The 560,020-nt window shown below is 45.7% G+C and overlaps 40 protein-coding genes, 1 long non-coding RNA gene and 3 other non-coding genes across 86 annotated transcripts; 15 read left to right on the forward strand and 29 right to left on the reverse strand.

The window, feature by feature from the left end:
• Positions 1–5,152: 5,152 nt before the first annotated feature.
• On the reverse strand, positions 5,153–85,154 carry immp2l (inner mitochondrial membrane peptidase subunit 2). 6 transcript variants are annotated; one of them, XM_026311722.1, is made up of 6 exons: positions 85,120–85,154; positions 77,730–77,867; positions 76,078–76,181; positions 15,737–15,802; positions 10,615–10,717; positions 5,153–5,682 (listed from the first exon to the last, which is right to left on the reverse strand). In XM_026311722.1, exons 2-6 carry the CDS (start codon positions 77,862–77,864, stop codon positions 5,557–5,559), a joined length of 534 nt encoding a protein of 177 aa, XP_026167507.1. In that variant the 5' UTR covers positions 77,865–77,867; positions 85,120–85,154; the 3' UTR covers positions 5,153–5,556. The 6 variants fall into 6 exon arrangements, with proteins under 6 accessions (XP_026167507.1, XP_026167509.1, XP_026167508.1 ...); XM_026311724.1 differs by lacking the exon at positions 85,120–85,154 and adding an exon at positions 84,885–85,088; XM_026311723.1 differs by lacking the exon at positions 85,120–85,154 and adding an exon at positions 83,520–83,559.
• LOC113133132 (leucine-rich repeat neuronal protein 3-like) lies at positions 17,428–30,535 on the forward strand. The gene is made up of 2 exons (XM_026311721.1): positions 17,428–17,601; positions 27,883–30,535. Exon 2 carries the CDS (start codon positions 28,245–28,247, stop codon positions 30,345–30,347), a length of 2,103 nt encoding a protein of 700 aa, XP_026167506.1. The 5' UTR covers positions 17,428–17,601; positions 27,883–28,244; the 3' UTR covers positions 30,348–30,535.
• Positions 85,155–88,733: 3,579 nt separating the features above from the next.
• On the forward strand, positions 88,734–93,078 carry znf277 (zinc finger protein 277). Of its 3 annotated transcripts, none has more exons than XM_026311473.1 (13): positions 88,734–88,782; positions 89,159–89,302; positions 89,339–89,414; positions 89,649–89,737; positions 90,091–90,173; positions 90,272–90,363; positions 90,628–90,738; positions 91,114–91,246; positions 91,350–91,417; positions 91,591–91,687; positions 92,176–92,218; positions 92,385–92,559; positions 92,641–93,078. In XM_026311473.1, exons 1-13 carry the CDS (start codon positions 88,746–88,748, stop codon positions 92,828–92,830), a joined length of 1,338 nt encoding a protein of 445 aa, XP_026167258.1. In that variant the 5' UTR covers positions 88,734–88,745; the 3' UTR covers positions 92,831–93,078. The 3 variants fall into 3 exon arrangements, with proteins under 3 accessions (XP_026167258.1, XP_026167257.1, XP_026167256.1); XM_026311472.1 differs by having other exon boundaries at positions 89,159–89,287; positions 89,324–89,414; XM_026311471.1 differs by having other exon boundaries at positions 89,159–89,414.
• Positions 93,079–93,289: 211 nt separating this feature from the next.
• Positions 93,290–113,186, reverse strand: spg11 (SPG11 vesicle trafficking associated, spatacsin). Its single transcript, XM_026310721.1, has 40 exons — positions 112,834–113,186; positions 112,258–112,448; positions 111,958–112,185; positions 111,596–111,794; positions 110,879–111,010; positions 110,216–110,595; positions 109,350–109,495; positions 108,118–108,247; positions 107,766–107,921; positions 107,527–107,681; positions 107,271–107,447; positions 106,656–106,727; positions 105,910–106,037; positions 105,490–105,668; positions 105,206–105,401; positions 104,660–104,863; positions 104,472–104,578; positions 103,970–104,115; positions 103,335–103,499; positions 103,080–103,146; positions 102,638–102,800; positions 102,310–102,515; positions 100,791–100,899; positions 100,513–100,672; positions 100,008–100,286; positions 99,493–99,693; positions 98,932–99,039; positions 98,405–98,570; positions 97,996–98,210; positions 96,911–97,637; positions 96,551–96,696; positions 95,998–96,202; positions 95,609–95,746; positions 95,289–95,422; positions 94,982–95,101; positions 94,522–94,690; positions 94,337–94,413; positions 94,104–94,259; positions 93,789–93,940; positions 93,290–93,692 (listed from the first exon to the last, which is right to left on the reverse strand). Exons 1-40 carry the CDS (start codon positions 113,046–113,048, stop codon positions 93,518–93,520), a joined length of 7,179 nt encoding a protein of 2,392 aa, XP_026166506.1. The 5' UTR covers positions 113,049–113,186; the 3' UTR covers positions 93,290–93,517.
• A 149-nt stretch (positions 113,187–113,335) lies between these two features.
• ciao2a (cytosolic iron-sulfur assembly component 2A) lies at positions 113,336–118,119 on the forward strand. 2 transcript variants are annotated; one of them, XM_026310722.2, is made up of 5 exons: positions 113,336–113,938; positions 114,656–114,820; positions 115,771–115,820; positions 117,119–117,164; positions 117,483–118,119. In XM_026310722.2, exons 1-5 carry the CDS (start codon positions 113,815–113,817, stop codon positions 117,581–117,583), a joined length of 486 nt encoding a protein of 161 aa, XP_026166507.1. In that variant the 5' UTR covers positions 113,336–113,814; the 3' UTR covers positions 117,584–118,119. The 2 variants fall into 2 exon arrangements, with proteins under 2 accessions (XP_026166507.1, XP_026166508.1); XM_026310723.2 differs by lacking the exon at positions 117,119–117,164.
• Positions 118,120–157,702: 39,583 nt separating this feature from the next.
• rxfp3.3b (relaxin family peptide receptor 3.3b) lies at positions 157,703–160,134 on the forward strand. Its single transcript, XM_026312260.2, has one exon. The coding sequence runs from the start codon at positions 157,823–157,825 to the stop codon at positions 159,008–159,010; it is 1,188 nt and encodes a 395-aa protein (XP_026168045.1). The 5' UTR covers positions 157,703–157,822; the 3' UTR covers positions 159,011–160,134.
• A 1,317-nt stretch (positions 160,135–161,451) lies between these two features.
• Positions 161,452–163,437, reverse strand: calml4b (calmodulin-like 4b). 2 transcript variants are annotated; one of them, XM_026312263.1, is made up of 6 exons: positions 163,345–163,437; positions 163,232–163,262; positions 162,837–162,977; positions 162,117–162,305; positions 161,732–161,869; positions 161,452–161,555 (listed from the first exon to the last, which is right to left on the reverse strand). In XM_026312263.1, the coding sequence occupies exons 1-5, from the start codon at positions 163,345–163,347 to the stop codon at positions 161,772–161,774; spliced, it is 462 nt and encodes a 153-aa protein (XP_026168048.1). In that variant the 5' UTR covers positions 163,348–163,437; the 3' UTR covers positions 161,452–161,555; positions 161,732–161,771. The 2 variants fall into 2 exon arrangements, with proteins under 2 accessions (XP_026168048.1, XP_026168047.1); XM_026312262.1 differs by having other exon boundaries at positions 161,452–161,869.
• Positions 163,438–165,588: 2,151 nt separating this feature from the next.
• Positions 165,589–169,330, reverse strand: cln6b (CLN6 transmembrane ER protein b). Its single transcript, XM_026312261.2, has 8 exons — positions 169,111–169,330; positions 168,276–168,396; positions 167,773–167,871; positions 167,496–167,684; positions 167,170–167,225; positions 166,767–166,886; positions 166,077–166,205; positions 165,589–165,736 (listed from the first exon to the last, which is right to left on the reverse strand). The coding sequence occupies exons 1-8, from the start codon at positions 169,260–169,262 to the stop codon at positions 165,589–165,591; spliced, it is 1,014 nt and encodes a 337-aa protein (XP_026168046.1). The 5' UTR covers positions 169,263–169,330.
• A 984-nt stretch (positions 169,331–170,314) lies between these two features.
• On the forward strand, positions 170,315–175,736 carry fem1b (fem-1 homolog b). The gene is made up of 2 exons (XM_026312086.2): positions 170,315–171,001; positions 171,558–175,736. The coding sequence occupies exons 1-2, from the start codon at positions 170,754–170,756 to the stop codon at positions 173,191–173,193; spliced, it is 1,884 nt and encodes a 627-aa protein (XP_026167871.1). The 5' UTR covers positions 170,315–170,753; the 3' UTR covers positions 173,194–175,736.
• Positions 175,737–176,381: 645 nt separating this feature from the next.
• Positions 176,382–203,400, reverse strand: itga11b (integrin, alpha 11b). 5 transcript variants are annotated; one of them, XM_026312318.1, is made up of 30 exons: positions 203,287–203,400; positions 197,695–197,806; positions 193,565–193,674; positions 193,143–193,234; positions 192,925–193,039; positions 191,975–192,102; positions 191,337–191,485; positions 191,109–191,253; positions 190,797–190,962; positions 190,543–190,613; positions 188,487–188,631; positions 187,964–188,112; positions 187,578–187,721; positions 186,179–186,382; positions 185,960–186,090; positions 185,545–185,717; positions 183,331–183,470; positions 183,114–183,224; positions 182,652–182,737; positions 182,359–182,563; positions 181,832–181,930; positions 181,285–181,361; positions 180,795–180,878; positions 180,268–180,367; positions 179,914–180,027; positions 179,627–179,710; positions 179,435–179,545; positions 179,075–179,170; positions 178,339–178,452; positions 176,382–178,074 (listed from the first exon to the last, which is right to left on the reverse strand). In XM_026312318.1, exons 1-30 carry the CDS (start codon positions 203,336–203,338, stop codon positions 177,994–177,996), a joined length of 3,588 nt encoding a protein of 1,195 aa, XP_026168103.1. In that variant the 5' UTR covers positions 203,339–203,400; the 3' UTR covers positions 176,382–177,993. The 5 variants fall into 5 exon arrangements, with proteins under 5 accessions (XP_026168103.1, XP_026168102.1, XP_026168101.1 ...); XM_026312317.1 differs by having other exon boundaries at positions 179,075–179,545; positions 182,365–182,563; XM_026312316.1 differs by having other exon boundaries at positions 179,075–179,545.
• A 4,073-nt stretch (positions 203,401–207,473) lies between these two features.
• On the reverse strand, positions 207,474–211,138 carry si:ch211-284k5.2 (uncharacterized protein CFAP97D2). Its single transcript, XM_026312098.1, has 5 exons — positions 211,044–211,138; positions 210,048–210,128; positions 209,740–209,858; positions 208,581–208,764; positions 207,474–207,753 (listed from the first exon to the last, which is right to left on the reverse strand). The coding sequence occupies exons 1-5, from the start codon at positions 211,134–211,136 to the stop codon at positions 207,670–207,672; spliced, it is 561 nt and encodes a 186-aa protein (XP_026167883.1). The 5' UTR covers positions 211,137–211,138; the 3' UTR covers positions 207,474–207,669.
• A 1,683-nt stretch (positions 211,139–212,821) lies between these two features.
• Positions 212,822–235,530, forward strand: znf609a (zinc finger protein 609a). Of its 5 annotated transcripts, none has more exons than XM_026311010.2 (9): positions 212,822–213,200; positions 223,309–224,160; positions 229,124–229,349; positions 229,742–229,829; positions 230,450–232,601; positions 233,042–233,423; positions 233,785–234,111; positions 234,319–234,397; positions 234,767–235,530. In XM_026311010.2, the coding sequence occupies exons 2-8, from the start codon at positions 223,429–223,431 to the stop codon at positions 234,390–234,392; spliced, it is 3,981 nt and encodes a 1,326-aa protein (XP_026166795.1). In that variant the 5' UTR covers positions 212,822–213,200; positions 223,309–223,428; the 3' UTR covers positions 234,393–234,397; positions 234,767–235,530. The 5 variants fall into 5 exon arrangements, with proteins under 5 accessions (XP_026166795.1, XP_026166791.1, XP_026166793.1 ...); XM_026311006.2 differs by having other exon boundaries at positions 234,319–234,388; XM_026311008.1 differs by lacking the exon at positions 212,822–213,200 and adding an exon at positions 213,793–213,938 and having other exon boundaries at positions 234,319–234,388.
• Positions 235,531–238,769: 3,239 nt separating this feature from the next.
• Positions 238,770–254,955, forward strand: gramd2ab (GRAM domain containing 2Ab). The gene is made up of 13 exons (XM_033325261.1): positions 238,770–239,594; positions 240,887–240,964; positions 242,451–242,564; positions 246,358–246,415; positions 247,640–247,712; positions 248,074–248,177; positions 248,480–248,578; positions 248,902–248,973; positions 249,192–249,251; positions 250,190–250,322; positions 250,406–250,499; positions 253,532–253,633; positions 254,529–254,955. Exons 2-13 carry the CDS (start codon positions 240,945–240,947, stop codon positions 254,575–254,577), a joined length of 978 nt encoding a protein of 325 aa, XP_033181152.1. The 5' UTR covers positions 238,770–239,594; positions 240,887–240,944; the 3' UTR covers positions 254,578–254,955.
• A 971-nt stretch (positions 254,956–255,926) lies between these two features.
• On the reverse strand, positions 255,927–268,844 carry prr5l (proline rich 5 like). Of its 3 annotated transcripts, XM_026311269.2 has the most exons (11): positions 268,510–268,844; positions 264,833–264,985; positions 263,426–263,559; positions 262,092–262,172; positions 261,510–261,558; positions 260,528–260,585; positions 260,176–260,267; positions 259,424–259,561; positions 258,663–258,780; positions 256,961–257,164; positions 255,927–256,443 (listed from the first exon to the last, which is right to left on the reverse strand). In XM_026311269.2, exons 3-11 carry the CDS (start codon positions 263,545–263,547, stop codon positions 256,142–256,144), a joined length of 1,164 nt encoding a protein of 387 aa, XP_026167054.1. In that variant the 5' UTR covers positions 263,548–263,559; positions 264,833–264,985; positions 268,510–268,844; the 3' UTR covers positions 255,927–256,141. The 3 variants fall into 3 exon arrangements, with proteins under 3 accessions (XP_026167054.1, XP_026167052.1, XP_026167055.1); XM_026311267.2 differs by lacking the exon at positions 264,833–264,985 and having other exon boundaries at positions 268,510–268,841; XM_026311270.2 differs by lacking the exons at positions 255,927–256,443; positions 264,833–264,985 and having other exon boundaries at positions 256,752–257,164; positions 268,510–268,837.
• A 1,418-nt stretch (positions 268,845–270,262) lies between these two features.
• Positions 270,263–280,156, reverse strand: glsl (glutaminase like). Of its 3 annotated transcripts, none has more exons than XM_026310474.1 (21): positions 279,294–280,156; positions 278,334–278,434; positions 277,342–277,385; positions 277,064–277,160; positions 276,542–276,662; positions 276,132–276,198; positions 275,738–275,850; positions 275,329–275,458; positions 275,008–275,075; positions 274,748–274,911; positions 274,128–274,186; positions 273,735–273,782; positions 273,602–273,660; positions 273,184–273,250; positions 273,055–273,105; positions 272,768–272,944; positions 272,324–272,455; positions 271,708–271,800; positions 271,566–271,627; positions 271,235–271,375; positions 270,263–270,736 (listed from the first exon to the last, which is right to left on the reverse strand). In XM_026310474.1, exons 1-21 carry the CDS (start codon positions 279,338–279,340, stop codon positions 270,652–270,654), a joined length of 1,926 nt encoding a protein of 641 aa, XP_026166259.1. In that variant the 5' UTR covers positions 279,341–280,156; the 3' UTR covers positions 270,263–270,651. The 3 variants fall into 3 exon arrangements, with proteins under 3 accessions (XP_026166259.1, XP_026166261.1, XP_026166260.1); XM_026310475.1 differs by lacking the exon at positions 270,263–270,736 and adding an exon at positions 270,742–270,819; XM_026310476.1 differs by lacking the exon at positions 279,294–280,156 and having other exon boundaries at positions 277,083–277,160; positions 278,334–278,348.
• A 537-nt stretch (positions 280,157–280,693) lies between these two features.
• On the forward strand, positions 280,694–282,683 carry c6h15orf40 (chromosome 6 C15orf40 homolog). Of its 2 annotated transcripts, none has more exons than XM_026311644.2 (5): positions 280,694–280,980; positions 281,351–281,480; positions 281,582–281,709; positions 281,891–282,047; positions 282,141–282,683. In XM_026311644.2, exons 1-4 carry the CDS (start codon positions 280,756–280,758, stop codon positions 281,978–281,980), a joined length of 573 nt encoding a protein of 190 aa, XP_026167429.1. In that variant the 5' UTR covers positions 280,694–280,755; the 3' UTR covers positions 281,981–282,047; positions 282,141–282,683. The 2 variants fall into 2 exon arrangements, with proteins under 2 accessions (XP_026167429.1, XP_026167430.1); XM_026311645.2 differs by having other exon boundaries at positions 281,891–282,044.
• Positions 282,684–285,902: 3,219 nt separating this feature from the next.
• On the forward strand, positions 285,903–287,549 carry cart2 (cocaine- and amphetamine-regulated transcript 2). Its single transcript, XM_026311799.2, has 3 exons — positions 285,903–286,297; positions 287,085–287,168; positions 287,361–287,549. The coding sequence occupies exons 1-3, from the start codon at positions 286,049–286,051 to the stop codon at positions 287,466–287,468; spliced, it is 441 nt and encodes a 146-aa protein (XP_026167584.1). The 5' UTR covers positions 285,903–286,048; the 3' UTR covers positions 287,469–287,549.
• A 1,648-nt stretch (positions 287,550–289,197) lies between these two features.
• zgc:114188 (40S ribosomal protein S17-like) lies at positions 289,198–291,945 on the reverse strand. The gene is made up of 5 exons (XM_026310869.1): positions 291,854–291,945; positions 290,929–291,080; positions 290,412–290,517; positions 289,745–289,810; positions 289,198–289,320 (listed from the first exon to the last, which is right to left on the reverse strand). Exons 1-5 carry the CDS (start codon positions 291,854–291,856, stop codon positions 289,243–289,245), a joined length of 405 nt encoding a protein of 134 aa, XP_026166654.1. The 5' UTR covers positions 291,857–291,945; the 3' UTR covers positions 289,198–289,242.
• On the reverse strand, positions 290,090–290,217 carry LOC113133635 (small nucleolar RNA SNORA71). Its single transcript, XR_003296006.1, has one exon. It is a non-coding gene; the product is annotated as a small nucleolar RNA SNORA71 (small nucleolar RNA).
• On the reverse strand, positions 290,763–290,889 carry LOC113133634 (small nucleolar RNA SNORA71). Its single transcript, XR_003296005.1, has one exon. It is a non-coding gene; the product is annotated as a small nucleolar RNA SNORA71 (small nucleolar RNA).
• Positions 291,946–292,043: 98 nt separating the features above from the next.
• On the reverse strand, positions 292,044–299,578 carry sh3gl3b (SH3-domain GRB2-like 3b). 3 transcript variants are annotated; one of them, XM_026310866.2, is made up of 10 exons: positions 299,480–299,578; positions 296,367–296,435; positions 296,184–296,256; positions 295,326–295,469; positions 294,863–294,996; positions 294,549–294,707; positions 294,079–294,182; positions 293,484–293,608; positions 293,351–293,404; positions 292,044–293,096 (listed from the first exon to the last, which is right to left on the reverse strand). In XM_026310866.2, exons 2-10 carry the CDS (start codon positions 296,415–296,417, stop codon positions 292,885–292,887), a joined length of 1,056 nt encoding a protein of 351 aa, XP_026166651.1. In that variant the 5' UTR covers positions 296,418–296,435; positions 299,480–299,578; the 3' UTR covers positions 292,044–292,884. The 3 variants fall into 3 exon arrangements, with proteins under 3 accessions (XP_026166651.1, XP_026166650.1, XP_026166652.1); XM_026310865.1 differs by lacking the exon at positions 299,480–299,578 and adding an exon at positions 297,175–297,451; XM_026310867.1 differs by lacking the exons at positions 296,184–296,256; positions 299,480–299,578 and adding an exon at positions 297,175–297,209.
• commd9 (COMM domain containing 9) lies at positions 297,929–300,018 on the forward strand. The gene is made up of 6 exons (XM_026310868.2): positions 297,929–298,012; positions 298,438–298,554; positions 298,662–298,801; positions 298,943–298,977; positions 299,140–299,243; positions 299,526–300,018. Exons 1-6 carry the CDS (start codon positions 297,959–297,961, stop codon positions 299,661–299,663), a joined length of 588 nt encoding a protein of 195 aa, XP_026166653.1. The 5' UTR covers positions 297,929–297,958; the 3' UTR covers positions 299,664–300,018.
• fcsk (fucose kinase) lies at positions 299,869–309,189 on the reverse strand. The gene is made up of 23 exons (XM_026310864.1): positions 308,801–309,189; positions 308,462–308,613; positions 308,340–308,390; positions 308,132–308,257; positions 307,829–307,901; positions 307,107–307,204; positions 306,887–306,967; positions 306,663–306,782; positions 306,261–306,432; positions 305,805–305,911; positions 305,486–305,587; positions 305,230–305,403; positions 305,018–305,091; positions 304,396–304,751; positions 303,706–303,940; positions 303,462–303,628; positions 302,852–303,079; positions 302,395–302,538; positions 301,851–301,970; positions 301,501–301,688; positions 301,199–301,298; positions 300,794–301,017; positions 299,869–300,666 (listed from the first exon to the last, which is right to left on the reverse strand). Exons 1-23 carry the CDS (start codon positions 308,877–308,879, stop codon positions 300,595–300,597), a joined length of 3,243 nt encoding a protein of 1,080 aa, XP_026166649.1. The 5' UTR covers positions 308,880–309,189; the 3' UTR covers positions 299,869–300,594.
• Positions 309,190–309,911: 722 nt separating this feature from the next.
• On the reverse strand, positions 309,912–312,599 carry pclaf (PCNA clamp associated factor). Its single transcript, XM_026311583.1, has 4 exons — positions 312,464–312,599; positions 311,472–311,552; positions 311,217–311,397; positions 309,912–310,066 (listed from the first exon to the last, which is right to left on the reverse strand). The coding sequence occupies exons 1-4, from the start codon at positions 312,507–312,509 to the stop codon at positions 310,024–310,026; spliced, it is 351 nt and encodes a 116-aa protein (XP_026167368.1). The 5' UTR covers positions 312,510–312,599; the 3' UTR covers positions 309,912–310,023.
• A 611-nt stretch (positions 312,600–313,210) lies between these two features.
• Positions 313,211–320,243, forward strand: nedd1 (NEDD1 gamma-tubulin ring complex targeting factor). Of its 2 annotated transcripts, none has more exons than XM_026311310.1 (16): positions 313,211–313,299; positions 314,240–314,383; positions 314,788–314,882; positions 314,967–315,083; positions 315,171–315,311; positions 315,473–315,702; positions 315,789–315,987; positions 316,656–316,779; positions 317,167–317,298; positions 317,592–317,642; positions 317,718–317,804; positions 317,949–318,112; positions 318,618–318,813; positions 319,041–319,182; positions 319,287–319,353; positions 319,781–320,243. In XM_026311310.1, the coding sequence occupies exons 2-16, from the start codon at positions 314,248–314,250 to the stop codon at positions 319,883–319,885; spliced, it is 1,986 nt and encodes a 661-aa protein (XP_026167095.1). In that variant the 5' UTR covers positions 313,211–313,299; positions 314,240–314,247; the 3' UTR covers positions 319,886–320,243. The 2 variants fall into 2 exon arrangements, with proteins under 2 accessions (XP_026167095.1, XP_026167096.1); XM_026311311.1 differs by having other exon boundaries at positions 317,170–317,298.
• A 123-nt stretch (positions 320,244–320,366) lies between these two features.
• Positions 320,367–322,737, forward strand: lyrm5b (LYR motif containing 5b). Of its 2 annotated transcripts, none has more exons than XM_026311315.1 (3): positions 320,367–320,653; positions 320,862–320,919; positions 321,615–322,737. In XM_026311315.1, exons 2-3 carry the CDS (start codon positions 320,875–320,877, stop codon positions 321,819–321,821), a joined length of 252 nt encoding a protein of 83 aa, XP_026167100.1. In that variant the 5' UTR covers positions 320,367–320,653; positions 320,862–320,874; the 3' UTR covers positions 321,822–322,737. The 2 variants fall into 2 exon arrangements, with proteins under 2 accessions (XP_026167100.1, XP_026167101.1); XM_026311316.1 differs by having other exon boundaries at positions 320,648–320,669.
• On the reverse strand, positions 321,983–330,008 carry LOC113132890 (E3 ubiquitin-protein ligase RLIM). Of its 3 annotated transcripts, none has more exons than XM_026311314.1 (11): positions 329,952–330,008; positions 329,442–329,667; positions 328,685–328,739; positions 328,126–328,573; positions 327,576–327,667; positions 327,399–327,488; positions 324,760–324,832; positions 323,914–324,005; positions 323,422–323,540; positions 323,248–323,347; positions 321,983–322,119 (listed from the first exon to the last, which is right to left on the reverse strand). In XM_026311314.1, exons 2-11 carry the CDS (start codon positions 329,573–329,575, stop codon positions 322,048–322,050), a joined length of 1,275 nt encoding a protein of 424 aa, XP_026167099.1. In that variant the 5' UTR covers positions 329,576–329,667; positions 329,952–330,008; the 3' UTR covers positions 321,983–322,047. The 3 variants fall into 3 exon arrangements, with proteins under 3 accessions (XP_026167099.1, XP_026167097.1, XP_026167098.1); XM_026311312.1 differs by having other exon boundaries at positions 327,576–327,670; XM_026311313.1 differs by having other exon boundaries at positions 327,576–327,670; positions 329,905–329,972.
• An 828-nt stretch (positions 330,009–330,836) lies between these two features.
• sycp3 (synaptonemal complex protein 3) lies at positions 330,837–335,154 on the reverse strand. Its single transcript, XM_026312526.1, has 8 exons — positions 334,241–335,154; positions 334,039–334,120; positions 333,794–333,828; positions 333,245–333,362; positions 332,863–332,962; positions 332,264–332,362; positions 331,696–331,800; positions 330,837–331,419 (listed from the first exon to the last, which is right to left on the reverse strand). Exons 1-8 carry the CDS (start codon positions 334,386–334,388, stop codon positions 331,366–331,368), a joined length of 741 nt encoding a protein of 246 aa, XP_026168311.1. The 5' UTR covers positions 334,389–335,154; the 3' UTR covers positions 330,837–331,365.
• Positions 335,155–335,243: 89 nt separating this feature from the next.
• On the reverse strand, positions 335,244–339,456 carry actr6 (actin related protein 6). Its single transcript, XM_026312525.1, has 11 exons — positions 339,298–339,456; positions 338,749–338,866; positions 338,585–338,653; positions 338,367–338,490; positions 337,658–337,793; positions 337,518–337,574; positions 337,176–337,274; positions 336,803–336,881; positions 336,517–336,688; positions 336,207–336,345; positions 335,244–335,591 (listed from the first exon to the last, which is right to left on the reverse strand). The coding sequence occupies exons 1-11, from the start codon at positions 339,363–339,365 to the stop codon at positions 335,462–335,464; spliced, it is 1,191 nt and encodes a 396-aa protein (XP_026168310.1). The 5' UTR covers positions 339,366–339,456; the 3' UTR covers positions 335,244–335,461.
• A 2,718-nt stretch (positions 339,457–342,174) lies between these two features.
• Positions 342,175–350,158, reverse strand: LOC113132951 (protein FAM3C-like). Its single transcript, XM_026311409.1, has 11 exons — positions 350,022–350,158; positions 346,494–346,665; positions 346,024–346,062; positions 345,657–345,740; positions 345,153–345,224; positions 344,964–345,072; positions 344,281–344,339; positions 344,133–344,183; positions 343,953–344,037; positions 343,476–343,602; positions 342,175–342,862 (listed from the first exon to the last, which is right to left on the reverse strand). The coding sequence occupies exons 2-11, from the start codon at positions 346,510–346,512 to the stop codon at positions 342,773–342,775; spliced, it is 735 nt and encodes a 244-aa protein (XP_026167194.1). The 5' UTR covers positions 346,513–346,665; positions 350,022–350,158; the 3' UTR covers positions 342,175–342,772.
• On the reverse strand, positions 347,717–357,530 carry LOC113132950 (uncharacterized). Of its 2 annotated transcripts, XM_026311407.1 has the most exons (14): positions 357,468–357,530; positions 357,033–357,269; positions 356,865–356,958; positions 356,697–356,784; positions 355,850–356,186; positions 355,376–355,469; positions 355,008–355,095; positions 354,197–354,503; positions 353,339–353,432; positions 352,430–352,517; positions 351,940–352,258; positions 351,401–351,530; positions 351,224–351,311; positions 347,717–350,884 (listed from the first exon to the last, which is right to left on the reverse strand). In XM_026311407.1, exons 2-14 carry the CDS (start codon positions 357,091–357,093, stop codon positions 350,318–350,320), a joined length of 2,355 nt encoding a protein of 784 aa, XP_026167192.1. In that variant the 5' UTR covers positions 357,094–357,269; positions 357,468–357,530; the 3' UTR covers positions 347,717–350,317. The 2 variants fall into 2 exon arrangements, with proteins under 2 accessions (XP_026167192.1, XP_026167193.1); XM_026311408.1 differs by having other exon boundaries at positions 351,401–351,494; positions 357,033–357,523.
• A 2,090-nt stretch (positions 357,531–359,620) lies between these two features.
• On the forward strand, positions 359,621–364,362 carry kcnj11l (potassium inwardly rectifying channel subfamily J member 11, like). The gene is made up of 5 exons (XM_026311900.2): positions 359,621–359,779; positions 360,405–360,644; positions 360,720–360,989; positions 363,263–363,470; positions 363,927–364,362. Exons 1-5 carry the CDS (start codon positions 359,621–359,623, stop codon positions 364,352–364,354), a joined length of 1,305 nt encoding a protein of 434 aa, XP_026167685.1. The 3' UTR covers positions 364,355–364,362.
• Positions 364,363–365,250: 888 nt separating this feature from the next.
• Positions 365,251–372,909, reverse strand: cd59b (CD59 molecule (CD59 blood group) b). Of its 7 annotated transcripts, none has more exons than XM_026311905.2 (5): positions 372,836–372,884; positions 371,336–371,401; positions 368,441–368,513; positions 366,252–366,353; positions 365,251–365,973 (listed from the first exon to the last, which is right to left on the reverse strand). In XM_026311905.2, exons 3-5 carry the CDS (start codon positions 368,493–368,495, stop codon positions 365,774–365,776), a joined length of 357 nt encoding a protein of 118 aa, XP_026167690.1. In that variant the 5' UTR covers positions 368,496–368,513; positions 371,336–371,401; positions 372,836–372,884; the 3' UTR covers positions 365,251–365,773. The 7 variants fall into 7 exon arrangements, with proteins under 7 accessions (XP_026167690.1, XP_026167687.1, XP_026167689.1 ...); XM_026311902.2 differs by lacking the exon at positions 372,836–372,884 and adding an exon at positions 372,385–372,665; XM_026311904.2 differs by lacking the exon at positions 372,836–372,884 and adding an exon at positions 372,151–372,346.
• A 686-nt stretch (positions 372,910–373,595) lies between these two features.
• prdm11 (PR domain containing 11) lies at positions 373,596–382,649 on the reverse strand. 2 transcript variants are annotated; one of them, XR_003295955.2, is made up of 8 exons: positions 382,477–382,649; positions 381,477–381,545; positions 381,010–381,266; positions 380,827–380,894; positions 380,162–380,349; positions 378,772–379,293; positions 376,185–378,468; positions 373,596–375,991 (listed from the first exon to the last, which is right to left on the reverse strand). XR_003295955.2 is itself a non-coding variant. In XM_026311689.2 (7 exons), exons 2-7 carry the CDS (start codon positions 381,502–381,504, stop codon positions 376,307–376,309), a joined length of 3,225 nt encoding a protein of 1,074 aa, XP_026167474.1. In that variant the 5' UTR covers positions 381,505–381,545; positions 382,477–382,649; the 3' UTR covers positions 373,596–376,306. The 2 variants fall into 2 exon arrangements, 1 of the variants encoding a protein (XP_026167474.1); XM_026311689.2 differs by having other exon boundaries at positions 373,596–378,468.
• A 794-nt stretch (positions 382,650–383,443) lies between these two features.
• LOC113133617 (uncharacterized) lies at positions 383,444–387,668 on the reverse strand. The gene is made up of 5 exons (XM_026312549.1): positions 387,244–387,668; positions 386,269–386,466; positions 385,785–385,939; positions 385,118–385,400; positions 383,444–384,815 (listed from the first exon to the last, which is right to left on the reverse strand). Exons 1-5 carry the CDS (start codon positions 387,485–387,487, stop codon positions 384,430–384,432), a joined length of 1,266 nt encoding a protein of 421 aa, XP_026168334.1. The 5' UTR covers positions 387,488–387,668; the 3' UTR covers positions 383,444–384,429.
• A 274-nt stretch (positions 387,669–387,942) lies between these two features.
• Positions 387,943–388,014, reverse strand: trnam-cau (transfer RNA methionine (anticodon CAU)). The gene has a single exon. It is a non-coding gene; the product is annotated as a tRNA-Met (tRNA).
• A 3,649-nt stretch (positions 388,015–391,663) lies between these two features.
• On the reverse strand, positions 391,664–414,130 carry phf21ab (PHD finger protein 21Ab). Of its 4 annotated transcripts, none has more exons than XM_026310895.1 (19): positions 413,917–414,130; positions 411,131–411,170; positions 410,331–410,382; positions 409,671–409,760; positions 408,999–409,031; positions 408,796–408,861; positions 404,870–405,022; positions 404,241–404,462; positions 402,298–402,387; positions 400,697–401,038; positions 400,252–400,368; positions 399,848–399,899; positions 399,531–399,610; positions 399,011–399,071; positions 396,640–396,746; positions 396,049–396,204; positions 395,612–395,687; positions 395,424–395,527; positions 391,664–394,884 (listed from the first exon to the last, which is right to left on the reverse strand). In XM_026310895.1, the coding sequence occupies exons 3-19, from the start codon at positions 410,370–410,372 to the stop codon at positions 394,120–394,122; spliced, it is 2,556 nt and encodes an 851-aa protein (XP_026166680.1). In that variant the 5' UTR covers positions 410,373–410,382; positions 411,131–411,170; positions 413,917–414,130; the 3' UTR covers positions 391,664–394,119. The 4 variants fall into 4 exon arrangements, with proteins under 4 accessions (XP_026166680.1, XP_026166682.1, XP_026166683.1 ...); XM_026310896.1 differs by having other exon boundaries at positions 394,120–394,884; positions 400,252–400,365; XM_026310897.1 differs by lacking the exon at positions 402,298–402,387.
• A 14,442-nt stretch (positions 414,131–428,572) lies between these two features.
• dgkzb (diacylglycerol kinase, zeta b) lies at positions 428,573–457,637 on the forward strand. Its single transcript, XM_026310888.1, has 34 exons — positions 428,573–429,499; positions 443,562–444,601; positions 445,550–445,658; positions 445,745–445,840; positions 446,100–446,177; positions 446,255–446,311; positions 446,420–446,488; positions 446,581–446,652; positions 447,225–447,341; positions 447,721–447,795; positions 447,948–448,049; positions 448,174–448,256; positions 448,542–448,602; positions 448,900–449,013; positions 449,102–449,242; positions 449,333–449,411; positions 449,991–450,046; positions 450,126–450,188; positions 450,547–450,620; positions 450,726–450,837; positions 451,134–451,333; positions 451,516–451,616; positions 451,753–451,844; positions 451,930–451,993; positions 452,082–452,122; positions 452,257–452,450; positions 452,990–453,079; positions 453,499–453,567; positions 453,685–453,719; positions 453,978–454,021; positions 454,329–454,449; positions 454,621–454,657; positions 454,776–454,875; positions 456,603–457,637. Exons 2-34 carry the CDS (start codon positions 443,601–443,603, stop codon positions 456,714–456,716), a joined length of 3,861 nt encoding a protein of 1,286 aa, XP_026166673.1. The 5' UTR covers positions 428,573–429,499; positions 443,562–443,600; the 3' UTR covers positions 456,717–457,637.
• On the reverse strand, positions 431,036–458,530 carry LOC113132650 (uncharacterized). Its single transcript, XR_003295918.1, has 4 exons — positions 458,404–458,530; positions 458,053–458,112; positions 431,439–431,534; positions 431,036–431,073 (listed from the first exon to the last, which is right to left on the reverse strand). It is a non-coding gene; the product is annotated as an uncharacterized LOC113132650 (long non-coding RNA).
• Positions 458,531–459,415: 885 nt separating this feature from the next.
• Positions 459,416–465,041, forward strand: mdkb (midkine b). 2 transcript variants are annotated; one of them, XM_026310924.2, is made up of 5 exons: positions 459,416–459,598; positions 461,343–461,431; positions 462,413–462,589; positions 463,255–463,413; positions 464,491–465,041. In XM_026310924.2, coding segments are annotated over exons 1-5 (444 nt in total). In that variant the 5' UTR covers positions 459,416–459,596; the 3' UTR covers positions 464,508–465,041. The 2 variants fall into 2 exon arrangements, with proteins under 2 accessions (XP_026166709.1, XP_026166710.1); XM_026310925.2 differs by having other exon boundaries at positions 459,450–459,598; positions 462,416–462,589.
• Positions 465,042–465,226: 185 nt separating this feature from the next.
• LOC113132639 (muscarinic acetylcholine receptor M2) lies at positions 465,227–469,192 on the reverse strand. Its single transcript, XM_074933673.1, is given in 5 exon segments — positions 465,227–466,046; positions 466,049–466,351; positions 466,354–466,438; positions 466,440–466,544; positions 466,546–469,192. Coding segments are annotated over 5 exon segments (1,266 nt in total). The 5' UTR covers positions 467,170–469,192; the 3' UTR covers positions 465,227–465,897.
• Positions 469,193–469,710: 518 nt separating this feature from the next.
• ambra1b (autophagy/beclin-1 regulator 1b) lies at positions 469,711–485,538 on the reverse strand. The gene is made up of 19 exons (XM_026310886.1): positions 485,244–485,538; positions 481,941–482,125; positions 481,473–481,531; positions 481,095–481,278; positions 480,446–480,618; positions 479,957–480,023; positions 478,301–479,826; positions 478,054–478,140; positions 477,708–477,893; positions 477,424–477,504; positions 477,185–477,285; positions 476,954–477,064; positions 476,487–476,675; positions 476,136–476,290; positions 475,378–475,517; positions 474,870–474,974; positions 474,250–474,437; positions 473,756–473,881; positions 469,711–472,310 (listed from the first exon to the last, which is right to left on the reverse strand). Exons 2-19 carry the CDS (start codon positions 482,070–482,072, stop codon positions 471,751–471,753), a joined length of 4,170 nt encoding a protein of 1,389 aa, XP_026166671.1. The 5' UTR covers positions 482,073–482,125; positions 485,244–485,538; the 3' UTR covers positions 469,711–471,750.
• An 808-nt stretch (positions 485,539–486,346) lies between these two features.
• Positions 486,347–495,615, reverse strand: nox5 (NADPH oxidase, EF-hand calcium binding domain 5). 2 transcript variants are annotated; one of them, XM_026310900.1, is made up of 20 exons: positions 495,479–495,615; positions 494,953–495,071; positions 494,485–494,685; positions 493,770–493,835; positions 493,066–493,199; positions 492,691–492,841; positions 492,268–492,478; positions 491,866–492,103; positions 491,337–491,490; positions 491,068–491,240; positions 490,337–490,519; positions 490,065–490,197; positions 489,757–489,899; positions 489,473–489,673; positions 489,345–489,389; positions 488,712–488,836; positions 488,405–488,489; positions 488,219–488,318; positions 487,971–488,137; positions 486,347–487,077 (listed from the first exon to the last, which is right to left on the reverse strand). In XM_026310900.1, the coding sequence occupies exons 5-20, from the start codon at positions 493,183–493,185 to the stop codon at positions 486,946–486,948; spliced, it is 2,361 nt and encodes a 786-aa protein (XP_026166685.1). In that variant the 5' UTR covers positions 493,186–493,199; positions 493,770–493,835; positions 494,485–494,685; positions 494,953–495,071; positions 495,479–495,615; the 3' UTR covers positions 486,347–486,945. The 2 variants fall into 2 exon arrangements, with proteins under 2 accessions (XP_026166685.1, XP_026166684.1); XM_026310899.1 differs by lacking the exons at positions 494,953–495,071; positions 495,479–495,615 and having other exon boundaries at positions 493,066–493,196; positions 494,485–494,863.
• rpgrip1l (RPGRIP1 like) lies at positions 495,380–510,795 on the reverse strand. 2 transcript variants are annotated; one of them, XM_026310889.1, is made up of 26 exons: positions 510,712–510,795; positions 509,826–509,921; positions 508,824–508,968; positions 507,729–508,042; positions 507,313–507,412; positions 506,757–506,900; positions 506,431–506,536; positions 505,368–505,514; positions 505,013–505,086; positions 504,710–504,849; positions 504,347–504,453; positions 504,160–504,210; positions 503,825–504,007; positions 503,229–503,346; positions 502,344–502,796; positions 501,667–501,776; positions 501,200–501,536; positions 500,559–500,818; positions 499,432–499,530; positions 499,189–499,263; positions 498,513–498,654; positions 497,871–497,968; positions 497,109–497,295; positions 496,633–496,717; positions 496,271–496,407; positions 495,380–496,184 (listed from the first exon to the last, which is right to left on the reverse strand). In XM_026310889.1, the coding sequence occupies exons 2-26, from the start codon at positions 509,911–509,913 to the stop codon at positions 496,024–496,026; spliced, it is 3,861 nt and encodes a 1,286-aa protein (XP_026166674.1). In that variant the 5' UTR covers positions 509,914–509,921; positions 510,712–510,795; the 3' UTR covers positions 495,380–496,023. The 2 variants fall into 2 exon arrangements, with proteins under 2 accessions (XP_026166674.1, XP_026166675.1); XM_026310890.1 differs by lacking the exons at positions 495,380–496,184; positions 496,271–496,407; positions 496,633–496,717 and having other exon boundaries at positions 497,167–497,295; positions 497,765–497,968.
• Positions 510,796–560,020: the final 49,225 nt, after the last annotated feature.

A 560,020-nucleotide genomic window follows, 5' to 3' on the forward strand; every position in this document is an offset into this window, starting at 1 on the left:
CAGCAGGACTTTCATCTGCTGAATTGAGTTTTTTAATTGGTTCTGCTGCAACCAGAACCCACTGCAGTAGCAGCCATGTTTGGAAAGAGTGTGCCGAGGACTCAGAGCTGAGACTCTGTCACCAGCAGGGTCCATTTAGCTGCTGCAGGTCTAGGGCAGGGTCATAAAGGAGAGTGATGTCATGCAGTTACAGGGGTTTATTAACAACACGGGGTTAATATTAACATTTAGTTTAAAATATTTCCATTATTAAGAAGCATTGAGCAGAAGATGGAACCGTGGACTGTCTAATCCCTAATGCATTTTTCTTTGAGCAGCCAAATGATTAAACTCCTACTGAACCCATGTGCTTAAATGCTCAAATTATGATAAGAAAGAACATAAAAAACAAACTGAAGCACATCCACAGTCCACAGCATATTTTTGGGTGTTTTTGCTACTCCTCTTTTTCAGGGCTTGTGTATAAAATCTCAGCATCACTGAGCGTGGCAACGGGGCTCATCCTGTGTAAATACTGCAGCCCTGATCCTGCACAGCTGCTCCTTCCTGAACAGCCAATAAAAACCAATAACAAACTCATAAAATAAATGAAAACCAGTAAAACATGAGTGCAGAAGGACCCAAACCAAGACGTATCTCAGCAGTAAAAACAGCAGGATAAACCACACGTCGTCCTGTCACAGTCAGTAGAAATGAACTTTTGACGAGGAAGACTCCACTGGGCTCAGATCCTCATGCTGCTCCTGTAGCGGCTTCTAACAAACCGCACAGCGTTTCCTATTATAGAACTCCTCTCTCATCTGTGCTGCCTGCTGCCGTCCCACTGCCCTCTCCATCCTCTGCAGCACCCAGCCCTATTTTAATGTTTGACTGACACGAACTGTTTTTGTTTTATCAGGAACAGGCCTCTGCAGGGTTCATCAGGTTAGGACCTTTTAGAACACACTTTAAATGCTATTTTTACCTGCTTCACATTTTTACTGCCCAAAGTAGCAGCATTAAGGTCTAACTTATTCTTACATCACATTTTGTCCAGTAGAGTCTAACAATAACTTCTACTGATGCTCAGAATATTCCATTAATTAATCATCAATAGACAGTGCAGGTCAGCTGCCAACTGTGTCGAGCAGAGGTCAAAATGACATCTCATTTAAGATTAGCACCTGGAGTGCTCGTGTTGAACTTGGCTACTGTGAGCAGAGATAAATGAGAGTAACAGGGCCTGGAAGAGGATTTATATCCCCTAGACAGTTTGCTCAAGGACACCGCCCCACACAACAACACCTGGAACCATCAGGTGACACATTCAGGGAACAAATACCAGATATATGCACATTTATCAGCTGTTATGAAGCTAAGATATGAATTTCATTATCTCCTTGCAGTATTATATTATGGCTTGCAACTTTTAAAGGACCTGTAGAAGACTTTATGTAATTGGAGGGATTTATTCAAGGCGAATATTGTGCAGCTATGGATCTGTGAACTCTAATTTAGCACAGTAACGCTGGCACTTTAATGTTATTATTAGAGGCTTTAGAGTCCAATAAGGGGCCATTTTTCTCTCTTTCATTTGCTTTATCTAACCAGACGGTGACATCTGGAGATAATGAACTTTAATTTTGTCACAGCCGGGGACAAAAAAAAAAAAAAACAGTTTTAAATATTTTATTTTTCAACACACATTTCAAATTATTCAAGATGAGCCATCAGTTGTTATCAGTATTTTTTAACTGTCAAAGCCCAACGTACGTATATGCTGCTGAAAGAATTGGCCATGGTGCAGCTTAGAAAGCTGCTGGAAGCTCATGAACAAATGGCAGAACTTTAATCTCTCTAATGCATCGGGTTACATCATCCCTTGCCCCTGCTGCTGCCGCCGCCACCGCGTCCACCGGGTATGGGGGCCTTTCAACCTCCTCGTTCACTCCGCTGTGGCTAACAGGCGTCAGGTGGCCACGCTCATCTGCCATGACCTCTGACCCCAACCTCCATCAGCTGACCGAGACCGGAAGAGACCAGGTCAATGTGGTCCCATCAGTCACTAACCCAAACCCATTTTGTCCTTTATCACCTCAGTGGCCCAATGCGTGGAACTGCCTTCCCAAAAAGGAGGCAGGGCAGGAGAAGGGGGAGCTGCTGCACTGGAGTTTGATGGGACAGGTGCAAATTTAAGTGAGCTAACGCGATCAGCGGTAAACGTGTCACGAGTCCCACAGTGCGAGTTTTTTTTATAAAACCACCATCTTGCACCGACATTCATGTGAGTTGAAATCCACCAAAGGAAAAGAGTTTTTACACCTGCAGAACAAGACGAAGCTACAGGCCTGGCTGGAGCAGCTCTCACTCTTTTGTCACCAATAAAAAATGGAAAAGGCGGGTTGGGGCATTAAGCATCATGGAAAAGAAATTCAACCCTACTCCCTAAATCATTTCCACTCTGGCTAAATCATCTGCAGGAAATACAATTGTAAAACTTGGATTGTTAAGAACTAAACTCCGGACTGAACAAAACTTGCAATAACTGATTGTTCTAATCTTGTTTTAGTAATTTAAGAAATCTGCTGAGTCTGCCTGAATAATAGGTTTTAATTAGTAAACTTAACTGTTAAATCTCTTCTTGTAGCCGACAGTTTGTTAATTTGCTTTTGTTTGAACTCATGTCCTAAGTACTAAGCAGTTATTGTCATCATTAAGACGGTAATGCCTGCAATTTAAAACCTTTCACATGCAAAGGTCGCCAGCAGCTTTCTCCTGAGTAAATCTAATGCAGTCGTTCACACGTGCGCTGTGTCTGGCCTCACTGACACTGAGCTAATGAGTTTGTTAATGGCTGCCAGGTCAATAAAGAATGACACTTTATTTATAGGCTGCCTATCATGTCGATCCTCTTATTTCAAGCCCTTTGTTTATTTTTGCTTTTCACAGACAACGTCATGTGACACAGCACACCTGAACCAAAGATCTTTTTGAAAATATTTGTTTTTATAAGCGCTTAAAAGTACAGGGTAGTGCTGATATAAAAACTTCTAAGGAGGTATTAACTACCACTCCCTAGATGCATTTCACAAAGAGAGTGAAAAAAATCACAGAGCTTAAAATGTGTTTGTGGAAGCTAAACCCAACGCTGTGATTTCACCTGCAGCCTTAAATGCTCTCCCTTTGTGATTTGATTGATGAGGTCAGTTTGGGATGAGTTCAACCTGAAACACACCTGAGGCAGAGCTGCTGAGGAAACAGTTTGTTTTAAAGCCTTAATCACTGTTGTTCAACTTCTGTCACCTTTCTGGTAATTGGCTCTAAATACCACAATACGTGTAACTGTCAGCTAGAGAAGAACCTGGGCAGTGGTGGTGTTGACCCCAGATCAAAAAGGAACTGATTATTTCAAAGTGAACTGTTTTCAGCTCTGTAACTGGATGCCTTGTGGTAAAGGATGTAAAGGTTAGACTGGTGTTGAGAGGTGACAGCAGACTGAAAAATACAAACACTCGTCATCTGAACTCAGCGTTTTGTCTTTGGAGCGGAGCCCCTACACCGATCCGCGAGTCCTTCAGGCGTTGACATTAGGTCGATTCTGACCTGGAAAAACATCAAGATGCTGTTGTTTCCATCTGGCGTTCAGCGGGTGACCTCGGACCGGCGGAGGTTAATTTCCTCATGTACATGCAGTATCCAGGCATTGTTCAGTATCTATTACTGCAAGGTGGGGAACAGGTTAACCCACAGGGGGGTACAGACCCTGCATGTCGCACCACTGAGCATAACTATTTCCTGCCGATGGAGGCCGTCATGAGACAGAAGCAGTCCCACAGTCAAATGAGCCCTGTAGCCTTTGCAGATGGTGCCGAGATATCACTGGAGCAGGGCAGTAACAGGGACAGCTGCTGTAATGTACCTGGCCACATGACGGAGGAGACATGTCAGCACACTGCCCCCCAACCCCTGCTACTAATAATATTATCAACATAGCTGCTGCTAGCTAATAAAGCTAGCATTAGCTCCAGGAAAAAGAAATGTTTGCAGGAATACCTGTTCGCTGAGATAACTGTTCGCTGAGATACCTGTTCGCTGAGATACCTGTTCGCTGGGATACCTGTTCGCTGGGATACCTGTTCGCTGAGATACCTGTTCGCTGAGATACCTGTTCGCTGGGATACCTGTTCGCTGGGATACCTGTTCGCTGAGATACCTGTTCGCTGGGATACCTGTTCGCTGAGATAACTGTTCGCTGAGATACCTGTTCGCTGAGATACCTGTTCGCTGGGATACCTGTTCGCTGGGATACCTGTTCGCTGAGATACCTGTTCGCTGGGATACCTGTTCGCTGAGATACCTGTTCGCTGGGATACCTGTTCGCTGGGATACCTGTTCGCTGGGATACCTGTTCGCTGAGATAACTGTTCGCTGAGATAACTGTTCGCTGGGATACTTGTGTGTAACATAAAAATATTTTCAGCAGGATAACAGCGCTTGGCATGCAGCTTCCTTTCTCAGTGTCTAAACGAGGCCGTTTCTCACTATGGCGATGCTGGTATCCTAGCAGCCACAGCCGCCAGTGTTGGCACGGAAACAACAGCTTAGAGACACAGAGAGACAGATGACGAGTCTTTCCAGCTCTCTGTAAATAAGGTAAACACAGGATGTAAAGTACTGAGTGACATGCAAACCCAAGCTTTATTACCCAGAGTGGCTATTACTCAGGCTGAGCCTTTAATTCCCAATGCACAGACATTCATTCTGCTCTGCAGGCTGCAAGTTATTTGGAGCTGTCTTTTCTAAAACCCAAATGTAAACGTCACATTCAGTTGCAGATGTGAGCTTGCTGTTGTGTGGTGCCTCGGTGGGAGAATTGAACACACCTGCATTTAGCCACACTTGTACCTTCCAGGGTCCCATCACCCTGAGACACAACTGTTTGCAAAATCAACAGCTACAAGTCCATTTGGCTGAATTTCCCACAAGTGTTCCCTCTATTTGATTTATGCAAATAAGCGATCCACCGCTTTAACGACAGAGTTTTCAGCTGTTCAGGAACTGGGCAGAAATGAGCTGTTTTGTCTTGTCTCTCTAAGATTTCAGAAACTCTGGAGGCTAAAAGCTCATTTACCCTCGCCGAGTGTTCGATAAAAAGGGGAATATTCACAGGATCTGTGTGAGCAGCTTTCCGCTTAGAGACAAAGGATCATTTTAATTATCAGTTGTGAGCAGATTTTTAGGTTCATAAAATGCCATGTCAGTAATCCAAAGGTAACGTTCTGAAATTACTGGGTTCATCAAACCAATACAATGTTCAATAACAAAAGATATTCAGTTTACAATGAGACGAAACAGAAAACAACAGAAAACATCACATTCAAGAAGCTAGAGTCCCAGTCTCTGGTCTGTCTTTGAGTCCAGGAAACCACTGGACTGAGAAGCACCAAAACCGATAGTTTGCATGACAGCACTGGAACACATGTGACTCACAACTAGAGGCGGCCAGATGTCTCCTGAATCATCTTTGGACAAACTGCATCATTTATAAAAGCAGAGCTATAAAAATGTTTCGTGCCTTCATCCCTCTTCTTCCTCAGTTTCCAGCGGTCCACGGTTTGGAGGGAGGAATGGTTTGATTCGCTGCCAGCGATTGGGTGGCCAGATGATGTGGGAGGCCCGACCATGGAGCAGCCCCACAGACACCTGGGAAAAGAAAACAACTGTAGCTCATCCTTATCCGGACACCTTAATGGATCCACATTAACTACACAGTGAAAAGCAGATGCCTTTACCCTGTTCTGCTGTTTTGGCCCGGTGTGTTGCTCAGTCTGCTCTTTTCACTGCATATGAGACTGAAGCTTTAAAATAATCTGTGCACACTGAATACCTGCAGGGTTTCTGTGTATCTGCAGGTTTATAAAGTACCTTCATAAAGAAGCAGAATCCGCCCAGATCATCCGTAAAACAGTAAAAATCCATGAAACAGACACGATGCACATGTGAGTGTTCAGATAAAAGCAAAAATATAAGCATTTTTAGCCACTAATACATCACTATGTTCACCATCTAAGGCCAGTGTTCCCTCTATTTTACCTCTGGGTTTGGTCTCCACCAACTTGAATATTTAAACTGCTGATTTTCAACAGCACATGGTTGAAAATGGAAACTTTTCCTTCTGCCCAATATAAACAGAATCCATGACGGGGTTAGATGACGTTATAGGATTGTTGAGGTTGAAACAGTAACAGTCAGTGAAGATAATCTGGGCATTTGCTGAATTGTTCAATAACAATTTTTTATATTTTTGTAACAGTAAGTGACAGAATGTTTACTACAGTAACAGAAAGATAACCAAAAGTACCATCATCCAAATGTACTTGAAGTATCCAAAGTAAAAGTACTCATTGTGCAGAATGGCCCATTTCACATGAATGGATGATATCATTGGATTCTAATTATTGATGGATTATATTTCCTGGGTAACTTGTGAGATTCCTACGAAGATAAACAATGTGTGTTTTAACGCTGCCTCTGACTGTGAAATGACCAGAGTGATGAGTAACGTTTTACATGCTGTTATTGGAACTACCCAAATGAGGCCTGATGATGATGAGCTGCTTATTTGGCAGAGTTTACAACAGCCTGGTTTACATTCACACTGATGTCGAGGGACTTACAAACATCGGCAGCAGAGATAATTAAAGCTTGCATGCTGACAGCTGAAGATCTGGTCGCTCGCTGCTGTCCAACATCATCCTTCCTGCATCAATTAGAGCCGCTTTGCATAAGGTCAAACACACACATGCCAGCAACTGTCAAATGCTTTTAAAGTCGCCCGTTATCTCTGCCGTCTGCGTTAAAAACACCCCGTGCTTCATCTTCAGATCAACCTTTGGACAGCTGCTTTGGTGGCTGCAGACACACAAGGTTTTTGACTGGACTTATGCTGCAGCACATCTCGTTTAATAATATAAGGCAATGAGGCTGCTGAATGAGATTCAGCTGGTCAGTGGGTGAGAGAAAGTAAAAAAAAATAGTTTCAGTGCATATTATATATGACTGCTGACTCAGAACCCTGTTTAACTGAGGCTAAAACCAGTTCCAGGCAAACTGCGAGTGCAAAGACAGGGCACCTCAGCTGCAGATCATCAAATCAATGGAAACAAAGAAGAAGTTAGAAATTTAGAAAGTTAGTCAGAATCAGTTTCTGGGTTGTTGGTTTAAACTTTGCTCTTTTGTTTAGTTCCCTCATTAGTTCATTCAGTCATTTTCTGTGGTTCCTTCCAGTTCCCTTGGTCCTTTTTTACTTCCTTGATTCCTGGTTTCTTCTTTCCGCCTTCAGCTGTGTCCTTTGGTTCTTTGCTTTATGCTTTTCTGTGGTTCTTTAGTTTCTTGGATCCTTCTTTAGTCCCCCTCTTCCTCCTCTGCTTTCCTTTTGTCCTGTAGCGCTTTCTTGGTTCACTGGTTTCTTTCTTCCTGTGTTCTGTCCCACACCAGGTCGTTAATGGTCCGAATGTTGAGACCCAGGTAGCCCCGCCCTCCATGTACTGTGGTCATTTTGCTCAGTAAAATGTAATTTATGGTACCTTTACCTCCTGCAGCATCACAGTCACTAATGTCCATGTTCTTCCAAAGTTTTTATGTTCTCAGAAAGCGCTTGCCTCCCTCTGTTTAACCTTGAGGTGGAAAGTACACTCCATACTGTACGTTCTATGTCGACATGGTGGGAGTTTTTTGTTTGTTCTGGTCTATTTCTGATCGACCCATAGGCAGAGTGCATCATTTGTGGAAGCTGATGTGTGAAAGTCTGGTGGGCGGCAGCGAGCACTGTAGGCCAGGTTTACAAAGGACATATTGCTGAAATGAGACCTCGCTGGATGGAACATTTCTTGGATATATCCTATTGATTTAGCAGTTTTCGTCACGTTTCCTCTGCTGGTGACATTAAACTGTCAGCTGTGTGTGTAGTGTGACATGACGGTTTCCACAGTGGTGCTGAGGCTCAGTCGACCTGCCAGGATAAAGATTTAATGGGATGTTGGAAGTGTGCGATGGTGATGGAAGCTGACAGCCGCTCTTCGCCCTCGCCACTACATTCACGCCACCCAGTGCAAGTGCTGAGCCTGGCTGCAGACTTCTGTTCTGGCAGCTTTTTAATGAGTTAGATGGGACAGTTTTTTGTGATTTATGGCAAATGTTCCAGAAATTACAACTCACAACAATGTCTAAACAACTAATACGCAACAACAACAACATTTTGAAAGAAACGGTATTTAGTCGTAACATAAATTAACATATATTGTAAATGGTCTGCAGACATTATCCATGCATCCATCATCTATACACCCTTAGTCCTAACCAGGGTCCCAGGGATCTGCTGGAGCCTATCCTAGCTCTCTCTGGGTGAAAGGCAGGGGTCCACCCTGGACAGGTCCCCAGTCCATCACAGGGCCACATAGAGACAAACAACCTCACACACTCACACTCTCTCCTATGGGCAATTTAGAGTCACCAATCAACCTGACATACATGTTTTTGGACTGTGGGAGGAAACCAGAGTACCTGGAGAAAACCCACACAAGCACAGGGAGAACATGCAAACTCCACACAGAAAGGCCCCTGATGGGTTTCAGACCAGGAACCTTCTTGATGTGAGGCAGCAGGGCTAACCACTAAACCACTGTGCTGCCCTGCAGACATTGTATTTTATGTTTTCTGCCAACGTCAGGTTCTGGGTTATCTCCACCAGTCAGCATAAGGCCAAAGTGTGGAAGTATTTTAGGTTCTGTAAAACCATTGAAGAAGTTCTCAATACCACAGCTGCAGCGTACAAAACTTGCCCGTGTCTTTTCTGTTTTTTCAAGTTTGTTCTGGACGGACATAAACTGCTTCCAGGAAATAACCAGGAACAAGCACCAACTACAGCTTTGACGAAAGTGGCAGCATCACAATGTGTACCAGTCCCACGTGTGAGTGTTTACAGAAAGGATGGTTCAGCGTGTTGACATTTCCTCGTTTATAAATGGTACGACAGCAAATTGTAGCTTTTGTTCATTAAAACAGGTTCCTCCCACAGTTGCTGTTTATTTGTTTACCACAATCTGTTGTATCTTTAGAGCCTTGGGAACTTGGGAGTCGTTACAAGTTTCTTGTGTTTTTACACCCACGTCCTGTGCGCCGACAGCAAGTTTGATAACAGAACAAATACGGCAGTTTATGCTTCATTATCCTTACAAACATTTGGTTGTAGGCAACTGATCATTTATGAGATCTGTGGATTGTGGATTGTTTTCCAGTAAGCAAACAAAAATCTATCAATACTTCTTCAGCCTTTGTTTTCTGAAAGTTAATTAAATTTTATATTGAAGTTCTTACACATAAGAGATGCTGCTCAGGTTTACATGACTTCTCCTGATATTGTACAAATTAAAACTGAACTATTGTCCGTAAACTGCTGCTGTAACTGCTGCTCAAATCTAAAACCACAGGTGTCGCTGCTCCACTTATTCTGAGGCCGTTTCCTCTGAGCTCCTTCATCTGGCCTGCAACGTCTCCGCTTCTGCTATTTGGATATTTGGATACGTAAAACAACTTATTGAAGTTATTTTTATATTTGGATACTTAAAAGTACTTATTGAAGTTATTTATATATTTGGATACGTAAAAGTACTCCAGAGAAGTGATGTGGGTCCTTATTTTCCTTATATCTGTGGTGGGGCCTTAAAAGCACCATCTTAATAAACAGAATTGCATCACAATAATCTTTTATCTGTTTGGGGCAGAAGCAGCTGCCACAGCATCTGTAGGGACACACACGCACACACAGACCTTTCGTTTTATTTGCTGTGGATTGTCACTAAGCTCCTTGTTCCTTTACAGCCCATGTCTGCAACACAAACATGGTTTTTACCATCACAGTTGAAAGGAGAACTTGTCAGCTTTAATGTGCCAGTTTCAGACGTGAACATAGAAATATTTTCCATCACCATGACACCATCTTTTACCGCCTTCTAACATCGCTGTGATAAATTTTCTCTCCAGGGTTACGGGGTGGATAAAACAGACCCTTATGGGAATAATCTGACCAGCTGAGTCCTTATCCACACTAGGCACAAGCCAATAGGAATTAGGCCTCGTACAGGGTGGACTTTGTAAGACATGTTCATGTGCTAACATGTTAATATGTGAAAAGCTGAAGTGAAAGTGACTTTCATTCCTTGGGGCTTTTACTGAAAAACAACCATACAGTCAAAGAACCTAAGCGTGTTTTAATTCCCCACAGCTCTTATAAAGAAAAAACATCCATATCATTGTGTCACATCTGAATGAACAACACAGAAATGCTATGGATCCCACGGGTGGAAAGGCCTTTGTTGCCTCTCTCTGTCTGTCTGTCTGAGAGATTTACTGGATGTTTTGTTTGAACAAAACTGTGAAGCGATGTGTAGGGCGCTCACCATGGTAACATTGCTTCATGGTTGTTTTTCTGATCATATTGTTGATATTTACTCTTGTGTAACAGCGGTTCTGTGTGTAACGCAGCCTAACGTGGTGATAACTGATCTAACTGGGATTTTATGGGGGACACCTGCTGACTGCCTGTTTGGGTTCATGTTGTGCAACAGGAGTTTGTACCGGTCCAAAGCTGTTGCTGTCCAGACTGTGTCCACGATGATCCCCCTCGATCCAGACATGACCGTCAGGAACCCGAAGGTATCGGTTCTTGTAGCCTAAAGTCCTGAAGAGAAGACAAGAACAAATCTGATTGATGCTTTTCTCCTGCCGATGAAATCAAATGCAGTTTAGTTGAGTTGCTGTATATTTAATGTTCTGATTTCCTTTTGATTCCACTGACCTGGGTCTGGCTAACCCAGCAAAGTTTCAGTAATGAGCTAAAATACTAAAAGGTTGGGAAAGCCTGTTCTGGATTTAACCTGTGTCTTCACAAAAACTGCCACAGCAGCTTCAGTGTGTCAGGAACCAGCAGCTGGACCCAACAGTACATTAATCAATTAAGTGTATGGTACTGGAATGGCTCCATTTTTTAATCTCTACATTTTTGTTTGGAAATATATTCAGGTTATTAATACAAATACAATCAACAAATAAATCCTAGGTTATTAATATTATAGATTATGGTACAGTAAAGTGATGCTCACCTTAAAGCCTTTGCATAATTCTGAACTGGTCATTCTGTATGAGTATTTTTACTTCTGGTACTCTAAATATTTTTGATGTGAATACTTTTATACATTAATATTTTGAAAGCAGGAAGTTTCACCTGTGATATTCGTACTTTTTTTAAGTGAAAGATCTGAGCATGAATTATTGATTATTGAAAACTAATCTAAAAAATCCAGTTTTAGAAATCTTTCCTTGTTCAGATGTTGGTGTTGACCCTGACCCTTTTAACCCACAACAGAAAATAACAGAAACAAAAAAAAAGCCAGACGAGAAGCTGTATGCATGTGATCACAGGGCAGGTTTAACAGGTCTTCAACCATTTTTAAATGGTGAGCTCAGATCATACACTAAGAACTGCAACATTTCATTATTTTATCATCAGGTTAGCAGGAATATCAAAGCTGACAAATGTCTCCAGATGGAAAAATCACTGGGCCTCAGAAAAAAGACCAAGATTCAGGGCAAAGTTGCAGCTCAGGTCCTTATTGATGGCAACTCAAATCTCCGGCACAATTATCACTTTCATTTCATTATCGTTCATCATCAGCCGCTAAATCTTCCCTGCAGTGTCACTTCCCTTTGCCGCCTTATCGCTCAAACAAAGACCTGATCTGAGGACACAGTCTGGCTAATGAGGGTGGAGGTGCTGGTGAAGGGGGGAGGTGTTTATCTCATCCTGCTTCAATCAGGTCGTCAGGTTTATGAGGAGAAGGTCCAACACCCTTCATCATCCCTGTGGACCGTTATAGGCCGGTTCAGCTCTGATTTATCATTTATCAGGGGAACACTGTGAATTACGGCCTCGGTGACGTTTTCAGTGGGAATGTGTGTGTGCTGGTCGGGAGAGGCCTTGGACACATAAATATTGATTCAGTCACAGCACAGCAGCTGAATTTACTGACTCACAAAAAAACAAGCTGGGACCTTTTTGCAGAAATAAAAAGAGGTCAGAGTCTATATGACACCAATTCTCTGCTACATTTGAGAAGAACAACTATGAAATCTTTACAGAACCAAGGACGATTGACTTCACTGTCTTTAGCCTTTTATTTAACCAGGTTTGGTGTGTGAAGATGAAGCATCAAAAGTCACAGGAATAAAATCCTCCCTCACAGTTATATCATCCCTGTGTTTTTAAATTCAGCCCTGCAGTTGTTTTGAGATGAAGCGCTGTCATGTTTTCTCCATCAACCTGACTCACATGCCTTCATTTACAAATGTTCAGATGTGTCAGAGCCTCAGTGACACTTCACCTTATCACCACAGTAAAACATGGTGGTGGGACATGGCTCCCAGTCCATTTTTATCGGGGTATCCTGATGCTTCGGAGCATGAACTCATTAACAGCAGCAGTCTGGTGCTTGGGATATTATACATGCTGCATCACAGCAGTGACTGAGTGCACGAGCCCCACAGCTGCAGTCACAGCAAGACCCATTTGAAATGAATCTGCTTTGTGTTACTTTGACCTGGGAAGTCGAACACCTCGATCAGCAAAGGGCTCAACGCTCCCTACTTGGAAAACTTAAAACGGACTAGCTGCAATCCCATAAATCCCCATTTGTGTATGTGCTGGATGAAAGAGCCTGGGCAGCACAGCAGAAAGCCTGTCAGACAGTGAGGTGAGCGCAGAGACTGTTTGCCTTCACAACAAATTAGGTTGCTCACACACCCTTACCTGAGAGAAGCATTACACAGATGGGAATGGTGATGGCTAATAATGCAAACTGGTTTGCTTCACCACAGCAGAAACAATCAAATCACAGCTCTAAACACAAACCACTGAAGTAACTATGATTCCTACACATGACGGGCCGCCAGAGTGCACATTATCATCATACCAGTCGAAGAAGACATTAACAATGACTCTTCAGTCCACAGCAGTCCAACCTGCAGGCCACTGCCAGCCCCATTTCTGCATTTCCACTTCCATTAGGTAAAACATGTCTGGACTAAATCTGGATTATTTCAACACATATGTCAGGACGTAAAACACGTGCCCAGGTTGAACAACACCACCCTGTGCTGGCTACTATGACGAGCTGTAACAGAAGAAAATGTTCCTGTGCACTGAGAAATTAGTGTTTCAGGTTTACTCTTGGTCTGACGCTCAAATAAACTGGTTTAGATGATCTGCACAAACTGTGTATGTCTCAGTCATACTTTGGTAGGATTTGAAGGCTGAGGGCCTTGGAGCCAAGGCTACCAGCGGTCTTCTCACGTTCTTTAAGAAGAACATCAGTGCGTGTGTGTTTGACTCTGTTAGAGTCGAAGTGACTTTTCGTGTCAGTGGTTGCTGCTTCCTGCTGGGAGGGGACCCGTATAATGGTTTAATGCACAAATAAACTTTATTTATGTGCAGCCACTAGGTCATTGCAGATGCTCCTGCACCACGACATAGTTAACACTCCCACTTAGTTTCCTCCAGCCTGACACTGATGATGGGAGATTTATGTTTGGTAGAAGCTTCTCTGTTTGGAGATGAATCTGTAAAACAATCCTCCCTGCGGCTGATGGTTATGTGGCAGGCAGACGGCCTGGCCCGTGTGGGCAGATTAAAAACCGGAGCTGTGATTTATGTTGGCCTGGCCCGTGTGTGACAACGCAGGGTGGTGGCCAGCGTCGCCTGTGCCGCCTCCGCCAGGGAACTGCCGCAGGCCTGTTAATTGTTCATCCCCTTCCCAGACGGTTACCAGTAATTTGCACGGTGGCATCTGACAGACCGCTGCCAGAATGGGTCACATGACCATGGCATGTTATGATACTGTGAACGCGCCTCCGCTGCAATGTGCTTAGTCTGCATGTCACAGAATTGGGAATCTGTTTTGATGCGTTGTGTTGTGCTCCCTGCATGATATTAACACAGTTGCTGATGGCACGTGTTCTCTATTGTGGACCTGAGTGCAGTTTTTGCTGTATTAACAGTCATTTCATGAAGTTAAATGTAAGCCAGATGTCACTTAATTTCTACACAACTTTCCTTCATTACTCTCAGGAGAGTCAATGAACTTCAGACCATTAGGTGTGGAAGCTTGATTGTTGATCGAATGATTATTAAACTAGCAGAATATCAACTGCCACGATTACGACCTCCACGGTCGATTAACCGTCCTGAGTCCAGGGGGCACAGGCTGTCTCTCAGTCACATCCTTCAACCACATCCATCCACTGCTGTGTCATCTGTTGTTTGGTGCACCGCTGTAATTATTGTGGGTGGTGGTCAACACATTCACAGCTTCTGCTCAGTATTCACCACCCCCAGACAGTGGCGTTCAGTTTCAGCTCCTGGTTCTCCAGCTGAAGGACGTCACTGCAGAGTCAAGACGTGGAGTAACAAACAAAAAGACATCATCAGCGGCAATATCAAAAATCTTAGGCTGGGGACACACTAATTGATTTTATGCCCAATGTGCCTCACCAGTGATCGCGGGGGCTTGTCGCAATTGGTTATTTGTCTAAACAACATTCAAGTGTGTGGTGTCAACATGATTATTTTACTGTTCCTGATAGGGCCAACAATGAAAGAGCATGTGTCTCCAAGTCACGTTTGTTCCTAAAATCAGCAGGTGTGTTGTCTTGTCTAGTGTGTGCGTTGAGGTCACAATATGAAAATCGGTGGAAACTGTACTTATATCTGTGGTCTTGCATGTTTTTAAAATCGGTGAAGGTTTAAAAATTTTTTTGTTGCACTACAACAAGTGTCCACTGGGAATGGCTGTGCAGCGGCATCTGCTCCTCTGTGACCCCCGGTTGCACATAACACTTTTCTCTGGGTAGCCATTTTTTATCCTTAATATCTTGAAGCTGCTGGTCAGAGCTAACGTCTCCTACTCCTGATGGAAAGTCTGGGGTAGCTTTGACAGCCACCACAAGCACATTCAAAGTCTTTTGAGTCACTGTGTTGTAGCTGAGCTGATGGTGCAATGCAAGAGGCTCTGGGGGAGCCTGTGGGATAGTCAGTACCGAGTTGTGGATGTTTATCCTGTTGTCGTCACTGGTCGTCAGCTCTGATGCCCCACAGAACAAATGAAAGTGACGCCATTTGCAGCTCTGAGCCAGAGGTAGCCAGTGGGCGGGGTTTTATCCTGGATCTGTGGGTTTTTATTGGTGTGTGACGTACCAGGAGAGACTCTCCCTCACTCGTATTTATTACGGGTTATTTATGACCTAAAAACTAGAAGTAGGGTTGCCATGACTCAAGCTCTAGATAACTTCACCTGGACAACTGAGAATCTTCACAGACAATAAGAACAATGTGCTTCTAACCAAAAGCGTGTCAGGAAATAATTTCAAAGAGGAAACTTATTACTACAGTACTTCCCAACACATAAAGGAACAATGAGGCTTGTGCACGAAGCAGGCAGGAATTTATTTTGGTTATTTTGATAAGGGAACCACTCGACTGCAGACGGACACAATGAGACAGCTGTTTTGTCTTTCTGACACACTGCTGCTCAGGACTCCTTTGTTACAACAAAACTATGGTGTAAAACACATCAACTCCAGTGCCAGTTTAGTTTAGAGAAGCTCAGTCAGATTTGCAGATATTTGTCACCACGGCACTGATTCCTACCTGATGAAGTCTCCCTCCAGGCCAATGACCCGCTTGATGATCTTCTGCTGGGGATTCCTGGGAGACCTGGGGGGGACAATAAAAATACATAAGGCAAAGCATAAAAGCATAAAACCCAAAACAAAAGCAAATAAAAACATACAAGCCTACAGAGTCACGTACAGGAAGCTGCTGTCTGTCTGTGCATTATTCATCTCGTCTCTCCTCTGTCACAGTCTGTCTCACCTGATGCTATCACATGTAAACTTTCAATGTAAAACTATGGATGGCAGCCGTCAGCGTTTTCTGGCTCCTGTGTGTGATGGAACCAGTCTCACAACCTCTGTCATCTCTGACTCCCTGCCTTACTCAGTGCACTGCAACAACTGAAGCTAAACTATAAGGACCACAGCTTATACTTACACTTCTTGGCTAATAATGTACAAATAATTCACGTGTGATTGTTGTATTTTGCATTTCAAATCACAAATGCCTGGGAAAGGCACAGTAGCAGGGAGAAGGTGTGAAAGCAGCTGTGGTGGAGTTTTTGAAACTGCTGTATGACCTCTTGGTTTTTCTGTCTGTCTCTAATTATACGATCACACCCGGATGGTTCACAGCTGCACCTGCACCATATGTGGACCCCTGTGTTTCAAAAGTGAATCTCCACAACTCAGGACAGAGTCTATGATGGTCCTCCTGACTGCTCAGCCTCCCTCTGAGGATCAAGCATCTGATAATCAGGCTGAGATGTTTTTTCATTTCCATTATTGACTGACATGTTCATGTTTTGTGATTGGCGGAGGAGTTACTGTGCTCACATAAGGACATTTTTAGGAGTTATCACTTGGTGACTCTGGACTGTGAGGTCTGACTATCAGCTGAATCCTCCTCTCCAGAACCCTTCAAATGGGAGCAGGGTGACAGTGACACTCAGCACTAGCCCCCCTTTTAACACAGAACCAGCAGGTCTGTCCAGTTCTCATTCTGTATTCTGGGTCCAGAGTGGCTTGGACCAGTCTGAATGGTCCTGTCTTGCCTGAGTCTGGTCTTTTTGTTTGGAAATGAATTTGTGATGAGGATCACCCACCCTGTGCCCTGGTGTCCTGACAGCTTTCTGACTTCCTCCATGACCCCCTACCAAAAAGCCAAGGCTTTGTCCTCCCTGTTTCTTCTCCTTCCTTCAACCTGTTACTCCTTGGTCTCCTCCTCCTCCCTTACCCCCCCTTTAGATACTCTTCATCATCTTCCTCCTTTCTCCTGATCATCCTCTACCCTGCTTCTCCTTTTTCTTTCTCCCGAACCCCCATCACCTTCTCCTCCTCGTTGCCGTGGGGATACAGAGGATCAGTAGACTGACAGCTTGCTAAGCCAATTGTATTCACCCACATCCGTGCAGCTGAACACTCATTGGCCAGTCTCTGGGGAGCATCAATGTATGTGTGTTTGTGTGCATTCATACTGCGTGTGCACGAGTGTGTATTAGTGTGTGTGTGTGTGTGTGTGTGTGTGTGTGTGTGTGTGCAATAGATTGATGGATGATCTCCTCTCCAGCAGCAGAGGAGAGGAAGGATGGAGGAAAGACAAACACAACCTATCATTCACTCTGTCTCTCTCCCCTCTCTCTTTTAATTCCCAGTCTCTCTCTCACTCTCTGCCACTGTCTCTCGCCCACCCCCTCTCTACAGCTCTGTCGCTGTGGAGAGGGAAAGAGAGAAGACGCTTCTTGGAGATACTTGAGCAAAACAGGAAAATAGCTGCTGCTGCTGGATGTTACCATGCAGTGCTGCATGCCTGAAATAAAAGCCTGACACGGGCTGAGACTGCTGCAGCCATGCCAGGAATTCCTGCTGCTGCATGGGATGTGATGGATAGCGCTTGTGCTGGTGAGTGTTTCATCGCTGTTTGACTGTGTGTGTTGGGAGGACTGCAGTAGTCCTTGAACACTGTCGCGGTTCTGACAGCTGAAGGGAATAAGAAAACAGGGCTGGGGATTTTTGTTGCAGGTTTTAAATGTGTTTGACACTGCAGCTCTACGCCAACAATCCAAGTCTTGTTTTCTGTGTTTGTCAGTTCAGTTGCTTGTTTTTCCTGCTTCTAACAGAAAGGAAAAGGCGTTGGAGTTGGCGGACTCACATCTAGTTAGTGCCGATCCACAGGTTCATCCCTTGATGTCTCAGAAAGGCAGATTGGGCAATGACACTGGCTTTTCTTGCGAGGAGGTTTTTTTTTCTTTATCAGGCAGGTCAAAGTGATGAGAGGCAGGAAAGACTCAGGTACAACATGTGACAGATTTCCTGAGCCACGATTAGACCTGAGGGATCAGGGTAACAAGCTAAATGGCCCTGGGGAAACGTAGCCCCCAGGATGCGTCCGGAGCGCTAACGAGGTGGAAGTGTCCGAGCTTCAGCTGCAGCTGGTGTGGACAGGCGCCTGCTGTGGTGTGATGTGACGGCACAGGTCAGGAAGGACGTGAGCAGTTAGAGATGATGAGCAGGTCACAGAACTGGCTGCAGGGCGATCCGCTCTAACCACTGCCTGACTAATTTACCAGAACCTCCGTGTCTCCCCGTCTGCTGCCTCCCCCCTCCGTTCTCTCGCTCCTGCTCACGCCTTGCCTGTAATTAACAGCAGTGCACTAAGGCGTCTTTAAGCGCGCACATTGAAATTCAGCACATTTCCACGCCTGCTAAACAGGGGGTCAATAAAAGAGGTCGAAGCCTCCTGACGCCGAACAAATGCTCAGTTTTCTCACGTCAACATGCAGCAGCATCAGACTGGGAGAGACCGAGTGTCTCCGAGTCTAAAGACGCAGCGCTCCACAAGTAATACGTCAGTGTTCATCCTTCACTGTGCTCGCAGCACATTTGTTCTGATCAGACTGCACGAGTAAAACGACCCTTTATTTTGATTTAACAGCAGCAGGAGTACTCCACCGCAAATTAGAGCTAATTCAATAATGACACCAAGTCATTTTCTCAGGTTTCACAGCCTCAAAAATGGTTGTATTGCAAACACACTGTGCGCACTTGTCATCACAAGACGTTCATTTCCTTTTAGACAGATGAGGTCAAAGTTCAGCTGAGCTCTGTGATGAAAGCTTCACTGACAGCAGATATGTTGCTAGAGACTTCTCAGCCTTAGTCTGCAGCACAAAGTCTTTCTGGTTTCTGATCAGGTCTTTCTGCTTCTTTTCGTGCACACTCTACAATTTACAGCATCAACATGTCACACAGCATGAAGCAAAGAAAGCGAACTGACCAAAAACACTGGAGTCATCGCTCAACCGGCTGCCATTACTCAAATACTCGAGTATTTATACTACTACTACCCTGTTTACAATAAATCTGAGGCATGAATGCAGTTCCATTCATTCAGTCCTTCTATTTCTAGGTATAAAATACTGCTTTATAAAACCATTTAGGGTTTGAGAGTATGATCAGTTGTTTCTCTACAGCAGAATCAGAAAAGCTGTTTTCACTGTTTTCTCTGCAGGAATTAGTTCTGGTGGGAAACCGATCATTGTTCATGTATAATTCAGTTCTATCGTGGCCTAAAAATGTAAAATTTATGGACTCCAAGTATAAAAATACTCATAACAACCTTTAAAATGGCACTATATATAACCCTAACAAAACATGTCAGGTCCAAATGTGGCTTGAAGACTTTCTCAAGTGTAGAACAAAATAATCTCTGCTGCTAAAGTCCCTCCGTGTTTAGGTGGATGCTGGAGGAAGAACTTCTTGGAAAATTAATAGTTTGTAATAAACAGTGATATTCAGTCATCTCATTTGTCGTGTAAATGATGATGCATGCCTGGTTCCATCTCATTGGGGCAGTGATCACAAATGGATTTGTATCTCCTGAGCTATTTGTGAAATGTCCTGAACCTTTTCTGCATCACCTCTTCTGGAAAAACCATGGCAGCGTCACCATAAGCGGAAGATCAGAACAATGCCGAATGCTTCTTTCTTCAGAAATATTCCGGATTATACTCAACTACAGCTGGCTCAGCATTTTCAGCATTTTGATGCTTCTCTTCTTTTCCAAATCCTTGCCATTTGCATCTGTTAAGGATTTTTGAAAAGATAAAGTATCTGCCTGGACTGGGCAGACACAGAGACCCTATTTCTGCTGGGGCTCAGGTCTGATGGGGCACTGAAACTGCTTTTGTGATTAGGTGCACGCATATCTGCTTCTGTTACTCTACTGAATCAGTTTTTAGGCTAGCTATCACCATCGACATGTCAAAATGCCAACTTATTAAAGCCCCAGCAACAGCACAGAAGTACATGTGTAAATGTCTTTTCAATGTCTCCCATAGGCCTCATGGCCTGTATCTGTGCCACAGGGCTGCAACAATCAGAGCTCAGCGACTGGTGAGACTCACGGTTGCACTGGCTAACACGTTGCTTCATCACATTAACACACTAGTTTATTCTGACCCATCCCCAGACCGTCGACGGCCTATAGGGGGTGGACCTATACAGCGTGACGTCGCTCACAGGGTTACGTGCCGCGAGAATGAAGCCAATTCAGTCGCCATTTTTGGACATTATTGATGTGACCATGTTGGTTTTGCGGAGAAGTGCCATATATGGACAATAAGTCAGCATCTAGAGAACGGTCCCATGGTGACCACTGAGCCAATCAGCAGTGAGCTTGTTGAATGTACACGCTGGTGCTGGTGCTAAAGCTGATGCTAATGCTAGTGCTAATGCTAGCACTGGTGCATTGATCTGGTCCTGGGATTTCACTACATTCACTGGACTTTAAAAGGGGGCAGACCTGTTAGTTTCCCCTTCAGTCAGTGCTGTTACAGTAGAAAGTCCTTATTTTAACAAGCCTCGATCTTAGCTCATCTGTGTCTGTGGATAAACCAGGCACGCTTCCTGTTTATTAATGTAAATTTAGAGAAATTATTTACTTTTGAGAAGAACTGCATCTTCAATAGGAACCAGCTGGTTTGTGAGAACCACATATGTGTGGATGATAAGAAAAATATACAGTGGTTTAATTCAAATGTTTCATTTCTGCATATTAGGATTTCAGATATTGTCCTTTAGTCATAGAGGTTATGGTTTACTGTATTACTAATACGTCTGTGACTTATGGGTAAACAGAAAGGCGCTGGCCTCTGGTCGCAGCAGTAGTCACATGAATTATCAGGGCCTGTAGGGGTCGATCTCAAAGGCATCTGTGCTGCCTCCTCCACAGTGAACACACAGGTGACTACAGGTGACTGCAGCATCACATCAGGTGGCGGGCTGCTGTGTACGACAGCGTGCGAGAGTAATTACCAGGAGACAGGCTGCTGATTGTATAGAGAAGTGTGACTAAAAGTGAACACTGGTAATGCTAACGGAGCACAGGTGTGACCTGTGGTGTTTTGACTTTACTGTGAGAAAACAACATTTAGCGAGGAGCTAAAGGTCCCAGTTTGACCAGTTCGTGCTGGGCCGGTTAGCATTAGCAGTTAGCAGCGCTTCTATCATTTGCTGCCAAGTACATTCAACAGTGAAATCTTCACAGAGAAAACAGGTGGAAGATGCAGCACAATGTACGTTTGTGTAGACACTACACTACGTTTTGCTTTTGCATGAGAATGAGTCCAGGTTGCATGTGGTCACACAATGACATGAAAACTATTTAGTTTGATCATTAGTTTTTTAAAAGAAAATCAAGTTGATTACCACAGCTGAGTTTAGTTGTGTTCATGTTTTTCTATGGAGAATACAGTAATGTTCAACCAGCCTTGCACTCTGCGACTATAGGGCTGATAATGAGTTTCAGTTCTTTTTTTGGAGTTTATTCATTAAAAAGGTTTGAAGCTATTTTAAAATGCTGCACAAATTTTCACAGTTCAACCCAGGGACTTAGATTCATTTTCTTCTTGTTTTATTGTCTTTTCTTTCTCTTACTGGAAGCACATTTTCTGCTATTCTTCTCATTTACTGCAATAAACAGGAAACCTGGTGTGTATGCACCAGCGTGCATCCTGGAAATTACCTTCATATGTACAAAACATGTCACATTAATCTCCTGTAGCAGGTGGTCGACCAAACAATAGTTTGGGTGAAGGTGCTGGGTTCAGTTAAATGTTATTCACACTTTGTGTCTCAAGTCACTGAGAGTTAAACCAGAGTGGGGTCTGTGCTGCAAGTGCCTGAATAAATCAACTTTCTTGTGCTTTAGTTGATTCGTACTGATGCTTCTCAGAGGCCACAGTCATGAATGTTGTTGTTCAGGTCTCAATTTATTTTGTTTGTTTCCTGACAAAATCTCCACTGGAATCAACTAAAGCACAAGAAAGTTGATTTATTCAACTGCAGTGCTAGTTGTTGGGACAGCTAACACGGTCTCTCCAGCCCACTCTGTGGGGAGGACAAGGCTGTCAGCCGGCCACGGCTCGGCTGGTGTCCGGTGACCGAGGTGTTAGTTCAGCAGTTCGGCACTGGTGTTGGCGGTCAGGAGAGAAAGAAGCTTTCTGAGTAAAGCGAGAAGAGGATTTTGAATCAAGTAGTTTTATGGAGGAGGAATATGCTCTGCCTTAACCAAGCGTCCAGACTGGCAGCCAGTACTGGAGTAATGATGTAGAGGTGTCTGAGGATACCACTGAGGTCCCCATGGTGAGACACCAAAACCATTAGCCTGAGGCCTGGGTTTTCAACTACACTATAAGGGCGCAGATCTCCACCCCTGTAATCTTCAGTGCATGAGCCTGTAGGTGGCATTTGCTTCAGCTCCACAGGTTGTGTGGAGGCTGTGCTGCTAACTTTTCAGCACGGTGTCTTGTAGGTGAATCTGCACGTTGGTCGTGCTGCCCAAATGCCAAACTGGAACATGGCAATGCTCGTAAACGACCTTTGCTGTGTCCATGTCATTACTTCCATCTTTAACTTTAAAGCCAAAACACAGATCTGCTTTTAAAGACAAAGGTTCTGCTAAAACATTTCACTCAGTCACTCACTTCGCTTCTGGTGTGAAAAAGACAAAGATGCAAATTGCATAAGGACTGGCCCCATCTACTGCAGGCCGGGGAAACTACAGCGCCCCCTTATGGCTGGTGGGAGTGTCGATATTAAGGGCTGGAATATCGATACTGTACTGTTTAAAAACATATGGATATATATCTAATATATCTATATATCCATTGATTTTTTTACACAGCCCTAACTGTTAGTTCATTTCGCCTGCATTCATACACGCAACTTAATTGCAAAGGGTAAAGTTACTCATGGTTCAGATATAAAGGGACAGAAATGCATCTCCTCTGCTCCTGCCTCCCTCTCATGCATGAGCACACAGTCACGTATTCAGCGATGAAAACCATCCACCTCCTGATGGCTGAGCTTTGACGTCAGCACCATTCAGCGCTAATTTCAGTCTCATACTGAGACTCTTCTGAACCACAAGCCAACAGATTTACTGTCGCTCTCAGCAGGAGCAGGTGGAGAAAAAATCCTCTGCAGATCGTTCCTCACTCTGTTTCTGTAAAGCAGCGTCAGGATCAACATGCTCTGTCAAAACTTTGCATGTTGAATTCAGGGGAGCTACTATTGTCTACGTTTTAGATCTTTCAAATTCAGAGTTTGACACTTCTGGTCTGGCCTGCTCTTTTCCCTTCTGACTGCAGAAACATACCACAAAGCATCCAAAGGACCAAATGCTCTACTGGTTCCTGTGAGCAGTGACACATTGTTTGTCTTCATAAAAACAACATGGTGTGATGAATCCCGCTGTTTGTTTTTCTGCACTGAAACAAATCACATGGTTAATTATGTTTATTTTATAATGCGACTGGTTCCCAAAAGCTCACAACGTGACTGTAACTTAGGAGGGTATACAAATATTTCAAGCTTCAACTTGACAGCATTTAAATAGCCTGATGCAGGGATAGGCTTTATCCTGCTGCTACTTCAGAGCAAATAGAAAAGTATTGCTTCTCTGTGATTGGCTGATTTCTTTGTGTCAGGCTGAACTCACAGGTGCAAAACACAGGCAGTCTCTTCCATCTGAAACCTGGAGAGGACTTTATGCACAGCGTCATGCTGAAAACGTTCATCTGGTTAAAACCTTTTTGCAATGTGACATCAGCCAAGATGCTGCACTGGCCAATCGCATAAATGCAAACACACCACATTCCTGGCTTTCACCTGGAAAGATTAAAAGATAAAGTAGGTGATGGACACGGCTGAAACATGCATGTCACTTTAGACACGTGAAGAAACACCGACTGAGCTGAGGTGGTGCAGACACTCCAGTGTGATTCAGGCGGATAAACCTGATGGATTTTTACATGAAGATGGTATCTGGGGCATCTTTGTTAGTGCTTTAGAAATAAATTGGATTGAGCATGAGATGAGCTGCAGGAGATGTCCTTGAGAGGTAAAAGCTGATTTTATGTTTTATGTTTTTTTTTTGTCCACTGTTGATGTGGACAAGTTACCCACAGGGGGGTCAGAGGTCAGGACAGCAAACATGAAGCTGGCGGGAGTCCGGTGTGATGCTCAAAGGAACTTATTTGCAGGTGGATGGGTGGAAGGACAGCAGCCTGCTGTCTGGGGTCAAACCGAGTGTTTCAGCTGAGTCTAATGAAAAACGCTAATAAACATTAGGCAGGATGTGCTGGTCATTACACCGTCTGTCTGCACGGACGGGAGTTATTAACAAGCAATCTATCAAAGGAAGAAAGGTCAGACACAGAGTGTTAATTACAGACAGTCCACAGCATCACACCTGAAAACACACACACTTGTTTATCTGAGCTACCAGCTAATGCTGTGGATGCTTTCACAGCACACTCTGCGTTTCTCCTGCGTACCAGTGTGCTGCCATACAGTAGAGTCACCATTACCTTCGCTCACAAGCCTCGTTCTGCTAATGGGGTGGTGTCAGGGGGAATTGGCCCATAGCTGCTAATTGAGCAGCACCAGTTTAACCATTAGGGAAGTAACGGCTGCAGTCGGGGGGACATTTGTCAGTCACGAGATCTGTCCAGGGACTCGGACATGGACAGAATATTTGTGACATCTTTTTGGCAAGGATTTGAAATAGAAGCTTAGCTCACACAGCTCAGTCGTGTGGTTTCAGCAGGCTGTGCGTAGCGTGTCAGTGAGTGCTGAATAAAACATGGAGGAATGGGACCACTTTATGAGACGTCTGCCACATTAGGACGGCGGCGGCCCGAGGCCTCTCTCTCCACTGTATGAGAAACGTATGAATATTTCACATGTGGGCTGCTTTAATCCATTCACAGAACGTCAATACTCAGCACTTAAAATGTGCCCAGGCTGGCAGTTACACAGAGCCGCACTCAGGCCTGTACGCAGGTCAGATAATGCATCACTAAATACCCTGATCAGCTGCAGGAGACTCCTTCTCTGTAGTGGAGCGCCACTCTAAGCGCTGTGAGTGGGAAAATCTAATACCACGGCCAGAGTGAGCACATCGCTCCCCCAGCAGGAATCGGCTCTTCTGGCTGTGAAATGAATGCAGAGACATGACCTCTGACCTCGGAGGTCACGTGTGCTGCTGTGCTGTTCTGGATGTCAATTGGAGGGATGAGCTTTGGACGTCAGTGATCTGGAGAGATGGGTGTTTGTTACAGATAACGGCAGGGAGAAGGTTCAAAGCTTAGTAATGTAAAGACCAGCTCAGTTATTGAAAGTACCAATACCTTTTAATTATTATTATTATGTCCCATTGTGCTTCTGAGGAGGAGGCTGAAAAATCTGCACCTCATTTACATAAAATTGGCTTCTGAGTTTCATAAATGCATTTAATGCCTTGGGAAATGGACAGAATCATCACATTTTACCATTTTGTTGCAACATATACACAGTCGGCTGCTCTGATCTGCATTTTATGCAGCTGAGCACGTGTGTGTTTGTGTGTGTGTGTGTGTGTGTGTGTGTGTGTGTGTGTGTGTGTGTGTGTGTGTGTATATATGTTCAGGAAGGGGAAATGAGGGAAGTCGGTGCAGGCTCTCACTGTTAAGTAATAAGAGGGAAATGAGTGTGTGAGCATTGCGGAAGTAAACAGGAGAAATTAAATTAACATTAGTCAGCGTCTGCTGAGAGCGCGCTCTCCAACCAGAAGAGAAAACATCCACTATTAAACACTCCATTTAACATTCAAACCATGCCCGCTTCATTAGCATCGGGTTGTTTTTGTTCCTCCCTAAACACTGTACATAAATGTGTTATTTCATTGTCTGAAGCAGTGAAATTATATTGTAATACCGGCTACGGCATAGCTGCTGCTTCCTGCCTGGAGAAAAAAACAAAGGCCACCAGAAATGGCTGTCAACAAGGCGAGCCATGTGAGGATGGTGACAAATAAAAGTGAAGGAATTAAAAAAACATATGGATTAAATGCAGAGTCTGTGCTGGAACAGCAGACTAATTGGCAGCTTGGATCTAACGTGGTGTTTCACACAGACAGAGACGAGGTGGAAGATATAAAAATGTTCCTTAATAGAGCGGCTTTGCAATCTGTCTCCAATGTACGTTTTATTAGACACTGCTTTTACACATTATTTAGAAGTTCTTTTTCATGTTGTGTATTTTTCTCCTTGACCAGTTCCTTGCATGCAAAGACTAATGTGGTAATAAATATATTGCTGATTCTGATTCGACAGAAAATGATTTCACAATGATTCCACAAAACCTGTACACACAGTAAATTAAATTAAATTAAATTATTAAATTGAAATTAATTAGGTGTTGAATTTGATGTAATGGAGTATTTTTACTTTGTGGTAATGTCACTTACAGTAATAAGGCCACAAATCTACCAGTTCTTCAAAATTCTATGATAGTACAATTACATCCTGTGTAGTAAAGTAGGTCAGTAACGGTTGTCTTTGGGGCCGAGGGAGAAAACAAGGGATGCAGTCAAACCCTTTACTCAAATAAAGCTGTAATAAATCTTGCATTCAGAATTTTATCAAATCAAATCAAATCAAATCTCTTTATTGTCATGATGGTGAGAGTTTCACTGTGCCATGGCAGTACAAGCAGCAAGGTGTGAAAATCAACAATGTACATAAATAACAATATACACTTTTTACACAATGTACACATTTGCACAATACACAATAGACAATTTGTACACGATATGTACACAATACCCAATATACACATTTCCGTATTTACACATGATGCTCTATGTAGAGAGGTTTTATATTTTTCTTAGGGTTAACAACGATGAATGTCTCGCGACAAAACGTGCAGTGTTTAATTCCTCTGTGCCACAGAGACGTGTGCACGGCCACATGCACTGTCCTGTAGCCAGAAATACAAAGGTGGCAAATGAGCTAAACCGCAGCTGAAAATAGTTCCAGCACATGCCGCTTGTGTGCAGCTGTTGCCCAAAACAAACGTGAAACGCTCAAGGGAATACAGTGAGAGAGGCGCTCCTTCAGTATTGCAAACCTGTACACACAGGTGGCCACGACCAAGCTAATATATGCATGAGGAGTCATAGCTCGTCCTCATCAGCAGCCGGCTGCTCCAGTCTTACCGACAGCTTCATCTCCTGTCATACACTGAGCCGTGGCTTCTGCACTCAGGGTCACAAATTAATCAAAACATCAATATGTGCAGTCGACATAGGCAGAGCCTGCCATGGTCCTGTCACCAGTTCCAACAACTTTGATTCAGCACCGCATGAAATATGCAAAAAGAGCTGAGGAGCTGCAGCACAAGACGTGCGTCCAGCTCTCGCCAGACTTTTCTGCCTTCAGGTTGTGCCCAGGTGCATTGTTCACAGCATGAGAGGCCCAGGGTGCAGTGAAGCTCTGCTAATTACATATTTTCAATGTTTTGCCTGTCGAGTCAGCGTACGTCTGAGCATCATCTCACAGCTCCATCTTCTCTACCACACTGTTTTACTGAAAAAGCAATGAAAACATCATCCTGTCTGCCAGAGCCCTTCAGCCATATAAAAAGACTCAAAAGTACCAGTTCTAGAGTTAGACCTGTCAAATAATATACATAAGGTCAGATTAATCATAACTTACAATTCAGGTGCTGAGAGCAAAGCAATAAAACCAAATGAGGCTGAAAAGGTTTAATAAGTCTTGATAATCCTAAATGTCAACAAGGCTTCATATCTCAACAGCACAGTGTTAAAGTGGCCTTTTTCCTCTCGTGTCTCCACAGATGGAAAGTGACACCAGTGACAGCGACGGAGGATAATAATGATGGAAGGCAGAGCGATCCGTCCCCAGCCAGAGCCATAGCAGTCCTCCTCCACCCCAGCGCAGCGCAGCACCGCTCCCTGAAGGATACACCGACCTTGACATATCACAGCGTGCACGACAACCTGGCACAGCCTGAACTGAACGGTCGCCTCTGTGCCAGGAGCTGGAAGACAACAGGGCCAAAGCTTCGGGGACCAGGCATCAGCAAAAATCCAGTCTGTCTTGCTGCAGTAACAAATGAGCTTTTATTTGTGAAGTTAACGGTGCTAACAGCTGACTCCATAAGGACCAATTACCGGCTGAAGGGAATACGGGGCCGAGATGAAGGAGACAGCAGTTGTAGCTTGTTTGCTGGCTGAGCTGTCTCTGGCTGCTTTTGTTGTGGCCTCTGAGGGGGCTGCTCATTGCCCTGCATTGTGTCGATGTGAGACACGACCCTGGTTCTCACCCAGCTCTATTTATACAGAGGCCGCCACTGTGGACTGTAATGACTTGGGTCTCGCAGCACTACCAGAGAGACTGCCCTTAGAAACACAGGTACTGCTGCTACAGACAAACAACATTGTTAATGTGGAGAAAGCTCTGGATTACTTGGCCAACATCACCGAAATTGACTTGTCTCAGAATAACATTTCCTCTGTGAGCCATGTTTTTTTGGGGTCTCTCCCCCAGCTGCTGTCTCTCCACATGGAGGAGAACTGCATTCAGGAGCTTTCCGACAGCTGCCTCATCTTCCTGCCCAACCTCCAGGAGTTCTACATCAACCACAACCTGATTTCCTCCATTAGCCCTGGAGCCTTCCAGGGGCTGGGCAGACTCCAGAGGCTCCATCTCAATTCCAATCGACTTACAGGTGTCAACAGCAAGTGGTTCGAGCCCCTACCCAACCTGGAGATACTGATGCTGGGAGAAAACCCCATCCTTGAACTGTCAGATATGAACTTTAAACCTCTGGCTAACCTCAGAAGCCTTGTGCTTGCCAGGATGAATTTGACTGAAATCCCTGATAACACTTTGGTTGGTCTTGAGAACCTGGAAAGCATTTCGTTTTTTGACAACCTGCTTAATCGAGTCCCCAGAGCGGCGCTGACAAGAGTTCAGAACCTGAAGTTTCTGGATTTGAATAAAAACCCCATAGAGAGGATCCAGAGAGGGGACTTTACAGATATGTTGCATCTCAAGGAGCTCGGCATCAACAGCATGCCTGAGCTTGTGTCCATTGACAGCTTTGCACTGAACAACCTGCCTGAGCTTACAAAAATTGAGGCCACAAACAACCCCAGACTGTCCTACATTCACCCAAGGGCTTTTTACAAGCTCCCCAGGCTGGAGACCCTGATGCTGAACAGCAACGCCCTGAGCACACTCCATCACAGCACTGTGGAGTCCCTGCCCAACCTGCGCGAGGTCAGTCTGCACAGCAACCCCATCCGCTGTGACTGTGTCATCCGCTGGGTCAACATGAACAGGACGGCTGTCCGTTTCATGGAGCCCGACTCCTTGTTCTGTGTGGAGCCTCCAGAGTACCAAGGAGAGCATGTCCGACATGTGCACTTCAGGGAGATGATGGAGATCTGCCTTCCACTGATCTCACCTGGGAGCATCCCAGATCGAGTGGAAGTCAGTAAAGGGAGCTCGGTGTCCCTACACTGCCGGGCTTTTGGAGAACCAGAGCCTGAGATCTACTGGGTGACTCCATTAGGTGAAAGGGTCCTACCCGGAAGTGTGTCTGATAAGTACTACATGCACCCTGAGGGAACCTTTGACATCTACGAAGCCACAGAGCAGGAGGCCGGCTCATACACCTGCATTGCCCATAACCTGGTTGGAGCAGATCTCAAGTCTGTGACGGTTGCTGTAGATGGATTTGCCGACCCGCCTTCAAAACAACCTTTACATGTATATATCACATCTGTCCAGCCTCATTCTATGATGGTTTCCTGGGTAAACGCAGGTGGTTTGGTTTCACAACTAAACTGGTCAATTTTAGCCGAGGGCAGTCGCCTCTTGATGCCGTTCACAGCCAGGCTTCCTGCCGATGTCAAAGAGTACCACATCAAAGACCTGAAGCCATCCACTTGCTACCAGGTTTGTGTTGAGGTCGCTGCAGCGCAGCCTGGACACAGCAGGGACTGTGTTAACGTAACCACAAAGGAGGTAGCGGACGCAGGGGAGAAAACCAAGAACTGGGACAGTCTGGTGCTGGTTGCTTGTGCTGTGTTTTTGATTGTTGTTGCTGTGGCTTGTTCTGTCATCTACATGTCTCTGCATAGCCAAGTGATTTACAGCAAACTGATAGCAGTCCCAGATGAAACAGTACCGGTCCACAGCACTCATTCATCCTCCTCTTCTGTCCTGGAATTTGCTGTACCTGGGGTCAAGGTGAGGGCAACTGTCATAGACTTAGCAGGCGGCGCCATGTAAGACACGTCCTTGCCTGTAAAAGCATTCTGGGAGTAGCTTGAAGAGTGATGGACACGGGACACTGTAATTTATGTGTCCTCATGGTTCTTGATCGGACATTTTGCAATGTGTCATCAGAGGAAAATTCAAACCCATAACTGGCCAAAGGCAGAGACTATTTTGTATTTCAAACTTGTATTATTATAGCATTATAACAAGCTTAATGAGGCAGATCTCTCGACTATAATCGGCTACTGGTCATTCTCGCAGTGCAACAAGAGTAAAGCACAGCACAGGAACTAATCTGTCTTAAATATCTTGTCGAGGCGGCTTTGATGTCTGCAAAAAGCATTTTCTTTGCTGTGTTACATTAAACAGTGCCAAGCAAAGTTAGTTTATAACAGCAGAAAAAGTGTTAGTCTAGTGCACAATAAAAGTATAATGTAAACAGTTTTATGAACAAATACATTTTTCATTAAACCTGTGTGGCGTCTTGTAACCACAATCTCTTCTCGTTAAATTCAGACACTTACTGCAGCAATGCTTTTAAATGATGTCCATAACTACAAAAACAAAGTGTTGTCTATGAAATGCAAAATACTAATTTGTATGGATGAGGCTCATAAATCTTGTTGTGTCACTGTCTGAATCATAGAGCAGCACAAGTGTGAGATCTGAAGTAGACAAATGCAATAACAGGGGCTGTCTGCGACGTTGTTAAGGAAAGGCAATGCAATCTCAAACAGCACAGCGAGCGCACAAAATACTTTGTATTGTGTGTGTGTGTGTGTGTGTGTGTTTATGTACCTTAATAGCTGTGTGCGTGCGTGTAAAGTGCCAGAACATCGGCAAACCCATTGACTTTGAATTGCATTATATTCTCTTTCATTAAAAATCCAATATGGATTCCCAACACAAACCTCAGCGAAGTGATGAATCGGCGTCCCGCGCAAACTGATGGGAGGCATTTATCAGCGGGACTCAGTCATAGATCAACCGAGTTGCAGCACCTCGGACAGGGCTTTTAGAGCACGGCCATTTGTCACCGCCACAGGAGCTAAAATATGACCCATTAGAGGCAGGTACTGAACAGGTCAGCAAGAACGTGGCGCCCAAGCCTTCCTCATGTGACCCTGGAGAGACAACGCCACCATCGCAGAAACAGCTCAGCAAGTACTGGGCTCATTTATTAAGGAGGGTCGGGGGACAGATAGAGCACAAAACCAGAACAAAATAGTCCCAGTGCCACACAGGACAGAGCACAGCGCCTGACGCCTCACATCACTGACGTTACTGCTGTGCTGGGTGAGATAACCAGGCCTGGGTTCATTACAGGCTGTATGGTGCAGGGTATTGTGGGTATTTAGGAGAGCAGCTGCAGAAGAGAAGGAAGATTTCAGACAGGAGCCGTCTAATTGTTTTCATTTTCACTTACTGTGCTGCAGGGTTCAGCTCTGGTTTACCTGAAGCAGCACGTGTCAATGTGTAATGCTCCCAGCTGAACAAAACCAAAATCATAGCTCAAACGGTCAGAAAACAGAGATAAATGCCAACACACAACACCGCAACGTATACTGGTCAGAAAAAAGGCTCCTCCAAGTGAGGAATCGCTCACTACTGAGCGTGCAGACACTATATGTCGCAGCAGATCCAGGGGCAACATCCACACCAACAGGCAAGTTAAATGACCTGATCTCCAGTGATCCTGAAAGCAGGACTTGTCGGGACTCCACACAAACCAACAGAACATTACGAAACCTCGCTCTCACCGCCTGCAGGAGGCAAAGCTCATCATACTCCAGCAGAAATAACCATTAGTGCGAGTTTCTGTTCATCATCTGATAGTCATGAATCACGTGTAAGTTCAATGGAACTGAAAAACATTTTACATTCAGGGTGAGAGTCACGGTTAATCCTCTGAGGAGCATCAACATGCTCAGGAAATGTAATGAATCTCTAAGCTCAGCTGTGTAAAGGTGAATATTTTGGCCTGATGGCGGCGCTACAGTCATTTGGACGGAGAATATTAGGCCGCCACCATCACGGCTGTTATTGCGGTGCAGAACTACAATGAGCATGTGTCTAGCCATGTCAGCGGTTCTGTGAGGTTAGGATTGAACACACAACCAGAGATGGACAAACACAGTTTCTTATTCTCAGCACACATGGTGACATATACATGCATCTTATTATATTTCATTATATATCATCACATACAAAAGCAAAGACTAAATTAATTAGTTCCCACTAGAATCCTTAGGGCTCCACTGAAGGAACAGGTTTTTACACCCAGACCCACAGTCCAGGCGTGGACCAGTTGTCAGAGTCTTTCCATGCCAGGTCGTGTAGCTGGGGTCAGTCCAAGATATTCAGATGCAGATATTCTCAGGTCAATAAGCACAGGGCTCCTCCATCTCAGAGCGACGCTGCTCAACTGATAACGTTAATAAAGACTGTTGGTGTTTGGACTGAGTCCTGCATCCTTCAGCAACAGCCAATCAGAGGTAGGCGTTGTGCGCTGCAGACATGATTAACTCACTGATGGGTTTCCTGCTTGCTTAATAGGTGACAATGAACATTTACAATGAACTCTGCAGTGAAGGATGATCTTCAGCAGGTGGGGAATTAAGCAGCCATTCCTGACCATCACACACACTAATTAGTCATCCATCTTACAGAGGTGGAAAATAACTCTATATAGCTCTGGCATCTCATTTTCTCCCTCAGCTGAAGAACAGTTTTGTAGTAGTTTTAGAAACCTTTGGGAACTTCACATGCTTCTGTCAAAAACCTATTTTCATGGTGATTTCTGGTATTTTAAGACTCGTGTAGGCCTCCATCAGACTACCGTAGGTGAGACTAATTCAGTTATGACCAATATCATCTTTCCTTTCATCCCTTTCCATTGTTGTTGTTGCTCTTCCATCATCCCCTTTCCTTCTTTCCTTACAGCCTATTCCTGCTCATCATCCTCTTACCCTAATTCATTTTTCTATTTTAATTTCCCCTCCTTTATTCATCTTTATTTCTATTTGTGATTCCTTTCCTTTCCTTTCCTGAAAGTGGCATCTGTCAAATGGTTTTATTGCAAATGCTTGTCTGCTGAAAACTTTGCAGTTTTATTTCTTTACTGCTCACGTTGTTTTTACTTACAGACACCAATGCAATTCATCTATTAATAAGTGAGCTCACTTACATTACGCACCAAGCAGGCAGTTAATAGTTATTTCCTTTCTGAATAATAATGTCTGTGGCTAGATTTAGGTTTAGCAGCTGTTTCTAAACTCCACATATTATTAGTCATTCTTTTAATGTACTGTCTGGCAGGGCAGTGGTGCAATTAGAAAGTCCAAATTCAAAGTGCCATTTTCCATGCAGTGTATTAAAACTACTGACTGAGGCATCCTGCAGGGAGGGATTCACACATGCACGAATATTATTTTCTCCTATCAGTCGCTGCCTTTAAGCCCACGACTCAACGAGCAGCAGGATTCAGACCCTGCGGTACTGGACATGCTGTCCTCCTCCACCAGCAGCAGCCAGAGCAGAAACTCGATCACTCCTCTCAGAAAAGCTGCAGTGTGTTTGAGGAATAAAACGAATGTGGTGTCAGAGCGACAGCAACAGACTGCTTTGTGATTCCAGTCGCTGCTGTCAGAGAGGAGAATCAGAAACTCATCAAAGACTGAGGAGCCAGCACGAGTGCTGCAACACACTCCACAGAGACGTGTTGGAAACACAATAAAACCAGAAAACAACAAGGCCAGCTGCTGAGCTTAATGGGCTTCGACTGCACGTTTAGTCCCAGCAGAATTATTTCTCTACTCGTTATATATTACTACATTACCAGTGCTTATCCACTGCTCTTCCCCCATTTCATTTTCTGCTAATAATCCATGAAAACAGCCTAATGATCCTTGCTGAAGTGAGCGAATACCTCTCATTACAACACTTCCACTTTTAAAACGTCCCATTTCTCCGTTACGTGTTAGCAGGTAAAATAAACCGGGCAGGAGAGCAAAACTATTTCTCTCATGAATTATTAGCCTATTTCAAACACTTGGTATTTAGACCAGGCCCGCGGCTTGTTGCTTGGGGTAAGTAAAGGAGAAAAGCCTCACATTTATCTCGCTTTGCTCATGCAGAACCTCCTGGGCGTTAGGCAATTATTCTCCCACTCACCAGCCCATTAGGCTAAAACAACATCGCTGACTTTGGGGGGTCTTAGAGCACGGAGCACTTAGAGTTTTATTATTGTTGCATGATGGAGAGTCACCGATGGCGAGCGCACAACCAACGTCTCCTGAGACACCGAAGCAGATAGCAGTCACTTACAAGACAAGGTTACTTCCAGTAGGGAATCAGGAACCATTCAGGCTGATTAATGACTTCCTGCGATTTATTTTTTGTTTCCCAGGCTCGCGGCGGCTGCTGCCTTTTTAATCTTTCCATAAACTCTGACTCAGGACTTTCTGTTCCACATTCATGCAGGGCCAGTCACACTTTTAGCCACTTTTACGGACTTTGATTTGATTATTCAACCAGATCCATTTTTGAACTGTGACTCGATTGAATTAGTGGATTGAGTTTGTAAAATGTTCTATAAATATTCTGATGTTGTGTTTTTATGTGGAGATCTTGTCAAAGCAGCGCGAGGAGGACCGTCAGCAGGAAGTCTGCACAGCCAAAGCTGGAAGGACCAGGGTAGTCTGTGCAGGTGAGTCTTAACTAATAAGCCCAGTGTAACCAGTTACCTTACTGGCCTTGTGGGTCACAGAGGAGCTGACCACATGTTGACGCTGGTACCTGGTTTGTGAGCTGCGTCTCTGCAGTCACCATGTTGCAAACAAACGGCAGAGTTTGTGCCGGTTCTCAATGTTTTACTGGTAATTTTCTTATATTTATTTCAACATTTGATTCATGTGACTTAATAAAAATGTAAATATGAAGTAGAATTATTTCACTGCAAACAGAAACTCTTAAAATGACCCAAGTCAGTATTTCTTTCCAAAATGATGAATATAAAAGCATGGCAGCCATTTTGCACTACAGAAAGACAAAAAAAAAAAAAAAAAAAAGTCTGAGAAACTAATTATAAAAAAGAATAAGTGCATCATTATATTTATTTTATTAGGGTTAGGGTTATATATTTTATTACAGAAATATAAATGTCATTATCTACACAGCATCACTCATTTGGACGTCTGCTGTATCATAAACTCATTTCTACACAAAGCAAAGCCTGACACAAACAACACACTTGACACACACACGACAAAGGTCTGACAAATATATCTGAGTTCATACCAAAATTAAACTCCACCAGTCACATTACACTCCTGGTCTGGCCTCTGACCTCACACACACCAGAGTTTTAGGTGGATCACAAACGAGCCTGACGCTTCGCTGATCTCTCAGGAAAAACAGATCTCCCATGAAAAGTCCTGCGAGCGTCAGACCACAACTTTCTGAAACTAAAAACCATCCGAGTCCCAGAGGACGTTTTCAACAGGAACACCACAGCACCACTTTGCATCAGACAATCCTGACGTGAGGAGGACGACTTCACAGCTGCTGCTAATGAGCTGCTCCGAGGCCTGGAGGTTGTACCTGTGGATTTGCCTCGGCTGTCTAACCTCTCCTTTCATCTCGCCGCAGGAGGGGCGTGGCCTCACTCTGGGCGAGCGGGCCATGAGTTCCCCCATCCTCCACCAAAGGTTGCTCTATGATTACACATTCTGTAATGAATAATTTACCTTTTCCTAATCACCCGGTAAGCTGCCTCACTTAAACGCTGGCTTCCTCCTAGTGCAGCGATTAGAGCTGGGAGCCAAGGTGATGGGGAAGATTAGAGGAAATTAAGACTGGGCTGCTGTGAGCAGCGTCGTCCTGCCGAATGCCTCCGCTCCGTTAGCTCTGCTCATTACTGCTCAGCCAAATGTCACCACCACGCACAGCTGGTGCCTGACGAACAATTGGAGCCATTATTGGAACAAAAAATTCCACTTAAAAGCTTCAACATCTTTTAGATCTTTAACAAAATAAAGGCAAATAAAAACCTCACAGCTCCAGGAGAATTTCTCAGCTGTCCAGACAGAGATAACAGCTTCCTTTGTGGGGTATTTTGGTCTTTGGAGAGCAGGATCAGCTGCATGTGAGTCAGGGTTGCAGGGCCGTGTAAACATGCACGCAGACATGAAAGCTTTTTAAAAGCACTGACTGGCATTGCTGGTCTGTCTCCACACTGAGGGCACTCAATCTGATGACATTCAGGCTAAATGCCTCCTCGGTGGAGCTGCTCGGTGAGGGGACTCGCCAACAAGAAAACTAAATGAGGAGCTGGCAGGTGGAGGTGGCTGCAGCTGGTGTGTTGCTGCAGGAACAGGTGAGTCTAACAGGTGAACAGTGACACAGTCAATGCACCCACTGTCTTTGTGTGCCTGCCATGAGCACATGCAGTAGCAGGCGGGAGGTTTTATGCACAAGCTGAACAGCAGTGTATTTGAACACAAGTCGTCCTGTGGCTTCAGCAGGGAAATAACATGACACAGGCCTGTGCACACGTGACGCAGCCAGGGAAACCAGCTTCTCTGATATTTCTACCAAACTGGAGGTAAAACCCGCCCAGAAACGATGCCGACAGCCCAGGCACAAACTGTTTGACTTCCTCTCCATGTCCAACACAAACTTCAGCTGCCTCCGTTTCAACACCTGGGAAAGCAGGACTGGATTCGGCGACTGGCCCGGAGCTGTTCTGAGCACAAGAGAGCTCACATGTATCCAGATACAGAGTCTGTAGCACCTGAATGTCCTCCATGTGAAGCCAACAGGAAGTTCAGAAACAGCTCAACCTGCACTTCTATCCACTGTTCCAGACCGGAGGACGCCTCGGCCGCTGTGTGCTCGCCATTCGATTTGTCACCTTATGTAACCAGAGGCCGCGTGATCAATGAGCAGTCTGGACGCTAGTGGATTCTGCCTGCTGCTTAAATGCCACAGGGATCGATGACATAATGACTTGCCTCTGTTCATCTGCTCCACGGTGTACTTGTGGAGGCCGAACAGTCACTTCCTCCTCCCGTTGAGCGGCGTGCACTGTAACCGCAGAGAGCCCACACCCCCGACAGAGAGTCTCCACACTCCCCAGACAGGTGATGCAAACTGAGAGTAGATCCATCAATGTCCCCTTAATGGAGAAAACCTGATGAGAAACCATTCGGCAGACATCGGGCTGGAATGTAAGAGTCGCCATCCTGGGGTGAAAATGACCAGAATTCATCACTGGACATATCTACTCCCCTGCAGCGCCACATCCCCTGCTGTCAATAAACATTTAGAGCTGTGCTCTGAGGATACAGAAAAAGCTCATTTAGACCTGCACACCGTCCAGGAGAGGGCGATTTATCTCAGCGCTGAGTTAGCGTAGCGCTCCGAGACAGAAACAACAAGCAGAGAGGACATGGAGCTGTAAACTGAGCCGTTTGGCAGCATCTGATCCACACAGGAGACCTCTCAACCTCTTCAAGGGCTTGTGTGTTTGGTAATTAACTTTACGGATGTAACACAGACTTAGTGGCGTCTCTACACCTCTGAGAAACATTTGGTGCAGATTTCGGAGGACTGGACATTGACCTTGGCTGTTTATTGCAGAGTTTTTAACCAAGTGCAAATGTGCAACATGGTTTATGGTTCATTTTAGGATCACAGCAGCTGTTGCTAAGTCCTGATCGATCGTAAATGGTTGTAATATCAAAGTGCCGTCAGCTGGAATGTGATGTTAACTACATATTTGTCTCAGTCTTTTTCTGTTGGTTGTTTGCTTTTTTTTATGCATCCACATAAAGTCAGTTGGGTTCCAACGAAGGAAAGGAACTACCACGCAGTGTGTGTGTGTGTGTTTATCTCAGTGGGACCTGAAGGTGATGATTGGCTGCCTGTCTGAATCCACAAATATTCCTAACATTACCTGGTTTTTCATAGTTTTGACTTCATTTCACTTGTGTCTATTTTGTTTCAGCGTCCTGCTTTATTGCACCTTATTGTGGGACCTGGCACTTCTCTATATAATGTTGACATGGAAAGTTAAACCTAAACACTGATTTTGTTGTTGTAGTTAAGGTCCAGTGCTCATCACCTGCAGGATATGAGCGATGGACTGAAATATTAAGTAGCCATATTGAAAGGTGGAGCTGGCCCCTGAGGAGCAGGATGGAGGAGACAGCACAAAAGGCAGTGGAAGCGAAAGAGGCGATGGGTCAGAGAGCAGCTCGTTCCTCGCAGAGGAATAAAAACGAGTTTGACATAAATCGCTGCTGGTTGAAGGGCCGACACCGGCCGGCCCCTCCAGATGGCCACAGCACCCTCACAAATCGGCTTCCACCCAATAGCACAACACTCACTGCTTTGTCGAGGTTCCAAAATTTCTGGTGCGTTTTGAGTGAAGGCAAATTTGAAAGTGCACAGAAAAAGCCCCCGGGCAGGTGGGAGCCATCACCTGCAGCGCAGAAAGATTCTGACAAGCTACTGAAAGATTTATCTGCATGACGTTACCATGTGGAGCAGACGTCTGCAATGCACCGCATTAATAATGAACATGCTGCACCTTCATTTAAAGCAAACTTTCTGTACTAAACGTTTACCAGCAATCAGTTTCTCTGCACCAAACCCTGAGTACAGTCACCATGGCCTCGTCAATGACTTCAGCTGAAAACATACAACTTGATCTGTAGCAGCGTCTGTCTTCTCTTACATCATAGCCATCACGGGAGTTTTTACCTTCGCCCAGTCTCACATGCATAAATGCATGTTGTATCTTTATTAGCCTGAAACTTCATTTTCCATTGTATACTCCTTCATATTGCTGCTCAGATGGACATGACTACTTTTTGTCTCTGGTGTCTCTGGGGGAAATCAGCCCAGGTAGGCTGCCAGTTTGGAAACAGCTACAGGATTTTATTTACTGCAAACATCCTTAATGTGGACTGAGCAACTTGTTTCTGTTCTTTAAGCTTCGAAAGAGGCGCACTGGCCCTGAAACATCAGCACGTGGAGTAGACTCCTATGTCTGCAGCCTTTTTGTGAGTATTTTAGATCATTGATTGGCTACAGGTGCTAAGACGTTGACGATGTCTGCTAGAAGACCTCAGAACATAAAAAAGAACTTTTCCAGTTTCCACCATGATTAATATTCTCATCATCACCATCACCTGTGTCTGTGCTCAGTCGGCTGCATGAGGAAATTAAGAAAGGAACAATCAATTATTGGCTGAGCGTGATTGACAGATGGCACAGGCATGAAATCAATGTTATTAATACTTTCACACTGAGAATAACGAACAGGAGCAGCAGCTCGGCCGACAACGTGTGTTGTTTAGTTGCACACGCTGCTCTCCACCTTCTGATGGAGCACACAAATGTGTGGGTGGAGGGCCGTTGATTTCCAAGGGCATTTCAGCGCCCCAACAGTGCAGGATCAGGAACATCAGATGATCATAACAATTAAGTGTGCCGATCGATAGTCCCCTGGCGTCGGCGCAGCGCCGACGGTCGTGCTGCGGTTGCTGAGGTGAAAACACAAATAGGCCAGTGGAGAGGAAACACCAGAAAAGCAAAGTTGTTTCTCTTGGAAATCTGACCGAAAGGACAAAATACAGGTTTGTTTCAGTGACTCAGGCTTCAGTTACTGAGGCTTCTGACAGTCCAGTGTGCAGCAAGACCCGTGGAGTGAGTGTTTCAACACAAAGCCCTGGATTATTTACAGGCAGGAGGTCAAAGTGCTCAGTCCAGGGATTAACAGCCATTAGCTGGATGTGGAAGAGAAATATCACCTGCATACATCCCGGGAAACAAGCTTCACCTCAGGGCACAAACACAGCATGAAAAGACAATAAGCGCCTGAAGCTGCACTTTATGTTTCTGCCTCATCCCCGTCAGTGAGCAGCTTTTCGCACAAACTATGCACCTCGACGTGTGGACAAGAGATAAAACAGTTTCACTGGAGTCAGAACATCTCAAACTTTGCTGAGCCACCTATCCACCACAGCCGCCTAACGTGCACTGTCTCACCGTGCACGCTGTTCACGCCACAGCCCATGCAGGAAATTAGTGTAAATAAAACTACACATTCATTAAAGCTAAATAACAAACGATGATTTGTTCCTGCCTTATTTTCATACATTTACAGAAGTTTGTCCTGATATTGCACCTGCTCTGTTAAACATCTGTGACTGTGAGCCAGGTCAAACAATATCGACTGGGTTAAGGGAAAGAGAAGGTGAAATTGATAAATGTCTTTAATCACAGTTTCAGGAGTCACATTCTCACAGTTTGAGTTTATATAATATAGATTTTAACCAGTTTTCATGTGAGAATTGATCATATGGAGAATGTCCAGCTGTGACTTCATCAGCATGTAGTGAGGCAAAATATCAGATCAGGTTTTCTATCCCTTCATCCTCCTGAAAATCCTGTATTTCCTCATACTGGCATAAATCCATTGTTGGTTTAGGTCTTTTTGTGGAATTACTGATAAGGTTGAAAAATAAAATAATATCCTTTTAAGTGATCAGGTGAAAAGAAGAGGCAGCTGATTAATGGTTCCTCTCGTTCAGTTTCTACAGGACATTGAAAATCAGTTCAAACATCTTTGTTCAGACTTAAAAAAAATCCTCAACCTTGTTCTCTCCGTAAAAATCAGCTAATGGCGATTCCCTCCAGAGAGGACTGTCTGATCAGAGGAAGCATCCTCGTCAGACAATGTGCCTGCCTCCAACTGCTGCTATGTTGTTTCCATCAGACTGGCCTGACTCACTTTAAGGAGAAACGACCACTTTACTGTCTCTGTGGCCATATGTTCCTCTGTGCTGCTGATTACTGGTCCAACCAGATATTTTCTGTAGCTCTAAACAGCAGTAAACACTAAATTTTGACATTTTCTGAGAGATTTTTCAAATCAGAGAGTGCGCACTTCTGTCTGCAGCCACCACCGTTCATCATAAGAGAAAGAAATCCATCAGTGTCTACACCACAGGAGCAGGAACCAGCACAATCAATGCTGCAGGCAGACAGGTCTCAGTTCCCGTCCCACACTTGGAGAAACTACAAGGTATTGTGGGAAATGTAGGAAATCATTGAGGGGATTTACCAGAAGTAGATGCACCCTCCTGGAACAGTCCAACCCGAGGGGACGATCGCAGGTTAGAGACATGAAGCACACTCTCTGTCATGCCCCGTCACAGTTAGAAAGCAGTTTTAATCAGGCAGAATAGGTCCCACTCGTCTCTACCAGGGGCGACAGCTTATTTATTCAGAGACTGACCGGCCTGAGCACGTTACATGGCAGAGCTGTGAATTCATAAATGGCAAACAGGCTCTAACTGTCAACCCTGGCATCCGAAGGGGAGTCGGGCGTTTAGCCTCAGTTATCCACACTTCTCAGAAGAACAAGAGCAGAGACGGGAAAGACAGAGTCGGTTGGCTGTGAATCCGTGGAAGCCTCCTGGGAGCTTCACTGGGAGATTTGTGGCCTAGTTTGAGACGTTGTTTAATCACAGCAGCACAGAGAACAGGTTCTGCTCCCTGTGGGAAACCAGCCGCCACAGTGTCAGCGCACACTCGCATTTATCTCCATGAAAACGTCACACACACTGGGATGTTGGCACACCATCACCATATAAGATGCATCAGTCACACTCTGGCTCATTGCGCCAAGTATTTCTGTGAGCAAAGTAACTTCTGCCTGGATTATGTTCATGTGACGTTCAAATGTTTCGGTACCACTGGGAAGGTGGAAAGACAAAGCACAGGTGAGGCTCAGGCATCGACAGCACAAAAGCCTTTTCAGTTCGTACTGCAAACACAGATGCTTCCTAAACAGCGTGGATGTAGACCTGACAGTGGTCTTTCACACACTGGTTCCAGTAAATGCTGTTGATAAAAAGCATCTGGGAGACGACGGCTCTCTCCAAACATATAAACTGTCGTCAGCGACTGAGCATTACAGCAGCTGGCAGCAACTTTACAGCTCAGCTTGACATTCAGGAACAGGGTGATGCCGTGAGACGCAGCTCTGAACAGAAAGCAGCTCAGCTGGTCTGCTCTGGGTCAACAGACTTCAAACCCGCTTTGTTTAAAACCAACATCTGTTCTCAGACCTAGTGACAGAAAACTACACCTCCCTGAATCTCTGCAGGGTGTTTTAGACTGGGCTCAGCAGAGAGCTGATGGCGTACTGACCCAAGAGTTCGTGCTGGTTCTGTATTCGGACGCCTCCAGCTCCAACAGCAGCCTCCTCTCCTCTCGAGGCTCTGAACAACACTGATGACTGGTTTCCCATTTTAAAGGAATTATTCAGGACTTTTAAATACACACATTTGCAATGCATCTCTTTTTGGCTGTGGGTGAGGCGCAGGTGGCGACGGTTTGGTGTGAAGGTGCCAGCTGGGCTGAACACGAGATTCCCGGAAACAGGACAGAACACAAGCGAGGATGCCGTGATGACTAGTCTGAACTAAAAGTCGATCAGAGGCCAGGGGCCACACCCCATGACCCCTGCTGACCCTTCGGCACAGAGGTCCCATGACCAGCATGCACATTAAACCACGTCGCTCACGGATCAGTACGCATCAGTGTGTCAACGACCAATTATTGGTCTGGTACTACCTGCACCACTGATGCAGCAGAGACAGACATAAATATAGAAAACAGTAACAGTCACAAGGTACAAAAATCCTGATAATATACAAACTACCAGCAGGGACTTGGAGGTCTGGACTATGTGGACCATAAGTCTGCCGCAGTCTCAGAAAGACAGAACATGACCATCATTATAGTGTTATCATGCTAACATTCACAGTAAACTGAGCTGGGCTTGTACAGGGCGTCAGCAGGCAGAGGAACAGCTCGGACTCGGAGAATACATCCATAAATGATAAAGTGCTTCAAGTCTGTTTCCCTGCGTTTTACTCCTTTAAACACAGTGACTGACGAGTGGCCCCTGGGTGCTACCGAAACACAGATAACCCACACTCAGTGCTGCACCTGAATGCATCCCCACACACAGAGCTGCTGCTCTGTGGTGTTGAGATAAAACACTACAGGGACACGAGCGCAGGAGGACTCTGGTGCTGAAAGCAAAGAAGTATCTGCGAAGGGGGAGAGGAAGAGGAGCACCAGGAATGATGAAGCAGAGAAGAGGAGGAGCAGAAGCACTCTGCTTCTCCTTCACTGATGATTTCTCTCTGGGTTTAATTACCGGCCAGCACGGCGCCGTACACACACGGGCCTGCAGAGTCCGCACGGCTGCAGCTTCTCTCCATCAGATGTTTCCAAAAAACTCTGGCAGGAAATGAAAGGCTCCGTTTTCAGGAGAGATGCAGTGAAAATCAGACACTGCAACAACAAAAATAATAATCCACACGAACAGGTAAAAGCTGCAGATCAGATCAGAACCAAACAGCCTCCATTTGACACCAAATACTTGTTTCGTTCAACTTTAACTGGATTTAATTTAAAAAGTGCGATTCAGAAACACTGACGGCGACAGGAATAGACATTTAACAGAACAGCAGCAGCAGCAACACAAAGAGCAGAGCCGAAGCACAAATCCATCAGCTTTCAGAGAACAGATGAAACTTTATTGATCCCTGTGGGGAAATTGTGCCTGTGCTGCAACAACAACAGAGAGAAGGGATAAGAAAAGCGGCGGCGAACATTACTGCTACTGACAATCCCACACAAAAGAGAGGCCAAACAAGGCTGTGACAAACACACATCTCAGGGTTTTACATGAACAGCATTTTGCAAAACACCTGTAGAAAGGCACAGGGTCATAAAACTGAAGCTAACTACGAATCCCAAGGTGCACTTTGGACAGAAGCAGCTAAAATGCAGCTAAAGATTGAACTGATGAAACCACCTGCAGCTTAAGTTAGATAAATTCAGAAGCTTCTTCTTAACTACAGCTCTGACTTTTCCCAACAGCAGCTGCTGAGGCTGATGGGTATTGTAGTATTTAGAACTTTTCTTTAATTGATGCCCTCAACTTAAACTGCAGGTTTCTGTTAGAACCAACAGGAACAATCCCCTGTTCAACACACAATCATTTAATCCATCTTCACGTGTCAACCAGTATTTTGTACCAATGACTGATGAACCTTTTAAATCGATTCCGCTCAGTTATTTCAGAATTCCCAAACTGAAGCACACCAGAGGAATAACTGATGAAGACCCTCTAACAGAAAGGAAGCACTGATTTGAACCCGCACCCTGACCTTTCACTAGACCACTCTCTAACCATGTGCTTATAATGACCATGAGAGAGAAGGTCCGACCACCTGCTGCTGTGACGCTGATACGGGATGAGCAGCCTGGTCACTATGGCAGAAAAGAGAAAAATCCCAGGGGATTATTTCTCATGTAACAAAGAACGAGATGAAAAACAAGCAGTGACGAAGGCCTGGACCAGACATGAACACGGAGACGTGGGCAGCACAATAGAGCAGCCTTGGACACCGCCGTTGCCGTGGCAACCGCTTGCAACGAGAACCTCACAAAAAACACATGCACACACATGCTACCGTTAAACAACATGCACTTACTGACACTCACACAGACTGACCCACAATGCTTTGCTGAACGATGCCTGGGTTTCCACTGCTGTGCATCAATAAAAATGACTCCTGTCACGTCAATGGCCACTCACTCAGACACAAACGTTGGGTTGTTCGACCTGGACTCTCCTCCTGCCGCGATTTGTCCTGCACAGATCAAATCAGCTGAAACTCGCTGCTGTTCTGACCCTTTCAAAGACAATTAAACCCATGAGTTAGGCTGAGTACCACTGATGCCGTGTGCTGGAAAAACCCAGTTTTCGGCTGATTCAATGAGGGGCCACAAACAGACGGTTTCATTTTAAGGGGCCAACAGGTTCAGAACCACCAGAATCACCACTTCACATTAAATCCTGGATTTAATGACTGTGCCTACAGACACGTGTCCTGAAAAACAACATCTACATGTCAACACATCTAATGTTTGCTATAAACCCACTTCCTCTTGGGCCATGTGTGAGAGGGTGGTTTCAGGTGGGTCTGGGCTTGGTACCCAGTAATGAATGAGGTCTGTTTGGTTCTGGCTGGACCTGCATTCAGATGAGCTGCAGGACAATGGCGAGCGAGCTCAGTCCCAGAGAGACCACGCAGCCACTGGAATTCCTGCCCAATTAGAGTGGACTAATTACCTGCACAGACATGGAGCATCACTAACTGTTTGCAGTACTTAGAAAACACCAATAACAGCCAATGTGACAAGGCCATTACTTCAGATTTATATCCAACAATTACCATATGTGTGATGTGGGCTGAAAGGAAGGAGAAACAATCCTGCACAGCTGGGCTGGATGCTGAGCTGTTGCCATGGCAGCACAAGATAAATGATGGGCACTATTAATGCACTATAAAGCCAAAAACCACAATAATAAGATGATGAATACGAGCCCTTAAATGAGCGGGGAGTCTTAATGAGTGTTATTATAGCAGAGAAAACAGTCTGAATGAAGCTGAGTTGCTCTGTTAATCTGGGAATCTTAATGAACATGTAAATGTCAAATTGGGTCTCTGCTGATATCTGATGGGTGCACTCACAGGTCAGATCAGTGATCAATAAACAAAGAGGGTCCAGGCAGCCATCATCACATTCCCCCTCCTCCTAAACGCCATTTTATCGATCCCAGCTTCTGCGAAGTGTTCTGCCATATGACCTCACTGCTTGACTCCCACACAAATGTTCAGTTTGCAATGTTAGTGGGCAACGCAGCTCAAAGCGTTTCACTGTGCATCCATCACCTTGGCTTAACTGTATGTAGAAGAATGAAGATGTGGAGGCTGTTTGGACCAACAGTAAACTGCAGGGAAAAATCTGTTAATGGCGTCTGTGCCACAGGTCACTCAGTGTTTACCTGAGCTCAGCCCCAGTGCTTTGGGTCTGAAACTGTAACTTTAGAGCTGCTCGAAACTTTTCACCGATACACAGAGTTTGCAGGCGTGGATTAAAAATAGGTCCGGTCATGATAATAACTGTAAAGTTTACATTTGATACAGAATCAAACAGGTAGAATGGATGAATGAATACTTTTGAAGATAAACTTTATTCATCCCCAAAAGGAAATCCAGGTAGTCTTGTGGTTAATCAGTCAGTCAGTAGTGAAAGCAGTCAGTTGTCATCTGCCATTGGCTAAGGTGCTGTAGAGCCTGATGGCAGTGGGGATGAAGGATCTCCTGTATGGTTCAGTCGTGCAGCTCAGTGAGGTGAGTCGTCCACTGCAGCTGCTTCTCTGCTCCATCAGGATGTTGTGAAGGGTATGGTCAGTGTGTTCCAGGATGGTCTCTACCTTTGTCTGTGAGCATCTCTCCACCACAGCTTCCAGTGAGTCCAGCCTCATTCCAGCCACTGAACCAGCTTTTTGCACCGGTTTGTCCAGCTGCCTTGCATCCTTCTGGTTTATGTCCTCTGGGATGCAGGAATGTGCCCAGTTTCTAAGGCCAAAGGCAGGACCCCAACGCTGGACCTCTGGGCTCCGGACAGGTTCAGAGTGATGTGGATAATATTTTGCTCGACATGTTCAGTCTTGGTTTCTGTTGCAAATAGCTAAGCCTTAACAGCTCAGTTGAAGCTAAGAGGGTTGTGATTTACACATTAAAAGCCTTCTACAAATCTATAAAGCAACAACAGGTAGCTCTCCCTTCCTGAAGTCTTGCCTGTATAATTGTGGACAGAGAATATATATATAATTAATACAAGCTTGGTTCCTGCAAGACCCACTTTGTTCATCTGCCACTAGACCCTACGACTCCCTATAATCTTTGGGTCTCTCATTAAGAATATCTGAGGATAATTTATAAACACAGCTCACAGTTGGCTAGAAATGGTTTCCTTTACTAGGTGGGAAAATGGAAAAAATAATTACTTATTGTTGCTTTATACTTTCACAGAAAGAACAAGGAAGTGGGAAACTTGAAGGCAACGTCATGCATTTAAAGCCAATTCAAAACCTGCTGTTGCTGCATAGCAGCCACTGTCTGTGCAGACCTGCCAACCTCAGCTTCATATGGAGCTACAGCCTGAGACGCCAGTGGCCTCACTGCTGCACGAACATACTGATGCTGAACAATCAGCTTGTCTAGACTGTGCCCACTACAGTCATCCCAACTTCATCTGTGCTGTTCCTCAAATGAAGCAGTTTCTGACTGGTACCGTCATCATCAGAGCTAAATGCTCCCTGTCAGCTACCGCTCAGGATCGACCAATCGAGTGAAGTCACAGTGGGGAGCAAAAGAAGAAAACTCTGTCCATATGCATGAAAAAAAAAAACCCTTATGCATATTCATACATAGCTACAAATGCACAGGCAGTGTAAAAAGTAGGATGATTAAAGCCCAGAAAGAAACAAGATCAGCAGAATTGGCTGATGTTAAAATGACTCTCAGACATGACAGGAATCTGTGTCTGCAGCAGCGATTCTGATTTGAGAGAAAGCTCCATGTGTGACGAAGCTGTTTCTACATCACTATTCTTAGCAAACTTTCAGAAACACTTTCACTTCATCTTCAGAGATTTCAGAACAGATGCACTTTCAGAAACAGCACAACATGACAGGCAGCTGAGGACTGGATTATTTTTAGAAGACCTCTGACCTCATCCTGCTTCAGCGCCAGCAGAAGCTGGTTAATGAACAGACGCCATGACGAGCAGCATGCGACAGGACCACTCTCCGCATCTCGCCAGCAGATCCATCAATTCTTGGGCACTTTATGAAATATTTCCACATGTGAACCATCAGATCTGCACGTCGAGGTTCTTTCATCCCAACTTCTGAGGCAGACGGCACGCTTATGAAGGTGATGCATGTTAATTTATGGCGTCTCTCCCGAGCAGCAATCATCCTCCAGCACAGACACCAAAGTCACATATAATGTTTAATGCAAAAGGCCCTGAATTCAGCGGTGACGCCCGACTCTTTCATTCCCTTCCCATCAGCCTGCAGCGTCTGCTGCCAGCAGGCCGAGCTGCTCCTCAGCAGCATAATAGTTTCTGGAGAGCATTGAAAGGAAATGGAGTTTGACTCTCACACGTGGCCAATCCCCAGCCTTGTTAGCATAAGCAACTTGCAAGACGAAAGGAGAAAACTGGTTAATGAAAGAAAAACTGTGCTGTCCTGCAGGATTACAGTGAGTTCACAGGAAGGTATGCAGAAAAAGTCAGGGATTAACGTAGTTTTACAGATGAAAGTCCACATTTACACCTGCAGCTGCCCTCAGAGCGACACACCTGCTTCAATACGGAGCTATGAGAGAGGACGTATGGGCCAGGATTATCCATGTACTGCAGAGCATTGCAGACTCGCACATTATTTTTCCATGTCCAAATTTAAAGCTTCATTTCTGTAACATGGGAATATTTTACATATTGTGTTATTAACCATTTTCACTGCTGCTTCACAGCTCAGATGGCTTTTATTACATTAGCATGAATGAATTTGCCCTGGTGTTTCTCTGCTGCAGTGGCAGAAATGCTGAGATGCTGCAGGTCTCAAGTTTGACTTTATCTTGAAAAAATCTGTTGTTTTCACTTCTGTCAAAACTGCATCTGTGTTTCTCCTGTTTCCCTCTGGGCATCAGCAGGTCTGTTATAAGAGTGAGAGCTGAAATAATTCAGGATAAATAAATATTTTATGTGGCGCATATTTCTCTCAGAATACAGGGCAATTATTGCGACCTTCTGCAGGTTGTTGATACTTGATTAAAAATCCACAAAGGTGGAGGTTCTAATTTTATACCTTCAAGGTCAGAAATCCAATGAAATGTTCATATGAACTTTTTTGTCTTTTTATAAGCAGCAGATTTTCAACTGAAAAAATTATTCTGATGACACTGAAAAGAGCTCAAAACATCTGGATTTATTTGTACTAAGCAGATGTTAGTAAGTATATGGGCCGTGATAAACGCAGGAAAACTACCAATAAACCAACAGAATCACAATTTCTGTGTTGAGTAAATGAGTAAAAGTTCATTATTTTTATCTGCAAAACGTACATGGGACATGTTTCACATCACTGCTTTAGTTTAACTGAAGCACTAGAATGTAAACCAGCATTTTAGTGCTGTAATGTGCAGAGAGAGCTGCTACAGTTCTAAGTGCATTTTATTCTCTAAAATGATCGTACTGTATGGAACATAATAAATGGAGCGGAGTTCATGTTGATCTGCACTCTTTTAAAATTTAATCGCCTAGAGAAAACAAATTTTAATGATCGTATTATTTCATGTCTTTAATTCTAATTTTGCAACACGAGTTGCATGTTAAAAGAAGACTTGGCTGATTACTGTTGGACTAGTGAAAGGGATTTTTAAAATAACTGGTTAAATAAGGATAATAAACAAAAATCCTTTTAAAAGACCCAATATGAAATAAAAACATGACAGCAGTGTTAAAAGATCCACTTTGGTTGGATTAATGCCTCTGGAGGAGGTGAGGTGATTTTATCATTACCTGCTCTGATTTAGTCCCATATGGAGGGTATGTGGGTCTTTTTAAGCCCAGTAATAATTAGACACAGTTGGTTGCAGGAACCAGCTGCTCCTGCTGCCAGTTAAATCCAGTCCAGGTCTCTGAGCTGCTCGTCTCCATTTTATAGAATCAGCTCAGTGTGAAAATGGTGGAAGTCAAACTTTTTACTGATCACACAGAAACATGTTAACACAAACACAAGGTCCATTTGGGAAGAAATGCTATGACAGAAGCAACAAAAGCCCTCAGGAATGGAGACCCTGTAAAACACATCACTGTACTGCTGAAATGTCAAGTACAAGTCGGTTTTCATCTGGAGGGACATCTCTGCTATGTCTATACTGATGGTTTACATCAGTGGTTCCCACAGCGGTGGATGGGGAACTAACCCTAACGCTTCCACAGAGGATGAGGCTTCACCAACTCAAAGCACATGGTCTCACCTAACAATGTTCATGCCTATCACAGACCAGGTTCATCATAGTAATTAATCAATATTCAATCATATTTAGACGCACTTATCAATAGTACAAATAATTTGTATTTAATAAGGTAATGAACTGCACATAAATGCTACAGTGACGTATTCTCACTCTGTTTGCAGCTTATCATCACAGAAATGTTTTCTTCATTTCAGAAGAATTCAACTGGACCTTGTCATCTCTTATCCAAAGTAGCAGCAAATTCATCGTAACCTCAGCGTCGCATCTGCTGCCCCAGCACAGGGCGAGAAAACCTGCCGCCCTCATGTGTCAATATCCCAACATGGATAATGGGACGTTTTATTGGCCCACAAGCCCTGATTCATGGCTTTTAATGAGGAGAGATCCTGGCAATAAATCGAGGGATAATTATGTAATGGGACATGATTAGCAAGTAATGCACTGTCACTGTCATCCAGCTGCCCTCCTTTCACAGCTGGGACATCATGAGGAAGATTAAGAAGAAGTAATGAACCTAAAATATAAAAGGCCTCTCTCCAGGCTTACAGTAAGCAGATTTAAAGAGGCTGGGGTCCTGAGTGATTTGTTAACCACTTGTTTACTCACAGTTCCGCAGCCTGGAACTGATGTGATAAAAGACTAATATCATATTTGATGCCTGACATCAACATTCACTCACAGGCCAACATAAATAGTCCTGGCTAACATCTACCCTTCTGATTTTCATGCAGTACAAAAAACACAGTGGCTGCTCCAGTGTTATCATGCAATTCAGTGGGCCTTATCATGCCCATGATGTTAACGTTCACATGGACAGGAGGTCAGGATGGGTGATGAGACAATCTTTCCCTAAACCTCATCTGCAACCTGTGCAGTCTGTGGTGGAACGTAACTAAGTACCCCATCTTTACCCAGAGCCCGACCGCAACTTTACCCTGAGCCCGACCCCAACTTTACCCTGAGCCCGACCCCAACTTTACCCTGAGCCCGACCGCAACTTTACCCTGAGCCCGACCCCAACTTTACCCTGAGCCCGACCCCAACTTTACCCTGAGCCCGACCCCAACTTTACCCTGAGCCAAACCCCAACTTTACCCTGAGCCCGACCCCAACTTTACCCTGAGCCAAACCCCAACTTTACCCTGAGCCCGACCCCAACTTTACCCTGAGCCCGACCCCAACTTTACCCTGAGCCCGACCCCAACTTTACCCTGAGCCCGACCGCAACTTTACCCTGAGCCCGACCGCAACTTTACCCTGAGCCCGACCGCAACTTTACCCAGAGCCCGACCGCAACTTTACCCAGAGCCCGACCGCAACTTTACCCTGAGCCCGACCCCAACTTTACCCTGAGCCCGACCCCAACTTTACCCTGAGCCCGACCCCAACTTTACCCTGAGCCCGACCGCAACTTTACCCTGAGCCCGACCGCAACTTTACCCTGAGCCAAACCCCAACTTTACCCTGAGCCCGACCCCAACTTTACCCAAAACTCGACCCCAACTTTACCCTGAGCCCGACCACCAACTTTACCCTGAGCCCGACCCCAACTTTACCCTGAGCCCGACCACCAAGTTTACCCAAACTTTATGGCACATCTGCCACACTCTGAGTCTACAGGTCACATTGAAAACCCAGGACCACTGGGTTTAACTGGTTCAGTCAGTGCAACCAGTGAGGCTCGGGTGAGTCAAATCACATTAGATGCTGCAGAGTTCATGGCATGGGTTGGGTTGTTTTCATAAAAATCTGGTTAATATCAGTAAAATCAAGAGGTAAATCAGATATTTCCCATTAAAACAACGTTTTGTTGTTTTGCTGATTTGTGATTGGCTGAACCAAGCCATCATCTCATGCTGGTCTGCCCTTTAAGAAGACCCAAGCGGGGGTCTGCACCCAGGTATGGGCAAGGACGGATCATGTTTTTGAACAGTAATTAAGTTCCCTGACATTTACTGACAGACAGGTATCAGAGAAAGAGATGCAGTTTCAGCCTTGTGTACTTTATTAGCTTCCATGTTTTCCACCTGCCTGCTTCCAGCCCTCCCAGAGAGAAACCTTTCTCAAATCCTTTCACATCAAAACAGTTTGTCTGCCCCACCTGCCCAGGCCACTGCTAATAACGGCTTCAAATTGAACGTCCCAAGCATCAAATGTGGTGCGTGCCTAAAATGGCTGCATACTAATACTCCTCTATCTACTCATTAGCCTGGCAAATGCAGTAGGAGGCCTAATTTCACACCAACATTTAATGATATTCCCACATTAAAAGAGCCTCTCCAGGCTTTTGACATGGAGGAGCAGACAGCAGATACACCTGTGAAGGAGGAAATAAAAGCAGCTGCAGAAAGATGAGACGAATCACACGCTGATCAAACACGGCCAGCCAGCGACACTTTGACTTTGAGACCGAAAGCCCTAACCCATAACCCAGTAGAAACAGCCTAGAAACAGAACCACACTGACACCAAGAGCAGCTCAGTGCAGTGAGGACACCCCCCACCTGTCACTTCCTATCTCAGTCACCTTAACTGTACAGTCTTCCACATGGCCTCAGCCTCCATCGTGTCATTTCATTACTGTCTGAGCATCACATCAATCTTCAATCTTCAGTGTTCATTTATAGAAGCAAAACAGAAAATAGAAAAGGTACATTCTCAAAGATCAGGCGGACAGATACGAGTATGTCCCATAAACTGACAAAACAAGAATAAATGATATATCTACATTACGCAAAATCACCCAGTTAAAGTGCACTACTCTTATCTTGTGGAGCTTTTCATCATTTTGATATAATCAGGTGAACAAAGCCGTCCTGTACTAACAGACAATAATGAAGTGCTGTTGTCTCCATTGTCCCCATGGCTGTAATATCCAGCGTGTTGTATGAATAAATATATTTTCCACATGGTACGAGACTTACAGCTGAGAGATATCTGGCAGCTAGATAAGATGTAATTCCAGTAAGAAATGGCATCTAGCGACAGCAAAACCTTCAGCCCAATACATGTGGGAAATCTAAAATTCAAATAAAATGAAATGATGCCCAACTGGTCTCAGGTGATCCAGTGTGGATGAGCTACAATCCGATCAGGTTCTAAAACAGCAACGTCTGTTCAGTTCTAGTAGGTGAAGAAAGACATTTATTTTGATAGTGAGCTTCAGGCTCGCACCTAAACTACGGCTTGTAGAGGTTGTGTTAGATTAAAAAAAATCCCATATGCACCTTTTCAAGAGTCAATATTGCTGCTTTGAACTCATATAAAACAAAAAAGAAACCTCAAGACAAAACATGACCACAGTGAAGATATAAAACAAGCAGCAGAAACATAAAATGACCAGTCAAACAATAAAAACTTTATGCATAAGGAATGAATAGGGAAAGAAAAAGTGTTCCCACAGGGTTGATATCAGCACCATAAAACAACCATGTGTACAATTACAGTGTCCTGTGGACAACAATAAGCCCTCTGTTGTTTATGAGCTAACAGCCTGCAGCGAACAGCCTCTGGATGAGTGCCGTTACTGAGGCCTTTTAGAGCGGGGAGGAAATTAAAAACGCTGCGTCAGGTGAGTAGTCCTGTAAAGTCTTCGGTCCCTTTATCGTTGTTCGCTACTGTACGATTTGGACTTTCCTCACAAGAAAACAGCAGCATCAGCAGTTTGTTTCAAAGGCCTGAAGCAACGAACTGCACTGCCGAGGTTTTACTGACCAGGACCTCTAGTGGCTGTGGGTAATGCCGGCTGTCTGTCAGGAGGAGACCTAATGTGACTGTTACTGCTCCACAGAACAGTTAAGGTGGAGGCAGAGGTGGACGGACGGGTTGACAAAGAAATTTCACACACAACTTGTCAACACATACGGAGCCCCGGAAGGGATATGGGAGAAAAAAAATAAAATCGTAATCCCGAGAAACTTTCTCGGGATCGCTTCTCCATAAATGTCCAACCAATGTGAAGCGTCCTGGTCTCTCCACTGCCCCCCCTCCTCCATGTTGATGTTTCCCACACTGAATGATGGCGACAGGCGACATGTGCAGAGGAGGGAGACGTTAAAACGACCACATGGATTCTGGTCTGACCGCTCTGACGGCGCTCGCACACTCACACATCGGACAGGAATCAGATCTAGGACCACATATGCAGGTGAACCAGATCTGGTCTGAGAACATCTGGTTTGGTCTGTTCACACTGTGGGAACATCAGGACTGAGTCACTTCATGGCTTCATCACTCATAAACACCTCTGTCTTACTTGAGTAAAAAAGAAATTGTTTACATCTTATTTATGTCAGTTCCCTTTGTCACTATAAGAGTATGCACCTTAACCCCCCTCAGCTTTTCAGCCTGTTATATCACGTTTACTCGTCCTTACAGGCAAAGATGCTGTTAAATGTAGAAGAATTGCTCATCGTCAGCTTGTCCACCTCTGCACAGGGATGAAACCCTTCAGGCTGAACCAGTGATGTGCACCTTGTTGGGAATGTTCAGGATTATATTCCAGCACAGCAACACAGAAAACAGGATCTAATGAGCTTCTCCAGAGACACACATATACACACACCTCCTACGCACAGCGAACACAACATAAAACCACAGATATATAGGCCTATTCACTGGGGAGATGAGAGATGGGAAGAGTAGGGTGGAGTGTGCGAGTGTGTGTGTGTGTGTGGGATGAATTAAAGCCTTTGGCTGCTCTGTTCGTCCTCTACATCACCCCATCCTTCATCAGCGGAGCAGAGCCCGGACACTGAGGATCACACATATTTTAGAAGATAAATCACTGTGATAGAGAAAACTGACCCGCCTCTTGGTCTGCAAAACTAGGCACTTACAGTAGCTTGTTACCATGGCAACCGGTCTGTTACCAACCTGGGCCTCTATATGTGCAAATAGCACTTATTATGCAGCATGTCAGTCTCACTACTGTGATGGTTAAGGACTGATATTGTTCTGCCATCAAATCTTCATATGCAGACTAAGACCATCAGGGTTTCACAGCAACATGTCTTGGTGGGTCTCACCTGGACGCCTGTAGATATTTAATCATATTATCACACCATGTCCTTTGTACTGTGGACTGTGTGTCCTGCAAGCAAATGAGAAGCTCCAGGAAGAACCAGCTTGGAGCTGAAAGTGCTCAAAGAAGGACTTTCACATTTGACGCTCACACACAGGTAGAATAACCAGCATTCTTAAAGTACCAAAACCTCCAGAGGAAGTCCAGCGTTAAACTGGCAGGGGGACTAATAACACCTGCTTCTTGCACCACTAAGGAAAATCCCGCAAAACCACTTGACGTGTAAAACCATCACGTCTCTCCGGAGTGTTATCAGAAACCTACAAACCATCTCTGCAGAATCGCCAACTCTCCCATCTCCTGCTCTTTGTCTTGTTTGATTAAAACTGTGCAAGAACACAGACAGAAAAGTGGAGCTGCAATTTATAACAGTGACAGGTCTTCCTGACAGAGCTCTTGGTCCTAGTAGACCGAGCACTCAGCATAATCAAAACTCTCCGTGGGAGAGCTACGGCAGTCTCAAAGATGGATGAGCCCTGGACTGTCGGAGCTAACCTGCCTTCACCTGGCTTCTCGACACCTGAGCTTCCAGACCTGCAGATGTTTTATGTTGTCACCTGTTTGAGCCAGGTCACCTGAAAACTTCCATGGAATTCAAGTTCTTTGCAGGAAACCATCAATGCCACTGAACATTCAATTTAATGTTGTTCTACACAAAAGCACCATTTGTGCTCAAAGCCTGCATGTCAATAATCAGCCCTGTCTCCTAGAAATAATGTTTATGCTGCAGGTATGTTTTGAAAGAATCGTAATTATTTGTCCTGTTCACTCAATGAGAATATGCTCAAGTGTCAATGTAGGTGAGTCCAGCCTCCACCTGCGGTGAGTCCAGCTTCATGAGCCAGTTTCTGGTTCACCTTTTTGTGGTTATTTACCAGAACCCCCATCTGTCCTGAACCTGGACCACGGATGGGGGTCAGGATGTGGACTGTGTTGTGACAGTCATGTATGTCCTGCATCCACCCACCCACCTTCAGAGACCAACCAGTGTGAAATGGCAGCTCCTGTCTTGACCTGTTCATTTTGTGTTTTCCATCTTTCTGTCTGTGGTTGTCTGTAGTTTTAAATATCCTACTCCAGAGAAAACACAACACATTAGAAATCCCTGTTTCATTTGCTCATATGTGTTAGTGCTGTCTTTACTAATAGTATGTGTGACTGTTAGTGCTGCAAAGACATTACATTGTGTTTCTCAGCTGAAATTAAAGCTGTTTTTCCTCGTATGATTCAGTGTTTAAGATGCTCTGGGGGAACATCCATCCGTCCATTCCAGAGTTTACTACTTCAATAAAATTACAAAGACAATGGAAAATTTACAGCCAATAAATGTAAAGACGCATTTTGTCTGATGGACGCAGGTTTTCAGAAAACAATAAAAACAGCAAAGTTTCTTTAATGACGTTCATTTCCTAAACACACATTAATCCTGTGAAACTACATTGTTTTTGCTTTTAAAATGCCTCTGATGTCATGAATGCACACAGACATGCACCCACGCTGCCTTCACTTCAATTAGGGATTTTGGAAATCCCAGTGTGAAGATGTGAACTCCCCAGTTCAGGGTGGGAAAAAACCAGCTCAGTCACAAACCCAGCACGGTTAATGTGAGCTCGTAGCTAATAACAGCTCATGGAAATATTTTCCACAGGACTTGTTTATGAAAAGCTGAGTAAAATGTGAGTCATTTAAAAAACAGCATAACGATAATTACAACTGTTCAACAGCAGGAGCCCTGATGTTGTGTCCCATGTGGACGCCCGTTTTCACACGTTTCCTGCACTTTCTGCACATAAAACTCAACAGAGCTACAGAGGTTGGTGGGAGAAACAGCTCAAGAAGAAAACAGAGCATAGCAAAGCTTCCTGCTTGGACTTGCAGCTGCTAAACTAAAGCCCTGCCCCGATGCCAACTTGTTGCCTCGGCCTGGTCAAAAATGAAAATAAATTTAAAAAGTGCCAAATCAAAAGGCTGTTGACAAAGAGTGTTCAGGCGGTCAGGGAGGGGGGTGAGAAGCTAAATTACGGAGTAGATTCTATGGAAAGAAGCCAAAAGAATCAAGTCAGGCATTCAGCTTCCCACAGAGAAGGCTTGACAGCAATCTGCAACTGCAGTTTCAACTTTAAAGATTCAGAGGCGCCCTGCTGTCCAGCTCAGAGCGGCAGAAATCAGTCGCCTGGAAGCGCTAACATGCTTAAACATGAGCTCGGCTCCACACAGCCACGACGGCCGCTCCACCGCAGCTCGTGAACTACAGTCCACACAGCAGCTGTCACAGCAAAACAAGGTGAGAGGATCCAGATGTGCCGCCTCCTTCGGTGACTTCTTGTCTCTGTTTTGTCTCCTTTGCTTTCTGGTGATCACAGGGCACTGCTGATGAGTGAGACCGTAAGCGTGAGCTGGTAAACAGCAGCGAGCCGGTTCTCAGCCCACCTCCGTGGTGACGCCGGCAGAAAACCCACACAGCACTCCAGCTAATGAGGCCAACACGGACACCACAACTTAGGCAAGTGCTGTCACTGTGAGTGCTCAGACCAGGCGCAGGAAAACACACCACGCGTCCTGACACCAGGTGCTGCAGGCAGCCACATAATGACCTGTCAGTGTGCCACCACACCACCGAGCCAGTCACGAGGGAGAGACTGGATATTTCCTCCAACAGGAAAACGCTTCCTGTCTGTGTTTTCGAAACACCTGCTTAGAGATAATACCCCAAAACTGTTCTTTGTATTTCTGTGGCTCCTTTTCTTTTCTAGTTGAACTGTTGTGAGTGGAGAAAGAAAGCTGTCTCAGCAGGGCCGTCATATACCTGACTTCTGGCAGCAATGTTCCCCACAGCCATCAGTCGTGGGTTGTGACAGTAGATAGTGGCTAAGAGCCTGCACTGCAGGTAATTGCCATCATTAGCTCCTGCGACTGCAGATCGACCGGTGGTGAGAGCGGGGGAGGAGGTGCCGCTGCACAGCTCCGACACCGCTGAACTGGGAAGGCCGAGGTCGGCCAGTCTGATGTCAGACAGTCTGCGGCGATCCCACCAATCACCACCTGTCCTACACCATCGATCCACACCCACGCCGCCCAGCCTGTCCGCAGACGCCGTCCGGCTCCGAGTGTTTTATGCCGATGCTTTCCATTGATTTGGGGAAAGTATCCAAAGATTTAATTACACGGGTAACACATAAAGTGTCCAGTGCCAACAGTAGTTACAGGCTGGGAGAAATACAGCCGAGCCCTGTTAAAGTAATGACCAGGCCTGAATTTGTGAGACAGTTGTGGAGTTTATGTGTGAAAATATTTTCAAGGCTGTTTTTTGTCCTGGAGCATTAGCTCCATTAGTCCCGTCCACACAGTGGAGGGAAACAGCAGCAGCAGGCTGTCGCATTAATGCTGCGGCGTCTGTGGGTCCAACGTCACTGTAACACACCAGAGCCTTCAACACACACCCGAGCCTTCAACACACACCCGAGACTTCAACACACACCCGAGCCTTCAACACACACCCGAGCCTTCAACACACACACTGCTGTTACTCACATTTCGTTCCACCTCTGGGTTAATTCCTTTTTTAGCTTCTGACAGGAGAAACTCTAGTCAGACACGTGACTGCTCTTTACTGCCGTCCACTTTACTAATTACCAGTTTGCTGATTTAGTGGCAGCTGGTTGTTTTTGGTCTCGGTTCTGTGTGTAGCTGCGGTGATGACCAACAGCTAATCTTCATAAACAAAAGCCGGTTTTCTCTGAGCACGTGTTCATTGTGTAACGGTGACGTTTCATGGGTTGGCAGCAGATGTTTGAAATGTTCGCTGCAATAACTGCTGCTCATCAGAAATAAATCAGGACAGGCACCAATAAAGATTTGTTTCATCAGCATGTACAGCTGCTTCATGCAGATGTAGATCAAGAGCCCATTAATTTGGTGTTTCGTAATAATGTGGATTTAATGCTGTTTATTATTAAAAGCTGGATTCAAAAAATCCCATTTTATCAGTGTGAACACAGGGACTTTCTCTGGTTTTCACTTATATTTAAGTTTCTAAAACCAGGAGCAACATAAATGTTGGCAGGTCACAGAACATTTCTTGACGCGCTTTTAAACAGACCAGATTTGTTTTAACTGAAAGGCTGGGCCATGTTTGGTTCTCACTGCTCAAAGACAAAACAAGCTGTGCTGTTTGTCAGACGACAGTTTTCCACTGTGTTGGCACATGGAAAAGCTCCGTAACTGAACGTGACCACACAGTATATCCAGGTTTAACTGTTCCGCTGCGACAGGCAGACAAATTAGATATGTGGTCAGAAAGCATCAACACTTCCTGTTGCTTATTAAACATAATACAGGCTGCAAAATGTACCTGTTATATAAATGTCATTTCCAGGACACTCTTGGAGTCCAACAGGTAACTCTCATGTCATGGTGATGAACTGGATTCTGTAAGGGGCTTGGGGATTAGAGAAACCTGATTTCCCAGGAAGATTCCTGTCTGCGTGCGGGTGAGTTTCTAATCAGCTTCAACACATTAGCAGCCGGTGAACGGAGAGAACAGACAGGAAGCAGTGTCCTCGCTAATATCAAACCTGTGGTTCAAACACAGAAAGGACGAGGGTGGAAACAGGATTTCTGACCATGGACTGAGTGACCTGTGTCTTTTTCCCAACCTTTAACAGCCAATGTTGATTTGACTGCATCATGCCTTCTACTGCATATGATCCTAATGTTTAGGAATTAGTCCCAACTTTGTTTTACTGTTCACATTTCTTCTGTCGTAAAGCTGTTTGGGCTGCAGCAACAAAGGTGCTGTGCAAAGTTTGGTTGGCTCTCGGGTAAACATACCTTCTGATTATTTTAGGCATTTGAGGCCAACGGCATCACAGAGGGCATCACACAGGGAGTCACAGAGGGTGACACAGGACGTCAGGGTGTCACACAGGATGTCAGCAGTGACAGAAATGGGGAAACCCGACCGAGGGTCCTCGGCACAGATTACCTGTCACGGACTCATTAACAAATGGAGCCAAAAAAGGAAAAGGTGTTTAAGACTCTCTGCTCCCCCCACTTCCGATTTAAATGATGGCTTTCAAGGTGCAGCCACTTAATTGTATTAAACAACCGTCGTAAATTCTGCAACTGCTCACCTCAGTTTACACCCGTGTGCAACACAGGCTCAAACAGTCCAACAGCTGAAACACAGTCTCCCCAAGACTGAATGTGGAAATTCACCTCCACACCTACAGGTGAGCAGGGAAGCTGACTCACTAGTCCTTTCCCCCCTGGAGAAATCAAACCAATTGCCATTTGGAGAATTAATTCAGTGACCTATGGTAATTTAAAGTTTCATTTGCTCTGTGTCAGCTATGCTTGAACTAGGACTGAGAGCTGCTCTCCTGCCCCTACACTCATGCAAAATTCATTTAGGATAATTATCTCAAAGCCTCTCCCCAAAAAACGAGCATCTACTGACAAAATCTTTCCATTTGCAACGTGATAATTAAGATCAAACATCTGATCAGGAGTCAAGCTGAGTTTCTTTGGCTGATCGGCACAAACGGATCTATGGGAGCTGCCCTGAGGCGCCGGCAAACTGTCCTTTTTCAGAAACACCCAGAGCGATTTTCTAATGTGGCTGCACTGACGCCCTGTTCAAGGTCGAGGCTGCAATGGACTGCTCCCAGACAACAGTAAAAACGTCAGCTGAACCAAGGACCGCTGTGCATTCTGAGCTTGCAGTCATGAAGAAATATGGCGAGGGGCCGAGGGAGGTGTCGGACTGCAGGGACCCGGCTGAATCCATCCACGTCTGTCAAATGTTACGCATGCTTGACTTTAAAATGACTGTGAGCGGCCCAGGGGGGGCGCCACAGCCAAATGTCTGGTGGTCGTCACTGTACCAACCAAAGGTCCTGATGATGCCTGGTGGTGCTGCGTTTTACCAACTCACTGCCTGTGACTGTGGACTGCTGTTTGTAAACCTGTGAGAAAACCTGATTGTGCAGGTTTCTATGGAGAACTCTGTTTCAAACATCTTATTGTCAAAATATGAACCTTAACCAACAAGTTTGTAATAAAAAAAAACTATTTTTATGCATGATGACATTCAAACAAACCCTAAACTTTGTTACATTAAAAAAAAACACTTGTTTACTAGAATTTCACATTTAAATTAAATTAACCCTGATGAAGGCAGCTGCCCCCCCTTACCTCTAGTAGATTTGCCCCTGCATGCACTTAAACATTGCTAGACATTATGATGATGAGCTGCATGTAAAAAAGCAATTGTCTGAGGAACACCGGCTGAAGATCAGCCGGACTTTGCTCCTAAGAGCTCGTCTGTAAAATGTCTCAGTAGCGTCGTCGTGTGAGACCATTGGGAGAACCAGGGTCTTTCCCAGTGACCTGCAGGCGATAACACAGCAGCAGGGTAAGTTGACAGACTCCTCACATCAAGCACAACTTTCATTCTCACAACCATACAAAAAATACTCATAGCGTCACAAGGGTCCCTGATAAACCGACCAGGTCCGACACAGGGGTTCCTAATAAACCGACTGAAATGGGTGAAGTTCCTTATTAAAAGCTCTATTTGGTTTCTGATATTTTTATTTTCCCTCTGAAAATTGGAGGTTTAAAATATAAATATTTGCTTCATTAACAGCCGGGAGCTGTGGACTCTGACCTCCTCCGTGTAATGATGTAAACTATGACCTTAAAGACATTTTCTGTTTACCTTATTGAATCATGCCTGGATGCCAGGGCTGACTTTTTAAACAACAAACCTAATAAAGCAGACACAATCAACCCTGACAGAGCAAAGGCCAGCAATCTTCAGTCCTCAGCCACAGCCTTTGTACTGCCAGATATCTTCCATCCACCCGCCAATATGTTAGTTCCACACCAGCGATCGAGTCCTGGAGAGATGTGAGGCAGGTAAACAGCCGGCGTATTGACAGCAGTGCCGTGACGAGAGCACACACAGGGGGTTTTATCAGGAAAAGCATCTCTGAGTGGAAAAATAAAGCTCAGCGGTGTATGTGAGAGCAGGGCTTTCTGTCAAAACAGCAGTACAAACTTTCTATTAATGTCAACTTCCTCTGGATTTAAAAAGCAGAAAACACTCCTGGGCCCACGGCTAATGATGGCGGCATCGTTTGGGAGAAAACTGACTGACATTGGACGGGTGTTCATTGTCTCACAGCCACACAAACACAAGCGTGTCGTGGGGGGGTTGTGGACACAGCATTCATACATTATCACCTGTATAGTCAACCCAGTCACAGGTTCCAGTCCAAGTCCATGCTGCTCCTACTTTAGGACATCATCCTTGTCTCACTGTCCAAACTACATAACCTGTTGCTCCATCGTTGTTGATTTTGGCCCAACATATGATGTTTGTATTCTGGGTTTTGAAACAGTTGTGAAAACTGCGCTAAAGAAAAGCACGGTGCTGTAAGACGATCAGCACATTATTAGTTTAACTAGTCAATAAAACCACCTTTTCCAGTTGGTTTATGTTGTTTTCAGCCATAAACTCAGAATAAATCGTGGCCCTTGCTCACTGTCTGGTTCCCCTGATGTTCTGTCAGCGCTGCTGCCTCGCCTTCGCAGCAACACTGCCATCTGCAGAGCACCATCGGCCTGGACAGCTCCGAGCGGACAGAGACAGGGAGCAGGTCACGACGGGAACAGGAGCAGCTGGGTGTCATAGTAACAGCACAGAGCAGCTTTTCATCAGACAGAAACATCACTGCTGACACACGGACTGAACCTGCACTGATCCTCTGAAATCAGGCCAACAGGCGCTGCAGCAACTGGCACTGTGGGATGTCACTCAGTGTGTCTGGACACACATTTAGCTGTCAAGCTCCTCTCCTGTGGAACCAGCTCCCAGTCTGGGTTCAGGAGACAGACACTCTGTACTTTTAAGGCTGGACTGAAAAACTTCCTTTTTGACAAAGCTTATAGTTAGGGCTGGCTCAGGGTACCCTGAACCATCCCTTAGTTATGCTGCTATAGGCCTAGACTACCCGAGAACTTTCCATCATGGACTGAGTGTCATCCCTCTCCCAAATAAACAAACTCAACTAAAATATACAAAAGTCTGACCAACAGGTCCTGGACTTAAAAAAAATGCCTGAAACATTTTAATAATAATTCACTAACCAAAAGAATGAACTGAAGGTTTGAGCAGCTCCGGCACATGGTCCATGATGCAGGTCAGTTTCTCTCCTCAAATCCCTGCCAGAGACCAAATTAAGAGCCTTGTTAGGGATGCTCTTGTTTCTGTTAGAGCCCAGCTGCCTCACATGTGCCCTCCATTAACTCTGCAGCCTTCAGAGCTCGTGTCACTTCTTCGAAATTTATGTAGAGACTCAGAATTATAGATAGTGGTTTAATGAGCAGCCGCCTACGCAGTCAAACCATCCACAAACTGTTAGTCCATGAAACTGGCAGCAGTGACCCAGACTGCCCCCAACACAACCCTGCACAGACCCAAAATGACTGTGCCTTTAGTGAAGATGATGCCGTGTATCTATGAGGTGTTTCAAAGATTTATGTGCACAGCAGGAAGCAATGAACTTGGAGAAGTCAGAAAGCACTCAGAGCACTAACTCTGGGAGTCGGCTCTTTACGTGGGAAGAAGCAAACAGCCAATAATGAGACAGATAATGAAAGACAGCTGAAAATTCGGAGACAGGACAGTGATTTAGGCGTCTGGAACCAGTTTAACTCTGTGGAGGAAAGTGTGTAACGCAGATGAACCCCATCTGAAGATGTGGCAGCTGAATGTCTGAGTAGAAAATGTACCAGCCTCTGGTCTGTGCAGTGTGCTGTCTTTCACTGAAGCCCCTACTACCAGCACTAGCACCAATACCACCAGTACCACCTCCACCCTACTACAAGCACTAGCACCAGTACCACCAGTACCATCTCCACCCCTACTACCAGCACTAGCACCAGTACCACGAGTACCACCTCCACCCCTACTACCAGCACTAGCACCAATACCACCAGTACCACCTCCACCCCTACTATAAGCACTAGCACCAATACCACCAGTACCACCAGTACCATCTCCACCCCTACTAGCAGCACTAGCACCAGTACCACCAGTACCATCTCCACCCCTACTAGCAGCACTAGCACCAGTACCACGAGTACCACCTCTACCTCTACTACCAGCACTAGCACCAATACCACCAGTACCACCTCCACCCCTACTATAAGCACTAGCACCAGTACCACGAGTACCACCTCCACCCCTACTACCAGCACTAGCACCAATACCACCAGTACCACCTCCACCCCTACTATAAGCACTAGCACCAATACCACCAGTACCACCTCCACCCCTACTATAAGCACTAGCACCAATACCACCAGTACCACCAGTACCATCTCCACCCCTACTAGCAGCACTAGCACCAGTACCACCAGTACCATCTCCACCCCTACTAGCAGCACTAGCACCAGTACCACGAGTACCACCTGTACCTCTACTACCAGCACTAGCACCAGTACCACCAGTACCATCTCCACCCCTACTAGCAGCACTAGCACCAGTACCACGAGTACCACCTCCACCCCTACTATAAGCACTAGCACCAATACCACCAGTACCACCAGTACCATCTCCACCTCTACTACCAACACTAGCACCAATACCACCAGTACCACCTCCAACTCTACATCAAGTCATAATTTTCTACAGGCCCAGTATTTCAGGAAGGACGGTATCAGGATCAACTGGCTGTTTTTTTAAAATCTTTCACATTTTGGACCTTTAAAACAAGAAACCACTGACTGTTGATAGAAAAAGGCCTGTGGTTTAGTCCTCAGATGGACCGACTCACTGAGCCCCCATTACCGATAAAATATGACCCACAGCCTGAGGCTGCACCCCCCCAGTTCCTTGACAGCCCTCCTTTAAACATGACAAATGACAAAGGCGCATCAAGAGCAGCTCTGTGGCAGCACGAGGACCCCGAGGATCAGCTGATTATCCCGCTAATCTCCAAGTGAGAGGGAAGCACGGGCCTCAGCCAGCTGCACATTGAAATGCAGCTACACTGTGAGACTCTAAAGCAACAACCTGCACTTTGGAAACTTCCAGCACGACATGTTCTCATCCCGTGCACGAGCCAGGCCGAGCAGACAGGAATAATCCACGTGAAGCTGATTGGGGCTCGTCATGTTCGATCTCACAGCTGTCGTCTATAAGCTTCTTTCTTCTTGGTGCAATCTGTGTGTTCTGCATCAGTACTGTCAATCATATCCTCCTCGCTGCTTCCTGTCACCCTCCTCCTCTTCGTCTGTGCTTTCACCAAGTTGCCAAGGCAACGGGCGGATACTGCACTATCAGTCATCTCTGCCTTTCCTCAGCTGATGGAGCACAGGCCGCCCAGTGCTCCCCAGAAGAAAACTGAAATGTGGATGATTCAGATGATGAGATTTCCACAGCAGATGGGTGAGAGGGGGACGTGCATTTGCCTTAAAAAGGAAAAACACCTTGTTTAATGCCAAACAGGATAATGAGCTGTTTTCTGAAAAAAGTTCCTTCATTGACTTTAAATGCCAGTTATCCGTCAAACCAACCAATCACTGAATCTATAAAAATGTCTAATCAATCTCAGGTTGATTTTAAAGCGACAGCTGGTGATCAGCGCAGTTTGTATCTCCGTGCAGGCCCTCGAGGCCCGGCCATCCTGAAGACCTCTCGTTCCTCATCCATCAGTCCCTCAGAGATGTGACTGGCATTCCTACCTTCTTTCATTTGGAAGCCAATGATTTCCTGTTCCTGAGCCATTGATTTTCATTTGCATTGTTGATGGACATAAGACCACATGCCGTGCACTCTCAGACACCAGAGTGAGAACTGTAAACACTTTCTCAGTGTGGTTTGGTTTCTGGTCTTCACACAAACCAGCACGAGTCTTATTTGGAGTCACGATGGTTTGTATAGGACTCACTTGGGACTGGGATTAGGGAACGTAAAGAGAGGGCGGGGGGGATTCATTATCAACAAATATATGAAAACACTAAAATCATTCATGTATTTTGGTTCTACTGTTTTTCTTACAGTCAACAAACCCCATCTGTGGCTCTCAACTCTGAGCTCATGATCCACGTGTTGAAGTGTCTTTGTGCAAGACACTGAACTCCCAAGTTGCCCCCGGTGGCTGTTCCACCAGTGTATGAGTGAGTGACTGTGTGAGCAACTGGATGAATGGACAAAAGCGCTTTGAGTACACTTGAGTGTGGAAAAGCACTATACAAGTATAAGACCATTTACCAGTGACTTTCACTTTCATTTACAAAGGTTTTTATCAGACAGGAGGAAACAGGTCATTAGTTGGGGACTATTTTCAGTGGTGGACGAATCCACATTAGGTGTGTAATGAGTATCATTGGCAGCAGGACGGTGTGTGTGGGTCTGAGTCAGAATAAACTCCAGTGTGTGTTGATGCTGAGGAATTGACAGTTCCTGGACACGGTGGAGGGGGGAGACCAGAGATGACCAGTGATGGTTTGGGCTTTTTCACGGGACTTTGAGAACAATATAAAGTCCTCAGCCTCATCCATTAAAACAGGGCAGGGGGCAGAAAGTGAAATAAGGTCTGGAACTTGTAAAGAGAAGATGACAGAGCAACAGATCACAGGTTATCACAAGTTTCTCGCAGGTTTATCACAGGCTTATTGCAGGTTTATCACAGGCTTATCGCAAGTTTATCACAGGTTTATCGCAGGTTTATCACAGGCTTATTGCAGGTTTATCGCAGGTTTATCACAGGCTTATTGCAGGTTTATCACAGGCTTATCGCAGGTTTATCACAGGTTTATCGCAGGTTTATCACAGGCTTATTGCAGGTTTATCGCAGGTTTATCACAGGCTTATTGCAGGTTTATCGCAGGTTTATCACAGGCTTATTGCAGGTTTATCACAAGTTTATCACAGGTTTATCACAGGTTTATCACAGGCTTATTGCAGGTTTATCACAAGTTTCTCGCAGGTTTATCACAGGCTTATCGCAGGTTTATCACAGGTTTATCGCAGGTTTATCACAGGCTTATTGCAGGTTTATCACAAGTTTATCACAGGTTTATCGCAGGTTTATCACAGGCTTATTGCAGGTTTATCACAAGTTTCTCAGGTTTATCACAGGCTTATTCCAGGTTTATCGCAGGTTTATCACAGGCTTATCGCAGGTTTATCACAAGTTTATCGCAGGTTTATCACAGGTTTCTCGCAGGTTTATCACAGGCTTATCGCAAGTTTATCACAGGTTTATCGCAGGTTTATCACAGGCTTATTGCAAGTTTATCACAAGTTTATCACAGGTTTATCGCAGGTTTATCACAGGCTTATTGCAGGTTTATCACAAGTTTCTCAGGTTTATCACAGGCTTATTCCAGGTTTATCGCAGGTTTATCACAGGCTTATCGCAGGTTTATCACAAGTTTATCGCAGGTTTATCACAGGTTTATTGCAGGTTTATCACAGGCTTATTGCAGGTTTATCACAAGTTTATCACAGGTTTATCACAGGTTTATCGCAGGTTTATCACAGGCTTATTGCAGGTTTATCACAAGTTTATCACAGGTTTATCGCAGGTTTATCACAGGCTTATTGCAGGTTTATCACAAGTTTCTCACAGGTTTATCACAGGCTTATTGCAGGTTTATCACAAGTTTATCACAGGTTTATCGCAGGTTTATCACAGGCTTATTGCAGGTTTATCACAAGTTTCTCAGGTTTATCACAGGCTTATTGCAGGTTTATCGCAGGTTTATCACAGGCTTATCGCAGGTTTATCACAAGTTTATCGCAGGTTTATCACAAGTTTATCGCAGGTTTATCACAGGCTTATCGCAGGTTTATCACAAGTTTATCGCAGGTTTATCGCAGGTTTCAGCACAGAAAATGCAGGTTAACATGAAGGCTAAACTCAGCTTCAGCACCGCAAAGCTCACAGTTTTTCCAGCACATCCTACAATCGGTAATGCCTTAAAGGAGGTCAATAATATTATCAGCCTGATCCTGAGATGACATGGCTCAATGTTGACAAACTCTAAATATTTCTGTTCAAATGGCTTCAGATCCGTTCTGCCATAAATATCTACAACTGACATGTCAAAGATTTCCATCGGACAAGAGGCTGCACTGTGCATCTCTACCGACACCGTCCTAAATTTGAATATTTCAAACGGTGACTGGTTTGGCTCTGGGGGGAGTTGATCCAACATCAGAAACTCGTCATTTTAAACCCACTTAAGAGGAAATTTAAGAGCAACACTGCAAACATCAGGGTTCATAAGCTGATTAGTGGAAGTAACTAGAGCCTTAGTCTGTGCAGCAGTCTGCATGTAAGAGCTGACAGCTGACATGGAAATATGAACTTAAATTTACTCAAGGTTTATGTCATCTTAATTTGTCATCATTACCTTGAAAATGAACTGCTGAGAGCTGTGATTTAATAGACCAGAGCTGTGCAGCGTATTGCATTGCAGTAAATTTGCTGCCTCTATAAAACCATGTATTGATTTAGCTGTAAAACTACACTCCAAATCCTAGTTCTTGGTTATATAACTCACAGATATAAAAGAAATTCCTCAGCTAATTCTTTATGAGTGATTGCCGCTGGTCAGAGTGTATGATGACCAAACGAAAATGAATATCAATCTGAGAGAAACAGAGTTATTAAAAGTTCTTGTCCAGTCTTCAGTATTTTGGCACCTACTGTTTAGACCCCAGCTCTGGGTTTCCTGCTGCACCATCACATGGCTGATTAACATAACCATGTTAAAACAGCGGTGACACAAAGCCTGCTGGGAGCACGGGTCCAGAGCAAAGCTCCCCGGCAGCAGCGGAAGTAGCCCGATGAAAGCTCATTCCAGCGTGGGGTTGGAGGATGTGGAGCAGCTGTGACCTCCAGCTCAGCTACACATGTCATCCATAAACCTGTTTACACGTTCAGATTCGTTGATGCTGCGCCGCCTCATGGTTCCTGTGCACAAGGGGACAGAAGACGGAGCAGCACAATTCACACCAACAACCTAGGTTGTTGCACAAACTCCTTTCAGTCCTGTCCTGGTTTTCGGCAGATGCTGCACATTTATAGAGATCTGAGTACACGGTTCCGACGGCATCCAGGTTTCTGTGTGCAGCTGTGTCTCGACTGCCTCTCTGCTCTGTACCAATGTGAGTATTCAGAAATCTGGATCGGGTGTTTTCAGGACACAGGATCCTGGATTCTGTTTTGTCCTCCAGCAGGCACGAGTCAACCCAAAAGCCAGATTATTTTTAAAGGAAACTAGTATGCAGTTTTTCATATTTCCTGTAAGGCTTCAACTGTTAAACATATATCTGAGATTACTCCTCCACTACAACATGTCACCGTGTATATGTGTAACCACACTCCATCTCAATCCATCCAACAGCCGATGGATGTTTGAGTGGAAACCAAAGCTCTGAACCTCATGGTGGCTCTAAAAAGTCAATAAATCACCAAAGTCATTAGGACACATCCCCTGGGAAACATGAATGTCTGTAATCTTTAAAATCAACGTCAAGATGTTTCACAGAAAAGTCACCAAACCAAACCGCCATTATTTCACTCAGCAACCACGGCTTTCAGAGCAAACAGAAAATGAATGCAAAGCTCCTGCACTAATCCAAAGAAACAAATGCACACTGCATTCAGTACATTCAGTTTGTCTTTTAAAGGAAAACCAAACTGTCGAGCTTCTTGAAGTCTTGTTTTTGTCTCGTGTAGGCAGAGAGAATATGAGTTCTCAGGATTAGATTAGCATCAGTTCCATGTGCAGAACATCTCTTCTAAAAGCTCATTACAGTTTGACAGGATTTCGATAGGACATATTCACAGTAGGGGGTCAGTTCTCCTACTTTAGTTCTGAGGTCATAATGGACCTTCAGTTTGTAGGTGAGCAGCGGAGTAGCCTGGTCCTCACAAAGACACGGGTCTAAAACAGCTCTTTGCAGACAGGAATCCACTACATCTCAATGTGCAGCAGGTAAACACCAGTGATAAGGCCCCTGCACTTCATTGTACTACACCTCATTATATACTGGCTAATTAGCATTTGGCGAGGCCATAAATCCTCAGAGTAAGCAGATGTGAATTCTTCATTTCCTGCTCTGCTGAACAGGAATGTGAGCAGATGTAAATGTGGCTGCTGAACGCTATGATGCGGCCGCTGTCGCCTGACAGCAGATTCAAACCTGGGAGAAAACATGACAAAATGTGTGAAGCAGTGTGGTCACAATGCATGAAAGTGTCGTGAGCCTGCAGGCTGTGGCTGCAGAATCACATTCTCATGTTAGACCAAACTAAGAAAATGATTTTAGCTTTAAACCATTTCTCCTACATGTGTAGCGATTTTTTCATGGCCTTAAAATCTGTTTTGTGATGACTGTCTCTGACTGACTCTGGTCTGTGTCAGTGCTGTGGGACGTCAAAGAGATGAAGCCGGTCAGTGGAGGATGACGACTACGACTGGTGCAGAGTTCAGGCCTTTTGGTAGGTGAAAGAAAAAGTTATACCTTCTTATTAAACTAAAATAATTCACACAGGATGTTTGTTCTGTGCTGTGACATTGAAGATCTAAATGACTTAAGGTTCATTTAATTCTCTTTCTGGGGAGGTATTGATTATTTTTAGAAGTTAGGAGCACATGTGTATCTAGATTTACGTGGAAATGTCCCAGTTTCCAGAGGGTGACTATTTCTATGGAAGCACAGTGCTCATGTTTAAAACAATCTCGTTGTTATCGGGAGCAGATGAAAACATGTTTAATGTAAAGTGTGAAAAAAGAAAACTGTTGTCGGGGGGAATATTTTTGCTGGAGGGCCAGATTTGCCCCGTGGGCTTCTGTTTACTGCTCAGGGCTCAGCTGTTCCAGTAACACACAAGGCAAAATGCAACAGGCCTTTCTGTCTCTCAGGGTTTCCCTCAGTGACCAGTCGGCTCATCAACCAGAGAGAAGTCCTTCACAGCTTGTGTGGTGTGGATGAGTCCAACATAAACAAACTCCAGCAAAGATGAGAAAAGGTAAAAGATGCCAGGCCAACCACATCTGTCCCCTCCCTGCCTTCAGTTTGAATCCAAATCCAGATGTTGTAACTTCCAGGACTCAACTCCAACTCTGCTTCAAAGACCTGAGACTTGACCCAGACTCAAGACTTCCCTGAGAGCACTGACAGCATCACTCCTGTGAACTCTGTTCTCTGGCTAACATCCCAACATAGAAGTAAAATCCCCAGATCTGCACCGGTGTCTCACTGATTCACTACACAGAGCAGCTGTGGAGCCGGTGCCTGCTGGGCTGGGCAGATATTAATATGAGCGTTGCATAACAGACTGAACTTGAAGGTGGTTTCCTGTCTGTGCTGGCACCTCACTAATGAAATGAGACAACAGCAGTCAGATGAAGAGTAACTGCAAATTAAACAAGCTTCTTAAAGAAATTAATTTGGAGTAATCAGAACTCCAAAGCCAACATGCCCTCTCCATCCTGACATCTCAAACACAAACACAGGCTTCATTAATTTCATGTCTTTCACTTCCTCTCCTCATTGCTGAAGTCTTCTTTTTGCTGCGGTTCTTCCCTCGTCATCTGTTTGTCATCTCGTTCGGGCTGAGGTGTTTTTAGAAACACTGCAGGCTTTACATTCCCTCACCTGAACGCTTTGTACTACATTTCCTCTGCCTTTTTTGGATTTGACTTCCCCCCAGTGTGTTTGAGTGTTTGCAAAAATAAAAACAATCAGCTGAAAATAAACAAAAACTGAACATGTTCACGTCTGTCCTGATCTCTGGAGACTGTGGTGAAGGTGACGTGTAGAAAAGCAGGAGGAAAGACGGTGAAGTGACACTGATCATTACAAGAAACTGTCACAGGATGAAAACCTTTCAGGGCGGCAGAATCCTGAATCCTGTCAGGTTATTAGCTCCTCTGCTGTAGGTGCTTACTGGGGTGGGAGTGAAACCTGTGATTACAACAGTCTCTGGTTAGAATAATAACGCAGCAATTAAATTACACTGAGATTTAAATGCTCCTCATGACTCCCTCAACCAACCACAGACTGAACTGGGTGCTGTGCTGGATGAACCACAACAAACCAGCGCAGCACACCTTCAGCTCCTGGAAACACTCGTGAGAAAAACCGCAAAAAAGCAAAGCCAGATTTAGTCATTTAAGACACGATGTTTCGAGATAAATGAAAGAATCAAACCCTTTAAGAAGCAGAGATGATCAAATCTATTAAGCTACGAAAACAAAGACCATCTGAGTTTATTAAAGCACTGAACATTCAGACATGTTCCCCAAAACTGGCTTTACAGGAGCCCTGTGGAGTCCTAACAGTAACAGTGCTGTGATTTATTAAGTGTGATGTTTTGTTCATACACTGAATAAACGCACCTCCTGCCGACAGCACCGGCTCTGGTTAGGACCAGGACTCCAGGGCCAAAGATCCAGCAGCGCTGTGATTGGTGGACTGACCACCAGTCACTTAATTCATATATCATTATTAAACCCCTGAGTGTCAGAAACCCACCTTGCTCACAGGACACAGAGAGTCTGGATCTAACGCACTTTTCCATTAAACAACGTGCACAGAAACAACTGAACAGCATCAGAGACAAGGAGACGTTATTGTTTTTGCTTCTCTTTGGTGTGGCAGCAGTTTAGCTCCTGTCTCCACAGTGAATCTAAGGTATAACCCCAGCACGTGTCTTTGGCTCAGTGTCTGGCCCAGCCCATGAATCTGCTGTCGCTGGGCTCGGCTCCTTCGAAGCTTTCCGTGGCTGCTGCGTTTCCTATGAATATTCAGACACTGGAACTTCCCCAACCCCTGCTGATTTAGGATGACTGTCACCAAAGTCTTCAACGTAAAGGAAAACCAACAGCTCCGGCGATGGGAACTCTATTAATCTGCTGTGACGCCGATTTATAACCCAGGAGAAACATTTCCTCCTCATCCTGGAGAAAATGATCTTTTGTAGAAATCAGTTGTGAGGCTGCTCAGAGGCAAATGGTTCTGTTCACAGCCGAACATAAAATCAATCAGGTTTGTAATGGTCTGTGCTGAGAGCATGACAAACACCCGTGGCTGTGCTCAGCTCTCTGTATGCCCACTCAGAAATACAGCAGCACGCACTGAAAATGAGAGGCGTTCCGTAAATAAGATATTACTCTACAGGCTGCCGAGCTCCCTTGAACAATTTTCCTTTAAAATGAGTGCCAATTATAAGCAGGAGTCAGTCTCCCCTGCAGTGCTGCTCTATCACATTTGAAATTTAAATCCAAGGTGATATTCTTGGTGGATGATAGAAGCAGCTGCGTGAGGGATTTTAACAAAATCCCTGGCAATGAGGCGAGTCGATATGGATCAGTTTCACACGGGCAGGACTCCGCTCTCACAATGAAAGGGCTAGCAGGTAAATAGGTGGCATTATGATGGGAGACAGTCAGAATACAGGCAGGTAGGGGAGGAGCTGATAATGCCATGAGAACGGTGGGTTGGATCTAAATGTCAGAGTCTTTCTGCGCTCACATGAACTTTACAGAACCGGTGCCTGCAGTTTTAGCTCCATATGCTTAGTGCCTGCCCAGCTGTGTGATGGCACTGCTGGATCATTACCCCGCGCCCGAGGAAGGAGGGCTCGTCTTCAGTTCAGCCACAACACAAGCGTCAGATCGGGATAAATTACCGCTCAGAGCTGCTCTCCCGCTCGCTGCGCTGCCAGGAATAGACTTTCAGAAACACCCACAAAAACAACACAGCACGTCCTGAACAGAAGCGGGTAACAACAGATGTGGGTTTGTTCTGCTGTCACAGCGTGTACTCTGCAGGCTGCACACAACCATCTGACAGCGTCGTCCTCACACTATCAAGCAGCTCGGAACAATAGTATCTGTCAAGTTTACCTGTGCAACATCTCACTTCAGCCGGTGCCACAACAGCCACGAGCTAATGGAGCAGCAGCAGCTGCGTGGGCCGTCTGAGAGGCAGCAAAGCTCGTACTGAACCTCAGAGGTTTGTCTAACGAGCAGTGGCGGCTCCATGAGGCTTGTCTGCTCCTCACTGTACCTGCCCGCACTGATGTTCTGCTGCCTGGTTCACACCTGGATGGAAGCCTGCAGGTGACATAAGCTTTGTGCTGCCGCTCACTTCCAGAGGCCCTGCTGCACCGCACCACTGCACCCTGCTGTGACGGAAAAGAGCCGGAGCAGCACCAGCACTGTTGTAATCACACAACTATAAACACACCTGCCCTTTAGCACCAGGGCTCTGAATACTGATTCTAGGTCAGCGTGGAACAGCAAACAGTTTGCAGGAGCTCAGGAAACAGAGCAGCACAGACCCTTCTCAATGCCCAGAGAGGGAAGCTTGCAACCATCACGGTCTGACGTCCTTTTCTGCCTTAACATCGGCCTCCGCTCAGCGACAGAATCACACCGGGGCACTGCAGTGTCCTTCCCTCTCTATGCGAGCAGGTAGAAGCCAGAGCAACGTTTCCTCCGGTATCTACGCAAACTACAGGTCACAGACTGTGTGTTTTTGTGCTCGATGTCACTGCTATTTGGACTGAAGCCCGTCAGCCAACAGCAGGAGTTTATGCTGCTTTCACCGACCTCTATTTCAGCAACTGATGACATATGCACCTGGACTTTATTGTTGGGACCTTTTTAACCGACTAATTTTCTTCTAATTTCAGCTGTGACTGTCATTTCTTTTCAGTTTGTTTTTTATCTAATCCTATTCTTTTCAGTCCCTGCCTCTATCCTGCTCTAATCACAGCAAAAAGAACCTAAATCACTGGATGAATATTTAGCAGACATGTAACGGTCTTTGAAGTGCAGTATTTATGACCAAGCATATAGCACTGAATGATGAGGAAACATTTCCCTTGTATTGCACGTCAGCAAATTCTCACATGATCCCATTTGTAACAAAACCTGCTGCAGGTGAGACTTCGAAATGTCTCCGCAGCAAAGTTTGGATCAAATCCACTTGGTGAAGACACGGAACAGCACCGCGGTCGACTTTACGCTCAGATGCACAGTTCAGCTGGTGATGGACCCACTGGAATTAATTATGCTGTGATCTGTCAGGAGCCCTGCAGCTCCTTCATCTCACAGACACAAGTCAACACTGATTTCACAGGCGGCAAACAAAAAACAATCAGCTTGCTGCTGTTTGTCCTGTTTGCATTTGCCACTGCCCAAAATATGTTCAACAAGAAAAAGACAACTTGGGTTTCGGCCCTCAGCTCTAACACGTGTCTGAAATTAGTTTAACGTCTGGACACTGAGGCCGACAAAAACATTATATTTCCATCAGTTAGCACATAAAGATCCCACTGTCCACACAGAAATACTGAACACGTTTTCTTTACCGCTGCTGCTATTTCCCATTTTATTTCATCAGTGTCATTTCAGACAGTTGTTTACTCGCAACACTTGGCTTAGCTACGAATAACAGCACACAGAGAATCCATTAAAATCATTCTACAAGAGACTTTTACTGACTCTGGATGAAGATAAAGGTTACTACTCCATCAGGAGCTGACCTGAGGACGGCACTTTAAATCCCGACCTGCAGCAGCTGCTGGTTTCATGCACATGTGTGTTTGTGAAAGACTCACATGATGGAGACAACGTCGCCTCGTTGGACCTGGTAGTTCCTCACAGTCCAGCGGTTCAGGAGGACAACGTCACAACCCGACCCTCCCTCTGGGTTCAGGAACGGCTGCACAGAAACAGAACCACAGTTTACAGATGTTACAGCAACACACGGTTCTACAGCAGGAAATCAATTTCTGTGGAACCAGCTCCCAGTCTGGGTTCAGGAGGCAGACACGCTCTGTACTTTTAAAACTGGACTGAAAACCTTCCTTTTTGACAAAGTGTATAGTTAGGGCTGGCTCAGGTGACCCTGAACCAACCGTCCCTTAGTTACCCTCCTTTCCTCAGGTGTGTTACCTGTTCACAGCATCATCATGGTGCGTTCATTAATAAGCTGCACTGATTTGAGATATTCGTATGTGAACTGAGCATGAAGACACTTTCCAACATTTGGGCCAACTTTATAAACAGAATTGGAAAAAGCAAAAACACACACACACACACACACACACGCACACGCACACGCACACACACGCACGCACGCACGCACACTCCAACAGTGTCAACATGGAGGAGGCCTCAGCAGCTGCAGGGAGGACGACCCAAACCCAGAGTGAAGTCGGACATTTCTCCTGCTCATCAGTGATTCTCAGCCTCACCGTTTGCTGTGAACCTGCGGCTCTCACCAAACCCCGAGACTCGTTTTCCCTGAATTATCTGCAGACTTAAGGAGGTCCCTCATGGTTGTCAGCAGTGTCCCAGACTGTGCTGCTGATTTATGGGCGGTAAAACGCTGCACATCAGTCTTCAGGGACAGAACCACACGTAACAGCAGGTTCAGCAACAGAACCGCTCTTTGCCCAGTTGAGCAGCTGCATCATTAAGATAAAACAATCAAACATTCATGTAGAAAATTTCACTCTCGCCACGTTAAATCCCAAAGACCATGTCCTCACATGCTCACACCCCAGCACTAATAGCTTCATAATTCTTCCACCGCAGGTTCTGTCACTCTGCTGACGGAACCACGCGTGATGAAACCCACTCACATGTCGAACGCTACGACTCTGCAATGGTTTCATTAAACAGGACGAACACAGGCCATTTCACGCTCAGCGGAGCAACTGACAGAACTTCTCTTATCTCGTGGACACCAAAATAAATATCCCTGTGAGCGCTGTCAGCCTGGATCTGAACACTTCATCTGCTCCTCTCACACCGTATGTGACCACATCAGATGCTCGACTGTCTCTGAAAACCTGCCACATGCAGGTGTGACAGCACGGCTGCTGCAGATTCTTTCATCATTACTTTCATTTCACAGACAAAAAGTTCTTCAGTCTTATCAAGGATCCTCTGTCTCGTACTGACACCTCAGTAACAGGGTTAGGAAAAGGTTCTTGTTCATACCTGTTGGGGGGGGGGGGGGGGGACGACTCACAGACTGCATTATGGGAACATTACATTAAATTAATGTAAACAGGACAGTCGTTAAGGTCATTCACAGTCTGCATTCCTGTGGACGTGAATATAGTTTTATATGCAGAACGCAGCACATGTTGGAGATAATGAGCTGCACGACAGGAAAAACAGGCACCGTAAAGACTTTAAAGGTCAAACCAGTGGGCAGGACTTCCCCACTGTGATTGGTGGATGTGTTGTAATGTCTCACCTGCATCGACGCTCCCTCCACTCGTGCCACGCAGGCGACCCGATCAAGGACGGTGACTGTGACGGGGACTGCGACGAAGAAGCCGCTAACAAATGCTCGAAGGTAGCGGCGGCCCGCTGTCACCTGCTGAGCCATCACCTGGACAGGAAACCAACATCGTTAGAGCTGTGACAACACAGGACGCTAAAGGAGCTCTGGCATGTCCAGTTCTTTCAAGCTTTCAAAGCACCTGCAAAGTTTCCTGCACAGTTTTCTCTCCTGTCAGGGTAAAAACTCAGTAGAAGCTTTTCAAACCTTTTCTGACTCATGTTGCTGTTTCACATGATTTTCAATGACTTGGCAGCCTGGAGCAGTTAAAGGATCTTTGGTATGGATTCATGAAGGTCTCCCTTCATGCACAGCAGGAACGATTGTAACTGGTCCAGTGAACGCCTGGACTGTATTTTACTAAGACACACCAGCATCAGCTCTGCAGCTCCTTCACACTGCACAGGCACTAACTGCAGAGAAACATAAAGATAATAAACGATGCACCGAACAGTCGCCGCTGCTAATGATTCTTCACATTATATAGTGAATCCACCGACTGCTGTGTTTGTCCATAAACGTTCATCGTAAAAACACTGACAAAACAAACTCAGACAAATCAGTTAAAAACAGACTGATCGACTAATATATTAATTGGCAGATCATTGCTGATAAACAGGTAAAGCTGCGTCTATGAGGACACCTAAAGCAGCTTATAATCAGTCGGTACGATCAAAAGCTCAAACAGCTGAGAGATCAGCAGTTTTCCTGTGAGCCTTTCCATAGACCCTTTGACCTGAGTGTACTTTAACTTTCCTTTACTTATTAGTGCAGGACGTTTATCTGGGAGCTGCATCTAAAATCATGTTTATGCTCCAGCTGGGCTAAAAAGTCAAAAGCCTTTAAATCACCTGTGCAACCTCTAAATTCTGAACTGACATATGTTCAGCAGGACACTTTATTAGAAATTTGAGTGTTTTCTTTGTAAGGGAGTATTTCTAGATGGAGGAAGTCCTAAGCTAAGTTAAAGCCCTCTCTCACAGTGGACTGAGAAACATCTTTACAAATTAAGGGACAACACATCAGTCCTCATCACGACTGGAGCCAGGGAGTCCTGGTTTTCCCATTGGGCGCTGATGATGCCTCACGCTGTGCCTGCCCCCCACAGCACCCCCACACTGACTTTCTGATCCACTTTGCCTTTCACAGCGCTGCAGGAAGCCCAGACAGGCGTGAAATGAGCGAACGGCGGCAGCAACCATGCTCTGCTGCCTTCAGCTACAGCTAACAGCCTCGTCTGGACGTCCTCACCCTGGAGACCTGCTAGCTCCACATCACAGGATGAAGTCCCAGTAAAACCACGGTGCCCCCCCCCATCTGTGGCAGGAGAGTGCCTGCATCCCCCTACACCCCCGGCCTTTGTTCCACACAGTTTCACTGCAGGTGTTAATATCAACAGAAATAACTTCATGAAGTTCATCAAGGCCACCGGACCTGCTGTCACCTGCTTTCTCACATTTCACTGGTGTAAACATTCATGTCACCAGACAGAGACCAAACCGGATGTTCTCAGGTCAGATCTGGGCCCCTTGCATATGTGGTTGTTTTAACGCCTCCCTCACCTGTCGTCATCGTTTGGCCCCTCACTGGAGGACAGCATCATCCTCAGCCTGTGTTAATTTCACACACACCTGTGAGAAACAAACTTCCTGCACTGGCCTGCACCTGTTACCTTCTGACTCACCTGTCCAGCAGTGTCCACACATGCCCTGACAGAAAACTGGCTGCTCTTGGAGATCAAACATTTTACACATTGTGCTTTGTGGACACTTTTTTCTAGTCCAGAATCCAGAATGGGTTATTTCACAGTTTGGCTGTGTTCATTATTAAATCACAGCAACCACAACCAGTGACTGTGGCCCTTAATGCTGACACACACACACACACACACACTATACATGGTTCCTATTACCCACAGTGATCTGCCTCCACTGGGCTTTGTGAGACATCAGTTACCCACCGTGCGCTGGAGGGAGGAAACTCCAGCACCGGAGCAGAAAATCTATTCTAGCATAACAATCCATCCTGACAGGAACATATTGCCGCTACTCTTCCACAGAGCGTGCCGCATAATTCCCCTCGCACAGAACAAGTGTATCATCAGAGGAGGCTCGGTGCAGAGCTTCAGGTTTTACCGTGTAACGCGACACCCCGGGGACCCACGGCTCGTATTAAAGCCACCTTCTGCCGCTCCCTGTCGGCACATCTCAACAACACGGCTGACACAGCAGGTCCACATTAGAACCACCACGTTATCACACCTCCACCTCAGAATATACTGCTTCTTTAGGAGACAACACCCCAACAACATTTTCTCCTGTGGGGTTTTAATTAACAATCCATCCTCTGCATACAGTTTTACTGCTGTCAGCTGGAAACCTGTCTGCACGAGGTTAAAGGCCAGTGAACTGGTTATTTGGCTTCTTAACAGAACGGGCTAAACACACACGCTCAACATATCACCTGGTCGCCCACCTCGAGCCAACCTGAGTGCTCCCTCAGTTTGAGCTCTAGGTTTGGTCTCCTCCACCTCCTGAGGGGAACCTCTAGCTCATGTTCACCAGCTTGTCTCTGACTGTCTGAGCACAAGTCTGGTCCTGAGAAACCAAGACCCAACCAGGAGATGGGTCACATCAGATCAGGTCTCATTTTACAGTTGAGGGTCCCAGGACTGTGGGACAGCATGACCAGTGCCTGAATGGACCCGAGCTTAGTGGGAACCAGGTGTGTTTAGAGAGAAGTGAAGATACATCATCTATAAATAACATATATAAAATAAACGAGTTTGAAGCATAAACATCTTTTTTTTTGTTTACCTTTGTTGATTATTATCATCATTCTGATTATTATTGCTGCAGCTTGTTAATTGACTGAATTAATTGGCATGTGTTTTTCTCTGCCAGTGTCTGTTCTGATCGAAAATGGTTTGGATACTCATCCTCAGGTCCTGAACCTGAGCCTGTTTCAGTCACCTGATTCACTGCTTCCTGTACCTTTAGAGCATGTTTTTTGCACCAATCAAAGAGAAAAGTAGATCAGGATTTCCTTTAAATCAACCTACAACAAACTGAATGACGACATTACAGTTTGCCTGCAGCCCAGGAAGAGGCTGAATTGGGCTGAAGGAAAGATCAGCAGCCTCTGCACAAACACTCCTGCCTGGTCCTGTGGTTGTGGTACCACAGTTCCTGCATGAGCTCCTGCGTCACTGGGGCTTTGTTTACGACAAGGTGACAACTGCACTCCAGTACATTAAAGTGAGCTCCGCTGGGGGGACGGTCTTTATCAAGTCTACGGAAACAGCATTAATATTGTCAACACAGTGACAAATGAGTTAATGCAGCACATCTCCTGCTCAGCATCGGTATTCATGCCGCTGCTCAATATGCAGATGCAGCTCTGAGAAGAGCTGTGCCAACAGACTAGACAGGTTATCATACACAAACACTTATCGGGGCTTATTAGACTGTGGCAGAAATAAGAGCTCCTGCTTCTCTGTGAGCACCATGAAAGAGCAGAGAGGAGTCAGAGCAGCGCTTCATGTCGGCTCAGGATGACGAGGCCTCTTTATGTCTGAAAGCAGCTTCTCGCACATCTGTCAGGAGTTCAACCGCCCAGTCCCACTAACTGTTTCCCATTTATTCAGATGTATTCCAGCATAACAATCACATACAGATGATCCAAATTCAGCAAGTGCAGACCTCAGGTCAGAGTGGCAGCCACTACTCAGCCCAGACATTGTGCTGCTTTTGCTCCCATTGCTGGAATTGAATTTCTGGGTCTCTGGACTCCATCTCAGCCGGTGACTAATGTTGGCGTTCCAAAGCTTTTCCAGACCGATAAATCCACAGGGGAGGATGCAGCAAGGCGGCAGGGATGCTGATTAGAGCCGGCCACTGAGTGATTTCCCACAAACAAGCTCCACTTCTGCCTCCACAGCACTTCTGGGCTTTGCACACAGGGAGCCAAATAAAAGCCCTGACCCACAAATAAGTTTGACAGAGACTCGGAAAGCTGAGAGGAAAACTAACACTCTGTGGAAGTTACTGCTGCTAACCAGAGCTTTAATTAAGCTACAACTTCAAACCAAAGAACAGCAGAGTAGAAATACGATGATTTATTCCAGGCAGAAAGAATCTCTCTCATGTCTGCCCTTTTTATGGGAAAGCAACTAAGTGAACTATCTGGTATTTATGTGTACATGTGTTATATACAGGAAGCATCGTCTGAACCTGCCTCACAAAAAGGACCAAACTAGAAATGATTTAGTTCTGTGGGGACCATTTAGGACGATTGGACACACAAAAAGAAGCTCAGAGTAACAGCAGGACTTAATGGAGTCCAGCACACACATCTTGGAGTCCTGGACCGGACGCCCCAGAGAAAGCGCCCAGACTAAACAGCTCTGCAGCTGAAGTCTGTTGAGAAGCAGCTGCGTCTCCACTGGGAAAACGTTCTGTGGGCTGACGGGCCGCCTGCACGAGCAGCATGAAAAGTCCAGTGGAGAAGCATCATGATGTGGGGCTGCTCTGCTGACCCTGGACCTGGACAGCTAGTGGTCCAGTTAGAGCCCAGACCTGATGGAGCTCAGAGCATTCACACCTGATACCCTCAAATCAACTTCCCATCATTTTCTCTTTCCTCCACAGACAATGAGAATGAAATGTTTCTGTGCCCAGCTCCAGTTACAAACTCATTCTAGTCTCCACTAGAAGTCCCAGTGCCGGCAGCTGAGGTATGTGCACAGGAAGGCCCTGCTGGAAACACATGGAAAAAGGAGGGTGGCGCCCCCTACAGGCGGACTGGGTGCATTCTGCTAAACACTAACTGATTGTTTGAATCAAGTCAGTCGGGAGCCACCACACAATGTTCTCATATCTGATTAGTCTCACAAATATTATCCTGATTGATCGATGAATTAGGAGCAAACAGTAGTTGAGCTACAAGGGTCAGTTTTAAAGCTGCGTCTGACATTATTGATTCAGTATTGATGAGCCATCTGGTCTGATCGCGCAGCAGCTGTTTGTGCTCTGAAGTCTTGGACAGATGGACCACCTGAACTCAGTCCTCCCAGCAAACACTCACCTGGCTCTGGTTGACATTTGGTCTGACTTTGTATCAGTTCTTATAGAAAATAAGTCATTGGCTGGAAAGTCTCTGAGTATTTATTCATCTCCAGCCCGCCGAGCCTCGCAGCGACCGTGTTCGCTCAGCCGGAGCTAAGGTGATTACTGCAGGCTGCCGGTGTCGACTGTAGGCTGGGAGGACCCGACCCACCCACCGGGACACAAATGGGATTTGTGTCTCATGCAGAACGTTAGATTTAGGTTAGGTTTTTAGGCCATGGCAGCAGGGACAGCTTCACAAACACCTCTGTGTCTCTGACCTTGGATCAGAGGCTGAGGCCCCTGACTGCCCAGAAATAACCTGAGAATATTACATACATACATATTATAATATTAATCATATTATATTATAACATAATGAACAAACATGGGCAGCTCAGACTGTACAGAGCAAACAGCAGATGACAAACATCAGGACGGCTGCACCAAGAATCAGCGCAGACAGGGACCGGTCAGGCTGATGGTTCTGATAAAACTGGGCCTGGTTGTTTCCATGTAAATGTCTTCTGTCAGAAATACCCTGAACCTGCACAGAGAAACAGGTTCCACACCAGGACAACACCACTGTTGTACCTACTTCTCAAACTGTTTCAGCTTCTTCTACACAAGTGCATCCTATTCCATTTCTGACGCATCACTGCAGGTGTGTTATAGTTTATTTAAGCAGGAACAGTTTTATAAAACAAATGAAAATGAAATAATAAAATTCTATGATTTTCATGTTTTCTGTGTTTTCTGCGTTTTCAGGAATGTTCTGTCCTGCTCATTTCTGTCCCGTGTCACATCGATCGATTAACTCTGACCTGCTGCAGCTCCGCCTCTTGCCGATCAGTCGATCGATTAACTCTGACCTGCTGCAGCTCCGCCTCTTGCCGATCAGACGATCGATTAACTCTGACCTGCTGCAGCTCCGCCTCTTGCCGATCAGCCGATCGATTAACTCTGACCTGCTGCAGCTCCGCCTCTTGCCGATCAGCCGATCGATTAACTCTGACCTGCTGCAGCTCCGCCTCTTGCCGATCAGTCGATCGATTAACTCTGACCTGCTGCAGCTCCGCCTCTTGCCGATCAGCCGATCGATTAACTCTGACCTGCTGCAGCTCCGCCTCTTGCCGATCAGTCGATCGATTAACCCTGACCTGCAGCATCTTCGACTCCCGCCGATCAGTCGATCGATTAACCCTGACCTGCAACAGCTCCGCCTCCCACCGATGAACCGATCGATTAACCCTGACCTGCAGCAGTTCCGCCTCTTGCAGATCAGTCGATCGATTAACTCTGACCTGCTGCAGCTCTGCCTCTTGCCGATCAGCCGATCGATTAACTCTGACCTGCTGCAGCTCTGCCTCTTGCCGATCAGTTGATCGATTAACCCTGACCTGCTGCAGCTCCGCCTCTTGCCGATCAGTCGATCGATTAACCCTGACCTGCAGCTTCTTCGCCTCCCGCCGATCAGTCGATCGATTAACCCTGACCTGCAACAGCTCCGCCTCCCACCGATGAACCGATCGATTAACCCTGACCTGCAGCAGTTCCGCCTCTTGCAGATCAGTCGATCGACTAACCCTGACCTGCAGCTTCTTCGCCTCCCGCCGATCAGTTGATCAATTAACTCTGACCTGCTGCAGCTCCAATCAGCCAATCGATTAACTCTGACTGCTGCAGCTCCAATCAGCCGATCGATTAACTCTGACCTGCTGCAGCTCCGCCTATTGCCGATCAGTCGATCGATTAACTCTGACCTGCAGCAGCTCCGCTTCTTGTCGATCAGACGATCGATTAACTCTGACCTGCAGCAGCTCCAATCAGCCGATCGATTAACCCTGACCTGCAGCAGCTCCAATCAGCCGATCGATTAACCCTGACCTGCTGCAGCTCCAATCAGCCGATCGATTAACCCTGACCTGCTGCAGCTCCAATCAGCCGATCGATTAACCCTGACCTGCTGCAACTCCGCCTCTTGCCGATCAGCCGATCGATTAACCGTGACCTGCCGCTGCCCCCAACGTGCGATGTGACCGTTGCAAACACCGCCAGCCCCCGGTCAGCAGCGGCGGCTATTATTGCAGCTTTCGTTTACCGTCAGCACGAGCTGTCGATAACAGCGGCTCGAGAAAAGAGCAGGACAAAGTCGGCGGACTCTGAAGTCCCGTTAAAAACCGACAGAAACGACTTACCCGCAGCAACGTGAGCTCCCACTTCCTGGTGTGCTCCTACGTCACGAGTCGCCCTGGGTCCTAAAGCCTGTGAATTTATGGCCGTTTACCTGCGCAGGTCACGTGTCCATCTATTGTCGGTTCAGTTTTCACCTGTGGGTCGAACTGAAAAAGGTGTAAATGTTGATGAGTCTCTCACATGTTATGTCACAACTGGTTATTATGCTTTTTAACAAAATAACCCAAGAGTTCTTCAGGAACCCCCGTGTCGGACCCAGTCGGTTCATCAGGAACCTCCGTGTCGGACCCGGGCGGTTTATGAGGAACCAGTGAATCCTTCATGAATGTCCAGTTCAGGCTGTTGATCACTGTGGCTGCAGTTCGTGCTGGACTGTGTTACACAGGATAACGATGACGTCTGTGCCAAAGGGAAATAAAAGCAAAATAACGTGACTGGTGTGACCAAGCGCTGCAGCTCTGTCCACTCTTCAGTTCTATTATTCATGTTTTATTTATTATCCAGCAGTGTAAAGGAGGTGTTTCTGTTTCATGAGAGGGAGCCTGGATCCTCCTCCAGGCCTTAATTAAACCTGGACCGTAGAAGTCAGTATTAGAGGTGAAATAATAAGTGATGAGAACCAGTCTCAGGAAACATGTTGGTTAAAAGTGAAATGTATGTAATTTATTTTAATTTATTTCTGCAAGAAGCTAAATTTAAATTAATGAGGAGCAAAGGTGAAGTTTGAAAATGATGAAATATACTAAATGTCCTTGCCAGAACGATGAAGCTGCTGTGGGTCCATGTCATTTATGGATGTTTTGAAGTGCAGACTGGTGTGTACAACATGTAGTTGGTATTTATTATTGTTCGGTCTGTTATTATAGTTCAGTGTGTGTGTGTGTGTGTGTGTGTGTGTCTCAGAGGGAGCAGCAGAAGAAGAAAAGCCCCCGGCTGTTGGCTCAACCTGACCTGTGTGGGCGACCACCCACATCATGACATGTTTTGAGGCTCCCAGCTCTGAACCTCTGTCGGTGCTGAGCAGGCAGTTGCTACGCAACAATTTGTCACCGACAGCATTTGGGCCTGAGCAGCAGTCTGAAGATCTGAATCAGTGTTTTGAGAATCCTGACTTTCTCCGTGTGTCTGCAGCATCTGGGCAGGTGAGCTGCAAGTACACCTGTTGGCCATTGCAGCAGCTCATATCGACCCAGAACAGGCCCAGACCAATCAGACAGAGTCATAGTCAAGAGTGTGACTGAGACACAGTGACAAAGTGAAAATGTGCAGTTTTAACGTGCACTGGCTGTAACCAGCCCCCGTGCACGCTCGTGCTGCAGTAGAATGTGCTCATCCTGTGAGGAAGAACAATCGTGGTCAGAAACAACACGGCAGCAAAACACCATGAGCTGGTTCTGATTCTGATCCTTTTTTAAATTGTGGGTCTGACCACATTACAGTGCAGCAGAAAGCCCATGTTTGAATGCTGTTTACTCTATCCAACTGCATTATGGGGAATGTAGGAGCCAGTGTTTGTGGAGCTAATACAGGCTTATGCCAGTTTTGCATTAGCTTTGACCATCTTCATATCTCTGATTCCTGTGACTTCATGGAAGGGCAGCACTGACCTATAGAGCAGCTTTGAAGTCTGTGGTGGTTATTGTCGTAATCTCAGTTTAGATTCTGGGATTAATGGACAGCAGAAGGTTCTGCAGTAATGTGGATAGTGATGCTGGTGATGATTGGAGCAGCTAAATCTCAACACTGTCTGTCTCAGGGTTCGGGTTAGAAATCACCTTCAGAAAAAGTCTCAGTTTCTTAGCAGTAAAAAACCACCAAAGGCAGACAAAGTCGGTTTCAGGTATTTCAACAACCTGTGCTTGAAGTTGCATCTGGGGCCAGACTCCCAGGCTGTGTGATGTGAAAAACATGTACAATGGTTTCAGTAACACTCAGATGCTGTTGGAGCTGAAAATGTGGCTCATGTGAGCATTATGGTCTGAATCAGAAATCCACACCATATCATGGCTGCGTCTGTCTCTCCAGGGTTTAATTAGAGCGTCTGAGCTGTGTGTGAATAATGCAGCACCTGAACACACCTGAGTGGGCCGCTCGCCGTGGGGAGGTCGAGAGAGCACCGCCTTCAGAGAGAGAGAGAGAGAGAGAGGTGAGTGGGTTTAAACCTTCAGAGGATTTCAAGGTTTTCATGCTGTAAAATCAGCGCACCAGCAGGATGAAAAGCTATAAAAGTGTTTTTATGAAACATTCTATCATGAATGTTTTTATCAGTGAGCACTTTCTCTGTTGCACTACACTTTGATAATGTATAAATAAAATGTATTATTACCTTGTTTACAGTATTACTGCTGTTGGTATTACTGATAGAAACAATATTTCTACTCCCTTTCTTGCAGAATACATTATTATGAGTTATATTTATTATAAAACCATATAATTATTATTGTTGACACACAAATCAGCATCCTATTGTTGTGATGTGCAGGACGAAATAATATATATTATTATTTTATTATTACTTTATTGTTATTTTTTCCACATCGGTGCATTAGAAAAATCAGTCGTACTCGGTTACATTTACTTTATTTGTGTGGATGTATGAGCTGCTGTTTTCATAAAGACAAGATGAACCTTATTAATCCCTGAAGGGTAAACCATCAGGACCACCTACTAGACATTTTGTAGTTTTTATGTTTGTGTCATTTCTCCTAACAATTTATTTGCTGAAGTGTAAAATAAAACACTGTTTACTCGATCTATCTTATATTGTATATTTTGTAACTGTGTGTTTGGGAGTATTGAGGTAGATAAAGCTGACATTTAGGTGAAATAACTGGAATAAAAAACATACCAGAACAAAAGGAAAACCTGCCGACTGCAGGAAGATGAAGACTGGACCTTTTGTGCCCCCTAGTGTTTTTTTTCCCTCAAATACTGCAAAACTCATTTTTATATTAATCAAATCTCTTTATTCCAGTTGATACCACACAAACACTCTAGATGTTCCTAATACGTCCAGTAGTAGTTATAGTAGCCTATACACTGTGTTTGATTTGGTTTCTGAGCCTGAACATGAGAAACACTAAAGATTTTGTTTGGCTATTAGTGAAGAAAAAATAAAGATAGTAAGAGTCAGACCAGAGAAGAGTCATGTGTAGTGATTTATATTTGAGATTTATTATAAGTCACAGCAGCTTTTACACAAAAGGCAAAGGTTCTTATGTTACTCACCTAATTTCCTTCGTTTATGATCATGATCATGTTTATTAAGTGGAACTCAAAAATATCTATAGCTTTAACCTTAATGTACCAAGAAAAGGCAAAGGCCAAAATTAAAGATCTGAAAAATAGGGATAGTTCTGGGAAGTTCCAGAAAAGTAAGAACTGAACTAAAATCGCTGTGAGAATCATTTTGGTGATAATTTAGATGGACGATCTACTGTGAGTATAGGCTGTTACTACCCGAAGTATAAAAATAATTAATGCTTCCCGTTTCTCTGCGTTAAATTTTAAGTTTTAATACGAGTCACGCGAACGCACCGTTTGGAGTCTGTGGTTTTCTGCAGACGGGAAGGCAACTAAAGCATTTCCACCCTCTGATTGGTCCGTTCACAGCTGTTTTGCCCACGTGATGCGGAAAATGGCAGCCTGTGAGGGGGGTAAAGAGGGTGAGTCGAGTTTTTAGGCGTGTTTGTGTTTTTACCGAGGCTGTTTATCACCTTTTGTTTACCGTCAGCACGAGCCCGTTTATGTGTAAATAACGTCAGAATGTGTCGGGCTGCAGCTCACCTGAGGCAGGTGCGGCTCCTCAGCTAGCCGGCTGAGCTAAGCTAAGCTAAGCTAATTTGAGCTAAGAAAATATATTTTAGTACAAACCACTGAAACATGCGGGACTCCCGACAGCACACTGGAGTTAATGTTATTAATGTGATCTAATTTAAATTAGATTAACCTTTTAATCAAACCTGATTTGATTTGAGGATGAAAACATGTGACGCTGACCCATGACCCCTGACCCCTGACCCCAACCCGTGTCCCTCCCAGGGCAGGACAGTATCCTGGAGCCTCTGTGTTTTCCAGAGCAGCCACCTGATGTCCCCAGTGCTCCCAGTCTGTGTTCCCAGCGCCCAAGGGCAGAGCTGCTGGTGTGTGTGTTCTGCTCCGAGTCCACGCCGCTGCTGCAGACAGATGTGCTGCTGCAGACAGATGTGCTGCTGCAGACAGATGTGCTGCTGAAACACCTGCTGCTGGAGCACAAGCTGGTCATCGCCGACGTCAGGCTGATCGCTGATCTGCCACGGTATGAGACGCGCACAAAGCGCCTGTTCGGGTCAGGTGCAAAGTGGGACGTGCAGAGTTTCACACGTGAACACAGTCATTCGGTGTCTGTTATAGATCAGGGTAGAAGAAAAGGTTTCTGTGACTGATTCAGGGACAATGAGAGCAAACAGCAGTGTGACACATCACCGTCCTCTAAGAGTCTGTAAAGTCTGTCAGGGTCTGTCAGTCTGACCGGTCTCGTGTCCTCCGTCAGGTACTTGTTGTACTGGAAAGGCAGATTCCTGGAGCAGCCCGTCACAGATTTCTGCAGCGTGATCAAGACGAACTCCACCGGCCCAGTCGGTGAGTAGAGCTGCAACATAAACACCCGGGACATCTGCAGCAGGTGTGACACAAAAATCTACAAAAACAACCAAAAGCACCACCATTATAATCACATGCAGCTTCCCCCATTAGTTTTCCATTAAGAAGCTTTACTGTTGGTAAAATGATGTTATCACATTTCATCAGACCTCAGGTGTTTAAAAACGTGTCTCTGTGGGAACTGGAAGTTCTGTGGGTTTGATAATGACGGACCCACTTCCAGGCCAGTTATTCCATTAAAACTGAAATTATTTCACGGTCATCCGTGTGGGATGAGTCTACTTTACATTTCTTCAACACTGAACATGCGTAACCAGCTGTTGTTCCTGCAGAGAAACAGGACGAATACTTCCTCCTGTGCGACATCCTGCCAGAGGACAGACTGCTCCGAGAGAAGCTCCAGCAGAAACGTCTGGTGAGTCAGTGACGACTGGGAGGACTCAGCACATCCTCCCAGGATAAGCTGCTCCTCTTCTTCTGTGGTGCATCTCTGACTGTTCTGATCTTCCACAGGAGGAGGTGCTGGAGCAGCAGCAGAGGGAGAGAGATGACACTAGTTTCCATCGTGTCTGCATGTTCTGCAGCGAGGAGTTTTCTGGAAACAGGTGCTGCACACGATTCCAGCTGCTGGTTCAACAGCACTGAGAGCAAACGTCAAATCTCTCAGGACTGAACTCTATTAATGCAGGCACTTTAGTTTACAGTCGTATTTTAAACTTTCACTTCAAAATCAGAGAAGAAATGCAGTGACAGTATCCCACCGGCTAAACGTCATCTTCTACAACGTTTATAGATTACAAATGTTTAATTAAAACGTCTCACAAATCTGTGTAGTTCCACATTCCTCTTTTCAATCCTCCCACCGTCAGGTCGTCTCTGCTGAACCACATGGCCAGAGAACATTCCTTCAGCATCGGACTGCCGGACAACATCGTCTACTGCAACGAGTTCCTGGACACACTGCAGAGCAAACTGGACAAGTAAGAATTAATGCAGTGATGACAGCATGTCCCACTTACTATTAGGACTGTGATGACGAGTAACCCGTCCCCCAAAACCTTGAAAATGTTCTTTTAGTTCTTCAAACCTCAGACACTGGACAGTGATTCTCCTCAGCTGTGTAGTGTCATGCACACGTTGCACAGAAAAGGCAAAAACAAATCAGATTCATCTGTTTCTGCAGGAACATAAGTATTAATAAATCACAGTCCACTTCAAAAAGCTGATCTACATGTTCAGTGTGTTTGCTCAGGTGGTTTCTAAAGGCACAGGTGCTCCTGGGTAACTGAATGTTTCTGTGAATATATATTTTAAAAGACTTGGTCCCTTTAGGTTTTTACTGTGATTCTCATCAGCCTGCAGTGTTTGTACTGTGAGAAAACCTTCCGAGATAAAACCACGCTGAAGGACCACATGAGGAAAAAAGCTCATCGCCGCATCAACGCCAGCAACCATGACTACGACCGTTTCTACGTCATCAACTACCTGGTACCACAGAACATGGGACTCATGTAACCAGATCCTAGATGTCTCACTGACGCTCCAAAGATTTTCAGTTTAGATGAGTTGTCTCTGTTGGTTCTCCTGTCAGGAGCTGGGGAAGACGTGGGAGGAGGTGCAGAGCGAAGACGACCGTGAGCTGGTAGACGAGGAGGATGAGTAAGTACATCCTCAGCGGTAAAACATTCAGGTTTCACAGACTGAACACACGACAGCCTCGTCATTGTTCAGGGTTAACACATCCACCCCCCCACAGAGATGTAGTTTCTGTCTACAGCCGCCTGGTTGGCCTCTCCTCTCCCAGCTGACTGACGTCTCTGTGTCGTCCACAGCGACTGGTCGGACTGGCGGGCTCATCCGGTCTCTGCCGTGTGTCTGTTCTGCGATCATCAGTCCGACACCATGGAGCAGATCTACTCACACATGAAGGTCAGCAACAAACAGCACAATTCACAGCTGATGACGGAGAGTAGTGTTGAAGTGACCAGGTTAGTCTGTGTCAGGGCAGCTGAAGCAGAAAGACTCCGGTTCTGTCCTGTTGGTGGTTCCATTTGGAAAAATCAGGCATAAATCTGTCTGCCTGATAAATATTAAATTACTTCAGAGTGAGTCAGACAAAGTCCAGTTTAGACTGAAGCTGAGCCACGTCGCCAGAGATCTCCTGAAATGTCCCTGTACGCAGGATAAATGGCCGTGTACAGCCACAGGCACAGACAGGCTGGTTCTGCTTCTCCACAGTCTAAAAAATAAATGTCTCCCTGGTAACCAATGATCAAATAATCCATTATTCATGCACATCTCTAGTTCTTGGCGTCGCTGAGCTGTGGAATCTAAACTAATGTAGTTTCCTGTCTTCCCTCCTCAGTGAGGCCTGTGGACTGAATCATCGTTTAACGATCGTGTGTCTTGTTTTTCAGGACGTTCATGGCTTTGATCTCCATAAGCTGAGGACAGATCTCAGTGAGTACAAAGATCAGCACCATCAGTAGCCCCAGTGATCAGAGCCCTGAACAGAAGTTTTGTGTTCGTCATAAAGACACAAACTGTCAGTAGTGAGGACAGAAGTTGCTCCTCCTTGGTTTGTGGTGAACATCACAACCTAAACTTACTGCTCATCTCTTGTCAGACCTCAGGTTCTACCAGCAGGTCAAACTGGTGAACTTCATCCGGCGGCAGATCCACCAGAGCCGCTGCTACGGCTGCCAAGAGAAGTTTGAGACTAGAGCCGACGTCCTGGGTCACATCGTGGCTGAAGGTCACGTGATGCAGCTGCCAGAGGTGTCTGCCTGGGACCAGCCGCAGTAAGTCTGTGCTGGCGTTTCAGTAGCTGCTTCACACGGTGACGCTGCAACTTCCTGTTTCTGACCTCAGTGTGTCCTCAGGTATTACTTCCCCACGTACGAGAACGACGCCCTCCTCTGCGCACTGTCTGACAGTGACCAAGATGAAGCCGGTGAGACGAGTCACGGGGAGGACGTCCCAGTCATCGCAGAGGACGTGTCCAACCTCAGAGCGCTAAAACAGAGCAGCGTCCTAAACCAGCTGCTGAAGAACACACGGTCCTGCAGCTAGGACGGAAGGACGGATGAGGCACAGACAGACAGGACAGATGGATGGACGGACAGACAGACAGATGGAGACAGATGGACAGATCAGTTGTCCTGTACATGCCAAACAAGTGCAGTGATAATAACCATCAGTCTGTGGGACACGTGAACAGCAGGTTCTCCTGAGAGCAGCTGCTTTGCACAGTGATGGCACATTCAGGGACAAACAGCAGTTTGTAAATGTTGGGGAATAAAGATTGTGCTAAAACCCGACCCACCTGCACCTTTTTGTGTTTCTTTAACTTGCACCTGCAGGAGAGAGCACAGCGACCCGTGACCTGACCCGCGACCTGACCCAACATGTTCAGGGCTCGGGGAGAAACCTGAGTGTATTTTTGAGTTCTTGGTTGTACCAACAAAAACACTTCAGCAAATGAAGCTCCAACATTTCCACCACATTAATGAGACGTGGAGAGTTTTCCACTAGATTTCCTCAGATTTATTAGGACGCACTGATTTTATCAGAAGAAATTTACAGTTTGCTTGTTTTTAAATCATCTCTACAGAAGATCAGGTAGAAAAAAGATTTTGTACTTTTGTCTTTACGTTTGTATTTAGTTAGGTTATTATTAGGTAGGTATAGGCTGTTATTTCCACTGACTGACTGTACAGCCAGTCAACCAACCAGTCAGTCGGCGGATTAGTCAGCCAGTCAGCTGCTGAGCCTGTCGTTCAGGTAGCTGGAGGTCTTGGCGTCCTGCAGCATGGTTTTGGTGACGTCGTGCAGGTGCTGCTGGTAGGCCAGCCTATAGCGGCTGTACACATCATCACAGTGCGTCAGCAGGCGCTTCACGTTCACAGTGACGCTGCTGGGAGCGCCGTCCAGCCTGAAACAACAGTTTAAGGTCATTTACTGGCTGAATTTACTGACTGTCAGTAGTGCTGTGCTGGTTGAACACTGGTTGAACACTGCTTGGTCTTACTTCTTGAAAACGTCCTCGAACAGGCTGGAGGTCAGCGGCCGGTGGCGCTTCAACTCCTCCAGGTAAGCAAAGTCTCCTGTCAGGATCACCTTGCAGTATAGAATCTCCGCCCAGTCCGGACTGTAGCCATAGGCCTCCGATAGCACAAACACCTGAGATGCAAACAAGAATGTCAGCCTGAGGCCCCTGAACCTCGGATCATGCCACCTGTGCACAACATTTGTACTGTGTCTGTGGCAGAGTCGAGAGTCCTGAGCTGTAGAAGCTGTGAGGGCTCTGACAGGAAATAAAGACAGGCAGGTGAGAGCAGCAGACCTGGTAGCATCGTGGCAGCTCCACCACCGTTTTCTGCAGCTCTGCAGGTCGCAGGTTGATGACACGCAGGTCTGACCCCTGGTTCAGGAAGTGGAGCTGCAGAGCGACCAGCTTCGCCATCCGGACGCAGCGACTCGCCTGACGCACACACGAGTCCTGCGAACACACACGGGTGAACAGCTGTCGGGGGTGAAAGGTGTTCAGTGCCAGAACAGCGTGGTGAGTTCAGGTACCTTAGAGAAACTCTCCGCTGCATCCTTCAGCAGACCCAGCACCTTAATCAACGAACTCTTCAGTTCTGGAGTGACGACTGTTCGGAGACAAGTCAACAAAAGTCAAAATAACAGGACTGTCGGCTCTGGACCGAACCACATAACAACTATACGGTGTGTTGGTAAATTCACCGGTGTCTGCTCACCCCAGGCCTGAGACTCAATGATCTTCAGCTGGGTCCGGGCAGCCATCTCGTGGTTTTCTCCAATCTCCCTCCTCATGGTGAAACACAGCGCCACCATGTTGTGCTTCTCGCTGTCCGCAGGGAGGCAGCGCTTTATGTAGTCCAGCAGAGCCGTCTTCAGGCTGGAGCTCTGCAACCAGACAAACCAACAATTAAAGTTCATGTGACGTTTAGTGCTTGTTACTATAGCAACAACTGGACGCTTCACTCAGTCGTGTCAAGTTATTATTATTACACCAACCCTGTTTCTTTACAGTCAAACGGCTAATTACAGATGGATGTGGGAACGTTCAGAGGCTAAAACGGGGTTAACCCCAGGTGATCTACTCGAGAACAACTCCACCTCTGCCCCCCCGTGAAGAGTCAGAGTCAAAGTCGTTTTTTCTGATAACGAATCATCGTCATGTGACGACTGTCAAACCTGTCGCCCGTCTGTGTCCACCTTCTTCCTCAGCAGCATCTCAAAGCGATGGTTCTGATGCAGCAAGTCGAAGACGTACGTCATCTCGTTGTACCTGCCGATACCTGTCAGCAGACGCACCTGCGCGCGCACACGCACACACGCGCACACACACACACACACACACACAGGTAGTTTATTTCTCGGTATCCGCTGTTATTCAGGTGGTGACAGGTGACGTTTGTCAATCACTGCTAGTGACTAAATGGCAGGTGCACTTCACAGAGAGAAGACACCAGCAACAACATGGTTGGGGGGCGGGGCTTACCAGCAGGCTGTACTGCTCTCGTGGGGCGAGATATGTGTGGCTGAGGTGGCGGGCAGCTTGCAGCACCCTGACGATGCCCTCCATGTTACAGGTGAGGCTGAAACAGTCATGGGCCACGATCAACAACTCCACAACTACAGGAGGAGACGGAGTCGCACCTTTACAGCTGTTTGATTAATTTAATCTGCAGGAAATGTGTTTAATATAGAGAATAAAAAACTGCTGCCTAACACACAAGACAATAGGACCAGATCACAGAGGTCCAGGAAATTATATACCTAATGTGTGCATGTGTGTGAGTGTGTGTGTGTGTGTCGTACTGCAGCTCAGGTCTCTCAAGGGAACAGTGCTGAGGTTCTCCAGCAGTTTGACTCCCACCAGGTTCGGGTCCTCACACAGTCTGATCAGCTGAACCAGCGAGTCGTGGCCCTCCGACAGCCTGACTACCTGCTTCTCTGCTGGCTCACACGCACACACACGCACACACACGCACACACACGCACACACATTTACACACAAGTTGGATTGCTGTCACATGATGCTCAGATCTCTAACCTGAGGCGTCGTCACATTTATAAACACTGATGATCCGGTTTCCTTTCTACAAGAATACACAAACTATCCCCTGTGCATGTTTTAAGATGGACCTGTGTGGTATTTAAAATACCATATCTCTAAATGTCAAAGTTGGGTATAAAAACCTAAATACCGGTCTGCAGCTCCTGGGTGGAGGCCAGCAGTGCCTGGACCACAGCGGTGGCGACAAGCTCAGCCACGGTGTCTGCAGACAGACCCTGAGCTCGGATGAAGGCCTGAGCCTTCCTGAAGCGCTCGGGCTGCTCCGACAGCAGCAGCTTCTCCAGCACAGACACAGGCTCCTCCCTGCAGATCTCAGCGAAGGAGCACTGCAGCTCCTGGCAGGACAGTGGGACAGAGAGTTAAACACAAACAAGGGCTCCTGTTCTAATGACAGCAGTGTTCATCTGTTTGGTACTCAGAGGCAGGCAGCAGGTAGTGGGTGAGGGACAGAGCCGACACAAAGACCACATCCACATCACAGCTGAAGTTTCCCTCCAGTGACTCAGACCTGAGGTTCCCACAATGTGAACAGACCAAACCAGTTCTCAGATCAAATCTGGGCCACTTGGATTTGTGGATACATGTCCCTGACAGACATGGATGTGAAGGAATAAACACAGAAACAGCAGGACGCAGCCTCATTTCTTATAACAATGTGTACTAGTTTGAGGTATTGCTGGGACCTTGGAAAGCTGGTAGAGGCTGAGGACTTGTTTGCAGTAGTTATTGCCATGGCGACACTGGTCCACCAGTCTCTGGAGCTGGACGGAGACCTCGTCTTCAAGGGCGGGCAGCATGACAAACGACGACAGGCTGCTGAATGAAGGAGCTGCAGCAGACAGAGGGGAGAAGATCCAGGCCAGTCAGTACATTTTACAGCAGCCACAGAGAAATACTGCAGTAGTTTTAGTAGTAAACAGTTCAAAACGTAAATCGAAGTCGTGGGTTTTGCTGAAGCTGTACTTTAATTTATAAAACTCCAGCAGCTGAGAACTGCCGTTACTTGGACCTGTATATGAACTGAAGCTCAGACTGAAGCTTACATTGGGTAATGCTGTTCCTTGGCAGAGTGTCTAAGGCTTCTGGACCCGGTTCTGGACCCGGTTCTCCTGAAGCCAGACCTCGGCAGCGTAGCACCACCCACATGTCCGGATGATACAAGGAGAAATACCGGCAGACCCGACTGGCTTCGTGGATACTGCCATCATCTAACAACTGACCCACCAGTGCAACCAGAACACTCCTCTCCTCTGGACTCCAGCCTGAGCTGACATTCAGCTGCTCCTGTTCCTCGGGAGATGCCGGGAGTCCCTCCATGCTGAGGCACTTGTCAGTCCTCAGGCCTGAAATGTTAGAGAAGGAGAACTCCTTCATAAGCGCTTCATATGTGTTCATTTCGGGCGTGACGGCTGGCGGTGGCAGGTTGAAAAGGCTCTCCCTCTCCATGGCGACGGTTAGGGTGTGTCCTCGGACCCGGCTGACCCACAGCTCTTTCTCCAGGCTCTCCAGTTTGTCCACGGGAGCTGGGCTGAGCAAGGAGAGCCAATGAGCGGCGAGCCCGAGCAAGAGGCAGCACTCCTGGACGTCCAGCAGTTCCATCTGAGCCTCTATACACTCAGTGCCAGTCTGGGACAGGAAGAACTGGGAGGCTGACTCTGGATCAGTGCTGTCAGCCTTCAGCTGCTCGTGACACTTCCTCCAGAAACTCACTCGGGTTTCCAACCTCCTCCAGTGTCGCTTGGACTTCTGGGAGTTTACTTCCTGAAGCAGCTACAGGAGAGACAGGAAGACTTTGGTCAAACAGTGTGACATTAAGACAGAAGCAGGTTCATGATGGTCAGACCACACACGTTACTGTTAAGGCAGCCAGGACGATTCATTTCATCCAGAATCAGTTTAGCTTCTTCTAAACTATTTGCCTGGAGGACGGCACCAGAGGAAAACTGGTAAGATTCACGTGATGAATGTGCTCAGTAAACGTCATAAAGAGTGGTCTGCACCAAAGAAATAAAGGAGATGAATCTGTTCATGCTCCTTTTGCAGCCAGAAATATTTCAGGGGAGTGCACTGACAAAGGTGAGACTGAGCCTAAAACAGCGCGGGAAGAGGCCGTTGCAGTGGAACAGACCTGGCTGAGCAGCAGCTGGTGGACAGGCAGGCCGGCCAGCAGAGCAACCTGTCTGGCCTGGCTGTAGCGCCCCCTGGCCTGCAGAGCGTCCACTGCAGCCTGGAACTCCACCTGCTGAATGGAAGGAGAAGTGCTCTGCAGAAGCCTGGGTGACAGGCTGACCTCTGACCCCTGAAGCAAATGACTGAGCTGACTCAGCTTCCTGAAGTCTGGACCTGCACACACAAGCATGACTGATTAATTCACAAAATCCTCCTGTGTACAAACCACTGAAACAGGCAGCAGTTTTTCTGAACAGAACATGGTATTTTAGGGTGACACCCGCTATGATGGGACCAATCACATCTCCTCAGCCGCGACTGACCCGTGTTCTGGTCAGTTTACGATCTGGCAGATGATCTGATCTCACCGTTGGATTTAAGGAGTTTGTCGACGTCGGCCAGGAGCTGCAGGAGTCGGTGGAGGTCGTACTGGGAGGAGCAGCACTGCAGCATGGTGAACAGCAGCACAGAGGCCTGGCTCTCCACCCACTGCAGGGGGAGTCCACCAGGGGGAGCTGGGCTGGTGCTTCTCAGCTGCAACAGGAAGGAGGAAGAGATGAGAGAAGATGAGGAGGATGAAGAACACACTCTTCCTGTTCTGCATGATTCATCAGACTGATGTTCTTATGTCTGTGGTAGGAAACGGATGTTCATATCCTGCACACGCAGCACGGTCACACGGCTGCACTCAGATGAGAACTTAAATCAGTGCAGGTCAGCAGAAACAGCCACCGTCTGATTTCATTTCAGCAACAAAAAGTCTGTGAGAAGGTGTTTGGCACCTGACAGTCAAACCTCAGAGGGACAGTCTTTTCAGACCATCTGCAGCCACAACAGCCATAAGGTGATCACTTGCAGCATCATGTACGTTTCACTGCTGCTGGGTGACACTTACAGTGATGAGCGTCCTCTGGAAGTCCAGCAGCTTTGCTTTGGCCTCAGGGAAGTTCCTGTAGTCACAACACAACTCAAACATCCTGAGCACCAACACCAGAGGACAGTCCTGGGACAGACCAGAAAAACACAAAGACCCTTATGTCAATCATGCAAAGTTGTCTACTTTTGATAAACTGGATTTTTTATCTGAGAATTATTGGTTTTATTCTATCAAATAGTCACCTGACCTTCATGCTAATCAGGCAGAATAAAGAACCAACCAAGTCCCACCCAAACACCCAAATATCACATCTGACAAAGGGAAAACTTTTCTTTCTCTGTTGAAAATAGTGCAATATATTTTGGGAGAAAGGCAGGTTTTCTCTGCCAAACACTTCAAATGTGGAAACTTCCAACTCTATTAAAGATGGTATAAAGGAGGGAGCTCTAATCCAGTGCCTCTAATCCGTCCTGTGCCTCCCTCAACCAGCACATGACTGAAGCTGTGATGAAGTCATGTTTCAGGTAGAAGGGAAACGCTGCCCTCATCTGTTTTATCTCTAATCTTTTGTGTCTTTACCCTCTGGAAGAGCTTGAAGCCTCGAAGGAGGGGCCTGACGTGGCCCCGCCCCAGCAGCGTCCTCCAGATGATTGACAGGTCGTGCAGGGTCCAGTCGTGGTGCTGGGGGGTTTCTAGCAGGTGAGCTGTGGCTTCCCCGCTGGTGACATCATCGATGGATGTGAGCACCCACACACACAGGCACGGCAGCAGCTCTGCCCCCTGTCAGTCAAACAGGTGCAACATGAAACATGTTCCTGGGCTGCAGCGAGTCACACTTCCTGGTCCAGGTATTACCTAGTTCTGGTAGTACCTATAATGTATTTTCTTCCACGGCATGTTTTTATTGTTTATGTTCCCTGCACCAAGGAACGCAGGTAGCCTTAGTGTCACTGGCTCATTTATCAGTGTAATTATTTCTGAGTTCATGAACAACCAAGGGAAAGTGAAGGCAGGTAACTCTTCACCTGTGTGTAAGTCACGCTCAGATAGCACTAGTGGAAACACAACCTGTATTTGTTATATTTCCCCTTTACCTGTTGACAGGCAGCCAGTACAGCCAATGTCGGGCAGCGCTGCACCAGCGCCTCCTGCAGCAGGTGCCTGCAGGGCGATGCCTCCTCTTGGCTCTGCAGGAGGACCTGGAACATATCCCTGGGGTGTCCCGGGCTCCTAGGGGCCTCCTCTGTGCTCAGAGTCCGTGTGTGCACTTCAGGGTCACAGCTCCTCCTCTGACGGTACACCTGCAGGTCCTGGAACGCCAGGCTCAGGTGGGCCTGCAGGGCGGGGCCAAACTGAGCTGCCAGTGACCTCACCTGGAGGAAGTACCAAATACGGTCAGAGTAGATTACAGGACACGATATGAATGAGAGCTAACGTTACGCCAGATCGTTTGTCATGAACATGAAGAGTAGAAAGCTCTGTGTGACGTTCATTCTAGTGCTGTTATTATTCTAGTGTCTTTCTGGTCACATGCCACCTGTCCAGGTGTTTGCTGACCATGTTGAGCTTTAGCTTTAGTTTGTGGAGGTGTGTGTTCACCTGCTGTGGTGGGAAGTTGTGAAGCTGGACAAACAACAGGAAGTGGATAAGCTGCCCGTCATCAGCGCAGTGGGCGGGGTAAACAGAGCTGAGCTTCAGGCCGTGGAGCTGACAGAACTGGACGGGTAACGCCCACTCCTGAGCCGCCTCGTAGGATGACCTGACACACACGCGCACACACACACATTCCTGTTTCTGATCATGCATAAAAGCCACTAACTTAATAAATCAAGGTGAATAAACGTCAGTTCAGTCACACAACAAACACCTGACTTTACCTGCTGATGCCTTTGCGCTCCAGACTGTCTGTCACTGCAGCTTCCAGGTAGCCAATCAGCTCCTCTGCTGCTCCAGGCTCCGCCTCTGCCAGCTTTACACCTTTACACGCTGAAACAGAGCAGAGGGTGTGTGTTGTGTTTACCCAGAGTGTGTAGATGTTGTGTTGCAGCTGTGTGTGTGTTGTGTTTGCCCTAAGTGTGTAGATGTTGTGTTGCAGCAGTGTGTGTTGTGTTTGCCAAAAGTGTGTAGATGTTGTGTTGCAGCAGTGTGTGTGTTGTGATTGCCAAAAGTGTGTAGATGTTGTGTTGCAGCTGTGTGTGTGTTGTGTTTGCTCAGTGTGTGTAGATGTTGTGTTGCAGCAGTGTGTGTTGTGTTTGCCAAAAGTGTGTAGATGTTGTGTTGCAGCAGTGTGTGTGTTGTGATTGCCTAAAGTGTGTAGATGTTGTGTTGCAGCAGTGTGTGTGTTGTGTTTGCTCAGAGTGTGTAGATGTTGTGTTGCAGCAGTGTGTGTGTTGTGATTGCCTAAAGTGTGTAGATGTTGTGTTGCAGCAGTGTGTGTTGTGTTTGCCAAAAGTGTGTAGATGTTGTGTTGCAGCAGTGTGTGTGTTGTGATTGCCAAAAGTGTGTAGATGTTGTGTTGCAGCAGTGTGTGTGTTGTGATTGCCTAAAGTGTGTAGATGTTGTGTTGCAGCTGTGTGTGTGTTGTGTTTGCTCAGTGTGTGTAGATGTTGTGTTGCAGCAGTGTGTGTTGTGTTTGCCAAAAGTGTGTAGATGTTGTGTTGCAGCAGTGTGTGTGTTGTGATTGCCTAAAGTGTGTAGATGTTGTGTTGCAGCAGTGTGTGTGTTGTGTTTGCTCAGAGTGTGTAGATGTTGTGTTGCAGCAGTGTGTGTGTTGTGATTGCCTAAAGTGTGTAGATGTTGTGTTGCAGCAGTGTGTGTTGTGTTTGCCAAAAGTGTGTAGATGTTGTGTTGCAGCAGTGTGTGTGTTGTGATTGCCAAAAGTGTGTAGATGTTGTGTTGCAGCAGTGTGTGTGTTGTGATTGCCAAAAGTGTGTAGATGTTGTGTTGCAGCAGTGTGTGTGTTGTGATTGCCTAAAGTGTGTAGATGTTGTGTTGCAGCAGTGTGTGTTGTGTTTGCCAAAAGTGTGTAGATGTTGTGTTGCAGCAGTGTGTGTGTTGTGATTGCCAAAAGTGTGTAGATGTTGTGTTGCAGCTGTGTGTGTGTTGTGTTTGCTCAGAGTGTGTAGATGTTGTGTTGCAGCAGTGTGTGTTGTGTTTGCCAAAAGTGTGTAGATGTTGTGTTGCAGCAGTGTGTGTGTTGTGATTGCCTAAAGTGTGTAGATGTTGTGTTGCAGCAGTGTGTGTTGTGTTTGCCAAAAGTGTGTAGATGTTGTGTTGCAGCAGTGTGTGTGTTATGTTTGCCAAAAGTGTGTAGATGTTGTGTTGCAGCAGTGTGTGTGTTGTGATTGCCCAAAGTGTGTAGATGTTGTGTTGCAGCAGTGAGTGCGTTGTGTTTACCCAGAGTGTGCAGATGTGTTGCAGCAGTGTGTGTGTCGTGCTGGTCCCAGTGCTGCAGGATGACGTTCATGGCTCTGATGTCGACTCTCAGCTGGAGGCTGCAGACTCCCAGCAGTTCGTAGAAACACACGGCAGCTGACGCCACAGGCGGCACATGAAAACACTGCAGGGCCAACCTGTACGCCTGTTGCCGGGCCCGCTGCACACTGACGCACACACACAGGCACACGCACAGACAAGTTACCGATGTAGCTGAACAATATTTAATCATCACCCTGAACCCGACCGGACTCTCCTGAGAGGAACAGCTTTAGTGCGTCTCACTCACAGCAGCGAGACGTCAGAGCAGCTCCTCAGCTGCTGGACGAGGAAGGTGGCGAAGGCGAAGGACGGCCGGCCATGATGCAGGTAGTACAGGAAGTCCAGGTTCTCCACCAGAGCGAACCTGCTGACCAGTTGAGGGCTGGAGAAATGAGGCAGCTCTGACGTTTCTGTGTAGAGAAAAAATAAACAGTTCTGCTTAGTTTTAACTGTATTACTCTTATGTGTATCCTCATACTCATACTACTACTGCTCTGCTGCCACTACTACTTCTAGTACTATTACTACAGGTAGCAGTCAATACTGCTGCTGCTGCTGCACCATGTACTGGTGCCACTGCTTCTTCTCCTTTAACAGAACCTGGACACACAGGTCCGAGTCCACAAGCTTCAGAACATTTTTAAAACTCTTCATCTGGGTCAGACCTTCAGCTCATATGTGGGTCTCACCGGTGGAGTTGAGGGTGTTTGCCACCTGCCAGCCGAACAGGCGGGACGGGTCCAGTGGATGGAGTGACTGGAAAACACACAGTCATTAACTGCAAGATATACACATCTACTGGGATGAGCAGAGGAGGAACCAGACTGGACATTAGAGTGCCCAGTAAAACCAGTGACCAGAGAAGTGTGGACAGAACAGTTTTCAAAGCTGCTGCTGTGGGTTTCATGTGTTAATGAGGACCAGGGCGACACGTGTGACTGTACCTGGAGGAGGTGGTACACAGAGATGTCGGAGGATGGGCTGTTTCCCCGGGGCCCAGCAGGGAACAGGGCAGCCTTCAGTTTGGGGTGAGGGGAAAGCGCCATCTTCAGGAGCTGGGGGTCAACAGACCTCTCTGACCTGCCCGACCTTTCACCCTGAGCCACCACCTGCACACAGGAAGTACACAGAGCCACATCGTCGTCCTTTTTCTTTGTGAGTTTTACTGCAGTAAAACCACGTTTTTGTCCAAGGAAGTTTAGAGTTGGTGTCAAAGTTGTGGTCACACTATGACTGATGTCTTCTACTATTTTGTAAAAACTCTTGCATTGTGGGTACTGAGGGCGGAAGGTAAAGTAAACTTTGTGGAATAATAAGACAATATTTATGCTGCATCAACTGGGACCCTTTTTGTTTTAAATTCCTCCCAAATACAGTCAATACTCAAACTGTTCTTCTAAAACCCTGTGCTCTGCTGCATTTGTGGCACAGTCGCACACTACACAGCAGAACAATGTGCTTTTCAGCTTCTCTACACATCTATTCTACAGTTGATGCCTCCTCACATATTTAAAAGCTAAAGTCTTTATTTTGTCTTTCTTCCTTGGTAGCACAGCAGGTGGGATGGGAGGTTATGTACCTGGTCGATTCCTCCGGGGGCGAACATGATGGCAGCCAGTGCCAGTAGACTGTGGCCCTCTAACAGCAAACTGCTGAGAGACGCCTGGCTGCCTGGCAGCAGCACCTGAGCACTGGTTAGACTGGCCTGGAAGAGCAGCGCTGGGTCTGGATCGACACACAGAAAAAACTGAGCCTGCAGCCTGGGGTTACAAATGTGCAGAACTTAATGTGTACGTAAAGATCCACTTCAACACTTCTGCCTTTTCATTAACAGAAGTGTTGAAGTGCTGTTCATCATCTTAATTCAATTCAATGCAATTCAATTTATATGTATAGCACCAAATCACAATACAAATCATCTCAAGACACTTTACAAAAACAAAAAACCCAACAATTCCCTTATGAGCAGCACTTGGTGACAGTGGAGAAGAAAAACTCCCTTTAACGGAAGAAAAAACCTCCAGCAGAACCGGGCAAAAACTATATAAAGTATAAAAACGATGCAGCCTTTTCAGCCAGACCTGACAGATCTCTGGTGATCTCCTGGATCTTCACCAGCATCTCGAACCAGGGCAGGCTCTCAGACAGGCTCTGGTTGGTCAGGAGGGGGCAGTTTCTGGGCGTCAGTCTGTGGAGAGCAGACACAGCTTGTTAGCAGCTGATTAACTCACTGACTGAGCAGAAACAGGTCCATCCTATCAGCAAACACCTGTAGTGTTCCAGGTAGGTGTAGAGCAGGTACTGCTGGCCGTGGTCTAGGCAGAAGGTGATGAAGAGGCTGTGGAGGTCCATGCCGACGGGGGAACGGTATTGAGGGACGGGAGGGGGCGAAGCCATCACTCCTCCACCCTGAGCCAGCCTCCACAGCAGCTGCTCCAGGTCCGCTAGCTCCTCTGGGATGAACACACTTGTCCTGCAGGTCAGAGCACACAGAGGTGACCAGGACGTCTGCGGGTTTGATTTAACCTGGATTTAACCCAGGAGACTGACAATTCGTATTTCTGCTCTTGCCAATGACAATGACACACCAACGCCTCTCGTTAGCTGACTTAAAACTCACTTTCATTTCATAGTCTGTCTGTTTTTACCTTACAGTAACTTTATTACTTTTATTCTTTGTTTTTGCTGTGAAGCAAAGATGCCATGTGATCAGTTATGTCATCTTTTAGAGTTAATGATGTCTGGCAAACAAACTACTGCTGTGTTTCTAGTACATCTATTTTATTTCTGTGTGGAACATCCACAGCTGCTGTACCTGGCCAGCAGGTCCAGGATGTTCTCCCGCAGGTAGGAGCTGCACATTGTGTTGCTATTAACCAGTTCTGGGGTTAACTCTGGCCACCTGGAGGCCTCATTGGACTCACTGTTCTGGATCCAGCTGACCACCCGCTGCTGGTCGTGAAGGGCGGTCAGATACCGCCACAACACCGCTGACTCACAAGAATGCAACTCTAACAGAGCAGAAATATACAGTTCTTTGTGAACAGAGTCAGAATCTTTGTTCGCATTTCGGTCGTGATGTTCTGGGCGCTGGTATACCTGTGTGTGGGAGTCTGGACAGCAGGACTTCGGTCTGGCAGCTCTGGTCCCAGTTCCTTACCCAGTCTAGTCTGAGGTTCCTCCAGAGCCCCCTGTCCTCTTCAGACCTCATTGGTCCCACCAGCTCTTCTAGAAACTCCTGAGCACCCGCCGCCTCCCTGTGAAGCATCCGAACCATCCTGAAAGGTCGAGACAGAGACTTTAGTTCTATCCTGGAGCAGCAACAGCTGAATAGTCACCTGGAACTCATTCAGCAGAGGAAACTCAGATGCACGAATGGGATAAAGATTCAGAGCGGTTAAAGAGGTTCAGACGAGATACAGTGCAGATAAGAAGGAAGAGGGAGCAGGGGACACGCTACAAAGGGAACTCAGGGGAGGAAGATACGGTTGAGATGGACACGCAAAAACACATCTTTACCTTTTTGATGTGCTCTCTGCTGTGCAGCGGGATGCAGGCAGTGATCCCAGCCTCTCCATCTCCTTTATGAATGCAACACACCGCATCTCCTCCTCTGGAAAATAACTGCACCTTGACAGCTCCTGCACCTGACCAAGCAACCAATCAGAGTAAGGCTCGTTATGTGCCATAGCTGTAGCTACATGGACCCTGATACTCCACTAATACTGGGACTAACAGCCAATCAGAATCAAACCACATCATGTGACCACCTCATTGGGAACAGACCGACCTGATCAGAAGGAGTTTCCAATGGGAATGAGACGGGGGTCGGGGGGGGGGGGCAGGTAAACTTTTAATAATCCGATCAATAGGAAAATATTGGCCATAGAAACACTTAATCCATCGTTTCTCTCTTGTTCTTTCTGCTCATGTCTGACCCACGTCAGGGGAACATTAGGTGATGGGACGAGTTTCTGGGGGGAGCAGAAACAAGGAGGCACCAAAACCAAACTGGTCTGTGGTTGATACATTTTTGTTGGAGCCTTTCGAAGATTTAAGGATTGTTGAACATCTTGATGGTCACAAGGATCCAGCTATTCTGAAGCCATAAACTCAGATCTGATCAGATCAGTGTCCATATAAAAGTGAAAGCTAAATATGTGTCGGAGACAAATCTGAGAGAAACATTAGACTGTGATAAAATACAAAACAGAAAAGAAACAATGACGCTGTCAGGTAGGAAGAGCATTGTTGTGTTTACTCACCACAAACTCTCTGAGGTCCTTGTCGTTCGTGTGCAGGCAGATACTGTGGAGCTGCTTCTTCACACTGACACCCTGGACAAGGACAGACCACACCAATTTAATATTTGACCAAAATGACAAAAAGCTTCTGTCCATTAAACATCCTTTAGATCAGAAAGGCACTCTGGCGTGACTGCTAACATTTAGCTGGCTGCCAAGGTTACTGCGGAATCATGCAGACTCTGTTTTACAGTAAATCCACTTATACCGAGTGAGAGTTTGCAGCGTGCCCACACATGTAAACACAGCTGACAGTCACACTGCTGTGATACTGAGAAAATAACTAAGCGTTAAAAAGAGGAGGATTTTCAGCAGGTTCTGCAGTAACAGGACACCTCTGTATCCCATGATGTCTCAGCTGATTCAGTGGACGCTGTTCACAACTGTCCAAAAATGAAAATCTCACTAACCCTTAAAGCAGGAGACTGTGAAGTTGCACAAATGTTTTAAACACCAACAGCAAAGTCTCCAATTTCCTCCTGACGACTAGTACAACAAACACTGGATTTTAGAATTTACATGTAAAATAAGTACACAAGAGAGTCAGAGCGGTTGGTTGTTTCATAAAGTCCTGACCATGTTAGTGAGGAGTCTGTTGGCGGTCTGCAGGTCTCGGAGCTGCAGGCTGGACAACACCTGCCGCAGACCCTCCATCCTCAGAGCAGACAGACGCTGCTCCGGGCAGCTCCGCCTCCTCAGCACAGCCTGAGCTCTGGGGATTTGATTGGTCAGGATGGACCGACGTACAACTTCCTGTAACACACAGACATTTACACACACAGGCCTCACACACACTGAAGAAAAAGAAATGCATGATGGGAGTAAGTGTGACCTCAGTCGGCAGCTGCTCCCACTCATCGTGAGCAGCACAGTGGCGGCTGGAGGTGTCGCCCCCTGCAGGCCATGGGAATCTCTTCATGTAGCTCCTCAGCTCGGTGACGTAGCGGTCCAAGACGGCCACACAGCACCGAACACCTGCCTCATCAACTGCACACATACAGAAAATAATGACGGGAAGGCTGGACTTGAACTAACCAGTGTCTGTACGTGTGTGTGTGTGTTTTGTCGTACAGTGTGTGTCGGACAGCACACGGCGGATCTGTGTGTTGATGAAGTTGCTGGTGATGTTGAGCAGCTGTTCTGAGAACTGTCGGCTCTGAGCGTCACTGTTTGAGTCTCTCACAGCTGAACACAGCAGGTCCAACGCCGGACACAACTCCTGGACACCTGCGCGCACACACGCACACACACACGCGCGCACACGCACACACACACACACACACACACAGGTCAGGGCAGTCATATGCCATTTCTTATATAAGTGTGATACAAAGAACTAGGGCTGCATCTTCTAAACCATCAGTCACTGCTCTGAACAGGATTAGCTGTATAAACATCAGATGGATGGAGCCTCTATACGCACGGTCTGTCAAACTCAGGCTGGATGCTACTGGCTGATCAGCAGCGCCGAACACTGCCGACGGGTGCAATACGTTTTCTTTGCTCTTCAGGTAGAAATCCACTGTATCCAGCTGGCGGTTCTTCAGTCCAGCCTGCAAACACACAGACCAACAGTAACAGTCAGAGAGTGGCACAAGCCTGCATCAGTCCCCTCTGTGGGTGGAGAGGGTCACCATGGGTGGAGAGGGGAGGATCAGTGAGTCACCGTGGTGGAGAGGGGAGTCACTGTAGGTGGAGAGGGGAGGGTGAGTCACTGTGGGTGGAGAGGTAAGGGTGAGTGAGTCACTGTGGGTGGAGAGGGTGGGTGAGTCACTGTGGGTGGAGAGGTAAGGGTGAGTGAGTCACCGTGGGTGGAGAAGGGAGGGTGAGTCACTGTGGGTGGAGAGGTAAGGGTGAGTGAGTCACCGTGGGTGGAGAAGGGAGGGTGAGTCACTGTGGGTGAAGAGGTAAGGGTGAGTGAGTCACTGTGGGTGGAGAAGGGAGGGTGAGTCACTGTGGGTGAAGAGGTAAGGGTGAGTGAGTCACTGTGGGTGGAGAGGGTGGGTGAGTCACTGTGGGTGGAGAGGTAAGGGTGAGTGAGTCACCGTGGGTGGAGAAGGGAGGGTGAGTCACTGTGGGTGAAGAGGTAAGGGTGAGTGAGTCACTGTGGGTGGAGAGGTAAGGGTGAGTGAGTCACTGTGGGTGGAGAGGTAAGGGTGAGTGAGTCACCGTGGGTGGAGAAGGGAGGGTGAGTCACTGTGGGTGGAGAGGTAAGGGTGAGTGAGTCACTGTGGGTGGAGAGGGTGGGTGAGTCACTGTGGGTGGAGAGGTAAGGGTGAGTGAGTCACTGTGGGTGGAGAGGGTGGGTGAGTCACCGTGGGTGGAGAAGGGAGGGTGAGTCACTGTGGGTGGAGAGGTAAGGGTGAGTGAGTCACTGTGGGTGGAGAGGTAAGGGTGAGTGAGTCACTGTGGGTGGAGAAGGGAGGGTGAGTCACTGTGGGTGAAGAGGTAAGGGTGAGTGAGTCACTGTGGGTGGAGAGGTAAGGGTGAGTGAGTCACCGTGGGTGGAGAAGGGAGGGTGAGTCACTGTGGGTGGAGAGGTAAGGGTGAGTGAGTCACTGTGGGTGGAGAGAGTGGGTGAGTCACTGTGGGTGGAGAGGTAAGGGTGAGTGAGTCACTGTGGGTGGAGAGGGGAGGGTGGTCGCTGGTTCGTACCTGCAGGGCGTGGATGGGGATGGAGCAGCGCCCCCAGCTGTTCAGGTGACAGACCACGTCCACTGTTGCTGCGCTGCCAAACAACATCAACCTGCTGAGCAGGTCCTGCTGGGAGACTGAGAACAAGACCTGGAACAGCCCGGCCTCTGCAGAGGAAACGGGTCACTGAGTAACAAGACGTAATGTCAGCGGCTCTTTCTGTTTGTGTGTGTGCTGGCTGCTACTTTCCTTTCAAACACATTTTCAGACGGACAAACAGGCCACACACCTGCAACGTGATACGCCAGAGTCCGACTTTTGCACAGTGAGAAAAAAATTCTAATACTTTTGGTTTAGTTTTGGAAGTTCTGAGGACACTTTGTTCCAAACTCCACTGCTGGATCCTAAAATGCAGTGTTGCAGGGTCCATGAGGCGACAGATCAGGTTGTAAACAATACACAGGTTTGATGAAACTTTGAAGAGAAAAAGTGAAACGACCTGAAAAACCTTGTTATCTCAGAGTTTTCCCTGTCGACTACAGCTGCTTCAAAAAGCAGCATCAAGACTCCGAGAACAGACTGTACAGGTCTGTCCTGGTGACGGTTGTCAGAACCAACAGAGTTGACTAGTTACCGTCTACATCTCAGTTACAGCTGCGTGATGTGCTTCTGTGTAATGAGGAACTGAAACCAACATTTCAGACACAGTGTCTTTCAATTGTGGTGACCCAAGCCACTTACTGAAAGGTGGAGCTGGTGATGTGTTTACTGCCTGTCTGTCTATTTGGTTGCTGACAGTCCTGTCTGGTCCAAATTGTAAAAACAGAACCCAACTGGAAAAAAAAAAGTATTTTCTTTTAACGGGTGTTTGATTAAAACTGACTCACTCTTCAGCAGTAGTCTGTGATGTCTCTCTCCACAGCGCTGAACTGGGGCCGCTTCACCCTCCACACAGTGGTAACTCACACTCCCAGACCCCAAATCCCATAAGGCCACAGTGGCCTGTTGGTTGCCAGGGCACACAAAGGTCAGCATGGCGGAGAACTCAGAGACACTAAGCAGGGATGGAGTGGACAACTCTGGGACAACAAAAACGACAGTCGCCCCACCACAAGGAACTCTGCTGTGGGCCAAGGACGGAGCCTGGTGGGACCCCAGGTGGGGAAGGGACGAGGACCAGGACGTCCTGACAGGCTGGGAGGTGGAGGAGGGAGCTGGAGTCAGTTGGGCTCTGCTGTACATGGAGGCAAGATGGGCTTCCCAGGACCTACAGGTAAAGTGAGAGGTCAGAGGTGAGGATGAAATCTTACAGGTTAGTGTGAAATAACCCAAACAGGTCTCAGGCATTGTGGGACCTGGGTCAGGTCTGCAGTCAATTCAGAAAGGTCTGAATTGACCACTTCACTTTGTGTTTACTTTGTGCTGGATAAAACCCAATGGTCCCTCCGGCAGAGCTTCCTGCGATTCCAAAATCTATACATCAGGAGCCTTGGTGTTCGGTTCACTACGATCTAAGGAAACTGATGAATCTCATGGTGGGAACGGATTACCGGTCAGTACTGAGGGCTGATCCGAGAGCGGTGAGGCTGCAGCTCAACAGGCTGTCCTGGTCCCTGGGGTGCTGTGGCTGGAGGGGAGGGCGAGTGTGGGGAGCGGCACACAGTAGGTGATGTGGGTAGACCCTAGAAGACAGAAACATATCAGTGAGTTTGTCTTATTCCAGAACACAGCTGGACTCTGGTCAAACTCAGTACATTTACTCCAGTCCAGTTCTGAGGTATTTCCATGTTGTACTACATCATCCTTGGACTTCACTACATGTCAGAGTCAAACCTTGTACTTTTTCCTGCTCTACATTTATCTGATAACTTTAGCTCCTTTTAAGAATCAGATGGATCCAACAAAATACAGACTGATCACAAACATTTCAGTTCAGTCTGTGCATGGTGGCAGTTTAGGAGCTCAGGGTGTTCACACCGGAGCCTGGAACATGTCCCTGACACACATGGATGGGAAGGAACAGACACACAAACAGCAGATCTGATGGAAACAGAAGGAACCTCAAGCCTGGGATGTGGACTCAGCCTTTGTGTTGCTGGACCAGGTTTCTAGTTCAGATGGAAATTTCTGTAAATGGGAGATTTCAGTTTGTGTCAGACGTGAGTTGGACTGAACATATGTGCTACTGCGGTTCTGTGTGTGACCTGTGGAGGTTGAGCTGTGATCTACTGCCTTGAAACTGAAGATTCCTGCTCCGGCTGCTGTACCTGAAGTAATGGTCGAGGTTGACGGCAACGGCGGCGTGAGACTGCGTGACAGCTACGGCTGTGCTGAGGTCACCTGACACCTGCAGAAGGTAGAAGGAGGAAGAAGAGGAAACGCTGTCTTCCTCTGGCAGGGCAGAGTTCAGGTAGGCGGGCAGGTCGACGCTGGCCAGCAGACGGCCATCTGTGACGTCATGCACAGCTGGAGGCCGCGTTAAAGAAAAACAACAGAAGACAGAGTAGACTGCACTTCATTCCTACTGCAACAAGCAGTCACACAGTTACGGCTCTGAAACAGTCGTGTAAGAGCTAGACTGGTGACTTTCTCTAAGCTTCTTAGCACTCAGCTGGTTTCTGTAGGATACTGATGAGTCCAGCGGAGCTGAGGACGAACAGCGTTCCTCTGCAGACACAGTGGTCGACAGCAGCGTGTCTTTCACTCTCGGTCAGCTGGACCCCGCAGCAGGATGACATCCGTGGCTGCTCCTCCGCCTGCGGCCACTGCAGCTGCAGCAGCCAAACACTGTTCAGCAGCAGGCGGCAGCGGCCGGCCACGAACGACAGCACCCGCAGCGACCGCAGCTCACACGCACCTGAAAATAGGAAATAAACGATCCACTCATACATGACTATGTTTCAGCGTCGCAGTCTGTGCTGGGACTCACCGTTGTCCTGCTCTCTGACGGTTTGCAGCAGCAGGTCTGCAGGACATCCCGACACACACAGCACAGAAACAGCGGCAGGTCGCTCTGCTTCCACCTCCAGCAGCTTCAGGTCACACTGAGCTCCCACAGCCAGCAGTCTGAAGCTGCTCACGGCTGCCTGGCCCTGGGCCGGTACCTCCTCCCAGCACAAGCTAGGAACACAAGAAAACCACAGGCTGGTTAGCCATTAGACTTTAGAGCTGCAGGACAATCTGAATTTCCCCCATGGGGGATGAATAAAGTATCTATCTATCTATCTATCTATCTATCCTGCTGCTGTCAGAACCAGTCTGACCCAGTCATCCCACACAGAACATTCACAATGTCTGACACAGCCATCACTGTCGGCTGACCCTGAGGTCAACCAAATGCACACACATGCAGGAAGCATGAGACCACATGAAGGGCACATGTTTAAAAGCCATGTGGGACAGGTCTGCACAGATACAACGTCCTGGCCTGAATGAAGCACATCCACTGTCGGCAGCAATAGGCATCTGGTTCGAACTAAAGCAACCGTCACAGTCCGGGACTCACTCTCTGTAGCTGCCGTCCACTGTAGCCGGGGGGCTCTCCCTGTCCGCGGGGTCCCACACCACCAGCCGTCCCTGGACCCCCAGGAGGCCGAGCAGGGAGCCTCCAGGAGCCAGTTCAGCTTTCTGGATGTCCGGTAAGGCTCCAAAGTGGTGGTTCTCCGGGATCACAGCCACCTCGATGGAGCTGTCCTCCAGCCGCCGAGCCGCCTCCAGCATCTTCACACGGTATCAGGTCCCGGACTGGAAGAACATTTGGGAAAATAAGAAAAGCGACAACAGCGACTGGTCACATGAGGACATCGCTTCCTGTCAGGTAAACAGCAGCTCGGGTCACATGTCCTGGTTGCTCCTGTCAGCTGACCACGTCTGACCAATAGAGAAGCTGCCAATAACCAACTCCCAGCTAAACAAATGTCAGACACTGAAATAAATGGGATTGTTATTATTATTGAGCCGCTGTCTGACAGTTTATATTCTAATGTTATTTGGACGGAGTCATATTTTTACATGTCGTTTATAAATGTGTATTTTCTTGTTTTTATTTTAGGTTTTGGTTTTGTTTCTTCTGCGTCGTTGCGTCTCGGTGTTGTTTTGCTTTTAAAAACGAATGAACATCCCAGCCTGTTAAACATAGACACCGTATGTTGCTGCCTTTGATTTATTTGTGTTTATGTTAATGTACTTTGTAATAAACCAAACACGCTCTTTGACAAATACAAACCCGTTTTTTTACCGTCTTCAATCCGACACAGTTTCATCGATTACTTTTCCCAAAATACGGAAGCGACAGCGGCACGCAGCCTCCCATTGGCTGCGACAAACCGCGCTGATCTCTATGTCGTCTGACGTCAACGCGGCCTTATCCACTTGTAGATAGAGATCTGCTGAAGCGACGCGCTGCTGCGCTCACGGCACCGTCTCCGTTTTCCTGCCAAATCAACTCAACTGGGCCCATTTACCTTATTATGGCGTTTTCCGAAGCATGGAAATAGTGTTGGGCCTGGTGTCGGTCACTGTCTCCAAGGTCGTACAGCTGTCCGGGCTCGGCGCTAACAGTAATGTCCTGAGGGCCAAAAAGATGGAGGAGAAAGCGTTAGAGGTTTACGGTGAGCTGCTAATGTTAGCTAAGCTAGCGCCAAACTAATGTTATTAAAGACATTTATTTATTAAATCCGTATTTATTTATCAAAGCCATATTTATTTATCCAAGCCGTATTTGACCCACAGCTCTCTCCGGTTCAGATCTCAAATGGAATCTGTTCTGGTTATAATGGCACGTAGCTTGTGCAGAATTAAAAGTGACGGTTTTCTGAAGGGAGTTTGGCGTGAACAGCACAGCCAGTATTTGGATTTGCAGCAGTCCTAAATAATTTTCTGTCGAATAATTTAACTTGATTGAATTTATGTTGTTTGAGGTGAGTAATGTATTGGCAGTAATTCTTATTCAGAGCTCAACTAGATGATTTTTCTGACTGGAGTTTGGTTAGAGATGTCACATGTTAGTAGCAAAACACATTATTTCTTGAATGGGGTTTGGCCTGATTGCAGTTAAAGACACAGACTTGACTCATCCAGATCTCAGATCATTTTCTAAAAGGCACTTATTGGGCCAAGTGCTGCTGTAGAGTTCAAATAAATAAATTATATGAGTCTGGATTGTTTGAAGTGTCCAACATATAAAAATCCTGTTACTGAAATACAATTTAGTTTTAGAAAACCATTCTCTTAACATACTGTTGGTTTTATTGTGACATCAAATCATTTAAGTTTCAGTTTTGGTGCTGAAGGTCAGTGACACACCTCGTTTCCTTTCCCTCTGTCAGATGTGATTCGATCGATCCGGGACCCAGAGAAGCCAAACACCCTGGAGGAGCTGGAGGTGGTGACGGAGAAATGTGTGGTGGTCCAGGAGCTTGGAGAGGACGAGTACCTCATCATTATCAAGTTCTCTCCAACCGTCCCCCATTGCTCTCTGGCGACTCTGATTGGTGAGTCACTCTGCTGAACTGACAAGAAGAAGCAGAGAAAGTTCACTGGCAGGTCATGACACTGACACGGGAACGGAGGCTGATACTTTGGGATTGATTATTATTTGAAACACACACTCAGATTTCAGCAGACATGGCGTCCCTGCCCTCAGGTGTATTCAGGGCATTGATCATTTGAAAAGCCGTGGAGGAAACCTGGGTCTCTGTCTCTGAGCTTTTTCTTTTGTTTAATCCAAACAACAAAACCAGCACGATACTCTGTTCACCCAGAGTAATGGGTCAATCACTCTGTTATTACTGTAATTTTGTGGCACTAATAAATAAGTTGAAAGCTTTTCCAGTTCAGGAGATTTAACTAGTGACATCTATTGATCTGCTGCAGAAGAAGAAGATGTGGCCTCTGCTCTGTTGAGCAACAAAACCGTGATGGTTGCAGAGATGTGACAAAGTGGTGTGTGTTCACTCACAAACAGTCTCTGGCAGAGTCCAGTCGGTGGCTTGTAGAGAGCTCATTAATAACACTGCAGCTCATTAACATTAATCATGCAGCTGATACAATCTGCTGCCAGCTGGAAACCAGAAGCTGCCGATGTGACCTGAACGCTGGTCGGAGCGAACAAAGAGTTTTATCCTAAAACCATAACTGTGCAACACACATGCTTGATTTGTCCAGGCAGGGTGAAGCCTCACATTAGCTTCAAATAACCTTTGCAGAGAGAAACACTGTTGTTGCCCCCAACACTGAGCATTAGGCTCTTTGACTGTCCAGTACGAACAGTATAAAACATTCAAATTCAAACCCGAACGTTAAGGAGAAACTCTTCTGTGATTACCACACAAATCCAAGGGTTTTGCGAAATATCACAGCTGCAGCTGTGACAGCAGCGTTTCTCTGATCGTGTGAGTTTCTGGCTGTGCTGCAGCAGTAACATCGTGTCCTCTGTGTGCAGGTCTGTGCCTACAGGTGAAGCTGCAGAGATGTTTGCCCTTTAAACACAAGGTGAGTCCCAGCACAGCTCCATGCACACAAACACATTCTCTCATTCAGTTCTCTGCATCCTTTCCATGACAGAATCCAGACCACTGTTTGAGTTTTGTCCCTCCTGTTATTATACTTTGTCTTCTAATGGGCAGATCATTACTGTAATTGCCATCATTTTACAGTGACAGGGCAGTGAGTTGTTCACATCTAATCAAAATCTCCCATTAGCAGCAGCAGAACTGACAGTGACAGTGCTGTTTGCAGTGAACCCATGGGTGCACAGACAACTGTCCTTGGATCACTGTGACACTGAAGGAAACTTAAAAACAGCAGGATTCTCAGTGAAGTTCTGCAGCCTCTGTTTCCTCTGGTTTCTCAATGGATGTGTGGAGGGTCATTGTGGAGGGACATCAGAGATAATGAGACCCTCAGGAAGTGGAAGTCGAAGTGAATCATCTGTGTGTTTCGTGTTTGTTCAGAGTTATGACTGTGACTTTTAATACTGTGACCACCAGTGCAAAAGGTTTTAAAGCATAATCACCTTCTCCATGACTGCGCTACCCTGCTCACCTTGGTGATTAGCAGCCAAATGAATAGAACCAGGTCACACAGCATCTTTACCTCACGTCTTATTTCGCTTCTTGTGACAGTTCTATAGGGAAAGTGTTTCAAGGTAAACAGTTTTTTATAACGCTATGTTTATGGGGGCTGAACTGTTGAGAACAGGTCCATGGCTAAACAGGCAGCTTTACCAGCAGATTGTGATTACATGTACATTTCCTCCATATCCAGCAGTCTAATAACTTTTGGACCCAAACATGAGTAAACAGATCATTCGCTCTGACAGAAAACAAACAGAGGCGCAGGTGGTGAAATGTGGCTCACGGAGTAAATCTGAACAGCCAGTTAGCCGTCAGTTGACGGCCTCGTGTCAGAGGTGGCGGCCGACGGAGAGGGCAGTTGTTGGCCAGTCATCAGACCCAGCAGTGTGTGGAGGCGGGTGGAGAGTTGTGTGCATAAACAACATGAGCAGCCTCTTAACGAGAGGAAGCTGCTCCTTCACTGACAGCTGCTGTTTATTTCTGCAGGATTAGTTCACGTTGTTCCTTCGTTGGAGCAGCGTTTGGAACATCAGTACTGTGGCCCTTTGTTCTCTGAGCCGCATGTGACGTCTTTAATCCCAAACTGCTAACGCTCTGCTAACACTCAAAACCTCCTTCATTTTCTTTTGGCTGAATTTCTGGAAAAACTGCTGTTAAATAATAGAACAGACATAAAGCAGCAACTCTGATTCTTAATATTGTTGTTCTCCTCAGCTGGAGATTTACATTTCTGAAGGAACCCACTCTACTGAGGAAGACAGTAAGTCTGTTGTGTTCTGTAAGTTTTCATTTAGCAGAACTTCTTCCCACTCCTCATGCAGGGTGTGCGGTGTCCCACAGATGTGGTCAGCACCCGTCACCTGTCGCCGCCTTCTGCCTGTTCTTTCTGTGTTCCACTGTCCTTAGTTCTGATTTCATTGCACTTCTGCCTCATTTATCACCACACTTTTTCTTCCTGAGTTCCATCTGTTGTATGTTGGTCTGCTGCTCTGTTCCTCATGCACATGAATGGGACTGTTGGTGGACTGGACCTGTACTGAAGTGTTTGTGTTGTCTCTTTGTAATTTTGTGTGTCCAGTAAACAAACAGATCAACGACAAGGAGCGAGTTGCAGCTGCCATGGAAAACCCCAACCTGAGGGAGATTGTGGAGCAGTGTGTAACCGAACCTGACGACTGACGGAGGAAGCATCACCCACCTGTAGCAAACACCTGGGAGCGTGTGTGTCTGATGGCGGAGGTGTGTGTTGGTGTGTGTCTGATGGCGGAGGTGTGTGTTGGTGTGTGTCTGATGGCGGAGGTGTGTGTGCGTCTGATGGCGGAGGTGTGTGTTGGTGTGCGTCGGCTCCAGGGAGTTTGCTGATTTTGGGGGGATTCTTCTCCAGTGAGAAGCTTGAACACTGAGCAGGGAATTGAAGCCTGGGCAACTGGCAGGAGCTGGAATAAAGCGACAGGTGTGTGTTGACCTTCTCATCGTGCCCTGCAGGATGGCCTCGTGGGGAACAGTCAGAATAACGTCGTCCTGCTCATTCACGCAGACTCCAGGCACAGAGACGGTTCTGTTGCTTTAACCACAGCAACGCCCCAGGATCTGTCTGTCCTTTTTGTAATTGCACTCAGGTGAATCCGTCAGTCAAATATTTCTTAGAGGTGATTATTTTTTAAAGAAAAGATGTGATGTACAAAAAATCTGATATTAAAATCAATGAAAACCTGCGTCAGAGCGATGTTTGGTTTTCATTTGTCAGAGTATCCAGCCTGTTAAAACACCACATACCTGGAATTTATTACATTAATTGGTGCCACATGACGTTAAAAGGCACTACAGGGGTCAGGGGCCACTCTACTGTCGTCTAATGTTCCTGTGTTTGTGGAAAAGCTTCGTCTCTAAGATCCAGCCGTCTTCATTAGACAGGACACTGTCCTGCTGAGCAGCAAACAGCACAGTCAGACCAGCAGTCACTATAAACATGTTGCAATCCAGTAGTCCAACATCTCCAATCGTTGGACGTTTATTATTCAGACGAAGTGGAAAACCTCAATGTAGCGTGGTGTTAAGCAAAAAGACTCAGTCCAAACAAAACAAGGCCCAGAGTCTGGTCTGCAGGCTGAAAGAAAAACTATGAAATGAGCACAAACTAAGGGGGCAGACACAGGTGGTTTAAAGCTCATGGAAAGACAACCAGAGCACCACCAGTACAGCCTAAATATGTTCCAGTAACAAAACCAATAAACTAAATGGCTGTTAGCACCTGGCACATATGCACAGACATAAATGATGAACACTGCCAGACAGCCTCTTTGGCACAGGTGTGCTGCTGGTGTAACTTTCAAGACCTGGACCAGTCTTGTTGTAATGTTGTGGCTTCACCTGTCAGGGGCGCTGTTGGTCTGAATCACAGGAGCTGTGATTCCTGTGATTCAGGAATCATTCCTGCATTCCTGCAATGAAAGGCAACGTGTCCAGACGGTTTGTGCATTAATAAACAGGTGTAATAAAGTTAATGTGTCATCACTTTACCTGCAGCAGCTGTGGTCTGTGTGACTGGACCAGTCACACGTGGTTCAAACAAGCGGAAATTCTTTTTCTTTGCCCACAATTCAAATGTTTTATTGTTATTTCTCTTTCACTGTAGTTTTAAATAAAAGTGGTATTTCTGGCTTTAGCTGCCCACAGTCAGTGTCTGCATTGTGACTGTGACGCTGGTGATGCTGCGCACACGCTCTCTGTTTGCAAACTGGAAACCAGTCCAATAATTCACTTTCACTGGCCATACTTAGACTAAAGAATCCGACCGCAGGGCTTTTGTATGTAGGGGAGTAGTTTCCTACTATGGTACAGGGTCGGTGAGTGAAACGAAGCTGCCTTCACTGTGCTTGGCTCTGCGTGGGGAGCACGGTGTTATGCAATGGCCTGGCCTGCCTCCCAGCTCCTGCACAGCTCTCGCCTGTGATCAAAGCTCGAGTGCAGAGCCACAGCAACGCCGACACATCCAGCGCTCAGACTCTGCTCCGCTGAATCATCGTCTGAGGCTGAGAGGAGCAGAGGTGATTTGCATTCAGTGTCAAAACATTTGCCGGATTCTAGCAATGAAACGGATGTAAGGAGAGGCGGGCGAGCATAAAGACCGTGCTGCCTCTCCTGTGAGGTGAACAGGTACTTCCTGTCAGCGTCCTGCATGCTGCAGCCACACTTCCAAATTCAGTGTGATGATTTTCTGCTAGTTTGCGTTTTCTCCCGATCATTGTCATTTCCACTGTCACAGCTGGTTTTACGCAGAACCTTTTGCATACAGGCTTACTGTAACAGCAGTGGGATAATGTTTGAATGCCCAGTAAAACCTCACCACCATCTTCTTTCAGGACTTCTCCTCAAACAGCTGCTGCTTTTTCTGCTGTTTCTGTCTTTACTGCAGGAACATCCCACATGTTCCCCAAACTTCCCCCAGCCAGCACATTGTCTGAGCAGTGGAGGAGCAGCCAGACTGGAAAAAGCAGCTGCTGGTCTGGACACACTTTACACCTGCTGAGGTGAGACCGGCAGGTAACGTTCGTTATGTATAATAACCCAGGCAGAAACAGGCAGGCAAACCTGCAGCAGCGACAAGGTGAGAGGCTGAAACAGGAGTAAACAGAGATGAACAAATAATCCACAGGAGACAGAAGGATCCAGATAATCACAGCTAGAAACACAGAGAGTACTGAAAGCACTGAGGTGGAAACTCTGAAAATGTAGGAAGGGGTCCAGGGACATACAGAGACCAAGAACAGGGAGAGACAGTTTCTGGAAGAGTCCTCATTAGCTGTGTAGCATCAGGACGGTGAGTCAGAAAAAACTACAGTGTGTGTTGGTGCTGATGGAGCAGCAGCCTCTCACTGATGGTTTGACAGTTTCTGGACACGGTTTAGGGAGGAGACCAGAGATGATTTGTGATTTGTTGAAGAAAATGATCAGTTGTCATCCAACAGCATCCACCTCCACAACATCAGGGACATAAGATCTCATGCTGCACCACGTTGTGTGAGTTTGCAGCGTGTGGTAATTTTTTGTTTATGTGGTTGTTTTTCTGAAATGTGCAGTTCAATGACTCAATAACTCAGGTCAAACCAACACGTCTCAGGAAAACACATTCACACAGCCGTGACAATGTTAACACGTCAGCCACATGGTTCAGCGGCCGGCTCACTCATCTGTGCACGAATCCTTCAGTTTGTCCCCTCGCCTCATGGATTCACAGAGTCACAGTCATGAGACTCAATTACACCCCCACAGAACAGCGGTCGGTGTGGAAAAGCCTGAGAAACACTTCCACTACAGTCCAACAACTTTTGGGTTGTGACGCCGTCTGCATGATGTGGCAGTTGTGTAACGTCAGACTGAGAGAACAGAGATTTCCAAATGCCACAGGAAGCTGCTCTGTCCACAGGAGGCACCTGAAGACACCCAGAGACAAACGCAAGGATGACCGGTGGAAGCTGGATTTAAACTGCTGCTAACCATCAGGACCCTGTGCCTCCCGGCTGAGCTCAGCCAAGCGGACCCTGCACCTCTGAGCAGCTTTAATGAACAGCTTTAATGAACAACACACAAACGTCTGCTCGCTCCAGAGGTCACTTCTGCTTTGAGTCACTGAGTTAAAGTGTCTGGACGTCACGTTAATTGGCAGCAGAGACAGAACAGCCTCCTTATTACAGGATCCCTTTCAGCTTCAGAGCATTTTCTTCAATGTCGGATTTGTTCCCAGCATCTGTAGATGAGGTGAGAGGCTCCCACAGAACAGTCACAGGATACCTGATGAACCTGGAGGATCAGAAGATGGGTTTTCAGAAAAGGTCACCTCAGGTTGTGCAGCTGAGGACACATGCAGCGACCGCAGGGTGTTCGTCACATTTAGCTGCGACTGTCTCCTTCTGTCTGCATGCAAACCATAACTCAAATTAAAAGTCATCATGTTTGTTGGGCTCTCTCTTCACATTTCCTGCTCCAGGTGAGTCTGGAAGTCTCACCGTCAGAAAGGAGTCCATCGGCTGGTCTTCCTCTGCTCTCTCATACGGATAAATTCTTTGAACACTGCTTTGACTTATTAACCTCACAGCTTTCACAGCTTGAACGTGGCTCATCAGGATCAACTTCTGGGGAGGTCTGGAAGTTCGGCTCTTGATCCCTGTTGGAGTTCTGGTGTTTTCCTCCACTGTGGAAACACTCACACTGTGAGAGGAGGAGAGGAGAGGATGAAAGGGGAGGAGGAGAGGAGGAGAGGATTTGAGTTCTGACAAAGTCTTTCAGAGTTTCACTCCTTGTCTCCTTCTGACCGCTACAACTTTCAGAAACCAACCACGCCTTCCCCCCCGAGACAAAACTCTTGAAGTTGCTGTGAGAAGTTTCATAAATCAGTCCTATGCTGAAATCGCTCACCAGGAGTTTGTAACGTTGACACCACTTGCAGAATTCTCAAAGTTTGCAGCCCCAGGTGGAGCTTTTCAGCAAAGGTCATTTTAAAACATGATTCATGGAGCTGGGGAAAGTGACAACTCCTGCCTGCCTCTGCAGCGCTGCTGTTTAAGCTCATCAGCAGATTTCCTGCTCCAGGTGTGAGGTCAGCAGCAACATCTGGACTCCAGAGGTGGCAGGAGTCTGTCTCATGTGAACCCTGCTGGTGTTTCTGTCGTATTTGTAGTTTTGGTCATTTGTGCTAAAATTGTCCTCAGGTCAGTCTCATGATGTGGTCTGTCTGTAACAGACAACTGTCCTCCACATTCTCAGCAGAAACAGACAGAAGCTACTGGACTAGAAACCACGTCGATGGACATTTCATAGAAAAGGTGTGTTTTGTTTAGTTGCTGTTATTCTGCAGTGGTTTGTGGAACCAATGACAGATATGTCCAGAGTATGACGTCTGCCTTTTAGGAAATTTACTCCAATGCCTCCAGACATGTCAGGGCTCAGTTTCCATCACTGTCTCGTCGCCTGTAAAATCCACGATCTGGTTCCGTTTGTGCGTCTCCACCTCGATAAACATGAGCCGGTTGGCACGGTGTCTGTGTCTGCAGCTACTGGACAGCATTTCTTCAGCCTGACTGAAATCATGGACGCTGATCTGATCAGACGTGTGTCAGCATAAACGTCTTATCCCATCAGAAACGTAAACGACATCAGAGACAGATGAGGAACAGTAACAGAGACAGCCATGGTCAGACCAACGGTGATTTATTACCTTCCATACTAACAATGTTGTCGCTGGTATCACGAGCAAAATGTGCTTTCAGTTGTAACTAGCTAAAGTCCAACATGTTAGATAATTGTAAAGTTTATAATCATTGAGCAGGAAACAGGAGGAAGGTGCAGATTCAGTCATAAAAGCATGAAACGTTCTGGTGGGAACATCCAGTCTGGCCTTCTTGGAGATTTTAAGACCAAAAACGAAGGTAAATGAGAAAACTAGCACATTAAACCGTGAAGGAAAAGTTGAGGCATAACGACACAAACCAGAGGGAAATGAAAGCTGCTGTAAGTCTTAGCATTTGTTTTCTTATTGTGTGACCCCAGACGGATGGACAGTTATTTCGTACACAAACAGATATTAAAATAAATAAACAAGTAATCAGTTATTAAACCTGTGCTATGACACAGCTGTCATGACTTATCAGCAACTTCATTAACTGAACTGACAGGATTTAACAAAACAGCTATTTTCTTCTAACACTATACTTGTCAGACGTTACCAACGACCCCCACATGCTGCTCTGAGTCCAAGGTGTGCCCTGTGACTTCCAGGAAAGGACTCAAACTAGTTTTAGTCTGGGGAGCTGTCAAAAGTCTGAAGTGAGGCGAGGACCCAAAGGCAGAACAAAGTACCTGACGGGAGGCAGAGTGACAGGACATGATCAGGACAAAATGACTGGGGCTTAGTTAAATGTTTTGGTCAAAGCAAAAAAAAAAAAAAAAGAAATACAAGGATGGCCACAGGCGACACGTATTTCCACGTTTAGCTGGACGCTATAGAGACATCACTGACAGTTCCCTGAAACGTGCGGCCCTGCTCTTTTACAGCAAGTCAAGCAGGAAGGTGAAAACTTCTCTTTGCAATGGAAATAAACATTACATTCAGTATGAAATAACATAGAGACGACAAATGAGGAAGGCACTGATTGTTTAGTGCACAGCAGAGAGTCTCCCCTTGTTTGCTACAGCGGTGCAGATATCCCATATGAGAGCTCTCTGCTGAATGAACGAGCCTCTGCCTGTTTATCGATGTGCACGTATGGGAGCAGTAATCACATGCGCTGGCTGAGCAGCCCATGAAGAAGCAAAAGGCCAAGAGAAACCTGGGCAGTTTCTGAAGGTGCAGCCTTCAGCTGCGGCTGGAGCAGAAAAAGGACTTTCAAAGCACAGCAGGATTCTTATTGCTTCCTGGAAGTGGCAGACAGCTTTCTGGCCATGAATAATGAGTGAGGAAATGTCTCTTCACAGCATCTCGAAGCCTCATGTCATCGTGTTTCCTGAACATGCTCCAACTATATCTCAGGATGGACACTGCTGGAACCCACTGATCTGATCCTGGTTTCACCTGTTCACAATTGATCCATTTGACACTGTTACCCCAGTTTGCACAGGTTCTTACTTGAGGAGGGACCGTCCTGCAGAAAACTCCTGGCAGACACAGAAATATCACGCCATCACGCCTAAGGAGGCCACGAAGGTGAAAGAGCCTTTTCCATAAAGGCTGCGTCCAACGCTGCAACCAGGGATTTACAGAGACTCCATCTGAGCCTGTGTGACATTTCATCAGCTGGCAAATATAACACTGAGACATATAACACTGCTCGTGTCCTCAACCCCCAGAAGAAAGAGACAGAAGGAGGCAGGCAGATAGTCTTACTACAATCCAGACCTCATGAGGTGATGAGGAATGATGCACTGGAGAGGAAACACTCAGGCAGGTAAAAACATGAAAGAAGGAAGGGGAGGATGTGTGACAGTGGAGATGTGGATCATACTGGAGCAGTGATTTAAGATGTTTTTCCTGATGTTTTGATGCTTTAAATGAAACTAGACTCAACTAGTTGAGGACAAGCTCTGAGATTTGAGAGCACATGAGTTAGAGTTCCTCCTAGCTCCACTCTCCTATTTCTGCTGTTTCAGCTCGGTCCTGTTTTTTTGCTTGTTACCTCAGGAGGATTCGACACACCGGAGCCTCCACAGACTTGATTAAGTCCCGCCTTTTCCTTCCTCTTCTAAACATCCATGTTTGAGTTTTGTCAACAACAAAGACATTTCAGTTTGCTGGAGGATTTTATATATTCAGCTGCACTTAGGCCAACAAATCAACAAGTACTGAGTTTTCAGACCGTCTGTTTCTATTCTTACTTTTTCTTCTTTTTGTGACTGAACGTGTCGGTGCCCTCACTGAGTCAACTGTCACAGCTGCAGCCTTTGGTTTGTCATAGAACGTGTGAAAAGAGCAAAGATCTTCAAGCCAGAACAAGTCGACTGGTTCCCTCAGGAGTGACTGTAGTGATGTGAGTTTCTGGGAGAATGTCCTCTGGAACTACATGAAGCTTTTGGTCACATCATCTCCTGAGAAAACCGCAGGTCAATCAATCTGCATCAGACTCAGAGAGGTGCATTGTGGGCAGGTTATCGACAACGTGTCCTAACATCTGTATCTCAACATTTCAGGGGTCAGAGGAAACAGTTCTGACGTCGCTTCTCTGCCCGACTGTGAGGTGGCACAGCTCCAAACCAAGCGTCTTCGTTCTCGGCCTTCGCTCAGGTCACAGTGTCAATGTCAGTAACAAAAACTGTTGGCAAACTGAAGCTGCCATTAGCTTTGACTGTCTCCCATAGAGCAGCTCAGCAGATCCCATCCAATCAGCAGAGCCAGAGGTCTGACACACAGGAGGGATTTTCACAACAACAAATGAAGGTAACGGCACGTCTGGCTGAATGTCTCATCTGTCTAAGTGCTGCTTCCCTCCACGGGTCATTAAAAGCTTAAAGTGATTACAGCCAGTGTTTCTCTTATGGGGGGGCATGTTTTTCTTTCAGGAACAACTCATTCAAAGAAAGAGGCAGAGAGTTGTTAATGAAACTCCTGCATTTAAGGTGAACTGAACTGTGACATGACAAACAGCTTCAACTCGGATGTTTTACATTAAAATTCCTGTTTTGTATGATGGATTTTCTTCGTAAAGTACGTTACAGTATAATTCCCATGATACAGACATCAAAACCAAAGGACCAGCAGCGATGAAGCCTCTGGACCAGAAGGTGTCATTGAACACACCATGCAGACTCCAGCCGACGGCCAACCAGCTCGTACGTTCTACCTCGCCACACCAGCAGGGGGCGGGAGTCTGTACTGGTCATTCCAAAAGGGACAGTGGAAGACCTCCGATATACAGACATCTTCAGACGGTTTATAGCTGCTTCTGATCCAGAACACGTCTGAGAAGAAGCTGCAGGTGGAGCTGCTGTTGGCAGGACTTGGTCCAAAAACAGGTTTTGGCTCTGGTTAAAATGCTCAGTGGTTCAAAAACACATTTCACACTGGACACTTCCCTGTGGGTGTCTGGTGTTTTGTCATGCTGTGAGCGTTTGTGTCTGAAAAGTACAGAGCGACCTCTCTGCTGGGCGCTGAGCTGCTACAGCACGAGGAGCAGCTGCTGCAGCGACATGCCGTGCACCAGACGGGGTAGAATCAGTCAAGGCTGTGGGAAGGCAAAGTCCAGTAAAGTCCAGTATCAGCCAGGCTTCGAAGGCCAGAGCGTCCCAGTTTAAGGCTGCTGATGGATTCGCCACAGTTCTTCCTCTTCAGCCTGAGCCACAGCATCTCTGTTTTCCTGGGATGGAGCTTGGTCCTAAACCCTCTGTTCAAAGCACAGGGTGTCAGGGACTGTCTGAGGTGTTTGACCTATGACCCCTTAAAGGAGGTCAATACGGACACCTCATGACATATTTCATATTTCTCAGTAAAATATAGCACAACCCCTCACACTGATTTTTGTGCCTGGACTGGAAACCAGTGATGCACCTTTTAAAGGAGCAGTTCACCAGTTTTGAGACTTCTGAATAGACTGTTTTTAATGTCTGATACCCACAGTCAGTACAAACTGGACACATCTTGATGTGTGTAGAGCCAGCAGCTGTTAGCTTAGCACAAACACTGGAAACAGGCCATGGCATCCACCAGCTGCACCTCTGAAAGTCAAAAACCAGTTTGCAGTTTTGTGGGTGAGCATCAGAAGTAAGTGCAAAAAGCAGCGGCCTTGTCGCTTCTGTGAAATTAGGTTTGATCCACTGATGTGGAAAATTTAACGCTGCTGCTTCTTGTGTTGCAGTTTGTGTCACATTTAGATGTTTAGATCTGTCATTTGAGCATCTTTAATTTATTTTCTTCCGCCTACTGTAACATCACACACCAGCGCTTTAACTGTCACTGTGGCAGAAGCACCGAGGGATTTCTGAGGCCATGGGATCGAACAAATCAAGCAAGTGTGTTCACAGCACAGGTTTCTGACTGACATGCTGCTTTAAATCAGAAAATCACAGTTTAGTGTCTGTGATTTTTAAAGACAAATATAGAAACTACCTCATTTTCTCTGTGGAAAACAAATCCCTGTCAGTGAGATAAAAGGATAATGAGGTATTGTACTTTTGGATCCACTGGGCTTTAATTTGGTGACAAACACTCTTATTTTGGAGAGCATACACCTGTCACTGTCTCGCAGCAGCATCTAACGTAATAATGCAGAGGTGAAGTCAGGAAGCGTTTTAATTGACTCAAGGCTGAACATGCTTGTCATTCTGAAAGATTTTCTTTACAAGATGAAAAGCTGCAGCTGCAAATTATGCTCTGAGAGGATTCACTTCTGACAGATGCTGCTTTTTCATCCCACGTTGTCGTTTTGCTTCACCAGAACAAAGCTCAGTCCCCCACTGACCCACGCCCACGCCGGGGAGCCCATCGGCAGCTCCTCTCCGGGTCCAACATTCAGCTTTCAGGGCTGGAGACGGGACGAGAGAGAGTGAGGCAGATCGTCTTGACGGGGAGAGGCTTTGGATCCGCCCACTGCTTCCTCCGCCACGACACCTCGGTGACTCAGACGTGATGCACAGAGACGTTAGTCAGCTGTTGGCCTGGAGCTCCCTCACCTGCCTCGGTCCACCTGTCTGCTCCCACCGCTCTGCACATTCCCAGGCAGCATTGGTAGCACGGGCTTGGGTCACGTCCAGAAAAACACAACACAAATGGGGGAAAACCAAATAATCCAAAAAATCCAAGTAATAAATAATCCAAATAATCAATAATCAAAATAATAAATAATCAAAATAATCAATAATCCAAATAATCAATAATCCAAATAACAGTTGTTGTGGCAAAAATGTACAAAGAGCAGAAACAGGAGCAGAACCAAGACTACAGGCTGCCTCAGGGCTTTATAGCAACAACAGCTGAATGCATATTGCTCAGCAAGTCCCTGTGACCTCCTCCTCCCCTCTCCTCTCCTCCTCTCCCCTCCTCCCCTCTCCTCTCCTCTCCTCTCCTCCCCTCCTCTCCCCTCCTATCCTCTCCTCCCCTCTCCTCTCCTCCCCTCCTCTCCCCTCCTATCCTCTCCTCCTCTTCCCTCCCCTTTCCTCTCCTCTCCTCTCCTCTCCTCCCCTCCTCTCCTCCTCTTCCCTCCCCTTTCCTCCCCTCTCCTCTCCTCCCCTCCTCTCTTATCCTCTCCTCCTCTTCCCTCCCCTTTCCTCTCCTCTCCTCTCCTCCCTCCTCTCTATCCTCTCCCTTCCCCTTCTCCTCCCCCTTTCCTCCCCTCTAACTCTCCTCCCCCTCCTCTCTTATCCTCTCCTCCTCTCCCCCCTCCCCTTTCCTCCCCTCTCCTCTCCTCCCCTCCTCTCTTATCCTCTCCTCCTCTTCCCTCCCCTTTCCTCCCCTCTCCTCTCCTCCCCTCCTCCCCTCCCCTCTCCTCCCCTCTCCTCTCCTCCCCTCCCCTCTCCTCCCCTCCCTTCTCCTCCTCCACCTGCTGCTGTGTCAGCTCCACCCCGAGCAGGCCGACCTCTGCTCCACCTTTGATCACTGATCAAACTGTTCAGTTTACATCGTCTTATCAAAGCACGTTCACCATCGTTCAGGGTTGTGTTCACGGTCGACTGAGGAGAATCCTGAACAGGAGATTTCTCCCTCTCTGTGTCTGTCTGTCAAAAATTTATTGCAGATTTTTCATTATTCAACAAGCTTGTCTTTTTTTTTCAATGCTCCATTCGGGGCCATCGGGGCCTCCTCGCTCAGGACTCAGAAATATCAACACACTTGACTAGGAGCAGTAAAATAATCAAAATTAAACCGACACATGACGGATGAAGCGTCACGACTGGAAACAACACACATACCTGACACGAGCCTGGTTTGGAAAAAAAAAATCTGATTATGATGCACAGTCCGACTTCAGAGTCCAAATGCAGCTGAGTAACAACCTGAGCGGTGAAGCAGCAGCTCGGTGCAGCCTCGTCATCCAAAGCTCTGAGATGTTGCAGAGCTGCTTTTGGTCACAGTGATTCTTTCTGATTACAGACGGAGCAGCATGTAAACAGGACACATTATCCCATCATCTGATTTACGGCTCATATAAATACTTCCATGGGAATTGTCCACTGGATTGATTTCATTTGGGAAGAAAAATAAAGGCTTGTGTAACAGTGCGTGCCTCTCCAGGTTCTTTAATAGATATTAATAGAGCACAGTGCTTGACTCATACGTAGCTTCAAGACGCTTCAGACTTTTTATGCAGCTTCAGTCCTGGGGGCCACAACTGAAAGCATCACCTGTTGCAGAGCAGTTTGCTGGAAAAGCTCTGGACTCCCCAGTTTGATCAGCGCCATGAGCCAGTTCATGCTGCACAGTTGATATATCACATCCCAGTAAAACCTGCACCTACCACAGTCACTGTCATTCAGAGCTGAGCATGAGAAGCATTCACAGCATCCAACACCCCACATACGAGACCAGGCAGCTGCAGGTCTGAAGGTGGAAAGACGTGGCGTCCTCTGATTAATCTGTGTTGAAGTGACAACAGACATGAGCACTGTTTGGATAAAGCTGTTTCCACTGAGTCATTGGCTGCAGTTTTGCCGTGAACTCAGAGCTGAAGGGGCAGCAGCAGCGGGAGCCGTCGCTCTGTTTCCCCTGGGTCTTGCCTGTCAGGCTGCTGCAGACTGATGAGATGAAAACAGCTTCACCTTCACAGAAAGTCAGCCTGGCAAACCACCCAGAGATAATGAGGTGAAGTGAGTTCAACAAAAAGCAAAATTTCAGATGTGAGAAAAAAAGTGGTGCGGTGCTTGAAACATCAGAGAGCTCGGAGGAGACTCTGCTTTAATGCTGCTCTTCTCACATTTAGCAGCCCAGCAGGAACACAGCCTGGTTCCTACTCTGTGTGAGGTGAGGCACACAACCCCGGCTCATCTTCAGCCGGGAGCTAAACAGTGTGCGGCATTAGTTGGATTGTTATGTTGTACATGTTCATTTTCAGTTCAGCAGTGACTCGTTAATGGGACAGTTTGCACAGTTTGTCATGTGAAGCTGAAGCTGCTGTTCCCATTTAATCAGTCCCATCCATTGTGCTCATGGTTCACTCTGTCTGGATCCTAATGTCTGTGTCGAGCCCTGGCCTGTGTCTGTGCTCCATCATCAGGCCACTTAATAAACCCACATGGACCAGACAACCCAAATAACCAGCAGACCACTTGATTCAGAGCATCAGGTCTGACAGCACAGAATGAGCAGTGACCAGATCCTGATTGCAGTGAAGCTGTGAAAACTGTGCCTGGATCTCTCTGAAACCCAGCCAGGTCTGCAGGTATCAGGAGCATCTTTTCATGTCTGCTGGTTAATTTACAAAGGACATAAAGACACATCACTGAGAATGTAAGAAAACATCACATCTGTGTGCTTCAACAAGGCTCCAGACTTTTATTTCCTAAAACCTGCATGACACAGCTTCAGTCCTGGAGGCTACAACTGAAAACATCACCCGTCCCCGTCCGCATCCTCCCGGGGGCCTTTCACTCCTCTCACTTCTTGGTAATTATTTTACCTGCCTTCCTCTTGGTTCTGGATTTGTCTGTACTGTGTCTCATTGGTCCTGAGCAGTGATGAAGGAAGAAGCATCTCCAGACCAGTTTGGTGAACAGAGCGACGAGCTAATTCCTCCTCAAATATAAGGACTTTACCAGCACTGTGGTCGGTTCTCTGCAAGATTCACTGAGGATTTATTCCACACCAACTTTGTGGCTGTGTGTGAAAAAAATAATGAGCTGAATCGGCAACTTCTTAACCTAAAACGACAAAAAACGTTTTCTCTAAAAAATATTTGCAGTCGTCTGTCAAATAAATTAAAAACAGCTTTTCTGTTGAACCACTGAAAAGGAACAGGACGTCGTCTTGAACTGTGATGAGACATTTCTGCTGTTTTTTTAACGAATGAAAACTGAAAGAAGCTTCACATTAGTCTGTCAGGAGCCTGAGATCAGGCCCAGTAATTAGTTATTTGTTGAGAAGAATCACAGCTCTCCCTCCCTTCTCTCTATTCTCTGCCTCCACACTTCATTTGAAAGTCTGTCGGCTCAGCTCGTGCAGAAAGAGCAGAGATAAATATCTTTTAGTTCAAGGTGACAGTGAGGGCGTAAGAGACTGGCTGTGTGAGCCAAATTAAACAGAAACTGCTTTTGTCTTAGAGTCACTTCCTTTTTTAAGGAAAAAGAGCAGCAGATAAAGCTCAGGCAGAGACCTGGGGGATTAATCTGCCCCCATGAAACTGAACTTTTAAGTGATTTGCTGTTAATTACTTGAATCGGCTTTTTAAAATCCAGTTAACTGTGTCTAAATATACTGGGATCAGCTGATACTCAGCATCTGCGGGACTCCGCGTTGGGACTCGGGACTGGGACTCTGGTGATGTCAGGGATCACATTCCAACAAACACCAAGGAAACACCTTTCAAACCATGATCCGACCTGTTCTACCAACACGGGTGCAGGACATGGTTGGGATCAGGGTCAGACCAGTTGTAGCGGCGAATGAAATTTCACTTCCAAAACCTGCATCCACACTTGACATCTGTAGATCCGGTTTGTCTGACGGGGCCTGGCCCCAGGTCGAGCTTAGGTGACCAGCCTGCAGGTGGGGGGGGCCCGAGGCCGCGTGACTTAAAAAACAAATAACTGATGTTTAGTATGAAAATAAATATCAGTAACTTTAAAATCATTTCTTCTCCATCCACTGTGCTGAAGGGGTGGGGCATAATGCATCCCATCATGCATTGGGCCTCAGTCTACTGTGGGTGTCCACATTAGCATTTCACAAGTAACATTTATTCCAAAGCACAGTGATGTTTAGCAAACGTAATCAGCTAAATGGATTGTCGTTAGACTGGCCTTTGACTTCAAAGTCAGTACCCACCAGGATGGAGGTTTCATTAGGAGCTGTAGGACAGACGGCGGCGTGATGGGTCACTCGGTGCTAAAGACAGAGCTCATCAGGGTTTAAAGTTTCAGGCAGGAGGCTTTGTGTCTGTGCACGTCAGGAGGCCTTTGGATGAATCAGGAGCATGTGGGGGAGTTTGTGGATGGAGGCCTGCCAACAGAAACAAGAAATGTGTAAATGACAACAATGTGGTGAATTTGAAAGTCAGATCAAATGAACTTTTCACGTTTGACAGTTACCAGGTAACACGATCATTGATTTAACCGCCAGGCAAACAAACAATGAAGCAACAAACAAACAATGAAGGAATAAACAAACAATGAGACTACCAACAGGAGCAGTGGGGCTTACAGGAAACTACAAATAAACAAATAAACACAAAGGCCTGACTACACACAGGTGAAAACAATCAGGACAATAAGGAACATAAAGACTACAGAGAGCACAGGAAATAACTTTCAAAGTAAGAGTTCAGACCCGGAAGAGTCTGGAGAGTCCTGCCGTTACTCCTTCAGCTGATTGTAGCTGCTGTGTCCAGTCTGTGGACTAATGTGGGTCTAAAGTGAGTTAACACTGTGTCAAACCACAAACTTTGTCTTGGTGAACAGCAGACAAACCTGGAAACTGAATCCAAATCCAGGAGAGGCACAGAATACTAAACTCACATCATATGAGGCTCACGGTTCTTTGAAACCAGACACAGATCATCTCAATAATTCAGAGAAAGTTGTTTCCTTCATCAGGGTCAGAAATATCTGTGCATATGAAACTCAAATCATCCGAAAACCTGTCACACTAAACACTGTTCTACTAGACTGCACAGGCCTAATGAATCCCCAGAGTCCCTCCTTTCCCTCCAGGCACTCACACATTAGGACTAGTGTGTATTTTAGACCTTTCCCCTCATTTTGAGAAGGTTCCTCCACATCAGTAATATCATACTGGACTCAGTCCACACCGACATATTAAACCAGTTTCACTGTGATATATTTATACTGATCTAACACATTACTATGACAATGATCTTCAAGGTTTCCAACGAATGGCAGGTAACCCAAACCCTGGTCTACCGATGCAGTCCCACTGTAACACTCAGTTTAATGAAGCCTTTCAGTGGCTGTATATTTAGAAGTCACTGAGCTGAAGGGGTTTGGTCAAATCTGAGTGTATTTTGTCTCCTCGTGAGTAGGAAAATCTCCCCTGAGGCGCCGAACAGATTTGGGTTGTGTTGCAGTCCTCAGGGTACAAGCTCTGCACTCAAACCTTTAATGTGTGTTTGGATGGAAACTGTCCCCAGGAAGCATCGTGTGTGTGTGTAACAGCCTGAAGAAACACTCAGCATCCAGAGCTGGCTTTGAAAAATCTCTTTCACTGTTACCTTAATATTTTAGTGTCATGATTGAGAATTCCCCAGGGTGCAAACATCCCCCAGATGTTATTATGATAATGGGCAACTCCAATCTGCAGGATAAATATTAGCAGAGGCAGGAACAAACAGCCAGAGTAATGTTCGACTGCAGCATCCCACCCAGGGGACACGCCTCTTCCTCCTCTTCCTCCTCTTCCTCCTGTCTTTGGTTTGTCAGTCCTGAGTTTGTATAAAAGCTGCAAAGAAAGAGAAACCTCGTAAAGGCTGCAGGACACGGCTCCATTTAAAACAGCATCACTCAGCTCCGGCAGGACAAACTGGGCCGGGACAGTCAAACAAAGACTCGGAGTGAAGCTGCAGAAGACAGGCTCTGTCCTCAGGCCTTCAGGCTGCCCAGGGACCTGGCTGATGTGCTCATCCAGACACAGATGTGAAAGGTCACAGCTGTGGATGTGCTTGTTCACAAACATGACATGTGATTCTACAGTTTCTTCTTCTAATCTGAAGATGATGATGAAGAAAATTCAACAAAATATGAGATTTAATCTGAAACATCATTTCAAACACCTGTGTTTTTATTATCTAAAAGCTTGTCTGAGTTTTTACCAAACCCAGTCACCATAAATTCCTGGCTGGTCTGAGTAACCTGTACATTTCACTCAGATGAGGATCCAATGAGATGGTGAATGCTGAAGGGTCCAGATCAAACATCATGTGACAGATTGTTTGTGGAAATTTGGAGCTGACTGGGGGCAGAAATGAGATAGGTGAGTAAATTATTACCATCTGCCACAGCACGGCTGGAATTAGGGCACATGTTTGCAGCTTTAAAGCTTCTCACTGTTCATTCAAATACACTTTGATGTATTAAAGGATCAGCCCAGTGATTCAGTGTGTGTCAGATCCCATCCAGAGACTGACAGCACCAATGAATGTGTGTGAATCCAGAACCTGGTTCAGCTTATGGGTCTGAGCCGTAGACCTCCATTGTTGTCCAAAAACTATTAAAACCACAGCAGGGAGCCACACCGCTGACCTGGCTCACATGGTTCTTCCTCACCAACAATGGGAGGCCCGTCTGTTTCCAAAAACCAGCTCCAGACGCTGCTGTGAGCAGAGAGAAGCTGGAACCAAAGCAGAGATTCAAGACTCACTTCAAACCAACTGAAACAAGATGAGAGATGATGTGAAGGGGCACATGGGTTCATGTGACAAGGAAAATGCTGCTGCAGACACATTCTTTTAGAACAGCATTTGCACCATTTGGGCTCAAGTGAGTAAAACCTCCAGCTTCACTGTGTTACACTCAGGATCTGTGGAAATGACCTGAAACTAGTCTGGATCAAAAATTAATCCTTGGGAAATGCAGATTAGTGCTGGGCACTGGCATCGTGCTGCCGTACAGGCTTGTTCCTGGGCTCTGTGTTGTTGCTGCCACCTGTTACTCTTTTCAAAGGCAGCCCCAAAAACGTCTGGGAAAAGATAAGAAAGCCCAACTGTGCTGGCTAACACAAACAAACCCTGTAAAAAGGGAAAAGCCTGAGATGAGAAGGAGAATGAAGGGGTGGGGGGAGAAGCTCGTGTGCTGAAGTTCTCTGAAAGTGCCATAACTAAAAGTAAATCTAGAGAGACTCTAATTAATATCCTGTGAGGCAGCAAGAGCACAGGTGGATGAGAGGGGAAACAATAATGTGTCGCAGTCAGAGCCAGTCCCAGGATGACAGAATATAAACAGGCCTGGTGAGCGTCAACAGGTGATAAGCAAAGCAATTTACAGAAGTCCTCCAGTTAGCTCCGAGTCCCCGTCCCTCCCCCTGCATATTCATTCATGTGATTTGATTTTGGGTTTTTCTCCTGGCGGAGCGCAGCGTCCCTCAGCGGGTTAATTAACAAACACTGATAAGGAAAGGAGCAGGCCAGTTAACACCTGCCACTGGAAAATGCTGCTATCAGTGTGGGTGAGCCACAGATAGCCTCAGAGAGCGTATCACAGATAAGAGGTGAACACAGACCGGTCCATAAAACACTGCCGCCAGCACATTAGCCGCTCCGACAATAAAGAGCAATAAAGCAGAGACCCACTGCCACAGCAAAGGCTGCTGGGGGATTTCCTCCTATGGCACAGTACGCAAACATGTCAGCAGCCTAATATTTACGTCATAATTTTCTAAAAATATCAGTTCACTCACTCAGATATTTAGGTCCAGTCAAATCAGGTCCAATCAAATCAATTCAAATAAATTTAAATCAAATCAAATCAAATCAGGTCAAATCAAATCAATTCAAATCAATTTAAATCAAATCAGGTCAAATCAAATCAATTCAAATCAATTTAACCCAAATCAAATCAGGTCAAATCTAATCAAATCGGTTCATTTACCAAATCATCTCGAGACACTTTGCATAGAAAGCAGCCTCCTGCTGAGAGCAGCACTGATGAGAGAAACACTAGCCTGGAAAGGATCTGCAGCTCCAGGTTATAATTCTCTGTGGGTTTGTTCCCACGGGAGACGCCTGTTTCACTCATTGTAATGTTAGTTTATTGTGCAGATTTAGCTGCTAGTGTCTGATCACTGATCAGTACGATTCCCTGGGGGGGTTAGACGCTGATTGATGCGACTCAGCCGTGATTCCTCCCCTGCTGGGTCCTGGGTCACCAGACGTCACTTTTTCAGCCTGAACAATATCAGGACCAACACCATCACACAGCTCTGGGCAAAGGTCTGGACACACCTCAGCTCTACAGCTGTTATAAAATGTGTGTCTGAAATTAAAGCATAAACATGTGCAGATGAAAATCCAGCAGCTGAAATCAAACCTTGGGACAGTTCCCACAATTATCAGCCTCCGTATTTTCAATTCAATTGATCAGTTCAATCTTGTTTGCAACAGTTTCCTGCAGCATTAAAGTTTGACCTTGTCTCAAAGTAAAGTCAGTATTAGTAATATTTATATACAGAAATGTCTTTATCTGTGTCAAGATCATTGGTGACGGGTAAAATTACAACTTGGTCACATGAGCTTTAATAACTTGGTGGAAACTGGTCTTCCCGTCCCCAGAAACTGGTCTTCCAGTCCCCAGAAACAAACTGCCTGTTCTGTAATGTCTGCACTGCATCTTCTGCTGTTTACTTCCAGTCCTGCTTCTTTGCCATAAAGTCTCCTTTTCCTTTAACTGCTGCTTCAATCTGTGGCTGCATGTGAGTCTGTTTCTAGAAATCCTGTCAATGGTTAAAAAGAACTGCCCATTAAAGTCCAAATTCCCTCAGCAGGTCTTAAACCAAACTAACAGGTTTGGAATAGTGATGCTGATTGAGCAGCAAATTCCCAGCCCATGGTTAATATTGGCAGCCTAATTACAGGGACAAACGGGAGTTTAGAAATCCTCACAGTCAAAACTAGAAAACTGAATAAAAGCAATTTGTTGGAATGATTCACCAGTGGAGTTAAAGGTTGTCCCCACGAGGCCAATTACCAATCATCTCAGGATCAGCTGTCCTGTGACGTGCTGAAAACATGTCATTGTGTGATGATATGATTCCTCCTCCTGTCACACTGTCAGGACGGACATAAAACATGTGATGTGTGTGTTTATAATGAGCTGGGGTTTCACAGAGCTGCTGAAGACGCCCTGGACTTTCACAATGATTCGATGAAATGCAAACAGCCCCCAGAGGGAAGATCCATGACGCCTCCACAGGTCCAACAGGCTGGGCTCAGTTCCAACCTGGCGCCTCGACAGCGGCAACCGGCCATCCGTCTAGTGGAGCAGCCCCGGGCTCAGTTCCAACCTGGCAACCCAATAGTGAGCAGATGGACACTGGAGTCGGAAACACATAGAGACACAGCACAGCTATGTGCATAAAGACTTTCTCCGTTCACCAAGTGGACGCTGGAAATAGATGAACGTGTGATAATGTTGCACCAGGATGGTGAGAAAATGTTTTGGTTTGTTTTGGTGTTTTGGCATCAAACGCAAAGCAGCAGCTGTGAAATGCACCAGAGCCAGACCCAGACAGAGAAGTTGCAAATCCTGCCCACAGGACCAGGTTCTGTTCTGTACTCAGGGCGGGCTGAGCTGTCCAGCTGTCATTCACCTAAATTTCTACTTTTCGGCTCTGATGCTGAGCATGTGATTGTTTTCATACACCTGTGAGGACCATCACTGACTGACTGCATCCCCTGACCTCCCTCCCCAGTGTTGGTCATCACCACTAGAGGTGTGACCCAGGACCCTGAATCTTATCTGAACCTGAATCCACCTTCAACCTGAACCCGAACGTCTTAACCATCAAACAGCTGCCGGACCAGACGGATGCTGTTGGTCGTCTGCCATAACTTCAGTGCAACAGGACGTGGTCTCAGCCACACAGACACAAACTAACAGCTGCTGAGCACATCTAGTCTCTGGGCCATTGTCCTGAGGTGAGGCTGCCTCAGTGTCCACCATGTCTTTATATGGGTCAGTGTTGCAGCTGAAGGGGTTTATCTGCTCGTTAAATTGGAAGTTAATAAGATGTGATGGTTTATGCAGGATATAGTGAACGTCACTACAGTCACTGTAATGACCTGCTGCCGCCAGCTCTCCTATCTCCGCTTCACATTTTCATTTCATTGAGACACTACAAGAGCCAATATTTAGAAAAGGCACATTTATCGACCAGTGTACACAGAGAAGCAGTGTTGTAACCTGGGAGTTCCCCAGTAACCGCTGCTGCTGCCTCAGCCACTTTCTGACAACAGGATGATGCTGTTTACGTACAAGCAGAAACCGCTTCCAATATCCAATATACTTTACCGGTTCATTTTTACTGCACAACCGCACGAAGGTGCTCAGGGTGCATGGGTGAAGTACGTTTCTGGACGTCATTGATTATTACAGGCTGGTCCAGACACCAATTACTGAGAAACAGTTGCACCTGCAGAGGATGTAGATCCTGACTCCTCACGCATCACAGGAAACCAAATACACAAACCCAAACAAGCCTCATGTTATTCTGCCACACGTGCAGAGGTTTGCACGCTAAATATTGTGTCCCTGTCTGCCAAAGTCCTGTCAGTTCTCTCTTTGTTTGCATTTTGTGTTAAAAACACAAACACTCTGTCTTTAATGGCTCCACATCAGAAATGTGAAGTTAAAGTGAAACTGATTTAGATGCGTCTAATAAATGTGATGGTATTCATTCATAACACTGGCACATTCCAGTGTGTTGGTATTACACTGTGCACCTGAGGCTGAACTGATTAGCAGCTGCTGTTGTTGTTGTCGTCACACGGTGTAAACAAGGTGTGTCGTCGTGCAGATTCACCAGGTCTGCTCAGCCCTGGTGACATAAAATCTAATGTGGCAGTGAGGCGGCTTGGACAGGGAGTGTCAATTATTCTGCTCCGCTTAGTGATAAACATCAGACCAAGGTGATAACACGCTGCCTGCTAATTACTGACATCAGGTCTCTGCTGCACAGGGAGAAAATGTGCTGCCACTATTTTCACTGTGAGTAGTGGATAATGTGCAGAGACAGAGTCAGACTGTGATTAACAGCATCGCTCTGATCCCTGGGCCAGTTACAGCCCTCTAAAAGCAGCTCTGTGTGTCAGTGTGTGTGTGCAGGTGTAAAGGGTGAGTGACAGGTACTTCTGCCACGAGCTCTGGCACTCAGACTGAGAGATGTCAGAGGAGGCCCTCAGCTATTAATGCAGGAATCAAAGGGACGACGAGGACACGAGTCAGATCCAATCACTCTCAGTCTGGCTGTTATGTCGTGTCCCCCCACCTGTCCTCTCAGCTGAGTGACAGCTGGAAATGGAGCTAAATTCAGCCCCTGCTCTGTAGTTTGACCCGTCACAAACTCTCTGAGGGACAAACCTCCACAGCTTGTAGGCCACAATCAAATCGCACAGTTTCCTCCAAAGCTGCTGGGTTCTCATATGTTCCTTCCAGTTTGGCTCCATCAGGAGCTTCTCCATAAATGTCCAACTAATGTCCTGGTCTCTCCACCGCCCCCCCTCCTCCATGTTGATGTTTCCCATACTGAATGATGACGACAGGCGCCATGTCGTCATCATTCAGAGGAGGATGTCTGCCAGAGGAGGGAGACATTAAAACGACCACATGGATTCTGGTCTGACCATTCTGACGGAGCTCGCACACTCACACATCGGACAGGAATCGGATCTAGGACCACATATGCAGGTGGACCAGATCAACTCTCGTCCGACAGCCCTGATAAAAAACCCTGGTTTGTGCTGATCTCAGAAGAATTAGTGGACTCGGCTGTGGAACAGAAAGCACAGAGCCACGGCTGCTGTTTGACAGTGTGTTGAAATGAGAGGATCTTGACTCCACCAGCTAAGATCTTAATTTGTGCGTTTTTCTAACAGCACCAGCAGAATCTCCAGCAGCATCCCATGAGCCAGGTCTGCCAGGAATCCTGCATCTGTGCTGACACTTCACTGGCTTAGAAGCAAGAGCCTTTGATGAGTCAGGTTTGAGAAGAGCCCCCAGCGATGAAATGAAAAGGCAGACCGGCAGAGCGAGGAGGACAGAGTGTCATCTCTAGTTAATGTACTCTCCTCACGGCTTAAAGCTGAATGCTGCTGTTTCATTTTAATGCAGCCCTGTGCTGCTGCCTCTGTCACTGTGGAGCATGTCTCATGTCACTGCATTTTCCATTATTCACCCACTTAATGTTTACGGGGGGGGGGGCAGGGTCAGTAGCCACCTTTTTAATAGGTCTGTCCATCAGGAACATGTTACAGCATATTGCATTCGGCCAGATGAAGCTTTGTGTGGGGGTGGACATCATGTGGTCTCTGACCGGTCCCACCCGACAATCTGTTTCCTGCTGTGTCAAAATGCTCATTTAAATGTGGACAATCAATCAGCAACGACTAATGTGCAACAATACAATTTATTTGATTATTGACTTTTACACACAGATGAATGCTGACCACACAAACCGTGTGTGGGTGGCTGATCTCATGTGGACTGGAAGCAATCTTAGACCCACCCATCCATCCATCCATCCATCCATCCATTTCTATACCCGCTTTTTCCTGAATCAGGGTCACAGGGATCTGCTGGAGCCTATCCCAGTTCTCTCTTGGGTGGAAGGCAGGGATACACCCTGGACAGGAATCTCAGACCCAGTCTGTCCTTTTAGTATCCAGACCGGCAGCGAACTAGTAACTTGTCAGATGTTCCAGTAAAGAACTGGGCATGTTCAGCTTCTGCTGCTTCTTCTGGTTTAATGTGACATCAAACTGTTCAATGACGTGTTTGAGCTGCCACGTGTGGTACAGCAGTAAAACCAGCAGGAAACTGGGAGTTGGTTCTGCCCGGGCTCAGATTCAGGCTCAGTTTCAGGGTTCAGGCCGTGCTGTAGGTAGACCCATTACTGCTGATCTTTAAATACTGGAACAGAAGCACAGCTCAGCTCAGGAATATAAGAGAAGTCTCCTAATACTGATGATTAAATGCTTTAACCTGCTGCAGATGCTGAATTAACTCTGGGTCTGTATGTTCAGTCCTGTAACAGTCGTGACTTTTACGTGTGCGGTTATGAATTATGGATCAATCTTAATGCAATTTGCATGAACTGTCTGAGAGCTGAGGGGAAGGAGTAGATACCAACACCCTGAACTTTGACGTCTAATAATAAAAATCCTAATCATGAGAATTACTCTGGTCGGTTAGTGGTCCTGATTCTGACACTTCACTTTATTGGTTGTTTTTAATGCAACACTGAGAAGCGTCAGAGTCATTTATCTGCAGATGCTCATCAACAGCCTCCTCTCCATGTCTCTTCTTCAAAATAATCAGCTGCAGACAGGCGAGCATCATATCTACAATCCCTGGATTTGCTTCAGAACCGACTCCAGCAGTGGATCTGTAAAGTGCCTTCAGCACCGCACTTGTTGTGTGTGCTAATAGAGTCCTCCTGAGTGTGGCTCTGCAAACACTGAGCTGTTTACGTGGCACGGAGACACAAGTTAACTCAGCTCTCAGTGGATGTCAGGGTGGATGTCTGTACAAGACAAGAAGTGCGTGTCTGTGCACAGGTCTCCTGCTTCAGAAACATCAAGAATAACAAACACCAGGTCTCCTTTGTTTTAGTCAGGAAACACTTTCTACCCTCAAAAACAAAGTGAGTAGTGTGTGAAGGTATTCACACCAGGCCGCGTCTCACCCCACGACCTTTAACGAGGTTTCATGTTTCCAGAGACGCTATTATTTGAAATGTGAGGGTTACTGTCAGAGTCAGGGTTAGGGTCAGGTCTGTAGGTGTTGGGTCAGGGTCCGGGTTAGGTCTGTAGGTGCTCGGACAGGGTTAGGGTCAGGTCTGTAGGTGTTGGGTCAGGGTCCGGGTTAGGTCTGTAGGTGCTGGGACTGGGTTAGGGTCAGGTCTGTAGGTGGTGGGTCAGGGTCCGGGTTAGGTCTGTAGGTGCTGGGACAGGGTTAGGGTCAGGTTTTTAGGGTTAGGATAAGGGTTAGGGTCCGGGTCAGGTCTGTGGGTGCTGTTACACTAATGAAGGTTAGGGTTATGGTTGCTCAGGAGGGAAAGACCCGCTGATCCTGATGACTGGACTGTGGCTGTAGTCGAGGGACGCGGTGCAGAGACTTTGGTAAACATCCAGCTGAAACAACAAAAGCTTTAACCCAGGAGAGAAATGGCTTCTGGGAGCAAAAAGGGACAGGAGTTGCACCGGACTCCGCTGAGCCATGAAAGCAGCATCAGTGCACTCACTTTACAGACACTCTGCCCATCTCAAGGTTTCATCTGCTCTGCACTTTGGAGGCCTCGTTATATAAAGTGCTGCACTCAGATGGTGAAAAGGCTGAAAGTGAGAGTTGATTCCGTCTGAAGGGAAAAGCTGCACGCACACACCAAGCATGTGCACGCTTCTCGCTTGACAGTCCATTTGTGTTGGCACCGTCGTTCTCTCGGGGTCCGAGTGCAGAATGTGGGTCAGCACCTCCTCCATGATCGTTTTGTTAGGATACAGAGTTAGTTTGGTTCTAGTAATGGAAACAAACCATCAAAACTCACGTCTGATTGGTCCATTAATTAACACGTTTAATTAACATTTCATTTATTCCCAAACCGCATGGCCCACTGTCAATGAATACATTCTAACGAATGATTATGGATCTGATAACTTATTGGTAACTTATTGTTGCACCATCAACAATAGAAAATGAGGTACAGCCCTAAAGTGAAGCTGAAGATGTGTTGCTGTGTCATGTCATCATTTATTTCTGTTCAGCTGCTAAAAGGAAAAGCCAGTGACTTAATGAACCGTTAGTGTTTTTTACCAGTGTCCCAGTCCTGCAGGGCTCATTTTCCACATATGTTTTAATTTAAATTCTTTGATTGGCTTTTTTATGGCTGATATCTCATATTTTTCAGAAATACAGTGAAGGAGTAGTGTAGTAGTAGTAGTGTACTTCACTTGAGTATTAGGGTTAGCCTAATAAGAGAGCCTGAGTGGTTGGGGTTAGGAAAGGGTCAGAGTTATGGCTGACAAAAACCCAGACGCCTCTCGACCAGTGAGGACGACAGTCACCTGGTTAGTTAGTGGGTATTACATTATTGGAACATTATTGAACATGTTTACATGCATCGTGCATGAGGAATATTTGCTGCATCACTGCAGGACACTGAACATCTGGAGCACATTTCGTTACGGTCCATCTAACAGCTGTTGAGATGATGTGAAAAGCCTAAGAACCTCGGTGGTGTTAGAGAAAAGTCACCATGACCACAGTCATGGTGACTTTTCATCGTGTGGGCAGAGCAGCATGAAAGACGGGTTTTCATCAACTACTGTATGAATCACTCAGATGTGAGTGGCAGGCAGCAGATTTGTTTTTTTCCATTAGCTTTATGGGCACAAAGTAAAATCCAATTGGCAGCGAGAGGAGGAGCAGACTAATTACAGAGCTGATTGTATTGCTGGTGCAGAACAATCAACACGAGTCAGAACCAAGAGACAAAACTGCACCATCACTTTAAACTGCTCGATGGTGGCTGATGCACAGACATGACTGAGCACATAAAGAGCAGTATAGCTGCTCGTTAACTCTTAATCGGTAATGGTCTAATTAAGACCTAATCTCTTATGTGTTTCCTGTTTAACAGCTGATCTTCCCTCTGCAGGGTTAGGGTTAGTCAAAAATCTTCTTCTTCTCAGAGCCTGAGCTCAGAGAAATGTGAACATGTTGATGTGATCCAGTGTGACTTCCACTTCCTGAGGGCCTCATTATCTCTGGTGTCCCTGCACAATCAACCTCCTTAAACCCACAGAGAAACCAGAGGAAACAGAGGCTGCAGAACCTCATTCAGAATCCTGCTGTTTTTAAGTTTCCTTCAGTATCACAGGGATCCAGGGACAGTTGTCTGTGCACCCATGGGTTCACTGCAAACAGCAGCTGATCACTGCTACTTTAATGAGACACTTTGACTGAATGTGAACAGATACATGCAAAAGCTGGGCCATTTCAACAGCACATCTGATTGGTTTAACAAGGTCCTATGTCCTGATGGCTTTAACTTCTCTGTCATCACACTGGCTCTCATATACAGTAGGCTGTTTTCTTGTTGTAAGATTAAAACATTTGCACTTCCTCCGTTTTCACACAGAAACATTAAAAACATTGGGAGCAAAAAGGCAGGGGCAGAAAAAGATTTAGATTTAGAGAATGAGCAGCTCATTGTGGCCTGAATTCTTACAGAGACACTCAGGATGGGATGGAAAGTCTCTGACCAGTGGCGAAAATAAGAAAGTGTGATTTAAGTGTCTACGATCATGCAGATCCAGAACATATAGAGCTGCTGCATCAGAAACAAACTGAAGGCAAAGGAACTGCACAGCAAATGTAGAGATCTTAGAGATGTTTGGGAGGCCTTGTCAGATAGACATCACAGTGAAGACCAAGCAATATTAAAACCCATTCGTCACAAAGGGAAAAGAGAAAAACATGACATCACACGTGTTTCACAGCAGGACTCACGATCTGACAGAGCGAGGGCTAAGACTCCCCACAGCTGTTCAAAACATCTTCATAACAACCAGTAACCTGCATCTTCACAGGTGAACAGAAATGAGCTTTTCCTTTTGCTGGTTGTTTTGAAGTAACGTCTGTCAGACGTGCACAGAAAATGTACCTGGACAAGAGTCACAGAAGCTACGTGGCACAAAGGTGGACAGGACACAGTGTCTGTGTATAATCTAATCTACAGCACAGGAAAACATACCTGCCGCAGACAGATGCCTGACTGAACCAAGCTGCTTGCTGAGGTCCTGGTAAAAAGCGTCCGCAATAGTAATAATAAAAGCAAACACAAGAGTGTGCACATCTGTTGCAGCTGGAGGAAAAAAACAGCAATTTCTGCAGATCCAATATTCAAAAACATAAAGACTGGACTTCACCTGGAATTCCCTGTGTCTGTTTTTCATGATGTCTTTGTAAACTCTCTGAACTGTGTCTAAGTGTGGAGTTAGTGCTTCACTTAAACAGTGTTACAGGTTCAGGTTGCGACAGGTGGACCAAGTTTTCCCCTCAGGGCTTACCGTAGCTGTACGGGCCCAGGTTTGTTCCGGTCTCACAGCTGAGCCAGTACTCGTGGCTCCTGGTTCCTGCTGCCTGCAGGGTTGTTCTATAGACGGCTTCACAGTTCACTCATTGTCTGTTTTCCCTCCATTGGCTCAGTCCCGATGTTCCCACAGTGTGAACAGACCAAACCAGATGATCGCAGATCATTTGTATATATGGTCCTAGATCTGATTCCTCTATATAAATGTCTGGTGATCAGAATCTGGTTGAAAACAGCAGAACATCACTGAGAAATGTCTGAAGATTCTCAGTCGTCCAGTCGTTCTCTGACTCTGCAGACGAGACTGGGAGGTACAGTAAATGGATCTGAGCTGACTTTATGAACATATCAGTTTGTGTTCAAGGTGCAGCTGTGACTGTGTCTGAGAGAGAAGAGGAAGCAGCAACACACACTCACAGTTTCATCCCAAACTGTGGAGCAGATTCTGTGAAACCTGAACAAATTCATTACCCACAAACTATTGAACAGAGCAATCAGTGCACATTCATGAACCACGGCAATCAGCCAACACTGCAGCATAATCACATCTAGACATCACGTTACGTGTTCTGGCCAATGCAGATGCCTCACGTCCACATTAGGAAACACAGAATGTAAGTATTCACACACCAACAGTGAAACATGATGAATCAGTTAGTCCATTAACACTTTTCCAACGATAATTAGTGATAACAAGAGTTCTTTGCTGAGAACCTCATCATATTCCATGTTCCTGTGCTGGTGTTCTGCTGGTGGGCAGATTATTTCTGACATCAAAGCTGCTGCGCATGAATAAAAGATCTGTCCCTCCTGACTCACCTTTCATCAAATACGTGGTGATGCTGTCCTCGTGATTTTATCCCTCACATTAGATCTGTAGAGGTCTCGCTAAATAGCCTTTATTATTCAGAAAATATGAATGATGATAGGTGCAGCTGAGCGTGCACGTTCACTGATGCAGGTGTGGAGCAGACTTTCTGTTGTTGGTGTTCGAATGATGATTCAGACTCTGATCATTTGTCTGATATTAGCTGGAGACTAAAATAAACTTCTTCTGTTCTATTTGAGCAGCAGCAGCAGCAGGATTTCCTTCTGTCCATAATGTGCTTTGACTGTGTTTTGGCCTGAAGCATGAATCTGATCCAAACACCATTTTCACAGCAGACATTTTGACATGGTGCAGGTGGAACTGATGACGTGACCGATGGATCAGTTCCACTAAATCCTGCAGAAAGTAGTGATGGTAGTCACAATGTGTGTGAGCTGACAGCAACACACAGTCTCCAGAACGTTAATGTACATCTGCAAAGCAAAGGAACTTTAAACAGATTAAATAAATGTTAATCGATTGATTGATTAACGGATCTGTCTTTGCAAAGCAATCAATAAAAATAAAATGCAAAGATTCTTTTTGTTTCCCCTCAAAACATTTTTGTCTGTCCAGGAAAAACATCACAAATTTTGCCTCAATTAAAAACAGTCAAATGTTAAGTGTCAGCCCTGATCAGTGAGCAACACAAACCTTAAAGCCAACCTCTGCCTGCAGGTTGTAATTATGTGCACAGAGTCCAATTAAACACACAACACACTCTTCACACTCATGAATATGGACAGAAAAACCAACCTCTGGACTGGAAGTAGTCCAGTAATGACCAGTCACTTCTGACAAAGCTAAAAAAACACATCAAACAGAATCTGGAGTTGAGTTTGAAAGCACAACTATGTGCACAGTAAAGAAGCTGGTCCCAGGGCTGCAGCGAGGCCGGGCAGACAGGCGGCAACACACAGTGCAGGTGATTAGGAACCAACATTCAGAGGATGGAGCAGTAACGTCTCTGAGGTTCATCTCAGTCAAACCCCAGGTGTCTTCACCTCCCTCAGGCCTGGAGCATCACATCATGATCCACCAGCCTAATGTACCATAATCACACATGTTAGAGCTGCATCCCCAGAGAGAACAGCACCGAACCCAGCTCCTTCTTCCCTCCAGTCAATTAGCGCCTACACCTGGAGAACAACAAGTTACAGATTCCCTTTCTCTTCTCCACCTCAAAGTGAAAGCCCTTATCAGCCAGAGGGAAACTGAGCCTCAGCTGTGCTGTCTCCAGAGGTCAGACAGAAGAACAGCTGAACAGGAACACCTGCAACGGCAAATGCAGCCTGAGTAGTTTCTCCCTGAAGCTGTGACACTGACTACATCAGTAAATGGACCAGCCCAGGCAGCAAACTCACCTGTGTGTGCTGAGCAGTGGAGCTTCAGGGCTCCTAACTTCAAAACACCATCACTGTTGGAAAGAAGTACTGTGTCCTGTTCATCAGCCTGTCAGCATGTGGCCCAAATGTTCAACTCTCACATCTTATATTTACTTTGCTTCTGACTGATGTTATAACTGAGTCAAACCTAACATGTCTGCTCTGATGACGTTAGCATTAGTTAGCATTCTCTGCTATAGAGGAAATACAGCTAAGTTCCTCTTTAAGTCCCAGCTTTTCCAGTGAACACTAGTGCACCTTCAATTCCATATCTGGCAACCCAGGACAGACTCAGGCTTCCTGGTTTGGCCTGTGTGAATCTGCTGTAATTGAAAGAATAAGCAACACAACAGTCCATGATGAAACAATCACTTTCCCATCAGTTAATATTGTGGCTGCTCATTCGGCTGAAAGACGATAATACATTTATTTCTATTGTTGACCTGGATTTCACAGGATGGTCTTGATGCATTTGCACTTCAGAGTTTTGTGTCATGGCAGAGCAGTAATGAGATTCACCACAGGGCCCTGTTTTCTGACAGCAGGCAGCAGAAAGATATTCACCAGTGGTGAATTGAAAACAAAGGTTCATTTTCTCCAGAGTTCAGCTAATTAAAAACCAAGAGCTTCATCTCCCAGTTGCCTCAGGTGCCCAGTGCTGGCTGCTTGTCTCTCCTAAAGGAGCAGCTGTGGATTCAAAACTGTCTTAAAACAATGTTGATGTTCCAACACTGCCTGACGCTTTTCCCACTGGGAGACAACAACATCCATGTTCCCCAGAGGACGTGACTCTGCTGCAGCACCACCAGCACCTTTTCCTTTATGATGTGCTCACCTGTGACACATGAACATAATTGAATTAACTGAGTTTTCTACTTTACTGCCAACTGGAATAGGATCAGCAGCTTCTCTCACTGTGGGCTACAACCATATACAGGTAAGTCAGTGTGCTGCTAACGGCTGCTAACGGCAGCTCAGAGTTCAGAGTCCTCTTTACTGCAGTGACATCTGTGCCTGAATGCCTCACTGTCAGCGGCAGATGTGGCCTGTCGGTCCACTTTGTGTTTTGGCCCAGGGAACGACTCTGCTGTCAACCAATCAGAGGCCATTTTCACAGATGGGTCGCTGCAGTAGGAGAAGCTAAAAATCTCTGACTGGGAAATAGTCGCTGGAAGGAAACCTGCATTTAGCCGTCAAGAAGGTGTTTGGGTGTGTGTCTGCTCACGGTGACAGTGAGTGACAGAAGCCCCGGGACACACATGAGAGTAAATCCCTTTGTGGGTGGCAGCAGTTTTACCAAGGGAGCTCAGCGAGATGATTTCTCTCCTGCATGATGATTATTCCAGTCATTTTCTGAGGGGCTCTGATAACCCGACGACCTGCTGCTCCCTGTCACCCACAGTGCAAACCAAGAGTCAAAGCAGTTTTCTTCTGCATCCAGGCTTCATGCTAAGCCAACCAGCTCCATATTTACTGTGGACACATGACAGTGGGCTCAGTCTGAACATCTGTGACTGTTCCGAATTTGAAAACTTTTCCTTTAATTTGAGAGATTATAGAGGATCAAGCTGCATCAGTCTCATCCATGCTGCTCACCATTTGTGGATGGAGCTAACTCCCATAAAACAGACTGGTCTGACTGTCGATGGGACACAGCACACAGCTGGAACAGTGTGCAGATATAATAAAGTAGCTTGACAGAACAAACAGACACTTAGTTCCCCCGTGTTTGTTTGTTTGTCCTTCAAATCAAAACAAATAAAGCTACAGAAAAGAGGTGCCCACCCACAGCTGCCCCACCTGTGCTGTTAGAGGATGAATAAATCAAGCACTCCCAAGCTCTGAGAGTAAACAAAGGAACATCTGAAAAAAAAGGTGCCAAGTCTATGTAAAAACTACAAAGTCAAATGAAAGGCTGTGGACCTGGGGGGGGGGGTCTGCACATCAAGTTTCCACCTTGGTACAAAGCTGATATTAGTAAATTGTTCAATCATTGTCCTGAAGAGTGAGGCCACGTTTTTATTATTTTTCAAACTGTTTCACAGCCTGAATAAAGGCTGAAGTGTGTTTTCATCTCTGTCACCTACAAACCACATCATGCCACCTGGAAAATGCTGGTCTGGCCTCGTCATTGTTCTGAATGAGCACATTGTTCAACCTGTGTCTAATAAATGGGTGAAAACAGGGTTTATACTTTTACACAGCTGGTGAAATTTGACACTTTAGTCTTTTTTGAACTGTGAAAATATTATTTTGTCACAGATGAAACATGAAAGTAATTTTTTATTTTTTCTTGATGCACCTTGAAACAAGAGAACAGAAGACGTTCAAACAGATAAAGTCTCTGCAGGCTTCAGGTGGACGTGCAGCCGGCCCGTCTGTCAACCTGCATCCATCACCGTCTGCGCTGGAGCTGCAGGTGAAGGAAACACTTTTCTCCTGTGGCGACCGGCTGACCCTCCTCCCGCCGAGCCCAAAGCGCCCACCTCTCCTCTCAGCCTCCATCCCTTCATTTCTAACATCCCACACCGTGAACGTGCTCACGCAGAGACAGATAACCGAGTCTACTCAGATTTATCATTTCCGCTGTGCTGGCCCGTTAACCCCACACTCAGCATTTCCTCTCTTATCTCTTATCTCCACTGTTATTCTGGTGTCGAAGCATCATGACTCTGCAGCTCTGACCTGTCGTCTGTGGTCCACAGTCCTGTCGACCAGCTGTGAGAGAGATACAGCTGTTCCTCCAGCTGCAGCTCACTGTTCTCGACAGCCGCACACAGATAATGGACTACATGGGGAATGGGTTGCCCTGTATCACTGGGACACAGTCATGCTCCTGACTATGGTGCACTGTGAATTACCAGTCCTGATTCATGTATTAACCTGCACTGTGTTGTTTTCTTGTATTAAATACCTGCAGTGGAGTAAATATCTAAATTTGTGCTGGAGTGTTTGAACCATGTATTTACTGTAGTTATTTTTTATGTCAACAGGAAGAATAGTGGTTACATAAAATAATAAAGAAATAAAGAAATAAGGGAATATATGCGTGGGAGACACATGAATCAGCTTCTGTCTCCACTGATGTGACAGAGTGAGTCATTCATGTCTCACTCTCTACGTCTAAATTATCATCTAAATTTGTCCTTAAATAAAACTCCTGGTTCTTCCTGCTCAGATATGGACAATGATCATTGATCATTGATCAGTGCTCAGGTCATAATGATGTGAAGCCGCAGGCAGTCAATAGATCAATAAAACTGACTGTCACGTATCAATTGAGCCAAAACTCTCTGAGTGTTGATTTGCTCCACATAGAGGAGGAGAAAGGAGAGGAGAGGAGGAAAGGAGAGGAGAGGAGAGGAGGAGAGGAGAGGAGGACAGGAAGAAAGGAGAGGAGAGGAGAGGAGGAGAGGAGAGGAGGACAGGAAGAAAGGAGAGGAGAGGAGAGGAGAGGAGAGGAGAGGAGAGGAGAGGAGAGGAGAGGAGAGGAGAGGAGGAAAGGAGAGGAGAGGAGGAGAGGAGAGGAGGACAGGAAGAAAGGAGAGGAGAGGAGAGGAGAGGAGGAGGAGAGGAGGAGACACAGACAAAAGTGAAAGTCAGACAAACAAAGACGACAACACGACACAGCTGGAAACAACAAACGCTAATGAACAAAAGCACATTGATCACACTGGGAACAGGAAATGCTTCAAAATAAAAGACATAAAAACAGGAAATGAACGGGGACAAATCCCTGGACTAGTTCTTTACCATCATTCTGAGGCAGGAGGTTCCTCGTGTTGTGCACGTGTCCTGGTCCTGCTCGGTCTGCTGTAAGCAAATGTTCCCGCCACATTAAGGTTCTGGTTACTGGAGGCCACTGACCAGAACAGATGTGAACAGACTCTTCAGCGATGACTAACAATGTGGAAATGAGAATTAGCCACAGCTGTTATCATAACCTGTGTCTGTAATTCTGTGTTGTGGTGAATTATCTGTCTCCTCCTTGTTCTCCCCATGAGGGTTTCTGGACCTCAACACTCTTATTAAATGCATCAATCAACAAGCAGAACTGGCTGCTCCTACTGATATCAGGTCCCTCTGGGTTTTTGGCTGAAAATGCACAGAGGTCTTCTAATTACAGAAACACAGTCTGCTTATTATTTATTCCTTCAACCACGCTGACCTCAGCAGCCCAGAGACTCCTCATGACAGCTGTGGCACCTCTGTGTCAGGCATGCTAGGAGGAGGACAGTCCACATTATTATCTGCTCTACAGGGGACAGGTTGAATCTATGAATCATCTGAGAACAGACTCCATTCTACAATTCCCGTGCAGAGAAAATGTCCCTGAAAAAGCTGATCTGTCCCAGCTTAAGCCTCTCCTGTCTTATCAGCACTCACAGAATAACTGGGGCAACAACAGGAAGATGAGGAGCAAGAAGGTTTTGGTGCAGAATCGTAGGAAGTGTTTTTCCAACAAAGATTCACTTCTCCAAATATGTAAAAACTGTTTTGTTTAGCAGCTGAACACCGACCTCAACGTTTGTGACCTGGAGTCTGTCTTTTGTGCTGATGATTCGATGAGGACGTTTGCTGTGGACTCGTCATGGCTGACCAACACATCCTCATCGACCCGTATTGTGTCTTTATGAGATGCAACAGGTGGTTCACTGTTTGAAAGAGAACAGCCTGGGAAACTGACGCTGTTTCAGATGTAATTCCGCACCAGACCAGTGGGGGGCATTGGTGCAAAGTTCTGCAGAGGAAGTCAGAGTTCGTTCAGCTGGACACCAGGTCTTGGCTGTTTCCTCTAATCTCAGCTTCAACAGTCATTTCAAATGGTTTAAGGAGACAGCCAGGGATGATCGGGCCCTGACCTGTGGACTCCTCAGATAAACATGGACTTTGGACACGTGATCGTGTCCTTCAAAGTGTGTTTGCGGTTACATGCAGCATCTTGAGGAAACGGGGCTGCATCATTACAGAGGCCTGATGTGAGTAAACTGACTTCTCCAACATTTTTATGTTTTATTATGTGACTGCACGTTTGATGCACTGAAAAGTTTTTCAGACGTTAATTGGGTGATGGATCAAAGCTGTGTAGAAAAACGGGTTTGTTTGGATTAATTATAAATGGACTGTGTGGGGTTTGGGAATCAAATTATTAAAAATACAAGCAAGCTGGGTGTCAGAACATCAGCAGCAGTATTAAAGCAAATCTATAAAAATGAGTGAACTTGTTAAACAGACTGATGGAGAAATGAAGCAGACGTTCTCTGATGCAGATTCTGTTTGTTGACATGGAACATAAGCGCTGCTGCTGGATGAGGTTAAAGAACAGCCACCGCTGGTCCTCAGTGGTGGAGCTGCAGACTCTGCAGCTCAGGAACAGGCCCTGAGTGTTATACGGGCCCTGAGCAGGAACAGGCCTCCTACAAGAACAAACCTCCTCCAGGAACAGGCCTCCTCCAGGAACAGACCTCCTCCAGGAACAGGCCCTGAGCAGGAACAGGCCTCCTACAGGAACAGGCCTCCTACAGGAACAGGCCCTGAGCAGGAACAGGCCTCCTCCAGGAACAGGCCTCCTCCAGGAACAGCCCTCCTCCAGGAACAGCCCTCCTCCAGGAACAGCCCTCCTCCAGGAACAGCCCTCCTCCAGGAACAGCCCTCCTCCAGGAACAAACCTCCTCCAGGAACAGGCCTCCTACAAGAACAAACCTCCTCCAGGAACAGGCCTCCTACAAGAACAAACCTCCTCCAGGAACAGGCCTCCTCCAGGAACAGGCCTTCTGAGAGAAGGCTTGGTGACAGGGTTCGAGCAGCTGGCCAGACAGTGGAGAGGAGACAGGAGGACACATATCTGCACTTTACTTTTCTTTTCATGACCTTGTTCTTTCTGGGTTCATGGAGCTTTAGCTGTGACGCCATGTGGGTGATTACAGTGAATCTGGCTTCAGTTCCCAGCATTCAGAGCAGCACATTATTTCAGTGATATTTCAATATCCACAGATAAATTTATGAATCAGTTCATTTACATCCACATATTGTTTCATGTGATTTCCTCATCTGACCACAGCAAAGAGCAGAGCAGACAAATGGTTTGTCATCAGTCTCTGGGTCATTTGCTTTGTGTTTGCTTTAATAACAGTTTCCATATGAGGCACAACCACTGAAGCTCAATGTGAAACCAGAAGATGAACCCATGTTTGTCTGTTGACATTCACTGACCCTTGATCCAGTCACTGCTCTGTACTGGTACAATCATCTGACCCAGGCTGCTGCTTTATTGTTTTATCACTTTATTACGTTTCCAAAGTCTTTCAGAGACTGATCTGCTCGCCTGAGACAAACTCCAGAGAGTCAGCTCACAGACTGTGCACGGTCACGTTTGACCCTCAGAGGAGATGATAAACTAAAACTAAAGGTGTTCTGGGTTTGAACCCAGCTGTCAGAATAAAGTTATTGTTGAGTTGTTAGTTCACCTGAACTTACTAACTAGCTTTTTCTGTTTTTAACTAGGAAGAGTATCGTTATTTAAGGTTATTTGAATGGATTTAATGGGTTTTGTCCTAGTTTTATTGTTTTTCAGAAGCGTTTTTCTGCCTCATGTAAACCATTTTAATCTCCTCCGTGAAAGCTACAGTCACAAAGCTGCTTGTTCAAGTATGTTCTGCATTCATTTATGTTTTATTGTCACAGATTGAAAACAAAATGGTATAAATCATCTTTGCACAATGTTAAAATTGCCACAACTATTTTAATATCCCTCCTCATATGACTTCATGTGGCTTAATTTGAAGGTGTTACATCCATGTGACCTTTGGAAGCAAGCTGCTTAAATGTTAGAGTAAAAAAAATCCTGCCACTGATTAATGTCAGAGTAGAAGAGGATAAAGTCAAATTCAGGACTTTAAGTTCAGCATGAAGTCTCTTCGTTCAGCCACAGAACCTTTTATTCTCAATACGAAGGGACAAATAGGCTTTGAAGTTGCAAGTTGGAGCTTTAGGGTTTTTGTCTTCACGGCTATGAAGGTGAGTGGAGGAAGGACAGAAAACTCAAAGAAATGTAGCGGTAATTGTTGGTATAGCTCAGTGCTGTCAGTACTGTGGAGTCTCTGGGGCTGTGTCCTTGGTTCTGTCTGTTGGTGACTGAATGAAACTGCAGCTGGAGCTCCCTGTGGTTCACCTGGGCCCACAAACCTGCCACACATACCATCTGTGAAGTCTCTTCTCCCCAGTTTCCATCGTTTTCTGGCCTTGGTCTGGGGCCAGATTACAGGCAGAGGAAACATGAGGAGATAAAACACTTTGATTTGTGCCGACCAAAAGGCGCTTTAGCTCCAGAAGCTGTCTGAGACCTGCTCTCCAGCCATTCAATGAAAACAAACAGCAGCTGCAAACAGGTCACCACTGGAAGTGTCAGGAGCCAGAGCCTTCGCTCTCCATGCTGGAGCTTCAGCGAGAGGTTTCTCAGAAATCTGTCTCCAAACCACTGAGACGTTTTACTGGGTCAGGTCCAAGCTCAGTGATAAAGCTCCAACATACTGATTAGTTCACAAACGCTTTTACACTTTACAGTCTCTTCAAACTCTGATCCTAACTCACTGGAAAATATGACCCTTCAGTATTTCAGAGTTTAGCTTCAGCTGCTTTTCTTTAAAGCTGCATTTCTGGATCTTATAGTGGTGGTCGGCTGAAGCTCCCTCACCAACGTCTGTTGACCTGCCAGATGTTTCTTCACCAAATGGAAGAAAAATGAGTAACAAGCTGCTTTACTTTATTTGATTTAAATTTATTTAATGATAAATGTCTTTGTTTTTAGATGCTCTTTTCCATGCTTTTAATGTAATTACATGCCTTGTAAAGCACTTTGAATTGCGTAGTGTATGAAAGGTGCTATACAAATAAATTTGCCTTGCTGCAGGCTCACGTTTGCAGTTTAATGTGGTTCCACTGGACATCAGTGTCACCTGCTCTGCAGATTTAGATTATGTAAATAAAACTACTCGATAACTAAACAATGATGTGTTTTTGTAAAGTTAGTCCGGCGACAGAATGTACATTTGCAGTTTGTGGGTCAGTGTGATGGAGAGACCAGTTTAGACCATTTCATAAAGAAGAAGAAACCAGTCACACCCGTTCTCTTTACAGATGCATACAGGCTCCAAAAATACCATTAAATCCAAACTTTGTGATTTTATTTCTGCTGAAGGTTGAAGAAACCTCTGAAGACATGTCCAAGACAGAAAACAGTCAATCTGTTGTGCCAGACTCAGAAACAGTCCTACAGCAAACAGTTTTACAATTTATTTGTATTTATTCAACACTGAGAGTTTCATGATGATCTGATTATCAGAATGATGAGAAATATTTTGGGTTTGATGTGTCAAAAAAGGAGGAACCAACCTCTGAGGACAAGGAATGTGTACAGGACTTTTCAAACCGACCTCTCCTAAGGTTCTCAACAGATCAGGACTGATGCAGCACCAAGCCAGGATAGAAATCAGAAACCCAGGAAGTTAAAATGGGAAATATCCCAAAATGCAGCATTCTGACATGAACCAGACGAAGCAGGATAAATTTGCACTTATCATCTGCACTCGTGTTCATCTTCCTGTGGGGTGAAATCGCTCTACACAGCTCCTGTGTCTCAGGACAGCAGGGTGCTGGGACTTGGCTGCAGCTGCTCCCAAAGAAACCGGAGGTGGTTTCACAAGTTCATGCAGCTTTGGTGAAAACATGCTGGAAGTATGACGACATGGACGAAGTGCAAAACAGCTTCACAGCTGCAGTGAGGGGGTCAGAAGGTCTTCACACCTCTCCACCTTTGGCACATTTTATGGATCCACCTATCCATCCTCATCTCGGCTGCCAGGTCTGATGAAGCCAACAGAACCACATCATCTGCAAAAAGCAATGCCATCGCCACATATATGATCAAATACACTGGACTCTCCCATTAATTGGGTCCTCAGGCTCTGTTGTTCCAGCTGTGTATTCATGACGTGTTATACTGAGCTGAGGTGATGTAGTTCATCATATCAGCCTGATAAATAATAGTTTAGAACATAATTAAGTGCTTTAATGACCACCTGCAGGGCTCGTGGTTTAAGATGTGTAATTATGCAGCATGTAATTATGAAATTCAGCTTTTCTTTCTACTTCAAAACTGACAAAAACATTTGAAATATTAACAGCAGTAAGAGTTTCTCCTTCACTGAGTGCAGAGCTTTTATATAATGACACATTCCTCCACTGTGAAATCCACAGGCCTGTTTAAACTGCAGGAGATCAATAGTATACCCTGTGGGCACAAAGCAGGCAGATCAGAGAGGAGGATGATGGGAAAACACTGCTCCGGTCCATCAGGCTGCCGGTTGTCTTCTCTGTGTGGATGCATTGACTCGGAGAGCCTGCGTCAGGTAAGTAATCCACTTATTCACTTCAGAGTTAATGCTGTTAATGTGTGACTCTGCTGCTCCTGTTGGCTGCTGAACACAGAGGAGGAATATGCAGCTCGGGTTAAAGGAACAGTTCACTGCTCCACACATGACCATTCAATCCGGCTCAGCCTTTCATGTCAGGAAACAGTAAAAAATGTTCAGAACACCCACAATGCATTGCGCCCGGTGCATCCCAATGTCCCGTCCGTCGTAGTTCGTTTAACGCCGACTTCCTCTTGACGAGAGAAGAGATGGAAGTACATTGGATTTTCTGCTGATCAGTGAGGAAGGTTTTAGTCCTTATGGTGTCAAGATCGCCCAGAGATCACAGGTCAACCAGAGGTCACAGGTCACCCAGAGGTCACAGGTCACCCAAAGATCACTGTTGTTCACTGACACACAGGAGGCTGCATGGAAATAGGTGATGTCTCCCTTTAATTGTGATTCTGAAAACCCATTTCCATCCTCTCGGCTGCCTGATATTTTAATTAACATCTTGTCTTCCCTGCTTTTGTCATGGAGATATAAGAATGTGTTCATAAAAACTAACACGTGTAATCACGTCCCTTCATGTGAGAATATTTTCATATCTTTTGCAAATTAGCGGATTAATTAAATGGTCTGAATCCTTGGAAAATGTCCAACTGCTCCTCATATTGGTATTGAAATTCTGCAGGCAGGGTTATGTCTGTGCACGGTGCAGCAGATACACACAGCTGTCCAGATGTTTGGGGGCCACTCAGTGTGACCTGACACCTTTATTTGGAGGGTGCAGCTCATTTCTTGGTGGGCAAATAAAACCTTTGGGATTTCAAATGACATTTAAAAACACTGTTGTCTCACCACCAAACAAATGCTGCTGCAAACATCATCTGTCAAAGTTTGAAAAAGCAGCACAGGTCAAATCCACATATTGTCACGTGTCTGGTTCCTTTGAGCAGGTGTTGTATTTTAGGACTGGGGGGTGATGGTGGTGCAGGTTGGTGGGGTGGGAGTGTGGGGGGCATAAAGTTCTCTTCGATTTTCTAAACCTCTGCAGCCAGCCCTACAAGAAGTCTGTTCCTGGAGTTTGACATGACACGCCAGTCCCTGGTCGGGTACGCGCCTCCGCGGGCACCAGCAGAACATAAGCGGAGCGGCGCGCACGGGGCTGAGCAGTGAACCAGTGACCAGCGGCGGTGAGAGCAGCGGTGCAGGCAGACGACAAACCCCCGGCCGGGCAAACATGAGCAGCGGGGACTCCCACCCGAGCGCGCTGGAAGTCTCTTCTGTCTGGGTGCGCAGGAAGTGATGCGCCCTGCGGGACTGGAGAGAATGGCGGAGCTTTGGAGCCAAAACACTACGTCCTCGTGGAACCGGTCCACCGCGGAACAGAACCATTTTAGTAGCCTGGATGACATCGACGTACCGGCGGACGGCTCACCGACCCTGCGCTTCCTCATCTCCATTGTGTATTCGGTGGTGTGCGCCGCCGGCCTGGTCGGGAACCTGCTGGTGTTGTTCCTGATGAAAGTGCGTCGGGGCCGGAAGAAACGCTCCAGCATCAACCTGTTCATCCTCAACCTGGCGGTGACGGACATCCAGTTCGTGCTGACCCTGCCGTTTTGGGCGGTGGAGATGGCCCTGGACTTCAGCTGGCCGTTTGGAAACGCCATGTGCAAGATCATTCTGTCCGTGACGGTGATGAACGTGTACGCCAGCGTGTTTTTTCTCACTGCCATGAGCGTCACCCGGTACTGGTCGGTGGCCTCGGCACTGAAGGACAGGACACGACGACGGGTGTGCCCGGTGCGCTGGGTGGTCGCCGGGCTCTGGGTCTCCGCCACACTGGCCTCTCTGCCCACCGTGATCTTCTCCACGGTGAAGACTGTGGCCGGGGAGAAGCTGTGCCTGCTGGGCTTTCCGGACGGCCAGCAGTGGCTGGCGCTGTACCACGTCCAGAAGATCCTGGTGGCCTTTGTGTTCCCGATGCTCATCGTCACCGTGTGCTACCTGCTGCTACTGCGCTTCGTCCGCCTGCGCAGCATGAACAACAACCAGGTGAAGCGCAGGTCCCGGGTGACACGCTCGGTCACCATCGTGGTCCTCTCCTTCTTCATCTGCTGGATGCCCAACCACGCCATCACCTTCTGGGGCGTCCTGGTGAAATTCAACGTAATCAACTGGGACAAGACGTACTACATGGTGCACACGTACGTCCACCCGGTGACCATATGCCTGGCGCACACCAACAGCTGCCTGAACCCGGTGCTCTACTGCCTGATGCGCCGGGAGTTCAGGAAGAAGATAAAGGATCTGTTCTGGAAGATTTCGTCGCCCACCGGGGTGAACACCTGCCACCTGCGGCCGTTCTCCGGCACCGTGAGAGCGGAGCCGGACGACACGCAGATTGTCATTCCACTGAATAACGTGGAGACGGAGAACTGCAGACTGTCTGTATTAACGGACCAGTGCGACACGGACGCGCTGCAGAAATAAACCAGCTGTTACAAGATTTCTCAGAAAGACGAGTGACAGGAGTGAACGGCTCAGAGCAACTCACGGGTGTGTTTCACGGTAAAGATGTACGTTACACTCTGAGTGTTGTCTCAGCTTTTACCACAGCGGAGTGAAAGGGACAGAGAAATGATCAGAGCCAGAGCGGAGCAGTTTCTGTTTCAGACTTTGGATCTGTGTCTTCTGTCACATGTAAAACCTGGGCAGCCTAACGACTGTGCGTAAATTGCGCACTATTGAGGCTGTGCGTAAAACCACCCGGCTGCGTTCCTGCTCTGAGTCCGATGGGGACTCACAGGACAGAGACGCTGGTCTTTGGTTCTTCTGGTGTGTAAACGGGCGCAGCCTCAGCGTTTGGTCTGACGCGCGCTCTGTGTAGGTTTGTGCTCCGAGGAACCACAGCCCTGCAGGGAGGGTCCGCTATGCTGCTGCTGCCAACATCTGTCTGTGGAGGATCATTGACGTCTGTTGTGGCTGCTGTGTAAAATGTATAAGCTTCAGTAGGTGAATGTAAAAAACTAACTGTCACCTTAATAAAATAGAGTTCAGAGAATAAAATATCTCATTTGTGTTTGCATCCATTGCAGTGACAGTGCTGTGTTTAGATGTAGGGCTGTGATGCTTTCAGGGGTCAGTCTGTCCGTCTGTGAATGACATTTACTGGCAGAACTGGGGGAAATGAACGGTGTGTTTACATGTCAGTGTCTCAGGGGAGGAGAATGTGAACAGGAATGAGTTTTATTGTGTTTCAGACAGCAGGGTACTGAAGGGCCTTTTCTGGGAAATGTGCTTCTCTTCTGTGTCTTTAAAGTGCAAAGATGTTGACTTGTCATTTTAGTGTTTGGGTTGGTTTCATGTACATAGTTACTGCCCAACATTAAGAACAGTGTTCGATCCATCTGGACACTATAACACGTGGAAAGCCAGAATCAGAGCTTCTCCATTCATCATTTATAAAAAACAATAAAAAACAGCACAAAGTGATAAAACCACGTTTGAATAATCAAGTGTTTAATGACCAAACCGAGCTGATGAAACATTAGGTTTTGTAAGAGCAATGTGTGGTTTCTATAAAGTTTGTAAAATAAAAAGTGAAACTGTGAAAAGTCCTGAATCAGTTTTTTGTCTGAGCTGCACAAAGAGTCAGATATTTCTAATGATCAGGCAGCAGAGTCTGTGAGGATGAAATTAATAAAAGCTTCTGATTTGCTGCTGGTATCAAATCAAAGAAGTGAGGAAAAGTATTTGGATCATTGCTAAAAACCAAAGGCCAGACAGCTGCTGGACGGGCGTGCTTGTTCTCTGTGCAGTTAAACAGATGAAGCAGAACAAAGAGCAGCATGTCCTGCACGTTCAGAACAGACAGTCTGGGCTATAAATCCTGAGGTGGACTCTGCTCCCTGCGTCTGAGGAGGCAGCGACATGAATCTTTCATCCCACGAAGCCACTGGAAAACTAGTGAGGTGTAAAAATCCTGCCGCCAATTAGCACCGAGGTCCGAGCAGAGAACACACTGGTGTCCTGAGCTGGGTTTCAATTCCATTTGAAATCCCAAACTTTCAGACTCTCCTTGAGCTGGAAGCTCCACTACTGACCCCTCCAGGCTGGCATGTTCATCACACCCCTTGGGTGGTCTGAGAGCCCAGAGCCTTTTCCTGTTTGGAGGGATGGACTTAAAGTGGCTTCACTACCTGATCCAGTTTCCAGTTCTGTTTAATAATCCATGGGACAGGCCCAGACCCCCTAACACATTTGTTTTCATTGTGATAATATCTGATAAGTGACATAACGATCATTACTAGTCACACCAAACTGATCATAATAGTGACCAGGATGAAGCCTGAAATACTTGATGTCTGTGCATGAAGCTGACAGTAAAAGGGGCAGTTTGGGAAGCTTTGAATATTTTTTGTTCTGGCTTTCTGAGTCGTGGCAGCACATCTGTCTGTGAACTGAAGCTGTGTCATGCAACACACGAGGACCCTGAACACACGGTCGATCTACCGCAGAACGGCTAGAGGAGAACGAAGTTCACGTTCTGGAAGGATCCTGATGAAATGCTGAAGCTGGTGTGTCCAAAGTTCCTCCAGGCCGACGTGATCTGCAGTTACCGGAAAGGTTTGGTTGCAGTTATTGCTGCCGAGGGCGTCGCACCAGATCCTCACACAGGTTTATCACACACAGGAGTGTTTATTGGATCATTTCCTTCAATAAATAATAAACAAGTATAATACTTGTTGTCAACAGTTGAACTGGCTTCTCTTTGTCCCCTTTTAGGACCTGCATTATTAAAATGTGCTGCTGCTTCAGAAACATGATGAGGGTCTGTGGAGGAGCTCAGGGTTTCATAGAGTTCTGGTCATGTAATGTCAGATCAGATCAATCATCAGGAAACGGCACCTTAATCTCACTGCATTAGGATTTATTTATCAACAAGCTTCAAACTGCCGTCTGCACACAAACATGGTGACTGTCACTGTCGGGAAACCAGGTGCTCACAGGGACAGAGTGTGTGTGGTTCAGGAATCTGCACACACACATTAACACATCAGAATAAAGTGGGAGGTAAAACAAACATGTTTATACGGGGGACCTGGTCCCTGCACGAAGCTCTAGTAAAACTGATCTGATATTAATACTAATATTTTTATAGTCATGTGATCTATAAGGTGAGTGACCTCAGTGGGTCAGTGAAGTCCAGACCTGTGTGTTTTACAGCAGCTGAGGTGACATCAGGGTTAAATCAGCGCTTTGCACAGCAACGAGCCACAGCTTTAGCAAACTGCTCACAGTGGACCAGGCCGTCCAGCCCGACACCCGCCTCCTTCAGCAGCTCATCCACTGAAAACACACACACAGCTGTCAGTCAAAGTTTGAGCCACCGGAGAATCCTGCAACAACATTTTGTTTTGACTGTGTGGACTCAGTAAGTTTAAGTAAAGCAGCAGCTCACAGAGGCATTTTGATAAAGAGGCTGCAGGTCAAAGAGCAAAGAAAAGCAGAATCACCCTGGAGTCTAAAAACTGACAGAACTCGGAGGCTTCAGCGGCAGAACAGATGATGTTCTGTGCAGTTCTGCTACTCTCACCCTCTTGGTCGCTCAGCTTCTCTCCGAGCCCGGTGAGTTTGGCTCGCAGCTCCGAGGCCAGGATGAAGCCTTTCTGCTCCTTGTCAGCCATCCTCATGGCGTCCAGGATCTCCTTCTCTGGCGCCTCCTGCAGGAGCTGCTGGTGCATGATGCTCAGGAAGGTGGAGAAGTCCAGCTCTCCGCTCCGACCTGCAGGATGAGTTACTGGATTCACTGGATTTACCACTCCAATGAAATAAGAAGTCTACAGAAATAACATCAGATGTCATGTTTATTTATAGAGACAGAAATAATACGGATCTGTTTCTGTTGTGGAAGGAGAAAATGTTCGGTTGGAGGAAGAAAATAGTTTTGATGTTGCAGGTTTGTTCTAAACACTGATGGTAACAACTGACAGTAAATTCAGGTTAAAGCAGAGAAAGGTGTGATGGAAATGTCCAGATGTTACTGCAGCTGGATGCACATGCATGTTTTTAATTTGGGCAGTGTAACTGCAGGGGGCGCTGTACAGACAAATATTATAACATCTGTTGGTGGATCTGACACTGACGTTCATGCTGGTGAGCTCGCACTTTTAAACTACAGGCCTATTTTATTCCAGGCCTCATTTTTAAAGACTTTGCAGCCCTGGTCTGTTGGCAGCAGGCTTCTCCACTGCTGCTGCTGGACCACGTGTTTGAGGAAAAGGAGCAGAGACAGGTGAGGCAAAGAAAGGTGTACCTATGTTGTGGCTCAGCAGGTGTCGCTGGACCTCGGAGGGGGTGGGGTTTGACCCGAGGCATCGCATCACTGTGATCAGGTCCTGGGCCTCGATCTTCCCCTTCCGCTGGCGGTCGTACAGGCAGAAACACTCTCTGAACTCTGCGGCACACACAGGTGCTGTCAGGACACTCACCTGTCTGTGAATCTACCTCTGAGCGAAACCACGACGCTTGTTGTTCACTGTTCTGACACTTGACAAATCTGGTCAGGCCAACGGAACCACCCAGTCATGCTAAACAGAGTTAACCACAACAGACCCGCTGGACTCCTCGGTACCAGAGACCAGCTCCAAACTACAGACACATACGAAACCGAGGAGCATCAGGACTTTGCTGAAACGCAGCGAGTCTTACCCTGAATCTGATCCTGTGTCAGCACGTTGGCCTGCGGTGAAAGAGGGAAACAGCATGAGACGGAACTTTCAGGGCGAATGTGGGGACAATGTGAAGCCCAGTAATTATCTCACCATCACAGAGTCTCCGTGTTGGGCTCAGCAGGCGACTGTGACTGAGCTCTGCCTGCTGCTTCCTGCTCAGGGAACCGATCCGGTACCGGACCGCTGTCAGATGAGCAACGTAATAGAAGTGGGCGGAGGAACAGGACAGGTACTTTATTGTCTACCCAGCGGTATGCAAAGTACTTCAAATTAGAAGTATATAAGGTAGTTAACGTCAGCTACCCAGCGGTATATAAAGTACTTCAAATTAGAAGTATATCAGGTAGTTAACGTCAGCTACCCAGCGGTACATAAAGTACTTCAAATTAGAAGTATATAAGGTAGTTAACGTCAGCTACCCAGCGGTATGCAAAGTACTTCAAATTAGAAGTATATAAGGTAGTTAACGTCAGCTACCCAGCGGTACATAAAGTACTTCAAATTAGAAGTATATAAGGTAGTTAACGTCAGCTACCCAGCGGTACATAAAGTACTTCAAATTAGAAGTATATATGGTAGTTAACGTCAGCTACCCAGCGGTATATAAAGTACTTCAAATTAGAAGTATATAAGGTAGTTAACGTCAGCTACCCAGCGGTATATAAAGTACTTCAAATTAGAAGTATATAAGGTAGTTAACGTCAGCTACCCAGCGGTATGCAAAGTACTTCAAATTAGAAGTATATAAGGTAGTTAACGTCAGCTACCCAGCGGTACATAAAGTACTTCAAATTAGAAGTATATAAGGTAGTTAACGTCAGCTACCCAGCGGTATGCAAAGTACTTCAAATTAGAAGTATATAAGGTAGTTAACGTCAGCTACCCAGCGGTATGCAAAGTACTTCAAATTAGAAGTATATAAGGTAGTTAACGTCAGCTACCCAGCGGTACATAAAGTACTTCAAATTAGAAGTATATAAGGTAGTTAACGTCAGCTACCCAGCGGTACATAAAGTACTTCAAATTAGAAGTATATATGGTAGTTAACGTCAGCTACCCAGCGGTATATAAAGTACTTCAAATTAGAAGTATATAAGGTAGTTAACGTCAGCTACCCAGCGGTATATAAAGTACTTCAAATTAGAAGTATATAAGGTAGTTAACGTCAGCTACCCAGCGGTATGCAAAGTACTTCAAATTAGAAGTATATAAGGTAGTTGACGTCAGCTACCCAGCGGTATATAAAGTACTTCAAATTAGAAGTATATAAGGTAGTTGACGTCAGCTACCCAGCGGTACATAAAGTACTTCAAATTAGAAGTATATAAGGTAGTTGACGTCAGCTATCCAGCGGTACATAAAGTACTTCAAATTAGAAGTATATAAGGTAGTTATATCAGCTACCCGGCAGTATATAAAGTACTTCAAATTAGAAGTATATAAGGTAGTTAACGTCAGCTACCCAGCGGTATGCAAAGTACTTCAAATTAGAAGTATATAAGGTAGTTAACGTCAGCTACCCAGCGGTACATAAAGTACTTCAAATTAGAAGTATATAAGGTAGTTAACGTCAGCTACCCAGCAGTATATAAAGTACTTCAAATTAGAAGTATATAAGGTAGTTAACGTCAGCTACCCGGCAGTATATAAAGTACTTCAAATTAGAAGTATATAAGGTAGTTAACGTCAGCTACCCAGCAGTATATAAAGTACTTCAAATTAGAAGTATATAAGGTAGTTAACGTCAGCTACCCAGCAGTATATAAAGTACTTCAAATTAGAAGTATATAAGGTAGTTAACGTCAGCTACCCAGCAGTATATAAAGTACTTCAAATTAGAAGTATATAAGGTAGTTAACGTCAGCTACCCAGCGGTACATAAAGTACTTCAAATTAGAAGTATATAAGGTAGTTAACGTCAGCTACCCAGCGGTATGCAAAGTACTTCAAATTAGAAGTATATAAGGTAGTTAACGTCAGCTACCCAGCGGTACATAAAGTACTTCAAATTAGAAGTATACAAACTACTTTTACTTTGAGTACTTCAAGTACATTTGGATGATGGTACTTTTGGACTTTTACTGCAGTACAACACCTGAGCAGTTCTTCCACCCCTGGACACTGCAGCTATAAACCTCATACACTTGACACTTGTTTACTCACTTAGTTGGTTTGAGGTTCAAGAGAAAAGCACAAACGCAGTGATTTATATTAAAATATTCAGGTTTAATATCTGTAGCACTTTTCCTAAAGTCGACTTGTGCCATGATCTGGTTTCAGGAGGTCCACACCTGCCCTTGTTACCATCACTGCCTCTCAAAGTGGGAGCTTCTGTTACGTCTGGTTGTTGTGGCGGAGGTGGAGGGTGTAGACGGCGCACGGCTGTGGGACGTAGATCAGCCCGGGGTGCTTCCTCCTCAGCGCGGCGTCGCTCCACAGACAGACCACCCACAGCGCCACCAGGGACAGAGCCGCTGAGAAACTGAAAACACGGTGAGAAACACGTTTCACAAGTCACAGTTTTTAGATATCAATCCTAAGCTCGATACATCCCTTCAAAATAAAAGCTCCCCTGTGGTGCTTCTCATTTAGCTCTAACACTTATATTGAATGTGCTTCCATCCTCATTAATCAGGGGAATAAATAAATATGTAGATCGACAATTATCAATATATTTTCCCTCTTTGTACAGGGAACACCTTTCCACACTGACTTGTTTCTGGTTAATGACCTAAACTCCTCCAGGGTCGGTGTTCTTATTGTGCAGATTGGACCAGTTTCCTTCTGAAGTGTCAGGGCAGCGAGCACCTGTTCACACGTACCTGTAGAGCAGGAAGAGGCCGTTGGCGTCGAGTAGCATGCCCCGCCTCCTTTGGTGCATGACTGTCGCCATCATGGCGAAGAAGGTGAAGGTGAAGAGGATGAAGGTCTGTCCCTCGGTGATCAGATACCTGTGAGGTAAAGTTACAGGCAGGGTTAGACCCTGTGCCACAGGGTGGTGGTGGTATAATGTGATTTAAAGTATTCTTGTAAGGATTGTGATTAATAGGGGGAGTATTGATTAAAGCTGCTGCTGAAATGACTTGAACGTGTGACGGATGCTACAATGCTGAACATATTTCCTGTTAAAACAAGCGAATGTCTGTCTGACAGCACAAAGGAAACTAGAGTCAGCTTCAGTACAGTTTGTATTTCCATTGTAAAAACACTCCTGACGTGGTTCTTGAGTTCTGCTGTCAGCCCTAAGTGCCGTCCTCGCCGAATAATGTAATTAGTCGGCAACACCTGAGAACAGGCTAATGAATAATTTGCCACAGAGGTCTCGGGCGCTGCAGGTGAATTGTTCGTCTGTTATCCGGTGACAGTCAGACATCACTGCTTCATAATTAAACTTCACAGAGTTCAGCACAAACTGAAATCCACTCTCAGATACATATTTCAGTAATCTTAGTCTAAAGGAGGTAAAACAGCACTGTTCATTTTAAAACATGCTGGGTCAGACAAATTCTGACCAGTAGTAGGCGATGTTGGGGACGAGCAGCATCCACGCTGCTGCAGGCATCGTCTCCTGTTTCCTGCAGCAGAAACAACCACTGAAGAAGAGGAAGAGAGCGAGGAAGAGAGGGACGTACCTGGTGGAGACAGTAGAAGCAGCATGTCAGCTGTGAGCACTTTATTAGGTACACCTGGACACCAACCAATACAGCAGATACCATAACAACGTAAGGATGTCAAACTAGCATAGCATTAGCATCAGCTGGAGAGTTAAGACCTTCATTTCAAGAATTTAAAATCTTTGTGAAGTTCAGACAAACAAGTCTTCACTGTACAGACCTGAACAATCAGCCAATATGCCCTTTGACCTGATCAGTGTTTGGGACTAGAATATTATTCAGTAAAAATCACATTTCTTACCACATCAGATGACCAAGAGTGTCGTCATAGTAAAACAGAAGCTCAAAGGCATCGACCTGCAAAACAAAATATTTATCATGTTTATTGACCTGAGGTCAAGGTCTGCCTCTGAAGGAGAAGGTGAAAGGTCACTTCATATTTTCAGCTCAAAAATTCTCCAGGACAAAGTTTTAGTCTCAAATACTGAACATTGACGATCTGTATTGATGCACAGCTTAATGCGTCTTTGTGTTTCTGACCAACATCTAACCTGGACTGCAGAGCGAACTGAAGATGAGGTGGTTTATGGGTGAAAACAATATTTGCGGGTCAGAACCAGAACCTACCAGGGACGAGGGTTTGATGTTCTTCATGACTGGATTTTCTCTGACAGACAGGTGCAGCTGGTAGCCAATCAGCACGAGCCGTCTGGTGATGGAGTCGGTCGCCAGGTGGAGGCTGGTTCCCATGACAACAGAAATGATGCTGAGGCGGACGGCCAGACGAGGCAACATCCTGGGGCTGCGTTCAAGCATCTGCAGCAGGAAAACAGATATTTGACTGAGTTCTGAAACGTGTTGGTATGAGTTCATTATTCTGTTGCATTATTCTTTTCTCAGCTACTTCGAGCAGAACGAGCGGAGTGGTGACGTTGTACAGGATGTGGAGGTATTCTGCAGCACCAGGACGGTTTGCAGGAAACCAGTCTGCTGAGAGGACTAGCTGCAAACAGAGCAAGGCAGAAGGAAACATAGAACATCCTTTATTCCTGATTTAGAAGTGTCTGTTCTCATGATTTCATTCATGGTTCACATCAGTGTAAATGTAGATCTTATAGCAAAAGTCCAGAGAGTGGCAGATAAGCTCTGGACTAAAGAGAGAATGAGAAACAAAAATGACTTTGTTGTGCGTCACTTGGGATAAAGCACTTTAATATTACAAAGGAAATGGCATTAAAAGGATGTTTGGATATCAAAAGGATGTCATGAAGTGCTCAAACAAAGCAGCTCTTTGAATAATTATTTAGCAAGAGAGAAATGTTCGCTTTGTCTTTTTATTTTCTGTCTAGATGAAATTGTCCTCCATGAACATTTAATCCAAACAAATCAGCATCATCATTCTGTTACCATGGCAACATGTTGGCCCACATCCAGGGCCCAGTTCTGAATAATGAAGCCGAGCCACAGGTCCAGGTGGAACCGAGGTTTCGACAGAGCCGCCTCCGTCCCTGCAGAAGCGTCGGCCCAGCTGCAGAACGTGTGGGAACAGGCACATTAATGAACACACAGGCTTTTGATTGAGCTGGTTCTGGTTTAGTGGAGCACGTCAGCACATTCAGCTTTAATGAGCCCCTGCAACAGTTAACAGAGGACGAGCTGCTGATTTTGTTACGTAATTGTTTAATTCCTGCTGACATCTGCAATCTCAGGCTCAGAGATGAGCTGGTCAGAGCAGCATGAAGACCGTTCTCATAATACGCAATATCCACAACAATCAGTGATTTGAGGGATCAGTTTTAAACAGAATCAAAGTTGTAATTTCTCACTGATTTAGTTGTTTATTGTTTGAAAAAAACAAGAGAATGTGAGTTTTTAAGATTTAAGTCACTTTTGAGGAAATAAGTGCTTGTATATAAAAAGGTTGTACAGAAGAGCAACATTTGACCTTTAGTGATGACTATTCTTTTTATTTTATTTTATATTACGAAAATAATCAGTTTTTTTTTTAAATTATGAAACTAATGGATAGAAATGTGTGAACTGGAGGAATGTGGAAGAATTTTTTCCCAATTCACATTCAGCCTTCAACTCAGGACTTTGCCTCAGCTGGAAAATGTTGTTTTGAATTTGAACTTGATTTTTAGCAGTTCATTAACAGGAGTCTTTGGGTGCAAATTAAAAACAGGGAATGGACCATAAAAACATCACAGTTTACACTCGACTGAAGTAACTGATCACAAACCTGCTCGTGAAACCTGCAGCATGCAGCGCTGAGTTCTGCCTCTTCCGGACGGATGAATGCATCCTTCTTTTCTGGACTGGTCTCAGTGAAAGCAACAGAACTCCTGATGGCATCAGCTCCACAGCTCTTCCATCAGCTATGCTGATTAGCATTCACACCACACACCTGCTCCATCTCTGCTGAGACTGAGGTCGTCACAGCTGGACTGAAACCAAATCATTTCCTCATGAAGTACCACAGCCTCTGTGTCAAACTGCAGGTTTATCTGCCAGCAGATAAGCCTGTAATCTGTATAAACCGCTCCCAATTTTTATTAGACGGCATTAATCTAGTCTCAGATAAGCACATTTAGATTCTTCTGCTCCAGTTGGGTTTAACTGTAAAGACATGAATCCCTGTGAAATAGGTTTTCATTTGACTGAAAGGAAAAGGGACCAAAGGAGGGATGAATGAATAGCCTGAGACCTAAGACAATACATGTAATCGGCATCAGCTCATTTATTATAATCTAAATCTATAATATTGTGCAGTCCCAGTTACACAGCATAAACATAATGCTGATCCAAATACAGAGAAGCTATTTATCCTAGTCTCACTGGTATAAACATGGAGGACAAAACACCAGAACCACCTGTCAGTGTAACAGAGTCCAGTCCAACAGCAGCACAAACTGCAGCCTCAGCTGAATGAACAGCTTCGAAACAGCCCGACCACAACCTGAACATCATCGCCTTCATGAAGGAGGATTCACTGCAGGACTGTTGGACTAGACTGATCACACAGGGGTTCCTAATAAACCGACTGGGTCCGACACAGGGGTTCCTAATAAACTGGATGTTGTCTTTTTTCCTTTTATTTTGAACTGATATTTTTTAATGTGATCAGGCGACAGCATCAGCACTGAGGGATGAAAACTCATGACAGAAACGCTGTTTTCATGGTTTTCATCCTCCCACACAACAAATCATGTATAAAGGTAATAATATCTCAGGTCATATCCATTTAAATATTTAGAAATCCAGAAATCGCTAGCAGGGATTCTCATTTATATCTTCTAAATAGTTTCAATCAATCAATTATTTTATTTTATTTTATTTTATTTTACTGTTGTTTTTCTGGTTTCGTTTTCCTCTGCGCACTCCTGTACTGACTTAAAAATAGCGGAACTGTTGTCTGCGAGAGGAGCTTCCAGTCGGAGGTGTTCTGAGGTTGAACGTTAGTTTCCTGTAAACCTGTGGACCGCAGAAGAAGAAAGTGTTGTTGTTTTAAACTTTTCTATCGGGTTTGGGTTTTTGGACCGAAAGTCAGTAGACCGGTACCGAAGAGCTGTTTCATTCTGCCGAACCTGGAGCTAAAAAAGTGCCGTTTTAGGCGAACAGCTCGGTAGCGTTAGCAGACCAGCTAACCGGATAGCTCGCTCAGCTGACGCCTGATAGTCCGGAGCCTGAAACCAGAACCCGGAGAGAAAACCTGAAAACTTCACCAACCGGGTTCCGTATTGTTTCTCTGGCGCCTTTAAGGGAGAACAACCCACTTTCATGTTAGCACTGGACCTCGTTGCGACATTTTAATGGGAGGGGGACTGGACTCTGCGGCCGTCAGTTGCGAAGAACGCGGAGGTCCTGGATCCCTGTCGGGCTCACATGGAGTCTCTGGCCGGCTACGTCTACAAGGCGGCCAGCGAGGGCCGAGTCCTGACCCTGGCCGCGCTGCTGCTCAACCACTCGGAGGCGGAGACCCGGTACCTGCTGAGCTATGTGACCCAGCTGGGCGGCCAGAGGTCCACTCCCCTGATCATCGCAGCCCGGAACGGACACGACAAAGTGGTCCGGCTGCTCCTGGACCACTACAAGGTGGACACGGAACAGACCGGAACGGTTCGCTTTGACGGGTGAGTGCTGCCACGAAAAACGGGTTCCCATCCGGACCCCCGGGTTTTCTACACATCATTCAGCCCAGATCCTTCGATTATTATTACAGGTTATTACCGATTATTGTACATGATTATAGAGTTTAATTGATTATCGTAGGTTATTATGGATTATTTTAGATTATCATACATTATAGATTATTATTATTATTGATTATCAGATGGGTCAGGTCCTCCTTCCTCCATCTCTCTAAAGTCTGAACTTCACTTTTAACACCTGAACTATTTCAGTTTAACCTGAGCTGTTTTATTTTTCTCTGGCAGATCAACACATTCTGAATAATTGTAAAAATAATAAATACAAATAAACACGAGCAGCTGCGGCTAATTACTCATAATCAAATCAATCAAACTCTTTTCATTGGGGTAGGGGGTGTCAGCAGGGACCACTGGGCCTGCTGGAGGTTAAGGTGTTATGTGGAAATGCACTCAGGGCGTTGTGTTCAGGGTCTGTTTCTGTGAAGGAAACGGGACAAACTGAGCTGAAAACAGCTGATTGTGTCTGTCTGTCCTGCAGCTACGTCATCGACGGGGCCACGGCGCTGTGGTGTGCGGCTGGAGCGGGACACTTTGAGGTGGTGCGCCTCCTGGTGAGTCACCATGCCAACGTTAACCACACCACCATCACCAACTCCACTCCGCTGCGGGCCGCCTGCTTTGACGGACGCCTGGACATCGTGCGCTACCTGGTGGATCACAACGCTGACATCAGCATCACCAACAAGTACAACAACACGTGCCTGATGATCGCCGCCTACAAGGGCCACACGGATGTGGTCAAATTTCTGCTGGAGCAGGGTGCGGAACCCAACGCTAAGGCCCACTGCGGCGCCACCGCCCTGCACTTTGCCGCTGAGGCAGGACATCTGGAGATTGTAAAAGAGCTGGTGCACTGCCAGGCGGCCATGGTGGTGAACGGACATGGCATGACGCCGCTGAAGGTCGCCGCAGAGAGCTGTAAGGGTGATGTGGTGGAGCTGCTCCTGGCACACGCCGACTGCGATGCCCGCAGCCGCATTGAGGCCCTGGAGCTGCTGGGCGCCTCGTTCGCCAACGATCGGGAGAACTATGACATCCATAAGACATACCAGTACCTGCACATGTCCATGATGGAGCGCTACCGTGACCACGAAAACATCATCGCCAAGGAGCTGCTGCCGCCCATCGAGGCCTACGGGGCACGCAGCGAGTGTCGAACACTCGAGGACCTGGAGGCCATCCGGGTGGACCGGGACGCCCTGCACATGGAGGGGCTGATGATCCGGGAGCGCATCCTGGGCTCGGACAACATTGACGTGTCACACCCCATCATTTATCGCGGTGCTGTCTACGCTGACAACATGGAGTTTGAACAGTGCATTAAACTGTGGCTCCATGCGCTTCGTCTGCGGCAGAAAGGAAACCGCAACACGCATAAGGACCTGCTACGCTTCGCCCAGGTCTTCTCCCAGATGATCCACCTGAAGGAGCAGGTGTTGGCCGCAGCGGTCGAGCAGGTGCTGGGCTGCAGCGTGTTGGAGATTCAGCGCAGCATGGCTCGTGTGGGGGCGGCGTCTGACTCCGAGCTACCGCAGGCCATGGACAATTACGAGTCGAATATTTTCACTTTTCTATATCTGGTCTGCATCTCCACCAAAACCACCTGCAGTGAAGAGGAGCGCGCCCGCATCAACAAGCACATCTACAACCTGATCCAGCTGGACCCGCGGTCACGTGAAGGCTCCTCTCTGCTCCACCTGGCCATCAGCTCCACCACGCCGGTCGACGACTTCCACACCAACGACGTCTGCAGCTTCCCCAACGCCCAGGTCACAAAGCTGCTGCTGGACTGCGGCGCGCGGGTCAATGCCATCGACCTCGAGGGCAACACCCCACTGCACGTCATCGTCCAGTACAACCGGCCAATCAGCGACTTCCTCACACTGCACGCCATCATCATCAGCCTGGTGGAGGCTGGTGCCCACACAGACATGACCAACAAGCAGAAAAAGACGCCGCTGGACAAAAGCACCACGGGCGTATCTGAGATCTTATTGAAGACGCAGATGAAGATGAGCCTCAAGTGCCTGGCGGCACGTGCCGTCCGGCAGCACCAGATCACCTACCGAAACCAGATTCCCAAAACACTGGAGGAGTTTGTGGAGTTCCACTAAAACAGACTCGGCTCTGAAGGAATTTCTTACTGTTTTCTAACAAATCCACACGGTGGTGAGGGTTCGCAACTAAAGCTTGTTGAACATTTTTATAACGTAGTGGGTTACTTTTGTCTATTTGAAGTATTAACTGCTTTGTACGAGCAAGTTTGGCAGCCTGCCTGTGTGTGTGTGCGTGTGTACGTGTGTGTGTGTGTGTGCGCCTACCTGCCTGTGTGTGCGTGTGCCTGCGTGAGTGAGTGTGTGTGCCTGCGTGTGTGTGTGTGTGTGTGCGCGTGTGCACGTTGCAGCTGCAGTGCTCAGTAGCTCTTGCACAGACCTGCAGCAGAGACGTCACCGCGCTGCTTCTCGTTTGGCCTTATCTCCACACCAGGGAGCCGCCGTGTTCGCCACGTTACTGTGGGTCTGCAGTGACTGGATGAAACAGACGGATGAAGGAGAGTCTGCAGAGAAACCTGCAGGCAATGACCTGCTTCATGTCACCCACTGATCGTCCCTCACTGTCACTGGGTTTATTTTACTGTGACAGCAGTGATGAAGTGGTGAGAAAAACTGATCTAACTGCTGGACAGACTCTATTTCTAACAACCAGGTTTTAGTTCATTCTGTTTTTAAGAAGGGGCTCTTTTAAGGGTTTGCTGGTCACAGTTATTGGTCAGAATATTTTGTCATCCTCACTTGTTTTACTTAAACCACACTGTGCGGCCCAAAGTATGCGGACACCCCTGCAGACTGTCAGTTCCTCAGTTATAAGAGGAAACAGTGTGGTCTGTCACCAAAGGGTTAATTTGTCTAAGCCTGTTAAAATAACTTTTCCCTTCTCAGACTGTTGTTTTCTAAAGGCTGACATTCAAATGTCCACATACTTTTGGCTATAAAATGTACTGTTTCTGTTTAGGGTTAGTAAAAATATGAATCAAATGTTCCCAGATCATGGTACCAAGGTTTTATTGATTGATGCTGAGCTTTTATTTTGAAATATGTCTCTAAGGATGTGCACAGAGAGACTGACAGCCCAGTGATTTCCTTTTATTTTTTTATTAACGTCTGTGGGAAGAGTTTAGGGTCGCCTGCTTTACATGTTCCCACAATCTCATCAGTCTCATTTTGTTCAGTAAATCTCTAAAACAGACCCAGGACCACGTTGGTCCGGGCCCTTTCAGACCTCAGTCTAAAGCTGCGTCCACATCACAGCTGATGTTTCCACAGCCCGAACACATCAAACCAGAAGTTCTCAGATGTGAATCCATTGGTCCTCACAGGTAAAAACAGCTACAACCTGCAGGATGTGCATCACTGGAGCAGCAAACAGCTAAATGTTAAAACGAGACCCATTATTTCTATCAGCGTGTGAAGAGCGACAGGTCTGACTGTCCTCCAGGTCTCAAACATGTTTTTAGCAATTAGGAGTCCACAGATTTTCTCCATTGATTAACACAACATTTGGTGATCAGTGGTTCGGTCTGTGAAACATCAGCAAAGATGAACTTTCTGTTAATTCATTCATGAGGCAGCAGGCAGGTCATAATGAGAGCGAACATGTTTGAAATGTTGGGGATTGAAACACAGTTCATTTTCAGACAAACAGGAAGAGAAAAAGGACTGAAGGATCTGTTCATTCATGTCTTCATTTTCCCCAACGTGGCTAAATTGAAATGAGGAATCAGCCTTAGAGTTGATTAATCATTAAAGGAACAGTTCAGCATTTTGGGAAATGCACTTTGTTGATTTTGGCTGAGTGAAATGTTGAGATCGATACTATGCTCTAAAGCCACCAGCTATTAGCTTAGCTTAGCAGAAAGACTGGAAACAGTAGGAAACTGCTAGCCTGGCTCTGTTCAAAGGGATAATCAACCAACCAGCTCCTCCGACTCACTAGTTTTTCGATTACATTACCTTATGACAGCCATGCTAGCAGTTTCCTACTGTTCCCATTCTTTTTTGCCAAGCTAGGCTAAGAGCTGCTGTGAGAGGGATCAGTCTGAGGAAAGGATTTCCTAAAATGTCAAATAATTAATTTACTGAAGTTCAAACTGCATCTAACTAATCTGTACGTTTTTTAAGAATTACTTTATAGGAAATATTGACCCCAAATAGTGACCCACTGTATTTCTGACCAACAAACCCCCAAAACCTTCAGTTTTCACCAGCGATGAAAGTGAAAAAGCAGCAAACGTGTGAAACATCATCAATTGCTGAATCATTTCTGCTGAATCGGCTCAGTTCAGACTCAGCCTGTTGCTCAGTCAGACCCTCAGCGAGAACCTGTTGGTGTTTCAGCCGCAGACTGTCAGCCATTTTTATTTCCCATAATGCTTTGTCACTCACTTGATTTCATCCAGATTTGTTGGTTTGTCATTGTCTGCCTCACGATCATGTGCCATTGGGAAAAAAAATAGTTTACTTTTATTATTGACTGATCAGTTTGATTGATTGAGTTTTTGAGCCAAAGATTCTCCATGTGGCAGGAAACTAAACAATGTCAGCTGTGTTGTACTTCCTGGAGGGGGAACACTGTCAAATTAAAAGTCTTTCTGCATTCATCTCTTGTTATTGGTTTGTATATTTGTTAGAAAAGAAAAATAAGAACATTTCCAAACCTTTAAACATTCAATGAGATAAAAGTTTAAAACAAAGTAAAAGTTGTAGTTTCAACTTTAACTTTTTTTACCTTTATTTTTAACTTCTGGTAATTTTGTTTTAGTAAGTCACATAAACTTAATTAAAATAATAATTATAATAATTTTGACTTAATCTAAACTTTTATTACATTTTTACATGGGTCATAGTGTTGACCTAAAACAGCATCGTTTTATTTTTGACAGAATTTTCCAGTATTTCTAAATGTTTGACTCATTTGTTTCTCCTAAGTTTTATTTTGTATCTCAAGCTTGACTGCATGCTTTAATTTTGACAGGTGTTACTGTTTTACCTGCCAGGTACAGACCTGATGGACTCTGGATCAGTTTTAATAGGTGAGTCATTCTTAAAGGTTTTACATCATAATGTGTGAAGATAGAAATTACAGAACACAGTTGAACTAAAATGACAAATAAAACTTAGATGTAAATTTATAGTTTTATTTCATCAGTTGTTCTAGAGCGTTCCCATGTTGTTGTCAGGTGTTTCCCTGTATTAAGGGCATGTAAACAGCATAAAGCTCCTGCTTCGTTCATAGACTGTGGGAGGAGGATCTTAGCGTCATCCAGTCAAAAGCTCAGTAACAGAACAAATACAACAAAAGGAAAATCATTAAACATCTGAACAGACGCAGGTTGTTGAGTCTAATGAACCAATGGGGAGCAGCGGATTAGAGACCAGGTGTCTGTCTTTGCTGCAGCTCAGTGGGTGTTTGCTTGTTATTTCCAGACACCTGTTGGGATAAACTTTGCTGTTTGTACTGGACATTTGTTCTCACTGCATTTAAAAATGAAGAGCTGGTATGAAACATCCTTCCTGATGTTCAAACTCACCGACAGTGACGAGGCATCAATTTAAAAAGCAGGAAGCTGCAGCAGAAATGTCATTTCTGAGCTTTATTCCAACATGAACACAGACACTGAAGATGTGAGTCCACAAACATCCGCCTGCATATTTACAACAAGTTCAAGTCTATACAACAAAAGTGCATCAGCTATAAATCTGGAAATAATATACAATATGTATTTGTAAGATGCATCACTGTATACCAAAGGAAAAACTAACTCAGCCGTTTTAGGTAGTTTTGTGTTGTCCTCTGCATGGGACACAGTCGGTCCTGGTTCTGATGGTCCCATCTCAGCAAGTTTAAGGAAAAAAATCAGATTATTTTACAAACGGCATCTGTTTCATCGTTCATCTGTTCGTTCTGCATAACTTCAGCATGAGGTCATGAAGGGACACACGTGGTCGGGCAGGTTTCCCCGGTTCAGCCGCATTAACTGAAGCACTGACGAAGCTTTGAACAGTTTCAGTCAGTGCTGAAGCTGGAGAGAAGCTGCTGCATCATATACATGCATCTGTTTCTACCTGCTGCCTCAAAAAGAGATGGGAGCTGCTTTTAACGTGTTTTACCTTCATGTCCTCACCTGCCTTACTGATGCAGGCGTTTCCCACCTGTCACATTATGACCGTCTGTTGCTCTGTGGCAGGAAGCTCATTTGTCTCTTTAGGGAATTAAACTGGTGGAACCTTCACATTCCACTAAAAAGATCATGTTCTCTGCTACGGCCCCCCCCAGGGACAAAACACGTTTATCGAGGATCTGCTCTTCAAAACACAGAAACTGTATGCGTTCATGTTTGTGGTTTTTTTGCATTTGATCCTGCGGGGCCACCGTACTCTCCTGTTACAGTGTGAACAGAGAAAAGCTGCACAGGACTTTTCTGAGCAGTTTTGCTTTGCACCTGTTTGTACAGTTAACGCTGGATGACCTACAGTGTAATGGAACTAGTCCAGCTGGGGGGTCCCTGGGTGCAGAGACGCCCTGGTGTGATTATACTTGTAAAAATGTTGTTCTGCCAGGAGATTAAACTAAAACTGGAGCTGCTGCTTCATCACCAGGTTCATAGTCAATCTGGGCTGACGACTTCAGGCTGATTGGGTCAGGCTGTATGTTTTTGGCTGTGGGGCGCAGCATCGTGGTCCCTGAGTGACAGGTGGAGGCTTGTGATGCATTCAGGCGATCCTTATCAACTCGTAAAGTTAACACTCCTGATTGTCCATGACACGTTAGTGTAAGTGCCTGTTGTGGTCACGAACACGATTCTCTGACTTTACAAGTTGACAAGGAACAACCAACGCAGCTACATCGCCCACACATTACAGCTCCTCTGCTGCTTTCCCATTGGCTACAGGCTGCTCCTCCTCTTCCTGTCGCCTCCGTGTGTTGAAGAAGCCGAGCTGAGAAGAAAACACAGATTTCAGCTTTAACTGAATAACTCCCAGCTAAACACCAGCTGGGTCTGACCTTCAATGAAATGTTTGGATTTAAAGAAATTACAGAAATAGTGGTGAAGTCCACTGCTGGCACAAATGTGTGTGTGTGTGTGTGTGTGTGTGTGTGTGTGTGTGTGTGTGTGTGTGTGTGTGTGTGCGTGTGTGAGGGTGTGTGTGTGTGTGTGTGTGTGTGTGTGTGTGTGTGTGTGTGCGCGCGCGCGCGCGTACCTTCCACAGGGCCAGGACCAGTAAGGCGAGTAGCAGCAGGCCTCCCAGTAAGCTGCCCAGTATAACCCAGACAGGGATGCTGTAATCCTCCTCCTTCCTCAGCTCCAGGATGATCTGCAGTCACAACACAAAACACACTCGGATCATCTGGTTCTAATAGATCCAGTTCTGTCTGTGCCCTGGAGTTCTGTCTGTGCTCAACATTTACACAGACAAGACGACACTTTACACAATAAATAATCATCTGAGTACTGATGGAAAATGTTGGTTTGAGATGTGGTCTCAGAAATGAGGAGAATGTTTTATCACCGCAGGAAAAAAGTGAAACTACAATGGACGTGGCAGCAACAAGACCTTCTGACAGCGAACAGAACTGTGGCTGGTGTTTCTGTTTGTCTGTGCACCCCTGCACAGGGTTTATGGTTGGCTTAAATGGATCCTGGCACTCAGCGATGCAGTGATGACTTTTCACAGCAGATGGCAGCAAACATCTTTACTGTGCAGCACATTTCATTTTAAATCTCTGCATATTTGTCCAGGAGCCCAGAAACAAAGTGGAAACATGTTCCAGAATTTCCTTTGAATGTGTTCAAATTAAAAATGGAAATGACTCATTTCTAACAGTGTTGTGTGGAACCCGACCCCTTATGTGCCAAACTGACCCGACTGAACTTAATGTTCCATCCAGAGATAAAATCACTGCAGTCAAACAGAAACAAAGTGAGCTAACCCTAACCTGTCTGACAGGCCGGTCCTCCTGCAGGAACATGGGACTGGACGCCTCCAACTGGATGGACGCAGCCACCAGTATCTCCAGAGACCTGAAGTTCACCTGAAACAGGGAATGCACAGTGTCAGGGGTTTGATGACATTTAACAGAACCACACTCCTGATATCCAAACGGCTGGACTCTGAGAGCTGATGTTCTGGTTGAAACAAACAAACAAACAGAGCAGCATGGTGGCTGAGTGGTTAGCACTGTTGCCTCACAGCAAGAAGGTCCAGGGTTCGCAACCTGGCTTTTAGAGATCCCCGTGACCCTGGTTAAGGAATAAGTGGGTATAGAAAATGGATGGATGGTGTCAGAGATACTCACGGCGAGCAGAGCGGGCAGCTGAAGTCGCCCTCTGAGCGTCACCGTCACCTGCGTGGAGGCTGGAAGGTCCAGCCTGCACTGCAGCGCCAGGCTCATGCTGTTGTTGTGGTTCTACACACACACACACACAAAAGGTTACACACCTGCTGTGTGTCTTTGTGCTCCTGAATGTGTCCAACTCCTTAGTCTTACCAGCTGCGACAGGTGGCACAGGTCCTCAGCTGTGACCTGATTGGCTGTTCTGATCTGAGGCAGCACGCAGTGAGACCCGGATACCTGCGGAAATACTCGATAAAGTACAAATACCTCACAACTGTACCTAAGTTTAGTACTGGAGTAAATGTGCTGAGTAACTTCGCACCTCTGGTAAAAATCAGCAGCACGAATCTACAAATGTCTTTGCTTTAAAACAGATTCGTTCCTTTTTTGTTTCATTTCTAATCTTCGTATGTGCAAAACGAGATGTTTCCACACGTTACCTGCTGGATGCTGCAGTCTGTGATGTTCAGCAGCTGGTTCCTCTGCCTGGTCACAGCCCAGAGATCAGCCCTGAACAGAAGCTGCTGCACAGAGAAGAAGCCCAGGTTCTGGATCTGCACAGAGAGCGAGGAATTTCACACAACTGCAGCTACGCCGCTAACAAGTGTGTCCTTTAGCCTCACTGTTTGCCTACGTTTCCCACAATTCCTACAGACAACCCCAAATATAAGATTATTTGATTTCTATATCACTGGGCTTTGATATGTCTGGGCGGCTGTGCTGTCTGTCTGTCTGCTGTCTGTAAGTGGACGTCTGGCAGTGACCCCATGACCTCTGATGTTTGTGGAACTCACAGAGTAAGTGAGGTTGAAGGTGGTGGAGCTGCTGTCAGGTTGGTCCCAGGGCGAAGTCGTGGACTCTGCTTTGATTTCAAAACGAGGAGGGTTGGGGTCTCTAGCAGGCAGGAAACAACAGGACAACGGTTGGAATGAAACGTATCTTTAAAAGGCCGTTCCACCCAAAACACATCTGGCAAGTAAACTGAGAGCAGACACTGGTTAAAGTCACTAATGTTTCCTGAGGCAGTGCCAGTATAGTATAATGGGACATCATCAGATGAGAAAATTCAAATTAATGGCTTTTTATTCTAATTCAAACAAATATAGATTATCAAATATGTCTCAGAAAATACTGATGGGTTCTTTAGCCAGTTTATCTGACTGGCCAACTACACGTTTATCTGAATAAATCATTGTTGATTTTAGGAAATATTAATTAGATTTGAGGTAATTCCTAGTGTGTACCTGCATGGGATCATTGTAATGGTCTGTAACAGCGTTTTGAGAAGAACCAGGGAAATGCAGTAATGTCAGTCACATACCTGGTGAAGAGGAGATCCATTTGGTATCTGAGAGGGAGAAGGAGGTCGTTGATGTTGTCGTCTGGGTACCCCTCTTCTCCCTCACTGAAGAACACACACAGACACACACACTTTCTTCTTTACATTCATTTCAAACCAAATCAAACCCGAAACCTTCCCCAAGCCCCTTGCCAAACCATAACCAGGACTCAAACCACAAAGTCCTCAACCCTAAACTAAACGTCCCAAGTGGAGACCGGATTCTTGTACCAAGCTGTTGGCTGAGTCTTCAATGACTTTAACCATTACCTACATGAACCCAACACTAACAAACCTAATTCTTCATCACCGTCAGTTTGTTGTGGGGGTCGTGAGCTGAGCTGTGACTGGGGCTGTGTCGTCCATGTGACAGTGATGAAGAGTGGTTCTGTAAACCTTGACTAACCATTCATGTGGAAAATAACAAAACCTTTTCCTGTTCCTTTTAGGAACATCACATCTACACTCTCACCTGGAAGTTACCATGACAACCTGCACGTGATCCAGGAAAACTGAGCGGCTGAACTCAAACTCCAGACGGAAAGACACCTAGAAGGAAGAGAACAGGCAGATTACAAAATAAAACTCTGGGATTTGGAACAACTGACAATGTCACCGCACTACATTTTAAACCAGCTGGATAATAAAAGTTCAAGCCTGATCCTCTTTTGCAGTTGAATCATATTGTTTCGTGAATCTTTCAAACTCCACATCTCCAGGATGTGATGCAGGCTGTGAACTTCAAAACAGAATCGAGCAACTTGAACAATTCGGTGGCACGTGGGCAAACACCAAGATCATATGATATGAATACTAAAAGGAGCTGTGACTGTTTTGTCATGGTCACATCTGCTCACATATCGACTCTGTTGTGATTAAAACAGCAGAAGAGATAAAATAGTCCGATCACAACTTTACGAGAACTGTTCTAGAGGGTTGCATCGTCTGCATATAGACATCAGTAATTAAACATAAAGGTGTATTACTGGTCAGATTCACAGTATAGTATAAATCAGTACCTGAGACAAGGACTTCATGAAGGGAGCACTAATATTACAAAACCTCTGATTGGCCAGTTGGTCCTCAGCGTAGCACTCGATCTGAATATCTGATTGGTCCTGTGGGGAAGGAGAGGAACCTGCTGAGTCATCATTGGCAGACATGTCCAGCTAGAGATTGATACTGAAGATCATCCCTCACTGGCTTCTCACCCACATAGACTGATATTTCTGGGAAACTGGCAGCAGTGGTGGGCCCTTGTGCCACCCAGACCCACATACTTCTGCAGAGATGGGTCTGAGCTCCACCACTGTTGGTAGCAGTGTAAGTTTTTGTCTATATAAATGTTAGAAACAATAATAAATAGGTCTTTTACGTCTCAATCTCTGAGTGTCCAGTATGACCCTGTCCACTACCTACAAAATCACAAATATTCACAACAGCAACTGGAACACTGTGGAGGAACTGGGGGTAGACTAGACATTTGTTTCATGAAGTAAACTAAATGAGATTATATCTGAAATCAATTTAAAGTGGAAAACGCCACCTTAACTATAAGGCTGGAGAACAGCAGGTTGGAGGAGGTGGAGATGTGGATGGCAGCTCCGTATGCATTTTCTCCCTGGTTCTCCAATCGAGCAAACACCACCATCCTCCTCCGCCCAGCCTCCACCACAAACCCCGAGCTCTCCGACCCCCCCTGCTGTCTGCAGAGTGACCAGGTGCTTTGGTCCCTCGAGCTGCAGAACTGCCTTAAGGTGAAACACAGAAACTGTTACCTGAGTTTTTCCATCAGGTATTAAGGCATGTTTGTGTCTGTGAGGACCAGGTGCTACTCACTGAACATCCATGAGGTCGGTGTGACTGTGGAGGATGAGGTCGGGAACACAGGTGTCTTCCTGTTCACAGCCGTTCCAGAAAGGAAGCTACAGCAAGAGACATGGGTCATTGCAGTTGTTTTTGATGAGGCAGGAGAAACATTCACTCAGAACTGAGGACTAACAGCAATCCAATCCAGAACGAATCCAGACAGAATCCAGAGGTTTTCAGTCAAAATGTGTGACAAAGTGAAACATGCTCAAACTAGATTTTGATGCTAAGTACTAAACCAACATACCACACATTAGCATGTAATGTGGATTCGGGCACTGCTATTCTCTTGCCAACATGCTAATGTACTGGCAGGTATATCAATATCAACTATACAGAAAACATTTATGATGCCACCACAATGCATTACAGCAGCATCACACTGAGAGACAATGAGACATCACCTGGCTGTAAACACCTGGTCACTCTCACCTCAGCTCTCAGGGTGCTTGGCCAGTCGGGGTCCAACACAGGCCCCTCATCTGGGTCCTGCATCCCCGTCTCCAGCACCACCGCAATGGGACGCCCATAGTCCGTCGTCTCCTGTTCACAAAAATGTTTGGCCAAGGTGTGAGTGACAGGGCTGGCACTGTGGGCCCTGCACATCAGGTCGTGTTTTATTGTGTTGCACGTGTGGGATCGTTCCCACCTGGACAGAGAAACTGAGGCGCTGGCAACTCTGACCTCCAGACTGCAGAATCACAGTCCGAGGCTGCTGTCGGTCCAATTCGTCCAGGACAGCTCGAGGAGGGAAACGCCTCTCATCCAACACCAGACTGTACCAAAGAGCTAGGAGGAGGAAGAAGGAGGGGAGGAGGAGGAAGGGGTGGAAATTCAGTATCTTCCAGATCATATGCAGCACAATGAGATTATAAATACATAGAGGCCAGATGTTACAGGTGTTTGAGGTGATATGAAAGATGTGGTGTGTCCATTACTACAAACGGCACAGATCACGTTTCCAAACGTCTGTAATCTGAACCAGTAAACAGACCTTTGATATATGAAGGTACTTAGGAGGACACAACAAGGTGACATGACCTGGAAGTAAGAAGTCTGAAAAATAAATAAGAAATTCCTCTTTCTGCCTGGGAACACCGTTCACAAGGTTTAAACTGTTTGGGGCCGTTTGGTTCAATCCTCAGACCAGCAGGATTAAATCTGGACCGGATGAGGGAAACCTGTTGCTGTGGCACTGTGGTTTGCTCAGCAGCAGCAGGTCAGACTTCCTGCTCAAAGTGTGTGTGCTCAAACCCACACACTGGGTTGATCTGTGCCTCCTGCGTTACTGATTAATAACGTGCTGTTGGTTTCTGGATGCTGTTGCTGAGTGACTGCTGAGCTCATTCTCATCTGTTTAACAACCGAATCTGGCTTTTGATTTGTGAGAGCTGAGGTAAGCTGCTGCAGCACAGTTCATGTCTGAATCGCCACGTCTGCACTTTGAGAAACAAACTTCAGGCTAAATATGAGCAAATCTTCAAACAAAGGCTCAGATTTCACAGAGTTCGGCTCCGGTCCTCTGTGAAAACTGCCCCTGAAGCATCTGATGCCATGTGGCCTGTTGGTGTGTGCAGCCATGCATCTGCATGTGTGTTAATGTGTATGATCCGGGGAAGATGATGCAGAGAAGAGAAGGTATGAAGGAGGGAGGAGGAGTGACACAGTTTAACGACAGCTGGCTGCTGTTAGCATGTTAGTTTCCATGCAGCCGGCCCGGCACATCTGCAGCTAATTAAACAGACACGACAGCAGAGCAACTCCACAAAGCATTGTGGGGAATCTCTGCAAGGAAAAGCCCACGACAAGACCTTCCACATCCAGAAACACCAAAGATCTGGGTGATTCTGGACATGAATTCCAGCATGAGTGAAGCTGCCTGCTGGTCTAACCTGACCCTTGTTTGCTGATATATCTGTGGTTATCAACATTCGGCCGTTTACCACCGTCAGCAGCAAATGAGGAAGGTGCTTGTTTTTATGCTGTCAGGGAAAATGAAGAACAGTGTTTGGGTGTGGATCCATTTGAAAATTCTTGGCTGACCTGATCCAGCACAGCCTTAATCAAATATTGAAACATGCAATAACTGATTTGGCTGAATCTATGTTCATATGGAAAACATGTTAGCACACCATAAATATTTATTCATTCAAACACTTTCTTATCCAGGTTTGGTCTCCACCACCTCTTTAGCTGCTAAATGCTCCACTATGTTCACTAGGTGGTGTCTGACTGTGTTTGTCTGCTGTTTGCTGCTGAGCAGGTAGAGGACTGTGGCTTTTTACAGCTGCAGCTCTGGAAACAGCTGCTGAAACACTGAGGCCCAGAACCAGGGATCCTGAACGCTGAGCTGAGACTCAGTGTGAAGCTGCATAAAGGACAGTTATTATAAGAAAATACCAATTACAGCCTTTCCTTATCGGTATATTTATACAAATTGTGTGTCTGTTGCGTTTATTAGTCCCAGTGCTCCCAATAAAGCAGCATCACACACCCTCACTGATGAACATTTGTATTCAAGCTGCTCTAAACACTGAATCATGACAAAAGGCCAGTTCCAAAACATTTTTTAAATCTTAACCAGCTGGCACACAGACGGATGCCCAACCTGACAAACTGCCAGTCTCATAAACCATCTCCAACATATTTGTACTATTTATAGTTTCCAGGGTGAATAACTTCAGGCCCAAACTTCCTGTTAATTTTAATATTTAACAGTTGTCTTTATTTTAGGCCAGATCCTGACCTGCCTGTGGAACTACGCCTGGGTTGCAGATGTCTAACAAGCTTAGTGTTGATCTCACTGTGGAACTGTGATTGTGCAGTTACTGTGAAAATAAACAAGCACGTGCCGTCCACCTACCGACATCCGTCCTGGTCTTTGCCCTGACATTGGTCCGGGAGTCCAGACTTAGACAGACGATTACAGACATGCAGGTGACGTCCTTCCCTCCTCGCTGGCAGTCTTTGTTGAAGATGTTCACCTTCTCAGGTTCAAAGGTCAGTTTGGCATGAATCCGGACCACACCGCGGGACCTGGAGGGAGGGAGCGTTGTGTCTTAGCGGGGTTTTTGTGTCTATGGAAAATTGTTTTAAACTTTAACTACAGAGAGATCCACAGCATCATGTTTTGTATCCAGAGTGATGACACTGCACTGGTTCTAATCATAACATGAACTGTGGATATCTATATTGTCATTGTCACTATAGGCAGAATCTCTTTTGGACATTCAAAATAACACCATGGATATCTGTGACTATCTGAAATTATGACTGACCAGATGATGACAGCAGCTCCCAGCGCTCCCACTGCGAGGTCAACAAGCCCGTCTGCATTCATGTCCAGAACTCCGTGAAGACTTTGTCCGAAATACTGCAGACCTGAAGAGAAAGTGGCTGCAGACAGACGCTGCAGACAAATGATAGAATTGATGTGGGGATTTATGGTTCCTGTCTAAACTGCTGCAGTGTGGCTGAACTGCTTCATCGTCTGCTACCTGTCTGTACTGGCGTCGGATCGTTTTATCTTGGCCATAAAAGACATAGACCGCTCCCTGGTGGTCGTCTTCCAGTGGCGCTCCCACCACCAGCTCTGTGAACCCGTCGCCATTCATGTCGGGTATCTGGGCCAACGCTGAGCCCAGCCGGGAGTTCTGAGGGCGGTCAGAAACCTCCAGTGCCCCCTGCAGGAAGAAGGGCATCTGGACAGAGGAAGTTGAGTTTAGTTAGTCTCCATGTTCTGTCACAGTGTCAAGGCAGCGTATTGTTCTGGTTTAGCTCTAAAGATTTTGTTGCTCAAACAAAAAACACTTGGATGGTGACGTCTACAGGTAATCAAACTGTGAGGTCCCCTGACGTGTAGCAGGTCACGTGCGGTGTAACAGTTTACCTGTGGTGTAACAAGTTACCTGATGTGTAGCAGGTTGCCTGTGGTTTAGCAGGTCACCTGTGGTGTAACAAGTTAACTGACGTGTAGCAGGTCACTTGTGGTGTAGCAGTTCACCTGTGGTGTAACAAGTTAACTGACGTGTAGCAGGTCACCTGTGGTGTAGCAGGTCACCTGTGGTGTAACAGGTCACCTGTGGTGTAACAAGTTACCTGACATGTAGCAGGTCACCTGTGGTGTAGCAGGTCACCTGTGGTGTAACAGGTCACCTGTGGTGTAACAAGTTACCTGACGTGTAGCAGGTCACCTGTGGTGACGCAGTTTACCTGTGGTGTAACAGGTCACCTGTGGTGTAACAGGTCACCTGTGGTGTAGCAGGTCACCTGTGGTGACACAGTTTACCTGTGGTGTAACAGATCACCTGTGGTGTAACAGGTAACCTGTGGTGTAGCAGGTCACCTGTGGTGACGCAGGTCACCTGTGCTGTAGCAGGTCACCTGTGGTGACGCAGTTTACCTGTGGTGTAACAGATCACCTGTGGTGTAACAGGTCACCTGTGGTGACGCAGGTCACCTGTGGTGTAGCAGGTCACCTGTGGTGACGCAGGTCACCTGTGGTGTAACAGGTCACCTGTGGTGTAACAGGTCACCTGTGGTGACGCAGGTCACCTGTGGTGACGCAGGTCACCTGTGGTGTAGCAGGTCACCTGTGGTGACGCAGGTCACCTGTGGTGTAGCAGGTCACCTGTGGTGTAGCAGGTCACCTGTGGTGACGCAGTTTACCTGTGGTGTAACAGGTCACCTGTGGTGTAGCAGGTCACCTGTGGTGTAGCAGGTCACCTGTGGTGTAGCAGGTCACCTGTGGTGTAGCAGGTCACCTGTGGTGACGCAGTTTACCTGTGGTGTAACAGGTCACCTGTGGTGTAACAGATCACCTGTGGTGTAGCAGGTCACCTGTGGTGTAGCAGGTCACCTGTGGTGTAACAAGTTACCTGAAGTGTAGCAGGTTACCTGTGGTGTGACAGTGTAGATGTAGACCCTCCCTCTCTCCCAGCCCTGGCTGTAGTACATGGGTGCAGCCACCAGGAGAACATCAGTGTGTCCATCACTGTCGACGTCCATCGATAACAGCTCACTGCCGAAATACGACCCGATCTGAGAAACACCAGGGGAAAGTGCCAGCGTTCAGTCAAACACTGTTTACAGGATCCGTGTCCCACTGCTTTGTGGTGAGTCTGAACCTCTTACCACTAAGACAACCTGATCAGAGCTGGTCCTGGTTTTAGACCTGCAGTTCGTTTCCAGGGCAACAATGTGCATCAGCAGCCATGTTTTCCATACACGTGCACAGATTCAAAGAAATTAAGTGTGTACGTCGGCGTGTGTTGGTGTCTGACCTGCTCTCCCAGCAGTGCATGCAGGATGGTCAGGTTTCCGGTGTTCCTCAGGGTGAAGATGATGACTTTGCCTGTGTGGTTAAACCTCGGAGCTCCAGCCACGTAGAGCTGAGAGCCACGAGACGAAACCAGTGAGCCCACAGCGTAACCTGAGACCAGAAACAGACCGCTGGGAGTCACACACTTTGGCCACTGTCTTCAAAACTGTTATGAATATTCATGGCCTGCGAGGGACGAAGACAGCATAGCACTAAATCAGAAACTAAGTGTGCACAGGTGTGTGCTCAGGGTGACGGAGCAGGACAATAAAACCTGAGACACAAACTGTGCTACTTGAATATCTGTAGTGCAGTTGTTAACATGAAGAGACAACCTTATGTACGACCTCAGCTTTGTGATCATAATACTGTACATGTTTTTGTGCCACTGCTGTTACAGTCTGACAGATCCAGATGTAGCCAGCTGATATAACTGCGTATAAGAACAGAGATGAGTCCAGGGGTGTTGCTGTAATGGTTGTTACCCAGGTAGGCTCCATGGTTCTTCAGATCCTCTGGAAACTCGTCCTTATAGGAGGATTTTGGAGGAACAACTTTCCCATGTTTAGTGTCTTTCAGCACAGCACCGTTCCAGTCGTAGGCACCCACCGCCCCCAACAGAACTCCATCCTGGAGGAAAGTCAAGGATTTATATTTATTTATTTACATATTTAAATGTAATTCCTTTTAAAACACATCATCCCAGCTCCAGCCCCCAGTAGCCCTGTGCAGGGCAAGTGGTGTGGGTGATGCATGGATAGTAGATAGATCGAGGATGGTAGCGGCTCATGTTTTCACTGATCTTCTTTAATCTCTGCCCAGTTTTTTGGTCCCTCTTCAGAGCTAAAACTCAGTTTTCACATCTGTTCGTTTCTCTCTGGGCTGAGTGAGAGGATCCAGTCTCTAAGGGCCTAAAGCTGGAGCTGAGAGATCACAGCTCACTAGTGTTACAGTCAGAATGTAGTTTTCGATGTGTTTTGGTCCAGTTTGAGGAATTAATTGTTCAGGTGTCCTGTTTTCTGCATGACCATGGACGAGGGAGAGAAAATAATGAAAAACCTTTTTGGATCAAAACATCTGTAAAACCAGTCGAACCATCACTCAACACATGTGTGCAGACAGGGGCTCAGTCAGATGAACCCTGGCAGCACCGAAGTCCAGATATGAACATTACTGAAGCAATAATTCTCAGTTTCTACAGCCCAGTGAGTCAGGACGACAGTGACGACCAGATCTTTGGCCATGGCAGCTCCACAAAGCGTCTCGCTGCACACAGACCCTGGATCTGCAAACTCACCAGTAAACGTGACAACTCCGGTTTTCCTGATCGTCTGTTTTCCACATCAGTCTGACTGCAAGCTGATGTCACTTTTACCTGGTAGTGTGTGTGTGTGTGTGTGTCCTGCATGTATTCATGTGTCTGTGTGTTTTGTTGGCAGAGTTAGATCCAGAAAAACCATCTGCTCTGTGTTACACATAGAAAGTTTCCACGACACCACTTTCACTCCCTGATGTTGGAATCCAGTCGAATGTGAATTTTCCCTGGATCAGAAACAACAGAAATATTTTGAGAAGCTTCTGGTCATGTTGCATCAAACATCTGACAGGACCAGAACCAGACAGAGACTGGGTGATGGTGATGCCAAAATCAGAGAATTTGATCTTTCTGCCGGAATCAGCAGCAAAATACAAAACTGTGCTTCTGTCTCCTGTTGATTTCACTGGACCGCGATTTGTTTTACTGGAGAAAAATGAAGAATATGCTGTAACTGTTTCTAGTGGCTACGGGCTGGAAACTTAAACCTGCCAAGTCCCTAAGTGTTAGAAGTAAATGTGATTATCAGGATATTTTCCAACAGGAACCTGAAGAAAATCAACCTTTACCCAGGATTTACAGATGTTCGGACCATTTAAACATCTTAAAATAATTAAAGACTGCTGCATTATTATTCAGATTTCCACTCATAGTGAAGCAATGCTGATCGACGACAGATGTGATTGACGACAGGTGTCATTGAGAGGTGGCTGCTCTCTCCAGCTCCTGGACTCACAGTTGGACTTTCAGAGTCTGTCTCTAGAATGACCCTCAGTGTGTCCAGACCCTCACACCTAGTCTGTTAGCATAGTGTAGCTTACTGAGCTAACGTCAGCATTAAGTCAGTATGTACAGGACATTAGCATTATACAGGCCAGCAGCTGCTGCTAATCAGATGTCTGACTGTGTCTCTGGGCCACAGGTGCAATCTGTAGTGTTTTCTACATCGGGTGACGTTGACTTTACTGTGAGCAAACACAACATTTAGCGAGGAGCTGAAATGAACACGACACGTGTAGTTCAGCAGCAGCAGGAGGGAAGTGTGGTCCCTGTTTTCACTGGGCTGGTGTTTGGCCTGAGGTAGAGGGACAAAGACCCTGAGCTCCTGGTCTGGAGGGTCCTGGTTCCAGGAGGAACACACTGAGCCCACTGTGGTTGGCGTGAGGACATGAAATCAGTCTTCAGGTTGTGTGCTGACAGCACAGGACTGAATGTAAACTACTCACTTTCACTAAATGTGAGGAGAAACCAGCCTGAGCCATCTGCAGACCGAAGCCCCGACCCTGACTGGTGGTTCCTGTGAAACAGACACAAGAGAAAATCAGCTTCACAAACACACAGGGTTGTCCTACCATTATTATTATTTTATTTTATTAGCTCATATGTTTCATGTTGGCATTCAGTTTAATCACATCCTCCTACTACTTCAAATGGTTTTTTTATGAACTGTCTTCAGAAAAAGCTGTTTTAACATTCTGACCTTCCAGAGAGAAAATCCTCTCCCCCAGAGCGTCCACGATGTCTTTCAGAGCCGACTCATCCGTCACATTGAAGAAGTGCTTTTCATCTGGGTCAGTGGCGATGAACTTGATTTCTTTCAGAAACGCTTCAGGGTTGATTCCTCGACGGTTGTAGTAACCCAGAACCTGGAGGAGACACAGGGTCACACTCAGGAGACGGAAAGTCCAGAGAACAGACGATATCATTAACAAGTGGAGTCCAATAAAGCAGGACCAGACAGAAGTCCAGCAGGATCAGCAGGGCATCTGGGGGTGAAGCAGGATGGACTCACAGCTATGGCGTACATGGTGATGTTGTCTCTCTCACTGTCAGCGACAGCCTGAACCAGCTGGGGACTGTCATGAGATTCACCATCTGTGATCACGATCATCACCTTCTGAGCACCAGGCCGGCCGCCGCGCTGGAATGCCTCCAGTCTGCACACAAACACAAACCACAGGCTGATTGTCAGGGACTCTGGGAGGTCTTGTTCTTCCTGAGGGATGGGTTTGTGTCATACCGGGCCACGTTGATGCCCAGTGCCGTCCTAGTCTCCTCTCCGCCGCGCTGGCTGATGCTCCTGGCGGCCTCCACCACCTCCTCCACCGTGTGGTACTCACCTAGGCTGAACTCATGGACCACTGTGGATCCGTACTGAACCACACCCACCTGCAGCCAAAACACACCAACACACCACAGTTCAGTTCAAACCTGCAGGTCCCAGTAAAACCAGTTTGCTACTGGGCCACTCTGCCGCAGTGCATAAGGTTTCAGAGTTTCAGGGTTCATGTCATGAAATGTGAGTGAAATTCTACCAACCACCAACATTTTCTTTGGCTAAAAATTTCCAGAAGCTGGTTTTGTTCACATTTTTAAGATCCTGCAAATAATTCTAAGTATTCCTGAAAAATGTAAGAATGGAAAACTAAAACACCACTAAACTAAAAGGCCACTAAAACTGATACTGGTGAACAAGAAATATATTCAGGGCACTAATAGCAGAGGTGACCACAAGAGAGACTGATACCTGATGCTACTGTAACTGACAAACTGAGATCTGGAATGTTAAAACCTCCTGAGGAGTTTTAGGCAAGTTCAGGTGATCCACTGCTGAAGCACACTGCACGTGGTCTTTCCATAATTCAATGATGAACCGACCTGTGTCTGACCTGGGCCGATGTAGAACTTGTGCAGGACGTTGATGAGGAAGTCCTGGACCTCGTACCAGGGGTAGATGGAGTTAGAGCCATCCAGAACAATCACAATGTCCATGAACATCTCACACCCTGCAGCACACAAAGAGAAGAGACAGATACAGGATGGATGGATGATGGATGGATGATGGATAGATAGATGGATGGATGAATGATGGATGATGGATGGATGATGGATGGATGGATGGATGGATGAATGATGGATGATGGATGGATGATGGATGGATGAATGATGAATGAATGGATGGATGGATGATGGATGGATGATGGATGGATGAATGATGAATGGATGGATGGATGGATGGATTGATGGATGGATGAATGGATGATGAATGATGGATGGATGGATGATGGATGATGGATGGATGGATGGATGATGGATGAATGATGAATGGATGGATGGGTGGATGATGAATGATGGATGGATGGATGGATGGATGAATGATGGATGGATGATGGATGGATGAATGATGAATGGATGGATGGATGGATGTTTAATGGATGGATGGATTATGGATGGATGAATGATGAATGGATGATGATGGATGGATGGATGGATGATGGATGAATGATGGATGGATGGATGGATGGGTGGATGATGGATGGATGATGGATGGATGATGGATGAATGATGAATGGATGGATGATGGATAGATGGATGGATGATGGATGGATGATGGATGAATGATGAATGGATGGATGATGGATAGATGGATGGATGATGAATGATGGATGGATGATGGATGGATGATAGATAGATGGATGTTGGATGGATGGATGGATAAGGGATGGATGATGGATGGATTGATGGATGATGGATGATGGATGATGGATGGATTGATGGATGGATGGATGGATGATGGATGAATGGATGATGGATGGATGCTGGATTACTCTGCAGGGCAGGAGCGATGGTGTGGGACAGTCTGAAGTTTCGGCCGATCCTGGAGCAGAGTCCGGTGCTGTACAGGGAGCTTCCACACTCATGAGACCAGAGTGGGCCACAGGTCTGAGGACACACCCATGGTTGGAAGGATTTCACAAACACCCATGTGGCTACAGCGCGTTAAACAGCAAAAGAAGCTCAGATGGTTCATTTTATACGAGCTCACCACAAAGCTGCTGTCTTTAGGGTTGGAGGTCAGCGTCATTCCCAGCCTCATGTTGTCCTTCCTCTCGGACACGTTGTCCAGAGAAAGTTTTCCTGTCCACACAAAACGTGTCTCAGTCCCCTAACAACTCCTGTGACGATTAATTCACAGATTTTCTACAACTCAAGTCAAACAGTTAAAAAAATGCACAAAAATGACATTATCACATTTGACTGTTGCCGCTAAACATGATTTTTTTTACTTGTGTAAAAATCTAACTAAACCATTGGTGAACAAAATCAACCCAAAAACCAGAGAGCAGGTCAACACGGGGAGAGCTGAACTCTTGACCACAAGAAAGCCACACTTCATCCAAAGCGTGTTTAAAGTGTAGAGCCAGTTTCAGGTCTTCACACAGACTCAAACACCTGCTCCCTGCTCACCTAGGTTCAGTCGGCTGCAGTTTGCAGAGTTTCTGGTATCCAGCGGGCATCGGTACACATCACCAGTCTGCTGCCTCCCTGTGGATTCAAAGGGTGCTCCAACCAGCAACCTGGAATCACACACACAAACACACACCTGAGGCTCAGGTAACACAGGAAGTAACACAGTGATGAATGTGAAAGTCTGAACCACATTTCGTCATCCAACATTTTTGAGCGATGAAGGGACATGCTGATACTGAGCCATATGTTCATTTAAATGCTGCACAAATTCTAATCTTCCCGTGTCAGACTGAATCAGGCTATTTCCTGATGAGACATTTGGTTGTATTTGAATAAACAGCTTCCTCCAGGCTAGGCAGCATTTTTCTCATTGCAGACCTGGGCTGGACCCTGTTCTGAGTGGCTGCTCCAGAAAATGCCTCGTGTTTTAGCACATCATGGAAAAACAGAGTCATTGCAATATCAACCTGGCACTTTGTCACGTATCTTTGGCATCCGTGTGAGACTCAGGATTATATATACATATATGGACGTAACCAAAAACTAAACTGATGCACCATCAGCTCTGACGTGTTTTCACCATGACTCTGGGTCACAGTTGCAGTTCGAACTGGAATCCAAACTGAGAGAGAAGGCTGGAGGTTCTCAGAGGGTTAACCTGAGGCCTGGGTCACTGTCTTTTCATGTGTGAATCACCCACACACACAATAATCCAATTCTGGTTGTTGTTGCAGCAACTGCTGGAGCGATCGAGGTGTTAAACACAGGCCCCACTGCTACTGTGTCACACAGCGAGCAGGTTATTAGGGTAAACAGTACCACATGTGGCCCGGACCGCGGTTCTGGGAAGAGGGCTGAGTCACATTCCTGAGGAGATGCCATAGTAGAGTACTAACCCTCAGTCTGCTAATGTGTCTCCCTTCCACATCAAAGGAGTGGAGAGCAGCGCTGACAAACCACATCCCACACAGCAGACCGCCCAAGTCCACATCCTGCAGCCTGCAGCAGCGCACAGCAGACAGAACCCGCCTCCACTGTGCTGACATCACTCCATCGTGCTGATCATTTCCTCCACAGGTGCTATGATTCCAGGAAAACCTCACACCTAGACCTGCCTCTCCTGCTGCATCAACTATCAGTAACTACTGATTTCCTGCACTTCCTGTAAGGCCTTTCAACTGCACCGCAGGGGGACTCTCTAAGGAGAGATCTGTCTAAAACAAAAGATGTCACTTCTTGGTGTCTACACTGATCTGGAGATCAACATGCACAACTTTATTTATCTGACGATATTTTGACCTGTTTTTCTTTTATCATACATAGATTCAACACTACACACAAAACCCAAAGGCCGACCACACAGATCTGTGCACGGAGGCCTGCAGGGACCATAAACACGGACCACCTGAGGTTTGGCCTGGACTTTGAATGAGGTGCCTCCCACATCCTCAGCCATACACAGGTCAGTCCACCTTGTTTTTGAGGTCTGAGGTCTGTGTTACTGAGCTGTTTCTGAGCTCAGGGCAACGTAAATCAGCTGATTTTATTCCACACATTCAGTTTTAGAGAATGTTTTGGCAGTAACTGTAATTCACTCCCCAGCTGTATGGTGGTACGCTCTGTGTGTGTGTGACTTTACTGACTTTACAGCACGGCAGAACAACAAGCTGCAGTCAGCGGCACATTATCGCCTCGATGTGTGATCTCAAATGACTTAATAAAAAACACCTTCATTGCCTGATTCCTGAGAGAGCAAAGTGCCCAAAGCCAAAATTGCTTTGAGAAGGTCCGGCTGTCAGGGGGCACCCTGATGCTGTAGAGCCACACACAATATCCCTGTGAGCAAGAAGACAGAGTGTGTCTGCAGAACATCAGCCAAACACCTGAAACATAAATGTCACCAGACAGAAACAACACTGAGCAGCATGATGGGCGTCCCAGAGAAAAACAAACCACAACACATAGTTTCCAGATCCACCGCTCCGCCTCTGGATGCAGGACAAGCCGGCCGCGAGACAAACGCAAATACTTTCCACTAATTTACCTGAGACTTCAAAGGCCACAGCTGAAAGGTTTTCAGATAAAAGCACAGAGACGAGAACACGCGCTATCTGAGCTGCATCTGCAGACGCCAACATGTTTTGTTTCTCCTGTGCTGATCCACTTGACTGATCAGTCGGGTCCGGTCCAGCTCTCCTTCCTGCCAGTTCAACAGGGCTGACCCTTAATGTCACTTGACCGGGAGCACATCATGTGACAGCGTTCTGAATGAACAAAGCCATGTCAGGATGAATTGTGTCTCCAAATGACCTTTGTGTTTCTGTGATTTACAGAAACTTCTCTAGTCTTAAACCTCATGTCACAGGGTTTTACCACATCTTATCCTACATCATCGTGTCTCCTCTCACCGACAACGGCTCGTCTTCTCATTCCGTATCACAGGTGAGTGTTTAACGTATTAAGGTAAAGGATGAAGCCCAGCCGAAGGTCCAAGGACCAGTTGTGGAGCCGTAGGATCTGCATTATGAATGCAAAAAGACTGGAGATAATGCCCACAGGTTTGGAGATAGGTCCCACTCAGCAGCTTGATCCTGACATCCCAACATAATTCAGGGACACACACAGAGAAGACTGAAACCAGTTTTCCTGGAAACCTTAGGACTCACTTTCCCAGGCTGTGAAACACTGACGGTCCACAGTGACCAGTAAATCCTGAAATTCAACAGCTCTTTTTCATCTTTTAGCAGAAAGACATTATTTATCCTGTCCACTTCACAATCCCTGGAACCAGGACTGAGTCAGGCTGCCTGATACTGTCCTCAACCTTGAACTGAAGGGCCTGGATGGTTTTGGCTTTGTGCAGTTTAGTCATTTGGATTAAGATCCACTGTCTGCCTTATGTCTGACTGTATGACTGTCAGGTCTGCCTTATGCTGAATATGACGTAGAACATGAGAGCCAGCACACAAACTGGTTTCTGTGTGTGCTTTATGTGGACAGACCAGCATAGACTGGTTTATTTGGATGTGGCCAGACCGGTATGGACTGGTTTATGTGATGTGGGCAGACCGGTACAGACTGGTTTATGTGATGTGGACAGACCGGTACAGACTGGTTTATGTGATGTGGACAGACTGGTATAGAAAGGTTTATGTGATGTGGACAGACCGGTATGGACTGGTTTATGTGATGTGGGCAGACCGGTACAGACTGGTTTATGTGATGTGGACAGACCGGTATGGACTGGTTTATGTGATGTGGGCAGACCGGTACAGACTGGTTTATGTGATGTGGACAGACTGGTATAGAAAGGTTTATGTGATGTGGACAGACCGGTACAGACTGGTTTCTGTGATGTGGACAGACTGGTACAGACTGGTTTATGTGATGTGGACAGACCGGTATAGAAAGGTTTATGTGATGTGGACAGACCGGTACAGACTGGTTTATGTGATGTGGACCGACCGGTACAGACTGGTTTATGTGATGTGGACCGACCGGTACAGACTGGTTTATGTGATGTGGACAGACCGGTATAGAAAGGTTTATGTGATGTGGACAGACCGGTACAGACTGGTTTATGTGATGTGGACCGACCGGTACAGACTGGTTTATGTGATGTGGACAGACTGGTATAGAAAGGTTTATGTGATGTGGACAGACCGGTACAGACTGGTTTATGTGATGTGGACCGACCGGTACAGACTGGTTTATGTGATGTGGACCGACCGGTACAGACTGGTTTATGTGATGTGGACAGACCGGTATAGAAAGGTTTATGTGATGTGGACAGACCGGTACAGACTGGTTTATGTGATGTGGACCGACCGGTACAGACTGGTTTATTTGACGTGGGCAGACCAGTAACATTTCAAACGGGTTCCTCCATATTCAGACACACCGACATAAACTGGTTTCTATAAATGATGTTAGACCTGAGACTGGTTTCTACAAGTGTGACCAGTCTAACTCAGACTGGTTTATGTAGACCATTATAAACTGGTGTCTATAGTTGCTGACAAACCATTATAGATTGATTTACAATATGTAGAAAAACAGCACAAACTAGATTTCCAGTACAGACTGGTTCCTGGATCACTGAACAATAACTGAACTGGGAATCTCACCACTGACGTCCTCCTGCTTCGTGCTGCTGGACTGTGTAGCCAAACTGTGCTTCTTTAGAACCAAAGAAGATCTTGAAGTTCTTTGTGTCGAAGTTGAAACAGAGCTGCAGATCTGAAACACAGAAGACGATGATCATTTCATCAGTGACACAAATAATGCTGACGTTTGTTATTTGCCCAGTAAAACCAGTTAGAACTAATCATAACGACACAGATCTCTTATGCGGTTTCTCTCTGCCAAAACATTTCCACACCCACATGAAGAGTAAAGGAGGATGTGATCATATAATCTCAGAAGGGGGAAGGGTCCAGGCTGTGTCTTGTGGCTCTTTACTCAAAGAAGCTGTTGACACATAAAGCTGAATGAAAATGGCTTCCACATAAAGTGAATTACGCTCCATCACTCCTGGACTCCAGCTGGCCTCTTCGGGCCCATCTGGCCTGGAATGCAGGTTCTGTTTCTCCTTCACTTTCCCACAGATACAAAAGACTGAAAATAGTAAATCACACACAGGTGCTTCAGATTTTTTGTCTATTGCCACAGGTATGTGGAGGGACAGAACACCAGGAGTGTGTTCCAGCATGGAGGAATCTGAAAGAACAGCCAAACCAACCGGTCCAGAGCTTCATCTGAGTGCTGCTGCTTTATTCCTGGAAGATTCAGACGGTTTTTATTAGTTTTGTTACGTGGCAGCAAAGCACCGGCCTAATTCTCTGAAGTGTGTATTGAGGTTACTGCTCCACGTCTACATGAAATAAAGGAGACTTGAACTTAGTGGATTGAGACTTTTATTGAAGATTGAAGACTGAAAAATGCCACCTGTCTAAACTGCGTCCACATCCCAGCTCCTGTTTTCCCTCCACTGACTTTCCACCATGTGAACAGACCAGATGTTCTCAGACCAGATCTGGTCCACCTGCATATGTGGTCCTAGATCCGGTTCTTGTCCGATGTGTGAGTGTGCGAGCGCCGTCAGAACGGTCAGACCAGAATCCAAGTGGTCGTTTTAACGTCTCCCGTCGCCATCATTTAGTGTGGGAAACATCAACATGGAGGAGGGGGGGCAGTGGAGAGACCAGGACGCTTCACATGTGTTGGACATTTATGGAGAAGCTTCTGATGGAGCCAAACTGGAAGGAACATATGGGAACCCAGCAGCTTTGGAGGAAACTGAGCACAGATGATGTTGTTGTTCTTCACATGTCAGTTCAGTCTGTGCATGGGGGCAGTTTAGGAGTTCACACCTGGTACATGTCCCTGACACACATGGATGGGAAGCTTCATGTTCAAATGCTGGGTTTTAATGGTGTCAGAATTTGTTGTGTGAGAACATGCTGGATCTTATAATCAGGGTCATTGTCTGTTTGGCCCAATAACTGCAGCATCTGGTTTCCAGTTAGTGAGTGAGTGAGTTACTCACAGTGTTTAGTTTCTTACAGTAGTTAAAAATTAGATCTGAGCATTCGCTTGAGAGAAACTCCAACATCCATCCATCGATTATCTCTGCCCACTTATTCCTCTGACAGTCCAACAGTCCAACAGTCCTACAGTCCTAGAGTCCAACAGTCCAACAGTCCAACAGTCCAACAGTCCAACCAATAACCCACAAAGTCAGAGAAAACAAACCTCACCCAGGTTCATTTCTGACATTTAGAGCATAATTATAATGAAATTATCAATAATTTCCTCCTCCTCCTCCCTCTGCTACTCCTGCTCCTCCTCCTCTTTCTTCTCCTCCAACTCATTCTCCTCCTCCTCCTCCTCCTCCTGCTCCTCCACCCTCTAACTCTTTCTCTGGTTTCAATTAAAATCTGCATCAGGAGGAGGAGGGAGGTTAGAAGGTTCAGCTGCCGCCAAGTCTGACAAAAGCCCAGATGATGAAGGATGACGACAGTGACGTCGCTGCATTGTTGTTTGATTTTCCACGACAGGAAACAGTGAGTGGCCGGGAAAGGAGAAAAAAAGATGATTTCATCCTTTCAACAGTCCAACAGGGTGAATTCAACCATCCACAAAGTAAAATGAATTATGGGTAAGAAAAGGCCAAGGCATTCTTCCTCCATCAGGTCACTACCCTGACTTTATTTGTGTGACACAGAAATAACAAACAGTGCCTTCATTTTTTCTTCCTCATGGTTTTGTGCTCAGAGCTCCAGTGACCTTCCAAATATTCCAGCTTTTTTCGTTTGAGCCCAGGCGGCGCTCCAGAAACCACCTCTACCCCTGAAACCAGGACAGGCTGGGGAGCAGCTGTGCTCAGACGCGTTTAGATGTGACGGAAACATATGTCTGTGCTATTTTATTCCACGATTCACATTTCACCTCCGGCTGGCTCCATTCCTGCGCCACCTTTGACCTCTGCTGCCATTTTATTGATTATCCTCAGGTTATTTTCATTCCAGCATTAGGACGCACGGACTGACCTGGTCGAGGAACCCCTCAAGGTCCACATTCTGGAGCTTTCAGTCATATCATATGAGTTTCATTAGTAATTAAGTAAAGTAAAATATCTAAATGTGATGAAGAGCTCCAGAAAATCCTGTGATCTGATTTCCTGCCCATTAGATCAGATTAGATTAAATGAGAATTACATCTGAATGTGATTTATGTGACTTCATTTAATCTCAACTTGTCTCATTTCTCCATCAGATCTTACTACTGAGATGATGAGATAAGAGATGAGATAAACTTTATTAAAGAGAAATTAAGGATTTTTAATTTATTTGATTATTTTCCACATGATCCACATTTGGACTCTATTTGACTTGAGATGTTTTATCTGGTCTTGTCTTGTCTCATCTGCTCTAATTTAGTCTCATTTTCTTTTGATTCTTTATCTCTAATGTGACAAATTTATTTCGACATTTATTTCAGCTCCACTGCTTCATCTCATCATTGGATATTCTGTCCTCTGAATCCTCTGAGCTGAATCACATTATTCTCATTTTAGATTTTCCTGCATATTAAATAAAACAGCCAGAGCGTGATTTTTGACCCCACCGTGACCTTTCCTCTGGTTCAGCTCCAGTAGCTTGGAAAGGTCAGACTGTTTGGGTCTGTGAAGGCAGCAGTGATAGATTTGGCTGCTCAGGACAAAATAAAAGAATTAAAGGGAGCAATGATAAAATGTGTCTGTCCTTAAAATGTGTTTTGCTTCTTGTGGCTTGAAGGAATCTGCTCCTGTGTGAGCCAAAGACCAACTCCGTTTATCAGCGCTGTTGGCAAAAGACCGAAGGAGGCTGGGCAGATTAGAGATACAAGAGCCAGGTCCAGGTTTGAGTCTCCTGTCGCTGCCACTGACCTGACGGGTCCAGATGATCCTTCCTGGCACCAATGAGACATTTTTTACATGTTGAACACTGTCGGTGACTGTTTCTGTGTGACTGTTTGCTCATACTAAGGTGACTTTTCCAGATGTGTCTAAGCTGCTTTCATAATTGGAAACAGATCAATAACAATCTGCAGCTTCTGCAGCGTTTTTGCAAAATCTGTAGTTTTGACATCAGAGGCTGCAGTGGGAAATGGGTCTGATCAGGCCAAGATGGGGCTGATTTAGGGAGCAGCACCCTCCTCAAGCAGTTTGCAGCCAAACGTCGTCTATATCACTTCATCCTGTCGGCAGACAGGCGCAGTACTGGCTCAGCGTCATGGCAGCCACATTCGCCTTCACCTCCCTGACTGATAGTACAGGTCAGAGGTCACAGCCTGTCAGGGCCACCTCCCTCAGAAACATGACATTTAAGATTATCAGGCCAATCAGTCAGAATAATGTGTAGGTTCTTTAGGCCCTTATTACAAATCATGACGTTCTATATATAATAAACCAAGTAGAATTATTATTTTTAACGGACTGAGAATTATATGTCAGTAAACAGCTTCTAAATCACCTCATGGCATCATTTTATGGCAGCTGCTGTCTCTGAGGTCAGTCCTTATAACAGTCCGTGCTGCACCGCCCATCCAAAGTGAGCAGTCAGAACTTCACAGACAGAACCTCTGGATATTGTGAAAGTGACTCCTGCTGTTTTGTTGAGTCACATGGTGTAAACAGATCTGCCAGTGTGCATGGACGTATTCAATTCTGAATTTCTGAATTGAAGCCTCTCCTTACATAAGATGACACGTACACTGTGTTGCTCCCAGTACAGGCTGAAACTTGAAGGAGTCGTTTTATTTTCTTTAGTTATATAAAAGTTTCTTATGCCCCAGAAAAACATGTCAGACTGTTCTGTCTCTGCAGCAGAGCTGCTTCTTCATTGCAGACAAAATACAATCACTGTGCGTGTCTGTGGCTACTATTAAGTGCAGCTGTGGTGCCAAGGCAGCAGCAGGACTTGGCCCAGTAATGTTTTTGTTACGGCTTGTTTTCTAATAGTGGAGTTAAATATGTCAGAGAGTCACAGGACACTTTTAAATACATTTTAATATAAAGTGAGGACACATCTGTCCCCAGATGTGATTAACCATCAATGAGGGACATCAAGGAGGTAATATCAAACAGTCGTGAGAAGCTTAGCGAGGCAGGTGGTAACTGATGTCTTCCTGAACAGCAGCAACATCATGACTGAAGCTCCGTGAGTTTAAGGATCAGCCTGAAAACCATTTCGCCCCTCACAGCCAGAGCTCAGGCAATCACAGCAGACTCAGTTTAGAGCCCACTGGGATCCTGGTGCTCCAGCTCCAAAATATGAAACACAATTTCAGGAAAATCCTCTCTGAGGGTCTGGTTTGTAGAGTTATACAGTTTTGCTCTGCAGAGCTGCAGGTTCATCTGCTCGTCCGACACTTTTGCTCAGTGAAGTTCACTGATCTGTGAACATTGATCTGTGATCGTTGGCATTTAAACTGCGATGCACTGATGTAATCTTGTACATACTGAAGTACCTTTCAGCAAACAGCTGCTGATGCTTTAGACGAGGTTTGCTCATATCAAATATCCTGAGATCTTAATTCACAGGTTTAACTTATGAAACAGTGGCTGTCCCCAGAGCACAGACAAGCTTTCTCTCATGTTCTGTGAAGGGATGGACATCACTCTTCTTCCACCATGACCCATCAGGACAAACTGCACAGTTCAAGCTCCTCACTCTCAGTTCTGATCAAACCGACTGGCCAAGTCAGTCAGACTGTAAACTCTTACTATACAGACTCATAAATGTCTGGCACAGACTGACGCCTGCTTAGAAAGGTTTGCTTTGAACAAAACCACATGCTCTGCTTAAAAAATGTCTCCAGATGAAGACACACAGTCAGAAAACACCACCCAGGTGCACACATGGGGGAGAGAAACATGCATTGTCAAAGTGAGATCCAGCTGTTAACTTGTACCCTGGACAAAAAGTGATAAGAAGATGATTTGATGTTTCCAGGTGTCCAGATGCTGTAAGTGGAACCATGACTTCAAAATTAAAGTGTTTGCATTTGTTTTATTCTGCCAATAAGGTCTGTGTCTCTGTGGGTCCTAAAAATGAAATGCATTTGCACTAATTAATATAGTAATAATTAATTCACTAAATAAATCCACCTGTCACCTGTCTGTCTGAACACACCTCCTATCTCTAAACTGTGTGGTGTGATGCTCGCTCGCTCACCTGGCAGGAGGCTGCAGCTCCACAGCAGCAGGAGGAGGTGGGAATAATCCATGAGTCTGAATCAGACTGACCGGGTGTGAGTGTGTGTTGATGTTGGAGAGTTGATTCTGAACTCTGCTGCTCTGATGTAGGAAGGAGAAAGAGGAGCAGGAGGAGGAGGAGGAGGAGGAGGAGGAGGAGGAACGCAGAGAACACACCTCCTCGGCTCGTGAGTCTCTCACACACAGACCTCTGACTTGTAAAGAGCCTGAACTTCACCAGCAGGAGCTTTAATGTCTCCGTCGGTGCACACACAGGAAATGCCTCCATGTGTGTCTGTGACAGCACGCACAGCGCTGAAGACCAGATGTCAACATCTGTCCAATAATCCTGGACAAAACGTTACTCAGCAGTGCAGAGAATCATGGGTAACACAGATTCAGACACCTGAAGCTTTTGAAATGAGGGAGACAGTCAGTAAGGAGTCGGTAAACATGTTACTAACTCTGTCTTTCTGTTTGTCTGTTTGTCAAAAAAGTCAAAAATTGTTTTGGCCAATCTGATGAAAACACACTGGATCAACACACTGGGCCTGTTTGACCGACCAGTATGACGACACAAACCCTCGTCAAATCCCATTTTTAGCCTTAATTCATTTACATTTGTCAGAGTCTCATCGCCAGCTGCTGTTTGATCACTGTGATACTGAAGGAAACTTAAAAACTGCAGTATTCTGAATGAAGTTCTGCTCTTTTTCTTCTTTCTGTGATTCATGGAAATATATTGACATTTAATGTCTCTCTCTTTTGGTTCGTCCTACTGAAACATCCACGTCTATTACAGATAGATCAAGTTTAATATTCTGTCTATGGTGATGAGTTTTATTATCAGGAACAACAGGGAATATTTTATCCCTAACCCCCCTCCTGTCAGAATGAGGCTTCACGTTAAATGTTAAGCCTGAGTCTGACTGTGATCGTATCAACACGAATTGTTCCCAAAGTGTGATTAATATAAGCACACACACATTCCCTCCCCATCAATAAAACACGAAGGCAAAGCTGGACGGCAGCAAGCTGCTGTCACTCTGCTGGAAATAACAAGTGGAAACTCAGAGTCGATGCAGCTCAGTTAAAGCAAAACAGACAGTAAAACAGCCTGTACATCAGCCTGAGGGTCAGTCAGTGAGCACTACATCCTGTTACTGGAGGACAGAATGAAGGACACACTGGAGGACACACTAGAGGAAAGACTGTTTACCTTCCTGCCTGGGAGAGTGTGCATGTCCCAGTCCTGTCCTGGTCCAGCCTCTAGATGTCCCTGGATTCCTTCCCCTGTGTCCCATCTACTGTGACTGCTCACCTGCACACCTGTTACCATTTCCCTAATCTACTGTCCAGTATATATCCACTTCTCAGTTTCCCCATGGACGTTCATGCAGCCTCTGATTCTCCCTGCTTGTTTTTTTCTGCCTGGACTTAGGGAAATCCTCGTTTCTGCCAGCCAATCAACTCCTCTGTTCACCGTTTCCCTTGACAAGCCTGTCACACAATTAAATCCCAAAGGTCAGATCACTACTCACTCAGACCAAAACAAAGAAGAAAATCAGGCGGCCCATGACAACAGAGTGAATAAATGAAAAACATCACAGCAGAGAGACTAAACTGCCCTGACATCATTTTAACCAACCCAACCCAAATAATCAAGCAGCAGATGGAGAACTGTTTCATTTGCTGACACACAGTAAATAAATGTTCTAGAAATTACACAAACTGAGAAAATAACTGTTGGGTCAACAACAGCACAACAACTTAGTCTTTATGGTCTTTCTGAAACCCTCTGTCCTCAGTCCCTGGATCTCTTTTATATTAGTTGTGTTTTAATTCTGAAAACTTTACCAACAGTCTCCTAAAGCTACAGCAGCTCTAACCCTTACCTCCATGAGAACCTCCACCATGATCTACACCAACCTGCCTGGTACTTACCTGCACAGACCACTTCACTTCCTGCACATTTCACTGTTAAAGTTTTGTTAAATTTCTCTTTTTTTTTCTTTTTTGCTGAAAATCCAAAACTGAAACCTCTCAGTTCCCAAAGTATGAGGGCCTTGGGACTGTAAAAGCCCCTGGCAACAGTTCCAGCTTCAGTCTCACCTGGACACACCTGAATCTGGGCAGTGTGTCCCATTCTTCCTGCAGATCCTTTCAGGCTCTGTCAGATTGTATGTATCTTCAGGTTCTGCACAGACTTTCTGAGGGGTTTCATTGTGGACTTTGGTCGTGTTGTCTGACATGTTAAACTTAATGCAGCTTACAGGTCCACAAACTGGTTTTCATTGGAGCAGTAGAAAAGAGGGGCCTATTGAAACTTTTTGTTGGCTGAGCAAAGTGTTTGGCAGAATATCTGCCTGTTTTACAAATGTTGAATATCAGTAGCAGACCCAACCTATAGCTAACTTCACAGTAGTCCTCTAACGTAAGGGGCTCCAGGTCCATCTTGTTCAGATGTTGCATATTACAGAATAATCACAAAAAGACCTAAAACAAACATGTAGGGAATAAATTCTGTCCTAAAACACCTAAAGGTCACAGGAATATGAGATTAAACACAGTTTCCCCTCTTCAAACCTCGGTGTTGTAGTACCCAAGTAATACTGCCACTTGAGTATTGCTCCTGAAAGCTTTGGAGTACAGGGTGCTGTTTAAAATAGTGCACTAATAAATCTGGTCTGACTTTAATGAAGTCAGCAGCTGTAAAACATGGAGGTCCAGAGACTGGATGCATGTACATGTGGAACTTGTGTTTTTTGTTTTTAACAGAATGAAAGTCGTTGGATGACTCTAGTTATCGGCTGGTTAAGGGCTACAGACGCTGGTTAACTGGACCCACATGGGGAGACCTCAGGACAGACCGCTGGTGTCAAAGGTGTTTACTCCACGCACTGAATGTCTGACACTGGCAGGAGGAACATTCAGATTTTATTCATGAAGATTCCTGCTTTACATTATGAGGATTGATGGGAGACATGAGCAGTTTGTTTTAAAGGTTTAATCCTGCTGGACTGGAACACAGGCTTAGCTAAGTTTGTTTATTAGCAGCTGCTGATTATATTTACATGCATGAGCTTGTCATGACTTTTTGAGCAGAGTTCTCTGTTTAATTTTGTGCTGCCTTTCTATCCTGTCAGACCAACATATAAAGAAAAGGAAATCAGCACAGACACCTGGACTCCTGGACGAGCAGGTCGGATAGTGAGTAGATGGCAGGTGGCTCCTGTGTGGACGGTGTACTTGTCTGTGGATGTCAGACTGGAGCATCACTAATACTTAGACACTGTGGCACCTATAGCCTTCACATGGTCTCTAGTTCCCTTTGCTTTTTGTTGTCAGATTTTAACATATTATCACTTGATCTGCGAAAATTCTGGCTAAATGTTGACAGTGTGTATCACCTGTACAGATCAGTAGCTTGTTCAGGACCATGAGTCTCAGCCTGGACTCTGTCTCTGCACAGTCTCTGAGCCTCTGTCTTTAATACGTTTCTGCTAATAGAAGCCAAACAAGCTGAGGTGCCCTGTGGTGCTCCAACACTCTTCTCTTCTGGTAAATACGCTCATTAATCTTCTTCCTCTCTGGCTCAACTGGTCACAGAACACAGACGTGTATTTACTGCCATCTGCTGGAGAAACTCATATTTTACTGAACTGACAAAATATCTCAGGTATGTAATCAAATCTCAATTCAAAGTCTGGTGATAAATGGCACAGCTGACAATCCAGGAGATTTCACTGGATTTAAAGAAGCACAAACCACAGGAAACAACCACAGCAGCACCCTGTGATCCACAGTCATTCCACTTTATTATGTCTAAATCTATGTTGGAGTAATGAAGGTTCAGCACAGAACAGAACCAGCAGCTTGGTACCTCAGAAAACAGGCGGGGACCACGGCAGGTCAGACTCAGCCTGTCAGGCTCAGCTCCACAAGGCGACTATTGGTTGTGTGAAGGTTGAAGACATGGTGCATTAACATCATCTCACTAAATACCCACAATGCCAAAATGCTGCCTGAACACCATGTCAGCATTAGCTTCACTTTCGTTCATTAATAACCACCATCAAGTTGTTTTACTTTTCATCAGGACAAGGAGCAGTCAGGAGACGCCAGCAGTGACAGAAGGTTTTTCAGACTCACAGGACAGATGTTGGCTTACTGTGACTATGTCGGCTGGAGTTTCAAGACATTTTAAAATAATAATGAGGTTTGTTGTTTAATAGTAGATCAGTCTGTTCAGAGTTGATATTGTGCTATAATTTCAGTGCACCGTGTTTATAACCGTCACACGACCAGCAGCACTAATGAGGGCCCCCATAGGAGTCCCCATAGGAGCCCACTGTAAGGAGCGTCAGGATACTCTGTGGGTGCTGCTGCTGCTCGCTGAACGCTCGCCGCCCTCCGCTGCTGCAAACTTGACCTTCCTGTGCGACCTCTGCAACACAAACACACAGCACTGATCGCACATGCTCCACTCACTGTGTATCAGCACTCACACACAACCGCCACTCTCACAGTCCATTCATTCATTCACTCTTTCATTTGTTCATTCATTCATTCATCATTCAGTCTTTCATTCTTTCATTCATTCATTCGCTCTTTCATTCGTTCATTCATTCATTCATTCGTTCACTCATTCATTCATTCACTCTCTCATTCGTTCATTCGTTCATTCACTCTTTCATTCGTTCATTCATTCATTCATTCGTTCACTCATTCATTCATTCACTCTCATTCATTCATTCGTTCATTCACTCTTTCATTCGTTCATTCGTTCATTCATTCATTCATTCATTCATTCACTCTCATTCATTCATTCATTCATTCATTCTTTCATTCGTTCATTCATTCATTCATTCATTCGTTCAGTCATTAATTCACTCTTTCATTCGTTCATTCACTCTTTCATTCGTTCATTCATTCTTTCATTCTTTCATTCTTTCATTCGTTCATTCATTCATTCATTCATTCACTCACTCATTGATTCAGTCCTCCAGGCTTCTCCTATGTCTGGTACCTTTCCTTTCAGCAGTGGCCCTTCCTGTTTCTGATGCAATGTGCTGAATTATGTGTTGATGGACACTGAGCAGGACCTGAATCACTTCTCAGTTAAAATCTTCAAGCGCTGGTGGTTCACATGTACAGTCACTCTAAGTTTACCTGGGCCAGTGATGTGTTTTTACTAAGTTAGAATTTCAGAGTCTTTGTTTTGTTTTCCCAGCACATGTTCAGAGTTTCACGTTCTGTATTTTCCACTCTCACCTGTTTTTCTGCAAGCCCTCGGGGGTATCGAGAAATGTCATCCCTGAGACGCTGCGCCCTCTCCCAGTCCGCCAACCACAGCTGGCGGTGGTACTCCGACTGGCGGGACGTGAGTCTCTGGTAGATGGCCAGATTCTGGTGGCTGACCAGTAGAAGCTCCTCCCTCCTCTTGTCAGCATTGAGACTGAGGAGGAAACATGAGTCAGATACCAACCTGAAGCTCATATGCATCATACGCACAAACCTCGCAGCAGACAGTCTGAAATAAAGCTGTAAGTGCAGACTTTGTGGCTCCACTGTTCAAATACAAACTGCAGATAGATGGTTGGCTTATTGAAAGTCTCAGGGTTGTGGTTTCTGAGCATTATATTGTCAGTGTGTCGTAATTAAAGAGAAATGAAATATCAAATGATCATCAGCGTTAATTATTTTAAGAAAATCTGATGCTGGACTCCAGAATAAATTGATAAAGCACGTTTGCATGAGCTGTCAGAGAAATTACATCTACAGCACATTTGATCGTGAGCGACTGTTCACACACTGACCCACAGCCGTGACTCTAAAAGTCAAGAACATGTTTTACTAAGCTGAAGATTTTTCAGGTATCACTGAAGCTTTACAGCTCCTGTCATGATGAAAGATTTTCCAGGCGAGTGTGAGGGTGGATAACTACCAGGGGCTGTCACCGCCATCACTTCCACCTCCAGATCAATAATTCAGCACCATAACAGAGCAGGGCTGGTCACATCAATTATGGAAAGGCCCAACTGGCCTCATCATAGCGATGTTGAAGAGGCTGAGGTTTCACTGTGAAGGCCACCGTGCAGCACACAGGCTTCCAGGCAGATCAATATAAAAAGTGATATTATTGCTTGTACTGTGGCTCCCAGTGCTGCTGCTCAATGAATCAGGCCACAGGAGACAGTGTCACAGTCCAGTCCAGATACTAGTTTTCCATGAACTGTCTTTGCTCTTCAGACTTCCCCGGATTCTACCCTACACACCTGCCACTCATTCCCTGGTTACCCAGTCCTGAGTCCCATTCCAACCACACCCGCCTCCACTTCTCTCATGAGCCCCCTATTTATTTACCTTTGATGGACTCTTTGGATTCTCCCTGCTGTCAGTGGATTTGGCCACAACCAATTCATATTCTTACCTTCTCGGGTGGTACTGGTTCTGGTGGTCCACCAAGCCTTTAGAGCAAACTATGTCAGCCATTCTGGAGGCCAGGAGGCGGTTATCTCTGTTGATGGTCGACAGCCGCTCACCCTGCAGCTGAACACATCAACCAGGAGTTTAAACACAGACACACTTTTCATAAAATCAGTGTTAAATGGCAGGACAGGATGACCAACACATTTTAGTCTCATCAGGTTCTTACTATTTAAAGTGTTTCATACTGTTTTACTGTGTTTTATAATGATAGAAAGTGACAGGAAGTGGTAGTGACAGCTGACTACTCACCTGCAGTTTTTTCAGTTTGAGCTGGACATGAGCTGGCGTCCTCAGGCCTTTGGTGTCCACTACGGGCAGGGCAGAGCTCACCTGCACAGGTAGACGCAGGGAAGAGAAATGCAGCTGCAGGTCATACCAGGGTCAGCAGGTCTCCACCAACCAAACATTACATCTGGTCCAACCAACAAATCAACCATGTTGCTCTGTTGCTTCTGTCAGGTGTCTATAAAAGACTCAATGTGGCTGCAGTGGCAGAAAAGACTGGAGGACACCAGAGTTTTTTAAAGGACAGAAGGAATCAACTCAGATAAGTTGTTTTTATTTGTCAGTGACTATCAGTTTAATATGTGTGTGAGTTAGTTTACCTCAGGGAATAATGAATCATTCTTTACTATTGTTAAATAAATGTCAGCTGCTGTTGGGAGGGTTGCAGCTGTTCTGCTTTGCTAAGATGGAAATATGATACTGAGGTCTTTGAACCACAGACTGCAGATAAAGATGGAGGATGTGTCACTGCCACTGTGCAAAACTAAAGCCAAAATATCCTGAATGCCATTTTGATTTTGTGACACTTCTTCCAACCAGATTCTGCGCAGACGTGACCAGAGGAGGAGCCACGGTATCAAATCACCAGTCAAAGCTGAAATCTTCCTGTTTTTATAAAACCTGACCAGAAAACTATTGTACTCAAATCAGCATGAATCATTAACTCCAACAGTTTGCATCTAAAATGAGGTTTGGCACAGAGGTGCTGCAAACTGCTGAGAAAACATCTGTTCTAATGTTGTTTTGTTCTGTCTGGTTGATTTGGACTTTATTGTCTTTAATGTGACGTCAACGTCTCCAAACTACCAAACATCTTTCTCCAGAACAAATTCATGTCCAGCCACAGCTTCCTCAGCCCTGCACCTCCTCCTCAGCAGATCAACCAAAATCCCCCAGCACTAGACTGAGACTTCATTCATCCCTGCTCACCCCTCCACCTCCCCCTCTACGCCCTCCTACCTTCCTGCGGTGGTTCTCGTAGTTGTTCTGGTCCCATCGCTGCTGCAGGTAGCGGTTGGTGACGGGCTGTAGCGGCTGGTACGACCTGTGCATGCTGATGATAACCACTCACTGTGAGTCTAATGACCCGACAGGAGGTGTGTGCTGTGTTGTGTGTTTGCAGGCCTGGGGGGTTGTCACCATGGAGATGTGCCCCTCTTTATCTCATCGCAGCCCGGTAAAGTTCCTATGAATTATTACTAAGCTGCACCATGCTGAGCGGTTAGCACACACTCACACACCTGAGATTAATTTACTGGGGTTAGATTATAACACGAAACCTCACATTCATCTTTTTCACATGATGTCGAGGGAAGAAAGTCACAGTCTGGTAATTAGATGAAAACAACTATATCTAGTTCTTTATCTTTGCCTCTGGTTTTCTAGTCACTGTGGCTTGAATTGTGATATTACAGCCATGTTTGAACCGAGCATGTGGCACAGACAGAATGTTTCCCCAAGACTCTGCTAAAGAGTTCATTCATTCGACTCAGTCAGAAAAACTGTTTACATGTTCTGGAGTCTGTGTTGGTTCTTTTTTGCATTGTGTCATTGCAGAGTTAAAAGACGAGAACAGACCACAGATGTGACTCTATAAATCTTTAAGCCCTTTAACTGCCCAACTCCTGCAGCACTGACCATAGATTTACCGTAAAACAGACACACTCCCAGGTTAAAGTAGTGTCTTAAGGTTTTTCTTGCCGCGTGGACTGAATGTTTTTATTGTCAGTGTCTGCACACACAGGAGTCTGAATGTAATGTACCGGTCGACTGATTGGTCATTAGCAAAAGTGTATTTAGCCATGTGTGTCCACACACACTTCAGTGTTATGAGAACAGATGCTTCAAACTGCACAGTCTGAACGACGTGAGTGAAGCAGCGCTCCTCTATTATTCCTCATTACACCTTTATTATTTCTTCATCACTTGATCCTGTGGGCTGTGCAGCTTATTGAACACACAAACAACAGACACAGGCCACTGGTTCAGTCACACACATTTGTGTTTAATGTGGGGATTTATTGTTGCCCTGGCAACAAAGATATGATAACTGTGGCATGACATCATTGTTTCTGTTACACACACACACACACACACACACACACACACACACACACACACACACACACACACACACACACAGTGGTGTTTCCTTCACTTCAGAGGACCTCACATTGACTTACATTCATTTCCTGCAGACTCACATCTGAATCATCAGTCCCTGATTGACTGGACTGTTCACACCTTGTTGTTTTAAGGGGCAGTGCAGTAAAAACTACAGGATTTCTTGTTGTGATGTAGTGAGGTAGAAGTAAAAATATTTATGTAAAGTACAATTTTTTATGCTACTGAGTCCAGATCCCATCCAGAGACTGTGTGAATCCAGAACCTGGATTGAGCTTATGGGTCTGTGCCGTAGACCTCCATTGTTGTCCAAAAACTATTAAAAACCCAGCAGGGAGCCACACCGCTGACCTGGCTCACATGGTTCCTCCTCACCAACAATGGGAGGCCCATCTTCTTCCAAAACCAGCTCCAGAGGCTGCTGTGAGCAGAGAGAAGCTGGAACCAGAGCAGAGACCAGTGGACTGTAACAAGTGATGGGATCTGTGCTAAACAACACAAACAGTCACCGGCTGCTTCCTTTAACTTTAGCATGAGAGTGACTCCAGGTCCAGTACCTCCAGTTAATCCAGTCCGGTTCCAGTGCCTCCGCCGCTCCAGTGTTCCGGGCTTTGGCTGCAGTGCACCACAGCCATTTAGCCCACGGTGCCGTTTGTCTGTCTGTTGCTGTCTGTTGCTGTCTGTGTGTCAGCTCGCGGGGAGAACCCCGATCTGGGAACTCTGGGAATAGACCATCCGGTCATGGAATACCTGGGATTAGTGTGATTTTCATCCAGGCCCGAGAAGCGACTCCAAAATGTCGTCGTTGCCCGCAGTTTTCCCGTTTTCTGCGGGATGTGCCCGTGTGATGGCTGCGGTCCAGTGAACTGGGAGCACGTTGACTGGTTCGCCTGTTCGTCCACCAGTTTGGGAGCTTGTTCTACTGTTTCCACTGGGATTATCGGAACCTATGGAGTGCACATGAACGTCGGTCGGACAGGGATTCCAAACGGGGTAAGTGGACGAGCCGAAGCGGCCCTGTCGGTGGATCTGGGTCCGCTTTTTCTGAAACGCGGGATAGCCTGCTAGCTTCCCGGCGGTTAGCTCAGCAGGCTAACTACCGTCTTTGTCTGGAGACCCGGGGAGCTAAGGGACATGCGTCCATCATCGGACACGTCCCTGCCTGACCCGTTTGGTTCCGAAGTTTGAACCAGCGCTTCCCACCGTGCCCCCCGTTTAGCGGCGCGTTACCGGCTGCCGTTTGAGGGATGGACGGCCTTTAATGCTCCGCCGTTAACGGCTGTTTGTCCACCGGTTTGACGTGTATAACGTGTTTTCAACACGGTCCAGTGTTTCGGTGACTCGGTGTCGTTAACCCGGATGAATCTGCGGTCCGGTGTCACAGCATGCGTTCGGGTCGACGCCAGGCAGAGGTAACCAGCATCAAGTACCGGGAGAACCAGAACTGGTGTCCGATAATGGACCCACAGGTTGACAGCGCCGCATCACACGACAAGCTAGGTCGTTAGGTCAACAGTCCAGAACCGACCCGGGCACCGCTGAACTCTGGCGTTCGGGTCTGGTTTGACGTGTGAAGTCGCAGCTTTAGTTTGTGTGTTGTTGTTTTAAAAGTGTTCGCCTGCTGCAAAGTTACAGAGAAGAGTCAACATGTCAGAAGTGCCGCTAAACACCGCTGCGTCCGATAATGGATCTCGTTAGCCTCGTAGCGGGCCACGTCGGGCCTCGGACACGGTACAGACTCTGTGCTCGGCAGCTGCACGTTATTCGATGTTCCGGTCCCGTTGGTTTGTTGTGTGTTTGTGAAGCGAATATTATTCAGCTGAAGCCACAACACGACGTGATTCGCGTGCGTGTTAGCTTTGCGCTAAAGGGCAGTGCGTCCCAGGCCGACGAGTTAGCTAGCTAGCCTGCTAGGTTAGCTGGTTGCGCGGCTCCGAGTGATCCGGACAGATCCAGGTTCCTCCCATGTGGACTGAGCCGGTGCTGCCCCCCACACGGTCAGCACCTCAGACCCCTGTTTACTGGCTGCAGGACTTTAAACAGGGGCCGTTCAGACGGCGCTAACGCGCTAATAAAGGCAGGCTAACTGCTCAACATATATATGTGAAGTGAGTTTCAGCCGCAGCTTCAGTTGGGACCTGCAGCTCAAACCGTAGAGGAGTCGGGGTCCAGCAGGGACCTGACGGTAGTGGGGCTGTACAGCATTAACTGGGGGAGGCCTGCGGAGAAAACATTGTTTAGCTAGTGGACTTGGGGAGGACCGTTTATCCACCTTCAGTGCAGCTTTGTGCCCTAACTCCTCTGACGGGCCCTGATTGAACTGTGAAGCACCAGGGATTATATCAGCGAATGAGCACAAAAGGACACAGCAGATGACGCATGAGCAAGTTTTTAATAAATCCATGGTACGTACAGGACCCTGGTTAATCTTCTGGAGGTGTGTGTTGTGTGCCGCCGTATTGTTCTCCAGAACAAGTTAATCTGCTGCTCCAGCAGGAAGCTTAATGGACAATTAGCAGGCATCTTCTTTGAGTATTGTCAGAGAGCGTGGGGCAACTGCACAAAGTGGAAATGTGTGTTTGTACAGTCTGTAGACTCTGAGTGGCAGTTGCATGAAGAAACTTACAGGAAATGTAAATAGTGGTGACCACATCTTGGAGACTGAAAGGAAAGTGAATATTTTGAAGCTGTTTTTCCTGAACTGAGTTTTAAAATATGTAAACAAAGGTGGTGAACCACAAGAGAGGAAGCAGTTTGAAGTGTCTATCATGTGACTGTTTTAAACCAACCACAGAGACTCATATGGAGGTTGGTTTTCAGTTGGTAAGCCCGGTGGCAACACGGCCCAAGTCCTGCTGCAGTGGTCTCAGTTGGTTTTCCTCTGGTTAAGCTCTGAACGTAGAACGAACCAAGATGTAAGAAAAATGTGATTTGGTGGAATTCCACGTTATCCTGGAGGCAGAGAAGCATATTCTTTTGTGGTGCTCTGGGCTGCAGCTGGCAGTTATTTCCACTGTCACCAGATCTGCTGGTTGATTTCAGCAACTTTTTTTTGGCTGTGACCAGACGCGTCCTGTCCCAGTTCCTCTCAGGGTAATGTCATGTTGTGCTAATGGCTGCTGACAGCGATCCACCAGGCCGGATTCAACCTCATTGTGTCGTTTGACTGATGTGTGAAAAGAATATTTTCAAGTGATCAGTTTCCCCTGTACATTCACAGACTCATTTTAGATTGTTTCCTTTTAGCGCTGTGAGCGAACAGACAGATCTGCGTAGTGATAAACTGTGCTTGGGTCTCACATGGTCTGGTGTTAATGTGTTGCTGTATGTTTATTTTATGCTGCATCACAGATGCAGAGTGTTTTCTTTCTCATGCAGATCTTTGCACCCTGATCCAGGGTCAAAACGATCAGTGTTTAATTTTCATGTTGGTCAGTGTTTAATTGATAATAATGAGGAAGAAACAACACTGATCATGTGGTACTGAGTAGCACTGAAAGTAAATGATGCTTATACTGCACAGGGTATGTCTTTATTAGTAGTCAGCTGCATCTTTGCAACAGATATGACGCTGAGTGTTGTCCAGCTTTTGAAATCTGAAGCTTTTCCAACAGATGCTTTATGTTTCAGACAACCCAACTATTTTTTTCTTGTTTTGGCCATACGTGTCACCCATGTTATTGACAATTATTCATTATTTCATCATCTATATCATGGGAATACTGTTGTAAGAACTCATGCATTCCAGTTACTGTCAAGGCTATTAAGACTCTCAATTCTTGCTGCTTTTAAAAACGTTTGCGAAACTGCAAGAACTAAAGTTTGTCCCATTGTCTTCTCTTATTTGCACGTGCATCCTGGTTTGTTGTAGATTATTTCCCTGCAGGACTTCATGCTTTGGGAAGTCCCCAGTTAGGATTCTGTCCATAGGTTGACTGCTGCTGTTCTTTTCTGTGGCTGATGCTGATATTTAGAAATCAGGGCACCTGGTTAGTGTGCAACTTAGTCTGCTAACGTTAACGAGCAGTTTAACCCAGTGTTCAGTCAGAACGGTCTGCAACTGCATTTGCAAACGTTATCTTTTCAACTTCCTTGTGGTTTTAATTTCCACCCTGAAATCCACCACTACCTACTTCTTCTGCATTTCTTTTATGTGCATGAGGGATTACAGAACAAGTTAAAACTAAAATTAACATGTTTGCAGACTTTAGGGTTAGCTAATAATTGGCCCAATCATAATCATTGTTATTTTTTAGCAGCAGTGTGACATGCACTTGAACACCAGTGAAGTATATACAGTAATTCCTGTAGACACATGGAGCTGCAGTACAGTGCAGACTGTAGTGTTACGTGACAGTGGGGAGAGCCAGGCCGCCGTCGAGGAGGAGCCAACAGGAAGCTGAAATGAGCTGATCTGTCTGCTCCTCCCGGGGGGCCAGAGCTGAGTGCAGCTGACCTGCTGTCACCCCGGCCGGCCTGCCCCAAACTGTCCTGCCTGCAGTGTTGACGGGCTCACAGAGAAGCAGCGCTGCAGACGGAACAGGATGTCCAGAGACAGCAGTTGGTTGGGAAATATAGAAAAATACCAGAAAAGCCTTAAGATCATATGTTCATCCATCCTTCTAAAGGATCTCACCTGTTGAGTCGTTTTCACTGTAATTAGAAACAAGCTGAACAGGGCATTGACAGGTTTTTGGAAAGGATTTGACTAGAGCTCGAATATTTTAGATGTTGTAAAAAGGGATTGTTTTAGTTGGCAGTCAATGTGCAAGTTATTTTGTCAGTGAATCATTTTGTGTAAGAAATGTACAAAAAAGAAAAGAAGTTCAGTTTCTCTGAGCCCTCTGTAATAACCTAAACTTTCCGTCTCTGTTACTGCTGTTGTACTGCGCCTGCACAGTATCTCTGGTTTGTTTATAGTCTGCTCGCTCCTCGTGCTACACAGCTAGTTCAGGTTTGGATTATGGTTCTTAAAGATACTTGTCTGAGACAGAATCGGATCCAGAAGCAACTTTAAGCAAAGCAAAGATCTGGTGCATACGTAGTTCACTTAACAGCCGCTGTGAAAGGTTCTGGCTCTTCTGAGCCTTTGGACCGACATGTTTAACAAATCTACAGGTCTGGGGTTTGGTAATGAAGAACACACTGACTGTGAGGAGAGGCAACTTTTGGAGAGTGTCAAACATTCTGTTAATGCTGGAGATGGTCCCCACGACCACAGCAATTAGTAATTACCCTCTGACTAACACTAACACCAATTTGCACCCATCACTTCCAGCCTGATGATGACTGCTGTAATAAGAGTCCTGCCATGTGTGTGCAGCTCACTGCAGAGCTTTCCACAGTTAACACAGTCTGTAATTATATTTGTGATTGGGCCGACATGATAGCTTCATTGTCACTGAACTTTTACCTGATGGGTGCAGGTGGTTTTAAGGAACCTGCAGCCTCCTACAGCAAAGGTTTCATTTGTGAGAGTGTAGTTTCTGTCAGGGTGGGGTTGACTCAGCTCAGGAGGGAACAGTTGATCACGCTCTGTATTCATTCTGCAATAATCAATCATAGTTGTAATTAATAACCAGGCGTGCTGAACAGTTTCCTGGAGGAAACCCTGAAATGATAAACACTCCCCAGCGCTACCTGGAGACAAAGTATGTCTGACTACCTTTCTGTAGAAGTCTGTGGAAAAGCTCCCTTTGAACAGACGTGAGGCCAGTCAGAAACATTTCACTAATTATATTTATCTGTTCCTTAAATGTGTATCTGACATGTATCTCTCTGCCCAAACCCCATGATAATATTTTAACTGCATGATGCAGAAAAACAAAATCCTCACAATGAGCAACAATGAACAACAAATCATTTTTAATCACAAAGGGTTTATCAGTTATAAAAAGAGTTGCATGGTAATTTTCTGCCAAATGAGGGATAGAACTTAATGTCACAGCTCCTACTTTCTACATTATGACTGAAATGATTCACTGATAAAATAATGGACAGGTTGATGAAGAAAATCACGATTGCATGTTCAGAAATCAGCACATATAAAATGAAGTCTGATGTGTAAGTACTGTGCACATAATGTACTGTAGCAGTCAGTCTCTACCTTCAAGGCAGAATTTCCTCTCTGTGAAGGATCTTAGACCCTGGCCTGAGGCAGAGCAGAAACAAAGCTGCAGTAAACTGCCACATCCTTGTATCGGGGACCGTGTTTGGACACACTCGTGTTTGTGGTGTTCAAACAGCAGTTGGGCTCCTGCTGCCTTACTGCAAGAAACGCGCTCTGTTTCACCGCCTACTGACGCTTTGATCGCTGGTGTTTCACTGAGAAGCAGCCCTGTTTACTGAGCCACGGGGAGATAACGTCAGGGTGGAGTTCAGCTGCTGCTGACCGCCGGCTGAACTCTGCCTCAGGGAGATGGAGGAGCAGATAAAGACCGAGCTGGGTGGAGGGTGACTGACTGTCCTCCACGTCTTTGCTGCTGCACAAATACATTCTGTAATCGGTGATCAATCACAAACAGATCATCCGTAACACAGAGACAACTGTGCCACTATGGGGGAGCATGGTGGAAAGATGACAGTTAATGATTATTAGTTTATTAATCAATTAGCCAGAAAATTCATGGTTTTAAAATCAACCATAAATATGAATAGTTGGATGTTCTGGTCATTGAACCGTGTGGTCGCAGTGGGAAAGTGAAGTGGGTCCATGCTTTTTTGACCCGTCTGCTTTAGGCTGGTAGAATCGAGCTGCTGTTCAGCTGTACCTAACGCCTAATGTTAGGAGCCTGTGAGAAACGGATCAACCTGAACAATTACAGTTATGACCCTGATTTGAGCTGAAATACTGAGTTTCATAGGTGTTGGCTGTGGTAAATGGTCTTATACTTGTATAGTGATTTTCTACGGTGCACTCGAAGAGCTTTTACACTATTTGCCCAGTTACCTATTTGCACAGACAATTACACATGCGCTCATACTCCGATGGAACAGCCACCCGGGGCGACTTGACGTGTGGACTAGTGAAGCCAAGGACCAAACCACCAACTGTCTGGTTCATGGTCGACCTGCTCTACCTCCTGAGCCACAGCTGTGTTTGCTGCTGAAACTCCCACAGAAAAGCATGAGGTGTTTTGGGCCGTGCAGCGCTCTGCCTGTGCAGGCCACAGCACAACACTGATATTAGAGAAGCTGTTTTTGTGCCTGGGGAGGATTTTCATTTCAAGGCATTAGTGCGTGTTGTCACGGTGGAGTGTAAATAATGAATTTAACTAATGTTTTCCTGACTTGTACAGTGACTGCAAACTACAACATACTGAAAGTGATGGCACGTTATTCGGAGCGCTCCCAAGCATTTCCTGCTCAAATCTGACCGTGCACGTGTGCATCTCGTGTTACTTTGTGCTGAAACAGGATGTGGGTGTTTCCACCGCTGGCAGAGACGTTAGCGTGACGAAGCTCACAGGTGATTGTTTTCTTTTTTCTTGAGAAAACCGTGCCAACAAAATAGAGGATGTTCCTTTTTATTCAGAGAGCCAGAGACCTGGTTCAGATTTGGGTTTGGTGGTTTGACTTTCACTTCCTTCAGTCTCAACGTATGAACAGACCCATGTCGCTCCTGCTGCTGGGAAACGTCCTGCTGCCGCTTTTAGTCGAACTGTGACTGGACCTGCAACAGGAGCTCAGACTCAGTTTGGAGCCGAAAGCTGCTCTCACATTCTGGTGTTCGAGCTCTCGGTACCTTTCGGCTGAAAGCTGCGCTAAGTCACTGTGATTTAAAAGTCTGAAAGTGTGTGAAGGCCAAAGTTTTCATACTGCAGGCAGAGCTGGACCTGAGCATTTGATTCCATTCACAGTCCAGAATCAGTTTGATTTGATTCCTGGTGTCTCGGTTCGATCAGCATAATGTTCCACCTGCTAAAGGCTCTCCTGGGAGTTTCACATCAAGTCTGCACCACTAACAGGGTCATCATAATTTCACAAGAAGTACTGTTGCACAACTTCCTGTGTCTGCTGTCTCATTTTGTCTCCACCATTAGTAAGAAAGCATGAGGAGGAGCCCTTGTTGATCTGCCACTAATGTCCTGAGGTGGAGGTGGATGGATGTGGTATAAACCATCACTGGCGAGTCTGAAGAGTCACTTCAGTATTAGCGCCACACTTCCCGAGCCACAACAGCACAGCCATCTAGTTCCAGCAACTGTTGGATGTGGATTGTTCATGGAAGAAGTTTGCTGATCCTCTGACTTTGCCTCCAGCGCCACCAACAGGTCAACAGTGTTTGACCTTCAGCACTATTGACGTTCCCATCAGCCTCAGCTGCTTGCTTTTAATTAGCTAATGTTAGCATAATCATTATGAGCATTGAGCTCAAAGAAACTCTCTTACGTCTCAGAGCAAAAGTTGCAGCGCTGGTGTCGGGTGTCCAGCGTCCCCTCCAGAATTCAGCACCGGGAGGTAGTGGTTTTGACAAGTCCTCCCCGCCTCCTGTAAATGTCCACTTTGTGAAAGTCCTAACAAAACCTCTGGGCGTCACAAATAAACAGAAATGGTTAACAAATCTTAATTCTGTGAGGAACCTGACGACATCAAGCCCGTCTGTCGGGCTAAAGCGTCTTTGCAGCTCCAGATCATTTGTGAGGTGAGAAGCTCTACTCTGTCCCACCACGGTGGACCGAGTGTGGCATGACATTACAGAACATATTAGCAGCACAGTTGGAGCAGAAGTTAAACGGAGTGAACACTGGTGAGAGAGAAGGAATGTGACACAACTGTGTGCAAGATACACAGCCTGACTTTCAGACTCAGGGCTGAACCTGCCATCTTCAGCATCAAGCTGCTTCCTGAGCCTGCTCAGGTTTTTAGTGAAAACTTCCACTGTTCTTCCTTTGTCCTTTTAACTAGCATGAAGTTTTGAACCTGTGTTGCAGTGTAGAAAGACACACACCTGCATAATAGGCCAGAAACCAGGACCTCAAGTCCAGGAATTTTCTGTAGACTCTGATCAGACTGAGACATAGATCCGGACCAGGGGATAAAACCAGCTCTAAAGCCTGCTGCTGTCGGGGCTCGGCTGCTCTGATGGAAACTTGGCCTGGAGCTGATTTGTCCTGCTGATGGGCTGGGGCCTCATTTCCATATAAAGAGGCTTTTCTGCAGAGAGCAGGGCAAGTGGACGCCCTGTCACAACACCGGCTTTTAATGAAGCGTGCTGTTAGAGGCAGAACGGACTGGATGGCACCAGCTAGTCCACTTTTAACAAAGGCACTTCAGCCTGAGCTGTGTGTGTAAGTACACAAACGTTAAACTTCACAGTATAGTGTGAAAATGTTTGGCTGCAGCTAGTGAGTTTCCTTATCAAGTCATCTTCTGATCATTTCTGGTGACTCAGTTTCCTGAGGTGATTCTGCAGAAGTTTTGTGTCCGACCTACAGTGAAGACCCAGAGATTCAGTTTTCACACAGAACAAAAGAGAAGCTGCAAATCTTCATAAATCTTTGAGAAACTTTTGTTTCTGCTTCAGAATTGATTGTGTTCTGTTGATATGTTGAATCATTGCTTATGCAGCTGTGTATTGTTGAAGATTTTACTTTGACTTTGCAGAAATGAAATTGTCTAAAAATGGATCTAGATCTGATCAGGCATTCACCAGCCAACATTTGGTGCAGTTTCTGCAGGCAGCATGTTTACTAACTTTGTAAATTGAAAGAATCTTTGGGTCCTTACTTCTGTTTCGGCCTTTCCACTTCCCATAAACGTCACTATGGAATAAGAATTTACTTATTAACACAGCCTGGACTTTTTTTAATTGATACTGTCAATCAGCTCTCTAGACTGCAGATAAACAGCAGCATTACGAGGTTCAGAGACAGGCCCTGTTCTTGGAAACCCCCAGAATCTAGAATCAGATCTTTTCTGTGTTTGGGCTACAGTGGAAATCCCGGTCAGGTCTTAAGCTGAGCAGCTGCTGCTGGACCAAAGCCTCCCTGTCAGCTGGATTGCACGGCGCTCTGCGAGAGTGATCTGCTGACAGGCTCAGTGCAGCACAGTGATGGAGGACAGAAGTGACCCCTCAGCAGTTAGGAAACCAGTGTCACATCACATTAGTTTAACAGGACTTGTTTTCACTGCTGTGATAAATATGAGGTCATGTTTTCACACTTTGCTGCTTTGGTACGTCTCCTCCTGTTGGTGAAAACATGAACCACCACAGATGTCGACCTGAGGCAGACAAGCTGCTGTTACGTTTCAAAAACACGGTGGTTTGGTAAAAATGTCCTTCCTTGTCACCGTTGCAATAACCACACAGGCTTACAGTTGTAAGCTAACACACACTCTGGCTGTGTGTGACTTCCTGTTCTGTTCGTTGTCTTATCATTGTCTGGCTGGAACAGGTTCCTACTGGTTGTAATGACCTGGTGGATCTGGGGCAGTCTCTGTCTCACCGGTGAAAATGAATGTTGTGCAGTGTCTTGAAACTCTGTCTGATGTTTGCTGCTCTAATATGAACCAGGTGGGAAACTCTTGATAAGTGACCAGTCTGGATACAGTCCCACCTTGTGTCTTTGCTCCATGTGATACTGGATCCTTAACCCTTCGACTCTTCGATTATGTTTCATATACCTGTAGTGTGAGGACACCTGTTTCCATCTGCCTGTTCTTATGTGCATGTAAATGTGAGACTGAACCTCACACTGTGTCACGGACAGACAGCTGAGCTTCAGGACATTGATCATGTACCTGCAAAGAACTTGGACCTGTGGGGCCAAACATGGCATCTGCAGGGCCTGATGTGGCATCTGTGGCACCGAATGTGGTGTCTGTGGGGCCAAATTAGCAGTAGCCAGGCAGGTCTGTGAAGGTCACAGTGGCTAAAGGGAAATTTTCCAAGGTGTTTTTTAAATTCTGGTTGTTCAGTCACTTTGAGGCCAGATGTGAAATCAAGAGCTTCTGGTTTGGTGAACTATAAACTGAGTGTGTTTGAGTGCTTAGGCAGCTGGATGGACCATACCAAGTTGTTGTTGTCACTAGTCTCTGGCTTTTCTTACAGTTCTTGGCCTGTTGTTGTTGTCTGACCTGTTCTTTGTTCTGTGTGCAGGAGGCCATGTGGGGAGCAGGGAGGAGGCACGGGGTCCAGCCCTGAGGAGGCGTCCTGCGGCTCGGGGGAGCACGGCCCTCCTGTGGCCCTCCTGCAGCGCTCCGGGACGCTCCTACTAAGATGTCCCTCAGCAGCGGCCCTGCAGGCGGGAAAGGTGTGGACTCCAACGCGGTGGACACGTACGACAGCGGCGATGAGTGGGATATCGGTGTTGGCAATCTGATCATTGACCTGGACGCCGACTTGGAGAAAGACAAGCTAGAGATGTCGAGCAGTAAGGAGGGAGGGGGCATGGCTGCCCCTCCCAGCGCTGTGGCTGCTTTACCTGACAATATAAAGTTTGTTAGTCCTGTAGCCACCGCACAGGGCAAAGAGAGCAAATCCAAATCCAAACGTAGTAAAAACTCTAAGGAGAGCGTTAAGGCCCTGGTCACAGACGCAGCTAAAAAGGAGGTTCAGGGTCGCCCCCCTGGGGACACAATACCCCAGAACACTAACTCTACCCCAACTAAGGGAACTGACAAGTCCAGTAAACCCTCCCGCACTCTCCCTGCTGTGAAGAAGGACAAGGACGGGGTGTCTGGGAAAACTAAGAAGGAGAAAATTGATGTGGTGGCCCCTGGAGTGGTTAGCACTGAGAAGGAGTCTGGGGCTCCCATCCTGCCAATAGGAGGCGCTCGCACTGGCCCGTTTGAGGGCCAACAGAACCCGGAGTTGGCTGCAGCCGAGCAGCTGGGGAACATGGCACTGGACTCTGTAGGGATTGGCCAGCCTGTCACCATGACGATAGAGCAAGAGGAGGTGGACAACGGCGAGTGTCGGGGCATGAAGAAAGTGGTCGGAGGTGAGAAGGTAAGAGGACGCACACACGTTAATCTGGTGAAGCACATTAATCCCAGTCCTCAGGTTTTAATATGATGCTCTGTAACTTAAGCAGCTCTTTGGTGACCTGCAGGAGACACTGTGTCAATACCACAGACAGAAACAGACTAAAACCCGGTCCGGGCTGAGGAGACTGAGTTTAGACTCATCAACAACAGATTCACACAATGTGACACCACATCTGGATATTTCCAGCTGTGCTGTTGGTGTTTGAGATCAACAGTTGTTGATCCTTCAGTTTCATAGTTAACAAGTGCACAGTTACAGCAGCTGCTTCCAGATGTTTTTGAAGTGTCCGTGCAGTTAGATCACGTGGACATTCACACACCTGAAAACTGTCTGTGAAGTGACACAATGTTTGAATGTCAAAATGATGGAAGTTGCGTTATTGCAGTTCAAATGGCCTTTTCAAGAATCTAAATCAGAAATGATTCCTGAGATTTCAGAAGATGGGGTCGTTAGCTGGCATGCAGAGAGACGCAGCAGGCAGGGCAGCTCAAACATTACAAACAGGCAATGAGAAGCAGCAGGAAATCAATTAAGATCAATTAAAAGAGATAAAACATTGAAAAAATCAAATGAAATGAACAGAAAAAACGACCAAAGATTAAAGATCAACTACAGTGCAGCAGAGAAACAGTCAGTAAAGGGTGAATGAATAAATAATTGAATGAATGAATGAATTGTTCAGCTGAAGATCTGCTTGTTGCTGCGCTGCTTCCTGGGCCTTGTAGTTGACTTCTGTACCCCCACACTCTAACCCCAACACTATTTTGGGCTCATTATCTGTGCGGGTGATTCAGGTCGCAGTTTCATATCTGAAGCGCTGAAATGTTTCTCCAGCCCTGAACAGTAACAGGATCCTAAACATGACAGGACCCCCCCACCCACCCACTGTAGCAGCAGCTGGTGGTGTGAAGGGGGTCAAGGAATCTGCGTAGGTCTGAGAGTTAGTGAACATCTCTCTCAGCGACTGAGTGACCTTGACAGGAATGCGGCTTGTTGTAATGAATACCTCTGGGTCTGAATGGCGGGGGAGCGGGGGCCGGTGTTTCCCAGCGCCGGCAGCATTGTGTTGTGTTGTTGGTTGAAACTCAGCGGCCAATCGCATGAGAATTAAACAGAGCCCTCCCCCCTGTAAGAGGAGTGTGTGGGAGAGTTGATTGGTCTCCTGATCTTCAGGGGGTTTCCCAGCATTCCCAGCAGCCGTGTTATTATTCTCAAAGAGGACAAAGATAGGAGCTGGATGGTTTGCCTGTTACCACGACAACGTTCTTTTAACCAGTTGGTAAACCAGTGAGCTCCACCCACAGCGCCCGGGGACAGAAACATGCTCCTCAGGCCTGCGGTCAGACAGTCTGCAGGAAGGAAGAAGGTTTTCTGTGTCACAGCCTGTGAAATGAGGTAAAACATGCATTTACATAAAAGGAAGCCGTCTTATCGCTGTTTGACTTTTTCTCTCACAAAGTCCCAGATATGTGTCTGACAGCCTGCTGGGCTCAACTGTACATCTCTGATTTCCAGAATGAGATGGCTTTAGTTTCATGACCACAAATGGGAAGTCAGTGTTCATTCACATGCCGCCCTGAGGACGGATGGTTCCCACAGTTACTTCAGGCTTCAGGACAAGTCGTAGATCAGAGATGTAATGAAAAATCTTCCATTGGACAAAGGTCTGTCTAAACTTCCTAGTTAGACGACTCCATCACTGGCACAGGGGGAACAATGCATCAGTACAAGCTTCAAATAAAAGCGATCTCAATGATTACTTCAATAAAATATCACTCCAGCAATGATAAATGTGTAATTTTCAATTCTTACGTATTTGTTCTGCTATGTTAGGGTGATGCACATTGACCCAGTCAGGCTAAAAGCAAAAAGGCAGGTGAAGTAGAAACACTATGGTCTGAACTTGAGGATTTTATTATTTATTATCACAATGTCGAGACAAAACAGGTCTGGAGCAAATGAGCGTGCTGCCTGAAGCTGTACAGTTCAGGTTTGTGTTCAGCAAACATCAGTTAATTTTTTAGTTCGTCAGATCTTGATAGTGGGATAATATTCAAAGCAGAGATGTTGCTTCTATGGTGTTTTTCATACTTTCAGACATTAAATTGACTAAAAGAAGCAGAAAGTTCGAATGAGACAAGAAGGGACATTTATGTGTTGGCCTCAGTAAACTCGTTCTCTGTTCTGCAGCCCTGTTTGGGTTTTATTTGCTCAGGAACCTGTCTCAGCACAGCTCAGAGCACGAAGGTGGAGGTGTTTCCTGTCATCTGAGGTTTTACTTTCTTTGCACCAAGGCAGCCTGAGGCCTCCTTCCATGGTCTACACTAAAAGCAGCCACGTGTCTCTCCAGAAATGCTGTGATGTTAAATGACTGAATGGTCCTTTCAGTGTTATAGTGAACAGCTTTGTGTTGGCTTCAGACTGCATAAACATTTTTGGACGGTTTATTGACTGAACGGCCGGGAAGAAATAAATGGGGTAATGTGAAAACACAAATATGAACAGGGTTTGAAAAGAGTGAAACAAAAGAATAAGTGTGTCACAGTGTGTCTGACCATGGAGGCTTATTGGCTGGTTAACATGATTCAGGTGTCTGCTCAGGTGTTGTCCAGGTTAACGCTCCTCCTGGGATCGTTCATCTCTGTCTGTATGGACGGTGACACGTCCTTCTGGTCTCGTAGGTATTTGTCTGCCTGTTTTCACTACTGGTGTATTAATAGTTTCTTTTTTCAGTTTCTAAAATGTTAGAAAATAAGGTCAGAGCCTAAATGGTTGTTTGTCTACAAACATTTAGAAACACTCAGCGATTCAGTTTATAAAATAAACAACTATCCTGCCTTTCATTTTTTTAAAGCTGCTCCCCCCTCATGTCTCCTTGTCGTCTAGAGGGTCTGATGACCTAAACGAACGCCCACCTCAAGCCCGTCCTTCCTGCTCTTTGCCCCTCCCATCCCGTCCTGTTTCCTGAAGCTCAGGTGTGAACTACAGATGCCTGGTTGGGACAAACTATCCAGTCCAAAGCTAGCGTTGGCTGACTAAGGAGTCCCAGCTCTAGTGACGATGTTTAGTAGCTGTCACAAGCTATGAGAGGAAAAAACAGCTGATGCCCACTGAGCCTGGAGAGGACTCAGAGCAGCCTAACTTCAGATATACAGCTCCTACTGAAAACACAGTGAGGTTCAGTAGTTTTTACAGCAGGGTATTGTGATTGACCTTTTTCTGAACATACTTCATTGTAATTGTTATAAAAGTTCTTATAAATACATCTGAAAAAATGAAGTGTGACCTTTTTAACATTAGAAACTCCCCTGATCGTTTCTCCATCTCCCTGACTCGGACACTGCAGCTGTAGCTAGTTACCAGTTCATGTTGCAGTGACCTTGAATGCACCACGATTGAGGTTGCCTCCTCTTCCAAAACTGTTCTGAGAGGAAAAGGGGCAGAATGTTTTCTAGTGAGTTTGGCACATGAACCTGATCCAAGGATGAACTGGGTCCAGGGAGTCAGTGACTGCAGCATGTTGGGATACAACACTCACACTTGTCAGTTGTGACCTCTGACCTCTGGCAGCGGTCACAGGAGGCAGCGTGATGCTCCCAGATCTCCTCCTGTCTCAAGGTGAGGAGGTGGTGTGGGAGTTTGACGCCTCCCTGTGCTCCCACACCAGCTGCTCCCCACGTCATAATTACAGACTGCTCCTCCCTCCGTTCTCCTCCTCTTCTTCTTTGTCCTCTGACTTTACTGTCGTTCTTCCTCCTCACACCATCTTTCTCTCTGCTGCTCTTGTATCCCTGCCTCCTCTGCTTCTTCTTCACACTGATTCCCTGCAGTACAGACTGGGGGGGGGCGCTCAGCACTGAAGTCCTGATTATTAAATTAACCTTTTCATTTGAATGAACGTTGGCTCTGCTGTTGTTTGCTCCTCTGTGACATCTCAGCAGCAGTTTCACAGTCGGTGTGTTCACATGCACTGCAGGGACCTGATGACTGTGGATCCACACATGCATCCACAGTCATCAGGCTCATTTGGGCCTGTTGTTTCTGTCTGTGTGGCAGCGACAGAACACGGCTCCTTTTCACAGCATGAACTGTCTGAATCTTAACACTCAGATGTTCAGCAGTAACAACTGGCTCCTTCACTCATGTATGATCTCTCCGTTCATGCAGACACTCCACCACAGTCCCTGTCTGCAGTCTTAAAAAGCCAATTAGAAACAGTTATATACACCTGCCAATAGAATCATTCTTCATCTGAAATTCAGCTGCAGAAACCAGGTGTGTTCATGTAACTGCATGTTAGCGTCCATGTCCCTGAACCCACCATCTGTTTAACTTTACATTGGGATAATGCACTAAAAGCCTTTTTCTGGGCTCTGACAGTTCACTAATACTCCTCAGTGGGTGGGAAATGAGACACGTTTCTGCTCAGGTGGAAGTGACAAGGCAGATTTTTGCATCATCCAAAGGCTGAGCAGCTGAATTCTGTTCCTTGGTGTAACCCATCACAATCACGTACCATCGAACATGTTCTGATCCCAGTCAGACTGCTATACACAATCGACTGCGTTCATGAACGTTTCGTATTTCAGGTGTGTTTTAGCACGTTGCAGCGCTCTGTGGACGTGAGACTGGCTCTGAAACGCTTCGTGTACAGAGAGATACTGCTTGAAATTGAGCCTGTCAGTTTTATTGACTTTTCTCATGGTGACTTGTGGAGCACATGCTTGCTGCAGCTTTGGTGTTGGTTGTTTGGGTGAAGTGGCATTAAAGCATCAGGTTTGGTAATAATCCAGATGTGCTGAGCAGAGGTGAGCTGTCAGTCAAACTTCAGCCTGTGCACAGCTGCTTCACAGGCATCTCTGTTAATACCTGAGGACATGCTGTTTTCTCTCTTTCCACTTCCTAACGCTTCCCTCCCCTCCAGATGGAGTCTCCGGTCTCCACCCCCGCTCCTCCTCCTCTCCACCTCCTCGCTCCGTCCGCCAACAGCGACATTTCGTCTTCGTGTGAGCAGATCATGGTTCGCACACGCTCAGTGGCGGTGAACACAGTAGACGCCGCGCTGGCGACCGAGCCGGAGTGTCTGGGACCCTGCGAGCCAGGCACCAGTGTCAACCTGGAGGGCATCGTGTGGCAGGAGACTGAGGATGGTGAGAACACACCTGCGGCCCGATCCGCACTGCACATGTAACGTACAGTCTCTGCTTCTGGTATTTTTGGTATTGTAACTCTAAAAATATTGGAGCTGGTACTTACACACAGACACACAACAGTTTACAGCTTAGATAATGGCGACCTTCATAGAAGCTCCTGGCTGGTAGTCTTTACTTGCTGTGAGCGGTGTGTGGCCGGTGGCACACCTGGGCCCTCTCAGTTCACACCTCAGCTGCGCACTGAGCTGCTGCTGTTACAGGCCTCAGTTTCTCCACCCTGATGTGACTCGCCCCCACAAACCTGCTGCTAGTACTCTGCCTCCCAGCAGGGGGAGCTCACTCCTTACTGGTTGTGTGTGTCCAGTCACCTGTTACCTGTCTGTCTGTAGGCATGCTGGTTGTTAACGTCACCTGGAGGAACAAGACATATGTTGGAACACTGCTGGACTGCACAAGGCATGACTGGGCCCCTCCGAGGTATATAAAAACCACTCTAACACAATAATAACTTAGTCTGCCACAGATCAGCTTTAAAATGTGCTAAACTTCTGCAAACATTGTAGATTTGTTGGAAAACCAACTCTTGGGGAAAAGGTGGGTGGAAGAAAGCACATTCTCTGCAGTCAGTAGATGTTATGAGCAGATTGGAAAGTCTGTTTTTGACCAGTGGTTTCTATGCATGAGGGTGAAAATGCTTCATCACAATGAGGCCTGTTAAATATGTCTGTGAAACAGGTAGAGCAGCTGCCTTGGTAGAAATATTATAGCAAAACTGACACTTATAAACATTTCTGTCTTGGCCAGAATCATCCAGAAAGATAGAAGCCATTTTAATCTCCGAGGCAGCTGTTGGCTAATTGTAGTTTCTAATGCACAAAGTTCAAAGCAGGAAATGCTACGAATGAGCTGTTTTCACTTGATATTCTTTTATTCCTCTCGGATGCAAACATGCTGCATGTTAGCAACGTGAAATTAAATGTGGTTCAGGTGTTTCCCAGCACAGCCACAAGACCTGTTGTGATCGTCACATGTTCACGTCTTTGTGTGCTCAGGTTCCCCCACTTCCTGTTCGCTGCTGACTCGCTCTGTGTCCTCAGGTTCTGCGAGTCTCCCACCAGTGACGTGGAGATGCGAAGTGGTCGTGGTCGAGGGAAGCGGATGCGTCCCAGCAGCAACACGCCCCTGAACGACAACAGCAACTCTTCTGACAACAAAGGCAGCGGCAGCAGCAAGACACGTGGTGCCACAGCGAACAGCAAAGGGCGGCGAGGCAGTCAAACAGCCGGCGGTGCTGAGGATGCCAAGGCCAGCCCGTCCTCTGCCAAGAGGAAGACCAAACCTGCCTCTGACATGGAGCCAACCTCCAGCTCCGAGGACACCAAGGCTTCAAAACGCATGAGGACCAACTCCACTGGTGCTGTGACCCCCCTCCCTGGAGGAAAAACCGACCCCCTGCCCCCTCCGCAGGTGGACCGCACCTGCCCCTCCCCTGTGCTCATCGACTGCCCCCACCCCAACTGCAACAAGAAATATAAGCACATCAATGGGCTGAAGTACCACCAGGCTCGGGCCCACAATGACCAGGACGTGCGATTGGACCAGGATGGAGACAGTGAGTATGGGGACGACCCCGCCCTCCATCCTGACCCTGCCTCCTGCAATGGTGCTGCCATCTCCCCCGCTCGCTCCACCACACCTAAAGGGCGAGGCTTTGATGCCCCCTCTCCCTCATCAGGGAAGCTGACATCAAAGGGGAAGAAAAAGGTTGGGGAGGCTGAGCCCGAGGGGACGGACGGTGGTGAGGAGGGGGTGTGTTTGACCGATGAAGCCAGCAATGACGGGATGGACGACAGAAAGTCCAAGAAGTTGGTGGCTGCAGGCAAGGGCGACAAACTGACACAGAAAGGCCTCAAACCTGCCCGCCCTGTGGCCCCCGCCGCCCCCGGAGCGCCTTCGCCATACGCCCTGCAGGCGTCCTCCCCGGCTCTGGGCTCAGTGGTACAGTCTGTCCCCAAGAGCCCCCAGCTGAAGAACATCCAGCCCAAACCCCCTCCAATGGTCGACCCCGCCTCCAGCCCAGTCCTCGTCAAAGACAAGAAGAAGAAGGACAAAAAGAAGAGGGAGGGGGGGAAGGAGGGGGACAGTCCTAAGGCGATGGGAAAGGGGGGGAGGCCTGAGGAGGGGCGGAGCCCTTATTCAGAGGCTGATGCTTTGCTCAACGGCTCCACGGAAACGCACCAGAGCCGACTGGCAAGCATCAAGGCGGAGGCCGACAAGGTGTACAGCTTCTCCGACAACGCACCCAGCCCCTCCATCGGCGTTGCCAGCAGAATGGAGGCCGGCCTCGCACCCCCCCTCCACCTCAACCAGAATGGAGCCGACAACGCCTCCGTCAAAACCAGCAGCCCCGCCTACTCAGACATCTCTGATGCGGGCGAGGATGGGGAGGGGAGAGCGGAGGGGCTGAAGGTCAAACCTGAGCCTGACCAGGGCGCACGTGAAGGGGCCAAGAAGGCCCTGTTCCCTCCCCAGGCTCCCAGCAAAGACTCACCGTACTACCCCAACTACGACTCCTATTACTCCCCGAATTACCCCAACCCCAGCCCGGGGGCACCTGCAGCGCTGCCCCACATGGATGCCGCTCCAGTGAAGGTGAAGAAGGAGGAGGAGTCAGAGGTGGGGGAGGAGGAGCGCAAACTGAAGGTGGAGCCTCAGGAGGAGAGGAAGGTGGACCCAGGGCCTCAGCAGCCATCAGTTATCCAGCAGCGCCCCAACATGTACGCCCAGACCCTGTACTACAACCAGTACTACTTCCCCCCCTACTCCTACTCACCTGACCCGGCCTACCACGCCCACCTGTTGGCCTCTAACCCCGCCTACCGCCAGCAGTATGAGGAGCGGCAGCGACAGGCCGACAAGAAGGCCGAGAGCAAAGAGCGGGACACCGGAGTAAAGGACGAATGGAAACAGAAAGCTTCTGTGCCCCCCACCCTCTCCAGAGCCCCCAGCCTCACCGACCTGGGCGCCAAGGGTACGCTGAACCCAGCCAAGGCCAAAGAGCCCCCCCCGCCTTCAGAACAGGCCAAGTCGGTCATCATGGCCAAAGGAGAAGACCCCAAGGCCCCCGCCACCCAGCCAGAGGGTCTGAAGATGAAGCTGAGTGAAGCTGGGCATCATGGGAAGGACGAGGCCAAGCAAGTGGAGTCGGGCAGGCCGGCAGGCGTGGAGTCGGCCATGTGGTACAGACAGGTAACTGCATTCCTACAGGAAGTACTGGTCAGGTACCATGGTTTCAGAGAGGTGTGCTGGGAACTAGTTGTTTGCTCTGTGCAGTGATGCCATAATGTTTTATGGTTATTCACACAAAACTGCACTTTGATTATCTTATGGTCTTATCCCTCTCACCACACGTATATTGTCTTCAGTTATGATTTTCTTCCTGTTGAACACCAGGAACATAAAACTGTGTATTTTCTTACTGCATCTATTTCTGAAGAAACACAGAAATAAATCAAAGTCCCCACAGACGCTGTGAAATACATCAATATATAAATTATTTATTTACATTATATCAATATAGTCAAAAATATAAATGAGTCTGTATGTTGTAAAAAGTTTTACAATTCATTTTTCTGAATATTATAAAAGAAAAGCAAACAGACGCATTTGGAAATTGTTGTTCTGTGCAGGAGCCGGACTCACGCCTCTGGCCCTACGTCTACCCCAACAAATACTCCGAGGCTCCTAAGCTGCAGGAGGAGGACCGGTGGAGGGAGGACAGGGAGCGAGAGCGCGACAGGAAGGGGAAGGAGGAGAGGCCGCGGCTCAAGGAGGGCGCCCTGAAAGAAGAGGCCAAGGAGGGGGTGGAGGCCAGGACTCAGCTGCCTCCAGAGGAGCACCGAGGGGGTGGCAAGGAGGCCAGAGCCCCCCACATGCAGTTCTCCTCCCCCCTGGCCCAGCACCAGGGCTACATGCCCTACATGCACGGACCTTACGCCTACACCCAGGGCTACGAACCGAGCCACCCCGGCTACAGAGGCATGCCCTCGGTCATGATGCAGAACTACCCAGGTAGGACGGCTTGTTATTTTTGCTGAGCTGTATTTAAACCAGAGGCCTGGACGGCTAACCTGTCCACAGCCTGGTACCCTGCATCTACACATCCAGCACCAGAAATGGGACGGTTAGTGATTTCAGGGCAGCTCAGTGTGAGAACTGTTCTTACCCACAGTCACTGAGCTTAGGCTCTGGTTTGGTACCAAAGCTGCCTGACTACTCATAACTCTGCCTCAGATCAGAAACAGTTTTTACTTTGATATCGGATCAGATCAAACAGATGAGAAATGAAGAGTTTCAGGTTAATTGATCCTGAAAAGAATTGCTTTGTCCCCGGTCTCTGTGCTTCACACTCAGCTGTTGTACTTTCCTTCAGGCTCGTACATGCCGGCCGGTTACCCCTTCCCCTCATACGGCGGGAAGGTGGTGACAGGGGAGGAGGGGGAGAAACCGTCCAGGTCCAGTCCCACGGTGAAGCCGCCTGGCGAGGCCAAAGCTCTGGACCTGCTGCAGCAGCACGCCAGCCAGTACAAGAGCAAATCCCCATCCATCCAGGACAACAAGACGCCACATGAGAGGGAGAGGGAGCGGGAGAGAGACGGTGACCGGCCACGATCCTCCCCCTCCCAGCGCATCCTGCCCCCCCATCATCACCTGGGATACCCGCTGCTGTCGGGACAGTACGACCTGTCCTACGCCTCAGGTGAGTCAAACATGCAGACACTTCAGTCAGAGTAGAAGAATCTGTCCTGAGCTGAGGTCTGGTTTGTCACGCACAGACCAACAGAGCAGAGACAGTTTCAGGTCAGTTAGTGTTTCTATGGCAACAAGGCACAAAGGACTGTGGGATGATCATTAGCTGCCCTGTGCTCTTCACCCTCCATGATAGTCACACCTCTCTCTCTCTCAGGCCTCTCGTCTTCAGCCATCGTCGCCAGTCAGCAGGCGTCAGCCCCGTCCATGTACCCCCCCGCACGGAGGTGAGAACGGTAAGACACACACACACACACGCACGCACACACACACACACGTACGTCAGTGTTAGGTCCCCAAGAGGAATGAAAACACAGGTCTGCATGTGTGTGTATGCATGTAAGTGTGTGTGTTTTCCTGCAGCAGGTGAAACCTCCGTTTTGCTGTGTTAGTCTTCACAGCTGGATCCAGCTGCAGGTGAAACACACCTGTGGGACCTGTACATACAGGGTTCTTAGTTCTGGACCACAGTTTATGTGTACGCTTCTTTCTTCTAACTGCATATCATATCAATATCAGTACGTCTCATGGAAGGAGCCACACTGAACATGTTTGATTTTAGCGTCTGTGTAACTTATGACACCTGTCCTCTCACCTGTCTGCAGGCACACCTGATCAACTGACCTCCACCCTGCCCAGAGTCATGTGACTGGATCACATGATCGACATCAGTTCAGCGATGCTAGTGTACGTTTGATTTCTCTGCCTGGACGTCCAGCCGGCCGCTCTGCCCCTCACTGGACTGGACCAGAGGATTGAAGTCCTGATTGTTTCCAGGTGGTACCATCAGTTCTGGGGGGCAGCACAGGTTCAGGCTCACAGACTCAGGACAAGTGGGCCCGGTGGGTGGAGACACTGAGCTGCTGCCGGCTGTTGCTGGGACGTACAGGGAGCAGCGCTTATTGTTTTGGGGGGAAGATGTCTGACAGCCCTGGGCAGCAAAGGGGGTGTTCAGAGCCACGATGGCGTCCTGCAGGAAGGACAGGACAGGCACTTCCTGTCTCTCAGAGCTGAGCCTTCAGCCGTCACAGTTTTGTTTCAGTGGTGACCTCTAACCCCAACATCATTACACCCTTTGCCTGGAGGAGGACAGACCAATCAGGGGGCAGCGTTTGGACTGAAGCTGCATCCTCAGACTGACAGGACGTGGGCAGCTCCTCCTCCTCAGTGTGTAGCTGTACTGTACTGTGTGTGCGTGTGTGTGTGTGTGTGTGTGTGTGCGCGCGTGTGTAAATACTGTACAGGGAATTATTTTAAAGAGCCTGTTGGATGCTGTTGGATTTCCTACTCTTCTTTTTGTCTGGTAGCCTCTGCCTCTGTTTTTCTACTGTTATTGATCTGATATTAAACCTGTAGCTGGTGGAACGGCGCCGACCTCTGCTTCCTCTTTTATTCCCTCGGCCAAGCGCTGTTTAGACAGCGGGTCACATGATCACAGTGGCTGCTCTGATTGGACAGAGTGGGGACTGTGACTGTGCCTGTAGCCGAATGATGTGTGATCGGTTAGCAAAGAGTCAAACAGTCCTCCAGTGTTTTTCTGTTGTGAACGCTGCTCTGCCCAACCAAGATGACGCAAACCATCACGGCAGCCGAGTAACCAATTAACCATCACGGCAACCGAGTAACCAATTAACAGCCGAGTAACCAATTACCCATCACGGCAACCGAGTAACCAATTACCCATCACGGCAACCGAGTAACCAATTAACCATCACGGCAACCGAGTAACCAATTACCCATCACGGCAACCGAGTAACCAATTAACCATCACGGCAACCGAGTAACCAATTAACAGCCGAGTAACCAATTACCCATCACGGCAACCGAGTAACCAATTACCCATCACGGCAGCCGAGTAACCAATTAACCATCACGGCAACCGAGTAACCAATTAACCATCTCGGCAACCGAGTAACCAATTAACCATCACGGCAACCGAGTAACCAATTACCCATCACGGCAGCCGAGTAACCAATTACCCATCACGGCAGCCGAGTAACCAATTACCCATCACGGCAGCCGAGTAACCAATTAACCATCACGGCAACCGAGTAACCAATTAACCATCTCGGCAACCGAGTAACCAATTAACCATCACGGCAGCCGAGTAACCAATTACCCATCACGGCAGCCGAGTAACCAATTACCCATCACGGCAGCCGAGTAACCAATTACCCATCACGGCAGCCGAGTAACCAATTAACCATCACGGCAACCGAGTAACCAATTACCCATCACGGCAGCCGAGTAACCAATTAACCATCACGGCAACCGAGTAACCAATTACCCATCACGGCAGCCGAGTAACCAATTAACCATCACGGCAACCGAGTAACCAATTACCCATCACGGCAGCCGAGTAACCAATTAACCATCACGGCAACCGAGTAACCAATTACCCATCTCGGCAACCGAGTAACCAATTACCCATCACGGCAACCGAGTAACCAATTACCCATCACGGCAGCCGAGTAACCAATTAACCATCACGGCAACCGAGTAACCAATTAACAGCCGAGTAACCAATTACCCATCACGGCAACCGAGTAACCAATTACCCATCACGGCAGCCGAGTAACCAATTAACCATCACGGCAGCCGAGTAACCAATTAACCATCACGGCAACCGAGTAACCAATTACCCATCACGGCAACCGAGTAACCAATTAACAGCCGAGTAACCAATTACCCATCACGGCAACCGAGTAACCAATTACCCATCACGGCAGCCGAGTAACCAATTAACCATCTCGGCAGCCGAGTAACCAATTAACCATCACGGCAACCGAGTAACCAATTAACAGCCGAGTAACCAATTACCCATCACGGCAGCCGAGTAACCAATTACCCATCACGGCAGCCGAGTAACCAATTACCCATCACGGCAGCCGAGTAACCAATTAACCATCACGGCAACCGAGTAACCAATTACCCATCACGGCAGCCGAGTAACCAATTAACCATCACGGCAACCGAGTAACCAATTACCCATCACGGCAGCCGAGTAACCAATTAACCATCACGGCAACCGAGTAACCAATTACCCATCACGGCAGCCGAGTAACCAATTAACCATCACGGCAACCGAGTAACCAATTACCCATCTCGGCAACCGAGTAACCAATTACCCATCACGGCAACCGAGTAACCAATTACCCATCACGGCAGCCGAGTAACCAATTAACCATCACGGCAACCGAGTAACCAATTAACAGCCGAGTAACCAATTACCCATCACGGCAACCGAGTAACCAATTACCCATCACGGCAGCCGAGTAACCAATTAACCATCACGGCAGCCGAGTAACCAATTAACCATCACGGCAACCGAGTAACCAATTACCCATCACGGCAACCGAGTAACCAATTAACAGCCGAGTAACCAATTACCCATCACGGCAACCGAGTAACCAATTACCCATCACGGCAACCGAGTAACCAATTACCCATCACGGCAGCCGAGTAACCAATTAACCATCACGGCAACCGAGTAACCAATTAACCATCTCGGCAGCCGAGTAACCAATTACCCATCACGGCAGCTGAATTGTCAGAGTAAATTCGTAGCTTGTTTCCACTGGGGGTAGCAGCCTGTTGAGTCTTCTCTTGGTCTGGTCTGGAGGAAATGCAGGAATTTGCAGAACAGAACAGAACGTTCAGCTCCACTTTTTCACTGATTGTTCTTGTTCAGCAGCTCAGGTTAACGTCCGGTGTCGAGCTGAACGTTAATTCGGAGTGACGCTTGTGCAGACCTGAACACCAGCTTCGCCCGGCAGAGCCTGCAGGTCGAGTGTGACAGACACCGAGTGAACTCGCTGAACTGCACACTCGCTTCACACTCTCCACCTGGTCAATGTTTGAAGTGTCTTACCTGATACCTGCCAACCAATCAGAATAACGTATTCTCTGTTGCCGTGGGAACGTGGAGGTTGAAGCAGCAGTCGTCTCAACACGTCGACGACCCATGAAGTCTCGGATGATTTTATTAGAAACACTGAGGAGCAGCAGATGCTCAGACATCTGTGCACATCTGTCTGTCCAGCTGCCACAGTCCACTCCAGAGGAGACAGCTGGTGATCAGCCCTGGGCTTTGTCTGTCAGGCTGCAGGGGAAGCCTGCAGACAGACGTCTGGGCTGCAACAAGCCTCACGTTTTATTCTCCTGTCATATTATCCACAGTCGAAGTGAGTGAAGCTCAGCAGGTGTCAACAAATCAATGTCAGATATTCACACAGCACAAATACTGCAGTCGTTTTTCCTCCCCCGTCTTTTGAGGCCAAATCCAGTCACACTCGCTGTTCAGCTGCAGGAAATATGTGAGTCTGCAGATCTGTGTGTGATGTTCAGTTTATTTCCTCAAAGAGAAAATGTGAATCTTTTCTACTTGTAAACTGATGGGTTGTTTCAGGGGTGATGTCTGTCGGTGTTGGTTTCTTTATAAATCCAGAGAAAATATTTAAAAAGCTCATTTTTCCTACATCACAAAGAGAATTATTCTGTTTGCAGCTTCTCCAAGATTCACTGAATCACAAATGAACTGATGTTATCACAGTTTTTGTTTCATAGACTAAACAAGACTCTTGTAGTTCACAGATGAAGCCATTAGCGCAGCCCTGTGTTATAATAGTTCATGTAATCCTGAAAGTGCCGACTGTAGTTTTTTGTTCATGAAGCTGCCGGGTTTTTCCACAGTCATCCAGAAACGAAGCAGCTGTTTGGAGCCTCATCACATCTGTCTGGTTTGCTGTGTGTTCATCCGGTCCACAGTCTCTGGACTTCAGGATGGTTCTGACTGGAATCAGCAGATTCACCTCATGAGACCAACATTTCCTCTCATGTTCATATTCTCTAAACCAGCTCTACACTTTCCCCGAACACTGATTCCTTTAAAATCAGGTGCTGCTCAGCAGATGGTCGTTTCTCTGTGGAAGATGAAGCTGAGTCGACACAGGGGTTCCTAATAAACCGACCGGGTCCGTTTCTGGACCTCGACCCACCTTGTGAGAACCCGTATTTCTGCTGTAATGTGGCTGTTTGGACACAGGGGGGCGCTGCTGCACTGCTCAGCGCCTCAGGACCAGCTAAAAGGTTCAGTTCACCGGAATCACACAAACAAATAAATAGGAAACGTTTATAGATCTTAAACAATAAATTAATATTTCATTTTATTAATTATTGTGCACGTGCCGGCTGTAATTGTTTTTTCTCCACGTGGCACTTTATTGTTTTAACTATTCTGCACGTGGCTCGTTGTATTTCATTTCCTGCAGCAGGACTTTATTTTCCAGGTGTCTTCGCGTCACTTCCGGGGCTGTCTCAGTTAAATGCTGAGACCTGATCCGCTGCTCGGTGGTTCTGCTGCGGGGGTCGGAGCTGCCGGACAGACCACGAGTCTTTCTTCACCAGCGGACCTGATTGAAGACCGCAGAACAGGTGAGTGGGGTGTGAGACTGATGGTACCTCGGCAATAACAGTATTGCGTGTATTACAGTAAAAAAAAAAGTAGTACTAGCTGCCTAGTATCAGTAAGAGCTATACTGGAGGTCGTGGTGAAAAGTACTTTTAGTGGTATTGCTGTACTTGTGCTGTGTATTTCTCTCAGAGAGAAACTGTAAAAACACTGTTAGAAGATGTTCACTAGTTTTTTATCCAGGTGTTTTTATTTTACTCTCCTTTACATCGTGTCCCTGTACTGCAGGTACATGTACCAGCTGTTTGACCCAAATGCATTAAAGTATTTTCCTGCTGTTTGTGTGTAAAAGTATCTCCAGCTGTCAGGTTCATACAGTGCATGAAGTACCTGAGTGCACGTGCAGCACACACTGGAACAGTGTCTGACAGTGCGAGGATCCGCGTGCACGTGGTTTTCACCTGGTTTTTAAATGCCTTCACCAGAATAATCTGGTGGTCAGGTAGAGGAGGACCAGAGCACAGGAAGATAGGCACAGAAGTGAGTTTCAATCAGTCCATTGTGGACCAGATTCGCCAACCCTGAGACCTAGAAAAACCAAAGTGGGGCGTGTGGGGTCCTGGAGCTCTGAAGACCCTTTTCCCTCATTCTGGGCCCTTTAATAGAATGAAAATACCCAAATAATAATGCGCTGCTCCAGCATGTTCACATGAAACACTAAACTACGTGAACAGCTGAAAAGGAGACTGACAACTGTGAGACTGACCAGGGTCCATGTAGGAAAACATGGACCCATAATGTAGGTGCTTTTAAAACCATTTACAAAACGACAGAAACGGAAACTTGACATGACATGACCCATGACCTTTGACCTCCATCTCTCACTCAGCGCAGGAGGCGGCGGTAGGAACAGCGCTCACCTGTAGACTCACCTGTGTCCAGGTGGAAAGATTAATTAATAACGTTTCTCATCAACCAGGAGAAACGCTGTGGGAAGAAAGATATAGAGGACAGTCCTAGGAAAACTGTGGGCAAGTGTGGACCAAAGTCCGGTATGGATTCATGCACCCCTGAAAATAGTCCTTATGAAATGTTAAACAGACAGGAAGCAGAAAGTGTTGGGTCCAGATCTGAGATTTGATCAGGAGGACCCAAATTTTGAAAGGTTATACTGCAAATACATCCCTGCTGAGGCTTCCTGTCGGGGGCCCTCCTGCTGTCCTCAGGTGTGTTGCCTCAGGCTCAGGCGCACAGACAGGATGTGAGAATGCATCATGGTTTGCTGAGGAAAATTATTTCCTTATGGTTTGCATAGATGCCATCATAGAGGACGCTGCTGTGGCGGAGGTGGTCGCAGAGTCAGGAACACCTTGATGAACTGGTCTGACTCCTGGTGAGAGTGTGCTAGTGTTGCAGTGACGTAGATGGAAACCAGAAACTTGCAGTAGAGCTGTGTGTCGCTTTGTGTGGGCCCTGCTCATCCCGTCAGGTCTTCAGAGAGCAGAGTCTCAGCAGAACTGATCCTGCCTGTTAGGCACGGACTGAGTGAATCACCTGGTCCCACTGCAGCCAAGTCCCTCAGGTGCAGCCTGATTTAATCTGCAAGGTGAGCGGACGCTGACATGCGTCTCCATGGAAACCAGGGGCAGGGGAATTGCGCGGGTGGGGGGACATCATAGCTATTGCCATGGCAACTGTGGGGCATTTCCACTGTTTGTCCCTCAGGTGGAATCAGTTACCTGCTCAATAATTAGTTGTTTGATCCTGATAAATCACTGAAGCTCATTTGGTTCCATTCAGCTTCACTGGCTTCAGCCTCCACTTTCCCTTTTACTGATGCAAACAGGAAGTGAAGTCCACCGGACCTGCCCCCTGCTGTCTGAGCTAACGGCTAACCCCGCTCTCTGAGCTAACAGCTAACCCCGCTCTCTGAGCTAAGGGCTAACTGCTCTCTGAGCTAACGGCTAACTCTGCTCTGTGAGATAACTGCTAACCCTGCTCTCTGAGCTAACGGCTAACTCTGCTCTCTGAGCTAAGGGCTAACCCTGCTATCTGAGCTAACTGCTAACCCTGCTCTCTGAGCTAACAGCTAACTCTGCTCTCGAAGATAAGGGCTAACTACTCTGAGCTAACGGCTAACTCTGCTCTCGGAGCTAACGGCTAACTGCTCTCTGAGCTAACGGCTAACAGCTCTCTGAGCTAACGGCTAACTCTGCTCTCTGAGCTAACGGCTAACTGCTCTCGGAGCTAACGGTTAACTGCTCTCGGAGCTAACGGCTAACTGCTCTCTGAGCTAACCGCTAACTCTGCTCTCGGAGCTAACCGCTAACTGCTCTCTGAGCTAACGGCTAACAGCTCTCTGAGCTAACGGCTAACTCTGCTCTCTGAGCTAACGGCTAACTGCTCTCGGAGCTAACGGTTAACTGCTCTCGGAGCTAACGGCTAACTGCTCTCGGAGCTAACGGCTAACTGCTCTCGGAGCTAACCGCTAACTCTGCTCTCGGAGCTAACCGCTAACTGCTCTCTGAGCTAACCGCTAACTCTGCTCTCGGAGATAAGGGCTAACTGCTCTCTGAGCTAAGGGCTACTGCTCTCAGAGATAAGGGCTAACTGCTCTCTGAGCTAACCGCTAACTCTGCTCTCGGAGATAAGGGCTACTGCTCTCTGAGCTAAGGGCTAACTGCTCTCAGAGATAAGGGCTAACTGCTAACTCTGCCCTCGGAGTTAAATGCTAGCTGTACATCTACATTTACATTCAGACCTTTTGTGGCTAGTTTTAACACAAAAACAGCTTTTCATACTGTACGGATTGTGGCGTGTTTCTGTACTGCTGATGTTTGTAACCCTCCTAACGCTGCTCCACCGCCCTGTCCTCGCAGCTCTATGATGATGATGTCAGAGAACATGGATCAGAATGAAGACATCGGCGTCTTGCCCTCACACGAGGTGGAGCCCCCCAGGGACGAGGACGGACACTGCCCCCTGCCGTTCAGGTGAGGAGCTGAGGGTTAGAGGGAGGACAAAGACTGGAGATGTTTTCTCTGTCTGCAGCAAGTGTGAGGAGCTCAGCTGTTGTCGGGTAACTTGGCATCAAATGTCCCAGCACTGTCAAAATGTCCCACTGCATAAGATGTTTTAGTTTTACGCTGAATGACGTGGGAAGGGTTGCAGGTGGCCAATGGTTAATGGCTAACCCTTTAGCTGTGAAGTTGTCAGACAGGAGTTGCACAGTGATACTTCATGTTGATTATTTTAGTCTAAATTTGTAGTAGGTTTCTAAATGATGTTATAGTTAGTAGGTTAGTAGCTTTTCCAACTTCAGTAGTTGTAGTTTAGCTTCAGCTGTTAGTTTTACTTTGTGGGTGTTAGCTACGATGACCTTAGCGTTAGCACTACCATGGCTCCTTCGGACATTACTGGGGCTGGAGCCAATGGCTAGAATCGATAGAGACCACCATGGTCCTCCACTACACAGTCTGCCTCCAGGGATTCTAGAGCAGAAGAGTCCTGCAGCTCCAGAAATCTCTCTCAAGCATCTGTGCTCTAAGACTCTGTGTCCATTTTGCTCTAGACAGATGTCACGCTGTCCAAGACCTTGCACATCCATAGTCCCCCCAATGAGCCTCTCTCCTCTCCCCCCTCTCAGCCCTGTGTCCATTTGTTGGCATTTAGAATGATGCAGTGGGTGGAGCGAGGCTCAGACCTGGGCCTTTTAAAGGCTGGAGTTAGGGTCTACGGCATCTTCAGCAGTATGTAGGGCAGGGAAAGCTGTGAAACGTATAGGATAGCGGCTTGTGAGGACCAGGATTGGCTACCCCAAGTCTAGGCATGCTGTAAGTGAGTGTCCTCACAAAGATAGAAGCAGAAGTGTGTGTGTGTGTGTGTGTGTGTGTGTGTGTGTGTGTGTGTGTGTGTGTGTGTGTGTGTGTGTTGGCAGGAGATGAAAGCTGAGGAGACGTGCAGGAGAGACAATGCCCAGAGAGAGAAACCTCAGTCTGTTATTCCTGTCACGTACAAAACAAGCTGCAGGAGAAGCTGCGGCATCAGAGGTGTGTGTGTGTGCGTGTGTGCGTGTGCGTGTTTGCCGGCAGCATGTGCAGTCAGCTCACGTTTCCCAGCAACAGAGCTCAGAGGGGCTGATGGGAAGGAGGAGTGTTTGTAGCTGGTGCGAAGCTTTAATTGACTTGAGCGCACAAATGTTCTGTTAAAGCACAGAAACAGGCCTGAGCTTAGTTTAGCAGGAAAAAGGTTGAAAGACACAATGATGAAGATGTAACTGACACTGATGGCACCAATGAATGTGTGATGAATCCAGAACCTGGTTCAGCTTATGGGTCTGTGCCATATTAAAAACCCAGCAGGGAGCCACACCGCTGACCTGGCTCACATGGTTCTTCCTCACCAACAATGGGAGGCCCGTCTTTTTCCAAAAACCAGCTCCAGGGGCTGAGAACGGCCGTCACTGTTTACAGGCTCTGAAGGACCAGAGAGTCCACTGGTCTCTAGTTGTGTTGCTGTGTGCAGTGTGAGAAGCTAGTGGATTTGTGTAATCCTGGACACAGGCCTGGATGTTTTTATCTGCTCAGTTTCTGCAGAAGCTGAAACACTTCCAGGCTTCAGCCTTGCTGCAGCATTACCACCAGGCCCCTGCGAGGTTTTCACCCTTTCATTCAGGCCCTGGACGCTGGAAGCGTTTGGTTGAAGCAGGTTTTGCACTGATGGAGCTGTTTCAGTTCATGTCTACACCCAGCAGACGACCTGTGGTGGTGTTCCTACAGATCAGTGTGAACGCAGCCCCTTCCTCTGCTCCACTTTCCTCATTAATGGTTCCAGGCATTTGCATAATTAAGCCTTTCACGTGTGTGCACATATGCACGTTGTATGTGTGTGTGTGTGTGTGTGTGTGGCCGTGGTGGACAATCACTCCTTTCACACAGTCTGAACCAGTGGCTGATGGGAACATTTCCAGTTCCTCCTGAATGAGACTGAATTTTTAGCACACAGGTCTCTGAGAGCTGGGCTGCTGTTAATCCTTCATGTTGATTTGTCCCCTTCTGGAGGAGGAGAGGAGAGGATTGGACAGAGGAGAGGACAGAGGAGCTTAGTCCACATGGGAGTCCTCAGGCAGTCTAGGCCTATAGCAGCATAGCTAAGCCCTAACTATACGCTTTGTGAAGAAGGAAGGTTTTAAGTCCAGTTTTAAAAGTACAGAGAGTGTCTGACTCCGGAACCCAGACTGGGAGCTGGTTCCACAGGAGAGGAGCTTGATAGCTAAAGGCTCTGCCTCCCATTCTAAGTAGACTGGACTCTGAGAGCGAAGTGCTCTACTGGGATGATATGGTACTACGGTACCATTCTAAGTAGACCTGGACTCAGGAGTGAACGTATATTAATGGGCAGGTAAAAAATCCTCCTGTCAACGTGGGTCATGTGTGAACGGCAGCAGCTTCGTGTTTGACGTGTTTCATCTGAGCCGACTCACCTGTGGTCACATTTACATCGTCGGCTGCTTGTGGCTGCTGATGAGTCCAGGACAACCGGCTCATTAAGGCGGCTGAGTGATGCTGCTGCACCTACAGAACCAGAGCAGAATTTGATTCTGTTTCTCTAAAAACTTAAAACTGGATCAGCACATTTTAGAGTTTATTAACGTGCAGCAGAAAAACCAAACTCCCATCTGAGGAATGAAGACTTTTTCATGTGTTGCAGCATCATGTGGACAAACTGTTTTACTTTTGGACAAAAACACACGATGATGTTTTCTGACAATATCTGAACAAAATGAAGCGATTCATTAATAAAATAAGCATCAATTAGAATTAATATTAATAAGCAGGTGATTTTTCAATAATCATCCATTTTGTCGAGTGTTTTGTTGGAGTGTTGTGCTCTTGTGCAGCACATCACCTTCCTCTGCAGGAAATCATTTTGCTGCATCACTTCTGTGTTTGGTGACACGTTTCATTAACACTAGTCGCTACACAGGAAGTGAGTATAGCAGGTTTCTCAGGGTTAGGCAATACTTTGAGTTGAGTCTTTGACTTCTACTTATAGAACTGTGCATTACTTTCTGTGAAGCTGAAAACTCAAAGCACAAGCATCACCCCAGAACCAGATCCTGGGACTCAGAGCAGCTTTGTGGAACCACCTTTAAGTTGCTCTGAGCTGCAGAACGTATGAAGACATGTTCTCTGACTGCTGTGGTTTGAAACCTTTAATACAATGGATGTGCAGGATGTTTTTATGTGCATCAACAGACAAGATGAATACAGAGCTGCAATAATCCACGTAGATTTACCCTCAGGCTGGACGTAAATGGCCTTTTCTACTTTAGATGATTCAGCCTCCCATTAACATCTGTACAGCCTCCTCCAGCTGTGTCAGTGACTGACAGATGTATTCAAGACAATTTTCTACGGAGCTGCAGGTGCAAACAAAGATGGATTAGTTAGTGGACAAATTATTGACTGGGACAGTCACAGGCATCATCCATGTATTTTCCCTGAGCCTGTTCTCTCTTCTGCATCACACACGAAGGCAAAAATGATTCGATTTCCTGAAATGAGATGAAGCTTGTCAGTGAGCGCTCACGTCTCCACGTCAGGATTCTCCTCCAGTTACACAAAGATGTAAATCTTTTTCTAAGTTAGGAAAGTGAAAGACGTCCTGGGACAGTCCAACACGGTTTTTATGAACAACAGACTAGTTAATATTTCCTGAGGATCTCGGGACAGAGTGACGGCTGGACTTTTACTCGGTTCTTACAGAATGTGATTGTCCCTGCAGGCTGCAGCTGATCGACGACCTGTCCTACGAAGACGTGAAGAAGTGTTACAGAGGATCAGTGAGTGCAACACACACACACACACACACACATTGTACATATTTAACACGAGGTGAAAAATCAGCTTGTCTGAGTTTTTGTGCGAATGAAACAGACGATGTCAGTCAAAGCTGCAGGTTGAGCATCTTTTCTCTGTACAGGTTCAGGCTAGCAGTTTCCTACTGTTTCCAGTCTTCATGCTAAGCTAAGCTAAGAGCCGCTGTAGCTCCATATTTACCACACAGGCTTTAGATCTAAGAGCTCTGCTCATAGAGCTGTGTTTATGTCAGAAATACTTTTGCAGGTGGGTGTGTGTGTGTGTGTGTGTGCGTGCGTGCGTGCGTGCGCATGCAGGAAGAGTTTTTTCTACTATGTAGTAGATGAAGTTTCCTCAGGTGTTTTTGTGATGCTGCTGCTCAGGAATGCACCTGTTAAACAGCATATCAAACTCCTGAATCTCCAGGGCTGGCAGACGTTCTGCTTTGACCCACATGTGGAGCCTGGAGCTTCAGAAGCTGCTGCTGGTTTTTGTTGTTTTAGTCTTTGTTGTTTCAGACAGGAACAGGAACAGGAACCGGAAGCCTCTGTCTGGGACCCAAATATCAGGAACCAAAACAGTGCTCAGACACAGTAGTGGTTCAGCCTATACTTGGTGCTAGAAGAAGAACTCAGATCCTTTCCTCAAGTAAAACTGCTAAAACAATAAAATCCTTATGAAGGTACATGAGGTATAGAAATGTGGTATAGAGCAAAATTTATTTATTGATATTATGGCAAATTTTATTCAGTCGTGAGTACTTTTTAAAAAAACCTGTATTTTTCAAGACAGACCTGATGCAAGAGAAAGACACACGTGTCTACACCACAATCCGTTGACATTTCATAAATACTGATATAAAAGTCATGAAAATGTGACGTCACTAAGCTTCAAAGTGTCACAGAGGAAAGAGTCTGTCTCAGGGCCAGCTCAGTCTTTGAAAGGTGCAGAAACCTGAACCAGGTTCTGAGGTTGGAGTGAACGTGGGAATCTGTGCTTTGTTATGTTATTAAGGTGCGTGACTGAGTGGTAACTGTAAAGGCACAGTGGGTCTGCCTGGTCTGTGTGTGCAGTCTTCACATTATTATTATTTTGATTCCAAACGTGTCCCGTATGTGACGTATGGATCCATGATCACTGACTATAGAAGCCACTGATTGTGTGTGTGCTGTCGGTGATTAACTGTGTCCTTCCCCCTGCCTCCGCAGACCGTCAGCAAGTACAACTCTCAGTACCACAAACTGTTCCCGACTGTCCCCAAAGAGGAGATCCTGATGAAAGGTAGGGCCTGTTTCACCCGTCCTGGCTCCCAGTGCGACTTCGGCCACAACCTGAGTCCTTTCTGCTGAAAAAATCTGTTTTTAGGATGTTTGTTTCCCTGATGAAGAGTTAATCATTTGCTGATGCTTTTTATGTCAGTTATCAATAACGACACATTTGGGGTTGCCAGGTTTAGTCACTTAGAATGACTGTTGTACTTTGGCTACTTCTAGTACATTTGGATGCTGATGCTTTTGTACTTTTACTGCAGTAACATCTGGGATGCAGGACTTTGACTTGGAATAGAGGATGTTTGCATTGTGCTATTAGTAATTTAACACTCTGTGAGTAAAGTAGTACTTGTTCCACTGTGTACCTGCAGTGTACTCATGTGCGCTGCTGAGAGACATCCTGCTGCAGGGACGACTCTACATCTCCAGAAACTGGCTGTGTTTCTACGCAAACCTGTTTGGTAAAGACATCAAGGTGAGCGTCGACGCCTGCAGATCATCCCATCCACCTTATCGGTCTGTGCCTCCAGCAGGGAGCCACACCGCTGACCTGCCTCACATGATTCTTCCTCATCAACAATGCGAGGCCCGTCTGTTTCCAAAAACCAGCTTCAGACTCTGAGAACGGCCGTCACTGTTTACAGGCTCTGGTTCCACTGCAGCTTCTCTCTGCTCACAGTAATGTCTGGAGCTGGTTTTTGGAAAAAGACGTCAGTAAAACACGAGTTACACTGCACAGAATGAGACCTGATATCAGTGTTTGTGCTGTGTGTGCAGGCCTGTATACCAGTGGTGTCAGTCCGGCTGGTGAAGAAACACAAGACTGCCGGTCTGGTACCAAATGGCCTGGCTATCACCATGGACAGTGGACAGAAGGTAAAGGTCCTGGCTCTCCCACTGTGGCTCTGCTGCAGTGAAGAGCAGCTCATACGGGTTTTAATGTTCTTTGGAAAAAGGCTGACCCACGTCTGAGGTGGACAAAAGTACAAACAGACACTTTGACAGGAACAAACCTCAGACAGTTTCAGTTCAGACCAGTCTGCAGTCCTGCTCGTGGATAAATGAACTTTAATTCCTGAGTGTATTTCAATAGCAACTTAAAAGTGGAGCTGTTCGTCCTGTATTGGCAGTTTCCTGCCTGTAGCTGGTGCGTCGTCACATTTTAAGCCTGTTTTGCTGTGTCTTCTGTGTTCCTGCAGTATGTCTTCGTGTCCCTGCTGTCCAGAGACAGTGTCTATGACGTCCTCAGGAGGATCTGCACTCACCTGCAGGTTTGTGTTCCAGTTTCAGATGAACTTTATTCAGCTTCACTCAGACCACCACCATGTGGAAACCACAAACTAGACATGAAAACAAGTCTGAACCATGTAGCTGTGGAGCCAAAGGTCAATAACATTATCTCTTAGACTGTCATGTGTGTCCATTAGTCCACTAATCCAGTTTGTCACATCCTCCCAGTTTCAGCCTGACCTGGTGTCTGTGTCTGCAGGTGAACGGGAAGAGTCTGAGTCTGAAGCAGTACCTGGAGGAGCCCAGCTCTCTGTCTATGGTGATGTTCACACAGCTGGTTTTATCAGGCACTGACAGAAGTACTCAGATCTTTTACTGCAGTACAAATACTACACTGTTAAAAGTCCTGCATTCACAGTCTTACTGCAGTGAAAGATCAAAAGTACCATCGTCCAAATGTACTTGAAGTATTCAAAGTAAAAGTACTCATTGTGCAGAATGGCCCATTTCACATGAATGGATCTGATATTATTGGATTCTAATTATTGATGATTGTGTTGATCACTTTAATGTTGGAGCTGACGTTAACTACCTTATATACTTCTAATTTGAAGTACTTTATATACCGCTGGGTAGCTGACATTTACTACCTTATATATTTCTAATATGAAGTACTTTCCATACTGCTGGGTAGCTGACGTTAACTACCTTATATACTTCTAATATGAAGTACTTTCCATACTGCTGGGTAGCTGACGTTAACTACCTTATATACTTCTAATTTGAAGTACTTTCCATACTGCTGGGTAGCTGACGTTAACTACCTTATATACTTCTAATTTGAAGTACTTTCCATACTGCTGGGTAGCTGACGTTAACTACCTTATATACTTCTAATTTGAAGTACTTTCCATACTGCTGGGTATCTTGGGAATTTCCCCCCAGGGATCAATAAAGTTTGATGATCAGACTGTATTTTGTTGGATCCATCTGATTCTGAAAAGGAATTAAACTGGAGAAAAGCAGTAAAAATAAAAGATTTTAAAAGTAATTAATTAGAAAAAATAATTGAAAGACCAATAAATAAAACTTTCTAAGCAGGACGTTAGAGAGGAATGTTTATATTTGTTTTTCTATATCATCAAATTTCTGGGAAAATAACAGAAACCTGTGAAGACAAGAACAAATCTAATCTTTGAAGCAGAAGATCATTTAAAGCTGCAGCTCGTCTTAACATCAGCTGCGTCTCCTCCACAGGACGAGTATCCTGAGGTGCTGAAGTGGAGGAGGAAGCCATCACTCCCCGCCGTCTCGTCGTCACTCCCGGACCTGCTAGGAAACTCCTCCCCCGGCCTCGCCGCCGACACGCCCTTCACGCACACGCTCACCGGTAGGCCCTTCCACCTGTCAATCAGCAGAAACCGCACAGAGTTATGGACAGCGAGAGACGAAACTGTGTTCCTGTTTGTGCAGACAGCAGCCTGGAGACAGAGAAGATCCTGCTAACAGAACCAGTACCGGACTTGGGTCACATGGATTACCAGCTGCTGAAGCTCTTCATCCTGCTGTGAGTCACAGCCACACACACACGTGTCCAGAAATACACGTAAGGACAAGCCAGAAAATCCCCAAAACATGCTCCAGAAACAGTCAGTCAAAACTTATAAACTCCCTAAATATTTGAGTCTAAAACAATACCTCACATAAATCAATTTGTCATCCTGATCATATTTAAAATAGATATTAAAGAAGTATACTTTATCTAGACATACTGTTGGGAATTTTGTCTGTTTTGGGAACTGTCTGTTTCCACCACTGGGATGAAAAATAAAACAACCTCCTAAGTCAAAATAATGATACTTTCTCAAGTAAAGAAAGTATCTCGTTATTTTGAGTTGCTAAGTCGGAATATTGAGAAAGTATCTCGTTATTTTGAGTTGCTAAGTCGGAATATTGAGAAAGTATCTCGTTATTTTGAGTTACTAAGTCGGAATATTGAGAAAGTATCTCGTTATTTTGAGTTACTAAGTCGGAATATTGAGAAAGTATCTCGTTATTTTGAGTTACTAAGTCGGAATATTGAGAAAGTATCATTATTTTGAGTTACTAAGTCGGAATATTGAGAAAATATCTCGTTATTTTGAGTTATTAAGTCGGAATATTGAGAAAGTATCTCGTTATTTTGAGTTACTCAGTCGGAATATTGAGAAAGTATCATTATTTTGAGTTACTAAGTCGGAATATTGAGAAAGTATCTCGTTATTTTGAGTTACTAAGTCGGAATATTGAGAAAGTATCATTATTTTGAGTTACTAAGTCGGAATATTGAGAAAATATCTCGTTATTTTGAGTTATTAAGTCGGAATATTGAGAAAGTATCTCGTTATTTTGAGTTACTAAGTCGGAATATTGAGAAAGTATCTCGTTATTTTGAGTTACTAAGTCGGAATATTGAGAAAGTATCTCGTTATTTTGAGTTACTAAGTCGGAATATTGAGAAAGTATCTCGTTATTTTGAGTTACTAAGTCGGAATATTGAGAAAGTATCTCGTTATTTTGAGTTACTAAGTCGGAATATTGAGAAAGTATCTCGTTATTTTGAGTTACTCAGTCGGAATATTGAGAAAGTATCTCGTTATTTTGAGTTACTCAGTCGGAATATTGAGAAAGTATCTCGTTATTTTGAGTTACTCAGTCGGAATATTGAGAAAGTATCTCGTTATTTTGAGTTACTAAGTCGGAATATTGAGAAAGTATCTCGTTATTTGAGTTACTCAGTCGGAATATTGAGAAAGTATCTCGTTATTTGAGTTACTCAGTCGGAATATTGAGAAAGTATCTCGTTATTTTGAGTTACTAAGTCGGAATATTGAGAAAGTATCTCGTTATTTTGAGTTACTAAGTCGGAATATTGAGAAAGTATCTCGTTATTTTGAGTTACTAAGTCGGAATATTGAGAAAGTATCTCGTTATTTTGAGTTACTAAGTCGGAATATTGAGAAAGTATCATTATTTTGAGTTACTAAGTGGGAATATTGAGAAAGTATCTCGTTATTTTGAGTTACTCAGTCGGAATATTGAGAAAGTATCTCGTTATTTTGAGTTACTCAGTCGGAATATTGAGAAAGTATCTCGTTATTTTGAGTTACTCAGTCGGAATATTGAGAAAGTATCTCGGTATTTTGAGTTACTAAGTCGGAATACTGAGAAAATATCTCGTTATTTTGAGTTACTAAGTCGGAATATTGAGAAAGTATCTCGTTATTTTGAGTTACTAAGTCGGAATATTGAGAAAGTATCTCGTTATTTTGAGTTACTAAGTCGGAATATTGAGAAAGTATCTCGTTATTTTGAGTTACTCAGTCGGAATATTGAGAAAGTATCTCGTTATTTTGAGTTACTCAGTCGGAATATTGAGAAAGTATCTCGTTATTTTGAGTTACTCAGTCGGAATATTGAGAAAGTATCTCGTTATTTTGAGTTACTAAGTCGGAATATTGAGAAAGTATCTCGTTATTTGAGTTACTCAGTCGGAATATTGAGAAAGTATCTCGTTATTTGAGTTACTCAGTCGGAATATTGAGAAAGTATCTCGTTATTTTGAGTTACTAAGTCGGAATATTGAGAAAGTATCTCGTTATTTTGAGTTACTAAGTCGGAATATTGAGAAAGTATCTCGTTATTTTGAGTTACTAAGTCGGAATATTGAGAAAGTATCTCGTTATTTTGAGTTACTAAGTCGGAATATTGAGAAAGTATCATTATTTTGAGTTACTAAGTGGGAATATTGAGAAAGTATCTCGTTATTTTGAGTTACTCAGTCGGAATATTGAGAAAGTATCTCGTTATTTTGAGTTACTCAGTCGGAATATTGAGAAAGTATCTCGTTATTTTGAGTTACTCAGTCGGAATATTGAGAAAGTATCTCGGTATTTTGAGTTACTAAGTCGGAATACTGAGAAAATATCTCGTTATTTTGAGTTACTAAGTCGGAATATTGAGAAAGTATCTCGTTATTTTGAGTTACTAAGTCGGAATATTGAGAAAGTATCTCGGTATTTTGAGTTACTAAGTCGGAATATTGAGAAAATATCATTATTTTGAGTTACTAAGTGGGAATATTGAGAAAGTATCTCGTTATTTTGAGTTACTCAGTCGGAATATTGAGAAAGTATCTCGTTATTTTGAGTTACTCAGTCGGAATATTGAGAAAGTATCTCGGTATTTTGAGTTACTAAGTCGGAATACTGAGAAAATATCTCGTTATTTTGAGTTACTAAGTCGGAATATTGAGAAAGTATCTCGTTATTTTGAGTTACTAAGTCGGAATATTGAGAAAGTATCTCGGTATTTTGAGTTACTAAGTCGGAATACTGAGAAAATATCTCGTTATTTTGAGTTACTAAGTCGGAATATTGAGAAAGTATCTCGTTATTTTGAGTTACTAAGTCGGAATATTGAGAAAGTATCTTGGTATTTTGAGTTACTAAGTTGGAATATTGAGAAAGTATCTCGTTATTTAAAGTATAAAGAAGATGTTATTTCATCAGGTGTGGCCTCCCACAGAAACTGTGATTTCAGGGTCTGTCTGTGTGTCAGGGTCTTCCTGCTGGTCCTATCGTCCTGCTACCTGGTCTTCCGAGTCTGTCGCCTGGAGCAGCAGCTCAGCTTCCTGAGCAGCCAGCCAACACTGAGAGCGAGGTACGCCCGGCCAGACACTCACTGTGCATGCACACCAACATCCACGCTTACCTTTATATGTAACAATGTTACAGATCATATGTACGAAGGTATATATGCAGAAGCTCTGTGTTACTATTTTAATAATCAATTTGTCAGTTATGTTTTCGAGGAATTGGATTTTCACAAGGGAGTATACAAAAATATATTTTCAAATATGAGCCCCATGTAATAAAATTTTTTATTTTTTAAATTTTTTTCGATGTGTGATGACATTTAAAAAAAATCCTAAATTTTATTACATAGAAAAGGCACTTGGCAGAGGTGGAAAGAGTACAAAAAAAGTTGTCAGTCAGGGTTAGGAAATAAAACGTCGGTCAGGAAATAAAACATGTCGGTCAGGGACAGGAAATAAAACAAACAAACATACAGCATTAGCAACGTCAGTTCCTAATGCTAATCGCCATTGACTTTCATTGTCTCCCGTAGGTGGAGTAGGCCCCTACTGACCTATAGAAATAGGACTTTATAACTAGCCCTAACCCTATTCAATAGTAAGACAACAGTCAAAGCAGCTGAGCCATCATGAAATTAGCGCCACTGTTAAATACACTCCAGAAACACTACAGTGGTTTATGGTTCAGCATTTTTTATTATTTCTTTTTTACTCAGTAACGGATGTGAGTTGAAATGTACCCAAGTACAATACTTACAGATTTTATAAACTACAAGTACACAGAAAACCTACTGAATTACAGTAACATGAGTAAATGTAATCCGTTACTTTCCACCCCTGATTGTTGGAACCAATTAGCGTTGGGTATTTAAATGATTAACCAATAATATTTATTGATTGATTGATTGTTGATTTGTTTCAGCACCACTGACCAACCTGCTGCTTTTCTTTGACTTCCAGGTGTGGAGAGGTACCCTGCTGGCTGGCCAATCAGAGAGCAGGAACCTGACAATGAAACCCATCAAGGAATAAAGAAATCTGTACTTACATAGACTCACCATTAGTGGATGCTGGTGAGCAGAGTCAGGTGACAACAGCAGCCATATCAGCAGCTGATATATGACCCCTGTCGCGACCCTGTTACCGTAGAGACATCACAATCGTTAACACAGAGCCGGTGTACACCGGCAGACCTTGGAGTGGACCTGCAGAGGTCGAGGAGGAGCAACACCAGGCTTTAGAGTCTCCCTGTAGACCTGAATGAACAGAACATATGAATATATATGATATTATTGGATTATAGTTATTGATGATTATTGTGTTGATCACTTTAATGTTGGAGCTGACCTTTACTACCTTATATACTTCTGATTTGAAGTACTTTATATACCGCTGGGTAGCTGACGTTAACTACCTTATATACTTCTAATTTGAAGTACTTTATATACCGCTGGGTAGCTGACGTTAACTACCTTATATACTTCTAATTTGAAGTACTTTATATACCGCTGGGTAGATGACGTTAACTACCTTATATACTTCTAATTTGAAGTACTTTCCATACTGCTGGGTATCTTGGGAATTTCCCCCCAGGGATCAATAAAGTTTGATGAGCAGACTGTATTTTGTTGGATCCATCTGATTCTGAAAAGGAACTAAAGTGATCAGATGTTTTCATATTTCTGCATATTTTAACTTTTACTCTGTAAAGGGTCTGAGGTCACAACGAAACCATACTCACCAGAGATGTGGAAGGAACAAGACACCAGTTGAACTGTGCTCTGGCTACAGCAGCTGGTTCAGAAAGCAAAGTTGTTCCTGTTGTGGCCTTGGAAGCTTTTTTTCTGAACAGTTACGGAAACAGTAAAAGCACAAACAGTAAAGTCCAGGGTCCTTCTCAGAAACACCACATGGGGGCACTGCAGGTAAACGTTTGTGTTCCAACTTTTCTCCAGCTGATCACAGATCAATAACAGTTTGTATACTACTAGAATATATCCATTGTATACTAATGGATATATTCTGGTTTCCACTCTGACATATGTTATACTGTGAATTAGATTGCTGCTGCCCAGGTCAGAGGTCAAAGGTCAGAGGTGAGGATGGAAAGAGCCCAGTTTTTTAATCCTGTGACATATTTGGGTGTGCCTGGACCAGAAGTAAAGTCCAGTCCTATTTCAGTGTGAACCATGTCAGACACATATCTGTTCACATCTGCGTACATGAATGTTGCAGCAACAATGACAGAGCAACTTGCTGGAACAAAGTTGCCCAGGAAGTTGCTCTGTCTGCACCAAAGCCGCTGCAGAGACAGAGTCCAGCAACCAAGTGACAGCTTTCAATAATACAGAGCTTAAGTTTCATCAATCACCTTTATTTACTAAAAAACGACATGTACACGACCCAGTCCTCAGGGGGGTGATCCTGGACCAGTACTGCTGAACTTTAAGTCCAAGTCTTTCTGCTCGGGTGGTCTGTCGTTGATCAAATGTTTTATAAGTCAGATATGTTCATTAACGTCAGGGCGTCACCTCGGCCTCTGGTTCCTGACATTTCCAGAACGAACAATGGGATCAGGAAGCTGCAGCCCTGATCATTGTTCCATCTTTTGGCCTGAGTAAAGGTTTAAATCTCTGTGGAGACAACAGGCACTTGATGTTCTTAAATGATGTTTCTTCTTCCACCACCTCCTGCGGCCCTGACAGCTGGAAGAGTTGGGTACGGAGGTTCAGGTGTGTGGGTCTGAGGAGCTGCTTCAGCCGAGGATTCGTTTGGGTTTGCAGGACTTTGCAGGTGTGGCAACGGTTTTCCAACCCAACCCTGCAGTCCTGTGATCCTGCATCAGGTCCTGGTGTGTCACCACTCGATGTTGACACTGAAGAGACAAGATGCACTTTTACAGAGAACTGTAGACAACCGTCAGGACCACTCTGACACTGTGGTACAAAACCGTGTCAGACTGAGCCAGTTTGTTAGAAGCCATCCGCTGTCCGACTCCTGGAAAAGTGAAAACCAGCCCAACTTGTTTCGTCTGTTCCTTCTGCCTTCTGTCCTGTCTTTTCTGCCCATGTCTGATTTCTCGGTTCTGTTTTCTTTCCTAAAGGTTATTTCTTTTTTTGTTCTATTATTTTTCAATCACGTTTTCATTTATCATCTTTTGTTTGATTGTTTTTCTCCTGTTCAGTTTTGTTTGCCCTTTCGTAGTTTTACCTCTGGTATCGTCTCTGACTAGCTGTCAGGGCAGTAAATGACCCCTGCGCTTGGAGACTCCACCATGTCCGGCTGGCTGGAGAAAGGCCTGGGCCTCACCTGCCTGCCCCCCACCAAAAACCCCACCACACCTCCTCCCCCTCTTAGCCCATTGTTCTTCTTCGTCCCAGCATGCAACCTGCCTGACAGCAGCCGGACGTCAGAATGCGCATTGGCCACAGTGTGGCGCCGCACACCGCCGACCTTCTCCAGGTAGGCCTCGCCCTCCTGCTCTACCAGTGGCGCCAAAGACGACGAGTCTGTGAGGCTGTGATGCTGAGTGATGGTGATCTCTGGCTGGCACTGGTTCCCTAGCAACGGCCCTGGCGACCGCAGCTGACGGGACTCTGGACGAGGAGAGACGATAAACTGGTGTGAGCAAATAATTTTCAAGTTTCAACAACCATCAACACGGTTCACTTAGTTTTTCTTATCAACACAAACAACAGGGAGCGAACATGTGTTTCCTTCAGTCTGTGGTTTCACTGAACAAATGCATGCTGGGAAATATACTAACATGCCCGATTTGTTTCTTGTTGAGTGAACATTAATTCACAGCATCATGTGACCACCTCAGTGTGGGAACAGACCGACCTGATCAGAAGGACTTTGGAGGGGGGGGGTCATGTCTGACCCACGTGGGGGGGAACATTAGGTGATGGGACGAGTTTCTGGGGGGAACAGAAACATGGAGGCACCAAAACCAAACTGGTCAGTGGCTGATACGACGTTGATTGTTGAACATGTTGATGGTCAAAGGCTCCAAACAACCAGTTGTTCAAACAAGAGTCGGAAAAGATGAACGAAGCCAGAATCCACAGAACCATCGACCCAATCAGACTAACTTCTTGTGTTTGCAGCTGGTGATGTGTTCACTGTCTCTGCGTAACATAACTGGACAAAAACATCTGGTGTCACAGCTGAAATGTAACATTTCAGGTCTGTCAGTCACCATGTTTTCTCATCATCAGGTTAAACTTTGACTTGTTCTAACTGAGACACTAACACAAAACGCTGCCAGGTCTGTGTTCGGACTCATAAACTGCCTCTTACATTCTCCTTAGAGTTTCATTAGAGCCGCTGCCCCGCAGGGATTAAGACCATAATCAAATCAGGCTTTGGGGGCGGCGTGATGTGCTGAGGTTACAGCTGATCCAGGCCACAGGGGTGATGTTGGTTTGTGGGGCCTCCATGTTTCATATCAATTTTCCATAATCCAACATAAACATGTTCTTATGTTCACTGAGCAGTTTGTTGTTGGAGACACTGTGTGCGGTGACTAAATCCCTGAATCTCCATAGGTCAGATTTCGTCTTGTGTCCTGCTGCCAGTTCACCTGTTGTCTCCGCAGGTGTTGCTGCTCTTTGCTCTCTCCTCTACTCGCTCACCACCCAGACCGAGCCCGGTTCTGCTGGAGGTTTCTTCCATTAAAGAGACGAAGATTTGTCGGGTTTTAAAATGCCTCGAGATGATTTGATTGTGATTTGGTGCTATTCAAATATTGAACTGAAGTGAATCACCGTGACGGGCGAGTTTTGACCTGGTTAATTCCCTAATGGCAGAAGGCGCCAACCTGTTGCCACAGCAGGAGATTAGGCAGCTCACTTCTGGCTAAGAGGATCTGAGCGGCGTATCATTACTACAGAGCCACGCCCTCTGACCTCTGACATGTGCATCAGGAACTAAAATACTACAAAAAAAACTCCAACAGAACCAGGGCTCAGGCCAACGTCAGTGACTGGTTGGGGTGAGTGGATAGTGAAGAGTATCAGTACTATCAGTACTATCAGCAGTATGAGTAGTATGAGTATTGTCAGTAATATCAGTAGTATCAGCAGTACTGACCTAACAGCAGCTTGTTTCTATTGTGCAGGACGTTGCAGAGATACGGAGACACGACGATCTCCACCAGACGCTCCAGCTGATAATACTCAGAACTGGGCCCACCGGACTCATGGATGCCCTGACAAACAGAGGAGCGGGTCAGTAAAGGAACATTAAGGAACACCTGATTATTACAGACTGTGCTGAGACGATTCCTCCTGGAGCCAGGACCCTCCAGACCAGGAGCTCAGGGTCTTTGTCCCTCTACCTCAGGCCAAACACCAGCCCAGTGAAAACAGGGACCACACTTCCCTCCTGCTGCTGCTGAACTACACGTGTCGTGTTCATTTCAGCTCCTCGCTAAATGTTGTGTTTGCTCACAGTAAAGTCAACGTCACCCGATGTAGAAAACACTACAGATTGCACCTGTGGCCCAGAGACACAGTCAGACATCTGATTAGCAGCAGCTGCTGGCCTGTATAATGCTAATGTCCTGTACATACTGACTTAATGCTGACGTTAGCTCAGTAAGCTACACTATGCTAACAGACTAGGTGTGAGGGTCTGGACACACTGAGGGTCATTCTAGAGACAGACTCTGAAAGTCCGACTGTGAGTCCGGTGCCCTTTAGAGGGTCTGAACAAAATAACTGATTAATCTGGTTTAACTGTTAGTTTCCAGCCTGTCAGATCATAACTGATAGAAACGAGGACGAAAACTATAAAAATAAGCTGCAATAATAAGGACTGAACCTTTAACGTGAGTACTAGTGTGTGTTCACCTGCAGCACCAGCAGCATCTGTGTGACGGGTGGGGGGACAGAGTCGGCAGTTCCCAGACATTCCTCCAGGTGGAGCTTCAACAGCACCAGGTCTCTGAAGGCCAATAGAGCCATCTGCCTCACAGTGAGCTCCTGACCCTGAACACACACACACACACACACACACACACACACACACACACACACACACACACACACACACACACACACACACACACACACACACACACACACACACACACACAGGAGTCAGCCACACCTGAGCAGGTTAATCCACTGCCATGACCCTGACGAGTTCAGGATTTGAATCAGCAGCTTTAGTTCGTCAGAGGTTCAGCTTCAGGTTTATTTCCTGACATGACCTTTGAACCCTGAGTGTTTGGGACAGATCAGATCATTTCTCTGCACTTCACACGATTTCATAACTGGATATTTTACGGACAAGCAATAGACGCCAGCAGAAAATGAAACAGACATAAGTGCAAACTAATTTATAGATTTAAAAAAAACTGTTGTTCATCTAAAAACCAAACTCAGTGTACACGTCTTTGTATTTATGTCAGTGTGAAGGTGACAAACAGCCAATCAGAAGCTCAGAGTGGGACTAGTTCCCAACATGATTCGTCAGGCAGTAATTTGAACATTAACATAAAGAGTCACCAAGTTATCCAGGATGAGTTTATCTGCTCAGTAACATTCAGGTACAAATGAAGTCTCACGTTACCGAGAGTGTGTGTGTGTGTGTGTTGCACCTGCACGGGGTAGAAGATGGCCTGCAGGGTGGGGAGGGTCTCTGTGAAGAATCTGTTCCACATGTCCGCGAGGACACCGAGCTGGTCGTCACCTAGGAGACATGAGACAGGTGGTTACCATGGAAACACATTGACACCACCACAACATGTCCAACATGTCCCACCAATGCACTGAGGAGAAAACGGTTTGTGTTGTTGACCACAGGCTTTGTCCAACACCAGAGTGACCTGGTTCTTCCTCACCATCTCTCAATACCGTGGAGAAGCTTAAAAACATCCTAACGTCCTAACTGATGCTGGGTCAGACCATGGGGATGATCTGTTGTACTTAGACACCACTAACCAGTCTCACCAGAGTGAAGAAGGATCTGATCCAGGACTTCAGACAGACCTCGGGTCAGCAGCTGGTTCTGAAAAACACACAGGAGATACATGAATTCATAAAACAGGCTTCATTCCTGTACAGCTTCGTCTTATTTTACTGATCTCCGCTTTTATGTTGGTTGTATTTGCTTTATTTCATTTAACCTGTGTCACCTGGTGATTCCCCAAATAAAGGACAAAACTGTTTCCAACACCAACAGCAGATTTCTGCTGAGAAACAGATATTAACTCAGACCATCAGGGTTTCACAGCAACATGTCCTGGTGGGTCTCCTGAGTCCAGAAACTCAAACCATCAGGGAGACGCAGCTGCTTCATCAGCATCAACACACACACTCCTCACTACACATCTAATGTGGATTCACCGCCGCTGAAAGTAGTGATCAGCATCAGCACGTTGGCCCTGTCCGTTACAGCTGCAGGGATCACTGCTGACGCTCTGAGTCGCTGTGGCACAGTCCGTGTAGGAAAACAGGACGAGGTGTAACGATGACCCCGAGGGCCGCCGAGGTCATTGTGAACAGAGATCAGGACGGAACTGTGGACAGGAAAGACTCGTCGGGCCTGACACGGACCAGACACAGCGCGGAGATTAGTGACAGAAGGTTTCCTCTGCTGCCGTCATGCACAGGAACAGGATGTGTGCCCTCCTCTCCACCGTCTGCCGCCACAGCTCGTCATAAGAAGGATCAGGAGACGCCTTGCAGACTCTGCTGCTTCACTCTGGGCTCAGGTCACTAATGCTGAGTGTAAATAATATGTGGCTCTGAGGCATTACCAATCTTCTCCCTCTTTGTGATCCACACAGGAGAACATTAATAATGAGGTCCAGACTCCAGGCAGCTGAAGGTCTCAGTAAAGGCAGCAGCAGGTTACACAGAAACCTCCTGAGGATGTTTCTGTTTAATTAAAGTTTTATGGATCAAAAGACGAAATAAAAAGTGAAATTACCTGAAAATATTCGGTGATGAAGGAGCCCATCTCTGTTTTGAGGAGCCACCTGCAGAGAGACAGAGCAGGTCAGGACAGAGGGAGACAGAGTTTCCTCAGCCCTAGTCCTAACCCGGTTCTGAGCTGGACCCTAAAACCAGGTCTGAACCACAAACAGCCAACTGAAAGGGGTGAGGGTCAGACGTCCTGCAGACACATTGTCAGAATGCCAGAGTACAGAGGCAGGTTTACTGCTGCAGGCAGTTCCAGGATGTTCTTGTATCTATTGTGGCTGCAACTACAGATAATCAGCTATTTTCTTAAACCATTTTTCCTGTAACTTGTCAGAAAACAGTGAAATGCGTTTGGGATTTCACAACCGTGTCTGACCTAGACCTGGTCCCTGTCTCTCCTCTGGGTCAGAGGCGTCGAGGTCATACAACTCAAGAAAACTATAAACTTGACCTTTAGTATTTTGACATCATTTCCAGCTCGTGAAGATTCACCTCAGTTGAAGTAACTCGTGTCAGTTCATGTCTGCTCGTCTTTCGTAACAACCAAACCTGGTTCTGTGTTGTATGTAAACAGAAACGCTCTGATCACCTGATGCTCTCGTTAAGCGTGAACAGCTCGTTAGTCTGCAGAGCTCCGCCCTGGAACACCTTGATCACAGCTGATTGGACGCTGAGGGACAGAGAAACACAGGTGAAGTCAGAGACCACAGTTCCTACAGTGCTGGACTTTTCTGAGCTGCACAGGTTTATCGTGGCACAGGCAGTGAAAACGGTTTGACCAGGAACCTGTCAGAACTCTTGGTCAATAAAAGAAACTCAATTTCCATCTGCAGCGATTCTTTCATTCTGCGCTGGTTCAGAGTGAATGCCCTTGTATGTGACTCAGCTGGATGACAGGACATGACCCCCTGACCCCCCTTCCCACTAAACATCCTGCAGGAAACAGGCCGAAGCCTCAGAGGAGGCCTGGAGTCACCTCCACAGCACTGAGCACTGCTGCGAATAAACGAAGCTTCAGGATTAGGATGAAAAGAGCTCATTTCTATCCTGGCACCTTGTGGAGCCTGTTTCTGTAACGTACATTAGAAAGATGTGACAGAAGGTGGTTTCTGAAGCTGGTCAACTGTCCAACAAGTAGCAGGCATTCAGATAGAAAACAGGCTGGGGTAACATGAGGGGCAGGCAGGGCAGGGCTGTGAGCAACAGATTCCAGGTTTATCAGACATGGCAGTGGTTCCCAGTCCTCGAAGACAGAATCAACACTGTGCTTTACGATTAAAGGCCAGTGAGCGGAGAGAATAATCAAATAAATATATAGAGCAGGTGCCTGAACCATCACACACCTGAGCACCATTACAGCCTGACGAGGACCAGACCTGACACTCCTGGCCTTCAACACAACCTTCTGAGTAATACACAACCAGCACGTTTCCTCTTCCTGGAGCTGATGTTTAGACCTAAAACACTCACATTCCCTGAGCCTTGTGTCCTCAACACACGGAGATAATATCTGTACATGGTTTGTGGCATTATAGAGTCAGATTACATGGAGACAGCAGATACCATCTTCACGCTGTGACCACAGATGTTAATCATTCTGAATCATAACACACTGATCGTATGCCAGTTCAGAGGTTTACTCAAGTCTAACCAAAAAACATCTTCACTGCCGCTGGTCGATGGCTTTGAGAAAAGTCTTAAAACACACAGCTGCTGACTGGATGTCTCTGCTCAAACTGTGACGAATTCATTTCCATCCCACTGCTCATTCTGCTGGGAGAAGAGAGCAAAGAAATCGAGGCCTGTTTCTCGTTGATCCACGGCTACGACAAGGAAGTCCCACACTCGCAAACGTTTTCACATCATGTGACACTTTAAACACAAGATTCAGATTCAGAAAAGCTTCAGCAGGGTGCAGCCGACCTGTTCCACACACTGGTGTTGGACAGCTGCAGAGCGGGCGAGCTGGCGTGGAAACGGGCGAGGTCCGACAAAACCGGAGAACTCATAAACCGGGGCCTTGGACGCCGGAAGGATCCCATCATGCACGCTGGATGCTGCGGAGAGAGGAAACAGGTGGTGTTAAGACTGAACACTGTTTGCATTTCTGATTCTCATGTGTCGGATAATTTGAAGGAACAAAATGTTGATCACAGCTTATAATGAGACAGCTTCTTTTCTCCAGCTCCACCTGCTGGATCTTAGTCCAGAGTTCTCTCACTTTGAGCTCTGGCTTTGGTCTCCACCACCTCCTGAAGGAAATCTCTGGCTCTTTAGCTGCTAAATGCTCCACTATGTTCAGCAGCTCATCTCTGACTGTGTCTGTCTGATGTCTGCTGCTGAGCAGGTGGAGGACATATATGAATCATATGCACTGAAACTGGTTCATGGGGATGTCAGTATTTGGTAACAAGCCGACGTACTGGGCACATTAAAATGTCGACCCCATGGAGGTGCTGGATGAAAAGTCAGGATCATCACAGTACAATTCTTTTAAAATAATAACGGATAAGGAAAACAGCTACGCATTGAGTTATGCACAAAGCAAAAACAGCAATCAACAGGAGTGGAAACATTACATGTGGCTGAAACAACAGACAGTGGACTTTAGAAGGATTTTAAAGTAGAATTTCAACCATCAGGTGCTGCTGCTGTTTATACACAGGTAACTCTCAGCAGGCAGATAAACAGACAAACAGAGAAACAGACAGACAATGAGAAGCTCGGTGCAGGTTTAACTTCCTGTTGACAGCAGGCGGAGCAGCAGCAGCGCCTGATTCATTTAGAAACGCAGAAACAAACCACAGCTTCCTGTACAGCAGCGCTGGTCTGAGGCCAGCCTGTTTGTTTACAGCACAGAGGTCTCACTCTGCCCCGCTTTCCAGAAACCGCACACACAGACGCCAGGCCCTCTGTTCTCGGCTCGAACTCTGCACAAGGTTACAGCTTCTCGCTGACTGTCAAACATGTCACTTCAGTCTGGAGTCAGCTGACACTCAAATCCTATTTAGCTAAAGGTGCCTGAGTATTACCACCAAAATGTACTTCATGTATCGAAGTAGAAGTACTCATTGTGCAGAAAACTGGTCCCTGTTATATCTGATGTTTCTGGATGAACATTCCTGCTGCATTAATGTACATGTTGAACTTTACTGCAGTAGTTGTTTAAGACTAGACCAGTTTGAAGTACTTTCTACACTGGAGAACTTCATCTGCAGCAGAACATCATATTCGACAAGATCTGATGTGTTGGAAGTTTTACAGGGAGGGGATGAAAAACTGTCATTTGAAAAGTGAAGCTAGAGGTTTTGGTCTCTGCAGGAAACTTACTGTTGTTATTGCAGTGAAGTTAAATCCAGCCACACAATTTCACCATCGCTCTCCACCCATGGGTTACAGCTTCACACCTTCAGTAGGCTCCGGCCACAAACTCGCACATCAGAGCAGAAACGTTTGTACAGCTGCAGAGGAGGAGACGCCTCCCTGAGAAAGAACATTCAGTGTGATGTTTTAGTCAGAGCTCTGTATGTGGTTTTGTCCCTCGACCGGTTGCATTAGCGATACATGTGCGCAGAAGGAAACAGTTGTGATTCATTGATTTGGTTGTCTTCCTTCTGCAAGAGTGTCGGCACGAGCCTTCTCACCTCCTGTTCTTATGTGGCTCAGCCTTCAGCTGCACTGAGTCTGATTTCTGTGCACTATGCCCAGGTGGCTGATGGGATCTCAGAGTGTCTCTTGCTGTGCTGTGTCCTTTGACCACAGCCAATGGGAGGCTCCGTGCTGAGCATCAACACAAACACGCTATTGTTTATTTGGCTGCGTCCTGCCAAAACCAGAGCAGGTCGATAAAGACAGGCTGCCTGTGGCCTGGACTCTCCCTCAGCTGCAGCGGTTCCTGGATCAAACTCATTCAGAGCCGTTTATCTGTTGGAACCCGAATCCAGGAGGATTCTGTATCTTCCAATATCTAATTTTTTAAGAAAGGCACTGTGTACCACACATTTACATATTTTAAGTCAGAGACCTGCCTCAGATGTTCGGGGACTTTCCAGAAAGTTTATGGAAAACAAACCAACATTTTAAACAACATTACTCACATACTTGGTTACACATCACACCTGGTGCTGCAGCCTTAAGCCTGGCAGCATTTAGGTTTACACCTGTGGGCAGGTGATGGGAAACGAGACAATATATTTCGACATCTGAAATCAGAGAAATGAAAGTGAACTTTTTTACTCAATCAGAACAACTGAATCTACATTACAGCCCAGCCCAGCCGTCAGTAGTAACGTTCCTGTGACAGCGCAGTAAATGTGAACAGCATCTTATTCAGACATGACATGACGGGCTGCTCGTGTCACGGTAACCACTGTCAGACCCTGTGTGGTCATGAAGATGCTCAGAAAAGCAGGTGGTTGATCATAGGAGGGTGACACCAAATCTGACGTGTGTGTGTGTGTGTCAGACGATGCCACACAGTGCAGGTCGCACATGGGAATGAGAGCATGTGTGCACAAAGCAGCACACAGCACTCACATGATCGGGTGGGATTAACACACACGCACACGCACGCACGCACGCACACACACACCTCTCAGCTTTCATCCAAAGAGTGTATACGTTTGAGAAGATGATTCACTCAGGAAGAAAAACAACTGTTTCACCTTCTGCTCTGTAAAAGTGGGCGTTTGGCGTCACCACACATGTAACCGTCACCATGACAACCCATCTGGTACACACCAAAACCCGTCATCACAAAAAGGTCAACACCCCCCACCAACACCACCACCTTCCTTCAGATCCTCCCCCACTTCACATCCCATCAGTGTGTGATGTGGAGCTCAGTCCAGCGTCATCTCCATGTCACTGAAAACATTTTTGTAAAGTGCATCTCATCACCTGCACGTCACCTTAATGTGAAAGTCCTGACAGCAACCTGACCGACCCGGGGATGGGTTACCTGCGAAATGTCCCAGAAACGTACGCAAAACTATCAGCAGGAGCCAACAGGACAAAAAAAAAAAAAAAAAAAAAGAGGGAAACGTCTTCAAAGGGACACACAGAAAGGTGCAAAACAACCACAAGATGATGGGAAATATCCACAAACACACACTAATCAAACCCAGACTCATGGTCCCCAGAGGACGACTCCTACAGACTCTGGCAAAGCTTTGACTGTTAAAGTTTACAGCAGTGACAATCATAATCAAACTGTGTATTTCATCCATGGTCGTTTTAGCGTCTCCCTCCTCTGCACATGTCGCCTGTCGTCATCATTCAGTGTGGGAAACACCAACATGGAGGGGGGGGGGCAGTGGAGAGACCAGGACGCTTCACATGTGTTGGACATTTATGGAGAAGCTCCTGATGGAGCCAAACTGGAAGGAACATATGGGAACCCAGCAGCTTTGGAGGAAACCGAGCACAAATGATGTTGTTGTTCTTCACATGTCAGTTCAGTCTGTGCATGGGGGCAGTTTAGGAGCTCAGGGGGTTCACACCTGGTCCATGTCCCTGACATCAAACAGCAGGTCTGATGGGAACAGCAGGAACCTCCGGGATGTGGACTCAGCCTGAAACACTCACACTTCTTCCCCCTCGTCCACAAACAAACAGAAGAACGTTCTTAGTGAAAACCAGACAGACAATCCAGGAACATCTCAATGCCTCTGGTCTGTGAAACTGAAAACTGGGACAGAACCAAGCCCAGTCAGACAGAGTTTAGTTCCCAGCACTTAGGGGAACAAAAGGCTCAGCTTAAAACGGCTCCAAACATTCTGAGATAAAGTGGAGACAGTGATGACAACAGCGTGTGTTAGCATGTGGGCTAATCCCCAACAGAAACCCCCCGTCATGGGAAAGGACTCAGACACACTAATGCAATTACAGAGGGAGGCAGGCTGCTGCAAATTCATACCAGGGACTTTTCTCTTGTGGTTCTGAGTCAGAAACAAACATCACTGCATCAGTCATTTCAGATGCTGCTGAGCCGATCAAGCTGATCAATCAGCGATATGACACCACCTCATTCTCAGACCAGCTCATCTACAGGCAAACTGCTCAAGAATCCACAGTTACTGATTTGATGTCACAGAAAAACCAGCACATTTCAGGCCAACATGCCCACAGACAAACTGAAGGGCTGCTGATGAATCTGCTACGGACTCAACTGAACTGGATTAAACGGAGGATTAAACCAGGCTGCACAGCAGAACCAGTGAAACATCAGCCTGAGCTCCATGAAATCCCCTCACACATTCAGCCATTTCCCACAATGCCTCATTCTCATTTCTCTGAGGTCAGAGTAAATTGTTATATGGGTTCAGGACAGATCCAAGGTTTTCCCGTCCAGAGACTGAGACTCCAGACTGTCCCGTCGCTGCTTTGGGGCTCGTTCCTGCAATAATTCCTCTTTGGACCTGCATCATGAGGACTTTGGTCTTTCTGACTCACCCAAAGCCTGAGAGGAGAATACGTGAAGTTGTGGTCTCTGCATGTGGTTCCTGACTGCAAACCGTTGGGTCAGTCCGACTGCAGACCAGCCACAGACCCAACTGACACATAGGTCTGTCTGTAGGACCTACATCTACCTGCATGTGCAAACACCTGGAGGGCCGTCTAAAAAGCCTAGAGTCCTAAACCTGAGGATAGCTCTCCTACCTGGAGATCTATCCTCAGGTTTGATACTACCAGTCAGTCTCTATACGGTCTCGGTGCTACCTGTCCTGTTCCTCACCTGTCTCCATGCTACCTGTTGGTCTCTGCACAGACTCTACTTGTTTATCAACCATAAACCATCATTAAGGACCGTGCGGGTCTATATCCAGACTGTCTGTTTACCGGGGCCCCGCTATGGTCCTAACGGGACCTTGTGTTACTTTCCGGGACTCTCCGTTAACAGTCTGCAGGTGTGAGACGCTGCGTGTCTGCAGCGGGAACAGGTGAGGAATTTCACGTGCGCTCGTGCTGTTCAGCAGTTTTCACATCGAGTATCGGCGGGAACTCACCTGTGTGACCGGGCTTCTGTCGTGCAGGTGAATAATCGTCCGGTCCTGACCGCATCAGCCGCGGCGCTACCGGCGGACACGTCGCTTCATTCTCGGCGGAAAAAGCTGCGCAAAGTCCAGCGGACGGTTTGTTCTGTGCGCAGTGAGAGCGACTTCCTCCGCACAAGTCAGACCGAGAAAGTCTCCTCGGGTTTTACTGGAACCGAACTCAGCTAACAAGCTAACACGGCTAACGGCCCGCACTTCCGGCTGCTCCCTTCAAAGTAAAAGGCAGCGCCATATACTGTTTCAACAGCGGACAAATATATACTCACTGTACATTTACTCCTACAACCTGCTGAAAAAAGCTCTAAGTAGTATAGTCGTGGTGCAGGCTGCTTGTCAGTACTGCGTCTGTGGTGAAGTACCTGAGCAGAGTTTCTTATACATCACCTGTCAAAAAAGCGAACAACTGCCCAGGTACACTCCGTTTCCGTCTCATATTGTCATCAATATAAATCCCTTTCAGTGCATGGCCCGTTTCTTTCTATGAACACACACTTTCCACCTCCACTGGATTCAAGTACAGAGGGTGTGGTTGCAGGAACATCCTTGGTTCCAGTGGGACAGAGGAAGTTGGGCTACAGCCCAGAATTATTTCCCTAATTAAACATTAAAGGCCCATTTTACTTTTCCCAGAAGTTCAGCACCAGAATTGTTCATCTCCTGAACAAATGCTCAGATTGGAGAAGCTGGAACACAGGTTTTCTAAATTACTGCCTAAAAACGTAATATCCTGTATATACAGCAATATAGCTGCCGATTAATTGTTGTAACTGGCCTATAATAAAATGTCCTGTGTGACCTCAGAGTCATTCGTACAGACACACCAGTCATTAAATGGTTCCACTGCTGTTTGTGCTTTTATTGTGACGGGTACTGGGCCAGCGTCCGGCGCGGCTCTGCCGTGAACTTGACCAGAGTCCAGGCTCTGAGAAAGTCTAGAAACAGTTTGTGAGCTGGTGGAGAGAAGACTGAACCTGAGAAAGTCTCATCATTCGTCAGTGCCAGGCCACACTGCTCTACTCTCACATGTTTGAGCTGGTCTCGTGGCTGAAAGTGGGTCTGCCACTTCCCTGGTTTATGATCTCACTTATTATTTATTCACAGTGAGTTCAGGAAGTGCTCAGCGCACTTCACTTCACTGTTTCCCCATCAGACTCTAAGCAATGGCAAAGAGCAAACATGTTGTTGGTAAATACATTAAGAATCCAAACCATCAGATTCTCGTGTTTTCACGCTCAGTGTTTGGACACATCGTTTAAATATCATGGAATCAGCTGAATCTGGAAAGACTGGTTGTTATTTTTCCTCTGAGCTCTGCTCATCTGTCAGTCGAATGTTTTACATCACTTCTATCCTCAGATGAGTCTTTAGTTTCACTCCTGTTTTACAGCAGTGAGACTAAATGTCACTTACAGATAACCACACTGATGCTCTTATCACACACTGATCAGAGGCTGTGCTGTGTGAATCTGTGAGCTGACAGCACAGACCAGGAGAAGAAGTAGTTCCTGTCATTTCTACTGAAGTAGAAGTAAAACTTCGTTCTGGCTGTAGTCATTTTTACCTTTCAGTCCTGGAAAAGCTGTGATTGCAGTGTGTAAGCAGCAGTCTGGCTTGGCTGTATACGCTGAAGAAGAAAACCACAGTCACTTCTCAGAAACTCAAAGCTGCTTTATTAAAAACCACAGCGGCCAAAAGACGCGGACAGAATATTAATGGTTCATTCAGTGCTTGTGTCCAGCTGGGAGTCAGCGTGTGGACACAGTGTGGGCCCCTATCACCCAGAGCTGCTTTCAGTCCAACAGCGTGCACTCGTTTCTTTGTTTAAATCAACCACATCAAACCCGGAACATGGGCGGACTGTTCTGGGTTGTTATGTTTTTCTGGATCAGGGATAATGATTGATTACCAGTTAATCTGCTGATTCTTCACATGATGACCTGATGAATCAGTGGGTAAATAAAACTGATGAAATCAGCCATCGCAGCATCGACCGTGGACTTATGGATCAATGGACCTGTTGCTGCTCTTTCCTGGAAACTCTGCCCGTGTTGCAGAACCGGCAGGTGCTGCATAGGTCAGAGGTCAGAGGTCGGGTTAAGGCTCGGGGGAGGCCTGCAGCAGCTGAACGGCAGCTTCTCTGTTGTGTCTCCGAGCCTCCTGCAGAGCAGAGCTCCCCCACCTGGAGCACAGACAGAACTGCATCAGACAGAAATCCTCTGCTCCGAGTGCGTCAGGTTCCTCTAGTGCCAAAGGGTCATCAGACTGCCTCACACACAACAACGCTCCACACGAGGAGCAATGCACATGTTTGTCAGCATGCATGGGTGCAGCTTAATGTAAAGTTTGTTCAGATGATTTTATCACAGGTTCTTTTCTATTTTCCTTAACCGTGATTGTTCCTGTTTAGTGGCTGAAACACTAAAACGCTCCAAGATCTTCATGTCACAAAGTGATAAAATATTTAAAAAGTAATAATTCAAAGATTTTAGAGATTTTTTGGGGCATAGTCAAAATGTTATTGTGGAGGCGGTTACAGCAGAAGTGAAGAAACGTGCATCTCTCCTACAAAGATGAACCTAAAGCCTAAAACAAACTTACAGTCATCAAGCCCCCACAACATTTATTTAAGCTCTTCATGTTTTATTTTGAAAATCCACCTTCCCGTCCTATGTCTCACCTGTCCCTGAGGGTGGGGTTTGCTCCGGCGTTCTCCAGCAGGAAGCGGATGACCTCTGCGTGACCTTCAGCCGCCGCCACATGCAGAGCCGACCGGCCGTCATAGTCCACCACGTTTACATCCACTCCAGACAGGAAGTACCTGCAGACCACCACCGAAGAAGAAATGTGACTGTTGTGGAGGCGTCATCACAAAGTCAGAAATCTTTACACCTGGTCTCAGGGCCGATGGTGCTGGTTTATTCTGGTTTCTTTCTCGCCTGTTTTCATAGGAAGTGGTATTAAAGTGTCTCTGTAATGTCAAAATATTCACATCCGACAGGTCTGGTTACCTTCTCAGAGTCTGGACGTCTCCTTTAAAAGCTGCCAGCAGGATGTTCATGACCTGGTATCCCTGCAGAGGACAGAAGGTTTCTGTGAGACAACAATGATCCTGTGGACACTGAGCTGAACTGGTCTGGGATCAGAACTGACCTCAGATTCAGACTTCCACTGTCTGTAGGCCAGAATCTGCCTGAATGGGGTCCTGATGTCAAAACTGTGCAGCTGAAACACTGAAACCAGCTCCTACACACACGAACAGCCAGGTGTCAGCAGAGAAGACAGACAACAGCCAGTCGGGGATAAGCTCTCGTGAGTCAGGACTTTTCAGGTCTACAAACACAACACTGATTGGGCCAGATGTTCGGTTCATCAGTGAAAAATGATTAACAAGCAGTTTTTCTTGTGGGAACAAGAATCAAACTACAAATAGATTTGAACGTGTTGGTCAGTGAGTACAAACTGAACATTGATGTGAAGATGAATGGACATGACGTAACGATGTTCTTAATGTGAAGTCTGCAGCGTGAGTGGAATCACAAACTGCAGCTGCTGATCAATGAGACCAACTCTCTCCTGTTCAGACGATGGTCCAGCTGCTCGACCTGTTGCTGCCGTTAATAAGAAGCATCTTCGCCTCCGTCACGTTCTGTCTCTGTCGTTGGACGTCAGAGCTTCTTGGAACAAACGGGTTTCTGACCTAAATTCACCCACAATCCCTGAGAATCAGACAGGACTCATTACTGCTAGTTCAGGACCAAGATGTTACCTGGCAGAAGTGGACGGCCCTCCAGGGGTTTCCACAGGCGTCTAACTCTGGAGAAAACGCCATTAGCCCCAAAACCCCAGGAACCACAGCCAGTAAGGAGCCATGGCTGCTGGACGCTGCCGGTATCGACGTCTGCAACAGGAGCAAAACATGAGGCCAGTTTCCTTTGTTTCCAGTGAGTCACAGGTGGAGGAGGAAAAGGAAGGATTACTGATTATTTAACTGGAACATTAAATATAAACCTTTCTGTAACTTCATAAAGTTAAAATCAAGACTTCAACATTGTGTTTTTAACAAAAACATCACATGAGAGACTTAATGTGTAATAATTGACTCATATTTTTACAGAAATACTGATGTTGTCAAAGTCATGAGCACTGGACCAAAGTGTTTCTATCTTTCTTCGTTTATTTCAGCTGAAAATGTGGAGGACAGAGACTGGACCTTGAAGTGGAAGGTTGTGGAATAGTCCTTCATCCCTGCCACCTGCATCATGGACAGCATACTCCGTGCTGCTGCCGGCGACAACACCTGGTCACCTGACAGTGGACAGAGTCCCCCATTGGCTAATGAAGCGGCCATGGCAGCCCCTGATTCACAGGTGACCTCTGTCGAGGAGCACTGTCAGACAGTGGAGACACAGCACATGAGCTTTTCTTCAGACTGTGTTGTGAGTCCGACAAAGTGCAGTTTGTGTTACTGCAGGAGTCTGACAGTAAAACGAGTTGTACCTGCAGCATTAGGGCCAAAGCAGCGTTAACGTCCACCTTCTCTGGGAAACACTGAAACAGAGGAGCTTGGTTTGGTGACAGGAGGAGACACCAGGCGGCACCGATGGTGATTTCTAAAAGTATTTTTACCTTTTTCTCCTGCAGGTAGAATGACAGAGCATGGAGTCTGACACTGGCCGTCCTGCTGCTCTGATAACTAAAGATCACACAACACGTAAAAACTGTGCATCTGGCATCACATGTGGAAAACACTGAATGTGAAAGGTGGATTTGTCTGATCAATAGACCAGGATCAGCAAAATGTACTTTATCAAAGCTCTACATGTTCAGAGTATCATTAGTGCTGCCGTGTGAACAGTACAGCGCAGGAGATAATACCAGAGTATCCTGTATGAAAGTATTTCTACTAAAACCTGTGTAGGGTGTAGACACAAACATAAACTTTTTATCATTTTAGAATTACAGAATCCTGATCTCCACCAGATCCCTGTGACCCTAAATAGGAATAAGCGAGTACAGATAATGGATGGATGAATCCGAATCTTACCTGGGGCAGTTTAGGTTGGCGTGCTCTTTGTTGCAGAGTCTTCTGATGACGTTCAGCACCTACAGTACAAAGAAACAGTCATTCTGTTTCTGGGAGGAGGGTTGGAGTTTCTACCTTTGTCTTCATCACTTACAGAGTCGTACTTCTCCTCCTCCTCCTCCTCACACTGCCTGCCTGCCAGCTGGAGACACAGTACAACAGGGGACAAACACCAGAGTTAACAGCCTGTGTGCAAGTTTCAGCCCCTGTACATGTTCAGAACGTCTTTCCCAGCAGGAGCCATCTGAAGGTCGAAGACTGACCCCACAGCCTGACCCTGAGCCCGGCCCTAAAGAACCAGGTTCAGAGCAGGAGAAGCAGGACTCCTGTAGCCGAGTCCTGAGCTCAGCATCATGGAGTCACTTTGGATGAAGCTCAATGAGAAATAAAGACTGTTCATGGCTTCGTTTCTGCAACACATTTCTCTCTGAGCCTGAAACTTCTGCACAGGTCTGTAGACCAAGGCATGGAGGGAGGGAAGACTGACCTGCAGTAAGGATGTAGTGACGATGGCTCCAGTCTCAGTGAGGGGGCTGTGGGGGATTCCTGCACAGACCAAGATTCACAAACATCACTTTAATGTTGGAGCTGGTAAAGGTGGAGCTGACGTTAACTACCTTATATACTTCTAATTTGAAGTACTTTCCATACTGCTGGGTAGCTGACGTTAACTACCTTATATACTTCTAATTTGAAGTACTTTCCATACTGCTGGGTAGCTGACGTTAACTACCTTATATACTTCTAATTTGAAGTACTTTCCATACTGCTGGGTAGCTGACGTTAACTACCTTATATACTTCTAATTTGAAGTACTTTCCATACTGCTGGGTAGCTGACGTTAACTACCTTATATACTTCTAATTTGAAGTACTTTATATACCGCTGGGTATCTTGGGAATTTCCCCCCAGGGATCAATAAAGTTTGATGATCAGTCTGTATTTTGTTGGATCCATCTGATTCTGAACAGGAACTAAATTTATCAGATAAATGTAGAGCAGGAAAAAGTCCAAGGTTTGGCTCTGACATGTAGTGAAGTCCAAGGATGAAGTAACACAACATGGAAATACTCAGGTAAAGTACTAATACCTTCCACCCCTCCTGACCTGTTTTACTGAGTGTGAATGCAGAGTCGTGTCTGGAGAATTCTTCAACTCCGACGTATCTGTGGACGAGGTCTGAGCCCAGCAGGTCGACAGCCACTCCGTACACCAGAGGCCATGACACCTCACCCAGGACCAGAGAGCTGGCCCAGTCTCCCAGAGACAGCCTGACAGTCAGTCAGTCAGACAGACAGACAATAAGATGTGAGGTGTAAGATGTTTCTGAGAAACAGATGTTGTCAGAGGGGACGTATTAGACGTACCTCTGTCCATCCACGGTGCAGATGGAGACACCCCACTTAGTGCTGTCCACGCTCTCCCTGTCTTTGTCCTGGGTGGACAAACATGAACAGTATCTGTTGGAATAATCCCTGGTTTAGCCCACTGGCAGGCTTAGATTAAATCATCATTTGATCCTGTTGAGTATGTGGGGATTATCTGAAGGTCTGGATTAGGTTTCTACCAAAAGCAGTTACCAGGCTGGTTTAGAACATTATGTTTGGAAACTGATCCCAGGGGATTCAATTATAGCGATAAGAAGGTGTGACTGACCACTGACCAACAGGTGTCTGACAAGGACCCACCTGTACAGAGGACAGCTGACGACACCTGGAAAACAACTTCTGAGTCTCTTCAGTGAAGGTAGAAAAGTCTGGAATAACAAATCGCCCCTGCAGAGCTTTCAGTATGAGGGAGACGAATCCTGTGACGCACCTACAGCAGGACATGACCACAGATTAAAACCTGATCAAGACCTTTCATCCTGAACCTGAAAAGGAGTCCTGCAACCGATACAAAACTGAAAAACAATGACATCAGGTCCACACACTTCATCAAAGCTAGATTTATTGTCGGATTGGAGCAGGAAATAAAGTAGTGTGTCATCTGCAAAAACAATCATTTCTGAAAGCTTTGGGTTAATCACTGAAACCAGGTCTGGACCCAGATACAATCCTGAGGTACAAAAAACAGAGGGAAACTAGAAGGAAGAACCTGTGGAAGGTGTTTCTGTCCACTGATCCCTCAGCGTCCTGAAGTTTTCTCAGGTGGAAGAAACACTCTCTGAGCCGAGAGTCAGACCTGTGCAGTCCCGAGCTCCAGATAGCCTGGCAGAGAAAACAAACAACCCCCAAACTGTTTGAGAGTCCTCATCAACCAGAAACTGAACAAAAACACACAGATGCTTCCTGAAGATCAAATATCTTCATTATGGTGAGAAGAGGCGTGTGACATAATTAGGTTAATTCAGTGTTTCATAGCTGTAACATTCATTCAGACTGAACATAAGTCTTGATTTTATATTCCCCTGATACTAATTGATATGTCCATATTAAAAAGACTCCTGTTGATGTGTCAGTGGGTTTGTGTGGGTCTGTGTGTAAAGTACCTCAAAGAACTGACTGACGTTAACTCGTCCATCTGAAGCGAAGCTGTCGAACAGAACATCCGCAGCCCTGAAACAACACAGTACTTACTTCAGCACTTTTATATTTTAGTCTTCTATGTTTTATTGTTCTGCCCTGCAGTTAGCAGGAAGCTGATTCTTGACATGTTTCACATATAAAACTTATTATGCCAAAGAAACGTGAAATATTTGGAGGAAAAAATCAAAGTTTTCTGGAACCAAACAGGAACGTCTTAAAAACACTGCTAGCCATAGTTAGCATATTTGTTTTTGTAGTTCGTGTCAGAACAGGAAGTGATGCCTTCAGTGGTGTCGTCAGGCCCCTTTTCTGTGTGACTGCTGTCTGCCTTGATAAGACTCATGGACTCAACTAACAGGAATCTTAGACTCACGCCCTGCGTTTGGATGGACTGTGCTGAGTGGGGAACCAGGGCTGGGAGGGGACAAAACCTCTGTCCTCCGGCTGGACTGCCACCTGGGGGAGAGGAGGCTTCATGCAGCCATTGCTGACCACTGCACACACAGGAACACTTGGTTACCATCAGATATACACCATGTATCATGCAGCACAGTACGGGCCACGCAGCAGCCTAAACCTGACCACACCTTAATGATACCTCAGGCAGGTCAGGAAACGGTTAACTAAACACTGTCCTGATGTCAGGTCAGAAACACTGGTGTGTTTTGTCCTGCAGAGCATGAAGCAACTACAGATTCTGTTGGACCATTCAAAGGACATTTTGTCATTAACTCCCCAAATTCCTGAGATTTCTTTCCTGGCTCTTGAAAGCTGCAGGTCAGCACATGTTCAAAGGTTTCTGTGTGGGTACGATCACTTGGGGGGTCCTGGGTGTATAACACAGCATACCCAACAAAACCAGGACAGGACCTGGACCCGTATAGCTCTGTCATACCTAAGGGTCCAGGACTGACCAGGCTGATGGGCTTCTGGACTGCAGACTGGATCTGGTTCTGGATCAGGCTCCTGGGTGCTGGACGAGGAGCTGCTTCCTTGAGAACAGAGGAAGCAAAAGAAATGATCTTTTTCAATATCAATGGCAGCGATTTGGTTCCTCTGCGTTCAGTCATAGGTTTGGGTTCAGATGAAAGACGACAACAGCGTCTGAGGCTTTGATCCAGAAAACAGTCTGACTACACAGATAAACAGAGTGACATGTTCCAACAGGTTTACCTGGTCCTCAGTGTTCCTCTGCTGGGCCGACATCCCTGCATCCTCTGCCACAGAAAATAGAAAGAAACTTCAGCCTGATCAGGTGATTTAATCTGTTTTTGTCTGTATAGCACAAACCCCATCCAGACACTAACAGCAACGATGAATGTGGTGTCCTCAGCAGCACTGGCTCACATGGTTCTTCCCTACCTACAATAGGAGGTCCGTCTTTGTCCAAAAACCAGCTCCAGACGCTGCTGTGAGCAGAGAGAAGCTAGAACCAGAGCAGAGACCAGTGGACTCTCCGGTCCTTCAGAGCCTGTAAACAGTGACGGCCGTTCTCAGAGTCTGGAGCTGGTTTTTGGAAACAGACGGGCCTCCCATTGTTGGTGAGGAAGAACCATGTGAGCCAGGTCAGCGGTGTGGCTCCCTGCTGGGTTTTTAATAGACTTTGGACAACATTGGAGGTCTACGGCACAGACCCATACGCTGAACCAGGTTCTGGATTCATCACATTCATTGGTGCTGTCAGTCTCTGGATGGGATCTGGACTCAGTGACACACACACACACAGAAGCAGCAGCTTTAACCAGGCTCTGACCAAATGTCAGAACAACCAAAGAAGAGCCAAAGCAGGAAGCCACAGTCTGACCGGGGGGAAGCAAATGTTAGTGGACGGAGTTAACTTGGTCTCTGTTCGTTCCTCTGTCACATACCTTCTTACTAAAAACCTAATTACAGACTTTAAACCACTAATTACAGGTAACAAAAGGTGGCAGCAGATTATGCTGTGAGTATATACGTTATGTAATAAGAGCAGCTGTGTGTGTTTGTTTGCTGTAGTTGGACTAAATCACATCCTCAGTGTTTCTGTGGGAGACTGAAGGTAGAAAAATAGCTCATGGCGCAGCTCTGTGGTCAGGACTTCATTTAGACACGAGCTGACTCCGCCCACTGAAGGCGGCTTCGGGGAACAGTAATCACAGGGTGGTTCGCGCACACAACATACAAACCTTTCATGTCTGGCTCTTTACTGGGCTCCAGCAGCTTGTTGCCGTCCAGACCGCCGTAACGTTTCCTCCATTTGCGTCTGAGAGAAGGAGTTCTCTGAAAACTGCAGTACACTCAGTTAGTTAGTTCTGACAACCACTGGTTACTGCCTCCACCTCCTTCTCCGGCTGTGAGAACTGAAATTGGGGTGTCTTCCTGTAATTATTCCTTCTGTGTGTGAAGTGTGTGAATGGGGTCCAGTCCCCATTCTCTGCAAAAATATTTATATTTAAATACATCTGAACATAAATCCATATGAAGCTCGTCTGTCTGATTCAGGCAACATGTTTAATTTACTTCAGCAGCTCAACAAGAAAACAGCCTGTAGAAACAAGGAACTCACGCTACTAGATTAACTCAGAATAATGAAATCTCATATTAACCACAGGTAAACTTTATTTGTTTACACAGTGGGAGGTCTGTGGTTTAATGAAGGGACCATCTCTGAGTGTAACACAGTCCAGTCCAACAGCACAAACTGCAGCCTCCAAAATGACCATCAGCCGTGAAACAGCCTGAACACAAACTGAACATTATCACCTTAATGAAGGAGGATTCACTGCTGGACTGTTGGACTAGACTGATCAGTCCGACACAGGGGTTCCTAATAAACCAACTGGGTCCAACACGGATTCCTAATAAACCGTCTGGGTCCGACACAGGAGTTCCTAATAAAATGACTGGGTCCGAACCGACTGGGTCTGACAGTGAAGGAGTTCCAGAATTTGGCCTTTTGTATCTGCTGCTGTCGTGTGAAAACTGTGCCACGTCCCAGCCCGTCCATCACAAACAGAAGGAATGTCAGCTTGGACCATTTCCAGCTTAACTACATGGAAAAGTTCTCAGCATTGTTCAGGCACAGAGTAACCAGGAGCTGCAGCATAAAGAACAAACAGAATAAAATGTGTGTCACGGTTTCTCACCACAGGTACGCGCTGTCCTCTGCCTCCTGGCTCTGGCTGCCCTCCATCGAAGCCTCCAGGTGTGTTAGTCTGGATTTTGTGTAGGATGAGGCGGCTGGTTGAAGAGCCTGGCGCCCTCTATAAGTATGTCTGCAGGCTATAAACTTTCTTTGATGAATGGGAAGGTTTGGAGAGGAGGGAGCCTGCAGACACTCCCACACAGACAGTTTCAGCTTATAGCAGGACACAGAAAACACACGTGACGTACTGCAGGACAGACCGAACGGGATCCAGATATTTGTAAGCACAAAGATTTAACTAACTTCAGTTTCTGTGACAGTCAATCTGCCAAAGGACAGAAAATTATCTGCAGCTAAATTTAATATTTTCTAACAAAATGTTAAAATGTCTGTGTTCAGAATCTCAAATATAAAGATGTTACTGCTTTTCTCTGGTTTTTGAATATTTTGGATTTTAATACATGGAGCAAAATTGGTGAATTAATCAGCAAAATAAATACATAATAATAATCAGCCCTGAAATATAATAACAAAACTAAAACAAAATTGGGGCTTTCACGAATGACATCACGATGTACATTAATACACACATAATTAGAAAGCTGAGAATTAAAGGGTCAGTTCACCCAAATTACACAGTACATCATAAACAACTGTGTTTCTGATAATCCTTGTGCAACTATGGTGAGGATATTTCACAGTGAACACAGTTTACTCAAGTGCTGAAAGTTGGATTTGTTTTATTAAAGAGCTGTTAAAGAGCTTGTTTTTTTACCATTGGTGAAATTATATTTTCTCTGAAAATGTAGTTAACGTCAGCTACCCAGCGGTATATAAAGTACTTCAAATTAGAAGTATATAAGGTAGTTAACGTCAGCTACCCAGCAGTATATAAAGTACTTCAAATTAGAAGTATATAAGGTAGTTAACGTCAGCTACCCAGCGGTATATAAAGTACTTCAAATTAGAAGTACATAAGGTAGTTAACGTCAGCTACCCAGCAGTATATAAAGTACTTCAAATTAGAAGTACATAAGGTAGTTAACGTCAGCTCCAACATTAAAGTGATCAACACAATAATCATCAATAATTAGAATCCTATAATATCAGATCCATTCATGTGGAATGGGCCATTCTGCAAAATGAGTACTTTTACTTTGGATACTTCAAGTACATTTGGATGATGGTACTTTTGGACTTTTACTGCAGTAACATTTGGAATGCAGGACTTTTACTAGGAACAGAAGATTTTTACATAGTGGTATTACTACTATTACTGCAGTAAAGGGCCTCAGTACTTCTTCCACTGCAGTACAACTGATATGTTTTCCTTTCTATGTCATTAAGGCTTTTATTTTGAAAAATCATTTTCAGAAGTAAATATTTTGAAAAGCGGAAATTATTATATTTACGTTATTACGTTAGCCTATGCTAACACCTAGCTAGCTAACAGCTAGCAGCAGATGTTTTCCCTGTCAGGTTTAACTATAACCGGTACATTTGCAAAGTTGCTGCCGGTTTTTCACAGTAACGTCAGTAACGTTAGTAACGTTAAACCGTTTGCCGTCGTTCCCGCGGTGAACCGTCCGGTAACCGTCCTCTCCCGTCGCTCACAGCCGCCTCCGCGCGGTGTTAGCCGCCTGACGAGCGGCTCCGCGAACAGACCGATGCCCAAGAAGGAGAAAACGGTGAGAAATACACAGGTTCATTTGTGTGTTATGTTTCATTTAAAGTGTCTGTAATATTATATTATAGTTCAGCCTTATTCTATTATATTATATTTATATAAGTATTTTACTGAGTTTCTGCTTAATGAGCTTTTAGCTGAGACGTTTTAAGGACGTTAGATTTGTTTACCACCTGTGAACTATTGAAGTAAGTGAAAAGAAAAGGTAAATAAAATAGTCGATATGTAATATGAACAGTGGCTGTACCTTAGAATAACATGGATTCTCACAACTTGCTATTATTTATCAGTAATAATATATACATATATATGTATACACGCTGGTGCAGCCGGTGCTGGGCCTTAACTAAACCTCTGTACCCTGAAACCAGGTGAAGGGACAGTCGGCAGCTGCTGGAGCAGCAGAGGCTGAAGCTTCTGGTCCAGTGGCTCAAGACAAAAGTGGTTCTGTTGCCATAAGGGTGCACGCGAAACCAGGCTCCAAACTCAGCAGCATCACAGGTCACCTTCACTCTGTAACAGGGCAGCGCGTCACAGCCCACAGCATCATAAAAAGACAACTTCTGCATAATTAACCCTCTTCCCCCCTGCTGCTCCTGCAGAAGTGTCTGCGGAGGCGGTGGGAGTTGCCATCGCGGCGCCTCCTACAGATGGAGAAGCCAACGCTGAGCTTATTCGCTACCTGGCTGAAGTTCTCGACCTGAGGAAAAGTCATATTTCTCTTGACAAGGTTCCTGAAACTTCTTAGCAATCATAACTTCGAAAAAACTGTTTTTATTTCCGCTTCGTCTTTTATTCTAAACACTCAGACTTCTTTACCTTTGTACTGTAACAGTCCTCCTTTTGTAGTGACGTCCCTCCTTTACAGGATTTATCCTGACATGTCTCTATTTACATCCCGTTTCCTTCAGGGCTCCAGGTCCAGAGACAAGCTCATCAGAGTGGACTCCTCGCTCAGTGTGGAGGAGGTGTTGCGGAGGCTCAGACAGGCTGCAGGCTGACAGGAGGGACTGAGGTGCTGGGTGGAGGCTCAGTCCGGCTGCAGGACAACACGGGACAGAGGAGGAGGTGGGAGAAGGTTTTTAAAAGTTTTTACTGTGAGACTTGAAAAAAAAAAATAGGAATGAAATAATATGTTTTCCTTTTTACTACACACATCAGTTTTCACCAGTCGGGACCAGTACAGCTACTGGGACGCCTGAAGAACCAGAACATCATTATGGAATCACCCAAATCAGATCTTCAGGAGAGAAATATCTGTAGACAGCACATGATCTTTGGATGCTGGCATGTCTGGACTGACTCACTATTTTTATGCTTGTTTGTTTACATTAATAAACAAATTATGACCGTTGTGATTAAAGCTTAAGATTTTATTGACAGCAACATGAAAGACCTACAGGATTCAGACAAGAATTTAGTTCTGTGGCATTGTTTAGTTTTCACGGTAGATAAACTAGAGATGACATCCTCCACAGGGTTTCAGCAGGAACACATGACAGTTGATATTTACTGTATAAGCAGAGCAGTGAGCAGGCCGTAGGTGGCACTGTGTTACTGTTAATGAACTGAACACACATGGAGCTCAGCTGTAGAACGTCGGTGAGAACAGGACTTGGGTTTCTCCTGTGTACTGAGCTCATCTTTACGCTGCACTGTGGAGTTTCCTTGTAAATAAAATAATAAAATTTATGTTTGTCTTCATTGTGTGGATCCTTTTCCTACCTCATCAACATGTGACAGCTTTGTGTCAGTACTGGACATGAACTCCATGTTTATTAGTACTGGTCTTCACCGTCTTTGCAGGAGCACTGCTACACATCTTGGCGTGTACACCACCTGTAGATCAGTGCAATGGTGTGCACGTGCATCCTCGTGCACAAGACAATCATACTAAATGTGTCACTACATTGACTTTCATGTGTTTTCTGCTACTAGACGCTGATATTCTTTATTCTGCAATCCTTCATTTCAAAGTTTCTTGTTTAACCAAATTTAATTTGGAGAAATTGGGGATTTGAAAGGATTAACCCAAAGTTATTCTGTTCAAACTGTAAAAACTTCTTGTTTTTTAAATTCCATGAACCAATAAATGACCATCAGAACGGATGTAGATTTTTTTGGTCAATCCTCTGATTGTTTTGTTCAGCGTGTCTAAAAATATCTGACATTTTGAGGTTTTTTTACTGTGAAAAACAAGTGTAGTTCATACACATCAACCAGGATATTTTCTTTTACATGTGTAGAAATACACGTGCAGATATACATACTGAAGTACAGCTTAATTCTGTTTAGATTCATTCTAATTTAATTATATTTTGCAGATCTTATTGTTTATTATGACCCTGAGACCCACTTCTCCCTGTGCTGCTGTAACTCCTGAATCCCTCCTCAGAGACCAGTAAAGTCCGATTTTATGTGAGGTCAAGAAGCAGTAAATCTTTTTACCATGTGGACTGGAGTGTCCATCCCACTCAGGGGCCCCATGTGAACCAGCAGTGTTTTCAGAGTCGTGATGGTGAAGCCACACATCAGTTCTTCTGAAGTCCATGGAGAAATGAAGAAAAAGCTCATTAGCATCAGACTCACAGGGCTGCAGTCAATTAGTGGAGCAGTAACGTTTCTTCTAGTTAAAGCTGAGAAGCTTCAAAGAGCCGGCGAGCTCGTCAGCTGGAGCATCAGCATCTGAGCCGACATCAAAGCCCGGACACATAATGACTCGGAATCAAACTTCACAGCTTTCAGGAAGCTTCATCCTCACCCTGACGAGTTTTATTTTAGATCACAGCTCTCTGCAAATAAGTTTCTGCTTGTCAGTCACTGGGAGCATTACATAAGAATCACCTTAGAGTTTGTGCTCAAGTGTGGCCACATCGTACTGGTTCCATATTTCATGGCGCCTCTCCTGTGCTGATCCTGGATCAGCAGCTTTACGTCTGCGGCTGAGTCCCGCTGAAGCTGCTGTCAGGCTGAAAGATGTCTGAGACGCTGCGTTAAGCCTCTGCTGCCTGGACAGACATTTCCCCTGCTAAATTTAAGGGATTCATAAACAGAAATCCTCTTCTCCTCCACGCTGGGACATCTCTGTAGTGACTAGGGGAGATTTCAGAAAAGTCAGGTCAATATGAATTACAGGATGCATCCTGTAAACTAAGGCGATGTTACCCCACAGAAGTGATGCAGAGAAGGTCCTGAGCATGAGGACGAATCAGGAGACAATGGCTCCAAACAAAAGGCCCCACCTTCCTGTGTCTCTGCTGCTGCTTTGCATCTCACAAGGACTTGTAGCAGTTTGTGTGTGTTTCTGTGCAGTATTTTACAGTGCAGTAATATTAGTTTTACTGTAGTAATATTAGTTTTACTACAGTAAAAGGGTCTGAACACTGATAAATTCTTCGTAGCAGTTTTATGTCTCCGAAGTCATTTTCCATAGTGAGAATTATCTGTAACGTCTGAGCCAAAACCTGAGGTACATTTATATACCGATTATACTTAAATATATTTACCTGGAACCTGGAACCAGGTGTGTTAGGACGTTTAATAAATTCCTTACTGAATATTCTCCATTACTTCCAAACAGTATTCAGTACTTCACTGCTTACTCAGAACTAAGTGAGGTTGGTGTTAATAGAAGAAGAGTCCAGAGCCGGACACAGGGTCAACCGATGAAGAGATGCAGAGACGTGCTGTCCTGAAGTCTCCTCTCTGCTGTCAGCTACCAGCAGCTTTCATCCTTTCACTGCATCAGCAGGATTTGTTGGGACAGAGAGGAGGGAGTTTATGTGGACATCTTCATGCTGATCCTTTAAAGAGACAATCGGACGAAATCATGCCCTGGAGCCGAGCGACGGGTTATAAACCTCTTACTTCCCTCCTGGTTTATTTAGAGTCGACCTCCTCTAAAAGCCACACGTCCCCTGTGGCATAACACTGCCTTACTGCTGAGCCCACTTTCCTTATTTCTATCCTTTTATTTACTCTATTGTCTGCGTGCCTGGAGCCCAGTTCACAGCAGCACATCAGCATCTCATTCTCACACTAATGCTGCTCTGACAACAGGAGGATTTGGATGCTGCCGCTCTGCGTCTGCAGGCCGGATGTTTACCCACAACAATCCGCCTCGGCTGTGGCTGTCAATGAAAAATCTGGGATCATCATAAAGACCCACTCGATTTCAACAGAATGGAATTAGTACCAAGTATCCAGTTTTCTTTTTGCAGCTCAGAGTCCAAAGAAAGATCTGGAACAGAACAAGCCAACATAAGGAAAGTTGGCCTCACTGTGACTTACATAATGTGAAGTGAACCAGCCCGTTAGGGAGAGTCAGCAGCTCTGGGCTTACACAACAGTTTCACACGACAGCCTCATTCTCCAAAAACAGCAAATACATATGAAATAAATATAAAACTAGAATTCCTCATTAAAACAGAAAGGCCCCGGGTCCACCTGGGTTCAGACCCTAATCCTGACCTGCATGAGTTTGGACTGTGGGAGGAGAAAACCCACACAGACACAGGGACAACATGCAGACTCCACACAGAAAGGCCCCGGGTCCACCTGGGTTCAGACCCTAATCCTGACCTGCATGTGTTTGGACTGTGGGAGGAGAAAACCCACACAGACACAGGGACAACATGCAGACTCCACACAGAAAGGCCCCGGGTCCACCTGGGTTCAGACCCACAACCTGCTGCTGGTGGTTAAAATGTGGCTGTGAGGGTGCAGCAGGACGTGTCCTCTGGTCCCAGACCAACAAAGCTCCTGCTGCCTGTTAGTTTTGCACAGGAACGAGAAGGTTCTGGTTGTTCTGAGGGAAAAGGGACATTTATTAGATCATAAATAATCCTGGTCTCCTGTGGATCAATATAAACCCCAGGACTCAGTCACATGTTTCAGTGCAGGACTGAACCTGGGACCCTGTGGTACTTTGTTTCTGCAGGAAGTACTTGATGTACTTCTTGGCTCAGGATGTTTCACAGTTAATGTACATCTTATTTTTTCCTGTTTACATTTTGTTCATTGGAGGTTTTACTACTCCTGTCTGAGGTCATCGCAGTGACGTCACCCAGATGCTGGAGGGGGCGGGGCCTCTCGTGCAAACACCCCGCGCGGTGCGGGCGGCACGAGACACACATCTGGAGCTGAGTTGGAGGCAGCTCGCGGAACTTCTGCTTCTTCCGGTCGTTTGTTTTTGCACCATGTGGGCGCGAGCTGTGCTGTGCGCGGCACTTCTGTCCGCGCTGTGCCCGGCGGGAAGGACGGAAGCCGAGAGGGACGAGCGAGAGGTGCAGGACTACCGGCAAAACTCCAACAGACTGGTGGGTGATGCAAACTGGGCCGAAACCAGTAACTGGGGCTTTACACAGAACTGCAGCTGGTCCGGGTTTATCCGCAGGGTTTGTCCCTCAGACATTTTATTTCTAATGTATTTACCTGTTTTCTATTTCACATTAAATTCATTAAGTCATTATTTTATATAAATCAGCTTGTTTCTATTTAGTTTCTGGAATGTGCTCAAATAATTTTTAGTTATAGTTGAGTAACTGTTTTTAATGTTTAATTAGCACATTTTTCTGTATTTTTAAGTATAAAATCATTAAATAATAATGATCAATAATGAAACTAAAATATCTAAATATCTGTAGAGCTGAATGTTTATTGATTATTTGATCCACAGAAATTATTTGCTGAAATTAAATATGAAATGTGTCATTTCTGTGAACCAAACAATTAAAAAAATAAAAACTAATCTGTCGTATATTTAATGTGCCAATGTTTCAGCCTGTGACCATGTGATTGATATTTAATTTAGAAAATCAGTTGTTCTAAGTGACGTTTAGAGGGAACCAACAAATTATTAATACAACAAAGTGATATAACACACTGTAGAGGTGCAGGGAATCACTAATCATTATAGTTTGTTGTTTGAAGGGGGGGACATGTTTCATCACTTCTCAATAGAACCTGAGCTGCTTCAATGGCTCCGAGTAAAAGTGATGAAAAAACCACCAGGGTCTGGTTCTTAAGGAGCAGCTCTGACTGCAAAGGTCCGATGAATAGATCTGAAGTGTGTTCTGTTCGTCTGACAGCTGTGTGTGTTTGCAGCTCGGGGCGCTGCATGATGTGCTGGAGAAGCTGCAGACCAAGAGGATCAATCCCTGGGAGAAGAAATATGGACAGGTCCCCTCTGTGAGTCGCAGCCACACGCTTCACAACCACACACTCATCAAGCTTGACAAGAAATGTGGGTCAAACTGATTCCAGGATGTTTCCAGTTTGTTTTGTTCACTTGCTGAAATATCTTCTGTACTTTATCATAAATTTTCTGTAACTGTGAAAAGATGTTTCCCATGTGTTAATCGTGTTTCTTCCCGTTGCCAGTGTGACCTTGGGGAGCACTGCGCCATCAGGAAGGGATCTCGAATCGGGAAGATGTGCGACTGCCCCCCAGGAGCTTTCTGCAACTTCTTCCTGCTGAAGTGCTTATGAGCCAATCCCAACACTGGAGTCTATTTTTGCCAAATGGAAATGTGCCGATGTGACGTGGAATAAATCTTTATGTGAACACAGGTTTCTTGTCCAGCTGTGTGATGTATTAAAGGTGTTTCCTCCTGCGTTTAGTCGCTGCCCCTGGTTTCACTGAATGTTTAAGTTTTGATGTGGCTGAAACGTCCAGAAGCAGCATCAGTCGATTAGTTCGGGTTTTATTAGTCCAGACTGTAAGCAGTGAGCTTCAGTGTCTTCATATTTCTCAATGCTTCACCTCCAGGCTGAACATGATTGTGATGATTCCTACAAGCTGCTGAAAATAGTTAAAACAAGCAGCAGGTTTCTCAGGTTGAGGACAACAGGAGACTGCATCACTGCTGGAAGCAGTACTGACCATATTTACTGCAGTACCAGTAGAAATACCACAGAGTAAAAACCCTGTTCCTAGTAAAAGTCCTGCATTCCAAATGTTACTGCAGTAAAAGTCCAAAAGTACCATCATACAAATGTACTTGAAGTATCCAAAGTAAAAGTACTCATTGTGCAGAATGGCCCATTTCACATGAACTGCTCTGATATTATTGGATTCTAATTATTGATGATTATTGTGTTGATCACTAATGTTGGAGCTGATGATACTGTACGTGCTGGGACAGTACACTGTGTAAAGTTAGATGTGCAGCAGTAAAGACAGGAATGACTGAGCTGCAGACAGTGCTGTGGCAGCACCCCCTGCAGGACTAAACTCAGATTCCTTCTGCTCCAGCGGTCGGACCAAACAGATCCAGGATTTGTTCTTCAGGCTCTGAACTTCACTTTCAGTTAAGATGAAGGAACAGACACTGCATCAGCTTTCATATGAGCAGATGCACAAAGAAGCAAGTGGGAAACGTTTCTACTAAACATTCAATACAATATATTTACGATTTGACTTCACTGGTCTCCAGTTACTGTTTCATCCACATCTGCCATTGTAGTGTAGTGTCTTATTTGTTTTTACTGAATTTAATGAAACCTGAGCAACAAAACGTCCACATATTTCTGGTCAGCAATCTGCTGGTTAAAGGTCTCAGCTTTCTTTAATAGGACAAAACACAAAGAACTATCTGTTTCAGTTACACCAGTGGAGGGAGGGATCAGTGGAAACTGCTCGGATCATAACGTGATTTCCACAATAAAGGATGTTCAGGATGCATCATATTTTTGTCACTGCCTTCAAGCAGCAGGAAGAAAATTGTCATTTACCAAGACCTGGACCTGCAGGAGCAGCAGGAAATGGATGAAATTACAATTACTACTGAACTCACTCACTGGTTCACACTTTCAGGAAAAAGTTTAGGAGAGAAATGTGGTTTTAGGCGAAAACAGAGATGATGTGTGTACAGGTTTAAGCTTCAGGTCTGTGTAGGACAGTTTCATCATAAAGAGGAACCATCAGAACCTGACACATCACTGATTCCAGCAGCTTCCAAACGTTTCTCAGCAAGTCCTATAAAAACATTCAAGCCAGGGGAAGTTTCTTTATACACACACAGACTCTGCAGTCAGGACTGTACCTGAGCCAGAGTCAGTGCAAAACACTGACTAATCATTACAGCTTCAACACTTTAAACTGAGCGGTTTCACTAAATCACCTCCTACCACCCTCTGTCTTTAAACAATAGGCCAATTCACCAGCAGTGAAGGTAAAAACCACATGGAGTCAATGGACCAGTCCTGCACAGCCAAGTGGTTTTGTCCCAAAGGGTTTTATTAGGAAGATACTTTACAGACACTAGACTCCTCGGGGCTGCTTGAAGTTCATGCCGACGGTGGGCTGGGTGACCTGCAGGTTGGACAGACTGCCGAAGTCCTGCAGGACAGAGGAGAAACTGGTCTGAGCAGAGACACACGAGCAGGTCTGTGAAAACGGGGTCTGATGGCAAGTGACAGTGTTTATCTGCCTGCACTACCAGCGACCTGCCTATAGGGGGCACATCTGCTGAGCCTGAGTAGTCAATATCTGGTCAAACCGAACATCTGGCTCTAACTCCAGATGTTTCACAGTGAAGCTGCTGTTCACTGAGAAAAGACCCAGCTTCTTAAAGCCCCTCACACTGAAGCTTCGCTGGATAAACTCACATTTTACTTCAGCTTATATGAAAAGACAAATGTCAGTTCATATACGTCCAAAAACAACATGTGTCACGTCATTTTTAACAAAGACCTGACTCAGACCGGGTCCAAAATCAAAATACACACAACCAGAAGTGCTCTGACTTCTGTCCCAGACTTACCAGCAGCTTCAGCATCTCCTTGGTGTCAGGATCAACTTCAATCAGCTCCTGGTCCAGAGCAGACACCTGGGCAGGTAAACACACAGGAAGCAGTTATATTAAACATCTGTCACGCCGTCTGTCAGTGAACGCAGCATTTCAGCATCATCCCTGTAAATTCACAGTACTTTCTGTTTTACATGCCAGTCGAGAGAGAGAACAACTCAATGACTTCCTTTATCGTTAAATCTGCACAGTCAACTCAGCCGTTACAGCTCTTTGCATTTAAATCAGTGAAACCACATGTTTGCTCTCTACCAATGAGCGACACTAAAGACAGAGACTGTTGAGAGTCACTGGAAGGTTTGTCTGAGAGCGCCAGGGTTCAAAAGGAACACAAAATCCTTCAAACACGGGAAAATGCTCACAGCTTGCTGTTCCTGTATTATCGATGACCTGGCAACGGACACGCCACGGTCACTTTCGATACAGGGGGGGGGACAGGCTGGACAGGAGCCGATCGGCTGATGGACAGCTGCCCAGCAGGAGCAAAACCTCCACAAACAGCTCAAACCAGTGTCCGACCTCGTCGGCACTTTCACAAACATCCCAGTCAACTCCAGCCCACAAACAGTTTGACTAGCAGCAGAGCATCGATATTCACAGTGCGGGTGATGCGTTCACTGACCTCTGGAACGTAGTTGTCCCTCCTCTCTCGCTCCTCCTCCTGCAGTTTGATGGAGATTCCTCTGACTGGTCCCCTCTGGATCCTCTTCATGAGATGTGTCACATACCTGCAGGACCAGCAGCCACAGCTGTTAGTGCCACATACATGCGTCTCTGCATTAGTGCACACGAGGTTGATCTGGACTCGTCATGAACTTTACAGAGGCTGCAAGTGGTGGCACTATTTTCAATGAAACATAAACAGGTTTTATTTGAAGTGCAGCTTTTGTGAAGCTGCAAAGAGCCGATAAACAATGACACCTAAACCCGTCTGTACCGAGCGATGAGCCAAATATATATTTATTATTTTACATGTCTGCGAGCACCAGGGTCTGAGAGGAAGAGGGGCTCCTTCAGACACGGGAAAGGCTCGCAGCTTCATCTTCCTGTACTATCAATGACCTGGCCACAGGGACGCCATGATCACTTTCGATACAGGGTAGGACGCCGCAGGGGGACACATGTTTGTCTGCACTCACCCGGCGATCTTGTTGCGCAGCTTCTTGCTGGGGATGATGGCGATCTCCTCACACACCCTCTTGTTGGTGTGGAAGTCGTTGCCCAGCCGGGTGTAGTATTTCTCAATGATGACCCTCGCGGCCTTTTTCACCGTCTTGGTCCTGACGCGTCCCTGCAGACAGACAAATTATTATTCAGCCTTCACCTCAAAGGAAGCAGCTTCAATAACCGTGACCATAACAGGGAAACATGTCAGATCCAAACAGTCGCTGTGCTGCAAAGACTGAAATATACAATTAGCTTCTTTCTGAAGGAATCAGCAGTTCAGTTTAAGACAGAGCTCTAACGTTACATCTTAAATATTATACATATGTTCACCTTAAGTCATTTTATTTATGTACACTAACTATTATTATTATGTCTGTATTGTTTGACTATATGAATAAATTAAACCCAGCTGATATTTCCACCCTAAGTCTTCCTCCTTACCTGCACCTGGACAATATTAAACTTTGCAGCCGACCTGTATTTTAACAGCGGTAACGGTCGGTAACCGGAGCCTCCGCACGGGAGAACCAGCCGGTGCGATCACGACAGACGTTAGCCTCCGGTGTAGCCCCCAAAGCTAACGAACGGCGGGTCGTGTTCGTCGGTAATTCAGCCGCTTTAACGGTCGATACCGTGAGCGCAGAACAACGCTGATATTCGGCTGCTCACGTCGACTTAAACCGATAAAACCCGAATAAAACCCGGGGCTCCGTTAGCGTCAGCGCTCGGCAACAACACCGAATATAAACGACTCAGTTTGAAGCATCTGACGTTAATACAGCGAACATCAGCTACGACAAACAACCCGGTCTCCGTCGATGAGATTACCGGGGCACATAAACCGTTAAAACGGCAGGATTCGGTTGGATCGTCCCGTGGACGTTTACATTTACCCACCATGTTGGATCGGCCTGGTAGAAGAGGACGAGTTCACTTCCGGTGGAAGTTTAAATCCACAGTCGGAAGTTCAGCACAGCGACTTCCTGCTGCGAATCCGCCCCCTGACGGCCGGAGGCGCAAACTACAACAACAATTAAAGAGCAACTTCCTACTATTTCAAACAGGAGAACACATGGACAGACAGAGACTGTGTCAACATTTCTTATTGGAAAGTCCATTCATTCACTAAGTACAGATGCAAAACAACAACAGATACAGATGATAAATATATGACTGACTGACAACAGACACCATGGTGTGAAAGACTCAACATGTTAGATCTGGTTTGTTTAGACTGTGCAGTTTGCAGTGTGACAGGAAGTTAAGTGCTGAGTTGTTTATTGGCTCTGAGCAGCAACACATGGGGGCTCTGGCCCAAAACAGAATCTCACACACACACACACACACACACACACACACACACACACACACACACACACACACACACACACACACACACACACACACACCAAGTCGTCTTGTTTCACAAATACAGCTGGACCATAGTCCTGAACTGACTCTCAGAAAGCTTCAGATAAAGTGCATGCACAGAACACAATCAGTTACTGCTGCTCAGTCCTGTCAGCCCAGCTACACAGCACCAGCCACCACACTGTTATTTAAACCCACTCAATGCTAGTTTCATTTATACGGATCAGAAAACTAAACATTACAGCAGATATGCCCATAGCTCGGCAGCCTGTGACTCAAAATGCAGATTGTTTCAGTCTGATGGTAGAAATGTGTGACAGGCCTTTGGATTTATGCAGGAAATGTGTTGGAAAAGTCTTAAAGGGAAATTACACTCAAGTCTTTACTGATCGAGCGTCTGTTAGTCGAGAGGGTTGTGCAGAATAACAACAGCAGAAAATCAAACAGTTCAAACTACGGCCTCGTTCCTTTGGGCAAATGAAAGCATCATCTAAAACACACCCGTGCTGCTGAACAGAAATCAACAACTGACTTGTTTGTGAATGTTCGGTACGTCGTCATGGTAACGGCAGCGGGACCACCACATCCACGTAGCTGACGGGCAAGAGCCCCGATTGGCCGGCGAGCTCGCCCTCGTACCAGTTGGCGTCGACTTGACAGGTGAGAAGGATGATGTCGCCCTGGCTGAAGCCCAGCTCACCCTCACGGTTCGGGTGGAAGGAGTACAGGGCTCTGCAGCAGGGCTGATCCCGGACCAGCCGACTGTCAGCTGGACGAGGGACACACAACTCAGTCACTCTGAGGGCTCATATGTATTTAATAGAATTTATTTTTATAAATCACTTAATGTTTTTTACTGACTTTAGGCTACACACCTTTGTTAATGCAAAAATGTGAAACAAGAAAAACACTGTTCTGCAGCTCAATTTTGTCTCATTTTGGAAAAGGTTTGTGGAGACTAATCCCTGATGAAGGATTGGTAACAGACAAACCTTTATTTTAATGGGACTCTTATTTTATTACCGTAAGAGGAGACGGGGCTGCCGGGTCTGGACCGTAACGCTGTGAACTGCTCTCCTGTCATACACAGATGTGTTAAAGATTTTAACTTAGAGAAATGTCACAAAATCCTGTTTGACCAGAAGCTAAAACCAACCTGAGGAATTTGCAGCTGTGATGGACAGCTGCTGGTAAAACCCGATGCTGCTGTTCTGTTCCCGTCTGACTCGGACCTTTCTGGGCCGGAACCGTCGCTCCGGTTTGTTACTGGCAGCCGTCAGCCTGTTGTCAACAGATACAGGTGTGTAAAACAACAACTCTACAGGTCAGGTACACACAGGTGTGTCCACCTGTTCTGACTGCTGAGATTCCTGAAGAAGCAACCAAACAAATACTGGATGGATTAAATTCAGAGTTTTGTTGTAGTAGGTTCGGGTCCAACAGCAGGAAACAGCAGAGTTTGTGCTGCTTCCTGGGGGAAGCTGCAGGTTTTTCTCTGTGAGAGCTAATTAGCTAATGTTAGCATGCTGACATGCTGAACTCAGGTGGTCAACATCGTAAACATTACACCTGCAGAAGGTGTTAGCATGTTAGCACTGAAACTGGGGTCCAGACTTGTCACTCTGAGCTTGCTAGCATGCTAATATTAGCATTCATTATTAATACAAATTAGTAAAATGATTCATTTTCCCCTTGGGCACCACACCTGTACACATGACTACAGCTGTAAGAGGTGCTGAACCTGGGCTCACCTGGCCTGCAGGTTGCCATGGACACCCAGCAGGATGCGGTGGGCGTTGCAGTGAAAGTCGTGCAGTGCAGAGACCAAGGCTGCCAGACGACCGAGCTGATCCACCTGCAGGAGGAAACATCAGTGTGGACGAGGTGCAGTACAGGAACAATCAGACGTGCCGGATGTTTTGCCTGGTACCTGTTGTCACAGGTAATATTCTCAGGCCAAAGATCAGGCAGCAGAGCACGTGTCAGAAAGTTCAGCTGTCTACAGGAAAGAACTGGGCCTTAAAAACTCCAGATTTACAGGATCACTGCAATAAATTCAGTGTGAGTAACAAACAGCATTGTTGTGTCTGTTTGACCAGATTCTGATGAAAAGGAAGACAATTTTAAAATATGTTTTCAGAGGCATCTAGTTTTCATGGCTTGGGAGCAGAGCAGCTCAAGCCTCTGATGTTTTCAGCTGGTTTCAGGTGTGTAAACTCACATCGTTCTGCAGCAGGACGAACATGCTCTGCTCTGCCAGCTCTTTGGAGGCCAGAAACTTGTCCCAGGCCTGTTGGAGCTCGTCCGCTGGGATCTTCCCTCTTCGCCTCCTCTTGTAGTCAAAGTCGAGACGCCGACCGTTCAGCTTCTTCAGCTGATGCTGAGAACAAACAGACACGGCTGCTGAATGTGCTGGAAAAGTCTTCATTCAGACTCTGTCCTGAGCAGGTTCCACTTTCTGTTGGACAAACATGAACTAGCAAAACATTCTTTATGCAGCTTTAAACTAAATACGTGGAACACGCATCCTCTCACCCTGATCTCCGTCAGCTCCGTGCTGTGGAGCTCCTGTAGCGGCTCAATGAAGCCGTGTTTGACGTTGACATCCAGAGCATCTTTGGCCTGAGCGACCTGCTGCAGAGCTTCACCCACAGTGACCAGAGCTCCACCTGAACACACCAGGGGTGAAGAGGAAAACAACAGTCTGGAAATGGTCGGGAAAAAATGGGATTTCGTCTGTTTTTACAAACCTCTGTGTTCCTGTGGAAACACAACGGAGCTAAACTGCTGGAGCCACGGGTAATACTTTAGTGGCTCCTTTAAGGAAGTAGAACAACTTCTACCTTCCACCATGCAGAAAAACCATGAAAAGAAACTCAGCAGTGTTTCTGCTAAAAAACAAAGTATCTGTGTCTCAGTGATGAGAAGGACTCCAGGTGACAAGACAACACAGACTCTGGCGTCTACCTGGACCAGCAGCAGTGAAACTGACTCGCACCAAATTCCGAAGCAGCTCCCAGCTCCCGACCGTACAGCAGCATACACTCTCCCAGCATGCCCTCTGTCTGCGGGTACCCTGCGCACTTCCCCTGTCCCCGGATCCTGGACATGGTGTTGAGCACGCTCAGTTTTGCTCTGCATGCTGTGCAAACACAAAGATTCACTTCATGTAGCAGAGGAAGAAGTACTGAGAGTATTTACTGCAGTAACAGTAGAAATACCACAGAGTAAAAATCCTCTGTTCTCAGTAAAAGTCCTGCATTCCAAGTGTTACTGCAGTAAAAGTCCAAAAGTACCATTATCCAAATGTACTGGGTAGCTGACGTTAACTACCTTATATACTTCTAATTTGAAATACTTTATATACCGCTGGGTAGCTGACGTTAACTACCTTATATACTTCTAATTTGAAGTACTTTATATACCGCTGGGTAGCTGACGTTAACTACCTTATATACTTCTAATTTGAAGTACTTTATATACCGCTGGGTAGCTGACGTTAACTACCTTATATACTTCTAATTTGAAGTACTTTATATACCGCTGGGTAGCTGACGTTAACTACCTTATATACTTCTAATTTGAAGTACTTTATATACCGCTGGGTAGCTGACGTTAACTACCTTATATACTTCTAATTTGAAGTACTTTATATACCGCTGGGTAGCTGACGTTAACTACCTTATATACTTCTAATTTGAAGTACTTTATATACCGCTGGGTAGCTGACGTTAACTACCTTATATACTTCTAATTTGAAGTACTTTATATACCGCTGGGTAGCTGACGTTAACTACCTTATATACTTCTAATTTGAAGTACTTTATATACCGCTTGGTAGTGTTTGTCTCAGTACCTGGGTTTGGTTGAAGGAACTCCGTAGTTCTGGACAGAAGCTCCATCAGCAGAGAGTAGAATACTGCAATACTCTGACAGACAGACGGATACAGGCTCTGTATCATGGATGCAGTAAAAGTCTAAAGTATAAAAGTACAGTAAGTAAAAAAGTATAAACCCAGTGACACGTTCCCACTTTCACCTTCTCCATCTTCAGAAAGTCGTCATCCATCCTGGTCCCTTCAGCTCCCATCAGCCTCTCATTCAGCAGCTGCACAAACACACAGGAGAGGAACTGATTCTAGTAGCAGTAGACGTAAAAGAGTATTTTTACATTGTGGTATTTCTGCTCTGACTTAAGTAGTGAAGATTCAGAATACTCCCTCTACACTGTAATGTAGTAGCACATGTACTGGCTGAACAGTACTCGTACCTACAGTAGTGGCTCTGCTTTACATTTTGACAGTCACAGATTTTACAGATCAAATATTGATTAAAATATTGATTAAAGTTGGTGGAGTGTTACAGATGGACCACGAGATTCAAATGAAGTCTAATTAGGTCGTTTCAACACATTATAACAAACGACACTGCACATTACAAGTACTTTCACTTATGGTACTTGGTACTATGGTACTAAATACAGCAGAGTATTTTTACTAAGTAGTATTTTAACTTCTACTTTAGTATAAGATCTAAATGCCCCTGACCAGTAGTAGTACTAGTGTCTGAGCTGCGGTGACACTATCACTGAAAAGTAGTGCAAGTAGTAGCTAGTAGTACTTGTACCAGCTGCAGTAGTCGAACCTAACCATAATGACTGCAACACACATAAAATACTACACGATACTGCAGATACTACTGATCACACGTATCGATATTGAACTGATTAATAATGACGTGACGGATCGATACTGATGAGCACCAGCAGGCCTGTGTCGCAGTTCGGCCACCGAGCACAATGTCCCCCCAGACACGAACCCCGGTCCCCGGCAGGCTCGCCCCGGTACCTGGCTGGCCTTGTGGAGCTGCTTCTTCATCCCGGACACCGACATGTTCACCGCCGGACACCGACCGTCTCCATCCCGTGTGAGCTGCTCCGTCCCCCGCGGAGACTGGCTGCACCAAGCCGCCCCCACCACCGGTCCCGTTTGTTATTACAGGGTTTATCACTAATATTATAATATATCAGTGAAGATTATTAAAGACTAATACTGTCTCCATTATCAGTCACTTTATTATGTTTCATTGGTTTATTTATGGGCATTAGCAGTTTGTTTGATTTTTATACCATTTATGATGTTGGACTTATAGTTTGATTATTATTATTATTATAATACATTTATTAATTATCATTATTATTATTATAATGCCCCATTAGCTGCTGCCTTCACGTGTTGTTAGAAATGTGGGATTTATAACTTTGAATGTACATGAATGACTCAGCAAAACGAGGCTGCTTTAGTTTTGAACATCAAAATGATTAAAATCTTTCGTTTTTCTTTCTCTGTGAGATGCACTGCTGCCTTTTCTACACGAACCAGTGTCATTGTTTACTTCTGTTTAATGTTTATAGGCTCCTCCATTAAATAAAATACATCATCATCATCATCATCGTTTTACTTTAAATTATTATTATTATTGCTGTAATTTGTTTGTTTTTCCCGGGAAACAAAGATTAATCTTGTTTTATTGTATTTAAGTAGCGTTTCTTGGTTGGACTTCATTTCCCATGAACAGTAGCGGCATCTTTTTTCTCTCTCACGTGACTCGCAGTTAACGTCATATGTCAACATGGCAGCTTCTGTGTCCAGTGAAGATTTCACCAACCTGCAGTTGCTCCTGAAGGTATCGATCATTAATCGATCATCAATCTATTCCTGTTGTCTGCCTCTTAGAGCTGAATGTTTCAGATCAGTTTCGACAGATGCTTCGTCCTTTACTGATATTGTTTTTAATTGTTGATTAGTTTCATTCTGTGGCCGCGACTCGTCATGAAGTGGCTACTAAACTAAACTCACTGTGTCTGACAGGATTCACTTGGTTTACCTGCAAAATGTTCAAACTCAAATTTAATCTGCAAAAAGCAGAAAGTCTGAGACGAAGCTGCAGCCGAAGAGTCTTTGACTTAACTTTCTGTTTATGGGGCTAAACAAAAACATCCTGTTGTCTCGTGGAGGGTGTGGTCAGCTCAGCTGGCTGATGACGTCGTGTTGTTGATGATGATGATGATGATGATGATGGTGATGGTGATGGTGATGATGGCTCCTCAGGCTCCGTCTAAAGACGCTGTGAGAGACGTTTGTGTTCAGAGTCACAGAGGGTGCAGTCGCCGGCTGGTGGAGTCCACAGCAGCGACGCTCAGCGTCCCTGCAGCCCAGGCCGCACAGGTAACTCACCTGTCTCCTCACAGCTTCAAAGACCTGTCAGGGTTCAGACATGGTTCCAGGTGCAGAGATGGTCCACAGTTTGAGTGTGATGCGTGTGTTTCCTCCAGCTCGTCCAGTCTCTCCACGTCCTGTCTCATCACGTCCTCTTCTACAACCTGAGCTCTGCGGAGCAGATCCTCGCCCTGTTCCCCGAGTCGTTCCACTCCAGCCTGAAGAACCTGATCACCAAGATCCTGCTGGAGAACAGGTGAGCTCCCAGAAACCCCTCCTCTGGCCTTGAGTGTCAGATTTGTAAAATGATCAGAGCTGCCTGATCCTCTTTGGCCTGAACAGGGTCACCATTAGTCACTGCTGCAAATCAAATAAACTCTGCTCCTGCTGTTTTCAGCCCAACGTGGAGGACAGAAGCTCTCAGTAACCAGAGTGAGTACATTTCATACTACACCGGGGTGTTTGGCCAAAACTCCACATTTAGCTGATTTGTGAAGGGGAGAGAAGTGAGTGCAGTGAGTGTATTCACCCAAAGTTTTGCATAAACTGTGTTTGACCTTTGACTTCTTCGTGTGTGTGTGTGTGTGGGTGCAGTCACACTCCCCCAGCTGAAGGAGCTGAGCTGGAGAGTCGACTTGGTGACCAGTTCAGACTCAGTCAGCCGGATGTCCGTCCCAACCTGCCTGGTTCAGTTCAAGGTGTGTGTCAAGCTGCACGTCCACAGGTCCACTTGACTGATTTGTTGTACGTGGTAATTCAACGACACAACCTGTCAAAACTGTGTGTCGTTCACTGTGATGCCTCAGTGAAGTTAGAGCAGAAACAAACTGCAGGTCTCAGTAAATGTGATGTGAACGTTGGAGTCCGGCTGCAGCCTCACGCCCTGATGTGTTGCACTTCCCATCAGCTCCCCCCGTGTTTCTGTTCCACTCACCTGCGTCTCAGCGGCTCTTTATGTTCGTGTGACATGTTGATTCCAGGTGGAGGATCCGTGTCCGTCAGCGGGAGGAGAGTCGGTTTCCCCGGTGACGGTGGAGCTGAGCAGGGAGTCTCTGGACACCATCCTGGACGGACTGGGGCGCATCAGGGACCAGCTGTCGGTGGTTGCTGGGAAATAAACGCTCAGACCTCTGGGACAGTGACGCTGAGGGGTTTGATCTCACGTTGCCAACATTCACTATCTTCACGTTTCAGCCTTTTCCATTGAAAAAATAGGAAATCAGATCTAGTTTAGTATCTGATTGATGTTTCCAGCCAGTGAAAATATAAAATGTTTGTGTCTGACAAAAAATATGACTCCGCACAAAAAAACTCACATCTGGAAACGTGATAGACATTTGTTTCATTTCATTTCAGTTTTTGTACATTGAAAAGCCAATCAGAAGAATAATTAAGGGTCCAGGAAGTATTTGTTAAAAAATTACTGCTCTTTTTCTTTTACATGGACCATGAAAATAAATGTATTAACACTCACAGAGCATCTCTTCTTTACTGACACAAGCAGCATCATGCCAACTGAGCGTCTGAACCAATCGACGCTTCAGTCAGTCGTGATTAAAGCTGAAACATCCCAGCACAGAAAATTCATGAAACAAAACAAAACACTTGGACTTTCACCTCAAATGTTTGTCTTTTCCTACAGAGTTCAGTGCAGCTTCATCACTACTGCAGACACGTTTCATTCTGTTGGTTAGAAAACACTGATCTCAGCTCTGCTCACACTTCAGCCTGTTCACTTCACTGTATTTTATTTTCCTACAGCAGGGATGGATTTCTAACCAGGGGCCCAAGGCCTTATGGGGCCACTGGACCAGAGCGTCTATATGAAATCACTGTTAATATCTAATGTCAATGTGGACAATCGGAAAACTACAGTCTCTTACTTCCCCGAATGATCACACAGGAACCCTGACCTGACCCGGGTCCTGATTTCTGTCCCATCAGCTGCAGGCACTGAGTGAGTGAGTGAGTGAGTGAGTGAGTGAGTGAGTGAGTGAGTGAGTGAGTGAGTGAGTGAGTGTGTGTGTGTGTGTGTGTGTGTGTGTCCCCTTAGGAAGGTGCTAGCACTGTGATCCCGTCCAGGTCCAGCTCCACAGAGTGAACACTGAAGTCTCCGAGACCCTGAAACACACCGGCTGTTACTCATGACTCGCTCACACCAACCAATCAGCTCCTGCGATGAAGATGCATCAGGAAACTGGCAGTTAGAGCAGTAATAATTCAATAATCAATAACTCCTGGTGCTTACCGGCGTGTTGCTGAGCACCTCCAGCACCACCTCTCTTTGTCCAGGCTCCCGGGTCAGCAGGTAGAGGAACCCGCCCCCTCCGGCCCCTGCAAGACTCTGGCCCAGGACCAGGGGCCTGAGGGCCTCCATCATGGCCCTCACAGAGGCCGGTTCACAGCCAGGGGCCATGAGCTTCTTCTGCTGCCAAGATCGGTCCAGACAGCGACCCAGCGTGAGCAGACAGCCTGGGGACACACAGGAACCTCTTCAACACCTGGCACTGACTGAGCTCTGCTGAAAGGCCTTCTGGGAAATGTAGGACTGTAACAAGAACCAATGGGCTTGTTCCTTCAGTCCAGCTGTGGGACACTAACAACATTAACCTGTTCACCTGCAGCTTTAACCAGCTAACCAGCTTTAGCTCACCGTCTGAACAGGCTCTGGCACAGTCCTCGGAGTTGGTCACCAGCTGCTGCGCGTTTTGCACCATCGCCGGCAGACGACTGTACCAGCTCCGCACCACATCCTGCAGAGGAGAGCATCATCATCTTCATCACCATCATCACCGTCATCATCATCACGCTATTGAATTATTAGAACGTAATTAACAGTTTCACTGAAATAAAGACCGACGTGTGGTAAGTAGTCAACCAGGTGGACTTACCTCCTGTGGTGTGACCCACGTTTTCTGAGTAACAGTAAAGTGAAACACATTAACAGGCACTGACCTGCAGCAGGTTGCGAGCCAGTCGGGTTTTGCCGGTGTAGACCAGCAGGAGGTGCTGCTCCAGTGAAACCAAGAAGTCGTCTGGAGGACTGAGGGGTTCCACTTCAACCTGCAGGGGCAGAGACGCTCTGGAGCGACCCACCTTTACTCCACCCACCAGACCTCCTACCTGATCCTGCCAGCCTCCACCTGAACCGCAGAGGAAGGGCAGGAGGAAATGAACTTGTCACGAAGAGATAAAAGCAAATCAAAAATCGCTGGCATGAATCCCAGAAACCAAAACCTTCTGTTGGACCGAAGTAATGTGTGTCATGTGACCACGGCTCTAACACAGAACAGACACTCAGAGACCTGTGGTGAGGATTTGCTCCAGGTAGAGGACAGCATGGATCAGGGAGTCTGTGTCGTAGGTTCGGCCTGTGCACCTGTAGACTGCAGCCAACAGCGCCCCCGCAAGGATACTGCTGGTACCTGCAGGAGGACAGCAGCTCCCATCAGGACACTTAAACGATGCTTAGAGGAAACAGAGTTAGATTTCACACACTGACAATTCTTCAGTCAGAGTTTCTGCAGGTTCACCAAGATCATCTGCAGATGTTTTGGTACCACACAGAGTGAGATTTAATCCCTGTTTCCTGCTCATAGTATTTACCAAGTGAATGAACGTATCACATGTCAGTGTGTCCTGGCTGAGTGACAATAATTTCTAATCTCCAAACACAACCTGGACTCAGCTCAGCAGCAGAAAGTGGATGATTAACCAAGACAAAGTAACAACTGAAGGTTCACGTGTTTTACATGAAGACGAGTTCAGCTCAGAAGAAAACTGTGTGTGTGTGTTGGTGATTTGTTTTTCCTGTTTTCATGTTGACAGATGAGTCAATCGGTTTCTCACCTAGTCCAGACCCGGTGGGCAGCAGTGACCAGCTGTGCAGCTCCAAGCCTCCTCCCCATCTCTGCATCAGCTGGTTCCCCAGAGGATGCTGGGAGGAGAGGGACACCAGGCCACTGCACACACACACCGCCTTCAGCAGGGCTCCTGTAACACACAGGATCACAAAGTTCTGACCAGCCTCACCCGCACCTTTTACTGTGCACTTATTGTTACTGTGCCGCACTAATGCACAGCCCAGTATACTGTGTATTCACACTGTAACAACTCTGCACTACAGGTGATTTAGTCATGAAGTCCTATGGTGGCACAGAAGTCACAACAGTTCTTGTTCTGGTTCTGTATGTTGTAGTGCACGTCCCTGAATGAAATGAACAGTGAGTCTGTTGGACATTTATGGAGAAGGTTCTCATGGAGCCGAACTGGATCACACATTTCACTTCAATCTGTGCATGCCTACCGGGTGCGTGAGGCTGACAGTAGTCCTTCAGGTCATCCAGACTGTCGCACACCGTCTCCGTGGAAACGCCACTTTCCCGCCCTCCTGAGAAGCTGACCAGCAGGAGGCGGGGCTCTGTGACGCGTCGGGCTCTTGCACCAATTGGACGCTTCCCATCGACCTTTACGGCGACGTTGGTGACGGATCCGCCGTGTTCAAAGGCGATGGGAGGAGTGTCGCTCCAGCCACCTGAGACACACGGGTGTTCATTGGGATTTAAAACGACCAAAACTGCATCAACACATCATTTTACATCAATCCACCGCTCTTCTTATAATCAATGAATCATTAAGGTAATTTATCAATTAAAAACCTGCCTCCCTTTGCCTTACATGCAAATGGAGAATTGATGGAGCAAACGAGATTTGCTAACGTCTCCCTGTGGTCTGTGACAGATTTCTGATGTTTCCATTTACCAAATAATCAGTGGATTGATTGGTAGTTAATCGACTGATCAAAAAAAGGAAACCAATCATAGGTTGAAGCCCAAAGTACCACTACAGTACTTCAAATTAGAAGTATATAAGGTAGTTAACGTTAGCTAATGAGTAAATAATAACCTTGGACTCACCTGCCAAGTCCAGTCTGGCAGGACACTCCACTTCCTGCCACTCCTCAAGGGGTGGGACTTCACCCTGACCAATGGAGATAAACCTCTGTGATGACATCACAGCCTGTCGCAGCAGCACCTGTCCGGCGCCCTCATAGTGCCGCGCTGCCCGAACCAGCAGGTCTGGTCTGGGGGGGAGAGGAAACACAGGTCAGTATCCACCCACAGGCGTCACAAGGCTGACCACCCACAGAGTGAAGCTCACCTGCTGAGCCAGCGCTCTCTCTCTGCAGCCAGGGCTTGGACTCCGCCCCTCAGGTTACCCTCTTCCAACAGGAAGTAGGCGGAGCTCCAGGCCTCGTTAGCAGCAGGTCCACTTCTCAGCCCACCCCTGTCCCCCGCCATACACACCAACACATCGGCGATACAGGAAAGGCAGCGAGCAGCCACGCCCAGCTCTTCCCCTGACTCCGCCCCCCGATTCCCATCACTTGCTGCGACTGAAAAGACAAGACAGTTCATCTCAGCCGATAAAGGCAGAATATGGATAACGTCATAAAACGCTGCTCTTCTCTACTCGCCACCACAGTAGAAGTACTCTCCACCACAGTAGAAGTACGTACTCTCCACCACAGTAGAAGTACTCTCCACCACAGTAGAAGTACGTACTCTCCACCACAGTAGAAGTACGTACTCTCCACCACAGTAGAAGTACGTACTCTCCACCACAGTAGAAGTACGTACTCTCCACCACAGTAGAAGTACTCTCCACCACAGTAGAAGTACGTACTCTCCACCACAGTAGAAGTACGTACTCTCCACCACAGTAGAAGTACGTACTCTCCACCACAGTAGAAGTACTCTCCACCACAGTAGAAGTACTCTCCACCACAGTAGAAGTACTCTCTACTACAGGACATATAATTACAACCCAGTCTTCCTCGCTGTGACTCACTGTGGTCCAGTGTCTGCAGCAGTGCCCCCTGTTGGCCGCCCTGCACTGCTGCCCTGAAGCACGGCAGCAGGCAGACATCTGTGCGACTCCTCAGGGCGTCACAGACTCTCCTCCTCCCCGCCAGGAACAACAGCTCCTCCCTCCACTGCAGCTCCGCCTCCTGATGGGTGATGGACAGCACCTCCTTCAGAGACAGCCTCCACGCCTCCCTCCACCTGCTCAGGCTGCCGGCTCCCCCCAGCAGCCAGCCAACGCCAGCCTCCAGACCCACAGAACCTCCTCCGGGGTGGAGCATGGGGAAGAGACGAGCCTGGAGGAGAGAGCGCTGTTCTCCTCTGAACCATAAGTCCTCCGGCCTGAGAGGAGGGAAGAGAGGAGGAGAGAAAAACTCAGCAGCTGCTTCCTACACGTCACCTGACACCAGATCAGCCAATAGCAAAGTTCAGCTGCAGTATCCAGGTTTCTGAGGGCAGCTCTTATGCACATTGTAACACACAGATCTGGACTGGAATCAGTCAACACCACTAAATGCCCATAAACATTGATTTTCACATTTTTTTGGGTTTAGTTCTGAAAACGTCCCAGAACGTTTAGAAAAGGTCAAAGATCACATGACCCGTACTGTACTCCTGTCCTCCTGTAGAAGAGGCTCCATGTCTGGTTGAGGAAGGAGGCGCTGGGGTCATCAGAGGAGACCTGGGGAGGAGAAGAGTCAGACTGAAGAGTAACAGATACCGGTCCCGAGGTTTTGTGTTTTAGTTTATTCAGTTGAATGCTGTGCATTTTGTGGGTGGAGCTCTTTATTTATCTTCTAAACGACAAATGTGTTTTTACCTCCAGCTCGTCCTGCGCTCCCGTCACAGTGAAAACGTGCAGCTTCAACTCGCCCAGCTCCACCCGATGTCCCTGGATGATGATGTCAGCGGCAAGCTTCAGCTGTCGGACGCTCGGTGACGCTGATACGTTGAGACCGGACAGGAAACAACCTGACGGGACGTCCAGCGGTCCCTGAGGTCAGAGGTCACACGGGGGGTGAAACAAACACCTTAAAGCTGCCTTCACTGACTGAACCACATGTTAAACTCCTGACCTGTAGGTGGCAGTGCTGCACCACTGCCCCGGTTGCCACAGCAACATCTCCCTCCATAACGCTGTTGATCACCTGACCTCCGTCGCTCACCACGCTCTCTCTCTGAGGGCAGACAGGAAGTTAGATGGCGGTCATGTGAACTCATTTCTACATCAGTAACAAAGCAAACAGCTGGAAGGTGTTGATGAAGCTGTGGACAGACGTCCTCCCGTACGCATCAGGAGGATTCCCTGTACCAACATGGCGGCTGAGGCTGCAGGTTTCTAATGGTGAGAGCTGAGGACATGTGAACAATGAATGAAGAAACGGACGGTGTCACCTGGATGTGAGACAGAGTGTTTGTGTCCGTCCAGCCACAGGTGAGGCGGTGGACATGTTGCTGTCCAGACAGCGTCAGGTAGTCGTAGTGGCCGCCAGGGACGATCGCTGGGGACATTTTGGGAAAAACATGCAGCTGTTATTAGACTGAGCCTTTAACTCAGAGTGAGTCCACATCCCAGGGCTGCATGTCCACAAACATCGTGAGAAAAGTCTCTGACAGCTCCTAACTTCGCCCAAAACCTCCTAGAGGAAGGAATTCAAGACTGGGAGAGATTTGCACACGGGGCAAACCACAACTCTTCAGGTAAAAGCTGCTCAGGTTTGCTCCGAGATTGTTCCCTAACGTGTCCTGGGCCTCCTGACTAAGAGACTGACTAAGGGTTAGGAGCTGCCTGAGAGTCTTCCCACAGTGTTTGTGAACAGGTCCCAGGTGCGGTAGGATGGAGACACCCACCCAGCGTGAGCCGAGTCCCTCTGAGGATCCTCCACAGCTCCGTCCTGCCGCCCCTCACCGTCGCCCCCTGAGCTCCAGCAGCTGAACTGCAACCAGCTCTCTCCTCGCTCATGAACTGATCCTGAGTCAGATCTGAGCAGAGACACTTGAGCAGGTCTAGGAACAGGGAGATCTGAGGGACCAGAGGAGATCAGCTGGTTTTCTTATCTTATGTGATTTTAATCAAACTGAATGAATCAAAATCCAAAAATCTCAGTTTGTCTTTAACAACTTTTTAAACAGGGCGGTGACTAAAATTAAGTAAATTAAAATTAAAATTCAGAAATGAACATGTGGAGCCTCCAACTGCATCTGCCCTCGTTCTGTCCTACATGAACAGGAAGAAAAGTGACAGACTGGTACCTGGAGGGGCGGGGCTCCAGAGTCCAGGCCCAGGTAGGTGCAGCCGTCCAGAGGAGGAGTGACGTGAGTCTGCAACAGCTTCTCTGACACAGACCTGCTGAAGAAGACTGGACCCGACACCTGCAGACAAACATCAGGGCTTATTTTTACCACTTGACCCGAGAACGTCATGTCAACATTTGCAAAAATTTGATTTTACTTTCACTTCAAGAAGGAAAACGCACCAGTGGCACTTTCCCATCAGGCATTGCAGCTTGTTGAATCTGCTCCCGTGTTCCTCTGTAGATGATGTCCCTGATTTGACCCTGTACAGCAAAACAAACGCACCTTCAGTCACAAAACACTGGAAAAGGGAAAAACAAGACTTTAGATCATGAAACAATTCACAGCTACAGGCAAACACAGAGGGTGAAAACACATCAGCAGTTTAAGAGCAGCGAGCACCTGTGGGCCGGACAGGTAGACCCCGTGATTGGCTGCATAGGAGACGTCACCTGGGAACGCCAAAACCCGAACGCCAGAAAAACCGTCCCAGGACAAACCTAATGCGCACGCACGCACACACACACATACACACACACACACACACACACACACAGATCAGATCAGTCTAAAGTCTCAGATCAGTATAAAGTCTCAGATCTGTCTAAAGTCTCAGATCTGTCTAAAGTCTCAGATCAGTATAAAGTCTTAGATCAGTCCAAAGTCTCAGATCAGTCCAAAGTCTCAGATCAGTCCAAAGTCTCAGATCAGTCCAAAGTCTCAGATCAGTATAAAGTCTCAGATCAGTCCAAAGTCTTAGATCAGTCCAAAGTCTCAGATCAGTCCAAAGTCTCAGATCAGTTCAAAGTCTTAGATCAGTATAAAGTCTCAGATCAGTATAAAGTCTCAGATCAGTCCAAAGTCTCAGATCAGTCCAAAGTCTTAGATCAGTATAAAGTCTCAGATCAGTCCAAAGTTAAGACTCTGGCCCCAAACACCTTGATTCAAAGAAAAAGGTCTGAGAAATAACGGGACACAAAAAGACACAGTAGAAACGAGCTGCAATGACTGTGGGCTGGAGTGCAGTACCCGTACTCCGTGGTGCAGTACTATACAGTACTGTAAATGCAGTACTATACAGTACTATAAATGCAGTACTGCATGCAGTAACAGAGCTCACTAACCAAAGCCAGGAGGAACGGTGAGGATCATGTCGGTGCTGCAGACCCAAACACCAGGAGGAGAACCAGGACAAATCTGAGCCACACACAGAAAACAAGAGAAAGCGGTGATGTTTGGGTCCAGTCTGATACCCATGTGGTCTGGGATCACCGTGGACCACAACGGACATGGAGCGGAGCAGCTGGATCACACCAACCACATCTGTATTTGACTTTTCACACTTTTATAGCTGCAGTGGGTTGATGTTTTTGTTATGATGGAAACTGTGAAGCTCTTCATGTGAGACAGATGCAGACCAAGCAGACCTGGTTACTGAGGCAGTCCAGCAGCAGGTCCAGACAGCAAACCGGAGCCTGGACTCTCTGGTCTGGATTCTCCTGAGGCAGCCAGCAGAACGCTCTGCTGCAGGAGCTCCAGGGAAAATCTCGACCCTGCAGGAATAGAAGCGTCTGTCGGAACCGAAGCGTAGAACAGAAACCCAAACACGGGGAAAGACGCTGCTGCTGCACTCACCGTGTGGAGGATGAGGATGTGAGCATCATCCAGGACGTCAGCCGTCACCACCTGAGGAAACACCACAGGAACATCTCACTGCTTCAACCAGCATCTATACCAGTAAAACCAGTGCAACTCACGGTGTATCCGGCCCTGTTGCTCAGGTGTTCAGCAGCGACCAACAGCGCGTTGAGCGTCGCCCCGCCGCTGCCCAGCGGCTCCCGGCGGTCCTGCACCGTCAAAACCAACGCACCCTGAGAGATCGATCCACGCTGCTGCCGCAGCTCCAGCTCTGAAATCATCAATATATCAGTCCTGATCAGCTCATCGATACGTGGCTCAAATACTGGAACATTTACTAATCAATTAATGAAAGTAAGTTTGGTACATAAACTCCTCTCCGTCCGTCAGCGCCACCCACAGGCGGACAGGTGTAACTGCAGGGGACAAAGATCGTAGAATGAGGTGATGATGCTCACCTCTCTGGAAACAGTAGACGCTGTCCTTGTGTTGGCAGCTCAGCACCACAACCGTCCACCTGAACCCGCCGCCCGACATCGTCTGCTCGACCGGGTCAGAATCAGACCTAAGGTGCCGAAGTTCCTGTGTGGACCATAGCGGACTCTGTAGCTACACCCGGTTTAACCGTTACCGACCACAACAACACGGACCTTTACGGGAGGACACGCGCAGCGCAGTTAGTCACGTGCTAACCGGGGGAGGAAAGCAAAGCGCGCGGACCCTGCTCGGTTTAAACCGCGGCCCGAACAAGAACCAGGAGCAAACAAACTTTGACGGTGTCAAGTCACTGGACCAAAACCAACACACGGAGGCAGGCTGCTCAGACGAGCCTGTTTTCCGTTTGGACCGTGCGGGCCACCGTAGGCAACTAAGTGGTACATTTGATTTAAATGTTTTGACCTCCCTATGGGGCGGTACACTATTGTATGATAGCATCGATCTGATTAAACGATTCAAAGAATGACCAAACAAACAATTACTCTTAAACATGCTGAGGTTAATAAACTTACACGGTATCAAATTTATTTTCTCATCGAGACACCCCGGTGGGGGGGGGGGGGACTCAGATGTGAAGTAATAGCAAAATGCAGTTTCCTTTCCAAGAAAACGTCCTGCAATAAAACCTGCTAGTACCAAAATGTATTTAGTCTCCCACAGTAAAAGTACCATGTCTTAACTACAACATACACATACTATGGGATTACTCTATAATGGGCTCTTCACTTGTGACCTGTGTAATGTTTAACTTTATGAACTGATGCCATGTTTGAAAAGCTGCTTTCTATTTTCTCCTACAACAGTTAGAGCAGCACCCAATGTGCCTTCAAACGTAATGGAATAATGAAATAATCTTATTTGCAGACAAGACAGATCAGTTTTGATGCTGTCAAGTCCTGCCTGACAATTATAAAGCAAACAAAAACAAAAACAAACAGCTGCTGTTTGGTCAGACAACATGATCCACAGCAATTTGGACAAATCAATGAAACTGCACAGCTTTGCTTCCTGCAGCAGCACTTTCACTGTAAAATAACACTTGATTTAGGGAAACAGGCAGAACTCTGCAGATTAAAAACATCCCAACAAGTTTAATGAACTATACAAAATGAAATTGGAAATTATATACAGATATACAAGAAAATGCCACTAAACACAGGGAAGCAGCAAACAGGACCATCACTCAGTCATCGTCGTCCTCATCCTCAGCAGGCAGCGGTCTGGACCTGCAGGCAACAACAAACTCAAGTCAGGGAAGAAACAGAAGCTGCTTCCACAAGGAGCAGAAACAGTAAAATTAGTATTTGCTGACATTACTGAACAAAAACACTTAGTAGACTTAGTCTGACAGCAGAGCTGATGAGGCTTTAAACATCACAGTGAGGACCTCATCCATCCTCATAACACACATCAGTAACTTTGCCATCATTTACACAAACTGTCAACCGTGACACCTGTCAATCACTCAGCGTCGCTCACGTTTGTGCAGACATGCTGGTGTCGTGTTATCACATTTGTTTTTCTGTCTGCACAAAGGAACCAGCTGATTGGTTTGTTCTCATGATTCACGTGTGGACACACACTGCACTGTTCACATATAAACACAGGCTGCACACCTGAGGTACAGGGGCCCAGAGAGCTCAGCACACTGCAGCTTTAGAAAACACTAAAACACACTGCAAAGTGAAAAACGCACAAATTTATAAAATTACAGAGAATAGAAGTCGCAAAGCAGACGTTTCCAGGGGGACATAAAAAAGTGATGAACATGTCCAAAACACAACAAGTACAGCAACGTCCAGAGGTTTGAAAACTAACAGCAGCTCATAAAACGCTGAGGCTGAAACAACAGCGTCGCTGTGGACCCATTAATGTAACATTTCATATGAGCCACAATATGACAGAATAATTCATTTAGTATTACTTTAAAATCTTTACTTGGTACCACATGGAAACATTCACATACGATCGTGTTTCTCACACATCAACGTATTTCAACACAAAGTGCTAACACCCCGTATCACAGCAGCAAACAGCTTCAGTGTAGACTCTACTCAGCACACAGATGAAGCGGTGTTTGTTGACATGTTTGTGCTGATGAAGTTGCAGAAGTTAGATGTGTTGGATACGATCTAACAGGTATGTGCTGTCACTTTTACACTATGACTCAGGTATAAATGCAGGAGGGCAGCTAACTGTGGATTTCAAATAACAGAACATAAGATTTCAGAAAGTCAAAACTCGAAATTAGCAAAACCAGGTTTGTGTTTCTGGGGCCAAACATGGAGGTAAAAATCTCCAGCTGTAGTTAATCTATTGGTAAATGTTCAATGGGAATCAGTTTGGCCTAATACTTCCTGCAGCAGGATGACATACTTCCTGTTCGCCTTAGACATCCCGCTGCCTCCGGCCTCTTCGTCGTCCTCAACATCTCGGGGTCTCTGGTTCTCTTTCTCAGACTTCCTGGGGGGACCACCGAAGAAGTCCCCGATGCCTTTCTGCCAGGTCGGAGTGGGGCGGGGACACACCGGGTTTCCACCAGCATATTTGTTCTTTGCTGTGAATTACAAAACTTTAACCATGAGATGAACTGTGCACATAGTGAGAGCTGATGTTTCTGCAGGGACTCACCAGGTGTGGAGGCCTGGCTGCTGGAGGAGGAGTTGGCTGAGTTGGAGCCCAGAGACTTCCGGGGAGCAGAAGCTGCAACAGCTGCAGATAAAACCAAACACTGAAGACTAAAGGTGTCTTAAAACAGAAAGGTCTAGGACAACCATGTCAGACACCGACTGAACCAGTAAATTCATACTGGACTGTAGCTTGTGGAGACACTGGTGTGTGCTAGAGTGAAAGAAAAGCAGAGTTTATTTCAATTCAAGGTTAGAAACCAGAAACTGGCTTGGTTTTAAAACCAAATGAAGCTACACGCTGAACACATCACTGCTATCTGCCTGCACAAAATAACCTGAACTGGATATTCAGAGTTGGTCTGAAACAAGCATTAAAAACTCAATTTCAAATAATTCATAGTCAATTGTACGCCGAATTTAGCACAACACCATGTTGGTTGATAAAATGCCACTCTTTATATTTTATCTTTCATGTGTCTTGGATAGTAGCCGAGATTAAAGTTAATTTTCGGGTTTTAAACGTGGTTCGGTGCGACGCTCCCATGAAGCCTCACTGCGGCGCTAAAAACTGGCGCCAGTTTGCACAAAGTCAAAGTGTTTCTTGGGAAAACTAAGTAAAATGTCATCTTGTCAGGAGGAAAAGAAAATTAATGTACAACTACAATTTGTGGTGACAGCAGGAGTTTTAAGGGTTTTGCAACGAAAGCTCTTCAGGAAGAGGCACCGTATTGGCGGGAGGCTGTTTATTGGTGGACTGATTCTGGATTTAACTTATTAACTGGTGAAAACTGTAAATATTCAGGTTATTGAAACAACAAGAACCATCATCGTCGATGTATTAAAGAACTGGCCAGAGAAAACTCGTAGGCTCTGTTTGGATTTTATAGGTGCACCCCCACAGCACCAGACTACATAACGAAACAGCTGTATTCGTGCAGAAATGAGCTATTAGTTGCGGAGTTGTTAATAACTCCCTTTAATTTCTTACTGTACCTTTTCTGTACGATCCGGGAACACTGTCGGCTTTAGTCCTCACCATTTTAGCAGCGACGTGAAAACGTAAGGAACGATCTAGCGCCGAGTGCACCGACCAAACTGGATTGAAGCGTCCCGCCTTGGTTTAAAAAGAACAGCGGATGGGGCGGGAGATTTCTTCTTCTGGTGTTTCTGTCCAGGCAGACGAGACGCAACTCTGCCCCCCGCCGGTGATGTGGTGAAACTACAGCGTGTCCGGTTAATGCAGTTAGGGAACATTAGTGTTTTTGGTCTTTGACAAACACATAGAAACTAATTTCACATCCAGGCCTGTAATGACAGAGTCATTATTCCCCCAGTCAATCAAGAAATTAGCTCGATGACAAGTTTCATCATTTATCTTTAAAAATAACCCTCTAATGATTCCTGTGATATTCACTGCTACCAGCATCTGACATGTGAAGACACTGGGAGAAGATAAATATCTTCACTATCTGACAACTGTCTGACATTTTATACACTTTACAATCATTTGATTAGAGAAATCATTTGATATGAGATTATCAGATTGATTCAGTCTTTCAGTCCTTCAGTGATGGAATAATAAAATCATCTGACAGATACAGGTAGAGCTGAGCTAACTGGCTGATTAATGACTGTAATGATATTATTGTTTGTACCAAAGTATTATTAAAGTGCGACATTTAGTAAAACACTTCAATGTTTGTATTTCCACCACCAACAGTTTCTCCTTTTTGTCCGTCCCGGTTTCCGTAGTGGCGGTTTCTCGGCTGCGGTCGGGTCAAAACCAGAACCGTTTTGGAAACTTGTCGTTTATTAATTTTCCTTTCAGGGTAAGAATGGCCCGTTTCACACTTCAACTGTTTGATTAGTCACCGACAACTTAGCGCTTGTTTCACGATGTTTGATCCGTCTCTCATGTGTGTCCGGTAACTTTAAAGCCTGTGGTAGCTAGCGTTAGCCGTTAGCTGCCGTTAGCTTTTCTTAACTTACTAACGTGAACTAACTTTAACTAACTAGCTAATATTAACTAACTTTAACTGTTGGCTCATTAAACTGTTCGCCGAGTGCATGAATGGTGAACGTTAGGTAACGTGGTTGTTGCTGGTATTTAATACGTTTATTTTAACGTCATTTTACAAAAAAACACCCTGTTGATAAAGGAGGTTTGTATAGATGTGAAATATTTTATTACGAATTACGTTTTCAGTCAATATTAATTATTAAAAAGTCTTTAGTTTCATTAAACAGGTTTGACCTGTCGCAGGTGCTTTAAAATGTTTTTGTGATTTAATGCAGAATTAACTTTCTGCTTTTTAAACTGTTTAGCCCAAAAGACATTTGAACCTTTACTCACATAAAGTGTATTTATCAGTTATTAGGTCAGTAGGTGATCACGACTAGTTTTCACTTTACTTTTCAAACTGGCATTAAGTTACACGCTATTTGCCATTAATGTTTTAAACGTTTTAAGTCTTAGGCAGCTTTAATTTGTCAGTTTTAATCATTTATGATTCAGCGTGGACACAAGAATCCTGTTGCCTTTGTCTCCTGTTTATTTCAGATGTGTGTCACAGTAAGAACCTGAGCAGAACCTAAAATATTAGCCTTTAGTTTTATTGACCTTTTTAATGCAGCTGACAGTAACTAGTTTCCTTCATTGGCTGTTTTGACGTTAAATGTCAGCAGTGATCGCTGCCTGTTATAGTTTCCCACGTCGAGGGAAACAAACCTGTTCACACTGAGCAGCAAGAGCCATGTGTTTGTCTCCAGGCGTCGCCATGGAGGAGGTGACCCGCCTGGTGTCGACAGGAGACTGTGTGAAGATCTGGGATGTGGTTTCCATGGTGCCGCTAGAACAGTTTACCCCACATGACATCAGTCACCCTGTGGCCCAGGCCTGTTGGAGCTCCAACAGTATCCTGATGGACTGAGAGAAACAGAAGCATGTACTGCTCAAGACTCAGTGACATAACACAAAAATCTGAAATTGTAAAAATGATAAGGTTCATTTATAAATCTGTTTATATACATTTATACAGATATTGAGTTTAGTATCAAGGAACAGTAAATTTTAACATTTCATCAGGTGGAACCAGAGAATGAAACAGAAAACAATATTATCATCAGACTTCTCATGTTCAGTTTTAATGATTTGTACATGTATCACAACCGATGTGGTTCTTATAGTGAAGTTTAAGCTCCATGTTCCAAAGCAACTCCACAAAGCATGATTCAGATATAGCATAAAGATATAAAGCATAAATCAGTGATAGTTGACCAAAGACCTTTGATGAACCAGCCTTGACCAGTTCATTCAGACCAGTACCTGGTCAGTGCCAGCAGCGGTGGAGACAAACTGGTAGTTTCCAGCCTCAAGACGACCCCTGTTCCATTAGTGGAACTGGCCGAGGGGGTGAGTGCAGGGACGTTTTCAGTTTTTATCCTGACTACTAACCTTCATGACATGTCCTTAATCTGTCCTAATCTTCCTGTTCAGAAAAAGCAGACCCGTGTGTGTCTGAGCTCGTCATCTCAGTTTCTCGTCAGTGGGGGTCTGGATCACTGTGTTCACATCTGGGACCTGAAGACCAAGCGGCTGCACCGTTCCCTCAAGGTCAGACCTCACATGAAGCAGGACAGTTGATGAGCTTTATGTGCTGAATCTTGCCACAGTGAGCAGTGTCTTCTGTCTGTCTGTCAGGATCATAAAGAAGAGGTCACCTGTGTGTCCTTCAATGCCAACGACAGCTACATTGCCTCCGGTTCCACCAGTGGAGATCTGGTCCTCCACAGTCTGACCACCAACCTGTCCAGTAAAGCCTTCGGTCATGGCAGCAACCAGGTCAGACAGCACAAAACTGTTTCAGCTGTTTATTGTGTGTGTGATCCAGATAAAGCTCTTCAGCTCTTGAGTTGTACATTGGGAAAATGATAATGTGACATCAAAGCAGGGAATTAAAACCTTTTCAGTGAAGACCAACAGAACCGTTGTTTTACCTTCAGCCCATCCATGACCTGAGGCTGTCCATGCTGAAGCGCTCCCTGCTGGGCAGTGTCTCTGACAGCGGCACCGTTGTCCTGTGGGATGCCAACACCCAGAAGGAGCTCCATGTTTTTGACAGCGCCCACAAGGCCCCGGGCTCCGGACTGGCCTTCTCCCCAGCCAGTGAGCTGCTGGTGGTCAGCGTTGGTCTGGACAAAAAGATCGTCTGCTTCGACACAGCCAGCAAGATGTAAGGCTGCAAGTCAGGCAGAGGTCAGCATCTGAGAGAACTTATTATAATTCAGGTTGATACCTTGTTTAAACCTGTGTCTGCAGCATCCTGAGGTCGATCCGAGTCGACAGTCCTCTGACCTCAGTGGACTTCACGCTAGATGGTACTGGTCTGGTGGTCGGATCCACTCAGGGGAAGATCTACCAGTATGACCTGAGGAACTCCAGCGCCCCCACCAGGATCACTGTGGCACATAAAACCTCAGTCACCTGCCTGCGCTTCCAGAGCAACAGCAGACACAAGGTACCAACACAGACCGAACACTAAGGCAGACAGGTAGCAGATCCACCACGGCCCTGATACCGTTTACTGTTGTCTCTGTTGTGAAGGGCCAACCTCGCTATTGATTATACAGATCTGATTTTACAGATGCACGTGATTCACACCCATTAGAGACGTCCACAGAAAGAAGAACAAAGTACACAAAGTGCTATAATCAGTGCTGCCAAGTCGTGTACTCATTAACCCTCAGTGTGTCTTCTTCCAAACAAGGAACACAGTGTATGACCCAGGACACAGCATCTGTCTGCTGAGGATTATTTATATAATAAACATACATGGAAAAGACTGAAAGCTCAAAGTTGATGTCCCAAGAATAAAAAAAGTCTCTGATTTAGTTTTATGTCGACTAATTAAATCGATTAATTAAAAGTGTCCTGGGTGATCCAAGAAAAATCAGCAAGGGAAGCTCAATTTTGAGCCAACTGAAGAAATCCCAGACTTTTGGTTTTATTTGAGTCAAGTAAAGTGATTGGTCAGGCTGGACTGTTTTTTTTCCTCATGCCAGTGCATTTTGTTTCCATCAGGATTAAAGAAAAACATCGTCTTCAGAACCTTTAACTACTGACCGCACTTTATATATTCAAACAGCATTTAGCAGTTTATCTCCTTAACTGCGCTGTCTCTCTCAGTCCAGTAAACTGGGCTCCACCAGGATTTCCAGTTCTAAAAGATCCTCAACCAAACTGTCCAGCAGCCAGCAAGACTCCACCCCCAGTTCAGGCCCAGCCCCCTACAGACAGGTGACAGGCACAGGTCGGTATCACATTCCATTGTCTTACATTCACATAACAGTATTTTGTAATGTCATCTATAGTACGACTCTGATCCACACAGATAAAGGTTTTCAGTTTTCCAACCATCAAAGATTCATGAGCAGCAGAAAACATGTTTCCTGACTGGCAGCAACATGCTAATGCTAAAGGAGGCTACAGACAGAGTGTGGTCTAGAAACAACAACCGACAGCACAGGTTCCACTTAGAGCGTAGACTCTCCCTCTAAGCTAACGGCTAACTCTGCTCTTCGAGCTAAGGCTTCTTCTTTACATCATTTCAACTGTCAGTCAGTTTGGGGTTAACTACCTCGTTCCTGTGCTGTCACTGCTGATGCTGCTGAAAGTGTAAGCACATTGTGGTGTCCAGCAGGAGGCGCCGGTGTAGAGGGCATGTCCCGAGAGGCTGAAGGTCAACAGGGGACGGAGCAGCTTCCTGTGGTGGAGAAGGTCAGCAGCGCTGGAAGAAACAGCCTGGACATCTTCTCTCCTGCTCGGGACGGTCAGTGTTAAAGTTCAGCGCTACAGTTTCTCAACAAATAGGAAATATACAAAAAGTCTCAGGTGAACAGGTCTCTGATGTCCAACAGCACCTTTAACCCTGAGCTCAGTGGATTGATCATTTCTGAGAGGAAGAACTCAACATTATCAACTAATAAAGATACCGTGACTACTGTTTGTACAGGTGTACCTAATAAAGTGACCAATGAGTAGCTAAATAATGTCATACTGTGAAGACAAAACAAACTGTTCCTAAACAGCTAAATGGTTTAACACTTACTCTTTGTGTCCCAGACTCAAGGACACCAGGGACGACTGGAGACACACTGTTTGGACGAACACACGGTACAGCACAAAGTCCAGGTTCACTCTGACAGGCCTTGCAGCTTCTGGACTCATTGTGACACTGTGTTTCTACAGGTCCCAGCTTGGAAATGGTGTCTCGAGAGGGGGAGGGTCAGCAGGTCATCGGTCGGGCCAGTCTGGACATCTTCTCCCCAGTCAGAGGTCAGACCTTCTTCACTCTACTGGTTGATGCTGTGTTGGTTTTAACTGGTTGTTTGTGCAGACGTCCTGGTCATAGTTCTGTTCATTACTTTTACATGTACAGGAGTAACCACGTTACCCACAAACAGGTTTCCTTCCTTTCAGACTCTCATTCAAGTTCCAGTTCCCATCGTAAGACCCCCCTGGGAACCCTGGGAACCTCTGCGGGTCAGTGCTACAGCCCACTGTCTGTCTTCCAGACCCCCCAACCAATCAAGGAAGAGGAGACACTTCCAGCTGCAACTGCAGAACCACGTGACTCCAGAAAGGTGCAGACCTCTGACCTCACAAACTGCACATTATCAACTTCATGAAGGAGGATTTACTGCAGGACTGTTGGACTAGACTGACTGGACCCTACAAAGGGGTTTCTCATAAACCGACTGGGCCAGACACAGGGGTTCCTGATAAACCGACTGTGTCCGACACAGGGGTTCCTGATAAACCGACTGGGTCCGACACAGGGGTTCCTGATAAACCGACTGGGTCCGACACAGGGGTTCCTGATAAACCGACTGGGTCCGACACAGGGGTTCCTGATAAACCGACTGGGTCCGACACAGGGGTTCCTGATAAACCGACTGGGTCCGACACAGGGGTTCCTGATAAACCGACTGGGTCCGACACAGGGGTTCCTGAAATATCGACTGGGTGTAAATTGAGCTGCAATAATATTTTTCACAAATTACTTTTAGTTGAGTTTTGTACAGAAAACATGATGTTTGTTCAGATCCATAAGTTTCATTGCTGATGCAACATGTACTTTATCCACAGTCTGACAAGAACAGCAATTCCAGCCTGGAGGGGGGTGGACAGACCACACCCACTTCTTCTCCACAGACCAATCAAAGTCAGCCGGCCCCACCTTTCTTCACTCCAGAGCCGAGCCTCAGGAGAGCCAATGGCATTCAAGCTCAGCTGAGCTATGACACACCTGTCCAGACAGCTCCACCCACCTCTACAGCAGCAGGTAGATCAAGGCACCAGAACCATTTGAGTTGGGGGGTTTGATTCCTGCAGGAACTGGGACCTGTAAATGGAGCTGTGATTAACCTGGAGACACCAGCAGGAAGAAAAATACTAAACCTGGAGACTGAAAACAGACATGACTCACTAATCAGAATATTTAAGTGCTTGAGATAAGCCGTCTTATTGTGAAGGGGTCCTTACATTTCTGTTTCCTGTTTGCATGTTCAGGTCCAGCCCTGTCGGCAGCCATGTCCTCCTCTCTCTCCCAGAACATCGTGGAGGTAGTGGGACAGGGAGGAGCCGCTCCTCTCACTTCCCTGCAGATCCACTTCATCCAGAACATGATCCATGAAACTCTGGAGGACTTCAGGTCTGTCTCTGACCTTTGACCCTGATCTGTGCTTTCAGGATGAGTTAACGTTCGATAGAATAACTAAACTAAATGATCAAGATCTGTTCCCTCCTTCCCCTCAGGGACACCTGTCACAGAGACATCGTCAACCTCCAGGTGGAGATGGTTCGACAGTTTTACATCCAGCTGGTATGAGCACATACAGATTTAGTGTTTTAATTTACAACCTTGGCCAGGTGGCAGGGGCGGCTCGTTGACGGAGCGGACTTTGCCAACACAGGGTAGAGAAGCTGGAATAACAACAGAAGGGCTGTAGGTAGCAGAGAGTCCTGGGGGGTAGTATAGCTGAGAGACACCACATGTGCATTAACTAAGACATTAAATTCATCAGTGTGCTGTGAGATTTCAACTTATACTGGAAATCAGATGTTTAGCTGCACTGCAGTAAGCTGGATCCTGTAGATCAGTCTCAGTAATCCACAAAACAAAACACAAAGGTGAAAGCAGAAACATTTCAAATAATGATGCTAATGAAACAGAAAAGGCATACAGAGGTTCCAACTTTAAAAGGCGAAACTCCTGGATGCCAGCATCACTTGTGTTCCCTTTGTTCCAGAACGAGATCCACAGTCTGATCGAGAAGTACTCTGTGAACGAGTCTCTGGTGGAGGAAATCGAGAAGCTCAGGGAGGAGAACCGAAGGCTGAAGGCCAACTACTGACACTGAGTCGAGCCTGTCACACACTCCCCTTCTTCAAGAAATATATGTTTACGGCTGGAGATGGTTGACAGTAACAGGTGGCAGGACGTGCTTTGGATTTTGTCTCAGCTCTGGGCAGAGAAGTCCTGGAAACGCTGGCTCCTTGTCCTCACTGCTGTCTGCGGAGGACGAACAGAGCAGGACTGTCCTTGTCTGCGCAGTCGGACGGTTCGATTGAAGCAGCAGCACTGACTCACACTGAGTGAAGCTTCAGTGTGTTGTAGGTCGATAAGACGTTCAGTTCATGTGTGCCTGGATCATGTTTTTAATATTAGAACCTTTTGTCTAAACAATAAAAAAGATGCATATGAAAATAAGACTCTGTGGCTTTAAGAGGCTAATGTGGTAAAAATCTATAAAATACTTAATTCTCATTATTCCTCCGTCACTATGGTTTGAACATTTCCCGTGTTCTTCATTTGTTTTAGACGAACAACTTTTAAAACCCCTGAAGTTCAGGTACGAAGCTGCTCAAAGTTCAGCACGTAGGTGTGCGCATGCGCGATACAGCGGCTTGCTCGGTTTCGGAGGATCATTATCTGCGCGGTCGTTACTCTTCGGTTGTCACGTGACCGGCGGCGTAAACACCGAGCTCGTTACAAACATTTTGCACATAAACTAAATCTTTGAGAAACGGAGCGTGAACGTCAAACTGCACCGGGGAAGTGACGGTTACAAACCGGGAGGGTAGTTGATGCACGGTTAGCTAAGCTAAAGCTAAAGGTAAAGGTAAGCAGCTCGACAGGTGAGAGACGTGGAAATAAAGTTTTTTTACTCCCGTTGGACAAACTGTCACTGATACAACAGTAAAACAACAAATGTCTGTAGAAATAAATGTTTATTCGGTAAAAGTAACTAATCAATAATGAAAGACTGATTCAGATTATTAGACAGTCCTGATTTAATAATGTTTATTTTGAATCATTTCTTATTGCAGCTCCTCCGGGGCCATGGCCAACTCTCTGAGAGCTGAAGTGGTTCGACTCTATAAAAACGTGAGTCTGTTTTATTCACAGGCACCTGGTTGTGGTTTAATTTCCCAGGTATCCCAAACTAATTCAAAACATAATCACATTTATGCCGTTTAAGGTTTTAAATGATGAAACTCAGGACTGAATCCTTTGCTTTTAAAAACCTGATATTTTTTTAAAGAAGTCTGGTCACTTAAGTTTGTCTTTCTATAAATTATAAACCGACTTGAGTAACTAGAAACTATAAAACTATAAAATGAACCTGTTGATCCCAGGCTGCCACAAATCACACCTGAGAAAGTTATGTTTTCAATAGTAGAAAACACTGGACGCCTGAGATCCAATAAAAGTCTTAACACCGAGCTTCCTGGAGCATCAAGTTTGTCAGGGCTGGTTGAGTGGATTCAGTTCTACAGGTTTATGTCATTTTAGCTGTTTATTTATTAAAGTGTTTACTTTTCTAAAAAGTGAAACAGATCAGAACAGCTGCTTTGTTGCAGAATTAAAGTGGAAAGAAGAGGAAATACTTGAGTAGCTTCCCAACACTGCTTATAAGAACAGTACATACGTAAAGAAAAAAAAGTGTGACAACATTAAAAATCTGGGTATAACATGAAGATTTGTTTCACTGCCATATTTGTTCACAAAAAAATAAAAGCAAATGCGTCGTAATTTCAATTCAACATGAACCTTGTTCTGTACGTTTAACTCCTCATCAGCTCCTCTACCTCGGCCGGGAATACCCCAAGGGAGCAGACTACTTCAGAGATCGCCTAAGAGCAGCGTTTGCCAAAAACAAATCAGTCCAGGAACCAGAGCAGATCAAGGAGATGATCGCTCGTGGGGAGTACATGGCCAGAGAGCTGGAGGCGCTCTACTACCTGAGGAAGTACAGGGCCATGAAGAAACGCTACTACAAGGATTGAAGCGCCCGGAGTCAGAGCTCTGAGGGAGAAAAAGCCACAAGAGGCTTCACTCGTCCTGTTCAGAGTAGAGTTAGAGGAAAAAACTCCAGTGTGTTCGTTAGTGTAACAGCTTTAAAAACCAGGCTGAGGTCATCGTCCACTTGACGTTTAAATAAAAGTAAAAAATAGTCCATTCCTAAGGAAGTCGATAGCAAGCGGAGTCACCACAAACCATCAGCTCCTGAGGTCACAAGGTCGGAGGGGCGAGGGAGCTCCCGTCAGCCAGGTTAGCTCTGCAGATGGGACACGTGGTGTTGTCCTGTCAGGGGAGGGGGGACAGTTTCTGTTTGAATAGTGTTTAAATCTGATGTGTTAAACCTTAAATATGAGCTTTAGCTTAGCTTCACAATATGTCCTGAGTCTGCAGCTCCAAATTAATCGATATCAATAAATGTTCATGTTAATCAAATATGCAGCTGTAAATGTTTAGCATAAAGACTGGAAACAGCTAGCTTAGCTTAGCATAGAGACTGGAAATGGCTAGCTTAGCTGAGCATAGAGACTGGAAACGGCTAGCTTAGCTGAGCATAGAGACTGGAAACGGCTAGCTTAGCTTAACTTAGAGACTGGAAACGGCTAGCTTAGCTGAGCATAGAGACTGGAAACGGCTAGCTTAGCTTAACATAGAGAGTGGAAACGACTAGCTTAGCTGAGCATAGAGATTGGAAACGGCTAGCTTAGCTTAACATATAGACTGGAAACGGCTAGCTTAGCTTAACATAGAGATTGGAAACGGCTAGCTTAGCTTAACTTAGAGACTGGAAACGGCTAGCTTAGCTGAGCATAGAGACTGGAAACGGCTAGCTTAGCTGAGCATAGAGACTGGAAACGGCTAGCTTAGCTTAACATAGAGAGTGGAAACGACTAGCTTAGCTGAGCATAGAGATTGGAAACAGCTAGCTTAGCTTAACATAGAGACTGGAAACGGCTAGTTTAGCTTAACATAGAGATTGGAAACGGCTAGCTTAGCTTAACATAGAGACTGGAAACGGCTAGCTTAGCTTAACATAGAGACTGGAAACGGCTAGCTTAGCTTAACATAGAGACTGGAAACGGCTAGCTTAGCTTAACATAGAGACTGGAAACGGCTAGCATAGCTGAGCATAGAGACTGGAAACGGCTAGCTTAGCTGAGCATAGAGACTGGAAACAGCTAGCTTAGCTGAGCATAGAGACTGGAAACGGCTAGCTTAGCTATGTCCAATGCTAACAAAAGACAGCTGGCAGCTCCCCTACACAGGAAGACTCAGCGAGCACAGACTGGATCTTAACCTGAGTGTCGAGACCACAGCTAGTGTCTAAATTCTGCTGCTACTAAAGTCATTTGAATCCTGTTGCTATTTGTCTTCTTGTATCTGTGGGGAATGGGGGTGTGTGTTCTCTGTCACCTTTAACCACCGGTCGATGCACTGGATGTGGTAGTCATGGAAACATGGTAGCATCCTGAGCTTGTCGCCTTCAGTGTACTCACAGAAACAGATCTGACACCTGTCGTCAGTAGAAACACGACATTAACAGACTGTGGTTCAGTGAGGATCAGTTCAGATGGGCCCTGGACTTACTGCGTGTTCCCAGCGCTGTTGGAAGACTGGAAGGTTTTGGTTGGAAACCTCTGGATCTCCCTCCGTGTCATCTTCCGGGACACTACAGCCCCCTGGCGCTCCTCAAACTCCAGCAGAGCCTGAAGTACAAGCAGACAGACAGGACGAGGTTATGAGCAGCTGATAAAAAGATCCAGTCTGAAAACAGCTACAGCTTTTTTTTTTTTTCTTGCTGGTCTTGTGGATTTTATTTTGCATTTAGATTCACTTGGTGAAGAGGAGAAGCTGCAGCAGGTGAAAATATGCTTCATGGAATTCAAACCTGAGAAACCAAAGTGTTTTGGAGGAGAGTGTACAAACTAGAGGTGAAACGTGCCGACATACGTTTCACTGTTATACGATTGAGACAATAATTAACATACTGACAACACCAAATAGACATAAGTTATCATGTTTTACAACCAGGTGGGTCGGGTTAGTTAATGACTAATCAGTTAAATGGTTTTTCCTCACCTCGTAGTCGTTTCCCTGAAGATCTTCTGAAAACTCAGGCATGGCGTTCCTCCTCCTGCTCCGCCCATGTCCTCTGTGCTGACCAATCAGATCTGTACAAACACACCACCTGTATCAGTCATAATCACTATGGCCACCCACTAACCCTTGACCTAAGTGGAATAGGAACCTGCAGAAACAACAGAAATTCTGTCTGAATATTAAATTCTGAATGTGCACAGCAAAGTTTAATGGCATCTAGTGGTGAGACTGCAGAATGCAACTCAATAGCTTTTTTTGTCATGTCTTTCACTGTCTGTGCTTTGTCCCTGGGGGGCCACCGTAATTAAGGGCTTCAAAGATTCTTCCACAGGTAATGAGGCTAAAAATCCAAGTTCCCAGTGTTATGATCTCTGAGCATTAACAGTTACAGAGCAGACACAGGTAAAGGAAGACAATGTCAATCTGACTGAAATGTTCTTTTATAAGCAGGAAATCTTGCACACCGTGTAGAGTCCAGGAGCTCGTGCGATGTTGTAAAAACACTGGTACTGTCTTTATTAAAATGCAGCTTCAGTCAGTTACTGAGTGATAAACTATTCTCAAACCAGTGACACATGAGAAGTCTGCAAAAACTGATCAGCTCCACTGATCTAACATTTCTGCTTTTTATTTGTTGTCATTTTGTTGTCAACTGTTTTGTCCCCAACAGGCTCAGTCTGTGCACCTCCTGATACCACTGATACCGCATTAAAACACTTGTTACCATAGTAACCACAAGGTTACAGGGTTACCCATCCTGCCTTTAGAAACACAGCACACCCAGGTAAAGGAAATGGCTCAGCACAGAGGTTGTTCTTATCGTACCATCTTCAAAGGCCGTAGGAGACACGGCCGCCAGCACACGAGACATCCAGCTGGACTCCATGGTGGGACAGTACTGCAGAGAACACAGGTCATTGTTCAGACCTCAGCTCATCACTGGACACAAACTAAACACAGCTCAATACATCTAAAGCAGTGGCCCAGGTCTCCCTGTGTGAACCGGTTTAGTCTTTCTCTTGTTCTAAGAGTAACCGCAGTAAAAGTCCAAAAGTACCATCATCCAAATGTACTTGAAGTATCCAAAGTAAAAATGTATCTGATATTATTGGATTCTAATTATTGATGATTATTGTGTTGATCACTTCAATTTTGGAGCTGACGTTAACTACCTTATATACTTCTAATTTGAAGTACTTTATACACCGCTGGGTAGCTGACGTTAACTACCTTATATACTTCTAATTTGAAGTACTTTATACACCGCTGGGTAGCTGACGTTAACTACCTTATGTACTTGTAACCAGTACAAGACTTCATCCCTGGAAGGGGGAAGGGGGAAACATCTAGGAGGGAAAAAAAAACCTGACCTGTGGAGGCCAGTATCATCTCTTGTTTAAATTCATCACCGGTGACAAAACATTACCATTCAATTAGCGTAGTTACACTTAATTCAGTCCATTCATTCCATAACAATCAACAATTTTAAACGTAGTTTACGCTCAGCTGCGCAGCCGTTATCGTTCATACAATTATACAAAGATCAGTTCAGTACTATAAATTCCTTTAGGGAGAAATTAGACTACATTAAAAGAGGTTATTGAGTAAAGTACCCCAACACACTGGTTTACATCCTATGGTACTCACTTCTTCCTCTGTCAGAAGAAAAGAAACACCGACGCTAACAATAACTAAAACCATCGAATCGCACAGAACTCACCGTTGCGTTACTGCAATTGATCGCTTATCTTAGCATCTTGACGAAAGAAGGGACTTCGTTCATTCCCTCTATGCGCTTTCTCTATAACCACAGCCACAGCGGAGCCACATGTCAGCCAACTTTCTTCCGTGTATCGCGTCTCATTTATATTACGCGGGTTACCGCGGCCAATCAGGGAAGGTCCTTCGAAATCAACTGACTTGCTCACGTGACAGGGGTTACATACTTCTAATTTGAAGTACTTTATATACCGCTGGGTAGCTGACGTTAACTACCTTATATACTTCTAATTTGAAGTACTTTATATACCGCTGGGTAGCTGACGTTAACTACCTTATATACTTCTAATTTGAAGTACTTTATATACCGCCGGGTAGCTGACGTTAACTACCTTATATACTTCTAATTTGAAGTACTTTATATACTGCTGGGTAGCTGACGTTAACTACCTTATATACTTCTAATTTGAAGTACTTTATATACTGCTGGGTAGCTGACGTTAACTACCTTATATACTTCTGATTTGAAGTACTTTATATACCGCCGGGTAGCTGACGTTAACTACCTTATATACTTCTAATTTGAAGTACTTTATATACCGCCGGGTAGCTGACGTTAACTACCTTATATACTTCTAATTTGAAGTACTTTATATACCGCCGGGTAGCTGACGTTAACTACCTTATATACTTCTAATTTGAAGTACTTTATATACCGCTGGGTAGCTGACGTTAACTACCTTATATACTTCTGATTTGAAGTACTTTATATACCGCTGGGTAGCTGACGTTAACTACCTTATATACTTCTGATTTGAAGTACTTTATATACCGCTGGGTAGCTGACGTTAACTACCTTATATACTTCTAATTTGAAGTACTTTATATACCGCTGGGTAGCTGACGTTAACTACCTTATATACTTCTAATTGAAGTACTTTATATACCACTGGGTAGCTGACGTTAACTACCTTATATACTTCTAATTTGAAGTACTTTATATACCGCCGGGTAGCTGACGTTAACTACCTTATATACTTCTAATTTGAAGTACTTTATATACCGCCGGGTAGCTGACGTTAACTACCTTATATACTTCTAATTTGAAGTACTTTATATACCGCCGGGTAGCTGACGTTAACTACCTTATATACTTCTAATTTGAAGTACTTTATATACCGCCGGGTAGCTGACGTTAACTACCTTATATACTTCTAATTTGAAGTACTTTATATACCGCTGGGTAGCTGACGTTAACTACCTTATATACTTCTAATTGAAGTACTTTATATACCACTGGGTAGCTGACGTTAACTACCTTATATACTTCTAATTTGAAGTACTTTATATACCGCCGGGTAGCTGACGTTAACTACCTTATATACTTCTAATTTGAAGTACTTTATATACCGCCGGGTAGCTGACGTTAACTACCTTATATACTTCTAATTTGAAGTACTTTATATACCGCCGGGTAGCTGACGTTAACTACCTTATATACTTCTAATTTGAAGTACTTTATATACCGCTGGGTAGCTGACGTTAACTACCTTATATACTTCTAATTTGAAGTACTTTATATACCGCTGGGTAGCTGACGTTAACTACCTTATATACTTCTAATTTGAAGTACTTTATATACCGCTGGGTAGCTGATGTTAACTACCTTATATACTTCTAATTTGCTGGGTATCTTGTAACATCAGACATATTATAGTTTTATTTTGAAAGTGACAGTGTCTCACCCTGTGGTGCCTCCTTTGATGAAGACGATGATGATGATGGTGGTGGTGGTGGTGGTGTGTGCTGTGAGCCTCCTCTCGGTCAAACTGGGCCTGAATGAACAAAGACAGATGTTTTCAGTTCTCTCATGCTGCACAGGTGAGGGCTTTGTTTCCAGGTCTGCAGGTGAAGCTTCGTACCTGCAGACTTCGGGCAAATGCCTCATCTTCCTCCATCTGTGCTGAACGAACCGTGGCCTCCTCATCGTCACTGATGATAATTTGTTCCACTGCTGCTGCAGAACAGGACTAGTCAGAAACAAAGAACTGAAACATCTGTGTCAAGGCAGAGGTCAGCTGTCTTCTCTAGTCCACCTATGAGTTCTACACTAAATCTCTGTTTGGATCGGGTTTCTTTGTAAAATTATAGCAATTATGACAAATGTACAATTTGCAGTGGAATTTTCAACTTGTTAAAATGTTTTAATGTCACAAAATGACACATATAAATGTCTTTTTCACCATTACACTGGTCAACAAATCCAGAGATACTCTACGAACCATCTGGGCAAAAACCTTTTGTGTGCTGCACAATTAAAGCTTCATAACCTGCGACTGTTTCCTATCGAGGGAGTTACATGCCACCATCTGAGTCACAACTTCTTCCTGTGCCTCTTTAGTGCCAGTGATGAAGCGCTGCAGGAAAACATGAAACTCAGCTGCAGAAAAAAGTTTTATTAACTGTACTCACTGTGATGCAGACTTTCACCATTCAGCCACCTCCTCTCCTCTGCTGTCAGGAAGGACAGGGAGTCAGAGCTGCATCGTGCTGGTGAAGGTGAAGGTGATGTCACACTTTGTCTCCTCTGTTTATAACAATCTTGACTTTCTACTGTGGAGTCTGTCACAGTTAAAGCCACTTCTTCTACTTCCTCCCCTGAGACTGGTGTGAGGTATGAAGATGATGACGAGGAGGAGGAGGAAGAGGAAGAAGAAGAAGAGGAAGAAGAAGAAGAACAGGATGCAGCAGACAGTGGGGTCTCCAGCCAGCTGTCCAGAGGGAGCGCCCTCAGAGAAGAAGCAGGAACAAAGCCGACACTCTGCTCTCCTAGCGCTGCTGCCAGTCGCCTGCGTTTGCAAAAACCTTGTTCCCGGTTGCTGGGAAGTCCAGGTCGACCTGAAGAACTTTCTGCCGCCACCTGAGGAAAGAAATACACAGCAGTCAACCTCTGCCAGGACAACACATGCATCTTGTGACAACAGTGAAAGAAGGTTGATCAGTGTGTCAGTGCTGCCTCCTACAGACTCACAGGGCTGGGATGTTCCTCTGTGAGACGACGTCTCCTCTGCTTCCTGAGCCGTGGACTAGACCAAGCAAACAGATTTAAACAGTCAACAGTTTGTTTGGAGATGTGTGACAGAGGGTTTGAGGTCATTAGGTCAGGTGTGTGTGTTTGTGTGTGTTCCTGTGTGAGAGAATGTGGGAGTGGCTGATGCAGCTAGGCTCAATTAGGCTCCGCCTAGTTAACAGGTGGTGATTGGCAGCCAGCTCTAAAACGTAGAGGAATTAGAAGTGCACTCTCATCTCTCCTTACAGCAGTGCTGATCTCAGCAGCAGCTGGAGGAGAACAGAGGGTGGACCGCCAGAGGGACAAGTGGGTTGAACTGTTGATTAATGTGTCGACATGGGCTGATGGTCCCAAAAGCTACACTAAGAAACCGTGATTGTTATTGTGTAAGTAAATATTATGTTCTAACAGCATTAAGTTTGGTTCTTAGCTGCACCACTGAATTAACGCTCCCTTCCAGTCTCTGAGCCCAAATCCTAGTTCGGACTGAAGGTGCTCTCACAGCTGGACTGTTTGGTTAAATAAGAAGTAAAGATCATCTACATGTGTGAACTTATTTACCGCAGTTACTTAAAATCAACTAAATATGAGACTTCAGATTTTACACTACTTTAAATTTGAGTTCACCTCTTAATACCCAAAGGACCTTCGGGCTGAATATTGCCATGTTTCCATACGGTCCAGATTCATCCACAGTTCAAACAAAGAGCCGTGTTACCTCGGTGTCTCCGGGACCACAATGGACAGATCCCGGCACAGGAGATCCGAAGAGTCGAGCAAGAAGCCTCTGTTCAGACCTGCAGGACTGCCCGGATCGGATGAACTGGGACTAGCTGCTAGCGTCTCGTCCATGGTCCTCTGCTGTTCGGTTAGAGAACCCGGTCCCAAAATCTAGAATCACTTCGGGCCCAGTCCAAACCCAGCAACCTCAGAGAACGAGCCACCTGAAATAAAATACTCTACATATAACATGTATGTATAATAATACCGTCTTTAAGTCCAATATAAGGCGAATCACCGAACCGACATGCTACTAACTAATAAAACAGAAAGCAAAACCAGCGGTGTCGGTTCAAGAACCGGTCAAAACAAACCGCTAACGTTAGCTCGTGTTAGCTAAAACACGCTAGCGACAAACAGGCGGACGCGAGGAAAAGAGATTTTAAACGAATGGAACTTACAGAGAAAACAAATATTCAGACTGAAACATTAGATCTGCAAACTTTACCGAAATGTTCCGGTCCCTTCTTGGTGTAGTAACGGACAGGCACCGGAAGTAGACGAGTGTCAAAAAACCCGGGGATTTCCGGTGTCACAACGAAAATCCCCGAAGATTCCTGTGTTTACATGACATGGGTTCCGTTTTATTTTTCACGTAAAAACAAACAAACAAACGTGCTTTATCATGAATTGAAAGAGAAAGAAATTTTTAAAAAAAACATTAAAATAAAATGAAAAATAAAGTTACCTAAAATAAAATTTCATTTATATTTTGGGAATTTTCCCTATGGGGGATGAATAAAGTATCTATCTATACTATAATACTTTTTTTTTCAGAGGAAACAGCTTCTCGATTGTGAGAAGCATCTAGAGAATCAGTGACAATTCTTGTTTTAAGTTCTCATAGCACAGTTTGCTTTGTCTAACCAGCTTGTCCAGTTAAACATACACGATAAAGTAAAACTGAAATATATTTCTTCAACGTAGAAGCTCAGTTTAGATTTAAAGTGTAACTTCTAACAGTTTATCTGTAATTACCAGTATTATCTAGTATAAGTTAATATTTCCTAATAAATATTCTCTTACGAAAAAAGACATTAGCACATGTGCTGATGGGACTGGAATATTCTGGTCTGTTTAGTTTGTTAAAAACGTAAACCCTGTAAGGGGCTGTCAATAAGAAAAGGACTCATCTATAAGGTTGGACTGAAATAACATGAGTCAATGCCTTATTTCAGTTTTAAATGTTTTGTTTGTGCATACTGATCAAATTTGCAGTAAGTCAAAGTACCACAAAGTAACTGCTGCACAAACTTGGACAAATGCTTTCATACAGTTTTCAAATGTACATGTACAGATATTAAATATAAAACTCAAATATATTATGCTGCCTTTCAAATGAACTGTATAAATCTACATATTCATACACACTCTCTAAAACCTGGGACATCTGAATGACTGAGTACAGGACCTGAACATGTTAAATGAAACACCATCCGCCAAACTGGATTATACAAAAGGGGTCTTATTTATTTTGTTACTGGCTCACAGAAACTCAAGTTTTAGATTTTGATCATACCCTGTTTTGTCTCAAGTCATTTCTCCATTAAATTACAGCTTATACAAAACATCTGCAGTGAATTTGTTTCTAATTCAACTCTAAAACAGTCTTTCTAAACCTACTCTAACACAGTGTTTGGAGCATTTCTTTAGAATGAACGGAAACATAACTCAGCTTCAAACAATTATTCATTCTCATTAAACAGAAAAAATGCTGCTGAAATCAGAAGTAACAACAGAAATCACATGAAACTCATCTAAATGCTACTAAAACAAAGAATGTAACTATGAGCTACAGTAACCAAGGCAACACCACTCTACAATGCATCAGGAACAGGTGGCGTTGCTGTGGCAACAGCAGATCAGAACAGCATGGACTGCAGCGATTTGCGGACCGTGGCCATTTCCTGCTGTTGCTGTGGAAACACACATGTTCATCGTGAGTAGAATTAGTGTTCCAAAGGACACACTTCCCACACAGACATGAAGATTTTCAGATTACACAGTTTTATTTTAGTCTAGTCTGACTGACGTTATTTATTTTGGCTGGTAATATTTGAATCTCACTACACAGCAAACTGCTTTGCTCCACAAAAATGACTGAATCCCTGTCTGCTGCTGTTTAATGGTGGTTTTCAAGCTCATTCCTGTCATTCCAGTTTGTCAATTCAAACTCAAATAACTGAACTCACTGTGTCCATGAGGATCTTCTTCTGCAGGGTGGCCATCTCCTTCCTCAACTCTTGCTGTGCCCCCTGCAGGAAACCCTCGTGACTTTTCTCCATGTCCTCCATGTTCTGGAAGAAACAGAGAGGACTTGAGGTTGACTGCCACTCACTGGTCTTCACTGAGACTTATTGTGCCTTTAATGCACGGAGTAAGTAATTCTACTCACCAAGAACCTTAATTTACTGGTATTTACATCACATTTTACCAGCAAGTCCCAACAATATAACAACTCCTAATATGTCAGATGTTAATCAAACATGGACTGTACCTGGTTAAGCTCCAGAAAATGGACAAATAAACATTAATTAACCAATGAAATGATGTATCTAAGGTCAGACATCTGGAACAATAGTAGTTCAGTCAGTTTTTCTTAAAAATCACACAGAAAAAAAACATGACTGCCTCGTGCAGGCTAGACAACTAACAAATACTACCTTAGTATAAAATGTGGTCGTCAGGAGTTTGACAGACAGCAGAATGTAGCAGAGCTCAGGATTAACATTTAAGCACAAAGGATTTTAAAGGCCTCACCTTGACAAAATGCTCATACAGCTCTCTGACAGTCTTAAGCTTCTGGTTCTGTGCGACTCTGGCCTGCTGCAGGATTTTCTGCTGCTGTCTGAACAGATTCTGGGGAGAAAATAGCTCATCAGTGCCCACAACTGTCTTTTCTGTAAAGATATTTGTGAGCAGTCAGTCATCAATAAACAGAAGGTGTGTTGTGTGTACTTGATCCACTAGCGGTTAAAAATAAAATCTCTAAGCAGGATTTCACTACACATGAATTGATATGAATAGTATACTTCAGAAGACTGCTGTTCATTTTGCCATATTTTGATTCTACTACAAAGTGCAACAGTATGTACAGACACTGGTAGAGCAACCTGAGCCAACACCAGCATCTTCAATAAGTGATCAAAATAATTAGGCTATATATTATAAACATATGCAAGTCAATGATCACCATAAGTTTAAATTACCTTTTAAAGTAAAAATCTAATCTCACATGCTGTCCAGCTGTTGCATTGCAACGCCTGATTTGTTTTTTGCACATGACAAGCAGCAGGAGAGGTTACAGTATATCAAACCTGTGACTTTATTAAACCACGCAACAAATCAAGTGAACCGACATTGAGCTTCTCCTCCTGCTCCTCAGTTCGCTGGGCTTCAGTCTCCCACTGCTGCAGGGCTGTGGAGACCTGCTGCGAGTACTGCTGTGTTATTTTCTGCCTGCAATGAAAGACACTTTCAAGTCAGCAAGCAGACAACTGTTGAAACTATGTACCAAAATTTGTTGTTTTCATTTTTTTGAATCATGTCAAAGCTGGACAAAAGAGGGGTTGCCATATGAGTTATACTAAAATTCACCATATACAGACCTTATTTTGCCATTGTGCCCAATGTAGCTCTGGCCTTTCCTTACTGTTCAATGACTTAATTTCATACAGAGATCAATAGCTTCATGAGGTTTTCTTTGAGTTTTGTGTTTTTTCTGGAAGGAAAAACTCAAACCTCTGACTATGGTAGTTGTTCCACAGCTGCTCCAGTTTGTGTTGGCTTCCCTTCATGTAGTTCTTTGTCAGGCACTCCAGACGTTTCTTCTTGGCCTGCATCACCTTGCTGATATCAGCTGGAAGAAGATAAGACACATCATGGCATTACTTCCTGTCACCCTGGGGAGTAGGGCAGGTACAGCCACTATTTTTAAATAGTGAGACTAATGAGTTTTAATACTACAAAAAGATTGCAAACATTTTCTAAACATTGTTTATTTCTAATAGTCACATTAACACACACATTTTGACAATATATTTACAACTATAAAATCATTAATAATCTGGTTACATTTAGGAAACTCCCAAACAGCAAGTAAACTAGACAAAAAATACAACAAATCTTTATATATGTCAATACTTTTAATGTGTCAGTGTAGAAGTTATTGTCATTCACTACATCCACAGTACAATATTTTACAATATCAGTATTGTAGAAGCCGGACACTGTTGGGTATTTCCCTAATTACATTAAAAACAGACAGAAACCAGTAACAAGGCTGCTTACCTCCAAATCTCTCCAACATGGATTGTACCTCATTACTGGAGGAGTCGAAAGACATAAAAGTTATTTAAATGCAATAGATTATAACTTATCACAGATGTTTACATCTATATAACTCTCAGACACAAACTGGTTAAATTATTCACTATTGCATAAGATCATTTTTAGTTTGTGATTCATTTTTGTTGTTTTACAATATTATACACACAACCATAGTTTGGCTAGCTAACACACCTGTAATAACTTACCCCACAGCACAGGTGGCCTCCTCCACTTCAAAGTCTGCTGCAGGTCTTTTCTTTACCAGCTTGTCAACTATTGGAGTTTCGTCTTAGAGCAACAAAATATTAAGAATTTAAAGTTCATGTTGTTTAATACGTAAACGTAAACGCGCTTGGTGTAAAAAGCTAACACAGCCACGGCTAACTAGCTAAGGCTAAGTTAGCTTACCTTCTCTGGGATCGTCCTCTGAACCACTCAACTCCTTCTTTTCATCTTCAGTAAAATCAAAAACGTTTTTATCTATTTTTTCCTCCGTGTGTCTTTTCTTCATTTGTTTCCTCCCTGTTGCCATTCTTCCAACTTTTCCTGCCGACATTAATTTAGTTGTTTCACCTTAAACCTTTCAACCTGCTGACCTGCACCGCGCTAATGGCTGCTGCCCAGCTAACTGCTAATGTTAGCTCCTGCTGCTAATGAATCAACGTAAATAAACTAACACGATTTTAGTTAATTAACAAACTAATAACAATGAAAATAAAACGGACCGACGGACTGAGCCTTATAGTCTTCAACAGTTAACATTAATTTAAGTACAACACAAGCTAAACCATGCTAAGCTAACCTTGCTAGCGTCGGCTAATCTAGGCTCGATTCCCGCCAGAGGGCCCCGGGTTAAAGGAGCATACCGCGTTTTTTACCTTTAGAAAAACTTTAAACTTCAGAAATACTTTGTCCAAAAATGTGTAAATGTTTTAATTTTCATATTTATCCTTCAAATGTTCAGTTATTTTTGTCAAATAGCTTTCCGCCCCAACATTAACATCTAAAGATGTTTTTATGCCTCCTCTATACTGTCACAAAGAATATTAAGACGAGGAAAAAGTGTATTTTTATGGCTTAGAATCACTCAAATAGATATAAAAGTCTTTACTCACCTAACTACCCACAGGTATTTTACCTAAGTATAGTATATATAAAATAAAACGGCCAGATTAACGTTCCATCTGCACTGGCCGCTACCATACATGGAATTATTTCCCCAGATATCCAGAAGTTAGTTTTCCAATTAATAATTCATTCAGGGAACCTGCACCCATGGCACTTCTGCCTTATGGTTACAGCGTCACCGTCATTCATAAAACCACATTTACAGGCGTAAATGTATGTCGGTCACAGCACTAGTCACTGAGTGCAAAACATTTTAACAGGGCAAAAAACAACCAGCACATACTCCTGTATAAAAGGTGTATTCAGACATACTCAATATAAAACCATGTAATTTCTCATTTTACTTGTTTTGCGAGTAAAATCTACAGTGCAACAGTACTCCAAAGGTTGATCCCGCAAGTGTCTCGTTATTGTAGTATAAAATAGAGAGTCCATAATGGAGATGATGGCATGGCTCCGATCTCTCCAATGCAAATTTTCTGTACATCAACAAGGCAGAAGTCAAATATCAAACTTTTCTTCACAAATACAGTGTCCATTCTCTTCATAGTCCTCTCTCGTCACCACCATCTCGTCGTAGTCTGGGCTGTGAGCCAGCAGCTTCCCTCCTTCCCACGAATAACAGATGGGACTGCAGAAAGACAAGAAACACCAGTAATTTTCAATCAGTGCCAGAGAAGCAGGACGTCAGCATGGCGATATTACAGATTTAAGACTTTTTTTTTTTTAAGACAACTTTGAATGCAATTTAAGACCTATTTAACATCCATTCTGGCAAAAAGCTTGAAGAACATGAAAATAAATCCCTGCTGCAGGAGCTGGTGCAGAGTGGGGGGTGCTGGGGTGAAGCTCTGCATGTTAATACAGAACAGTATAGTTGGCTGCAGCTGCTTCAAACTGGTTGTGTTTAACAGGCTCCAACCAAACTCTGAATGTTTCCAGTCCAGCTCTCATTAATGCTACACTTCCCCATATCAGGTGCATGGAAGGAGCAGAAACCAGCAGTGATGGAGGACACACTCTGTTATCTCCCACAGCACAACGCGCTCGCTCTCATGTTCTGCTTCCAGGTTGTTCTATTCTGTTATTCCAGTTGATGAGAGAAAGAACTACAACATGGAACCAACAGAGCCCAGGTGAGACCACTTTGTCTCAACCTTTTCCCACAAACACTGTACTGTTTAGAATCTTTTCTAGTGACAATGCAGATACATTTGCATCAGGAAATGTGGTTGCAGTCACTTACTTTGCAGGCAGCAGGACTGAGACTGGCAAGTGTGCTGGGACGAGAGATCGTAGCTCTGCCTCCAGTCGCTCTCTGAAGCCTGGAAACAAAGTGTTTCCTCCAGTCAGGATGATGTTCTGGTAGAGGTGTGGCTGCATCTCTGATGGCAGAGAAATCCATTAGCAGCTTCTCAGATTCACAAATACATAGGGTGGTAATGACAGGGTGAATATATGTCCAATATGAGCACATAAAGCAACAAATGGGATATAAGTGTAATCAACACTAGTGGTTGTGATTAGTATCATCTTCTAAGCAGGAGACAGCAGACCTTCTGGCAGCGACTGGATGGAGTGGACGATGGCCTCTGGGATGCCCATCTCCTGGATGCCAATGTCCGAGGGTTGAAAGAGAATCTCAGGTACTACAAAGCGTTCGTTGGCCAATCTCAGGATCTGCTCTCCTGTCTTATACTTTCCATTGTACACCATCTCCTCTCGAGGCTGGTGGACAGAAAGACCAGCGAGGACAGCGGCAGATTTTCAGCATAACAATGACTCAAATACAGGACACATCATTGTAATGACAAGACAGTGATGATTTTGTTGATTTCTCACCTTGCAGAAACCTTTTTTAATGGAGCTGAAATCTGGAAGAACATAATCCCTCATCACAGCGTTCTCCTCCCCCTTCATCCTGACAACACCACACACGTCATTTAACCAATAAAAGCAATATTTTATCAGAGACTGCCTGAGAATCCCACAGTACGAGCTGCAGGGAGTGCATGACCTGAGGATGATGCTGGCAGCAGAGAAAATACTCGTCTGGAGTAACTGGCACATTTGGAGCAAATCAATAACTTCAGTTTATATGGACAAAGTATTTTATCCTTGACTCATTGTTGCAGCTCTAATAAGCTAACATTAAAAACTGTATGATCAGTTGTTGAAAGCCCAGCATGTGTCTGTGTGGTGTGTCTGTACTTACTGTGCAATCTCCATGTCCTTGTAAAACTGCTGGGAGACATAACAGACGTCTTCTTTCACCTGGTTGATCACGTGAGTTTCATCCATGACATGTAACTGGCTGAAAGGAGGAGATATTTTTGGTTTTATTCATAACGTATTATCCAAGGTGATTAGCTGAAAGAACAAACCACAGTCCTGCTATCTACAGATTAAAATACCCTCCGTTCATATCCATCATTTACCAGTGGAAAGAACCACGGCTCTGCCAAATGATGCCCAAACAGTCAAAGTCAATGAAGAAAAGCTGACGCTAATTGGGTAAAACAAGCAGAACCAATTGTGCTGCGTGAGATGGATTTACCGATAAGAAATTATCTCCTTCAGGTGATTGGTCAGTAGTTTCCCTCCTACATTGATCCTAAAGACAAAACAAACCAACAGAGCGTTAGCCTGCTGTTGTTGTGATTACTGTAACACCAGCTACAGGGGATGAGCTCTGACCTGCTGATGCCCTCCTTCATCTTCTTGCTGCGACAGTAGGGGGAGATGTGGGTAAAGGAGAATCCACTGTCCACCACCAAACAGCAGAGCTCTGAGGGCTTAGTGTGGAAGTAGTGATGAGCGCTGAGGGAGCCCGCTGCATCAACACAGACAGCAGAGATATAACAAACCCAACATGTGCTGACCTGGGGCATGAGACTAACAGATTTCACATAAACAGGATGAGGAGGAGGTGAGGTCTCACTGGAGCTCAGGGGACAAAACTGACAAACTGAACGTGTTAAAAATGAGATTTTGTTTCTATGTTCAGACCTGGAAATCTGAACAAAACCACCTTGACAAAACCAAGTGCAACAAATTTTGCCTTAGCAGTTTTTTTTTTGTTTTTTTTTAAATACTGAGAACAGAAAGAAGATGTGTATAAGGGAGATGTGGGCTGAAATGTAGAGGGGCTGAACATGCATTAAAAGAGGATTTAATGTGCTCAGAAATGATTTGTATTCATTAAAGAACAGACATCAATCTGAATCAAATTTCTAAATCAGGAATATGTAAAAAAAAAATCCTACACTGAGAACTGATCTCAAACTAAATTCCTGGGGAAAAGGCAGAACATATTAGATATTTTTTGTTCTGATCTGTGTCACAGATTCTGTGTTTCTGAGCCCTCCCAGGACATAACAGTGGATAAGTGTCCACTTTGACTCACCGTTTATCCTGAGAGCTGACTGGAACTGATACTCCTCAAACAGGATCTCGTTCATGGACTCCTGAATGGAAGTGAAGTTGAAGTACGGCTCTGTGATGACGACACTGGTGTCTGCAAACTCCACCTGGGCCCAGAACACAAACACCAGCAGAAGTCAGTGTCAACAGAGTAGCTTAGTAAACAATGTGAGATTGCCCACATTTCCTCAGGATAAACACCTTGAACATCTCTTTGCCAAACAAATGATCCCACACTTTCCTCTGGACGTCCCAGTTGACCAGATAACCCTGAAAAGGAAGAACAGAGAGCAAAGCATAAAGCAACTCTGAAACCATTAGGAACTGATGTTTTGAAGCTGCCGCTGTCTGTTATGGCCTCTCACCTTTTGGAAGGGGAGGATGTAAAAGAGACCAGAAGGATCTTTGATCTCATCGAGCTGATTGGCAGTGAACGTTTTTAATCTGGACGTCTTGGAGCGAAACTGGCAGTTTGGGATGACGCTGAAGGTGGAAGAGAGAAAGAAGGTGACGGACAGACTTAGTCTGGGAACTGGGTGTTAAAGAAAAGTAACACACACAGGGTTTCTTCAGTACTGTACTTCAGAGTGTCAGCGTTAACATAAAGCTATAGAAAAACCTAAAACTCTCTGCTGTGACTCTACATGTAACTGTGGTAAGAGTCCATTGTTAGTTCAGTCTTTGCCGAATTTCAGTTTGAGCCCTGAGGTTTTTATATTTGTGTCCGGGTTTTGTTCTGCAGCGCGTGAAAAGTCCCGAAATCCTTAAACCCAAAGTTTTTAATGGAGTTTGGCGTTTTACAGCAGAACGATAATGCCCAAAGTGTTATACACTATATGTACTATATATACTATATATACGAACCTTGTTCTGAACAATTAGCAGCAGTACCGTAACTAACTCAGTATTATTACCTGACCTTCTCCTGGCTGTAGCCTATTTTAGCCGTGTATGCTCCGTTGTCCAGGACTAATGTGGCCATTGTAGAGACAGAAGAGCATTTAAGAAATAAATGTCATTTATTTCCAATCGACCCAAACACCTTCACTAACACAAGGCTCCGCCATTAAACTGCCTCGTTCCGCCTTAGCAGCCAATCAGAGCGCTGCATCCCTTTCTTTACGTTCATTGGTCGTTGGAATAGCCAATCAAAGGCGAGATTGAGGATCCTTTAAGAAAAGAGTTCGAGTAGAAACAAGTGTCTCGTCCCAACATTGACCAGCTACACAACTTTGCACTGAAAAAACATGGTCAATAGCTGATCAATAGCTGATCAGACTGAGTTATGGGCAATTCCTGAAGTCAACCTTTATGGTTGTTAACACTGTTTCTTCAAACTTAAAGTTTATTTCACATACTGTACCCTAATTTCAAAAATACCTAAAGTTTATCTATTTATATATATATATAGATATACAACTTCCTGCTTTTGAAAAGTGCAGACGCTTTCTGCTAGCTCCTGTTTCCGCCATCTTTACTTTGCTTTTATTCCTTTTCATTTCATTTTTTTTACCCAAAAATTTTATGATACAGTTTTTAACATTATGTTACCTTTTTTAAATGAACTTGGAATTTCAGTGAGGATTTTACTTTTCTTTTTAACAACTAATCTGACCTATTGAGTGACTACAGCCACGGATCTTTTATATTTCAACACGTCTGGAAAAGAAAACACATTGTGCCAAAACTGTCTGATATATCTTCAGGAAATACAGTGTCTTTCCCAAAAATTTCAAAAGTGGGAATTGATCAAAATGAAGCCACTTGGAATAAACTTGGTGCCAAAGCGTCACAGGATTAGAAAGAAGAATGGTGGCACCCCAGGAGCATATGTAGGATCATCAGACATACAGTACAGTATAGGTCATAGGTCATAGGTTTCAACCACTGTCTGAACTAAATCTTATTGAGTAAGAAATGTCTGCTGTGACTGAGAAACAAAAAAGCAATAACTTTAAAAACAGGAGTCATGGAGCTAGTCAGAGAAACAGAGAAAGAATCTAGGCCAGATGTGAAGGACAGAGATATCCTGCTGCTGTCAGTGACATAAACAACAGCAGAATTATTACATGCAGCTACCCAAGTGCCATGGTCACTGATACAGCAGCTCTCCTCCCCCAGGTCATCTCAAAACACCAAGGAGTCAAACAGCTGATCCTGCATGTGGGTGCAGTGGACACCAGAAAGGGAGAATTTAGGTTTTAAAACAGGACTTCTCTAAATTATTAGACAAACTGAAAATCCAGTCCTGCGATGGACTGGTGGCCTGTCCAGGGTGTACCCCCGCCTTTCACTCGAGAGAGAGCTGGGATAGGCTCCAGCAGATCCCTGTGACCCTGGCTTTCAGGAAAAAGCGGGTATAGAAAATGGATGGATGGATGGAAAATCCAGTTATTTGTCAGTGGACCTCTCCCAAACATCGACAGGAGGATTAATGAACTCAGTCTGCTGCTTGTATTGAACACATGGCTGTCCAAGGCCTGTGAGATAAGAGGAGTGGAGTTCAAGTCAAAGTCAAGTCAGAGAAGTTTTATTGTCACTTCAACCGGATCCAAAACAACTCTCTCCAAATAAACAGAGACAAGACTAAATGTGTCTAAACCAGAGACTCATCCATGCATTTATCTCCAGCAGGTCAGATTACTGTAACTGTTCACGGGGCTCTCAAAACGAGCTGTAAGGCAGCTACAGTACATTCAGAACGCTGGTGCTCGGGTCCTGACCAGAACCAGGAAGTACAACCACATTACTCCTGTTCTCAGATCTCTGCCTCTGTCTCTCAGAGAACAGACTTTAAAACAGCCCTGCTTGTGTATAAGTCTCTTCATGGCTCAGCACCACATTACATCTCTGACATGTTGGTGCCATATGAACCATCTCGAACTCTGAGAACATCAGGGACAGGCCTTGTGCTCGTGCCCAGAGTCAGGACTAAACAGGGAGAAGCAGCGTTTCAGTTCTATGCAGCTGGAATAGTCTCCTGATGATGTTAGACAGGCCTCATCTCTGGGAATGTTTAGGTCCAAGCTAAAACATAACATATAACATATGACAACTGACAGTGTTTTATCCAAAGTGATTTATCTGCACTCAGTCTCCTTCAATTTTATTTCAAGTTCATCTCCCACTATTTGCTGTTTCTTATTTTGATTCTTGCCTGTGTAATTTTTAACTTGTCTTTTATTTCTGTAAAGCTCTTTGAATTTCTGTGTGTATGAACTGTGCTATATAAATAAACTTGCCTTGCCTTACTTTATTTCACATTTTCTCTAAGTTAATGAGTAGCACATGCCAAGGTTGTGTTTACCCACAGTGTATAAACAGGAAGAATGAACAGGATGTAATATTAAAGCCATAGAAATCAGGTGTAAAATCCAATGTTTGTTCAGTTAACCGTCTGCATGTATTGTAAACAAAGAGTTAAAGATTCATTGAAACTGTTTGACATTATCAGGTACAGGTGTTTCACCCTCTTGTAGGCTTGCATACATGCTTACTGATCCTTATATAAATATTTGAGGGTGACCTCTGTAGAAACTATGAACAATGAGCTCCTGTTTGCAAAAATTAATGTGATGTACTCACTAAAATCTGTGTGAATCCACAACCTGAGTAGCCTGAGTATTTATAGTGAAGGACTGTTTCAATTAGAGTTCAATTAAGAGCATGGAAAGGATTGGGAACACAACATGGGAAGTAGCCTGTAGTCCTAAGGCGGTCTGTGACGGTTTGCAGAGTGGTCAGTGACGTGCAAAGCAGTATCATCAGCATAAAAATGGACATTACAGCACTGAGTTGGAAAATAAATATAATTTATGTGCAGAGTAAAAAGCAGTGAACTTGATTCGAATCAACAGTTTGATCCCTACCAAAGAGATATGACAGCAGCTTATCTGACAAATTTACATAATCAACAATCACAAGTCTTGGACAGATAAACAAACAGTGTAGCAGAGTTTTGGTTTTAATCAGGTGAGTCAACGATGTCAGGCCTAAAGCCAAAAAGAGACATATTTGTGAATTGACCAGTGGTTGTAGAATTTGGGATCTGGTGTAGCAGCAGGGAAAGGGGTTTCTCCTTGTCTGCAGTAATTAACACTCATGTCTTCTTCTACACCATTAATGGAAAAGTTTGACTGTTTGCCTGCAAAGCTTCACCCACCCTGAAGTCCAGAAACTATTCTGTAATGAGGGTAGATGTTTCAGAACAGCCCCTGTTCTTTCAGATCATCTTTGGGCTCCCAAATGAAATGTGAAAAACCAGAACCAGTACCCTGGGGGAAAAGTCTTCCTACAATATGAATATCAGCTGTTCCCAACTGCTTCCTTTCTCCCGCGTGTCACGTTTCTCCTGCTTTATGTTTCGCAGCTTCAGGACACTATAGCAGGTCACTCCAGGTTTTTGGGGATACATCCCTTTAGGTCGATGAGCTCGGGCCAGTTTTCGTACTTATTATTTTCTTTGTCATTCTTCAAGTGCTGAAACAGACAAAGACAGATACAGACAGACAAAGACTTATAATCAATGCAAACATTAACAAGAAAGCAGAAAACCTTTTGAGGATAATAAATAATAATAATAAGCCTTAAGCTTCTTCAGTGTGGAGATCTAATGATTTTACTTTTGTTGTATGCTTGTTCTGCCCTTCAGGCATTTAAATTCATTTTTATAAAGATGAATCTGTTTTGTACTTTTTTAGTTTTACACTGACTTTTATTTTGAAATCTCATTAGCGAGCCAAACAGAACTTTTAATTAAGCTGGTTAGCTTAGCTTAGCATGAAGAATGAAAACAAAGGGAGACAGGAGGCCTGACTCTGAGTGAAACAAAATTCACATGTCATGTTATTTTTTGTTTGTTAAAACTTCATAACTGAAAAGTAAATAATCAAAAGAAACAGCCTGGAACACAGCATACTGTAAAACTACAACTTTTTATTTTTATTTATTATGCAGATTAATTAGACAAGCGCTAACAGTGACCTTCAGCAGGGCTCCTATGTGGATTTTAGTACCATTGTACAGAACCAGTCTAGCTGTTTCCCCCCCAGTCTTTATCCTAAGCTAGGAATAAATAAAATGCAGGTTTTACCTTCTCAAAGTTGCTCTTCATTGTTGTTCCTTTTCTACCAACAAACAACCAGTTATCTCTGAAGCCCAGTGCCTGGACTGCAGAACTTCCCAGTTCAGCAATCAGCTCCCTCGCATCTTTATTTAAGCTGTTGTCAGGACACAATTTTCAAACACATTTCAAAGGTGTAACTCATTCGCATCTTCAAATATTTAGACCTGTCTCAGCTGCAACACAGGCTTCCTGTTTCTCACGAATCACATTACATGAATTTTGTGCTTTCTAGATGTTTCTCAGGGACACTGTGGTGCAGGAATGAGGCAGAAAACCCCCCAAACAAACTGAAAGTTAAAAAGGAGATCAAAACGAAAAGTTGTTTGTGTCCCTAAAACTACAGAATCCCTGTAGTGGATGTGAAAAAGAGAAGCTTGTTGTTAGCTCAGTGCATCACAGAATAGCCAACATTCATCGTGCTTTAAGTTGAGTCTGTGCATTTACTTTGTTGAAACCTCGTCGTAGGACGCCATCAGCACAACAGAGCCTTTCTCAATTTTCTGCAGGAATTCAATCAGAAGGTTCACTTCTGCAACACAGAGTTCAGATTTTTTAATCCTCCACTGATCTCGAATCACCTGACCACACAGAATCACGAGGTTGTTGAAGAAAGTGTTTACTTACCATTATGATACATGTCAAAGTGACCGGTCTTCATGACTTCTCCTGTTTTACCTGTCAAAGAGCGAGAGCAGGGATTGTCTGTAGCCACTTCTCATTTAAATTTCATTAATTCAACAAAAACCAAGTGGTTTATGGGTAAAACACTGACCATTTAGTGTAACAATGTTTATTCCAGATCCAGCGTTGTTCAACACAGATCCAAGAACCCTGAGGAAAGTGTGATATATAGTAAATATCAGTGTCCGTGGACGAGAGAAACCTGCAGGACTGACGAATGGGACTGCATTAGGTACAGCCTGCTGTAAAGATATTACACCACACATCTCATATTTCTATTCTGCCGTACATGTTGTTGAAGAGTCGGAGTTAAACTAAAGTCTAATAGTCACATTTCTTTCCATTTGCACAGAGAGAAAATAGTTTCACGCATCTCGTCAACCTACTTCCTTAGTAAATTCAGTTTTAATCAGTTAAAATCCGTTTTAGTCTGAAAATTCATTATGAATTATTTCATTATCAAAGATGAAGGTGGGTTTTTTACTGACTGATTAATCAGCTGAAAGTTGCAGCTCTGCAATGGCCTGAGTTTCCTCATTTTGTCTGCATGGTAACATACGTTGCTGTTACCTTATGTGGAGTTATTGCTAAGATCTGTGTCCTCAGGGATTTTGAGCATCAGTGTGGTCTGTGTGTGTGTGTGTGTGTGTGTGTGTGTGTGTGATGACAGCCAATTCCTCACATGCCTTTGAACTGCACAAACATTAATGAAGACCTGGAGCAGAGTATGAGCCATAGAACACAGAACCTGAGACCACAGTGAGAAACACCTACATCTTGTTCTGGATGCAGATCTTTGGAGGCACAACGTTCGCGGCTCCACTGCGGATGGAGAAACTGAAGTCATCCTCTGCACAGCCTTCATGCACGTCGCACAGTCCTGCTGCAGATAAGACGCAGTTTAATCCGTCAGCAGAGCAAACATCATGGATTCATCCTGATCGGGTTTAATTGATCACCCACCTGACTGTTTAGACTGTGTCCTGGAGGTCTGATGGGACGTGGCCAAGCCTTCAGATAAAACACGGCGCCATTCTGTGGTAAACACAGTGACAGAGGTGTTAAAGGCCACAACACCACTACACAGGCTGCTACAGTTAAAGGGGTTACCTGAATTTATCCGTTGTTTATTTGTTTACCTGACAGTGACAATAAACAAACACAGGTACACACAGGTAAGTCGGTGCAGGGTGTGTAGCTGAAGCTAATTTGAAGATTTTGCACCTGGTTTAAATCAGCACAGAATCAAACAAAGAAACAGGACCAATGAAACCAAACACCCATATACACAAGTGCCCACGTACATATGTGTATAAGCTTTAACGTAAGGTGTGATTTGTGTACAGTGTGTAGATGTTGTTTTGTGATATCATTGAATCCCACCCAGGTGTTCACTGTTCACACCTTTGTTATTGGCTTTAGAAAAATGAGACAAGAAAAGCAGCAGAAACACTGAGCCGCTCCTACCTGTGAACGTGTAGCCGTGGTTCTGAAGGACGACGGTAATAAAAACGGCCACTGGCACCAGCAGCAGCACGTACAGCAAACCCTCTGAGACAGAAAACTAAAAATCAGAGTCGCCATCTGCTGACGCCACAACAGGACAGCGAGTGCTGGTTTCATGAAGAGCTTTAGAAATTCTTCCACCACTGCCCAGTTCAAGTCCAACAGAAACATATTAAAATAAAACCTGAAACAGATGTTGAGTTGTAAAATCCTCTAGCAGAGTCAGAGAGACACTTGCTGTGAGAACAGTTTGTCCTGTTAAGGACCCAGCCCTGAACAATTAGTTCTGTCAATAAGGAAGGGGGAAGTGATCAGCGTGAAAACTTACTTTGCCTGATGTTTAGTCTGCGGATCATTTTTGGTTTTCCTATTAAAAAAACAACAAACAAGGAAGATCAACCAAAACCAGACATATTTTATACATTATCAGCTTCTGTCTGCGGCTCATCCAGAGACTCAAAACCAGCAAATATTTGACTCTAACATCTTTTCATTCTACTTTTCTATTTTTCTTTTATCTGTTTTGTCTTTATTTTTACTTTATTCCTGCAGCTAAAACAGAAAAGCAGCCTGTTTCCTGTTTGATGTTTTTTAATAACGATTGAAATTTTGAATCAACCGTCTGAATAGTTGCCAGTTGCCAATTTTGGTCAAGGAAATAAACATATAGAGTCAATAAAGTCTGAACTGTACCTGAGAAACTGGGATTCTCCTCGTACCCCTGAATACCTGCAAACGACAGCTGAGACTACAGTCTGAGTAAAACGTGGAAATGAATGAAGGAAGTCTTACACACACCTACTCTGGCAGTGAGCATATCTCTTAAGTGCTGGCCTGGCTCTGAGTAGGTCCACAAGGTGTTCAGTTATTGGAGATACTAAGACAAACAGGTGAATCCTGTTCCACCTCCATTACCCGGAACACCTGCCAACAGCGAACCAGCTGCAGTCAGGGAGTCATAGTCCACCTGCTGATAATATAAACTGACAAAGCACTATTTACTATTGTGGCGTTGCCATTTGCTTAGTTTGCTGAGTGACTGTCATTCACACTTCCCATGTTTCCATCTATCCATTCATTATCTAAACCCCCTTAGTCCTAACCAGGGTCCCAGGGATCAGCTGGAGCCTATCCCAGCTCTCTTTGGGTGAAAGGCAGGGGTCCACCCTGGACAGGTCCCCAGTCCATCACAGGGCCACATAGAGACAAACAACCTCACACACTCACACTCACTCCTATGGGCAATTTAGAGTCACCAATCAACCTGACATACATGTTTTTGGACTGTGGGAGGAAACCAGAGTACCTGGAGAAAACCCACACAAGCACAGGGAGAACATGCAGACTCCACACAGAAAGGCCCCTGATGGGTTTCAAACCAGGAACCTTCTTGCTGTGAGGCAACAGGGCTAACCACTAAACCACCATTTGCTTGTCCCTGACAAATAAATTTAATGGATACTACTGAAAGATTGAAAGACTCTACTCCTCCTACAGGTTGAAGGTTAATTTTGAAGCTTGCAGAAATAAATGTCAATCTTATGCCATTTTAGATGAGACCTAACGTCCGTGTTCTTCACCTTCACACCAAAAACTGTGGATGTGTTTTACATTTATTCAGAAGTTAAACATTATCCACTGATGCGTAATCGCAGTACACTGTAAACATGCGTTGTTAAGGCTGGGGTCACAGATATACACACATGATAACGAGTTTTAAACGTGTGTGTCCGAGTGTTAAATGTTAATAGAAGAGGACCTAGTATTGATCCCTGTGGAACAACATGTGGTGTATTTATTGCTTTGTGATCGGTGTCATTAACTTGGGACTGCACCTACAGCCTGTTTGTGGATATTTGTTGTTTGTATCAGAGGGAATTTTTGCAAAGCTGGATCTGCACATGGGATTTGTTGACAAAAAGAAAAAGATCCAGATTGACTCCTGATTTATCTTTTAATGCCCATCAGAGCTTCATCAGACACACTGGTTTCTGAGGTCAACAGTAATAAGACATTTTCAGTAGCGTGTAGTGGCTGTGGGCCATTTATTGAAGACTACAACATGAACGTCATGCCCTCCTTTAAAAACAGATGAACTTTGGTTAGAGACAAGTCTGCAGACCATCATCTGCTTTTAGCAACAAGAAAATAGAATACTGCTGTTTTCAAAAGACAAAACATTCCACATGGATGTTGCAAACCAACAGCTGTGATGTTTCAGATACATTTAGAGCTTGGCTGGACAATGCAAGAGTTATTGCATTCACAGGAAGATCTCATATTTAGCTCGGCCACTGAGTCTTAAGGCTTCGAGCAAAACTCAGAAAGAAGCTGCTTCCAACCAGCCAAAACAAGATGTTTTCAGCTGAAGTCCATGTACACACAGTGAGGCGGAGCCAGTGTTTCCCACCATAAACTCTGATTTAGGGCTGCTGCTAATGATCATCATCATCATCAATAAACCTGCCAGAGTCCAAGGTGACGTCTTCAGATGTCATGTTCTGTCCAAGCAAGAGTTTAAACCACAAAATATTTTGTGTAAGCAGAAAAAACACATAACTCAGCAAATCTTTCAATTTAAAGGACAAAGAATTTTTTGGTGATTTTAGTGTAAATAATCGATCACTGGCAAATTCTGGGAGGTGCTTTGTTTTGGATAGAAACCCTCAGAAAATTATCTGGCTGTTTGCCTGGTTGAAATGAGCCAACAGTTGGGAATTCATTCATTTCAGCATGCAAACCTTTATTTTTGTCTTCACTGTTTTTTGTCCTGTGTCTGTCCGGGACAAAAAACAGTGAAACATTCACACAAGAGACGTTTGACCTTCTGAACAAGTTGTGCACAGTTTCAACAGGCTCTGAGCAGGTCAACAGTCACTTCTGTCTGCAGCATCAAAACAGTTTAACACGTTTCTCAAGCTGCTTTTCCTCGATACAGAAAATGTAAAAACATTATTTTAATGTTATGAAAAAATAACAATGGACCATCAAAATTGACTTGATTTATAATTGACTCTGGGATTCTGTGCTTCCCTCAGGATTTGTAGATTTATTAACAACCTGCAGCACATCTGCAAAACCAGCACAGATCAGAGGTTGTGTTTTTAATGGTATGTTTTTTGTGTTGCAACAGTCAGAATATGTTTTCACAGAGAAGGTTTGAAGAGTCTGAGGAAAAAGCCTCAGAGAAACAAGACTCTAAACTCTGTGACCTGAACCTAATGTTAGAGGAGCAGCCTGGAGCAGGCCACAAAAATGAGAACAGCTGCCCTAATAAATTCACACATCCAGGCCTCCTCTGTCCTCCATGGTCTACACCCCAGATCAGTTACTGCTGTATGCGCTCCAGAGAGAGAAGGACAGTATGATACAATAAGTTTATATTTCGGGGATATTATAAACAGCACATTTCGATGTGAAACTGGACCCCATCAGCTCTAAAACTGCACTTGGGATCTGGGTCAGACATGACTGATCCTCAATAACAGTAAAGTTTCTTACTGATCAATTTTCTGTCACAGAAGGAGGCAGTGTTGTTTCTTGTACAGACTGAAGGATCACGTGAATGTAGCACGTCAGTGTAGGATGCATTCAGGTACAATACTGAGTGTAGGTCACCTGTGTCCTACCACAGCTCCGAACACACAGTCTCTGGAGTGATAAAGGCGTAAAACAGAAGAAAAAGACGACACACGGTCGTATTTCTGTTCATGTAGGAAAAACAGCAACAGAACTAAAATAAAAATAAAGAAACATCAAAGATGCAAAACACAGATTGATCCTGCACATTTCATGGAAATGAATAAATCAGATGAGAAGACATCTGAAATCGACCCCATGTAAGAGGGAGGTGCTCAGGGTGTTTCTGACATGGGCACTTTAAACCCGAGGGGTTAAATGGGGATTTGACTTGAGGCCATTTATTCAGATTTGTTCTCCATTTTCAGGATTTCTGCTCTTGGAGGTTCAGTTCCTGGACAGAGACATCAGGTTCAAACAGAACAGTGAAACTAGTTCAGCTTATTTGTAATTTTTGTTGAGAAGATGATTTGAAAGATTAGAAGTTGAAGAAGATTAGTTGTTCTACTCACTGACGGGTTTAAAGTATATTCATGATGATTTCTGTACCAACTAAGGGCAATAATTATTTGGCCATCAGCATTGATGAAATTTGATGAAATGTTTGGAACAAACTCGACCTCTGAGCTGTTTTGTGGTTTGTGTGATTAAAAACAGAAGCGTTTTTGTTTTGTTGGAGACACGTGAGAGAGACGCAGGTACAACATGTCTGGCCTCCTGTGTGGACATGCCCAAACTCCTGTTTACCTGTGTCAGGAAGTCCAAACAACCTGAAACAACAGAGGCTGCAAAAGTCGTGGTTGAAACGAACCGACAGTAGTGAATGTGCAGCCCTGCTCTTAAGGTGGTCTACCCCTCCAGGACCCAGTCAGGTCCATTCTTTGTCCTTCAGCAGCTCCATGTGGAAAACCCCCAGTCACCATCCAAACGTGGCTGTGGACAGTGGGGCACCAGGTCTACATTTCCTCCATGGTCACGGGACCTCCAGACCTCCAGGAAAGATCGCCAAGACAGGGACGTCTATGTTCCCACAGTGTGGTCATCTACATCAGGGCGTTGAGGTGTCCGGAGTGTCCTACAGAGTTCAGCATCAGGGCTCTCTGGTCCAGCACCTCTCTCTCTCTGCCCAAAGCTGCCCGTTCCTGCTCCACCATGGCTCTGTCCCGTTCCACCGCCGCCCTCTCCCTCTCCAACCACAGCCTCTCAGCCTGTACCGCCGCCCTCTCTCTCTCCACAGACGCCCTGTCTCTCTCCACCATCTCCCTCTCTCGCTCCAGCGCCGCCCTCTCTCTCTCCACCATCTCCCACTCCCGCTCCAGTCCTCCCACCAGGGGCCCGTCACATGGCTCCGAGCTCCGCTGGTTCTGCTCCACAGTGTCGCCGAACGCCTCCTGTCCATAGTCCGAAGAGGAGGGGGGAGGGGGGGCAGGTCGTGTCCTGTGTCTGGGGGCTGGGTCGGGGTGCTGCTCATCGTCCTGAGTGACAGGGGTGAGGAGGGGGGCGCTGCTTGCCAGGCGGCCCTCCATAGCTTCATTCATCAGGTGGAACCATGGCCAGGAGGAGGCGCCGTCTGCTACGCTCTCCATCCCCACAGGAGGATACTTCAGATCCTGAGGACAAGGGGGAGATTTATCAAAATCTGAATGAATGAAAATTGTTCATGACGTGTTTGTTAAACCTGGTGAACTAAGTTCCACCCAGTCTGGTCCCTGCAGGTACCCAGATCCAGGTCCTGGTGTCTCTCAGCTATACTACCCCCCCCAGGACTCTCTGCTACCTACAGCCCTTCTGTTGTTATTCCAGCTTCTCTACCCTGTGTTGGCAAAGTCCGCTCCGTATGACACCTCACTACACCCACTGCACCTTCTGTGCATGGTCTGACAACTTGTTTCATCTGCACATGAGATTTGTTGCCAGAGGACAGATACTAACACCAGGACAGTGGTTACCTTGTACCTCCTCTTCAGATTGTCCCATTTCTTTGCCATCTGGTAGGTGGAGACCTTCCCCTGCAGTCCGAGCTCCTTCAGGATGGCCCTGAGAGAGAGAGTAGACTCACTTCAGTCTGTACTTCTCCGACACCTCAGCTGCTGAATGATATTTATAAACAATAGACAGCAACTTACTTCCAGGCAGCTTTGGCAGCATTTCTCCTCCCGGTGAACAAGGCCTCATTAGCAGCTCGAAGTTTAATCATCCTCCTGGTGTCCTGATCCGTCACTGTGACAGACACAGCAGAGAGATATGAAGATACATCTGTGTGGACAACATTCAGGAGTTTTTTGAGACAAAAGAGGGAAATACAGCCCTAAAGAGTGAAGCTGACTAACTGTCCTGATTAAAAACGACATTTGACCTCAGGTGCTGTATGCACATTAGAGATGTGTCAAGACATACGTGAAGGTTCTGGTGATTCACCACTGAGATCATTCAGATTTCAGTGCTCAGACTCTTAGCATCCAAACAGTACACAAAAATCCACAAAACCAACAACACAAATACTGTGTCTTGATACAACTTGCATCAGGGGATGTGCAGTAACAGTAAAACATTTGGACTCAGAGCAACGTGAAACTTTGGCCTGGTGCTCTAAATAAAACCAGTGCTGTTGGGAGTCCTCTCTCACTTTTAAGGCTGAATGAAGTGTTTCAAAAGCCAGTCTTACTTTTATAAGAGAGGTCTGAGGGTGTTGAACACTCCTCCCCACTGGCATCGATGTAGGTGATGTTCCCCTCAGCCTCCGTGTTGTCTCCTCCCACCATGCTCTCCAGCTCTGACACACTGCTCCTCTCGGCCATCATGCAATCTCTGTCGGGAGGAGGGGACGAGCCGAAGACGCCGTCCTCCTCATTGGTCCACACGGGCGTCACTCTGGGAGCTTTCCCTGTCAGACGACCCTCCAGAGCGTCGCTCATCAACTGGAACCAGGGCCACGAGGCTGGATTAGTCTGATTCTCCATCCCACGAGGAGGGAACTTCAGGTCCTGCAGAAACAGAGACATGGATCAGGGAGGAGGTCGTGCAGCCAAAGCTCCAGCATGAGTCAGCTTCCTTTTTGAGGACGACTCCTCTGAAACTGCGGCACAAGGTGAAACTGCACTTTTCAAATGCCATCAGGTACAACATGTGAATGCACATCTGCTGAACATCGTCACCTTGAACTTGGTCTTCAGGTTGTCCCACTTCTTGGCGACCTGGTCAGGTGTTATCTTCCCCGTCAGACCCATCTCCTTCACTATTCCTCTGTGCACAAAACAAACCTCTAATGATGTAATGTCAACTTGTCTCTCAGTTTAATTCATCTACAACCAGTTCATCTTATTAAAGCCGCATCCACATCCCAGCTGCTGTTTTCCCTCCACTGACTCAGTCCTCATGTTCCAACAGTGTGAACAGAACAAACCAGATGTTCTCAGACCAGATCTGGTCCACCTGAATATGTGGTCCTAGATCCGATTCCTGTCCGATGAGTGAGTGTGCGAGCTTCGTCAGAACGGTCAGACCAGAATCCAAGGGGTCATTTTAACGTCTCCCGTCGCCATCATTTAGTGTGGGAAACATCAACATGGAGGAGGGGGGGCAGTGGAGAGACCAGGACGCTTCACATTGGTTGGACATTTATGGAGAAGCTTCTGATGGAGCCAAACTGGAGGGAACATATGGGAACCCAGCAGCTTTAGAGGAAACTGAGCACAAATGATGTTGTTGTTCTTCACATGTCAGTTGCATGGGGGCAGTTTAGGAGCTCAGGGGGTTCACACCTGGTCCATGTCCCTGACACACATGGATGGGAAGGAACAGACACACAAACAGCAGATCTGATGGAAACAGCAGGAACTTCAGGCCTGGGATGTGGATGCAATTTTACTCAGAGAACAGACCTGGAGAGAACAACTTACAGGATTATTACAGGAAAACTCAGGATATCCTGAATATCCAGTAATTAAGAATGTTGGGCTGGGTCCTTTCGTTATTTCTACAACAGCAAATAAATTGCAAAGATTTATAAAGTCAAACAAAATCTTTTTAATTCATTAACAACATCTGAATTTGTCTTTGTTTACCTCCAGGCTGGTTTAGCAGTGTTTCTCCTTCCAGTAAACAGAGACTCGTTAGCAGCTCGTAACTCAATGAGTCGCCTGGTGTCGTCTTCTGTCACTGTGAATGAAGGCACAGAGGAAGCCGATGATCAGGGCTGTTTTTAGATGGTCTGGAAACATTTCTGTTGTTACTGGACAGTGACAGACAGAAAAAATCAGGAAGGAGGGTATTATGATAATGATCATATGCAGCATGTGTTCCAGAAAGCAGCTTTAACAAACTTAAGTTGGAAACTGGCTCGTCACGTTAGGTGGGCGGGACTAAGGGGCAAAACGGACCTGACGGAGGGAACCACTTTATTATTTACCACACGATTCAATTTTTGATGGTGATCAAAAATGAAGCAGAATGAACCATATAACAGTGTTTTAAACAAATAATGTTGTTTCCACTCAAACAAAACACTGTGTAGTTTAGAAATCAGAAACTGTACTGACAATCAACTGTCATTTTTCAAGCATAAACGTGTCATTTCATGGTTCCAAGTTCTCCCATATGAGAACAAACTGCTTTTCGGGGCCTAACATTAAATCTTTTACCAGAGTTGAACTACTGGTAGTACAGAAACCACATGTCCAGTCATCACCCAGTGCTCTAAGGTATTTGTGATGGGCAATCTTCGTGACGACGAAGACCCTGGGCAGATTAACCGATAATGAACTAACCCTAACATCAGCACTGAAACACCCTCAGGTCCCACAGCAGCACAGGGTGACGAAACAACCTCTCAGCTTGTCTGTTGATGAAATGACTGATGATGAATGAAAATCTTACAACACGTGCACACCTACTGTCATATTCAGTTCTGCAGCGTTTCTTACGTTTGTAGGTGAGCTCGGCCATCCGGTGCAGCTCCCCGAGAGCTGTGGATCCGTTCTTCTCTTCGTTATCAACCAGTAGGTCCATCTCCGACTCTGTCAGAAATTCAGCCATCCCCCCTCGGCTCCGGCGAGCTCGTTTCTTGGGTGTTGGCGACAGCGGCTCACAGTCCTCGTCTTCGTCCTCCACAATGGGAGTGAGGATGGGCGCAGCGCCGGCAAACCGTCCCTCCATGGCGTCGTTCATTCGATAGAACCAGGGCCAGGAGCTGGGGTTGGTCTCAACGCCACGGGCCGGAAACTTCAGCTCCTGGAAGAGACAGAAAACAGAGGGACGTCACAGCTTTCGTACACCATCAGCTCATCGTCAAATCAGACTCAACTGTTTTTATCTAAGCACCATAACGAGGATGTCACTTTATAAAAAGCAACAGCAGCAACATTTCATCCTGATGTGTGAAGAAGCCTCCAGCACAAAGTGCAGCTCGGACTTGTGACCCCTAGCCTTCATTTCTGAGGCAGAGCGGGGTTACAGCCTATGAAACGGGAAATCAGAGAAATGCAGGAGAAGATGTGTCCAACACCTGGGACTGTCTGAGGATTTGGTCGAGGTTTGTATTAGTGACTGTAAATGAGCCTCTGAAAACCTCAGCCTAAAGGTCTGTGTAGGCCGGACAGTCCATCCGACGCCTCCACCCCCATATGAGCAGTCAAAGCAGCAGGTTAGGACTACGTGGACTAAGTGAACTGAATGTTACAGTGACCAAAGCAGTGACGGTTATGTTGTTTCTGAGGTGCAGGAGGTTGGACCCACCTTGTATCTCCTCTTCAGGTTGTCCCACTTCTTGGCCAACTGGTCTGTGGTCAGTTTGCCCTGAAGACCCAGCTCATACAGAATGGCCCTGAAAGACACGACACTCATCAGATAATGCTGGTCCTCCTCTCTTAAACTGCTCTGTGGCGTTTCCATTCCGAGGTTCTGCACCGTGTGAGTCCTACCAAACACACTGAACGTGTTTCCTTAAATGTTCCCCAGGTGTTCCAGACATTTAACCATGTCCACACTTTCATTGCGTACAGTGACACCACCGCTTTTAGAGGCGCAGCCAAAATCAGTCCCTTGGTTTCAGACTCATTCCAACCCACAGCTGTGAGTGACGGGTGGCGTGAAGCCCGACTCACCTCCAGGCTGGTTTGGCTGAGTGTTTCCTGCCGGTGAACAGCGCTTCATTCGCAGCTCGAAGTTTGATCATTCGCTCCGTTTCTTGTTCAGTCACTGTGAATAAGAGCAACAGGTTTTAGTTAAGATGGAAGAGGAAGAATCATTCAACAGCACAAGAACCCAGAGCAGAGTTTGTAGGAACAGGGAAAGACTTTGACCCTTCTTCACTAACATCTGTGCCCCAACCCTCTTCGTACTGGGCTAAAACCTTTGACGTAACTGAAACACAGCTGCCTTTCACTAACTCATGCCAACACAGTGTGTACACTGGTATCTCCTGGTTTTCATCAATAAACCCTGACTGGCACTGGGCCGAGTAGAAGCGTGTACAACGATACAGGAGGTCCAATTTAAAAACATTTGATGTGGATCCTTCAAAGGACTCTGCCCTACACTGATCTGCTGTTGGTGCTCAGTTTGGTCAATGTGCCTACTTTTATAGGAGCACTCCGTCATCCTCCTCCAGCCCATCGGGACTCCCTCAGCAGGTGGGGCCTCCGTGTGAACCGTCCCATCATCCTCGGCGGCCTCTGCTGCCACCGTGTCTTCCATCTCTGTTTTGATGAGGAACTCCAGGATGTCGGTGTTCTCCTGGTTCTGGTTGGGTTGGCTGTTGCCGCGGTGAACGGCGTTCCCAGCGGTGTCCGGACTCAGTACCAGGTTGCTGTTGTAGAGGCGACCCTGCATGGCTTCATCCATGATGTGGAACCAGGGCCACGACTCCACCACGCCTCCAATGCTGTCCTGGCCCTGGTAGGGCTGCTTCAGGTCCTGGAAAAGACAACAGCAGTAAGAGACACCTGCAGCTGAGACAGGTGTGTTCACCACAGGTCAAACCTCTTGACCTGTCCACAGGTCCAGAAGCTTCTAATCAGATCTGGTTTTACTGCTGCAGGGCTGGGTCTGGCTCCAGCGTCAGTGTTTACAGACTCTGAAGGAAGAAAGAGTCGACTGGTCTCTGCTTTGGTTCCAGCTTCTCCCTGCTCACAGCAGCATCTGGAGCTGGTTTTTGGAAACAGACGGGCCTCCCATTGTTGGTGAGGAAGAACCATGTGAGCCAGGTCAGCGGTGTGGCTCCCTGCTGTGGTTTTAATAGTTTTTAGACAACAGTGGAGGTCTACGGCACAGACCCATAAGCTGAACCAGGTTCTGGATTCACACACATTCATTGGTGCTGTCAGTCTCTGGATGGGATCTGGACTCAGTGAACACACCCACCCACACACACCCCCACACACACCCACACACACACACACACACACACACACAGCATCCCTTTACCTTGTACTTAGTCCGCAGGTTGTCCCATTTCTTGGCAATCTGGTCTGCTGTCAGCTTCCCTTCCAGACCCAGGCCCTTTAAGATGGTGCTGAGGGACAAGGGGTCAGAGCCAGTCAGCTGATCCACTACCACATTAAACCATCAGGTAAAGCCAAACCCAGTTCGTACCTCCATGCTATCTTGGCGGAGTTTCTCTTCCCGGTGAACAGAGCCTCGTTGGACGCTCTGAACTCGATCAGCCTCTTCACGTCCTCCTCGGTCACTGCAGGCAGGGGTCAAAGGTCACCAACACTGACAGGTCAACAGCTCACGCACATCCCAAACAGCAAAACTTACTCTTATAGGAGTTTTCTGGGAACTGTGGCAGCGGATTCAGGCCTGGCTCCATGGTGATCATGGAAGAAGAGGGGGCGCGCAGTCCTGGGCCCGAGGGCCGAAGGAAGGAGGACGGTGGAGCTGTGCTGGTACTCAGGCCCGATGCTAACTGCAGCTTCAGCAGCTTCTTTCCCGCGGCGCTCCACCGCCCATCGTGTGACCCAGTCCCGGCGGAGATTTCGGACTTTAACCGGGCGGCTGTTAAGAGAAGTCCCGTTAAAAGAAGCAGGCAGCTAGCTAGCACCTGCAGCTAAGCTAAGCGGCAAACAGACACGGCCTTCCCGCCGTTTGACGACATTAGCTCCCGTTATTCTCCTCTGACACCTGCTGTCTCACCGTATTTTTGACCGGCCCTGCCGAATCCAATACAACCGCAATTAAACGCATTTACGTTACCGGAGGTAGCTGCGTCCCGCTTCCGCTGCGCTGAGAGGAGGGTGCGTTGGATAACCCCGCCCAGGCCCGCCTCCCATAACGTGACCTGCACCACTGGAGGGCGGGGCTTAACGGTAACATAAACAACAGGGTGTAGCTAAAGATTATTTTTAATTAATAACAATAAAAATAATGCATACAATTTATTATCGATTATCTCATTTCTGATTAATCATGTGATCTATAAAACATAAGAAAACAATAAAAATAACAAAATCCCTAATATTGATAATATTAATTCTTACATTTGACAGGTTGAAACCATCAACTGTTTGGTATATTTTCATATTCAAATAACTAATAATTAGAACTTTTGCTGGTATTTTTGTCTAAATCATTAATTGTTGCAGCTCTAAATATTCAAATACAAATATTCTTCCTTTTAGTAAAAACTTTTCCCACAAAATAAAACAAGACCTACTGCTATTAAACCAAAATAATTTCCAACATGCAGTGATTTATTTGCTGTTTTTAATCAAGTAAACTACAAAAGTATTATGTAGTCTTTCATCAAAACCTGTCAACATCCGGCATAGACCGGAAACTGTTCTTCTTCCCTCTTTTCTGACACCTAGCAGCAGTTTTTATTGTTTTATTGTAAAAGTTTAAAGCTACATACAAAAAAACTAAAGAAATGAAACATAATAATAATAATAACAAAAATAATAAAAATAATTGTGCTATTTGTTGGGATGTTTAATTTGATATAAAAGCCTAAACAGGGACCGGGGCTGCCAATTTATCAGCATCAGTTCCTACGTAAAACGACAATATTATAATAGTTTACACATATAAATAATTCTATTCATTTTTTACAATTTTTCTTTTCCCATATTTTCTTAAGCAATATAAAGCTTGTATACTGGGAAACAGACTTTATTAACATGTCAAACAACCCACTAATATTTTTCATTAACAAATGCATTTTATATTTTTACTTATAATTTATTTTAAATTATAGATGATAGACAACGATAGACTTTGGATATGTTTTTATTAATTTATTTTGAATTGTTCATGAATGACTATGTAATCTATGAACAAAATGCATAAAAAATCTTCAGTATAATAAGAATATTCATGAAACATGTGACCCATGAATATGATACTAAATATATTATTGTCGCACTCTGTTATACTACATTTTTACTAATTTCAATGGCTAATCTTTCACCGGTTTCAGGAGGCCCTCTGCAGGCTGAAGATCCTCAGCATCCTGCATGAAGCTCCGACCCCAGCAAATTCAACACATTCACGTCACACAACCCCGGAACACGCTGCAGTCTGCTGTCAAAATAAAGCGTACCCACATTTCATCAAGATTGCTTAAACGGGTGAACATCATATTTAATTTGAAAGTGAGCACCGGAAGTCTCACCTGTACGCAGGTGGAACTTGACTCCGGTCCTGCTCTCGAGGTCGTATGAACATCCTGATGAGGGGACGATGGAGTCCGTGTTGTGTGTCACATCGACATAAATAAAATCGTGAGCAGCGTCAGAGCTGCATCTACCTGAACAGGTAAGGACTGTGCGTGAGAGAGCTGCGTTTATTTCAGGATAGTTACGGTACCTTTCCCATCAGCTCTGATAAATAAACACCACCGATATCTCCACAGGCAACCGCGCGCTGGTTTTCTGTTTATTTATAAATTAGAAATTATTGATTATTGTCTTTGTAGAGTTTCTGTATTAATTAATCAATATCGACATTTTAACCGCTGTTATTGTCTCTTTGTGCACATTCTAATAAAATACACTTTAATCAATGAATTAATTAATTTAGTGATAACGTAAAAACAACTCATCATATTTATTTGCCCAGGATCAGTTTAAAGTTCGTATCATTTCATTTCCGATATATGAATATTTCTTTATTTCACTCACTTGTTGTAGCAGCGATTTTTTCTTTATTTACTTGTTTGTTTTTCCGTGTTTGACTCAATGTTCTGATAAAATGATAAATTATGCCTCAAAATTTTAAACTGAAGAAATGAAAATGTATAACCAGATATTATTGCTGTCAAACACTGACTCCCCCATGATCCCCCAGGCATTAAAGAGAGTGTGTGTGTGTGTGTGTGTGTGTGTGAAGGTGTGCAGGTGTGCAGCATCATGTTGGCCAGGAAGGGCCTCCTGCCAGATGGCTTCCTGTTGGCCCGTCTGGCGGAGAACCAGAACCAGCCGAACCGCAGCCGCTCCAGAGCCCAGAGAGCTCGGTTCATCACCAAGACTGGATCCTGCAACGTGGCCCACAAGAACATCAGAGAGCAGGTGTCGTAAGCATTAGTCCAGCATTTGTCCAGCATTAGTCCAGTGTTAGTCCAGTGTTTGCTGTCAGAACCTGAGGCCACAGATAGGACGGCTGTTTCCTGCTCTGTTCTCTTAGAGATATTTTTGTGCAGCAGTAATTAGTTTATAAGTTAAAGGATGTTTTTTTTACTTCGTTACATAAACTAATGCAGAGCAACAAACTGTTCTGCCTGAACACATGGGATGGTTTTCCTTCACTTGTCAGACACTTAAAGACAGCAGCTGCTGATTCAGTGTGTGTGTTACTGAGTCCAGATCCCATCCAGAGGCTGACAGCACTAATGAATGTGTGTGAATCCAGAAGCTGGTTCAGCTTATGGGTCTGTGCCGTAGACCTCCATTGGTGTCCAAAAACTATTACACGCTGCACCGTAAACAGAACAGTTGACTCAGCCACAAAGGGACAAAATGCTTCTTATAGTCAGTCAACTCTCTGAGATTGTGAATGGCTGTCATGTGTCACTGAAAGATGTTGATGACACTAATGAAACTACTTTAGAAACACATTTCGGTTCCTCTGTATATGAGGCAAACTCAGATGTTCCATCTTCCTGTCGTTTGTGCCTCTGACCTCCTGGTGGTGCAGGGCCGCTTCCTGCAGGATGTGTTCACCACCATGGTGGACCTGAAGTGGCAGCACTCCCTGCTCATCTTCACCTCAGCCTTCCTCTGTTCCTGGATGCTCTTCGCTATGATCTGGTGGCTCGTCGCCTTCGCTCACGGAGACCTGGAGCCTCGTGACCCCAACGGTGAGCCAGGCCCTGTCCCCTGCGTCACTGCCATCCACTCCTTCACCTCCGCCTTCCTCTTCTCCATCGAAGTCCAGGTGAGAGTTGTTGTTGTTGCAGACTGATCCAGGCACAGTGGTTTGTCATTTGTAACTGAACATCTTCTGCTCCAGGTGACCATTGGTTTTGGCGGCAGGATGGTGACGGAGGAGTGTCCTCTGGCCATCACCGTACTGATCATCCAGAACATATTGGGGCTCATCATCAACGCTGTGATGCTTGGCTGCGTCTTCATGAAGACGGCTCAGGCAAACCGCCGGGCAGAGACGCTCATCTTCTCCAGAAACGCCGTCATCGCGCCTCGAAACGGCCGGCCGACCTTCATGTTCCGAGTTGGAGACCTGAGGAAGAGTATGATCATCTCCGCCACCATCCAGCTGCAGGTGGCGTCTTTCAGCCATATTAACACGTCTTCATTTCCAGGTTTGCTCATGTGGTGTAGAACTATAGATGCACGGATAGATTACTGAACAGGCCTAACAGGTACACAGCAGGGGATGAAAGACAATAATAAAACCACAGAGAGAAATAAACAACCACAGAGAGAAATAAACAACCACAGAGAGAAATAAACAACCACAGAGAGAAATAAACAACCACAGAGAGAATAAACAACCAGAGGGACAATAAACAACCAGAGAGACAATAAACAACCAGACAGAGAATAAACAACCAGAGAGAGACAATAAACAACCAGAGAGACAATAAACAACCAGAGAGAGACAATAAACAACCAGAGAGACAATAAACAACCAGAGAGAGACAATAAACAACCAGACAGAGAATAAACAACCAGAGAGACAATAAACAACCAGAGAGACAATAAACAACCAGACAGAGAATAAACAACCAGAGAGACAATAAACAACCAGAGAGACAATAAACAACCAGACAGAGAATAAACAACCAGAGAGACAATAAACAACCAGACAGAGAATAAACAACCAGAGAGACAATAAACAACCAGAGAGAGACAATAAACAACCAGAGAGAGAATAAACAACCAGAGAGACAATAAACAACCAGAGAGAGAATAAACAACCAGAGAGAGACAATAAACAACCAGAGAGACAATAAACAACCAGACAGAGAATAAACAACCAGAGAGAGACAATAAACAACCAGAGAGACAATAAACAACCAGAGAGAGACAATAAACAACCAGACAGAGAATAAACAACCAGAGAGACAATAAACAACCAGAGAGACAATAAACAACCAGACAGAGAATAAACAACCAGAGAGACAATAAACAACCAGACAGAGAATAAACAACCAGAGAGACAATAAACAACCAGAGAGAGAATAAACAACCAGAGAGACAATAAACAACCAGAGAGAGAATAAACAACCAGAGAGAGAATAAACAACCAGAGAGAGAATAAATAAACAACCAGAGAGAGAATAAACAACCAGAGAGACAATAAACAACCAGAGAGAGACAATAAACAACCAGAGAGACAATAAACAACCAGAGAGACAATAAACAACCAGAGAGACAATAAACAACCAAAGAGAGAATAAACAACCAGAGAGAATAAACAACCAGAGAGACAATAAACAACCAGAGAGAGACAATAAACAACCAGAGAGACAATAAACAACCAGAGAGACAATAAACAACCAGAGAGACAATAAACAACCAGAGAGAGAATAAACAACCAGAGAGACAATAAACAACCAGAGAGACAATAAAACAACCAGAGAGACAATAAACAACCAGAGAGACAATAAACAACCAGAGAGACAATAAACAACCAGAGAGACAATAAACACCAGAGAGACAATAAACAACCAAGAGAGAATAAACAACCAGAGAGAATAAACAACCAGAGAGACAATAAACAACCAGACAGAGAATAAACAACCAGAGAGAATAAACAACCAGAGAGACAATAAACAACCAGAGAGACAATAAACAACCAAAGAGAGAATAAACAACCAGAGAGAATAAACAACCAGAGAGACAATAAACAACCAGAGAGAGACAATAAACAACCAGAGAGACAATAAACAACCAGAGAGAGAATAAACAACCAGAGAGACAATAAACAACCAGAGAGAATAAACAACCAGAGAGACAATAAACAACCAGAGAGACAATAAACAACCAGAGAGAGACAATAAACAACCAGAGAGACAATAAACAACCAGAGAGACAATAAACAACCAAAGAGAGAATAAACAACCAGAGAGAATAAACAACCAGAGAGACAATAAACAACCAGAGAGAGACAATAAACAACCAGAGAGAGACAATAAACAACCAGGGAGCCAATAAACAACCAGAGAGAGACAATAAACAACCAGAGAGAGACAATAAACAACCAGAGAGAGACAATAAACAACCAGAGAGACAATAAACAACCAGAGAGAGACAATAAACAACCAGAGAGACAATAAACAACCAGAGAGACAATAAACAACCAGAGAGAGACAATAAACAACCAGAGAGACAATAAACAACCAGAGAGAGACAATAAACAACCAGAGAGACAATAAACAACCAGAGAGAGACAATAAACAACCAGAGAGAGACAATAAACAACCAGAGAGACAATAAACAATGACAGAGAGAATAAACAACCAGAGAGACAATAAACAATGTCTCCAAAGCTGAAGGACATAAATCAAAACAGTGGAAGTTTCCCTCCAGGTGATCCGGCGCACCGTGACATCGGAGGGTGAGGTGATCCCGGTGTGTCAGCTCGACATCCAGGTGGAGAACCCTCTGAGGAGTAACGGCATCTTCCTGGTTTCTCCTCTTATCATCAGCCACACCATGGAGAGAAGCAGCCCTCTGTACGAGCTGTCGGCTCAGTCGCTGGCCTCCGAGGACCTGGAGATCATCGTCATCCTGGAAGGTGAGGAACCTGACACAGGTGCACCAAAGACAAATACACAGAGCTACTGATGTTCTGTTAAATATCTATTAGTTTATTCTGAAGGTTTTCCCAGATGTATTAACTACATTTTACCACTCAAGTTAAATTTGCACTTCCAGCTCTTAAATTTTATTTTAAAACTTTTCATTTTTCTGCTCGAGATGTTCAACTTTTCTGCACTTATGACATTCCTGGTTTAGTGTTAGTACATTTCAAACTAGAAAAGTTGAGAATTATTTCAAGTCATTTATCAAATCAAAGATTTTTTTTTTTATTTCCAGCTTCAGTTTTTCAAATGAACAAACATTTGACAGAAATTACATTAATGTCCTACAACACAAGTTTGTTGTCAAAGGTGCAGGAATTCATCTTTGGCCACTAGGGGCTAGAAACTCCAAAATAAGTGCACTGATTTATTACAAGTGTCTTTTGTAGGAGTGGTGGAGACCACAGGGATCACCATGCAGGCTCGGACCTCCTACATTCCTGAGGAGATCCTGTGGGGGAGACGCTTTGTGTCCATCATCACAGAGGAGGACGGCCGGTACTGTGTCGACTACTCAAAATTTGGCAACACGGTTCCTGTCCGGATGTCATCTCTCAGCGCCAAAGAGTTGGACCAGACCAGAGGAGTCCAGGAGGGGACATCTGATGTGCAGCTGCAGGGATGGGGATTGGTCAGAGCAGGCAGAGGCGGGTTCCGTAGAGGGGGCCGGGCCTGCGAAAGCTCCGCCCCTCAGCCCTGGTATGCCCAATCAGAGAAATCGCAGCCACAGGTGGAGCAGAAAGGACAGAAGAAGACCGTGAAGCTAGAGGTGATTGGACGACAGGTGGATGACGCACTGGGAGACATGAGTGACTGAAAACACAGAGGTGGAAACTAAGAAGCCGCTCACACCTGGGAAAAGTGAAGTGAAAATGTGCTTCCTAAGATTTTTCCCTTTCCGGGTCTGTTTCACCTTTGTACTCGATGGGTTTTTGTCCAGCTGTGAGCAGCTGCTCCGTTTCCTTTGTGCGTTTTGGGACAGGAGTGTTGAGCAGCTGTGGGATAAAGTGTGTGAGCGAACATGAACCAGTTTTCCTGAAGCAGCTCTGTCTTTTCACAGCTGACTTGTTTGCTGCTTGTTTAATGTTAGATATTCAATCAGTAGTTGTTTGTGTAATATTTGGTAAAAAGCTGCAGTACACAGCTGCATTTCTGTAGATATTCACTCCCACCGTTTGTACAGATGTTTCATAGATGTTATTGAATTTGTAGAGCACAGCTCTAGTCAGTGCACAAAGCTTCCAGCCTTCATCATCTTTATAGTCTGGGACACCGTGTCAGCTGGAATTGTTGTTTCTTCTTCGTCTCTACTTTTGTCACATAAAACCCTGTGTCTAGAGACATCGTCACATAGTCACAGTCACATTAGGGCAGTTTTAAGGTTGTAGTTCATGATATTCAACATGGCACATCTGCTGTTTCACTTGGTTTTTAAAGAATGAAGTGTGTCTGATTAGAGATTGTCCTTTAGAATTAAACCTGTGTGTGTATTTGGTCTTGTGCCGTGTTGTGTTCAGGGACATTCATCTCAAACCCTTTCCTCACATGTAGTGGGACAACAGGTTCTTCAGGGACGTTCTGCCCTTTGGAGCTGCTTCCTTCTCTTCAACTCTGCTGGAAGAGACTTTGAAAAATCTACGAAGTCAAATTTAGGATTTAAAATTAATGTAACATAAGAATCACAGAAAACAGAAATAAACACGGCCTCAGAAATGCGTGTTGTCTTCAAACTGATTTATTTAAGACTATTTTAATTATCAGCTGATCAGACATCATCTGAGGGGACGGACAACCTGACAGGGGCCCATGTGCTCCAGGTTCACAACATGACAATTAACCTGTAATAATTAATCTGGCTCTGACTGTAATAATACTGTACGCACAAAAGCAAAACAATCCGACAGAGATTAGAGCAGAGTAATGGAGGATCATTAAACGCTGATCTGAAGTCTGATTTTGAGAAAACCTGAGATTGTCATGTCATAGATTCAGAGGTGATAAAGTTAGTTTGGACTGAGGAGACTGATGGTTTAGTTTTTGAGTTTTATTTGGGAACAACAAAGACTTTGAATTTGATGCAAAAATATAAGAAAACCAAGAATGGCCATTTTTTTCTTCGTTGTTAAACGCTGAAAACTAGTGAACCTTCCAACCTGAGAAGCTAAAAACACAGTTTAGTTTATGTTAACTTTACGAACATGAGGAACTTCCTGAACACTGAACCACTGCAGCATCTTCACATCCAGCTCCACCAGATGCTCAGCAGGGACCCGACCAGGGCCAGGGCCGGTATTGCCGTGGCAACAGTGCTGGCGGAGTTGCACAGGTTGCTGCTGCAGCATCGGTAGGTGAAGGCAGAGATTGATGGAAACATCTGGTTGAGACGAGAGTTGTCACAGTCTGTGTACCTGATACACTGACGGATGGTCTTCCCACCTGGACAGGGGAAACACTCATCAGTCTTTCTATAATTGTGAGGACATAAAAAACTGCTCCCCCTCATGTCTCTAGAGGGTCTGATGACCCAAACTAACTCCCACCATAAGCTTCTCCTTCCTGCTCTTTGCCCCTCCCATCACATCCTGTTTCCTGAAGCTACGACGTGAACTACGGATGCCTGGTTGGGACAAAGTGTCCAGTCCAAAGCTAGTGTTAGCTGACTGAGGAGTAAATGTGTCAGTCCAGCAGACGATAAACAGCTGTTTGACACCAACCTGTTTCACTCAGAGATATGCAGGCATCTTCGTACGTGCACTCCTGGACATTTGTACAGCGTCCGGTGTAATCAGAGCACTTGTAGCACCTCAGTCCAGAACCTGAAGAAGAAGAAGCTGGTTTTATTTTCTTCATTTTGACTAAATCAACAGCAAACAACAAAATGTGTCAAGTTCTTCTGAGTTGAGGTGACTGAGGTGAACTCAGCAGAGAACATACATATGATGTTATAGTTTTTAATGTTTTAACTATTACATTATAATAATTATAATAACGCAATAACAGCCCAATAACATCCCACTAGATCCAGAAAACATGACACTAGGTCCAGAAAACATACCACTAGATCCAGAAAACATACCACTAGATCCAGAAAACATGCCTCAAGATCCAGAAAACATGCCTCAAGATCCAGAAAACATGCCACAAGATCCAGAAAACATGCCACAAGATCCAGAAAACATCCCACTAGATCCAGAAAACATCCCACTAGATCCAGAAAACATACCACTAGATCCAGAAAACATGCCTCAAGATCCAGAAAACATGCCTCAAGATCCAGAAAACATGCCTCAAGATCCAGAAAACATGCCTCAAGATCCAGAAAACATGCCTCAAGATCCAGAAAACATGCCTCAAGACCCAGAAAACATGCCACAAGATCCAGAAAACATGCCACTAGATCCAGAAAACATGCCACAAGATCCAGAAAACATGCCACAAGATCCAGAAAACATCCCACTAGATCCAGAAAACATCCCACTAGATCCAGAAAACATACCACTAGATCCAGAAAACATGCCTCAAGATCCAGAAAACATGCCTCAAGATCCAGAAAACATGCCACAAGATCCAGAAAACATGCCTCAAGATCCAGAAAACATGCCACAAGATCCAGAAAACATGCCACTAGATCCAGAAAACATGCCACTAGATCCAGAAAACAAGCCACAAGATCCAGAAAACATGCCACAAAATCCAGAAAACATCCCACTAGATCCAGAAAACATCCCACTAAATCCAGAAAACATACCACATATCCAGAACACATTCCACTAGATCCAGAAAACATCCCAGTTGATACGGAAAACATCCCAGGATATCTTAATGCCTGTGTATTTTTACATCCTGTCTGACAGGAAGTTTAGTTAAACTGATCCATTTTGTCACAGACAGAAAACCCCTCCAGTATATACGTATTCAATAGTATTAATAAACTATTTTTAAGGGCTGGGTATCATTTACTTTAGTTACTTTAACCTTGGTGCTCATCCACATTGAACATATTTTCTATGATTACAGCGTAATTAGAGCTACCACCTAATTTACAGAAACTGATATAAATATACAGAACAGTCCCAGGAGATTTACCTAAAACAAGACACACAATACAAGTACAGTCTAGGCCAGTTACTGCATATTAAAGTGATGATGTGTGTATTCTCTACATCTTAAGGATATTAAGTTGAATGCTGAGTAAAAATCTCTCTGAAAATCTACTAATAGGAAAGAAGAACAGCTGAATAGAAAAGTTTAAACCGATCAGGTACTGCGGATAAAGTTTCTATCAAATTGAATTGAAACTTTAACTTCAAATTGAAAATATCCTGGAAACTTTTCACCCCTTTGAGCAAACCACATGAGGTAACAGCGAACACACCTATATTTAGCTGAGTTTGCATTAACACTGTGAGTGAATGTCAGGCTGTGCATTTTATCCAGGAACCCTCATCCAGAAGGTCATAAGCATAAAAACTAGTATGACCCGGTCCAAGTGGGGGATTTTGGCAGTGTACACAGTGGGGACCCCCCCTGCCCCTGCCCCCTATTAATACCTGTGTAAGTGTTCCTTCTGAGAAAGAGCCAAAAATTACACAAGGACCAGGGTCTCTTCAAAAGAAGACTCAGACGGGCCAGAACCAATATGCTGCTCCGAATATCAGAACAAGCTCCTCAAACCCTGCAGCTCTGTTCATTACAATAAATTCTTCATATCTCACAATTCACTGTGAATAGTTTACTTACCTGTTTAGTCTCTTTTGTTTCCATTCATTTTAATCTTCTTTATATTATAAGCTTCACATGGTTTTAGATTATTTTTAGTATACTGTTTCGAAATGTTAGCTATCATTCCGGGTGTTTGCAGCCCTCTCTGATCCCCCAGAATTTCTGGGTCCTGGTCACTCACCCAAATGGAGCATCCCAGAACCGAGCAGCAGGAAGAGTGCGAGGCAGCGCTTCATGTCGTCTCAGAAACAAACCTGCAGTCAAAGCAGACAGGAGAAGGCGTCAGGTTGGAACTGCACAGCGTCTGGCTGGATTTGGTGTTTGGCAGCGGACTGAGAACTGCTTTGTCCAGTGGACCACAAAGACGCTGTGTATTGCCAAAAAACACTCCTCCTTCTCCTCCTCCTGCCCAGCAGTCACTGACGGCTGTAGTACGGTCGGTGGCAGGAAGTTTGAGTAGTTTCCCACAGACAACTGTGTCAGCCCTGAGCTGCAATATTCACAGTCTCTGTTCTTTAGAAAAATAACACACACTTTTTCATCTCGCTGGGAATGAAACACACAAAGGAAGGACAAGTCAAATGTCTTTAGAACTAGAGGAAACTTAAATAAGCAGGATAGTCTCCCTACCACTCAACCCAGGAACAGGTCCTGAACCTGTTCAGTGGACACACGGCAGGTTTTTCAGAGGTGACACTAAAGACTATTGGCCAAATGACTCATCTATTAACTATTTCATCAAAGCTAAGAAATACACCTGACCATTTCATTTAGATCATTTTGTTTTAACAATCTTAATATTCTCTATGTTCCTTTAACTCTCTTTAAGGGTTTGTGTGTTGCATCAGGTCTGTTGATCATAAACACAACTCGTCGTTCATCATGAGGTTCAGCTGCGTCCCTCACTGAGACAAACATTAGATGCTGAGTCAGTTATTACAAGCTAATGTGTAAAACATGAAACACGACGATGAGGAGCGCAGACTCAGCAGCCTGACAGAAAAAGGCCAGAATGAGGAGTTCTGGGGAATGTCCCCCCCTCTCTGCTGTGGGACGGTTTGGTATTTATCTATTTTTGTTGCTGCAGGCGCCTCAGAGACAGCAGAGGCTGCAGAGACATGCACTGACATAATTACCACAGTCCTTCGCACGGGGCCCAGCGTGTTCTAACAAATGTAATTTCTCTTGTATTACTTCAATTCTTACATTGTTTGCAGCTTTGGTCCACATGTAAACACGTAAAAGTATTTACAGTAACATAACTTCTCTATTTGTGCATCATGTTTACAGAAACATGCTTCACATTTTAATAGTTACACTGATTTACATAAATATGGGGACAAACTGGTGTCAAGTCTTTACACAAAGAGACTAGTTTTAACAGTTTTCTACTAAAATGTACTCGTAAAGTACACTTCTACACGGATCCTACTGCACAACAAACGGGCTTGTGTAACACAGCAAACAGACTGTGATTGTGAAGGGGTTTCTAAGCTCGTACTCCGGGTGTGTTTGTATTGTCATACATCAGTCCCAGCCTGTGACAGACAGGCGGGTCAGCTGCTGGACCCACAGAGGCCACTGTATCTGCATCCAGCTGCTGTGTGACGCTGCAGTCAGGCCTTTTGTCCAAACATTTCAGCTACTTCACTTTGGCCCCGTTAACAGAGGAGGATTAATCTGCCACAGACAGACCCCAGGACTATGGACATGCTGACAAACTCTGAAGTGAGTCCCTTGTGTTCACCGCAGGACTACACTGGGGGTCACAGTGTGTTTCTGAATGTCACTCCTTCTCTGTCTACTGATGGTTCTTCTGTTCTTTCATCCTTTGTGTGTTTATTCTGCCACGGGAACACGTGAACGGGAACACATAACTCCTGTCTTAGCGTCCTTACACTTGCTCCCTGTGCAGTTCAGGGTCAAAGTTAAAGTATTGTTAATGGTCTACAAAGCCCTGAATAATTTAGCACCTCAATACATCTCTGACCTTTTAAAGACATATAGTCCAGTACGGTCTCTCAGGTCTGGTGAGCAGCTTTTACTTACAGTACCTAAATCTGGGATGAAGAGTCGGGGCGATCGCGCCTTTTCAGTAGTAGCCCCTAGACTTTGGAACGAGTTGCCTCCTGAACATCAGGCAGGCCCCGACTCTTCCCATTTTTAAATCTCACCGTAAGACCTTTATATACACATTTTTTATTATTTTATTATTATTGTCTGGTTTTATGTTTGCAGCTGGTATAGATTTGTACATCACTTTGGTCGACTACGTTGTGTTAAATGTGCTTTAGAAATAAATTTGATTTGACAATCCTTTTTCCTCTGGGACAATAAAGTCAATCAGCTCCTGCATTACTGTCAGCAGCAGTGTAACACGTAACAATGGGAGACCTTTCTGACCAGCGACTGAAACCTGTGGCGCTTCAGCTAAACAGTAATTTAGTTGCAGCCCATAAAACTCATTCCCAAACTGCTGCTGCCTGAAACAACAACTGCTCCACTTCACTGTCAACTCAGTTTTCCCTGTACACACTCGCACCAAGCTGCACTTTAACATTCCCACACCCAGTAAAGTCTTAGCCTGAATGTACACATGATGTACATTTGATTCAATTATATTTAAATATAAAATTCTAAATAGTCTGTAATCGTGTTTCTTTATGGAAGTTTTACCTCCGTTTATATTTTCCAGTATTAAGTATGTAGGACTGACGTAATGGACCTGAATATATACTGAATATTGGATTTTATAAGACATTATCACAACTACTCTGTCCACTAACACACATTTCCCTGGACCTGCAACTCCTCGAGAGTTTTTTATATTTAATGTGTGAGGTGTGTCGGTGCTGAAGTGTCGACTTAAAGAATAAAGTTCATGCTGCATGTTCATAAACATGCTCCTGCTTCTTTGCGCCTCATGTTGCCTCATGTTACCGAGTGGGGGGCGTCAGAAGCAGCCTCTTTGAGATAACACTGAACTGTGTGTCTAAATAACTTAATATTTAATAATGTGTGTATGCAGCACAATTTCCTTCCAAACATATATATGACAGTGTGAAAGAAGCCTCACTGCAGCAGGTGATGTCAGGCCCCAGGCAGGTGCAGAGTCCAGTCCACAACGCGTTAGCAGACGCCCCTGGACAAAGATCATTTCATTCAGCCTCATCAACGGGGAGCAGACACTGACAAAGAGCTCACAGTTTCAGCAGACAGCAGCAGAGGAGCAGAGTTGGCACGTCCAGCAACAACTGCCAACGCTCAGTTGAAAGACAGTTTTGGCTCCTGTCACATACAAATATTCAGAGTTTCGAGGTGGCAGATCCCTTCCTGGCCTCCTTTGTGTTTGCCAGTTGACCCGTTCCCTCGAGTGGACAGATTTTCTCCCTTTCTACAGACGTCAGGCCAAGCGGATGTTAGACCAGGGAGAAGGCTTTTTATTCCCTGAAAAACTCTTTTCAAACTGCGTCTCCCGGAGATTGAAAAATCCTTTTGAAGCATAAAGGGAGAATTTTTGTTCACTAAATGGCAGCTGACTCCAGAGCAGCCCCTGACCTTTGACCTTTAACCCCGCCATGGTTTGCTGCCAGTGGTGAAAAATAACTAGCCAGCAAGTATATTTACTGAAGTACTGTAACTGAGGTTCTAGTACTTTACTTCAGAATGTCAGTACATTTTGGCAAAAAACACTTCACTAAATTTACTTCACTACACAAAAATAAGGTTTTACCACAAAACAAACTACTTCCGGATTTCAAAATAAAAGACGCCACTTTTAGGTGTGTGTGTTCGTTGAAATACACACTTTTATAAATAGTTCAAGACTCTTAATATTTGTTAAATTGGTGTTTCTAATTTCTACTTACACAGTTAATATGAAATACTTACTTTTGTGTACTTCGGAGTAACCTGCTGTTTGCACGCTCCTTCGATTTACAAATCAATTATTTGATAGTATCGTCCCATAATCACTTTAAATCGGGAATATTGCGTCAACACGTTGTGTAGCAAAACCAGATCTTACTGGAAACTAAAAATTACTGCAGTATTTCTACACAGTTACTGTTGTGTGTGTATCAGTCACCGTAGCCACGTACTTAGATTAAATTAACTGCGACTCACCGGACCGCAGTCTCGGTTTGGGCCCGTCTTTGATAAGAACCTCCGAAAGGCTTTTGGAACAGGCCACAACCAGACCCCCCTTCCGCACGAACCGAAATAAACCGAGCGTAAACGCCCCTCGTGACTGCGGGGAAACCTTAGCGGTCCCAGTGAAAACGCCCCCAAATTGGCCTTGAAATCTTCCCGTTTTTAGGAATCCGCCGGTGTCGCAGTGATCCAGGGACAGTTGTCTGTACATCCGCGGGTTCACCGCAAACAGCAGCTGGTCGGAAATAATTCGGCTACTTCTAACAGACAATTTGGTTTGAAGCACAAATACTACACTAAATACTATAATACTCTTAATACTCTGATATTGTACAGGCTGAACAGCCTGGGAGCACCTAAAATACAATTATATCATTTTAATGATACTATTGCAACAACACATCATCAGTAGGGTAAAACTAACCTGTCTCACGACGGTCTAAGCCCAGCTCACGTTTTAATGATATGACTCATGTTGTTTATTTTGTGGCATTTATAAATTGCTTTGTCTTATTTTCTTACTACGCATGCGCACGGCAGACACGGCAGACACAAGCTTTCCGACCCGCCATATTGTTTGTTTACATCCCCATCATGGGAAGCACAGGTCCTCATCCTCCATCCTTACATCCGCTCTGAACATCTTGTAATGCCTGAACTGTTCTAGTTTCTATGTTTTGATTATTTAAAGGGCCAATGTGAGAAAACAGGGAAACATCTATATCATGGCACCCTGAAATCCAGATCCCCTTAGTGTTTTGCTGTGTGACCAACAGTTAAAACCAGTATTTTGGATCATGTTTGCTTAATAACGTAAATGATGAATCAGTCAACTGTACAGAGCTGGTTGGTTTCTGGAGAATTAATGTGTAACGTGGGGTCAACACTGTCTTTGTCCTGAGGCCCCTCATCGGAGAAACGGCTCCAATAACTAATCCAGCTCCATGTGCATTCTTCCATGATGAACTGGGACTTTGAACTCCTCAGGTTCACAGGTGGGAAAGGTGGCGATGGTTTGAAGTACTTTTATGTATCCCCCCTTTCACCGAGCGTAAAATGCAAACACTAGTAAGCTGAGCTGCAAAATGTGACTCAGGTACTTCAGTGGCTGAACAAAACACATTCAGAAAAAATGGCTTTTAAAATATATTTTTAAAGAATTTGAAACAGAAGAACAGAGAAAGGAAGAAACCACAGGTTCCTGTTTGTTTTGTCTGGAGCCAAAATTCATATCCAACTGCAGCAGCGGCAAATCTCACAGTTCAGCAAAACATCAAATATTCACAACAAAAAGCAGACTCCATGCAGCTCTGGAGTCACGGTACAATCAGTCAAACGTCGGTACAAACACACAAAATAAGGCAGAGCCCAAAATCTTGGCTTTCATACGACAAACGGTTTTGGATTGAAACTGCAGCAGTAAACCAGTAACCAACAGTCTGGTTATGCTCCTGTGAGCTCTGTGCTGCTCGGGATTCAGTTATAAAACACACCGTCCAGTCTGACACACATCAGCCAGAAACAACTCATCCTGCACAACAACAGTTTCAACAGTAATACCTGCATGCATACAATACACACATGCACGATAAGAACAGCCGTACACGTTTTGTCTGACTGATATGAAGAGGGTTGAATATCGTCGTGCTAATCACAGCAGTTCTTAAGAAACACAATGACATTTAAAAACATTTTATTCCCATTCGTGTGCCTGTGCATTACATATGGACCACTAGCTTAGCTTAGCATAAAACAGCTAGCCTGACTCTGTCCAAACTTCAAAAATACATAAACCAGTGGCTCCCAATCCTGGTCCCCAAGGATCTTCTGCTCCTCTTGTATTCCAGCTATTTCTGACATACCCACAGCTGATTACCTGTGTTCAGCCAGTCAGAAGCAGGAAGTGCAGGGAGAGTTGGAAAACAAGCAGGGCAGGGGCCTTGAGGACCAAGACTGGGAACCACTGACATAAACCGACACTTCCAGTATGTACTGTAACTGTGTGTAAAACCTCACACTGCAGGTTCTACATTTCTATCACCAGCTGGACAGGACCAGCTTCTGGTGCTGCTGGTACTTTGTGTATAGTTGAACGTTGGACAGAGTCAGACTCAAGCTTTCCTGTCTTTATGCTAATTAAGCTACTATGGTTCCTCCTGGCCCTAGCTCTGTATTAGCACTGTATTCATACAAGAGGAAAAATGCTTTTTTTCCAAATTATTCCAAGATGGATAAGCTGCATTCACATCATCTACGCTGAAATCACAAGCAGTCGAGTGGGGAAGAACCACACACGTCTGCCTCAGAGTTTGGGTAGAAGAACAACTAATGTTCCAAGAACGTGTCAGCAGAATGGCTGCAAATGCACCTTCAGAAGGAAATGCAGCATTAACACCAGCACGGTCTGTCCCATAAAGGTTAACACCACCTTTACAAAGCAAGGTCACCATCAATATGTTTCCCCCCCTGGTGCTTATATTTAACTTTCAAAGTTTTTCTTTTAGGGCAAAAGGCAAACTCTGTAAAGAAGTAAGAATAATACTAATACTAATATTAATATGTAAAATAACAGTGAACACCTGCGGCCGAGCTCAGCCGCTCGCAGTGCGTCATGTTTCCACTCTCACAGCTGTAGATACAGACATCGTAGTAATAATTGTAAAATACGACTTAAGTGCTAAAGGCAGCAGACAAATATTATCATGCAGTTTTTAAAACTTATTTGAAATATTTAAAGATCGAAGTGCTACAAACATCAACAACAAAAAGCCGAAGCATCAGTGAAAAATAAACAAATACAGCAAAATACATTATGGCATAGCAGGATAGCACCTTTTTCTTTTGGTTCTTGCATTTGATCATTATGGCACTATCTTCAAATTCAAGAGAAAAATACTCTCCTTAGAAACTGCCTCAAAAGCGTTTCCACTATACCCAATGGTTGTATAATATATACAGTGTGCAGCAGGGCTGTGTGCATTTCTAATAGAAATATAAAGCCTTTATACATCCCAACACTCAGCCTTTTCATTCCTGTCAGGCACTACACGGCTGAATAGCCCAGGTCAACTCAATCGCACAAGCATCCAGTTTGACACTCGCTGACTGTTCCTGATGTGTAACTGACTGTACTTCTGGAAACAAGTGCTTTATTATTATACATAACAAGTGCAGGGCCATTCAGTTTGACAACAGCCATCAGTGAAGGAGTCGGAGCAGGAGCTCAGTGCGATGTTCAGCTGAGCCTGGACACATCATAAGACACAGACACGTAGAGGCAAAACAACAGCCCAGTGTATAGTCAGTTTGTGTGTCGTCGTAGTTGTCTGGCCACAGTTTAGCTTCTCTCTGTGGTCGCTCTGAGCCACAATAGTCTGTTTTTGTCTCTTATTTACTTTAACGTTGAGTGACATGCAGGACCCCCAGACCCGTGACACGTGTCTCGCAGTGGCTCCCAACCTTTTCTGTTCTCATCTTAGCTTTGCCTTTGTACCACTGTAATTTGGAGAAACTTCACGTTTCAACTGTTCTTTACTTTTAGTTTTTCATTGTCTTGGAGGAAAATAATCTTCCCACAGTCCTGATAAAGAAATAGAAAAAAATGGAAGCTACATGTTTTGTGCAGCCAGACTACAATTGTTGGTATTTTAATGTGACAATATTTATACTAAATGTCAGCATCACACTCAAAGATGTTTATTATTTAGATCTATAATATCAAATTATAATTCCTATTTGTATTATTAACTGAGCTTTACAATCTTTTCACCTACCCTTAAGAAACAGCAGGGACAAGTTCCCTCGGTTGGGAGTCTGGTGCAGAGGAGCGATGCTGCCTTACTTTAGTCTAGTGCATAGGTAACAGGTAAACCCAGTACACCAGTGGCTTCACCTGTTAGATGTCAGGATAAAACTCTGTGTTAACATCAGCACTGTGCAGAACAGATTTCTGATCAGCAGCTGACATCCTGCTCAACACATCAGCTGACAGAGAATAAGTGCTGCCAGACTTCTCCTCGAACCAGCTGTCCAACGCTCGCTTCCCATCAAAGTTACTGATGGGCGGTCCGTTGACCGACACAGTCATCAGGTCGTTCATCTGCTCCAGGGTCAGCCGGGAACGATTGTTCTTACACATCTTCTGCAGAGACACTCGGCCTTTATCACAGCAGGCTGTGGAACTGGGTAGGACCCTGACAACCTGCACAATCCGGTTCAGCAGAGGAAAACGCTGCTTGTACCTGCAGATGTGACTGATGACTTCTTTGAAACCATTCATGGTGCAGTAGTCCGCTTTCAGATCTTTCCACTCCACCACCAGGCTGCCTCTGGCCTCTGTCCTGGCCTGGGAGCCCTCCTGACCTGCCAAGGGAATGGACTCCAGATGATTCATTATCAACTGGATTTCCTCTTCTCCATAGGCTTGTAGGTCCTCCCGGTTGTGGGGCCAGGTGGACAGGTCCAGAACCTTGCAGGCTTTGGCAAATGAGCGGCTCTGCAAATCCAGTCTCTGAGACAGGATACCCTGGCTCCTGTTGCAGATCTTCTCTCGGATGGACTGAAACTTGGACTCTGCTACACGCAAATTCTTCAGAGCCACACCGTTAAAACTTTCACGGAAATTTTCCTCAAACTCCTGTAGATACTCTCCAGGACAGTCCACTAACTGACCTATCTCCTGAATGGCCTCTTCAAGTTTTGCTTCCACCTGAGACACCAGCAGGTACTCTCCCTGAAAGGTGAAGGCCAATCGGGAGAGAACAGCTATGATGTCCAGGAGGAAGTAGATGAGCTTTACTGACTGATAGTCCATGAGGAACTGCAGGAGGGTAAGAGCGATGGCTGAAGCATCAGCCCTCTGTGTCTGGCTGCTAATCTCTTTCAGATGTGCAACTACCTCCAGGTAATCTTTGATGAGTGCATTAAGGACATTTGGTTCTCCAATGATCCATCGAATGGCTCTGATGTCTCCAAGGAACTCGGTCTCCTCTGACAGTGTTGGTGCAGTAGATCGCAGCTCAGCCATCATGCGAGGGGAGTAGCGGTAGAAACTGAGGAGCTGTTTGAGGTTGTTTTCCAGATCCTCCAGGCAAGAGAGTTCCTTCCCACTGATGGCATTTAACACCTCTAGATGAGGTCTGTGTATCATGATGGGAAGGCACAGGATCCAGGGTAAAGTCTTTTGCACAGCTATGTACAGGTTGGCTCTCACTCCTGAAGAAATGTTAGTGCCATCCACCCCGAGACCCACCACCAGCAAGTCCTGAAATCTGAGGCCCAGGACCCCGAAGGCTCGATCCATTACCTGGAGGTATCCATCCACACTGGCCATGGTGAGCCTCTGCAAGGATAGGAACTCTGTGTTGGGTGAGCCCTCATTGGTTATAAACTGAACATAGACTGCCACCATGTCTGAGAAAAGGTCATCATTTTGGGCATCCATTATGACACTCAGGAATGGAGAGAGGCGCATCTTCTCAGCCAGATCTTCTTTTAAAGTCCGGGCAATGTGGTGGATGAGGATCTGACAGTCCCCTTCATTCATGTACTGGTCCACCACTTTGAGGTCACACTTCTTCAACAGCTCAGCCAGCGGACGGAGGTCTGAGAAGGGCCGTCCCTCCAGAGCCAAGTGGTATGCTGCGTTGAACAGTAGCATCATGTTCTTACACATCTCCTCTGTCTTTTCTGGATGCATTCGCAGCTTGTACAGCTGCAGACACTTCTTGTGGAGGTTGCTCTGGCTGTGGAGCTTGATGGTGTGGATCTTGAACTGCTTGGACCCGATGATAAAGGCAGAGGTGCGGGATGACTGGACGGTGTACTGGCGGCAGACATGGCACCACATCTCATTTAGGGTTGGCGAATAGCGAAGGAACCAGAACTTTTTCAGCCATTCCTGTTTGAAACGGCGAATCCGTCTGCCTCCTCCAGAGGACAGCTTTGACGAGTCCTCTGGAGAAATTACAAGATCTGCAGCAATTGACTCATCGGCCGAATCCACGTCCGGGTCATCTTCATCCAGAACCACCTGAGTGGGCGTCAAAGGCTCCATTCCTGCAAAGAAAATATATTTATTTTAAATTAACTGTTTACAATCAGATTATGTAATTGCGATGTAAAGAATCCTGCAATCAGGTTTTATCCAGGCTGGCTGCACAACACTATGGCTGGTCTGGCAGGCGAAAATACCTCAACTAATTTTCCCTCAGGATGAATCCTACTGACCCTGGTGACAATCTCACATTTTATCTAACACTACCAGCATGTCAACTCAAACAAAATCCTAACAAAGTACCACATTCCCTGGACTGAGAAAAGCCTGAACACTGGGTCCATCAATAATTTTTCAAATTTTACCTTGAAAATCTTCAATGGGGCCTTGTTCAGGGTGGGGTGGGCCTTGATCAAGTTTGGACAGGTTCTGTTCAGCCATTTGGGGACCCACCACATCCCCTTGTTCTCCTCTGAGACGGGACAGCTCCTCCTCCAGCTCCAGGATCCTCCTCTTCAGTTTGACACAGTTGGGGCAGAAGGAGGTGGAGGGTTCCTCGCTGCACTGGTTCTCCTCCTCCTTCTGTTCCACCTTCAGGTTAGGAATATTAAAGCTGCTTTCGGATAAGTTAAATCCAGACCCAAGTGCTGGCACTTTAGCTTCACTGGGAAGGGAAGACTGGGACCTGGACTTGCCAGAATCCTCTAGAGAAGCTTCTAGGACGTCTTTGAAGATGAGGTCGATCTTCTTCCTCTTGGCAGGAGGCTGGCCGTCGGACTCTTCACCAGATTGTTTAATGGGGCTGGGTTTGTGCTGCAGAGTTGACTGCAGGCAGGGAGATTTAAAGTCCTGCTGAAGGTTGGGCAGGCCTGCTGGTTTCCCAATATCTGGAACAAAACAGTTTATACTCTGCTCACAAATTTGTGCTTATCTGCAATGGGGTGCCACAGGGGTCTATCCTCAGTCTGATACTCTTCAACAGGGAAAACTAGTAAATGCAGGGAATTACACAGCAGGATGAGCAGATAAGACAGAGGCCAATGACGTGTGAGGTATAAATGTAATGGGAAACAGGTGAAAACAGTCAGGGATGACGAGGTAAGTAAAGCTTACGAGATGTGGACATGCACAGGCAGCAAACAGGAAGTTGGACAAAATAATAAAAGTCCGAACACAGGAAGTACATGGCAGATCCTGAAAAAACTGAGTCATTAATCTAGTGGTGGATCCTTTACTAAAGTAAAAACACCTCAGAGAGTAATTACTGCACTACAACTTAAAGTCCACCAGAAAAAACTGTCCTTGGTAGAAGTACAAAGGAGTTAGCAGGAAATGTATAAAACTATAATACATATATTATAATACTGATACTGGGCTGATACTGGTTTATTACTGGGCTGATTCTGGTTTATTACTGGGCTGATATTGGGTTCCTGTGGGTCCTTATACACACAGGTGTGTGTTTATAAACTCTGTCTGATCAGATCAGTTTGTCCCAGTCCAGTCAGGTGCTAGACACGTCAAACAGGAAGCAGCTGAGCCCAGTTTGTGTCAAAGCAAAGGCTCTGAAAACGTCACGAAATGACAATTTCAGGTTTTCATTTTTATAAAATTACAAAACTTTAGCACCAGTTGTTGTTTTTAACAACAGCTACATGCAGCGAGCTCCTCCACACTGGAATTTATGGAAAATGCTGCCATTTGTACACCCGTCACTGCCGGAGGACCCATAGACCAGACCAGCTGTCGTCTCACCTGTGTCCAGGCTGCGGCCGATGCTCTCCTGAGAAACGCAGTGAAGTTGTCGGATGTAGTCGTTGCTGTACCAAACCCTCAGCTTCTCTCCGGCCACCAGCTCCCGAAACGCTCGAAAGTAGATGTTTCTACCGTGTTGAAACGCCGTCAGGTTCCTGCTGCTCTCCTCTGATGAGGTCCGGACAAACCTGCATGTCAGAAACAGCATCATGAACTGATTCACATCCGTGTTGAGACAAACTGTCCACCTGAACTGTCACCATCATTAAACCCAGGTCAGGTGGAAAAACATGCCCATTATTTGATGTTTAGGCAGTTTGATTTACTGGGATTCCACCAAAGTTACAGTGTGAAGTATTGTCTGTCCCCCCTGACCTGCACTCAAGGAACAGGGTTAAGGGACTAGATAAAACTGTACCAGTTGGATCCGACTGGTACAGTTTTATCTAGTCCTAGTCTAGGTGTTCCTAATAAAGTGACTACTGTGGCTGCTGGTCTTTATTATAAAAAAAGTAGGAATGTTTTCTGTGGATTAGACTTAAGACTTAAGAGGAGACATTGGGCTAAAAGGATATTGGGCTCTGGACTAATCCTGGGATGTGGTCTAAAATGAGACCAGGCTCTGGGCTAAAGGACAGAACTCGCTCATTATCTGCGACTGTTACCTCATCCAGTTGGCTTTGGTCTCATCGCTGCCATCGATGGACTGATACGTGTTGTTCGAATCAACAATCTGGAACAATCAGTGGATAAAGCACAGCTGAGAACTGCTCCAGAACTAAAACATGTTTGTAAACTGGAACTGGTCCAGTCTGGTTCTAAACTGGTCTGTGACTGGTTGGACTCACTATCCATGAAAAGAAGCCGGATGATTGGTCTTTGGACACCAGCTCTCCCTCGTATGGACCAAACACCGCCCCCCGGGGGATGGTTGCATCCACGCAGCGTACATCCACCTCGCCCCCCTCAGTGAAGACCTCCAGGCCCGACGGGACCGTGAGTGCCGCCCTGTTGGCCGACCCCACTGCCACAGGCGTATCGGGGACGAACAGCGGGGGCCCGTGGGATGGACACTCCTGGAAAAAGTCCTGACACTCCTCGCAGACTAGAAGACAAACACAGGAGCAGATACAAACTTCTTCTGTTGTATCTCCTGCAGATTAAACACTTTGTCAGAAGGTTTAAGGTGAAGCTGCAAACACACATCTGGTCAGACCTGCTCCATGTGAACAGTTAAGGTGGAACCTGAATGACTGATGTCCTGTAAGTGCAGCTAATGACAGAGGAACGTGACGGAGCTGAAGACAGAACTTACACCAGAGGTCCGGCAGCCGCTCACTCATGGTGGAACCATGTTGGTCGAAGTCCAGCTGACGTCACAACCCTGTGGAGAAACAGGAAATGATCAGGTCAGTGATGTGTCACATGTTTTTTCTTCCTCCTGGAACATCTGAAAAGCTCATTTTTAACAACTCTGCTTTGTGTAGTAGCCGATGGTCGTCGTGTTACTGCTGAACAGCGTGTCGACAGGCCGCCGGCATGCACACGCACGTGCACAGGCTTCACAGCGTGCATGCATGATACAGATGAACTGGCACCCAGTCTTTGAAACGCTGCTCCACAGCCGGCGGCCCAAAGCTCCTCAGGTGTCTTTAATGCCACAAACCAGACAAAGGTTTGACCAGAACAGCTGCTGAATCATTTTCAATCAACTAAGACGGGCCTCCCATTGTTGGTGAGGAAGAACCATGTGAGCCAGGTCAGCCGTGTGGCTCCCTGCTGGGTTTTTAATCGTTTTTGGACAACAATGGAGGTCTACGGCACAGACCCATAAGCTGAACCAGGTTCTGGATTCACACACACTCACTGGTGCTGCCAGTCTCTGGATGGGATCTGGACTCACAGTCAGCAGCTGCTACCTACAGGTCAGATATTGATTCTGACCCAGAATCCAGCACCAGTCGGGCTCTAAGGAAACAGGTTTCCTTCCACAAACTAGTATTTTACAGAAACACTGAGCCTCCTGCAGGAGCAGCAGCGGTTGAGGGCTCAGCTGACTCCTGTGTTTCCACATGTGGATCTGAACCCTCTGCCGTGGGGGGGCTCTCCTCTGGGCTGGGAGGGGGCAGTCGGACCAACACTAAACTTTGTGTCGTTAACTTTGCGTCGGTGGAGCCGGTAGAGGAGCGAATTGTGGACCTGCGGCAGCTGCTTTCCATCTGCGCCACGATTTCGAGCTGCAGGCGACTGGCGATCTGCCTGCTGTTTTCGGAAGCCATGTTCACTGGCCACAGTGGCTACCGACACAGACCCACCTTGTGCAGAGACGCGGCGGGGACACGGACCCCGTGTACCGGGCGAAGCCACGCTCTCCCCCCGGCCGCCGAGCACCGACACCGGCCGCTGGCTCCGCGGCGAAGTTTCCCGTTAATTTTTGCAACGACTCAGTCGCCTCCTCGAGCTGTGACCACCATTTTTACCACAGGAAATGACATGGAGAACGGAAGAAAGCAAATGCGCAAAAATTAAAGTTAAACTGTGAATTGGAATCGGGACAGAGACGCAGTCTGAGGAAGAAGGAAAAACCCTGATCGATCCGTTCAGTCTGATCAATAACAGACACGTGACATATAGACAGGAAATTATTGTTGATCCACAGGGAAATAAAAACACTTTCTGATGAGTTTTACACAATAATCAATAATTAGAATCCAATAATATCAGATCCATTCATGTGAAATGGGCCATTCTGCACAATGAGTACTTTTACTTTGGATACTTCAAGTATATTTGGACTTTTACTGCAGTGACACTTGGAATTACTGGGAACAGAGAATTTTTACTCTGTGGTATTTCTACTGTTACTGCAGTAAATACTCAGTACTTCTTCCACCACAGGTAAAAGTACTCTATACACACAGTCCTGCATTCATAGTGATGCCTTAACCTTTAACGTTGTACCTGGAATGTAACTGCAGCACTGTCTAAAATATCTTGTAGTACCACCATGGATGGTTTACTGCACAGGCTGACCTGGCACAGGGGCTCCGAGACCAGAGAACCATGTTTTCTGTCATACAAATATCAGAAAATGACTAAAGCTGATGATGTAAAATGAGTAAACTTCACATAAAACAGACAAAACCAGAAGAAAAAACTGCCTACAAGTCGAGTGGTTGGTCAGTCTGATGAGTCCAGAACAGGTGGGGCCCACTGTCCCCTCATCGTATTAAACATATGAGCTGATATCAGCTGTAAATGATCACATGACCATGATGGGTCTGTTGGAACATTAATGCATTTATTTCTTCATCACTCAGCTTCCATTGTTTGTGTGTAAACAGTGAATCCATAACGTCCATGTAGCTTCTCCTTCAATCCGGAGTCAAAGGTTACGGAGTCAAAGGTCCTTCCTATATGGAGACTGACACCTAGTGAACCCAACTGAGAACAACGCAAAATTCATATAGAACCGAGCGGCTCCTGACGTCAGTCCGTAGAATATGAGTCAGTGTTATGGCAGAGAATGTAAATCAGAGCTGAAACAAGCCAATGATTCATCAACAGAAAGAAAATGAATCAGCTGAACATCAGTCTGTGGATCTGACCTGTGTCCTCTGGACCTTCTTCACACAGGAAACGATTACTGACTTCAGTCCATCAAAGCCAGATCAACCTGCTAATGAGCTGATTTAATGAAGCAGTGTTATTCTGATAACGGACATTTACTTCATAACATAAACAAGTAAACGACATTTTAAAACTTCTGATAGTACATTTTGATATTTCTATAGTTTTCAACGCAGTACTTCTAAAATGCAGTATTATATTTCTACTAAGTCAAAGTATCTTCCATCACTGCTGGAAACTATAGTGAAATAAAGGGTCAAAGTATTTTTCTCTGAAACAGAGTGGAGGTAAATATTAGCATCAAACGACGAGAAGTAAAAGTACAGTTGTTTTTATATAAGTGACCAGAGAGCTCACTTCAAAATACCATGTGCCACACTGCAGTGACGTGTAGTGTTTCTTCATGTCTTTGGCAAAGTCAGACCAGTCTGTGAAACAGAGTCCTAAACACAGCTCAGAACATAAGGGCCTGTCAGGGGGAGAACTGCTCCTCCACTGGTCTTTGGTTTGTTGTGAATTGTGGGTTTTGTCTGTAGCTGCTGGTTCGAACTGCGAGAAAACTGTGTCAGTAGAAACAACTGACAGGTGGATTTAACTCTTTATTGTGACGGAACCGAGCTGACAGAGCCCAGGTGGTTTTACTGGAGCTCAGTAAACCCGCTCAACCCCTTGGTCAGATCAGTGGGCTGCAGGCCGGACGTGTACAGCTTGTAGCGCTCCACATTCGCCTGGTGGTAGCTGCTGTCTCTGTGAACCTTGATATTGTGGAGCTTGAACGCCCTGGAGCCTCTGATTAAACCCAAGTTGTGGTAGGACTTGTCTGCGTGGAGCCGGCACGCCTGGCACCACATCTCGTCGCGGACGGGACAGTAACGGAGGAACCAGAACATCTGGAGCCAGGCCTTGTTGAAGCGGGGAGGCGGGCGCTGGCTGCCGCTGCTGGTGACTCTGTTCTGAGGAACCACCGGGTGCTGGTCCACATCCCTTCCATTGAGCACCACCTGAGGAGACAAAGGCTGCATCCCTGTGGAGACAGACACTCACCGTCATCTCCAGGGGAACTGGGTTACTACAGCGGAACACTAATAAAAGTGGAGTTGTTAGTGTGACTGCAATCATGCAAGAGCCCAGACAAATTAGTTTAATCACGTTTTCAATAAACACGTTCAGCTAACTCCTGTCACTGACTCGCTTCAGGGCTCATTTAAACTGCTGTTTGAAACGTTCAGGTCAGATAAGCAGCAGGACTATCTTAGTCCACTTAGTCTAACCTTCTCATCACAAAGCAGCCTGGCTTTGGTTCATCTTTCATTCCCTCACACTTACATTCACTGAGAGTCTCAGTGACCACAGCTGAGGTCTCCATGTCCTGTTCTGCTGTGAGATGGAGCAGCTCCTCCTCCAGCTCCGAGACCCTCCTCTGCAGCTGGACACAGTTCAGACACGAGGAGGAGGAAGAGGAGGAAGAGGAGGACTCGCAGGTCTGAATGTTCTCCGTCAGATGTGGAAGTTTAAAGCTTAGCTCCACTTCATACGAACCAGAGGCTGAAGTTTTCCGAGAGCGGTTGGAGGCCTCCAGCGAAGCCTCGAGAGCGTTTCTAAAGAAGTCCTGAAACGACGGGTTCATGTTAGCTCAGGTTTTCTCTCTGTCTGTGTAGGAAACATCTCAGCAGTGAAGAATCTCAGGCCAAAAATCTCTCCTGGTGCTGACATTTAAAAAAAAAACACACTGCAGCCACACAGGTAGCCTGCTGGATTTTCACATTAAATGTCTCTTACTAGGCAAACAGAGGAATCTAACCCATCTCCCTTCCTGCAGCACATTATAGTGACTGATGACAGCTGACCTGAGGTGTTCACCGCAGTGCAGCACACAGCTGTTGTCATTATGAAGCTTTAGTACCTACAGTGGTTGGAGTCAGTGTTAACGAGACACATGAATTATGGGTAAATAACGTGTATGTGAAAGTGCCAAGATCAGCTGCAGTCGTACTCTGAAGCTGAGGTCTGTCGTCTTCGCAGCAGCAGATTGGACGCAGGACTTGTCTTTGGTCTGCATCTGTCTACTGGTGCTGGGTTTTCCCTGCAGGACCGACTGCAGCAGAGACTTCACTTCGCTCCAGGGAAGCACCACTGGCCTCTGAGCACCTGCGACAGAAAAACCTATTTTATTGTCTGTAATCTCACTTCAGAAATATTATAGAAACTTATTACTAAGAAATGGATGGCGTGCAGACTAACGTGCTCCGGGAAGACCTGCATGCAACGGACTGTCAGAGCTGCTTCAGAGACAAACTCAGGGCTTGTTGCAGCAGCAGGTTCTCTGGGTTACCTGACTCAGAATTTGTGTATGTGTGACTGGAGTGTTGGGTCGCAGACAAACGAGCTCTGGACAGGAACAAGAACGAGGGGCTTGAAATTCTTCTCCAGAATTCAAACTTTTAGTTTATTGTAGAACAAAACAAACTCAGTCCCACCTCCTGCTGCACCTGATCCCGCGTGTGTCCGTGTAAACACATCCGAGTGTCTCGACTCTGTTGTCCTCCTTTGTATCTGGTCTGGGTCTGACCGCACAGGGGGGACGCTCTTGGTCCATGTGTTTCCTTCACCGTGACCCATGTGTAGCGATGGGACCCAGTCTGCATCTGACTCCAACATCTCATATGCTGGTTTACCTGTGAACACCAAGGTTTATTAGGCACACCTAACTAAATCTGTCCACTTTATTAGGCACACCTAGAGCTAATATAATTAACAGTTATACTGGCTTTAGCTAGGTGTCCCCAATAAACTGGACAGCTGTAGCTAGGTGTCCCCAATAAAGTGGACAGCTGTAGCTAGGTGTCCCCAATAAAGTGGACAGCTGTAGCTAGGTGTCCCCAATAAACTGGACAGCTGTAGCTAGGTGTCCCCAATAAAGTGGACAGCTGTAGCTAGGTGTCCCCAATAAAGTGGACAGCTGTAGCTAGGTGTCCCCAACAAAGTGGACAGCTGTAGCTAGGTGTCCCCAATAAAGTGGACAGCTGTAGCTAGGTGTCCCCAATAAACTGGACAGCTGTAGCTAGGTGTCCCCAATAAAGTGGACAGCTGTAGCTAGGTGTCCCCAATAAACTGGACAGCTGTAGCTAGGTGTCCCCAATAAACTGGACAGCTGTAGCTAGGTGTCCCCAATAAACTGGACAGCTGTAGCTAGGTGTCCCCAATAAACTGGACAGCTGTAGCTAGGTGTCCCCAACAAAGTGGACAGCTGTAGCTAGGTGTCCCCAACAAACTGGACAGCTGTAGCTAGGTGTCCCCAACAAACTGGACAGCTGTAGCTAGGTGTCCCCAATAAACTGGACAGCTGTAGCTAGGTGTCCCCAATAAAGTGGACAGCTGTAGCTAGGTGTCCCCAATAAAGTGGACAGCTGTAGCTAGGTGTCCCTAATAAACTGGTGCGGTGCGTGACTGACCGGAGTGGAAGTGTCTCGAGCACACTCTCGCGGAGGTCGGGATGTGGTCGAACGTGATGCTGGTCCGGTCCACGGCAGCCACCCAGGCCGCCCTCCTGCGCCGGGTCAGCTCGGACGTGTGCTCGCCTTCGTTCGTCCTCCAGGCGGGGAAACAGTGGAACGTGAGTCCGTTGCGGATTCTCCTCCCGCGCTGGTCGTGAGACCTGCGGCCGCAGTTCCGGACGCAGCAGCTTTGGCCCCACATGAGGATCCGGGGACGCGCGGTGAAAATAACGTCACAGCAAAAGAAACAAAAACAAAATCCGACGTTTCAAAGGGCTGAACGAAAACAAACAACAGATACGACTGCTCCCACAAGCCACTGCGGCGTGACGTAAGAAGGTGGCGTCAAAACAAGTTAGCACGAGGATTTGATGAAACTTCGTATTTTGTAGATTCTGTTATTTCTGTTTATTGTGTTTTCTTCCTGCAGCGTAAAGTGATTCGTCCTTCACAGAAGCATTTTGGAAATAAATGCAGACCTGATGGTAGAAGAGTCATAATTCCAACATATATTATTTCTCCACAGTATCTGGCATTTTTAGTTGTACAGCGTTTATTTCATACATTTAACTAAAGTGTTAGAAAGATTATCTGTAATAATATTTGTGAACAATCGATCAGTGTAACAAATACTAATGTAAATAGAAAATAAAACCTTAGCAGAGGATGGTTTCGATCCATCGACCTCTGGGTTATGGGCCCAGCACGCTTCCGCTGCGCCACTCTGCTCCAACAGAAACAGGTCTCCACTTGTTTACATTTAAAGAAAAGAAATGGCCACATGTGACGACGTTACGTCACGTCAACGTCTGATTTTGTGACTGTGTCTCTGTAGTTATTTAATATTTTGTCTTTCCTACAAAACTGTTTATTTTAACAGAAATATTCAGGCAGTATAATTAAATAATTAAATTAAATAAAAGGGCATTTTCAAACTGTTGGTAATAAATAAAAACTGGTGAGACATGCTGCTTTTCACAATTTATTAACAAAATGATAAAATAAATAAATACAAATTGATCAAATGCTCCTAATATCAACTCCTCCCCATGTTCCCTACAGTATTTCCTAAACACTGCATACAAAGAATTCATCACAGAAGAGGCTCAATACAGAGGTAAGAATCCCACCAGACCAGTCACAATGTCAGGCCAACAGAAGACACATCTGGAACAGAAGTCAAAAAAATAAACACATTCCTTTCCAAAATCATTATGAAAAAATACAAACAATTATACAAATATTCAGATTGTGTAATTACCAATTTACACATTATTCAGCACACCAGGTGAACTTTTTCTTTATTCATATCGCTACAATGCATCTCACCAAATGGAAGATAAAAAAAGACTTTTATTTTTTAACTTGTTTATTTTTTATTTATTTAATTTTTTTGCACTCAACATACCCCCAAATGGAATTAGCTGTGGATGAGGTAAGAAACTTCAGTTGGGTCCGGACAGGATGGATGGTGAGCAGTAACAACGGACTGATGTCATGTTTTGACAAAATACTAGAAGGCCACAATCATGACTTGATCATTTTAAACCTAAAAACTGAGTGAACTACTTTACAGGATGCTTCCAGAACGATCCACCACAGAGGGACCTGGAGGATGCTGATGCATACGAAACTTCCTCAAACACAAAGTGAACTGCTCTCAGCTGCAGACACATGGTCCTTCTCCAGCTTGGTGAATGCACACGATGCTGATGCAGAAATTAATTCCAAATGATATGCACTGATTACAAAAAAGGCTTCCAAACAGAAATGCACACTGCAGTGTTCTTTGGATAATTCACTTTTAGACTTGACTAAACAGAAGCCATGGACATAATTTAGACATTAGGACTTGATCGAGGCCACCCCCCCCCCCCAGCTCCCAACAACCCAACATTCAGCATGGTGCATTAGCCAAGTTCAAATTAAAATCTAAACTAAGGAGCTAAAACCTTCTCAGCTCCGTCAATAAAACACAACGATAGAAAGAAACCACACCGTTGAACACCTAAACTGCATGAATGTTCAAGAAAAGAAAGGTGACTTGAGTTTCATGTAAAAACTTAAAAAAAATCAAGCAAATGCATATTAAAAAGGTTTGACAAATCTTGTATAAAAATTTGCATAAGAAGGCATGCGTTCCACTAGACCGAGTGGACAGATGTTGCTAATTGGGTCTAAGTCCGCCCGTCTTCAGGGTGCAGGTTAGTTTGTTCGTTCTGAATGCACGCAGGCTTCGGCTCACATGACCTGGTTTAGCAAACTCATTCCTCCAAACACAGACGAGCCACAGCACAGAGGAGACGATGAACCAGAACAAAACTCAACACGCTCCAGAGTCCAACACATCTGGACTAAAAAGCCTCTAGGAACTCACATCTGTGATTCGTGTTGCTGACAGACCCCATTTTTTACACTGACAATAATACTGGTCAAACTAAAAGTGCATCACAAAGAACTGGCTGTCACACTGAGCGAGATCTCATCACCAACAATCCCTCTATGGAGCCATTTTCACCAGACGACCTCTGACCTCTGCTAGCGTCCGCAGTGATTTTTTTCCCCCCCAGAAATGTAAAAGTTAAACCACTTGAAAACAAAATTAAAACACATTTAAGGCAACTCCTATATTAAACATCAACAAAACACTATCTGGTCAATCTAAACGGCATAATATGAAATGTAGTTTCAACTTGCATTGACTACTGGCAGCCTGAGGTGAAGGGACCGGGTTGTGCTCCGGTGTTTCGGGGAGCTTGGGGTGGTGGGGGGACGAAACAGACCAGAGGATGGCGGGTCGGGTGGGGGGATTATCTGGAGGGTTAGTAAGGTTCTACAAGTCACAGTGCAAGTCAAGAGACAAATATTATCTGCTGTTTGAAGAAAGGCACTCTAGGTACCTACTGTACAGAGGGAAAGGTCCAGTTTGTCTGGAGCACATGTTCAGGCTCTTTCAAAGTAAAACTTGTTGAGTGAAGAGACTGGATGACTACTCTGCTCTATCCACGAGTGAACCCAGGCTAACGCTGACAGATTCCAGCCGACAAAGAACAAAACACACAACGTATGGTGTTCGTAAGGAACCGGGGACAGACGTAGTAGTTGCCATTTTCTGTCAGACTTGCATCTCTGCCCAGTCTTTTCCTCCATTAGAGACAAATGACACTGATCAGACAACACTGTGGCCAAACATGTGGAAATGTTAAAGGACTCATTTCTCTGGGATCTTCTGAGTGAAGGCAGTTTGTACAGCTGATGTCAGAAATGCTCATTCAGTCACGAGTCCATATGATATGAAAACCAAAGTTTATGTCACCCAGCAACATATTCACCCCTTCACTTATGTTCACGTTACTTTCAATTGCTTTACATCATTTCCTACTATGGGATGTCACTGTGGATGTATGTGGAAAGTTAAAAAACTGTTTTCTGAGGCACACCACTGTCATTTTCTTCCTGCTACAGCCATGCTAGCAGCACCGTAAGACTCAGCTGCCCGCTAACATGATCATATATGTTTACCATCTTCGTATTAGCATGTTAGCATGGAGACAGCTAATTATCACCAAACCCAGGTTCCGCAGGTGTTCAGTTAGAACCCGGTGTTGGACACATTAAAATGTCGACCTGATGAAAAGTCAGATAAGCAACGTTATTCCAGTTCATCCAGGGGACACATGAACATCTGAACCACATCTTATCATAGTCCATCCAAAGAGTGAAAAATATGAGCTGCCAGTGGAGCCAGATGGAAAGTCAAACGATCTCCAGAAAGCCTCTGGGGATCATAAGGGATCATGGACCAAATGTCATTGTTGAGATTTTTCATTCTGGATTGACATTTCCATCATTATAGAGCTACGCTGCTAGCATGGCTAAAGATCCAGCATCAATAAAACAAACAAACTAGAAGAGCTTTGCAACGATATTCCCAATAAAGAGGTGTCAGGGCTTCTCAGGGGTGAACATATTTTTGGATGACAAAAAGTTAAACAACAAGCTCCAAAATTACACAAACAAAACAAACAAAAGTTCCAGCACAACCAGAGGCACTGTTAATGAACAGACCAGAGTTTGTTAATGCCCAGTACCCAACAAGAAGCCAGAAGTCAGGATCAGTTCATCAGACAAAAACAGACCCAGACTGACAGCCACCAAGCCAACGAATAACAGCTTCACATTTCAGCCCAGACATGCTCCAGAAAGAAAAGAGATGCACTAGTCTAACTGTGAGGGGGCGAAGGGTTTCTGGGTCAGCAGAAGCCCGGGCACTCCCCTGGAAAATGTGAACTAGACTTGAGACTTAACGTCACACAGAGGTTTGTATTTCCTCCTAGAAAAATATTGGCAATGTGGGGATAAGTCACGTCACAACAAAGAGATGCATACTCTGTTTAATTCCATATTAACATACAAAAAGCTCTTCTTTGTAATGCAGCAAGCTTGTGCTTTAATCTCAGGATTTGTGGTATCGTCCTTTGAGATCCATCCGAAGGAGCAGGTTCATACAACAAATCCCTCCATTTCAAGGAAATAACTTCCCTAAATGTTATTGTTTAATAAGTTCTCCTGTCTCAATCTGGGGACTTCCAATTTCTGAAATGGTAGCATCGATTTCTTACAATGCCAATGATTTGATCTCTCAATACAGTAATTGGACTTGTCCCTGCTGAATTTGGATACAACGTCATTTTGGCAGTTGAGGATTCAACAGAAAATGTACATAATGCAAAGATCACCACTTCAAAAAGAGGATTCCTTTTTGTGTTGATAATGCCAGTCCAGCAGGTTCAGGAACAGAAAGCACTTATTCTGAAGACTAGGAAGACCTGAATATCTTTTCCTATAAAAAAGAAACACAGCCCAGATATAGTTTGTGTGTGTGTTGACATTGCAATATTGCAATTTCACATTTAGTGCTCACAGTTGACACACTTGACTCACAAATGAAAACTCAACCACTACACTTGACCGACACCACTGAAAACATCTGTTAGGCTACTGCACCTGTTCGACCTCGTCCTCCGTACCTGCTGAACAATCAGCGTCTGCCTGAGCTCAGGAAAGGGGGGGGGGGGTTACTGGCTTGTCAGGAGTGTTTGATCATTGGTTGACTGGGAGAGAGTCTTCATTTAATTGGATTAGGGGTCTTGGAGTTCAAGAGGGTGGGGGGGTCCAATGTTGAAATCGGAAGATGGGCGGGGGGTCATCTAACAACATTTTGCACAAAGTGGTTTGTTTGAGTCATACAGAACCCACTTGGGTTTAAGACAGGGAAAGGTAGGTCTGGGTTTTTTTGTTACCAGAGGAAAGTTACTGGTCACCGAGTGAGGTCGACAATCGTTTTTGATTGATCAGGGTCAATATGTTCCAAATAAACAGATCTTCAAACTGTCTGACACGCCCTTTGTACAGGCATTGCTAACATGCAGTTAAGGGGCCTTCATCCAACAATACATCAGCAATCTCACCTACTTTATGCTGCACTGGGTCAAGCAAACAAAGATGTTTTAGTGGACAGGATTTGAACTTCTTAGGTGTGTTCACACACCACATACGTCAATAACTGGGACTGTGGGCTGCAAGAGGGGCGTTAGAGTCCGCTGGGTGGTTCAGTTTTCTGGCTGTTGGACTGGTCAAACATTTCTTGGATGCTGAAGAGCATCTGGAGTCCTTGAGGCCTCACTGGGTTTGGGTGGTTGTGTTAGACTGAAGGTTACATTGGATCAAGGGGAAGATACGTTATGGTTTGTCTGATATGAAGGTTAGGGATGCTGCATTAAAGCATTCGGGATCACCAAACCCTACAAAAATCACTGAACCTTTCTGACTTCACACCTGAAGGGGGCTGCATCCATCTGTTTGAGTAACCTTCCTAACCCAACAATTCCACAAGGTGGTGAGAATATGAACCACAGGGTGCAACACCACGAAACTAAGTCTGTTTGAAAGTGTGCACCAACATCATCGTCGGTAGGATTCATCACATCTCGCCTCTTTTAACCAAGGCCAGGTTTTCACCCTGTTCTCAGTGTGAACGTTCAGATGACAATTTGTAGAAACTAGTTCTTCTGATGCATATTGAGCCCTTGTGGATCACAGAGGGAGGTCTGGAATTGTTAGGGGACTAATGAAGGTAAGTTCAAGCCTGAATTACTAGGGGAAGGTTACAGGTGTTGAGCAGTAGAAAGATTTGGGCTTTTGTCAACTAGTTTAACTAGTTGGTTGACAGGGAAGTTGGTTAAAGATGTCGGCTGTTGTTGACTGGGGAGGATTAGGATCATGGATTTGGGTGAAGAAGGTTCTAGGAACCAGGGTTATAGGATTCTAGAAGTTCAAGGTTGTTCACATTAAGCTCACTGGGACGAGGGTATGAACAGGTTCTCTTTTCAGTACGCACACTCTATCACAACACTGCTTTTTAGACCATGAGCCCCTGGCAGATGTTTGGTTCCATGTTCTCAGTTATCTTCGTACCCATGTGAACCCATCTCCCCATCCCACAAGAGAACACAGGGGCCACTAAAACAGGCACACACTGGTGTGATGATGAATTAAATCTCCCTTTGAGCATTCCCACCAGACGTCTATCACTAATTGGCATGATGACACTGGTACGCAGGCCGTCCTGGACCCAGCTCTGTGGGGGGAACAGCCTATGTCTTCCCAGAGCCATGACTTGGGCTGTATATCTACCATTGACACAGTCTGACAATACAACGCAAACAAACAACATTTACACAGATTGGCAACTTCAGGGCACCATATGGTGCAAGCAAAAGTCTTTTTTTTTAATATATATGTTTGAATTCCCGCAACTCAAGAGACAGAGCATTACTTTTTATTGTCCAAACTGCTGACAAGAGCTGGCAAAGAATGCTGGGAGGGTTCTGAGGTTTTGCTGTTGTTGGTGTTGCTGCCATCACTGTCAGTGATCTCCTCCTGTTTCTTCTCCACCGCTGTCTCTGGAGGGTTGACGGCAGCCATCTTGTTCTCAGATTTGGTGGTGGTGGTGTTGGTGGTGCAGCCTCCTGCGGGGCTGTGGTCAGGGCAGGCCGGCTCGGCTGTTCCGTTGGTGGTGGCGGCAGTTGCGACCGCAGGGGGAGCGGGAATGTCAGCCACCAGAGCTGCCTCAGTCTCAGGTTTGGCCTCAACCTCTGCCTGGAGACCAGTTCCTGTGTTAGCCCCTGCTCCGGCCTTACCCCCTGCTCCTACACTACGGCTGTTATCTGCTGTTAGGACCGTGCTGCCTTCTGGGACGGGCTGGTCGTCCGTGTCTCCTCCTGTTGCTGCTGCTGTCTGGTTGCTCCCTGCGGCTCCGTGCTCCTCCTGTTTGTCGTTGCCATCAGTGTTGATGCTGCCCGAGGAGCTCGCAGCCTTCACTTTGTCTACAGAGTTGGCTTCTGGTGCAGCTTCAGAGCCCAGTGCACCTTCAGCACTGTCCTGGACTCTGGCACTGATGTCTTTACCTTCTGTCTCTGCCAGAGCTTGGTTGAAATTGAAGGCTTGGATGAGGCGAATCAGGTGTTTGACTTTGTCCAGGGAAAGCTGCATCTCTTTCTGACGAGCCAGAATGGTGTTTTTGGTCTCCATGCATTTCTAGTGGAGGAAAGACCAAAGGGTTAGACTTGATATAAGGAGAAATCTCCTCAAGCTCATGCACTTCCAATTTTTGGACCAGACCTTATTACAATGAGCAGTGTGTCCTACCAGCTCACCTCAATGTAACTCTGACACACTGCGACTCTTTTCAAGAGGCCGGTGACAGCAGCTGTCTTTGAGGAATAGTACTGAATCACATCTGCACACTTTTGAGTCCCTTATCAAATCTATTCGGGTTTAGCTTCTAAGTCAATACACTGATAAATATGGTTCTTTAACCCAAAGACTGAAGTCAGTCAAAATAGATTTACATTGTGTGGTTTTTCTAACAGCAGCTACAACCTGAACATGAGATAAGCAACCAAAGATGAAAACCTTCATCTGTCCAGTGAACGCATGAAAACTTTCTAGAAGAGACAGATTTAACATCAGATTAGACTCTGAGCTCTGATCAACCTGAGCCTGGCTCTGAAGTAGAAGCAGCTGATGGAACACACACCCATTGTGCTGCTGAGCTGCTTAACACTGACTCTTACTGTTATGGAGTTGCTGAGCTGTTTGACTCTCTGTTCCAGCTGCTCCCGCTCCAGTTTCAGTTCTGAGCTCCACTTCATCAGCTTCTGCTTCTCCTCTTCTTTAGCTGGAACACAAACATACACCATCGCCCTGTTGAACTGGCTGCGTTTCTCCCAGCATGTTGTCGAGAGAATAAAATGTGTGTTACCTTCTTTGTAAGCAATATAGGAATGAACTATAGCCAGGGTACCGGGCCAGGGAATGGCTTCTTCTTTTTTCAAGATCTGGAGAGAGAAGCTCAGAGTTGTCATGGAGGCTGAGACTCGGAAAAGATTTAAGGAAGACAAATTCAGCCGCCACCCTGTGGTGAGGCTGAAAAGGGGTAAGCAATGGAGTGGATGGATGTGAGATGCCAATCTTTACTGACACAATGAATGAGACAGAAGCACAACAAAACAATACTGCATCATGTATATGCTTACAAAGGATTGAACAGTCCTAAAGTTAGAGGACATTGTGGCAGAAGGCCAATCAGCAGAAGTAGTTTTAACAGTCAAGTACAGCTACAGGCCATAACTGGCCCTTCTCTGGACTGTGGTACCCCCTTCCCCCTGACTCAGGATCAGTCTCGGCTGCTGTGGTTACCTGATCTTGACATTTTGGACAGATCCACATGCCTTTAGGAATGGTTTTCAGGGGTGGATCCAGGCAGTCCAGGTGATAAACACGAGAACACGTGTCGCACATGAGCAACTGGCCACTGCGTCTGCACACAGTGCAGAAATCCTCATGGATGTCTCCCTGTGAGGAAGAATTGGACCAATCAGTTTCCCCACCCAACTGAGCCCCACCAACCATCTGTGGAGAGGCAAGGCAGGGGGGCACCATGATCTGGTTTGGTTTAGTTTACAGTTGGCCTGGTCTTGATGTCTAATGGACATGGTGTGTTAATTCACTGAGCCCACAGAAAAGTTACTTGACATCTGGGAGTTAGGATGTGTTCTGAGTAGTAGTTATTAATGGAGGCTCTGGGCTACAGGACACTGTTCACTTTGTAAGGCTGAATCAAAGTCAAACTCAACATGACTGGTGATTATCACATGGAGACAACAAACTAATGGACGTGTTTGTGGAGGTCTTGGGGTGCAAATGATTGAAGAGCTACAGGGCCAATAGGACTGTGTGTGACGGGGTGTCCAACCCTCTGAACTGTCCGTCTCCCCCATCGTTACTTACATCCCCAGAACTGGGGCTGGGCAGGGGGAGGGGATGGACGGGGCTGGAGGGGGAGGTCGGGGTGAGGCTGCCCAGCTCCGGGACGCTGCTGTATTTGGGTGGGCGACCTGGGTGAAATGAGACAGACAACAAAGACGGAAAACAAAGAAAAAAGAAAGATGGAGAGGGGGGAAAAACAAAAACAAACAGTCTGTATGACATACCTTGGAAAGGGAGTCTTCGTTGGCTAGCATGAGACAGGGGAGCGGTAAGGGAGGAAGAGGAGGAAGAGGAGGAGTCAGAAGCACAGACAGCAGTGTTAGTGCAGGAGACTGCAAGCTGAGGCCGAGCACGACAACAAACCTACTGCGGCCGTCTATGAAGCGCACAACAAATGGCTTCGTGTCAGATGTTAACACACGTCGCTGCTTTCCAGACTTAACCAGGCTATCACAGGGCTGCAGCCAGGACCTCAGAACCACTCACAAGTCCAGGTCCCCGATCACAGCATGCTGTTCTTTACCACAGCGGCCAGAACCTAAGACCTTCCTGATCACAACTCCATCTTTTCCAACATCTCTTTTGTAAAAAGAAAACACACGTTCAGACCACAGCAGTTTCTCAAGTCCTGCTGCTTTAGACCTTTTAAATACCACAGAGAAAGAACTTTAATTCCTGTTCCTGTTTCACCATCACACTGGCAGAAACAGAAAACCAGCAAAGCAGCTATGTCCTGAAATAATTCAACATCACACTGTATTTTTCACAGCTTCACAGCTGTTTAAATATGTAATAGGATTTCCCAACGATGCAGATAATTACTCTGCTGCACCCTGGATGTTTAACCAATAAAATGTGACTGTTTTACTAAAACCTCAACTTGTCCATTATCTGCTGATTGTCCTTGCTCCTGTAGCAGCGTTCGAATGAACCACAACAAGGATTAAAACTGACGTCTCCTGACAACAGGTCACGCTGTTACCCACAGACAGTTAAATACCCTTCAATAGCACACCCCTTATCTGAAGTAGGGTTTGACCTCAGCCACATATCAGTATCAGCTCGTGGTGGCAGCAGCTTCATTCAGTAAAGTAATCCAGAAGAGTTTTCCAGCTCCTCCTGAGGGAGCCCGAGGTGTTCCCAGGCCAGATGAGACATGTAATCTCTCAGGGTAGTCTGGGTCTACCTGAGGTCTCCTACCAGGCAGATGTGCCTGGAAAACCTCCCCAGCAGAGCAAGGATCTCGATCAGATTCCTGACCCGCCTCAGCGGCTCCGAGCTCCATCTACAGGTCTGAATCTCTAGCACCTGAACCCTCAGCTTGTTGTTCATTCTCCCCATTTCTGTCATGTCAACAACAACATTGCCTTCAGGACAGACTGTCTGAAAAGTGCACTGTGTTTAAACAACATCACATTTCCCACAAATTCTAAGAAAAACTGTGGCAGCATGACCTCAGTGGCAGCTACAGCCCTGTGACGCCTCATCAAAGCTGCTGATGTGCTAAAACCTGACACTGAGTTACACCATGATTTCACCCTTGTCCCTTAAACGAACATCAGATGGAGGCTGCGTAGGAATCATTTAGAGTTTCATATTAAACTTCTCCGTTATTAAAAAGGGGAAATGTAGGAAGCGGAAGCTCCTAGGAGTCAATTGTAGTACATTGGGGTATGATATTAAAAAGCAAATGCACATTAGTCATGTTATTGTCTAGAGCTGTGTTGCTATTCATACAAATCTCTCTGACATTGTTGTTTTCTTGTGCACAAAACAAATTTAAAACTGCAGGAACTGACTGGAAAACCTCATTCACACCATTAACTTGTGCAGCTGAACACATATTTTTGGAGGTAATTTGTCATGACTCCACCTGTCTCAGGTACTTCTGCTTTAGCTGGTGGATTCCTACACTTCCCATGATGCATTTCAACAATCCTCAGAAAAGAAAATAGCTTCAGTGGATTTATACATCTTCATCGAAGAACCCAGTTTATTAGGAACCCAGGTGTCAGACCCAGTCAGTTTATTAGGAACCCCTGTGTTGGATCCGGTGGGTTTGTTAGGAACCCCTGTGTCCTACTAAACTGACTCAGTCTGTTGTTTCTGGTGTTTCTCTAGAGCCTCTGATAAACAAATATAAATCCACTTCAGACATAAAACCTGACTGAAGAAACAGGAAACAGAAAGCAGGAAAAGGAGGCCAGAATTGTTTCACAGCATGTTATTAGTGCTGGGATTAGAAAGAGGTTAGTCTCTGTTCTACTGTATCTGCTGTGTTTTACTTCACTGACCCTCCACCAGTTTAATGGTCTTAACCAGTCTCTACTGACTCTGTACTGGTCTCTACTCTGTTTCTAGTAGTTGTCCATGCTCAGTATTTCATACGGACCTCTCTTCCTGGTCCCCTGGTGCAGAGGGCTGTTCAGGTAACTCACTGCACTCTTTTTCCTCTGAAAGAAAAATGGGAAAAACCTGTTAATGAAATATTAATGTGACCAACTACATTTCATTGGTCAACGCAGAACCGTTCAGATAATGTACTTAATTAGTGTAAGGTAACACTGATGATGGGTGGGCTGGTGTCATAGAAACTATGACATCATATGAAATGATGTGTTAATGTACATTTCACCAGATTTGTATTGACAATGTTGATGTGACTATTTTAAATCTATTCAATAATTAACTGTAACATACAGCAGGTACATTTTACTACTGTCAGGAAAAGATGGATAATCCACCTGTAGTCTGGCCCAGAATACACTTTAGCATGTTTCTACTTAGATGATCTATATTCATAGTTTGTTTTTCTGGCTTCGTATTGTTTGTTGTCTTTTCAAACTCACCTGCATCACACTGCACCTGCTGTACGACTGGCTGACAAATGAATGTGTTGGTGGCATACGTACCTCGGGTTCGAACACGGCTCCGCTGTACACTGGGTTGGCCGTTGTTCTCCTCTTCCGCTCCTGTCGTTTGCTTTGAATTTCTACCAATTGAAAGGTCAAAGTTTGGACACAGAAACATTCACAGCAGCCGCACCAGAAGAAGAGAAACACGAAGAGAACAACAGTCGTTACCTGAACCTAAACACACTTGCAGTCATACAAAATTAAGCAAAGCAGAAAAACGAATCAGAGTAAAATCTACTCCAAGAGATTTAGGTGATTAAAACATTCATCTTATCTGATGGAAAATCAACATCCAGCTTCCAACAATCACTCACCTTCCAAATGGTCGTGTGTTACGAGGCCCAAAGACACCATGAAGGCCAGTTTCTACAAGAGAACGAAACACAGTCATCACCAGCATTTTCCAGCCGTGCTTTACTGTAATGTCTCAGTCTCAGTATGTGTGAAATTAAACCATAAACATGTGGAGATTAAAAACCTTTAGGTTACACTATGTAAATGTTGAAGACCTCCAGCCAAACCCAGTCCTGCTTCCTGCTGGGATGGGTTGTCCATATAATGGACCACAGTGGCAGTAAAATAATTATTAAATTCACTGTCCAAACATCAATAAATAATAATGTTCGTTATCAGCTCACACTACACTTCAGATCCAGTGTGACTGAAACACTGAACCTCACTGCAGTAAAACAAAGCTCCATCACGCCGCAGGACTTACCTCTGGGTTCTCCTCCTTCTTGGGTCTGGGAGGAGGAGACAGTGGAGGAGTCGAGGAGGAGGGGAGGCTTACAGCAGCCTTCTGCTCTGCTCCACCTCCTGGTTTAACAGTCTGCTGCTGAGGAGGAGGAGGAGCAGCAGCTTTTAGAAAGGAGATCTGACAATATTCTCACACACAGACTGTACACTGCAGTAATGTCTGTTCCTACGTGCACATGTTGGATACATGTGTCTGATATGTCGGGTTGTTTAGTTTAAAAAGCAGAAAAAGAGGATTTCAGTTGTCCCTCCCCCAGAAAGAGAGGACATGAAAAGTTCAAGAACAGGCACTCAGAAATCTGATTTGAGTTATTTGAGTGCTATGTTTTGTTTTGCTGAACATCAAATGAAAAAGTACCTGAGAAACCAGGACACTGCAGACAGTTTTCAGGCTGTAATACTCTTACCTTGGGCTCAGGGGTCAGGCTGCTGATCTGGATTGGCTGGGCAGGAGTTGGGGTGGGGAGGGGGGTGGGGTTTGGCGCCTGGGCGGGGCTGGCGAGGCGGGTGGGGGCAGTGGACACCGGCGTGGTGATGACAATGCCCGTCAGTGGGGCGGAGCCTGTCTTGCTGCAGGGTTGTCCGTTCACGATGCGCACCTGGTGGATGGGAGCCGCTGAGGACAGCGCGGACGACAGCTTGGTGGTCAGCATCACGGGTCGCTGCAGCAACTGCGGGGCCGCCATCATGGGCGGGGGAGGGGCTGGGGCGATAGGGACGTTGGTGGGTGTGGCCAGTTTGGGCCGAACCTGGTGACAACAGACAGCCAATCAGAGAACTCCACCAAAATGACTTGAGAGTGCTGGGTAATACAGCTGTGGTGCTCTGCCTCAGCCCGAACCATTGTGGTACTGCCGCTACTACAACTAATACTATGACTAATACTACGACTAATACTACGACTAACACTATGATTAATACTACGACTAATACTACGACTAACACTATGATTAATACTATGCCTAATACTACGACTAACACTATGATTAATACTACGACTAATACTACGACTAACACTATGATTAATACTATGCCTAATACTACGACTAACACTATGATTAATACTACGACTAACACTACGACTAATACTACTAACGCTGCTGGCATTATTAATACCTCTACTACTGTTACTAACTATTGCTAATACTTCTACTGCTGGTACTACTGCTACTTTATATAATTACTACTAATTATACCAACAGTAGTTCTACTACTAGTACTACAGATACTACAGTTAACAATGACACTTTCTGTTACAGTACAGCTTCTGGTCCTACTGTTACTCAGTAAACTACTCAGCTAGTACACGTTCTACTACTATGTTCGCATCACCCTGAAGTCTCCTATGTCTTCATAGTCTTCATCTGAATCTAAGATACAAAAGTCCTTTTCAAACCGAGCTGGTTTCTCCTCTGACAGCAGAAGAACCATCGCTGTGTCTCGATGAAGCTTCCTGTTCAAATAACACTGAACTAACTACGTCTGTTAACCTCACACTGCCAGTCTCTTCACTTTGTAATCCAGATGTACGCTGCAGAACTACTTCCTGTCTGCCTGTGCTGCTAATTCTTGTACTGCTTCTACTCCGGGCAAACTGGCCAGAGCTCCGAGCGGCATTACCCAGCAGAGGTAAACATCACCAACATCTTTCCAGTTAAAGGGTTAAAACACACCAACAGCCAGGAACACAAAATACCAAGAAGCTGCAGGAAAACAAGCTCTCACCACAGGAGGTCAACGCACACTTTCACACACATACACAGGCAGGAAACCTGGAACGCACACCTATTCACAGGTCAGTTGGAAAATTAAAAAAAGCACATCAAGAGGAAAAAGATGAGTAGAGGCAGCACAGAGCAAACAATGTTTTAGTGCCACAGAGCAAGGCGTGAGTGTTTGCTTTGGTGCACTCCTGCCCTCTGCTGGGGAGTGAGCAAGTCACCCCAGGTGGGTCACACACATTGATCTGAGGGGTTAGGGTCAGGAGGCGGGTCTTACAGGGACGCACCTGTGGCTGAAAGGTGGGTCGAGGCGTCAGTCTAGGAGGAGGGACAAACTGAGGAACTTTGATTGGCTGGGCGGTGGTGGTGGCCTGCACCTGAGACAAAACCACAGCAGATTGTGGATCTGTGCTGCGTAATACTGACATGTCCTCTGATATTTAAACGACTGACATGTCCTCTGATATTTAACTGACATGTCCTCTGATATTTAACCGACTGTCATGTCCTCTGATATTTAACTGACATGTCCTCTGATATTTAACCGACCGATACGTCCTCTGATATTTAACTGACATGTCCTCTGATATTTAACCGACCAATACGTCCTCTGATATTTAAACGACCGACATGTCCTCTGATATTTAACCGACCGACACGTCCTCTGATATTTAACTGACATGTCCTCTGATATTTAACTGACATGTCCTCTGATATTTAACTGACATGTCCTCTGATATTTAACCGACCGACACGTCCTCTGATATTTAAACGACTGACATGTCCTCTGATATTTAACCGACCGACACGTCCTCTGATATTTAAACGACTGACATGTCCTCTGATATTTAACTGACATGTCCTCTGATATTTAACCGACCGACACGTCCTCTGATATTTAAACGACTGACATGTCCTCTGATATTTAACTGACATGTCCTCTGATATTTAACTGACATGTCCTCTGATATTTAACCGACCGATACGTCCTCTGATATTTAACTGACATGTCCTCTGATATTTAAACGACTGACATGTCCTCTGATATTTAACTGACATGTCCTCTGATATTTAACCGACCGACACATCCTCTGATATTTAAACGACTGACATGTCCTCTGATATTTAACCGACCGACACGTCCTCTGATATTTAAACGACTGACATGTCCTCTGATATTTAACTGACATGTCCTCTGATATTTAACTGACATGTCCTCTGATATTTAACTGACCGACACGTCCTCTGATATTTAACTGACCGACACGTCCTCTGATATTTAACTGACATGTCCTCTGATATTTAACCGACCGACACGTCCTCTGATATTTAACCGACCGACACGTCCTCTGATATTTAACTGACCGACACGTCCTCTGATATTTAACTGACATGTCCTCTGATATTTAATCGACTGACATGTCCTCTGATATTTAACCGACTGACATGTCCTCTGATATTGAATCGACTGACATGTCCTCTGATATTTAACCGACTGACATGTCCTCTGATATTTATACAACTGACATGTCCTCTGATATTTAACTGACATGTCCTCTGATATTTAAACGACCGACATGTCCTCTGATATTTAAACGACCGACATGTCCTCTGATATTTAAACGACCGACATGTCCTCTGATATTTAAACGACCGACACGTCCTCTGATATTTAAACGACCGACACGTCCTCTGATATTTAAACGACCGACACGTCCTCTGATATTTAAACGACCGACACGTCCTCTGATATTTAGACAACTGACACGTCCTCTGATATTTAACTGACTGACATGTCTTCTGATATTTAACTGACATGTCCTCTGATATTTAACACATATTTATTTAACTATTTATCACCAGCGTCTGGGACACTCATGCCCCCTGCTGTTTTACACAAGTTTGGCTACATGGGTTCGACTGGACCCAGAGGACTGTTTGACTGGTCAGGGAACTGGTGCTGTCAAATTGGCTACTGAAAGGCCACCACTCACACCACAGCCTGCTCAAGCACTTGCCATGTGATTAGAGAAACATCCTTCACTTAGAGAAGGGACAATTTTTATTCTCTAAACCCCCTGAAGACTGTTGAAAACCCCAGAGGTCTACACCCTGCTGACACAGTGCACATTCAGTAGCTCTACTCAGCTCTAGATCACAGTTCGATAAGTCAGATCAGAGGCAAGTGATGACACATGATGGGACAATGGCTGGAACTGGAGGGTCTTACCACCATGGCGTTCTTGGATACCAGCCGCATGGGCTCCGTGCTCTGATTGTTCGGCTTGCTGGCCACCTGCAGGTTGATGGGGGTGTTCTGCGAGTCGGGTTTGGTGATAGCTGTGGTTACCATAGCGACAGTGGCTGGACGTTGCGGCAGGACGGGTGTGGTGGCAGCTTTGAGCACCAGAGGTAGAGTCTTCGTCGTGAGGACTGGTGTGACTGTCAGGGTCTGTGCAGGCAGAATTTAAAGAAAACCAGCATGATGTTTAACTGCTTCTCCAACATCTCCAAGAGTCAAATGATGTTTAGTCAGTCATGATGGTGAATGCATGGACCTGAAGCCTGTTCAACATCAGTTACAAATTTCTTACATCACCCAGAATGCAATGCAAAAACAAAGTGCTGTGTATATACTGTATTAAGGCCTACACAGAACATTCATTGGTGCTGTCAGTCTCTGGATGGAATCTGGACTCAGTAACACACACACAGCATCACCAGACCTCTCATTTAAAATAGAACTTTTCTCATAACACCCGACTGCATCGAGCACACCAGACTCGGAATCATAGGACAGCAGTAGAGTTTAAATGTTCTTGGTCTGTCCTTAGCTCATTGGGTGCTAGATAAACCTACCTGCTGCAGACCTCCAGGTATCTGCTGGCTCTGCAGCAGGTTGGCTGGCTTGACGTCGCCACCTGCTGGAGGAGTTTGGACCTGCAGCTGCAGTTTGGCCTCTGGCTCCTGCTTTACCAGCAGCTCCTTCCTCAGCTGCTCCACCACCTTTTTCTGAAGGGAATGAGGAGACAAAGTCAGATTAAATACTGTTTACAGGAGCAGCATTTTGGTCTTCCTCCTGTCATCTGTCTCTGACTGAGGCTGAAAAGAAGAGTAGCAGAGAGATGGTCTGGCATACTGTTCATAAAATTTGCATCCTGCTTATATGATTATGCCATAGGGGCCTATATGATAAACAAAAACTACATAAAGAGATTTTAATAAAGTCCTTGCAAAGATCCCAGGTGTTTTATGTATTAACAGCATTTTGATTGCACATCCAGCTACAGGTAAACTGTGCTGTGATACAGATATGGGGGCAGTTTATTTCTGTTTACTGTAATGGAGCTCTATGGCACAGAGGAGAAGATAAATCAGATATCAGAGATAAAACTTGTTGACAGAAAACACTGTTGGTTTGTTGACAAGAAGAGAAATAGGGAATGTCTCTAGACATTTAAATGTACTGACAAAATACAAGACAACTTGTTTCCCGGTGAGTCTAATGATTATGCTGTCATTTAACAATGAAAAAAAATATACTGATGTTTTGATTTTGGCAGGTCAGATCCATGTTGTGGAAGCTCTGCAGGCTCTGATGTTTCTACATGAACACATTCCTGTGCATTGCAGCACCAACAAATGTACAGTCTGAGAGCTTTCACGATGAGAACTGCTCCATCAGCCATTTGTAAATGACAATCATAACGTTAGAGAGGAAGCAGGACTCATCACCTGACATCTACAGCAGGAGAGATCCATCAATGATTCCTCTGGATAATCAATAAAGATATGTTCACATCATAGATCACATTGGTTGGACATTTATGGAGAAGCTCCTGATGGAGCCAAACTGGAAGGAACATATGGGAACCCAGCAGCTTTGGAGGAAACTGAGCACAAATGATGTTGTTGTTCTTCACATTTCAGTTCAGTCTGTGCATGGGGGCAGTTTAGGAGCTCAGGGGGTTCACACCTGGTCCATGTCCCTGACACACATGGATGGGAAGGAACAGACACACAAACAGCAGATCTGATGGAAGCAGCAGGACACTCAGGCCTGGGATGCGGGTCGAGTGTGGTGCAGCTGTGATGCTCAAGACGTGCTACAATCACTGCTTAGATCTGATTGGCTGCAAGACGCCACAACACAAACTCATGATGAGACTGGAGATAATAATAAGAAAAAACAGGCCATAACACACACTGACGTGGAGAACAGAAGCAGACACACACTCACTCACACTCACACACACACACACACACACACACACACTCACACTCACACACACACTGACGTATGATGAATTCAGAATCAAAAGATAAAAACATCTGTTGCTTAGCAACACTTGACTCTCGAGCAGCACAATCATAAAGAGAAAAACCAGCCTGAGCAAAGAGAGCAGTTTGACCTGCATCCACAACTTTATCTGCTTCTAACTGCTGCTGGGAGACTTTTTATCACACAGGATTAGTCTGTGACTCCCTGACTCCCCTGATCAACTACCGTTTTTAAAGGCTCACTTCACCCAAATCTGAAAAACACATATACATTTCTTTAAAGCCTGATGGTATCGAGAGTCAGAGTCATTTCTGACATTTGTGCATCAGTAGTAAAAAACAATTAGTGTGACATTGGTTTTGTGAAAATGTTAATTTTTTGAGTTTTTGAAAACCGTCCAGAATGATCTGTGGATTATTCTAAATTAACACGAAATTATTTCTGCAAAGTTTTTAGCGTCAGCAACACAGACAAAATCTGACTCAACCCTGTTCTACTGCAGTTATGGCAGAATAATCACAAACTTCTCAAACGTATTTGCCACCAGTCATACTGAGGGAATATGTTTGTATGTGAAATAGGTAATCTGACCCTTTAATTTCTCACCATACGTCCAAATATAAGGTTCGTGTGAAGCCTGTGTCTGGAGCTCGGTTACACATTTCCAGCACATGTCACCATCTATCTATTTGAATAACGAACTCTCAGAAGACTGTTTCCACGAATGTTGAACTCTAACTCTTTAGCTATACTCTCCATAGCTCTGGTTTAACTTAAAATAATTCCTACTCGAAGGAACTAGTGCTGTCAATTAAAAAAAACACTACAGCTGAGTCTTCATGTTGTTAAAGGTGTTCAGCAATTATTTGTTCTCCTGCTTGCATTTCATTTCCATGTTAACACCAGTTAGAGCAGTGTGTAATCTGGTGATGAGACACAGCTACAGTGATTCTCTGAAAACACCTTGAATTGTCTGACATTATGTAAACAGTGTGTGCACACACACAAACCCTGCTTCCTATTTTTACCCCTAATCTGCCATAACGTATTCTCAGAAAACGTCAAAACAAGACTTCCATCTACCCAGCTCATGAAACCTATTAGTGTTGATGAAAGGAGCTTGAAAAGGAGGAACCAGATCTTATTCAATAACTAGTTGCTCTGATTCTACACTTATCGGGAAGCAGCGGTCCAGAAAAACAAAAGCAGGCAGGAGATAAAAATAGGAAGCATGCTGACAGTGGTTAAAAATAAACATACAACACATGAGCAACAATAAAAGCTTTAGCAAGAGGGCAGGATCAAAAGAGTCGACAGGTAAAGGCTGGAAAATGAGGCTGGTTAGTTCAGTGGTTTCCCAAAGATCCATCCTTAAGACTTTTTCATACCACGCTGAATAAAACTACTACGCTAAGCAGGTTTTTCATACAATACAGTCAATTAACCCTTTGGCAGACACAACATCTAAGTCCCTCCATAACATGTGATATTATTAAAATGTAAATTTAGGACTGATCTATTTTCCAGGACTATTGGAGAACTGCAGATAAAAATGCAGGTAAATTTTGAGCTGAAGTGTTTTCTGGCTGAGTAGCAGCTGAGAGATGGCACCAAAAAGCTGAAATGAATTAATTTTATAGTGTTCTCTTTTTCCAATGCTGAACATTTTCTCTGATGAAAGCAGAGCAGCAGCCTCAGTTCGGTGTCTACTCAGGACTGAGTCTCAGCAGCTCTCAGAACCCAGTTACACACAGAAAATGGAAGAAAATAGACCTGAAGTATAAAAATATGCCTCAGGTCACCTGTACCTGCTTATGGCTCCGTCCAGCTGCCTACTCAGCACTTTGGATCAACTGTGTTGTGTGTAAATATAAAATAAATAAAGATTGATTGAATTTAAAAAAAGAACAACTCTTGATTCATCAATAAGATTCTGTTGTCTACAAAAACAGAAAGGTCTGAAAAAGGCTCATTATAAAAGCTGACACAGTGACATGTCTTATTTCTCTGCTACGTTCAGTGCTGATGAATTTCCTATTGATCAACTATAAATTAAACAGCTATATGTAGATACTGGTTCCATCAGCTGCATGTGAGGATGACAGTTCAGTTTTTAACATTCAGCACAGAGTTAGCAAAGCAATAGGACAGTATTTCTACAGTCAGACTGAAATGGTTTAAAAATCCTCCTGGTTCACATGGACACTGATCTGCTCAGATGTGTGTTTACAGCGTCAGAATAAACTATGACATGCACCGAGTGGCTCCACCTGCTGTGAAGTGTTTAATCTGCAGGAAATATAACAGAAGAAGAAGAGGTTAGTCCGACTGGGTCGATCGGTTAAATCAACGCACACACATGGTCCTTTAAGGCAGTATTGAAGAAATATGGTCTTCTCCTTTAGACCATCCATTTCTTTAGTTTCCCCCTGAAACTGCTCCTTCTGTAGACAGACATCGGCTGAAAGCCAACTGTGTGTGTGTGTGTGGTGAAATATCATACCTGCTTCTCACTGAGTGCTGTGATCTTTGCTTGAAGTTCGTGGAGCTGCTTCTTCAGATCTGCATTCTGAAAACCAGAAACCAGAACTAGTTAGTCGGTGCTGAAGAGAATCCTGCTTTTCATGAGAGAAACTGGTGCAAATTCACAACATACAGTCAGTAACACAGTGATATGAGTAAAGCTGATGAACATGTGCTGTTTACCTGGGGGTCCTGCTTCATTTGAGCAACCAGTTTCTGCAGAGGAAGGAAGGGCAAGTCAGAAATACACAAATCACAGTGACACCTACTGGGTACAACTGGGAACTACAAAACATCCCTCCTGTAACAGGCGTTTGTCACAGCCGTCATTTTGACTTCTGACAGCAGCAGAACTCCCAGCAGGTGGAACTACAAACATCATTTATTAACACTGATCAGATAAGCAAGGGGCTGCTGTGCGGTTTACAATAAACTCATTATTTAAAAGGCTTTCAAAACAAAAGTGAAAGTTAGCTGCTACTGCTGTTTATTTATTTATTTACTTGTTTTGAAGGTGGGTGCATAACGAACAGAAGCATTTTGCTTCCTGCTTACCATAAACTAACCACCACAGCTTAAGAAGCACCAGTGATGGGGCAAAGGAGACAGATCTGGACAAATTTGGCTTCTGATACACATGAGATCATGATAATATATCTAAGGTGAGTGTTTCATAAATACAGGAACGTTGTGATAATAAAAATAATTCATACTTCTTTTGTTATTATTGCCTTCAGTCTGACTCCTCCCATCTAAAACTAAAGCTCTGTGCGCCCACAGCTGGGTGGTTGTCATGGGAGCTAACCCTTCTAACTGTCCTGATCCAGTATCCCAGGATTCCTGGAAACAACCTACCTGATGGATCTGGATCTCCACCTTCAGAGCCTCCTGTAACGTCTGTAATTCCATCATGGATCCAGTCAGTCTGCCAGCCGATCGATCAGCCTGGGCAGCGCACGCGCGCACACACACACACACACACACACACACACACATATATACAACCTGACACACCGCCATGTTTACAAGACTTCTGAGGACATTACATCAAATTCCATTCATTTCCTAGAGACTTGCTCCAACCTTAAACCACATCCTACAACATTCAGAGTGAATACTGGGGCTTTATTTACATCTCGGGGACTGATCTTCTCCCCAAAGGAAGACAAGGCCCTGCAATGTGACTGTGTGAACATATGTTCCCCACAACACACACCTACAGGGGTGTGGGAGGTCACCCAGTTCTACAGAAGTCAGCATCACTGGGTTTGGGGTCATGGCTGTTGTCATAGCAACACAAGGTAGAGCCTCGGACTTGGACAAGGGCTTCCTGTACCATGTTGTCAAGGTCAAACACGGTCACAGGAAGTTCAGACCAACAAGCTAAACAAGGTTCTGGATTTGGCTGCAATAACACACACACTCTGAATCAGCAGCTGATTTGTTTCAAACTGGACACACGGGACACAGAAGAAAAGTATTACTGTAATTAACACTGTAAAACTGGGCTTTTACCTTAACACCGTCTCCAGTAGGAAAACCATCCAACTGAAGCATTAAAGTGCCGCTGGAAACAAAACAAGTCACAAAATACTCTTTATTACTTTGGTTCTTCACAATGACCCTGATTCAATGTGAACTGAAGTTCAATTATAGATAAACAAGTTATATGTAACTTAACTGAAGTTTTATTGGGAACACAGAGCTACAGGAAATAAAAAAGCTAATTTCTATCAAAGCCATGCAGGAAACCTATAACTTTATTATAGTTAAACTATGTTAAGTTACTTCATCCTCAAAATGTAATTCATTAAAAAATATTACACAAGTAAACACAGTTCCTATTTCTGAATATTGTAAAAACTGATAAAATCAATTATTTGGAACTTAATTGTACAAGGTGTAAATAAAACCAAATGTTTCTCTGAATAATACTTCATTATTATAACAAGATGCAGTTTTACTATATTATTGCTTAGTTACTTAATTTTATTACTGACATTATTCAGTTTTACTTTGATAAAACATTTTTATCAGAAACTCAAGTTACAATTGTCTTTACTTGTATCTGAGAGATATTTCCATCATTATTACTATGTAAATACATGTTAATATATATGTTGATATAGATAAACATTAAAAAGCAAATTAAGCTGTAAAAGTCAAGTTCTGCTAAGTGACTTCATCATTATTGACTTTAAACTGTTTACATTTTTTTTAATTCACACATTTAACTTTAATAACAAACAGAACCAACTCATGGTTAAATTTAAATTTGAATCTATTATTTTTCTGAATCAAAATTATGGACTCACCACCTGGCTGTGGAACTGGACTCCACCCCTTAGTGCTGCCCTGTAAGACACAACAAACACACCTGTGACCCATCAAACCCATAAATATATGAATTTTACTGTTTACAAAAATATTCGCAATTATATTTCTATAGAGTCTTTCTGTGCACTAACCTTTACCACACCTTTATTTTATTGTTATCATTTATTAAACTGTGATTATGCAACTTAAACTATATCTACAAACAGAAACTCTGTAGCCTGGATTTACCTTAGTATGTTTTATGACCATTAATTATTTTATTTAATGATTTTTTTTGTGTGTTTTAAAAATTGTTTCTTTTTCTAAACTTGTTGATTCTTTGTTGATGTATAATAACACATTTACTCCTCCTCAGGTACATTGCTCCACTCAAACATTTCCATCCATCCATCATCTTCCACTGATCCTCCACAGTCACGGGTCCTTTCGTTTATTTATTAAATTGAATTATTTGCACATTATAAGTACAGATATAAAGTTTCACACTTTCCTCTGACAGGCACAAGCATGTACAAGTATCAAATAGTAGAAAACAGACAATGTGGTGGAGTATTTGTATAAAGTATCAGTAAATGTAAACACTGTAGTAAAGTACAGCTGCAGTACTTAGGTAAAAGTACTTTGTTAGCAGTAGTAATAAAGGCTGCAGGTTAACTGAAGTGGGACATGAAGTTATCTGAACAAACTCATCAGATCTAGTTACTGCTTTAGGTACAAGTACTTATATTACAGTAATCAGTCATTTTCTGCTGTCAGATAATTGTAGTATTGCAAAAACTAAAGAACTTCCCTTTGTTATGGCGTAGGAAAATAAAAAAACAGAAAAGTAAACACACCAGTAAAGTACACATACACTGCTGAACTACTACTCTTAGCAACTTAAGTACAATTACCTTCATAACTGTAAGGTAACTAGTCATTTCTGCTGTTAGATAAATACAGCAGAGAAACAAGTACCATATTTCTGAACTGTACTGCAACTGCAGGAGTATAAAATAGGAATAAATGTAAACACTGTAGTAAAGAACAGCTGCAATACTTAAATAAATGTACTTCATTAGCAGTAGTAATAAAGGCTACAGGTTAATTGAAGTAATCACTCCCTGGGTGGGACATGAAGTTGAACAAACTTCCAACAAACTTCTTTCATCATGCAGTACCTCATAACTGTACTACTGCACTATTAGAAATACTTATATTACTGTAAAGTAACCAATAATTTCTGCTGTCAGAAAAATATAGTATTATAAAAAGAAATTATTTCCTATTTGAGACGAGGTAGATTAGAAGTATAAAGCAGCAGAAAATGTGAACACTCCAGTGAAGTACAGTAAAGTACATGCATGTAACATCTTTCAAAACTGTACTACTGTAATATTACTTAAATTAGTATAATCACTGCTACTGATAAGTACAGAAAATAGTACATTCTCTCTGAAAATATGAACAAAATGTAAACACTGTAGTAAAGCACATCTGAAGTACTAGGTAAAAGTACTTTTTCAGCTGTAGTAATTAAGGCTCCAGTTTAACTGAAGTATTTGCTCCCTGAGTGGGACAGTAATAATTGCTAATAAACTTCAAACACATCTGAATATTTCTTTCCCCCCACAGTACCTCAAAACTACACTATTGTACTATTACTACTGTAAGTACAGTAATTTGCTGTGCAGTAACTAGCAACTGTATGTCAGATAACTGCAGTAGCATTAACAGGTAATTATTTCTTTTGGTGTGTAAAGTACTGGACAGCAGAAAAGTAAACACTCGAGTAAAGTACACATTCACCACTGAATGTAAACATCTCTCAAAACAATACTGCTGTAGTGTAACTAATGGAGTATAACCATCGGTATTACAGTAATACAGCGGAGAAAAGTGCAGTATTTCTGCCTCCATCTGTTGTAGGAGTATAAGGGCGCAGTAAACGTGACCCCTGCAGTACTACGGAGTAACAGTACTTCGTTAGCAGTAGTAATAAAGGCTGCTGGTTAATTGGAGTAATTGCTCCCTGGGTGGGACGTGAAGTTGTCTGGATAAACTTGAGGCCCAAAGGGCAGAAACGAGCTAAACGGAGCTAAGATGGAGGTTTGAGCCGTTTGGAGCTTCAGACCCAGAAAAGTGTTTTTGTTTGGGCGGATAAATGTTTTATAACGATGGCGCCGCGGACCTTCGCCTCATCGAGGCATCCGACCCGCCGTGCCTCATCCTCGCTACAGTGGCGGCTCCGGCGGCTCTGCGGCTCCCGGGTGTCGGTAAAATCGGCGGATTCCGCCGAAGCGGCGCTTCAGCTCCGCGAGCGAAACGTCCCCGAGAACAAGTGAAGCGTTAGCTAGTAGCCGCTAAGCTAGCCATCCTGTTAGCCGCGGCTAGCGCTGCCAGCCACGCTGATAACTTAACCGGAGAGAAATAAACCGTCGTGGGCGGCGGTGAGCGGGGCAGAAACGGGAAGGACATCAAGGCACGGGCTCGGGAAGAGTCCCAAAAGACGCCATCTTTCACGAATTGTGACAGCGAGCAGGCGTCGGTGGGTCTAAGTTCTATCGGCCCCTTGTCCTCCACAGTATCAACTCCTAGAATAAGAAACAGCTAAACATCAGAAACACACAGTCCGCCGAGAGAACACAAAACCCGCTGCCAGCTCACACACCTGCACACTAACCCCCGCAAACACTCGGCCACAGGCTCCCCGCGGGGCACAGGTAAAGTTGGACAAGACAGAAAATTAAAGTTATGAAATTAAAAAGCCCCAATGTGCACTTACTCAGCAGCAGTCCTCCTCTAGATTAATTAAATATATATCTCTAAGAAGCCGATCCACGATGGAATAACAGCATAGAAACAGTCCGGCTGCCTCCTGCCCGCGGAGCTTTATTGAGTTGCTGTATTTTATGTTTAGTTTTAGTCAAATTTGTGTAAAAACAGAGAAACTGAAGCTACAAAACAAGAAGAACTCTTCTTCAATCTCATTCAGCTCAGCCTCAGCACAGCACAGATCCCTGCGCTCCGGAGCTGGAGGAAGGGGGACAAAAACTACTTACACGTCCAGCTAATGCTCGTTTATCCGCGACAAAGCGCTCGATATTTGCGTTTGTTGCTGTTAAAGTTGGTTAAATCGGGCCGATCAGCGAAGTGGGGTGACGGGGAAATGTGTTCGAAAAGCGGACTACTTTTTGTGTCGGTGCGGCGAATTTATTTCACTTTGCCTAAGGAACGGCGGTGCTGCGACTCCCATTGCCTAGGGAAAAAACCCGGATGTAAACTCAGTGAAACTCTATGGAGAGAAAGTCAGCACTCACACACGCACACGCGCACGCGCGCCAGGCTTTGCAACTCAGCAGCAGAGGAGTTTGTTGTTTTTCGTGCACGGCCCGTGTCTGCAGCAGCCGCCGCGCGTCCTGCGTCTCCTCGTGGGTCCAGAGCCGCCCGGGCCGACCCCGCGCTGTCTGCCGAGGATCAGGCTCCATGTTCGGCTGTTCGCTGCCGAAGCTGCCGGGCTGTTGCACTTTGTGGTGGAGGAGGAGGAGGAAGAGGAGGAAGAGGAGGAGGACAGGTGGCGCGGCCTGTGTCTGTTGGACTTACTGCCTCAGTGAGTTCACATGAAATGACTGGACGATTGTGGCGAAGTAGAAGCTTTTCTTATTTGACCAGGATCTGATATGTGAAGAAAACATCACCAGGACTTTACTGTTCTTTATTAAGTATTTCCATTTTCTGGCATTTGGCTGGAAATGAGCTGCAGCACATCTGGACCATTTACCCACTGATCATCTGTAATTATGAAATAATAATAAATTTAGTATTACAAGTAATAAAAACCAAGACAGAAGCACAGAAAGGCACAACAGTTACTCTTATTTAACATAAAAAGTACTTTTAATTGTGATATTTTAAGTACATTAGGTACTTTTACTACAATAACACCATAAAAAGCTGGAGTGTATCGTATTGTATGTGTATATATATATATATATATATATATAAATATATGGATAATAGACAGATATAGACTGTAACTTGAATAAAAATGTGCATTAGTCTGTCCTCTAATTTAAAACGGTACATTTCAGGTCAGTTGGTGAAATTGAAGAGCAGGCGGGTGAAATGAAGCAGCAGGAGGTGATACGGGGACGCGGTGGAGTCCTGTGGAGACGTCTGAACTAATTGCAGACCTGGACACACAGCAGTGTGTTACTGTAGTTAAGGTGTGAGGGGAGAAACCGTAGATGGTTTGTTTCAACTGGTGATAAAATAAGACGTAGTGTAACTGTTTCATTTCTGAGAAATGACTTAGGGTCAGAATAAGAAAATGAGCTCAACCTTGTGAGAGCTGCTGAAGTTTAACTGAGTCTCACACAGACGTTCGTGCACTGACAGGTAACGGTCCCATCACAGTCAGAGCCACCAGGAGACAGAGGCTGCTCCCAGAGTTGAGTCTTCATCACTAAGGGCTGCCATTATAGTCATCTGAATATAAAATCTAGATTAGTGCAGCTTTGAAGTCACAGTTTATTCCTCAAACGTTCCTGTTCAAAGCAGCAAAGCAGCCATGTATTTCAGTCTTTGACACACACAGAAAAACTGAAAATAAAAATGACAAAGCCTTGAAAACAGAAGTTAAAGCCAAAGCCCCACATGTGAGCAGTTATTAAAACATCATGCTAACATTTCCTCCACCTTCAGTCCTTTTGCTCTCTGTTGATTCCTCCCAGCATTTTGTCGTCAGCAGCGGTCCTGATCGTTCTTTTGGGTGTTGGAGAGACAGAGCTCAGGACTAGAAAGGAACGTGGACCCAGCAGGTTTCTCCTCTTCAGTGTTACAGCTCTCTCTGAAGATGCCTTTAGGTCCTTTAAAACTGAGGATTTATGGGCCAGACATGGTCATTTAAAGTCGATTAGTGCAGCATTAGACAACTCTGAGCTGTCGACCTGCGTTAGGCAGCTTTGATTAGTCCAAACTCAGACAATATAAACAACCTCCTTTTAACAATAAAGAATGGAAACTGTTCAGCAGACCCCAAAGAAGTGAAATGCCTTTAGAGCAGGACTGGTCCCTGGAAAAGATGCTGAAATCAAAGCTTTTCTGGTCAAGAACAGTAACGACCATACACCCATTTACAGCTTCACCCCTTCAGTGGTGCCTTCCTTCACTTACAGATGCACCACTGCTTTAATTTAATGTGGATATGAGACTGTGTCCTGTTCTCTGACTCTCTTGCTTGGTTAAATAAAATAAATCAAATGGAAGGAACAGATATCAGGCCCCTCCTGTGTCAGTTTTCATGCCACCACGTTGTAATTTAAGTCAATAATCTCATGGATTTAACTTGAGAAGGAAGCACCCAAGCGATTTCACTGATAGAGATCAGGAACACTGTGCTCTGCATTACCCTGCACTCCATTCCTGAACCATCACTGAGCTGCAGCACTTATTCTCACTTCCACTGAATTTACAGTCCTGCAATCTGGTCTGTGGTGGAACCGTGTCAGGCCTGAGAGTTGGACTCTGTTCATTAGTGTAGACTTCAGACTGCATGTTTCGCTGTTTAAAGACATGTGGGGACAAAGGGACGATCAACACAGCACAGACTTTATAATGTACTGAAGTTTTTATGGTCATTTTAGAGGCGAGAGCAGCTCACAGCAGATCCAGGACTGTTTCACTGATGCCTGAAAATAAATACTGAACATGGACTCTCTGCCTTCGGTATGAAATCAGCTTCTATTCGCTGTAAACCTGGGCAGGTCTCATCCCACTGGCTGAATGAAAACCTGAATGTGCCTAAATCTGATCTTTGTGTGTGACTGTTCAATGATAGAAGAAGAAGAAGAAGTAGGTACTGCGAGTATTTACCGTAGTAACAGTAGAAATACCACAGTGTAAAAATCCTCTGTTCCAGTAAAAGTCCTGCATTTAAAACGTCACTGCAGTAAAAGCACAAAAGTATCAGACAAGATACGTTAACCTGGCAGGTTGGGGGTCAGGTTTAGGGTCAGAGCAGGAGAACTCTTCCTGCTTCCATCCAGTGGAGACCAATAAACCCTCAACACAGCCAGGAGGTCACACAGGTCACGTTAAGACCCAGTCTTGGCCACAATCCGTCATCTTCAGGTCTCTCTTCAAATCTGCTAAATCACAAGTCGTCTGTGACCGACTGTCTGCTGGTGGCAGCAGAGCAGAGAGTGGACAGTGGCTGCATCCACTCAGATAGTTACAAAAACTAATATATGTCCGTAATATAAGTCAATAAACTCATGGCTTTTATTGGGCAGCACCCACATGGTTTCAGGTACACAGCGCTCTGCATTACTGAGCATCACATTCCTGATCAGTCACTGAATTCCTGCAGCAGCTATTTTCCTTCCAGTAAATCTGTCTGTATTTATCCATGTCCAGATAGACGCGTCTCTACCCATTTGCCCTGCAGTCCCTCCTGCAGCTCTGTAAACTGTGAGCAGGACTGTTTATCCACATAGAGAGCGCAGCTACACTTGCCTGAAGCATTGTGATGAAAGATGCTAAAATGCTGCGCTGCAGGACCACAGCTTCCAGTTACACTTCCTAGTACAGTCTGTAGGCAGCAGCTGCCCGGGGCCACTGGTGGCTGCACCTGTGTCACTCTGACCATTTAGTTCACTCATTTATTGTTTTGGGGAGCAAAGTATTAAAAGGACCAGTCAGGTCACTGCCTAGCCTTTCTGCAGGTCTTTCCTCACCTGGACCTGGAAACCTTGGTCGTCTCTGTTGTTTCTGAACAAACCTCATTAGAGCTGCCTGGGTGCCTGCACATCGCAGACTACAGAGATCTGTCTGGGACAAGTGCTTTTATTGTGCTGTAGTAAGTGGGAATCAAAAGAAAAGAAATGGAAATTTAATTGGACGAGATCAAAGGAAGCACTGAAACTGAATGAAAAGGACGAAGATGCACTGAAATGATTTTATTTTTTTGCACATCCTAACCTCTTTCTTCTTTTATTTGCACAGGCCCAAGTCTCAAATCACAGCCAGACCTCTGGTCTGTACAGCACCTTCTATCCTCAGACCCAAACAACCAGCGTGACATTAGGTGCAGATGTACAGTGTATATGCAGACTCTATAATACAGTTTACTCTGCTGCTTTGCTTTGCTTTTCGACAAGCTTGGAAATGACTGGATACAGATGTTTCTTGTGATTCCAGCTGCTTTTGTGATGCTGAGCAAACATGACTTACAGTTGAGTCGTCGTAGCCCCCAAAACATTTGCCTATACAGGTTTCCATACATTTGTAATAGGGGTCGGGGAAACGTGTCCAGCATTGATGAACTGCTCTCAGGTGAATCGTGACTGTCACTAATGAAGCGTTAAATCAAACAATGATCAACCAGTTCTGTGGATCAGCTCAGGCACCTATGGACAGAACCAAATGGTCTCTCCTGTTTTCATTTCTAATTAAATATGTAGAAACGCTCTGCTGTGTATTGAGCCCGTCGTCCATGATGTGTTGTGGCTGGTCTCCACACTGACGGATCTGAGAAATGCACCAAAGCAGCAGAGAAAAAATGAAACAAACAGTGTTTCTGGTCAGGACCTGTTATATCACTGGTTTCATCTCCCTGCAGGAAAACATGCTAATGTGGAACAGGATGCACTTCAGGCTCCACAACATCCTTTGTAAAACCTCTGGGTTCAAACAAATGTACAACCACAGTTTTACTGCACAAGACAAATGAAAAATACACAGATGAATACTTCCATGTCAGCATGTGGGATCACGAGACATTCATCAATAACAAACAAACTTACTGACCTCATACAAACCTGATCAGCCTACACACAATGTCCACAGAGACCTTGACACACATAAACACACAACCACATGTCTGTACATCAGACTGGGAATACCAGTAGTCTGTAATCCATATGGTACTCACAGTTCCTAATAAACTGACTCAGTCCGACACAGGGGTACCTAATAAACTGACTGGGTCTGGCACAGTGATTCCTATTTACCGACTGGTTCCGACACAGGGGTTCCTAATAAATCGACCGGGTCAGACACAGGGGTTCCTAATAAAGTGACACCTAGCTGTACATTGTGGTAGAGGACACAATGACTGAAAGGAACCACTAGAGGGTGACACACTACAGATGAACAAATCAGTTCATCACCCACAGTCTCCTGCTGCTCACCAATCAGATAAACAGATACAGATACTGCAGGTCTTTACATGGTTTCTGTCCATAAACTGTCACAGGGGTTCCTAATAAACTGACAATTGTTCTTATGCATATAACATCCTACCCTTGTCGTCCTGCTGCGTATTGCAAACTGTGGTTTGTGTAAAGTTTGGGAGTTTTGTACGTACTAAGGTTCAGGGATCTCCAGCTTCCATATGTCCATAATTAGAAAATAGACTCGGCTACAGGACTCTTGCTGGGATCGTTTCTCCTGTTCGTGCTGGACATCACCAAAACATTTCATGTACTGATTCAATTGTGACAGAATCCAAAAATATTTCCCAAGTCAGTGGTTTGAGTAGGAGCATGTTTCCACAGAGCTGAGGTGCAGGGATGGAAACACAAAGAGGGAATTCGAGCAAAAACGTGAAAACAATGAAATTAAAAACCAACATTTTTTTCCACCTCCCAGTCTGTTGGCACAGAATCAGGGAACCCCCTCATGTTCTTCTACAAAGACACTCAGAGAGTTTAAATGGTCCTTCTTTTTCCAGGCCATAGTCAGAGTGGACCACAGGGCCACGGATGATGCTACGAAGTTTCTGACATCTCCACTGGAACCAAAAGTGGATCTGGTTTCATTTAGACTTTAAAGACAACGTTTCACACAGAGACACGTCTGACTGAGGAGGCTGGAAACGAGTGTTCGGCCTGGACCTTCTCCACATCGACCACTGCTGGAGAGGATGCTGAGAGTGGACCAATCAGCTTCCTCCGTCCTGTGACTGACAGGTGTACATGGCGAGTCACGTGAGCCTTTAACCCGATCAGAGAGCAGTGGATCCATCATGCGTTGGATAATAACTTCCTGGCCTCATTAGAGCCCACTAACCGCATTAATGTCCCAGCGCTCTGCTCGGCTCTGGGCGCTGCTGCGTTTCCTGCTGCGCCTGTGAAGAGCAGCTCTGGCTTTGTGCTCTCAGGAGCTTCTTTCAGATGTAAGATCACATCTGAACATAAGCACGTTAAACCAATCAGGACGCTTTCATGTTGCGGCGGGCAGAGCGTCTGGACGTCAGCGGCCGGAGTCCAGACCCGACCTGTCCAACACACAAAGAGGAAAATCTTCAAAGGGAAATAAGACACAAGCTCTGGACCAGATGCTCTGTGTGGTGTAGTAACACCACATTGTAAAAATACTCTGCTACAAGTACATGTACACATCCTGAGTTCAGAACCTTATTTACGTAAAAGTACAAAAGTATCATCAGCAAAATGTACTAAAGTATCGAAAGTAAAGCTATTATGGACTAATGTCACCGCCACCTCAATATATGTGTTTGTTTATTGCTGCGGTTGTTTAAGGACACACTCCTTTTATCCACTTTATAAACTGTGGGAACTTTAATCCACAGTGTTGCATCTTCTTTGATTCAACTCAGTACAACTGATTTATCTCCATCAGCTCATCTCAGAGCTCAACGCATAAACAGCAGACAGGAAAAACAACACTGTTAAGCTCTAAACTAAAAACAATGACCACAAGCTCAAACGTGTGGAAGTGGTGATGAATCCTTAAAGCAGGGAAGCAAATATCTAAATAATAATAATTAAAATGAAAAGATCAGTGAGGTGCAGAAAAAGTCTGAAAGTGAAATTAAAAAGTTCCTGTAAAGTGCAAAGTGAAAGTGTACTTGAGATCAGCCCACAGGACTAAATACTCTGACTACTGCAGTTCTATAAAATGTGAAACCCAGTCCGTGGCTCTGATGACATAACAGCAGCTCCTCTGTTACTTTTGGTGGAAGTGACTCATGACCGGGCTCCTATGAATCAAAGCAGATTGTTGACGGTGTTTCATAATGCTTTTATTTTATGTAAGGAAGGGCAGTGGTGTTCGGGGGTGGACGTGAAGCCTCGGTACTGCCCCCCTCCCACTGCAGCTCCACTCCACGGCTGCTGCTCCTCCTCCAGCTCCGGCTTTAGACCAGGAGCAGCAGCAGGATTTAGCAGGAAGCTGAACGATTCCCTGAAACACGTAGAGATCACAAAGCCACTCGAAAAACAATCATAAACAGTGACGCCAGAGATGCAAACTGCAAAGAGACACAAAACAGCTGCAAAGAGACACAAAACAGCTGCAAAGAGACAAAACAGCTGCAAAGAGACAAAACAGCTGCAAAGAGACACAAAACAGCTACAAAGAGACAAAACAGCTGCAAAGAGACACAAAACAACTGCAAAGAGACACAAAACAGCTGCAAAGAGACAAAACAAATGCAAAGAGACACAAAACAGCTGCAAAGAGACAAAACAGCTACAAAGAGACAAAACAGCTGCAAAGAGACAAAACAGCTGCAAAGAGACACAAAACAGCTACAAAGAGACAAAACAGCTGCAAAGAGACACAAAACAACTGCAAAGAGACACAAAACAGCTGCAAAGAGACAAAACAAATGCAAAGAGACACAAAACAGCTGCAAAAAGACAAAACAGCTACAAAGAGACACAAAACAGCTGCAAAGAGACACAAAACAGCTGCAAAGAGACACAAAACAGCTACAAAGAGACAAACAGCTGCAAAGAGACACAAAACAACTGCAAAAAAACAAAACAGCTGCAAAGAGACACAACGCCACAGAAATAACTTAGAAAATAACTGCAGAAGCAAAGCGCTGCACTCACTGACCAACTGAGAAAAATCTGACAAAGTTTGGAAGATTTTTACTTGTGACAGCTGACACCGGCTGCATGGAGACTAAAATAGAACAGTGTTTTTTCCACATCACACTTTGGACCCTGTTATTGTGTGAAATCAGAGTACAGACACTGTATTTTCAGGCAATTGGGTGAAATCATTGTGCCTGTTTCCGTACTGACTCTGTTTTTCTGTCAGTGTAATCCATTAGCTTTCTTCTGCATGCAAGTTTTCAGCCGCTCAGGATGTGTGATGCACTTAATGAACAGTAGTGCACCGTGCTCCTGTGATGCTGGGAGCAGTAATGAGATTACGGTAATGTCCAGCCTGTGTGTGTGTGTGCTCCGAGAGCAGCTCCAGGCCACTTATACAGCCACTAACAACCAGGCGGAGCACAGAGGCCGAAACAGCCAGGCTCATGTGATTATGTAGAACGAGGCCGGGCTGCGTCCTGCAAGATGTGTTTTCTATCATTTTCATCATTTATTCATCTGCAGTCGACCAATCAGCTTTTACCTTAGTTAACCCTTTGCAGCTGTCACAGCAGGTGGCATGTGTCTGCAGATAGAAATGAACTGTTGTCTAAATCTCTTCTCACTGACTAATACTCTGTTGATACTCTGCCTGTTTTATAGATGGTCCCTGAAAAAACACACGATAGAATAGAAACTGTGTGTTATACATCTGACCATCAAATCATTATTAACCAAACTACCAACAGAACTTCTATCGTGTCTTTTCTCCTTATAGATCATAGTTTACTCTTCAGGCCTGATGTGAGAATGAAGCTGCTTTAGTCTGAGGGTCATATTCAAAATGTACAAGAAGCAGAAACTCAAACTTCCAAACCTGCGATAAGTTGTTCTGAATTTAGTCATGTTTTTGAGTGTTGTTTGTAAATGTAGCTGGAAATATGAAATCTGTTGACACCTTTCACAAAAACAATAAACAAACACTGAAAGCGACTGATTTAGCGCAGTGCTGAGCCGCTGTGTGTGGGTGTGACTCAGGGTGGAGCTGGAGAACAGCCAGGTGCTGAACACGTTTTCTCTGGAGAAATAAAAGGTTAAAAGCATTTGAGGCCGAGCCGACGCATCAGTAACATCCACCTCAGCCCCGAGCTGAGAGTTTGGCCTCCGCAGTGTTAGATAACAGCTGCTAGATAACAGAGTTCGGAGCGGGGCCCACTCCAGTGTCTGTTTGTGCTGCTTTGTGACAGAAAAGTCTTGATGTGAAAGTTCTGGTTCTGGTACTGTAGGTGATCGCCTTTCTGGTGCTAATACTCCACTTAAAGGGTCAGTTCATCCAAATTACATAAAAACCAGAAAGAAGCCCATAATCAGGCAGGGTGACCACAGGGGGTAGGGGGAGGGGGTCCTGGTCCTGGTTCTGGTCCTGGGCAAATGGACAAGATTTGGTTTATAATACACATTCAGGCATTCAGGGAGGTCAGCTGCAGTCCAAATTGGTCCACCTCCGTCTCAGAGTCCAAACTGAATGAAACACATGATGTGATTCACTGTGATTTCCACTTCCTGAGGATCTCATCATGTTTGGTGTCCCTTCACAATAAACCTCCCTAAAGTCGCTGCATGTGATCCACAGAACCAGAAACCTTTCAGACTCTCCAATAAAAAAGCTGCGTGATAAATTAGGCTTTGAATTTGAGGTGAACTGAGCCTTTAAAGAGGTTTGATGCTGAGATAAAGCAGCAGACTGCAGGTTATCAGGGGTGAACCAGCTGACAGGACGCCTCAGCTCACTGCTGCTTTAACTGCACCGACAACATGTTCCCCTCATTCTGCTCTCACACTGCAGCAACTGGGTCACATCATCATCATCATCATCACCATCATCATCGCTGTCATCATCATCACACATGCAAAATGTTACTTGTTTTAAGCTGAAGCACACCAGATAATTAGCTTAGCTTAGTTAGCTTTGTTCTTTTACTTCATATTTTAGAAGCTGGTCATATGTAAATCCAGCGATCTGATACTATGTGTGTGTCTATGTGGTGCAGAGGAAGGTTAATTAACTTGAAATATTCAAGTAGGAGTACCTCAAAACTACAGTACATGAGTAAATGTAGTTCAATTCTCATTTTGACGTATTGTTAGTTTCCTATTTATGTTATTGAGCTGTGACTTTGTTAAATTCACTCCAACATTGTGGATTTTTTATTTGCGCGTTGTGGATTTTTCTGACCAGGCGCATGTTCACTGTTTGCAGCCGATCTGTGACAGCGTCCTCTAGTGGTCACAGTAATTATGTCTCTTGTCTCTCAGGTGTTTTTTTTTTGTATTGCACTACCTGTATTTGTCTTTTGTAGATTCACATTGTACACATTTGTTAAAATCAGCTCCACCTTTACTAGTTTTCCTTTAGTACAGGGCTTCTTCTTGTAACACACGATTTCTACAGTGCTGTAGTTTTATTGATGATTATTATTTAAGTTAATTCATTTTGTGATTAAAAACACATGCATTATTTTTAAATCAGAGCAGCCTCGTTTATTTGTCGTAAAACCCGTCTGGAGGGGATCTTTTCAGGATCAGGGCTCATCCTCAGCACCTGTGTTCTTGCCTGCTGCTCCTCTGTTTTAATTGGCTATCAAAAATAACCCCAGCTCATCCTTCAGTTCCACCTCGGAGTGGGAACCCAAGGGATGAAGCCGCCACGTGCATGTGGTGAAGAACTGTGCGTGGGTCTCACTGCGGCCATGCGACCTCTGCTTTACTGCAGTACTCGGTCTCTCTCTCGCAGTGTGGGCTGGTTCTCCATCTTTATGTAAAACCTATGTGGGAGGGTGGCACATTGCAGAGTAGGGCTTCAGAAATGTGATCCAAATGAGAGGCACACTGCAGTTTCCACAGTGGGGAATGTTCTCATGTTCACACTATGCTCAACTTGTTTTCAACACCTCAAAGCAACTGCTGGCTTCTTCTTTTGGCAGTCTTTGTATTTTAGGACAGTCTGCAGACACCAGATGTCTCCTACTTCATGGTGTAGTCAGTAGGTAGTGTTTCCAGTTTCCACATCACACTGTGGACCCTGATTGGCTCCAAATTAGGTATTATGTCAACAACGTTAAGGTGAAGTCAACAGTGTTAAGGTGAAGTCAACAATGTTAAGGTGAAGTCAACAGCGTTAAGGTGAAGTCAACAGTGTTAAGGTGAAGTCAACAGTGTTAAGGTGAAGTCAACAACGTTAAGGTGAGGTCAACAACGTTAAGGTGAGGTCAACAGTGTTAAGGTGAAGTCAACAACGTTAAGGTGAAGTCAACAACGTTAAGGTGAGGTCAACAACGTTAAGGTGAGGTCAACAACGTTAAGGTGAAGTCAACAGTGTTAAGGTGAGGTCAACAACGTTAAGGTGAGGTCAACAACGTTAAGGTGAGGTCAACAACGTTAAGGTGAGGTCAACAATGTTAAGGTGAGGTCAACAGTGTTAAGGTGAAGTCAACAGTGTTAAGGTGAGGTCAACAGTGTTACGGTGAGGTCAACAGTGTTAAGGTGAGGTCAACAGTGTTACGGTGAAGTCAACAGTGTTACGGTGAAGTCAACAGTGTTAAGGTGAAGTCAACAGTGTTACGGTGAAGTCAACAGTGTTAAGGTGAAGTCAACAGTGTTACGGTGAAGTCAACAGTGTTAAGGTGAAGTCAACAGTGTTAAGGTGAAGTCAACAACGTTAAGGTGAAGTCAACAACGTTAAGGTGAAGTCAACAACGTTAAGGTGAAGTCAACAGTGTTAAGGTGAGGTCAACAACGTTAAGGTGAGGTCAACAACGTTAAGGTGAGGTCAACAGTGTTAAGGTGAGGTCAACAGTGTTAAGGTGAAGTCAACAGTGTTAAGGTGAGGTCAACAGTGTTAAGGTGAAGTCAACAGTGTTAAGGTGAAGTCAACAGTGTTACGGTGAAGTCAACAGTGTTACGGTGAAGTCAACAGTGTTAAGGTGAAGTCAACAGTGTTACGGTGAAGTCAACAGTGTTACGGTGAAGTCAACAGTGTTAAGGTGAAGTCAACAGTGTTACGGTGAAGTCAACAGTGTTACGGTGAAGTCAACAGTGTTAAGGTGAAGTCAACAACGTTAAGGTGAAGTCAACAACGTTAAGGTGAAGTCAACAGTGTTAAGGTGAAGTCAACAGTGTTAAGGTGAAGTCAACAGTGTTAAGGTGAAGTCAACAACGTTAAGGTGAGGTCAACAGTGTTAAGGTGAAGTCAACAACGTTAAGGTGAGGTCAACAGTGTTAAGGTGAAGTCAACAGTGTTAAGGTGAAGTCAACAGTGTTACGGTGAGGTCAACAGTGTTAAGGTGAGGTCAACAGTGTTAAGGTGAGGTCAACAGTGTTACGGTGAGGTCAACAGTGTTAAGGTGAAGTCAACAGTGTTACGGTGAGGTCAACAGTGTTAAGGTGAGGTCAACAGTGTTAAGGTGAAGTCAACAGTGTTAAGGTGAAGTCAACAGTGTTAAGGTGAAGTCAACAACGTTAAGGTGAGGTCAACAGTGTTAAGGTGAAGTCAACAGTGTTAAGGTGAAGTCAACAGTGTTAAGGTGAAGTCAACAGTGTTACGGTGAAGTCAACAGTGTTACGGTGAAGTCAACAGTGTTAAGGTGAAGTCAACAGTGTTAAGGTGAAGTCAACAACGTTAAGGTGAGGTCAACAGTGTTAAGGTGAGGTCAACAGTGTTAAGGTGAAGTCAACAGTGTTAAGGTGAAGTCAACAGTGTTAAGGTGAAGTCAACAACGTTAAGGTGAGGTCAACAGTGTTAAGGTGAAGTCAACAGTGTTAAGGTGAAGTCAACAGTGTTAAGGTGAAGTCAACAACGTTAAGGTGAAGTCAACAGTGTTAAGGTGAAGTCAACAGTGTTAAGGTGAAGTCAACAGTGTTAAGGTGAGGTCAACAGTGTTAAGGTGAAGTCAACAGTGTTAAGGTGAGGTCAACAGTGTTAAGGTGAAGTCAACAGTGTTAAGGTGAAGTCAACAGTGTTAAGGTGAAGTCAACAGTGTTAAGGTGAGGTCAACAGTGTTACGGTGAGGTCAACAGTGTTAAGGTGAGGTCAACAGTCTTACGGTGAAGTCAACAGTGTTACGGTGAAGTCAACAGTGTTAAGGTGAAGTCAACAGTGTTACGGTGAAGTCAACAGTGTTAAGGTGAAGTCAACAGTGTTACGGTGAAGTCAACAGTGTTACGGTGAAGTCAACAGTGTTACGGTGAAGTCAACAACGTTAAGGTGAAGTCAACAACGTTAAGGTGAAGTCAACAACGTTAAGGTGAAGTCAACAGTGTTAAGGTGAGGTCAACAACGTTAAGGTGAGGTCAACAACGTTAAGGTGAGGTCAACAGTGTTAAGGTGAGGTCAACAGTGTTAAGGTGAAGTCAACAGTGTTAAGGTGAGGTCAACAGTGTTAAGGTGAAGTCAACAGTGTTAAGGTGAAGTCAACAGTGTTACGGTGAAGTCAACAGTGTTACGGTGAAGTCAACAGTGTTAAGGTGAAGTCAACAGTGTTACGGTGAAGTCAACAGTGTTACGGTGAAGTCAACAGTGTTAAGGTGAAGTCAACAGTGTTACGGTGAAGTCAACAGTGTTACGGTGAAGTCAACAGTGTTAAGGTGAAGTCAACAACGTTAAGGTGAAGTCAACAACGTTAAGGTGAAGTCAACAGTGTTAAGGTGAAGTCAACAGTGTTAAGGTGAAGTCAACAGTGTTAAGGTGAAGTCAACAACGTTAAGGTGAGGTCAACAGTGTTAAGGTGAAGTCAACAACGTTAAGGTGAGGTCAACAGTGTTAAGGTGAAGTCAACAGTGTTAAGGTGAAGTCAACAGTGTTACGGTGAGGTCAACAGTGTTAAGGTGAGGTCAACAGTGTTAAGGTGAGGTCAACAGTGTTAAGGTGAAGTCAACAGTGTTACGGTGAGGTCAACAGTGTTAAGGTGAAGTCAACAGTGTTACGGTGAGGTCAACAGTGTTAAGGTGAGGTCAACAGTGTTAAGGTGAAGTCAACAGTGTTAAGGTGAAGTCAACAGTGTTAAGGTGAAGTCAACAACGTTAAGGTGAGGTCAACAGTGTTAAGGTGAAGTCAACAGTGTTAAGGTGAAGTCAACAGTGTTACGGTGAAGTCAACAGTGTTAAGGTGAAGTCAACAGTGTTAAGGTGAAGTCAACAACGTTAAGGTGAGGTCAACAGTGTTAAGGTGAAGTCAACAGTGTTAAGGTGAAGTCAACAGTGTTAAGGTGAAGTCAACAACGTTAAGGTGAAGTCAACAGTGTTAAGGTGAAGTCAACAGTGTTAAGGTGAACACTGAAGTCAACAGTGTTAAGGTGAAGTCAACAGTGTTAAGGTGAAGTCAACAGTGTTACGGTGAAGTCAACAGTGTTAAGGTGAAGTCAACAATGTTAGTCGTCAGCATTCCTGTGTCCCACTGACAATGTCCGTCTCTTGGTGTCATTGTAAAAGCTGCAGGAGAACTGACTCTGTCAGACATCAGATTTGCGTCATAACTAGAACTGGCACATTTAAATCAAACAATTGGTTTGAATGATGTAGTTTCATTATTGTTAATATTATTATTGTTGATTATTATGGTATTAGACAGAGGTGTTGTTGGCTTCTTGTAAGTCAGTTGCATGACTGGAGAGGAGAAAATGAGTTCATTTCCTCCTCTTTTTTTAGCCTCCTTAGCAGCTGCACAGCATCTGAAGCACCAGCAGGTGGCAAAGTCTCACCTCTCCCTTTCAGCCAATCAGAGTGAGCAAAGCAGAGGGGGCGGGACACCGGAGCAAAGAGAGGGAGAGCCACAGAGCAGAGATAAAAGTAAAGAGTGAGCAGAGCAGCAGAGCCACATGACTGGGAGGACTGAAAGCAAAAGTGTGAAGAAGAGAAGCAACAGGTAGAAGAGCCGCTCTGCCTGCACATTTTTTATCCTGGGGCCAACAGCTTCCTGGATTTTCAGACAGCACGAAGAGGAGTGAGGCTTCCTCAGGCTGCGAGGGTTAGGTGAAGGAAGGAAGGCATTAAGAGCGAAGCAGCCCCCTCCTGCCCCCTGCTTCTTCCTTTGCTGTAGTTCAGAGCTGAGCTGGTTTGTTGTGAATGCTCTTGCTTCCTGGTGTAAACTGAAGCTGAGACGAGACACACAGCTGCACTTCCTGTCTGAGGTTTGAAGTTGTGAGTGGAAGTTTAAGCAGCTGCAGAGGAGCTGTCACAATGTCTGGCTGCAGCTCGGACGGTGTGGGCCCCCTGCTGACCTCAGAGCAGCAGTGAAGCGGTGAGAAGCAGCAGAGAGGGGGCTCCGACTGGGGTGGCCATGGATCAGCAGGAACAGCAGCCTGAGGAGGAGCAGCCGGATCAGCACAGCACCCATCTCCAGGATGGAGAAGAGGAGCCCTTCACCTCCACCTCGATCTCCTCCAACACTGAGCTGCCCCGGGTGACACCGGCCCCCCGCTGCCAGCACAGCAGCAAGACCTTCACCAGGATCTTCTGCAGGAGGTCAGTGTCTTTTTCAGCTGCCCACACACTCAGACATACGTTGAGACTATGTCTCACAGAGACGCCTGCAGCCTCTGACACAGTGGGGCCTCAGAGCAGCAGGTCGTCCATTCAAAGCTCCTAACGTGCCGCTAAGTGGGCGCCTCTGCTGCTGCACAGGAAGTGCTGAGTTGCCGACACATTTTTAGCCAGAAGCAGCAGATGTGAGATGTGGTGTCTTTGCGCTGCATTCGTTAACAGGGCGACATCTTGAACAAGAGGCTCATATATTGTAAGTGCAGCAGGAAACTAAACACAGTTTGTTGTGTTTTCTAAAATAACTTGATGACATAACTTGATTTGCTCCGTCTCACTTTTAACAAAAACCATCTTCATTTCTGTGCTTTGTGTCGGTCGACCCGTTTCAGCTCTTGTTTGACTCTGACCTTGTATCATTGTCCAGATTTGGCTTTTCATCATGATTTTAGAGGCTGATGTTGACATGGTCAGTCTCAAGTAAGGGCAACTATTATTCTTCACTAACACAAATAAATCTCCCTCAAGGGGCTTTGCAGTCTGCACAGCTTGGGATGGCCTCTGTCCTGAGACCCTGGAATCGGGTCAGGAGGAAATGGATCTGTCTGATTGTAGAGCTGCTAATTCTTTTGAAGGAGCAACAATTAAGAAAAATGAGATAGGAGGGTTGGAGCTGTATCTAATGATGACTTTAATTATTAATTCATCTGCTGATTATTTTCTCAATACATTGTTTTCTTTGTAAAATGTCAATAAACATAACAGGGTCTGTTATAATTTCCCACAGAAACACAAAGTGTTTTCAGGGTTTGTTTCTTCTGTCCAACAGTCCAGACCCTAAAAACATTCAGTGTCATAACTGACGCAGAGAAGCCAGAACCTTGACCCTGAGAGTAAAATGACACTTTTGCATGAAAATAGTTGCAGATTAACTTTCTGTTGATGAACTGACTAATCATTGCAGCCCTGCAGTTGCAAAAAGTAGTAAACCCTGTGCAGCTCATCCAGATGTTGTCAGTAGGAGTTTGACCTTGAAACAAAACATCTGGAGTAAGAAACAGAGATCTGTTGAATCGACGTTTGCTGATAAGACTGAAGCTCAAAAGCCAGTTTCATAATTCACTTCTGGTTTTTCAGTGTTGAGGTGTATGAATCTATATGATGTAAAAACCGTAAATTTGTTCATTAGCTGAGTGTGAGAGGAGAAGTGGAGCGCAGGCTCCGATGAAGGTGAAAGGAAACTGAAAAGATGAAAAAAGCCAAAAATAGAGTTAACGTCCACATCTGAGTTTTCTCTGGAAAACAAAAATGAAAACTGACACTGTGGCCTTTTTTTCTCTGCTCTGACTCAAATGAAACCAAACTTCAGTCAGTATTTGTCATATTATACAAATATTACATATAGTGAGATGCAGTATTCCTCTCAGTTATTTCTTATAGCTATGTGGAAAAAGATGAGTTTGAGTTAAGATGGAAAGGAACAAAAGAAGAAGTGATGGTTTTTTACTAACCTCAGCTTGTTGCTGGCGACATCTGTGTGAGCTCTGCAGCTTCAGAGGCTTAAACCACAAAAATAGCAAAAATATGAAGGGAGTTTGGAAATAAATTGCAAGTGAAGATCATTTTTCTTATCGGTTCATAGGCTGGTTCTTTTCCTGATTAATAATTTGGTAAGTAAATGTTAGAAAACTGTGAAAAATACTTATCACAAAAACCCCAGCCAACAATATTCACAGCGAATCATTTCTAGTATTTTTATTTGAAAAGTTGTTTAGAACATTTTGTTTTTTCTATCGATTATTTTCTGAATGGATCCAAGGCGTGGGATTCAGTCAGTTCAGTTTGAGATGCTTTTTGGTGAGTGTGAAAATATGTTTTATTTGTTGACTGGGGTTACAAAGAACAGGTAATATGCTGTTTTTACCTTGTGGGGCCAGTGCCTGGCTCACCGTGAGTGTCCGGGCTCCTGTGGACGTTTCCGCCTGGACGTTAAACGTGAAGCGACTTCCTGTTCGCCGGCCTGTGATGTGAGTAACACATGGGTGTGTGTGTGAGTCAGAGCTGAAAGAGTCTGAGCTCCACGCACAGCGCAGGAACTGCTACACCAGCAAGTACTTCAGAGTACTTCTACTTTACCTAAGTATTCCTCTGCTCTGCTCTACTGCTTTTCAGATGGACGTGCAGTACTTTTCACTGCACTGCATATGTCTGAAAGATATAGGTTTTCCGTTAAAAACACCTAGACACTGTAGTACTACTACTTATCAGGGCTCATGCTCCCTCAGAAGGGAGAATACTTACGTACCTTTACTCTGAAAACTTACCACATATGATGCTAATAACAAATTAGGTATGCAGTACTTTTACTTGCTACAGAGCATTCTCACACTTGTGTACAGGTTTAGTAGAAGAATACTTCTTCCATGTACAGAGTCTCAGCAGTTCTCTGTCAGACCCTGAATAAAAAGGTGCAGTCAGGTGGTTCCTTTAATCTCCCAGTGATCTCCCCTGGCCCTCTAATTATAGCTGCTATTAATGGATTGGTGGAGAAATTAATTAAAAGCGGTCACTTTGGGGCCCTGATGGGAATGTTTGGCCTGAGCAGAGGATTCAATCTGCACATCTCAAAGGACAGACAGGAAGAGAGACGAGGAGGAGGAGGAGGAAGAGGAGGAGGAGGCTGCTCCTCCACCTCCTCCTCCTCCTCTCAGAGAAACAGTCCTGTGCGTTTAAGGTGAACACCACTGTGGGTTTTATTATTCTACTGTACTCAAAAAAACAAAGCTGTGCGTCACTCGCAGACAGTCACGGTCTGATCATCATTACGGCTGAAATCCTGAAAGACGTCTTCTCCTGCACAGACGTGACGTGATCCGTGGACGTTTGAGCTTCCAGGTCAAAACTGGGACACGTCAAATATCAAATCTCTCTGCTGCATGATGTTTCTGTGAGTGACTGACACGTTATTGTTCAACCCCTACTGTCATATACTACACTAATATACTGTACTCTGTTTGAAGTACTTCCATCAAACAAGTATATTCTGATAAACACGAGCACAATCCACTTGTACTGTATCGTTTTAAAGCTTCATTATTATTTTATTCACTTGATTCTGAAAAGGAACTAAAGGTAAATTTATTGCAGGGACTGAAATGTAGTGAAGTCCAAGTATCCGGTAGTACAAAATAAAAATATTCAAGTGGAGTATAAGTACCTCAGAATGGGTCTGAAGCATAGTACTTGAATAAATGTAGTTACTTTCCAGCTCTGTGGATAAGACCTGTTGCTTTGGTCCGTTTCCTGTTCGACCACGCTGGGTTTGAATTTTCCACTGGCGATGATGTTTATTGAGCGGACGGTGTTAAACACAGGGAGAGTGTGTCCTTACAGGGACGGGCCTCTGCTGTAAGACGATATGACTGATTGGGCCGATGACTAATTATTCATCTGTCAGGACGAACCTGCTGCCTGGAGCGTCCCTCTCTAACCTGATCAGAGGCTGCTCCTCTGTCTGGACTCTGTCACTCACATCTGAACAGAGGAAAATATTCTGTTTACAGTGTTTGTAGTGGTCCTTTAACATTTCAGCTGAGCAGATGTGATGATGTTCTAACCTGCAGGTTGGACTAATGACTGATGCTATCAGACATTATCAAAATAAACTTAAAACGAGCTGAGCTCACTTTCAGTTCGTTGTTAGAGGAAATCATTAGTGCGTATCAATGCAAACACTGAAGGAAACTGAAAAACAGGAAGTTCTGCAGCCTGTTTCCTCTGGTTTCTCGGTAGGTTTATGGAGCTTTATTATGGAGGGACACCAGAGATGATGGGATCCTCAGGAAGTGGGAGTCACAGTGAATCACACCAACATGTGTTTGTCTGTGTTCACATTTGACAGTTATGACTCAGACGAATGTTTAGGACTCAGGCCTCGTGTCTCCCCTGCCACAAGTCAAATGTGGGTAAAGGAGAAGTTCCTCAGTAGCAGCAGGTGAAGACGGTCAGGAGGACGGTCTTCTGTTCCAGACAGATCTTTGACATTGATGATTGACATTGAGGAGTGAGTCGCTTACAGTCAGTGATTCACAGGCAGGCCTGTCTTGGAAACATCCCATTGATTAAATACAAGTTCCTGTTCAGAGATATTGAGGAACAGTTTCAGGAAGAAGTTATTAGCAGCTGCTCCCAGAGGAGAAGCCTCTCACTTCAGGTGTACTCCCCCCCCACCAAGAACAACAGGCCTGTCGTTTTTCAAAATCCAGCTCCAGCCGCTGAGAAGGTTTCTGAACAGTGAAGGCGTGTTCTCTAAGCCTCACACCTTTAAAGTCCTGTTTGAAGGTTCATGTTAGAACCAGGTTTAGGTTAAAACCAGGTTCAGGTTAGAACTAGGTTTAGGTTAAAACCAGGTTCAGGTTAGAACCAGGTTTAGGTTAGAACCAGGTTTAGGTTAGAACCAGGTTCAGGTTAGAACTAGGTTTAGGTTAAAACCAGGTTCAGGTTAGAACCAGGTTTAGGTTAGAACCAGGTTTAGGTTAAAACCAGGTTCAGGTTAGAACCACGTTTACGTTAAAACCAGGTTCAGGTTAGAACCAGGTTTAAGGGCTGAGGATGTGTTGCCAGTGAGTGTCCTCACAAAGTTAGAAGTGTGTGTGTGTGTAACTTGTAATAGTTGTGTTGTTTCCATGATGTAAATCATAATTTTTAGGGTTTACAGTCAGTTTGGGTTAGGTCAGGGTCAGAGTCGGGGTCGGGGTCGGGGTTAGGGTCGGGACAAACCTCCTGGAAATTAATGTAAGTGAAACGTCCTCTGAAGTGATGGAAACACGACTGTGCGATGCAGGATCCAGGGATTACACAGACCCATTTCCTGGGCTATATCTGTCTCTCACATGTCCTGTTTCTATAAATAGTCTGGTCCAGGAGGAGGACCGGGACTCTGAGAGGAGAGGAGCAGGACGAAAATGAAATCTCGGAGGAGCAGGGTCAGGTGGATGCACCAGAAGGAGGAGGGGGAGAGGAAGAGGAGGAAGCGGAGAAGGAAGAGGATCAGGAGGAGGGGACGAAGACAAGGAGGAAAAAGAGGAGGAGCAAGAAAAAGCAGAGGAGGAGTAAGAGGAGGAGGTGGGAGTATGAGCAGGTAGCAAGAGGTAATAAGGGAAAGATAAGAGGAAGAACATGAGGAGGCCAAAGACACGACCACGAAGAGATGATGGAGGAGGAGGAGGAGAGAAGGTCACCAAGGACGAGGAGAAAGTGAAGGACTGATTGGAATAAGACTGGGAGGAAGGAGGAGGAAGAAGTTACAGCTTTATTTTTACAAATGGAGTGCAGTACAAAGTACTATATCTGCCTCTGGACACACAGAGCGCAGTACAAAGTACTATATCTGCCTCTGGACACACATAACGCAGTACAAAGTACTATATCTACCTCTGGACACACATAACGCAGTACAAAGTACTATATCTGCCTCTGGACACACAGAGCGCAGTACAAAGTACTATATCTGCCTCTGGACACACAGAGCGCAGTACAAAGTACTATATCTGCCTCTGGACACACATAACGCAGTACAAAGTACTATATCTGCCTCTGGACACACATAACGCAGTACAAAGTACTATATCTGCCTCTGGACACACATAACGCAGTACAAAGTACTATATCTGCCTCTGAGACACACACACAGAGCGCAGTAGAAAGTACTATATCTGCCTCTGGGCACACGGAGCGCAGTACAAAGTACTATATCTGCCTCTGGGCACACAGAGCGCAGTACAAAGTACTATATCTGCCTCTGGGCACACGGAGCACAGTATAAAGTACTATATCTGCCTCTGGGGCATACGGAGCGCAGTACAAAGTACTATATCTGCCTCTGGACACACAGAGCGCAGTACAAACTACTATATTTGTCTCTGGACACACATAACGCAGTACAAAGTACTATATCTGCCTCTGGACACACAGAGCGCAGTACAAAGTACTATATCTGTCTCTGGACACACATAACGCAGTACAAAGTACTATATCTGCCTCTGGACACATATAACGCAGTACAAAGTACTATATCTGTCTCTGGACACACATAACGCAGTACAAAGTAATATATCTGTCTCTGGACACACATAACGCAGTACAAAGTACTATATCTGCCTCTGGACACACAGAGCGCAGTACAAAGTACTATATCTGCCTCTGGACACACATAACGCAGTACAAAGTACTATATCTGCCTCTGGACACACAGAGCGCAGTACAAAGTACTATATCTGCCTCTGGACACACAGAGCGCAGTACAAAGTACTATATCTGCCTCTGGACACATATAACGCAGTACAAAGTACTATATCTGCCTCTGGACACACATAACGCAGTACAAAGTAATATATCTGTCTCTGGACACACATAACGCAGTACAAAGTACTATATCTGCCTCTGGACACACAGAGCGCAGTACAAAGTACTATATCTGCCTCTGGACACACATAACGCAGTACAAAGTACTATATCTGCCTCTGGACACACATAACGCAGTACAAAGTAATATATCTGTCTCTGGACACATATAACGCAGTACAAAGTACTATATCTGCCTCTGGACACACATAACGCAGTACAAAGTACTATATCTGCCTCTGGACACACAGAGCGCAGTACAAAGTACTATATCTGTCTCTGGACACACATAACGCAGTACAAAGTAATATATCTGTCTCTGGACACACATAACGCAGTACAAAGTACTATATCTGCCTCTGGACACACAGAGCGCAGTACAAAGTACTATATCTGCCTCTGGACACACATAACGCAGTACAAAGTACTATATCTGCCTCTGGACACACATAACGCAGTACAAAGTAATATATCTGTCTCTGGACACACATAACGCAGTACAAAGTACTATATCTGCCTCTGGACACACATAACGCAGTACAAAGTACTATATCTGCCTCTGGACACACAGAGCGCAGTACAAAGTACTATATCTGTCTCTGGACACACATAACGCAGTACAAAGTACTATATCTGCCTCTGGACACACATAACGCAGTACAAAGTAATATATCTGTCTCTGGACACACATAACGCAGTACAAAGTACTACATCTGCCTCTGGACACACAGAGCGCAGTACAAAGTACTATATCTGTCTCTGGACACACATAACGCAGTACAAAGTACTATATCTGCCTCTGGACACACATAACGCAGTACAAAGTACTATATCTGCCTCTGGACACACAGAGCTCAGTACAAAGTACTATATCTGTCTCTGGACACACACACAGAGCGCAGTAGAAAGTACTATATCTGCCTCTGGGCACACGGAGCGCAGTACAAAGTACTATATCTGCCTCTGGGCACACGGAGCGCAGTACAAAGTACTATATCTGCCTCTGGGCACACGGAGCGCAGTATAAAGTACTATATCTGCCTCTGGGGCATACGGAGCGCAGTACAAAGTACTATATCTGCCTCTGGACACACAGAGCGCAGTACAAAGTACTATATCTGCCTCTGGACACACATAATGCAGTACAAAGTACTATATCTGTCTCTGGACACATGGAGTGCAGTAGAAGTATAAAGCTACAGAAAATCCAAATACTCCAGTAAAGTACAAGTACCTCAAATTTGTAGTGGAGTAAATGTACTGAGTCGTGTTCCATCAGTGGTTCCACCAGCAGATGGCAGCACAGTAACATCAGAGCAGCCGGACGGATCCTGACCAGGAAACACTGCAGTACATTTCACTGGCCACTGCACTCGTAGTATTATTTGCAGTATAAGGTCCTCAACACATGTATTAATCAGACTTGCCTCTGCTGACTGACTGGCTGACTGACTGGCTGACTGAACACAGGGAATCTGACTGGTTCCTGACAGGAAGCTGATAGCCCACTCGGAGGATGCTGGGACTGTTCAGTATTTCACTGGTCAGGCAACAAAACAATGGTTTTATTCACCTGCCTGTCAGCCTGATTTACAGATGTTCACCTCTCCACAGAGTACCTCATTAAAAGTACTTTGTTTCTCTGCCCCTCGGTGAGTGACAGTACTGCAATTATACACAGAACAGGTCAGGGATCGCGCTCGGGTCCAACCCGGACAGGAGCAGCAGCCTGATCTCTTAAGCCTCTTGCAGGAAATCAGTCTTCTGACTTAACGTACCAGCGTGTGCAGGACAAGAGCTCTGCCCCGTGTCCCGGGACTGGTTTGATCCCAGCGGGCATCTTTGTGCATGTTCCTGTCTCTGTCCTCACAGACACTGTCCAGGGGCATTGTGGGAAATGTAGGCTGTGTTTATGTTGTTTGACACATACTAGAAGAAAGTGTCCAATGTCTGTTCTCTTTTTACGACCATATTAACTATTTACATGTTTATTACTGCTGGAACGTAACTCAGTACATTCACTCAAGTACTGTATGTAAGGAGGTATTAGCACTTTATACCTGAGTATTTCCATGTTGTGCTACTTCATCCTTGGACTTCACTACATGTCAGAGTCAAACCTTGGACTTTTTCCTGCTCTACATTTATCTGATAACTTTAGTTCCTTTTCAGGATCAGATGGATCCAACAAAATACAGACTGATCATCAAACTTTATTGATCCCTGGGGGGAAATTCCCAAGATACCCAGCAGTATATAAAGTACTTCAAATTAGAAGTATATAAGGTAGTTAATGTCAGCTACCCAGCAGTATGGAAAGTACTTCAAATTAGAAGTATATAAGGTAGTTAACGTCAGCTACCCAGCAGTATGGAAAGTACTTCAAATTAGAAGTATATAAGGTAGTTAACATCAGCTACCCAGCAGTATATAAAGTACTTCAAATTAGAAGTATATAAGGTAGTTAACGTCAGCTACCCAGCAGTATGGAAAGTACTTCAAATTAGAAGTATATGAGGTAGTTAACGTCAGCTACCCAGCAGTATGGAAAGTACTTCAAATTAGAAGTATATAAGGTAGTTAACGTCAGCTACCCAGCAGTATGGAAAGTACTTCAAATTAGAAGTATATAAGGTAGTTAACGTCAGCTACCCAGCAGTATATAAAGTACTTCAAAGTAGAAGTATATAAGGTAGTTAACGTCAGCTACCCAGCGGTATATAAAGTACTTCAAATTAGAAGTATATAAGGTAGTTAACGTCAGCTACCCAGCGGTATATAAAGTACTTCAAATTAGAAGTATATAAGGTAGTTAACGTCAGCTACCCAGCGGTATATAAAGTACTTCAAATTAGAAGTATATAAGGTAGTTAACGTCAGCTACCCAGCGGTATATAAAGTACTTCAAATTAGAAGTATATAAGGTAGTAAACGTCAGCTACCCAGCGGTATATAAAGTACTTCAAATTAGAAGTATATAAGGTAGTAAACGTCAGCTACCCAGCGGTATATAAAGTACTTCAAATTAGAAGTATATAAGGTAGTTAACGTCAGCTACCCAGCGGTATATAAAGTACTTCAAATTAGAAGTATATAAGGTAGTAAACGTCAGCTACCCAGCAGTATATAAAGTACTTACAGCAGTATATAAAGTACTTCAAATTAGAAGTATATAAGGTAGTTAACGTCAGCTACCCAGCAGTATATAAAGTACTTACAGCAGTATATAAAGTACTTCAAATTAGAAGTATATAAGGTAGTTAACGTCAGCTACCCAGCTGTATATAAAGTACTTACAGCAGTATATAAAGTACTTCAAATTAGAAGTATATAAGGTAGTTAACGTCAGCTACCCAGCAGTATATAAAGTACTTACAGCAGTATATAAAGTACTTCAAATTAGAAGTATATAAGGTAGTTAACGTCAACTACCCAGCAGTATATAAAGTACTTACAGCAGTATATAAAGTACTTCAAATTAGAAGTATATAAGGTAGTTAACGTCAGGTACCCAGCAGTATATAAAGTACTTACAGCAGTATATAAAGTACTTCAAATTAGAAGTATATAAGGTAGTTAACGTCAACTACCCAGCAGTATATAAAGTACTTACAGCAGTATATAAAGTACTTCAAATTAGAAGTATATAAGGTAGTTAACGTCAGCTACCCAGCTGTATATAAAGTACTTACAGCAGTATATAAAGTACTTCAAATTAGAAGTATATAAGGTAGTTAACGTCAACTACCCAGCAGTATATAAAGTACTTACAGCAGTATATAAAGTACTTCAAATTAGAAGTATATAAGGTAGTTAACGTCAACTACCCAGCAGTATATAAAGTACTTACAGCAGTATATAAAGTACTTCAAATTAGAAGTATATAAGGTAGTTAACGTCAGCTACCCAGCAGTATATAAAGTAATTACAGCAGTATATAAAGTACTTCAAATTAGAAGTATATAAGGTAGTTAACGTCAGCTACCCAGCAGTATATAAAGTACTTAGCAGTATATAAAGTACTTCAAATTAGAAGTATATAAGGTAGTTAACGTCAGCTACCCAGCAGTATATAAAGTACTTACAGCAGTATATAAAGTACTTCAAATTAGAAGTATATAAGGTAGTTAACGTCAACTACCCAGCAGTATATAAAGTACTTACAGCAGTATATAAAGTACTTCAAATTAGAAGTATATAAGGTAGTTAACGTCAGCTACCCAGCAGTATGGAAAGTACTTCAAATTAGAAGTATATAAGGTAGTTAACATCAGCTACCCAGCAGTATATAAAGTACTTCAAATTAGAAGTATATAAGGTAGTTAACGTCAGCTACCCAGCAGTATGGAAAGTACTTCAAATTAGAAGTATATAAGGTAGTTAACGTCAGCTACCCAGCAGTATATAAAGTACTTAGAGCAGTATATAAAGTACTTCAAATTAGAAGTATATAAGGTAGTTAACGTCAGCTACCCAGCAGTATATAAAGTTCTTCAAATTAGAAGTATATAAGGTAGTTAACGTCAGCTACCCAGCAGTATATAAAGTAATTACAGCAGTATATAAAGTACTTCAAATTAGAAGTATATAAGGTAGTTTACGTCAGCTCATTAATTAGTCACATTACCTGCACATACACACTCAGTTTGCTCTAATTGTGACGGGGGACAAAGGCAGAGCTCTGGTGCAGAGGAAGATAAACGTGTTTGGACAAACGAACACGCTGCCCAGTTCCTGTTATTTTACTTCTACTAAATAGGATCCATAATGCAGCAGTGTCAGAGCCTTGAAGTGTTAATGAAGAGTATTCTGGGAGGACGGAGAGGGCTGGCGGCTCCATTCATCTCCAGACGAGCTGCACTGAAGAGCAGCGGCACAAAAGGCTTGTCTGTCAGCTGCACACTGCCGGGGGGGGGGGGGGGGGGGTGGTCCTGGGTCAGCAGCTCAGTCCAGTGTGGAACTGAAGGAAAGAGACGAAGCTGCATCCAGAACAGATTTATCTGCTGTGAAGCTCCTGAGTTAAGGAGTTATTTTAAAACAGCAGCTTAGCCTCTCTCTCTCTCTCCCTCCCTCCACCTGGGTCTCCCTCTCTCGCCCTGACTCCTTCACTGTGTTTTCCCTCTTCATCCGTCCAGGACTGACCGAACTCTCCTCCTCAGGTTGTATTGATTTGCTCAGATCCATCCTGAGCTGCTCTGTCTCTGAATCCTCTGTGTGTGCGGTGTGGGCTTTCTAGACTTTGTATCTGCTGGACCACCTCAGGTAGACTGTAGCTCCGTGTCCACCTTGCTGCTGGTTTCCCAGGTGCTGGATTATAATTAGTGCCGGAGGATAAGTCAGTACAGTCTCTTTGTGGTCCTTGACTTTTGGTAACAGTACTTTCATGTTATTGCTTTTTGATTTGAACACTCCTCAGATACCTGATGGGTAAAACTTTTCTTTTCAATCAAATGGTCCAAGAAATTCGAATCTTAAAATCAGAAACAGTTTTTCCTGTGATGTGATTCACCTGATAATTACTGGACAGACTTTGACTGATTATCTCCTGATACAGCGGAACAGCAAAGGTTCTGGACAAAAATGTGCAGCATTTAAATATTGTCAAGTACTTTAACTTAACATGTACTCGCACAAAGTGACATGTGTGCAGCCGCTGCCATCTCTTCCTCCCCTGTGCTGTCAGGATCCGCAGGTGGAGCAGGATCCGCAGGTGGAGCACAGGCCTTACAGTCATTCTTTGGTAGTTTACAGTTGTGTAGTTTATCACTGCAGCACCTTTGTGGTGTTGTTGCTGTGGATGTGCCTGATGACACCGTGTAGTTTGTCCAAAGTCTGGAGGAGACTGGACTAAGAGCGAGCACTTTGAGCTGTTCTGCTTGTGACCGTCGCCTTCGTCTTGGACCACAGGTTTAGTATTTTTACAGTGTGGTACTGACACTGTTACTGACACAAAGGATCTGAGTATCTGTGGTATTGGGAGTAGTCGCTGAGTATTGGAGGGGGTGTTGCTGCTCTGCTAAGCTTCAGGTTACGGCCGGTGAACAGGCCTGGTACCTGTGACTGGCTGCTGCTCACACAGGTACCAGGTGAGGCTGCAGAGTGAAAGTGAGGACCTGTGTAAATAGATGTGTGTGTGTGTGTGTGTGTGTGTGTGTCTGCGTGTCAGTAATCTGCTCCTGGCTGCTGATAATCAGCTGGAGCGTCACAGTTTCCTCGTCTCCTTCTTTAAAGTGCTGCTCACGTCACGTCCTGCAGCTAAGCTGTTGTTACTTGACCCAGTGATCCCGAAAATCCTGCAGGGATCCGGCTAATTACAGGGAGCTCTGGGGAAACTGTATGCAGGGCTGAAGAAATGGTGCAGCAATAATGGAAACATATTTCTTATGTGTGAAGTCCCATATTCAGACATTTACTCAGGTAAAAGTAAATATTTATTACAGACAATTAAAACCTGGCAACCATCACCAGAGGCAGTAAAAGCACCTGTCGTAAAAGTGATGAATGAGGCTGGAAACACACCTGCTGATTATTAAAACTAACAGAGAGCAGACGCTGCTGCTCATGTCTGAGCTGCTCATGTCTGAGCTGCTCGTAGAAAAACAAAGATATGATTAATAAAACAGGAGCAGGGAAGTGTTCAGAGCATTCTGGGGGTTCCATGTAAAACCACACACACACACACACACAGAGTGTGTATAAGGAACATTACGCACTGGGAAAAACACAGTCTTTAGTTTGGTTCTGTGTATTTAGTGGTTTAACTGGAGCTAGCTCACAGCCTGTTCCAGCTGTGCACAGCTGCAAACACTGATCAGCTGTTCTGTGTGGCTGATAATGGAGGGTTCCTTGTTTTTCTGTGACAGGGACTCACAAAGACGCTCTGTTTAGTGCTGTTGTGTTCTTATCTGTTTCGCTGTGTGTCTACAGGACACCGGTCCTGTATGTGATTCCAGAGGACGAGCTCATTCACAGTATTCTGGTCTCTGTGGGTTCTGGACTGTTGTTCGGACCAGAGGGCTTGTTCAGAAGTGACAGGCTGAGAGACGTGATCTGCTCTGACCAGTGAAGCTGCAGCCACAGGCTAATTACTGGTTTGCAGAGCAGAAGCCAGCAGGTAGAAGTGGCCTTAATTACTGTTGTTATGGCGGCAACAACTTCCTGTTGTCATGCTGCTCCCCCCGTGGAGAAACCCCCATGCTGTTTTATAATTCATGTTCCCGGCAGATCAGTGACACAGACAGAACCTAACAAGGACAAACAAATAAAAGACCCGTTTGGTTCTCAGCTGGTCTGAGCCCAAAACTATTAAAAACACCTCATCAGACCCAGGAAGATCATCAGCTCATAACAGGAAAGTCATGATTCTTTTTAATTGGTTGATTAGTAGGACACACTTTAAATAAACTGTTGGAAATGTTGTAAGTGTGTTGAGTCTTTACTTCTTGTCCCTTCAGTCTTTCACTGGTGTGTCTGTACAAAGTTCATCTTAATTTGTTTTGGCCCTGAAGCTGTTCCTCAGTGTGGTGGTCCAGTTCTGCTTCAGTACTTAGCTCCAGTAGTTCCAGTAGAGTGTTGGTGATGGTTTCTATAACTCCTCCTCCTGCTATAACTAACCTGCAGGCTAACAGCTTTTCATGTCCAACAGAGCAGCCTTCCAGACGTCCGTCCCCTCTCTGCGTCCAGCATGGACACTTTTTTCCGTCGCCACTTCAAGAGAAAGGAAGCAGCTCTGCAGGTGGATGCAGAGGCCACGCCCTGCCGCCAGCGGAGGCCCAGCGTAGCCGTCCCTACCAGCAAGGCCCGACGCAGGTCCAACGCCGGCCTGCCTTCCTCCACCTTGACTCAGCGCCGGCGCTCCAGTGTCCAGCTGCAGGGGGGGCTGTCATGTCCAGGAGGGGGATGTTTGGCAAAGGCGCCCAGACACAGCACTGGGGTGGGGCACACTCGTAGGCGCTCAAGCACCACCACCCCCTGCCTTAACCCGAGGTTTGCTGTGCGCCGGAAGAAGGTGGGGAAGCTGCGGACCATCGACACCCACCTGCTGGGGCCGTCCATGCTGCTGGCCAGTCTCATCCAGATGGCCGAGGAGGAGGAGGAGGAGGGGCTGGGGACGGGGCCACCACACGGAGAACAGCAGGTGGAGGTGAGGGGTGGAGCCAACAGCAGGAGGATGTGTTCACGCTCCAGCAGCCTCCATTCGGAGGGAGACAGCAGCAGCATTTACTCCACCAGTAACGACAGCCAATCAGAAGCCAGCCAGCCGTCGGAGGCGGAGCAGCTGGCCGAGGAGGAGGGTGATGCCGCTTCGGCCCCTGACCGGTACCTCTCGTGCCCCTCTTCCCCCTCCACCCAGGAAGTGATGAGAAACACTCCTCAGCTTCCATCAACATCGCGGCCCCTGATCCGGGCCCCTCGCTGCCTGCGGAGGAACTCCTCCCAGGTTTTTGCAGGAGACTCGGCCCCTTACAGCCGCTGTCGTGCCTCCAGCCACAGGAAGAGGAGGAGGATCTCCACCATCTCCAAAGCTGGGAGCCCCTGGCCAGGACGAGGCCCCCCACTGCCCAGCCGCAAGGCTTCGGTCTACTACCTCAACCACCCGGCCTTCTACGCTGGCCCCGGTGCCCTCAGTCTGATGGGGCCCCATGGCTACGACCACCGGCTGGAGACTTGGAGTGCCTTCCTGCTGTACGTAGTCCGGCTGCAGTTGGACAGGTTGTCTTGGTGTTACTGAGAAAAATAATCCTCAAATCTGTACACATGTCCCGACCTGGATGTAAACATGATTGTTTAGTTTCTGATAACAACAATTTAATCTCCTTATGTTCCTTTACCCCCCCACCCCCTGCTGCCTGGTGTGCCCCTGGTTCCAGTTATAAACCTTTGCTGCCACATGTTTGTCAGGAAATTAACAGCTTTACACACAGTGCGTGGGTGGAGTTAAAGTGCACTGTGAAGTGAAAAGGTTCAAATCACCTGTGGGGGCCTTAGTTTAGCAGGACACACCCTGCAGCAGGTCGGGAGCCAGAGAAGTGCTCAGCATGAATCAGTCAGGAAACGGTTCCTGATCTCGACTGGAGATTTTGCTGCAGACACAAACATCCTCCATGGAGCTGCAGCTCATTAGCAGCTCGCCCTGACAATGACACTGCCCGGCAGCTCTGTTGCTCAGCTCCATGAATGTGTGTGTGTGTGTGTGTGTGTGTGTGTTTGGATGCCGGCGCAGCCTCAGAGTTTACGAGTCACTGTCCTAAAACGTGGTGTCCAACATGTTTTCATAGAAGGAAATATGGACTTTAAAATACACAAAGACCAGCATGAACACACGTAAAATTCAACCGATCAGGTTTTTCAGGTGGAGGGAGGTGCTGTCTGATTACACAGAATCGCTGCTTCTGATTGGCTGACAGCTGCTATTAAGATCATACTGTTGGAATGAGAAAGCCTGTAAGGAAACAGCTCAATTAACTGGTCCCTAAAAACCTACTTCGTTCATTAATATCATAAGAGCTCAGAAATAACTAAATAAAGAAACTTATGAAGAGTCAGTTCTTCAGATTGGGTGTGAAAACCTGGAGCTCAGGCTTTTCCACAGAACCTTTTCCTAAAAGGCTGCGGGTTCTCTTGTGGTTTCAGAAAAGCCATTACGAAGCCGGGCCTGCAGCATGTGGCGTCTCAGTCCAACGTGTCGACGCCCGGACAGACCGACCCGCCGCCGGAGCCCAGCAGCACTGTGGACTGGAGCGTGAGTCAGGTTTCATCAGCTCATTACAAATGGGACTGACTGTCAGTCCTGCTGTCGGGTTAACGTCCGAGTTTCCTGTGTTGCAGGACAACGCACAGTTCGGGGACCACATCTGGTTTGAGACCAGCGGGTCTGGAGACTTCTGTTACGTTGGAGAGCAGTACTGCATCGCCAAGTCACTGGTGAGTCAGAGCCCCCCCTGTGTTCACAGACATACTCAGGTCACTGTTTCTCACTTTATCACATAATTCAGATGTAAAAGTCAGAAACCAGCTGGTGCTGAACGCCTGCAACCCTGTGAAGGTGCAGCTGCTGATTCTGTGTTTGTGTTAATCTGAACCAATCCCATCCAGACACTGACAGCAGCAGTGAATGTGGTGCACTCAGCGCAGTCGTGAAGCAGGAAGTGCTGCTGTGCTAACTCTGCTGTTGTTTTTGCAGCAAAAGTCAGTGGCGAGGAAGAAATGTGCAGGATGTAAGATCTCGGTCCACACCATGTGTATGGGGCAGCTGGAGAAGGTAAAGTCTAGATCTTCTCTGGATTAACAGCCTTAATCTGAGACTGTTTTCGCCACGTGTCCTTTGCTTGTGTTCAGATTAATTTCAGGTGCAAGCCGTCGTTTAGGGAACCGGGATCTCGAGCTGTTCGAGAGGTCGGTGCCTGCTCAGTGACTTTTCTGATTCTGTGATTATTGGCTGTGTGCTCAGGGGTTTGTGGAATCAACGTGCTGTCAGATGGTTAACGCTCTGTTGTGTTTCAGTCCAACGTCGTGCGACATCACTGGGTCCACAGGAGACGTCAGACAGGAAAGTGTCGGCAGTGTGGGAAGGTGAGCCTCCCTCGGTCCTCCTAATCCTTCAACTTTGGTCACTCAAACAGTCCAGAACTGGAGCGCTGACCGGGCCTCTGATTTTCTCACAGGGATTTCAACAGAAGTTTTCGTTTCACAGCAAAGAGATCGTTGCCATCAGCTGCTCGTGGTGCAAACAGGCGGTAAGTCCCTCAGCCTGGGGTTAGGATGGGGGCGGAGGTGAGGACACCTGTACAGAGTCCTAGATCGGGACCAGCTTTTTTGGCACGTACGTTTGCATATAGAAGGAATTTGACTGGGGTTTAATGTATTTGCACAGAGCACAGGTTTAGCTCAGCGCACCTCACTGAGTGTCTGGAGTCAGATCAGGACAAACCTTTAAATTGGACTGAAGTGAGGAGGACGGACAGAAGTAGAGGTGGGGTGTAAAATGTTCAGGCAGGTTCACGAGGACATGCAGCTACAACAGGGACCACAAAGCTGAATTAATACACACGTGACGGAACAAACAACTAAGACAAAAACAAACAGACACACATTTGTTGTTACTGGCAGGTCTGAGACTTGTCACCTTCTCGGTGCCTCCCAGTCTTTCTGCTGGAATCCACAACTGCAAACTGATCAGTTCTCTGTTCTGGTGTTTTCAGAAACTGTTGAAAATGTCCAGACTTAGTCCTGGACTCATGTCTGGGTTTGTCTGCAGATGTTGCGTGCAGCTGTCGGGTGACTTCCTGTCTCTGTGTGTGTGTTCCAGTATCACAACAAGGTGACGTGCTTCATGCTGCAGCAGATAGAGGAGTGCTGCTCTCTGGGGGCTCACGCTGCTGTCATCATCCCCCCCACCTGGATCATCAGGGTCCGCAGGCCACAGGTAGAGACACACACACACACACACACACACACACACACATATAGCACCTCATTCTAAACAAGCCCGAACCCCAGACCAGACACCACCAGCCCCAAAATAAAGCTGCTGAACGGTGACTCTACCTTTTATAACTCAAAAGTAGTAGTAGTAGAAGCTCTGGTTTGGAAACCACTTTGGAGCCAAAGACTGAACCAGTTCTGGGTCTGAGTTGTTAATGATGAACTTTTCACTAGAGAAGAAAATCAGACGTGTTTCAGCTTCAGGTGATCTCTGGGTTTATTCAGCTGAAGGAGCAGGGGGGTTGTATGGGAGTGTGTTGTGCTGTACTGTAGACCTGACACACTAACAGCTGCTGATGTGTTTGTCTTTGCTCCTGCAGTCGTCTCTGAAGTCCAGTAAAAAGAAAAAAAGAACGTCGCTGAAATGCAACAAGTCGAGTAAGAAAGGAGCCGAGGTGAGGACGAGACCCGAGTGGTTCAGAATTTGCAGACTTCAGTTCCCAGCAGCTGCAGCTTTGGAGCATCTTCTCTGTGTTAATGTTAATGACTTGACATTTCAATGTTCATCAGTCTGCACAGTGTTTCTGATCAGTTTCTGTTGGGTCAGCTCCAAGATGGCCGCTGGAAGCCCTTCCTGGTGAAGCCTCTCCCCTCTCAGCTCATGAAGCCTCTGCTGGTGTTTGTAAACCCGAAGAGCGGCGGGAACCAGGTGCGGTAACCCTCCTGCTGCTCCAGGTGTTTTGTCTGTACAGTTTGATGTGGTCCGGCTGCTCTTCATCAGACCAGCGCCAGTGTCTGATCTCATGAGGCTGATCCATTAATTTTCCTTTCAGGGAGCCAAGATCGTCCAGTCCTTCATGTGGTACCTGAACCCCCGCCAGGTGTTTGACCTGACAAAAGGGGGGCCCAGAGAGGGGTAAGATCCAACCCGGTCCTGACCCCAGGGTGCATCACATTTCTCTCACTTGGCCCAGATCCCCTGACCTCTAACCTACTTTGAGATTCTTAAATCCTTAATCGTCCCCCCAACCCCCCATCGTCCCACTAGTCACCCACAGAACCCTCCAGTTCTCCCCAGTCCCACCAGTCTGTCCCAGCTCCCGCAGTCCTCCCACTTGTTTGCAGATGCACTTCAGGCTCCCCTTTGCTTTAGGGACAACTCTGTCCCAGTTTAAATGCTGCTCTGCGTTGTGCCCTGCAGGCTGGAGCTGTACGCCAAGGTGCCCAACCTGAGGATCCTGGCCTGTGGAGGAGACGGGACAGTGAGTCCAGCTTCATTGTTCAGCACAGACAGAACCACTGCTGCACTTCCAGTCAAATGGGTTCAGCATCAACTCAGCCCCCGTGCAGTTTAGACCCTTTAGAAGGAAAACTCTTAGTTAACTCTTAGTGTTATTTGTTTTTAAAAGAATCTTTTCTTAATGTTTGGTTTTTGTGTTTTTTCATCTTGTGTGAAAAACCTTCTGCAGATTTTATTTCAATGCCACTGGTTTCAAATCACACAGACAAATAGTGAGAAATGGTTTTCAGGTCAGATACTTAAGACACTGTGTGTTCAGGTAGGATGGATCTTGTCAGTTCTGGACCAGCTGAAGCTCCGTCCTCAGCCTCCAGTGTCCATCCTTCCTCTGGGCACTGGCAACGACCTGGCGAGGACTCTCAACTGGGGAGGGGTGAGTTTAACCCGAGTTCAGCTCAGACTGAGCCTCTTTAATCTACAGCTGGATTTTATATTTCATAACATCATCTCCATCCTCTCAGGGCTACACCGATGAGCCCATCACAAAGATCCTCTCACACGTCGAGGACGGAAACATCGTCCAGCTCGACCGGTGGAACCTGATCGTGGAGCCGAACCCCAGCGCCCGAGAGGAGGACAGGGACGAGCATCAGACCGACAAGGTCCGTTTCAGGTGTTTTCTGCTCAGACGTTCATTCAGGCAGACTCTTTGAGCCCAGCAGGCTGATGATTGTGCCACTGCTCTTTCTCAGCTTCCTATCGACGTCTTCAACAACTACTTCAGCCTGGGCTTCGACGCCCACGTCACACTAGGCTTCCACGAATCCAGAGGTGAGTCCGCTGACCCACGACACCTGTTCAGATGTTTATTGCCACAATTCCAATTTTTACTTTAATTACAGTGAATTAATGTTTCTAAAGCAACTGTTATTTATGGCCAAGTGGCAGTTTGACACTATACACTCGTACTCAGGACAACAGGTCGGACAGCTTGTCCAAGTGTTGTGTCCCTGCTGTCTGTGCTGAATTTAAGAGTTTTTATATCCGTTTCCTTTACTCTCTTTACTCTACTCGCTCTCTTTTCTGGCTCAGGTGCAGCAGATGTCCAAACAGTTCTGATTATATTTCCAAACAGGACAAAAATACAGACGTCTGGAGACACACTAAACTAGATTAGCTCCTTTTTCTTCAGACAATTCTCCTGCTTTTTAAAAATCCCTTAAACTGCTGATCTGTGCCGTCTGTGTGAGCTGATGACCCTGCAGGGATCGATGCAAACACAGAAACCAAATGATGGATGGGAACGTGAGCTCAGCGCTTCTTCCTTTGGTTGTCGGACTGTTGTTGTTGTTGTGGACCTGCAGTCACTAATGACGTGTGCTCATCAGACCAAGTGTCTTTGTCTTTCAGAGGCGAACCCAGAGAAGTTTAACAGCCGCTTCAGGAATAAGATGTTCTACGCAGGAGTAAGTGTCCTCACCTCACTCTTCTCTTTCATCCGTCTGCACACCTCATGTGTCTGACCCCCGTCCAATCGTGTTTCAGACAGCCTTCTCCGATTTCCTGAGCGGGAGCTCCAAAGACCTCGCCAAGCACATCAGAGTGGTGGTGAGTCGAGACGGCAAAATCAAATCTGCCTCACACTGTCGACAGCAATAGGAACCGTCACCGTGGTGCTCCTTAGCGCCGGGTCGTGTTCTGCAGAACAATGTGAGAAAGACACAGAGCTTGGTCCAACCTGTCGGACACACAGGTGGTGTAGAAACTCACACAGGAGGGCTGGTCCTTCTCCAGCAGTTAGTCAAACTGTGTAGATAAACTAGACTGGAGTCACAACAAAATGTTCTGTTGTTTCTCACTAATATTAAAAATGATGTTACTGTTCGACATGGTGCAGCCTCTGCAGCTCGTCGCTCGTAGACTAGTGGAAACTGTTTCATGTTCCCCGTGTTTCTCTCCTGCTCAGTGTGACGGCACAGACCTGACGGCCAAAGTCCAGGAGCTGAAGCTGCAGTGTCTCCTCTTCCTCAACATCCCCAGGTACGGTGAGCCGCTTCTGGTGTTTATTGGTTCTGATTCTGGGCTCACTGTGAGTGTGCCGTTATCAGAGGTAGAGGCGCAGTCCGTAACGTGCGTGTGCTGCAGGTACTGTGCCGGCACCATGCCCTGGGGGCATCCCAGCGAGCATCAGGACTTTGAGCCTCAGCGCCATGACGACGGCTGCATCGAGGTCATCGGCTTCACCATGACGTCTCTGGTGAGCGCTCAGCCATACCTGCCCAGACCCCGCCAGACCACGTAGATCCATGTCAGACCACATCAGACTACCTCAGGCCACATCAGACTACCTCAGGCCACATCAGACTACCTCAGGCCACATCAGACTACCTCAGACCACATCAGACTACCTCAGACCACATCGGACTACCTCAGGCCACATCAAACCACCTCAGGCCACATCGGACTACCTAAGACCACATCGGACTACGTCAGACAGATAAAACCACATTGAAACTACTGTTTTGTCTCTGACCCGTTGCTGTTTGTGTCCAGGCCACGCTGCAGGTGGGCGGTCACGGTGAACGTCTCCACCAGTGCAAAGAAGTGACCCTCACCACCTCCAAGTCCATCCCCATGCAGGTGGACGGCGAGCCCTGCAAGTTGGCGCCATCTATCATCCACATCAACCTGAGGAACCAGGCCAACATGGTGCAGAAGGCCAAGAGGAGGATCTCCATGCCCCACCTCAACGAGTAAGATGCAGCACTGACACTGCCTGACTGGTTACTGAGCCCAGTTCCACACAGAGTCACCTCATACTAAGGCTGCTGCTCGTATGTGGACGGACGGACAGTACCAGTGTTTGTCTGGAGCATTTAAAGATAGATGGCGCGAATAGTGTTAAACCTGGGTGTGTGTGTGTGTTTGTGTGCAGCCAGCAGCCTGTCCCTGAGCAGCTGCAGATCAGAGTGAGCAGGATCAGCATGGAGGCGTACGAGGCCCTGCACTACGACAAGGACCAGCTGAAAGAGGCCTGTGAGTTTCTGTCAGCAAAGGGTTAACTGTGGCTGAGACTCAGCTCCTACTATGAATCACACTTGACAGCTAAAACCCATTTACTGGTTTGGAGTAAAGGACCATAATATCAGAGCTGTGTCCTCTGTCTCTGCAGCAACACCCCTGGGTGTGATCACTGTCCCTGGAGACAGCGACCTGGAGACCTGCCGGCTGCACATCGAGCGTCTGCAGGACAACCTGGACCAGGTAAGGCAGAGAGAGCGCTGAGCTCCAGTGTGGGTCAGAACGAAGGAGGTGGTTTTCATGCTTCGTCTTCTCCCTGTTCTTTCAGGACTGTGACACCGTGAAGTGTCTGACTTCACAGAAACTCTCCATGAAGTGGTGTTTCCTCGACTGTAAGTCCACATCAGCACACAAAGTCCGGCTCCCACAAAGAACCCGACACCCACCTGGTCTCTGTTTTTTTGTGTGTGTGTTTTTCAGGTACGACTGCAGACCGTTTCTACCGGATCGACCGAGCTCAGGTAGGACAGACTCTGAGCTTAGTTCCCCCTGTGCTGAGACAGTCCCTGTCTGAACAAGTCTGTAAAGTGGTATAACACACAAATATACAAACACAGAGTCTGAAGCCACGACGTCATCCCTCTTTTTTCCCCAGGAGCACCTGAACTACGTGACGGAGATTTCTCAGGAGGAGCTGTACATCCTGGACCCGGAGCTGGTTGCGAAGGAGACCGTGGGCACCTCCCCTGGAATGCCCGACCTGGTGGACACTGAGGAGCACCAGGACCAGCAGAGACAGTTCGCCTTCCCCTGCTCCCCGACCTCCCCCTGCTCCTCCGGCACCCCCAGGTGAGACAAGGTGGTTTACTTTTAGGAATTAATCTGAAAACTGATATTTGCTCCGAGGTCATGGGTTTAATTCTGTGTAGGTGTAAAGCTACAGAAAACCAGACCAGCAGTGAGTGAAGACCCAGTAAACCGTCACGTTAATGCAACATAAATAACTTCAGGCTTCAGTCTGGGTTCTGCAGCAAAAACTGCTCAGACAGTCCACACATGCAGGTCACCGAGCGCCCCCAGCTGGTTGAACCTGAACCTGCAGCTGCTTTGTCACGACAACCAGCTCAGAGGCCGAATGAATCTGAATGAAGCTGCGATGACGGTGGTGGGGGGGTTCACAAACCAAATGAGCTCCTGCTGCTGTTTGAAGTGCAGTTGCCATGGAGCTGATGTGTGCACCTGCGTCCCCGTGTTGACGTAGTTTCCGTCACCTGTCGCCTCATTTACTGCAGCAGGTTGAGAAATCAGTCGCAAAACAAAGGCCAGAGCACAAAGCTGAGAAACAACAGGCCTGTGTGTGTGTGTGTGTGTGTGTGTGTGTGTTTCAGGCTGAGAGACGTTCAGAGGAAGAGGATTTCCAGTGACAGTTCGGTGGCTGACGCTTTGTCCCAGAGCTCGTCTAAAACGACCCTGTGCAGGTAGCAGCACACTCAAACACACAAACGGAGAATAAAAACATAAGGTGGAAAATATTTACTGCAAATTCAAATCTGACGCTGAAGATTAAGAAGAGACACAACACAAACTAAACCACAAATTAAACGAGAGATTTTCATTGTGCATCAATGTTTGTCGATCCATTCGACCACGATGATGAGACCTGGAGGTGTCTGGTCCCACCAGGTCCCACATGAATGTTCTCACTGTGTCCAGTGTCACTGTGTTTAAACATCAGGCACCTGCTTTCTGTCGCTTTGTCTGACGGAGATTTGTCAGATGTCGTGTCGCATTTTGTGCCACACGACAAACTGAATCCCAGAAGACAAAGCTCTGGTGTCACCTGGTACCTTCTCACCTGTCCGTCTTGTCCTGGCTGTCTCTTGTCTGTGATGCGAAGGAGGGGGGCAAAGATTCTCAATGTGCATCGGTCCAATACCACCGCAGATGATTTCAGAGCCCTGATTAGGTAGGAGTCCAGTGTGAGTGGGATCCGCTCTGCCCTGGGTCACTTTAGATTTAGTGAGTCTGCTGTTCTTCACGTTTAGATCTAATGTTTTTCTTTTGTTTCCCATCTGTCCAACAGCCCGTCCAGCACGACCTCACACGACCCTGAAAAAGGTAAAAACGAAATCTCATTCGGATCCTCTGGGTTCTCAGGTGGGAGACGTTCAGTGCAGAACCAGAGAAATCGCTTCAGATTCATTTACACCTGTTTTAATTTGATGGGAATCAGTTTTACACACCTGCAGGCTCTGTTGTCATCCGAGTGTCCACATGACGTGACTCAGAGTGTCGGTTCAGAAACAGGTCACAGTTACAGCATCACGTTCTTAAAGTCGGACCCGCTCACTAACTGGACTTGTGTTTTTTCCACAGAAGCTGAGCTGATCGGCTGCGTCCAGACTGCAGACCTGCACAGAGTGAGTGTCCACTGAAATACAGGATTTCTCCTGTTTTATCTTTCTGGGCTTCTTCCTCCGGCACTTGGATCTCACTGGAGGTCCAACATCTCCTCCACTGAGACTGAGACGATGTAGTTTTCTACCATATTATTCTCAAGAAGAACAAACAGACACAGTTTTCTGTTTCCTGTTCACCACTGATGTTTTACACATTGTAATTCGGCCTCAGTCGTTTCCTTCCCTTTAAGGTGGACAGGTCCGTCTGCCACTCAAACCCTGATCTGATGCTGCTCTGGTTCTTCTCACTGTCCGTGTTGTTGTGCAGCTCATGGAGCTCCACCAGCAGGGGGCAGACATCCTGCTGCAGGATGCCGCCGGCCGCACGCTGCTGCATCTCGCCGTGCAGGCCGGCAGCGAGGGGGTGGCCAAGTACGTCATCGACAACGGTGAGGGGGTTCACACACACACACACACACACACACACACACACACACACACACACACACACACACACACACACACACACACACACACACAGGAACACACTTTCAGTGTGTGTCCAGTCGTCGCTGCATACAGTTTTCTGATGAACTGTGTTTCTCTCCTCTCACATGAAGTCCCACCATCTCATCTGGACATAACGGAGAAAGCCACGTAAGTTTCCGTCCGTCTCTGATTTAGTCCTGCAATAAGACCTGGGCCCTTTTGAGATCCCAGCTGAGGGTTTGCAGACCAAGCCCTGACCTACAGATCTGCCTCTCTCTGTGTTTAGAGGAGAGACGGCGCTCCACAAAGCTGCCGCCTCCTGTCAAAGCAGCATCTGTCGCTACCTGGTGGAGGCCGGGGCGTCGCTCACCAAGACAGACCTGCAGGTAAACCACCTCTCACCTTTCACATTGAAGCTCCTGATGGAGCCAAACTGGGAGGAACATATGGGAACCCAGCAGCTTTGGAGGAAACTGTGCACAAATGTTGTTGTTCATGTTTCAGTTCAGTCTGTGCCTGGGGGCAGTTTAGGAGCTCAGGGGGTTCAGACCTGGTCCATGTCCCTGACATCAAACAGCAGGTCTGATGGGAACAGCAGGAACCTCCGGGATGTGGACTCATACACTGAACCACTTCTTACCTGGACCACTTTAGTTGTGTGACGCAGATGTCAGTGTAGCAGTAGCACTGGAGTACCACAGTACAGTTGTAGTTTTAAATCACTACATGTGTTTAAGAGCTGAAGTTACTGCAGGTAAAGGTAACGCAGCTGTTGTGGGACTGTGATCGATGTGGTCCAGATGTTCCTCAGGACTTCCTTTGACTGGGTCGGGTGGACAGAGATGCTGGCTGCACACTGGATCAGTGTCCTGGGTCCATACCACAAGGTTCTGTGCAGTGTGGCAACCAAACACCATCCATGTCTGACTATGCTGCTGACGCTGTTCTCCCACAATGCAATGCACACAGGAAAGTGAGCAGCAAAGTTAACCCTTTAAAAGCCAAAGTCCTTTTGACTTTGGCCTTCAGGTGTGTTTCAGTCTGTCCTGGTTCTGATTCTGCTTCTCATCGTTAGTGCCATCATGAACAACTCTGACCCAGACCCGGCCTAGACTCCAAACCCAAGCTTCTACTACAGGCCTCCGTTATTCTGCCAGCAGGGCTGTGGTGGATCCAGTTTTAAAACACTGAAACAGTAACTAAAACAGTTCGGACCGTGGACCTGGGACACAGCTGTAGAGGGTCAGTCCAGATGTGGGAGCTGCTGGGGTCTGACTGTCCCCTCAGGCGGGTCGGCCACCAGCTGGAGCCTCCCGCCCGCTTTAAATGGGTCTCCAGCAGCATCTGACCCACTTGTATAAAGTGATTAATGTTGTGTGTCATTGAGAACCAGAGCGCCGCAGGATCCCCGGCCTCGCTCCGGCACACACAAAGGCTGCCGCTCACCGTTGCCATGGTGAAGCCAGTGCTGACAGGAAGCAGCCCATAATATGAGTTTCTCCTTTTTCCTCTGCAGTGAATGAAAAGAGATCATGTGTTTCTGTGGAGCGTCCAGCCGAAAGGGTTAGAGAGGAGCTGAGAGCCTCCTCCTCCTCCCTCCCCCCACTGTCGTCGTCCTCCTCCTCCTCCAAGTCTTCCTCCTCCTCTTCCCTCTCCTCTGTCCTCTTCTCCTCCCACTCTCACTCTCCTCCGTCCTCCTCCGTCCTCCTCCGGTCTTAGTCCTGTGTGTAGCTGCTGTTTCTTCAGTGATTCAGTTTTCAGAGACCCATAAAACAGAGAACCCACTTTCCTGTCGTCCCTTGTGTTCGTTGCCTTTAAATTAAGAAGCATCACTGATTAGTTTGATTAAGGGGAAACTGCTGCAGCTTCGTGACACAGGAGCTGCTCAGTAACCAGTGGTCCCAGGTCTGGGCCCAGTTTCCACTTGGGTTTGTTGCTTACACAGACACTGAGACTCTGCTGAAGTTCATGCAAAACCAGAACACGAGGCTTCGGTTTGTCGTCCCTTCTCTGCAGCTCAGGGGGAAAACATGTGACTCAGGATCCTCACGTGCATGAAAACCTCAGAAAGTCCAGAGTCCCCTTGTGATTAATGTTCCTGTCTGTGTTTCAGGGGGAGACTCCCAAACAGCACGCAGAGAAGGCCAACCATCAGGACCTGGCTGACTACCTGGAGACCCACCATTACCAGATGACCCAGACAGAAGACCAGGAGACGTCAGTCTGACCTCCACAGCATCTGTCCATCCCACATCTGTCCTTAGGTCGTTTGTTTATTTCCCACTTTCTCCCTGTCCGACGTCTCCAGCCAGAGTCAGTGGAAGAAAGTGCAGTTTAAAGTCCACAGACTGTTTGTAGAGCCAGTGTAGGCAGCAACACATCAGCTAGTGCTTCTTCTTCTTCTTCTTCTTCTTCTTCTTCTCTGCTGTTTGGACGCAGGAAACACTGGATGATTATGAGCTCAGAGTCGGGTTTGTCCGGGACTAGAAGTCTTCTGGTGGAGTCCATCAAAAAAACCTCTGGACACTAAAGTGAATTCAAACTAGGCCACAAAGACGTTCTAGACGCTGCGTTTTGAATGCGTCTTTATGGACCAAGCCTCCGTGCACAGACCGTGACCCGTCAGCTGCTGCGAGCCAACACTGACTGCATTCACCCGGCTGCAGCTGGACCTGATGGAAAACTAGTTGCTTTCGCCACATTGGAGAGAACGACTGCAGAGACGTGTCTTTCCGAGCTTGTAGTGACCTTTGGCTCTGTGTTCAGTCCAAGTATTACGTGTTTGGGTGTTTAACTTAGGCTGCGAAGAATCGAGCTCTTTATGGTTTAACTGTAGAGGAAACACATTTTGCTGGTGATCAAACACAGCAGCTGCCGTCGGCTGCTTCAGACTTCTAGGACTTCCTGTCAATATGAGATTTGTGTTGTAATGTTGGTGTGTGTGTGTGTGTGTAAACGGCCGCTGTCATTGTGATGTGTATCTGCTGAGACGCCGTAGACTCTGAAGCCAGATCCTGCCAAGTCTGTGTTTGTAATCAATAATAATCAATACTCAGCAGGAATGGCATCGTACTGTGTGTTAACAGTCACGGCTGTGTTCTTTGGTCTTATTTCTCAGCGACCTGCAATAAAAAGCATGTCAGCAACACTTCCTGTGAGGAACTGAAATGATTGGCCGGGGCAGAACAATGAAAACAGATCCACAGCTCGTTATTGGGTCTGGACCCTGTTTTTCAAACCCATTACCCATTACCACGTTTGAAAACGTCGGGCTGTCGACAGACAATCACAGCTCAACCAGAAATAAAAAGTCACAGTCTCAACCTAAACCGAACAGCTGTCAGACCATTAACCCTTTCCATCACCAGAGCGGTAAATGATCCGTTCTTTATTTATCAGACAAAACCCCCAAACATTCACTCTTCTCTCTGGCTCCTGTCACAGAGTTTCACTGGTTCCTGAAAGGTCAGAGACTCTAACCTGCTGGTTCCTTCACTGTGTGTACCATCCTGGTCTGCAGCAGCTGATCCTGATTTATAAAGTATATCTGAAAGTCTTCTTACCTGTGGACGCGCTGCTTGACGACTGAAGTGTCCTCCACAGTGACGGAAGAGATTCAGGTTCTGCAACAGAAACCAGAGAGAAGCAGAGAATCGTCTGCATAGAACTGGGCGAAAGTCTGAGGTTTGGGTGAACTGACCTTTTACACTTCTAAGGACCAGTAACAGTAAAAAAAAAAACTAGAACAACTGTCCTGCATTCAAACTTTTACTTAAAAATACTTGAAATCTATTTGTTGTGGCAGAATTGTCTTAAATAACTGGATCATAATTATGGATGCGTTCATGTGTCCATCTGGTTGATGTGCTCATTGATGGTTCAGACTCTGCAGTTCTGCAGGAAGTGGAACTTACCATGTGGGAAGTGGCTCTAACAGGCTGAGAGATGGTTTCTGTGGACTGAGACCAAGATCCTGGACAACATCTCACAAAATGCACAGAAACATGATCCAACCTAAAAACTCAAACATATATGAAGATGCAACACACAAAAATCGAATAAAGTCCATTTGGCCTGTTCACATTTAACAACGTTTGTTTGTTTCCAGGAAACTTTCCAGAAATTAGTCAGAAATTCCAGGACAGTCAGGAAACCAGTTTGAAGTGTTTCAGCCTGTGTCCCATCCAACAACAAACAGCAGCAGCAGGTCCTGAGGCGAGCGAGGACCTGAAGGAGCACAGGCCTCCCACTCTCTGGTCCCAGCTGCAGCTTTAACAAAGGGCTGCACGCGTGACTGAGCCATCAGAAACTTCCTGCTTTACGGCGCTGACTACGGGTCACAGAGCACCGAGCGGAGCTCAGCAGAACTCAGCAGAACCACACAAACCTGCTGGCTCATACCAGGTAAACCACAGCTGAAAATCCAAGTTCTGTGTTCTTTACAGTCCGAAGCAGGAAAACTGTCTGTGGGCTGGATCATCACATGGTCTCCTCATTTGAGCCTTTAATGCCCCAGGAAGAAAAAAGCTGAGGAGTTGGAGGAGTCCAGTGTCAGTTTCCCTTCCTCTTCCACTGTCCCTGCACTTATACACCACTCTGTACTTTTAGTTCCCACATACCATGTTGGAAGAGCTGGTGTGTGTTGGTGTGTGTTGGTGTGTGTGTTTGAAACCAAAGAAAATGTGTTGACAATAGAAAAACAGAGACCTGACGTGTTGGTGCTGAAATGTAAAGGTTTAAAAAGGGACAGAGGACATTCCTGATAAGGCTGGACGGACTTTGACCCAGTTCTGTGTGTGTGTGTGTGTGTGTGTGTGTGTGTCTTGCTGCGGGGTGTGTGTTTGCTCTGACACACCCTGACCTGCTAACACAAATATGTACAATCTGAACCTTCACACACTTTATTTTACTGAGCTGAGCCTGTGTCTGTTCCCAGGGGGTGGATTAGAGCTGGTGATGTCACAGTGTGTGTGTGTGTGTATGTGGGTGTTTGTGTGTGTGTTGTATGTGTGTGTGTGTCGGGGGTGTTGAGTTGAGGAGCAGCAGCTGAAGCAGCGACAGAAGGCGACGACTCCACAGCTCGACCGGCTGCTTCTCTGAGCTCAAAATGTAAGTTTTTCTTTTATCTCAGGAACACACACTTCACCAACACTGTGTGTGTGTGACTGTGTGTGTGTGTGTGTGGAAAATGCTTCATTTGTGCCATAAACAGGAAATTTATCTGCAACTTTTCAGTCAGTTTCTCAGTAAAAATGCTAAAGCACAGGGTGATTGTTCCGTTTTCAAAGTGCAGATGAACCTGCGATGAAACCGGCAGCTCTTTGACCTGATACGTCAAATCTTCATCTGAATGTGATGGTGCATTTCACAGGAAAAGCTTTATTTTGAAGGGCAGAGCGTTTGGATCGATGCTGCTGGACTCACGCTGAGAGCTGCTTATTGAAATATGTTTCATGAGGCTGCAAGTTGTTTCTGATCCTGCTCAGAGGTTTTCTTCACAACACCCAGGTGGATTTAGTGCTTTAGTCCGTCCCTTTGAAGCGAAGAGAAACAGAAGCCCACGGCTGCTGGGGAGGAGTTTCTCTGTGGAAACTGTGGATTTTCCACATGGTCCAGAAATGTAGGCGGCAGGTCTGCAGATGTTTTGGCCTCTGGCTCTGCTTGTGTGACGTAACAGTGGTGTTGCTGCTGCTTGTAAACCAGTCAGAGGTATTTACAGCCGCAGGATTTTATGTGAGTGAAAGCAGAAGTGAATGTTCCGCCTGGTTTCCTCCAGCTCAGCGTGAACAGACGCGGTCCAGTCTGCGAGGTGGCGCCGAGCAGCAGCTCCCACATTCGCCTGGAAACTCTGTCGTGTTTGGCTCCGGATGTGAGAGTGAACCCTGAGATTCAGGAGCAACTTCCTCGAAATGTTGCCCCCAGTTTGGAACCAAAGGGAGCAGCCCACTGCTTTTCTTCACGCTCAGATTTCTTTGTTTTCTTATGCAAAGAAGTTTCTATTCAGGGCGGGCCGGGCCGGGCGGGGGGCAGGACCGCGGGGGGCACGGCTCCTAAGACGTGGCATGGAATCTGTGTTAGGCTTTAGAGAAATGAAACCAGGCTAGAGGAGGCTTTGTTTTGACCCAATGAATCAGTATTCTTTTGAGGGGAAATCTAAAGAGCTCTTTCAGATGCTGCTGCCCCCCCACTCCACCCCCCAGCCCCCTGCCCATTGATGCAGCCCAGACTGGAGGCCTGCTGAGAGCTGCTGCTTTTCTCCTGAAAGCCGCAGGAGGAGCGAGAAGAGCAGGATTTGCGCTGCCAGCTGACATTTGAAAGAGGACCATTGCTTTAATGAAGGCCTGAAAGACGAGTCTGTCATTTCTCAGCACAATGACAGCGGAGAGGGAGAGAGGAGCATTATGGGTAATTGACTCTGTTTTGTCAGAGCAGAGCCAAGAGCCCGCTCTGCTTCTCCGCTCACCAGGCCCCGAAGGAAGAAACCAGGAGGCTGCTCCGAATCCATTAGCCCACTTTCCTAATCCTGCACCAGTCCGATTATCGGGATTAAGACCTGGTCTGGACTACACTTGGACCATCTGGTTGCAGCCGAGACAGCAAGACCAGATCCAGTTACACACCGGGAAAACAACTCATGTCAGAAAACAACACACACACACACACACACACAAACAAACACAGACACACGTGTTGACAGAGGCCGGTCACATGCTCAGGTCTGAGCTGGACCTTAGCTCACCTGTTGCAGCCTGATCAATAGATGTAGAAACCTGAGTATTAATGAAAGGAAGTCCGCCGATCACAGATGCTTTGTTAAAGCTGCAACTCTGCTCTGATTGTGTCTCCTCTGCAGGATGCGAAGTTTGTTCTCTGTGACACTGCTGCTGCTCGTGGTCCTGACGCTCAGCGCCGACGCCAACAGGAGAGTCAAGAGCCACAAAGGTGAGTCGAACCCCCACAGTGTGTCCTTCAGCTGAGGCTCATGGGAACTCTGTCAGTTCTGCAGAAAACAAATTCTTGTTAAATATAAACCATTTTTGGATGTAAGGTCCATCCATCCATCATCTAGACCCCCTTATTCCTAACCAGGGTCACGGGGACCTGCTGGAGCTTATCCCAGCTCTCTCTGGGTGAAAGGCAGGGGTCCACCCTGGACAGGTCCCCAGTCCATCACAGGGCCACATAGAGACCAACAACCTCACACACTCACACTCACTCCTATGGGCAATTTAGAGTCACCAATCAACCTGACATACATGTTTTTGGACTGTGGGAGGAAACCAGAGTACCTGGAGAAAACCCACACAAGCACAGGGAGAACATGCAGACTCCACACAGACAGGCCCCTGATGGGTTTCAAACCAGGAACCTTCTTGCTGTGAGGCAACAGGGCTAACCACTAACCCACCGTGCTGCCCCACAAGTAAAGACCTTTTCCCACAAAGTCACATTAGCACCAAATAAACATACTAATACTATTAAAGTACTACTACTAATACTACTGTCACTATAATGGAGGTCACAAAACTAAAGAAAAATTGCAGACACATCCTGATGAGAAGTTAAACAGCAGTGGAAGAAGTAACAGTACTGCAATAAAAAAAGTACTGTCCCTATATTCAAAACAAAAGCACAGAATATTCTGTATTATAGCCGCAGATTCATATAATCAGCACTGTCTTCTTGTCACATTCCAGCTAATTCTAAGAGATGGTTTCACATAAAACACCGTTTACTTCATTTCCCTCGACCTCTTTTACTCAGGTAAAGGATTTTACCAGAGGGAGACGCAGAAGTGGGAAATCCCTCCCACAGCAAAGTACTAGTCTGGTTTCAGACACATCTGGAGGAGTCGTTTAGAGCAGAGTGTTTGTTATCAGACCCGTGCAGCTGCAGGCGAGTTTTATTGTGACTTTATCCCAGCAGGTGGGAAACATGACAAATCCAGGCCGGCGTCAGAGTGCTCCCCCACGGAGACTCAGTACGGGAAATGTGTCCCAGAACATGGAGACTGTGGAGATGGACTGAGAGAGGTCACCTGTAAAGATCGCACCAACAAGATTCAGTGCAAGATCCCCTGCAACTGGAAGAAGGACATCAGTAAGACACACACACACCAGCAGGTGGCACTAAGTAAAAACAGCCTTTGAGCTCTGGCTAGACCGGATAGAGCTCTTTATAGACTCATCAGCACCACAGACGTCTTAAACACAGAGGCAGCAGGTTTTAATGAAGCTCTTTCATCTGATGGCATCATCACAGTTACAGCCAAACATTCCTCGGTGATATCAAACCTGATGCAAGACCTCGGCCAAAGATCCCAGTAAAACCAGATCCAGTCCAGGAGAGTTACTGTGAGACAGTCAGGGTTAAATCCATGAACAGAAATCTGTTTATTTTTTCTAACAAATTAGCATCAAATATTTTCAGATTAGATGATTCAGTTCTGGAATAGCATCTTTTACAACAGCAGACATGAAACAGCTTGTGGACTACGACAAACTGGGAGTTTTGGAGCCACCACCTTACAGGTGTCCGGTTCTGGACCAGGGAAAGACCTGGTGGACAGTTTCGCTGCAGGGAGGAACTGTTTTATGGTTCCTTCAGGTTTACATTTGTGTTTCAAAGGAACAGCATCTTTTACTGAGGGATGATGTTCTCAGCTGTACACAAACCTCAACCCTACCGAGGTTTTAACGGGTCATGTGGACTTCATCAGCTGATCTGAAGTGTCAGTGCAGTGAAGTTTTCTTGTTTTTTTTCAGGTGACTGTAAGTACAAGTTCGGGCCGTGGGGATCCTGCGACGCTGCCACCAACACCAAGAGTCGGTCAGGAACGCTGAAGAAAGCGCTGTTCAACGCTGAGTGTCAGGCCACCGTCAGAGTGTCCAAACCCTGCTCCCCCAGAGCCAAGAACGGCAGAGGTGAGACTGCTTATCGAAACTCTGCTTCAGTTTGATCTGTCACTAGTACTGATACTTTTGGATCATCAGAGCAAAGGGGAACATCAAACCTTCATTTAAACATGTTGGCAGCTAACGAGCTAAAACAGAGTCAGTGTGATGGTTCCACAGCTCAGTCCTGTGTTGGACTGACTGCTCCGGGTATGTCCACCTTAGGAAGCCCTGCAGAACTGGGCCTGGGCAGTACAGTTGTGGGAGAACACCAGGTGCTGTGGGTGGTGTCTGCTTTGAGGAACCTCTGAAAAAACCACATGCGGCTCCAGCGAGGATCTGCTGTGGCGACACTGAGCTTTGAGGCAACCAGATTCTCCAGCTCAGCTTTATTTAAAGACCAAGTTCATGTTGGACTGGTTCAGGTTTACTGAGAGCAGCTGAGCTTCCAGAGCTAGAACTAGCTACTTGTGGTCAGGGTGGTTTATGCTAATTATAAAACCAACACCTTTACATTAGATTTTACGACAGGTCATTGTCTATGGGTTGTTTCAGCTGGTGGGACCCATCTGGCTAATTCTCTTCACATCGCAACAACAAACAAACCACAAACAGGAAGTATGTTTACCTTTCAATTCTGAACTGTTGGAGACCTAAGGCAAAGGAGTTTATCTCTAGTTAACATGCACCGCCTTGCACATCCCACCCGCCCAAACACAGCCAGCACAGCCCTGGTGTTTACATCTAACGCGCCCACTGCGTTTATGTCTGTGGACACAGCCAGCTGTGGTTAAGTGTCTGCTGATTGACCATTTCTGCAACCACTGATATCAAAGAGTAACAGACAGTCTTTAGGATGAGTAAAACACAGTGAGTGTGTGTGTGAACGGAGCCTCTCGTTGTGTGTGAACGGAGCCTCTCGTTGTGTGTGAACGGAGCCTCTCGTTGTGTGTGAACGGAGCCTCTCGTTGTGTTGTGCTGTGCAGCTGTTGCGTCTTGTTGACGTGCTGCAGATTCAGTTGTGTTGAGCTGCAATCACACAACTGCACAGTGGTTTTTGTTAACAGGTGCGACTGTGACTCATTCATGTCTTCTCGTCCTTCTCAGACAAGAAGTTGAACTAAAGGACGAAAGGTGGCGCAAGCGGCGGCAGGATTCCTCCTCCAGCGGAACAATCGTCTTCCCTCCATCAAACAACCGAGAGACTCCTCTAAAACACACCAAGCAACTTTCACTTTTGGCCTCTTCTGAGTTTTATTCTTGCTTCACTGATTTGAGTTGTTTCTTGAGTTAAATGTGGAAAGCTTTCCCCAGCATTCTCCCACTAGATGATGAATAATCCCGTCCTCGTAGCTGATAGTTTGTTTTAACAGGTAGTCCTAAATTCTTTTCTGTAGCTGAAACTGAATTAACTTCTGAGAGACGTTCTGATCCGACAACTAAACTCAACGATCTGGGACAGCTTTCATTGGGTTATAAAGATTTCTGTTTAGACAAGTTTAGAATCATCACCTTTAAAATATGCAAAAATTAGAAACGGAAGAATCTGTAATGAGAAAATCTTCTATAAAATCTATTTTTGAACCATAGATTATTGACACTGCAAGATGAGATTTGTATAAATGAACAAATTAAATACTGTACATTGTTTTGGTGAAGAGCTCTGTCTGTTATTAGCACACAACAAAAACCATCAAGCAACAAAAACATGTGAACATAATGAACCTTTCAGTGGTGGTATTGATCCAAACATCGATTTCTAAACACGCTTCTCAAGGCTGAGAGTCGATGATGTTCAGTTTTAGCTCCGACACTGCACAGGGCTAAGTTTTTAATCCTCACTCCAACATCCAGGGTCAGGCCAGAGTTCCATTCTGTACAGCTCTAATCAATAAACTCACATGTTCCAATACGAAATAATACTGATCAATATCTGCAGGGTCTAGCTTTAAATCTCCAACAGCCATGGACTCTCAGGCTTAGACTGAGAACCACCACAGAGACCAGAACGACCACAAGGAGACTTATAGACTTGACACAACAACACAGATCCGAAATGGGCAGATGTTCAGGGACAGTGGATGTAAAACACTGTGGTCCTCAACTTTGGTGCCATCTGGTGGTGACAATGCAAAGAATATGGTCTGGAGCTGATTCACCTGTGTGGACACCCTGCAGGGAGCTCAAGGTACTGGTTAGACCCAGTGTGATCATTTTCAAATGAAATACATTCTTTAATGTGCTGAAACTCAAAGGGGGGAGCTAAGGGCACAGTCTACTGGGGAACATGAAGGTCCAAAATTTCAGCACAGTCCGTCCAACAGGAGATATTTCAGAAAGGACTAAAGTCGGTCCCCAGGTGGACATCACACTGCAAATGACAAAGCAGACGTGTTCTAACCACACACTGTGCCAAGTGATCAATGGCCCGGCATCACCACCCACAGGTGTAATCCTGAGCCCAGAACACAAAAATTGGGTCTTGACTGTTAAGGGGGTAACAGAGCATCCGTGTCAGTGCAGCTTCATACTGTGGCAGCGCAGGAGGCTGCAGAAGGTTTTCCTAAAGGTGGTGTTGCACAGGGCATAGCAGCCAGGGTTCACAGCGCTGTTGACATAGCACAACCAGTATCCTGTGGTCCACAAGACATTGGGGATGCAGGCATGATGTTGTATGGCATCCAGGTGAAGATGAAGGCCAGCAGGATGGCCAGGATGGTCTTGGTGACCCTCTTCTCCCTTGCCATGACCCGACATTTTCTGTTCTTACACTTGAGGCCGGGACAGGTAGAGAACGTTGCCTCAGTCGTCCTGTGAAGGTGGATGTTGGAAGAGGAGGTATCAGTCTTGACGTAATCCCCTTTTCTGGTATGGGGGGTGCTAGTCTGAGGGTGATCCTGCTGAGGAGACAGACATCTCCCAGGTCTAACATGGCTCCTGGACCGCTTGATGCTGTCCGGTTCTTTCGGGGCTTCAAAGACTCTACTTGGCTTAGAGACAGGTCTGAGATGGGGTCACTGGTCTCCAGGCTCCGTCCTTTCAAGAGGAAGTCTTTATTGGGTAGAAGTTCTGGAAGTTCTGAGCGCACTCAAACGGTTCTGGCTGGCGGCGGACAGGCGACTGTACAGGACAATCATGACGAATGCTGGCAGGTGAAAAGAAAGGAACCATCGTCCCCAGAGTGACGGCGGGGCTGGCCAACAAATAGATGTAACACTGTCCTTCAGGGATGAGACGTCTGCTCCTGGCGGTCTGCCAGCAGAGGATGGCGGGGGCCCACAGGATGAATGACAGCAGCCAGGCAGATCCGATCATCAGACCGGCCATCCTAGCCGTTCGCTGCGCGGGGTAGCTGAGAGGCCATGTCATGCAGAAGTACTGATCCAAACTGATAATCAGCAGGTTCATGACAGAGGCGCTGCTCACCATGTAGTCCAGAATGAGCCACATGTCGCACAGCACGGCGCCCAGGAGCCAGCGGCCCCGCAGCAGGTACAACGTGTACAGGTTCATGGACAGCAGGCCAATGATCAGGTCGGCCACCGCAAGGTTCAGCAGGAAGTAGTTATTGACAGTCCGCAGGCAGCGGTTCACTTTGACGGACAGCATCACCAGGGTGTTGCCCAGCACGGTGACAATGCTGAGAGAGGTGGTTACCATGACGATGAGGACAAACTCAGCCGTGCTGTACGGACTCGCTGCTGTGATTGGAGGCTGACAGCTGCTGTTAACGCAGGGGCGGGGCCAGGTGGAGGTATTGAGGTCCGGATCAGGTGCTTGTCCCATGACTCCTGAAAATAACACAAAGATACAGGCTTCATCTCTGCACGTGCACCATGTTCAGTTTATTAGGAACCCCTGTGTCGGACCAGGTCGGTCTATTAGGTGCTGCTGTTGGACTGGAGTCTGTGATGTGTCTTGTTCATATTGGAAATTAAATAGTGAAGAGTAACATTTACTCACGTGCTGGACTCAAGTCCAGTGCTGAGGTATTAGTACTTTACCTGCTACTTCATCCTTGGACTTCCCTACATGTCAGAGTCAAACCTTGGACTTTTTCCTGCTCTACATTTACCTGATAACTTTAGTTCCTTTTCAGGGTCAGATGGATCCAACAAAATACAGACTGATCATCAAACTTTATTGATCCCTGGGGGGAAACTCAAACAGAAACTCAGACTGAAAAAGGATTAACAATTATATTTCAATCAACTGATTAATCAAACTTGAGGTTTCGCTTCATGTGATTACAGCACGAACCGACACATTTCCTGAGAACGTTTAATTAAACTTTTAAGACTGAATCGTTAGTTACTAATAACTGAGCATAAACTGTTGTCACTGTTAAAACTCAGACCCTTCAAATTAAAAGTTTAACAAAGTCAGAGCAGATCTGTTGTTTCTGCTTTCAGAATAAATTTCCTTTTTTGTTTATTGTTCAATAATGTTATTAAGTAAAAGCAATGATCTAATCAATGGATAAAAGACGACAATGGCTGCTGTGTCTTGGCCACTAGAGGTCAGACTTAAATCCATATTTCAGTCAGGAAAAGTCTACACTTATTGTCTCGTTCAGCACTTACCAGTTGCATAAGAATCAAACTTAGTACGATTATATTATTATTATTATTATTGTTAGCAGATTATAACATAACTTTTTGATTGAACACGTTTTCAGTCCCTCATGTTTTAGTCGCCTCGTCTTTCAGCTGATTTTCTTTGTATTTTAATCTATTTTACTGTTTCCATTTCTGCATATTCTCACTGTTGTGTGTGTGTGCGTGTGTGTGTGTGAAGCACTTCGACTAGTTTGGTTGCTTATATATGAACTCATACTTAACATTAGCAGTAAGCTGGAAAAGATGGAGCTGACAGATCTGAATAGATCTGTTCTATAACGTCACATAACTTCTTTGAATGTATGTTGACTATTAAGCTGAACCTGTAACTGGAGTTAGATAATACTGTAATGCAGTAAAAAAATGCAGTATTTCCACATCACACACAGAAACATGATGTCAGTGTTACAGGTAAATGCCTGCTGTGATATTAACACCTGAGTATTAGAAGTGAAAATGTCAGAGCACAGGGACTCACCGGCGAAGTCGGAGCTGCCGCCGTGTTCACAGCAGCTCAGCAGCAGCAGCAGCTTATAAGCAGCTGACAGTCCCTCATTCATCCTCCTTAGCAGCTTCCTGACCCTCTGGACATCAGCCCCTCCTTCAGCTGGGCCCTGACGACACACGGCTCCGAGCCCTGACCCGCCTGCTTCCGTCACACAGTCGCTCTCAATCTCATTTTCCTTTCACCATTAGTGCCAATAAGGAGTCTGAACAGACCCATTCCCACAAAACCGGCTTCACTCCGACTAAAGTGAGCTCTACCTTGAGCTGCACACGGCAGCCTGGACTGAGCATTACCCAACACATCTGTGTCAGAGCAGCACATCTGGAGCAGGACAGTGAAAAGTGTTCAGGGACCAGTGTGGTCATCATGAAGCAGACTGCCACTGGACATGAGCCTTTCTTCAAATGTTCATGCACTTTCTTCTACTGTTCATTTCAGCAAAGTGGAAAATATGAAACAGCGTCCTGCAGCCAGAGTCAAGAAACTCAGCAACCACAGCAGCAGGAGCCAAAGCAGAACTCAAAGATCCAAAACCACAAGTGAACAGCAGCTTAAAGGAGGATCAGGGCTTTACCGTTTGACGAGAGGCTCATTTCAATGTGTGTGTTGCAGGAGCTGTGTTAACATCAAGAATCACCTAAATGTGGATTTCACCCCATATGAGGAGCTCCTGTCAGTGAACACCCCCCCACCCCCTGCAGAGAGAAGGAGCTGAAGCTGAGCAGAAAACTAGTTACACAACATGGATTGAAACGCAACATAAACACACATCATAAACAAAAAGTATTGTGTACTTACTGTCTGCAGTTTAAGTATCTGAACAGGAGCAGAGTTCCATCCAGTGTAAAAGTGACCTGGTATTTGAGTTCCCTCAGCACTGAATCGTAAAACCTGCAGGTTTAGGGCTGAGGACACATTTCTCAGCCAATGAGCAGCTTCTGTTACTGTAAACCTCAACACACAAACTCTGAGCTTCATGTAATTAAAGAGTTAATTAAACTGTGCCCTGCTCCCTTTGTGTTTGAAATCCATCAGTACCTGCTAAAACCAGTTCAGGCCCGGTACTCCCAGGACCCACATTAGATTTGTGAAACATTTCAGGAAAACCCAGGGACCACTGTTTGCCTACCACTGACCTATGACCTTAAAGTCCTTTTCATACCTTTGAGATTTTATGAACTCAGAGATGAACAACCTGAGAACCGATAAATTATTTATTAGCTTTTAATCAAAACGAGTGTACACCTGAGTGTGTCTTTACATCACTGTTTGCAGAGAGAAGCTGAGAGAAAAGTCCAACAACTGCACCTGATCACAGGAAAACTCTCCGAGCTCTTTAATCACATCACGTCTAAAAGCAGAGATTCGCAGGTGAGCTGCACAAACAAGCCACAGTCTGACGCTCAGGGCGACTTGGTGACAGTTGTACCTTCTTTTTTTTTTTTTTTTTTTTAATGTCGTGATTCATCTGTTCGTCATTCACATGAAACCCCAACACACACAAAACACACACGACATCACCCGAACGGGGTTTGTAAAATGTTCATGAATCAAGTAAAGGCAGCAGGACTCAGTCGCCTGCTGTTGTATCTGACATGCAGCTGTGTCCTCGGTAGGATCCTCACCCTCACCTGGACTAACCTGCAGGAAATAAAGGCTCAATAAAAAATAAAAAGGTCCACCTCGCTACCTTCGCCTCCACACGTCCGTTACCAGCCCAGCCCCTCCCCGGCCCCACACCCTGAAAACACAATGGAGGCCGAGCACACGTGGAATAAGAAGGAAAAAGAAGTAAAAGCAGCTCAGAGCAGTGGCGGTACAGTCTCACACAGGCTGTGAAAAGGAAAAGCAGCGCTTGATCAAAAAATTCAAGTTTTCTCCTGCAGGAGTTTGAAGGGAGAGGAAGGGCGGGTGGGGTCAGGGGGCCAGGAGGGGTGGGGTTTAATTAGGACGCACCAATTACAGGCCTTTTCCACCACAGGAGTGTAACTGTAACGATGATGTCACCAGCTGCTTTGGGGCGAGTTCCTGGACCTGACCTGCATGTGTGCTTTAGCAAAAACCGTTTCCCAGGACAGAAATGGAAAAACTATTTTTATTGGCTTTCAGAGAACCTGATGATGTAAATACCCATAATGCCACACTTTGTAGTTTGTGTCATGGGGGCTGTAGTTTTCCTGTGCTCTGTTTAGCAGCTGAAATCATGAAGGTATAAGTTTCCTCTGAGCTGGAGCAGGTTCGTGCTGCAGCAACGTGTTAACGATACAGTCGCCTGTTGTTTCTGAAACAGAACCTGGAACCAGTGACTCACAGGCTCCACTGGTTCTGTGGAGCTCCAGGTCACAGGTGGATTAGTTCCTGTTGTGGAAAAGGGTGATCAGGTGACAGGCCACACCCTCCGACAGGTGACCTAAACCCGTCTCCTGCCTGGCCCCACTAAAACAAACACACACAGACACACACGCCCATCCAGGCCTCTCCTAGCACCAAACACACTAGTGCAACTGGGTTGGGGGTAATTCAGGAACAGGTCATGATGAATCGTTAAACATGAAATGGTTCTCCTCTTCGGCTTCGTTAAAAACATCAACATGTTTGTTTCATGGACTGCAGCATGACTAAAAAGACATGCAGTAGATTCAGCCCATTCAGTCTCAGGTTCATTCGGTCATGGGGGCGACACGGTAAGGTCCTCCAGTAACTGATGGGCAGGGTCCAGCCTCAGGCACCAAACATCATCATCTCACACGGTACAAAAACAAAAGAAAGTAGTGCTGAATTCACGTTTGAAACACTTCAATCACGCACTATTTCACATCAAATCTTAACATCACATGGCACCAAATGCAGCACGTTGGAGTAAATGTGTGAGAAAGAGATACCCACCCCCCCCCACCCCCCGACATGGCACTTTGACAAACAGGGGCCTTGCCTCCCATCACGCCCAGGCGCGAAGACTAACGGGCGGCGAGGAGCGCGGCGCTAACCGGCCTCTGTTCAAGTAGAAGCTCTTTCTGACGAGGAATGATCGTGGTTCAGCTTCAGTCCCATTTTCTAAGTGCAGAGAAAGTGCACGCCAATGCCGCTCTAGGTGTCAGGGCGGGGTCGGGTCCTTTCGTCCCTTCTTGCCCAGGTGGGGGATTCTGTGCAGAGTCAGCAGCACCCATTTCTTTGTAAGGTAAGGCTTTGAGTAGCGGCCTTTACAAAAGTCATCGCCAACACTCTGCTTCGCCAGTAGAACTACCTGCTGTATGGGTCGCCCGGGTAACCATTGGGACCGCCCCCACCTCCGCTGCCAGGAAGGGGGCTGTGAGAGGACGAGGAGGAAGAGGAGGAGGAAGAGGGGGAAGAGAGTAACAGAGAGGAAGAGGGGCGACCCGGCAGGGAGTCGTCATCTGTTCGTCCCGCGTCAAACACCTCGTCCATGTCCACGGCCAGAGAGAGGGCGGGCGGCTGGGGACCCGACAGCACCTGGGGGCCCCACATGGGAGCGAGCTGTTCAGATGGGTTGGAAATCTGGGTAGGGGGGTATGGGTGGTTTGTGGGCTGGGTGATGAGAAGCGGACCTGAGGATGGGGAGGAGGCCGTGATGGTGGGGTCAGCTGCAGGCCTGGAGGCCCCAGTGCCCGTCTGAGAGCCGCGGTGGATGCGGTGGCTGACGATGATGTTGTTTCCAAAGCCGCCCATGGAGGCCATGGTGGTACTCTGCTCCCGCTGGACCACCGCCGTCATGCCGCCCTCAGCGATCAGCCGGCGGATCCGTGCCAGAGCATCTTCTCCTGAACCGAACTCTGGAGACTCTAGTGGACCAACAAGAGATTCATTTGACAGATGCAGCACTGAAGAAGAAACGTTTGGTCTAATACTTTTGACATGTATGGATATGAAACGGGGCTTTTCCACTAGCACTACTCAACTCGACTCAGTTGTTTGGGTTTTCCATTAGGGGATAGTACCCGGTACATTTTTAGACCTGACCGGGTCCGACAAGAATCAAAACCAAAGCTGGTTTAAAAGCTGGCAACAGCTGTAGCCTGTAGCGAGGAAAATGGCTAATGCTACTCACAAAACGGATGTTTCTGTGCTTGGTGGCGTCATGGCAGTTAAGCCCCGCCCACATCGAGGTGGTACTCAGTTGTAATGGAAAATTACCTAAACTGAGTCGAGTAAAGTAGAGCTGAGTAGGGCTAAAACTGTAAAGGGTAAGAATGATCCCACACACTTCTGGAGGCTTGGTTACTATTAAAACAACTCAGAAGGGAACAAATACTGCCCCCCTAAAAACCTTTAGGAAAACTGTTTCTTCAGCTGCTGTTAATCCACCAGTTTATCATGATGAATTAAGCAGAAAACTATCTCAGCAAACAGGATTTCAGGCTGAGGTTTGGGAAGAGAAGCTGGAGATGAAAAATAGAAACCACTACAAGGGGAAAGAAGATGAAGATCTGCAACTCAGCCTTATTTAGGTTGAAGGCAGGAAAGCCATAAGACAGCTCTGCAAAGAAATGAGCCCTGAGCCGCCAGGAGCAGGCAGCACAAACCTCTGGTTAGACCTTGTAGATACTGTTGGAGCCAATTCAGGATTCTATTCCAGGCACACACGGCTGTTCAACCAACTTCATGTGTTTCAAATAGTACAAAAGCTTGAACTTTACATTTAAAGACCTGCTGAGCAAATTCATGTTGCATGAACTTATATTTTCCACCGAGTCTGGTCCCTACAGGTACCCAGACCCAGGCCCTGGTGTATCCCAGCTGTACTGAGACCAGGACCATGACTCTCTGCTACCTACAGCCCTTCTGTTGCATCTAAAGCTAACCTGTTGGTTTGGTAGCATTAGCCACCTAGCATGGTCCTGATTGGACCTTTGGACTGAATGGATCTGATGTGGATTTGGGAAGAACTGGAGCTTTGGGTAACGTTAGTGCTTTGGGTCACATTAGCAGGAACCAGAGCGTCTACTGGACTGACACATTTACTCCTCAGTCAGCTAACGCTAGCTTTGGACTGGGCACTTTGTCCCAACCAGGCATCTGTAGTTCACGTTGTAGCTTCAGGAAACAGGATGTGATGGGAGGGGCAAAGAGCAGGAAGGAGGAGCTTATGGTGGGAGTTAGTTTGGGCCATCAGACCCTCTAGAGACATGAGGGGGAGCAGCTTTAAACAAATGTAGCAAAGAAACAGAGAAGCCCTGAGTAAACAATGCAGTGTGAAGTGCAGCAGAGGGGCTGATGGGAGCAGTACCAGCTGTGGATGTGTTGGCTTCGGCTGAAGCTTCACCCTGGACGCCATCCTGAGCTCTGCCACCCTGAGGCGTCTCCAGCTGCCCCTGAGCTGCTCGACTTGTGGATGGAGCTTCAGGAGGAAGATCTGAGGAGAGAATAAAGGTCAAGGGTTAGTACACCAGGGTTATAGACCATGGGATACTGTTTACTCGGGTGCTTATACAGGAACTCATGGCAACAAATCAGGGTACTTATTTTTTACAGTGCTGCCAGTTCTGCCGATTCAGACCTACTGACTCCTGAACTCTAATCACACGGTACAACAAGCAAACATCTCATCTAACTCCTTAACAAAAGACATGTAAAGACTCAAGACTGGAGATACTGAAGGATGTGGAGCTGCAGGACTGTGAGCGTCACATGAGGAAAGAGAAATGCTATGACTGCGTCAGCCATATTATCTGTTCGTGTCAGTATTGTGTATTCCTGTAGAGCTGGTAGAAAAGTCAGTACTGAGTGGCGGCTGGGACACGCTGGGCTCTGATAGGTCCCTCTCCGTTTGTGTCTCGGCGTTCTGCAGCTGGATGATTGGCGTCTGCGTTCCTTGTGATGTCACTGAAGGGGTGGGATGTCGGGGTTGAAGACCAATCGCATTCATCAATCCCATGTCTCTGTCCAGTCTCCAGCCTGAGCGATTTGTCCTGAAACCACATTACAACAAGTTGTTAGTACAAATAAAATGACAAAAGCCGCAGTGTTCACTATCGTTATTAACCGTTTAGAGCAAAATAAAACCAGTAGAGATGGTCAGATTTTATCAGCTCAATTTACACTTCAACAGTTTGTCAACAACCTGCAGGTTCATCTCTAAAATAACACACCTCAAAAAAAAAAAAAAAAAAAAAAAAAGAAGTGTTTGTATCCAAAAACTGCAGGTGCAATCAACTGTTTTCTGTGTGTTTTGTGTTGTTGACCATAAAGTCCAGAAAATGTCAGACATGTGTGAAACCGTCAACAGTAAAGACCATTCTCATATCCACATAGCAAGAACATGGTCTGGGAATAAGCAGATCTGACTAAAGAACCCAGAATAATAAGGTCATCGATGAGGACCCAAGGCTAAAGCTTCTCACCCTGGTCTGTCAGAAACTCGGGTCCGGCTCGTTCCACTGTTGTTGACGGAGAACAAAGGTTCACTGCTCGACTCCCCGGGACTCTCACCGTCGCTGCGATAGAACCTAAATGCACAAACACCAGCTGTTAATTCACCTCGATGCAGGAAGTCTTAAAAAGCAGAGGAGGGATTTCTTCATGGAATCACACAGACCACAACCTCATTAAACTTCTCCAATTAAGGCTCTGCCTGATGAGGTTGACCATTAGGATAATCACATCAGATAAGTTCTCCTTGTGGAGGGGGTGGGAGGGAAGCTCTCTGCAGAAGGACGCCACTAATGTTTAGACTTGGCCTTCTGTTTGAGTTTGTCTTCACAGCACTTTAGGAAAAGCTGCACACACTGACAATGTCTTTTTTTTTTTTAAATACGCATAAGCAGGATCAAGAGTCAAACTGAAAAGAATCCACTCAGGACTTTAATCAAACCCATGAAAAGCTTCTATTTAAATATTTCTGAGACTCACACGGGCCGGCAGATGACCAAGTCTCCTTTGTTGGTTCCATAAGCCAGACCCATCCCTGGATCCGGCAGCCAGCGAGCAGAGTTTATACTGACATGGCGCCTCTGGTCTGGAGCCATGGGATAAACCACGTTGAACACCATCTGAAACACAGCAGCAGGTTCAGGACACACAGCTGCAGAAAAACATTCACATTGTCTCAACAGCAGCAACAATATTCCTGCAAAATCAATGTTGGATTTCACTTCCCTCATTCGAGAGGCATTTTCTTTCCTAACATGTTTTCAAGACTGAGCTACATCCAAACCTGCGTTTGCAGCTGGAAATAATTAGGGTACATATAAAAAAAACAACAACAACTTTACAACAAACATATTCTTAAGATTGTCATGGAGCAATCTGGTGCATTAGAAAAATAACTGGGCAACCTAAGAAAAAAAAGTAAGATAATTATTTAAATAAAATTCCTTATTGCTGCAGCTCTGTGTTTTTAATTCTACACCACTGATCAATCTTTCAGGACAAATGAAGTGATCAATATATCTGCAAAATCCCAGCTACCCACTGGTTAAAAGAGACGTCTGCAGAGGTTTTATGAAATGAACACCCTGCAGAATAAACTACAGGAAAAGAAGCAAAAAGCTCAAATAAAGGTTTAATATGCCCATTTGAGATGCTGGTGTTAAGGTGGAACCAGCCTGGAGCTAGCAGGGCCCATGACTGCAGTATTATTGAGTGTGGTAGCAGAGTCAGCTGCTCACTCTGATGGAAGTCTCTCCTCCATGTGGCTGCTGCAGGCGGAAAACCTGCGCCACCATGTGGTCGGTGGTGGGGTGCAGCAGGATCCTGCGAGAAGCCAGGCCCACCATCACGTAGCAGCCCATCGGAGACAAGCTGACAGAGATGGCGTTTGGACCTGCGGGACACGAAATAACAGACAGTCAATAAAGAAAATGCCAGATTGCTACTATGAGTCAACAGTCAACATTAAGGGGATCAACATTATTGTTCTTGTGGATTTGACACTTTCGGATTAATGAGGGTTAAAGATCAAATCGTGACACGTTTTAGTGAATCACTGGGTCAAACAGCACAGAGGCAGGTTACTGTACCAAATCTCTTGGTGTAGAGTATCTCTCCCAGGTTGTGAGGAGCCAAAGAGTAGATGGCCAGAATGCCCTCGTCCGGAAAACCCCGTTGACTGCTGGGAATGAAGACTGCCAGCAGCTGCCCGTCTGCAGAGATGTCGCAACTCGCATCGTTGTAGATTTTACAGTTTGGCACCAGAACGTTGACAGAGGCTGAGGAGACAAACACAAACATCAAATAAACCTGTGGTTCCACCACTCACCTGAACCATCAGCACAAAAAGGGTAAAAGAATATTTCCTAAAATGTTGAACTTTAAGGACACAAATCTAACTGAACTAATGACACAAACAAGACTGTCACAAAACTGTCCAAATGAAAAAACCTGTCCCTGCTTGACCTTCGGGTCAGTGGTGGACCAGTCAGTGGGCTGGGTCCATCCACCACAAACTACCACATGAGGTGGAAAGTGCAGCTGAGAGTGGCTGTACCGTTACTGATCTCAGGGAGGTCAAATTTGGTGAAGTCCCACCACTGCAGACGGTAGGTGGTGTTAGCGATGTTGCTGGCAACTGCAGACTGACCATCCCCAATCGACGCCCCTGAGGGAAAAACCATCATCACTGTCATTTTAACATCAGGAAGCCAGTGAGACTGAACAATATGATTTCTGAAACTAAAACAGAACTTTAGGCACTGACACAACGTGTGTGTGTGTTTACCAGCAAGTACTCTGTTGACAGAGGAGTGTGTAGCCAGGCCGGGCTGCCCTCTCTCATGGAAGATCCCAGCGTAGGGCAGGTACTCAGGGAGGAGGAAACGTCTGCATATAAAACCAAAACGGGTTTGCTGAGGACTAAATAATACAGTTCAGACATTCTATCATATTAAAGCCTGAGGACGGGTTCTGCTCTGTGGTGCACAGACAATGAAGAAAAGAGTTTAAGTTCAGAAGAATCACCGTGGGACGAAGCGACCCAGCGAGGGTGCAGACATCCTGGCGTTACGTGGCGTCCTGTGCCTCGCTCGGTCTCCATTATCTCTATTAAAAAAAACAAAACAAAACAAGTGACAGGAGGTCAGAGCAGAACTAAAGCAATGTTTGAATGCATGTAACAGAAAAGGAGGAGCGACTATGGGAGAAAATCCATTTGCTGTGACCTGTGCTGCAAAATTCACCTACACCTACTGAGGACATTATTATTAGGGCCATAAAAGCCATGACAGGTGTGCAGCGAGACTTACTCCAGCTCCTCAAAGTCCACGTCAGTGTTGTCCATGGAGCTGGACGGGTTGCTGGCAGGGCTGTCCGATGAAGACGACATGGCCCGCAGTCGGTTCTGCTGGTAGCGGAGCGAGCGCTGGCGGATGCTGTCCCGTCTGGAGAGATACTGCATCATTCTCTGAGCATAGTAAGCAGCCGGAGAGAGCCTGGACAGTACAGGAGAACACTCCAGATTCATTCTTCTAACAACTAACTGAAGGAAGTGTGCAAAAGCTGGGACTGGGGTGAAAACAGCCAGTGTTTCAACAAGAGCGAGAAGTCTTAGAGTACCTGCTGGATCGGGATAAACAGGGTGTATTAGCGTACCTGGCTGGATCAGGGTAAATGGGGTGGTCTCTTGATCCCGACATGTCATAGCGAGACAGGGATAACAGAGATGACTCCAACAGTCGTCTGTATGAAAGAAGCAGAAGTGCAGATGTTATGGCCACTTATCACACAAAAGTCACCACTTGGGTCTCAGAGTTTCAGTGACACATTATTGGGACTGTATTCAACGTGAGCATGTTAAATGAGACACTAACAACATGAGGACAACAGGAAGACACCATACCTCCTCAGGGAGTCCTCATCCGGGGGGTCAACAGGCATTTCTTGGCTTAAGGCCTCCGGTGGCTCTGCCGCTCGGCCGACAGTGGCCTGCCGGTACACCCTCTCCCACTGTGCTGTGTCCTGGTTGTACACTAAGCCCACAGTCTGCTCTCCAGGTTGGCTGGAGGGTGGGGGTATAGGGAAGGACACTGTTCCTGTTCCTCCACCTACAGGGGGAGCCGGATGCTCACTGGGCTCCGGCAGCACCCTCCTCTCCTGGGTTTGAGCTTCTAGTGTCCTCCTGCTCTCTTCAGACTGCCATGGGGAAGAAGATGGAGCGAAGGGCTGGGAAGAGGAGGGCTCCAGAGTGGAGGCAGAGGTGGAGGAGGTCTGGCTGGTGCGCTCCCAGCGCTGAGAGTCATGGTTGAATGTCAGCAGGTTGTGGCAGGCCCGGCAGCGGTTCATGTGACCTCGGGAGGATGGAGGAGGAACATTGTTCTCCAGGCTGTGGGAGGTTGGAGGAGGGGGGAGAGGAGGCTGGTAATGGATGATAGTAGGTGTAGAGGAGGAGGAAGATGAGGAAGGCCCAGGCCTGTCTGGGTCCATGTTGTTATTCATCAACTCCTGGCTCTGCTCCTGGCTTCCATCCGCCAGGCTGCCTCCTAATGGCGGCTCCAGATCCTGCATGCGGTCAAACTCCATGAAATAGCGACTCAGGTTGCACTGCAGCACGTTGCGGAAGGAGGCTGAGTTGCTGCGGGAACCGTCCCAGAACGGGTGGTGCCCACTGCTTGTACTGGCAGCATCTCGGGCCCCAGGCTCCCCTTGTTGGGGGAAACCACGCCCTTCAGTGGCAGAGGTGTAGACAGGTGAGTGAGAGGAGCCGTCCTGCTGGCGGAGCACTGACAGAAGGCTGATGGAGGAGGAGGAGGAGGTTCTGGGAGGAAGCATACCTGGACCAACTCCGCCCTCCCTCATGCTAAGAAGGTTGCGTGTCCAGTCAGGCCCCGGCCTGGAGGTGGAGTGCGGCTCAATGCCGCTAGTAGCAGTGGGGTTCAGAGAAGTGCCGGTGCTGTAGTAGACTGAGGTAAAGGCAGACAGTCTTTCCGAGGGTTGTCGGGGCTCCGTGCGTGCCGAAGAGAAAGTGGAAGCCGGGGGAGGTTGGGGTGCTTCAGATGACACCCTGGGATCAGACGGGGTCACACAGGGACCATCTGCAGCCAGGGAAGGGTTGCGATTGACAGAGCAGCGACTACACAGGCAAACCATGCCCAGGTGCTGGGTGCAGCCAGGGAAGGGGGGCCCACGTTCTGAGCTGGGGTACTGGGCCAGAGGCATGCTGGGAGATTCTCCGACACCGCTTCCATTTTCAGCAGGAGGACGTGGCTGCTCGCCTCCCGTCTGAGCCACCGGGGAGCGAGATGACAAGATGTGGAGGAAGTTGTGGAGGATGGGTGTGCGGCGAACCGGCTGGGAAGGCAGGAAGGAGCGCTGACGGAAGTGAGGCATCTCAACACTGTCCATCGGAACCTCCGAGTCCTCCTCGTTCTGAGAGACAGAAACAGAGTTAGGTCAAGCCGGCCACGTCGGAACATGCACCTATATCAACTCTGCAGGTACGTCAGTACAGGTATAACTGGGTTGCACTTAAAAGAAGAATATGGTCATGTGATCTTACCTGCTGATTGGATGGATTTACTATTGCTGTCAAGAGGTTGTGACCAAGAGGGTCGAATCTCACCAACCTGGGATGAGACACACACATTTGTAAAAATACATGACAAACATATGGAAAAGTTTTATGAATGTTTTCACAAGAACATTGTAAACTGACAGTATTTAACAAAAGGCGTCAGTGACTAATCTACAGGATGTGAAGCAGCAGCTGCTCCTCCTCAGCACCACCTACTGACCCTGCAACTACACAGGATTCACTTAATGCTTTCTGAAGTTTGTTTGATAAGACAAAGGGGCTCGTTCAACGACGACCAGATGTCTTTGAGCTGTTCGTGTTTCGGGAGAATTCAAGAGCGACATCCCAAAACAAAACACTGATTTATGTGGTGTCTTTATTTAGAAATGTGATCTGTTAAGGCGCCACAGTGGAGAACCACCGACTGACTTTCTAAAACTAATGAGTGAACTCTCACAGCTGTCGTTTACCCACCGGACTCTCTCTGTGTCACTGCCCGTCTTGACCACAGCGAAGGGCTCCGGTCGGCTCCAGTCCCAGAAGTGGAGCTCGTTGTTGGTGGCGATCAGGAGGAGCTGAGCAGTCGGGTGGAAGGCCAGGGAGGCAATAGCAACATTGCTCTCTGTAAACCAACTCTCACTGCCACCCTGCAGGAAAACACCGGCTCACAGTTATCACTGTCATGACCATGTGGATTTCATTCTATTTCCTATCTGAATGTTAGATAGAAAGCTGATTCTGCGATTCCTCCACCACAGTTTTAAGTTTCCTCTACCGACCAAACTGATGCAGAAGTAAAGCAGCAAGAAGAAACTGCAACACACAAACTAAACGTTTACAGGTTTAGTAGAGCCATGATTAAACTTCATACTCGTTCAGTTTTCTGGCAACATAGTTATTTATGGATTTTTCAGTGTAGGAAACTTAACTATTTACAAAATCTACCTCCTCCCTCCAGGGATCAAAACTAATCAAATCAACAGCATCAGTCAGTGGTAATTACCAATCACCTGTCAAAAATCAACCCAGAGTTTAAACACAGAGCATAGTGGACGTGTCCACCCAGTGAGTGACCACCAGAGGACGCTGTAGCTGCTACACTGCTTCAGACAGTGATACTCACATGCAGGTCCCAGATACGGACTTCGCCATCAAGGCACCCAGAGGCCACCAGGCCGGGTATTGTGGGGTGAAAGGTCACACACCAGGGCGTTCTACGGTGGCCCACTAAGGAATGTAGGCACTTTCCAGTCTTCACCTCCGTTATGTAAATGTTGTGGTTGACATGTGTGGACGCCATGAGGGTCCTACGAGAAGCCAAGAGGTCACAGTTCGGTCACGTTTAAGAACTACAAGTGTAAATATCACCAGAGAAATGGCCAACAGTAAAAAGAGCCAGTGTGCAAACCTGAGTAAATCCACACACATTTAAAATCTGTCATTTACCAGCTACACTGCTACAAACAAACTCAGCTGACAAATCTGCAGAGCGAGCTCCCACCTGTCGGGACTGAATGCCAGCAGGAACGTTGAACGGGGGCTGTCCGGCAGCTCCACTTTCTGTCAGAGGCACAAACAAACATATTACAGCAGCTTTACAACAAACCCATGTGAGTTTCCTTCCTTGTCTCAGTCCCTGGTTTAGTCCATCCCATGACTTCTGCTAATTCCATTACAACATTTTCCATGAGATAAGGCCGAGAACAGACGAACTTTCAACCCCACCAACTGTCATCATGTTCATTTATTTGGTGTTTTTATCTGAATTTAAGTCTGATGTTTGTTGTTCTGGGAATATGTGGACATGTGAGTTCTGTTCAGGTTGATGACAGGACAAAACGAAGCTGACATCTAACGCCCACGCAGCGTTTTAACACACACCGACCAAACGAGAATGAGGATTTCTTCCCGTTGGTCTGATGTGGGGGAAACTCCATCACTGAGACAACACTAGAATAGTAAATAGTACCTGACTCTGCCATTTCATCCAGCGGACCTTTTCCTCCACCAGCAGCTGCAGCAGCCGCTGAGAGCCAAACGTCTGGGAGCCTCGCTCCCGGTTGGACAGGATCCGGACCGAGTTCCTCTGTCGTGACGTCATGTTGCTACTTCTTACTCCCTGTGCTGCCAGTCCGTCGCCATGCAGAGTCTAGGCTGAGAGAGCACAGTGAACATGTATGAGAGGAAGATGGCCACAGAGTCACGACCACAGCTCATGTTACCGACCCAATAAAAACTCAAGTTACAGTAAATCTAGTTCATCTGACCACACGGTTCTGAGGATGAGGTTAGAGAGGAGAACTGGTGCAGCAGGTCTGACGACGCTAAAAATATCTGCACAAACCTGAGGCCACCTCTGCCTCACATCTGCTCAGTGAAGACAATTCAGATTTTAAAACTAGATCAGGCAGGGAAACGTTAAACCAACCAGCAGGACTAAAGAGGATCAGCAGAAGAAGCAGAACCAAGTTATCAGTTCTAAAGTTTCCTCAGCTCCATCCTCCATTAGAGAAAACTTGGTCAGCAGCTTCATTCACTGTGAAAGTGTCCAAGTCCTGCAGCTGGGGAGCAGACAAGTCCCCATCTCTGAACACATTTCACACCATGATGTTTCCACAACTGGCAAACTGGCCGATGTCACATCAGATGTTCGTGTCTGAAAATCCTGTTTGGATCAGTTCAGGCCTGAGCGCCTCTTCACTCCTTTTCTCTCTCCAGTGATGTTCATTACAAATGTTATTGAAACTATTTACTTGTACTGAAACAAATGTTATGTTGTACTGGTTTTACTGGCATTTTCTCTCCACTTATTTCTTGTGTTTTACAAACAAGGTGACAGACTGAGAAATACACAAAGACGACTCGCTCACTGCAAGAATAAAGAAAACGATCTCGACTCTGACAATTATAACGTCAGTAAAACGTCAAACAATAAAAAAAATGACCATCGATTATAAATGTGGTTGTGTCAGCGGAATGACGCTGTTAACCGTCTGCACGTGCTGAAACATCACAGTGTAAGCCAGCGTGTGCACACAGCTGCACAATTCAAACCTTGTTAGGAACCTCAGCAATCAGCACCAATTGATCTCCAGGTGCTGCTGATTTCCGGGTCTGGCCCGGCAGGTGTCGGATGTTCTGGTTCTGCCTCCACAAAGGGAGTAGTGAGAGTCTGAAGTGATCATTTGACAGAGCTGCAACAGAAAATAAACCCGCAACCACTTCATAATGGTTTAAGTCAGTTTTTAGGCAAAAACACCCAAAAGTTTCATGACTCCAGCTTCAGAAGTGTGACAGTTTGTTGCTTTTCCTTATTTTCCATTAAAAGCATTTGAATAATTTGGGGGGTGGGGGGGTGTTCAGACAAAGAAAGACATTTGGTCAGCTTGGACTATAGAAAAAGATGATTTGCACGTTAATTAACATAACTGTTACTCACAGCTGTAGAACTTTGTAATAGACCATCACACATATGCAGCTGTTATTACAGAATCGCTGCAACTTCTTAGGATTTTTGTTATCAGTGAATCAGTTGCTTTGTTTAGAAATCATGAGAAAAGACTGAAAAAGCCCTCACAAGGTCCTGGACAGTCCAAGGTGACTGGTTTTGTCTGACCCAGAGTCTGGAACTCAAAGATTTACTATAATGGGAGATCAAGAAAAGGAGCAATGAGCATATTGTCACATTTGAGAACATCAAACTTTTGGTGTTTTTGCTTAAAGAAATACTTTCAGCCATTTAAGACGATTATCAAAATAGCTGCAGTTCATTTCTGTTGGTTGTCTAATCGATTCTTTGGAGCAGAATATCTACCTGCACATTAGTTTAAAACAATGGAAAAAGTCATAATAAGCTTTCCACATCTGCAGAGACATCACAAACTGCTCTCTGATTCTGCAAGGTCACATCCACATGTGGGGCAGCAGCAGTCTGAAGGTCAGAGGAGGAGACGCTTCACCTGCTGCAGCGGAGCAGCTCGTTGGCCGCTCACACTGGGGCTGTTTGGAAGTTCTGGGAATGGTAGGAATGTGGAGGCGAGTGGGAATGAGGAGAGAGTGGAGGTCAGTCAACGTTCACTAAAATAAATAAGGTGTGAGGAAAAGCCTGCAGACACAATTTATATTTCAAGTGAAGACTATCTTTAGAAGAACGCCAACTGAATCAGTGGTGGGCAAACTGTGGATCATGGGTCAAATCTGGCCCTCCAACAAAAACGTCTGGGCCCTGATAAAAGCTGGTACAGTATCATATCTCTGCTGTAATTACTCAATTTAACGTGAAGAGGTATGAACCTATGAAACATGACAATCACTAATACATGAAGCCATGAAGCCTGTCTGAGTAAACTGTGATGGAGTAAATAGCAGTTTATTGGTTCGGTCTGACCAAAACAGATTTTTGTCAGCAACAATACTGGACCACAAATAAAGTAAACCCCTGTTAGACTGTGAGCAGGACCAGCTGTTCAGTTCCAAACAACAGGAGCATCTGTTTCTTACCAAACAGTCTGGCCACATTCAACCATTTTCCAAATCAGCTAAAAAACATAAGACACACAGAGGAATATGTTTCCAACCCGATCAATAGATAAACTAATAAACAATCCTGGCCGTGGGTGAACAGAACTGTTGTTCTATGTTCTATCAAAACTGACATCAAATGTGACATCTGTCAGAAATCACAATAGCAGATTAAAATAATCTGCACCTGAAATATTGATGACGACGACAGGTGAGATTAAATGACTCCTGACATCACCGATAATCTCTGTAACCCACAGCAGGTACCTTAACATCATCTGTTGGGTTTACCAAATAAATAAAACATAAATGAATAAAGCTTCAATATATAAACCCAAATAAACTGTTTCTGTTAGCTCCATAGAAATTACGAAGCAGCAGCTAACACACACACACACACACACACTATTACGACTTAATTACAGGCTGTTGTTTGGATTAGCACTTAGTACCACGGCCAGCATGACACCTGACTAAACACGGTTTTTACCGGACCCTAACCGACCCGGTAAACGTTTATTCGGTGACGTTAGCTCACCTTGGACCCGGCTCTGAAGCAGCTAGTTAGCCAAAGTTAAATTAGCCCATTCCGGATATGTTAGCTAACGAGCTGGTCCGGGAACCGAAGGTCCGTGTTATTTCGGATTTTACTAAGATGAGCGTTAACCTGCAGGCGTAGAGCCGCTAACAACACATGGTAACACGGTGACGATGTCAAATTAAGGCAGTAAAACCCAGGATTGTGGCCTACCTTCCTTTTTCTGGCCGCTCTCCGGCTGTGCCATCGTCGGCGCTGCTAGGACTTAACGGGAGCTATGCTAGCTACTTAGCTAGCTCGGCCAAAAACGGAAAATGTGGCCGCTGTTTACCGCGAACATCGGTGTTTCACGACTGTCTCTAATGAACGGCGTCCACTAAAACCAACGGACAACATTCACATCATAAGAGGGGGCGAAGAAAATGTCTCTAAGGCATTGGTCCAGTGGTTTAGTAGCTGCCCGACGACACACCGCTGCTGCGTAAGTACCTAGCTGCTAGCTAGCCACGCTCAGGCTTATCAACAGAGCACCGATCACAGCTAATCGACCGGTCGGCAACACAACCTCCAATCCCCGGAACGAATATTTATCCTCCTCGAAATAAAAATTTATATATTCATTTACAAATATATATTTTAGTTCTTAACGAAGTGTTTTATTTCTCTTGATAAACCCATACAATGAAATTATCTTCGTTTGCACCATCGACAGTTCGTACATCGACTAGGAACCCTGGAGACAGGAGCTTTTATGAGTTTGGGTCATTTTGTCATTTAGAGAAGAAATAAACTTTTGTCTTTGAGCAAATCTAATCCAACCACTGATAGAAATGATATATTTATTTGTTACAAATCTACATATTAACTGTCATGATAATTGTTACGTCTGTTAACAAAAACAACAGTTATATGTTGATTATGTTGAATTAAAGTCTCTCCCTCTAACACCAGTATTAGCCAACTATTCATATCAGTGGTGGAAGAAGTACTCCGATCTAAATACTTACATTTAAGTAAAAGTAGCACTGGACTGCAAAAATAACATACTAATGACAAAAAATATACCACAAGTAAAAGCAAGCATGCAGAATGTCCCATTTGAAACTATTGGGTCATAATCTTTAATGGTTTTTTGTCAAAGGCTCACGTTAATGTTGCAGCTGGGGTTAGGGTTGGGGTATTGTTATTGCCAGGTATCATATTAGCTTTGTAATCAAACATTACTCTCACTTGTTGAATACATTTTGTTCTAATCGTCTGAATGGGAGAAGTAACAGCTAAAGACATTCACAGGACGACACCTGAGGCCGATCAGCTCGATGATCTGAGGTGAGTTTTTATTTAATGAGGAGAGAAAATGTCAGACATTATTACCTGGATAATTTTATATGTGCAGACATGGATGAAACAGAAGATCAATACAGGTAAATATAGGTTATCAACATCCATTCAACAGCCACATATTCAGCTCCTGGAGACTGAACCTAACACTAGCCTAAACCTGACCTCACCCTAACCCTACTCTGACCTAAAACCGAGACTTCACCATAAAAGTTACTGATTTATGTTACAGTGACTTGTTTCTTGTCCACAAACGAAGTCAAGGTCCTACAGTGTCCTACAGTGTAAACAGATTTATGTCCCCACAACATGAGTAATACAAGTAAAAACACATTTACACTTCTGTCTTTGTGAGGACACTCACTGCCTTAACACATTCGTCAGCCCTCACACTGACATCAACCTGGTTCTAACCCTAAAACCAGCTCTACCTAACAACAGGTCCTCACAACTCCTGAAGTTGAATGTGTCCACACAACCACAGAATGACGTTCTCACACACACACACACACACACACACACACACAGAGGAGGGCACGGCAGGAGTTTGTGTGCGGAACAGCAGGAAACCCCCTCAGAAGTTTTCCTTGTAGAAGTTGAAGCCGAAGTGTTCACACTGAGCTTTGATGACTTTAGCCAGAGCAGGAGAGCCGCAGTAAAACACGTGGACCTTCCCTTTCTTCTCCTCAGACACTTTCTGAAACACCTGGCAAACAACAAACACGACTTTACTGTCAGCCTGCCTGTGCTATTCACGTTTCACATCTTCTCATGGATTTAAACATGTCAGATACACAATGATGTGTTATCTTTTTGCTGAAATACAAGGTGGAAATGACCCATGAGGGAGTTTTACACAGACTCCTGCTGAACAAGGAGCAGATACCATGGAGGAGAACTAGGGATATCATCTTTTTTAAACACATTCTTCTTGTCAAACTCTGATGCCTACACTACCCACTATGCACCTGGATATCTGACATCTTGTTGAGAGTCTCTGGGTGTTTTATTCTAGCACCAGCTAATGTTTCCACAGATGTTGTCAGCTGACGTCTTTCTAACTCCATCTGGCAGATTTTTATATTTTTCCTCCTTGTAGCAAATAGTGAGTGTTAATTAGACGTCACACAGCTGCTCTGGACACACTTTCCACAAAGCAGGGACTCAAGTTCTACTTTCAGTTCTACTGACACTGTGTTCCCCTGTTCTACAACAATCTACAAAGTTTGCTGAGTGTAAGTCCAGTCCAACCATAGCCTCCAAACTGATCATTTACCTGAATGAACAGCTGTGAAACAGCCTGAACACAAACTGAACGTTATCACGTTCATGAAGGAGGATTCACTGTAGGACTGTTGGACTAGACTGACTGGGTCTGACACAGGGGTTCCTAATGAACCGACTGGGTCCAACACAGGGGTTCCTGATAAACTGACTGAGGTCTGACTGGGTCCGACACAGGGGTTCCTGATAAACTGACTGAGGTCTGACTGGGTCCGACACAGGGGTTCCTAATAAACTGACTGAGGTCTGGCTGGGTCTGACACAGGGGTTCCTGACAAACCGACCACAAACTAAGGGGAGACTAGTGGTCTTCACCTTCCCCCACTCAGGTCGCCCAGGTTGGGTTCTGGTCCTCAGCCCGGTGATGGAGTCTCTCTTCTCCTTCTTGGCCAGGAGGTCCAGCGCCATCTGCAGGCCGATGGCCTTCATGTCGTTCTTGCTGAGAGCGGACGTCATGTACATGTGCATCTCCAGGAAGCGGCCTGACAGACAGCAGACTCAGGTCAGACTTCGTTCACCCTGTGCTCTGTGCTCTGCCTCTTTTCACTGTGTCTGTCTCTCACCTTCGGGCTCTTCGTCAGCCTGGTCCATCTCCAGTTTGGTCAGTAAACTAACAAACCATTCAAACGACTTCTGGTCCCTGTTGATCCAGATAAAGTCCACCTGAAGGATGCCCATTCACATCAAACAGGTTTCACTGAAAAACATGAAACGTGACTGAAAAATGATCTGGAACAGTCTCTTCTTACTTTGCGTAACTTCATGTCGCTGTCTTTAATGTTTTCACACCAGGAGTAGTTACAGTTGGGACAGTTCTGCTTCCTCCTGCGGTACCTGGATCAAAGAAACACACGTCATGTTGCAGCTGGGTGACTTATGAGCGTACTGTTGTCAGTCAGTCTGTTGTTTCCTTTAAAGCAAAACTGTCTAGTTTCAGAAGAGTTGGAAGGTGATGGACATCGAGGTCTCTGCTTGAACTTCGGGCCCTGTGCTCTGAACCAGAATGTAACTGAGAAGGATAGTGGACGGACGGATGGACAGTGTGTTGTGTCTTACCGGTACATGATACTTTGCAGGATGGAAGCGAACGGTGTGATCCCGATACCCGCCCCGATCAGAACGGCATGTTCAGACGCAAAGATCTGCCTGGTAGGGGTCCCGTACGGTCCGTCTACGTAGCACTGACAGCAAACATACAGTGTTTATAGACACTCCACAGGCTGGAGAACAGATCTTCTAGACTCTTTAACTCTGTTCTGATGGTGTCTGGAGGTGTGGCAGTAACTTGGTCACAGTCAGTTTCCTGCAGTCACACAAACCACAACCCTGGAAACCTGATTTCTCTGGTCATGTCCCAGTGTTTGGGTTTCTACCTGGTTTTTACAGGTGAGCAGGTGACAAAACACAGAGTGACGATTTAAAATGATTCCACCCAAAGTCTGAATGAAACTGTCTCCAACCTTCTGTAGAAGTGTAAATAAGTCTGACACATGTCCGGCCCAGAATCAGACTGGGGACAGGAGGAAACTGGTTTCTGGCCTGCAGCATGTGCTCACAGGCTCACAGTAACCAGGCTAGCACAGTGCATAGACACAAACACATAGAAACAATGTGATTACCATCAGCCACAGCGTTTTTTAATGACACCACCAGGAGCCATCAAATGGACTGTAGAGTATTTGTGCTCACCTTGATGTTGCAGAACCGGTGGTTCTCACCAAACTTGGCAGAAATCTGCACGTTAAAGAAAGAAACGGATCAAAGATGATCTTAGAGTCTGTTTGACCGAGACACTGGACTCCAGATCTGGTCCCCACCTCTCTGAGCGCAGGAGCTTCTCCTCTCTCTGCCAGGCCCAGCTCGTCCGGAAGAGGCTCCAGCGGCCCCTGAGCTCCAGACAGCGAGGCTGGGGCCACGTCGGACTGGGAGCCGTTCTGTCGGTACATCGTCAGCTCGACTGCATCATCTTCATTGGAGGCTACGTCTCCGTTACAGCCTGGAGAGCTGAACAGCTGCTCCTGCAGGGAAAACACAAGGAAAAGGGCTTTTAAACAGACGCCCCACTGGCAGAGATAGAAAGTGACCTGTGTGTGATGTGAACCTGGGCCTTCATCAGCTGCCTCCGGTTCCTCAGGCTGGTGGCCAGCCTCTTGGGACCGAGCTCCGGACCCTCTGCTTGTCTGAAGTACTCGTACAGCCGGTTGGTCCACTGGCCCATGGAGCGGACGTGCAGCCACAGAGCCTCTGCAGGTCAGAGGTCAAAGAAACTGCAGTTTGTCTCTGAGCTGCCTTCAAAAGACTCTGACTGTGGAAAGTCTCAGATACAAGGAACAAACACACGACAGTGATTTCTGAAAAACGCCTGAGGGCTGGGATGGTTTGCACTGATAGAAAAACAAACAACAGTACCCGACTGTTCCGGAGCACTGCTGATAGTGAACGGGTGCCACTCGTACTTGGCGATCACCGGGATGTTGATGTAGACGTAATCTCCAGGTTTGAAATGGAAGAACTGGGGACGTTTGATCACCAGGTGAGTGACCTGCACACAGACAACAATGTACGGACTTTTGCTTCATATGCATCAGATGTGATTAAAGGTGGGGCTCTGAAGTCTGGATGATGGGTGTGTGCGGACAGCGACTGAGCCCAGAGGTGCTGGCTGAGTTTGTGTTCGGCACCTTGGACGGCAGCAGGTTCACCTCCACGATGTAAAGACCTCCTATACGAGAAACTGCGATTCCCACAATCTTCTCCAGCAGGAAGACCAGACCTGGAACCACAAACCACTTCCAGAAGTTTGCACAATGAACCACGAGCAGAGCCCAGACCCACACGTAGGACAGGTGAGACCAGTAAAAGACCTGCAGGAAAACCAGTAGTCAGCACCTCAGCTCTGTGGGAGAAACTCAGATAAGTCTGACATCAGACCGAACAGTTTCTGTTCAGCTCACACACTAAACATCAATCTGCGCACTGCTGCTGCAGTAAACCTGCCGCTGCGTCCGACATGCATGAGGTCCCAGAGTCAGAGTTACAGTCTGTACAAACACACATCGATCAGGCTGCAGCTGCATGTTGATGAGCCACAGCACAAAGAGCCAGCAACAGATACTGCATCGAGTATATGGATGAACTGATCAATCGAAGAGAGAACAGGATCCTGGTATTAGACCGGACCTGAGCTTTGAGCAGCAAACAGCAGATGGGAAGTTCTGGTTTAATTTGAAACCACATTTGTGGGTTTTGTTAAGGAAAACACCTGCTGGCTCCACAGGCTGTGATGTGTGTTTTGTCATCATGTGGGTTAAAGTTAGATAAGCAGCACAGAGGTGACAGCAGGTGTAACAGTTTCTGTTAGAAGGAGGTGAGAACCAACAGAAACACTACACTTCATTTCCTGGAGTCTTACTTCAAAGTGTCCGCTGCGTCGGACAAACGTGCTGGAGCAGAGCACCATCAGACAGATCAGAACCTGCAGCACCACCCCGGTCACCGAGGCCGTCCCCCGCACCCAGCCGATCCCGGGCCGAGTGGTCAGCAGGTACTCCCACAGGCTGTACCCGCTGCTCTCCGACAGCCGGACTGAGGCGGGACACACAGAGACGAGACCGAGGAGCGTCAGCTGCCTGTCTGCCATGATGCCAGTAAATGAAAGCACGTCTGTGTGTGTGTCTGTACCGAAGTTGAAGATGTGGGCGGCGGTGTGCACCAGCGAGTAGCCGAGGACGGCGTAGCCCACGATCTGATGCAGTAGGATGTTCTGGTCCAGAGGTAAGATCCTCAGCACCCACGTCGCCCTGAGCCATGTCAAACAGCGGCGCAGCATCAGCACCTGCACACGCACAAGGACAGTACTGTAAAGTATTTCTCATTCTAATTATAATTCAATACTAATCTCCCATGGTGCACTGCGTTTTCATGTGGAGCTACTGTCAATACTAAAGCGCACTGTTCTATTTTATAGTCTCATGTTTGGGATGTGTCTGAGGCAACACTTTACTCTGAGAGGGAAATAGGATTAAATGGAAATACTCAGGTGCATGTACCTCAAATACACATACCTGTGTACTTGTACTGCTGATACTTTAATTACATGAGGCCGGTACTTTTATTTAAGTAGAATTTTAAATGTAGAACTTGTATTTAGAACGAGTATTTGTACAGTGTACTCCTAAAGGAGCAGAGTACTGCAGTACTGCAGTAGTACCATGACAAAGGTGCAGTTGAAGTTGAGACACTGGCCGCAGCCCTTGGCCACCATGAACCAGGCCCCCCCGTAGTGGTGCCGCAGCACGGCGCCGACGAACAGCAGCACACTGAGGCTGGCGTACACGCCCAGGAACAGCAGCTTGCGACTGTTGTTTTGCCAGTAGGCCCGGGTCAGGTACCGAGGAGTCTGACGCTTCTTCTGGTCCAGGTCAGGAGGCTTCAACCAGTTAGCGGCACTGAGGAGGGCGAGAGAGGCAGAGGTAGAACAGGACAGCGTAGAGAGAGAGGGGGCCCTTCATGGACTGTAGGTTCACTGAAGCCTGAATCTAGTGCCATGCAGAAGAGCCACTAAAAGTTCCCCGGGCCCTTTGCAGGTTCCACGGGGCACATGTTGGCTGACCTGATGGTGAGGTTCTCCATGACCTCTGGGAAGTTCTCCAGCTCGGCTTTGAGCTCCTCGAAGGTGATGGAGCCGCTGTTGTCCTTGTCGGCCGACTCGAACAGCGCCAGCGTCAGGTCATCCAGCTTCTCCTCTGGCAGAGAGATGGCGCTCTCACGCAAACACGACTTGAGAACCGTCCTCAGCTCGTCGGGGTCAATGGAACCGCTGCCTGCAGGAAGAAACAACCTGTGGAAACTGTTTCTGCTGTTTGGGTGAGATGATGTTTGGAAAAGCAGCTGTGACAGCAGAGACCAGCTCAGATCATCATGTCTGGACTTTTAAAAGACTCATTTACTGAATGTTTCTTATTCTGTACTTATCTCACACACACACACACACAGCCTAATGTGTTCTCTGTGAGTCGGCGTTGCCAGGACTGACCGTCCACATCGTAGACCTGGAAGAGGAACCTGAGTTTGTCGGTCTCGTTGCCGTGGATGAGGAGGTCCAGAGCTTTGAGCAGCTCGTCCAGGCTGATGGAGCTGCTGCCGTCCGAGTCGAACAGGGCGAAGAAGCGTTCGGCGAAGAAGGACTGGACACAGAAACACAGAAAGATCTGTCCCGTACCCTGCAGAGTCATATCCAGTTGTTTTAGGCTTTGTTTGGAACCAGCTAGAGGTTTCATGGCACCAGCACCAGGTTCGGTGCTGCTGCTGTGCCAAATAACCCCATCACCTGTCAGGACAGGTGCAGGTGAGGCAGCAAAGGTCACAGTGAGCGTCTGAACCAGCTGTGTGCCAGAAAACTCGGCCTCACCTCTTTGACCTTGAGAGCGGTTTTAAACTCGTCCAGGTCGATCTCTTTGTCGTCTCCTGCGATGCTCTCGAACTGTTTGGTGACCCACTCCAGCCAGCGGGCGTCCTCGTCCAGGCTCATGGTGACCGAGGCTGCTGGAGGACAGAAACATCAGTCTGCAGACCGACGCTTTTTTAACTTACTGACTTTTTACTGTGGGTTTTTTTTCCAGATCTCTTGTTATGTTTTTATGACCTTTTACAAATTTCATTGGAGCTTTCACATTTTAGGACAGTTGTAATGTACATTTAGCTCTTAAATAACAAATCTGGCCTTTCCTCTCATACCTGTAGTTGATTATTGTATGTTGCACCTCAACTGTCCAGTAACGTCAGAGCTTTTCAGCTGTTTCACTGTGACTTTGGCTTTTACTGAGGTGGAAACCTGAGCTCGGTCTCTGCCACAGACACAGGATGAACCTGACTCCCTGGACTGTTCACACTTTGGGTGAAATGACCCTTTAACCTGTTAGTGCATGTGTAAAAACCAGTTTTGTTTAAAGTAATATTTCAGGCTGCAGACCATCAGGACACGTGTTTTATTCATGTTTTCAGTTGCAGATAGAAAATGAGTTATGCATCATCTGTAAAGGGCTGAAACAGCCTTTGACCCAGAGCGAGTCATGTCCATATGTGCAGAGAGGAGCAGCTGCTCCGATGACCAACCTTCAGGAACAGCTGAAATCCTGTGGACGTCCCACCGGATCCTGCACAGAGACGACTGCTGAGACACTGCAGCAGCACGTAGGACGTTCCCATGGAGACGCAGCCACCGAGAAAGACAACATACACGACAAAAATATAAATTCATGAGACAACTAACCCTCCCTGTTCACAGGTGCCTGTCCTAGACTACAATAATAACGTCTTTTTGTGCCTCCTGAATCTTTATTTAACTAATGCAAAGTATCTGTGCAACATTTTTTAGTTTTCAACTGAAGAAAAGTGCATTTACTGAACAGACATCTGGTCATACCTGTCAGTCTAATGAGGAACATCATCAGGGCTGCAAACAATCAACTCACCTGCTGATTATTTCTTACAGTCATTTGGTTTAAACAGCAGTGAAAAATAAAGAAATGAATCATAAACAGGATGTGTCTATAACATGAATTACTCAGATCACAATTTATTAGTGATTTTATTTTGTCACAACAGATAAAGCAAATTTTAATTTTCTCATTTTAACAAACCTGTTAACAGAAGCTATTGAATGATTCTAGAAGTTTCTCCTTATTCCCAACACACAGAATAAATAAGAGGACATGAAAACACAGTATTTACTAAGAAGACATGTAGTTTTTCATGAATGGTCCGGTTCTAAAAATCCCAGCACCATGACCTGCTGAAACATCACAGTAAATACAGAAATAAATCAAACCTGAGACTTTGGGCCGATGACGGTTTCCCCGCTGCAGTGAAAGTGGCTGCGTCTGTCCACGTCCTGCGAGCTGGACCGTGTTTCTCTTCAGGTCCCGCCTGCGTCAGCTGGAGGTGACACCCTGCCGCCCGCGGAGCCGCCGCCACCCACAGCCCATCTCAGACTGGAACGGCCAGAGCGATGGAAAATAACAAACGATCCCTGTGAGAAACAGAGTTCACTCAGAACCAGTAGAACCGGGCCAGTTTCTCACAGATCACACTGCAAACACATCAGTTTTTAATCTGAACAGGAGCCCACATATCAGACATGTCATACCAGACGTTATTTATTTCACCTGTAGCCAAACTTTGCACTAACTCTTGGGAATAATTTGCAGTAAAATGGGTTTGGATCATAAGATTTGAAAGAAAGAATGTCTGATCAACAGACCAACATTATTGAGGCTGCAACATATTTGGGTCATACCTGCAGGTTTGAAGTCTCCTGCGTTACAAACCAAAGAAACTGCAGGAGGCCCAGCTGCTGCTGCACAGTAAAAAAACCTAAAGCTGCAGTGAACATCAGGTGGAAGCTGTAGACTCTGCCTGGATAAACACACGGGACATTATTCAAAGAACCAACCTCAGTGGAACGAGCCAGAACCAACTTTAAATGACCTTCACATTTAAGAAGAAACAGCAGCTCGTCCACATGGTGAACAGATGTGTTGACATACTAAGACTCACGGCTTTGTGTTAATCTGTGGTGCCTAGTTCAGTCATTTAGTCATTAGTTCTAATCTGGTTTGATCATAAACACAGTTTTTATGGCCTGAGACTGGAGGTTTGTTTATTTATTAAACACACGGTGCAGAGAAGACACATAGAAGAAGACACAACACAGTCACAGTATAAACACACAGACACATTATCCAAAGGTTTATTTTTAAAAGAGGAGGCAGCTTTGATATCAGGCAGGGAGCGGGTTCCCAAGGAGCCGACTTCCTACGTACCCGTGGGAGGACAAGGAGATGTGGGTGTTGGGAGCGGAGTGATTGTCAGCAGTGTTTGATAGGTCATCATCATGGAGTCCACTCTGAATCAAACTGGGAACCAGTGTGAACGTGCCAGGATCAGAGTACTATGTTCAGATTTCAGAGCATTCAACAGGCAGCAGCATTTTGAGCCAACTCAAGGCCTGGAAACGTTTCAGGAGCAGGAAGACTAGAGACTTCTCAGTTTTTTTACCCACATTTATTGTGACCTGAAATCTATTCAGTTCTGTTCTGTACTTTCTGGGCAGAGAACCAGGTGGAACCAGGTGGAACCAGGTGGAACCAGCTGGAAAATCATAATTTCCTTGTGCTTAAAAATGTCACGTTCACTCACAGTGGAAAAAATATGAAGACAGTGCAGAGCCAGAAGGAAATACGAGCTCAGAGCATCTGTTCAAGTGTTTCAGGTCCTGAGTCAGTCCTGCTACAGTACATCTGTAAGGGTGAAGCCAGTACTGAGGGTCCACAGACTGACACAAACCCTTTCACGTGCTGCTGATCTATTAGGGTTTTTCTGCTTTGCTGTGTCGTGCCGATGGTGTCAGGGAGGAGACCAGGCTTCGATCGGGGTCCTGGTCCTTGACGATGGCCTGCAGCGCCTCCAGTCCCTCCAAAGACACCGTCAGACTGCCTACCACCTCCCCGCTGTCCTCCACGTCCAGAACTGAGGGGACACACAGACAGACTGTGACTACCTGTAGGACCACACCTGTTGCTTTACCAAAGACAGTGAAATGTGTGTGTGCAGACCGTTCAGACTGGTCTCGGTCAGGTCTTGTTGTTTCTCCAGGATTTCAGTGATCCTCAGGAAGGCCACTCCCACATCCTCACACTCTCTCTCCTGCTCCTCTTCCTCCGGAGGCTCGCTCACCACCGTGAACCGGATTCTGTTCGACACAACCAAAGAGGAAATTGTCCAGATTTTAAGATCCATCCAGACGGCTTTTTAAGAACTGTCAGCGACACGTGAGGACACATCTCTGTGTTTGGGACGTCGGAGGAGAATGTGAGAGACTGTTTGTCTCCTCAGCATCCGACTGTGGCCTTCCCACTCTGTGTCTAATCCAGGAAAAGATCAGCAAGGTTCTTTGTTTCATCTGACATTTGCTCACCTTTCCATCTGAGGGTTTCGGCCCTGCAGGACCCCCCTGAGCAGCTGCCGCCTCGGTCCGTTCGTCTCAGCATCCACAGGAATGACTGAGGAACAACGAGCAGGTCAAATGTCGCTCATTAAAAAGACACAGAAAAAGATTCACAACAATATTTACAGCTGCTGCTAAAGAACCAAAACGACGTCAGACCCTGTTTCCATTTGGACGAGGAAATATTACAGTGGGTTTCCACAGACTACACCTGTGTGTCAGGAACTGGTCCCAGTGTCCATAAACATCCTCATGCAGTGAGGACAACGATGATCTAATACCATTAATATCACTCACAGGTATGAATAAAGAGTTCATGCTCATTTATTCTGTTATTTCTTTGTCAAATCCTAATAATCAAATGTCTTTTGAAGTATCTGTGGCTCAGACACAAACAAGACCAGCAGGCAGCAAGGATCCTTAACAAAGCAGGTCCAGGCTCTGACCTTTGCTGTAGTTGTAGTTGATGCTCTTTCCCTGTGGGGGTTTGGGCAGAGACAGGGGCGTCTCCTCTGTGGGCAGATCGAGGAAGGAGTACTCCACGAACAGACGGACCACGCTGCTGTCCCGGGCCACACGAGAACCTGGTCTCAGGCTCAGAGAGATGATCTCCACCCGCAGTCGCTCCGAGGCCTGAGGACCAACACAGTTTAGACTAGGACTCTGCTCTCATGGGGTCTTCACACTGTTTCAGTACAACAGCTCCTCTACTGTTGAACGTTGACTAATTGATTGATCGATGGACAGAAAATCAGTCAGTAACTGTAAATGCAGCATCAGACTCAGTCTAGAAGGTTCCTGTGTCTCTAGAAAAACGGAGTTTTCTTCAAACAAGACAATTCACTGACCGAGTCAGAGAAACACAGAAAAACAGAAAATAAAGTCATAAAGTTAATACTGACTGAAATAAAGGCTGTTCATAAATGAGCATTAGTTGCAGGAGAATTAAGTAAATATAATGAGTCTGCTGACTGACCAGTCTGAAAGTTTGTGTTAAAGAGCGATCGCTCAAACTCAGACCTGGATTCAGAAACAACCTCCTGCCTGTTCGCAGAATAAAATCGAAATGAACCTCAACAAAAACACAACAATCAAAACCTGCCTGTTTCTCAGAGCAGCACATCAGCTCTGCTGTACACAGCCAGCCCCACAAATCGTCGATCCGCTCTGTCTAATCCATCCCTGCCCAAAGGAAGGAAAACACTGACCTTCCTCCCCGTGGCCTGTCCGTGAACGATGCAGTCATCACTGTCGGACTGAGTCGATTCGCTCTGATCCTCTCTGGCTGCCGGGGCCTCCTGAACATCTGGACAGATCCGGTCAGGAAGCAGGAGAGGAAATAAAAGCAATGAAATAAATATTTGGTAAAGCAGAAGAAGACTCTGAGGAAAAAACAGCAGCGTAGGTTTTCAGGGAAAATAAAAAATGAATTGTAGAGATCTGAAGGTATCATCTCCTGTATGACACCTGGCTGCTGACAGGAAGACGTTTGCTGTTATTAACATTTATGAACTCTGCTCTAAAGATTATCGACAGCCACATTCAATATTGATGTCTGCTCAGGAAGCATTGTCAGAAAACAAAAACATCTGCACCTTTAAGACAGAGAACAGGCTTTAAAAACCAGGCAGACCAGGGGGATGATGGTGGAGTCTGAAGAAAACAAACTGGTTCAACACTGGTTTTCTTTCCACAGTGAAACCAGACTGATGTTTCAGGGTTTTGTAAACAAAAGCAAATACAAAAGTAAAGAGAATTAAACCGAAGAAAACTTGGGCTGAGGAGGCACAGAGACAGAAACAGAAACCTTTTTTATCAGTTTCAATCAGTATCAGTCAATATTTCCTCACCTTCACTAATTTCCTCTGAGATGTCAGAATCATCAGAGATGGACTGAGAGCTGGCAGGAACCAGCTGGCCTTCAGAGAAGTGAGACTCATCATCATCTTCCTCTGTGGTTCTCTGAGGAGCTGGAGTCTCGTCCGACACAAGCTGCAAACACAAAACGCTGTTTAAAAAGGAAAAGTTGCAGATGACGACCGAGTGAACATCTGTTCGCTTGAGCTGAATTTGAAACAACCCCAACAGGCTCAGTCTGTGACTTCCATCCAGCTGGGCCTCTTTGGACTGGACTGGGTGAAAACAGTTTGATTAGGGAACAGTTCACTGGTCCGTCATCACTCAGTCCAGCTCAGGCCTTTATGTCAAACAGCTGGAACAGAAAAACCTCATTAATGTCCTGTGACGGGAGAAAACAGCGAGAAAGGTCTGATTCCCAAAAGATCCTAAGGTGAAAAATCCTACAACACCCAAGATGCATTGCACCCAGTGCATCCCAATTGAGTGCATATAAAGCCAACTGTTAAATGGTGTGAAAACACACTGAGCTCTGAGTGTGGTGATGATGGTGTATGAATAGAACTCACTACAGGAGGAAGACGCCTCAGCCTGAACGGTGGACTAGACTGACTAGACTGACTCCGTCTGAGCCAATGAATAAAAATGAATCAGGCGGTCTAAGTTTACCTGGACAACAGGTGATAGTTTGGTCCCTCTTTTTTCTGCAGACACACTGGGACCTGGAGGGCTCGTGTCCTTAAGCTAACAGAAGAAAACAAAGAGATGAAAGTGATGGTTTCTGGTTTATGACGGAAAGTTTCTGCACTTATTTCTCAGCGACCTGCAGCGACAACAGTCGAACAAGATCAACACATTTTATTATCTGACAACCTGCGATTATCTGTTAACTAGTCATTTAAAAAATGTCACCTGGTCGTCTGTAGCTGTGGGATCGATGAATGTGACTTTCTTGGCGGCCGGGCCCTCCTTTACTTGTGTCTTCTGTCTTCTGAGTTTTGGCAGCGGGGCCTGAAAAAAAAAAAGACTCAGTAAACAGGTGACGTTCTGGTTCTGTTCATAACCACAGTATTGCCATGAAGAACTGCACTGGTTTACTTAAACATGATCAAATTGTTTGTGGTGCTAAAACAGCAGAAATGCCAGTAATGTCAGTTCAACACGTGACCCGCTGGAAAAGGTGAACTACCAAAATAATAATGTGTGGACAGAGCCAGGCCAGCAGTTCCCTCTTTTTCCAGTCTTTATGCTAAACTAAGCTAACAGTTCCCTATGTTTCCAGTCTTTATGCTAAGTTATGCTAACAGTTCCCTACGTTTCCAGTCTTTATGCTAAACTATGCTAACAGTTCCCTCTGTTTCCAGTCTTTATGCTAAACTAAGCTAACAGTTCCCTACGTTTCCAGTCTTTATGCTAAACTATGCTAACAGTTCCCTCTGTTTCCAGTCTTTATGCTAAACTAAGCTAACAGTTCCCTACGTTTCCAGTCTTTAAGCTAAGCTATGCTAACAGTTCCCTCTGTTTCCAGTCTTTATGCTAAACTAAGCTAACAGTTCCCTATGTTTCCAGTCTTTATGCTAAGTTATGCTAACAGTTCCCTACGTTTCCAGTCTTTATGCTAAGCTATGCTAACAGTTCCCTCTGTTTCCAGTCTTTATGCTAAACTAAGCTAACAGTTCCCTACGTTTCCAGTCTTTATGCTAAGCTATGCTAACAGTTCCCTATGTTTCCAGTCTTTAAGCTAAGCTATGCTAACAGTTCCCTCTGTTTCCAGTCTTTATGCTAAACTAAGCTAACAGTTCCCTACGTTTCCAGTCTTTATGCTAAGTTATGCTAACAGTTCCCTACGTTTCCAGTCTTTATGCTAAGCTATGCTAACAGTTCCCTACGTTTCCAGTCTTTATGCTAAGCTATGCTAACAGTTCCCTACGTTTCCAGTCTTTATGCTAAGCTATGCTAACAGTTCCCTACGTTTCCAGTCTTTATGCTAAGGATCTTCCATGTTTTTGTTCCCTGCTGCTTATTCCTTCCTTCCTAACCTTAGAGGGGAGCGGGGTGGGCTCATTAACAGCCTCTTTCTCCTCCTGCACAATCTCCTCCAGGTCTCTGTCTGTCAGTAGGTTTTCGTTGGTCCTGTCCTGCCCACTATGCTCAGCAGGTTCCTTCACAGGCTTCTCTTCGGGGATGAACTCTTCAGCGCTGGTCGAGCCGGGTGGAGCGAGGTAAGTGGACTTCCACTTCAGTGTCACTTCTATGTCTCCGGCAGGATGTCCAGAGGGATCGGTCAGCTCAAACACACCTGGGGGGGACAAATGTCAAAAGTGGGACTCGAACCTGTGGCCCACTGACACCACCCGTCAATCACACAGGATGATCTTCATCACTGCAGCAAAAGCTGTTGTCACTGAACTGTAGATGTCTTAAATGTCCTTCTTGTTGTGAACAATTATTTGACTTGTATTGTTTGACTATTAGGTCTTAATGATAATACGTGTGGTGGAGCCAAGCAGCAGAATGTTTCCTCTACTTGAGAAATTATATTGCGATTGTCAAATTAACTGCAGATAAATTTCCTGAGTAACTGATTTGAAACTTTAAACCAAACAGGAAAATACAACACAATAAACCTGAAAGGTGTAGGAGGGGTAAGACCAGGAAAAAGTCCTGCTGGGCCCCTCACCTGTCACCCCCCTGTCCTGAGCCAGTGACAGCAGAGGCACCCGGGCCTTGCCCAGGTACGTGTCCATCTGCTCCTCTTTGTAGTCAAACACGTAGAACTGAAGGAGCTCAGACTTGAGGTACTGGTGCAGATCCACATCCATCAGCACAGAGTAGGACTTGAAGTCGTTGAAGTGGGGGTCACAGCAGTCCTGAATGGTGGCAGTGGGGTAGTCAGGGAAATTGAACAACTTGTAGACCACGTAGGGACTCGGCTGCTGGGAGTTTCTGGACTTGAGGTCCCGACAGCGCTGGACTCTAACAGAGAGTTCATTCCAGCTGCTGCTGTGAGGCTGCAGCTGGGGTGAAGATCAGACAGAAGGTCGTTTATTTACAGTAAAACTCTCTGCACAGTCAGTTGTTGTGTCTTTACAGCAGTTTTTTAGTTTGTTTGTTGGAGAAACAACATCATGTTGTGGAAATCTGTACCTGTGCTGCCTTCGTCTTCTCTTTATGCAGGCGGAAGGTTTCTGCCATGGGAATCTTCGCCCTCATCCAGTAATCCACTGATCCAAAGGACCGCGCCTCATCACATGCACCTGAGAAGGAAAAGCAAACTCGGTCTAAGTTCTAACTGCAGCAGTAACAAAGTCCTGCTCCTCTGCCCAGAACTAAAAGTGAAGCTGCATTTAGTTTCCACTCACCCAGACTGTGGCTCAGTCTCCTATAGATCATTTACAAATCACCTCTGTCTTACCTTTACCAAGGAACTTCTACTGAGTCCTCTGCTGTTTCAGTGTTTCTGTCTCCTCTGTGTTTTGTTTCTTTTGTGAAGGCCTGTTTTTATATGAATAACGTATCTATCTGTCTATCTATCCGTCTATCTGTCTGTCCATCTATCGTATTTATATGAAATGTGCTTCATAAGATTTGATTGCTGGTATTACTAGTTGGAGAAATCATTGGAACTGCTTTTTTCCAAGCTGAAAATCTACAGAAGGATTCCAACAGTTTCTCCCAAAGACGTGTGTTTTCTTCCTGCAGTAAAGCCCGTCTGACTGGACCAACAATGTCTGACCAGGTGTCTCTCACCTGGTCATGTTTCTTTGCCATATTAAATCACCACCTGTCAGCAGGGACTGTGAGTTGGATCAGCGCTCACTCACCGACCAGCGGTATGCTCCCATGAACCGTCCCATCTTGCTCTAGCAGCGGCTGCAGTCGCAGGTGTCCAGTCGCCAGCGTCCTCCAGTCTAAGCCCAGAGCCTGGTGCAGCTCGACGGTCACCGAGTGTCTGTGGAGGTAGTCCAGGAGCTGCTCGTCCATGCTCACCACGTACCTGGACGTGAAGCCATATTTTGGTTTGTGGCCCGTCGCCACTGGAGTGGAGTGCAGGTCAAACAGATAGAAGGCGTAGGTGACGAAGGTGGAGAGTTCACAATCACCCAGAGCATCCAGGGCGGAGGGAGACAGAGTGGCGCTGACGATCTGAAGCTCCAGAAGGTTCTCTCCACGGTCCAGGTGAAGACTCTCATCAAACTCATCTGCTTCGTCCTCAGCTGTGGCGTCTGGTTTGAAGACGTAGGTTTTGGTGCCGTAGGCGATGTCTCTGAGCTGAGCTGAGGAGCAGGAACAGAAGAGGACAGTTCTCAGACTGGGACCTGAACAAACAGCCTTTCACTGCACTGTTACACATCAGCTCCTGGGCTTTCTATGGGACTGGATCCATCCACGCACCAAGAGCTGCTTTCTCCAATCTGTATTCCTGCCTCTATACTGTCTTTAAAGTGTCAATCATGCATCAAACGACAGGCTGAGACAATGTGTGGAAGGTGTGGGTGTGTGTGTTATTCCTTTCAATAACATCACTGCACGATTCATAAGCTCATACTCCGTTTTACTGTCAGTCATCTGTATTAATGGTGCGATCCAAATTAATTCAGTTAGAATTAAAATGTAATATGTTCTGTACTTCAAAAGCTACAATAGACGTGAGAGCGGCAGCTGTAGTTTCCCACAGATGAAGATTAGACCGAGGTTTGGATAAACACCTTCCAGTTTGCGGATCTTCACCGCCCTCGTGTCCAGCAGCTGCGTCTGTCGCTCCAGCTTCTGCTCATATTCCACTTTGTCGCTCTGCATCTTCCGTAACACCGACTCCAGCTCCGCCTCATGGTCACAAGAAGAAAACACGTTAGCATTTTGTACACACCTTCATTTATGAACGAGCACATGGTGAATGGTTGTTCCTTTGTGTGACATTTTTCTGCAGCACAGTGGGTTTTGGGGGAGGAACCATTCACTTTCAGTGAGGCAGGTAAGGCCCAGGTACTGGAGAAAAAAAGTTCTGTTTCTGCTTGTTCTCGTTGGCCGAACGCAGGTGGTTTGAGAAACCAGCGTTCAGAGCTGGGAGAGAGGTTCAGACCCATGTTTTCCTCATGTGTGTGTCATCTGCCTAGGCTCAGTCTGTATGTATGACTGAATGAATGGAGTGATTATTCCCAGCCCTGGTGGGAATACACTTGTTTCTTTATGTATTCTGCTCTCTTTCCTCACTGTGGGACAAATAAAGGTCCTTCTTATGTGTTTTGACCTTTTCATGTAGTTCTGCCAAACACAGCTGAGGGGAGATGAAGTTCATGTGCACCTTGTAGTCTTTGCTGATCTTGCTCTCGAGGCTCAGGATGTTTCTGGTCTTCTCCAGCTCCTGGATGGTTTCAGCGTGAGCAGCTCGCAGCTCTCTGATGGCGCTCTCTGTGCCGCCGCTCCCCCCTCCCTCCTCCACCTCGTTCAGGAAGCTCAGAGCTCCGCTCCTCTGGGACTTCTGTGTCTGTGGGGACATTTGTACATGTCAGAGGCAGGAGCAGGGAGAACCACACTCTGTTGGTCAGTTTGGAAACCAGGTTCATCATGAAAACATGGACATTAGATAAGACTCATCTGTCAAACTGATCGTCAACAAGCTCTGTACTTTCCACTCACCCTAATTTGCAGCAGCGCCTCAGTGAGTTCGGTGATGTCGTACTCATTGTCCTTTAAAGTGCACAGAATGACTCCATTAGCAGTGACCCATTCACAGCCATGTGACGTGTACTTGTCTTTCCACAGACAAACATACTGTATTTAACATAAACATTCATCTGGCAGTATAAAAACCAAAACACATTACCCTGCTGTAGAACTTCAGACGTTCATTTAGTTCCTCTGTTTGCTGCTTCTGCTCCAGAAACTGGACATGAAGCTTCTTATTTTCTTCTGTCAGCTTCTCATTTGTGTCTGAAAAACCAATGATTTTAATCAAATGAGGACTTTAAATCATTGTGGATCAGTAGATTTACACTGAAAAACGACTGTTCTCCATAAGACAATAACTAAAAGTATCTGCATAGCTGAACCAGTCACATGAGTGTTGTTCACTCTCCTGGACTTTCTAGCAATCAGCTTTTGTAGCTCTGCGTCTTGTGATCAACATGTTCCAGGATGTCAAAGTAAAAGCCCGACCGTACAGGACGTCAAAGTAAAAGCCCGACACCTCTCTCAGCCTTGATCTTGTCGAGGATTTCGTTTTTGTCGACGAGGTCGGCCTTCAGCGCCGTCTCTAGCTGTGCGATCTGTAATTTCAGCTGTTGCTCCTGGATCTGCCATTTTTGTTGCTGAGATACATCAAAGGTGCTGGAACAACAGAGATAACAAACACAATGACATCATAAGAACAATTACTCAGTGACAGCTGATGGTGACGTGTAGCCATCATCATGTCAGTGATGTGGCAGCTCTGCCCTCAGAGACACTGGAACCAGTTCACTCAGCGGCTGCAGTGGCTGAGGCGTCTCACCTGTTCACCAGCTTCTCATTGTTCTGCTTCAGCAGATCCTTCTCCTGCTCCAGTTCACTAATACGCTCCTGCAGCTGCAGAACAAACAGAGATGAGTGTGACCCGTGCACAAAACGCTTGTTTTTACCATCTGACGTCACAAAGCCCAAATACATTTCAGTAAAACACAGCGTGTTCTCATGTTGGAGAAGCTGGAATCAGCTCATGTAATTGGTTGGCGGCGGTCTGAGCCTGCCTGCAGACAGGAAGCAGCAGTGCCCTTCACTGCCCTGCACACCAGCACTTTAGGACTGAATGGAGCTTCTATGAGGAGCCACCTCCCAAACTAATGTGAGGTGTGTGCTGTCCCAGTCACCTGCTCCAGCTTCATCCTGGATATGACCGAGCTCTGCAGCTCCTTCTCCAGATCCAGACTCCTCAGCCTCTCGTCCTTCAGCTCAGCTGACAGCTCGTCAACCTTGTGGATCGCTGCATCGTGACTCGCCTTCAGCGTCCGCTGACTCTGGAATCACAGTCACATCTCAGTAACTAACTTTCATTCTCAGCACAGCCCTCTGCTGTCACACTCGTGTATGTGTTAAATCACATTGGTGTGTGTGTGTGTGTGTGTATACCAGTGTTCTGAGATGCCCTAGTGGCCAGTGAAGACATTGCAAGTCCCTGCCCACACATTCAGTGATGTAGTTTCACCATAGAATCACTATTTTATTAACAACACATTTTCATGTGTTTATTATTTATGAACATTTACATGGATGCAGTTATAAAATGTAGAAAGGCCAAGGTGACTCCGGTGCATCCCTGGAAGCCTGTGCTCTGCTAATGTTACATGCAGGTGCATAACGTAGAGATTCACACCTGAAAATGGACCTAAAATCAGCCCTGCCCTCACACCCACAGCATGGTCCTCAGGCTGTAACTTACTAAAGCTGGTGCTTCAGCTGTAGCTCAGACTGGTTTTGCAGTAGTGTAATGTGATCACACTTGTCAGTGTGAATCCTCGTATGTTACTCAGCTGGTAGCTGGCAACAGCCCCTTTGTGTGTTTGTGTGAGCCGACAGAAGTAAAATCCAAAGGACAGAGAAAAAGGCAGACGACAGATGACGACCCTGTATTTCTCTGGCCTCAGCTGAGTGAAAGTAAATCCTTCAGGAGGGTTCGGAACAGCACGAGAGAGGGGGTGTGGTCAAACACACCCCGATGAGAAAATCAAGGCCTGTGTGTCTAATTCGTGGCGTGAACCTGAATAAAGAACAGTCCTCACACCTTGAAGACCAATTTTGTCTGTTTTCATCTTCAGTAACAGGTGAAGGCTGCTCTCCCCTGGTGTTGACTTGTCAGTGCTGAATTAATTATTTTCCTGTGAGCTGCTGTTGCTGAAGCATTTCAGTGAGGAACAGGCTGGAAAACCATCTCACCTCTTGTAGCTGGAGAAACCGACCCTCCAGCTCAGTTACAGCGTTGGACCTATCAGCCAGCTGCTTCTGCAGCTTCATCATCGTCACGTTGTTGTTGACATGTGACCTGAGAGTCAACACGACACACAAGCGTTAGTGTGGAACTCTGACATGTCGTTTACATGTCTACTGTAAAAAACATCACTTGTGGTTGTGGTGGAGACAAACGCTCGTATCATCAGTTTTTATGAGCTGCAGACGCAGAGACACGTCTTTACCCGTGAGGAAAGAAGTGGCACTGGCCTCATGGCAGCGTTTAAAGCGTCTGTGATAAAATAACCTCATACCTCAGACTGGTGGTCTGCTGCTGTCGGACCTGCAGAAGCCTGTCTTCATACTCAGCCTCCTTCTTCCTCAGCTCAGCTCTCAGCAGCTTGGCAGCTCCCTCCATCTCCTCCATGTGGCTCTGCTGGGACTCGATCACATTCTCTCTGGTCCACAAACAGAGAAAAACTTTTCACACACACCATGTCTGAGGACGTGGTCCATGTGTCAGAAACAACATGGTCTGTTTCCATCTATAAGTGAATTTAGTGTTTACTTTTTTTTTTTGAAGATGAACTAAAACACAAATCTAGTATAAACCATCTTTTCTATTAAGAGTGTGTTGTACATGAAACAGCTGCATGAATAAATCTGCTTTGTCAGATGTGTTGAGGTGGACGACTGACAAACTCCAGCTGTGGACACAGGTCTTAACTGTTTCTTTTGTGGAAATTCATGTTGTGCAGTCACATTAAAATGAGAGACAGACAAAAAACCCGTGTGCTGATGTTTCAGGACCATCTTTAAACACAGCTCAGACGCAGCTAAGTGCTGCTCAGTGATTTGTGCAGTGCTCACAGGTTGCGGATCTCAGCCCTCGCCTCCTCCAGCAGGTTGTGTCCGTATCGGGGCAGCTGGCCGATCGGAGGTCTCCCGCCTCCATCTAAATTCCTCAGACCTGCAGGAGCCAAAACCACAGGATCTGGCTTTAACACAGTGATCTAGTCCACTGGGATATCCAGTGCAGGCTCTAGTAATAATAAATTAATAAAAAAATTACTGTAGGAGAAACAAACTGGAGGTGGAAGAACGAGGTAATAAGAAATCTCAGCTCGAGTCTTGGTGCTGTCAGTGAAGAAAATGTAAACACAGACCTGATGGTTGTTTGCATCACAGGTTACAGTCAAACAAAACACTAAACCAGCCATATGTGCAGGGTCGGGGTCGGGGTCAAAGAAATTCTGTATTCTTCACATTAAATATCTGTGACTTACGTTTCGGGCGTGTTTGGGATGGAGACGAAGTGTCGTCTCTCAGCTTCTTTAGCCCAGTGTTGACCCGTGACTGGACGTGGCCGTACGGCGACGGCCTCATGCTCTGTGAGTTGATCAGCTGCTGTTTGGCCACGAGGAAACGCTGTTTCAGTCCCTCGTTCTCAGCTTGTAGTGCCCGGACCTTCTCCTGGAGCTCTTCCATCATCTCCTCCATCTCCACGTCTCGGACCCTGGAGGCTGGATGGGCTCCTCCCGCTGCCAGCTGCTCCATGCGGCCTCGGTCCTTCACCAGCCGCATCAGCTTAGTGCCGAGCCTGAAGGGTGGAGGAGGAGGAGGAGGAAGAAGAGGGGTACATGTAAGAATCAGAGGTAAAGGACGATGACTGGAGCCCTAAAGAGCAAACCACCATTTTCACACACAAAAGCCAGTTTACTCGTCAGGAGAAATATTGAACCTGCTGTGAACTCTGCAGGGAGCTCTCCCTGATGGCAGACACCAGCAAACAACATCCAGCAGGAACAAGGGTTTTTGGAGTCCACCAGGGACTAACAGTCAAGAAACGTCCATTTGTGCTGCACAGATTTTGACCATACTTTTTCAGTGTGCGTCTTGTGAGTCCCCCACCATCATGGTGGTGCCAAAAACCTCCCAGTTTCAGCTGCCAGATCTTATGACTTGCTGCCATTTTCAGTTTCATATCAGTGTAATCCCTTTGGATTCAGCTCATATAGCAAATCATTAAGAAATAACAGGCGGATTAATCCATAAAGATTCTTTTGAAACTTTTGTTAGAGGAGAGCACGTCCCCAAGTCCCACAAGGTCAAAACTCCAGCAACACAAAAAAAAAAACTTTAGTGTGAAACCAGCGTATGGCTGTCAGCAGCTTCAATTATAGGGAAAATGTGTAGTTATAGTTCCAACCAACACAAAACTCTTACTGTACTGTAGCCCTTATATGTTTACACATCCAATAAAACTCAAGGAACTCATGTAGAAAATAATAATCATCATCATCATCATCATCATCATCATCATCATCATCATAATATATTTGCCTTAGATGCAACTCTAAGATGTGTGATGTGTATCTCACTTCTTGATCTTGTCATCCTGTTTGTGAATATGTTGTTTGAGGAGCAGTGTCTCCTCATGGAGGCGCAGGAACCGGTCCTCCAGCTCCTCCCTGGACACCCGACTGATGTCCTGTCGTGCCCGAGCATTTTGATACACTGATGAATCTGTCACCAGAGAAACAGTCTCAGTTGTCCAGCGTGCAGGTGATAACACACAACATACAATTCTATCAACAGAAACATGACAAGTCACTTCATTGACAGGAATTATGTGACCAGAGAAAGCAGGCAGTGCAGAAGGGCTGCGAAAGGCTTAAAATGGCAAATTAGCAAATATAACCATCCATCCATCATCTGTAGTCCTAACCAGGGTCACAGGGATCAGCTGGAGCCTATCCCAGCTCTCTCTGGGTGAAAGGCAGGGGTCCACCCTGGACAGGTCCAAATATAACCAGCTAAAGGTAAATAAAGAAGAATATGTGGCAGCTTGTGGATCCTCAGATGCTTCAGTCCGACATAAAACCAGCCCAGACTGTCCTCCTCCTGCTTAACACTGATTGTGATATCATCCTGCGTGCTCCACATACAGACCAGTACTGATCCTCATGATGACTCTGCTGCTTATTTAGGCACAATGTTAACCACTGACACCAGTTCAGTTCCCTGTGCAACAGTAACTTTACCACAAACAGCAATAATATACAAACAAAAATAAATCTTGTGGGCTAAATGGATAGGGAGACGGACTTGTAACCCAAAAGTTGTGGGTTTGAGTCTCAGGACCAGCAGTGATTGTCGGTGGGGCAGAGTGAATGGCCCCCCGCCTTCAATACCACGACTGAGGTGAGACCCTTGAGCAAGGCACCGAACCCCCAACTGCTCTGGGTGTGTGTTCACTGCTGTGTGCCCACTATGGGATGAGTTAAATGGGAAACAGGTCACTTTCTGAATCTGGTGTGTAATCCCAGAAACCTGGCCTTTGGATGATAAAGGAACAGGCAGAGTTCATGATCATCACAGACCTTGGGGACCTGCTGCAAGTCGGGACAGGTCGACTGGGATGTCTCTGACTGGGACATCTGCTGCTGTCTCATCCAGTAGAGTGGACATATTTCAGCCTGAAAATTAAACAGACATTAGTACATATATGCTCCCCTTATCAGCCACATTAAACCGATATCAAGTGCTAAATTAGAGTAATAGTGTATGGAGGAAACAGTCCATTTAAAAATAATTTTTATAAGACGTCCTGCGGGGAGCTGAACAGCACTTCAGACTTTGTACAGACCGCCTGTGTCTTTGCATGTATTCGGCTAACAAGCAGCAACGTACGAGACTTTCATTTCCACACAATTTAAAACTCCATTTTGATTCTCCGTTACTTTGCTCAGGAGCAGAACGAGGCAAACTGATTCTAAAACGAACCAGCTCAGTGAAAAACGTGATGGTTGGTGTGTTGAACACACGCCGAACTGAAAAGTGACCTTTCGTCATTCACCAGTGTCTTGAATCATTTGTGTGAAATAACATTTAACGTAATTTTCCTCAATGAGCAAAAAAAGCGGCCAAAATTTAAACGGAGTCTGGCGTCACATCCCCGACACTCATTTATAGAAGCAGCATTATTTGAGTACAGTAGCTAGAATAAATCCCATAAAGCTGAACGTTAATAAAATGTGTGAGAGGTGGTACAATAACACTGAGGTTCTGTTTTTGTTGTGGTCTCCATCACATTTCAAACTAGCCGGGAGTTAGCTAGCTACGTCAGTACTAATGCTAGCTCACCTCTGCACCTCAGCGGCAGCTAACGGGTTAGCTCGGTCTTCTAATGAACACAGCACAGTCATGACATATGTGTTTGTGGTGTTCGTCTTTTCCCACTATTCCTACTTTTTAAACATTTCGTACCTTTTACGCCGACTTTATCCAGTTCACAGTAATGGTTGCTACTGAAAACATAACAGTTCGTCATGTCGTTATGGTGCAACTACGCATGCGCGGCGTGAAAGGACTTCTGGGAAATGTGGTTTTCATTAACCTTAAAGCATCATGATAGATAAATACTTTATTCATCCCCAATGGGGGAAATTCAGATTGACCCGCAGCTCTTATATTAACTTTAACATAGAAATTTCACTAAAATCTGAAATATAATTAACAGATAATAACAAATAACATAAATAGCATAACTAACATATCAACAATTACTATTAAACAGTCTAATGGCTGTGGGACATCTCCTCAACCTCTCAGTTCTGCAGCGCAGTGAGATGAGCCTCAGTTTAGTCAGTGTATTGTAGAGGGGGTGTTTATTATTGTTCAATATAGAAAGCAGCTTCCTGCACATCTGCTGCTCCACCACAGTTCTGAGAGGGTCCAGCCCCTGCATCATATTGTGCTAATTGAAATTCCTAGGAAAGTAAATGTAGACCGCTGGCCTCTGACGAACTCTAATTATAAAATAATAACAAATAATAATGATAAAATAGTATTTCCACTTGATGCTACTTTATACACTGATCCAGTACAGTTCAGAGGTAAATATTGTACTTTTTAGCTGCATAAATGTCATATCTTACTGTGCAATGTACGATTTTTGCAAACCAAACATGGATATTGTGTATAAATCATGATACACTATTCTGACACTAACAGTCCATCAATGGCAGAAATGGATATTAATGTTGTTCTGGCTGACACAGCATCAATAGCAGCCAATTACCTGCCCCACTGACTGGATTGGTGCATCTCTAACATCAAATACTTACAGTTATTCAAATGGTGTTTAAACAACAATTATTAGAGGTAATTCCCTCTGGCAGGCACAGGAGTAGTTTTGATAATTAAGCTTATTTTGTTGTATAATTATGAATACAAGACTTCTACTTGTAGTGAAGTATTTTTACACTGTTGTATCACTTTATTAAAACATCTCGACCTTTGGTCTCCATGGTATTTCTATCAGCTCGATCTCAGCTGCTCTCATGACGGTCTCTCAGCAGGGACACTGGGCCAATTTTGAGAGCTAACTTTGCATGTAGGCCTATTTATGAGCAGCGTGGTTAGGAGAGGGCTCCCTGCTACACATTTATCTTGGGGAACTTGACAGGCATGCTGTCAGACGTCTGCCTTTCATGAATTGGCAATGGATCTAATTTAGCAGCCTGAGAGGAGTGTGCAGGCTGGACAGAATGAGTTCACTCTGCATGTCAGGCTCCTGGCTTGTTGCACAGTGATCACTGGGCCGTGACAGTCTCCCATCCCTGCTGCGCCTTCCAGCCATAACCTTTGACCCCTCCCTCCATCTCTTCAGGCTGAGGTGAGCCGGGCGTCGGGGTAAAAGCCGGCGGCCGGCTGGCGACGGAGCGAAATCTGCGTCTGTCAAGGAGTCAGCCTGTCGGTGAAATCTATGATGCCTGCCGACCTTTTGTTCAACAGGCCGTGCCCACATCCCTGAAACAACTGTCAAGCGCATGATCGGACGAGCATGGAGGCCCCTTTTTACCTTCATCTCATCCCTCTATTGTAATATAGGCAGATTTCCCCTCAAACATCCCCTGTCTTGGCTTTTATTCAGTGTGTTCAGAGCCATGTCACAGAGGCTGGCAGGTCAGAGCCCGTTGCTGTGCAAAAATCTAGTCGTGCCATTTAAAGCGATATCCCATCTGAGTGTATCACAGACAGACACAGGGTGACGGTGCTGCAGATATGTTACAGATGTTTTCACCTGCAGATTCACACGTTAGTCGCCTCTCATTTCTCCAGTTTTACACCAGGACATACCTGCAGGATTTATGACATCACTTCTAGTCTGGAGCCAATCAGGGTCTAAACCTGTGAAACACTGTGACCAGGAAACAGCCGGTGTCCAGCTGTTATATTTATAAATATGAAATTCACTGAGCTTTAATTTGATTTTTTAAATAAATGTACATTTTGGTAGAAAAAAGTGAAAAAATATTAAAAGTATTTCTGTTTTATGTCTGAATGCCTCTTATCATGAATATCTATATAAAGTACCAGGTTTATGACAATCCAACAAACATTTTTCCTGCTCGTTTTCCAGTAATTTACAGAAAACAAGCAGAGTTTATGAGAAAAGACTGAGAACTAAACTTTTATTTTATTTACTTTTCAGCTCTATTTAATGAGGCTCATGTTGGGACCACAGCTTTACACAGTCCCAGATGTGACACTAGGTGGCAGTTGGTTAACACGACTGAGGAGCTGAGCCTGGCAGGTAAAGTCAGGAGGAGAGGACCAGGAGTGTGTTTTCCTGCTCTGATGATAGAGATGTATCAGCTCAGTGCTGTTATTGATTGGTCATTGATTGGTTCAGCACTAATAACTTTCTAAGTGGAGGAAGTGGAACTGAGAATGGACCTGTATTCATGCTCACAGTTCAGATGAATATTTGCACTATCCGGTGATTGATGATAAATTAGAAAACAGAAATGTAAACTCAGAGTCAGTCTGTCTGCACTGAACGAACATCTATACAGAAAATGTCTCCGAGTCATTTTTCACCTGCTAATCCTGTAGAACCATATTCAGTTAGATTTTCTCAAATGGAAAACATTCTGACACCAATAATATCAGATCAATTCATGTGACATGGGCCATTCTGCACAATGAGTACTTTTACTTTGGATACTTCAAGTACATTTGGATGATGGTACTTTTGGACTTTTACTGCAGTAACACTTTGAATGCAGGTTTTTTCCTCCGTAGTAGTACTACTGTTACTGCAGTAGAGGGTCTCAGTACTAACCCTGTCCACCATGTGGATGTTGTGCAGGTGTAACGTTGCATGCTAACATTAGCCAGTAAACAGTGTGTGAGGCTGCGGCTGCGTACCAACACTGACCTCAGCACAGCACGGGTCACCTGTTGGCCTGCTGCTCTAACTCACGTTCCACAAAACCACATGTCACCGGCTCAGGTCCCACACAGGATCCGTGTTCTGCACATCTTCCTGTTTCTCTGCACCTGCTGCTGTGGATTCTGTTCACACCCATCACAACGCTCGTGCTTTAGCAGCTGCACAAATCACACAAACACATGCAGGTTAGGGTCACGTGGCCCTTCGTGGTCAGTGGCCCCACGTCCTCCAACCTGCAGTCACTTCAGTCCTGGTTACGGTTCCAGGCTGGACTTGTGTGGCCAAACACACAAACACAGCAACACCCTGCTTCTGTCCTGCCTGTTTTTCTGTCTGGCTGTCTGAAGTCACAGCGTACACTGGGAACACTAACTGGTTCCAGCTCGGCCCACACTGAGCAGACTGTCTGCTCAAGGATCTCTGGAGCTGCTCATTAATTATGTTGAAGGTGAACTATGACTTGGGGATAGGTGGTTATGAAAATTTCATCAATCTGGTGAGTTGGGAGGGGGGACCAGCTGCTCCTGTCAGAGGCCACTTCTGGTGGACGGGCAGGGGGTCAGCGCAGGAGGACCGGTGGGTTGGGGGGGTCTGAGGTGGAGAGGAGGGAAATGTGTGTGTGTGTGTGTGTGTGTGTGTGTGTGTGTGTTCTGTAACTTACAGTATAATAAGCAGAGAGTCTGCTCTGCTTTTGTTACAGGCGTGCTTCAGTTTTGCCGCAGAATTCTCCTGAAACAGACACGACACAGATGCTGTGACGCTACTTCAGCTGTTTAATATTCAGAAACATTCTGTATCTGCAAATTAAAACATGCAAATACACATTTTGATTTGTCCAGGGCATACTGCTGGGACTACACATGGTAGGCCCTGGTTGTTTTGCAGGATCTGGCTGTTTAACATGGTCGGTTGTTGTCATTCTGGGTAATTTTTATAAGAAACAGCAAAAGGTCAGGAAAAGATTTTCTATTGTAGCTGGGCCTTACAGATCAGTCTGCTGTTATTCTGTGGTTCCTCAGACTCAAACCAACACTTTCTGACTAACCCTGCTCTGTGATTGGCTCGCCAGTCATCAAGCAGGAGGAAACAAGTCATTAGTTGGGGACTATTTTCAGCGGCGGATGAATCCACATTAGGTGTGTAGTGAGCATCAGTGGCAGCAGGACGTGTGTGTTGGAGTCTGCAGCTCTGAGGCCCAGAGGAAAGAAACAGAACAGGATCGTTTCAGTTTGTTGTTGGTTTGGTCTTTTCAACGTGGCTGTAATAAGAAAATCAGAGACGTCTGTTGTGTTTTGGTTTTTTATTACAGCAGATATTGTGACAAATGTGCTGTTAATGTGAATAACGATCTAAATAATGTGAAGTGAACTGTAGCAGTCGTTACATCCTCTGCGTACTGGTTGAATTTAGGAACAGTATTTAGCAGGGTGTGTTTGATTAGCACACCTGATGGTAACTGAGCCGTGGTGAAAAATGTGTGTGGGTATAAACCTGATTTGTGTGGTCGGTTTCTGTTCACTGAGGTCAATAATAAATAAAAACCCCTAAAAAGTCCTTGAGTCATCAGAGACCCCCCCCCCCCCCCCCCCACACACACACACACACACACACACACACACATCCACTGGCTTCCAAATCAGGAGGACATGTGACCTTCTGTGTCTGGGGTCACGCCCCCCTCCCCTCTGGAGCCGCCTCTGTGACAGACGTGTAAACAGATGCTGCCGTTGTTTGCTGTGACAGGTGATTATAGTTGGCACCGGTGCCAAGGCAATTAAACCCGGGGGCTGACAGCGCCATTTGGTGGGCTGTGATTTCGATGCCGCCAGAATTGTAGCAGCACGTTTTCGACTGCTAGGCCGAGGCCTCGAGCCTCGTTAATGTGAGCGGGAACACGCCGGACACAGAAGAACCAGCTCCTGTTGGTTTGATGTACAGTAATGAGACAGTTACTGATGGGTTTGGGGGGGGCGGCACTTAATCAGCCTTAGTGAACTGGGCGGGTCCAGGTTGTGTTTTTATTAATGACCCAGACTGTGAACAAAGATGGCCACCAGGGCTGAAGCCACTTTAAATCGATCGCCCCCTGGTGGCTGATTGTAGTATAGGCCATAGACTCCGCCCCCTCCATGTTATTGGATGAGGTGTTTTAGATGGAAGTTGTGTCACAGAAGGATAAATTTTATTAATGTTGGGTTTTCTGGTATAATGTCTGGTGGTGACGAGACATCCGTCTTTTCTACAGTCTGTGGTTTGTCATTCAGAACCATCCTGGGAGTCCAAGGCCTGCTGCAGAAACCGAGGCTTCATTTCCACGTCAGTTCAGGTGTCTCATGTCAGATAAGATCCAGAAAAGATTTGAGACTTTTCCTTTTCCACACGGCCACGTACCTGTGGCCTGGTCTAATCAGAAACGTGGCCTCAGTCTGTCTTTCCATGTAGATCAGGCTCCACTGAAGTCCAGGGGGGTGTGGCCATGCACCTGAAGCTGTCTGCTGATAAAAACACTAGAAGAAGAACTTGTGACCTACAACACTTTCAGTACAACACAAATGTTGGAGTTTTCTGAGGAAACTGAGGAACTGATTGGGTCCGACACAGTGGTTCCTAATAAACCGACCGGGTCTGACACAGGGGTTCCTGATAAACCGACCGGGTCCGACACAGGGGTTCCTGATAAACCGACCGGTTCCGACACAGGGGTTCCTGATAAACCAACCGGTTCCGACACAGGGGTTCCTGATAAACTGACTAGACGGATGTTTGAGCTTGTCCTCAGTCACTTCCAGACTTAGTTTCTTGTTGTTTGGCTCCTAAATTTGGACCCTGGCTCCACTGAAACTCAGAAACTCATTTAGGTCCAGGGGGCTCTTCTGTCTGGTCGGATTAAAATAAAACACCAGGGTTAGGGTGTTAATCTCAGCACGGCGGCTCCATTTGTCTCATGAGCAGTCCGACATTCCCGTGTAAGTTAGCAGGGAAAAGGTGACTGTCTGGCCCAGTGAGTGGAAGTTAAGTGAGATTTTAATGCTCAGACGTCTGAAAGTGTCACAGATGGAGCTGTGTGACTTTAATGAGCTGTGGCAGGCGACGTCTGGAAAATAAAAACCTTTGGATCATGTGAGATAAATCAGGCGAGATCACGTTAAGAGCACGTTTTAATTCCTCCTGAAAAGACAGGAGACATTTTGTCATTTCCGCACGTTACCAGGAAAACTATTTTGCTTTTCAAGCTTGGAAATGAAGTCAGTGGGTTAGTTTTTTTGCTTTCTAACTTCTAAACTATAATCTTCTTTTAAGCACACAGTCAAACTCCTCAAAGCCTCGCTGCAGCTAAAACAATGTTTAATCTGGGCCCCTGGGGGATCATGGAGGAGTGTTTTAAACGAGACGAGGGTGTCAATTAAGAAGAAACTTCAAAATGGAGGCGATTAAACTTTGAAATCTTTAAAATGCTCCCCGCTGAATTGTCTTCTTCGTGGAAAAGGTCGGCAAAGTGCGCAGCTTTATTCTGCAGCGAGCAGAGACGAGCGTGTTTATTTACTGTGCTGCTGTCAACACGCCGCCGTGCTCCACATCCAACCTGTCACATGGCTTCTGAAAACACACACCAGGAGGTGTCAACAACGGGACGCCACTCGTGTGAGAGGACGTTTAGGGAAGGAGACGCAGAGACGTGGAGGCACCTGGACACGTTGGAGGAAAAGCTGGTTTCTAATTCCAGTTGTGTTGACACACACACACACACACACACACACACACACACAAATTCATGTCCAGTCTTCAAATACTGCAGAGAAAATAACTGGATCTTATAGATTATGATGAACTTTCCTAAAGTGTTTCCACTTCATGATCTGTGAAGGAGACCTGGAGACTTAATGAGCCACAGAATCCAGGCCTGGACTTTTGGCCTCAGCTGTAGAACTGGAACTGGTCTCAGGCTTAAAGTGTGAAACATTAAAACCATGTGAACAGACAAGGTTGGTTCGAACAGCAGAACAACAAAATAAAAACGTCCAACTCTGAGCCCTGGTGTTTCTCCTGCTGAGAAGCAGAGGCTTGTTTGTGCATGAGAACAGTGTCTGTCAGATGTAAAGTGTGTTTGCAGCAGCTAAATATTCCGGACGTGAAGACCGTGAATGGATTCATGCAGCCTGTCAGTCCGTCTGGCTGCTGCACGTGTCTCAGCAGCTATAAATACGTCCGTCTGATACCCGGCAGCCCAAATGCATGTGGACTGTAATTGCCCCGAAGCATCTCAGCACAAACTTTCACACCCTCTCAACTTTAGCTGTCCTCCAAATTGCTGTTGACACTGTGGAGAAGCGTCTAATATCAATCTGTAATGGGTTCTGATGACAAACTACATGGTTGGAAGACCATGTAATCTCCTCTCAATTAATTAAAGCACACAGGGCTTTCCAGCCCATCGCCTGCCGGCCACGCTGCAGCAGCTGCCACTAAACGGCTGCACTCGCCTGCTGCTGTCAAGTGGAAAAGATTGAGCTGCTACGTGCAGGGGAAGGTGCTTAGCCGAGGCAGGCAGATGCTGCGAGTGTGAGTGTGTGTGTGTGTGTGTGTGTGTGTGTGTGTGTGTGTCCTCAGAAAACATCTGCACATTCACTCAGTTAATTACCTGCACCAGCTCCCCAGTCCATCAACACCAGTTCATCCAGTCTCCTGCACACACACGCACACACACACACACACACACACACGTCTGTGCAGCTGTGTTTGTGAGGACACTGTGACATAATGCACTGGCTCTTCATTTATAGAGATCAGACCTGAAGATTTGTTAAACATGTCGGCCCCCAAAGAACTGTGTGTTTCACGAGGACTGGACACTGGACCACGACCAGGCCCTCATTACCCTCAAAGGTGCTCGGTGGCACAAGGTCCAAGATGGCTGCTGGCTGAACCAACTGACTTCAGGCAACCTGGGATAGAATAAAAATATCCTGCGCTCCTTCTAGACTTTCCTCACAACACTGGACCCAATACGTCAAGAAAACCTTTGCTGCTGGTCCTTTAATCATCACAGCTAAATATCCGACTCCGTTACCTGAACCTGGTTCTGACCTTTGACTTAGGATTTTAACGCGGCACAAACAGTCCTGGCAGAAAAAAACCTGAACTTGAGGCGTATAAATGTCATTTGTAGGCGACGGCACAAAACAAACGATCCACAAATACTTCGCTTTGTGTTTTAGAGACAGTTTCTTCTCCCTCAATGTCCTTTCACTTCTCTGCTGCTGTTTGACTTTCACACCAGTGGTTATTTCGTCAGAGGGAATATGATTTGTTTCCCCGGCTGGACGTCTTGTTCTGTTTTCGCTCGTCCTCGTCTCTCGCTCCTAAACTCTCAAACCGAGCAGACGACTATCTTCGTTTCTTTTTTCTCTCTTAAATCGCAGTGCGGGTTTTCTCCTTGTAATTAAAATGCGAGGAGTCTGCAGCTTTACTCCAGCTTTGATAAGAGCTATCAGTTTGGAGTTACTTTGGCTATTGATTTGATTAAGAGGCTTATACATTGTTTAATGAGTTTTCCACTCCACTGCTCTCCTTCTAATCAGGCACACTGCCAGGTCCCGGGATCCCTCTCTCCCCTGCTGCCTGTCCGGGTGTCTCTCGCCCCGGATGACGCTCAGGCTGCGCTGGTGTTGAAATCAATGGAGCAGTTTTCTCTCTGTTTAAAAAGACCCATGTTCTTATTCTGTGAACTTTTCACTGCATCACATATGAACTGAGATTAGATCATTGTTCCAACTGTTCTTTTAGTTTTGCAGCTAAACTGACATGGAAGTTTAATCTCCAGTCACATGACACATGAAAAGTACTTGTTTTGATAAGTGAAACATCCAGATCAACAGAAAAGGAAATGGTCACTTGTTAAATGTGTTGAAACATGTCCATGGACCAACCATGAAGACAATGTACTGAGAACAGCCCTGATCTGCACTGGGCCTTTTTAAAGGCCCCTGTTTTCTTGTTGACGTCACAGACTGCCCTGCAGGTCGTCTGTGCAGCAGCTTATTACTGTTATTAATTGCTCCGCGTTTAACCGAGGTCCTCGTAGGACTTTCTGAGGCCTCCTGGACCTGCCAAGGCCTCCAACAAACCGGCCTTTACACAAACAGTCCCGTAAGCGAGCCATTTTTAGCTCTGCTAAATCACGTAGAGTTCACAGTGAGGTGTCAGATGTAAATGTGAACAGAAATAAGACAGCGAGGCTCCTCTGCTGACATTATCCCTGCACAGAGGAGATCACCTCAGCCAAAACGCCGTGAAGAATAATAGGAATAATATTCTCATTTGAGGAGAGGATCTCTAAGTACATATATAATGCAGGGAATCGTTCTCAGCACTCTAAGCACCTCTGTTATGAAAATGGGCCTCGCTCAATCTCCTGCATGATTGACAATTATAGCTGCATAATTCTGCCGGTCGTCCCTCCGTCTCCTCTGTCACTCTGCCAGGCCCGAGTGACAGCAGACAGATAAATATGTCATAAATCATGGCGGCGGGCTCCCAGGGCTCTCTGGGGACTAATCTCCCTGTGCCTCGCCAGGCCACTATTCATCATTAGATGGAGAGTCACTCACAGCCTCTTTACCGAGTCGGGGGAGGCGGCGGCTCAAACGGCGGGAACAAAGCCACAAACCGCCACTGCCAATAACCCAGCATTAAAGATGAGATTGCCTGCCTTCTCTCCCTCCTCCTCCTCCTCCCGTCCTTATTTTTTCCTGCAGAGAGATAACTCGATTTGATGTCGACAGCCTCCCTTTTTTCTCCCCAGCCTCCAAGTGGGGCCGGTGTCAGCCACTGTTAGCCTCGTGAGTTATTAGCAGCCTTCAGCTCCGGCGCTTCTCGCTGTCACTTTCGTTAGCCGTGGCTAGCCTGACAGTTGCAAAGTTAATTAGCCTCGCTAATGGGAAGCCAGTGTTTGGCCGGATGTGACATTTGAGGTGTGTGAGAGAGAAAACAAACAAATCAAGCATTTCATTAGTGGACTGTGACAGCTCCTCTCTGAGCTGCACAGGCCCGTTGTTTGTTTTCAGCCTGTAATCAACTTCTAACTGCTTTTCTCTGCTTTCTGCACCAGCTGCCGCACAATCTTTACTCCCTCCACTTATTAACGCCAGCCGCCCCCTCCCTCTGGATGTAACAACAAACACATTAATAATTTATCGATGTAACGGCTCGGAGCAGAGACACGAGCTGGATAATGATCAATGGGGCCTGAAGGCTCAGCGCCGTGTGACCAGCCTGATTATATTTGCTCCTCCGCTGTTGTCAGCTCCTGTCACTCGGGCGGTAATGAGAGCAGGGGACACCTCCAAATATTACCTGCCCATCGGGGGGGGGGGCGCTGAGAGTAATTACACAGCCGAGGTGGTGACAGGAAGTGAGTGACACCGCCCCGGCGTGTTCACAGCACTGGACTCACAACGTTGGTGCAGCAAACATACTTCAGTGACAAACATCGGTGTCAGTACCTCCAGGTCCTCTGACCAGGACTGAGATGAGACAGGGAGTCCCCCTAACAGCACTGACAGAGTCCTGAGGTTCACCAGGACTCAGAGGAGAAAACCAGTCCTGCCCAGCCTCAACACAGAGACAAGCCCAGAAAACTTGGGCTTAAAGCTGCTCCCCATCAGGCCTCTAGAGGGTCTAAACAAAGCCCCACCATAAGCCCCTCCTCCCCGCTCTTTGCCCCTCCCATCCTGTGAACTACAGATGCCTGGTGGGGACAAAGTGTCCAGTCCAAAGCTAGACTATAAGTAAGGAGTAAACGTGTCAGTCCAGTAGACGCTCTGGTTCCTGCTAACGTGGCCCAAAGCCTTCAGCAACAAGTGACAGTGAAAAACATCAATAAAAGTGAATATGAGCATAAAATGCTGCAGTGATGACACTAAACTTCATTTGTACTTGGAATCAGCTTAAAGCCTGTTCTATGTTTATGCAAATGAATATGTTTGACTGCTGGGAAGCTAATTCATCCAATATAATTCCATGAGAATCTTGTCCGGCTGCAGCAGCTAAACAAGCAGCGCCCCAGAGGAGGAAACATGACAAATAACAAGAGTTTCTGCTGTTTTTGTGGATTTGCATATAATCTGGAGCTGGTATCTCAGTAAGTGATGTACTGAGGCCTGGAGCTTCATCCCCTGACCCCAGCGAAGGCCCAACATAATGTTACGCTTTGTCACAGACAGAAGAATTAGAGTAAAACACGGCACCCTGGTCCTCTGCTGGAGCACATTTTCATGATAATTAGTGTGATTTCCCTAATCGTGTTCCCTGCGTTTGTAGCGTAGAGTGAACAGAGCTCAGATCTGCTAGTTAACCGCTCTGAAGTGACTCTGCCTCATTGCCCATGATGCTGCTGGCTCGATGAGGGTATAAATCAAATGACGGCTAATTTACCTCAGAGAGGGAGCGGAGTCAGTCTGGCTGACACGATAATAAGTGGAAACGAGGCTTCGGATCGCCATCACAACATATATCTTTCAAATGTAAATAACAGGCAGGGGGAGTGCGGTGCCATACGCTGCCTTCATGCAACATTAGCTGCTGCTCCCTGAGCTCGGCCTCAGTCAGGACTCACCGCAGAGACGCTTACACATCAGCAGACATCTGCGTGCTCCGATAACTGGCGGCTATTAACACTGTCAGCGTTAAATATGCAGCCTGTGAACTGAGCTGTAGGCCTGATGGATGCACCGGGCCGCTAACAATAACCTGTGGCAGCAGGACGGGAGGAAGTCCTGTGAGGCTTACCTGAAGTAAAACCACCAGGACAACACTGTAAAATTACTCTGATACAAGGAAATGTCCTGATTTCCAGACCAGTGGACTCTTGGTTCCTTCAGAGCCTGTAAACAGTGACGGCCGTTCTCAGTGTCTGGAGCTGGTTTTTGGAAACAGACGGGCCTCCCATTGTTGGTGAGGAAGAACCACGTGAGCCAGAGCAGCAAAGTATGAGTTAAATGCACCAACTACCTTCCACTACATTACTGTGAGTACTCTACAGTCAGTGCTACCTGTAGTCTGCAGTAAAGTAAAATATGAGCGTTGTACTGCAGCCAAAACTGCAGTACTTTCCTCTATGATGTAGTGAAGTAAAAGTATTTTGTTGTGTTTCAGCTGTGACCTCATGTGATCCGTGCTCCTGTCACATCTCCCCTCCGCTGATAAATTCATCTGACTGCTAATTAATCAGAGAGGAAGAACAATGAAGCCGGGCAGGAAGTGAGTCTGCAGAAACACACGGTCACCTCTTCCCTGCCTGCCACAGCCCGGCGTGGGCCATTTATTTCTTTATCTAATAGAAAATAATGACACAGGCGGCGTTTCCTGCTGCTTTGGCAGCGTGTGGAGGCCTCCAGGGGGAATAAGGAACACACAAACATAATAAGCATAAAGAACGCCAGCGGCGGTCTGTCCGGCTGAGAGGGATGGCGAGCTTGTTGCTTATCAGAGCTCTATAAATCTCTGAGCCTCAGCCTGAGATGAAGCCAGTTATCACAGCGAGGCAGAGGCCATGAGACTGCTGCCTGACAAAGACGCCCATCACAGACTGTGATTTATAGATGGACGTGGGTGAGAGCAGCTATTTAGAGAGACAAGATGCAAGGAAATGGGAAAATAAAGGAATTAAAGGAAAAGAGTGTGAATGCAGAAGGTGGTGGGAGGGTCCACAGAGGTTTGGATGGTGGAGCTGTGTTATCATGGAGCTTAAAGGCTTTTTAATAACCTGCACTCTGACAAACTGCAGCAGCTACAGGCAGGACTCAACACCAGCACCTGACTTTGTACTTCAGAGGGAAACAAGAAGAGGAATGACAAGATCCCAGTTAAAGCAGGTCCAGACTGCTCTCAGGGGTCACTTTATTAGGCACACCTCTACAGTCTGAACATTGGTGTCTGCTGCACTGGAGGTGTTCCTAATATTCTGACCACCTGTACAGTAGCACATTTCTGACTTTGTCATAAATGGATGAATTAATTACTATTGTACCTAATAAAGTGGCCACTGTGTATATAAAGTATTTCAAATTAGAAGTATATAAGGTAGTTAACGTCAGCTACCCAGCAGTATATAAAGTACTTCAAATTAGAAGTATATAAGGTAGTTAACGTCAGCTACCCAGCAGTATATAAAGTACTTCAAATTAGAAGTATATAAGGTAGTTAACGTCAGTTACCCAGCGGTACATAAAGTACTTCAAATTAGAAGTATATAAGGTAGTTAACGTCAGCTACCCAGCGGTACATAAAGTACTTCAAATTAGAAGTATATAAGGTAGTTAACGTCAGCTACCCAGCGGTATATAAAGTACTTCAAATTAGAAGTATATAAGGTAGTTAACGTCAGCTACCCAGCGGTACATAAAGTACCTCAAATTAGAAGTATATAAGGTAGTTAACGTCAGCTACCCAGCGGTACATAAAATACTTCAAATTAGAAGTATATCAGGTAGTTAACGTCAGCTACCCAGCGGTATATAAAATACTTCAAATTAGAAGTATATAAGGTAGTTAACGTCAGCTACCCAGCGGTATGCAAAGTACTTCAAATTAGAAGTATATAAGGTAGTTAACGTCAGCTACCCAGCGGTATATAAAGTACTTCAAATTAGAAGTATATAAGGTAGTTAACATCAGCTACCCAGCGGTATATAAAGTACTTCAAATTAGAAGTATATAAGGTAGTTAACGTCAGCTACCCAGCGGTATATAAAGTACTTCAAATTAGAAGTATATAAGGTAGTTAACGTCAGCTACCCAGCGGTATATAAAGTACTTCAAATTAGAAGTATATAAGGTAGTTAACGTCAGCTACCCAGCGGTATATAAAGTACTTCAAATTAGAAGTATATAAGGTAGTTAATGTCAGCTACCCAGCGGTATATAAAGTACTTCAAATTAGAAGTACATAAGGTAGTTAACGTCAGCTACCCAGCGGTACATAAAGTACCTCAAATTAGAAGTATATAAGGTAGTTAACGTCAGCTACCCAGCAGTATATAAAATACTTCAAATTAGAAGTATATAAGGTAGTTAACGTCAGCTACCCAGCGGTACATAAAGTACTTCAAATTAGAAGTATATAAGGTAGTTAACGTCAGCTACCCAGCGGTACATAAAGTACTTCAAATTAGAAGTATATAAGGTAGTTAAAGTCAGCTACCCAGCAGTATATAAAGTACTTCAAATTAGAAGTATATAAGGTAGTTAACGTCAGCTACCCAGCGGTACATAAAGTACCTCAAATTAGAAGTATATAAGGTAGTTAACGTCAGCTACCCAGCGGTATATAAAATACTTCAAATTAGAAGTATATAAGGTAGTTAACATCAGCTACCCAGCGGTACATAAAGTACTTCAAATTAGAAGTATATAAGGTAGTTAACATCAGCTACCCAGCAGTATATAAAGTACTTCAAATTAGAAGTATATAAGGTAGTTAACGTCAGCTACCCAGCGGTACATAAAGTACCTCAAATTAGAAGTATATAAGGTAGTTAACGTCAGCTACCCAGCGGTATATAAAATACTTCAAATTAGAAGTATATCAGGTAGTTAACGTCAGCTACCCAGCGGTACATAAAGTACTTCAAATTAGAAGTATATAAGGTAGTTAACGTCAGCTACCCAGCGGTACATAAAGTACTTCAAATTAGAAGTATATAAGGTAGTTAACGTCAGCTACCCAGCGGTACATAAAGTACTTCAAATTAGAAGTATATAAGGTAGTTAACGTCAGCTACCCAGCGGTATATAAAGTACTTCAAATTAGAAGTATATAAGGTAGTTAACGTCAGCTACCCAGCGGTACATAAAGTACCTCAAATTAGAAGTATATAAGGTAGTTAACGTCAGCTACCCAGCGGTATATAAAATACTTCAAATTAGAAGTATATCAGGTAGTTAACGTCAGCTACCCAGCGGTATATAAAATACTTCAAATTAGAAGTATATCAGGTAGTTAACGTCAGCTACCCAGCGGTATATAAAGTACTTCAAATTAGAAGTATATAAGGTAGTTAACATCAGCTCCAACATTAAAGTGATCAACACAATAATCAATAATTAGAATCAATAATATCAGATCCATTCATGGGAAATGGGCCATTCTGCACAGTGAATACTTATATTTTGGATATTTCAAGTACATTTGGATGACGGTACTTCTAAATACTTTTACTGCAGTAACATTTGGAATGCAGGACTTTTACTTGGAACTCTGTGGTATTACTACTGATACTGCAGTAAAGGGCCCAGTACTTGCTCCAGCTGAACACAAAATGCTGAAATGGTTCTGTGCTCTCGTCCTGAAGATTCTTCTTTAGACAAAGAGCCTGAAATCTGTTTGTTCTTTGGTTCTTCCCTGAGAACCTAAAGAGACCAGGTCTGTTTTCTTCCTTCTCAGTGGAAATTCAGTTGTTTTTTTTTTCTGTCTCCTTTATTCTCTCGGCCTTTTGAATTATTCCGTCTGCTCGCTGAACATCTGGATGAGAGCAAACTGTAAACTGGAAAACAATGACTGGATTTTACTTTGAAAGTCTGACAAATGTTTTTATCTCTGATGTTTTAGTGGTTTTTTTTATTCTCAAGAAACTTCTTGGGTTCTTCAGCAAAATGAACTTTGTCATGTTTTAGCGTGGAGGTGCTAAAGGCCTGAACTGAGCAACGTCTTTCCCACTTTATACGATTTGTCCCGACATCGTGACGCTTTCTCACTTTGCATCTAACGGCACTTCAGACCGGTTTTGCTTCTGCTTCCTGACTGAGACGGCCTGAACATGTTTGCTTCAAAGCAACGATGCTGGATAAAGATTTGTTTTCCTCTGACAACAATTATTCATCAGATGCTAATTTTATTTGACAGGTTCCTTAAAGGCAGCAGAAACGAAGGGAACGTACGTGAGCTGTTTGATTCCCTCTGCCAGAGAAATGCGATTGATCAGGAGGAAACCGGCCTGTTCCCGCGTCGGCTGTTTTCAGCGCAGCGGCTGACGAGAGGTCAGCGTGTTCACGACAAATCGAGGCCTTATCTACCTGAAATCCAGAGACATATTGTTCTTTAGTAGGACTTGTACGTACTCGGCACAGGTGACATTTGTCACAGCAGCATCGTCTACATGAGAGAGGCTGGTTTATATATAAACAAGATTTTTGTAGAGACAAAACAAACAAAACGCAGAATGAAAGACTCAAAAACGGACAAGAAAAACACTAAATTGCAGACAAGGAACGATGAGGAACAAGAAGCCACAGAGCCAAGACTGAGGTTTAATAGGTGAGTATTTAAAAGGAGCTGCACCCAGAGGCTCATCATATCAGCCCTGTGCATCTTCCTGTGTGAATGTTTTTCACAGCACCGCATCATCTGCACACGGATCTCCACTAATCTCCTCAGCCATAGTTTCCCTTTATCTTTATTATCGCACTGTGAAATCCATCTGATAAAACCGCTCAGTTGGGCGAGAACATAAAAGCTTCCTTTCTCCCAAATGTGTCCGAGTTTCTTACTATATTTCCAGCAGCAGACATTTGTTTGTTCTTGTTTTTGATTGTTTTTAATCCTGCGATTTATTTTTTAAATCACTTTGTCCATATTTAAGAGTCTTTAAAGTCTGATCACAGATTTTAAGAAAACCAACACAGATTATTTCTTACAGAACATTCATATGGCAGAGGTGATGTGTCCAGCATCCGGCCCCTAAACCTGAGAGCTGAATCGTGACCCACGTGCTACAGCAGAAATATGAGCGGCCTCAGGTATGGACTCACCTCTTTCAGACAGCGGCCTCTCCTGTTGGCTTCTCATTTATTCATGTGGTCTGTGAGCAGCAGTGTGAATCCGTGGTCCCGTGGATGAGGTCATGAAATATTCACCCAGACAATAAACACTCCCAGGACGGGCCGGAGGAGGAGGAGGAGGAACATGGGGATGAAGCAAAACAGAGAAAATACATCCTGTTTTTTCCAGGAAGCATTAAAGAAAAACAACAGTACACATTCCCTTCACAATAAGACCTGCCTGTAAACACAAATAAATCGACGCAGGGAAAAACAAGCACTAAAATGTGCTTATGTTCGATTTGAAGCCTGAGGGATGATGCTGTTATCCAGAGCGACTTCCACTGTAAGAACAGGATGTTTGGAAAAACACATTAAAGGACCATTCCCATCATTTTCCACCAGCTGTTCAGGGACACGGTCTGAATATCACCACTGTCACAAACAATAAACAGAAAAACAAGACAAACAATGAGGCAAGAGGAAGAATTGAAAGTGTGAGTTTGGACCTTCTGACCTTATCTAAGGACTGATGGATTTTTGGAGTTTGTATAAAAAAAACTAGTCTATTTGCTCTGTTCAGCCCCTGGAGCTGGTTTTTGGAAACAGATGGGCCTCCCATTGTTGGTGAGGAAGAACCATGTGAGCCAGGTCAGCGGTGTGGGTCCCTGCTGGGTTTTTAATAGTTTTTGGACAACAATGGAGGTCTACGGCACAGACCCATAAGCTGAACCAGGTTCTGGATTCACTGGTGCTGTCGGTCTCTGGATGGGATCTGGACTCAGTGACACACAGACTTAATAAGCGGCTGCTGCCTGTAAGAACTAAAACCAGCTGCACTGATGGACTGGCAGGTGATGGGCAAAAACTGAAATAAATAAATAATGTGAATCTGCCAAATTAGCAGATAAAACCCAGTGAGCAGCAGAGAATTGACTGGCCGGGTCTTTAAACTTCAGTAATCACTCTGATTGAAGCGTGAGGCTGCCTTGAAACGACATTAGATATGGAGGTTTTCAGGATCTCATGGTGGATTTCTGCTTTTGTCTCCTCTGAGAGATTCGTCCTTTCAGACTGAAGACATGAGCCAATGACAGCGTAACACACACACACACACACACACACACACAGTGCAGACATGTTGTACCTGTGCACAGAGAAAAGTGTCTCCACAAAGACAGTCGGATATAAACATTCGAACCACGTCACCTGATCTGAGCTGTTTGCTGTGTTTCACTGTAACGTCTTATCTGACTTTTAGGTTTTTGGTCTTTTCGCTTTTGGGTCATTTTCCCTTCTGGTGTTGTCGTGGACGGATAAAGCAGCAATGGGCCTCTGGGAACAGATATGTGAGACCTGGCCTTGATTGACAGACAAAGTCATTCTGAAATAAAAGTCATTTGGAAATTTAAAACAAGGGTTTTGTATAAAACGTCATGAAAATGTGCAAATTCATCCAAGTAATCAGTCATTTCATAACAGCCTGTTTATTTAATTTGGAACACTTGGGGGCTCTTTAAGCCTCTGATGGGCCGACACAGACCACACCAGTTTGACCAGTTTCCATCCCGACCAGAACTCGTCAGCTTGGCATTTGAGGCTGTGGGTAAGCTGGTTACTGGAGTCCTGTGCCATAACATAAAACTCCTTCCTGACCTGATCTTGACAAAGACTTACTGCTGAACTCGAATTAAAGGCGGACAGGTGGGCAGATTTACATCCCTGCGTTCACACCAAACCACTGGCTGCCATCGCTGAGCGGCGCCCTGCACCGCGGCTCGGCCTCTAATGGTTCCCTAATACAGCCCCAGTCCCAGACGAACCCAGAAACCTCCAAAGTGCAGTAAACATTTATGAGAGATGACAGGCGAAAATGAAAGCGCTTATAGCGTCAATAGGAGAGTAATCAGTGCTCCATTATGCTCCGCTCGGCCTGTGTGGATAATGCTCACTGAAATGCCTCCTCATTCATCTGTGGGTACGGCGGTTGTTGGGATGATTAACGCCTGAAACCTGCCATCTGTATGGAAATGGAAGCACAGGTTGGTTTTATGTAAGCAGACATTAGCACGGGCTGCGGGCAGGTGGTGGCGACTGGATGGTGGAGGCAGGAGACAAGTGGATCTGAGGACCGTAACTCTCAGGGCTTCACCTTCTGATCTGAGAGCAGGCAGCGACAGGAACTTCGTAGGTGGTTTGGCTGAGTTACTTCCTGAAGTATCTCTGAACGTTGACTCTTCAGCTTCAGTCCAGGTCAGCAACTGTTGGTCATATTAGAGTATGTTAGACAGGATGTGTTGCAGCACTGAGGTGGAAAACTCCACACCTGTTGTAACCATAACTCACCTCTGATACGACACCTGTCAGCTCTGGCAGCAACATGCTAATGCTAAAGGAGGCTACAGAGAGTTAGCCCCACACACCAGAGACTCTAACTCTAACTTTGCTCTCTGAGCTAATGGCTAATTCTGCTGTCTGAGCTAACGGCTAAAATGCTCTCTGAGCTAAGCTAATGGCTAACTCTGCTGTCTGAGCTAACAGCTAACTCTGCTCTCTGAGCTAAGCTAACAGCTAACTCTGCTGTCTAAGCTAAGCTAATGGCTAACTCTGCTGTCTGAGCTAACAGCTAACTCTGCTCTCTGAGCTAAGCTAACGGCTAACTCTGCTGTCTGAGCTAAGCTAATGGCTAACTCTGCTGTCTGAGCTAACAGCTAACTCTGCTCTCTGAGCTAAGCTAACGGCTAACTTGCTCTCTGAGCTAAGCAAATGGCTAACTCTGCTGTCTGAGCTAATGGCTAACTCTGCTCACTGAGCTAGCGGCTAGCTCTGCTGTCTGAGCTGACAGCCAGCTCTGCTCTCTGAGCTAAGCTAATGGCTAACTCTGTTGTCTGAGCTAAGCTAATGGCTAACTCTGCTGTCTGAGCTAACAGCTAACTGTGCTCTCAGAGCTAACAGCTAACTCTGCTCTCAGAGCTAACAGCTAACTCTGGTGTCTGAGCTAAGCTAACGGCTAACTTGCTCTCCAAGAAGGTTTGTGTTGAACTGTATTTGTTTACAGAAATGAGAAAAGAAAGTTTGAAATAAAAATGAAATTCCTGCAGGCTGGTTGGATACTGTTACTAATACTAATATGTGTGAACGATTCTGAATTTCCCCCATGGGAAGGAATAAAGCACCTATCGATCTATCGCTCTATCTATCTATCTATCTATCTGTCTATCTGTCTATCTATCTATCTGTCTGTCTGTCTGTCTGTCTGTCTGTCTGACGAGTTATGAAAGCAGTGAAATGTGGAACACCATGCAGCAGCTTAGCGTATTTACATGAATTAATTTATTTATTTACCAGAGACCTGATGCTTCAGCCTCTCTCTGGAACACAATCCTGTTCCTGCCGAAAGCTTCAGTGTGTCTATGAGCAGCAGAGACAGAACTGATGCTGAGATGGATTCCACCTTCGTGCCCAGCCGTCAGACCGTCAGGTCATCCCTAAGCCGATGTCAGGGTCTCGGTTAGTTCACCTCCCCCTCCGCCCTCAGAGCACCAGCCAAAGTCTCCACTGGAGTCTCATCCATGGAGCTTACTACTGTAATTAAATCATTAAATTCCCGTCTATGCTTCACAGAGCCGACCCAAATTGACTTCCCACCAACCTCATTTTCTATTTGAACACCAAATAATGATTTTCTGCCAGTCTAATTACAAAGCTCAACATCTGATCAAGCCGGCATCCGGTGGGGGAATTATCATACAGGGCCGGCATTAGACCTCATTACCAACTTGAGTGCAAAATTATTACATCTTGTAATTGGATGGGGATATTTATCAACAGTGTTGGCCTGGCCGCTCAGTCGCTGCTCTGTAATCACATGCTCGACTGAGCCGCTCACTTTGCCAACGCTGGGAAAACAAAGAGGAGTTTAACCGATCTTTAACCCGAAATAACACTGAGGAGGAAACGCTTCCTAACATCCATCACCATCACGCCGAGGTCACAGGGTGGGTCAGTGCTGGGCCTGGTTTGGGCTCTTATCAATAACGTCATGTTACAAAGACTCCTAATGGAGGTTTCAATTTGCCATTTCATTTAATGGAAACGGTTGTAAATCGATGTCTTGTACAGAGTGTGAATTAGGTTGAAATACAGAATCCACATACATGTCACTAATTCATGGTGATTCAAGAACAGTCCAGCATCCGAGGTTTGAAAACCCACAGCTGAACAGCATCACAGAAAATTCCTGTCAGCTCACTTCAACAGCGTTTTCCAGTGCAGTCATATTAGTCGTAGCTTTATATGTATTTAATAACTATAGCAGATCCATACATCCAGACTGAAGTTAGATTCATGTTATATCTTCATATGTGCTTGGCTATCAGACAGGCTTATGGGTAATGGAGTTTTTCTGGTCAGGATCAGCCTCACTAAGGGGATGCTGATCTCAAAGCTGTGATGAGCTGTTCCTGCTTCACACAAACTATTTCTGTCATGTTTCATTAACATTGAAAATGTGTTGAGAAGAGAACAGATCACATGTCCACCCTCGCTTTTACCTCCACCATTGAGCGTGGGCGTTCACAGGTAGTTCAGTAACAGGAAGGAAGGAAGGAAGGAAGGAAGCTGTTATTTAGGGAGAGCGAGAGCAGCACATAGACATTGATGTTGAGAAGTGAAGGGTCTGAAAGGATCCGGTCTAGATGCTGGAAAGCTAAGGTTGAGGCTGTCGTTGCTAGATACACAGCTAAAGGTACAGCAGCCAAGGACCGAGTCAGGGAAGGTATCATCGTTGGTCAAACTGGGGAAGGTGGGGATCCAAGCAGAAGTGATGGAGAAACAACAGGAAACAGTAGTAATAGCAGGAATTGGAGGAGCTTCATAAACTCTGGATTTCAGACGTAGACACACAACCTGCTGCACAACCTCAGACATTCCCTCAGAAGATGAAGATGACACTGAAGATTCCCTGCTGGACGGCAGCATGAAGAACATCAGGAGGACGTGGTTTTGATTCAGCAGCCTGACGTCTTCTCCACCATCTCAGTTTGTTCCACTGTCGAAAAATGAAGTTGTCTGATATTTTCTGTGGCATCATATCTTCACTGAGTCCTGACTCTGTCCCATATGGGAGCAGCTTGAGGGCGTCATATTGTGCACTAATGGTGTCCAGGCCCGGTCGTCCTCTTTAATCAGCGCTGCCTGTCAGGCCGCTGCCTGCAGCTCATTAAGAGCCTCGCTCCTGGCTCTCTGCAGGCCTGCTGGGCACACCTTTACACAAGAAAACACATCGCTCCATGACTGCAGCAGCCAGCGCCGCTGACTGACAGCCCGTCTGCAGCGCTCTGCTGTGAAGCGTTTCAGAGTTTGTCTGAGTTCAGCTCCGTGAAGGAGCTGGAGAATGCCACCAGGATGGAGAGCAGGGTCTCACTGATGAACACAATCACTTAGGCTTGTAACCAGTGTGATGACTGACACCGTTAGCGCTGAGATGTTGTGACACACACCTGATCAGAACCATGTTCCCTTTTTACACTGATGTGCCAATAATTGCTCTTACCAGGTACACAACTATCTAGAACCAAGACAATTATTCAAACAAAAATGACACCGTGGCCAACTGCACCAAAGGAGGTGATCCATCCCGATCCTCGAGAAGGCGACGGAGGTTCATTAGAGCTCAGGGCCACAGAGGGAAACAAACATGCCTGAGTGAAGAGCTGCAGCTTTTGGAACTGACCCCAAACCAAAGGGCTCTTTGACACTTGGATGAAGGCTTGTGATGTTGGGTCAGATGAATGTTCCAGCTGTTAAGTAGCTGCTGATGGTTCCATGTTCGATTTCAACATGTTCAGGCGATTTCTCACCAGGTTGCGTTAGAGCCTGGTCCACACTGAAGCTGTTCACTGGTTCTTTTAGTAGCTCGTTCACGTTTCTAAACTGGATGCAAACATAAACAAACCTGAGTGTAGTCTGACCTATTTTTAATTCAACATAAGATCAGTCCATACACTTCTCCTTAAAACAGTACAGTCATTGGAATAGAGGCCTGAAACAAAAAGCAGACGTGACACCAAAGGTTTGGTCAGAGACCTCCCCAGGACTGGTGAAAAATGTGTTTGGTGTATTAAGGAAGACATGCCTGCAGCTTCAGGTCCTCACATGGACAGATCCCTGCACAGACAAAGGCGTCATTGTTCTGAGGCTGCAGGCAGGAGCGCATCAGAGCGCTGCTGGCATCGCATTCACTGTCTCAACCTTTGATGTGGCTTTTCAGCTCATTAGGCCTCATTTCCCACTGACTGGGCGTCATGGTGACAGCCGTTTTGGGCCGAACAATGACCCGGCGACGAGTTAATGGCAGTGTTCTCATTCTCAGGCTTTAAGTCGTCTGTGCTGCGCTGACACGGCCTCGCCGGCCGGCCTCTTTTCAGGCTTTGTGAGAGCTGACAGCTGTGGAAAAACATCAGGGTCAGAGTTCGCCAGGGCCGAGGAGAAGTTCAGAGGTCATCACATTGTTGTCCCATTGAGGAGGAGGAAACTGAAGGGCCCATAGGCATCACTCACCCCTCCTCCCTCCTTCCCATCCTCCCTCTTTGTATCTGACTCCCAGTGGCCACTTGGCCTCTGAAAAGGGTCCATTCTGATGTGCTTTGTGGTTAAATAGCTGTTGATTAGCTGTGGCAGTGGTTTCTTGGTAGGAACTGATGCCACTGCAGCTATTTGCTCCTGATCAAGGAGGTCATGACCGAGGCTCTGTGAGCAGAGGCCACTCACTGTAGGTCTTAGGCTCATGTGGGGACTAGTGGACATACTGGTAATTCTGAAATGACCAGACTGATCCTTTAAACAGAGAATATGATTAACTGGAGGATCCTTCACATCTCCATGGTCTCTCAAACACAACTGGGACAGCGATATTAACAGGTTGATAATGATAATAACACTGGAATTGATGGATCAATGATGGATGGATGGATGATGGATGAACGTGCATGTGTGTGCACTGTGCGTCCCCATTAACCACAACGTTGCGTACGCTCAACGGTCTTTGGTCACACAGCGACCGATCGGCGAGCGCTGTGCTAATTTCCACATTAAGCGGAGCGACAGTTTGTTATTAGACTGGACGTGTGTCCTCCACCAGCCTTATTAAGGCAGATAATGAGCTTTATGCTCCGAGCCAGTGCAGCAGAAGTTAATGAAGACCTTTATGAGAGTGTCCAACATGTACAGCTGATTCCTAACAGGCCCAATCAGGTCCCAACATCAGGACACGATCAGGCACATCTGCATCATCAAATGTTCTGCTTTGTAATGAATTTTATAATGAAGCAGAAAATAGTCAGTCACAGGAACAAGGCGACACAGTAACTCTGTTTTAATGTTCTCATGTGGTTCTCCAAACTTTTCATCAACTAACACATTCACAAACCAGAGTCTCCTGGAGAAACAGGTTCAGACGAAAAGGTTTAAATTCAGCGGCTTCACTTCCATAAACAGCTGATGCAGAGTGATGCATGCTGGGAAAGAGCTAAACATCTACGGTACCACAGGGACAGTGTCATTTAAACCCAGAGGAAACCAGAGGAACGTAGTTGCAGATGAACATACTCTGATCAGCCCCAGCATTAAACCCACTGGTCATCTGGTTACAGACGGGCCACAGTGTCCAGGCTGACCCCTGTCCACAGCTCCCACAGCAGGCAGGTGGAAGAAGGAGGCCTGGTCTCATGGATCATGTTTTCTCTCCATTATGTGGACGGACAGGTGTGTGTGGGTCGTTTACCTGGGGAGGAGACACAGGACAACAAGTCTGATCCACGGAGCCCCCACCTCACAGCATCAGGACTGAAGGGATCTGCTGCTGACGTGTCAGAGACCAGAGGAACCTCCAGGGGTCAGAGGAGTCCGGCTGCAGGAGGGGTCTGCGTTTGAATGTTGGGGCTGATCAGTTTCCACAGTCACACCCTGATGTCGTCGTGAGAGGCCGAGTGTGGAAGCGTCCCAAACTCCAGGCTGAGCTGACCCTGGCTGCGAGAGCGGGACAGAGGAAACGAAGGCCGAGCGTGACGCTGTGTTCGCGTCCCACCTGAAAACCAAAAAACAGTCCTGACACACAGTCCGCCAGGACACATCACAAACATCTGCACCAGGTTTTTCATACCCCTCATCACTTTCTCTCTTTTCTATCACGTCATAACTGTCTCTCACTTTGCTTTTACTCCAGTGTTTAGTATCTGAGTCCTGCTCTGTGTTGTTTCCTAAACACGTGGCTGATAAAATGACTCTGCAGCGTCCGACTGTTTCCATAAAGCTTTAACAAAGTCAACGTGTTGGTCAGCAGCCAATCTGATTCTTTCAGTGCTGTTGACATTTTAACATCAGAAGAACACTGATCAATGCAAAATGTCTCTGTTCCACATAAACACCAGGTGTTTTTGTAAAAGATTCACTGACCAGCCTGAGACTCTGCTCTGCTGAAGACGTCTGTGCTGCCGCTCCAGTAGTGAGCCGCCATCTTCCCATGATAGTCTCTGATGTTGGTTCTTGCATCTGAAGAAGAAAAGACGAAAACATGTTTCATACCACTGAGTAGTTAACGTTAACTACCTTATATACTTCTAATTTGAAGTACTTTATATACTGCTGGGTAGCTGACGTTAACTACCTTATATACTTCTAATTTGAAGTACTTTATATACTGCTGGGTAGCTGACGTTAACTACCTTATATACTTCTAATTTGAAGTACTTTATGTACCGCTGGGTAGCTGACATTAACTACCTTATATACTTCTAATTTGAAGTACTTTATATACCGCTGGGTAGCTGACGTTAACTACCTTATATACTTCTAATTTGAAGTACTTCATATACCGCTGGGTAGCTGACGTTAACTACCTTATATACTTCTAATTTGAAGTACTTCATATACCGCTGGGTAGCTGACGTTAACTACCTTATATACTTCTAATTTGAAGTACTTCATATACCGCTGGGTAGCTGACGTTAACTACCTTATATACTTCTAATTTGAAGTACTTCATATACCGCTGGGTAGCTGACGTTAACTACCTTATATACTTCTAATTTGAAGTACTTTATGTACCGCCGGGTAGCTCACGTTAACTACCTTATATACTTCTAATTTGAAGTACTTTATATACTGCTGGGTAGCTGACGTTAACTACCTTATATACTTCTAATTTGAAGTACTTCATATACCGCTGGGTAGCTGACGTTAACTACCTTATATACTTCTAATTTGAAGTACTTCATATACCGCTGGGTAGCTGACGTTAACTACCTTATATACTTCTAATTTGAAGTACTTTATGTACCGCCGGGTAGCTCACGTTAACTACCTTATATACTTCTAATTTGAAGTACTTTATATACTGCTGGGTATCTTGGGAATTTCCCCCCAGGGATCAATAAAGTTTGATGAGCAGACTGTATTTTGTTGGATCCATCTGATTCTGAACAGGAACTAAAGTGATCAGATAAATGTAGAGCAGGAAAAAGTCCAAGGTTTGGTTCTGACGTGGTCCTAGAGGTCTTGCAGTGGGCTCTGATGTCCGCACTGCCACAGCCTGTCTGCAGGGTACAAGGTTGAACTATGGTCTGTTTGTGTGGCACTGTCTTTATGTCGGCCCATTTGAGATGTGAGGCCGCAGCTGTCGGGTCAGTCATGTGACCGATGAACGCCGTCCTCACCTGTGGGGGTCATTAAAAATAACATCCTGTCTGTACAACAGGAAGGAGATGGTCTAGTTCAGTCCAGCCACTGAGGCAGCATTTCCCTTCAGATTTTTATCAACACATCCTTGGACCTGGTCTCCGTCATCGGGGTCTTCACAGGTACCAGGGTGGCTAATTAGCAGAAGGCTTCCCGGCTGCAGGCCCGGTGCAGCAGTCGACAGCACTCTCCTCTCCCCCTCTGCAAACAGGAGGCTGAGAGCAGGGCCCCAGGAGAGACGGCAGAGAGCGGAGGGTAATTATTCCTGATAAGACATGGGGTGTGGGTGTGTGTGTGTGTGTGTGTGTGTGTGTGTGTGTGTGTGTGAGGGGCGGGGGGGCAGAGAAAGGTCAACAGCTTCTTGTCTCAGTCAGCAGCCTCTTCGTCATGAATGACACCACGTCCACAGCTCAGTACGAGGGACAGCTCAGTCCAAGCAGCGTCCAGACCTGATGCAGAACATCGTGGCACAGGCTGAGGTGAGGACTCCTCACCACACATCTCATCACTGACACCTCACAGCTTCAGGGTCCACTGCGGACTGGGAGCTGGTTTTCCTGGTTTTCAGCTGAAGGTTGTTTAGAAGCCAAACTAGCTCAAAGTTTCAGTGTTTGAAAATAATTTGTATATCATGAACATTTTCCTTTTCTTACCATTTGCATTATTGAGCAGTTTGTCAGGTTCATCTCATTCGGATCAGTTTTCCAGACACACTGAGGTGAAACTTCTGAGCCGTAGCGTGTTTACAGTGAAGTCCTGACGTTATTCGTGCTGTAGGAAGGAACCTGCCTGTCTGAGCCCATATTTCACAGTCAGTGTAATCAGGACACATGCGGCTCGTGCTGACATCCCATCTGAGGAGGTTGGAGCAGAACTCATGTTGCAGCTCCTCAGAGGTTCCTCAGTGTGACAGTGAAAAGCTAATGGTTACAGCGTGAAACCGACTCTGGTCATTACAGCAGCTTAACTCCCACCATCCCTCCACCCACCAGCGTTAAACACAGTTAAAGCGCCACCGCTGCTTCCTGCAGAAACCAGATCTCGCCTCGGCCGCAACGAGGAGGCTTCACGTCAGCTCAACGCACTTTTCATGAAACTGTATCCTCACTCCAGCGACCAGCACGGGGACGGGATGTGAGGACGTGCTGTAGTTAACTTTTTAACTAAGCAAACCGGTTCATCTTTGTCAGCTAGCGTTGTCCTACACTTCCCAGAATGCTTTTCGACAAATCCCAGCCTTTTTAAATTTTGATATTCCTTCTATCAGATTATTTACGGCTATCGTACTGAGTTCAGATGCCCGGTCACGGACCAGGTGAGCAGTTTTCATTCATGCTGACGTACTGACTGACAGCTGACGGCTCCCTGACTCTGGGCTGCAGCTCAATCAGCCCCTGACAGGTCTGTTGCTACTAACAAACCCTAGATAGAGGAACATACTGTAGCTCTAACACGTCGACTGATGCTCAGCATCAAGCAGACTCCTGCACGCTGTGGATCTCTTTATGTTCAGCTGGACCTGCTGAGGGTCCATGAAGTGAGTGCAGGGCCTCAGGATGTGGTTTGGTTTGTTTTAAAGCTGATTTCCTCCTGCAGCAGATGCCTAAGCTCCGTATTGTTTTCATCTTTCAAAACAACTAAAGGAAAAGTTTATCTGTTATGGTTGTTAAAGTACAAACTACCTGGCTGCAGAACATGTGACGGTCCAGGTCATGTGGTGTTACTGTGACCCGTCTTCCTGCTGCCGCTCCCTCCTAGTGGCCATCATCTGGAGACGGTGACCCTGCCGACCATATGTGTCCTCGGTGAACTGCGCTCTGCCTCGCAGCATATGGCGGTCTGTGGTTGCAGGGGGATCAAACTGAGGTGTGGGGGCCGCCGACGCTCCACAGGGATCATCACGAGTCCATCATGAACCGCCGACGGTCTGAGGCTGGGCTGTGCCTCATTAGCAGCAATATGAACTCCCCACCTCTCCTCTTCCTGCAGAGGAGTGGAGGTGCTGGGGAGGGAGCAATGGGGGGGTTACGTTTGGACTGGGCTTGTCAATCTGAGCGTCTGGGTGGGCCTTTTGTTGGCAGGAGTGATTTGCATCACTGCTCTCTTTGCCTCTCAGAGAGTCTCTGAGGCGTGGAGGAGAAGAATCCCTCGCTGTTTGATTCTCAACGTGTGAATATCAATTTTAACCCTTAATATGAATAAAACCCTCAGTCGGTCAGAACCAGCAGCAAAAGAACACGTTCCTGAATTACTGCGGAGTCAGGAAGCTTTTCTAACTCCTCTTAGGTTTGAAAGAAATGACTCAGAAGGACAGTTAAAATAAAAGAGAATAAATATTAAGAGAATAAATCCTGACCCACGTTTACACTCTGGGACTGTTCTGCCTCCTTGTTTATGACAGTCTCTCTGGAACCTGACTGCTCAGAGGAAGGACTTAAGGTGGACTGACTCACCGTAGGTGTTGATGAGGGCGTGGACGATGTGCTGGTGTCCGTGAATGGAGGCCAGGTGAAGAGCTGTGTAACCCTGTGAATCACACAAAGTACTGTGAAAAGTACTGTATTCACATGACACCTGCACATGAGGATCCCTACAGAAACTACTGCATGTTCCTCCATAAAGCCTGTTTTCACTGGTTCATCTGTTAACGTCATTATTTACCCAAACCCCATGTCACAACAAGCTCTGACAGCAGCCAGACCAGCAACCAACAGAAATCCAGGTGTCTGACGGTCAGGTGTGTTCACGTACCAGCCAATCAGAATCAAACCACATCATGTGACACCTCATGGTGGAAACACTTGATCTTTACTGTCGATGGGGGATGTACAGTCCCATCTGTGCCGAACAAACGGAACAGTTTCAGGTCCAGGACCCCTCTGTGTATTTTTGGGGAAGTTCAGGGGCTCGACCCACATTGTGTTTGTGTCTCGTACCGAAGGGCCAAAGGAGCCGTCGTGTCCATACATGACGCTGTGGGATTAGAACGTGTAAACCAGTACATTAAACAACAGATTAACCTCGACCGCAGCAGAAACATGAAACCATGTTCCCATAACCTGCACCTCCAGTTTATTTCATAAACCACTGCCTGTTTAGCTCCTTCACGTTTCCTTTTCAGTATTTTGGCTTTAATCTAAATGCAGGCCTTTCATTTGCACCGCAGTCTTTCTACACTCTAGACTTCAGTGGAAGATCTGAGTCTTTCTTCGCTCTGATTTTATTCTGTTAGTCTGGAACGATGTCTCTCTCTGTCCATCATCCTGTCCGGTCTGATTTCCCGCCACTCTGACAGGAAGTCGTCGTCAACCCTCAGTGCGGTTCAGATCGGTGAGAGTCTGCGGCAGCCGTTGTTTGTGCACATTAACACCGAGTCCCAGCGGAGCAGCCGCCCGTCATCCAGAGCTGCTGTCAGAGACGCACAAACGCTCACATGGTTGTCAGTCCAGCGTTTAAACCGGAGCTCGGTGACAGTAAAGACGCAGCGGAGGGTTTGAAGTCGGTGCTGATGAAGAGAGCAGGTCTGTAGTTACAGAGTCAAGCTCTCAGCAGCATCTGGGCTTTAAACAGACGCTGTGATGTGGAGAACAAACGGCGTCAAACTGCCGTCAGCTTCCTTTCAGACTGACACATGTGTCTTTTGCATGTGTGTGTCAGAAATAATCTGCTGCATGACGCAACAAAAAGCCAGTGAAGCCGTCTGGTCTTCATCTCAGCCACAAGTTCTAGGCCCTGAAACATTTAGTGAGCCTCAATAATCCTCAGACCAGCTCGTCCTGCAGCTGTGGGTCAGACCTGCACATGTTCAGGTGGAGGTTCAGCTCTGTTTGGTTCTGGTCTGTGCTCTGACTGGACCATGAGCTGAACATCCTGTTGCAGATCAACTTCCATGTTTAGGTTCATTGTCCTGCTGAGCTCCAGCTGGTGGAGAGCCGCCCTGACGTTTTCCTGATGACTCATTTCCATAACGCTCCTCCACCACTGGGCCAATGTTTCCATCGCAGTCGGGAGCAGCTTCATTTGCGGTGTCCTGTCCTGGACCTGAATAACCTGAACCTGAATATCTGAAGTCCTCAACACTTTGAGCTTCATGCAGATCAACAGCGTTACGTCTTCTGAGACCTTTCTTTTTTTTAACATCAGCAGATCCAAACTGAAACTGATCCCAGTTAGCTGCTGTTCGTTTGGCTAACAGGTTCCAAACAGGAAGTGACACAGATGTGTGTTGAAATATCTGAGCACCTTTGAAGACATAAAGGACTCCAGAGGCTCTGGCCCCTGTATGGTTGTGTCTGCAGATGACCAGAGGAGGCTTCATCCCGTACATGAAGGACCATGTTGCTTGAACAACACGATTATCACTTTAAGGAGTCGATGTGCATGAATGTGTCAACTGTTGGCTGGAAACACGAGGACGTCTGCGGCCCCTAACACACGGTGACATTTTGTTGAAAGGTTGAGCTGCTTTTATAAGTTCAAATGCACTTTGAGTTTCACGTCAGAGGTAAAGGCCACTCCAGCAGGAGGTCCCGAGAGCGAAGGAGGATCAAGGTGAGGCCTCTGTCGACGCCCAAGATGTTACAGCGTTCAGTCACCACAGATCAGATCAGTGCAGAGAAAACAGAAAACCTGAGGGTTTGAGTTTCATTTATGTGCTGACAAATATCAAATTAAATGTCTAACTACAGCAAACTAACAGGACACGGTTCATTCATGTGAAATGGGCATTTCTGCGAATCACTACAGGAATCTGTGGTATTTCTACTGCTACTGCAGTAAATATTCTCAGTACTTCATCTATCGCTGGTAATACTGTATCATCGTGATGACTGAGGTAAACAGCAGCGGTCAGTCAGTCAGAAACACAAACCAGTGCACGTCTTTAGAGGAGGATTTAAGGGTCCGGCCTCATTTCATCGGTTTGTGTATCTGAGCATGTGAGTATTTGTATAAATACTGTCTGTAACGTTCATCCTCCTGAACCTGAGGCAAATCCACTGAACAGTCACAGATCTGTTGGTAAATGCTGAAAAATACTTCATCCCAAATGTTTCCTTTATTTTCCCCAAACAGAATTGAAAGTGGCTGAAAAGGTTGTGGATTTGCTCGGTGCTGCGTCTGACTCTGCTGCCAGAAAGCATTTTCTGTGTAAATACACGAATCAGAACGAAGCTCCTTGCAGACGGACGCTCTAAGCCACATCAGGAATGTTATTCTGAACGGAGTCAAAGTGAATCGACCCCGTCATGGTGAGAAACGTGATTTGTCTTCTTGCTGGAAGACGTTTCCCTCCGATTCTCTAACAAGCCTCCACGTGCGATCGCTGCTGTGTATCTCACACACTGTTGTCGATTTTAAAGGTGCATTAAAACACGACTCACCCCCTTCAGAGAGACGCGTGTTGGGAGAGGTCAGAGAAACACAGAGTGAAGCACAGAAGATCAAAGACGGAGGCAGCAAACTCATTTCACACCAGCGCCAGAGGTAATTTGACTGAAGTAAATATTTGTCGGAGCTCTATTTACTTAAAGAGCGTGACACCTAAAGGGAGTTTGGGACGGCAGCTCGTCTTTGTGGAGATTTCTGCAGCTATAATGGTTCAGAAACTCACTTACGTGCTGTAGAGGTGATGGATGTTCAGAGAGGAGGGTGAGCAGGGGATGAAGAAAGAGAAAAGAGATGTTTAGTCAACATAAGGAAATCATACTGGTCTGGAATAAGAAACTCCGTTCTCCTGGGAAAATACTTGACCCTAATCAAGGAGTCCTTCAGAACTGTCCAAGCTCTAAAGCTCCTGATTCTTTCAGCCTCTCAGGATCCTCACGTCACTGCAACACTGTTAGTTTGTTTCATTATCATTAACGTTGGCAGCAAATATCTGCTCAGATTCATAATTTTGATGATGATGATGTTATATCAAAGTCATTCGGAGAGAACACGCTGATGTTTCTAGACGTCATGTGGTAAAAACCAGTTTGGGGGTCAGTGCTGAGACTCAGGACCTTAAAGAAAAGCAGTTTTCCACATCAGGTGGGTGTTCGAGCCTGCCTTCATTATAGAAGCAGTGAAAAGCCAAAGCATTAAGTGACACCAGAGCTGTTTTTCTGCTGTTAATGCTGCTCTATGGATTATTGATTTTTGATTTGCTGGCTGCTCCAGCTGAGGGTCTTTTTATCAGAGCCATTACCTCCTTAACGATTAGAGACAAAAAGTTAATTATGTAATTATGGAGCCAATAAGTGACTTGTCTGTGGCGCTTTGCTCTGCTGGGGCTCAAACATTATCTCCTGGGTGCACATCATCATCATCGCCATCCTCAGCAGCAGTGAGGCGGCGGCGGCGGTCGGGGACGAGAGGAGATTAACACTTGGAGCGGCAGATGCTAAATTGAATCCTCCAGGCCCGCGGCTGTCTGGGAAGCCATTAAGTAATCACAACATTGGCCCTTTCAAATCAATCGACTGCCGCTCCGTGTGTGTTTTCATCGACTGCGAAGAAACAAACAAGCCTGAGCTGATGTGTGAAGTGTGACAGCAGCTCTGGGCTGCAGCTTCGTACCTGAAGAGCACCGCTGGAGTACCTGCACATATTTACTCTGCTGCTCAAGTACAAATTTAAAGTACTTGTACTTGTTTTCTCTCACTGCTCTGTTTCCGAGGTGGTTTGTTGACTGTGCTGAGGGTTAATGCTGCAGCCTGAGAGGCTGAAGGACTAAGTGGTGGGGGGGTCCACTGGATGTGACCTCAGGGTTAAATGAGAGCAGGAATTTATAATTGGATAATAAAAAGCCCCTGCAGGCTTCAGAGCACGATGTTGTGCTATTTTATGAGCAGGACTTTGTACATCAATCTAAAACCCATGTGGGTAAGTGGAGATTTAGGTCTAAGCTGCGTGTCAGGCCCTACAGGTGCACCGGAAGGTTTGGGCCCAGATGATCCTACTGTTGCCTGCTGGGCACCAAAGGGACCACGTAGCACCTGTCAGTGTTTGACGCCCGGGGAACAGGCTGGAAAATCAGGGCTGAAGGGCTGAAGGCAGCTGCTGATGTGATCGTGTTATTTATGCAGCGAAGCTCCAGCTGCACTTATTAAAGTGCGTGACGGACGTCGATAGACCCCCACCCCCCACCCCCACTCACCGATCTGACGTTGACGTCGGCCCCGGAGCGAAGCATCATGTCCACGGCCTCCTGACGGCCCTGCTTGGCTGCCCAGTGAAGCGCCGTCTGACAACACAAACACAGATTCCTGTAAGCTCCCACACCTGCAGGGCGGAGCTGCAGCGACGATCTGATTAACAGAACATTCACCAGCTTTGACGGACTGAGTCCAGATTTGAAAACGTGGGAATTGGCTGCTTTTTCTTCAAACTCACAGGAACCAACTTTTCTGGGGTTTTCACACAAGACAAGACGTATGAAGGACTCTGGGCTCGGCCTGTCCCTGTTTTTAACAAAGGGAGGGTTGGACTGAACTGAGGACTTTATATCAGTGACCAGAGTCCACCTCCTGACCCCTGTCTGTGGTCCAGGTTCATGACAGATGTTTGAGTATGAGACCAGAGCAGCTGAACCAGGAGGTGAGACTGTGAGATCTGATGTTCTGGAGGAACCAAACATTTTACTGATATATTCATTTTGTTAAAAGGACACCTGTCCTTTAAAGCACCAGGCTGGTCTCCCTTTCAGAGTCCACACAGCACCAGGATCCTTCAGGAAGGGGGGGACGGCCTGAGAGGCAGAACTCAGGACAAAACAACTGGGTTCTTCAACTTTTTTATCACGTCCTCCCAGAATTAACCCAGATGGTGGTTTTCCTAAACCCTACTGGACTTTATCTGTAAGGGAGGCTGATCACAAACCGACTCCGTTCAGGTTCGAGGGCCTTTGTGCTAAAACGTGATGAATCACTACTGTTAGAATAAAACAACACTCCACAGCGGAGCAGATTGTCCACATGTTCCAGACATTAAATAAATGTGTTTTTCCTCCAGTTCGGTGTAAATGGACTGTCGTCCTCCAAACAACACGGCTGCACATTAACCCGTGTGATTAGCAACACGTTCTAATCCAGCACAGCAGAGATGGGATAACTGTCCTTGCATGTGGCTCTTTAGCAGAGAATTAAGTCCCATTGGGCTGAATGAAAGCTCAGGCTGGCAGTGAGCAGCCAGTGTGTGTGTGTGTGTGTGTGTGTGTGTGTGTGTGTGTGTGTGAGACGCTCGCAGCCAAATCTGTTTCGGCTAATTAACCATGAATTCGCTTCAAAGCAGGATTTTATTCAAATGAGCTGCTTTTCTCTGTGTCTGAAACAGCTGAAGATGTTTATTACAGTTGGGTCTGACTCAGTATCTCGTTTAAACAGTCGCTTGTTCTACGAACCTGCAGGTTCCTGGAAACTGGTTCGGTTTTAACCTGCAGGTGTTGCTGCTCATCACACAGGAAACCACAGCTATTGACTAATTATCACCAATGCACCAACACAACACACAACTAGACTACAAATACCATGAATCTCAGTACATAAGTACAATTCTGAGGTATTTGTACTTTGAGTATTTCCATTTTGTACTACTTCATACTTGAACAGAGGATTTTATACCATATATTTATATATATATTCTAAGGTTACTGCAGTAAAGGATCTCAGTACTGTACATTTTACTCCAAACAACAGTGTGAAAATACCAAACTTACAAACTTGATGTGTCCGACGGGTTTTTCCCAAAGAGAAAAGAGAAGAACATGAATAACATGAGTCATAACAACATGAACCACATGAGTCACTAAAGCTGCTGTAACTGATTCAGTCAAACTGAAGCTCGTCCATGTCTGAGTGTACGAGTGTACGTGAACATCCTCTGGGGAACCGTGATGCTACGTCTTCCAGATGTGATCCGGATGTGACCTTTCACACGCTCCACTCGCCCTTTGACCTGCAGGTCTGAACTGGGTTTAAGACGAGTAAAGCACAGTAACCTGCTCAGACCGGGGCCCCAGTTTGTCTCTGTGACTGTCCTCCCCAACCTGCAGCTACATTTCTGACTCTTTTCAGCTGGGATGTGATGGAGGCCACTTCCTGTGTCGGGACACTTGATTAAAAAAGTAAAACAACCAACCAGCGCCTGGTTTGGACTGGTTTAATACCCGGCCCTGTGTGTGGGACCCCTACTATAATCAGACAAAGGGAACATTGTTTTCTGCTGTTTTCCACCCATTTAATTACGCAGCAGTGATGTTCCTCATCCAGCCAACAGCTGAGAGCGGGACACAGTCCTCGGACGAGCAGGAAGTCGTCGCGTGTGCAGGGTGGTTAATGGAGGTTGGTTTTGGCGGGGCCTCTGTGCTGGCGTACTGAACCAGACTGACCGCTGAGCCCAGAGAGGCGGGGGGGCCCGCCAGGCTTCGACAGCGACGGTTTTCATTAGCAGGTGCTAACTGAACCCCTGCTCGCCCGCCGGCCTCTTCCGACACTCGCTGAGATTGTTTGGGCGTCCACCTGAGTCCCAGACACACGGACCTGACAGCAGCACTATTAGGAGCCGCAAGTGACGCCTGTGTTTAGAGAGCAGCTAAAAAAAGACCCGCAGAAAGTGAGCCAGGATGTTTTAGTTGGCTCTTCTATGTTTACAGTCACTAACACACTGAACATTAACAGCAAAACTCAACTTCTAGCCCGTTTGTTCTAAAATCACCTTCTTTGCAGACCCTCATTGGTCTTAGCTGTGTAACGCAGCTCAGTGCATTTAATCCCCGACACCTTCAGCCGGACTCAGGGACAACACTGAGTTAGAGCCGTCAGTGCAGCCTGGGCCTAAAGCGGCTCACAGACATTTAACACATTTACACGTCTGCGAACATGACGGACACCTGTCTGCCTCAGCAGGAAGCTCGGTCCACAGCTCCGTCCTCCAACAGACCCGGGAGGGGAGCAGCGACAGTGACCCGGCACAAACCGCCAACTGCCTAGGAACAGTCGGGCTCCGTGCGCCGGGCATCTGTTGGCCCTTTGGAGGCTGCGGAGGGACGGGCGGGATGAGTTAGCGCTGCTCGTCTGAAAGCAGCAGGGAAAAGCACATCAAAAAGGCGTGAATCTCACTCCTTCCGTTTTGATCAAGTGAAGCATGAAAAGGAGTGTAATGCTCTCAAGTGGCGCGAGGGTTACACCATTGATGTGGTTATTTCTGCATGGGGAGGCCCATACAGCTAATGGGGGGGGGGCCCAACAGTGAGTGGCGCATTAGGCGAGGCCATATGGAGGGGGCCTTTTGCAGAAGCTCTTGAATAGGAAGCTTAAAGTCCCATAATGCCGTGTGAAATTCTACTTCTGGCTTCAGCGGGGAGTTTTCAAAGGCAGCGTGCAACAGTAGCTCCATCTGTGCCGGTCCGAGCGCCGGCTCCGCTACCGGCTGTACCATCACGCTTCGACTCAACAGTGAATCTGAAGAACATATGTTCCACAAGCCGCAGACACCGCGTGCAGATCTGAGCTCCCTGACTGGGTGAGCTGCCTAAATTAGGACGATCAGACTCATTTAAAGTCCTCAGCTCCAAACTGTGAAATCAGCTCTTCAAGAGAGGAGCGGTGATCGCACACAGGCAGGCGGGAGGGAGGAGGCTCAAACTTCTGAATCAAAGCTCTTCTGGCTGATCGTGTGAAGAAATGATCAGTCCCTCCCATCTGCTGAGGAGCCGGACAGCTTCCCCTCAGGCCCCTCAGATATTAATTACCATGTAATTACAATATCATTACACATTCCCATTGTCTGCTGGGCCGCTCTAATGAGCCGCAGCGTCCGGCCACTAATCATGGATCAATTTATTATTAAGCCCCTGGACCCCCTGGACCCCACAATAAGAAAGAGACACAAAGTGACTACAAATGATGTGACCATGTCTCCTTGCAACCGTTTATCATCACTTGACAGCAGACAAACAGGGTCAGGTCCAGGACCCCTCAGAGCCCTGGGCCTGTGGCCGATCACTGATCTGTCCACGTTGCAGAAAGAAAAGAGATAAAAAGATGAAAAACGACACCAGGCTGCGTCTGAGCCGAGTGTTCGGTTGTGTCAGGTGTTTGCTGTCAGCCAGTTTGAAGGGAAAGTCCCGCCTGCTGCCTCTGTACACAACATGCCAGGAAACTGTGTGGAGGCCACATGAAGACGAGACGGAGACGAGCCAGCTGTGATGTTTGTGATGAAGAGGCTAATTGTGTTGTTGTGTTTAGATGATCAGTGTTGATGCAGCACAAAGGACGTGACAACTTACCCCCTTCATGTTCAGCAGGTTCCACATCACACAAGGTCAGACAGGAGACAGGAAGACAAACAGAGACAGACTCAACACCACGGAACACTGTGTTAATACTCACATTTATACTACCAGTACTCACATTTATACCACACCAGTACACTCATTTATACCACACCAGTACTCTCATTTATACCACACCAGTACTCACATTTATACCACACCAGTACACTCATTTATACCACACCAGTACTCTCATTTATACCACACCAGTACTCTCATTTATACCACACCAGTACACTCATTTATACCACACCAGTACTCTCATTTATACCACAAGTACTCACATTTATACCACAAGTACTCACATTTATACTACCAGTACTCACATTTATACTACCAGTACTCTCATTTATACTACCAGTACTCACATTTATACCACACCAGTACTCTCATTTATACCACCAGTACTCACATTTATACCACACCAGTACTCTCATTTATACCACCAGTACTCACATTTATACCACACCAGTACTCTCATTTATACCACCAGTACTCACATTTATACTACCAGTACTCACATTTATACCACACCAGTACTCTCATTTATACTACCAGTACTCACATTTATACCACACCAGTACTCTCATTTATACCACCAGTACTCTCATTTATACCACCAGTACTCTCATTTATACCACCAGTACTCTCATTTATACCACCAGTACTCACATTTATACCACCAGTACTCTCATTTATACCACCAGTACTCACATTTATACCACCAGTACTCTCATTTATACCACCAGTACTCTCATTTATACCACCAGTACTCACATTTATACCACCAGTACTCTCATTTATACCACCAGTACTCTCATTTATACCACCAGTACTCACATTTATACCACCAGTACTCTCATTTATACTCTATAAATGTGGATTAGTTGTTCTGCAGCAGAGCCACAGAATCTCCACAGAAGGTTTTACGCAGGTTTTACTGCAGTAAAGTCACAGTAAAACTACCTCAGCCTGTAGGGATCACACACTCACAGCTATTTATTTAAAAACGATTGTTTATTTCATATTTTTATTTCAGTGATAAAGTGTAAACAGTGTGTGAGGCCTGGTTTGTTCCTCCTGATGGGATTTGTTTATCGGCTGAATCTTCCTCATCTTCAGCTGCTGTCTGACGCTCAGCAGCCTCTTATCCAAGCTAATAGGATCATCACACACACACACACACACACACACACACACACACACCTTCCATTCAGTTCAATAAGGAGATTACTAACTTGCTTATGCTCCTTGAACTTTTCATTTCTTTAAGCCAATAGTTTCCTCAAAGTGCTCGGCTCTGTCCGACACCAACATTTATCTCCGTGTGCAGTCAGCTCTAACACACTCTTCTTAGCACGGACATAAAAAGCCACATCAGCCCACACACACGCTCTGAGGCTACGGCTCTAACACTGAGCCGCTGTCAGATACTTACGGTGATGAAATCCTGATGAGGGCACAAAAGAAACCAGTCAGGAAATAGTTAGTTCACATTTTACACGTTTCATACAATGACACAGTTTCTCTGAACTGAGCCGCTGTGACGTCACACACACTTCAGTTCTGCAGGTGTTTGGTCTGAAACCAAAGTGCTGGACTGATGAAGAGTCAGAGGATCAGTTATTCCAGTTCCTCCTGAGGGAACATGAACGTCTGAACCACGTTTCATCCAACATCCGACAGCAGTTTCAGTATCACGGCTCCATAGACGACAGTGTTATGGATTATTGAGCATCACTGAAACTCTACATGTCAATGCATCGTTTCCCTGAAACTTTCAGCTGTGGAGTGAAACAGACGAGAGCTAAAGGCACTGGAGGAAACTGCTGCACTGCTGGATTTCTGTTTCACAAATCCACAATCTGTTCTTCTTCTTGTTTTCTGTTGGTGAATCAGTGATTCATTTTAATTTTGACAGTGATTCAATCAAACTATAACTGTACCTTCTTCGAGACGAGGCCGGGCTCCTGGGCCAGCAGCTGGTGCTGAGCGGACATGTTCCCCAGAGCTGAGCTCCTCAACCAGTCCTTCTCCAGTGGATCCAGCTGCACCCTGTGGAACAAAGACTGGGGGGGGGACATGTCACTAATGACGTGAGCGTCCTGCGTTACAGTTAAACTCATTTTCTGAAGCTTATGGTACAACAACATTTGTTGGTTTCACTCCGTCGTGTTTTAGACAGTCCAAAACAGATTTTCCAGTCTTACTCCGTGTGCTGGTATTTTCCACCACACATCAGTGTCCTTGTTGTCCTCTAGCGATGACGGGGGCTGCCATGCAGGGCGGGGGTCCTCATGCCATTAGAGCTGTTTATTGGGCAGCAGGGTGCTGTGAAGCACCACCCAGGCCTTTAATCAGAGGCCTGCCGGGCCGTCCTCACTGTTTACCTGATACCTCCATGTTAATTACTGAGCCTCGACCGGGCACAGAGGGAGGCTGTCCTTCAGCCTGACAACACACACCGAGCCAGGAGAGGCAGGGAGCAACAACAACAACAACAACAACAACACTGAGCTCAGGCTGCACAAAGCATCCAATATATTCATATTTAGGGAATATTTAAAGTCTGAGAATATTCAATGAAACATATTTAGTCCATCACAAGTCACACCTGTGTTTCTACACAGCAAATTCAGTAGAACACAAACACTCAGGGGCAACTGAGCACGCCCACAACAACAACACAACAGTGAACAACTCACAACTCACCATGACAGAGGAAGCCGCCACACTCCTGCTGTCATCCTCTTCGCTCTGCAAGACAACAACAACAACAAGACATCAACATCAACAAAACAACACATCAACAACAACAAGACAACATCAACAACAACAAGACAACATCAACAACAAGACAACATCAACAACAACAAGACAACATCAACAACAAGACAACAACAATACAACAACAACAACAAGACATCAACATCAACAAAACAACACAACAACAACAAGACAACATCAACAAGACATCAACAACATCAACAACAAGACAACATCAACAACATCAACAACAAAATAACACATCAACAACAAGACAACATCAACAACAATACAACAACAACAAAACAACACATCAACAACAAGACAACATCAACAACAAGACATCAACAACAACAAGACAACATCAACAACATCAACAATACAACAACAACAAAACAACACATCAACAACAAGACAACATCAACAACAAGACATCAACAACAACAAGACAACATCAACAACAAGACATCAACAACAACAAGACAACATCAACAACATCAACAATACAACAACAACAAAACAACACATCAACAACAAGACAACATCAACAACAAGACATCAACAACAACAAGACAACATCAACAACAAGACATCAACAACAACAAGACAACATCAACAACATCAACAATACAACAACAACAAAACAACACATCAACAACAAGACAACATCAACAACAAGACATCAACAACAACAAGACAACATCAACAACATCAACAACAACAATACAACATCAACAACACAACAACAAGACAACATCAACAACATCAACAACAACAAGACAACATCAACAACAAGACAACCTCAACAAGACATCAACAATACAACATCAACAACATCAACAACAACAAGACAACATCAACAACAAAACAACACAACAACAAGACAACATCAACAACATCAACAACAACAAGACAACATCAACAAGACAACATCAACAACAAGACATCAACAACAACAAGACAACCTCAACAAGACATCAACAACAATACAACATCAACAACATCAACAACAAAACAACACATCAACAAGACAACATCAACAACAAGACAACCTCAACAAGACATCAACAACAATACAACATCAACAACATCAACAACAACAATACAACATCAACAACAAAACAACACAACAACAAGACAACATCAACAACAAGACAACCTCAACAAGACATCAACAACAATACAACATCAACAACATCAACAACAAAACAACACAACAAGACAACATCAACAACAAGACAACATCAACAACATCAACACATCAACAACAACAAGACATCAACAAAACAACAACAACAACAAGACATCAACAAAACAACACATCAACAACAATATCAACAACACATCAACAGATTAAATGTTTTGACACAAATAGTTTTTGCCTTTTGTAGCTTTGTCTGTAGTTTTTATATTTTATGGCAACTGTTTTTATTCTAAAGGCTTATTTTTCTCCAAATACATAATTTTTCTTAGAAATGTTACGATTTTTTTTCTCTAAATTAAAACGTCAAAATATATTTTATCTCCTTGAAAGATTCCAGACGAATTCTTGTAACATTACGGCCTAATTTGTGAAATTGTGGAGTTTTTTTCCTATTTACCAAGGTCCCTTTAAGGGCCCATGGTGTGTTTCCATGTTGAGTTTGTTTATTTAAACCCCCTGGAACAAATGTCTTCAGGCAGGAGGAGATGCATTAATAATTATCTTTGGGATAACTGCCTGTGTTGAGTTATTATATAAGATTCCTGCAGGCTGAGATGAACCTCCCTGATGGAGCGGCAAAGGGGCAAATCGAAGGAATCCATTAAATCCCTAAAAGACTGTTTCCTGTCTCAAAGGCTGAGTAAAACACACTTCAGAGGCCTCACAGAGGCTGAGGCTGCTTTCATCTCTCAACCTGACATCTCTATGTCCCGTCGACTGTCAGCAGATTGGAGAGGTCTCCTCTCGTCGTGTTAATGAGCCCCGCTCCATTGTCTCATTTATTCTCTCATTTCTCCAGCGGATACATGAATAAGTCCTTTCATGTTTCCTCCTCCACTCCTGGTCTCGCCCATCCCTCCTCACTCCCCATGATTCCTTTCAACAGCACAAAATAAAAGTACAGCAGTCGACGTGTTTGTAGGGCCCAGGGAGGGATGGAGGGATTTAAAAACAGGTCGCATGTTTATCGTAGACCTGAGTGTTCACAGACCATAACAATCACAGCTGGAATAATGTTCCTGTAGCGCATCTGCACATCTGTGGGCGTGTTCAGAGAGGAGGAACGTTTCCATGTTGTCTGCACTGCAGGAGCTGACGACGTCTTGGCTCTTTCAGGAACTTTTTGCTCCTGTTGACCCAGAACAAGAGGAACCATGAGCGACGTAGTCAACACTGATTGGTCGAAGACTGAGCCAATGCAGCAGCAACCGCCAGTTTTAAACCATGTTGGCTTTTAGAAAAGATGAACAAAACGCAGACAGAGTGATGCTGAAGTCCAGAGATTTTGAAAGATCTCATCTTTTGTTGCTGTACCAAGCTGGTCTTTGGAAAAAGACGGCCTCCCGTTGTTGTGAGGAAGAACCATGTGAGCCAGGTCAGCGGTGTGGCTCCCTGCTGGGTTTTTAATAGTCACAGGAATCATGTGACTCAAAGTCCATCGAGTTTTCCATGTGGTTTTGCATCTTTTGAGCTTTGACCAGAGTCTTTTAATCAGCTCATCTTCTTCTGTGGTGCTTTAATGGGACAATCAGCAGGATGGGACGGAGACCAGATGTCACTTTCAGGTCCGTTAGACTCTGAGCTACAGTGGGATGGAGACCTCTGGTCCTCAGCTCCACCTCACAGCTCCAGGAGGAACCAACCTAACACAAAAAAATCCAGACGTCGTGTGCCGAGGACGTGAACGGTCTCCTGAACAAAGTCTTGGTCCGTTAGCACAACAAAAGCTTTTCCCAACCACTTCCACTAAAGCCCAAAAGTCTTTTGTTGTTTTCTCTGTCTCAGCCACTTGTGTTATTTGCTTTCACATAATTAAAGAGAAGATCAATAGAAAATGTTTCAAATCCTTGTAATTGTTCATCTTTGTATCACTGGAATAGAAAGTGCTTATTGGACTCAGTGATCTCAGGTCCCCAAAGTATTTGTTTTATCAGGAGCCTCTAAGGACAAACTCTTGATCCTCGGATCAATGTGATAAGTCATCTTATCTGTCACGGTGCTCTCAGCTGATTAAAGTTATTAGTGACATTAATGAGGAAAAAACCGTGTGAAGATGAAACTACAGGATAACAAAAGGAAGGAAAGACAGAGTCTCAGGGGACATTTGCATTAAACCAGAAAACTTTAAGCCTTATTTAACCGGGAAACAAATCAAGAACACGACGTCACAGTGGCTGTAGAAACAATCAGCAGTGAGGACAACTGACGCTTCCCCTGAAGAAATAAAACAGAAAGAAATTAAAACACAATTTCCCCTAAAACCTGAACACGCACGACCCAGACCTTAAAGAGCAGCCCACATCCAAAGCTGTTACTGGTTCAGGGCAGACTGTGGGAATGAAGACCAGAGCTTTTTACTCACGTTTGCTCTTTGAGCTTAGAAACATCAGGAGACTTCAACCCCCCAGTAACATGTTCACCGACAACATACAAACATTTGTTTTGTGCCAGAGAAATGACATGAGCTGGTAGCAGCGACATTAATGCAACTGCTGAGAACAAGGAGGACGCTGCTCTGGTTTCATAAAGAAAAGACAATGTGCCTGTTTAACTGGAACCACCATCTTTCTCTGTCACTAAAAAGCATTTCTGGGCTCCAGACGTTCTCCAGGGGCTCCTGTCTCCGTCTGAGCGACCTCCAACCGCTTTACTAAGGGAAAGTACTTCAAACCTGTACTTTAAAAAAATAATTTACTGCTGCACGGCCACTGAATCCCACTCCGCCCCCACTGAACGCCCCGTGACTGGAGAAATATCCTACAACTCCCAGAATGCATTGCGGCCGGTGCACCCCAATGTCCTGCTTATTGTAGTTCAGTTTAACGAGAGAAACAGCTGCCACACAGGAGGCAGGATGGAAACCAGAGCAGTCTCCCTTTAAGTACAGGAAGTGAAACCAGTTACTGATGGTATTAATAATTAATAATAATGATGCTGTAGCAGTTAGTGTCTCTGGGAATCGTATTGACACAGTGAGCACCTGCAGCCAGCAGTGATTTATTATGACAATGAGGCAGAAAGTCATGAGGGCAGGACTCCCCCTTTAATTACACTTCAGGAAAAATGAAATGTTCCTAAACAGTCCAGTGAGACGGAGAGAAACGTATTAAAGAGTGTGATGAAGTCCGCTCCACTGACGCATGACTAATCTATATTACTTAAAAGGACTCCTGACTCCTTAATCCCACTGCAGTGTATGAACTCAGTCAGAAGTGATGAAGCTGGAACTCTTTCACTTTTATTTATTATTTCAGAGAATTGGATATTAAATCGCACACTTGACGTGTGTGTGTGTGTGTGTGTGTGTGTGTGTGTGTGTGTGTGTGTGTGTGTGTGTGTGTGTGTGTGCGCTCTGACTCTGGATCTACTCAGGAGAACGTTTCTAATAAAAGGTTTTACCCTCAGGTAGAAAACGCACACTGATGCTGAGCCACCTGCCATCAATAATTTATATTAATTATTACAGAAGCTGTTTCTATGATCTGCAGCTTTAATGCAAACTACTTAACATGAACAGATTCCAAACTAACTGTTCACACTAGCCACAGCCACAGACCAGTTTAGTTTTGGTGCCTCTATGTTTCTGTTCTTCCCAGAAACTCGTCCCATCACCTAATGTTCCCCCCACGTGGGTCAGACATGAGCAGAAAGAACCTATTTATTCCAACAAGATGGATCAAGTGTCTCGTCCTGTTTCCTGTAGCTACAACATGAACTACGGATGCCTGGTTGTCCAGTCCAAAGCTAGCGTTAGCTGACTGAGGAGTAAATGTGTCAGCCCAGTAGATGCTCTGGTTCCTGCTAATGTTACCCAAAGCTCCAGTTCTTCCCAAATCCACATCAGATCCATTCAGTCCAAAGGTCCAATCAGGACCATGCTAGGTGGCTAATGCTACCAATCCAACAGGTTAGCTTTAGATGCTAACACATCCAGAAGGAAGAAGGCCCCATGTGGATCCAATGTGAGTCCTTTGGCTGCTTTGAACGCTCTCCATGTGAAAAAGCCAAAGCCATGTTAACCCTGGTTGCTGGTCTTTCTTTGTCCCACTCTCTCTGTGCTAAAGAACGCCGCCTCTTGTTTGAGCGTCTTATCATCAGTCACCTGTAAAGCTGCCCTGACCTGTACGACAGGTGACAGAAAAAGTTTCTTCACCGACTGATGGTAAAACAACACACAACCGTTCGCCCTGAAACGACGAAGGCATCGACGACACAGGAAGATCCCGGCGTCTCAGGTGAGGTTTGAGTTATTTTCAGGTAATCGAAGTCCTGACACATTTACATATTAATTGAGATTTTCCAGCAATCATGTTTTTCCAAAGGATGCATTCAGATCAGGCTGAGATTTAATGAGAGCGGAGACAGATAACGACTTGGCCGGCATGTGCACTTAGTCTGCGGCGTTCTGGAGAAAAAGCACTTATCTCACCCCGGGAACCTCTGCCTCATGTAATCTGCCCTCTCATTCTCCGCCGCTGCCATATGATTGTTTGAGAAATGAAAAAGCCATTTTGGAGCGGGCGGCGCTCTGAAAGGAGACGCCTGTTCGGTAGCGTGGCCCACGTTGTCAGAGCCTCACAGGGGTCAACCGAGGTCAAGGGAATTATGATTACACCACAGCCTCGGCGCTCGCTCCACGGGCTCCATATTCCCCCAGGTGACCCCTCCATAAAGAGAGCCTTTTTGGGTGGTGATGAAGCTGCAGCGCTCTGCAGAGGAACATGAATGTTTTGTTAAGAGGGGAGTATCACTGTTGTTCAGTTCAGGAGGTTCGTCGTGACAAGACGAGGGTCGGTTTGTGGTTTAGTCTTTGGAGGGTCCTGACGGGCTCCTGGTGTGAAATATTTTCCACAGCTCAGACTGAGTCGCCCTGGATGGAGACGTTTGACTGAACACGACACAAACGTGTGTGTTTTATTTCAACACGTTTATAGCGGTTTTATCTGTTTTCTTGCTGAAAACAAAAAAATAACCAGCAGGTTAGTTTGATCTGCCTCACAACACGTTTGTTGTTTATGTCAAACAAACAAACAGGAGTGAGTCTGATTTCAACCTGAACATTATTTTTAATGACTGTAATAAGACGACAACGACATGGATCATTATAATCTCCAATAACAAACATCCCAGCATGTGATTCCTGCGGTACGGAAGCGTCTCCAGCCCGACTGTGTTTATGAACCAGGACTCGTTTGACTCACCCTCCGGGAGGCGGCGGCTTCGCTGGTCAGAGATAAGGAGTCGCTCCTCAGAGACAGCAGGTCGGAGCAGGCCATGTCTCCCCCGTCGCTGCTGGAGCTCAGACTGGGATCTGCCAGCAGGCTTCCCGCCACAGGCATCACCGGGTCTGCAGGTCTCTGAGGCTCCCACAGGTCTACTGGTCTCACTGGTGGCTTCACCAGTGCTCCCAGTGCCGGTCGCAGAGACTGGAAAACACACAAAGGGGAATAAATATGTGCTAAATGTTAGGGCTGTATTGAATAAATCTTAATGTTGTTATCCATCAATTACACAACAACATTATTTAGTTATGTTTGTCTAGAAACATTAGAAAACAATGATCCTAAACATTAAATATATTTAATTTACTCTCATTTATAAATGAATGAGGCCACACGGGCGGAAGGTCAGAGAGAAGGTGGGACCAGAATCACATAATTGTACAGTTTCAACATAAAATGATCTGATCCACGCTCAGGAGGGAGAGCAGGTCGGCCATGAACCGAAGGGTGGTTGGTTTGGTCCCTGACCTCTCTAGTCCACTAGAAATGTCCTCTACAAGTCCAAGACCACTTAAAGACGTACTTGGATCTACTAAAATCTAAAATACTTGTCCTTCTCGTCCTCTGTCACGCGGCAGAAAAGCTGTGTCCTCTGGACGTGATGGGAAAGTCCGGTTTCCACAGCCAAACACCAAACCTGATTCTGTTTCATGAGTTTGACAGATGACAGAAAAGCAGGTTAGGAGGTTTCCCCAACCCACCGAGCTGAGTTCTGTTCCCCGTCACGTCACGGCTCCGACACAAACTGAAGCTGATGTGAAAATGAAGAAGCTTTTCCTGCTGTTTGTGAACATGACACGACATCAACCACCACTTTTCAGCTCCAATCTCCATTCAGGTCCCTCAGACGGCTGAATTAGCATACGAGAGTGTTTACCGGCCAACACAATGTCCGTGTGCCTCCCTGAGAGTGGCGTTCTTCTTCATAAGTAGTGAAAACAACCGGCGGGCTGCCTGAGCCTGTTGACTACAATTAGGCCCCGGCTGGCAACGCACAGCAGCAGCAGCAGTTTAACATCTCACAGAGCTCAGATTGTCCTTTAACTGTTGAGGACGGGAGTCCCAGGAGAGCTAATTACGGCGCTCCACTCTCCATTGTCGCGGCCACACACACACACACACACACACACACACACACACACACAGGTACATGAGCACACACACGTATGCAGATACAAGCAGACGAGCTCAGAGACAAACTGGAAAAGGCCTGATACAACATGTCACACAGATCATTTTGATTTCAGCTAATTGTTCCAAGTGCTACGTCGCTCTGGTCGTGAATAACGACAGTGACTTCAGAAAAGCTTCCTGCTCGGCTTTAATGCACATCTGGTCTCCACGTGGAGGCCTCGGGTTCACGCAGCTTGTGAGTATTTACAAATGAACCGAACAGATCTGTGAGGATTTTCATTGTCAGTGACGTCACAAGGATCCGTGAGAAACACCTGAAATCTACATGATCAGGGTGTGATGAGTCTCAGGGCCACGTGTGAGGAGAGACACGACACTGGACGAGGATGTTTCAGACGTTTGTTTGGAGGCTCTGACCCTCACAGGAACAAGAACAGACCTCAGCGAACACAACATGGACACTTTAATCAGTCTACGCTGACGTGAGGCTTCGACAGAAGAAGAAGAAAGGACGAGGATTCACTCTTAACTTTATTTAAAACGTGTGTAATGGCAGCTTTGAAGCTAACCCAGCCAGTACTGACAGACTGTAGTTGGACTAGTACTAGTACTGTGATGTAGTAGTGCCTGCAAAATCAACAACCCCAGAATTTTGTGATTTATTAAGGTCTGAATAAAACACCCAGCAGTTAAATATCAAACACTGATGCATTAGGCTGCTCAGCTGTACCTAATAAACTGGCTTTTATTGTGACCAGTCATACATATAATGTGCGTCTAAAGGACATTCATGGTTTCTGCTTGGCCTCGGACACACAGGGACCAGAACGTGTCCTGACAGCAGGAAAAACCTCCTTTGTTTTGAAAACGGGTCCAGTTCACTTGTTCTGCTCGTGCCCAGAACAGTCAGTGTGTGGATTCTCCTCAGGGACTCAAACCCGTGGGCTGCAGTCGGACGCCGGAACAGCCCACAGAGCTCGGCTTCTTCCCTTCTTCGTGTGAATAAGGGTGGTATGGTTATAGCAGGAACCGGAACCACAGGAGGCTCGGCCCAAACACACGTTTGAATTCAGACAATTCAGGACTGA

The sequence above is a fragment of the Mastacembelus armatus genome, chromosome 6 (assembly GCF_900324485.2).
Source record: "Mastacembelus armatus chromosome 6, fMasArm1.2, whole genome shotgun sequence".
Taxonomy (NCBI): Eukaryota; Metazoa; Chordata; class Actinopteri; order Synbranchiformes; family Mastacembelidae; genus Mastacembelus; species Mastacembelus armatus.

Coding starts and splice junctions, on each gene's coding strand:
- LOC113133132 (XM_026311721.1), top strand. CDS start 28,245: ATGAAGGAGACAGCAGTTGTAGCTTGTTTGCTGGCTGAGCTGTCTCTG.
- immp2l (XM_026311722.1), bottom strand. CDS start 77,864: ATGGCTCAGCAGGTGACAGCGGGCCGCCGCTACCTTCGAGCATTTGTT. Junction 15,803..76,077: donor GGCGACGTTGTCTCCATCAT/GTGAGTCTTTCA, acceptor TGTCCCCCCCAG/GTCTCCCAGGAATCCCCAGC. Junction 10,718..15,736: donor CTGGAGGGAGACTTCATCAG/GTAGGAATCAGT, acceptor TCTTCTCTTCAG/GACTTTAGGCTACAAGAACC.
- znf277 (XM_026311471.1), top strand. CDS start 88,746: ATGCGGAAAATGGCAGCCTGTGAGGGGGGTAAAGAGG. Junction 91,418..91,590: donor CTGGTAGACGAGGAGGATGA/GTAAGTACATCC, acceptor TGTCGTCCACAG/CGACTGGTCGGACTGGCGGG. Junction 91,688..92,175: donor AGATCTACTCACACATGAAG/GTCAGCAACAAA, acceptor CTTGTTTTTCAG/GACGTTCATGGCTTTGATCT.
- spg11 (XM_026310721.1), bottom strand. CDS start 113,048: ATGCTGGAGGCGGCTCGGCGGCTGGAGGACAGCTCCATCGAGGTGGCT. Junction 107,682..107,765: donor TGTGCTGTCCGACACACACT/GTACGACAAAAC, acceptor GTATGTGTGCAG/TTGATGAGGCAGGTGTTCGG. Junction 105,402..105,489: donor GTCCAGACTCCCACACACAG/GTATACCAGCGC, acceptor CTGCTCTGTTAG/AGTTGCATTCTTGTGAGTCA.
- ciao2a (XM_026310722.2), top strand. CDS start 113,815: ATGGAAATAGTGTTGGGCCTGGTGTCGGTCACTGTCTCCAAGGTCGTA. Junction 113,939..114,655: donor GAAAGCGTTAGAGGTTTACG/GTGAGCTGCTAA, acceptor TCCCTCTGTCAG/ATGTGATTCGATCGATCCGG. Junction 115,821..117,118: donor GTTTGCCCTTTAAACACAAG/GTGAGTCCCAGC, acceptor TGTTCTCCTCAG/CTGGAGATTTACATTTCTGA.
- rxfp3.3b (XM_026312260.2), top strand. CDS start 157,823: ATGCGCCCTGCGGGACTGGAGAGAATGGCGGAGCTTTGGAGCCAAAAC.
- calml4b (XM_026312263.1), bottom strand. Junction 162,978..163,231: donor GACACAGGATCAGATTCAGG/GTAAGACTCGCT, acceptor TGTGTGCCGCAG/AGTTCAGAGAGTGTTTCTGC. Junction 161,870..162,116: donor GAAGCTGAGCGACCAAGAGG/GTGAGAGTAGCA, acceptor GTGTGTTTTCAG/TGGATGAGCTGCTGAAGGAG.
- cln6b (XM_026312261.2), bottom strand. CDS start 169,262: ATGCTAATCAGCATAGCTGATGGAAGAGCTGTGGAGCTGATGCCATCA. Junction 168,397..169,110: donor GCTGCAGGTTTCACGAGCAG/GTTTGTGATCAG, acceptor CACGTTCTGCAG/CTGGGCCGACGCTTCTGCAG. Junction 166,887..167,169: donor ACTCTTGGTCATCTGATGTG/GTAAGAAATGTG, acceptor TGTCTCCACCAG/GTACGTCCCTCTCTTCCTCG.
- fem1b (XM_026312086.2), top strand. CDS start 170,754: ATGGAGTCTCTGGCCGGCTACGTCTACAAGGCGGCCAGCGAGGGCCGA. Junction 171,002..171,557: donor GGAACGGTTCGCTTTGACGG/GTGAGTGCTGCC, acceptor TCTGTCCTGCAG/CTACGTCATCGACGGGGCCA.
- itga11b (XM_026312316.1), bottom strand. CDS start 203,338: ATGGATTATTCCCACCTCCTCCTGCTGCTGTGGAGCTGCAGCCTCCTG. Junction 186,091..186,178: donor TCCGACGCCAGTACAGACAG/GTAGCAGACGAT, acceptor ATTTGTCTGCAG/CGTCTGTCTGCAGCCACTTT. Junction 183,471..185,544: donor AAAGACCAGGACGGATGTCG/GTAGGTGGACGG, acceptor TCCTCCTCCTAG/CTCTTTGGTACAGTCTGGTG.
- si:ch211-284k5.2 (XM_026312098.1), bottom strand. CDS start 211,136: ATGCACAGGTCGTACCAGCCGCTACAGCCCGTCACCAACCGCTACCTG. Junction 210,129..211,043: donor ACGAGAACCACCGCAGGAAG/GTAGGAGGGCGT, acceptor CTACCTGTGCAG/GTGAGCTCTGCCCTGCCCGT. Junction 208,765..209,739: donor AACCAGTACCACCCGAGAAG/GTAAGAATATGA, acceptor TTTCCTCCTCAG/TCTCAATGCTGACAAGAGGA.
- znf609a (XM_026311006.2), top strand. CDS start 223,429: ATGTCCCTCAGCAGCGGCCCTGCAGGCGGGAAAGGTGTGGACTCCAAC. Junction 224,161..229,123: donor AAGTGGTCGGAGGTGAGAAG/GTAAGAGGACGC, acceptor CCTCCCCTCCAG/ATGGAGTCTCCGGTCTCCAC. Junction 232,602..233,041: donor CGGCCATGTGGTACAGACAG/GTAACTGCATTC, acceptor TGTTCTGTGCAG/GAGCCGGACTCACGCCTCTG.
- gramd2ab (XM_033325261.1), top strand. CDS start 240,945: ATGAACTGGTCTGACTCCTG. Junction 246,416..247,639: donor AGAAGTGTTACAGAGGATCA/GTGAGTGCAACA, acceptor CTGCCTCCGCAG/ACCGTCAGCAAGTACAACTC. Junction 253,634..254,528: donor CAGCCAACACTGAGAGCGAG/GTACGCCCGGCC, acceptor TTTGACTTCCAG/GTGTGGAGAGGTACCCTGCT.
- prr5l (XM_026311269.2), bottom strand. CDS start 263,547: ATGATGGGATCCTTCCGGCGTCCAAGGCCCCGGTTTATGAGTTCTCCG. Junction 261,559..262,091: donor ACGCTTAACGAGAGCATCAG/GTGATCAGAGCG, acceptor GTCTCTCTGCAG/GTGGCTCCTCAAAACAGAGA. Junction 259,562..260,175: donor CCATCTTCTACCCCGTGCAG/GTGCAACACACA, acceptor GTGTGTGTTCAG/GGTCAGGAGCTCACTGTGAG.
- glsl (XM_026310474.1), bottom strand. CDS start 279,340: ATGGAGGGCAGCCAGAGCCAGGAGGCAGAGGACAGCGCGTACCTGTG. Junction 273,661..273,734: donor AGGAGGAGAAGTACGACTCT/GTAAGTGATGAA, acceptor TTTGTACTGTAG/GTGCTGAACGTCATCAGAAG. Junction 273,251..273,601: donor GCCAACCTAAACTGCCCCAG/GTAAGATTCGGA, acceptor TGTGATCTTTAG/TTATCAGAGCAGCAGGACGG.
- c6h15orf40 (XM_026311644.2), top strand. CDS start 280,756: ATGTTTTCCCTGTCAGGTTTAACTATAACCGGTACATTTGCAAAGTTG. Junction 280,981..281,350: donor TGCCCAAGAAGGAGAAAACG/GTGAGAAATACA, acceptor CCCTGAAACCAG/GTGAAGGGACAGTCGGCAGC. Junction 281,710..281,890: donor GTCATATTTCTCTTGACAAG/GTTCCTGAAACT, acceptor CGTTTCCTTCAG/GGCTCCAGGTCCAGAGACAA.
- cart2 (XM_026311799.2), top strand. CDS start 286,049: ATGCTGGAGGGGGCGGGGCCTCTCGTGCAAACACCCCGCGCGGTGCGG. Junction 286,298..287,084: donor GGCAAAACTCCAACAGACTG/GTGGGTGATGCA, acceptor GTGTGTTTGCAG/CTCGGGGCGCTGCATGATGT. Junction 287,169..287,360: donor AATATGGACAGGTCCCCTCT/GTGAGTCGCAGC, acceptor TCCCGTTGCCAG/TGTGACCTTGGGGAGCACTG.
- zgc:114188 (XM_026310869.1), bottom strand. Junction 290,518..290,928: donor CTGCGCAACAAGATCGCCGG/GTGAGTGCAGAC, acceptor CTGGTCCTGCAG/GTATGTGACACATCTCATGA. Junction 289,321..289,744: donor AGGAGATGCTGAAGCTGCTG/GTAAGTCTGGGA, acceptor TCTGTCCTGCAG/GACTTCGGCAGTCTGTCCAA.
- sh3gl3b (XM_026310865.1), bottom strand. CDS start 297,219: ATGTCGGTGTCCGGGATGAAGAAGCAGCTCCACAAGGCCAGCCAG. Junction 294,997..295,325: donor GGGAGCTGCTTCGGAATTTG/GTGCGAGTCAGT, acceptor TGGTGTGTTCAG/GTGGAGCTCTGGTCACTGTG. Junction 293,609..294,078: donor CATGGCAACCTGCAGGCCAG/GTGAGCCCAGGT, acceptor TGTTGACAACAG/GCTGACGGCTGCCAGTAACA.
- commd9 (XM_026310868.2), top strand. CDS start 297,959: ATGGCAGCTTCTGTGTCCAGTGAAGATTTCACCAACCTGCAGTTGCTC. Junction 298,978..299,139: donor AGAAGCTCTCAGTAACCAGA/GTGAGTACATTT, acceptor GTGTGGGTGCAG/TCACACTCCCCCAGCTGAAG. Junction 299,244..299,525: donor CCTGCCTGGTTCAGTTCAAG/GTGTGTGTCAAG, acceptor TGTTGATTCCAG/GTGGAGGATCCGTGTCCGTC.
- fcsk (XM_026310864.1), bottom strand. CDS start 308,879: ATGTCGGGCGGCGGGTTCAGGTGGACGGTTGTGGTGCTGAGCTGCCAA. Junction 307,205..307,828: donor CACCGTTCCTCCTGGCTTTG/GTTAGTGAGCTC, acceptor CGTGCGCATTAG/GTTTGTCCTGGGACGGTTTT. Junction 301,971..302,394: donor GCCCACCGGGTCTGGACTAG/GTGAGAAACCGA, acceptor GTCCTCCTGCAG/GTACCAGCAGTATCCTTGCG.
- pclaf (XM_026311583.1), bottom strand. CDS start 312,509: ATGGTGAGGACTAAAGCCGACAGTGTTCCCGGATCGTACAGAAAAG. Junction 311,553..312,463: donor TCCCGGATCGTACAGAAAAG/GTACAGTAAGAA, acceptor TTTTATCTGCAG/CTGTTGCAGCTTCTGCTCCC. Junction 310,067..311,216: donor ATGTCTAAGGCGAACAGGAA/GTATGTCATCCT, acceptor TGTTGCCTGCAG/GTCCAGACCGCTGCCTGCTG.
- nedd1 (XM_026311310.1), top strand. CDS start 314,248: ATGGAGGAGGTGACCCGCCTGGTGTCGACAGGAGACTGTGTGAAGATC. Junction 316,780..317,166: donor CAGACAGGTGACAGGCACAG/GTCGGTATCACA, acceptor TGTGGTGTCCAG/CAGGAGGCGCCGGTGTAGAG. Junction 318,113..318,617: donor AACCACGTGACTCCAGAAAG/GTGCAGACCTCT, acceptor CTTTATCCACAG/TCTGACAAGAACAGCAATTC.
- lyrm5b (XM_026311315.1), top strand. CDS start 320,875: ATGGCCAACTCTCTGAGAGCTGAAGTGGTTCGACTCTATAAAAAC. Junction 320,920..321,614: donor TGGTTCGACTCTATAAAAAC/GTGAGTCTGTTT, acceptor ACTCCTCATCAG/CTCCTCTACCTCGGCCGGGA.
- LOC113132890 (XM_026311312.1), bottom strand. CDS start 329,575: ATGGACGAGACGCTAGCAGCTAGTCCCAGTTCATCCGATCCGGGCAGT. Junction 328,574..328,684: donor CAGAGGAACATCCCAGCCCT/GTGAGTCTGTAG, acceptor TTCTTTCCTCAG/GTGGCGGCAGAAAGTTCTTC. Junction 327,489..327,575: donor CATTTGCCCGAAGTCTGCAG/GTACGAAGCTTC, acceptor TTGTTCATTCAG/GCCCAGTTTGACCGAGAGGA.
- sycp3 (XM_026312526.1), bottom strand. CDS start 334,388: ATGTCGGCAGGAAAAGTTGGAAGAATGGCAACAGGGAGGAAACAAATG. Junction 334,121..334,240: donor AGAGGACGATCCCAGAGAAG/GTAAGCTAACTT, acceptor TGTTGCTCTAAG/ACGAAACTCCAATAGTTGAC. Junction 332,363..332,862: donor AGCAGGAGGAGAAGCTCAAT/GTCGGTTCACTT, acceptor TTTTCTCCCCAG/AATCTGTTCAGACAGCAGCA.
- actr6 (XM_026312525.1), bottom strand. CDS start 339,365: ATGGCCACATTAGTCCTGGACAACGGAGCATACACGGCTAAAATAGGC. Junction 337,575..337,657: donor ATGAAGGAGGGCATCAGCAG/GTCAGAGCTCAT, acceptor TTTTGTCTTTAG/GATCAATGTAGGAGGGAAAC. Junction 337,275..337,517: donor AAGGAGATAATTTCTTATCG/GTAAATCCATCT, acceptor TCCTCCTTTCAG/CCAGTTACATGTCATGGATG.
- LOC113132951 (XM_026311409.1), bottom strand. Junction 345,741..346,023: donor CAGACTAAACATCAGGCAAA/GTAAGTTTTCAC, acceptor TTTCTGTCTCAG/AGGGTTTGCTGTACGTGCTG. Junction 344,184..344,280: donor AAACATTGTTACACTAAATG/GTCAGTGTTTTA, acceptor GCTCTTTGACAG/GTAAAACAGGAGAAGTCATG.
- LOC113132950 (XM_026311407.1), bottom strand. CDS start 357,093: ATGATCACCATGGAGCCAGGCCTGAATCCGCTGCCACAGTTCCCAGAA. Junction 356,959..357,032: donor CCCAGAAAACTCCTATAAGA/GTAAGTTTTGCT, acceptor CCCTGCCTGCAG/TGACCGAGGAGGACGTGAAG. Junction 354,504..355,007: donor ACCTGAAGAGGAGATACAAG/GTGGGTCCAACC, acceptor TGTCTCTTCCAG/GAGCTGAAGTTTCCGGCCCG.
- kcnj11l (XM_026311900.2), top strand. CDS start 359,621: ATGTTGGCCAGGAAGGGCCTCCTGCCAGATGGCTTCCTGTTGGCCCGT. Junction 359,780..360,404: donor ACAAGAACATCAGAGAGCAG/GTGTCGTAAGCA, acceptor CTGGTGGTGCAG/GGCCGCTTCCTGCAGGATGT. Junction 363,471..363,926: donor GATCATCGTCATCCTGGAAG/GTGAGGAACCTG, acceptor TGTCTTTTGTAG/GAGTGGTGGAGACCACAGGG.
- cd59b (XM_026311907.2), bottom strand. CDS start 368,495: ATGAAGCGCTGCCTCGCACTCTTCCTGCTGCTCGGTTCTGGGATGCTC. Junction 366,354..368,440: donor TTCTGGGATGCTCCATTTGG/GTGAGTGACCAG, acceptor CTTCTTCTTCAG/GTTCTGGACTGAGGTGCTAC. Junction 365,974..366,251: donor CATATCTCTGAGTGAAACAG/GTTGGTGTCAAA, acceptor TCCCCTGTCCAG/GTGGGAAGACCATCCGTCAG.
- prdm11 (XM_026311689.2), bottom strand. CDS start 381,504: ATGAGTGAGCGGCTGCCGGACCTCTGGT. Junction 381,267..381,476: donor GCGGCTGCCGGACCTCTGGT/GTAAGTTCTGTC, acceptor TTTGTCTTCTAG/TCTGCGAGGAGTGTCAGGAC. Junction 378,469..378,771: donor CCCCATTGAAGATTTTCAAG/GTAAAATTTGAA, acceptor TTTTCTTTGCAG/GAATGGAGCCTTTGACGCCC.
- LOC113133617 (XM_026312549.1), bottom strand. CDS start 387,487: ATGTGGGGCCAAAGCTGCTGCGTCCGGAACTGCGGCCGCAGGTCTCAC. Junction 385,940..386,268: donor GGGATCAGGTGCAGCAGGAG/GTGGGACTGAGT, acceptor TTTCTGTCGCAG/GTGCTCAGAGGCCAGTGGTG. Junction 385,401..385,784: donor CGACAGACCTCAGCTTCAGA/GTACGACTGCAG, acceptor CCGTCGTTTCAG/GACTTCTTTAGAAACGCTCT.
- phf21ab (XM_026310895.1), bottom strand. CDS start 410,372: ATGCTTCAGTTGGATGGTTTTCCTACTGGAGACGGTGTTAAG. Junction 409,761..410,330: donor CTACTGGAGACGGTGTTAAG/GTAAAAGCCCAG, acceptor TGCGCTGCCCAG/GCTGATCGATCGGCTGGCAG. Junction 395,528..395,611: donor CTATATTGCTTACAAAGAAG/GTAACACACATT, acceptor TTTGTGTTCCAG/CTAAAGAAGAGGAGAAGCAG.
- dgkzb (XM_026310888.1), top strand. CDS start 443,601: ATGGACACTTTTTTCCGTCGCCACTTCAAGAGAAAGGAAGCAGCTCTG. Junction 450,621..450,725: donor CTCTTCCTCAACATCCCCAG/GTACGGTGAGCC, acceptor CGTGTGCTGCAG/GTACTGTGCCGGCACCATGC. Junction 453,568..453,684: donor GATTTCAGAGCCCTGATTAG/GTAGGAGTCCAG, acceptor TCTGTCCAACAG/CCCGTCCAGCACGACCTCAC.
- mdkb (XM_026310924.2), top strand. Junction 461,432..462,412: donor GAGAGTCAAGAGCCACAAAG/GTGAGTCGAACC, acceptor ACTTTATCCCAG/CAGGTGGGAAACATGACAAA. Junction 462,590..463,254: donor CAACTGGAAGAAGGACATCA/GTAAGACACACA, acceptor GTTTTTTTTCAG/GTGACTGTAAGTACAAGTTC.
- ambra1b (XM_026310886.1), bottom strand. CDS start 482,072: ATGACGTCACGACAGAGGAACTCGGTCCGGATCCTGTCCAACCGGGAG. Junction 481,532..481,940: donor GGATGAAATGGCAGAGTCAG/GTACTATTTACT, acceptor TGCCTCTGACAG/AAAGTGGAGCTGCCGGACAG. Junction 480,619..481,094: donor TCCGTATCTGGGACCTGCAT/GTGAGTATCACT, acceptor GTTTTCCTGCAG/GGTGGCAGTGAGAGTTGGTT.
- nox5 (XM_026310900.1), bottom strand. CDS start 493,185: ATGAGCCTGGACGAGGACGCCCGCTGGCTGGAGTGGGTCACCAAACAG. Junction 491,241..491,336: donor CGCCCACATCTTCAACTTCG/GTACAGACACAC, acceptor GTCCCGCCTCAG/TCCGGCTGTCGGAGAGCAGC. Junction 489,900..490,064: donor CAGTGCTCCGGAACAGTCGG/GTACTGTTGTTT, acceptor TCTGACCTGCAG/AGGCTCTGTGGCTGCACGTC.
- rpgrip1l (XM_026310889.1), bottom strand. CDS start 509,913: ATGTCCACTCTACTGGATGAGACAGCAGCAGATGTCCCAGTCAGAGAC. Junction 506,901..507,312: donor AGGGCTGAGATCCGCAACCT/GTGAGCACTGCA, acceptor TTTGTGGACCAG/AGAGAATGTGATCGAGTCCC. Junction 504,211..504,346: donor GTCTGAAGTTCTACAGCAGG/GTAATGTGTTTT, acceptor TGCACTTTAAAG/GACAATGAGTACGACATCAC.